The sequence below is a fragment of the Schistocerca nitens genome, chromosome 1 (assembly GCF_023898315.1).
Source record: "Schistocerca nitens isolate TAMUIC-IGC-003100 chromosome 1, iqSchNite1.1, whole genome shotgun sequence".
NCBI lineage: Eukaryota > Metazoa > Arthropoda > Insecta > Orthoptera > Acrididae > Schistocerca > Schistocerca nitens.
This window is the reverse complement of record NC_064614.1, coordinates 631,643,076-632,096,917: the sequence shown is the minus strand read 5'-3', so window position 1 is coordinate 632,096,917 and position 453,842 is coordinate 631,643,076. Positions and strand designations below refer to the sequence as shown.

Below are 453,842 nucleotides of genomic sequence, written 5' to 3'. Positions count from 1 at the left end.
TGAATTAGACTTTCATTCATGTTAGGTACAGATGTGTGGTTGCCACTAGATTGGAGGCAGTTGGCTCCAGGACAACATAGTGAGCCACAGAAGCTCAGCAAGCCACCATCAGTAGAATTACCTACACACTCAGTGTCACCCAGTGATGTCAGCAGGGTGGCAGTAGCTGACAGGGACAGCTTGCCATGTTTAATGATGTAGCCACGTTCTGGCTGCTTGCCTGCCGTGGGCAGTGGAATGCAGCAGAGGGAAAGATGCTACTCAAACATTAGCACTCAGCATGACTGACATCAAAGGGGACGACAGGAATGCAGCGTGAGGGTAGCCCAGCAGCTACATTCATCCTAGCAGGGCAGTCTATGCTTTTCACAAGGTAGTAATCCTGTAAGTGTCTTGGTCAAGTGAATATGCCAGGTAGTCTGCATAGAATCTTCTGCTAAGGTGGGTGCCTATAGCTTCTGGAGCCTACATCCAGAATAGGTGACTGGCTGCATCACCACTTGCTGTTAACAGTGTTCCTCTCAAAGTTAGAGGCCGGTGCTGGCATAACATAAACACATAGATACTGCCTGAAAACATCTGAGCACACTGAGAGCTGATTCAAGAACTATTTATGCAAATGTGGCTGGCTAGTGTTTACCTCTTGCCAGCGCTTTAGCCTGGCACTCAAAACAAGTTTGCAGATTCATTCACCACTGTGAAGCAATAGTGACTTCTCTTGGCCTGCTGCTGTTGTCTGGTCAGCTTTTCTAAACACCTTGTCATAGCTGAAAGAGGTCCCAACTTTGCTGTTCAGAAGTGGTGGTGTGTGTACTTTGCAGCATCGGTGTCATTAAGTACTCTTGCACTCTGAATATATCATCTTAATTCACAGTGTAATAATGATGGCACCTTGCTCCATGTGACATCGTTTTGCTCCATTGGTGTTGGGCAGTTCAATCCTTCAGACTAGGTCATGCTGTAATAGTACTCAAACTGATGAGCCAAAACTTTATGACCACTTATTTAATAGCGTACTGGTCCACCTTTGGAACGAAACACATCATCGATTCTGTATGGAGTGGATCTGACAAGTCATAGGTAGGTTTTTGGAATGTGGCATCAGATGCCTATGTGTAGGTCATGATATTGCTCTGTAGCATGGACCATGGAGCTGGCTCCTGATAGTATCTCAGATGTATTCCATCGAATTCAAATCTGATGAATCTGGTGGGCAAGACATCAATATTACTTCCCTACCGCACTTCTCAAACAACTGTATCATGATTCTGGCATTATGACTTGGTCAGTTATCTTGTTGGATAATACCATTGCTGTAAGGACATCAAGCATGAAGGAATGGAAGTGGTCCAAATAATGTTCACGAAGTCCACAGCTTTGATGATGCCTTCAATTATTGCCACAGGTCCCAAGGCAGCCCAGTTGAATGGGTTCCATAGGATTATACTGTCCACACCAGCTTGCATCCATGGTGTGGTGCATGTTTTGAGCAGCCATTTGCCTGGATGCTGGGGTATCCAGACATAACCATCAATTTGGTATAAGAATAAATGTGATTCATCCAACCAAGCAACATGTTTCCACTGATCCACAATCCAATCAGGATGATGCCATGCCTTCTGCGGCCATAATTGATTACGTAGCTGGGTCAAAACGGAAACACTTAGGAGTCATCTGCTAAGGAGCTCCATTGATGATGTAGTTGGGTCAATAGGGAAACACTTAGCAGTCATCTGCTCCGGAGCCCTAAGTTCAACTGCGTTCTGAGCAGAGCACTCTGAAACACTTGTGCTTGTGCGAGCATTGTATCTTGTCATAAGATCTGCCACAGGTCACTGCCTATCTTGCTTTACAGAGTGGGCAAGCCTCTAACCTCCACATTCCCTGTTGCACAGACATCCAACACCTAGTTGCTTGCTCAGGGTTTCACCACCCTTCAACCACTTTCCATAGATTATCAAGACAGCAGCACACAAACTGCTAACAAGTTTTGCCTTTTCCAGGATGCTTTTTTGCAGGCTGCCTGGAATGTAGGGAAGAGAGCATTGGGTGTGGAGGGGTGGCAGTGTGCTGTGGAAAGTTGTTCATTCAGAACAGCGTATCACACTTCTTCCTCTCAAGCCAAAGAAAGATGCACATGTAAGAAACATTGTTTATGTAGTATTTAAGTAGAGATCTTCCACAGTGCATACTCTGGTTTGATGTATGTGCAGACTGGGTGAGAGAAGCAAGAGTACAGAATATTGTCAAGGCACGATAGCGATCAAGCATCTCCATCTGCGTTGGCGGTTTTGCTTATACTTTGGCATCACGACTTGGTGGTGTCTTGGAAAGCACAGGGAAAGAGATGCTGCCAATAACAATGCCCGAGTTGAAGAGAGCTTAACACAAGAGCCATTCTGTTCTGAGATTCTGAATGGAAATGATTATATGTAATGATTTGTGTGAGTTAAACGTGAAAAAGCACCTGTCCACCCAAAGTTGTAATTGTTCTTATACACTGGATACAAAATACAGAAGAGTTATTAGAAGACATTTGTTTACGTCATTTAGTAGCTTGCATAGTTCGGAGCTCTCTAACAGCCCTTGATCCCATGCAGAAGATAAAGTCACATGACAAGATTTTGTGGCACTGCGTAGCAGATTCACTACATCAAGAACCTTAAGAAAGATGACAGAAAAAAAGGCTATAATTAAGGTAAAAGTAACCATGAATAGCATCATGGTGACAGATCATTTGGAAGGTAACACTTCATTTTGGCTTAGTTCAGCTACAAGAACTGGCTATTATACTCCAGCAACTGTCAAAGTGTAAGCACTGTTGCTTACTGCTTTGACAGTTGCCACAACTTCCACATGAAATGGTCACTCCCTTACAGTGTGGGCATTTGTGACAAACATATCTGCTCAACAACTGAAAAACTGAACACCTACACTTCCAATTCTCCCAATTCCCTGTTGCAGCTACTCCCCAGTTGTCATCCACAAATTATTCTTTCCACCGCCTTCTCCCCCCCCCCCCCCCCCCCTCCCACACACACACATTTGACAAAAGCAGATCCCTTTTCCCAAACCATGGAAGCACGTCCCTTTATCACCCAGCAACATCCTAGACTTGAGTACCTCAATACATTCATCTGCCAGGGCTATAACCTTCTAATGTCAAACCCTGAAATGTGATACTCTATCCCCAAATCCTCCCCACATCACCCAGTCACCTTCCACTGCTTTCCCAACCTCTGCAAAATCTTTGTCAAACAATATTGTCATGTAGAAGAAGGTGTAATTAGATTAATAACAAACAGTAACTTCACTTAAAGAAGGTTTCTTCAGCACTTGCACATACAAGAGTGCGGAGTGAACTGCCTCCAGCCAGAACACATACAGTATACATACAGCTACAGAACATTCCAGTACAATGATTCTTTACATTTGTGGATACTTCTAGAATGTAGTCGAACCAAAAATGGAAATTAAAATGGTACAGTCCAGGTGAGTTTTGAACTCACGACCCTCCATGCAACACTTTAGTATCATAACCACTACAACACAGTGCTACTCAGCTTCTTCTGTGACATTGCTGCCTCCTTAAGAGAACAGCGTCTTGGTGTTACATCCTCCTAGTCCAGGAACACGTCATTGGTCCTGCATACTCTGACTCATGATGACTGATTCTTGCCCTGGCGGTGATCTTCTTAGAAATTCTTTTGCCACTACACTCTTCATCACCTTTCTGCTTGTTTCCTGTCGCTGGAGCTTCAAATTTACCCTGGGTTGCACAATCCTTGTAGGGCTTCATTCAAAGGACATGGACCGTATCTCTGATCTTTCGTTGTCTTGTGTCGGGGTCGAAATCTTCAATTTCATAAGTAACATTAGACGACTGTCTTACAACCTTGTAAGGTCCAAAGTAGCGCCTGAGGAGCTTCTCAGAGAGACCAACCTTCTGAACAGGAGTGAAGACCCAGACAAGGTCGCCAGGCTGGTAGACAACAGGGCAGTGGCTCGCATCATACCTTCGGTGATCGTTTTCTTGAGCCTGCAGCATGTGGAGATGAGCTAACTGCCGAGCTTCCTCAGCTCTGCTTAACACCTGGCCAATGTAGTCATCGTCCACGTCATCAGGATGTAACGGAAACACAGTGTCCATCATCATAGTCGCCTCACACCCATGCACCAGGAAAAATGGTGTAAATCCTGTGGTGTCTTGTTTGATGGTGTTGTAGGCAAATGTCACAAAAGGTAGTACCTCATCACAGTTGCTCTGCTCAACATTGATAGCATGTCAGCCAGGGTCTTACTAAGGTGTTCATTAAGCCTTTTAGTTTGCAGATGGTAGGCAGTCGTCATGTGATGAGTAATGTTGCACCGACGGTTTATCTCTGTCGCAAGATTCGATTGAAAAACTTTCTCTCGATCCGTAATTAACGACCTTGTGGTACCGTGTTTTAATACAATGTCTTCCATAATGAATTTGGCTACCTCAGATGTTGCGGCTGTTTTCACGGCTTTTGTAATGGTATAGCGTGTCAGATAATCAGTGCAAACAATAATCCATCTATTGCCACTAACAGCCATTGGAAATCATCTGAGGAGGTCAATCCCAACACATTGGAAAGGCTTTTCGGCTGGTGGAATTGGTATGAGTCAGCCAGGTGGTTTCTGAAGAACTGCCTTTCTCCTTTGGCACTCTCGACAGTGCGACACATAGTGACGGACACTCCTAAATAAACCTGGCCAGAAAAATCTCTTGCGGATTCTATCGTATATCTTAATAAACCCTAAATGTCCAGCCTCAGGTGTGACATGGAATTTCTGTAGAACATCTAAGCGCATGTGTTTAGGAATCACTGGTAGCCACCTCTTTCCAAACGACGTTCCATTACTGACACACGGTATGCTCTCTGGCTTATTGGTTGATGGTCTCCAGTGCTAATCCAGTGCTTCACCATCGATTTGTCTAATTTGCTCTTCACCTGTGGATTGAAGCATTCAGAAAACTCTTGAAGAATGGCAAGTAGCTTCTTCTGTTGTTCCTTAGTGAGATCTGGTGATAGTCGAACTAGAAGATCTTGTCTCATAGTGGTAGTGCTAATTTCGCCCACAGACTCGGCATGGGAGGTTTCTATGACATTCAGCTTTTCTTCAACTAATGGCTCAGCATTTGCTACACATATGCGTTTTGGAAGGATCTGCAGTTCTTGGTGACAGTTAACTATCCACAATTCACTAAATCGATTCTTAAACGAGACGACAGAGGCTGGGATGACCAAGTTATTCTTCAGTGGTATGCTTCTCTTACATTCCACTACAAGATCCATGGGTTGATGCATGGCATGACACGTGACAGTTAGTTTTCTAGCGCTGACTGCAGGAGTGATCACTTCATCCAGCACTCATAGTCTCCACCCACACACTCAAATGTCCATCTTCCTGTCCACAGTATCTCATTTCGTCTAGCATAATCTTCATGTGACCGCAATCTATAATTGCCTGAGAAGCTTTCAAAAAGTCCCATCTGGGAATGACTTCATGGCTACACTCTTGTAAGATGATGAATTCTAAGGGCTGTGTATGGCCACATATACCCACACAAATGGTACATCTTCCTGTAGGTTTTACATATTTCCCATTAGCCACCTTCAACAGAGATGTTTTCTGCAACTAGCAATGGTACTTCTCCGAAATGACTGAATATGATGCTCCAGAGTCCACAAGAACTTGGGCTGGTTGGCCATCCATGAGGATATCAATGTAGTTTCCTATCATTTTTGTAGTGATCGATGGCGGAGGATTTTTGTCTTTAGCGGCCTCACCTCCAATGCAGGTCGCACGCTTTACTTTCCCAGAGTGCGGCAGCTAGGTGATTGGCTGGAGCTTCTAAACGGTGATAGAGGCCTTGATCGGCGTGTTGGGGAACGTCCTCTCCAGTGGCTAGCTTGTGGTGATGGTGATCTACGCCGTCCTGCACCCACATCTTCTTGTTCATCTTCGTCGTCTCGGAGTTGGCGTCAGCTAAGATCGGTCTGCCGTCTTCTGGTGCGGGCGTCACCAAATATCCATCACCTTTCTCAACAATAGCGCACCACATGTCCCGGTTGTCCACACTGGAAACATATTGGTTGGTTATCCTGGGCCCTCCAGATGTCAGTCTTCCTTGGTGCCCAAACAGGTTCCTCTTGCGACATTGTAGTAATGTATCTCCACCTGGGTCTCGACCTTTTCACGGCTTTAAAGGGAAATGAAGGATGAGAGATTGGGTTCAATGTCTGTTCCACTTACTCCCTTATGACCTCGGTTTTCGCTCACTGTGTGATCCAAGTGCCTTCTGAACTTCCTCTGTCACTATCTCATGAAGAACACTTGTGAAATCAGTTGCTTCCTCCATCACAGACATCGATACGACATTTGGAAGCTGTTCAAACTTCTTGCATGTAATTCTTTTTTGATGAATTGTCTCGATATACTGGCACCATTTTATGAAGTCATCTGTGTCAAAACCTCCTTCAGGAGTAGGGCTTGATACATGTCCTCAAGATCACCCTTCATGAGATGTGCAAACTTATCTTCCTCCTTCATTCTAGGATCCACTATTTTACACAGCTCCAAGACGTCTTGAATGTAAGGATGCTGTAGTTTCTCCTGGATGCTGTGCCCTGCATTTTATCTTCAGCCTTGCACTTCTGTCGTCGTGTGTCGCTGAAATACTTGCGCAGTTCTGTCTGGAATACTTCCCAGCTTGTGAACTTCTCCTCGTTGTTCTCATACCATTGCTTGGCAGTGTCCTCCAAGTAGAACAATACGTTAGCCAAACACGTGGTGTCATCCCATTTCTTAAATTTGGCTATACGCTCATATACCTTCAGACACTTGTTGGGATCTTGGCCATCGTCACCAGAGAACCCTGAAGGATGTCTCATGTGGTGGCACAGTTGCTGTCATAATAATGTCCTCTTCTTCTTCTGTCTCTGGTAGATTACAATCTGTTGAATATGGCTCGAACTTGAGTTTCTTGCCACATAAATAGCAGCTCTGTCGTGGCCTGATGGGAGCCACTGTGTCGTCGATAATGTGCCCTATCACAAGTTCGAATATCCAGCCCTTCCACCAGAATAATGTCATGTAGAAGAAGGTGTAATTAGATGAATGACGAACACTAACTTCACTTAATGAAGGTTTATTCAGCACTTGAACATACAAGAGCACAGAGTGAACTGCCTCTGGCCCTAACACACACAGTAGCTACAGAACATTCCAGTACAATGATTCCTGACATTTGTGGATACTTCTAGAATGTACTCAAACTGAATATAGAAATTTAATTGTACACTCCAGGTGAGTTTTGAACTCACGACCCTCCATGCAACAGTTTAGTATTGTAACCACTACACCACGGTGCTACTCAGCTTCTTCTGCGACAATACGACATTCCTAAACTATTACCCCTACCCCAAGATATTGTCTTGATCCTCTGCCTTCAGTAGTCCATCTCTCAAAGCTGCAAATAGAGGATGCAAAAGGCAAGATACAGGAATCTAAAAATTGAGTTATTGAGACAGCAAAATGGAAAGTAACTAGAAGAGAAATGAAAATTTGTAGATGTCACATACAGGAAATGAAAGAGAACTTTAAAGAAAAGTGTCAGTACAAATATTAAGAGCTCAGATGGAAGGCCAATACTAAACAAAGAGAAGACTCAAAGGTGGAATGAATACATAGAAGGGCTAGGCAAAGGAAACAAACTTGAAAACATTATGGTAAAGATGAAGTGGACAAATATGGATGAAGAATCCAACAGAACACCAGAAGACCTAAGCCAGAACAAAGCACCTGGAGTGGATGACACTCCTTTAGAGTTATTGAGATCTTTGGAAAACATAGCATGACAAAACTATTCCATTTGGTATGCACGATATCAACACAGGCAAAATGATCTCAGACATCAAGAAGAATGTAAGGATTCCAATTTCAAAGAAGGCAGGGGCTGACATGTGTGAATATTACTGATCATTGGTTTAATAAGTCATGGGTACAAAATACTAACATGAGTTATTTACAAATGAATGGGAAAACTGCTAGAAGCCAAACTTGGTAAAGGTCAGCTCCTGTTCTGGAGAAATATAGGAACATTTGAGGCCATACTATCCTATAACTTACCTTCAGAGATTGTCAGAAGAAAGACAAACCTACATTTATAGTACCTCCAGATTTACAGAAAGCTTATGACAATTTTGAGTTGAATACACTCTTTGAAATTCTGAAGATAGCAGGGATAAAATACAGGGAGTAAAAGATTTGAAATATTTTCATTGTGTTCATTCCTTACCATGTCAAGCTTCTCTGTCTGTCTCTGCAAACAGCAAATCTAGAATTCTCAGTAATGGAGCTGCTTTGGAATATGAAGTTGTAAGGGTGTTAATTAAAAGCACAGACATACATTGTTACTTATGGGCAGTTTATGCCCACAACAGTTAACATCTTGAGGATAGGAGATTCTGTTCACTAATACAGTCTTGAAATATGTACACCACAAAAATATTCACTGCTCTTTCACAAGTAAGTGCTTGGTTTTCGTTTCAGTACTTAATTTTGCTTGCACGCCATTGCATTAATGTTGATAAAGTTCTTGACAATTCTGATAGTATGCCTGCACAGTACGCTTTACATAGGTCTTCACCATTACTACTACTGTAATCAGTGCTCTCGTGAATTAACAGACCGACTCCTCACTCCTGGCTTATGTCCGGAAATTTGTAGTCCATCTCTTTGGCGGAAATGTGCCACTTCACTCTTCTTAGTCACTTTCAAGAGAATGCCACATTAATTAACGATATGAAAGGGAGAAATTATAAAGGTAACCAGGCTGGATTTCTAGGACCACTTATTTCGCGTACCCAGAGAATGAATCCTCATGTTTTACATAAACAAAAGGCATTACTTTTGGATGTTGTTGTTGTTGTGGTCTTCAGTCTGAAATCTGTTTTGAAGCAGCTCTCTATGCTGCTCTATCCTATGCAAGCCTCTTCATCTCTGAGTAACTACTCTATCCTGTGCAAGCTTCTTCTTCTCCCAATACCTACTGCAACCTACATCCTTCTGAAGCTGCTTACTGTATTCATATCTTGGTCTCCCTCTACGACTTTTATCCGCCATGCTTCCCTTCAATACTAAATTGTTGATCCTTTGATGTATCAAAACATGTCCAACCAACCAGTCCCTTCTTCTAATCAGGTTGTCCACAAATTTCATTTCTGCCCTGTTCCATTCAATACCTCCTCATTAATTACCTGACCTACCCGTCTAATCTTCAGCATTCTTCCATAGCATCACATTTCAAAAGCTCCCATTCTCTTCTTGTCAAAACTGTTTATTGTCCATGTTTCATTTCCATAGATGACTCAACTCCATACAAACATTTCCAGAAAAGACTTCTTGACACTTAAATCTACACTCGTTAACAAATTTCTCTTCTTCAGAAATGCCTTTCTTGCCATTGCCAGTCTACATTCTATATCCTCTCTGTTTCAACCATCATCAGTTATTTTGCTGCCCAAATAGCAAAACCCATCTACTACTTTAGCGTCTCATTTCCTGATCTAATTCCCTCAGTATCACCTGATTTAATTAGACTACATTCCATTATCCTCATTTTACTTTTGTTGATATTCACATTATATCCTCCTTTCAATATGTTGTCCATTCTGTTCAGCTTCTCTTCCAAGTCCTTTACTGTTTCTGACAGAATTACAATGTCACTGACAAAACTCAAGAGCTTTTATTTCTTCTCCGTGGGCTTTTATTCCTACTCCAAATTTCTCTTTTGTTTCCTTTATTGCTTGCTCAATATACAAATTGAATAACATCAGGAATAGGCTATAACCCTGTCTCACTCCCTTCTCAACCACTGCTTCCCTTTTGTGCCCCTTGACTCTTCTAACTGCCGTGTGATTTCTGTACAAGTTGTAAATAGCCTTTCACTCCCTGTATTTTACCTTGCCACATTTAGTTTTTGAAAAAGAGTATTCCAGTCAACATTGTGAAGAGCTTTCTCTAAGTCTACGAATGCTATAAACATAGGTTCGCCTTTCCTTGACCTATCTTCTATGAGAAGTTGTAGGTTCAGTACTGTCTCACATGTTCCTACCTTTCTTCTGAATGCAGACTGATCTTCCCAGAGGACAGCTTCAACCAGTTTTTCCATTCTTCTGTAAAGAATTCAGCTCAGTATTTTGTAACTGTGGCTTGAAATTCCAGTCTCATATATCTTGCTCACCAGATGGAAGAGTTTTGTCACAGCTGGCTCTCCATGGTGGTCAGTAGTTCTAACGGAATGTTGTTTACTCCCAGGGCCTTGTTTCAAATTAGGTCTTTCAGTGCTCTAACAAATTCTTCACCTAGTATCATATTTCCCATATCATCTTCATCTACATCCTCTTCCATTTCCATAATATTGCTCTCAAGGACATGTCCCTTGTATAAACCCTCTATATACTCCTTCCGCCTTTCTGCTTTCCCTTCTTTGCTTAGGACTGGTTTTCCATCTCAGCTCTTGATATTCATACAGGTGTTTCTTGTTTCTCCAAAAGTCTCCTGAATTTTCCTGCACATGGCATTTGTCTTTCCCCTAGTGATATATGCTTCTAAATCCTTGCATTTGTCCCCTAGCCATTCCTGCTTAACCATTTTGCACTTCCTGTTACTCTCACCTTTTAGACATTTGAATTCCCTTTTGCCTACTTCATTTTTATATATTCTCCTTTCATCAATTAAATTCAGTATATCTTGTGTTACCCAAGGATTTCTACTAGCCCTAGTCTTTTTACCTTCTTAATCCTCTGCTGCCTTCATTATTTCATCTTTCAAAGCAACCCATTCCTCTTTTACTGTATTCCTCTCCACTGTTCTTATCAATTATTCTGTAATGTTCCCTCTGAAACTCTCTACAACCTCTGATTCTTTCAGTTTATCTAAGTCCCATCTCCTTAAATTCCTACCTTTTTGCAGTTTCTTCAATTTTAATCTACAGTTTATAACCAATAAATTGTGGTCACCGTCCACATCTGGCCATAAAAATGTCTTACAGTTTAAAATCTGTTTCCAAAATCTCTGTCTTAACGTCATACAATCAATCTGAAACTTCCTGGTGTCTCCAAGCCTCTTCAACATATACAACCTTCTTTCATGATTCTCAAACCAAGTGTTAGCTGTGATTAAATTTTATCAGGCAATTTCCTCTTTCGTTTCTTTCCTGCAGTCCATATTCACCTACTCTTTCTCCTTCTCTTCTTTTTCTTACTGAGAAATTCAGCCCCCATTACTATTAAATTTTCATGTCGCATAGTTACCTGAATAATTTTTTAAATCTAATCATACATTTCTTCAACCTCTTCAGCATTTGCAGAGCCAGCTGGCATATAAACTTGTACTGCTGTGGTGGCTGTGCGCTTCGTGTATATCTTGGCTACAATAATGCATTCACTATGCTGTTCATAGTAGGTTGTGTGTTCCTATTTTTTAATTCATTAAGCCTACTCCTGCATTACCCCTATCGGATTTTGTAATCATAACCCTGTATTCACCTGACCAGAAATCCCATTCCTCCTCCTACCGAACTTCACTAACCCCCATCATATATAACTTCAACTTACCCATTTTCCTTTTTAAATTTTCTAACCTACCTGCCTGATTAAGGGATCTTCCATGCCCCAATCCATAGAACGTCAGTTTTGTTTCTCCAGATAACAGTATCCTCCTGAGTAATCCCCACCCAGAGATCCTAATGGGAGACTATTTTACCTCCAGAATATTTTACTCAAGAGGATATCATCATCCTTTAACCATACAGTAGAGTTGCATACCCTTGCGAAAAATTACAGCTGTTGTTTTCCCTTGCTTTCAGCCATCTGACGTACCAGCACAGCAATGCTGTTTTGGTTGATGTTACAAGGTCACATCTGTCAATTATCCAGACAACTGCCCCTCTTCACAAACCACATGTTTGTCTGGCCTCTCAACAGATACTCTTGTGTTGTGGATGCACCTATGGTATGGTTATCTGTATCACTGAGGCACTTTTGGATACTGTAATGATAATGTAACTTATTTCAGCAAAAATTCCCCAGCTTCTAAGAGTGTCGCCATTTATGATTCATCTAACAAAAGTTTAAACTTTTGATATTTTCTTTGAAAATCAGAATATAGGAAATCTAAGACTATCACTATGTTCAGAAATTTTGGGCTTTAATATTTTTAGACCAGAATTTTGAAATATTACAAGTAATAAAAAGTGTGATACCATGAGATCATAACTTAGTTAATTAGTAACTTTTTATATATGTAAGTCCAAGATAAACAAATCACATTCATGGAATCACGAACAAGTAGTTTACTAGATTTTTGGTTCTCAGCTTTCGCTTTTGGTATTTTTTTTCCATCAAATTGAAATTATGATATCTTCAAATCCTGGTATCTCCTGAATTACTTAACTTCCAGTGAAAGCAATTACACCTCACTGTGCCTGGTCAGAGATGGTATATCCATAATACATAAGAATATTAAATGCTTTACCAAATGCTAAAGTCAATAAAGTCATGTAAACTTATTGTGCAATGGTAATTCTATATTTTTGATAGTGAGGCAATGAGGGGTGACTGTTGTGTGTAAAATTGTTGGATTAACCATGCTACATTTCAGATATAGGAACCAGTTTGCAGTTGTAAGAGAAAAATGACATGAAACAAAAGTGCCAGTTGAGAACAGAATAAGACAGGGTTGTAGCATATCCTTGATATCACACGTTTAGCAAGCAGTAAAGAAAATCAAGGATATGTTTGGAAAGGGAATTAAAGTTCAGGGAGCAGAAATAAAAGAAGTTGAGCTTTGCTGTTGACATTTTAATTCTGTCATAGATGACAAAGGTCTTGCACGACAGTTCAAGGAAATGGGTAGTGTCTTGAAAAGAGACTAAAAAATCAGTATCAACAAAGCAAAACACTGGTAAGGGAGGGTACTCACATAAGTTCAGGCAGTCCTGAGGGAATTAGTTAAGGAAATGACATACTAAGCAGATGTGTGTTGCTCTTTGGACAACGAAATAAATGATGATGACCTAAATCAAAAGGATATAAAATGCAGTTTGACAATAGCAAGGAAAGTGCTTCTGAAAAAGAGAAACTTTTTAACAAAATCAAATCATGGAAACTCCAGATTGGAATATCAACAATATAAGGAAAAGATAGATATCTACCAACCATAAAGAGGACATATTAAGTTGCAGACATGCACAACAAAAAGACACTTACACATTAGCTTTCGGCCAAAGTCGTTTTCAGAAAAGGAAACACACACACACACACACACACACACACACCTGCCATCTCCAGCAGCTCAGACCAGAATGTTGACAATGAGTATGAGATTAAATGACAGGGAGTCTTTTCCAAAGATACCTGTTTGAGTATAGCTTTCTAGAGCATTGACAAATGGTTCAGACAAGCAGAGAATAGCAGCTTTTGAAATGAAGTTTAACATGCAAATGTTGATTATATGGGTAGACCATGTAACTAATGATAAGGTACTGAATTCAATTGGCAAGAAAAGAAATTCAAGGGAGAATGTGACTAAATGATGGGAGTGGGTAAAAGAACAAATCAAGAGGCATCGATTTGATAATGGAGGGAAGTGTTGCAATAAAAATTTTATAATGAGATCAAGGCTTGAGCACAGGAAGAAGGTTCAAATGGATGTATATTGTAGTAGTTATGCAGAGATGGGACACACGAATGGGATACAATAATGTGAACATTTGCATCAAAGCAGTCTTTAGATTGACGACCAAACAACAACAATGTCCTACAATTAAGAGATTGGTAATTAGTAATCAACACATGGAGATATGTTTAAATGGGATCCAGCTGACCATTTAAATCAATATGTGGTGATTTTTGTAAAAAGCAACATCAAAATAGTGAGCACCATAATCCAGTGTAGTACAGTGTACAGCCAGACAATGTATTAGCTGGGGCTTCATGTAAAAAAAAATGGAGGGCTAGAAAACAGAAATGGTAATGATTTAAAATTGCCCAATCATGTTGAGAATGATTTTTTGATTACTAAAACTTAATGACAGGAGTCTTAACATAGAAAAGTCAAAGATCTCTTCTGTTAGGAAACAGCTTTTGAAGATTGAGGCTACAGCACCACTGAGGAGTTATTAAGTAGCAGATAGGTAAATAGAAAGGACAATTAGCAGTTGAGCTTTCAAAGACTTTCTTCAGAGAACTAATACACGAGTGTAGCCACTCACTCTCGTAGCATGTTCGATCAACTGATAAGGGTAACAATTTGGTTGAGGTAGGCATTGAAGAAGCATACATTGAGGAGAGGTAGGCTCTTGCAGGACAGTAGATTAGAAAAGATGGTAAAGATGTATACAAAATGCAGGTGCACTCATGGAAACCACGTAGCACTCATAGCAGGACGGGTTAGAGAAACAGTAAGAAAATAACGCAGTGGGAATGTGGATGAGCTAGTGTGTGAGCAAGGGTAAGGAAAGGGCAATATAGTTGGCCTAGTGTGGAGTAGGACTGAATCCTTTATAAAAACCATTCACAATGGTACAGGTATCCTTATCCGACAACACCTACTCTGAGCTAATATAACAATGAACATAATTTTTGACAATATGAAGTAATTGGATAAGTAAAAAATCTACTTACCAAGCAGCCACAGGAGAATACAAATATAAAAAAAGGCTTTAGGTATCAAGCTTTTGGACCCAGTGGCTCTTTCTTCTGGCAGAAGGGTACGGAAGAGAGGTGAAGGAAAAGGAGTGGACAGGTTTAGCGAAAGAGGCAGTCTCACCCAGGATCAAGGGAGACTTACCAGATGGGATGAGGAGAACAGAAAATGAAACCAGGACCATGGCCGTGGATGGAATAAATGTGCAGGTAAGTTCCCCTGAAACTGATCTTAGCAAGACAAAAGATGCTATTGTGAATGCTAGAATCTCTGAAAGTAATATTCACAAAGGAATTAGTGGTCCCATTGTCAATGGGCAGGAAGTTCACTTTAACCCTATAGCAAATTAGTCTATCCTACAGTCTGATGATAGTGCAGGAGGTATAATAAAAGAAGACACACCAAACATGAACAAGAACAAGGGAAACATTGTCACACCAGCTTAGACATTACATACAGGCAGTGACAAGCTAGACACACTCAGGATGAATCGTGAACTTCCACAATCAAATCCTGAAGACATATCACAGTTAAAGAATAAATGCCAAGCCTTGAAATCTATTCTGTACACCAAGAAAAAGAAATATGAAAAGGAAAAGGAAGGATATTTGACAAAAACAAATATTTTAAATCCAAATTGTCTATTAAATTAACAGGGTTTGGAAGCTGCTAAAATGGAAATAGCAAAATTGAAAAAGGAAAGTGCTCATTCCAGGAAATCAATTGAGGATCATGAGAGAAGACAGGGAGATGCATGACATTGGAAAATTCAGTATCATCATTCCTTCCTATCTCTTTCTCATCCCATTTCCTTTTATGTTCCTAACTAATGATAGGAGTTCTTGTTTTAGAAGTAGGTTGACACACATTTTCATTCGAAAAATTTATTCACTTGATTTATTATAACTTATTATACATTTTCTTGTCTTGGTGCAAATTGAAACATAAGTGATATTTCTCTTTTGTATGCACTTACATAAACAATGTTTGTTTCTGTTCTGTATTTCCCAAGTAATTACATTTATATTCCATTCTGTTTTCGTGGGATGATCAAAGGCTCTATATTATGTATTCCTTATTTCGCTGTTACATGTTACCTGGTACATAAAAAAAATGTTAATGCCTTCTTAAGTAAACTGAAGTACTGGTATGTTGTAAGCAAATCTTGTAAATGAATGCAGTGGGTGCTATACTACCCGAAGTTAATCTTTTGGGCGTCATTTTTGGTTCTAAGAGGTTTTTAATTTTTCTTGAACTTTCAAAATTGTCTCTGGATAATTCTGGAAACAAGTTAGTGTTAGGGTGTAAGTATTCTGCTCACCTTAGCTAGGGTAGTGTTCCCTTTGTCCTACTGTTGGTTCCCTTTGATCTGGCACAGCTAGAGCAGATGATATGCATTGTTAGAGAGTCAACAGTGTGAAGCCTGTGAAGTCTGAGACCAGAGTATAATTGTCAGGCACATGGTCACATTAAAGTGGCTATAACACATGAGCAGTTTACACAGAATGTGTCTTATTTTTTGTTTATCATTTCATATAACTAGAAGAGCTGTCATTTCAAAGTCTGTGTGTAAAAGATACAAATTATTGTGACTGATATTTGATGATAAATTACAAAAGCATCTTGACAGTCAAACTTATCATTCAGTATATTCCCCATCATTAATAGTACACACTCATTAGACTGTAGCTCTTGTATTATTCAAGGGCACATGGTCATCGTCAGAAACTGTTGCGGGTTAGCAAAATACTTTTTATTACTCTAAGAATAGCCCGTAAGACAAAATGACATTTGAGTGACAGAGCGAATAAACAACAGAATAAATAATATAGCTGGAAAGCTACAGAATAAACAAATATCATAGGCTGAGATGTTGTGGCATGGAATCTTTCACTTGTGCATAGCACTAAATCTTGCACATATACACTGTACACTAGCTTGCGTACACTTCAAAACTATTATGACCAATAGATGTGAACTCTGCTACTAATTAAAGTCTGGGTGTCAAAAAGTTAATTAAATTGTGATAATTTATCAGAAGAGAGCTTATGAGGCCTATAGTGTTCAACACCAAACTTGTGCATGCTCATGGGCCAATGCCTTCTTCATTGAAGAGGCGGGTTTTTTCCCTCCCCCAGTTTTACCTTATGTCCAGGATTTCATGTATTAGTTTTACAGCAAATTAGTTGTGTTAACACGTTGACTGACATGAGGCCACTGATGGACACAGCAGAGCCACAGACCCAATGCAGTGTGCCCATTGACAGTCACACTGCCAGGCCAGGCCAGTTCACATTAACAAAAAAAAATTGGAAATCAGATAAAATATAGTTATTCCACTCCATCCATATTTCTACATGTACCTTATAGACAGAAATTTTGGGGAAAATAGAGACGGGCATCTGCACATACTCTGAGACATTGTAATTTGGCAGACTGGGCTAGCACATACTGACATGAGCTAAACCAGGATTAGTGACTTTTTTTCACACCTCTTGAGTTGTTGAACTGCTTTGTTTCTTCATGTTTCCACTTTGTTGAGGACTACCTCTTTTGTGTTGTGAAATCATAATTTTCAACCTTTAACTTACTTTTTATGCAAATCTGTTTTCTCTAATAACATTCTGGTATTATCTTCTCACCAATAGCTCTGGGATTGGTCCTTAACATTTATTCATTTAAAAAGTTTAATTGAGCCATAGAGTATAAAATAAATACAGAAACTGAAATGTTTGAAACAAATCCACAGAGTAATAAATTTGTAATTAAAACACTAAGTAAGAATATTGTTAAAAATGCTATATAATCAATTTTCATATAAAAGTTCATTTACACTAAACAGTACTTATGGCATAAAGTTTCTTTTAACTTGCAATATTATATGTGTGAAACTTTTATAAAAACTTAAATCTTCAATTGTAATTTATTATTACAATATTAACAATGACAAAGTGCAATACATATGATTGTTTTGCATTTTTGATGTGAAATGGCAGTGACTGCAGGAAGGCAGTGGGTTTGGAGTCTTTTTGTGAGGTATTTAGAATTAAATTAGTCTTGCACAGCATGTAAACACAATAACTTTTATTAGATTTGATCAAAATATTGAAAGTGGATTTTAAAGTGTTGCTCACAACATTTCAGTAGAGTGCTACTTTTATGTTCCAACATGAATTACATATCCAATTATAAAATTCACGATTGCAGTGAAACAACCACCAAGTCACACATACAAATATAATGTTTTGTAATTAAAGCACTTGGAAAATCAACTAGAAACTGAAATAGAAAATTTAATACTTTCTTGTCAATTAAGAAAAAAATATAAACTACTAACTGCACCACATATCTCCTCTGTTGTGACTGACTTCATTTTCATTTTCCTTTTTTTTATTATTATAACAGGGTTATACGCGGACAAGGACAAAAAATTCACGGATTTTCCGGTTAAAAATACACTTTGTCCGGATGAAAACATCCATTTTCTTTGTTAAGTGACAATATATTTTTCCTCGGAACTGCGGAACCTATCAATCCTTTGAATGGTCATTGTTTTATACACGGGCGCAGAATTTCTCGGCACGTTAGAAAACGAAAACTCAGAGAAAAAGGCACGTTTTGGAAATTTCTTTGATGTGCAGCAACATGTACGCTACGTATTTTCGTATAGCGTACATTGGAATTCCATCAAACGCCGCATGTTACTTTGCGAATCATTGAAATCGAGGTTGTGATGCGCTTTTGTAACCCACTCATAGCTCATGTCACATTATCTCGCCAGCCGATGACAGCGGATATTCAGAGCATAGGACATGTGATGTAATCAGTTTGACTGCCAGAAAGGTGGAAATAAAATCAGAAACTAAAAACATATGTTAGCCTTCCGTATTTGTGTGAATGTATTTTAATTCACTTGATAGCCTCTGGCCACAGATATCCGTTTTGTTTTCATTTGACACGAGAGTAAACGAAGTGTACACAGGCAAAATCACCAACCCAAGTGTAAACACGTGTCACGTGGTGAGTGGAGACTACCCAGTCAGTACCCACTATAACTCAAAACTGCTCGGCGCTGCAGCCCCGGATCTACGATATTTGCTAAATGGGTCAATACTAAAAAAATCAAATTTTCAAAAGTATTTTCATCTTGTAGCGCACATCTTTCTGAAAAGTCTGAAACATAAAACATATGTGTTCGAGGAAATGTAAGACATGTTATTTGGTCTTAAGTGTACCAAAGTGCAGTGCCAAGCCTCTTCATACAGCATTCTTCTATCGCATGTCACTGTATTTCGCTCTGTGGAATTGGACAGCCTAACCCTCTCTTTTCTTTTTTTAAAAAAAAAAAAAAAAAAAAAACACAAAACTTGCGGTTAACAGCGGATGGGATTATTTGTAATCGGGAGAACAAGAACCCTTCAGAAAATTTGCACTCTTTATTGCCTGTTAGCTAATAACTAGCGGTTTTGTGTGACATTATAGGAGACACAAAACCAATAAAGACAAGACACAAGCAAGAAAGTACACATTTCTTCAATCCTTAGCTCCCGGCATTATTTTCTCTCTAACGTTGCTACAGCTTTATTTGGCCTGCTTCCCTTTCTGCGAAAGAATCTATTACCTCATCAAAGTTCTTCAAACGTTTTGTTACATGAAAATCAAAATGTCGTTATCTAATACTAAAAGAGCTGTTAGTACAAATAATACCCAAGACTGGTGTGGATTCTCGATCTGATTACGTATGTTTTGTCACTGTCTGCTAGATAAAATATGCCTTTCTAATATTGCAGCAATTTTGTAACACACGCCAAATAAACGAGATTGCTAAGGCACAAATGGTTATTTTTATAACACGACAGATTATCATTTACGAAGTACCAATATCAAATGTCTATTAGGCTTACTACAAGCAAAAAGCTTTATGTTAGGAAATAGTTTCACATTTCATTCGTACGCACCAGTTTCTCAAGCATGAGATCGAAAAGTAGTATAACGAAACTTTTATATAAATTCGGAATCGTGTTATTCTTCCATAATTTGTGTGACGTCCCCGTTTCTTCTCCTTCCTCGTTCTAACAAATAATCTTGCCATCACCAATTCTGTAACTGTTCCTGCCATTATCAAAATTTGTTCGCCGATTAACTTCACTAACCCTGCCAGAATCACAGGTTTAGTTAACTCACGATTATTCTCCGGTTAGGCATTGTTACATGTTCGTACAACACGTTTTCCGCGCTACTTCCAGAATAAAACTTAAGAAGCTGCTAGCCGGGGACTGTACAACTGGTCCTTACTAGTGTAGCGATCTGGCCAAAAACTTTCTGTCAAAATTTCATTTTCTTGGATACACCCAGAAGATAAACGTAATCTTTCTCACCTGTTATTGCTGTTAGTCGTTTATCTCCATTCTGGTACCGGTAGTGTGAATCTATGGATTTCGCTAGTAATTATAACAACGCTGATCATTCGCGAACCCAATCAACCACATAATCAGACAGCAATTGACATTCATCCGTTCGGCTTTACTTCACTCAGCTCGTATAGCTCCGTCCCATTTTGTCTGCGGAAAGTTTATTTCTAGATGCGACGAGGATTCTCCTGACAGACATCACGTACACTATGCACACATTCAAAATACAACTTATGATTCATTCAGAAATCAACTTAAAATGTGTTCAAGAATGTTCAAAAACCAACAGGGATGCGTATCAAAATCATGTGAATAATCGATAGACAACGTGCACTGGATGCTAGGCGCTTTCTGAAACAACTTTTTTTTTTTCTCAAGAATATGAATCTAGCGCCTCCCTTTCCCAGTAACATCTAGTTGCTTGCTGCGACTGCTTGCACAGCCAACAGCCACATTCCTCTAGACAGAAGCGGGAGAATCTACTACTCAAACGCGACTCAACTGTGCATGCGCATGAGCCCGCTCGTAACTGCTCAAATGAACCTAATGTAAACAGTTAGTCCTTTAAACAAATTTCGGTCTTGCAGCCGGTCGTCGTTCAATACTTCGCATGATATTTCAACTGGGCACTTGCCAGTTATCTTCAGGTGAGCTGTCGCAGACTGGCGAAAACGTTTTTTTTTCTTTATTATTATTTTTTTTTCTTTATTGTATTTCAATTCCCCATCGGGGCGGGCTGGCAGCAGCATATGCGCTGCTCTTCAGCCGAAAGACATAGAACAAACAAGAGAAGACATTAAAAAATAACAAAGGAGAGAATATGGTGAACATAGATATAAAAAAGGGGAACATCATGGAAGGCAATAGACAAAAAACGGGGTGACTGTAAAATGGAAATAAAAAACTGTAAAAAAGTAGCGCACACAAAAAGCCACACACTGCGACAATTAAAAGAACACAAGGCACAGTATGACCGGAGCATAAAAAGTATCAACGGATGGCGTAGCACATAACAAACACTGACGGCGAACCTCAAGGCAGTACACAATTAAAATCACACCTCTTGACGCACAGGAGAAACAGCACTAAACACAACACTGATGTGGCACACTGACGATGATCAAAACGGAGGATCTGCCAGGCGCAAGGAGATGAGGGATGCCGGAAGAAGGGAGGGAGGGGAAGAGATGGGGGAGATGAGCGGGGGGCGCGCTGAAGAGGGCCAGGTAGGGAGGGATGTGGGAAGGAAAGAGGCAAGTATGGGGTGCAGGGTCTCAGGGGAGGGGGGGAGGAGGAAAATCCGCTCTGGGAGAAGGAGGGACGAGGAAAAAGGGGGCCCTGGGGAGGGGGGGGGGAACAAGGCCAGGTTATAATTGGAAGGAAGGGTAGATGTCACGGCGAAGTTCGTCATCCGGGAGGGGGAGGCGTTGGAAATTTCCCTGATGAAGGAGATGGAGGGTGTGGAGGTGGAGAGAGGGAGGGATACAGCGATAGAGGCGCGGCAACAGGTGGGGGGTGGAGAGGAAGGAGGAAACCAGGGAGTGGGGGTGATCAAGCCTGCGGACAATGTAAAGGATGCGGAGATGTTGGAGGAACAGGAGGAGGTGGGGGAAGGGGATCAGTTCATACAGGAGCCGTGTGGGGGAAGGAAGGCAGATATGGAAGGCAAGGCGGAGTGCATGCCGTTCAAGGATTTGGAGGGCCTTGTAAAAGCGGGTGGGGGCAGAGATCCAGGCAACGCTGGCATAACAGAGGATAGGACGGATGAGGGATTTGTAGGTGTGGAGGATGGTAGAAGGATGCAATCCCCATGTCCGGCCAGACAGGAGTTTCAGAAGGCGGAGGTGGGAATGGGCTTTCTGCTGGACGGTCTGGAGATGAGGGGTCCAGGTGAGGTGTCGGTCGAGGGTGAGGCCAAGGTATTTCAGGGTGGGGGTGAGCTGGATGGGACGACCATAAATGGTGAGGTAGAAATCATGGAGGCGAAAGGAGCGAGTGGTGCGGCCTATAATAATTGCCTGAGTTTTGCAGGGGTTGAGACGGAGGATCCACTGGTTACACCAAGTGGTGAACTGGTTAAGGTGGGTTTGGAGGGTACGTTGAGACCGTTGAAGGGTAGGATAGAGAGCCAGGAAGGCGGCGTCATCAGCATACTGGAGAAGGTGGACTGGTAGGGGTGGCTTGGGCATATCAGCCATATACAAGAGATAAAGGAGAGGGGAGAGGACAGAACCCTGGGGGACGCCAGCCGTGGGATAAAAGATACGGGAGTTGGTGTTGTGGAGGGTGACATAGGAAGGACGGTGCGAGAGGAAGGAAGCAACCAGATGGACAAAATTGATAGGCAGGGCATAGGTTTGAAATTTAAAGAGGAGACCGGGATGCCATACACGGTCATAGGCATTTTGGAGGCCAAGGGAAACAAAAATGGCGGAGCGACGGGAGCTGAGCTGGAGGGACAGAAGGTGAACGAGGTTGAGGAGTTGGTCTTCAGCAGAGAAGGATGGTCGGAAGCCACACTGGGTAAGGGGGAGGAGGTGGTGTTGAGGAAGGTGCTGATGGATACGGTGGGAGAGGATGGATTCAAAGACCTTACTGAAGACGGAGGTGAGGCAGATGGGACGATAGGAAGAGGCGGCAGAAGGGGGTTTGTTTGGTTTTTAGGAATAAGAGGACGCGGGAGGTCTTCCACAGGTCAGGGTAGAAGCCAGTAGAGAGGATGACATTATAGAGATGGGCGAGGACAGTCAGGAAGGAATAGGGGCTTTCTCGAAGGTGATGGTAGGTGACACAGTCGTGACCAGGGGCCGTGTTGCGTTTGGACCGGAGGATAAGTTTAATGTCTTGTGCTGTGATGGGAGTGTTTATGTCAGAGGGGGGCAACTGCCTCAAGTACTGGAGACTAGGAGCAAGTGGAGCGACCAAGGTATCGGCACGTTCCATGATGGTGGGGAAAAGAGAATCATCAAAGTGGGGATCATCGGGGATGGAGAAGACCTCGGAAAGGTGGGAAGCGGAGTGGTTGGCCTTACTGAGGTTGTCAGGAAGGGGGCGATCGTTATGGAGAAGGGGGTAGTGGGGAGCGGAAAGGGAACGAGTAAGGCGATGGAAGGAGGACCAGTACTTGGAGGAGTTGATAGGGAGGGTGGCGTTGAGTCGTGTGCAGGTCTGGCGCCAGTCTCGGCGTTTCGTTCCTGTAATAAGGTTCCGTACGTGTCGCTGTATTTGCAGATGGCGTTGGAGTGTATCCCTGTCATGAGTGCACAGGAAGGAGCGATAGATGCTTAGGGATTCACAGAGGAGGAGGACATCCCGCGGAGGGAGAGTGGGACGGTGTGGGTGGATGGTTTTAGTAGGAACATGGGCCTCCACGGCGTCAGTAATTACCTTCTGAAGGAAGGACGAGGCGTGGATGATGTCGTCAGGATGGCGATAGGTAAGAGGGTGGCTTTCGACCTGGGTGGAGATGGAGTCCCGGTAGGCATCCCAGTTGGCACGGTGATAGTCATGGACGACCTTGGGAGGGGGTGCAGTGTGCGGAGCCAGAGGGGGGCGGTGAGCAGGCGTTATGGTGAGAAGGACAGGGAGGTGATCGCTACCTGTGGGGTCAAGGACGGCGACAGCTATACGCCCAAGGAGGTTGGCGGAGGCAATGACAATATCGGGGGTGGTGTCACTTTCGGGTCGGGTGTGCTGGAGAAGGGGAATAAGGTCACCTTGGATCGTGGAGAGGAACTGATGCCACCGCTGAAGGGCAGCAGGAGTGCGGCTATGGATGTTGAGGTCGGCGGCAATCACATAGGTGGAGAAGGTGCGGTCAATATGCGAGATGAAGTCATAAGGAAGAGGAGCAGTGGAGCAGACATAGATGGTGGCACAGGTAATGGTGAGGGAGGGGAAGAAGACGCTAAGGATAAGGTGTTCAGTGAGGTCATTGAGGAGAGGTAGTGGCCGGACGGGGATATGATTAAGGTGGCCAATCGCGACTCCATCCTGTGCACGAGGACCAGGAGCGTCAGTGCGGTGGAGGATATAGGGAGAGGTGCAGATAGAATGGTGGGGCTGGAGAAAGGTTTCCTTCAAGAGGAAGGTGTCGACCTGGTGGTGGGAGAGGGTGTGCATGAGGAGGTATTTGTTGGAGCGGAAGGAGCGAATGTTCTGGAAGAGGATGCGATACTCGTGCCGTGCCATGGCGTGAAGGAGGGGGGGGGGGAAGAGAGGGAAGGGAAGAAACTTAAACTAGGGTGTCGAGGTGGGTGAAGGTGAAGTGGGCTTGGTTGTGGGAGTAAGTGGCGAAGGTGTTCAGGTGGAAAACGGAGCGAGCGGCAAGGGAGATTTGTTGGAAGGTGTGGGGGCGCTGAAAAGGGTGAATGTTTTGGAGTACAACGGTAAGGAACCGGATGATGTCCTCAGCCGTAGGGGGTGGACGGAGAGAATTGTTGGGATGGACAGGGGGACCGACGGGACGAACTGGGACTGTAAGCTCAGGGGTGGCTGGAGGGGGTTTAGCTTTACACTTGTGGGAGTAGGTGGGATGGGGGCCATTGCAGGTATTACAGGAAGGAAGAGCAGCGAGGTTGGGGCAGTTCTTAAGAAAGTGGGAGGCCTTGCAATGGGGCCAGGTGGGGGGGGGGGTTTGCAGTTGGGAGTCAGGTGGTCATTGTACATCAGGCATCGCTGGCAATGGTAGGATTGGGGAGGGGATTTGGAGGATTCGACAGGGTGGCGACGGTGGTATATCAGGGCACCCTGGGTGAGGAGATGGTCAATGGATGGGGCGGACTCAGAGAATACCCGCATGGGGTAGGTGGGACCAGAGGCATTGTGGATACGGCGGGCAGAGCGGATTTCCAAGTCCGGGTGGGAGTTCAGTTCTGCCAACACTTCATCCTCCGTGATCACCGGGCTAAGCTTGGTGATCACAGCGGTGTAGGTGGTGGGGGGGGGGGCGACGGGGAGGCTGGGGCTGACGAGGAGTGGAAGCGGAAAGGAAGGGTGTCAGAGAGGCGTGGGGGCCAAACATAACTCGTGGGAGTTTTCGAAGGAGGTCTGTGTGAAAGGATGGGGACGGGGACTTGATAAGGACTGAGTCCGTGCGGGGAATGAGTTGGGAGATGGGAGCTCCAGGTAAGTACTTTTGTATCTCCATGGTGAGGGTACGAGCGTCGAGGAACTTAGGATCGGGAGTTGACAGGACAAAGGTGTGGAGGGTAGGGGCCATGGTATGGGGGGCATGAGGAGGGGTGGTGTCCATGGAGAGGGCAGGAGGTGGGGGAGGTGGTGTTGACTTTTTGTGGGAAGTGGCAGGAGCAGAGTCGGTAATGACGCACTTTTGGGGTTTTTTGGGGACTGGAAGCTGGGAGGAGGGGAGAGGGACGGGGAGGAGAGGGAGGTGATGGGTGGCAGATCCCTGTGGCGTAGTGGAGGCGTCGGGAGAAGCAGCTGGTTCAATGGTGGCGATGGTGGCTCGGCGCGACGTGATGCGTGCGGGAGATGCAGACGACGAAGCGACGGGGTGGGTGAGAGAGGGGAAGCCGACCACCTCAGGGGCAGCAGCAGAGGCGGCAACAGAGGTGTACATGAGGGCGGGGGTAGTAGTGGGAGCTGTTGAGGGTGTGGAGGCGGCGAAAACGTCCTCCGTTCTGCGATATATAGCGTACTGTAACTGTTCTGCGCCAGCCGGCAGCGCCCTCACTGGTGGAATAGAAGAACTGCGTTGCTGCTTGCCGCGGCCGTCGACGCACTCAGTCGTCTTCGATTAGAGCAAATCGTGGAGATGATGGGATTCCATGCACTGTCCAGCTGGTAGCCGCTGTCACGGTTTAACAGATTTTCCGCCAGTCGTAATTCTACGGATTCTTTAATAATGGAGTCCCAGAAAGACGTTGCTGTGGACAAAATCATTGTTTTCTCATACTCCATTGAATGTCCAGTAGAAATACGATGTTCAGCAATAGCGTACTTGCTTGGCTGCAAAATGTGGGTGTAACATTGATGTTCAGTGCAGTGTTCTTTCACGGTGCGTGTTGTTTGACCTATGTACGCTATACCACATTGGCATGGTATCTTGTAAATTCCGGCCTTTCGTAGTAATTCTGGTCTTAACTGATCCCACAAGGTCCGCAATCTTTGATGGTGGGCGAAAAGCCACTTTTACCTGAAATTTTCGGAGGATTCTTGCTATTTTAAACGAAGTGTAGCCAACGAAAGGAAGAAAAGCTAAAGATTGTTCCAGCATGTTCTCTTCTTTATTCAATTCCTGCTTCTTAGTTTTAACTGTTCGTGCCCTGTTAATCTGCCGGATGGAATACCCATTTCTCTGAATACTGTCTTTAGATGGGCGAGTTCTTGAGGTAAGCTATGTAGATCTGAGACAGTATGAGCTCTATGAACAAGTATTTTAAGCAAACTCATGGTTTGCGATGGGTGATGGCAACTCGATGCTTGCAGGTACAAATCAGTATGAGTGGGTTTCCGGTAAACTGAATGCCCTAGAGAACCATAATTCTTCCTTCGAACCAGGACATCGAAGAAAGGCAAACAACCATCTTTCTGTATTTCCATAGTGAACCAGATGTTGCTATGAATGGAGTTGAGGTGATGTAGAAACTCCATTAATTTATCTTCTCCATGAGGCCACACTATGAAAGTGTCATCCACATACCTCCAAAAAACTGTTGGTTTCAGGGCAGCTGATTCAAGCGCTCTCTCCTCAAAATCCTCCATAAAAAGGTTGGCCACCAAAGGAGACAGGGGGCTACCCATGGCGACACCGTCAGTCTGTTCAAAATATTCTTGATTAAACATAAAATAAGTTGAGTAAAGAGCGTGCCTGAACAAAGAAGTGGTATCAACAGAAAACATGTTACCAATTAGTGTCAAAGAATCTGCAAGAGGAACTTTTGTAAAAAGTGAGACCACATCAAAACTTACTAGGTCTACACTGGCAAGACGAAGAGCCCCCAGTCTATTGATAAAATCAGCTGAGTTTCGTATGTGATGTGAGCACTTGCCCACAAAAGGTCTCAGTAAGGAAGCGAGATGTTTAGCTAAATCATGTGTAGGAGCTTCAGTGTTGATCACTATTGGACGCACAGGAAGACCCTCTTTATGAATCTTTAGAAGACCATACAGTTTAGGAGGTACACAACCATGTGGTCTTAAGCTTTTGATGGTCTCTTGCGGTAAGGAGGAGGAATTTAATAGTGCTGAAGTTTTCCATTGCACACGTCCTGTAGGATCGTAATCAATCCTCCTATAGGTAGAGTCACTTAGCAGACCATACGTCTTATATTTATACACACCACGAGGTAACAAAACAGTTACATCACCTTTGTCAGCTTTCAATACCACTACATCAGGGTCCTCTCTCAGATTTCGTAATGCAGTCCTTTCTGCAGAGGTTAAATTACTGCGTTGAGTAGGAGCCTTCAGCAGAGCACGGCAAGTTTCCCTTCTTATTTTGTCTGCAGCATCCAAAGGAAGACGTTGTACAGCTTCTTCAACACCACTCAAAAAACTTATTAATGGCGGTGCTACAGGTGTAGGTACAAAATTGAGTCCTTTGCTTAATACAGACAGCGTCGCGTCGTCCAAATTCTTCTCCGTGAGATTGACAATGGAACGTCGTACCATTATCCCTTCTGGCGACGGCTTCTGTGGCAACAGGCGGTCAAATTTTGATATCTGCCGACAGTTAGCATCCTTGTGGATCCACTCGAACTTGGCCGAAGTCACTCCATCAACCCAGTCCCATGATACAGGAGAAAGATACCTTGAAACCTTCAGATGTAACTGGTAAAGTTCTGCCTTCGTCGTGTATAGCAAATCCTCTCTTTGACAATAGCATGACTAGCCTTCTCAGTAATCTTCCATGCAGCAGCGGTCTTAATGAAATGAGTTACTCTAGCAAATTTTGGTATAATGCCGTGGTCCCGACATCTCAATAAAAAGATTGAAGAACTTAAAAGCTTTGCTCTTTTACCACGTAGCTTCTCGAAACTTCGGATATGTGAGGCCATCTCCTCCCCATAAAGGCGTCTGATGTGAATTTTAATATTCCACCAGTGAGGGCACTGCTGGCAGGCAGTGTGGTTCATCTATCAAGTATTTGACGCATGTGCAGAATAGTTACAGTACGCTATATATTGCGGAACGGAGGACGTTTTCGCCAGTCTGCGACGGCTCACCTGAAGATGACTGGCAGGTGCCAGGTGAAATATCGTGCGAAGTATTGAACGACGACCGGCTGCAAGCCCGAAAATTGTTTGAACAGTCAATTCGCCGGGAAAATTTTAAAATTCACATCAGTTGTGACTTCACCCTCATCGGAGGCAATTTGTTGTTATGAAGCAATCCATAGTCTTTCTAAATCCTTTGACACATTTTGCTGTGTGTCGTTGTTGTATATGGTGCATTTCCTTTGCCAGTTAAATTATTTTAGTTTTTTTCTCTCGTTTATGTTTTATTGTTGAAGTATTATTCTGCAGTAGCGGGATACAGTAATATCCTTTGTTAGACTATCAGTTCTTACCAGTCAAAATTACAAAAATTTAACAGAAAACTAAAACAATGAAAAATCCCCGGAATTCTAAAAAAAATCCTGGGTTTTTCCCAGATGAAAAAATTCCCGGGTTTTTCCCGGGTCGTATACACCCTGATATAAGTTCTTTTGTAATTTTTTGTAGCAAGCTGACATTCTGCCTTTGCAACGTGTGTGTGTCTGTTTTTTTTTCCCCTCAAATGTTGTAAGCCTTAACCCTAGAACGGTCGGGGTCTGTGGGACCCAATAAATAAATCACTTGTAACAAATGACAAACAGTATGTTTAGATCAAACGTCGAATTTTTATTCTGATTAGGTACTACAAAATGCTATAGTGACATTAGTTCAGCTATCCGCATCATACAACAATTACTGTAAAAGACCTGTAACAAACATCTTTTTAGTACTAAATGTCATTAAACTGAAAATACAAGTAAATTTGACTGAAATAAGAATATAAATGAGAGTAAGTTGTATAAATAAGAAGCAAAAATGATGAACTTTCGTTGTATAAATGGAAATCATGAATTTGAAGAATAGTTCATGAAATATTGTCCTCTAAAGTAATCACTTTTCAAAACAGCCGCCGCATACCATTTCTGCATGCGCCAAGCATAACCACAATTTGCAAACTTCGCAAAAGTATTTCGTTTTGCTGTCCTTGAATTTGTAGCATCTTCCCCTTCCCGGGAGGTTTGGCTGGGTTGCGCGAATTTGTCAAACACTGTGTTATGAGAGACTTTCCTAGTGTTCTGAGATATTCTCGTCTAACTGATACATTTTTGTTGGCTTTGAACACAATGTAGCCATTGAAAGCTGCAATGTTCAACAACTGAGAAAAGAGACAGAGGCCACCGTCCTGTCCCTCTAGCAACAGTATATTCACGACACATAGCATCGACGACGTTTACGCAGCCCTTGGTTTTGTTGTAGTACGTTATTATACTTGGTTTTTTTCTTTCCACCGCTGTCACTGTCAATTTTATCATCATGGTACATTTACGACAAAAGGAGTACTGATTTGTTCCATTTTGGTACATATGGAATTAATGTGACATCTTCCTGATGTCCAAACATAGAGGGTGGTGCAGGGGAATGGGAAATTTTGAATGTTACAGTTGGCGGCACTGTAGCACCGGCAGATGTTCGAAACTTTGCACAATTGATGTGAACGCATTGCCATTTAGTAATCATGGAGAATTGGACTGGTGTGGAACGTGCAGTAGCTGTGAGAGCGTTTTACAACAATGGTGATAGTGCGACTGCCGCGCAGAGAACATTTCGACAGCATTACCAGCTTGGACGTCATGGACGTGTCCCATCTGCGCATGCGATTACAACGTGGGTGCGTAATTTTGAAGAAACAGGATCTGCCATGAAAAAGAAACCTCCAGGTGGCATTCCAACGGTACGTACCCCAGAGAACATTGCAGCTGCTAGAGCTGCAATCGAGAGAAGTCCTTGCCACTCCGTTCGACAGCATGCATCTTCGCTAGGGATTAAGCGACGAAGCTTACAAAGAATACTGCACAAATTAGACTTCCATCCCTATAAGTTGCAGATTGTGCAACACTTAAATGAACGAGACCCAGCGTCACGTATGGAGTTTAGTAGCCAGATATTGGCTAAAATCAACGAGGACGCGAATTTCCTTGGTAACTTATGGATATCAGATGAAGCCCATTTCCACCTGAACGGATTGTTGAACAAACAAAACTTTCGTTATTGGGCACAGGACAATCCTTGTGAGTTTCACCAGCGACCACTACATAGCACCAAGGTCACAATATGGTGTGCTGTATCATGTCATGGTGTCATCGGCCCTTATTTTTTTGAACGTGAGGATGGTAGTGCAGTGACAGTAACATCCGCTCGATATGTTGAAATGCTTCAGACATTCTTTACACCGAGACTGTACGAGCTTAATCTTAACATCGAAAACATGTGGTTTCAGCAGGACGGAGCCACGTCACACACTGCTCGACAATCGATGGCAGCAGTTCGTCAATTGTTTGGAAGACGCATTATTTCACGTAATGGTGACATTGCATGGCCTGCGAGATCCCCTGATCTTAGTGTGTGCAACTTCTTCCTGTGGGGATATCTTAAAGGCAAGGTCTACCGTATACGTCCTGCAACAATCCATGAACTGAAGGAAAACATTGAAAACGAAATCACTGCCATTCCCCAAGATTTAGTACACTGCGCATTCCAGAGTTTTCATAACAGGCTGTTAGAGTGTGAACGCCGAATGGGAGCACATCTTTCCGATGTCATGTTTAAAAAGTAAAGAAACACTTTTGGACATTTTGATAGTAAAGACATACTGAATAATGGCATACTGAATACATTCACTTTCGTTAATAAATTACTAGTTTTATGAATTTATTCATGGAAATGACGTTATTTCGAAATTTCCCGTTTCCCTGCGCCACCCTGTACTTGAGTACTCTTCTTTTTACTTTTTGGGTAAAAAGTCAAACGGAATTTCAGGCTTATTTTTTTAACGTACCAACAACAGTAATATTCTTTTCTTGTAATGGTTTTTTTGACGATTGGGTAGGAAGTAAACCAATTGTCTATCATCAGATTTCTTCCAGACCCTTTTTCTGGGTCTACAAGTAGGAAAACAAAATCATCTGTGTTATTACTTACTTTGTACGGTCCTTGGGGTTGTGCACCTGCATAAACTTCGAAATGTTTTACGTAGTAAATTTTAGAACAAGCCAGGATGAAGACCTTGATTCCATACTTGGCTGGTTTATTTGGGATATACAATCTGAACCTGCACCTGCCTCTGTATGGAACGAGCATTTCGTCCAAAGTAACGTTTTCTGATGGAGCAAAATATGCTTTGCAGTTGGAGACAAACATATCAAGAATGGTTCTTATGGCAGCAAGATTATCTTGTGCTTTTCTTTCTTCCCTTGTATGGATGTTGTCAAACCTGATATAATGAGTAAAAAATCTGAACCTCTTCTGTGACATACTTGCACGAAAGATTTCTATTCCTGTCCCATCTGTATTCCAAAAGTCTTCAATATTCATTTTACCGCCATGCAATGTTCCAGCTAAGTAAAGTAGGCCAAAATATGGCTTCAGTTCATCAAAACTGGTAGGCCTAGACACGTTCAGGTCACTTGCATAATTGTTTCGAACTGAATCAATATACACTCCTGGAAATGGAAAAAAGAACACATTGACACCGGTGTGCCGGACCCACCATGCTTGCTCCGGACACTGCGAGAGGGCTGTACAAGCAATGATCACACGCACGGCACAGCGGACACACCAGGAACCGCGGTGTTGGCCGTCGAATGGCGCTAGCTGCGCAGCATTTGTGCACCGCCGCCGTCAGTGTCAGCCAGTTTGCCGTGGCATACGGAGCTCCATCGCAGTCTTCAACACTGGTAGCATGCCGCGACAGCGTGGACGTGAACCGTATGTGCAGTTGACGGACTTTGAGCGAGGGAGTATAGTGGGCATGCGGGAGGCCGGGTGGACGTACCGCCGAATTGCTCAACACGTGGGGCGTGAGGTCTCCACAGTACATCGATGTTGTCGCCAGTGGTCGGCGGAAGGTGCACGTGCCCGTCGACCTGGGACCGGACCGCAGCGACGCACGGATGCACGCCAAGACCGTAGGATCCTACGCAGTGCCGTAGGGGACCGCACCGCCACTTCCCAGCAAATTAGGGACGCTGTTGCTCCTGGGGTATCGGCGAGGACCATTCGCAACCGTCTCCATGAAGCTGGGCTACGGTCCCGCACACCGTTAGGCCGTCTTCCGCTCATGCCCCAACATCGTGCAGCCCGTCTCCAGTGGTGTCGCGACAGGCGTGAATGGAGGGACGAATGGAGACGTGTCGTCTTCAGCGATGAGAGTCGCTTCTGCCTTGGTGCCAATGATGGTCGTATGCGTGTTTGGCGCCGTGCAGGTGAGTGCCACAATCAGGACTGCATACGACCGAGGCACACAGGGCCAACACCCGGCATCATGGTGTGGGGAGCGATCTCCTACACTGGCCGTACACCACTGGTGATCGTCGAGGGGACACTGAATAGTGCACGGTACATCCAAACCGTCATCGAACCCATCGTTCTACCATTCCTAGACCGGCAAGGGAACTTGCTGTTCCAACAGGACAATGCACGTCAGCATGTATCCCGTGCCACCCAACGTGCTCTAGAAGGTGTAAGTCAACTACCCTGGCCAGCAAGATCTCCGGATCTGTCCCCCATTGAGCGTGTTTGGGACTGGATGAAGCGTCGTCTCACGTGGTCTGCACGTCCAGCACGAACGCTGGTCCAACTGAGGCGCCAGGTGGAAATGGCATGGCAAGCCGTTCCACAGGACTACATCCAGCATCTCTACGATCGTCTCCATGGGAGAATAGCAGCCTGCATTGCTGCGAAAGGTGGATATACACTGTACTAGTGCCGACATTGTGCATGCTCTGTTGCCTGTGTCTATGTGCCTGTGGTTCTGTCAGTGTGATCATGTGATGTATCTGACCCCAGGAATGTGTCAATAAAGTTTCCCCTTCCTGGGACAATGAATTCACGGTGTTCTTATTTCAATTTCCAGGAGTGTAGATATTGGTTGATTCAAGAACTGTATCAATCAATGCATTGCTAAAAAACAACTGCCATAATTCTAGCAGTGAATGTACACTCGACAGCAAAAAAAATGGGTCACGCCTGAATTCCAACGTGTAGGCTGCACCTGAATGTATGCAATCAACATAACATATCTGTGTTGCACATCGTCGCAGCCCTCCACAGTACAGCCTTTGTATGATACACAATGGGTACCACTAGAGACTACTAGAGAACACTGGTCTTTATGACAGTTCGTCCACGATAGTACAGAAGAGATCAGACAGTCCTTAACGTTTGTAAACTAAACTTAATTACAATAAGTGACATTTCAAACGTTATGGGACAACTAATTTTGTCACATAAATCGTTCAGTAATCCTTAGGCATAATTAAATATTTGAAACAGTATATGGATTTATAAAGTTGTGTGGCAATTGGAAACAAGTTCTTTGCTGTCTAAAAGGTTTACCCAACACATGCTGAAAATCATTCAACGTTCAGCAGGGAGTAGTTTGGCATCAACTTTATGTAATACTAAGGAGTTGCTGGCCGTGGTGGCCAAGCGGTTCTAGGCACTTCAGTCTGGCACCGCGCAACCGCTACGGTCGCAGGTTCGAATCCTGCCTCGGGCATGGACGTGTGTGATGTCCTTAGGTTAGTTAGGTTTAAGTAGTTCTAAGTTCTAGGGGACTGATGACCTCAGATGTTAAGTCCCAAAGAGCTCAGAGCCATTTGAACCATTTGAACTAAGCAGTTAAAAGAAAACGTGATTAATGGTGGCAAGCACTCTATGGATATCCTAACATTAATCACAAGTAATATCATTGTTCACATTACTCATCAATAGTTACTTGTACACAAAGTAGTACTTTAAATGACATGACCAACGTCTTCGTTCTGGATCCGGATGCAAACACAGAGCGTAAAGCCATTGTTAACCAAGCAAAGTTTTGTGCCTTATCGAGACTCGATCACTAGACAGAAAGAGTTGATGTTTGCACCAGTATCGGTTATCAATTGTCAACTTGAACGTAAATGATGATACTGTTTGTACAAAACCAGAAACCCTACCATGACAATTACCTTCTTGGTAATTAACTTCGAAGACGTTGTATATTGTTGCAGTGTCAAGGAACAAAGGATGCACATGTTTAAAATTGAAATGCCATCATGTAATGCTGGTGACAAGGATGCGAACCCAGCCCTAATCCGATTGTTGAATAAGTACGTAAAATCAGAATGTAGATACCACAATTTGTCATCAGTAGTGAGGTTGGAACCTTAAATGACGACTGAAGTTGTATAGCCTGAGCGCGATTCGAATCCGACGCCTACCGCCGTCGTTGTCTAACCAGGAACAGACGAGAAATGGCCAATGTTGGTCCACCGTTAGCGAGATGTGCGCATGTTTAACTAGAAATAAGGCGACGAAAACGTCTGTGCTGACTAAGAGTCGAACGCCGCACACATGGTTATGAAGACACGTTAATAATCACATTATTATTCAGTAGTAACTGGGAGTAGCACGTTTAGTTGCAAACCTTAAGGTCTTTCTCATCCCTTGTAACGTGTTGCCTAATATCTGCGATATCATGGTGTTAATTCACAAGTGGATTGACTGCCGTAAAGAGCAATGTTCTCTAGTAGTCGTGTATCATTGAGATGTAAATGAAGTGCCACAGCAGAAAGTAACTTCCGTCGTACAGCATGTATTGTTTCAGAGACACTGAGTACGTGTTATAAGTGCACAAAACGTGTATTATATAGTACGTATATACAATTATTTGGAGAAGCTGCCGCCAAACCTGTTTACTTTTACATTCCGCTTAGTTGTCGTGGTTGAATACACGTTTTCTTAATGCTACATCTAATGCAGATCGCTTACAAGAAAGACTAGTTTCCTGCGTCATGCTATTGCTAGCTACGTGAAATATTTTGTGGTAGCTATGTTTAAAATAAATGAATTTTTGAACGTAGTGTTCGTCAAATATTTGAATGAATCGTCAACTGTAGGTGTGCCTGCACATGTTATAGCATAATAGCTGCAGCTGCGTTAGTTTATACTACAGACTTGGGTAGGTTAGGTGTAGCTTTTGATCCTTCAAGGGGTGATCGTGGCCTTGCGGCCCGTGTATGTACTAGCCGCGGCTCGTGAGCTACGGGCCAGCCAGGCTGGCCGAGGCGAGACGGAAGTCAGTGAGCTGGCGGTGGCGTTGGTGGGCCAACAGCCCGGGACGAGCCAGCATGGCTGCGCCGCATGCCTCTGCCGCTCCGTTTGATGTAAATATGTTTACCTCCTTTCCTGGCATCAGTATAAGAGCGGCAAGCAGAAATACACATCAGGCTGTCTGCCGTAATGGCTCACTGGGAGAGGTCTATTCGAGATAGAGTTGTCGCTCTCATTGAAGAAGGAGGACGTTCCATCAGAGAAGCTGGCAGACGGTATGGCGTACCACATACCACTGCAACGAGATGATGGAAGATCTGCCTTAAAAGAGGCACCACCAACAGGGCTCCTGGCTCAGGCAGGAAGAGAGTGAGCTCACAACAGGAAGACAGGGGCCTAGTGTCTAGGAGCAGAGAAAATACCTTTCTGAACGCGAAGCAGTTGCGGTAGGAGACCAACTTCTCCGGCTCCAGTGACATGGTTTGCCGAAGGCGGAGGGACGCTGGACTGCATGCACGACTATCCGCCGTGAAACAAGAGCTCAGCGAAGACAACGTTTTAAACCGGCTAGCATTTGCGGAGCTCCATCTGAGCGCGTCGTGGGACAACGTGATTTTCACTGATGAGAAGGTGTTTTCCACCAGTAAAGATGGTCCACGAATCGTTTACAGGCCGCAAGGGACTCGCCATCGTCTCGAATATGTAACCACGACGAGAAGAAGTGGCTGGCTATCTGTTACCTGCTGGGGTTGGATTTCTGCGAGAGGGGCGGGAATTCTTCACAGGATAGAAGGAACTCTGGACAGCGTGCGGTATGCTCACATATTGGAAAATGTGATGCTTCCGTCAGTGCGAATGCTGTATGCAGAAGGGGACGTCACATTGCAGGAGGACCATTCTCCAAAAAAAAAAAAAAATGGTTCAAATGGCTCTGAGCACTATGGGACTTAACTTCTGAGGTCATCAGTCCCCTAGAACTTAGAACTACTTAAACCTAACTAACCTAAGGATACCACACACATCCATGCCCGAGTCATTCTCCCATTCACAAGTCTGCATTTGTTCAGTAGCGGCTCTCTACAGCTGGCGTGAACGCCAGGGACTGGCCGCTGATATGAACCCCATGGAAAACGTGTGGCTTGAGGTCGCCAGTACATTAACAGAGAACTGACCACGAAACCAATCAAATACTGCGGATGCTCTTTGGGACTGTGTCCTGGAAGCCTGGGAGGAAGTTGCTTCTTCAGGCTGTTACGTCCGACGGCTTATACATTCTATGCCAAGACGCATGACAGAAGTAAAAAAAAATGATGAAGGATTCTGGATAAAATATTGGAGTCCTTAAAATGTTTTGTAATGTCTTCTTTTTCGTCGTTTTTCCTCATTGGGAGCTAGTGGAAGATCGCGTGGCAACAAAAAAGATACAATATGGGTTAGTTTTCCTTTGAGTGGCCTTTTTAATTCAAGTGGGTTTCTTTTGAAAATACAGTTTGTTAAATATTCTATTTTGATTTCATTTACACCCTGTCTAGATACTTACAAACTAATCAGCGTAGATGGACTCTGTCACAGTAGTTTTTTGTTATTTCAAATACATCTCTCTCTTCCCCACCATCCGTGAATACTCCCTCAGTTCTCCACACAATACGCAAACGATTTCATATTGTGTTTACTCGTTGTTAATATCTCATCTATTCTCTCTCACACACACTCTCCCTCTGACACTATCGCCCCAAGTGCCCTTCTATTCCATTGCCCCAAAACTTTATAAACAAATCTAGCGGTTTCCATTGACGCTACATTTTTTCTTTTAATTGCTGCTGTCTTTACTCTCTATCATTCCTCTCAGCACCTATGAAACCGTATTCTTTGATCTCCCCTTCCCTATAACCCATTCTTCGTTCTGAAAACAGTCCTTCCTTATCTCTCGGTCCTAAGATAAAACTAACTGTGGCACACATCTAAGTAAGCAATACTTTGCACGCATTTCACGCTTATATTTTGCACTTCTATCCATTCCCAGATCCCGCCCTCCTTCCTGTTACCCGTCCCTTGACCTCTGTGTCTACATCTAAATGAATACTCGGAAATTCATAATTATGTGTTTGGCAGGGGGTTCTGTGGTCTGGTGGATTAATCTTGTATTGATGTGTAAAACGTGTAGGTTCACATCTGACGTCAGACGTAGATTTTTAACACACACAAGTAACTCCACTTCACCCCTAGTAACGCCGAGTGCAGAACGCCAGTAAGCTCCGTAGTTCAATATCCGCAGTAAAGATAACATCCCTTCGCTGCCGACTGGGGCAGAGCGGCATTCGTTTGAGCTGTGACAGATGGAGAAACCCAGGAAGGCAGAGACTCTTGTCACCAGCAAGCCGTCGTAAACTAGAAAACGTATTTCATTTAATGAACCAATGGCCATGTAAGTTCACAAGGCTCTTACTTTATTTGAAATTGAGACGTTGAAAACTGTGGTGCTGGACTGGGATTCGATTTCACTGTGTTCCCCAAGATTTGCAAACTCATCTAGGCCTCCTCGAAAGGCACCTGTCTGTTTTCGAATCCTGATCAGAACAAAATATTAATTATTTCATTTCCAGCCCTAGCATGTGCACTCTGAACTACTAGTGAAAAATAGTTGCATTTTCAACGTCTCTTTGTGCGTTGTCAGCTGTAACGTGTTCGTTTCAACTCACAGCCAGATGGTGAGCTTTCTATCACAACCTTACAAGATCAAACGTTTCCTTACATCTTTTCAAGTTCAAACATCTCTCTCCATCCTATTGGCGAAAACGGATTTGGGTTTGACGTTGTGATCACCAACGACGATATGTTGTGGATTCAACTTCTAGCCAGCAAAGTATTTTCCATCACATCATTGAAAGTACAAACATGCCACTCCTAGCTATTATTGGAAAAGAATTTGATAGTTAAAGTGTCTTCATGGCCACGTTTGCGGGGTTTGAATTCCATTCAGCACAGAACTTTTCGTCGCCTGATGTCTAGCTAAACATGCGCACATCTCGCAACTGGTGAACCAACAATAGCTATTTATCGTCTGTTCCTGACTAGAAAACGATGGCGCTAGATGCAGGGTTCGAATCCCTGTCAGGCAAAAACAATTCTATCGTCATTTAGGGTTCCAACATCTCGCTGTGTGTGAAAACATTTGATATTTAACTTCCGATTTTACGTCCTTCGTTAACAACCCGATTAGGTGTTGGGTTCGCATCCCTGTCACAAGCTTTACATGATGGCATTTCAATTTTAAACATGAGCATACCTTGTTCCTTGTGAATGACACCATATTAAACGTCGTTGGGTGTAGTTCCCAGGAAGGTAACTTATGAAAGGATTCCCAGTTCATTACAAACATTTTCGTCATTTATTTTCAGGATCTGAATTGATACCTGATACTTGTGCAAACGTCTATACTTCACGTCTCTTTATGCCTAGTGATCGGGTCTCAATAAGGCACAAACAAAGCTTAGCTTAATTAGCAATGGCTATAGGTGATGGGTTTGAATCCAGGTCCAGAATGACGATGTTGCCCATGTCATTAAAAGTTCAAATTTGTATACACGTAGCTGTTGATGTGTTACGAGAACAATGATATTACTGGTGATTCGCTGTTAATGTTGAGATTTCCATAGAGTGCTTGTTGCCGTTAATCGCGTTTTTTTGCTGGTTCATTCAATATCCAGTTTCCAGAGCCACTCGCCGTTGAGCGACGTTCAGCACGTGGATGGAAAACCTTTTTGAGAGTGAAATACTTTTTTTCAGCAGTTGCCGTACAACTTTGTAACTCCATATATTATCTGAAGTATTTAAATTATGACTAAGGATTACTGTACGAGATATGTAAAATAATCCGTTTTCCCAGAACTTTTGGAAAGTCACTTGTAATTAAGGTTAGTTTATGAGTGTTATGGGGTGTCTCATCGCTCAGAATGTGTTTTCTAATATGTTTTGTTTGATGATATTAGTTGACACTTAGACTGAGTGCCATAAAGACCTTTGGTCTCTAGTAGTCTCTTCCACTTCCCAGTGTGTGTAGTCAAACGACTGTACCCCACGGAGTTTTGGTGTTTAGAGGACCTGCAACACAGCTACGTTATGTTGGTTGTATTAGGCAGTGACCCACTTTTTTTGCTGTCAAGTGTACATCCATCGCAGCTCGAATACTTCCAGGCAAATGCATTGTAATTATGTTGTGACGTCTTGTTTGAACGCTTTGTGGGAAACACGTTTATTGCCATTTCATTGCTTCATTCCTTCCTTTGTAATAGCGTATAGGTAACGTTCCTGAGCCAGTTAGAGGAGCTGTACTCGAATCAGCAATAGCAGGTGCATCGGTGTTGGCAGATGACTCAACATATTCCTTTCATCACCATTTATTTCACTATTGCTGTCATAATAACGGTTTATTTCGAAGTCTGGATCCGCATCAGAATCTTCTGCTTCAGTTTGATCATCATTCAAAATTCTGCAAATTTCACTGTAAGAAAGACTTTCTCTTGCCATGTTATACTGCAGACTATTGACAATGATAATTCGGTGTTAGGACATCACATAGTACACAAAATAACTAGTTACTCAATGATACACCAAAATAAAAATGGGGTTGCACTGGCAGAAATTAGTTACGTAAATGGTCGGGCTGGGTCTGACAGACCCGTGCACTTTTTGAAAGACTGCCAAACAATGACTAAACAAAGAAAAACCTTATTCACAACAATAATGCTTTCTCTCGGGTGTTTCAGGAAGGTAGCAGGGCGCTCGAGTCAAATCAGCAACTATAAAAATATAAATTCAGTGAAACAAAAACCAGTGGGTCTCAAAGACCCAGCCCAACCGTTCTAGGGTTAAAGGCTTATTAATGCAATAAATAATGACTATTTATTTTTAATCATTCAATGATCACCTCACAATGATAAAGGATTTGTCAAGATAATACAATGCAAATCAATAGGACAAAAAACACCATTGCGTACATAACATGCTTTCTGAGGGTAGGACAGGTAGCCATGAGAACAGGACAAGTGGTTGGCCGTGACACTGATTAAGACAGCATCCCCACAAATGACAGATAAACTAAAAACAAAATGATCATATATACAATCTACACTTTATTGAGTAGAATTGAGGATGCAGGTAGAAAGGTATTTAGCAATCAGTGTATCTGTGTAATATGGGAAGAGCCATTTATTACAGCTTTTACAGAATGTGGTTTTCTGCTCATTCATTTCGAAGTTTCACATCTAGCACAAGATCCAGAAATCTTCAAGTAATACTCCTGGCATTTCTTTTTCTCTTTTCTATCTCTGTCACCCTTATATTGTGTAACAGTCAGGCAGTTGCCTTTTATATTTCCTGATACGGACTGTGAGATTGTGGTAACCTTTGTTGGTTCCCAGAGAATGTTGAAAACGGTATTGTACCAGATTTCCTGTACATTGATGTAAACAAGAAATACAAATTAATGCATAGTACTGCAAGGTATCTACAGCAAGTAGGATGTTAGAAGCAACGACAATACAGGTTAAACTACCTACCCAAGATTGCATTTACAGGCCTTATTCATCCACAGTATATATTTCATCAGGAAGCCACATGTGAGTGATTGTATTACAAACACACCAGCCAAAGTGGACTGTACTAAACATAATGAAGCTTGGGCCTGCTGGCAGGTATGTGGTGTCTTGTGTGAGGCTCAACTGTGTCTGTTGGTGACCTCACGGTAGTCATATGTTAAATGCTTCCTCTAAGAGACATCGTATAATTGTAGAAATTGATCTTAGAATAGAACTTTGTCAGTAAAGAATTGGTATGAAACATCAGCACCTTAAAGATACCACTTTACCTCCAAATGGTAATGAACATCCTTTTGAAACACACCAAGATTGAATTACTCCATCTGCTACCATTTGACTTCTCAAAATTACCATTTTTTTTTCTTCTTATCTGTCAGTTCCACTGGTACGTGTAAGGCATATACTATTTGTATGCAAATTGCTCAATTACTATTCATGAGGCATTTTATATAATCATCTTAGTCCCATTATAATTTATATTCTCCTGATTCTGATGGTATATTTAGTTTTTCTTGAAACCTTGTTCATTAAGAGAAATTGATAACTGAAGTTTTCCATTAGAAGGTAATCATCAAAATGACATAAGCTAGTAACAGTTTATTCACAAAAGTCTAACTCAGTGGATAGTATTAATTTCACACTTTTCAGTAACTAGTTTGCTTTCTCCAGGAAGTCATTGACTAAGTAAATATCCACATTTAAAATTTTGTTGTAACCAAAAACACTTTCATTATTTGCACACAAACTTATTTATTTCCCAGGTTTGACACTAGACTTCTGTTAGGTTAGCTAAATAATGCATTTCCCTTTATCCAAATGAGCTATTAGTTAATAATTTGACTAACCTGTAGAGGTTATCAACCTGAGAAATTTACATGAAAGTCTGTAAATCACCATGTAGGTGTATAGTGTATCGGTCATATGGTACTATGAAATTTAATACCTTTATAAATATCTAATACACAGTTAAAGTACTATGTGAGCCACTAGAATGGCATTCCTACTAGTTTGACTTTTACATTATTGTAAATTATAATACAGTTACCGATTTCATAAAATACTCACACACCCCTCTTTATATATCCCCTGAATACAATGAATCCTCAGCCAGAAGGTAGAAATCGGTCAGTCAACATCTATCATCTATATGCCAGTGTCAGCTCTTATGTGTAATGAGTCTGTACTTACCTACCAACTGATCAACTTCTTAATGTCAGTGTCCATGAGCAGAATTCATTCAAGCAACATCTCCATGTCATTTCTCTTGTTAACAACATGCAATTTCTTTATCACAGTAAGTCTGTGCCAGGAAACAGCATGATAACATCTATTTGTAAAAAGGCTGCACTCAGTTTGGAACCTGCCAACATTTCTCTGTCGCTCATCTCTTAAGTCTGGAATTAGTTATGAATACTCCAACATCGGTGTGTAATAATCTTCCACTGTGTTGTGTATTTTTTGGTGAATCTTTGTTTGTGAAGATGGTTGTGTGTCTATCCATTAGCTCACAAACATCTTTGAGTAAATATATGTATATATTTTTTATTTGTGAACTCAGCTGAACAGTCAATCAGTGCTGTGTGAAAGTATAGTGAAGAGAGATGCTACTAATGAACTTGTTAAAAGCCTATCGATGGATTAGTCTCCCACTGTTTGATTCCCATGTATGTCACTGACTTGGTTGACTAGTGTAATTTATCAATACATGTTACTAACTAAATTCTTGCCAACAAACTGCTGACAAACAGAATAAACATGCAAACTAGTGAATCTCTGATCAATAGTGTTGCATCCGTTATTGCTTGATTTAGTTAAATCTCAAACAGTTTTCAGCAAGAGACAGGGTTTAAGGTGATATTGAGTAACATCATCTGTAACCAGATCAGTAACATTCCATCCTCTGAGGAAAATGCAACAGTAACAAATTGTTTGCACAAAAATATATCCTTAATGTCAATAATTTCCACACTGTGAGGCAGTGTATTATTGGTTACAATATGGCATCTTAACAAATAAGTTTATTCCTGTTAGCTGCTTATGGTTCATTATTCTTTCGTACTATAATGTTATTTTGGCATTATTGCCATTTTATAGCACAGCCTGCAATCAATACACATAGTATAGATGTCATCTGTTAGACGGTAGTATACACAGAACATATACAAAGGTATACTTAAGTTGTTCATAATGTATGTACGTACTGTATCTGTGTCTGGTCCACATTTTCTTGCAGTCATACCTTATGAACTCTCAAGTATTTTTCATAAGATTTGGCAGGGTTAATTTGACTAACTGCTAAATCTTATGAAAAATACATAAACGTTCATAATATAAAACAGCAAGAAATAGGACAAGACAGATGTAATATGCACAGACACCAGAAACAACTTAATGTAAGTATACCTTCATATATGTTCAATGTAAACTATGACCTAAGTCATGACCTCTATACTATGTATAACAGGGTGTATACGTGGACAAGGAAAAAAAAATTCCCGGATTTCTCCCGGTTAAAAGTAAACTTTGTCCCGGGTGAAAATATACTTTTTCCCTATTAACTGACAGTATACTTTCTCTCGGAACTGTTTAACTTATCAGTCCTTTGAATGATTATGGTTTTATACATGGGCGTAGAATTTCCTGGCGCTTTAGAAAACGAAACACAGGGGAAAAAACACGTTTTGGAAAACTCTTTGATGTGCCGCATATTTTCGTATTATGAAAGTATAAATTCGAATTCCACCAAACACCGCATGCTTTCCAAAGCATTGAAATCGAGATTGCCATACGCTTTTGTAAGCCAGTGATAGCTCATGTCACGTGATCTCGCCAGCCGATGAGAGCGGGTATTCAGAGCTTAGAGCACGTGATGTAATCAGCCAATAGCAACATCACTGGTTAGTAGCGCGAGGACACAAACACGAAAAGTTAATGGTTTAAATTAATATACATAGTGCCGCTACACGAAACGCAAAGCTTTCACATATAATATTGGTCTATAAGATTAATACGCTGCAAGAAAAGCTAAGCTTTCACATATGATGTTGGTCTTTTTTGCGCCTATTACAATTTAAGATATATCGCACAAACGTGCCAGTAAAATTTTTAGTAACGACATAAATGTCTGATCTTCTGGGCTCGAAATTCATCTAAATGGCTTGTCATCAACGAGCTGACTTTTACATGACAGTCGAAAGCTCTGTGATTTAAGAAATTCATCTTACATTCTCGCACATAGTTCAACTTGCGTAAAAGGCAATTTACTTTGATGGTAACGCTTTTCAAACCGCCATTCAGAATATTTACCCGCGACATGGTAGAAACAGGTTCGTTTCTGCAATTGCTAGAGCGCGCCAGATGACAGGCGTCGCCGCGCTTGCGCAGCTACCATGTCGTGGGAGACCGTTAAGTTCGTGTGTGTAAAACATTAGAAGATCTTTCATTATGTCATAAAAGAAACAAGACATCAGAGGATACTTCAGGAGCATCGGAATTTCTGATCCATACTAAGAAGTGCACATTTAATTTGTACATTCCTTTGTCCAAATTTCCAGTGAAGTAGGCCACGACCTGATATTAAGCTTTTCAATGTGGTTTTCGGGATGTAAATTTTCTTGGAGTACCAGTAATGTGTTATCTCGTGTTTCGTTCTTTACTATGGCATAATGCCATAAGTGCTAGAAGTTGAAAACGTTTCAAATATATTGTCTGCCTCAGCGGAAAAGATTAATAAAAGAAAATTTCTTTAGCAAGCCGACAAAAATATCATCATTGTTCTGCAAGGCCATTAATGCTTGACTGTCAGAAAGGTGGAAATAAAGTAAAATCTGCAACTAATAACACATTTTAGCCTCCCGTAATTATGTGAATGTATTTTAATTCAGTTGATGGCTCCCGGCCACAGAAATCTGTTTTGTTTTCATTTGACGTGAGAGCAGTAAACGAAGAGGAAACAGCAAAATCACTAAATGTAAATACGGGTCACGTGGTGACTATCCACTTCCCACTATAACTCAGACTGCTCTGCGCATCAGCCCCGTATCTACGATATTTTCGAACCGGGGCAATACCCCGCCATTCCCTCGAGCATTTGAGGTAGGTCGTCAAAAATTTTAAAAATCTAATTTTCAAAAATATGTTCATTTTTTAGCGCACATCTTCCTGAAGAGTGATGCATGAAACATACGTGTCGGAGGAAATGTAAGACATGTTATTTGGTCGTAAGTGTGCCAAAGTGCAGTGCCTCGCCTCCTCACACAGCATTCTTCTATTGCACGTCACTGTATATCGCTCTGTGGAATTGAAACGTGTATATTTTGTAATGGATGCCATCAAAGCATATTCTGGACAGTGGAAATTAAAATGTCCTGTGGTGTCTCTCCTGCTTACAGTTGGCCGGTTTGACATCATCCCGTCCCTCTTTTTTTTTTTAAAAAAAAAAAAACAAGAACTCTCCAGAAAATTTGCACTCTTTATTGCCTATCAGCTAAAAACTTGTCGTTTTGTATGACATAAAATTAAATATAGGATACATAAACCCAGTAAAGACACGAGACAAGCAAGACAATGCACATTTCTTCAATCCTTAGCTCCTACAATTTTATTCTCTCTAATATTGCTACAGTTTTACATGGCGTGCTTTCCTTTCTGTGAAAGGATCTATTACCTTATCAAAGTTCGTCAAACGTTTTGCTACATGGAAAATCGAAAAGTCGTTGTCTAATACTGAAAAAGCTGTTAACACAATAGGACCCAAGACTGGTGTGGTTTCCCGATCTGATTACATCTATTTTGTCACTGTCTGCTAGATAAAACAAAATAGGCCTTTCTAATGCTACAATAATTGAACACACACTAAATAAACGAGTGTTTTGGCACAAACGGGCTTTTTTGTAACGACAGAATATAATTCACAAAGCACCAATATCAAATGTCTATTAGGCCTACTACAAGCAAAAAGCTTTACGTTAGGAAATAGTTTCACACTTCATTCATACGCTCCCGTTTCTCAAGAATGAGACTGAAAAGTAGTAGTACGAAATTTTTATACAAACTTGGAATCGTCACATTGTTTCATAATTTGTGTGATGTTCCCGTTTCTTCTCCTTCCTCGTTCTAACAAACAGTCTTGTTATCGCTAATTCTATAACTATTCCTGCCATTGTCAAAGCTTATTCACAGGTTAACTTCACTAACTCTGCCAGAATCACCGGTTTAGTTCTCCGCGGTTATTCTCCGGGTAGGCGTCGTTACACGTTCGTACAACGCAATTTCCGCACTTTTTTCAGAATACGAGGTGTGGCTAGAAAAAAAACTGGACTAGTACTGGTGAAACAATAAAACGAATGCAATAAGGCTGAAAGTCACGTGGCCTGTCACCTGACTCTCGCTCCGCCTACTGCTCGAGTTTCATCTACCTCCTGCACTCAGTCTGCCCGTGGCGTCTGTTTTAAGTAGTTCACGTTTTGTCTGTGCGTCGGAAAATGTTGAGTGTACAGAAAGAACAGCGTGTTAACATCAAATTTTGTTTCAAACTAGGAAAATCTGCAAGTGAAACGTTTTTAATGTTACAACAAGTGTACGGCGATGATTGTTTATTGCGAACACAAGTGTTTGAGTGGTTTAAACGATTTAAAGATGGCCGCGAAGACACCAGTGATGACACTCGCACTGGCAGACCATTGTCAGCAAAAACTGATGCAAACATTGAAAAAATCGGTAAACTTGTTCGACAAGATCGCCGTTTAACAATCAGAGCAGTGTCTGAGTTAACAGGAGTTGACAAGGAAAGTGTCGAACAAGTTTACCGATTTTTTCAATGTTTGCATCAGTTTTTGCTGACAATGGTCTGCCAGTGCGAGTGTCATCACTGGTGTCTTCGCGGCCATCTTTAAATCGTTTAAACCACTCAAACACTTGTGTTCGCGATAAACAATCATCGCCGTACACTTGTTGTAACATTACAAACGTTTCACTTGCAGATTTTCCTAGTTTGAAACAAAATTTGATGTTAACACGCTGTTCTTTCTGTACACCCAACATTTTCTGACGCACAGACAAAACGTCAACTACTTAAAACAGACGCCACGGGCAGACTGAGTGCAGGAGGCAGATGAAACTCGAGCAGTAGGCGGAGCGAGAGTCACGTGACAGGCCACGCGACTTTCAGCCTTATTGCATTCGTTTTATTGTTTCACCAGTACTAGTCCGGTTTTTTTCTAGCCACACCTCGTATAACTTAAAGCGACTGCTAGCCGGTGACTGTACAACTGGCCCTTACTAGTATAGCGATCTGGCCAAAAATTTTCTGTCAAAATTTCATTTTCTTGGATACACCAAGAAGGTAATACATAATCTTTCTTACCTGTTATTCATTTATTTCGACTCCTGTAGTCTGAATCTATGGATTTCGCTAGTAATTATAACAACGCTCATCATTTGCAAACCCAATCAACCACACAATCAGACAGTGGTTGGCATTCATCCGTTCGGCATTAACTCCGCTCAGCTCGTATAGCCCCTTTTGTCTGTAGAAAAGTTTGTTTCTACATGCGACGAGGATTCCCCCGACAGAGACATCATGTAAACTATGCACGCATTCACAGATCAACTTACGATTAATTCAGAAATCAACTTAGAATGTGTTCAATAATGTTCGAAAACCGACAGGGATGTATTTCAAAGTCATATGAATAATCGATAGACTAACGTGCGCTGGATGCTAGTCGCTTTGTGAAACAAGATTTTTTTCCCTCAGGGATACGAATTTGCCCCCGCCCCTCCTATATCTGGACCTGCTGCGCATGCATGAATCTGGCAGCTTGGGCACTCCAGTAAAATTTTTCCCAGTATCATCTAGCTGCTTGCTGCGACTGCTTACACAGCCAACAGCCACATTTCTGTAGCCAGAAGCGGGAGAAGGTATTACTCAATGCGCATGATCCCGCTCGTAACTGGTAAACCGAACCTAATGTAAACAGTTGTGACGTCACGCTCATCGGAGGCAATTTGTTGTTACGAAGAATTGAACAGTCTTTCTAAAGCCTTTGACACATTTTGCTGTTAGCAGACGCTTGTATGAGCACTGTGTTTTGTTGCAGTATATTGCGCATTTTCTTTGCAATTTAAGTTTTATTTTCGTTTTTTCTCTCGTTCGTGTTTTATTGCTGCAGTATTATTCTGCAGTAGGGGGATACAGTAATATCCTTTGTTAGAGTATCTGTTCTTACCGGTCAAAATTACAAAAATTTAACTGAAAACAAAAACAATGAAAAATTCCCGGAATTCTAAAAAATTCCCAGGTTTTTCCCAGTTGACCCGGGTCGTATACACCCTGTATAATGATTTCAGGTTGTACTAAAAAATTGCAATAATGCCAAAAAAAGCTTATACTACAAAAAATAATAAACTATAAGCAGACAACAGGAGTTATCTGTTCATTAAGAAAATATCATTTATGGCTTCCACGACACTTTAAAATGTAGCACTGAGCACATCCTTAATTGGTTACAAATAGTAAGAGCCATTGGTTCTAAAATTAGAGGTGTTACACAGCCACCATGCAACACAAGCAAGGAAAAAGCTACATTAACTTCATATATGATTGAGTATATGAGTTCTGCCTGGGACTGACTTTTTTTTCCAATTTGTTTTTCAGTATCAGTTGTTGCTGATATCTATATCCACAAGCCAAATCTTGCTGTGGCACCAAAAGTGCGAAAGCATCGTATGATTTCCATCATAAATAAGGATTTGATTTCTTTTCATTGAGTTTCTTTTGGCAACAGTTTACACAGTAAGAGAATGATTCTCTAACAAGATCCAATGCTTCCAAAGATTTTCCAAAAAATATTTTTTTGAGGTCTGATGGTAAAAAAAGTAGGTTCAAAACCAGATATCCCTAAAAAGCACAAGTGATTATCAATTTTGTAGGGAAGCTAACACACAATTCTCATTTGAGTCAAGAGCAAAATAGTCTCTCCCCATTATGTTCAAAAATGTTACTGACTTGGAGGAAATTAATCTTGGGGAAAAAATAATGACTACTTAAAGTTGGGTCGCAACTCTTTATGTGGACTGCATTTATACAACCTCCTCACAAACATTATAATTTTTAATGCTTGTTATTTTTCAGTGTGCTACATATGAAATGGTACTTTAAGCTTTCGACAAGGGGTTGATTGTTATTGGCATATTCTCAGACTTGTCCAAGGCTTTTGACACTTGACCACAAAATACTACTAAACAAGCTAGAAGTACTAGGTGTAAGAGGAAAAGCAAAAGAGTGGGTCTTGTCTTATCTGGAAAGCAGTGTGCAAAAGGCATGATAGGTTACATGTCTGTAGATAAATTCTGAGTAACTCTTGTCGGACAATAAACATATAAGCAACAGATGTTCCTCAAATTAGTATATTGGGTCCAATTCTGTTCTTAATGTGTATCCATGACCTCTGAAACACAGCAACACTTGGATAAAAAGTTCTCTTTACTGATGAAGCAAGGCCACAGTCACTGATGAGGTACCAGACCACCTATTAGAGAAAGCAAATTGCATTTACAGCTGGGCAATTGTAATAAATTAACATTGAACACAAAGAAAACAAATGGTACACACTTCAGCATAAACAGGGAAGACAACTACATTGCATTAAGCATAGATGATAAATCTACAGACTGTGCAACAAACACAAAGCTGTAAAGGATGAATATTGATTGTCAATCCTTACTGCAAGTGAGTACATCTACCAATATGTTGTGCATACTGGGGAGAACATTACTAAGTACTTCACTAATACTTTTACACATAATCATGAAAGAAGAGCCAGTTTGGACTTACATTTGCACACCCTTCTCCCCCAAAAAATTTTATGAGAAGCTACACATGGAGACAAAAAGATTACTAAAAGATATCTGTTTAAAAGGGCAGCTAAAACGTTCATAAGTAATGTATACCGAACAATTAGAGTTTACTTAGAGGTCTCACAAAAATGGGAAACCAACACCCTACCACATTACAATACACGACCACGATTTAAGTTTTTATAAGAAAATCTTATCAAGAGCTATTACGCATAATAGTAATGTCTTATTCTACTGAGTTCGATGTCTCATTCATCATGGAGAGTTGCTGACTCAGTTTTTCAGGTAGCTTGAAAGGGGGGGGGGGGGGGGGGACAGACATGCATGGAGCATAGTTAGACATATATGGGCCTGAAGTCAGTTTTCTGAACAGACTGGAGTTAGTACAAGGGGCATAGCAACATGTTCATGGTCCATGAGTCGCCAGCAGGCATCTTTAGTGTGTGCAGGATTGAAGTGCAAAACTGTTTTATATTAAAAGTTATCTGGAGAAAACTGTGTGCAAATCAAAGAACAATGGGCAAGATGGACGATATAGGTGAGGCAGTGAAACTGGCAAGACACTCATCCCATATTTGGGAGGATGGAGTTTGCTTTGTCTGGCCACCCTCATTTAAATTTTCTGTGCTTTTCATAAATCACTTCAGGCAACTGCCAGGATGTTCCTTCATCAAGGCTATGGCTAACCAACTATCTGATTCTAATAAAAACATACTTTTCTGTTCTGTATGTACATAACGTTTCAACTATTTGTTTTCACTGTATCATGATGACAAATCTTATATCATTGTGACAGGATCCCTGAATAAACAAACAAATAAATATATTTACAATGGCTGATTCTATTTACCAATACTATATTTTGTATCTCGACAATGAGCCAAGCAGCTGCCTGTTTCAGTAAAAAGACATCAAGCATCTTGCAACCTGTTGTGTCATAATTAGAACAGCCAGCAAAACAATCCGTTACAACAAAAAAGGAGTCACCACAAAAATATTTTCAGGTTTTCAAGAACATTCTGATAATAGAAGTTTTAAAATTCAACATATTTTATCTTAGGGTCCACGTAGACATCAAAGTAAAATGTAAAAAAGTAGTTATACTTCTGTTATAGAAATTTACTACCAATAGTAATCATGTGAAAATAATGATTTTTTAATATTACTAATGTTAAACCTTTTCTACAATATAATTAAGTGTTTTACATCTACAAAATGTAGATCAGGTTAATGTAGACAGATCTGGTATATCCAAGGCAGGGAATTGGATTCATATTTGTATAACTGTTTATCGAATTGTTTAACACAAATCACATGATGTGTGTCTCCTTGAACCTCACATACCAAAGACTGGTCAAGGGTTACCATAAGGATATGATGTATCAGCTGAACCTTAAACGACACAGCGGAAAAGTAAACTGTTTGTTAATGTGATTCTCATTTTCGGTACCAAAAAACTGGCACTTAGCAACCAACAAGAGTGTATTTATTTTTTATTCTTTTTACTTACAAATGCAACATTTATAACCACATATAAAGCACAAAGTAAATGTTTAACGAGGTTTTACTTCACTTTTTCTCTTTTTTGTACTGAACAACACAGTAACACAACATAAAACTAAAAACTACGCTCATTCTTTGGCAATACACACTGAAGTGGAAGAGTTTGCTCACTTCATATGGCATGTCTCATGTAATACAGTAATTTAAATTAAAGAGCTGGTAAATAATAAAGGCCTATCTTAACCACCTTTGTTGGTTAAATAATTTTTTGATCTATTTGGAACTGTCCACATTAATAGCAAAGAAAGACATAAGCAGAAAAGAACATTTATTTATAGTTGTTTATTAAAAAGCATGAAGATTTCACATTCTATAGATGCAGCTTCAGTAAGACATTGCCTACGACTTCACTGTACCAACTACTTTCTCCATGAAGTCTGCCATTTTTATATCACGATGGCTGACACCATTAACATCGTGAGATGCCAGTGTAACTTGTACTTTATTGTAGACATTAAACCATTCAGGATGATGATCCATCTTCTCTGCCAAGAGTGCAACACGAGTCATGAAACCAAATGCCTGTATGACAGATTATGAAAGATTATATAACAAGAAACAGGACAACCATATCATGTGGAAAGGTGTATGGACTAAGAAGATGACACGGGAGATATGAAACAATGTTGTTACATCTATCTACAAAAAACCATATTTTACTCAGTATTAATTTTGTGATAAAATCAATGTTTTATATTTTCTCCACAACTATGTGACAGTAGGAAAAATGGTTGACAAAAGGAGGAGGAGGAGGAGGAGGAGGAGGAGGAGGAGGAGTATTCACAGAAAAATTCAACTGATTTGTGAACATTCGAAAAGAGACAACATATCTTTTGTTTCTAGAATGAAAAATTTCTTTTTCAGGCACTAGCAATGTACAAAATAATCTGGAAAAAGATACAAGTAAATACATCTGAATTCAGCAAATCTATACGGGATTGATAATTGAGAAGTAATGATAAGAACGGAAATGCACATTAGATTTAACATCCCACTGACAAGGTGACTTTTCTTTAGGTGATACAGACACACAAAAAAATCAAAACCTGGGTGGCCAGAAGTGCATTTGAATGCTATTCCTATCAAATTCAAATATAGTGTCCCTATCACTTCACTGAACACATTAAAAAAATAGTTCAGTGATATATCTTACACTTTTTCCATCACATAAAGCTCTTGATATTCTAATGATGAAGTGATCTTTCCCCCCAATGAATGGCACAGTAAATGATATTTCAAGAAATACTGAGTGCCTTAATATGACAGGATTATTACTTATGGCAAATAAAGTATGCAAGTCCAAAACACGGCTGGCTGTAATGCTGTCAAAGACAAAAGAACGAACTCACAAATTGTACATATCAACATGGGCATAGTCTCAAAATCCTATGTTAAGATCATTTTAAAACCCTAAATTTCACAAATATCATTCATGTGTGAGCACTGATTTTGTACTCAAACTTGGGCTGGTTTAAATTAGTTCATTATAGCCACACGGAATAACACTTGAGTGCAATATACTTTCAGGCACAAACTATTAATTCCTCAAAAAATGCCATAATCATTTTCTGTAGCAAAAACCATTTCCATAGTGGAACAATCCCCACTCGAAGATGATATACCAAACAAATCAGGTTCATTTCAAAATTTTTGCTATCATAATGGGCTTGTTCAAAAATTTATTGAAATGTGTGGCCTGAGGTGCCTTATGGAACTTGGCAACTGACATGCCAGCACAACTCACCCAGCATGACCTAGAGGATAATTCTGAGTCTAATGTCAACTAGGTCATTTATTACTTTTTAATCTATTTTACAATCTCCTCCCACAGTATACTGCTAAATTCAAGAGAAATTATTGAAAGTTGTGAAAAACAGTAGTCTGAGATGGTGTACATAAAGTAAATAAAGAAAGCTATAAGAATATTATGTGAAGTAAATAAACATACATTTAGCAGACTTCTTTTTTTTTAAAGATGATTGATTTCTTACAGTAACTTGCTGGTGATAGAAATCAGTTTCAACTGGGTTTCAATTTGTGCAATCGCAATGCAAAACACAAAAACTAGTCTGTGGTTCAGAATGAATGTACATTGGCCCTCCTCTAGTGCAAAGGTATTAAATAGTGCCCACCTAACAAAAAGCAAGGAACTGGGAAACACTATCAATTGATAGGAAAATTAAACACACACCACATTAGCTACAAATTTGCAACTTATCTCTTTATTTGAGATTGATGACTGAAAATTGCTCTTTGCTGCACTGAAAGTAGTGATGGTCACTTTAAAGTTGCATGGCAAATACTAATGTATTTTACTTCTAACTATTTTTTATGGTAGCGTGCAATTATTTTCTTTGAAAGACAATCAAATGTAAGAAGTGATTATTATTCTACCAATAGAAAATAAAAGAAATTTATGGAACTTTTTATTTACTAGGCTAAATTTAGCTGGCATAAGTAAAAATAGCACTAAGCAATATAGTGATAGTTGACTGTTAGTACAGTCTACAGAGTAAATTTGTATTTTTCATTTGTTCCTGTTAATGTATAATTTGGCCAGTTACTCATTCCTTCATGTTTCTTCTTTTTCTTCTTCTTCTTCTTCTTCTTGATGGGATCTATGGAATATGATTCAAGAATGTGTATGTCTTGCACATGTCTTTTTATTTTGTTTTTATTTTGCTTTAGGGTGTAAAAAACAACTGAGGCCATACGCACCCAAGTCAAAACTATGGAACACGAACACAGAGAGGAGTTAAACAACTATATGTCAGCCCCAATGGACAGAATAGGAGACAGCTAAAAACAGGTATGTGGAAAAAAGGCTAAAAAACACTAGACAGGAATTGAGGTCCAAAACTAAAAATTAAGTGGCCTTCGCCATATTGCTTCGGCGGATAAAAAGTAAACTGCGGTCGACAGCCCGCGTGTAATTCTCTAAAATGGCTGATAAATCAGACGGCAGACCCAAGCTGGAACATAAATGGTTAAACAAAGGGCATTCCCGCAGGAAGTGGTAGACAGTTAAAATTTGGGCGCAATGTGTACAAAGTGGTGGGTTAGTGACACTTAGCAAATGATGATGGCTAAAAAGGCAGTGCCCAATCAGCCAAGTTAAAATAATCTCCTCCCGGTGGGAGGGCTGAGAGGAGGTTGTCCAAAAAGCTGGGAGGGGCTTAATAGGCCGAAGCTTATTCCCGTGAAGGGAGGACCATTGGCAATGCCAAAGGGACGCCACCTCCTGACAGACGGCGACGCAGAGATCATCGGAGGGAATATAGGTACTTGTGGACTGAGGTATGAGGACTGCACCCTTGGCAGCAGCATCAGTAGCCTTGTTTCCTGACAGACCAACATGACCAGGGACCCACCAAGAGTGAGCAAGTGTCAGTTGTCCTTGACTCGCTGCACTAAGGGATGAGTAGTTACAGTATACACAGGCTTTGGAGGGCACCGAGTGAGTCTGAGCACAGGACACAATTGGAAAGGCTGTGTTGCCATATGTACTCTGTGGCCTGATACAAGGTGAAGAGCTCAGCTGTAAATAATGAGGAGTGTGCTGGAAGCTGTTATCAAGAAACACAGGTGCTAATGACAAAGGCACACCCGACCCCACAGTCAGTCCGAGAGCCATCAGTGTATACAAAGTTACTATCATGAAGTTCCATGCGAAGGTCGTGAAACTGGAGGAGATATACCGAGGCTGGAGTAGTGTTCTTAGGAAGCAAATGAAGGCCAAGGTTAACGTGGGTCACTTCACGAAGCCAAGTTGGTGAAGGGTTCACATCCACTGCCGCACATGGCAGACAAACATCATGCATACCTGCTGAGGAGAAAATCATGGCAGTAGGAAAGTGGTAGTTCAGCAGCCCCAAGTGTAAAAGGCACCCATGGCCAAACAGATGGCATGACAGTGGATAGATTTGAGACTGCGTACAAGTGATGGGCATGCAGATGCATAAACAAAGCACCTATAGTCGAGTTTCGAATGGATAAGGGGCCGGTACAAACGGAGGAGGGTGGTTTGATCGGCAACCCAGGAAGTACCATTGAAGACACACAGAAGATTGAGGGGCCACGTACAGTGAGGTGCCAGGTAACACACATAGGAGGACCAAGAGTATTTCCTATCAAGCATGAGCCCCAGAAAATTCATAGTTTCAATGAACGGAAGGGCAACAGGCCCAAGATGTAGAGATGGTGGGAGAAACCATTTGCCACTAGAAATTCATACAGATGGTTTTGTCAGTGGAAAAGCGAAAGCCATTGTCGATGCTTCAGGAGTAAAGATGATCAAGACAGCACTGAAGATGCCGCTCAGTGAGACAGATCCATGGAGAAATGCAACAGATGGCAAAATCATCAACCAAAAAGAGCCGGAGATGCCTGGAGGGAGACAGGCCATTATAAGGTTAATGGCAATAGCAAAGAGGACGAACTCAGGACGGAACCCAGAGGCACACCATTTTCCTGGGTAAAGGTGTCCGACAAGGTAGAACCCACATACACACCTTGATAATTCGGTTTTGTAAAACTGCCCGAAGATAACAGGGTAGGCGCCCACAAAAGCCCCAAGTGTAGAGTGTACGGAGGATACCAGTTCTCCAGCAGGTGTTGTAGGAGCTCTCCAAATAGAAAAACATGGCCACGTTCATGACATGGGTGGACAAATTAACGAGATGTCCAACTGCAGAACACCGTGCTCGAAATCCACACTGTGCAATATTTAGTAAATGGCAAGACTCGAGCCACCACACTGCCCGGGCATGAATCATACGTTCCATCACCTTGCAAATTCAGCTGGCAAAAGAGATGGGTCGGTACCTACAAGGAAGGTTTTTGTCCTTACTGTGCTTAGGTATGGGTATGATGGTGGCTTCACGCCAACATCCAGGAAATGTGCCCTCTGCCCAGATGCAGTTGTTTGTGTTAAGCAGAAAGTGCTTGCCCGCAAGAGAAAGGTGCTGCAACATCTGAATGTGGATGGCATCTAGCCCTGAGGCGGAGGATAGGGATGAACTGAGAGCATGATCTAGATCCCTCATAGTAAAGGTGGCATTGTAGCATTCACGATTCGGAGAAGAGAAGGGTATCATCCGAGCCACCTTCGTTCGTTTCCGATGGAGGAAGGCAGGGTTATAATGGGAAGAGCTCGGAACTTCTGCAAAATGGCAGCTCAAGGTGTTGGAGATAGCAACAGGGTCCACGAAGACATCACCAGCGACTGTCTGGCTGGAAATTGGGGAATGGATCTTGGTTCCAGAGAGCGGTCGGAGGTTGGCCTACACGACAGAGGAAGGTGTGGAACTGTTAAAAGAACTAGTGAATGAAATCCAGCTAGCTCTTTTGCTATCCTGAAGAATGCAACAACACTTTGCACGCATCTGTTTATAATGAATGCAGTTTGCCAATGCAGGGTGGTGTTTAAAAAAGCTGAGAGCACATCTACGTGTGCGAATTGCGTCATGGCATGCCTCAGTCCACCAAGGGACTGGGACATGATGTGGTAGAGAGAAAGTGCGGGGGATGGAATGTTCTGCAGCAGTAAGGATAATGTTTGTGAGATATTCCACCTGGTCATCCCAACTGGCAAAATATTGTTCTTCAAAGGTAGCCAGAGAGGAGTAAAGCTGCTAGTTAGCCATAGTAATCTGCCATTTAGACATGCACGTGGATGGGGTAGGAGTCAGCAGATGGATAGCACATGGGAAATGGTCGCTTGAGTAGGTGTCAGGAAGTTTGGGCCACTGAAGACGATGGGCAAGCTGGGCAATGCAGAAGGATAGGTCCAAATGGGAATAGGTGTGCAAGGAGTCAGAAAGGAAAGTGGGTGCTCCAGTGTTAAGGCAGAAGATGTTAAGTTGGTTAAGGAGGTCAGCCAAAAGGGCACATTTCTGATAGGTCCTGGAAGAACCCCAAAGAGGATGATGTGCATTAAAGTCACAGAGTAGCAAAAATGAGGGAGGTACCTGGCAATAAGTTGAAGGACGTCTGCCTTGGTGACAGCAAATGATGGAGGTTACATATATGGTACAGAGGGAAAAAGACAGGTGGGGAAGGAAAAGGTGAACTGCAACAGCTTGAAGATTGGTAGTCAGGGAGATGGGTTAACTATGAATGTCATCCTGTATGAGCAGCAAGATGCCACCATGAGAGGGAATGCCAACCTCAGGGGGAAGGTCAAAATGTATTGGTAAGAAATGTTGTTGTTGTCTTCAGTCCAGAGACTGGTTTGATGCAGCTCTCCATGCTACTCTATCCTGTGCAAGCTGTTTCATCTCCCAATACCTACTGCAACCTACATCCTTCTGAATCTCTTTAGTGTATTCATCTCTTGGTCTCCCTCTACGATTTTTACCATCCATGCTGCCCTCCAATACTAAATTGGTGATTCCTTGATGCCTCAGGATGTGTCCTACCAACCGATCCCTTCTTCTGGTCAAGTCGTGCCACAAATTTCTCTTCTCCCCAATTCTATTCAAAACCACCTCATTAGTTATGTGATCTACCCATCTAATCTTCAGCATTCTTCTGTAGCACCACATTTCGAAAGCTTGTATTCTCTTCTTGTCTAAACTATTTATCGTCCATGTTTCACTTCCATACAAATGTGAAAGCTCAAATTGGTCATGAGGGCGCAATTTCGTTTCCTGAAGGCAGAGTGCCAGGAGATGCTGTGAAGCTAAAAGCAGCCCTAAATTCTCTTTGTGGGACTGCAGTCCGGGAATGTTGCATTGAAGGAGAGTCACGATGAGGAAGAGACGTAGGGGTGTCACCTCAGGGGCTGCCGAGTGACACTTGGGGAAGAGGCGCTACTACAGGGCACAGAAGCAAGAGGACCCTGCTCCATGGGATCCACGAAAGCATCAGCATGCTTGTGCAGTCAGTCTGTGGAGTCCAATGCCGAAAAACGGTTGTTGGTGCACTCCGGCAACACGGAGGCTGGCCGAGCTAAAGTATCACGTGCCGACAACATTGAAGAGGATCTTCGAGGTGGCAAAGGAGAAGACCATTTGCCTTTGGTGGACTTCTTCGAGCCTTTCTGGCCAGATGAAGACTCGGGTGTTGTTTGGCTAGAGGGACGGAGTAAGTCTTCACGGGAGTACTCCTTCTGTCCTTTCTGGCCTACAGGTTGTGTAGCTGGTGGTTTCGGCCCTTGAGGCGAGAGTTTGATGGCTTGTTGCACAGCTGGACAGTGGGGATGGCGATGCTACCTTGACACTAAGCGACTTCACAACCTCAGAGCTGAATTGGAGGTCGCATTTCTGCATGGCCATGTCCTCCATGGAGCGAGGGGTAACAAGAACAGAACTATAGGTACCAGACGGGAGAACACTATGTCTGCGATTCGCAAGTAACTTGCGAGCGACTGGATAAGTCACCTTTTCCTTTATCCAGATCTCTTTAACAGCCCGCTCATCAAGAAACGCTGGACATTCCTTAGAGGCAGTGGCATGGCCACCATTGCAGTTAATACAGCAGGGAGGAGGAGGCAGACAATCGCCCTCGTGCGCACCCCTACCACAGGTGACACATTTGGCTGTGTGTCGACAAGATGTTCTAGTGTGGTTGAAACAATGACACTGGTAGCAGCGCATCAGGTTCGGACTGTATGGCTGGACGGTGATAATTTCATAACCTGCTTTGAGTTCGGACAGAAGCAACTCTCTGGTGAGAAAGGGAGAGTGTGGGTGGGCACTAAGAAGGAATCTACCTTTTTCGTTACACGATGGACAGCAATGACACCCTGATCAAAGATGTAAGATCATATTTCAGCCTTGGTTAGACTGTCTAGCAGCCTGGTGTAAATTACACCACAGGAAGAATTCAAAGTTCTATAGGCCTCAACACGAACAGGGTAACTGTGGAGAAGCAAGGCAGCAAGCAGTTGTTGTGCTTGAGAATCAGAAGTGGTCTTTCAAATCAAAGGGCCATTCCGTAAACAAGTGCAGGATTTCACAGGGCCAGCAATTGCATCTACACCCTTCTGAATAATAAAAAGATTTACCGTGGCGAAGGACTGACCGTCTTCAGTACGTGAAACTACAAGGAACCGTGGTGCAGTGGGAAGGGTCTTTGAATCATTAGCTTCATTGAGTTTACGTTTTGTAGGTATTGAATGGGAAGATAATTGACTCATCACGAGGAAATCCCCCATGATTGCCAGCATCTCCGATGGCGTACTCCTTCCAGCTGGGGCCCCCCCTCCACAAGGGGGTGCACCCGCCTTAGGTGATTGTCCAAGCACCCACCTGCCAAAGAGTGGCGGCCCCCTGGAAGGACGTCTTTTTATGGATCCTGGAATTCTTACACCCATTTCCCAGTAACTTTACTCATTCTAACTGATTCACAGTGACAACACTTGACACAAAAATAGCTTTGCCTCCTTGTCTTAGATCTAGAGCAAAGCTATATACTTCAGTAAGAAAGTATTCAACAAACTCTGACATAAGGAAGAAATTGGGAACCCCAAGCAATTCAAACACACGTCACTGACCCCACAATTTCCACAAATTATCTGAATATCTAGATTCAGAGATTTAGCAGATCTGTTAGCTGAATGGCAGACAGTAGTGTTCAGTGTAAAGCTGCATATGTAATGATGTACTATAAGAAAGGAATATGGATGTAGGTAAATAGTTCTTTCAAGAAATACCATTGTAATCAATGCTCACAATTTTGATACCAACACAAAGTTGCTATGCAATGTAAGTGAAGTCAATTTTGTGCTGGTATTGAAATCATGGCCCGTTATATGTCGTTCCATAAAATTTTATGATCGATAGTTTTCAGTTTATCCAACGGAAAGTTGAACTGCATATCCACCTAATGAACAGCTTTTTTTTCTTATTGTGAAAATGTTCACTATGAAAAAGTGGTAGAGAACAAATAATAAATTTCTGATGGCAAACGTGTAATTCTTCAGATTCCTAATAGCTGTCTCAAGTCACTTTTTATAGTTTCTTTGTTTACTAAAGTCCCATTCAATGACTCTGGAGCAAATCAGTTCCATTGTCTCACAGGACATCACAGAGGTCTTTCAAGCATGTCTTATCACAATTTACTTTATGTGTAATGCCAATTTATATGAACAGCTGGAAGGTGCCACTATGAGTAGTCCACTTAGTCCAGTGGTTACCAATTTCTACACAGAGCATTTTGAAAAACTGGACTTGGCACCTGGTTAATCTAAGGAGTAGTGCAGGTACAACACCACCTTTGGCATGTAGAATCATGAGAAACAGCTTAGTGCCAACATAAAATTCGCTGTGGTGATAGAAGAAGACCAACAGCTATTCTTTCTATCCCCTGCTGGTTGCGAGAAATGGTGAGAATGTGAGCCACAGTGTATACTGAAACCAGACACACTTGATACCTGCACCAATTTCAGCACTTCTGACGTGAGATGAAACTTAACTTCCTGGCAAATTCAAACTGTGTGCCGGGAAGTTTCATATCAGTGCACACTCTGCTGCAGAGTGAAAATCTCATTATGGAAACATCCCCCGGGCTGTGGCTAAGCCATGTCTCCACAATATCTTTCTTGCAGGAGTGCTAGTTCTGCAAGGTATGCAGAAGAGCTTCTGTGAAGTTTGGAAGGTCGGAGCTGAGGTACTGGTAGAATTGAAGCTGTGAGGACGGGTCGTGAGTCGTGCTTGGATAGCTCAGATGGCAGAGCACTTGCCCGCGGTAGGCAAAGGTCCCGAGTTCAAATCTCTGTCCGGCACACAGTTTTAATTTGCCAGGAAGTTTCATATCAGGGCACACTCCACTGCAGAGTGAAAATCTCATTCATGAATGAAACACCTACAATGTGTACCCCAACAATTACGTAAGAAGTATTACGAAAAACCTAACACACTGATGTGACTTGCCTGAAGAAAAAATGGTGGGTACAGCCTTTCTGCCACACATGCCCAGGATGATGGACAGCTCTGGCCATATATGGAGGAATGGTATTTAAAAACAATCAAAAAAGAGCCAAGAGTATCTCAGATCAAGATCAGCAAAAGACAAAAGGGATTCACTCACAACTGCAATGTCAAGAATATATCATGACCGTGTACATGTGGTAAAGTCTATGTTGGTATGATCGGACAAACTGTCAATCCTGGGGTCAACAAACATAAGAGGCATTCCAGATTGGGACAGGTGAAGAAATCAGCTTAGGTAGAGCATGCACTGTGTGAGACTGACCACATAACAAAATTCATTGACACACAAGTTCTCACTGTGGAGTAAGAGCTACCATGCTTGATGGTTCGGGGAAGCCACAGAAATTCACAACCCTAACAATAGTCTCAATGAGAAATAAGAAAACCTCATGGTAAATAGATCATTGATTTCCATGCTGCAGCAGTGCAGGTAGCAAGGGAGAATCATAGTAGTTATGACCAGGGAAAAGCCCCAGACTTTGGCACAACAGGTACACACATTATCTGATCACTGGCTTGACTCCAGTTCGCCATAGCAATGGAAGGTGAACTGACAATCCCAACCATGCTTGCTGGTGAAATGTCAGGAAAATTGTCACTGAAGACCCTGAGACAGAAGCCGAGACGCAATACTTCAACACGGCTCCATGAAAGCCTCACCAATTTTGTATTTCAGTCAAAGGTCTTAATAGCCCAATGAACCTTGATGTCTACAATTGTAATGTCAACAAGAAATACTCAAGTTCATGGATTAGATATCATATACCACACAAAAAATTTATCTGATAGTATTGTTTTTTACAATAAAAAGAAATAAGGACTATTCCAACATTGGAGATTTAACATATGTTAAAACACTAAATAAATGCATAAATCTGATTCGGAGGAATATTCGATACAGCTTTAATCTGTGACCTAACAAACACGCAACAAATGTTGTGACAATAACATGATTAACAGTGGCAAGTTTTTCAAACAGTCTAATCTACACAGAAGCCTGTCACTAAAATAATATTTTTTGCTTTAAAATTCACTGGTTTTGCCAACTAACAACAAATCTGTGAAGATATTCAGCAAAAGCTGACATCATAGCAGCCATTAATATTACATTACTGGTCAAAGCCGAAGACTAGTATTGAATATTCCTGTTGATCTTCAGTTTACTACAATTAAACCGCACACATACCTCATTGAAATTGTTAAATATAAAATCCTTAGCAATGGCATCTCGATTCTCTGTAACTTTCCAGCCTTTCTCCAACAGTGGTTGGAGAACTTGTGTTCGCTCCTCCTCAGTCAGCTTGCCAGACTGGGAATAATAATAATAATAATAATACAAAAACTAAGATCACAGCAAAATATAAAACAACTTTTACTTATGTACTAAATAACAACTCAGAGAGAGAGAGAGAGAGAGAGAGAGAGAGAGAGAGAGAGAGAGAGAGAGAGAGAGAGAGAGAGACTCCACATTAATGCCACTTAGAAGCACGACAAATTTGACTTGGTTCCAGTAACAGCAAGCTGGCAGAAGTGTCTCTGGAGATCATAGAATACATAGGTCAGTACCTACATCCAGCCATTCTGGGATACCTGATTACTACAGAATTTTTTTCTGATGTAATTACAAAAAGTATAGTGTACCTAAATTAAAATGGCAAAAAAGAGTTTTAAATCTCACATATAAACAGTTTAAGACATTTCACTGTGTCGCCAAGAAAAGTAATTTCAAGTCTATAGGCCTACATAAGTTAATACTGCTGCATACACTACACCATAGGCTAAACCACAGCACATATCAAAGTGAAATCTTTTCTACAACTCTCTCTCTCTCTCTCCCCCCCCCCCCCCCTTTAGCACTAGTACGACTTATAAACAGACTTTTGAACAAGCTAGTGAATAGGCACCTGAACACATTAAATTCTAATAGCAACAGTTATGCAGGATCAGAACCCAAGCTCTGGAGGTTCTTCTACATGCCTGGATTAATTGCACTCAGGGGATGAATGAATGCAAATGCACCCTGTAATTAGTAAATAGGGCAATTTATATTGTTGATAGCAGTAAGTGCATTGAACTCTATGTGTAGACACGACTTTTTTTTCCTAACTGTTGCTGTAGATGCCAGTGCGATTTTCTATGCAAAACTAGAATTAATTCTACAACAAGTTTCAACTGTTCAATAGCAATCACAATGGTGAATTAATTACTTTATGCCATTTACAATTCAACTACTCAACGATTTCAACAAACAAGTTTCATTTCACCAAGTCAAATATAACATCACACACGCCAGCTCCACACTGCTGAAGGAATAATTTTTCGATAGTAACACACACTATTTTGTATCAGCAGCGACTTAGGCATATCACAACTCATTAGGTACGCAATAACATAAAAGAAGCATAATCACTCTGCGAGCGACGATCAGATCATACCATTCTGCCAGAAATGTGAGGAACACACTACAATACGATGAACGATGTGCGCCGCTTCTGTCAACGTGTAACTGTTTTTACCGCGTTGCGAAACCAAGTTATCTGGAGGAAAACTACTGTTTAACTACAGCAACTTTCTCCAGTTTCAAGGATGTCTGCAATTACAGTTTCAAATTCAGAATATGAGTAGCTCGAAAAATCTTATGTTGGCCCTAATGGTTTTATATACTGGCAGATAATATCGTTACCACTACCAGCGAATGTAACATATTTATGTATATTATGTCAAATTTCACATCAACAGCGTCTAAATGACAATTGCTCTTTTCTCCAACCTCATTTTTGAATCGATTATTTCTTTCTGAAACATAACATAATATTTTAATTCTCTTCTTGTTTTGTCGTGTAGCACTGCTTTATCACACTTACCATTTTCTTATGTCTTGTACTTGCCGCTACGCTCGATTGCTTGAAGTACTGTAGTGGTACAGCTGACCTAGAGATCCGACAGGTGGCAGTACACACACCAAAAATCATTACGTACCACAATTGAGAAACGTCGAAACGAAAGTACTGTAATTGTATTTATAACTCTTCTGCGTTACCAAATGTTCCCATTTTCAGCTAACAAGTACCCTCTAGTTTTCTAAAATTAAGGGAATTACTACTGAACAAATATTTAAGCTTCACCGCTGTAGAGAAGGTCGATCTGCAGCTTGGTCCAGTGCGTCCTAAATTAGAAAAAAAAAGTATATTATTGAAGTTCCAGGTGATCCAAATGCGATTATTAATGTTTTGGTTAGGCGGCTCCTACACAATAATCAATAAACTTTCATATGACTACCGATACCTATTCTCTGATAGTGGAGCTCAATTAGCCTGTAATATAACGATCCTCGAGTAGGAGTAACAACTGAGGTACTTTCTACTTGCTCTTCACATTTACAAAACGTATGCTATACGAGTACCTACTAGATAGTAATTATAACAGCTAAACTCATAATTACTGATTTGAAATTACTCTAACTGAAGTGTGTGCATAAATCGAACTTAAAAGAACAGACCATTGAAGGACGCTTAAGTTAGTGAATATTATGTATTGGAGTGGAAAGCTCAGAACATCAAAATAGAAATAGCCCAGAATAGTGGTGGGCAGAAAATCGCGTATCTAAGGCCTCCACACATGCTACTGCATGCTTGACAATCATGCTTGCGCAAGCTTGCTTGTCCGTGTGTACTGTGTAGGGTAAATTACCGCAAGCATCAGGCTTGTACAAAAAGCTTGACACTTGACCGAATTTTGATACTTGCAGCGCTCCAAGTGGCCTGGCAGCGAACCAAAATCTTTACCGGAAGATCACAGATGTCCATGTATGAATCTCATCTCCGGGGTGGCAAGGATAATAATAAGTATGTTGTGTGATTGTAATCTATGAAACATGCGGATCGAGCACGTGAAGATCTGTGGCTGATGGGTGGGTAATGGCGGTGTTTTGTTTGTTGTGATGTAAACAGTGCTTAAGGGACGTTGAAACGATATGGCAAGTGGCATTGCAACAACAAAATCTGCAGGCCCAGCGCCAACAGTTGAACAGATAAATGCTGACAGAATAACACAAGTTTGTATTATTGTTATATTCGTACTTCTTATGTTACGGTTACATGTCCGTCTAACACTGTTAAATGTTCAACATAAATATTTACTGTTTACAGCTGGCCAATAAATACTGGGCGCCGTATACCATTGATAATCATCATCCCTATGACTCAGGAATTGTGGAAGACTTATATGTTACGGAAATTTATGGCTCGAAGTAAGTGATATTACTTTCAAACGAATGCTCTGCACACCCTACATCAGCTTTGTTGGTACCCGACTGCCTGAAACAGAGTGAAGTAGCAGTTGAAACGTTAGTCATATGAAAGACGTAGTAAAACGCATTACACGTGTACTTGAACATAGTGGCAGACCTGTGTTAGCGTTAATTATCTATGTGTGCCTCAGTCCAGTAGAAACTTTTACTTATTAACGCCTTTTTCAACTCTTTCTTTAGTAATGTTTCAATGTGCTGACACTTTGGCGTCCGCACATAAAAGCTATACCTCATTGCACATACCTAATATTTTTATTTTCATGGTTCTGCAGGCATTGCAGTAGGCCTAAAGATCATTTTTACAGCACAGGGTTTTGCCATGTAATTCACATGAAAATCATTCCTATCCATAGTTTCATAGTTGTGAGCTTCACTGATAATTTCTTTGTGATTTAATCATCGCACTGTCCATATGTGATATGTGTATGTTGTTATTGTGGTCTTCAGTCCTGAGACTGGTTTGATGCAGCTCTCCATGCTACTCTATCCTGTGCAAGGTTCTTCATCTCCCAGTACCTACTTCAACCTACATCCTTCTGAATCTGCTTAGTGTATTCATCTCTTGGTCTCCCTCTGCGTTTTTTACCCTCCATGCTACCCTCCAATACTAAATTGGTGATCACTTGATGTCTCAGGAAATGCCCTACCAACCGATCCCTTCTTCTAGTCAAGTTGTGCCACAAATTCCTCTTCTCCCCAATCCTATTCAGTACCTCCTCATTAGTTATGTGTCTACCCATCTACCGAGCGAGGTGGCGCAGTGGTTAGCACACTGGACTCGCATTCGGGAGGACGACGGTTCAATCCCGTCTCCAGCCATCCTGATTTAGGTTTTCCGTGATTTCCCTAAATCGTTTCAGGCAAATGCCGGGATGGTTCCTTTGAAAGGGCACGGCTGATTTCCTTCCCAATCCTTCCCTAACCCGAGCTTGCGCTCCGTCTCTAATGACCTCGTTGTCAACGGGACGTTAAACACTAACAACCCATCTAATCTTCAGCATTCTTCTGTAGCACCACATTTCGAAAGCTTGTATTCTCTTCTTGTCTAAACTATTTATGGTCCATGTTTCACTTCCATACATAGCTGCACTCCATACAAATACTTTCAGAAATGACTTCCTGACACTTAAATCTGTACTCGATGTTAAGAAATTTCTCTCTTCAGAAACGCTTTCCTTGCCATTGCCAGTCTACATTTTATATCCTCTCTACTTCGACCATCATCAGTTATTTTGCCCCCCAAATAGCAAAACTCATTTACTACTTCAAGTGTTTCATTTCCTAATCTAATTCCTGTAGCATCACCCGATTTAGTTCGACTACATTCCATTATTCTCGTTTTGCTTTTGTTGAAGTTCATCTTATATCCTCCTTTCAAGACCCTGTCCATTCAGTTCAGCTGCTCTTCCAGGTCCTCTGCTGTCTCCAACAGAATTACAAAGTCATCAGTGAACCTCAAAGTTTTTATTTCTTCTCCATGGATTTTAATTCCTACTCCGAACTTTTCTTTTTTTACCTTTACTGCTTGCTCAATATACAGATTGAATAACATCGGGGAGAGCCTACAACCCTGTCTCACTCCCTTCCCAGCCCCTGCTTCCCTTTCATGCCCCTTTACTCTTATAACTGCCATCTGGTTTCTGCACAAATTGTAAATAGCCTTTCTCTCCCTGTATTTTAACCCTGCCACCTTCAGAATTTGAAAGAGAATATTCCAATCAACATTGTCAAAACCTTTCTCTAAGTCTACAAATGCTATAAATGTAGGTTTACCTTTGCTTAATCTTTCTTCTAAGATAAGTTGTGGGGGCAGTATTGCCTCATGTGTTCCAATATTTCTACGGAATCCAAACTAATCTTCCCCGAGGTCAGCTTTTACCAGTTTTTCCATTTGTCTGTAAAGAATTCACGTTAGTATTTTGAAGCTGTGACTTATTAAACAGACAGTTCGGTAATTTTCACATCTGTCAACACCTGCTTTCTTTGGGATTGGAATTATTATATTCTTCTTGATGTCTGAGGGTATTTCGCCTGTCTCATACATCTTGCTCACCAGATGGTAGAGTTTTGTAAGGACTGGCTCTACCAAGGCTGTCAGTAGTTATAATGGAATGTTGTCTACTCCCGGGGCCTTGTTTCGACTCAGGTCTTTCAGTGCTCTGTCAAACTCTTCATGCAGTATCGTATCTCCCATTCCATCTTCATCTACATCCTCTTCCATTTCCATAATATTGTCCTCAAGTACATCACCCTTGTATAGACCCTCTATATACTCCTTCCACCTTTCTGCTTTCCCTTCTTTGCTTAGAACTGGGTTTCCATCTGAGTTCTTGATATTCATACAAGTAGTTATAAGAGTAAAGGGGCATGAAAGGGAAGCAGGGGCTGGGAAGGGAGTGAGACAGGGTTGTAGGCTCTCAGACACCCGACCAGTCAGTCAGCAAGACTCAGCGGAGCAGCGCCTCTGATGAAGTCCAGCGCAGTCCTGGACGAAACGTAAGGAGCAGAAAAGTTCTTGGACCACGACCTCACATCCCGGAAAGTATATCAACAGACAGTGGCATAGCCATAACATGTTTTACTCCAAAGCTGCTCCATGTACCTTGTGAAACTCAGCACTCACTGACACGACCTGAATGCATGTGGCGTCTCACATACATCTTGCCCTCTATCTTCTGTTTCAGGTGATGTCATCTGTATGACTTTGGATGACTCATAATAACACATTAGAAATTTTTTCGGACCTTCCAAACTTCCCAGATGCTCTCCTGTGAAACTTACAAGACTAGCACTCCCGGAAGAAAGAATATTGCAGAGACATGGTCTGGCTCACTCACCAACAAAAGGCAAAGGTCCTGAGTTCGAGTGTCAGTCCAGTACACAGTTATAGTCCGCCATCAAGTTTTGTATCAGCACACACTCCACTGAAAAGTGTAACTGCCATTTTGGAAACATCCCCCAGGCTGTGGCTAAGCAATATCTCCGCAATATCCTTTCTACTGTGAAGTTTGGAAGATAGAAGATGAGGTACTGGCGGAAGTAAAGCTGTGAGGACGAGTCGTGAGTTGTGCTTGGTTAGCACAGTGGTAGAGCACTTGTTATGAAAGGCAAAGGTCCCAAGCTTGAATCTCAGTCAAGCACACAGTTGTTGATCAGCCAGGAAGTTTCAGGTGATGGCATCTGTCTACTGTATACTGCCCTGATAGACTTTGGCCAAGCACTTTTATGACCCCAGTTTTCCTGCTCAGACCATCTACATTGTCATGCTTCCTGCTAGATTTGTGTACTACCTCAATTGATTAATTTTAATGTCAGTTGAGTCAGTCTGTTTGAAGGATCTTTCAGTATTAATAGCCATTTTAATGCCGTCCATTACGACTTCGAATTTATTGCCATTCAGGTAACAACGAAAGTACATGCGACTGTAGGTTAAGCTGAACATCATCATCTCTGTTGTTTAGTAATTGTGTTTTGGCTTATTTAACACCCTTGATGCATGTGCAACCCGGTGCTCATTGCAGTATACTTCCTCATTCAGAATGCATCCCACTGCATGGTTGCTTGAATCACAGGACCGGATAAACACTCTTTCGCTATTTGTAAATGCTAACATCAGGCTAGTTGTTCATGCCTTTTTTAATCCTTTGAATGCGGACTGACTGTCACCTGTCCACTGAAATATCACAACCTCCTTCAACAAATGTGCCAGTGGGTTAGCAATGCCATCATTGACAAATTTTCTATGATGTTGTAATTATACAACCCTGAAAATGACTGCAGTGTTTTGCAGTTTGTGGTGGTGAGAAATTATGGACTGCACATACTAATCTTGGGTCAGTCTTTATGCCTTCATGCCTATTTACATGGTGTAGATAGCTAACTTCTCCCAATTCAAGGTAACGCTTTTCAGTATTCAGTTTTGAGCACAATGAACGCATTCTCTGAAACACTTCTTCCAGCAAACTGTGTGTGTGCTTCTTTCAATTCCTATAGAAAACAAAAACATTGTCCAAATAGACTATAAAGTGACGTGGTATTTAATCCCTCAACACTTCTTCCAATAATTACTGAAATGTGATTGATGCATTCTTAAGTCTAAGAGGCAGCTGCTGATACTGATAATGCCCTGATGGAATGGTAAACACAGTATTTGGCTGGTCCTCTGCTAATACTTCCAACTGTTGGTAACCATGTTCCACATCCATTGTTGAAAATACTTGCATTGACCCAGGTTGTCCAGTGTTTCTGTGACGTTTGGTATGGAGTATGATCCATAACAGTTCTTGACAAAGGTCAAAACTAGACCTGTCTGAGCTGGACCCATCCTGGACTCCCATATTGGCAGTTGTTAACCCATACGACAAAACTACTTCATTGGCACCGAAACTACCTACACTAACTGGAAGCATGTATTTCCCATGCACATCGTGCATGTGTGCCACATTCATACACATAAAATAATGTTGTGATGGCTTTGTAACACACAAGATGTCACTCAGTAAGTTGGTATCTACTTTCACCCAGAGTAGTTTTCCTGTGCTTTTTTGGCACTTTGTCATGTGAAATAAGCCTTAACAATTGTGTACACATTTTGATTGGTTCCACCTTCTTGCTAGGAGAACCGTGAGACAGCATATCATTTTCAGTGGTCTGTCCCAGTCAAAACAGTGTTCCACTCAGTTCAGTCGTGTGCTACCATAGATCAACAACTTTTGTGTGATGCTTATTCAAGAAATCCAACCAAAGGATTGTGCAGTGTCCTTCACTTACGTACAGCAACAATTTCGTGTGCTTTCAAAAATTCCTTGCTTTAATACAAAAATTAGACAATGTTGGCCCCAGTGAAGCCACTTCATTGTTCCCTAATCCCAGTAATTCGTAACAAGGGAATGCCATCACTTCTTACCCAAGAGTTCTAGACTTGCTACTGACACATGAGCCCCTGGTCCACCAAAAACTAATGTTCCATACCAATTACCATGCCAAATAAGTAACACTCCGCCTGTACATATAGTTTTGTAGTGCTGATCTTCACTGTGAATGTCTTCTGGTAGTTGTGGATTCCCATTAGTGTGTAATGACACTCTGTGAACCTGTTTTCTGTTCCTACAATCCCATGCATAGTGTCATACCAGTCAAAACTGATAACACTGTCGTTGGCGGCATTGCCTCAGAGTATGGCCCACAAATCCACAGCTGTATCATTTTACTGCTGAGGAAAAAGCGCTTCACTTATCCTGCACTTGTGTTGCTGTACCTACTTCTAGCTGCACAGCAATCTTAATAGCAGCAGGAAAATCCTTTGTGTTTACCATCTGCACACTGCTCAACATATCAGTTGGAACCCCACCCCCCGCCCCACAAAAAAGAAGGAGAAGAAGAATCGTAGCCCTCCATGATCTTCCTCTTGGAGGATAATTTTGCCGGCCATCTTGTTCTACATGAGCTCGTAAGTTTACACATTTATTTTACTGTACCTATTTGAGAATGTTTCCGACGATTCACTGTTTTTGAAACATCCCATTGAGTTGGTTCCTAAGAAGTGCCACCAGGAGGCTCGCAACTCTTTTGCAAGTACGTGCTTGGCTACCATGGGGCCCCAGCGTTTGCAACACTTTATTTCCTGTGCTGCAAGCCTGTACTTTCACTATCCCATTCCCCCTCTGTCTTTCCATCAAATTGGACCTGGTACATGATTAGGACCCTAGTATTTCATTTCTTGTGCTCTCTATACTGTTTCATTAATAAATGTGTGGTTCTCATTGTTGGGATTCACCTGTGATCACTTTTCCAAATTTTTCAGAAGTGCAGATTGTACTGGAAAGATTGCCCAATTTCATGTTGTTCCACCTTTGTGCTTTTCCACATTAGCTCCCTTCCTTTCCTGTAAGGTAGTATGCTTGAAACCCAACACCACAGCCATCCTGATGTGATGCTGGGGGGGGGGGAGGGGGGGAGTCATCAAGTACCTGCATGGTGGTAGCCCCCTGATCAAGTAGGGACTGCACTGTTAGTGCCCGAGCTGGAAACTCCCCATGTATGCCAAGGAGTGTGACCATCATGACTGTGACACAGGAACTCCGAGCAACGGATTACTATCAGGGTAGCCGTTGCTGAGCCTGGATGGTGTCCATGGGGAGAGCCACCATTTTGAATGAGTGGCACCATGGTGAATGATTTGCATGTGAAATGGATGAAGCTTTCTTCCACTGGTAATCATAGGGCCCCAGCAGTCTCTTCTGGAGGAAAGAACTTGTTCAACACAGAGAGATATGACCCCAAAATGTTTCCTTCCTTGTCTCTGCCGTGGGAGACACTTATGACTAAGTGGCAAGCAGAGAATACTCCCCCCAGACCTGGTTTGTACAATGTCACATGGGGATTCTTTTTTGGCCGCAAAGCCTTTATTCTTTGTAGAGAATATAGAAGACAAGTTTGGGGGAGTTGCAGCCATTTTCAAAATGTAGAGTGGGCCAGTATTGATTAAAACAGCATCTCCTGTCCAGGCACATGTGTTGCTCACTTGTGACAAGCTGGGTGGCATTCCTGTGACTATCAGTCCTCATAATAGTCTAAATATGGTTCAAGGCATCATTTTCCTTAGTGACCTCCTCTTGCAGTGTGATAAGCTACACACAGCTTGGAGCGATTGGGTGTACACTGTGACCGTCATGTATGTAGGGGGGCAAAGGACAATAGGATTGCTACTAGGGCATTCATCTTGGCCTTTGAGGGCAATTCGTTGCTTGAGAAAGTCAAGGTTGTGTATACTGATATGATGTGAAACCATATGTTCCCTCCCAGTGCAGTGCTTCAAATGCACAAAATTTGGGCACATGCCTTCGTGTTGCAACACCAGCCCAGTCTGTAGGAATTGATAATGACTATTGTATGCAGATGTTCCTTGTGCCCTCCCCTATCCGTGTCAACAGTCAAGCACCATTCACCCTGCTCATCAGACTGCACCATCTTTCAGAGAAAGTTAATACAGGGTTTTAAGATTCTGGACAGACTAACATACCAAGAGGCCAAGAGAAAGTATGAACGTCTACATCCTGCACGCATGAAAATGACTTTTGCTACAGCTAAGACAATGTCACCCTCTCCGAGGATGGTACATTGCCCATAATGCTTCCTACAGTGGGTCCTCAAGGACTGCTTGACAGTGCATGCCTGCCCCCCTGACAGCTGGGGGCTCTACTCTTGCTGCTTCCTCCACACCCATTTTGGGAGCAGTGGCTCTCCACCAACAGGGGATGTCAATCCACATCCCTCAGCCGAAGATGCATCACCCTCCTCTGGCTTCCCAAACCAGTAAGAGGACCCTCAGGACACTCCCCTCCTTGGTTTCTGCTGGTCTGTACCCGAATATCAGCCAGTGTCTGAATGAGCCACAAGCTGCTGGTCATAGGGCTTTCCAACTTTCCTCAGCCTCAGAAATTAATTCAGAGAAGCCCTCCCAGCTATGTAAACCCCCCAAGAAGAAGAAATATAAAAAGAAGTCTCCCAAGACAAAGGAGATTCCATTGGCCGCCATGCCAGCAGATCCCAAATGCTCCACTTCTGTGGCCGAGGCGGAGATCATGGTGGCCCCTGAGGCTCCAGATTGCACCACACAGTGTGTCTCAGAACATGTGTGTGTCCCTCAACAGATGGCAACAGGTGACCCTGGGCATAAACTGTCTCCTTGGTCCCTTCACGGCCTGATGAAATACCACCGTCATGATTCTTCAGTGGAATTTAGCAGATTTTTCCATCATCTGACTAAGGTACAACCTCTTAAGCTCCTCTCTTGCTTTCTGCAATGCCCTAAAGCAAACTTGGTTTTTGGCAATACAGACCCCTCTCCTTTGTGGCTTCCAGAGATATTTTAAAAGTGGCACTGACTATGATAGGGTGTTGGGTGAAGTTTGCACATATGTTCTGGACTCTGTATGTGCCTCTTGATATAATTTTGGAGGCTGTGGCTGTTCAGGTGAAGGCATCTCAGGATTTTTATCTCCTGTAATGTTTATCTCCCTCCCAATGGTGAAGTGTCTCAGAACATGTGTTGTCTGCATGGTTTGTCAGCTCCCCCCCCCCCCCCCCCTCTTTCACGTGCCCCACCCCCATCCCCGTCCCCGTTCTCTAATATTAGGTGACTTCAGTGCCCTTAAGGGGTCTTGTCCATGACAAGAATTTTTGCTGTACACCAGGCCGGGTTTTTAGTGATACATTGTACACTACTGGCCATTAAAATTGCTACAACATGAAGATGACGTGCTACAGATGCGAAATTTAACCGACAGGAAGAAGATGCTGTAATATGCAAATGATTAGTTTTTCAGAGCATTCACACAAGGTTGGCGCCGGTGGCAGCACCTACAACGTGCTGACATGAGGAAAGTTTCCAACCGGTTTCTCATACACAAACAGCAGTTGCCTGGTGAAACGTTGTTGTGATGCCTCGTGTAAGGAGAAGAAATGCGTACCATCACGTTTCTGGCTTTGATAAAGGTCGGATTGTAGCCTATCGTGATTGCGGTTTATCATATCGCAACATTGCTGCTCGCGTTGGTCGTGATCCAATGACTGTTAGCAGAATATGGAATCAGTGGGTTCAGCAGGGTAATACGGAATGCTGTGTTGGATCCCAACAGCCTCGTATCACTAGCAGTTGAGATGACAGGCATCTTATTCACATGGCTGTAACGGATCGTGCAGCCACGTCTCGATCCCTGAGTCAACAGATGGGGACGTTTGCAAGACAACAACCATCTGCACGAACAGTTTGACAACGTTTGCAGCAGCTTGGACCATCAACTTGGAGACCATGGCTGCGGTTACCGTAGATGCTGCATCACAGACAGGAGCGCCTGCGATGGTGTTCTCAATGACGAACCTGGTTGCACGAATGGCAAAACGTCATTTTTTCAGATGAATCCAGGTTCTGTTTACAGCATCATGATGGTTGCATCCGTGTTTGAGACATCGTGGTGAACGCACATTGGAAATGTGTATTCGTCATCGGCATACCGGCGTATCACCCGGCGTGATGGTATCAGGTGCCATTGGTTACATGTCTCGGTCACCTCTTGTTTGCATTGACGGCACTTTGAACAGTGGATGTTACATTTCAGGTGTGTTACGACCCATGGCTCTACCCTTCATTTGATCCCTGCATTTCAGCAGGATAATGCATGACTGCATGTTGCAGGTCCTATACGGGTCTTTCTGGATACAGGAAATGTTCGACTGCTGCCCTGGCCAGCACATTCTCCAGATCTCTCACCAATTGAAAACGTCTGGTCAGTGGTGGCCAAGCAACTGGCTCGTCACAATTTCTCCAGTCACTACTCTCGATGAACTGTGGTATTGTGTTGAAGCTTCATGGGCAGCTGTACCTGTACACAACATCCAAGCTCTTTTTGACTCAATGCCCAGGTGTATCAAGGCCGTTATTACGACCAGAGGTGGTGGTTCTGGGTACTGATTTCTCAGGATTTATGCACTCAAATTGCGTGAAAATGTAATCACATGTCAGTTCTAGTATAATATATTTGTCCAATGAATACCCGTTTATCATCTGCATTTCTTCTTCGTGTAGCAATTTTAATGGCCAGTAGCGTATCTTATGAGAGCGCAATGCAAATGCTTCAGCTCCTGTGAATACAGAAGGCAATGCCCCCGGAATATTCTAGAGTGGCGTGGGAGGAGGTACATTTAGTGTGTTCTTCTGCAACATTTTCCATAAAGACATTTCTTATATATCTGGCAGTGAACACATTGTTTGTTACGTGGCGATCACTCTGTTGTATAAATAATTCTAAAGCGAAGATCATTTAAAGACAGTTTACTAGATGGCCGGTTTCAACACACTAGAGGTGTCATCATCAGATCTGAAGTTTCTTATGTACTTGAGTTACAGTCTTTCCATAAGCACCAGTAGCCACAAAAAATAAAATTATGATTTGCGTCCACTACTGCCATCAGGAGGACTGGATAGTAAGTTTTGTAATTGACAAAGTTGGAACAACTTTCTTCTGATTTTATAAACATCATGTATTTACCATCAATGGCCACTATGTAGGTCGGAAAATTTGCAGTAATTTCAAACTGACACAGTGTATTGATCCAGTCAAGTTCCTCCGGAATGGGCATATATGTGCTATACAATAACAACCACATCTCCTTGCAAACCTTGTGTACAATTCTGTTAATAGTATACAAAGATGATGTGACTTACCAAATGAAAGTCCTGCAGGTCGACAGACACACAAACAAACACAAACATACACACAAAATTCAAGCTTTCGCAACAAACTGTTGCCTCATCAGGAAACTCTTTCCTGATGAGGCAACAGTTTGTTGCAAAAGCTTGAATTTTGTGTGTATGTTTGTGTTTGTTTGTGTGTCTGTCGACCTGCCAGGACTTTCATTTGGTAAGTCACATCATCTTTGTTTTTAGATATATTTTTCCTACGTGGAATGTTTCCCTCTACTATAACTATAACTATATATACATATATATAATAGAAGGAAACATTCCATGTGGGAAAAAATATATCTAAAAACAAAGATGATGTGACTTACCGAACGAAAGCGCTGGCAGGTCGATAGACACACAAACAAACACAAACATACACACAAAATTCAAGCTTTCGCAACAAACTGTTGCCTCATCAGGAAAGAGGGAAGGAGAGGGAAAGACGAAAGGATGTGGGTTTTAAGGGAGAGGGTAAGGAGTCATTCCAATCCCGAGAGCGGAAAGACTTACCTTAGGGGGGAAAAAAGGACAGGTATACACTCGCACGCACACACACATCCATCCGCACATACGCAGACACAAGCAGACATTTGTAAAGGCAAAGAGTTTGGGCAGAGATGTCACTCAAGGCAGAAGTACAGAGGCAGGTGAGGTATGAGCGGCGGCAAATTGAAATTAGTGGAGACTGAGGCCTGGCGGATAACGAGAAGAGAGGATATACTGAAGGGCAAGTTCCCATCTCCGGAGTTCGGATAGGTTGGTGTTAGTGGGAAGTATCCAGATAACCCGGATGGTGTAACACTGTGCCAAGATGTGCTGGCCGTGCACCAAGGCATGTTTAGCCACAGGGTGATCCTCATTACCAACAAACACTGTCTGCCTGTGTCCATTCATGCGAATGGACAGTTTGTTGCTGGTCATTCCCACATAGAAAGCTTCACAGTGCAGGCAGGTCAGTTGGTAAATCACGTGGGTGCTTTCACACGTGGCTCTGCCTTTGATTGTGTACACCTTTCGGGTTACAGGACTGGAGTAGGTGGTGGTGGGAGGGTGCATGGGACAGGTTTTACACCAGGGGCAGTTACAAGGGTAGGAGCCAGAGGGTACGGAAGGTGGTTTGGGGATTTCATAGGGATGAACTAACAGGTTATGAAGGTTAGGTGGACGGCGGAAAGACACTCTTGGTGGAGTGGGGAGGATTTCGTGAAGGATGTATCTCATTTCAGGCCAGGATTTGAGGAAGTCGTATCCCTGCTGGAGAGCCACATTCAGAGTCTGATCCAGTCCCGGAAAGTATCCTGTCACAAGTGGGGCACTTTTGTGGTTCTTCTGTGGAAGGTTCTGGGTTTGAGGGGATGAGGAAGTGGCTCTGGTTATTTGCTTCTGTACCAGGTCGGGAGGGTAGTTGCGGGATGCGAAAGCTTTTTTCAGGTTGTTGGTGTAATGGTTCAGAGATTGCGGACTGAAGCAGATTCGTTTGCCACGAAGACCTAGGCTGTAGGGAAGGGACTGTTTGATGTGGAATGGGTGGCAGCTGTCATAATGGAGGTACTGTTGCTTGTTGGTGGGTTTGATGTGGACGGACGTGTGAAGCTGGCCATTGGACGGATGGAGGTCAACGTCAAGGAAAGTGGCATGGGATTTGGAGTAGGACCAGGTGAATCTGATGGAAAACATATTATGTCCCTTTCATTATAACTCTCCAATCCTCCAAGGGCTGCTTCACCTCCTTGAATAATAGCAATTGTCATCCAAGAATTGCCACTAACTACCTGTGTAGTTGTACAAGAAAATTGTATCTTGCAACCAACAAAGGTAATTGGTCCTTGTAGTAACTCTTGTTGTCCTGTCTCATTTGGTGTAATAGTAAAACTATCAACACTCTTGTATAAAGGCATTCTGCTCCTCCTTCTGTACATTCTTCTCCTGTACGGCATGGCTGTGCGTAATGTGCGGCTGCCTCGAGTTGAATGAGCGTGCAGCTGCCTCAGTAGCGGATGCTCCTACTGATAAGAATGGGCGCGGCAGGAAGTAGCGCACTGATAAACCGCAATGGCGGCACCGGAAACCGAGCAATTCTGCGGATCGCGCTTAGTTAGAACTATAGCGCAATCCGCCTGGCGCCTCGTGCAGCGGCTAAGTCCTGTTCAAGGTCACCCACCTTACGTAGCTGCAGCGGCTAAATGAAGACAGACAAACATGCAGTTGCTGCCTGCAAGTACTGATAAGAGCCGCGCCATACGTCACACTTCCTGCAGTTAATGAGACGACTACTGAGCGCGGCAGGAAGTAGCGCCTTGATAAACCGCAATGGCGGCGCCAGAAGCCGAGCAATTCTACGGATCGCGCTTAGTTAGAACTATAGCGCGATCCGTCTGGCTCCTCGTGCTGCGGCTAAGTCCCGTTCAAGGTCACCCGCCTTACATAGCTGCAGCAGCTAAATGAAGACAGCCATGCATAGTGCTGTATTTCAGTTTTCTTGTACAACTACAGAGGTAGTTAGTGGCAACTCGTGGTTAACAGTTGCTAATTTTAGAAAGTGGAAGTGACAACATCACATACGGCCCTAGAGAGCATCCCAGAGGACCCAGAGAGCATCCCAGGGTGCCCCAGTGAGCTAAAACACTAAGAAGAATCATCGCTTCTCGGCTTTTGGCAAGATCAATGTGTAGGATTGTATATAGAAATATATAATAAATTAACGATAACAAATAATAAATAGTAGTTGTATACTTAAAAAAAAAAAAAAATCTCATGAGATAGATAAGGATGCTTCGCAACTTTAAACTAAACAATAACATAGGAAACTAATTTTAGAAAGTGCAAGTGACAACATCCCAAACTGCGCTGTAGAGCATCCCAGAGGACCCAGAGAGCATCCCAGTGTGCCCCAGAGAGCATCCCAGGGTGCCCCAGTGAGCTAAAACACTAAGAAGAATCATCGCTTCTCGGCTTTTGGCAAGATCAATGTGTAGGATTGTATATAGAAATATATAATAAATTAACAATAACAAATAAATATTTCCAGTATTCTTTTCTTTTCAGGAAAGATAGTAATTAAAAAATTGGCTAGTATCAGAGATAATTGGATGAAATGTCACAGAAAATTAAACGAACAGAATAGGAGTGATTCTGGAGCAAACAAGAGGCAGAAATACATGTTTTGTGGCCAACCGCAATTTATATTAAAAATAGCAGCTACGCGAGAAAGATCTTCAAATATGCCTGATAATAGTGACAACGTAAACCCTGCTGACACACAGAGTGAAAAGAATTGTCACCAATGTAAGCATAAAGCACAGTAAAACAGGAGAGCTACAAATGAATTGTGCAGGAAAATGATTACCATCATTGATGCACTTATTGGGCAGTGTAGAAGTATGTCTTTCTTTAAAGTGATTCCACCAACTGTGGACAATTTCAATGATGAAAATATCATAGGTTTCTAATACGAAGTCATGAAACTAATACGAAGTCATGAGCTTGAGAACAACAAAATAGAAACATGCATCAACAGTGTCCCAACATTTCCTGGAATCATGCATCACATGAACACCAATCTTATGCCAGTACATCGTTGTGCCAATCACCACGGCCTAATCAACACAACTATTCACTGTACACTCCTGCCGAATGTTCCCATAGTTTCAGCTGCACCTGATGGAGATACATAGTTGGAATTGTATATGAGTCTTCCTTCTACATTGTTTAAATTTTCAGAGCTTTTCAAATTTTGCAAAAAACTAACAGCAATATTTCATCTTAATATAAATAAGATAATTTTATTCACTGACTTTCAACTTGGTTTGAAAACAGGTCTTTTTAAATTGTGGTGTTCATTTTTGCACAGAAAATAAATATTTCCTAATAAGTAAATATTAATTTATTGCTTACTCACCTCTGTGTCGCTGCAAGCATTTCAGGAGCAGAAATGTAGTTTCACACGCTGGTGTCTTCATGTTGCAAATGAGTTCATGAGATTGACAATAATTTGTCAAACATTTTTTCTGACATCCTGAAAAAATTAACATGATTTGTCATTCTCTTGTAATTTTTCATGGCATAATCTGTATCACTTCAGGCAGGGGGGTTACCTTCATAGTCTCAGATGCTATTGAGTTTAGCATATGTTAAAATTCAGGAATAAGTAAGAAACACGTGTCTCTCTCTTTTTTTAAATTCCTGCCCCGAGATACAGTCCTCCAAAGATGACACTGCGAACACCATTTTGAAGATGCAAATTTCGGGAAAAATTTTAAAATGCTGTATCTCTGGAACCGTTTTAGATATTTTGTTGGTTTTTTTATTATTTGAAGATAATTGCTTTATGATTACAAAGAAATCCTCCATTTGGACCTATCTGTCAAAGTTCTTTTACTACAGCATTCTGAACATTTTTTTTATAATTTATGGAGTGTTTTTTTTTTTCTTTCAATCCATAAAATTTTGATATTTTTCCTGTTGATTAGTACCATATAGTTCTACATTCCCTGAAAAGGAGAGCTTCCACTTTTAAGTTGGACAGGTTTTGTTTTAAAGAAACCATTTTTTTTTACTTTCAAGGGTAATGTATGTCTCCACTGAAGTTGTTTCTTACTAATTTCTCTGTTACAATGTTTATTTCTATTGTCTTTGTTGCAGTTATTTCTTATCAGTTTCTTTGTTGCAGTTATTTATTTTCACTTGCATTTTTGCAGATATTTCTTACACTTTGTTTTAGTTTCTTTGTTGTGGTTGTTCATTGCAGGGTTTGTATTGTAGTTGTTCAGTGCTAATTTGTTTACTGAAGAGGCTTCTAAGAAATCTGAGACCATGCAGTGAATTCTGTGTTTTCGAGAGGAATGCAGTGTGTTTTGTGTCTTCTAACTGGGGCCACAGGAGAGTGAAGTTTGCTGACTTTTTGAATATCCATAAAAGAGTGATGTATAAGACAAACAAAAAAAGAAACAGACTTTCTTCAGGTTGGGAATAAGTGTTCTGATTTGAAGTCTGTTTCAAAATGAAGATGTTTCAAGTGGTGACTTTTTGTGTTCTAAATGTTTTGACAGAAGAACAACAATGATAGTATCTGAACAAGATGAACCCTCCCATGGTGCAGATGATGCAGATTTTGCATCAGTAGAGGAAGAATTAAATACCCTGAATCAGTCAACTACTGTGGTAGGTGATAGTCCTGTTAAGAAACCGTGGTCAGTGAAGTCGAGTCATAAGCTCTATGCATCAAGAAAGCACAGAGAAATTACTAAAGCTATGGATGAATACATTACAGCAAAACTGACCACACTCTTCAAAGTAGAAGTTCCATCTTCAGAAGAAAATGAACCAAAGCACTCTTGCACCTCTTGCTAGGAATTTTGCACAAATATCAATTCAGCTGTTGAATATTGTGCATCCTACAGTGAAAAGGTGCAAGTTTTAACTATTTTCAAAGAAAACAATTTTAAACCAAATCCCTTCAGTATCAAAGTACATGGTAGACAAATCAAGAAATGTGAGGTCTGTAAAAGGAGTCTTTGGAAGACCAGATCCGTATTATGGTCATCCTGTAAAAGCAACTCCAGTTCAAATAGTGCAGTCATTTTATCTGGAAGATAAATGGGACTGTTCTCGCCAGAATGCCAACAAAAAGACACTATAACTGTAACAGTTTAAGCTCAAAAAGTTGTGAAAGTGAAGAGATACGACTCACAGTATTAAAGAAACTTTTGCAATTTATAAGAGCGACTGTACAACTTCACATATTGGAAGATCAAAATTTTATCCACTACGACCTAAGTGGGTAGTTCCACACCCACCTATAGATGTCTGTTTATGTGTGTACTGCACAAATTTTGAACTTTGTGTGGTAACTTTGAAGAACTTACTGGAGCATGTAACATATGACACCTTAGTAGTCTGTGTCATAAAGCAAGAGATTTGTTTGTTTCAAGAATATGGTGACTGCCCTGGAAAGGGAGGACTGTCTTTACAAACACTTGGCCTGGAAGACGTAGCAGATAACTCTGCAGAAATTACATGTGCGATATGGGAGGAAAATAAACTAATTAAGGAAAGTGTTGCCTTTGACAGTTTCATTGGTGAACTTGGTAAATGGTCAGTGAAAGCAGTAACACACCAGCATCTGAAGAAATTGCAACAACACATTGCAGAAGTGAAAGGGTGTGTACAGACTGAAGAACCATGTGTAGTGCTTCACTGTGATTTTGCTGAGAATTGGTCTGTAATTCTCCCACAAGAAGCACAAGGCTATCATTGAAGTAATTACCAAGTTTCAATTTTTACAGGAGTGACACATTTTCAAAACAAGACCACAAGTGTAGCAGTTATAAGTGATGACACAGGACATGACTCAGCACATGCTTTGTTAACAATGCACAAAATTCTTCAACTGCAAACAGGGGCAGAGAAGATCATTATTATTTCTGATGGTGCTCCTAGCCATTTTAAAAATCGTTACCAGCTGTTTGAAATGAGTAAGTTGCTTGTGCCAACTGACTGGATATACAGTGCTACTGGTCACGGGAAGGGACCTTGTGGTGGTGTAGGAGACCTCCTGAAGCACCATGCTACAAAACATAATCTTTCCAGACCAAATACAGCTGTGATTCAGAATGCTGAGGATTTTACGGGAGTCGTGAAATCTTACACATCCACAGCCCTCATTCTTTTGTCCAAAGAGGAAATCGAAGAATTCCATGAACAGAAAAAAAGAAGGATGGTCCAAACAAACTACTCCTGTGAAAGGAAATCAGAAGACACAAAGTGATGGGCGAACTCATTGCACGCACTTTAAAGAGCAAGAAAGAAGAAATTTTGTTCGTTTGGCCAACACCTCAAAACCAGCAGGATAATATTCAGATTCACAACCTGAGAAGGGGCATGTTTGTGGCATGTGTGTATGACTGTGACTGGTGAATTGCAGAGATTATAGACAAAAGTTATGAGTTAAACGAAATTGTAGTGAACTTCATGCTACCACATGGACCAGCGGCTGGATGTAGATTTCAAGCTAAAGGACAGCAACAATGCCATCAGTGCTCACTTCCTGATCACAATGTTTTAAAGATTGTAAGCGCTCCAGTTCCTGTTGGTTCAACAGGAAGGCATTACTTTATATCAACGGAAGATACTGAAGCAGTGGAACAGATTTTTAATTCATTGACTGGCTGATTTCAGTACAAAACAGAGTGCACAGAAGTTGTATAAATTGAAACCTTTAAGTCTTTGGACCTTTCACATACATTTAGGAACCGTTTAAAATGCTTGAGAAATGAGTCGCTTACTCATCTTTCAAAACTAAAATCATGGGTTTTGATTTTTATGAGCCTGTTATGTGATAATGTGCTAATAAAACAGGTTTTACTTATGGCAAAAATTTCCATTGTTCATAAAACCTGTGCAACCTAAAAGTGCAAGCTCTCCTTTTCAGGGAATGTAGAACTATATGGTACTAATCTACAGAAAAAAAAAAAATCAAAATTTTATGGATTGGCATTTTTGAAAAAAAAAAAATCCATAAATTCTAATAAAAAGTTCAGAATGCTATAGCAAAAGAACTTTTACAGATCAGTCCAAATGGAGGATTTCTTTGTAATCATAAAGCAATTATCTTTCAGGTTAAAAAATAAATAAATAAATAAAATAAATTAAAAAAACCCAACAAGATATCTAGAACTGTTCCAAAGATACAGCATTTTAAATTTTTTTCCGAAATTCGCATCGTCAAAATGATATGCGCAGTGTCATCTTTGGAGGACTGTACCTTGAAAGAGAAATGTTTTTGGAGAAAACAAAAAAATATGTTTTCCTTACTTAGTCCTATATATTAACATATGCTAAATTAAATAACGTCGGAGACTATGAAGGTAAGATTTTTTCCTAGCCAGCCTGAATTGATATGGACTATGCCTCATATAAATTTAAATTAGTCTTGTAATGCAGCGTGCACCCAATACTTCCTATGTCTATGCTGTTTGTTTTTATAAAAATAATAGAGTACAACAAGAGCGCTAACATCCATATTATCCATCCTACCAATCCCTTGCACAGAGCTCGACTACAGTATTTCCTGTGCACATGCTGTCTTCTTTTCAAGGTCACCCATGAGTCCAATATGACATGTGGTAGTGAGTGACCTCTTCCCAGTCTCCCTGTCTCTCCCTCAACATTGGGCACCTGCTTAGATGTGCTCTCAACAGTGCCAACTGGAATATTTTCACCTCCATTGTCATTCTTAGCTGCCCGCGGCATGGAGTTATTGACACATCTGTCCACAGTGCGACAGCAGCCATTCTGTCGGTAGCCGACTTAATGATCCCCTATTCTTCAGGATCTCCGCCATCGGAAGACAGTACCTTGGTCGACCACAGAAATCTCTGAGGCAATTAGAGATCACAGGCAGGCTCTTCAACACCATAAGCAGCATCCATCGATGGAGCACATCATTGCCTTTAAGTGACTGTGTGCATGGATCCGCCACCTAATAAAACGAGAGAAGCAAGAATGCTGGGAATAGTAATTTTGTCATTGCACCCCATAACCCTCCTTCCCAGGTTTGGGTGAAGATAAGATGCCTCTACAGATACCACTACCTCATATTTCATTGATCAGTGCTGTCCCCACTGATCCAGATTCTGTCGCTGCCTTCACTGATCCAGACACTGTCACTGAATATTTTGCTCTGCATTATGCTCGAGTCTCTGCCCCTGAGAACTATCAACCTGCTTTTCGTGTCCTCAAACAGTGGTTGGAGTGAATGCACTTATCCTTCACTAAACGCAACTGGGAGCCATATAATGCTTTATTCAGTAAGTGGAAAGTCTTCAGTATCCTAGCCCATTGCCCTGATACAGCGCCAGTGCCAGAGCGCATCCATAACCGAATGCTCAAACACATGTTTGCGGATTCTCTTTGTCATCGCCTCTTGAACACTATCTAGACTGAGGGTGAGTTTCCATCTCAATGCACCCTGCGGGTTGGGGGACTAGAATAGGCCTAAGGTATTCCTACCTGTTGTAAGAGGTGACTAAAAATAGTCTCCTCCTTTTTGGCCGTGTAAGTTAATGGTCCCCTTTTATGATTTGACCACCACATTTTCAAAATTTTTCAGAAGTGTGGGCCATTTGAGAAAGGATGCCTTATGTGGTGCATCCATCATGCACTTTGACCTCCTGACCTATTATTGTCATGACTCTGCAACTCCACCTGTAATCCAGCTATTTGTGTGAGGACACCTTACTGGGTGCATCCTCTACATTTGTTGTCTGCTGTTCTCTTCTGCACCCACACCTGGTATCCACAACAGTAACCAGCCTATCATGGAGGGGTTATCATGTACCCTCTTGGTTGTAGCAGCCTGACAACACAGGGATTGGACTGCTGATGCCTGAGCTGCAAACTCCCCACATATGCTAAGAAATAGGTGCCCCTCTTCTTGGGTCATCAGGATTTCCAGCAATGGCCATCACACCAGGTGGTGTTTACTGTGGCTGGGTGGCACCCGTGAGGAGAGTCCCTGATTGGAATTGGTGGCTTCAGAGCAGGTGACTCGTAGTGAAGGGGACCAAGTCCTCTTTTGCTGGAGGCCGAATGGCCCCAGCAGTCCCTAAGAAGGGAAGGCTAGACTTCATTGCCAAGTAGTATGACCCAAAATCGTTCCCCTCCCTAGGTACACCATGGGAGGAACATAGGGCTGCAGAACAAAAGAGAGCCATATTCGCCTCAGCACTTAGTTTCCAGCAGAACAGATGGTGAATACTTTCTGGCTACAAAGCCTCTCTTTCTGCTGAAAAGCTGGAGGATAAGTTTGGGGAAGTGGTGGTGCTGCCCAAAATAAGAAATGGACCAGTCCTGATTCAGACAGCATCCCCAGCCCAGTCACAGGCACTGTTCGCCTTTGATAAGCTAGGTGACATTCCCATTTCGGTCACTTCCCATAAAAGCCTAAACATGGTCCAGAGCATTTTTTTTTTTTTTTTTCATTGAGATATACTCTTGCAGTCCAATGATGAGCTACACTTCAGTTTAGAATGATGGGGTATTCACTTCGTCTGGCAGGCCTATAGCGAACCTAAAAATAATAGGGTTACTACCAGTGCCTTCATCTTGACCTTTGTGGGTGATTCATTACTGGAAAAAGTCAAGGTGATCGTATACCAATGTGATGTAAAACCATACATCCCACCCCCAATGCGGTGCTTTAATTGCTGGAAATTTGGGCACGTCTTCCCAGTGCAATTCTAGTGACACATGTAAAGATTTCAGACAACCATTGCATCTGAATACTTCATCTGCTCTGCTCCACCTCCCACCTGTGTCATCTGTGGAGAGCAGTACTCCCACTGCTCGCTAGAATGCATAGTTCTTCAGAAGGAGAGGAAAATTGTGGGATACAAGACCCTGAACAGGCTGACTTACCACGAGGATAAAATTAAATATGACCGGTTGAATCCCTTTTGATTGACATCCTCCTATGCTGTAACTACGACAACGTGACCCTTGCTGATGACTGAGGGCTCCTTGTCTCTGCCTCCTTCAGCCCGATTATATCCCCTCCATTCATGGTTGGGAACACTTCTTCTACTGCTGCTCCCAAAGCATCTACTTTAGGAGCAACGCCCCTCTCCCGAAATGCTAAGATCATCTGTCCCCTCTGCCGAGCTGGAGAAACTACAGCCTCCTTTGGCTCCTCTCGCATGGAAAGGGTCCCTTGGGACTCTGCCTTCCAATGTCTCCCCATGTCCAAAAGTTGACACCAGACAGTGGCTGAAGGAGCCACAAGCTGCTGGTTGAAGGGCTTCACACTCTTCATGCGTACCAGAAGCTTCTTCAGAGAAGCCCTCCCAGCAAGCCCCTATAGAGAAGCAAGAGGACAAACAGACAAAGAAGAAATGTGGTAAGAAACAAGAAACTCCACTGGCCCCCCCATACCACCACTTCCTACCAGTTCTGTGTCTGACGATAAGGTGGAGATTCTCACATCCCTCAAGGACCTAGATCTTGCCAAACCATCAGCAGTGATGATGATAGCTACAAGCATTAAACTGGTGGCCGCAGGTGACCTCGAGACTAAACTGCTTCTTTGGTCTCTTCATACCTTCGCAGACTACAGAAAGCATCACCTTCCAGTAGAATTGCGGCGGTTTTTTCTCCCACCTGGCTGAGCTATGACAACTCTTTAAGCATTACACCTGCTTTCTGTGTTGCACTTCAGCTGTCAGGGGCTGAGCATTCGGTTGCTGAGTATGGGCTTTGCAACCCCAGGGTACCTGAGCTAGGGATTGGTAAGTGCTGCCAGTCTCCTGTTACCGTAAACCCTGGGCATGCTTCAACGACCACTGTATGGCACGGTAGTGGAACATTGTATGTTGCAGGGAATGGAGATCTTGGTTTGACCGACCAGATAGCTAGGATGGTAAAAACCTCTATAAAAAAAACCCTCAATCTCAAGGTGTGCTGCGCACTGATGAGATGCATGGCTGTTGACGTGGTACAGTCATTAGCTGGCAACCTCTGGGGAACCTGCCATATCTCAGTTGTGTAAGGCTTACTCAAACATGTGGGGCTCTGTCTGAGTGGACCCTTATTTCCCTAGCTGCTTGTGTGACCAAGATGGAACCTTCGTAATCATTTTCTTCTCCTCACAGTGGTAAGGGTGTACCACCGGGGAGTATCCACACCCAATTCTCCGAAAAAATGAGGGAGGCTAGCCCTCCTGGTAACCTGTATCAATTGAATTATAGTAACAGGGTTTAAGGAGTCATAAATTAAAATGTATTTTTGGTCATTAAGAGGAAGGAGGGGACGTTTGAAAAAGTGTCCCCCTTCTTTATCCATAAAGGCTTGGAGGGCCTTGATGGAAGCCTGAAGTATATTAAGCGGCTGCAGAGTGGTTCCCTACTGGTCGAGACTAATGGGACAAAGCAGGTGGAACTACTTATGAAGACCGAAAAATTGGATGAATATGCTGTAATTGTTGAACTGCATAACCTCCTTAACTCTAGCATGGGTGTGGTCACATGCCATGACATTATGGATATCAACATAGCCGAACTTAAACAGGAATGGACATTACAGGGGGTAGTGGATGTAGAGCAGTGGATGCATAAGAATAATGGAGAAATTGAGAAGACCACCACATTTATTGTGACCTTTAATTCTCCAACTTTGCCTGACCAATCACGGCAGGTTTCCTCCGACTTAGGGTTCGTCCTTCTGTATCTAACCCAATGTGGTGCTACAAATGCCACCATTTTCGTCACTCAGTGCTGAGTTGCGGGAGTGAAGCAAACTGTGGGAAATGTGGAAAGGCAGCCGATGAAACTGGGATTGACTGTCCATCTCCAGCAGTCTGTGTTAACTGATTTGGATTGCTCTGGAGGCGAGACTGCCCTGTTTTTGTGGAGGAATGAAAAACTCAGGAACTAGAAGTCACCAAGCAGGCCCCCTATGCTGAAGCCATGCTTCCATGGCACAGACACATGTTCCTAAGGTCGATGTCTCGACGCAGACGTTGTCCAGTGTATGATATCCACCACCACACCAGTACTTGCATGTGAACGTGCCAAGGCAAAACAAGTAAGGATAAAGCAATCCTAGCAGCCACCTCAGAAAAGACCAGCAACAGTTCCGTAGTGAGTGTCAAGAAGGCACACGACAAGCAGGGTGCCTCTCAGCTCCCACTTTCCGCCTCATTGTCGAAGAGAGAGGGTGCAGGGAAAGGTTCATGACGTTCGGGTCAAAAGCTGTCCCAAGTGCCATCACATGTCATTCTTTCACGTCTGACCGATGAGGAGGACATCATGGAGTTAGATGCCTTGGATCCAGGCAGCTCCTCCACTCCCCTTCACTCTACAAGTGCTTAACCTCTACAGTGCAAAGATAGGGATAAATTAAAACTACATTGATGAAATGGCTTCCGTCCTACAGTCGAACTTGCAGGGGTTTGGGATACATGTGGATGAACTCTGTCTCTTATCTCAGGGTAGATCACTGTGTCTGTGTCACCAGGAGACTCATCTCCATCAATCGTACACCCCTGAGCTACTAGGCTATGTATTCCGCAAAACGGACGACCTGAGTGGAGAGAGAGCTGAAGGAGGCGTAGGTATTTTCGTCAGTACCGACTACCACTCCTTGCCTCCCTCACTTACAACTACTTTACAAGCAGTTGCTGTATCACTGCACGTGTATCATCCATTGACAATATGTTTCCTTTACTTGCGCCCACATGATGCACTTGATGAGGAGGCCCTGATTGACCTTATTACACAGCTCCCCCGTCCCTTTGTGCTCTGTGGTGATTTTTGTGCACACAATGTGCTTTGGGGCTCTGCAACTACCTGCCCCAGGGGTAGAGCAATAGAGAGGCTTCTCATGTCATCATGTGCATACTTGTTAAATGGGACAGAGTAATCACTTCTGCCCAGCCAATTGGATCGTTCTCTGCCAATGCTCTCTCACTTTGCTCTCCAGCTCTTGCTCATACTGCTCAATGGGAAGTGGTCAATGACTTGCATGGAAGTGATCACTTCCCGATCTGGATTCACCTGCCAGACCGGGTGGAACACAAAAGGAAACAGCTGCGATGGGTGCTCGGTAGAGTCAACTGGACACTTTATAGCCAATTGACCCAGTTCGAATATTGTGTGAATGTCGAGGCATGGGTGGATCATATTACCAAAATGATCCACCACACCACTGCAGTATCCATTTCAAAGCCCACGGCACAACAGAAGAGGCAATTTGTCCTTTGGTAGAGTGCCAAATGTCACTCTGCAATGAGGACCAGACGTGTCAGCCAACTGCAGAGAATCTTGCAGCCTTTCAGGTGGCAAGGGCAACGTGTTGCCGAATTATTCGAGAGAGCAAGAAGTGGTCATGGCAGTAGTTCCTGAACACCATTAATCGTTTCACCAAAAGTTCCATTCTGTGGGAGACCATCATGGGAATTTCTGGGAGAGGAGGCAGGTGCCCCATGGCTGCTGCAATGGGGAATGGCACACTCCAAATCAATCTGCGAACATTGCCCTGACTATGGTGGCGTATTTTGCCACAGTTACTGCAACAGCCAGTCATGATCCATGTTTTCAGCACCTTAGAGCAGTTGCTGAAAGGTGTAGTTTGGACTTCTGGTCCATCTCTGATGAAGATTACAATTGCCCAATTTCCATGTGGCTTATTACACATCGCCTGGTCTTGACAGGATCCATTACAGTATTCTGCGGCACGTCACAAAGCGAAACAAAAACATCCTCCTCACACTTTTTAATGCCATTTGGGCATCAGGTCACTTTCCTGACTTGTGGTGTGAGGCAGTTTTAATTCCTCTTTTAAAATCTGGGAAAGACTATACATGCCCAAGTAGTTATTGTAGTGTTGCCCTCGCTAGCTGCATGGGGGAGTCTTTGGAGCAGATGGTCAACCGCTGCCTTGTCTGGATCTTAGAATCCAGGCAACTCCTTAGTCGCTTTCAGTGTGGGTTCAGGAGGTGTCGCTCCACCTTTGATAACCATGCCCTCCTTGAGGCAGCTACACAACAGGTTTTCCTAAGCTGGCATCCTTCTAGGTACATTTTTTGACATCGAGAAGGCCTATGATACTACCTGGAATCATCTTACACTCCTGGAATCATCTTACACTGGAGCCTCTTCGCGAATGGGGGTTTTCATGGTTGTCTTCCCATTTTTATTCAGTCCTTCCTCTCGCCACGATATTTTCAAAACCGAGTCATTGACATCCTGCCTGATCATATTGAGCAGGAGAACAGTGTCCCTCAAGGTAGTGTTTTAAGTGTGACAGTCTTTGCCATAGCTATTAATAGCATTACGTCTGTAGTGAAAATTCTTGTCCAATATTCCTTGTTTGTGGATGACTTCTCTGTGTTTTGCTCTTCTTCAAGCCTCGCAATGACAAAACATCAGTTGTAACTAACTCTTTGAAGTTTGGATGAATGGGTGCAGAAGAGTGGTTTTAAGTTTTCCACTGAGAAGTCTGTGTGTCTTCTTTTTAACCGTTCTCGTTCCATTTTAAACTTTCCTGTGTTGACACTTTTAAAGACACAGTGAGGTTTTTGGGCCTCATATTTTACTCTAAGCTTACATGGTTAACACATCTTAAGGACCTGAAAAAAATGGCCATTTAAGGCTTTAAGTATTTTAAAATGTCTTAGTCACAGTATATGGGGAGCAGACAAGTCCTGTCTGCTCCACTTTTACAGGGCATTTGTGTGATCTTGACTCGATTATGGGTGCATGGTGTATGGGTCTGTGAGACCTTCTTATGTAAAGATGTTGTATGCGGTGCACCATGAAGGGATTCGGTTGGGGCATTCAGAACAAACCCCATACCAAGCCTCTGTGCAGAGGCTGGTGACCCCTCACTTCATGTCAGGTGACAGCTACTTATGGTGCGCCAGGTGTATAAAACAATGTCCGTACCATACACACCTGCCTACCTTACCATTGCTCAGCCTGCACTGGAAAGGCTCTTTTGGAACCGGCAATAGGCAACAAGGTCCTGGGATTCGTGCGTGGGATTGCCTTATAGAGATGGATGTGGCCGAACTTCATGTTTTACATCATGGTGGGAGCAGATTTCCACCTTGGCTTCTCCGGAGGCTTGACTTATTTTAGACCTGATGCATTTTGAGAAAGATCGTACATCAGATTTTAGATTTCAGTTTCTGTTTTTTAAAGTTTTAGATATGCATCATGGTTTCACAGTAGTGTACACTAATGGCTCGAAACAAGGGATTCCCTTGGCTGCTCTGTTGTGTTCCTTGACCATGCCATCAGGATTCGCCTTCCTGATGAATATGCCGTTTCCTCAGTGGTGCTCCACGCAATTCTGAAGGCACTGGAGCAGATGTCTTGTATTTGGGGCAAATGGTTTCTCATTTGCTCCGATTCCCTTAGTTCCTTACAATCGTTACAGAACCTGTAACCAGCTGAGTTGGTCCGGCTGATAGAAGACCAACAGTACTTGCTCCAGCGGCAGGGTAAGCATGTGTCATTCTGCTGGGTGCCAGGTCATGTAGGGAAAATGAACAGACTGATCGCGCTGTCAAAGAGGCCTGCAGAGGACAAGATGTGGCACACTGTCCTAGTCCCTTGCAGGCTGTCGTTTCTGCACTAATTGCATGCAGTTGTGGGATGAAGAATGGCTGGCAGTGATGGCCAATAAGCTGCATTTGGTGAAGTCAACAACCCAGCCATGGCATTCTTCTTGCCAGTTGCTCAGGCAAGATGAAATGACTCTCATGCATCTTATTATTGGGCACTGCACTCTCACACATAGCTTTTTACTACGGCGAGAGGACCCACTTTTTGTGATGATTGTGGCGTGCACATCTCTATGCGCCATATTTTAACGGAGTGTATTTTATATCATGATGCAAGGGCAGAAGCAACTACTGGTGGGGATCTGCCTTCTATTTTAGGTGATGATGAGGAAATTGTGATGAAGGTTTTAAAGTTTTGTGATGTTTCTGGACTATGGCCTAAACTTTTAGGCTAGAGGTTTTAGTGTGTTGCAGAGTGGCTGGCTTCTCCTTTTTTTATTCTTGTTGTCAGCCAGCCACGTCCATCTGCTATATTGTTTTAGCTCCTTATACCACTTTCTTCCTGTGTCATTAATGTTTTACTACTGGCGCAATACTTTGTTCCATGCTTCTGTGCAGGTACATACACAGTTTTTCAACTTTTGTTACCTGTGTTTTACTTGCTGTTTTGTCTTCCTGTTGTGTATATTTTACTGACACTCATCTCAATCTGTTTTTGGACAGGCGCTAAAAACCTTGCTGTTGTGCGCCCATACAAACATGTCCACGTCCATGTCCATGTTGCCCTTCAGAAAACCTGGTTTCCAGCAATGTGCACCCTCACTCTTTGTAGATATTGGGGATATTACAAAAATCTTAATGACTGTAACAGGATGTCAGGTGGAGTGTTTACACATGTCCTTACCTCTGTCTATAGTGAAGCTGTGCCCCTTCAAACAACTTTAGAGCCTGAAGCTGTCAGGGTGAGGACAACACAGCAAATTAGCATTTGCAATGACTACATGCCTCCAAATAATGAAGTACCACAAAATGTATTGGCTGCACTAATTTCTCATCTCCCTGCACCTTTCTTACTTTTGGGTGATATCAGTGCCTGTAACTCAGTGGGATGGAACCATGATTACTGGCTGTGATAAAGATTTTGAGAATCTACTTACTCAACTCTAGCTTTGTTTCTTAAATACAGATGTCCCCACTCATTTCATTGTGGTACATAGCACATGCTCAGCCACTGATCTCTCAGGTTGCAGTTGTGGCCTTCTACCACATGTCCACTGGAGAGTTCATGATGACTTGTGTGGTATTGACCCATTCCATTCTTCCTGTCCCTCCCCCAATGTCCCTCACCTGGACATTTGCCCAAATGGGCTCTTACCAAGGTTGACTCGGACGCTTTCACACTGCTATGACTGTTGAATCTCCATTGCATGGCAGCGTTGATGTGGGATACAGAATGTTACTACAACCATTGCTTCTGCAGCTGAATTGGCAAACACTTGTTCCTCAGATTGTACCCAGTGGAAGACAGTGCCTTGATGGTCTCCGGAAATCACTGCGGCCATTAGAGGTCGTAGGCAGTCCCTACAGCATCATAAGCTGCACCCATCACTGGAACACCTCATTGCCTTCAAATAACTCTGGGCCCAGGTCTGTCAACTAATCAAAAGATGGAAGAATGAGTGTTGGGAACGGTATGTCTCCACATGGAGAAGGAATCTCTCCTTCCCAGGTTTGGACTAAGACAGGTGCCTTTATGGATATCAGACCCCTGCAGGTATACCTGGGATTTCCATGAATGGAGCTATCTGTAATGACCCAGGCGCAATACCAGAGCATTTTGCTGAGTATTATGCTCGAACCTCTGCATCTGAGAGTTACCACCACGCCTTCCATACACTCAAACAGCAAATGGAACGACAACACCTTTCTTTTACTACAAGCTACCCAGAGCCATATAATACTCCATTAAGTGAGTGGGAACTTCTCTCAGTGCTCCTGCACACTGTCCTGACACAACCCTTAGGCCAGACCGCATCTGTCCCCAAATGATTAAACATCTGTCAGCAGATACAAGCGTCATATCCTTTCCGTCTTCGACCACATCTGGAGTGATGGCGAATTCCCATTGCAGTGCCAAGAAAGTATCATTGATCCAGTGCTAAAATCTGGTAAGACCCCACTAAATATTGTTGAGTCTTGGGGCCTTCAGGCTCTGTCTCAGGATGGTTTTTGCCAAGGTCACTTCACCACTGACAACTTGGTATACGTGTAGTCTGCCATCCGAATGGCCTTTTCCTGCCATCATCACGTCATTGCCATCTTTTTTGACTTGACAGAAGGCTATGACACCACTTGGCGACACCACGTCCTCGTTACATTACACGAGTGGGGCTGCGGGGCCCACTCCCAATCCTTATGCAGAATTTTTTGTCGCTCTGCACCTTCAGACTTCAAGCTGGTGTTTCACACAGTTCCTCCCATATGCAAGGGAATGAGGTCACACAGGGCTCAGGGCTCTTTACTGAGTGTCTCACTCTTTCTTGTGGCCATTAATGCTCTCGCAGTAGCTGTGCGGCCCTCAGTATGAGCCTTCTTATTTGCTGACGACGGTTGCCTTTCCTTTTGCTCATCTAATATTGGTGTGGGTGAACATCAACTGCAAAGAGCCACATGAAATGCTCAGTGATCAGTCCTCATCCACGGCTTTCAGTTTTCAGCCTCCAAGACTTGCGTCATGCACTTCTGTCACTGTTGTATGGTTCATCCACACCCACAACTTTATCTTGATGAGCATCTTCTTCCTTAATGTAGTGCACTCATCACTTTTTAGCACTGGTTTTTGATGTTTGCTTAACCTGGCTTCCCCATCTTGGTCAGCTTAAGCAAAAGTACTGATAGCACCTTAACATTCTTTGAAGCCTGAGACACACTGACTGGGGTACAGATTTCCCTCCACTTTTGCAGCTGTACAAAGCCCTTGTACAGTCCTGTCTTGACCATGGGAGCCTGGTGTATGGTTCAGCATCACCCTCAGCATTGCGGATGCTGGATGCTATACACCACTGTGGAGTTTGACTTGCAGCAGGAGCTTTCTGAACAAGCCCTGTGAACAACCTACTGTGGAAGCTAGGGTTCCTCCATAGCAGATCATGTGACAACAACTGCTTACCAATTATACTGCGCACATTCGGATTTAGTCTAAACGCCCAAATTACTGTCTCCTTTTCTCTAACATGGCAATCCACCTCCTGCAATTGGTGCCCAGATTGGAGAATACAGTTGCAGTCCATGTCTGGTCCCTTCTCACTGAACTCAAGTCTTTCCCTCTACCACCTCTCCTACAGGTCCATTCATGTACACCTCCATGGTGTATACCTTGACCACAGCTTGAGTTGGACCTATTACAAGTCCCAAACGACTCAGTTCATGCTTTGGCTCTCTGCCGCGTTTTTCTGTCTATTCTTGATGCTTCCCAGGGTTCAGAGTTAGTTTACATGGATATCTCTATGGTTGATGGTAATGTTGGGTTCACTTGTGCTCGCAAGACACACTAAATAATGCTCGTCACCAGATGGCTCCAGTGTTTTCACTGCAGATCTGGTAGCCATCTCTTGCACTCTTGAGCATATCTGTCGTGTGCTGGGGAGTGCTTCCTCATTTGTAGCGACTCCTTGAGCGCCTTACAAGCTCTCGATCAGTGCCATCCTCACCATTCTTTGGTAACGGATATCCAAGAGTCAGTTTATGTCCTCGAACGAGGGCGGTCAGTGGTCTTCATGTGCATCGCAGGACACATCAGAATCATGGGAAATGAACTTGCAGATAGATTAGCCAAAGAGGCTACTCGTAAACCGAGTCTGGAGATTGGCACATCGGAATCTGATCTTCAGTTGATATTATGCTGCAAGGTTTTAGGGCTCTGGAATATAGAATGGCGCTCCCTGGCTTTTCTGAATAAGTTATATTTGGTAAAGGAGAGGACAAATATGTGGAGGTCCTCCATGCAAGCCTCTCACAAGATTCCATTGTCCTTTGCTGACTCTGCATTGGCTATCCTTGGCTGACTCACGGTCAGCTCCTACATCATGAGGACCCACCCCAGTATGTCTGTGGTTCTCACTTGACTGTGGTCCACATCTTGTTAGACTTTCCAAATTTAGCTGCCCTGCAGTGGACTTTTAATGTCTCTGCCACACTCCCTTTGCTTTTAGGTGACAATGCCTGAACAGCTAACATAGTTTTAAGTTTTATCCGTGAACGGGGTTTTTATCATTGTATTTAAGTGTGGACGGCTTGGCCTCATCTTTCAGGCCCTCATCCTACTTGCATTTTAACTCTTCCTCACTCCCCCTGGTGCTGTCTGTTAGATGCGGTGTTCAACCTTTCATCATTTGTGTTTCTCTTGCCTTTGTTTTTAGGCTGGGGATTTTAGTGTGTTGCAGAGTGGCTGGCTCATCCTTTTGTATTCTTGCAATTAGCTGGCCAGAGCTACCTGCTATATTGTTTTAACACCTTTTACCAATTTTTCCGTTTCATTAATGTTTATAATTTTAGCTTGATACTTTTGTTTTCTATTTCAGTGTGCTCACACACATAGTTTAAACCATTTTGTTCCTTCCCCAGATTTTAAGCAATAGGACATCCTTTGGGATGTAGTTTTAATGTGAGAGCCGTGTGACTAAAGAAAAAGGGACTGATAACAGTGCAGTTTAGTTGCTTTAATCTCCAAACCAACCAACCAACCATCCTATTCTCAGTAGTGGCGTCATTGTCCTTGTTTCTGTTAAAATTGCTGCTGTTTGTTATATCATCAGCCACCTCCTTTATAACGGAATTCCATAGGTTGATGCAGGAGCCAAGCCTCTCGTCTTTTCATGTTGTGTTTTATGTCCATTTTCTAGGCAACACTCAGCTATGTCCGACTTGTTGAACTCCATTTGTTGTGTTTAACCACTGGTTCAACAGCTTCCATGAAAATATGAAGTTCACAGTTGAGCACCAAGTAGATGACAGCATAAACTTTCTAGATCTGATCATTAGAATAATGAATAATAGAGACCTTTAAAATAACACTGACTGGTAACAGTCCACTATTGATCACTGTGCTTACACGTTATTGACTGGCATTTGGCATGTTGGCAGCCTAGAACTTTGTCTGACAGCTTTGTGGTGAATGTGGAAAATAGATTTGACCTGTTGCTTCAGTTAGAAGCTGGTGAGCCTCAAGCAGTTGCAGATGTGGACAGGGCACAACAAACTTTCAGCAGCAAATTGAAAAGTAAGGATGTAGGGAAATAAGTAAAGAGAAAGAAAGTGTTGTTGTTAGGTAGTTCCCATGGAAGAGGTGTTGGCCAACTTTTGAAGGATGAACTAGGATCAGAATACCAGGTCACCAATTTTTGTTAAACCTAGTGCTGGACTTGAGCAGGTGACAGAAGATTTAGGATCATTTTGCAAAGATTTCACTAAGGAGACACTGTGATTATAGTGGTTGGGGCAGGTAATAGTATTGACAGAGATCCTGGGTACAGTAGGGGGTGGGGCAGGTAATAGTATTGACAGAGATCCTGGGTACAGTATAGAGTGTGACCTGGCAAAGATTGCATCAGCATCAAAGCATACTAGTGTTGAGTTTGTATCTGTTCTTGGGCACCATGACCGACCTTAATTTGAACTCTTCTGTCAAGATAGTTAATTTGGAGTTGGAACAGCTGCTTATGTCGGGTGCAGGGTCACACATTGGTGTGGTTCCTGTTGATTCTCTTAATAGGTGGGATTATACTAGGCATGGCCTTCACATCAACAGGAAAGGGAAGGGTAAACTGGCTGGGAAAATAGCAGGAAAGTTAAAGGGGGGAGGCAATGTCATGAGTGATAAAATACCAGTGGTTATAGGGTTCAGAAAAGACCCTTTTTTAGGGTAGGGAGGACAGAAGGAAACCAAATTTTAAGAGAGGTTAGGACTGAGACAAACCTTCAGTTTGAGAAAGAAACCAAAAAACATAATTTTAGTTTATTACATCAGCATAAACAGCTATTGGTAAGGAATTTTCAACAGTCAGCAGATATTTCAACTCTACCCTTTTTAACTCAGTCAATGTGAAATGTCAGCTATCTTTATTGCATCTAAATATTCGAGGACTGAGAAATAAAATTAATGAATTAATTATCTGCATAAATGAATTAGAGTCCTCAAACCCAGCTGACATAATCTACCTCTCTGAATATCATGTGACCACTGGTATAGAACTTTTAAGTGTTACAGGATTTAGGTTAGCATCTCGCTTTTGTAGAGCAGAAATGGAGAAAGGAGGAGTTGCCACATTCATCATGAAATGTCATAAATTTAAGAACATAGACATTCATAAATTTTGCCTAGAACAGCATATGGAAGCATGTGCAACAGAAGCAGAATTTCACAAAAAAATCCTTCATAATATTAATTGTATATTGAGCACCTGCAGGTAACTTTAATCTGTTCATAAAGCGCCTTGAAGCTGTACTGGCCCATTTAACACCTAAAAACAAAGAAATAGTGGTTGCTGGTGATTTCAATGTAGATTTCGTTAAAGACTCTCCCAATAAGAACTTATTTGAGTTAGTAACACTATCATTCAACTTAATTACCGCTGTAAAGTTCCCCACTAGGGTAGCCAATTTCTCACAAACAGCCATTGATAATATCTTTTCTATAAAAGTCCAGTGAACAAAATTATATTACAAAACCAATAGTCAATGGCCTCTGAGACCGTGACATGCAGTTCCTTCTGTTAAATGTTAATACTGAGCAGGATATAAAATCTGTTAAATCTGAGCTCAAGAGGGTAATCTATAAGCCAAAAATTGATTATTTTAGGACACTCCTCAGAGACATTCACTGGAGTGATGTTTACAGTGCTCATGGCATGAATGAAAAATATAACACTTTTGCTAATAAAGTGCTTACCTGATTTGAACACTGTTTTCCCTAAAAACTAACGAAGGTTAGAGCAAAGTCTACAAAGAAACCATGGATTACTCAAGGAATTAGGGGTATCTTGTAAAACAAAAACTGTATCTGTCAATCCAAAACAGTTCTGATGTTGATGCTATAGCACGTTACAAGAAATACTGCAAAATATTAAAGACTGTAATATGAACATCAAAGCAAATAATGTTACAAGGAAAAGATAGTCATATCAGATAACAAAATAAAGACAATATGGGAAATAGTGAAGGAGGAGACTGGTAGAACCAGACATGAAGAGGGACAAGTAGCATTAAAAGAAAAATGATACATTGGTGACAGATGTGCGCTGTTTGTGACTTGAAAATTTAGGTGATAAATTAGTTGCCGGCTGGGGTGGCCGAGCGGTTCTAGGTGCTACAGTCTGGAACCGCGCGACCGCTACGGTCGCAGGTTCGAATCCTGCCTCGGTCATGGATGTGTGTGATGTCCTTAGGTTAGTTAGGTTTAAGTAGTTGTAAGTTCCAGGGGACTGATGACCTCAAGTCCCATAGTGCTCAGACCCATTTTTGATAAATTAGTTATCCAGTTGTTTCCCTTTTCCACAGCCTATCTGCTGCTTTTCTTTAAAATTTCTGTTAAAACTACCTTAAAGAAGCTCCAGTTCAAAGGTTTGAGATTTACTGTTTATTTTTGACAATTTTTTTTCTTATGTAATAGCCCAATTTTCACTTACAGATTGCAATGAAGTTATTTTGATTTTGTATTAAATTTTAACTTTTATATTAATTTTGATTTGTGGATTCTACAGTTTTGCAATACGGCGAATCATGATGCTAGAGTTCAGCCAGTACTTGGAAAACTATCTGTGGCCAAACTATAAAACGGGACATGCATCTCATGCACATATGATGTCAATTGTTGTCATGGTAAATGAAAAGTTCCGTGAAAGAGTACCTGCTTGGCAGGTGAGTTACAACTACACTTATTGATGTAAGTGATGTCTTAAAGGGATAGAATTTGCTGATCATTTTCTAAAATAAAAGCTACGTCAACTGCATGATGTATTACACCGCTAAAAGTATGTAGTAAGACTACATGTCTGAAACACAATATTTTCTTGGAAGTTATTTGCTTTAAAAGCAGTAGCTAGAGGCATGTATGGATAAGAGAAATGGTGCCTAAATCTGCACGTGGCTTTGGTAATTTGTTGCAAATTAATGTTGGACCTATTTCACTGTTAGTCATATCAATTTTAAACTATTTTTTTCTGCATCTAAGAGTGGCACAAATAATTGAAGTTCCTTGTTTGTGTTCAAGGGCTTTTGTTGGAAAGAAAGAAATTTTGTATCTGTTTATTTACAGTTTATGAATAGCTCACATAATTTGTGTCTCATAACATAAGACTGCAGAGGCCAATCATGAACACCGTGCGAGGTGGCGCAGTCATTAGCACACTGGACTCGCATTTGAGAGGACGATGGTTCAATCCCGTGTCCGGACATACTGATTTAGGTTTTCCGTGATTTCCCTGAATCGCTCCAGGCAAATGCCGGGATGGTTCCTTCGAAAGGGCACGGCCAATTTTCTTCCCTAATCCGATGAGACCGATGACCTAGCTGTTTGGTCTCCTCCCCCAAACAACCTCCGCCAATCATGAACATATTTTAGTACAACAAAGAATGCCATTTTTTCAATACATTCCATGAATTATAACATTGTCATAATTACTGAATTAAATTTTTTCAAAACTTCTGCAGAACATTAGTGTGCCATTGCAAAGTTAAAGGAAGGTGTGATACAAATATTCACATGTTGCATTTTGTCAAATGTTAGTCACATAGTTAGTCATGTACATATTGATTCACAATAATGTTAATCACATCAGTGTGCTACACTTCTCATGGTGACAAGTGTTGCATTGTGTACTATTAAATATTCTTAACAGAAATATTGAATGGAAAGTCAGGACATAGGACATTAGTTTTGAAGTTTCGTTCATTCTGAAATGTTCCAGGACTTCAGACTATTTTGCGTCTTCCGAATGTAGCTTGTTCTTTCATCAGGTGGGTGTGCATCGTGTCTTAAGTATTTCTTCACTTTGGTAGTGCCTGAGACAAAGGAGCAAGGAAATCTGACAACAAATACACATGTTAATGATATATACGAATTAGCTGATGCTTATGAATCCTCTCTCTCTCTCTCTCTCTCTCTCTCTCTCTCTCTCTCTCTCTTTCTCTCTGTCTCCCTCCCTTTTTTCTGCTAACCTTATGATAGATACAAACCTACTAGGTCTAGTGAGTGCAAGGATCTGTTTTTCATACTCTAATCTTTTTTATCCCCTGCTATTCTTCTCCTTCACGGCTCTTTCCACTGCCAAGTTATTCATCCTTTACTGCCGTAGCTGATGTCCCACTAACCTTCTTTTTCATACTCTACGTGTTCATTTTATTTATTTATATTCCATCTTAAGACTCACATTTCAGTTGCTTCCATTTTTTTCTTCCACATTTTTCTCTCCTCTTCACTTACCAAGACTGCTGTGTTTCAGACCTACAGTTTCAAAAATATTTTGCCGAATTCTAAACAGACGCGGAATGAGTACTGTTAAGTCGCTTTTAATACTGAAAATAAATTTCAGTTCTAAGGCTCCAGAGTTTACGCAAAGCATTAGTAATAAATGGCTAGTTTCCTATGTTCCAATCTTCCACAAGCTGTGATTATAAAATGACAAGACTATACCAACATATCTGTCCTTCTACACCACATTCAAACCAGTATGGTGGTACTCCATCCCAAATCAACTAAAGCTCTTGCAGCCAAACACAAACAATAGAAAAGACTCCTGCTGCACCATGACATTGCAAACATGTCAATAATACGTGTGGACTGCGTGTTTTCAGCTACCATTACAGCAGATGTGCAGTTCCTCTTCATGCAATCACGTTAGTTGATGACAAGTAAAACAATTTTACAAAAATCATGTAACAACATTGGCCTGTCTTTTAACTATAAAATAATTATAACTGCAGATATCCACAAATGTGCCTGCAGTTATCTGCATCTGTGTGTTCTTGTATATGCAAAGTCATTATTACTGTGGCTATGTGCTGATATGTATCCATGCAGATCTGTAGCAGTAGTAGGGTTTCTCACACTGCACTAGCATTAATAGCAGTCGTATGGCTGTTCTTTCTGAAGCAGTGCAAAACATGGTTTTTAGAAATGTCAAGTGATTCAATTATTTGTTTGAATGCGTGGTGTCTGTACTTTCGGACATGTCTGAAAGAACAGACACCATGCAGAATCCACAGCTGTGATACATTTTATATAAACTGAAGGTGGAAAGGGGGGGGGGGAGATTAGGGAAGGGATGGAATTACTGATGTCAGCTGCACTGGGACATTACGTGGAATCAGCGACGAGGAATAAAAACATGTACTGGACTGGGATTCGAACCTGAAATCACCTGCTTACTAGGCAGGTTCGTTAACCACTGCACCATCAGGGACACACTGTTATTGCAATTGTGTGGACTGTCTCAGCAAGCATCGCGGCCAACCCACATGCCCATCGAGTGCCACCTATCCACAGTCCCTGTCCATTTCCTCCATGCTCACTACTCAGAGACGCCAGCAGGAGATCAGACATACTAGTGCATCTGCACTGAAGAAGGTGGATCCATTGCCCATCTAGACAAGTCAGTTACATGAATGTGTGGTGTCTGTTCTTTCGGACCTGTCCTGCTTAGTAAGCAGGAGATGCTGGGTTCAAATCTCGGTCTGGTACACATTTTCATTCATCACTGCTGATTCCAAGTAATGTCCCAATGCAGTTACATCAGTATTCCCCCCCCCCCCTTCCATCTTAAATTTACATATAGTTTAATTCTTGTTCTTGTTCTTGTTCTTCTTCTTGTTCTTCTTCTTCTGCCACCAAAAAAATTTAAGTAATGTAACACATTTGTGAATTGGCTTTTGTGTGTCCTTACTCTGAAAGCATAACTGATTTGAAATGCAGAGATACATCTTAGAGCACAGTAGAAAGCACATCTGGAGGTTCCTTCCTTACACCTTGCTGTTGCAGATGGGCTTTACTCCACAACACAGACCTGATTTGAACACAACAAACAGACACATCAGTGCCTAGCCAGACAGTTCATAATTTTGTGAAAAAAGAAGGGGGGGGGGGGTGGCACGAGGGAGATTTGAAGATGGATCTCCCCTTTCACAGGTCCAATATCATGACCACAACCACGACGTCTTGGCTTTCTATTTTTCTTCTTTTTTCACTGTTTGGTACACCTTCTCCCTGTTTTCATGCTTTATCCATGTTCAGTTTTTGACAGGCTATACACTGGGCCATCTTATCACTGGTGGCGGAGCAGGGGAAGGAGGGGGGGTTGCAATGAGGAGCGTCCCTTGTGAGGTATAGATATGATAACATTACGCTACCTGCAAAAGTACTTTTTTTTATAGAATTGAGTTTGATAACTAATAATTTGTAAACAGCTATATCTAAAAAATCAGTTTACTTAATTTTAAGAATAATTAAGTGTTTAAATTTCTTTTTAGCACCCTGTATAAAATATATTTCCTGCTTTAACTTCTGTTACTCCAGTCATTTTGAACCTTGCATTGAATTTTGATTAAATTTACATTACTTTGTTTTATTTTTACGTTCTTGAAATAATGTGATATTTTGTTCACAGCCCTTCTGCAAGAGACCTGATCACTTCTCAGGATTTTTCCAGCAAGTGTTAGAGGCATGCATAATGGAAAATGTAGCAACGAGTCTTCGTGAACAGACAGCTCTTTTACTTTTCCTCAATCACTGTTTTAATAGTATGGAGGTAGCACTTATACGAGACCAGGTTAAGAGACTTGTTTCTCTGTCCATGTGGGTCTCCCTTATACAAGTAAGTTACTTTTGGCTAGTAGAACGTAGTTGACAGAAATTATACTCTGGAAACAATTTTGTCTGAACTTTGCATTTAATGTATAACAATCTACTGAAAGCCTTCAGGAAAAATCAAACAGTGGAAAATGCAGGATGGAATGCAACAATATTATGAGAAGGATGTACCTTTCTGCAACTCATCATCTCTGCTGTATGGTGAGTAGCTACTATCTTTTTCATAATATTGTTACATTCTACTGAAAGCCTATAGTTTATGCACATCCTAAGTTTTTCCCTCTATAAAAATGTGTTACATTGACTTCTGTCTCTGAAAAAAAGTGCATAAAGATTCTGGAATATAATAAAAGGCAGAATGGTATTCATAAAGTGCTCTTAACAGTTTTGCATATACTTTCCTCACAGACCTATGTAGTTGAGATAGTGCAGTGGTTAGCAAACTGGGTTCATATTGAGAGAAGTAGTGCTCAAAACCCTATCCAAACATCCTGAGTTTGGTTTTCTGTGGCTTCTTTAAATAAAGGCTATGATCAGTTTTCTTTTGTATATTATGAATTTTTGTTCCATCCCTAGTGATCCTGACATTATTTCCTGCCTTCTTGAACACCTCATTTCAGTGTGTAATCAGTAATTTGCTGCTCTATCGGGCATATAACAAATTAATCACATTAATAGTGTAAGTTTCATTTCATGTCTTTGGCCATTTGCTACCAGAATTGACAGGGGATTCAGAAATTCCCATTACAAACCTCTAGGACAGGCTGTTCCAAGTGAGCTCCAGGGAGTCTGAGAACTCCGGAGCGCTCACTGCGGCAGCTCGGAGCCAGCCTGGAGGGGGAAAGCGAACTCACTGCCCCATGGCCGCATACAGCCTCAACTGATGCAATGACAGCTATGACTAGCCGCAGGAACCCTATACCTCTATTGGAGGATACCTTTCTATTCATTGAGAGGGATGGTCGTCCGCCGTATCTTGTGTGTCATAAAGTATTTAATTATTCGAAGAGGTACAATATACAACGACATTATACACTTCTTCACGCAGCGCACTATGATCAGATAGAAGGCATTGCACGCAAAGAACTGGTAGCCAGGCTTAAGAACGACATACCAGGAGACGTAAGTTTCAAAACGGTTTCGTAATACAGAGGGTATCAAAACATGTAACATAGTTCGTGTTCTGTAATGCGTTTATAATTTTCAGGTGAATAAGAGCGGAGAAAACACTACTGAATCTGCAATTCGAGCAAGCTAAAGGGTCGCTCACATCATTGCCATGAGTGGCAATCCATTTTCGGTGGGACCACTCGTAAAATCGTGCATGGTAGCAGTTGCAGAAAGTTTGTTTCCAAGGGAGGTGCAGGCAATTGAAGGGGTTTGCCTGTCGAAGCAAACAATGTCTCGTCAAATCCTGGACATGGTAGCGGATTTAAAGACACAGCTCAGGAAAAATGCGGAGAGCTTTTTTGCATTTTCGCTGGCGCTTGGTGAAAGCGCCGACATATCGGACTCTGCTCAGCTTGCAGTCTTTGTGCGTGGTGTCGACATGGAGCTGCAAGTAACTGAAGAACTCTTGGATGTGGTACTACTCGATTACACTGCAACAGCCCATGACATTTTTGAAGCTATTTGTGAATCGGTGGACAATATGAATTTGCCGTGGGATAAGCTCCAATCTGTAGTGACAGACGGTGCACCACAAATGATCGGGTGTCATCAAGTTTTTGCTTCTCGTTTGAAAAATAAACTCGGGAATGAATTCGGGAAAGACATTTTGACTCTTCATTGTTTTATTCACCAAGAGGCACTGTGTGCTGAAACAGCAGAGCCAGGTGGCGTAATGAAAGATGTCATGAATTGTGCGAATTTTGTGCGGTGTCACGGTATGAATCATCACCAATTCAAAGGATTCCTGAAAGATATGGAAGCGGAGTATGGGGATATACCTTACCACAGTACAGTTCGTAGGCTGAGTCGGGAAAAAGTTCTTGATGTTTTCTTTGCCATTTGTGAGGAAATATCCCTTTTTCTTGAAATGAAAGGGGAAGAAATGCATTGTCTGAAAGATATAAAATGAATATCAGACCTGGTGTTCCTAACTGACATAACTATGCATCTGAATAATTTAAATCTATCATTGCAGGGCAAAGGGCAGCTAATCATTGACATGCAGGACCAGATCAAAGCGTTCATGGAAAACTTACATTTATTTGAGAGGCAGATGAGTCATGGACATTTAATGTTCTTCAATCGTCTTTCTTCTTTAAAACTACCTGAAGGTACTACTTTCGGCAATTACCAAGCGAAGTTAAAGCAGCTCATCACGTTGTTTGAAACACGATTCCGAGACCTCACTAGTTTGGAAATGGTACTTAAGGTGTTCAGCACTCCTTTTTCAGTTTCCCCCAATGACTTGTCATTGTCACCTCAATTGGAGATTATTGATTTGCAAAATTCAACTTTGTTGAAAGAGCGGTACTACAACACGTTGAATTTGTCATGATGGTATCGTTCATTACAGCAAAAATTTCCCAAGCTTCACAACAATGCTGCTCAGATCATGTCCATGTTTGGATCTACGTATTGTTGTGAGCAGCTTTTCTCAGCAATGAAAAGAGTAAAAAGTAAGGAACGATTGTTTCTTCAGGATGCAACAATGAAGGTCATCCTCCGCATTAACGCTGCGAACACTTTGACACCTGATATTTCCGATCTTGTAATGAAAAGAAAAGTCAAGCTACAGAGGCCCAATAAAGTTAGTATGCAATTTCTTGTAAAACTGCTGTTTCTTATTTATTTCCTGAACATCGTATTTCCTGGTGTAGCATGTCACCACATCTTAGCAGCTAAGAGTATGAGGTTGTCGATCTTGTAAGATGCAGCTGGCACATCAAAACGCTTGCCTTGCCGCCTGCCTCAACCAGCCATGCCAGGTGCCGGCCCACTTGAATGGTCACGGCGAGCGACACGGCTCCCTGGAGCAGGGAGCACTCCGCGGCTCACAACGGAGCTGACGAGCTGGAACAGCCTGCTCTAGGACTTGTAGAGGGAAGTGAGTACATAATATATTGAATAGGAATCCATGCCCAGAAACTACTATTTCTGTTCTATGATGTGTAACGCATCCACGCCTGCTGAGGGAAAGAGAAAAAGTCTTGGAGTTGCTTGACCTGGTATGCAATAGGTTAGACAGGATGACATATATTATTTCTTGTGGTGTTGTATGCAAAGTTTAAATGAGACTCCTGTAGAGACAGAGGTAGATCTGCTGCTGCAAGCTCTGGTCACTGCAGTAGGAATTGAAGAGGCATCAGGTAGGGTGGAGAGTGTGTACTGGAACATGCTTCATAGGTATAATGCTGTAACATTGGTGGTGGTGGTCACCACATCGAGCCTGTGTCATAATGCATCAGTACTGGTCTGTACATACAGTTTACTAGGTTCCTTTTTTATTTGGAATAATGTAAACATATAATGCATAAGTGTTCATACATTCATATGTGCATAAATGATAAATACATGTTTCATCATTATTTCCTTTTGAATTGTTAGCTACTAATTGAACTGTGTCACACCTAATTCAGTTCCTCAAGTAGAGGTCAGTGGGTAAACATCTGAACTGAAACTGTCGTAGAACAGAAACTATGTTTCCAGACATGGGTTCCTGTGCAAAATATTATGTACTGACTGTCCTCTAAAAGTCCTAAAAGTTTGTAACAGTAATTTCAGAGTAACCCTGTATAATGAAATGAATTATATGGAATATGCAGTACATCACCTGTCATTGTCCTCATTCCTAAAATCATTTCACTTAACATTTTGTCGAAATTCATTTAATCAAGTTTCATGGGAGAGACACAGAAGTTGATATACACAGAAGTCAGTTTCTAGTAGTTATTTATGATTAATGGATTTCAAGAAACCAAAAAAATATGTAACTATTCTCCATAGTGACATCGAAGTTTCATGCTGTGGCATATGCGTGTATAAAATCTTATAGTTATTCACATGGCATCAAATTGGAATTAAAACTCCATCTTTCTAATACAAACTTTATCATGATATGACCGATGGAGAAGATGCTGATTATCTTCAAAAGCTTGAGTTTTAATTCCAGTTTGATGCAATCTGAACAATGAGAAGATTTTATAGTACTCCCCATACTGCACGCACACTATCATGTCACGGTAAAACAACCAGACCTACATGTGTGTGTGTGGTTAAGTCAGCAGTCTTACAGTGCCAATCCCAGTACAATATCTGTGGTTTTTTCTCTTGAGGCAACCTAGACATAGGCAGATGAAATGCAGGTCACACAGTATAGAAGGCTTTAATGCGTTAATCTGCCCCCCCCCCCCTCCCTCCCCCCCCCCCTGCCAAAACTTTGGCAACTTCCTCTTTCATTCCTTTTCTCCAGTCCATATCTCCTACAACTTTTACTTCTCTTTCATTTCCTACTGTTGAAATACAGTCACTCACCACAATTACATTTTCATCTTACTTTCCAAATATGAGATGAGATAAAGTAAATTATTTATAATGTTAAAGTGGATGAAAATTTAATTGGTGTGGGTGACTGTAATATGGTGGTAGGAAAAGAAAGAAAAGGAAAAAAAATAGGAGAACATGGACTGGGGAAAAGGAATGGAAGAGGAAGTCACCTGGCAAAATTTTGTGCTGGGCATAATTGAATCACTGGTATAAGAATCACAAAATAAGTTGTATATCTGGGAGAGACCTGGGAACACTGGAAGGTTTCAGATTGATTTTATAATGGCAAGACAGAAATTTCAAAACTAAATTTTAAAATGTTAAGACATTTCCAGCACTAACATTTGGTTTAAGAATCATGAAAGGAGGTTGTAAATGTGGAAGAGATCTAGAGACACTGGAAGGTATCAGATTTGATTATACAATAGCAAGATAGACATTTCAAAACCAGATTTTAAACTGTAAGACATTTCCAGGGTTAGATGTCGACTGGGCCATAATTTACTGGTTCTGAACTGTAGATTAAAATGGAAGAAATCGAGGAAATTAAGAATATGGCACCAGGATAAGTTGAAACAGGTGGAGGTTGTTGCAAGTTTCAAAGGAAGTGTTAGGTAGCAATTGACTGAAACAGAGGAAAGGAATACAGTGTAAGTGAATGAGTAGCTTTGCGAGAGGAAATAGGGGAGGCAACAGAGGACTCCCCGCCCCCTCCCCCCCCCCCCCAAAAAAAAAAAAAATAGAAAAAATTCTTGGTTATTGAATTTACCTGATGAAAGGAGAAAGAATAAAAATGCAGTGAATGAAGCAAGTGAAAATAAATGCAAACACTTAAAAATGACGTTGGTATGAAGTGCAAAATAGCTAAGAAGGAGTGGCTAAGAGGACAGTTGTATGTAACCAAGTGAAGGATAGAGAATGCCTGCAGAAAAATTAAAGAGAACTTTAGAAAAGAGAGAAGCAGCTTTATGAATGTCAAGAGCAAGCCATTACTAAGCAAAGGAGGGAAAGTTGAAAGGTGAAAGGAATATGTAGATGGTCTACATAAGGGGAACAAACCTTGAAGACAATATTACAGAAAGAGAAGATGAAGTAGGTGAAGGGATAAGAGGTTTTGATATTGTGAGAAGAATCTGACAGAACACTCTTAAGACCTATGTGTAAACAGAATTCCCTGTGACTTATTTGGATTATTTCACCCTACACAAGATATATGAGATCGGCAAAACACCTTCAGACTTCAGGAAGAATATAATACTTTGAATTACAAAGAAGGCAGGTGCTGACAGGTGTGAATACTACTGAAGTACCAATTTAATAGGTCACAGTTGCAAAATACTGACAGATTTATTTATTTATTTATTCCATGTGATCTGATGGTACACATTGTGTTGCAGATGTCGGAAAATATCAGTTAACATTGTTAACATACATTAACATATAGCATCCTAATGTATTACACTCCTGGAAATGGAAAAAAGAACACATTGACACCGGTGTGTCAGACCCACCATACTTGCTCCGGACACTGCGAGAGGGCTGTACAAGCAATGATCACACGCACGGCACAGCGGACACACCAGGAACCACGGTGTTGGCCGTCGAATGGCGCTAGCTGCGCAGCATTTGTGCACCGCCGCCGTCAGTGTCAGCCAGTTTGCCGTGGCATACGGAGCTCCATCGCAGTCTTTAACACTGGTAGCATGCCGTGACAGCGTGGACGTGAACCGTATGTGCAGTTGATGGACTTTGAGCGAGGGCGTATAGTGGGCATGCGGGAGGCCGGGTGGACGTACCGCCGAATTGCTCAACACGTGGGGCGTGAGGTCTCCACAGTACATCGATGTTGTCGCCAGTGGTCAGCGGAAGGTGCACGTGCCCGTCGACCTGGGACCGGACCGCAGCGACGCACGGATGCACGCCAAGACCGTAGGATCCTACGCAGTGCCGTAGGGGACCGCACTGCCACTTCCCAGCAAATTAGGGACACTGTTGCTCCTGGGGTATCGGCGAGGACCATTTGCAACCGTCTCCATGAAGCTGGGCTACGGTCCCGCACACCGTTAGGCCGTCTTCCGCTCACGCCCCAACATCGTGCAGCCCGCCTCCAGTGGTGTCGCGACAGTCGTGAATGGAGGGACGAATGGAGACATGTCGTCTTCAGCGATGAGAGTCGCTTCTGCCTTGGTGCCAATGATGGTCGTATGCGTGTTTGGCGCCGTGCAGGTGAGCGCCACAATCAGGACTGCATACGACCGAGGCACACAGGGCCAACATCCGGCATCATGGTGTGGGGAGCGATCTCCTACACTGGCCGTACACCACTGGTGATCGTCGAGGGGACACTGAATAGTGCACGGTACATCCAAACCGTCTTCGAACCCATCGTTCTACCATTCCTAGACCGGCAAGGGAACTTGTTGTTCCAACAGGACAATGCACGTCCGCATGTATCCCGTGCCACCCAATGTGCTCTAGAAGGTGTAAGTCAACTACCCTGGCCAGCAAGATCTCCGGATCTGTCCCCCATTGAGCATGTTTGGGACTGGATGAAGCGTCGTCTCACGCGGTGTGCACGTCCAGCACGAACGCTGGTCCAACTGAGGCGCCAGGTGGAAATGGCATGGCAAGCCGTTCCACAGGACTACATCCAGCATCTCTACGATCGTCTCCATGGGAGAATAGCAGCCTGCATTGCTGCGAAAGGTGGATATACACTGTACTAGTGCCGACATTGTGCATGCTCTGTTGCCTGTGTCTATGTGCCTGTGGTTCTGTCAGTGTGATCATGTGATGTATCTGACCCCAGGAATGTGTCAATAAAGTTTCCCCTTCCTGGGACAATGAATTCACGGTGTTCTTATTTCAATTTCCAGGAGTGTATATTGCTCAGTGTTTTCAATTTAGCACAAATAGCAAGATTACTGTTCTAAGTATTCATTTACAGAGTAAAAACAGTGACACATCAAATATGACTTCACGGCTTTGCTAAATTTTATGTTGTCTTCAATGGACTTAATACTAGGGGGAAGATTGTTGAACAGTTGGAGGCCCATGTGGAAAGCTCCCTTTTTACACAGTTGATGTTTGTACATAAAACATGCAGATTTGAGTTTTTCCTGGTGTTGTGTTTATGTATTTCATTATTTTTTACGACTCTGGAGTCAGTTGGCACTACGTGATTTCTGAAAAATTTTAGAGTCTCGAGAATGTATAGGCAAGGCAGTGTAAGGATTTCCAACTTTCTGAAGATGGGTTTGCAGGAGTCTCTGGGTTTGCTCCCAGTAATAATCCTCATTGCTCACTTCTGGATTTTGAATGTGCTCAGGGCAGTTGGAGAATTTCCCCAGAATATCGCACCATATTTTAGGTGGGCTTGTATGCATGCATAGTACGCGCTGGTTAATGTTTTCAGGCTAGCACATGATTTCAGTACATTCAATGCATAACAGCCAGTACTAATTCTGGCATTTACGTTTCCTGTATGTGTATTAGATTTCAGGTTATCTTGAACCCATAGACCCAGGAATTTGTAAACAGTGTCAGTATCTATTGGCTGGTTATTTACAGTGACAAGTGGCTGAGAGGAATTTGCATTTTGTGTTGTGTGAAAAATCATGGAAGCTGTCTTTTTGGTGTTGATAGCTAATCTGTTGATTTTAGCCCAGTTGCTAAGTTGTTTAGTGGCCAAGTTCACAGCTTTTTGCACAGCCTCTGTATTCTTCCCTTTGAGGAGTATGGTTGTGTCATCAGCAAATATTATTGTTTTATGTGCATCTACATTCAGGCTCAAGTCATTAATATACAGGAGGAAAAGTAGGGGTCCCAATACTGAGCCCTGTGGTACACCTTGCATTACAGTTTTATTACTTGATAGGATTTCGGTTATTGAGTTGTTTCGTCTGTTAGTGTATTTCATGCTGACTCTCTGCATCTGATTGATTAGGAATGTAGCAATCCAATTGTTTGCAATTCCTCTGATACCATAGTGTTCTATTTTTTCCAGCAATATTTTGTAGTCAACAGTGTCAAAAGCCTTTGACAGATCTAGGAATATGCCTGTTATGGGTTGTTTTCTATCTAACAGATCTAATAGCGGATTTATGCAATCATATACTGCAGTTTCAGTAGATTTGTTGCTTCTGAACCCATGTTGAGCTAAACTTAGTAAATCTTTTTTTTTTTCCTTTTCTTTTTTTTTCAATGAAGTCCATCAGTTTTTTGTACATTATTTTTTCAAAAACTTAAGAAAAACAGGATGAGATTGAGATAGGCCTGTAGTTATTCATATCTTTATTATCACCTTTTTTGAAGTCAAGAATTACTTTAGAAAATTTCAGAGCTTCAGGGAAAATACCTGCCTGGAAAGAATAGTCACAGAGGTGAGTTAATGGTTTGGCAATTGTGTGTACACAATTTTTGATTGCAGCTGCTGTAATACCATCAATTCCAGCTGAATATGAATTTTTTAACTCTCTGAGGGCTTTTGCGACATCATTTTCAGTGACTTTGGTAATGAAAATTGACTCTGCACATGTGTGATATTTTTGGTTTGCTGGTTGGTAGTTTGTGTTGGATTATTTTTGACCAATTTTTCAGCTATGCTCGTGAAGAAATTGTTGAAAGAGTTCACCACAACTTCAGGATTAGATATAGATTCATTGTTGAGTTTGATTTTATGTTTGTGTGTGTAGCTTTCATTTCCCCTCTTTCCCTTTTTATGATATTCCACATTGCGTTTACTTTGTTGCTGGATTTGTCAATGTACTCATCATTTTACATCCTTTTTGCTTGTCTTATCACTCTTCACTGCATGTGTAGTTTTTATAGTATTCTGTTAGTTGGGGGAGTCAATACTTTGTTTACGTAACATGTGGAGAATTCTTTTACGTTTGCAAGAGATTTTTGTAGCTGGTGTAATCCAAGTCCTGTTTCACTTATTATTATTATTATTATTATTATTATTATTATTATCATCTTTCCTTTATCAGACATTATGTCTGGTTAAAAATAGAAAGTGACGCGGGCCTTGATCAAGTGTGACTTAACTGTACGGTATATGTTACATTGCATTTAGGAACTTTCGGGTAATTGAACATGTATCAATAATTACAGATTTCTGTAGTTGTATATATACGTTTGGATGTAGCTGTATTGCGTTGATGTACTGGTGGATATTGTGTGGTGTGACTCCTGTAGTTGATAGTGTAATTGGTATAGTGTCAACTTTATCCTGATGCCACATGTCCTTGACTTCCTGAGCCAGTTGGATGTATTTTTCAATTTTTTCTCCTGTTATATTCTGTATATTTGTTGTATTGGGTACAGATATTTCGATTAGTTGTGTTAATTTCTTCTTTTTATTGGTGAGTATGATGTCAGGTTTGTTATGTGAAGTTGTTTTATCTGTTATAATGGTTCTGTTCCAGTATAATTTGTATCCATCATTCTCCAGTACATTTTGTGGTGCATACTCGTATGCGGGAACGTGTTGTTTTAATAGTTTATGTTGTGTGGCAAGTTGTTGATGTATTATTTTTGCTACATTGTTGTGTCTTCTGGGGTATTCTGTATTTGCTAGTATTGTACGTCCCCTTGTGATGTGATCTACTGTTTCTATTTGTTGTTTGCAAAGTCTGCATTTATCTGTTGTGGTATTGGGATCTTTAATAATATGCTTGCTGTAATATCTGGTGTTTATTGTTTGTGATCCTGTATTGCAATCATGAATCCTTCTGTCTCACTGTATATATTGCCTTTTCTTAGCCATGTGTTGGATGCGTCTTGATCGATGTATGGCTGTGTTAGATGATACGGGTGCTTGCCATGTAGTGTTTTCTTTTTCCAATTTACTTTCTTCGTATCTGTTGATGTTATGTGATCTAAAGGGTTGTAGAAGTGGTTATGAAATTGTAGTGGTGTATATTTATATGAGTGATTGCTTTGTGTATTTTGCTAGTTTCTGCTCGTTCTATAAAGAATTTTCTTAAATTGTCTACCTGTCCATAATGTAGGTTTTTTATGTCGATAAATCCCCTTCCTCCTTCCTTTCTGCTTAATGTGAATCTTTCTGTTGCTGAATGTATGTGATGTATTCTGTATTTGTGGCATTGTGATTGCGCAAGTGTATTGAGTGCTTCTAGGTCTGCGTTACTCCATTTCTCTACTCCAAATGAGTAGGTCAATATTGGTATAGCATAAGTATTTATAGCTTCTGTCTTGTTTCTTCCTGTCAATTCTGTTTTCAGTATTTTTGTTAGTCTTTGTCTATATTTTTCTTTTAGTTCTTCTTTAATAATTGTATTATCTATTCCTATTTTTTGTCTGTATCCTAGATATTTATAGGCATCTGTTTTTTCCATTGCTTCTATGCAGTCGCTGTGGTTATCTAATACGTAATCTTCTTGTTTAGTGTGTTTTCCCTTGACAATGCTACTTTTCTTACATTTGTCTGTACCAAAAGCCATATTTATATAACTGCTGAATACTTCTGTTATCTTTAGTAATTGGTTGAGTTGTTGATGTGTTGCTGCCAGTGGTTTTAGATGATCCATGTATAGCAAATGTGTGATTTTGCGTTGGTATGTTCCAGTAATATTATATCCATAATTTGTATTATTTAGCTTGTTGGATAGTGGGTTCAGAGCAAGGCAGAACCAGAAAGGACTTAATGAGTTTCCTTGGTATATTCCACGCTTAATCTGTATTGGCTGTGATGTGATATTATTTGAATTTGTTGGGATATTAAGTGTGGTTTTCCAATTTTTCATTACTATGTTTAGGAACTGTATCAGTTTAGGATCTACTTTGTATATTTCCAATATTTGTAGTAACCATGAGTGGGGTACACTATCAAAAGCTTTTTGGTAATCAATGTATGCATAGTGTAGCGACTTTTGTTTAGTTTTAGCTTGATATGTCACCTCTGCATCTATTATCAGTTGCTCTTTACATCCTCGTGCTCCTTTGCAGCAGACTTTTTGTTCTTCATTTATAATTTTGTTCTGTGTTGTATGTGTCATTAATTTCTGTGTAATGACAGAAGTTAATATTTTGTATATTGTTGGTAGGCATGTTATGGGGCGATATTTTGCTGGGTTTGCAGTGTCTGCTTGATCTTTAGGTTTCAGATACGTTATTCCTTGTGTAAGTGTATCAGGGACTGTGTATGAATCTGCAATGTAACTGTTAAATAATTTAGTTAGATGTGAATGTGTTGAAGTGAACTTCTTTAGCCAGAAATTTGCTATTTTATCTTTTCTAGGGGCTTTCCAATTGTGCGTAGAATTAATTGCTTGGTTACCTACACTCGTACTCTCTGCTGGAAATATCACTTTGCCACGAAGAAAAATGATCCTAATCCTACTCCTAATGATCCAACTCCCCAAGACACTATCCAAATTGAACCCTGCCTGGAACAGTTCCGTCCTCCGTCACAGCGGGACCCACCTCCTCTTCCTCAAAATCACCCTCTCCAAACCTTCCAGGAATTTCTGACTTCCAGCCTTGCTTCTCAATCCTTCTTAAAATACCTGAATCCTACTCCCAGCATCACCACTGCTGAAGCCCAAGCTATCCGTGATCTGAAGGCTGACAGATCCATCGTCATTCTTCCAGTGGACAAGGGTTCCACGACTGTGGTACTTGATCGTCGGGAGTATGTGGCTGAGGGACTGCGTCAGCTTTCAGACAACACCACATACAAAGTTTGACAAGATAATCCCATTCCTGATGTCCAGGCAGAGCTTCAAGGAATCCTCAGAACCTTAGGCCCCCTACAAAACCTTTCACCTGACTCCATCAACCTCCTGACCCCACCGACACCCCGCACCCCTACCTTCTACCTTCTTCCTAAAATTCACAAACCCAATCATCCCGGCCGCCCCATTGTAGCTGGTTACCAAGCCCCCACTGAATGTCTCTCTGCATACGTAGATCAACACCTTCAACCCATTACATGCAGTCTCCCATCATTCATCAAAGACACCAACCACTTTCTCGAACGCCTGGAATTCTTACCTAATCTGTTACCCCGGAAACCATCCTTGTAACCATTGATGCCACTTCCTTATACACAAATATTCCGCACGTCCAGGACCTCGCTGTGATGGAGCACTTCCTTTCACGCCGATCACCTGCCACCCTACCTAAAACCTCTTTCCTCATTACCTTAGCCAGCTTCATCCTGACCCACAACTTCTTCACTTTTGAAGGCCAGACATACCAACAATTAAAGGGAACAGCCATGGGTACCAGGATGGCACCCTCGTACGCCAACCTATTCATGGGTCGCTTAGAGGAAGGCTTCTTGGTTACCCAGGCCTGCCAACCCAAAGTTTGGTACAGATTTATTGATGACATCTTCATGATCTGGACTCACAGTGAAGAAGAACTCCAGAATTTCCTCTCCAACCTCAACTCCTTTGGTTCCATCAGATTCACCTGGTCCTACTCCAAATCCCATGCCACTTTCCTTGATGTTGACCTCCATCTGTCCAATGGCCAGCTTCACACGTCCGTCCACATCAAACCCACCAACAAACAACAGTACCTCCATTATGACATTCGGGAGGACGACGGTTCAATCCCGTCTCCGGCCATCCTGATTTAGGTTTTCCGTGATTTCCCTAAATTGCTTCAGGCAAATGCCAGGATGGTTCCTTTGAAAGGGCACGGCCGATTTCCTTCCCCATCCTTCCCTCCCCCGAGCTTGTGCTCCGTCTCTAATGACCTCGTTGTCGACGGGACGTTAAACACTAATCTCCTCCTCCTCCTCCATTATGACAGCTGCCACCCATTCCACATCAAACAGTCCCTTCCCTACAGCCTAGGTCTTCGTGGCAAACGAGTCTGCTCCAGTCCGGAATCCCTGAATCATTACACCAACAACCTGAAAACAGCTTTCGCATCCCGCAACTACCCTTCCGACCTGGTACAGAAGCAAATAACCAGAGCCACTTCCTCATCCCCTCAAACCCAGAACCTTCCACAGAAGAACCACAAAAGTGCCCCACTTGTGACAGGATACTTTCCGGGACTGGATCAGACTCTGAATGTGGCTCTCCAGCAGGGATACGACTTCCTCAAATCCTGGCCTGAAATGAGATCCATCCTTCATGAAATCCTCCCCACTCCACCAAGAGCGTCTTTCCGCCGTCCACCTAACCTTCGTAACCTGTTAGTTCATCCCTATAAAATCCCCAAACCACCTTCCCTACCCTCTGGCTCCTACCCTTGTAACCGCCCCCGGTGTAAAAGCTGTCCCATGCACCCTCCCACCACCACCTACTCCAGTCCAGTAACCCGGAAGGTGTACACGATCAAAGGCAGAGCCACGTGTGAAAGCACCCATGTGATTTACCAACTGACCTGCCTACACTGTGACGCATTCTATGTGGGAGTGACCAGCAACAAACTGTCCATTCACATGAATGGACACAGGCAGACAGTGTTTGTTGGTAATGAGGATCACCCTGTGGCTAAACATGCCTTGGTGCACGGCCAGCACATCTTGGCACAGTGTTACACCATCCGGGTTATCTGGATACTTCCCACTAACACCAACCTGTCAGAACTCCGGAGATGGGAACTTGCCCTTCAGTATATCCTCTCTTCTCGTTATTTGCCAGGCCTTAACCTCCGCTAATTTCAAGTTGCTGCCGCTCATACCTCACCTGTCTTTCAATAACATCTTTGCCTCTGTACTTCTGCCTCGACTGACATCTCTGCCGAATCTCTTTGCCTTTACAAATGTCTGTTTGTGTCTGTGTATGTGTGGATTGATATGTGTGTGTGTGCGAGTGTATACCTGTCTTTTTTCCCCCTAAGGTAAGTCTTTCCGCTCCCGGGATTGGAATGACTCCTTACCCTCTCCCTTAAAACCCACATCCTTTCGTCTTTCCCTCTCCTTCCCTCTTTCCTGATGAAGCAACCGTTGGTTGCGAAAGCTAGAATTTTGTGTGTATGATTGTGTTTGTTTGTGTGTGTATCAACCTGGCAGCGCTTTCGTATGGTAAGTCACATCATCTTTGTTTTTAGATATATTTTTCCTGCGTGGAATGTTTCCCTCTATTATATGTTAAATAATTTAGTTAGATGTGAATGTGTTGAGGTGAACTTCTTTAGCCAGAAATTTGCTATTTTATCTTTTCCAGGTACTTTCCAATTGTGCGTAGAATTAATTGCTCGGGTGACTTCATGTTGCAAAATTATCACTTCAGGCATTTGTGGTATCATCTTGTATGTGTCTGTTTCTGCTTGTATCCCACGTGCATGTCTGTTATGTTGTATCGGGTTTGACCATATGGTGCTCCAGAAGTGTTCCATGTCTTTTATGTTTGGTGGATTGTCTATTTTAATGTGTGTGTTATCTATTGTCTGGTAAAATTTCTTTTGGTTTGTGTTGAATGTTTGCTTTTGTTTCCTTCTATTTTCACTTTTTTTGTATCTTCTAAGTCGTTTGGCCAGTGCTTGTAATTTCTGCTTCTTTTCATCTAATTGCTCTATCGCTTCGTGGTGTTATATTTTACCTAACCTTTTTCGTTTTTTTGTCTGATATTTCATTTCTTATAAATTGTGTTAGCTGTCCGAAGTCTTTTCTCAGTTTTTTTATTCTGATCTGTAGCCTGTGTTGCCATGCTGGTTTTGTGGGTTTCTTCTGTGTGTTGGTTGGTTCTGATCCCTGCCTAGTGTGTATATTTAGTGTAGTTAGTGCTCCTATATAAACCAGTAATTGTAACTCTTCCATATTTGTATTTTCATTTATTTTGTTGTGTATGATTCTGTTGATAGTTGTTATTGTTGTTTCGACTTGTGGGTTACTTGGTGGTCTATGCAAGAATGGTCTAATGTCTGTATTTGTGTCTTTGTATTCTATATATGTCAGCTGAAATTTTTATTCTTTATCTAACATGTGTGTCACTTCGTGTTCTATTTGTGCTTGTTCTGGTGGCTGTCTTAAGATTTTGTTTTCCTCTGATTGTTTAATTGATGTGTGTTCTTTGTTTGTTTGCTCTGGGATGTTTGAGTCCATTACTGTATTTTCTTCTTCTTCTGATTGCACATTATTTTGTTCCAGTAGTTGTTGTACTTGTTATTTGATGTTTTCTAATTCTGACTGGGGTATACTGTTATTTTTGATTATTACATGGATCTGATCAGCTAGTCGTTGTTCTGTTAAAAATTTTAATTCTGGGTATCTGGTAATAAATGTTGTGAATACTTGTGATCTGTATCCAGTTGTGTTGGTTCCTAACTTTGTTGCTTGGTAATAACAGAACATGAGGTGTCTGTTAACTTCATCTGACCATGTCATCCTCTGTCTTTGTTTTCCTTCTAGACTGGTTGCAGGAAGCATATCCTGCAAAACACCTCTATTTGGATTTAAATCATTTTCCGTGTGGCTAGCAGTGTCGTTACCATTGTGGACATGTACAGGGTGCAAGTGCCGTCCCCGACTATGACAGCGCTTGTCCGAGGCTTCATTAGTTCTGTCCTAACCAACTAATCACACTAAAAGGGGGTTAGCCCTATTAGTGGTTTGTTCTTTTCGTCGCCTTTTACATCTGGCAGAACATACCGGAGGCCTATTCTTTTCCCGGGCCTCCACGGGGTTTATTATTATTATTATTATTATTATTATTATTATTATTTATTCTTACTGGTTTTTATGGAAAGGCCTCTTAAAAGTGGTGGATCATTTTGTCAAGAAATATGTTGAATTTCATGTTGACATCATTGGCCTTGTACATCTGTGTCCACTTTTCTTTACTAAGGAGGGCATTTAGCTTGTTCAAGTTATCTTGAGTGAAAAACCTTCGTAAAGTTTTATGTGTGTCTGGGTTTGAGGTATCTTTGCTAACATCGACCTTTAGAATGACAGCTTGGTGGTCGCTGAATCCTGCATTATATACAGAAGAAAGCAAAAACTGGCAGAGGCTGATCTCAGAAAAGTTCAGTTTGTGTTCTGGAGAATTGTAGGAACACATGATGGAATACTGACCATATGGCTTATCCTAGAAGTTTGATTGAAGAAGACAAACTTTTGTTCACAACATTTGTAGATTTAGAGAAAGTTCTTGGCAATGCAGACTGGGCTACACTCCTGGAAATTTTGAAGGCAATGGGGATAACATGCAAGCACCAAAAATCATAATTGAAAAGCAATGTTGTTCAATCTGTACATTGTAAATACTGTAAAGAAATGTAAACTCTGTTCACTGGCCCAGGTGGACTCATCGATATTGACTGGCCACTCTCTCATCCTAAGCCAATGGAGTCAATGGATGCAGTATGGAGAGGCATGGGGTCAGCCCAGCACTCTCCCAGCAGTTGTTGTTACTAGTTGGTCAAACAGCTCCTCAGTTGGTATTATGAGTTTTAGTACACTCTCTGTCCCAGTTGTACTACCAATGAAAAATCCTTGTCAGGTTACGGGTACCTGGGTCCTCTGCATGGCATTTAGTCACACTGACCACTCATCTACAGAGGCAGACAGCTGTGAAGAAAACTGAAAAGGAATTTGGGGAAGTAATTAAAAGCTCAGGGAGAAGAACTAAAAATTGCTGTTTGCTGATGACACTGTAATAGTGTCAGAAATGGCTAGAACATGGGAGAGCAATTGATTGAAATGGATAGCAGTTTGAAAAGAGATCATAAGTTGAACATCAGTAAAATTAAAACAAGGATGATGGAATGTAGTCAAAGTAAATCAGGCGATTCTGAAGGAATTGTGTTAGGAAAGGAGACACTTAAAGTAGTAGACGAGTTTTTTTTATATGGCAGCAAAATAATTGGGAATGGTTGAAGTAAGAAAGGTATAAAATGCGTACTGTCAAAAGCAAGAAAAACATTTCCAATAAAGTGGAATTTGGTAACATATATTTTAAGTTTTAGTGTTAGGAAGCCTCTTCTGAAGGTAATTTATTTGGAAGTTTAGCCTTGAATGTAAGTGAAATGTGGAAAATATGTATTTCACATATGATAAGGATGGAAGGAAATGAAACGTCATTCTTCAGAAGAATTCCATAGATGGGTAGATCAAAAAACAAATGAGGGAGTATTGAATCAAACTGGGGAAAAAAGCCATTTATGACACAACTTGAATAAAGAATGGATTGATTGATAGGACACATCCTGAGGCATCAAGGAATTGTCCATTCCCACTTCTTCCGATAAAATTTACTGTAGAAAGTGTGTGTGTAAAACATATGGAGGGAAACCAAAGCTTAAAAAACAATAATCAGGTTAAAATGGATGTAGGTTGCAGTAGTTACATGGATATGAAGAAGAGGCTTGCATGGAGAGTTACAGCAAACTACTCTCTAGACTGAAGACTGCAGTAACAATGACAACGACATCTTATCATATGTTCTTTTAATATCTACATTATCCTTGGGGTAAGTTGGCATATGAACTTGTACTTCTGTGGTGGGTTTTGTCTTTGTGTCTCTCTGTGCTAAGATAATGTGTTCACTATGCTGTTCGTAGCAGCTTACCCACTTTCCTGTTTTCTTAGTCATTATTAGGCTACTTTTGCCTTACTCCTATTTGATTATATTTTGATAACACTGTACTGACCTGACCAGAAGTCTTGTTCTTTTTGCCACCACACTTCAGTAATTCCCACTGCATCTAACTGTAACATATCCATTTCCTTTTTAAATTCTCTAACCCTTCTGCCTGATTAAGGGATTAGAATACAAATTGGTATAAAATAAATTTTATTTTACATGACATTAAGCTAATATTCCCTTCATAAAATACACTCTTATTATGAGAAATACTGCCTCAAATAAGAAGTTAAAATGTAAAAAAAACTGACTTTTTAAAATTAATTTATTATTATTTTTTACAAAATGACCTTTAGCCTTCAAATTATTCTCCACTATGCTCAATATATAGCCCATTCCATAGGTGGAACATTTTTGACACTAGTTTGTATTGATGGCTGACAGCTTCTGTCTTGCTTTTGTTTCTTAAAAACTTCATTGTCAAGTCAGAGTCCTTTCATGCCCTTCATAATGTGTGAAAGAAGAAGAAATCACATGGAATTAGGTCAAATGATTAAAGTGTGTGAGGCAAAGCAACCACACCATTTTGGCCTAAAAACTGGCATACTGTGATGCTTCTTGGGAACATGCATCGGAGGCCACAAAATGTTGTTTTGCACTCACTGTTCTCCAATCTTATCAGAACTTCCAAGTAGAAAAATTGATTAATGGGCTTTCCTAGTGGAATAAATACCTTAGGCAGTAGTCATCATCTCACAAAAAAAGGAAAAAAAAATTAATGTCATATTGATTAGCTTCAGTGCTTTTGTTGACTTGATTGTTGTATTAGTTTTGGGAAAGGAATGGCAACCCCCTCCCTGTGTCACTAGTAACAAATCGTGAGGAGGGGGGGGATCTGGGCCAGTCTGGAGCAACTTCTACTTACAAGGGGAGGCCGCCAATTGTGAAATTCAGATTCGATTCATACTGTGCATAATAAAAGCTCATGGCCAGAGGTGTAATGTGGCAAAGCACCAAGATGCACTTCTCAACCGTTGTCGAGAAAATCGACAGTTAAAAGAAACCGTTGCGGTGAAATACTCTCTACGATTAATTATTTTTTACAGCGTCGTGGCACAGCGGTAAGCGCTCGGGTTTGTAATCCAAAGGTCGCTGGATCGAATCTCGCGCCATACAATTTTTTTTATTATTAGTTTTTTGTAATTCAAATATATATAATAGAGGGAAACATTCCACGTAGGAAAAATATATCTAAAAACAAAGATGATGTGACTTACCAAATGAAAGTGCTGGCAGGTCGACAGACACACAAACAAACACAAACAAAAACATACACACAAAATTCAAGCTTTCGCAACAAACTGTTGCCTCATCAGGAAAGAGGGAAGGAGAGGGAAAGACGAAAGGATGTGTGTTTTAAGGGAGAGGGTAAGGAGTCATTCCAATCCTGGGAGCGGAAAGACTTACCTTAGGGGGAAAAAAGGACGGCTATACACTCGCACACACACACACATATCCATCCACACATACACACAAACAAACACAAACAAAAACATACACACAAAATTCAAGCTTTCGCAACAAACTGTTGCCTCATCAGGAAAGAGGGAAGGAGAGGGAAAGACGAAAGGATGTGTGTTTTAAGGGAGAGGGTAAGGAGTCATTCCAATCCTGGGAGCGGAAAGACTTACCTTAGGGGGAAAAAAGGACGGCTATACACTCGCACACACACACACATATCCATCCACACATATACAGACACAAGCAGACATATTACCTCACCACTGCTGAAGCCCAGGCTATCCGTGATCTGAAGGTTGACCGGTCCATCGTCATCCTTCCGGCGGACAAGGGTTCCACGACCGTGGTACTTGATCGTCGGGAGTATGTGGCTGAGGGACTGCGTCAGCTTTCAGACAACACCACATACAAAGTTTGCCAAGGTAATCACATTCCTGATGTCCAGGCAGAGCTTCAAGGAATCCTCAGAACCTTAGGCCCCCTACAAAACCTTTCACCTGACTCCATCAACCTCCTGACCCCACCGACACCCCGCACCCCTACCTTCTACCTTCTTCCTAAAATTCACAAACCCAATCATCCCGGCCGCCCCATTGTAGCTGGTTACCAAGCCCCCACAGAACCTATCTCCGCCTACGTAGATCAACACCTTCAACCCATTATATGCAGTCTCCCATCCTTCATCAAAGACACCAACCACTTCCTCGAATGCCTGGAATCCTTACCCAATCCGTTACCCCCGGAAACCATTCTTGTAACCATTGATGCCACTTCCTTATACACAAATATCCCGCACGTCCAGGGCCTCGCTGCGATGGAGCATTTCCTTTCACGCCGATCACCTGCCACCCTACCTAAAACCTCTTTCCTCATTACCTTAGCCAGCTTCATCCTGACCCACAACTTCTTCACTTTTGAAGGCCAGACATACCAACAATTAAAGGGAACAGCCATGGGTACCAGGATGGCCCCCTCATACGCCAACCTATTCATGGGTCACTTAGAGGAAGCCTTCTTGGTTACCCAAGCCTGCCAACCCAAAGTTTGGTACAGATTTATTGATGACATCTTCATGATCTGGACTCACAGTGAAGAAGAACTCCAGAATTTCCTCTCCAGCCTCAACTCCTGTGGTTCCATCAGATTCACCTGGTCCTACTCCAAATCCCATGCCACTTTCCTTGATGTTGACCTCCACCTGTCCAATGGCCAGCTTCACACGTCCGTCCACATCAAACCCACCAACAAGCAACAGTACCTCCATTACGACAGCTGACACCCATTCCACATCAAATGGTCCCTTCCCTACAGCCTAGGTCTTCATGGCAAACGAATCTGCTCCAGTCCGGAATCCCTGAAGCATTACACCAACAACCTGACAACAGCTTTTCCATCCCGCAACTACCCTCCCGACCTGGTACAGAAGCAAATAACCAGAGCCACTTCCTCATCCTCTCAAACCCAGAACCTCCCACAGAAGAACCACAAAAGTGCCCCACTTGTGACAGGATACTTTCCGGGACTGGATCAGATTCTGAATGTGGCTCTCCAGCAGGGATACGACTTCCTCAAATCCTGGCCTGAAATGAGATCCATCCTTCATGAAATCCTCCCCACTCCACCAAGAGTGTCTTTCTGCCGTCCACCTAACCTTCGTAACCTGTTAGTTCATCCCTATAAAATCCCCAAACCACCTTCCGTACCCTCTGGCTCCTACCCTTGTAACCGCCCCCGGTGTAAAACCTGTCCCATGCACCCTCCCACCACCACCTACTCCAGTCCTGTAACCCGGAAGGTATACACGATCAAAGGCAGAGCCACGTGTGAAAGCACCCACGTGATCTACCAACTGACCTGCCTACACTGTGATGCATTCTATGTGGGAATGACCAGCAACAAACTGTCCATTCACATGAATGGACACAGGCAGACAGTGTTTGTTGGTAATGAGGATCACCCTCTGGCTAAACATGCCTTGGTGCACGGCCAGCACAACTTGGCGCAGTGTTACACCGTCCGGGTTATCTGGACCCTTCCCACTAACACCAAACTATCCGAACTCCGGAGATGGGAACTTGCTCTTCAATATATCCTCTCTTCTCGTTATCCACCAGGCCTCAATCTCCGCTAATTTCAAGTTGCTGCCGCTCATACCTCACCTGTCTTTCAACAACATCTTTGCCTCTTTACTTCCGCCCGACTGACATCTCTGCCCAGACTCTTTGCCTTTACAAATGTCTGCTTGTGTATGTATGGATGGATATGTGTGTGTGTGCGAGTGTATACCCGTCCTTTTTCCCCCCTAAGGTAAGTCTTTCTGCTCCCGGGATTGGAATGACTCCTTACCCTCTCTTTCGTCTTTCCCTCTCCTTCCCTCTTTCCTGACGAGGCAACAGTTTGTTGCGAAAGCTTGAATTTTGTGTGTATGTTTGTGTTTGTTTGTGTGTCTATCGACGTGCCAGCGCTTTTGTTTGGTAAGTCACATCATCTTTGTTTTTATAAAAACAAAGATGATGTGACTTACCGAACGAAAGCGCCGGCAGGTCGATAGACACACAAACAAACACAAACACACACACAAAATTCAAGCTTTCGCAACAAACTGTTGCCTCATCAGGAAAGAGGGAAGGAGAGGGAAAGACGAAAGGATGTGGGTTTTAAGGGAGAGGGTAAGGAGTCATTCCAATCCCGGGAGCGGAAAGACTTACCTTAGGGGGGAAAAAAGGACGGGTATACACTCGCACACACACACATATCCATCCACACATATACACACACTAGCAGACATCTCACAAGCAGACATATTTAAATATATATATATGTGTGTGTGTGCACATTTGAATTAAAAAAAAAAAAGTTGCATGGCGCGAGATTCGATCCGGTGACCTTCGGATTACGAACCCGAGCGCTTACCGCTGCGCCACAGCGCTGTACAAGATTATTAATCGTAGAGAATATTTCACCGCAACGGTTTCTTTTAACTGTAGATTTTCTTGACAACGGCTGAGAAGTGCATGTTGGTGCTTTGCCACATTACACCTCTGGCCATGAGTTTTTATTATGCGCAGTATGAATCGAATCTGAATTTCACAATTGGCGGCCTCCCCTTGTTAGTGCTCTTTGTTGACTATTCAGAACCACATCCACAGATGTGGCACTGACCATTCTATTTCCCAGTTCTTCTGTTAAAATTTATTGAACTGAGTCCCTGACAAAACAGTCAACTTCACCTATTTTCAGTGGTCCATCATCGGTCTTAAAGCCCTGTATCCTAAATTTTCTCAATATTTTTGTCTGTTTGGGCAGGTAACGGGTAAGATGATGCAGCGGTTAGCAAACCGGACTCAAATTCAGGAGGACGGTAGTCCATAATGCCATCTTGCCTTGCAGATTTACATTATCTGTGGTTTCCCCAAGTCACTTAAGATAACTGCTGGGATAGTTCCTACAGAAAAAGGACATTGCTGTTTTCGTTTCTCATCTTTCCCTCAACCCGACTTTGTGATCCATCTCTAATGACCTCATCATTTACAGTATGGTAAACTATTTAGGTGGTGCTTGACATCAAGAAAAATTTTGTCAACAGTTGTCTTGTTGCCAGTTTTGAAATGAGAAAAAATGTTTGTATGTTTGAATTTTTCTTAGAGACTCACCCTTTCAAACTGGTTTCGACATCAAAAAGTGACTCGGGCATTATTTATATGCAAGAAACAAAATTCCAAACCTGTTTACTGTTCATCTATGCCTGACATCTTAAAATGCAAGACAGTTAAGGGGAAAAAAGAACTTTTTTGTGGGGGGGATCTTAAGTCTTCTGAGTGGCCTGATGCAACTTGACACTATTTCCTCTATTTTGCTGATCTCTTTGTCTCAGAACTGCACTTACATCCAACCTCCTGTGTTATTTGCTGTATATATTCTAATTTCTCTCGTCCCTTACAATTTGTATCCTCTATGGTCCCTCTAGTACCATGGAAGCAATTCAAAAGTCAATACAGGTCCAATCATTCTGTCCCTTTTGTTAAATGTGTTCCACACGTTCCTCCACTTACTGTTTCTGCTGGAGAACTTTTCCATTTGTTTGCTATCAATGTATCGTTCTATAGCTCCACACATCAAAAACTTCATTTCTCTTCTTTTCCGACAGCCCATGATTCACTTCCATAAAATGCTGTACTCCAAACAAAAATTCTCTGAAACTCTTCCTAAAATTAAGGCCTATATTTGAAAGTAACAGATTTCTTTTATTGAGGAATGCCATCTTTGCCTAGTCCAGTCTGCCCATTCATTTCAGTATGTGATCAAAAATCCAACCTTTATAAATGTTTTTTGATTTGCTCTTTTATGGAAACAGTTACTTATTTGAAACTTCTTGGCAGATTAAAACTGTGTGCCAGACCGAGACTCGAACTCGGGACCTTTGTCTTTCGCGGGCAAGTGCTCTACCACCTGAGCTACCCAAGCACAACTCACTTGCATAAGTATGCTGCGACATGAAACAAAAGTCAATAAGTTCACAATAAAATAAAATAATAGTCCTGAGCCACAAAATCATTAAAAGAAATTGAACAACTAATTTACTGTGCACTCAGATTAAACTGAATACAGGCAAGTTGCCACTGTATAACACAGGTGTGTCAACATTGATAGATGATGGTGGAAACCACCACAATAATTAGATCTCTAAGATGTATAAGACACTTAAGAGTCCATAGGTGCCAAAGTGTACTTTAATAATCTCACTCACAGGAATGGTTGACTTGCATAACAGTAAGAGCAGTTCACTTCTTCATGTGTCAGAGTTCATAAATATAGGATCATTATCTAGGATAGTTTCTTTTCACATCAGAAGATGGCACTGGCTGACTCTCAGAGAAAAGGGAGGGGGGGGGCTGAGGTTGAGGTTGTGGCTACTTGGGCTTAAATCGCTCTGCTAGTAGGTGTCCTGTGATTGATATTCTTTCCTTGTTTACAGGTCATTTGCAGGACTTAGACACAATTTATTTATCATGTGGTTTTTAAGCACATTATTAAATGCTATAACACATGAAATTTACACAGAGACATCAAAATGTTTAATATAATCAAATATGTCGTGCATAGCCATCAGGAAATCATTGTAAGTATCATGATGGGCCCTGTTGAGACATTCTGTAACTGTGTGATAAATGGTTTGCCTGGCTGCTCCTCAGTCACGTGTGTGAGACATAACCCCTCTGTGAAGTGTGTCCTCAGTCACGTGTGTGAGACATAACCCCTCTGTGAAGTGTGCCCATGCTTCTGCCATGACTGGTGTGTTAGACATAATGACACTTGTTGATTGTTCCATGTCTTCCATCAGTATATCTGGTGGGTTTGCAAGAAAGTTAGTGTGTAGAAATTTGACCACAGCTTTTTTTTTTTTTTTTTTAAAAATCCAGTTTTAGCCAGTACAGTAGAGTCTTATGACGATGCTGACACACTGTACAGTGCATCAGTATTGTTGATTTGCTTCAAAAACTCTTGCATTTAGGAGATGAAGAATTCATGTTATTACAGGTAGGTAGTTTATCTAGATGATATACACAGTAAAAAATATTTTTGTGTTTAGCTTTATGGATACAAAATATGTAGTATTTTCTATTCCCTCATGTCAAATAGTTGGGGATCTATACTAGTTCGAAACAATTGTCAATATGTAAAAGGAATGTAATAAAATGAAAGGTTGTTACTTGGGACACTCAAAATATTGTAGTACTGCAGGTGTATTTGAGAATTATTTATATTTAATTATGTAATATTGCAATTATTTTGCAGGGTCGCCGAGAACAAGAACTTAAAGCAGAACCCAAATGGCGTAAGTTCTGGAAGCTCATACAGCGTAAAGATGCAGGAAATCTGAAACCAAGACAAGACTGGGAACGGCGTTTTCTGAAGAGGCTCATGGTTCACTTCATAAAACTGCTTGAAACAATTCCTGAAGAAGGTAAAGCTTACAAAATGCAATATTAATTAATAATTTTTACAAATCTCCCCCCCCCCCCTCAAGTTCCTCCCTCCCTCTCTGCTCAAGCATATTCAACCTGGATAATAAGTTGTTTTCATTCACACTGTAAAGACCCGGCCTATTCTGGCTTGCTATGCATCAGGATGGGTGAGAGAAATAGTGACTGAGTGGACAGGTTTACACAGGAATGTGCAGTAGACAGTGATTCATTGACAGATGTTTATTAGAGCATCCCATTGGCTGCCAGCTGTGAAGACAAGTGAGGGCTGCCCAGTCTCTCCGTCCGAGCACCCCTACACGTACCACATTGTCCCCATGTGCCTTAGCCGATGCTAGATGACCTAATGCTAACTATCAGTGTCATAGTCACCTCCTAGGGTTGACCAGAATGGTGTCTGAAGACATCTGTGTGGTTAGGAGGCAGTGAATGCTTGCTTCACCTAGCTGAATCATAGACAGCTTGCAACCCATCAGCTGAAGTTGCTACGAGGGTGTGGGTTGCCTAGACCCCAGCTCCCTGCATTGGCGAAACTTCGTTCAAGTTCTGCAGCCGTCACACTGTAAATGTGGGGTGCCTTGTACCGGAACTCGATCAGATAATCGGTTGCACATGACAACCGATTTCCATCACCAAGAATGGGTCATGTTTTTCCTGAAACTCAAAAGTTCCGTCGTTTTCTCCAGTTCAAGATGCAGACAGGATGGCCACATGACTGAATGCTTTGTGCTCCTAAGCTCGATTATTTGTACCCTGGTAAGTACACTTCCGATGTGTCCTACTGGAGGGGGACGAGTAAGTTTGCTTCATTGTACTTGTCGTGTAAGCTTTTCCTAGCTCACTCTGCCCTGAACAAGGGTTGCTGGGCCCGGCTAAATTTGTGACGTGTGAGTTTCTTGGTAGCACACAAGTGCCCGAGTTACAAAGTGTTACCTCATCTTGGTAAGTTTGCTTCATCATACTTGTTCTGTAAGCTTTTTCTAGCTCGCTCTGCCCTGAACAAGAGATGCTAGGCCCGGCTAAATTTGTGACGTGTGAGTTTCTTGGTAACACACAAGTGCTCAAGTTACAAAATGTTACCTCACTCTTGGGAACCCTGTGCTATCTGTTCCATGTGCTCTTTTGGTGACTAGTGTCACAAACTCCTGCTTTCCCAAAGATTTTTGTCGTAATGTCGATGATACCATCCAATGGCTTGCTCAATTAGCACATTGTCCAGGCTGGCCTCTACTACTGCACAGCACATGGTAGTAAAACTTTTAAAAATTCACAATTTGTGTGCCAAACTTTTTCGAGGTGCAACAAGTGTCCCTTCTTTCGAGAGATTCATCCTGAATCTTCCAAATTGAGTCTTTAATTAAAATTGCTCTTAATCAAAAAAATCTCCGTGTCTTGTTGATGGCAACACCAGCAACCATGAGTTTTCCCACATGGATTTCTCCCTTTCCACTACTAACTTGAGCTTAATTTCGAAGTGCAGTATCCAGAACTTTATTAAATTATACACTAAGGTGACAAAAGTCACGGGATACCTCCCAGTATCTTGTTGAGCCTCCTTTTGCCTTGCATAGTGCAGCAGCTCAATGTGGCATGGACTCGATAAGTTGTTGGAAGTCCTCTGTAGAAATATTGTGCCATGCTACCAGTACAGCTGTCTATAGTTGCAAAAGTGTTGCCAGTGCAGGATTTTGTGCACAAACTGACCTCTTGACTATGTTCTTCAAGTTTTCTATGGGATTCAAGTTGGGCGATCTGAGTGGCCAGATCATTCATTCGCATTGTCCATTGTTCTTCAAACAAATCGTGAACAATTGTGGCCTAGTGACATTGTGCATTGTCGTCCATAAAAATTCCATCGTTGCTTGGGAACATGAAGGCCATGATTGGCTGCAAATGGTCCCCAAGCAGCTGAACATAACCACTTCCAGTAAATGATTGGTGTCCGTCCCCGGTAGCTGAGTGGTCAGTGCGACAGAATGCCAATCCCAAGGGCCTGGGTTCGATTCCCGGCTGGGTTGGAGATTTTGCCCGCTCAGGGACTGGGTGTTGTGTTATCCTCATCATCATCATTTCATCCCCATCGACGCGCAAGTCGCCGAAGTGGCATCAAGTCGAAAGACTTGCACCCGGCGAACGATCTACCCGACGGGAGGCCATAGTCACACAACATTATTATATTATTATTGGTGTATTTGGACCAGAGGACCCTTTACATTCCATGTAAACACAGTCCACATTATTATGGAGCAAGCACCAGCTTGCACTGCGCCTTATCAACAACTTAGGTCCATGGCTTCGTGGGATCTGTGCGACACTATAAGCCTGCCTTCAGCTCTTACCAACTAAAACTAGGACTCAACTGAGCAGGCCATGGTTTTCCAGTCATCTAGGGTCCAACCAATATTGTCACGAGCCCAGGAGAGGTGCTGCAGGTGATGTCATGCTGTTACCAGTCAGTCATCTGCTGCCATAGCCCTTTAATGCCAAATTTTGCCTCACTGTCCTAACAGATATGTTCGTGGTACATCCCACATTGATTACTGCGGTTATTTCACCCATTGTTGCTTGTTATTTAACATAGTGTTCCCTGTGTGTTAGCACTGACAACTGTGCAAACATCGCTGCTCTCAGTCATTAGTGAAGGCTGTTGTCCACTGTGTTGTCCATGGTGAGGTGTAATGCCAGAAATTTGGTATTTTCAGCATGCTACTGACATTGTGGTTTGTAGAATATTGAATTCCCTAACAATTTCGAAAACTGAATGTCACAAGCCTCTGGCTCCAACTACCATTTAATGTTGAAAGTCTTTTATTTCTGCTGTGTGGTCATAATCAGGTTGGAACCCTTTTTACACGACTCACCTGAATATAAATGACAGCTCTGCCTGTGCACTGTCCTTTTATACCTTGTGAACACAATACTACTGCCATCTGTTTATGTGCATATCGCTACCCCTTGATCTTCGTCACCTCAATGTAATCCTTAATCTAATGCTTGCACTACAGAATACAGAGGTTTTACTGTCATCAACTACTCTCTTGGTCTGTGGCGGCTAATCATGTGACTGGACACTGGTGCATTGGTTGTTCTGTAGACTGGGGCCGTTTGAGTGTATTACAGAAATAAAATATGCAGATACATAATAGAAATGTGCCACAACTTTTGGCTGAAAGCTACATCTATATCTGGGTGATTACTCTGCAGTTCAGAATGAAGTGCCTGGTAGAGGGTTCATTGAATCACCTTCAAGCTATTTCTGTACTGTTTCACTTAAATCTTTCTGTGTGTGCTCTGCTTTCTCTGATCTTATTATGAGACTGTTCCTTCCTATGTTGGTAGGCATGAACAACATACTTTGACACTCTGAGGAGAAAGTTGGTGATCGAAATTTCGTGAGAAGATCCTGCTGCAACACAAAATGCCTTTGTTTTAATGATTGCCACCCCAATTTATGTGTCATTTCCGTGACACACTTTCCCCTGTTTTGTGATAGTATGGAATGATCTGCTCTTCTTTAAACCTTTTCCATGTCCTTTGTCAATCCTATCTAATGTGGATCCCACACTGCACAGCAGTACTTTAGAAGAGGGTGGACAAGTGTAGTTGAAGTAGTCTCTTTAGTAGCCCTGGTGCATTTTCTAAGTGTTCTGCCAATAAAGCACAGTCTTTGTTTTGCTTTACCCGCAACATTATCTACGTGAACATTCCAATTGAAATTATTCATAACTGTAATATCTGAGTATTTAATTGAGTTTACACCCTTTAGATTTGAGTGATTTATCATGTAACCGAAATTAAGCGGATTCCTTTTAGTGCTCATGTAGATGACTTCATATTTCTTCATAATTTAGAGTCAGTTGCCACTTTTTACACTATACATAAATCTTGTCTAAATCATACTGCAATTTGTTTTGATCATCTGATGATTTTATAAGATGGTAAATGACAGCATCATATGCAAACCATATAAGAGGGGTACTTAGATTGTCTACTAAATCATATATGTAGATCAGGAACAGCTGGGGCCCTGTAACACTTCTTTGGGGAACACCAGCAATTACTTCTGTTTTACTGGATGACTTTCCATCATTTATTACGCACTATGACCTTTCTGACAGGAAATTGTGATTCCAGTCAAGCAACTGAGATGATACTCCTTAGGCATGCAGTTTGATTAAAAGTCACTTGTGAGATTGGTATCAAAAGCTTTCTGGAAATCTAAAAATATGGAATCAATTTGACATCCCAGGTCAGTAGCACTCATCACTTCATGAGAATAAAATCTTAGTTGTATTTCACAAGAATGATGTTTTCTAAATCTGTGTTGGCTGTTTGTCAGTAAATCGTTTTCCTCGAGATAACTCATAATGATTGAACACAGTGTATGGTCCAAAATCCTACTGCAAATTGACATTAGTGCAACTTTCCAGTCTGTCAGTACAGATCTTTCGACAGGTGAGCAATTGTATATGATTGGTAAATATGGAGCTACTGTATCAGCATACTCTGAAAGGAACCTGAGTCCAATCTTGACCAGAGGCCTTGCTTTTATTAAATTATTTAAGCTGCTTTGCTACACCGAGGATATCTGCTTGTAAGTTACTCATGTTGGCAGTAGATCTTGATTCAATTTCTGGACTATTTATTTTCTTGTCTTTGGTGAAGGAATTTCGGAAAACCGTATTTAGTAACCCTGCTTTAGTGACATTGTCATCAGTAACGTCACCATTGTTATGGCACAGTGAAGGTGTTGCTTGTGTTGCAGGGGTTCTTTACACACAAGCTGAATCTCTTTGGACTTTCTGCTAGATTTCAAGACAGAATTCATTGTGGAACTGTTACAAGCAGCATCTCACATTGAAGTTTGCACTAAATTTTGAGCTTCTGCAAAACTTTGCCAATCTTGGGGGGTTTTGTATTCTGTTAAATTTTGCATGCTTTTTTCGTTGCTTCTGCAAGTGTTTTGACCTGTTTTGTGTACTATGGGGTATCAGTACCATCTCTTAGTAATTTACTTGGTATACATGTCTCAAATGCTGCCAATGCTATATCTTTGAATTTAAACCACTTCTGGCCTAAGCTTACGTAGTCAGATTTGAAGGAATGAAGATTGTCTCTTAAGAAAGTATCAAGCAGGATTTTTATCTGCTTTTTTAAATAGATTTATTTTGTGTTTATTTTTGGTGGGTTTGGATGTTACAGTATTTTATCTCACAACCACCACTTTGTGGTCATTAATCCCTGTATTTCTCATGACACTCTCTCTTTGCACAGGATTATTTGTTGTTAGGTCAGGTATGTTTTTGCAACCATTTACATTTAAGTGCTCTCCTGAACTAGTTGCTGAAAATAATTTCTTGAGACTGCATTCAGAATGATTTCAGATGACATTTTATGCCTACCATTGACTGTAAGCATGTATTTTTGCCGTATTGAGGGTAGATTGTAGTCACCACCAACTATAATTGTGTGTGTGTGTGTGGGGGGACTTCCAGTCTCTGAATTTCATTCAGTATTTCCCAACTCTCTACTTTTAATCTCCACTGATGGCACATAAGCAAAAGAATGACACGCCTGAGTCCAGTCCAATGGTTGAACGACAGTTAAGCTTTCTGTTCCACTCCTGATGAAGTATGTCTTCATGAAGTTGCCATCTGAGGAAAGGAACTGTCCATCATCTCCTGCCTTCTTGTGAAATGAGTAACTGACAAATAGAAACAGAAACAACAAAAACAGAAACATGACAATAACCCTACAGTAGTAAAGGAAAAATAAGTGTAGTAGTGACACACCCATAACACATATATCAAGAATAAACCTAACATGAACATAACATTGCAAAGAATCTAACAGTAGAACTAACTGACCTCAAAGCATAAGGAATGTCTTGTGCTTTGTGCTGTCCAATTGCTAGAGGTTCCTTCTTTCTGCATACTGCACATATGTGTACCGGATTGGTCACAGCTAACTGTGGTACCATATCCACCATACCCTTAAATGGTTTCACCTGACTGAAGTGGACAATAGACGTTTGTTGTTGTTGTTGTGGTCCTCAGTCCTGAGACTGGTTTGATGCAGCTCTCCATGCTACTCTATCCTGTGCAAGCTTCTTCATTTCCCAGTACCTACTGCAACCTACATCCTTCTGAATCTGCTTAGTGTATTGATCTCTTGGTCTCCCTCTACGATTTTTACCCTCCACGCTGCCCTCCAATGCTAAATTTGTGATCCCTTGATGCCTCAAAACATGTCCTACCAACCGATCCCTTTTTCTAGTCAAGTTGTGCCACAGACTTCTCTTCTCCCCAATCCTATTCAATACCTCCTCATTAGTTACGTGATCTACCCACCTTATTTTCAGCATTCTTCTGTAGCACCACATTTCGAAAGCTTCTATTCTCTTTTTGTCCAAACTGGTTATCGTCCATGTTTCACTTCCATACATGGCTACACTCCATACAAATACTTTCAGAAACGACTTCCTGACACTTAAATCTATACTCGATGTTAACAAATTTCTCTTCTTCAGAAACGATTTCCTTGCCATTGCCAGTCTACATTTTATATCCTCTCTACTTCGACCATCATCAGTTATTTTACTCCCTAAATAGCAAAACTCCTTTACTACTTTAAGTGTCTCATTTCCTAATCTAATCCCCTCAGCGTCACTCGATTTAATTTGACTACATTCCGTTATCCTCGTTTTGCTTTTGTTGATGTTCATCTTATATCCTCCTTTCAAGACACTGTCCATTCCGTTCAACTGCTCTTCCAAGTCCTTTGCTGTCTCTGATAGAATTACAATGTCATCGGCGAACCTCAAAGTTTTTACTTCTTCGCCATGAATTTTAATACCTACTCCGAATTTTTCTTTTGTTTCCTTTACTGCTTGCTGAATATACAGATTGAATAACATCGGGGAGAGGCTACAATCCTGTCTCACTCCTTTCCCAACCACTGCTTCCCTTTCATGCCCCTCGACTCTTATAACTGCCATCTGGTTTCTGTACAAATTGTAAATAGCCTTTCGCTCCTTGTATTTTACCCCTGCCACCTTCAGAATTTGAAAGAGAGTATTCCAGTTAACGTTGTCAAAAGCTTTCTCTAAGTCTACAAATGCTAGAAACGTAGTTTTGCCTTTTCTTAATCTTTCTTCTAAGATAAGTCGTAAGGTTAGTATTGCCTCACATGTTCCAACATTTCTACGGAATCCAAACTGATCTTCCCCGAGGTCCGCTTCTACCAGTTTTTCCATTCGTCTGTAAAGAATTCACGTTAGTATTTTGCAGCTGTGACTTATTAAACTGATAGTTCGGTAATTTTCACATCTGTCAACACCTGCTTTCTTTGGGATTGGAATTATTATATTCTTCTTGAAATCTGTGGGTATTTCGCCTGTCTCATACATCTTGCTCACCAGATGGTAGAGTTTTTTCATGACTGGCTCTCCCAAGGCCATCAGTAGTTCTAATGGAATGTTGTCTACTCCCGGGGCCTTGTTTCAACTCAGGTCTTTCAGTGCTCTGTCAAACTCTTCACACAGTATCTTATCTCCCATTTCATCTTCATCTACATCCTCTTCCATTTCCATAATATTGTCCTCAAGTACATCACCCTTGTATAAACCCTCTATATACTCCTTCCACCTTTCTGCCTTCCCTTCTTTGCTTAGAACTGGGTTGCCATCTGAGCTCTTGTTATTCATACAAGTGGTTCTCTTCTCTCCAAAGGTCTCTTTAATTTTCCTGTAGGCAGTATCTATCTTACCCCTAGTGAGACAAGCCTCTACATCCTTACATTTGTCCTCTAGCCATCCCTGCTTAGCCATTTTGCACTTCCTGTCGATCTCATTTTTGAGATGTTTGTATTCCTTTTTGCCTGCTTCATTTACCGCATTTTTATATTTTCTCCTTTCATCAATTAAATTCAATATTTCTTCTGTTACCCAAGGATTTCTATTAGCCCTCGTCTTTTTACCTACTTGAACCTCTGTTGCCTTCACTACTTCTTCCCTCAGAGCTACCCATTCTTCTTCTACTGTATTTCTTTCCCCCATTCCTGTCAATTGTTCCCTTATGCTCTCCCTGAAACTCTCTACAACCTCTGGGTCTTTCAGTTTATCCAGGTCCCATCTCCTTAAATTCCCACCTTTTTGCAGTTTCTTCAGTTTCAATCTGCAGTTCATAACCAATAGATTGTGGTCAGAATCCACATCTGCCCCTGGAAATGTCTTACAATTTAAAACCTGGTTCCTAAATCTCTGTCTTACCATTATATAATCTATCTGATACCTATTAGTATCTCCAGGATTCTTCCATGTATACAACCTTCTTTTATGATTCTTGAACCAAGTGTTAGCTATGATTAAGTTATGCTCTGTGCAAAATTCTACAAGGCGGCTTCCTCTTTCATTTCTTCCCCCCAATCCATATTCACCTACTATGTTTCCTTCTCTCCCTTTTCCTACTGACGAATTCCAGTCACCCATGACTATTAAATTTTCGTCTCCCTTCACTACCTGAATAATTTCTTTTATCTCGTCATACATTTCATCAATTTCTTCATCATCTGCAGAGCTAGTTGGCATATAAACTTGTACTACTGTAGTAGGCATGGGCTTTGTGTCTATCTTGGCCACAATAATGCGTTCACTATGCTGTTTGTAGTAGCTAACCCGCACTCCTATTTTTTTTATTCATTATTAAACCTACTCCTGCATTACCCCTATTTGATTTTGTATTTATAACCCTGTAATCACCTGACCAAAAGTCTTGTTCCTCCTGCCACCGAACTTCACTAATTCCCACTATATCTAACTTTAACCTATCCATTTCCCTTTTTAAATTTTCTAACCTACCTGCCCGATTAAGGGATCTGACATTCCACGCTCCGATCCGTAGAATGCCAGTTTTCTTTCTCCTGATAACGACGTCCTCTTGAGTAGTCCCCGCCCGGAGATCCGAATGGGGGACTATTTTACCTCCGGAATATTTTACCCAAGAGGACGCCATCATCATTTAATCATACAGTAAAGCTGTATGACGTTATAGTTCATTAAACGGTGATGTCATGTCCGTGACCTGATATGGTCCGTGATATTTAGTTAAGAACTCCTTTGCCTTTCCTTTTGTTGTATAGTGATTAGGGACAAGTATCCACTGATTTATACGATACTGTGGTAGTTTTCCCCTGCACCTATTTGGCTGTTCCTGGTGTTTCAGAGCCATTATGTTTGCCTTTTGTACATTCTCCACACTTCCCATATTCTTCTCGCAAACTTCTTCTCTGATTCACAATTCAGTCCTAATTTAGAACTTAAAAAAGTCAAAGGGAGTGGGATATTCATCCCGTACACTACCTCAAATGGTGACGTGCCTGTTCCTGTATGAATCTTTTAGTTAATGCATAAACCACACATGGAAGATAGGTATCCCAGTTGTCGTGTGTAGCATTCACTTAAAAACTTAGCATTTTTGAAATAGTCCTATGGATGTGCTCCATCCTACTACTAGTTTGAGGGTTGTAACTCCCAAATTTGTAACATGTGGCATAGCTGGTTCATAAATTCTGGAACAAAGTTAATGCCCTGATAAGTGACTAAGGTATCAGGTGCTCCAGACTACAGTATCAAACTGTTAACTAATGCCTGTACCACAGTGCTGGCCTGTTGGTCTGGAATTGCTACCATTGCTAGAAATTGTGAAAAATGTTCGATGATTGTGAGTGCATACCTATTCCCTGCAGGTTTTCTGTTATATGGTCTGCAAAAGTCAAGCCGAAGCATTTGAAATGACTTTGATGCCTGTGGTAACCTCTACAAAGGGATTTTTTGCTGTTAAATATCTGCTCTCTGCGTGCATGGTACACAGTCTCTGACATACTGCTCCACGTCATGCTTCCCATTCCTACACCAAAACTGTTCTGCAACATACCTATCTGTTGTTCATCAGGTGCCAAGACCTGACAACACATGATCATGAGCATGTTGCAACACTTTCTTTTGAAAAACTTCCAGGACCACACCAAGTCGTCTGCATTTCGTTACTCTGCACAACAAATCCTCGTGCTTGATAAAGTGCAGCTGTGACTTAAAAGTCTGGCAGTCTTTATCCTCTGCCTGTGCCTGCTGCCATTTCAACACACTCTTGTCCAATGTACTCAACATTGCTGTTTTGTGGGCTAATGTGTCCATGTTTGTGTGTTTTCTATCGGGATTAGAGATAACCTCTTGATCAGACTCGCTAAGCTTGAGAGCCCAACATGTAAAACAACTAGATGTGTCATTTAGACCAAATGACCATTTCAGTGATGCAAGATCAGTTACAACTTTAATCTTATACCATAAAAGTAACAACAGATATATGTCATACCGTAAATGACCACTTAACATTTCCACCTTTTTTAACTGCCTTGCCTTGAAGCATATGCTACTGGGTACTCCGGTCCATCAATCATCTGATTAAAATACAGCTGACTGGCTTGTTAGAAGTGTTATGAGAGAGTATGAACTCTTTTTTTACGATCTGGTAAATCTTGAATGCTAGCTGACACTCCTGTGTCCACTCAAATTTTACACTTTTTGAGTAATCTGTTCAAAGGTTCAGCTATTTTTCCAAGATTTTTTCTGAATTTACAGTAATAGTTGCACAAACTGACGAACAACTCTATCTCTTTGGTTGTCCATGGTGCTGTAAACTTTTGAAGTTCTTCTGTAAGATGAGGATCAGTTCGCACACCACATTCACTAATTATGTGTCACAGACAGTTAACTCGAGTTTGAGAAAATTAACGCTTTTCCATGTCCAGCATCGAACGTGGTGATTGCAATCTGCTAAACACATCCTCCAGTCTTCCCACACGTCCTGATATAGCCTCTGAATAGACTATTATGTCCTCGAAGTAGCCCATACGGGTCTTAGGCTTTAACCCTCTTAAAATTCTGTCTAATAACTGCTGAAAAGTAGCAGGTGCATTTTTTAAAGCGAATGGCGTCAACTTATACCGATAATGTCCATACGGTGCTGTAAGCGCTGTCTTTGGTGTATCCTCAAGCACTACTTCTAACCAATTATAACAACTTTCGAGATCCCTTGTAGCAAAGTAATGAAACGGATCCAACTTATCCAAGGTTTCTGTAATATTAGGGACCGGATAAGCATCTGTAATGGTCTGCGCATTCAGGAACCTGTAATCACAGCAAAATCTATCTTCATCCCATCCGACAGTAACAATATGTTCTCTGATCCCATCTCATAGGTGTTTAATGAACTCTTATTAGCTCCTGTAAGTGTCTCACTGTGTGAAACTGTTTCCTATAAATCCGTGTGCTATCCTCTGTTGGTATATGGTGCTGAGTTACTGGAGTTGCTGGTAATCCCACATCTGTACAAAACAAGTTGCTAAACGTCAACAATATTTTTTCCACAGCTGTGCAATCACTGTCCTTAAAGTGACTCAGAATCTCTTGTAACGCTGCTATGTCAGTGGTTTGCTTATGGGTTCTATCCCAACTCAATTTACCAAAGTCTTCTTTCTCTAATACTTCCAGAGTGCTATAAGTATACCTGTTGACATACTAACTTCACCTCTATCGCAGGCAGCAAGACAACCGCTACTGCTCTTGCCGCCCGACCTAACTTTCGCAGAGGTTTTTTTCCCTTGGCTCTTGCCTTGGCACTTTTTTTCCTCTGCCCTTCAAACCGCTACCCTTCGTCAGACTTCGACCAATCTATCTCCAGATGAGCGCGTATTAATGGTTAATCCTAACCAGACGTACGCAAACATCGCAGTACCCACATCCTGCGACACCTCACTTTAGTGAATATTAACCCTTATGCAGAGATGGCAGTAGACCTTTTGTGTTGGCCATCATGCCGGTGTGGGCGTGGAGGGGCTCCACCTCTATTAAAAAAAAAACTAACTTCACCTCTGCCAAAGTTATCTATGTTAACTGGAACCATATATTCCTCATTAACATTACCTGCACGTGCTATGCTTCTGCACACAGAACAGTGTGAACCATCCAACTCTTCATTACCTGAGAATGGCTCAACAACATACAAAGACCCACAAGGCAAATCGATACCCACTAAAATCCACACTACCTTTTCAGTACCTGCTGGTATTTATCCTGTTATCAGTCTTTAACGAATTTGTCTACAGTTTAGTTGGCATCATCTTCAATGGTAATGAGCATTGTGACATGGTTTCATTTTCAATTGTATCACCTAAGTGAAACAAAGGTTTACTGAGCTCAACCGAGCACTGCCAAAGATCAGTCCTCGCACAAAGTTTGTCGAGAAAATTTAGTCCAAGACTTACTGAATAACCTTCACCCACATATAGCAAAACTTCCACATGCTGTGTAAACTTCCCCGATGGTAAACTCAAGTACCTTCGTCCACAATGACTCAATAAAACTTTGGCAATCCCCATCAATTATCCTGTCATGGCCCCTGTCTCCCCCTGCTCACCAGGTCCAGACTGATTACGGACAAGTGCGCTCTGATGTCTACAAGAAATCTCTGTTCCACACCACTCACTAAGCCCACTAAGCAACATTCCATCTGTGCACTAGCTTGTGCAGTGTTACGGTCTATTGGAACTGCTTTCTGAAGGTCAAAGGATTCCTGTTTGAGTTTAACAACTGCTTCTCCTAACGGGGCTTCCCGTTCTTCCTTTTCTGACAGACACTCGGTGGCTCACTTCCCCCACGAGTAACACGGTGGTTGCTTACACTATTTTGACATATGTCTCTTATGTCCATAACTTTAGTGTTTGGTCTCCAAAGCAAATACACGGTGACCTAATAGTTGCTTTGTGGAAAAATCTATTTCTTACAGTTGTGCTGCAGTTCTGAGAGGTGCAGTTAAATACTTGGATTCTCATTTCGAACTCATCGTGACATTTTTGAAGGAATTCCCCACCAAAAAAAAAAAGAAAAAAAAAAAAGTCTAGCACCCTGCCTTCTGCCTCCAACAGTAACACCTTATTGGCCTCTGCATTCTGGGTGGGCACATTGGTCTGAGCATTGACTTTGCGAATCCAGTCTGAAAATACTTCCACTGACTCATTACGCTTTAAAATCAAAATACTGAGTTTCACATGAAAAAACTGTGTGCTGTTCTGCTTTTGGTAATGCTGGTGTAGTCCAGCGACCAGCTGCTAAAATGACTGTCGTTTATTGAGGGTCTCATGATATACCACATCTGTCTTGGCTTACCCTGTGGATCAGAAGTTAGCCAACCGAAGGATTACTTCGTCTCACCAACTGCTCTTTGTAGCAGTAGCTGTAACATCATTAATGAAAACTGATGAATCTTCTATTGTTTTACCCGAAAAGCATTTCATAAGTGCGGCTACTGCTGGTACAAAAGAAGAAGAAACTACCCCAAATTGTACTGTATTTTCCCCAGACTCAGGCTGTGACAGAACCTGACGAGCATCCAGAGCCCCAGTTCTATGAAGGACTGGTTTTGGTGAAAATTTGCCTCTGTCAACACACACTTGCTCTGTTAGAGCAACAGACTCTGTAGTAGTGGCAGCATGTATTACTAGCATTTTTTGTAGTTTACCTCTACTGTAATTAAATGAGAAACACAATTAACCAATTATCCCTCTAATACACTATAGAAAAACCCTATAAATTACTTTTTACTGTGTATCATCACGCATCAATACACTGAGCAGTCGAGAGCCAAATGACCAACACATCTACATGTAAAAGATGTGGTTGCTACAGCCTTAGTGCACAGACATTGATGCCCAGCAAGACTGCAAACCTGACACCTTACAGTAACTAGATTATTGGGTCTACCATTACCCTTAAACAGTGATAAGTCCATGAGTTCACTTGGCTTTGCAACCTAACTGGGAACAAAAACTGAATTAAACACAAACAAGGTGAGACTCACCACACCCCATTGTGCTGAGCCAATACTGCTGAACTGGAGATAAATTGAGGTGATAAAAGCAATTGGGTATCTCCTAATATTGTGTCAGAGCTCCTTTTTCCCAGCATAGTAGTGCAACTCAAACTGGCATGGATTCTACAAGTTGTGGGATGTCCCCCACAGTAATGTTGAATTATGTTGCCTCTATAGCCACCCATAATTGTAAAAGTATTGACAGTGCATGATTCTGTGCACAAACTGACCACTTGATTATGTCCCATAAATATTTGAAGAGATTCATATCATGCAATCTGGATGGCCAGATCATTCCTCGAGTTGTCCAGAATACTCTTCAAACCAATCATGAGCAGTTGTGGCCCAGTGACAAGGCACACTGTCATTCCCTACCCTGAAATCCATGAGTGGATGCAAATCATCTCCAAGTAGCCGTAGATAACAATTTCCAGTCAATTATCAGTTCAGTTGAAATAGAGGACCCTACGTTCCATGAAAACACAGCCCACACTCTTATGGAGCCACCACCAGCTTGCACAGAGCCTTGGGTCCACGGCTTTGTGTGGTCTGCACCACACTAGGACCCTACCATCAGCTTTTACCAACTGAAATTGTAACTCCACTGACCAGGTCGCAGTTTTCCAGTCATCTAGGGTCGAACCAATATTGTCACAGGCCCAGGAGAGGTGGTGCAGGCAGTGTCGTGCTGTTAGCGAAGGCATTCGCGTCAGTCGCATCCTGCCATAGCCCTTAACATCAAATTTCGCTGGATTGTCCTAACAGATATGTTCATGGTACATCTCCCCTGTGGGTCTGGGGGTAAGAATAAGCCCAAGGTATTCCTTCCTGCCGTAAGAGGTGACTAAAAGGAGTTCCACACATTTTGGCCTTTATGTGATGGTCCCCTGTGGGGTTTGACTTCCATTCTTCAAAATTTTCCTGAAGAGCGAGCCAATTGGGGAAGGCCGCCTTACAAGGTGCATCGTGTCCATTGTGCATTGAGGTCTTTAGCCCACTTTCTCGTCATCGCATTTCAGTCCATCTTGGGTGAGGACACCTTCCTGGGTGCGTTTTCCACCATGCACTAAGCAGGGTCACTTTCGATGTCGACGATGACCATGGACTTCTTTGCATCTGATATCCAGCATGGTAGCCAGTCCATTGTGGTGGGGCCGCCATGCACCCTGTTGCTGTAGGTCCCTGACCACACAGGGATCGCTCTGCTGATGCCTGCGCCGTTGACTCCCCACATATGCCAAGGGTTGCATGTCCATCCCCCTGGGGCATTGAGACTCCTGGCAATGGCCATCCTGCCAGATGGCCTTTGCTGTGGCTGAGTGGCGCCCTTGGGGGGGTCCCCTGGTTGGAGTGGGTCGCATCAGGGCGGATGACATGCGATGAATCATCTCGTGGTGGTCAAACACCAGCTGTCTCTAAGCATTCCCGAGCTCAATTCAATGCACAGAAGTATGACCCCAAATCATAAAATGATTCCCCTCCTTTACCACACCATGGGAGGAATGTCAGGCTAAGGATGACAGTGGATCTTATTCACCCCGGTACCTTGTATGTTCAAGAGCTGATGGGGAATCTATCATGACAACAAAGCCTCAGTTTTTTGTTGAGCATTTAGAGGACAAATTTGGGGAGGTGGAGGGCTTGTCCAAAATGAGATTTGGGTCAGTCTTGATCAAAACTGCATCCTCTGCCCAGTCTCGTACGTTACTCGCTTGTGACAAGCTGGGGGATGTTTCTGTAACCATCACGCCCCATAAGAGCTTTATTATGGCCCAGGATATCATATTTCACAGGGACCTTCTTTTACAGTCTGACGGTGAGCTGCACGCCAATTTAGAGCGTCGAGGTGTGCATTTCGGCCGGCGTGTCCACTAGGGTCTGAGGGATAATCAGGTTGCCACCGGGGCCTTCACCTTGGTCTTCAAGGGTAATACATTGCCCGAGAAGGTCAAGGTGATGGTCTCCCGCTGTGATGTAAAGCCTTATATCCCTCCCTCGATGCGGTGCTTTAAGTGCTGGAAGTAGGGCATATGTCGTTCCACTGTACCTCCAGCGTCACAAGTTGAGATTGCGGATGCCCATCCCATCCCAATACTCCACGTTCCCCACCTCCCATCTGTGTCAACTGCGGAGAGCACCATTCGCCTTTCTCACCAGACTGCAGGATTCTCCAGAAAGAAAGGAAAATCGTGGAGTACAAGATCCTATACCGACTGACCTACACTGAGGCTAAGAGAAAATTTGAACGCCCACATCCTGTACGTATGACATCATCTTACGCCGCCGCTATAACAGTTCTGGCACCATCAGCTCCGCCAAACCCAGTCTGCTCTAACAGCCGGAAGACTACACCTGCCCCCTTGGTGGTGGGGGCATTTCCATCCCTGTTGCTCCCTCACCACCAACTTTGGGAGCAACACCCACCCAATCGTCTGGGACGTCCATCCCCACTTCTAAGCCGGAGAAGTGTAAGCCTTCTTCATCTTCTCTTGCTAGGGAGGGGTCCCTTGGATCACTCCCTTCCCAGGTTTCTGCTAGTGGGAAAGATGACACCCGCCAGTGGCCAAAGAGCTCCAAAGCAGCTGGTCGTAGGGCTTCATGCTCAGCCTCAGTCCCGGAGACTGAGTCAGTGAAGTCCTCCCAGCCAGGGAAACCCAAGGAGCAGTGAGAGAAATCCGAAAAGAAGACCCCTAAGACCAAGGAAATTGAGGTGGCACCCACACCACTGAAACCTACAAGCTCTGCGTCTGAGGATGGTGTGGCAATTCTGGTGTCTGCTGAGGACCTAGATTTCACCGGGCCCTCAGACACAACGGTTATAGACTGCTCAGGCAATAAGTCGGTGGCAGCAGGTGACTCTGAGGTGTAAACTGCCTCATTGAATGTCCCATGTCTTTCCAGTCTCATGATGTCATACTCCAGTGGAATTGTGGCAGTTCTTTCCACCATATGACTGAGCTATGGCAACTGTTACGCTTTACACGTGCTATCTGCATTGCCCTTCACGCAGCCTGGTTCCCGGCGGTGCGGACCCCTGCCCTCCTCAGCTATAAGGGGTATTACAGGAACCGTAGCGACTATAATCGAGTGTCAGCTGGAGTTTGCATATATGTCCTAAACTCAATTTGTAGTCACATTGTGCCCCTTCAAACCTCTCTTGAAGCTGTGGCTGTCAGAATAAGAACAATGCAGGAAATAACTGTCTGCAATGTATATCTTCCTCCAGATGGTGCAGTACCCCTGGATGTATTAGTTGCACTGATTGGTCAACTCCCTGAACCTTTCCTACTTTTGGGAGATTTTAACCCTCATAACCGCTTGTGGGGTGGCACCGTTACTGGCCGAGGCAGAGATGTCTAAACTTTACTGCCTCAGTTCGACCTTTGCCTCTTGAATACTGGGGCCACCACACATTTCAGTTTATCTCATGGTAGTTACTTGGCCATTGATTTATCAATTTGCAACCCTTGACTCCTCCCATCTATCCACTGGAGAGCACATGACAACGTGTGTGGTAGTGACCATTTCCTCATCTTTCTGTCACTGTGCCGGCGTCATGGCCACTGACGGCTGCCCAGATGGACTTTAAACAAGGCGGACTAGGAAACTTTCACCTCTGCTGTTACTGTTGAATCTACCCCACATGGTAACATCGATCTGATGCTTGAGCAGGTGACAACAACAATTGTTTCTGCAGCAGAAAACGCAATCCTCGCTCTTTACGGTGCCCCCGGCGAAAGGCAGTCCCTTGGTGGTTGCCGGAAGTCACTGAAACAATTAAGGAGCGTCGGAGAGCTCTACAATGGCATAAGCGGCACCCTTCCGTAGAGCACCTCATAGCCTTTAAATGGCTACATGCCTGCGTTCGCCAACTTGTCAAATGATGGAAGCAAGAGTGTTTGAAGAGATATGTCTCGACCATTGGGTGTCATACGTCACGTTCCCAAGTCTGGGCAAAGATCAAACGTGTTTTTGGCTACCAGACCCCAACAGGTGTTCCCAGTGTTACCATAAATGGCATGTTATCTACTGACGCAAACATGATAGCCGAGCACTTTGCTCAAGCCTATGCATTGGAGAATTAACCCCCAGCCTTTCCCACTTGCAAATGGTGGCTTGAAGGGAAAGTCCTCTCATTCACTGCATACCACAGTGAATTCTGTAACGCCCCATTTACAGAGTGGGAGCTCCTCAGTGCCCATGCACATTGCCCTGACAAAGCTCCAGGGCCTGATCGGATCCACAGCCAGATGATTAAACATCTCTCATCTGACTACGAGCGACATAGTCTCGTCATCTCCAACCGGATCTCGTGCGATGGCACCTTTCCATCACAATGGCGGGAGAGCACCATCATTCTGGTGCTCAAACCTGGTAAAAACCCGCTTGATGTGGATAGCTGTTGGCCCATCAGCCTCACCAACATTCTTTGTAAGCTGCTGGAATGTATGATGTATCAGCGGATGGGTTGGGTCCTGGAGTCATATGGCCTACAGGCTCCATGTCAGGGCAGCTTCTGCCAGTGTCACTCTACCACTGATAATCTCATGTCCCTCGAGTCTGCCATACGAATAGCCTTTTCCAGATGCCAAAACCTGGTTGCCGTCTTTTTTGACTTACGTAAAGCATACGGCATGACCTTGTGGTATCATTCCACATTGTATGAGTGGGGTCTCTGGGACCCGCTCCCGATTTTTATCCAAAACTTCCTGTCGCTCCATATTTTCCGTGTCCCAAGTTGGTGCCTCCCATAGTTCCATCTATATTCAGGAGAATAGAGTCCCACAGGGCTCTGTATTGAGTGTGTCTCCATTTATAGTGGCCATTAATGGTCTAGCAGCAGGTGCTGGGCCCTCCGTCTCACCTTCTCTGTATGCAGACGACTTCTGCATTTCGTACTGCTGCTCCACTACTGGTGTTACTGAGCATCGCCTACAGGAAGCCATTCACAAGGCGCAGTCATAGGGTCTAGCCCATGGCTTCCAGTTTTCCACCATGAAGACATGTGTCATGCATTTCTGTCGGTGTCGTACTGTTTATCCAGAACCAGCACTCTACCTTAATGATGATCCACTCACTGTAGTGGAGACATGTCGGTTCTTAGGTGTGGTTTTCAACACTCGTTTGACTTGGCTTCCTCATCTTCGTCAGCTTCAAGTGTTGGCAGCACCTCAATGCCCTCCGCTGCCTGAGCAATACCAACTGGGGTACAGATCGCTCCACACTGCTGCAGCTCTATACAGAGCCCTTGTTCAATCCCGTCTTGAATATGGGAATGTGATTTATGGTTTGGCGGCACCCCCTGCATTGCGTTTGCTCTACCCATTGCACCATTGCAGAGTTCGACTAGTGACAGTAGCTTTTAGGACGAGTCCGCTGACAAGCGTACTGGTGGAGGCTGGAGTCCCTCCATTGAAGATCAGACTGCAACTGCTCACCAATCATGTTGCACACATTCATAGCTCTCCTGAACATCCGAATTACCGTCTCCTTTTCCCACCCGCGACAGTCCATCTCCCGCATCTGCGGCCCAGGTTGGGGTAAAGATTGCGGTTCGCGTGCAGTCCCTTCTCTTCGAAGTGGAGTCCTTCCCTGTACCACCTCTACTTGTGGTCCGTTCACGTACATCTCCATGGTTTATGCCTTGACCGCAGCTTTGTCTGGACCTTATGGGTGGCCTTAAGGACTCCGTTAACCCCGCTGCTCTCCACTGTCACTTCCTCTTGGTTCTTGACGTGGTCCGTGGCTCTGATGTGGTTTACACCAAAGGCTTGATGGCTGAGGGTCAAGTAGGCTTTGTTTATGTTCATGGAGGGCATGTTGAACAGCACTCCTTGCCATATGGCTGCAGTGTTTTCACTGCAGAGCTGGCGGCCATATCTCGTGCTCTTGATCACACCCGCTCATGCCCTGGTGCGTTATTTCTCTTGTGTACTGACTCGTTGAGCGGCCTACAAGCTACTGACCAGTGCTACCCTTGCCATCCTATGGTAGCGTCCATCCAGGAGTCCATATATGCCCTGGAATGGTCCCGCCGTTCAGTGGTGTTCGTGTGGACCCCAGGACACGTCGGAATCCCCAGCAACGAACTTGCCGACAGGCTGGCCAAACGGGCGATGCAGAAACCGCTTCTGGAGATAAGCATCTCCGAAGCTTACCTGCGTTCTGTCTTACACCACAATGGTTTTCCGACTTTGGGAGACAGATTGGCATAACAGTACGCACAACAAACTGTGTGTCATTAAGGAGACTATGCATGTGTGGAAGTTCCATGCGGTCCTCTCGCAGGGAATCAGTTGTCCCCTGTCGGCTCCGCATTGGTCATACATGGCTAACGCATGGTTACCTATTCCGTCGCGAGGACACACCTCAGAGTTGCTGTGGCTCCCAAATGACAGTCGTCCAGCTCTTGCTGAACTGCCCACTTCTAGCCACTCTGCAGTGGACTTTTAACTTTCCCAGCACCCTGCCTTCGGTGTTCAGCGACAATGCCTCAGCAGCAGCTTTATTTTTACGTTTTTTCTGTGAGAGTGGGTTTTATACTTCTATGTAGGTTTTAGCGCATGTCCTCTGTGTCCGCCACCCTAGTGCTTTTAAGGTGGAGGTTTTAATGTGTTGCAGAGTGGCTGGCTTTTCCTTTTTATTCTTGTGGTCGGCCAGCCACTGCTATCTGCTTTCTTGTTTTACTCTCTTCTGTTTCTAGCGTCTCTCTGTTGTTTTCTTGTCCTCCTTTGTTCCTTTTAGTGTTCGTTTTCTTTCCTTCGTTTTTGTGGTTTTTTCTTTCTTTCCGTTTTGTGTTTTATGTCTCGTCCATTTTATTCTCACACTTGTGGCATTCTTTTATTAGGAACAAGGGACCGATGACCTCGTAGTTTGGTCCCTTCCCCTCCCCCCCCCCCCCCCTCTTTTAAATCAACCAATCAACCATGGTACATCCCACTTTGGTTTGTGGAGTTATTTCACACAGTGTTACTTGTATTTTAGCACTGACAAATCTATGCAAACTCTGCTGCTCTCGTTCATTAGTGAAGGCCGTTGGCAGCTGCGAGAGGTAATGCCTGAAAGTTGGTATTCTCAGCATGCTGTGCTGGCATTGTGGATTGCAGAATATTGAATTCCCAAACAGTATCCAAAACGAAATGTCCCATGTATCTAGCTCCAACCACCAATCGACTTTCAAAGTCTTTTATTCCTGTTGTGTGGCCACAATCTGGTTGGAAACCCTTTCGCATGAATCTCCCAAGTACAAATGACAGCTCTGCCAATGCACTGACCTTTTATACCATGTGTATATGATGCTACCATAATCTGTATATGTGAATATTGCTATCCTGTGACATTTGTCGCCTCAGTGTATACCAAGTACCACTGATTGACAAAATTTCCTAAAGTAGACAGTCTTACTGTTCAACACACCACCACAGTGTTTTGGTGTCAAGAGTTAACCACAATCACTTTTCTCACAGATCCACTGAGTTTGGATGTTAGGGAAACACTTCCCAACACAACATGTGTCGTGAACTGTAATGACCACTTGCTGACACCAGCTGTAACAACCTGGCCTGTCCCCAGTCGCTATGTGGCAGAATGGGTGAGAGAAATAGTGAGGGAGGGAGCAGATTTGTGCTGGATCATGCAGTGAAACAGTGGGATAATTGACAGAAGTTTATTCAAGCAGCCTTAAAAACACCCCAGCCCACCTCAGAATTTCACTGTGTGCGTGCAAACTCAGCCGATTTGCAATTTGCCGATGTGCTAATCACGCCCAATGACGCCTGTTGTCCTTGGTCGTGGTGGTTGCTACCACATCACCCATGGGTTGCCAGCCACTTAAATATGTCAACTAAGCACCCGCACATGTACTCGTCTCCATAGTGTACACTTGGATGCGTTAACCAATGCTAGATGTCCAGATGCCCAGCAGTGATGCCTTGGTCACCCCCCACTCCCCAAGGGTAGATCAGGATGGTGGCTGCAGATGTCTAGGTGGTTAAGACCGCAAGGGCATACCACCCCCTGCTGGATCATAGACAGCTTGCAGTTTATCGACCAAAGTTGCTCAGAGGGCAGAGGCTGTGGGGACACCAGTTGCCCGCATGGCAAACTTCCCCCAAGTCCCACAGCCAACATGCCACAGATATGGTGCTCCTCATGCCGGAACTCCATGATTCAATCAGTGGCAGGTTGCCAACTGATTTCTGTCAGCAAGGGTGAGTCGTAGTTTCTCTAAAACTCAAAAGGCAGTCATTCTCTTCGGTTTAAGTCACGGAGAGATTGGCAACATGTCTGAACATCTTGAGCTCCTAAGATTGATTATTTTCATCCTTACAGTATGCAAATGCCTGAGTTACAAAAATAACTTCACTCTTGATCGCCATGTGTTACCTGTTTCCTGCCCTTGACTGTTGACCGGTGTCGCAAACTACTGTCACCCAAAGTGTTTGTAATACTGTCAACGGTACTGTCCAGTGGCTTACTCAGTTAGCACATCAGCTGGGCTAGCCTCCATTGCCTGGCCGTGTGTAAAAATGAAACTTTAAAAAATTCACAATTCACATGCCGAACTTTTAAGTTTTATTACATTTATCTGCATAGCAAAAAGTATAAGTACACAAGAGTTACATATCAGCAGAGATATTTCCTTTCTTACTTAATATAGTTAGCAATGCACAGCTCAGAACAGAGGTCACTTTGACAAATACATCTAGTTGTTGTTGTTGTTGTGGTCTTCAGTCCTGAGACTGGTTTGATGCAGCTCTCCATGCTACTCTATCCTGTGCAAGCTTCTTCATTTCCCAGTACCTACTGCAACCTACATCCTTCTGAATCTGCTTAGTGTATTGATCTCTTGGTCTCCCTCTACGATTTTTACCCTCCACGCTGCCCTCCAATGCTAAATTTGTGATCCCTTGATGCCTCAAAACATGTCCTACCAACCGATCCCTTCTTATTGTCAAGTTGTGCCACAAACTTCTCTTCTCCCCAATCCTATTCAATACCTCCTCATTAGTTACGTGATCTACCCTTCTTATCTTCAGCATTCTTCTGTAGCACCACATTTCGAAAGCTTCTATTCTCTTCTTGTCCAAACTGGTTATCGTCCATGTTTCACTTCCATACATGGCTACACTCCATACAAATACATTCAGAAACGACTTCCTGACACTTAAATCTATACTACATTTGTTAACAAATTTCTCTTCTTCAGAAACGATTTCCTTGCCATTGCCAGTCTATATTTTATATCCTCTCTACTTCGACCATAATCAGTTATTTTACTCCCTAAATAGCAAAACTCCTTTACTACTTTAAGTGTCTCATTTCCTAATCTAATCCCCTCAGCATCACCCGATTTAATTTGACTACATTCCGTTATCCTCGATTTGCTTTTGTTGATGTTCATCTTATATCCTCCTTTCAAGACACTGTCCATTCCGTTCAACTGCTCTTCCAAGTCCTTTGCTGTCTCTGATAGAATTACAATGTCATCGGCGAACCTCAAAGTTTTTACTTCTTCGCCATGAATTTTAATACCTACTCCGAATTTTTCTTTTGTTTCCTTTACTGCTTGCTGAATATACAGATTGAATAACATCGGGGAGAGGCTACAATCCTGTCTCACTCCTTTCCCAACCACTGCTTCCCTTTCATGCCCCTCGACTCTTATAACTGCCATCTGGTTTCTGTACAAATTGTAAATAGCATTTCGCTCCTTGTATTTTACCCCTGCCACCTTCAGAATTTGAAAGAGAGTATTCCAGTTAACGTTGTCAAAAGCTTTCTCTAAGTCTACAAATGCTAGAAACGTAGGTTTGCCTTTCCTTAATCTTTCTTCTAAGATAAGTCGTAAGGTTAGTATTGCCTCACGTGTTCCAACATTTCTACGGAATCCAAACTGATCTTCCCCGAGGTCCGCTTCTACCAGTTTTTCCATTCGTCTGTAAAGAATTCGCGTTAGTATTTTGCAGCTGTGACTTATTAAACTGATAGTTCGGTAATTTTCACATCTGTCAACACCTGCTTTCTTTGGGATTGTTAATTTAATTCTACAAGCACCCTGGCTATTCGCTGTAGCCAAAATTATGGGGAGACAAGATTAAATAATTAGGGAAACTGAAGAGAGGGTGGGGCCATTAAGAGGAATGTAAAAAAATGTAAAATCTAAGTCACCTGTGTCAAATTCTGGCCAGTCCAACTATTATTACGTGAATTTGGAAAACAAGTAGGTCAGAGGAAGCAACCGCTTACCTGGAGGTTGCAGATGTTCTTCCAGTCACGCATATAGAAAGAAGACATTCCAGCAGTTCAATGTAATTAAGAACGAGTTAGTTGACTGTGGTGGCTGGCTGCTTCCTTTGTTGTGAGGACATTCAATTCCATTTATAGATGTGAATGGAACTGTGTTGATGAGGAGTATCAATAATACATTTCAGCATTTATTGTATTGAATTGGTTTTAGATAGTTATTGTTGACTAACTCAAATTACTTATGTCAAGGAACCTTATGTTGCAGTTTTACCTGCTGTGAGGATTTCACTGTTTGTTTGAATGATCATATTTGTCATGTTTGAAGTAGTGATATGAAATTTTTCTCACATGAATTTTTGATCCTTCAGCAGACACCTGCTTTAAGAGTCTGAAAATTTTTATCTCAGAGATATGCTATTAACACTTCAAAATGTGTTTTCTTATTTGAAAATTATTTGAAACTCTTCAGGTCCTCTGTCAGATGATGTTGTTCATTACTGCGAAAGATTTCTGGAACTTCTGATTGACTTAGAGGCTCTTCTTCCAACACGTCGCTTTTTCAATACGGTATTAGACGATACGCATCTAGTTGTGCGGTGTTATTTATCAAATTTACCTCAGCGCCCAGAAGGAAATCTCTTTGCTCAGGTAAGTTGCATGATCAGCTGAATACATTTTTAAAGTGTGACTCAAAACATGAGGTATGAGTGAGCTTACTATCACAAAAAACTTCTACCATGAAGGAAAATGTATAAAATTTGTTATTAGATCATCTTTTTTTAAAAAAAAGGAAAAAAGAGGAGGAGGAGAAGGAGAAGAAACCCAGCAAACTCCATTTCTTAAATTTGCCTAGTCAATATTGAACCTCAAGTGTCAAAGACTGAAATCTGTACAGCAAGAGCTAAAAGTGAAATGACGAAAGGAAAAACTTTGAAGGATAAATCTTGTTTGCTTTCAAACCATTTTTCACTTCTCACCTGTTTCATTACAAAATATCCATAAAACAGGAATGATGACAGATTAGTTAACCATATTCATCTTTCATTAAAAGCCTCAACTTTTGTTATGTCCTTATTAATTACAACCAATTGACTACTGTGCAGAGCCAGAATCAGTCTTATTATGATGCAGAATTGTAGTGTTTCAAGGAGCATTTCACGTAAATATCTTGTTGATAGTTTCGGACACGTGTGCCATTTGACCATGTGTGCGTGGCTACATAATTGTTTGCTATTCTGATTGCTGACATGTATCTGTCCCACCATTTCCTTCTTTAAATTAACATTCATCATCACAAAAACCATGTATTGTGTGAGGTTCATTTGTTTTGGACTGCTGAAATATTTACATCTGAATAGATGAAGAAGACTAGTGGTAGCATAGCTGAGTTTGCAAGTTATGAGAGCCAAAGAAAGGAAAGAAAAAGGAATTTTAAGAACTGGTGGGAGAAATGTACAAACATTCATATTTTAAAGGACAACAAAAGAAACCAGACAAACTGCTTAAAAAAAGAATCACTAACATTTGTTATTGAGTTGTCTCTATATGTCACAAATTTTTGTGAGAGTATGGAAACAATTGCATACAAAATAATAAATCTCCCATAAGAAAATGCCTTAATTTGTACTTTGATAAACATATTTTCTGCAACGTGGTAAAATGTATTAGAAATATATGAGTGATTAAATCTCGAATTTGCCCATTACACTAGGCATAATGTAAACATTTGAAGACTCTTATGAATGTAAGTGAAATATTTAATTTCAGAAGCTTGAATCATGGTAATGGGGTGACAGTGATATTTTGTATACTAAAATTTTCATTCGATGTTGTGGTGAAGAAAGTTACTTGGCAGTGCATACACATGTATCTCTTTTGTCAGATGCAAAATAGGAGATCTCTCTTTCTTTCAGTAAGTGCAGAATGTTGAAGATTCAGTAGCTAACAGTGTGTTAGAGAGGAATAGTATCGAAGGTGACAGTGGCATACATGAGTCATTGCAGAACAATACAGTTTTACTGAGCAAAAACCAATCATACATCCGCAACTTCCAAAATTAGGATGATTGCAATAAAGAGCTGCTGTCATCCAGGAGATGTCGGGAGTCAGTCACCAGTATGTTAAATAAATTTTACCTCCAATTAAAACTCACTGTCTCTGCACTATGAGCTGCAAGAGCTGATCACTCATGGTCTAACAAAATTCTCCAAACATTAGTCACCACAGAGAATTTCTTATCTCCATGCAGCTAATATCAGACTATGCTATGTAGACCAGTGTGACTAAAATGATTTGTGATTCGCCTCAACTCTAATAACAATTCAGGTTCATGTAAAAGTAACAAGATTGATAGAGAAAATTTCACACACCTATAGTTGTCAAATAAGCAGCTCAAGAAATGTTTTGCACCACTCGGATATTTCCAAACATTGGCTTCTGTGACTCCATACTTCGTTGAAGCTGCACAACTGTTTTCTGCCTCTGGCATGCCAAATAACAATGATTTTGAAATTTGCATCATAGTAATGCCTGTATCCTGTTGAAAAATTCAGTGTTGAACCACATTGTTCCACATCATGATCCATTACACACTTTAGTACACAGTTTAGAAGCAGGATCTCCAAAGTCAAACGACAACTGATAAAAAAAATGTGCCTCGACAAACACTTCCTGGCATTTTACAGCAGTGCTCAAAGCACATGTATACGTCCTAATTTAAAGTGGTAAGCATGACAGAGAGGAGATTTACAGCTTAATGGAAGCTTAATGTTCTATTTGCCAAAGGAAAGAAAAACTCCACATCATATGCCATGAACACTAGACGAACCCCTGATTCTGGGCACAAAATTTCTCGGGAAAACCTTTTCTTGGATTTGGAGGTGTACAATATGGTACATTTCATTTGTCTTTCCAGTGTAGTGCTAGGAGATTCCTTTCCACATAAAAATTTGTTCATGTCTCTGAAGCTTGGCACCTTTCATTGTGTGAAGTCATCCCACTATGGATTTTTTTGTAGTTCTCACAGCAGTTTGGATCTTCAATTCTGAATCAAAGGGTGGACTGCTGTAAAAGGTGTCTGACAAATCTCTCAGTGCTATCTTTGACAGTCACATCATCAGACCTCTTGCCTACATCATTCGTGCAGCACCAAACACAGCCTGTCTGTGCCTCCCGTAATGTATGTAGCTTTAAGTTCTATTTCTTTGTTTTTTTGAAGCAACTACTGTTTGAAACACACACAGCTACAAAGTTTACACATACCATTATGTATTGTAATACTGTGCATGTCATTGAAAAGTAGCACAGACAGTTGCCAAGAGAGGTCTGAAACTATGCACTGGATCATGGGTTGTTATCCCTTTTCGTTGACCAATGATTTGTCATTTTGTGGATGTTTTTGAAGATGGACAGGAAAAGGTTCTTGCTCAGACAGAAATTACATAACAACAAGATCATCCTTTAAAAACTCTCACTGTGGCACACAAATGGATCATAATTGCCAGAAATTTACTTATCAGCAAGAATAACTCTCTTCCACTTTGGCTGGTTGTTGACAGGTGACATGGAATTAATGCTTCATAACCTTTTCGTGCTCTGTTGTGCCTTACAGATACATATTGTCATTTATTACAGTACTGCAATAAAAAAAAATGTCAATAAGTGAACAGATTTTGTCCAAACTAATTATGTCCACTATTCAGTATCTCCTAAAATGACATATGTGTCTGGAACTTGGTCCTTGTTTGTCATGTCTTCCTTAGGATCAATTTGACACAGACATTCTTGCCCTTCAACAAAGAAAAAAGGAAAGACTGTAATAGCTGCTGACTTCAATATTATTACTATAATTGAAAGCAATGATACATCAAAATTCATTGACACAGTAAAAAGATCTCTTCAAAATAAACTACACTGAAATGACTAAATAAAATGCACTGGGAGTGACGTCTGTTAATAATATTTTAACTGATTGAGCTTCTGAATAAGTTTATAAATTTTGCCTAGATTTTTGACCCACTGACCACTCTGGCCTACCAGAAATTAACAGAAAAATGCCACATACAAAAAAGTTAATAAATAAATAAAAATAAAAAAGTCAGCTATATTTAGCGATTACAGTTAACTCCCATTTATCCGAAATGATCGGAACAGTGGCCGGTTCAGATAACAAAAATTTCGGATAAACCGAAGTCCCCTGTTTTCACACGTGAAACACCACGGTTTGCGCCAGTACCACGAAATATGATCGTAAAACGTGTTTAGGATACGTAGAATGTCATTGATATGGTTGTGAATAAGCCAGCATGTTTTTTACTTTTTATGTTGACATATTACAAAGGCACCAAAGAATGATTGAAAACTCAAAGTTTTTAAATGTGAATAACAAAGCTCATTTACTTTGTGTTCTTACAGAAAAAAATCTACCTTATTTGGCAGCAGGAAAAACAAGAGTTTTAATTATGAGGGTAATCCCAAAAGTAAGGTCTCCTACTTTTTAGTAAGTACATAGACCTGTTTATTTCTACAATGGTTTACATAAGTTTACAACCTGAACATTTAGCTATTTTTTGACATAATCCCCATTTCTGTCGATGCATTTTTGTAGATGCTGTGGCAGTTTTTGTATGCCCATGTCATACCACCTCGCCGCCATGCTGTTCAGAAAGTTATGAACCTCTTCTTTCACCTCGTCATCGGAGCTGAATCTGGGTGAGAAGGAGAGTTGCCCACAAGAAGTAGCGCTTTTTGAGGAAGTCCATTTTCCTCCGTGTATTTTTCTACAGCTGGATCCACTATTTGAAGATGACACTGTTCATCCATGCCTTAGACTGATTCGTGTACCACAATGGTGAAGATCTGTCAGCTATTTGCTCTCTAAATGCTTTTGGTTTTTTTGGATTTGCCAAATAAAGTAAGGTGCAATTTATGATTGCCAGTGGCATTACTGCATGCGAGGACAGTAACTCTTTCTTTGCCTTTTTTTATATCTAGATGCTGTTTTTTCTTGTTTGGAGGCAAGGGTTTTTCTTGGCAACATTTTGTAACTCAACCTGGTGTCGTCATAGTTGTAAAGTTGATCGCCAGTATAACCTCCTTTGTCGATGATTGTGTGCAGTTTCTTCTTAAAATCACCGCTAGCAGTTTCATCCCTGGATAATGCTTCAGCACTGACGGCAATTTCGCAAAACCCATGCTGCTTCTTGAACCGATCCAGCCACCCATCACTTCTGAGGAATTCTTGCTCCTTTACTTCAATCATCAAATAAAAAGCCATGGCTTTTTGATGAAGTAGAGGACCTGAAACTGGCACACCTTTGGCTCTTATTTGTTCGTGCCACAAAAATAAGGCCTCTTCTAACTGAGGATGTGCACCTTTTCTCATTGCTTTTCGGGGTTTCACTGCACTGCCTGACACTTGGATGAAACAAAATTTTTCAATTTCAGTCGATTTGTCTTCCAATCAGTAATCGTACTCCTACTGACCTTCAAATCCACCGCAGCTTTCGCAGGTGGCTCACCAGCACCAATTCTCTGCAAAGTGCGGAGCTTTTTTTCCAACGAGATCACATTTTTTTTTTGTTTCGTGACCATAGGCACGTTCAGTGCTTTTTACCTACACTTGACTGATTCTTTTTTGGTTTCTGGCCACCTTTATCTCTGGACATTTTAAAGCATGTAGCATGAGCTCGAAATGTTAAATCGAAAACACACAGATCCACAACTTGACAACACTCGAGACGCACTAGATAAAGATTTTGACTTTTGAAACCAGGCTGTGGCAGCCATCGAATGAAAACATTTGATACATCTATTCCCTCTCCCCTGTCCTACCCAAGCCTAAGTGGCAACAAAACAATGCATTGTACATTCACTGTTAAATTGTTAAATACTCAGCTTCATCTGATGGATCGACAACAGGCAGAAAGTGTTTGGGGATCGACAACAGGCAGATAGTGTTTGGCGCCACACTGTCATTGTCAGCTTCGACAGGGCTATATCGGGCTGTATAGAGCAATACTGTATGTACTATACTTCCAAGGAGTTCCAATAGATGGCAGTGGCATGAAACCACGCAACACGAACAAGAAACGTGCTAAAACTTCAACTAACACATGCATGAATTGATGACATTCGGACTTTAGATACACACCAGTGTACTGGCTTGCAGAAGACTGCCAAAAACATCAGCAAATGCAATGCTACAGGTGAAGACAAGTTGAAACTTGTCAAGTGTTGGTCTAGCTAGCCAAAAGCGTAGCTGTGTGATGTGTCAGACAGCACCAATTTGAGCTGAGAAAATCAGAAAAATTTGTTCGGATAAAGCGGATTTCAGATAAATGTGCATTTACTTTAGTTAACAGAAGTCAAATGGCCTTTTGACAGCTGAATTTCGAGTAGCAGTAACTTAAGAAGTTCGACAACCTTTCTTAAAGTGTTCATTGAAACCTTTCTGCTTAGGACAACGTTTACCAAAACGATTAGCAGACTTACATGGATAACTCAAGGTATAAAATTTCTAGTGCCAGAAAAATACAGCTCCACAACAAACAAAAATATTGTGAAAATAGGCATTTTATTTAGTGTATTAGATGTTCAAAGCTGTAGTTAAAATTTTTGTGAAAGCAGCCAAACAGATGGCAAATAGTAAACCCATTTTAAAATATAAAAGTAAAGGCGTTATCATCCATCATAAAATCAAAGTTAGGTGTTAGAGTTAGTGCTAGGATTAAACTCGATGATAGTCATATTGTAAACACAACTCAAGTATTGGAATGTTTAAATGATTTCTTCATAAATGTAGTGAAGGTAGATGTTGATGACGTATCATTGTAAAGTAAATCTCTTTGGACTTGATGTGGAAGGTATCTCACAAATTTAAACAAAAAAGTTTTCTATAAAGCATGTGCAAAATTAAATTCTTTTATAAAAATACAAATATTATGCTGGATTGGATGAGATGCACACCAAAATGATTAAAGTAATGTAACACACAGTAGCACTTCCTAAAATAATCGGCCAGGATGCTGAACAAAGACGCTTTCCTGGTACGTTGAAGTATGCAGAAGATGACCTCTGTTCAAGAAAAGGTCTAGGATGCACATGGGAAACCACCACCCTATTCATATTGTTCCAGTCCTAACAAAAATTTTGGGGAGAGTAGCTCCAATCAAGATTCAAAATTTTACTGTCAAAAATTAAATTAGTCTGAGTAATCAATTTGGATTCCAACAAGGGCAAAAACATTCTGGATGCAGTGAACAACTGTAATGAAAAGATAAGCTAAGCATTAGATCAGAGGAGTAAAGTTGCAGTTATCTTCTGTGACCTTACAAAATCCTTTGAGTCAGTAAGCTGTGCCTTGCTTATTTACAAAATTGATAAATATGGTATTAAGGAAAGTGCTATGTAAGGACACAAATCACACTTGCAGACCAGAAAGCAAAATGTAACTGTCATTTCAAATGAAATGAAATATTATTTTAAATTGAGTGCAGTATCTCAATGTGTGTGCTATGGCCAATCCTGTTCTTGTTCTATGTAACTGACTTATTGATTAATATTATTGTCCCATCAGTTCTGTTGACAATATTTGTGGTTTAATTGAAGCTGATAATGCAGGAAAAAAATCTGAACTCTTATTTTGAGCACACTCGATACTCTAGAAGACAGGTTCCAGTTAAATGGGGTGAAACCAAAATTGAAAAACATGGTACCTTTCAAAACCAAGCATTCAAAATTTGTGGAGTTTAAAATGTAGTGTAGCAATGAGTTTATGAAAGAAGTTGACACAGTTAAAGTCAAGAACTTAAGCAGCAATATGCATGTTTACTCCTTATCAAATAAATTCAGCAGGTTTGTGTTTGCAACACAAATACTAGCAAATACTACCACCCGAGGGAAGTGTGGTAGGACCATCTTAATTCTCTATATACAGAAATGATCTTACAGACAGGGTGAGCAACGGTTGTTTGCTGATGATTCTGTGGTGTACAGCAAGATGTTGTCGTTGAGTGACTGTAGGAATGCACAAGATAACTTAGAGAAAATTCCCAGTTGGTGTGATGAATGGCAGTTTGCTGTAAGTATAGAAAAATGTGGATGAGTAGGAAAACAGTACCGTAAGTTCAAATACAGTATTAATAAGTTGTAGCTTGTCAGCATCACTTCAGTTAGATATTGGGAGATAATGCTGCAAAGCAATATGAAATAGGATGAGCACATCAGGTTGTTAACGGGGAAGGCAAATGCTCAACTTTGGTTGAAGGGGAGAATTTGGGAAAATTGAGCTCATCCATAAAGGAGTACACTAGGGCGACCCATTCTTGAGCACTGTTTGAATGTTTGTCTGCTCGTAGCAGCCAACAAATCCTGCGTAATTGGCAAGCAGTCTGTACTCGGGGCCAGTTTTTCGTACGCCACCTTATATTATTTCACTTCGATCAGCCACATAACACTACAGTTGGCTAAACAAGAGGTTTTGGAGAATCATGAAAATTACAAGTATGTGAGAATTCTGTTATGAATAAAAACTCTGTACTCCAGGGTGGAGGCAAGTGCCCCCTCTTGGTGCCTTCCATCTTCAGTCACCTATGCTATTAATTTTCAATTTTTTATAAGAACCGTATACCAAGCACAGATGTACAGTGAACGAGTAAAAATGAACACTTCCCAAAAAAGAGCGATCACCAATGAACTAGTTCCTAAGGATGAACGACTTTGCCCATCTCTAGTTTGCAGAGTATGTGTGTAGCTGTAAATATGAGTACATGAAACTAGCATGTCACAGTTATTTTGAATCTGTTGTTGGGTATGATATAGTTTTCTGAGAAAGTTTAAATAATAAATCTGAGCTGCTGAAGCTCCAGAAGAAAACTTTCAGACACATGTGTACCCCTGTATATTTATGAAATTATAATCTCCTTATGGACCACACAAAAATTATTTGAGGAGAATCATTTTAGCCATACATACAACAAGAGAAACAAAGAGAATATAATGCTTCCCACAAACTGTCTCCACAGTATATGGAGATGAAAATATGTATATAATAAATTAATAGGCGAAAACATACTTAATATGAAGGGTAGTCATCCAATAATAAGGTTGCAGAAAATACTATGGGATAAAAGCTACTGTTCGGTAGAATAACTACTAGATTATGAACTGACTATTTGAGAAAGGTGTTCCTTAGTATTAGATTTTTTTTATAACAGAACTATATTGTTTTTAGCACATTTTTATTGTCTGTTGTTCTTGTTTTTTAGTAAAGTTTTACTATAAATTTTTGATATGTCTCCTGTAGCTGAATGAATGATTTTGACATGTATATTATTTTATTATTTGCAATGCATAAAAAAGGTACATAAGTGTATTTTTATCTAAAGTCAGAATATGCTCATGGCCCCTTCTTTTTACTTAAGTATTTCTTCTCTCTCTTCCTGTGAAAGTAAATTCCCTTACAGCGGTGTTTTTTTTTTTTTTTTTTTAATTTTATTTTGATGTTTATCTCATGAACATGCAGTCAGTTCAGGTATCTTTTAGGTGCTGCGAGTGCCACACAGTTTGATAGTTCATGTCACATAATTTCTACTCCCTGCACCAAAGCAAAAATTTTTGTTTTGATGCAGAGCAGAGGATATTTGACACAAATTGTCAGACTTTGTGGCAGATCCATAATACCATATTTACCCAACTATAAGACGACCCTGAATATAAGATGACCCACTAAGAAGTCTCCTTGAGAAAAATTTATTTTTAACATATTCAGACCAGTCAGAATTACAAAATGTATTATGGACAAAATGTCTGCCTAAAATGTTGGCATTGTACCTATTCTAAACGTAGGCCATTGATTGATGGTGTACATTAGAGAAATAAAATAAGCCAAGAGAAATGGTTTATAGTAATTTTTACCTTCACTACCTTCTTTGTTTACTAAGCCTTTTGTCTGGGTTTCCATTATTTTTAATCATCACCCTCATCCTAATAGCACAGCTGTGAAATATACATCTCTTTTGTCCCAAATATTTGGCTGTTCCTTTTGAATATGTCCCAATTTCTTTGCTTGTGGTTACATTGTGGCCTGAGAATGCAGCTATTTTTTGTTGAATACGTATTGAACTATGCTTCTAAACTGACATGAGAATGTTACAATATTTCTCAGTTCCAAACATATTGTCTGCCCACTGCTCTCTCATTAGCTGCATGGAACCAGCTGCTGACACACTCCCTTCCATTCCCATCATACCACATGGTGAGTGTTGACAATACTGTTGCAAGAAACATGTAAGTAGGCCACTGACCCCTATGTAGACTTTTACTGTCACCTGCAGAAATGTGTACTATTATTGTGTACTTGTGTGATTTTAAAATCAATTCAAATGCATTAATGAAAACTGCAGTTTAGACATGGTAGATGTTCATAAAAATCCAAAGTATGCCATTCCCTTGGTTGGCAGCACGATGAAATTTGCTGCCCACTCACACATCCCAGTTCTCAGCCAAGCTGGTATCACTGTTCCCCCTCCAACCCTTCCGTAGTGCTGTGCTTGAACATCTGTGAAACGGACTGCAATATCCTATGTGGCACAGGTCATTTATAAGAACACCAACTAATACATAAATAAAAGACCACAATCATGACTGAGTCCAATTCTCAAACATTCACTTGTCCTGTAATGTAGTCTACCCCTACTATCTCCACGGTGGGTCTTGCCGCCTGTAATTTATTCTATATGTTGTTTGGCATATGGATATGATAGGAATGCTTTTAGGAATAAAGCACTAATTTATAAAACATTGTATTTGAACTAAACAGGGATGTACAATTTTTCATATCCATTGTCATCCTCTGAAATATTGTTTTCATTGTCAGCTAAAGCATAAAGAACGTAGGCGACAAAGCTTGTGCTTTTGAATTTAACTGTACCATATTTAGAAGTCACAACTGCAGTGCCAATGTGAAATCTTGTGATGCAAAGTGATAAGGCAAGATCTGATGAGTTATAATAAGGAACAAATTGCATTTTGGGAACCAATACATAGTGTCAAAAACGGGTAAATGAGGATGAGATTACATTTTCTCCTTTGTGAACTGTATGATATAAAGTACTTTGGTGTACTGCACTGAAATAGTTTGTTCCTTCTCAATCTCCTTTCTTCTGACTGTATAATTTGAAATGACGTTTTAGTGGTAATGTCGAAGTCAAGCAGGGTGTATAGGTCCTATACAGTATCAAATTAAAATATAAGTTGCTTTAATGTTACAATATAATTTAATTCACATTAAAATACAATATAGTAATTACATATTTAAGTACATTATTTGATGGAGTCAGAGCAGTCACTTTACAAAAGTACATGATGTAGTTACCATGGTTTATTGTGATTGCACAGTTCGTAATTTGAGTATTGCCAAACAAATACAGAATATATTACATTAAAAATGATCTTATCTGAAAAGCTTCCTACAGGGCACAGATTAAGTTCTGCACAAGTTTTGCCCATTCAGTAATTTTCTACCGATGTTGTTATGAAATACATTCACAGAGTAATTGTATACACAAGTCTTGGCGAGGTTTGTTGGGTATGTGCCTTAAAGAATATATTGTTTTTCCCAAATTAGCCTCTTTTTACAGCTCACTTTTGTTGTTCAACTATATTTGAAATTGACAAGATAAATGGTGACAATTATTATTATCAGTTAGGCAGTTGACACTTATTTTTTTTCTTGATTTATATTAGTTCTGCTTAAAAAGTAGTGAGAGTTGAGCTCTAAAACATTAGTAAGCATCTTCATTTTAAATCAGCTTTATATACACAAGAAGCTGCAAGCACTACCACTTTCCACTGCCTCATGAAAACAGTAATATAAGGACAGATATACGAGGGGGGATGAAATACAATTGGGATTTTTGTTCCTGAATATCAACAGTTGGCAGGACTGGCCCCGCACTTCTGCTATGCTTAGGCGGGACCGTTAGAAGTGAGGAGAACTTGCTGTTAGATATTTCTCACCGTTTTGTCAGTAACGCTCACAATGTCTGAGCAACAGGTGCACCCTTCCATTGCGCAACGTATAATTATCAAATTTCTTGCTCGTGAAGGAGTTACAGTGGTGGAAATTTGCCAAGGATTGACTGCACAGTTTGTTGATAAAACATTATCAAGGACGCCTGTGTTTACCTGTCATGAGAAGTTCAAGGAAGGACAAGAACAAGTGGACAGTCAGCAACATGATTGCCGTCCTAGGTCTAGCATTACAGACAAAAACATTTGCGCGGTTAAAGACATTGTTGACGATGATCGACGGGAGAGAGTATGAGAAATTGCACAAAGTTGGTCTCAGTTATGCGAGCTGTCAAGCAATCACCACAAATGACCTACAGTTCCGTAAAGTGTGTTCCAGATGAATCCCTAAACTTTTGACTGAAGATCTGAAGTTGAGACGTTTGGAGGTCTGTCAGAGGCTTACAGCAAGGTTTGCGGAAGAAGGTGATGCATTTTTAAGTCACTGCGACAAAACATGGTTTCACCATTACACTCCAGAATCCAAACAAACCAGTAAGGGGTGGTGGAGGAAAGAGGAAGCAGCATCAGTGAAAGACAAGACTCGAATCTCAGCTGGCAAGGTTCTTTCGATTGAAAGATCAGCGAGGCATTTTGCTGATTGATTTTTTGCATGAGCGATGCACAATCAATGCTGCTTACTACTGCAAACTGTTGAACAAGGCAGCGAGAGCTGCATATTGTCGCAAAAGACAAGACCAGTCGATTCGGCAGGTCATCCTCCTCCACGACACTGCACAACCCCGTACTGCAGCTCTAACTGTCTCCAAGCTACAGGAAATGCACTGGACTAAGCCTGATCATCCTCCTTAGAGCCCGGACTTATCACCCTGCGATTTCCATTCATTTGCACTGCTTAAAGAAGCTCTAGGAGGGCGACGATTTGAAGATGATGAGAGTGTGGAAGGCTTCGTGCGCAACTGGCTGGTGACACGACCAAGTCCTTTTTGTGATGAGGGCATCAAAAATCTGCCAATACGCTGGGACAAATGCATTTCCAAAGCAGGAGGCTATGTGGAATAATTATAATTGCTTTGAGTTTTTCAATAAATGAATTTAAATAAAAAATCCCGCTTATATTTTATATTTTATCTGGCCTCGTATTATTGAAAGTATAACTCTGTCCATAAATTTTTCATGTTTTGTAGAACTAAAGAGACCTAAGGAGAATTCATGGCTTTTATGTGAAGACTACTGAACTTCATTTTGGTTTTGGAAAAGTCATTCATTTTTGCAGATATGAATAGTGTGCAATACTGCATTGTAAGTTATGTTGAGAGAAGTTTTCATGAAGACTTTAGCACTGAAGTCAATGACTGCAATTTGTTGGCAGGGAAACATATATTATAACTTCCTATTTTGTGCTTGCAATTTCCTTTATTTACTACTCCAGCTGTTCTTTTGGCAACATAGTGCAGGAGAGTGCAGTGTGAAAGGGTTTCTAAAATATTACTTGTTTTTTCTAAGTATCAGTCAGTGGTTGTTCATTTTCTGTGAGGTAGAAAATCTTATTGTAGTGGCATAAATAACAGTGCAGTTGTCCTCAACTATATATTAAATGGAACAGCTCTTGTATCTTAGAAAGTTCTGTCTATGAATCAATTTAACAGTTGTAGTGACTAGTCATACTGCATGAGTGCATTGCATCCATGGAGATCTTAGGATCTCAGTGACACATGAAAATATTTTGTAACTCCCTTCCCTCAGGGGGAGGGGGGGGGGGGGGACCGCTGTTCATTATTCACATATTCTTCATTATAAGGAAGAGAGTTATGGTGGTTCCTGAGTGGATTAACTCGAAAAATAATTTTTTTAAATAACTGTGATTTATAAATTAATGGCAGTATGAACATAATTAGAACATAGCTCTGAAAGTACTCCAGTTGTTTTCCTGATGTAGTACTAGAGTAAGAAGTCAGATAAAAATTACAAAATTGCTGTATTTGATATTACTAACATAGCTTGCAGCTTCTCGTTTTTGCTGTGTGTCAGTTCTGGTTGTATCTAGCTTCACTGCATTCTAAGCAGTTGTTTTATATAAATCAGACAATGGAATAAACTGTAGAGAGGAAACATTAAATCTCTCTCTCTCTCTCTCTCTCTCTCTCTCTCTCAACAACACATACGGATCTTTATCTTCTGTTGTTAGACGGAAGAAGGTATTGATAGCGAGTATGAGTTAGATTCATGTACTTGAGTTAAGGAAATGGTACTTCAGACATTGCTTGAGAGAGCTGCGCGGGAAAGAATGGATCAGATGAATTGGATGAATTATATTCAAATTCCAGTGAACTAATCGTGAGCTGCGGGCTAAGCTACAAGGTAGGTCAGAAATGAAAGCTAAAATCTGAAAATTACTAAATACAGCCTCATAAGGAAGATAATATGGAGAAAAAACTTTTTTACCTTACTGACGCCTGTATATATTTCCTTCGCAGGGTGATAAGTCCGGGCTCTAAGGAGGATGATCAGGCTTTGTTTCTGTCTCCTCAAAAATTTTTGTATAGAATGATTGGGGAACTCGAGATGCAACATTTGTTTACCTATTAGGTCATCTGTCAACAGTGTTACAACAGTTACTGAGTGAATGTGTCTCCCTCATCACTGTGCAGGTAAAAAAAAAAAAATAAAGTAAAAATTCAGGTTGAGGACTGCTTTTACAGATCTTGATTCTTTGAATTCTGTGTCAGGAGAAAAAGGGTATTACTAATAATAAGTTGAAGGAAAGTTAAAGATGAGAACAAATGATTAAATATCATTAGAGAATTTTTCTGTTCCTCAACATATGCAAAAGTCACAAGTCATAAATAAAGTTTTATCATCACATAAACCTCATGAAATCTGACATCATTCACTGAAGCTTGCAGATCTTCTATCTTGTATAAATTCAACCATTTAACATTCAATATATTTCCTTTCCCTGGTTTGATTACTTTAACAGCTGTTAGCAACAATGACCTTTACAATAAAACCAATGAAAACCAGCATTACATGGGTGTGTTCAGATGAACTAAGCTGTAACAATTGTCTTTTTTTCTTTAATAGTTCATAGTACAGTTCATCCAAAGTATAACATATGTATGTGTCTGTATGTTCAGCCGATTGCTAAATTACATCCTTTTTGTTGTAGAAATAAATGTCATCTGATCTAAAAACAGAACCTGTCTGATAATTGTCCGATCTAAATACACAACCTGGTCACTAATCTTGTATATCAAAAAGGTTTTAGAAGTAACACATGCTGTTCTAGAAATTGTGCAACAATTACAATTTGTAGGAAGAAACCATTTGAGTAACTGAAATAGTGAGGTGCATACAAACATTCAGTGCAAAGTCTACAAATGATGTTGTTGCAAGTTACGTTACAAATATAAAACGGTGTAAAATATAGTCAAATAAAGTGTCAGCCTATGAACAGAAATCTACTACTAAAACTACAAAACTAAGCTGCCACTTGAATACATAGTACTTTATTGAGATTCTCTCTATTCATGGCAGTAAGCCATCAAATCACAGACTCATAAAACAAATAAAAAATCATAATACTTTTAATAATATCAGGTGCTACTTACAACATATGGCAAAACACACACACACACACACACACACACACACACACACACCCTGTATCGAAAGCGAAGTTATCTTTTTCACCCATTTTTATTTATATAAAGTACATTGTGCCAGAGCCGAGAATAGTTGCTGGCATTGACTCTTGTCATTGAGAGTAGGTGTGACATTAAGTATATTACTGCTCATGATTGTGGGAAGACATATTAGATTTCATTATAAAAATATACTTTTGACATAAGTTATTACTTTTGAGTGTCATTATAAAGTTTGAGGAAGAAAAGTGTAGTGAGGAACATTATGAAACTGATGGGGAAACTTTTAATGGAGGAAAACTCTGCCCTCTAATAGGTAGTGATGCCTACTAGAACGAAGTCTTATAAAAGCATCTCAGTGGAAGACTTGTAATTTTTTTTAATGTTAAGTCTTACTCTCTCAACAACGTATGATTTTCTTTACTTTTCTGAATTTAATTGTCGTGTAGGTATCACAGTTGGATGCCTTCATCTAATTTCTTTGTTAGATTTTGATTCCTTAACGAAGGTAGCAGATACTTATTTTTATGAACATAACAAGGAAAAATCCCTTTCACAGTGATCTGAAAGTGGCACATCAATTAGGCTTAAAACAATTTTACCCTTGTATAATGGTTGTATACATTTATGGAATGTTACATTAGCAAAACAGTCGCTACTAAAGAAACTTTTGTAAGGTGTACATATCAATAACATTGCATGTGAGTCTTTCTGAATGGTAGGAAAATAATTTCATTCAATTTCAGATAATTATAATAAGCAGAAAAAAAGCCAAAGGTGTAGTAAATATAAAATTAGTTCTTAATTACAAATGACTAGATTACATGCGAGTTACATTTCTGCAACTTAGTACTGTGTACATTATTGGTCCCAATAACAGCATTTGCAGGAGAGAGAGGAAAAAAAACTTAGAGTTAGGAAGTGTCAGCACTGGGTTACAGTCATGCCACCTACTCCTGTCATACGGGTAAGTTCTTCACCCCATTCAGGAGAGTCATCCACTTCACTTGCTTTACAACAAGGACAGCAACATAAAGCTCTTAACTGAGATGTTACCCTATGTTGGTTGCAAATCACAACATAAACAACAAGTGGTCCCAGGAGTGCATTGACCACAACATAACAATAGAATAGAGCATCATATGGCAAGCGTGATAGGCCCTTGAAGAGCCAGCTGATACAGAGAACCAGAAATAGCTGGACGAACATCTCAAAGCTGAAAGAGATAAGAAAGACATAGGTGCAGGTACTAAATGTATGTTCTCTATGAACTATTATATACATCTGTACTAAAAAGGCAGAGTTTTGCATTATAATCAAATTGTAAACTGGTTTCAAAATGAAACACAGTGAGCTAACTTTATTTAATTTGCTGCATAACATTTTTTCTACTGCCATTCAAAGAAGAGTTTGATTGTATGCTAAAAATAACAGTACTACTTTGGACTGAAATCAATGTGCCCACTACTAGAAGTGTGTTTCGTATATCACTAGTTATCCGTTTACAATGATTAGCCAACTTTTTGTCATATTGCTGAGATTACTTATATCTTCCTAACAAATAATATGTGTGACTCACTACTTCCATTGTTATGTTTTCTTTCATTTCTATTTTTCATCCCCCACTTTAATTTTAAATGTGTAGAATTTTTTATTTAGCATTACAGCTGTAAACATGCTCGGCTGGAACTAAATTCTAAAGTTCTTTTGCATTCAGTGAACTTTCATCTAAGCAGAAAAAGAATTGGCCAGCTTAAACAGGTGTGAACTCACACATGTGAATATGAGATGCAGGCTCATTTTCAGGCAGGAATGAACAGAAAAATGCTGAACATTTATACTGGGTAAAGTTCAGTTCAACCCTATCTTGTAACTGCAGCTATCTTTTTACCAATGTATCAGAATGCAATCCATGCCCCAGCTTCGCTGTGCTATAGTTCCTTTTCTCTCCTAGGGGTCCAAGGAGGCACCTCCCAGAGGAAGGTAGATTATTTAATCACAGTGCATGGGTTGTTATTTAAGTTGAATCTCTTACACTTGGATTGAGTGAGATAGTACAGTAGTTAAGATCCTGGACTCATATTCGGGAGATTGCATTTCAAATTCCTACCTAGCCTTCCTGATATGTGATTCCTATTGTTTCTGTAAGCACATGTGCTGAATATTAGGATATTTCTTCCAAAAATGGTAGTCATCATCAGTGACCTCAATGTTTACAAGACACTGAATTCTAAACTATGCTTCATCTTTTATTTTTTGCAAGTACTCTTCCAAGAAGTTTCATTGAATTTTTTACTCCAAATTAATACTCCAGTGGCAGTAAAAGATTTTCTCAAATAAGAAACCTGAATATGTGGTTAAATAATTCAGTCTTCTACATCTGCACAATTTCAGGGGATGCTACGTGGAATGTGGAAGAGGAGCAGGTGTAAGGTGTAGGTAGTGTCTTGAAAGTGTCAGTTTGTGAGATAGTATCTCCTTGATGATTGAGTTGAAAACGAATTGCCCATGAAACGTAGATATTTGGATTAGATTCCACAGTTTTTGGCCCACCATGAGTGTTCAGCTTACAAAATAAGGAACAGATTTCATTGTTAAACCTAGAAACCTGGAAAGGGAACATTTTATTGGAGTTTTTGATCTAAGAAGGCATGTCTTCCTGACATAAATCTGGATACAGAGCATAAAAAAAGTAAACCTACCCTATTAGGCCTTATACTGATACTGTTGGAGGTGGTATGCCATGGCCTTCCACCGACTTGTAAACTGACTTACCCAGTAAATTTTTTGGGGAGGTGTGTGGGGATGTGGTGGGAATGACCTACACTTTAACATGGTATTTGTACTCTTGTCACCCACTTGGGGACTGAGAATATTTGTCCTTAATAATTGTTTACCATTTCCATTCTCTGCAGATCTGAGCAAGAAATGTAAGAAGAAATCTCTGGTGTGTGGCAGTTTGAGTACTAGATTTGACAATATAAATTTTATAGATGTCAGCATTAATAAATGCACTGTCATAAAAAAAAAACTGGTAAACTTGTAACTAGTTTGTGTAGGGCAGTCAAAAATAAGAACAATTTCCATTTTTCAAGATACAAGGGGACTTCAAATATTAAGTTCAACATTATTGTGGCAGAGCAAGTAACTTTTATTGAATGCTGCACTACACTTCAAAGTGACACACATTCCATTATTTTTAAACAGTTTCAATAAACATCAGTTGGAACATTTTACCAATTGTTCAATTCCTCAATGATAGAAATCTGTGCCTTGGTGATGGAGTCATTCAAGAACTGGTGTGTGAACATCCTCATAGTTGGGAAGTCTCTCTTGCTGGATGCGACGCTGCATTTGGTCCATGTGCCATCAGAATTTCACAGTGAATCTGTGTGCAATCTAGATGTTTTGCCCCTAGGAATTGTACTGTCTCACGTATTTCAACTGTGTAGCATGCCGTTTCACTCACACACAGTGGTGCATCTCTGATCTGTACTACAGTGGAACTGTCTCTGTATGAAACCTGGAACATCTTACATCTTCTGACCGTGTACCACTCTTGCTGCACTATGGTCTTAGCATGTGACGACATGTTTAACATATTTTCTGAAGTGCCTGCATATGTGTGAATATGTGTACACAGCCATACCATAAATAATGTAACTACATTTGATGTTGGACTTATATTAAATCTCAACCAATGAGTAAGAGATCCTAACTGGACAGTGGAAATGGGGAATGGCTTCTTCTATCTCGCCTAAGGAATTGTACAATGAACTCAAATGTAATTTCATAATTCTAAGGTCTCCAATTTCTGTGATATTTGCTGTTATTTTGGGCATGTTTTCACTTGTTACATCGCTATTTGGGGAGTATCTCTAGAGTTAGTCTCAGGTTATCTGTACCACCCACCCACCCACCCACCCCCCCCCCCCCACACACACATATATATATATATATATACACACACACAAAGATGATGTGACTTACCGAACGAAAGCGCTGGCAGGTCGATAGACACACAGACAAACACAAACATGCACACAAAATTCAAGCTTTCGCAACAAACTGTTGCCTCATCAGGAAAGAGGGAAGGAGAGGGGAATGACGAAAGGATGTGGGTTTTAAGGGAGAGTGTAAGGAGTCATTCCATTCCCGGGAGCGGAAAGACTTACCTTAGGGGGAAAAAAGGACGGGTATACACTCGCACGCACACACACATCCATTCGCACATACACAGACACAAGCAGCTTGAATTTTGTGTGTATGTTTGTGTTTGTCTGTGTGTCTATCGACCTGCCAGCGCTTTCGTTCGGTAAGTCACATCATCTTTGTTTTTAGATATATTTTTCCCACGTGGAATGTTTCCCTCTATTATATATATATATATATATATATATATATATATATATATATATATATATATATATATATATATATATTAGAGGGAAACATTCCACGTGGGAAAAAAATATCTAAAAACAAAGATGATGTGACTTACTGAACGAAAGCGCTGGCACGTCGATAGACACACAGACAAACACAAACATGCACACAAAATTCAAGCTTTCGCAACAAACTGTTGCCTCATCAGGAAAGAGGGAAGGAGAGGGAAAGACGAAAGGATGAAAGGATGAAAGGATGTGGGTTTTAAGGGAGAGGGTAAGGAGTCATTCCAATCCTGGGAGCGGAAAGACTTACCTTAGGGGGAAAAAATGATGGGTATACACTCGCACACACACACATATCCATCCACACACATACACACACAAGCAGACATCTCACAAGCAGACATATTTAAAGACAAAGAGTTTGGGCAGAGATGTCAGTCGAGGCGGAAGTGAAGAGGTAAAGATGATGTTGAATGACAGGTGAGGTATGAGTGGCGGCAACTTGAAATTAGCGGAGATTGAGGCCTGGTGGGTAACGGGAAGAGAGGATATATTGAAGAGCAAGTTCCCATCTCCGGAGTTCGGATAGGTTGGTGTTAGTGGGAAGTATCCAGATAACCCGGACGGTGTAACACTGGGCCAAGATGTGCTGGCCGTGCACCAAGGCATGTTTAGCCACAGGGTGATCCTCATTACCAACAAACACTGTCTGCCTGTGTCCATTCATGCGAATGGACAGTTTGTTGCTGGTCATTCCCACATAGAATGCATCACAGTGTAGGCAGGTCAGTTGGTAAATCACGTGGGTGTTTTCACATGTGGCTCTGCCTTTGATCGTGTACACCTTCCGGGTTACAGGACTGGAGTAGGTGGCGGTGGGAGGGTGCATGGGACAGGTTTTACACCGGTGGCGGTTACAAGGATAGGAGCCAGAGGGTAGGGAAGGTGGTTTGGGGATTTCATAGGGATGAACTAACAGGTTACTAAGGTTAGGTGGACGGCGGAAAGACACTCTTGGTGGAGTGGGGAGGATTTCATGAAGGATGGATCTCATTTCAGGGCAGGATTTGAGGAAGTCGTATCCCTGCTGGAGAGCCACATTCAGAGTCTGGTCCAGTCCCGGAAAGTATCCTGTCACAAGTGGGGCACTTTTGTGGTTCTTCTGTGGGGGATTCTGGGTTCGAGGGGATGAGGAAGTGGCATGTTTACCCGCAGGGGATGAGGAAGTGGCTCTGGTTATTTGCTTCTGTACCAGGTTATTTGCTTCTGTACCAGGTCGGGAGGGTAGTTGCGGGATGCAAAAGCTGTTTTCAGGTTGTTGGTGTAATGGTTCAGGGATTGGGGATTGGAGCAGATTCGTTTGCCACGAAGACCTAAGCTGTAGGGAAGGGACCATTTGATTATGACAGCTGCCACCCATTCTCCTTCCCTCTTTCCTGATGAAGCAACCGTGGGTTGCGAAAGCTTGATATTTGTGTGTGTGTTTGTGTGTTTTTTATTGTGCCTATCTACCAGCGCTTTCCCATTTGGTAAGTCACAGCATTTTTTTTGTTATATATTTTTCCCATGTTTCAGCTGCTGGCTGTGATATTAAATGCTTAAATGCGTTCACACATTCTATTATTGTGAAGAATATATATAAGCATTTAATATCACAGCCAGCAGCTGACTGTACTTGATGATCACTGATGTTAAAAATCTGTAACAAATGTCAAATAGGTTAAAGAAGTGTAATCTTTTTATGAAGGCTGTGCCACTTTGAAGCATTAGTGTGGATGCTGGTTGTAACTACCATGTTCTTCCTTCCTTATGAGCAGTTTAAGGACAGGTTATATTTTCCAAACCACCAACATATATCACTAATAACTGACACATCCACCAGTCATATTAACAGGGCTTTCACACATTCTATTATTGTGAAGAATGATGCAGGTTTAGTTTGCAGAATGTATCTGGGAAAGGGGTAAAGATATCAAGAAAATTTTCAAGGCTGTTAGAGATCAGTATAGTAGGAATATATTGTAAGAATTTATGCAGTCTGCTGTGAGAGCCATCTTGGAATCCTCAGCTGGGTTTTGGTCTGCTGGTGACAGCAAAATAATAGTAAAGAAACCATTTTTTTGTTCTTTTTTTGGGGCGGGGGCGGGGGGGGGGGGGGGGTCGAGGAATACCATTGAACTAATGGTGCCTCCATAAGTCCCATCAAGCACACTGTAGACCAAATCAAATGCAAAAAGAATCATCTGGTTTGCTCCAATGGCCTAAGCAGGAGGAAATGTGTAATATTCATACTTTGACTGAGTACTGTAGGATAGTGACACCAACACAAATCCTTCTGTTGGTTATACAAATGTTTCCTAGCCCAAGGGCTATCCAAAACAGTTTTTATCACCAATAGAACCTTAGGTATGAGCACTGATAAATCTCATTTCTTTGCACAGCATTTTGGAACATGCTGGTAAGCATACTGTCACATTTTATCATATTCTGTCTGTTTACTGGAAATTTAGCAACAATATTTAAGGAAACAGAAAACAGTTAAGTGTGATATGTGAAAATAATTCATTACCTATATTTCATTTTATGATGTATTCTTCCATATGTTGACATCCTGCTAATTGCATGACCTGTTGTTACATAGAAGTAAATGTTCACTAGGATGGTGAATCCAACTGCTGTGAAAATTACAGACACACCGAGCCATCCTGTAAAAATAAAGCAAGCATGAGTGATGTACAATAAAATCTGAATAACAATAGTACAATTGTAAGCATTTGCAGCAGATGGGCCAATTGATATCACCTACTTAAAGCTATGTGCTTAGTATGAAATAACTGATAGTTTCTTTCGTCTGGTAACTGCCACTTACCCATTTGAATTGGGTGTATATTTTTAAAGCATTCCATCTCACTGTGTCATGAAATACTAATGGAATGGCAATAAAAATTGCTTGAAAGTCACTGTACTCACCTATAGAACTGTCAGTCAGTTTTCTTTGTCCAGATTCCAGAATGTAATGTGCAAAAACTGCTACTGCAGTCATTACAGCTGTGCAACACCAAGAATAAGTGGAATAGTAGCAGTATTTTCTCCCATCTGTCACACGCAAGAACACATTCCGTGACCTATGGAGTAGAATAGAATCAGATATGTTGACCAGAAGTCTCATATGGGCTAGTTTAAATTTATAGAAAATAAATAACTTGATTTGATCTGTTGAGAAAATTCATATTTTACGTCCACACTGTTTATAAAGTTAAGTCAATATCTGATTATTGACATCTGACAATTGAGCATTGAGGAGAAGTTTCAGTATATAATCTTGGAAGCCAAAGCAATGCAATAAAACCTACAAGTACAGAACAATTAAAATAACATAGTGCTGACTTGTGGAAATTGAAACATGCAGCCCTGAACATACATTGCTTATGTTGTTGTTATGAACTGTAGCATAAAGTGAGGAGGTTGCAGGATGCATTTGACTGCAAAATTTGTATAAAATTTGAAATGGAGGGTAGCAGACCTGATATAAGGAGGCAGTTCCAGTTTAGTGGAAACTGGGTGAAGAGAGATGGATCCAGGTAAAGCAGTAGACAGATAGGTAGCAAAATGAGGATATGGTCTTCATAACAGAAGAAAGCTTTGTAAGAACAAGCAAAACACAAAGAAATTCTGAACAGTTGGGGCAAAAACAACACATAAGGTCTAACATTGAATCTCAATGTAGACAAGTGTTATGTGCTGTGAATACATAGAAAGAAAGATCCCTTATCATTTAGCTACAGTATAGCAGGTCAGCAACTGGAAGCAGTTAATTCCATAAATTATCTGGGAGTATGCATTAGGAGTGATTTAAAATTGAATGATCATATGAAGATGATCGTCGGTAAAGCAGATGCTAGACTGAGATTCACTGGAAGAATCCTAAGGAAATGCAATCCGAAAACAAAGGAAGTATGTTACAGTACGCTTGTTCGCCCACTGCTTGAATACTGCTCAGCAGTGTGGGATCTGTACCAGATAGGGTTGCTGGAAGAGATAGAGAAGATCCAACGGAGAGCAGTGCGCTTCATTACAGGATCATTTAGTAATTGCAAAAGCGTTATGGAGATGATAGATAAACTCCAGTGGAAGACTCTGCAGGAGAGATGCTCAGTAGCTCGGTACAGGCTTTTGTTGAAGTTTCGAGAACATACCTTCATCGAGGAGTCAAGCAGTATATTGCTCCCTCCTAGGTATATCTCATGAAGAGACCATAAGGATAAAATCAGAGACATTAGAGCCCACACAGAGGCATACTGGCAATCCTTCTTTCCACGAACAATATGAGACTGGAATAGAAGGGAGAACCGATAGAAGTACTCAAGGTACCCTCCGCCACACACCATCAGGTGGCTTGCGGAGTATGGATGTAGATGTAAATGAGCGCTACTACTGTCGTGGGGAAGAGGACAGGAGGAAAGGAGGACAGGGAGTCCAAGCATGACATCCACTGCAAGGTATTGTAAAAGATGCTGGAATCTAGCAGTGACACCATGTATTTTATGAAGTAAGTTCATTGTATCTTATTTGTTGTCATTGTTCAAAATTGCATGGGAAAAATTTGGCAGGTCTGAGGGCAATTAGATAGGAAATGAGAAAAGAAGGAAGTGGGAAAAAGCTGGAGATGCAGGGACAGAGGATTGGGAAGTGCAAAGAGACTGTAGGATAGGAACAAATGGAGATCCAGTTTCAGGGAAGTTAAGCTGTTAAGACAGGGTAATGCTTGTGGTAGTAGGTGTGATGTGGACAGAGGATCTTTTACTCATCACAGATTTGAGTGAAATTCAGCATAGAGAATGTGGATTAAAGAACATAGGATGACTGAGAAAACTGGATTGACGTGTTGTTGTGGTCCTGTCTGAAGACTGGTTTGATTCAGCTCTCCATGCAGGTTTACCCAATGCAAGCCTCTTCATCTGCAAAACTACTGCAACCTACATCCATTTGAACCTATTTTTGGCATTTAAACCTTTGCCTCCCCCCCCCCCCCCCTCTTCCCACCCTTCTCTTTCACTTCCCTCCAGTACTGCACTGATTCCTTGTGCCACAGAATATTGTCCTATCAATCAGTCTCTTCCTTTTGCCAAGTTGTGAGATAAATTTTCTTTTTTTCCCAATTCGATTCAGTACCTCCATGTCAGTTTATTTGGTCTACCCAGCTAATGCAGCATTATATCATGGTACCACATTCTGAAAGCTTCCATTCTCATCTCATGTAGATTCTCAGTAAATAGGTGTCTTGGCATAGGGATGCCGGGGCAAGGGAATGTTTGTTTTTTATAGAGGTGTTGATAGTGTCAAAAATAAAACCAGCTGCAGAAGGCATGAGTATAGAAGAGAGGTGCTGGAAGGAATGGCTAGTGTCTGTCAGTGTGAAAAATTTGGCCGTGGGTAATTGGCTGACTGACCCACCAAACCAAACATAATGCAGCAGGGAACATAGTTGCTATGGTGGGGTGACATATGAGGTGCAACAATAAAGTAATGAGACTGATTTTCTTTGCAAGATGTGGCAACCGTTCAGGCCTGCCTAGGCACAATATCTTTGACCTTGGTCTATAAGCTGCTTCTAGTCCAAGTGGCACATCGATGCAACTGCTCAGTTGTGAGTTGTGCTGTAATAAGTTAAAACGTGTTTGTGTTTCTTGTCACGGAAATAGAATCGCATAATATTGTGCAACGGCATGCCATTTGTTTTTGCGTTACATTGGGTGAAAACGTGACGACAACTTATGGTAAACTTCAGAAGGCTTTTGGAGAGGAGGTTATGTCAAGAGCTCAAGTTTTTTGTTGGCATAAAATATTTAGTGAAGGAGAACGTATGTTGAAGATGAAGACTATAGTGGACGATCATCAACCTCACAGACGGATGTCAACTTGGCCAGGGTGTGTGAACTTGTACGATTTGATTGAAGATTATTCATGAAAATGATTGCAGAAGAACTGAACATCAATCGAGAAACGGTTCGTCTAATAATAACTGAAGATCTTGGTACGAGAAAGATTTGTGCAAAAATGGTCCCCAAAAATCTCACACCACAACAGGAAGAAACACGGAAAAATGTGGCAGCTGATCTGTTAGAGTAAACGGAAATCAATCCAGAATTGTTGAGCCGTGTTATTACTGGTGACGCCAGAGTTTGCAATGGTGCTCAAAGGGATCGCCCAGACCAAAAAAAGCTCGCTTGTCAAAGTCCAAAGTGAAATGCATGCTTGTGTGCTTCTTTGATTCACAAAGACTTCGTAAAAGAGTTCTTTGTTTCCACGCTAACATTGCTTAGATTCTGCATCACGATAATGTCAGTACAGCAATTTTTAACCTCAAAACAAATTTCAGTACTACCACAGCCACTTTATTCACCAGATATTGCCCCGTGCAACTTTTTTCTATTTCCAAGAGTCAAAACGGCGGTTAAGGGACACCATTTTCAAACAACACAAGATGTCGAAAAAGCTGTGACGAGGATCTTGGAGGATATTACAGAAGATGAGTTCCAGAAATGTTACCATCAATGGCAGAAGTGCTGGAAAAAGTGTGTGCAATCGGAAGGGAACTACTTTGAAGGAGACAACACTAAACTTGACTAAAACGGTAAGCAACATTTTTTTCACATCAGTCTCGTCACTTTATTGTTGCACCTCGTATATTAATAGATCATGGGAATGAAGTGGATGATGGAGTCAGATGAAAGCTTTTAGGATGGACTTAAGATTTTGGATTTTTCAGATCATTGCAAATGTATGTTCCTGGGATTACTCTAACATGTATGTTATATGTGGAAGTGTCAGATGAAGTGGGAACTGAGTAAGGTGAGGTACAGTGTTAGTTTTAGTTGTGGGCAAATGAATTTGTTAACAAAATGATATTGCAAGAGAGTACATGCAGTTTAGAAGCATATGTGTTAAGAGGAGAAAGGATATTTTAGTGGGACAGTAGTTTAATGGAGCAGTTACTGTGGAGTAGGGATAGTTTGAAGTGATTGTGGAGGAAGAGTTTGAGACAACAGTAAGAATTTTTATGGTAAGTGGACTGGAGAACTAGAGGCAAAGATATCCACCATGCAAGGAGACGGACTGTACAAATGAGGTGGTGGGGAAACATGTTTGAGAGCTATTTTATCCCTTTGCCCCTCCTCATCCTAGGCTATGTTCAATTCTTTTGTTTTCCTTCATTGATAAAGACATGAAGATTACTGAAAGGTGAAGTAATAGAAAAAACAGAAATGTTTTATAAGAGTTTTAACTAATCAGTTCATTAATATCTCTTTCGACCCCAATGTACAACCTCTCTTCTCTAGTTGGCAGGGATGTCACTTTGCATCTCACTCTTAGACCAGCATTAATTACCACAAAACAGAACAGTGTTGACAACTTCAGACTTTAAATCCTCATTTTTGTGACATTAGTCTTTATATATATATATATGGAAACATTCCACGTAGGAAAAATATATCTAAAAACAAAGATGATGTGACTTACCAAATGAAAGTGCTGGCAGGTCGACAGACACACAAACAAACACAAACATACACACAAAATTCAAGCTTTCGCAACAAACTGTTGCCTCATCAGGAAAGAGGGAAGGAGAGGGAAAGACGAAAGGATGTGGGTTTTAAGGGAGAGGGTAAGGAGTCATTCCAATCCCGGGAGCGGAAAGACTTACCTTAGGGGGAAAAAGGACGGGTATACACTCGCACACACACACATATCCATCCACACATATACAGACACAAGCAGACATATATCTAAAAACAAAGATGATGTGACTTACCAAATGAAAGTGCTTGTGTCTGTATATGTGTGGATGGATATGTGTGTGTGTGCGAGTGTATACCCGTCCTTTAGTCTTTCCGCTCCCGGGATTGGAATGACTCCTTACCCTCTCCCTTAAAACCCACATCCTTTCGTCTTTCCCTCTCCTTCCCTCTTTCCTGATGAGGCAACAGTTTGTTGCGAAAGCTTGAATTTTGTGTGTATGTTTGTGTTTGTTTGTGTGTCTGTCGACCTGCCAGCACTTTCATTTGGTAAGTCACATCATCTTTATTTATATAGGGAAACATTCCACGTAGGAAAAATATATCCAAAAACAAAGATGATGTGACTTACCAAATGAAAGTGCTGGCAGGTCGACAGACACACAAACAAACACAAACATACACACAAAATTCAAGCTTTCGCAACAAACTGTTGCCTCATCAGGAAAGAGGGAAGGAGAGGGAAAGACGAAAGGATGTGGGTTTTAAGGGGGAGGGTAAGGAGTCATTCCAATCCCGGGAGCGGAAAGACTTACCCTTGTGTCTGTATGTGTGGATGGATATGTGTGTGTGTGCGAGTGTATACCTGTCCTTTTTTCCCCCTAAGGTAAGTCTTTCCGCTCCCGGGATTGGAATGACTCCTTACCCTCCCCCTTAAAACCCACATCCTTTCGTCTTTCCCTCTCCTTCCCTCTTTCCTGATGAGGCAACAGTTTGTTGCGAAAGCTTGAATTTTGTGTGTATATTTGTGTTTGTTTGTGTGTCTATCGACCTGCCAGCGCTTTTGTTTGGTAAGTCTCATCATCTTTCTTTTTAGATATATTTTTTCCACGTGGAATGTTTCCCTCTGTTATATATATATATATATATATATATATATATATATATATATTCCACGTGGGAAAAAATATATCTAAAAATAAAGATGATGTGAGTTACCAAACGAAAGCGCTGGCACGTCGATAGACACACAAACATACACACAAAATTCTAGCTTTCGCAACCAACGGTTGCCTCGTCAGGAAAGAGGGAAGGAGAGGGAAAGACGAAAGGATTTGGGTTTTAAGGGAGAGGGTAAGGAGTCATTCCAATCCCGGGAGCGGAAAGACTTACCTTAGGGGGAAAAAAGGACAGGTATACACTCGCGCACACACACACATATCCATCCACACATATACAGCTGTATATAATCATGTAATTTATGGGAAGAAATAATTGAACACGCAGGTACAAGTAAAAGTTTTCTGTTGTGGCCTCACCTGAAAGTTCTCCAGATGTAATACCCCATTGTATTGAGCCAAAAGGCAGCAGCCATGAGAGCAGAATATGCCACAATATCTGCTGCAACTAATGAGACATGTGCTGAAAATCGGGTTACTGATGCCACGAGCTCTGCAGCCTGTGAGGCTAACATGCACATTGCCATTGTTGTCAGTATATTTCCTACAAGATCACGCAGTGCAGGAATCACAAAGTAGATGACAGCAACACTTAAGAGACAAGCAATATTAAGGGCATGACCGGCAGGGTCCAAAATGTGTCTCCACAGATGAGTTGTTCCATTTATTTGAGATCCTTTCACATCGGGTGCACATATTACAGCATAATTTACTTGTAGACGTTTTTCCTCATTTATCACCTGTAAAGTAAGAATAAAATTTTTATATTAAATAGTTGTCTACCTTATGGTAATAGGTCACCACATACACATGTTTACAAAAAGTGCTAAATAAAGTCAAAGTAAATTAATATGGAGTATTTCATACTAGTAAACCCTTTTTAGAGAAATTCTTATAGATTGCAAATAATGCACTACGTTATGAACACGCATTTAAACTGCAGGGAACTGTTTACTCTTTGAAAGCACTCAACAAATTGACCTGAGGAGCACTTCAGCATCTGCCCTTTAGCACGTATCTTTTGTTAAGTGAGTCATCACTTTTCTGGCTATCTGAAGGAAGACATTCATAAGCATTGAAACTTCCTGGCAGATTAAAACTGTGTGCCTGACCGAGACTCGAACTCGGGACCCTTGCCTTTCGCGGGCAAGTGCTCTACCAACTGAGCTACCGATGCATGACTCACGCCCGGTACTCACAGCTTTACTTCTGCCAGTACCTCGTCTCCTACCTTCCAAACTTTACAGAAGCTCTCCTGGAAGTTTCATATCAGCGCACACTCCGCTGCAGAGTGAAAATCTCATTCTGGAAACATCCCCCAGGCTGTGGCTAAGCCATGTCTCCGCAATATCCTTTCTTTCAGGAGTGCTAGTTCTGCAAGGTTCGCAGGAGAGCTTCTGTAAAGTTTGGAAGGTAGGAGACGAGGTACTGGCAGAAGTAAAGCTGTGAGTACCAGGCGTGAGTCGTGCTTCGGTAGCTCAGTTGGTAGAGCACTTGCCCGCGAAAGGCAAAGGTCCCGAGTTCGAGTCTCGGTCGGGCACACAGTTTTAATCTGCCAAGAAGTTTCATATCAGCGCACACTCCGCTGCAGAGTGAAAATCTCATTCTGGATTCATAAGCATTGTTTCACTATTCTTGATGGTGTGTATTTTACCGTACATGAAGTGGTGTTCTGACAATTTGTTTTACAAGAAGAGAACTGATTGTCTTGTTTTTGCAGTGTGTAAATGTCTTAGGAGGAATGATATACTTTCGATACATAATACAGCTGCAATGCCTTTGAGGGGCTTGTTCTCCTTAAAAGCCATTGTCACATGGGACGTGACATTCAATGTGCAATGCACTGACTTGATCTCAATGCAATGACTTGATCTGAATGCTCAGAATGATGTGGCTTGTGCATAGGGTATGTGTGCCTCAAAATTGTATATGTGACCACAGCATGCTTCAGTGGCAGTTCACAGCTATTGGTGACGCTACCTTTAAGCCATCCTTAATGGGACGTGCTTAAACCAACTGCTGTATGAGAAAGCACCTGTGCTGCATTGGATGTGCTGGTTAAATTGATTTGCCTATGTACCTTGGTGATTTACGACTGCAGTGGTCTCCAATGGCAGTCGTCGGCTGTATCAGGTTTACATATGACACAGTTTGTTTACAGAATGGACGGGTGTAAAATTCATAAGTTAGCTTTATTAAAATGCATATTTCCTCTTCTGTACATATACTAGTCATATTTTTCTGTCCATAGCATACATAGATAAAAACTTACTTGACTGATGGGAAATACGTAAGTGAGGCTTCATGCTGGCTTTCTCACACTTCTACATACAGCATCTGCCATCAAGATGCCGCCTGTGATACAAACTGACCTAAAGTCCTTCCTTGAAACCTCAAGTCCTTTGCAGTGACTAACACCTCAATCCACAGAACTTCTTATCCCACCAAAACCACAAACCTCCACCTTTTACCTTCTTCCTAAGATCCAAAAATCTAATCACCCTGGGCACCCCATAGCTGATGACTTCAAAGCACTTCAATCTGTAGTACAAAAACACCCCTCTTACATGAAAGACACCAACCATTTCCCAGATTGTCAGAAATCTGTGCTCGACCCCCCTCCAACCACACACTGTGCTTGACACCATTCACTCCTCCTCCCTCTATATCATGATCGATGACCTCAGCAGTTTGGTCCCATAGGAACTTGCCACAAGTTTCACAGATTTTTCCATCTATATCCGTATTGCCCATATATGTGGTCTGTCTGCTGGTGAATATTGCCTCAACCAGTGCCCACATGATTCCAAATCTGTGATGTCCTCTTTCTGCTTACCTTAATCAACGTTGTACTTAAGAACAACTACTTCAACTGTGAGGGGTAAACATATGGATAGATCAGGGGCAAGGCCATGGGAACTACGGTGGCTCCTTCCTATATCAACCTTTTCATGGGTCGCTTTAGAGGGGGCTTTCCTGGGATCCAGTAGCCTTCAGCGTCTGATTTGGTTTAGATACATTGATGACATATTTGCCATATGGACTTAGGGGGAGGCTGACATGTTAAAATTTTTGGAATATCTAAACTGATTTTCCCAAGTGAACTTCACATGGTTGTGTTTCAAACCCCATGCCACTTTCCTTGATGTTGACCTCATCATCACTGAAGGTCAACTACACACTTCTGTCCATATCAAACCTACTAACAAGCAACAGTACTTACACTATGACGTTTGCCATCCTTTCTATGTCAAATGTTCCCTCCCATATAGGCATGGCATTTGAGAAAAGTGTATTTGTTCAGATGCAGAGTCTTTAGAGCAGTACACCACCACCATTCTCACCTCAGCCATCACTGGTCGTAATTACCCACCAGCCTAGTACAAAAGCAGATTTCCTGGCCCATCATATCCAATCATGGTACTGCTGTTCCCTGCAAAAAACAACACAGGAGTGTGCTGAGTACTATCAGTTGTACATCTTTATTGTTACCCCTATTGTTGTGCCTACTTAGCAGCAGTGGTCATTAAAATACAGTGTGCCTAAGTAACAGTATAGTACACACTTTACAACATTGACTGTCCATTGTTGTTTGTGCATGTATACTGTAGTAAGCCCACCTGTCATGTTAATTTTAAAGTGTCGTATGTACACACAGTGTACTGTACATATATAACTGTGGTTCTTATTGTTTGAATTCATACATTACAATGAGTGGTAGTAGTAAGAGAAAATATCTGCTGTTGAATGTAAAACTGGATGCTTTTAAAAGACTAGACAAAGGAGAAACATTTAAAAAACTTGCTTTTGAGTATGGAGTTGGTGAAGTGACAGTTGGAGATTGGCATAGAAACAACATCATGGAGAAGTTTTCATCAAACAAGTGTTTCATTTCGCCACTTGAATGGAAGTCAATGAAGAAATCTGAGTATGAAAAAACAAGTGAAAGAAACCTGAATATGAAAAAACAAGTGAAGCATTACTCATTTGGTTTACTCAAAAAAGGCAAAAAGGAAATCCAATTTCAAGCCATATTCTGCAATAAAAAGCTGTATCTTTCTAGGAATGATTTAAGGGGAGATGAGGATGATTTTATTCAAGTTAAGGACGGTTGGATAGGTGGAAGAAGAGATATGGTATAAGACAGCTTGAAATTTGTTCTGAGAAACTTTCTGCAGGTTTTCTTAAACTGTTACACAATGTTGTGAGAAGTTAAGAAGAATTATACAAGAAGAAAATCTTACTCCTGATCAATTGTGTAACTGTGATAAAACAGGGCTAAATTATAAAATGCTTCCATCTAAAACTCTAACCTCAAAATAAGAAAAGGCTGCCCCAGGCTACAAAAAATGTGAAGATAGGTTAACAGTTCTTGCTGCATCGAATGTAAGTGGAGGTCATAGGTAATAGGTCTTCTAAACCTAGAACAATAAAAAATATCACTGCCTGTTACATATGTCTACCAAAAACTGTGCTTGGATGGACAAAAATATTTTTAAAAAGTGGTTTACCAATGATTTTGTTCCAGATACCTAAAGAAAACGGCTTGCCTTCCAAAGCAATCTTAATGTCTGACAACGCTAATTCACACCCTGATGAGGAAGAATTACAATATCATGGTATTTGTGCATTGTTTTCACCCTCTAATGTGACAAGTTTAATACAGCCTATGGACCAAGACATTTTACAATGCTTGAAAAAAAGATATTGTCGTCATTTGCTTCAGACACTTCTACTAATAATTGAAGGTGAAACATTCATCAAAGAATTTATTTTTTTTATACAAAAAAAAGCCCTATGGGAATGGATGTAGTTTACTGGAAATTAATTCATGATCTGAACTATGGTGGAGACACTAAAAGTCTTGGGACCAGATTTTACAGAGTGATCTGGAATGAAACGGATACCTACAGTATACACAGACACAAAGATGACCTGCAAACTTGGAAATATTTGTCCATGTATGTACATGTAACACATTATGTACTATCAAACAATGGAAAAGCCAGGATGGAATGTAATAATACCAGTGAAGGAAAGTTGCTACTCACCATATAGCGGAGATGCTGAGTCGCGATAGGCACAATAAAAAGATTCACACAATTAAAGCTTTCGGCCATTAAGGCCTCTGTCAGCAGTACAAACAAACACACACACACACACACACACACACACACACACACACACAACTTGCACACACATCTGTAGTCTCAGAGAGCTTGGCAGTGTGGTCTTAGCCCATTTATTCACGAGGGTGGGCTCTCGTCTGTGTCTGTTCCACTTAGCCTACATACTATTGTTACACCGCCACCAGGCATCTAACACTGCGGTGGGCAGAGGTCACAATGTTTTGGCTTAACAGTGTATTTTTCCATGGATTTATTCATCAAAAACATGAAAAATAATTCTTTAAACATTGTGAGAAAATTCAGTGTGGAAGGTCCTGGGTGGAATAAGTTGTTTGTGTGCGTGAGAGACACACACACACACAGAGAGAGAGAGAGAGAGAGAGAGAGAGAGAGAGAGAGAGAGTGAGTGCGCCTGGAGAAAGAACATTGTCTGAATGCTTAAAGGGCCATTTCAGTTCTTGGACGTGCATTACAGAGTGATTCAAACAGGGAACCAATGCTCTGACTGACTGTCCAATTCAGGCCAGACTCATGACAAGCCCTCACCTCACAGCTTTACCCTGTCATTAACTCACCTATTTTCCAAACTATGGCTAAGCCACTTCTGTGCAATATCCTTTCTTCCAGGAGTGCTAATTCGGTAAGGTATCCAGGAGAACCTTGTGGAGTTTGGAAAGGAGGAAATAGGTACTGGAGGAAGTAAAGCTGTAAGGGTGGGTTGTGATTTGTGTCAGATAAAACAGTTGGTGATCAGTGAGGGCTCCAGAATTGAATCCCAGTCTGGAACATAGTGTTAATCTGCCAGGAAGTTCCAAAATGGTGCACACTACACTGCAGTGTGAAAATTCATTTTGGAAACAGTTCAGCCCCATTTATGTTCTCATCAGTTACTCAACTTCTCAATTACACTATGTGATCAAAAGTACTTGGACACCTGGCTGAAAATAACATAAAAGCTAGTGGCACCCTTCATCAGTAATGCTGGAATTCAGTATGGTGTTGGCCCACCCTTAGCCTTGACAACAGCTTCCACTATCGCAGGTATACATTTAATCGGGCACTGGAAGGTTTCTTGTGGAATGGCAGCCCATTCTTCACGGAGTGCTGCACTGAGGAGAGGTATCGATGTCAGTTAGTGAGGCCTGGCATGAAATTGATGTTCTAAAACATCCCAAAGGTGTTCTGTAGGATTCAGGTCAGGACTCTGTGCAGGCCAGTCCATTACAGGGAATGTTATTGTTGTAACCTCTCCCGTCACAGGCCGTGCATTATGAACAGGTGCTCGATCGTGTTTGAAAGGTGCAATCGCCATCCCCAAATTGCTCTTCAACAGTGGGAGGCAAGAAGGTGCTTGAAACATAAATGTAGGCCTGTGCTGTGATAGTGCCACCCAAAACAACAAGGGTGCAAGTGCCCCCTCCATGAAAAACACGACCAACCATAGCACCACTGCCTCCGAATTTTACTGTTGGCACTGCACGTGCTGGTAGGTGACGTTCACCCGGCATTTGCCACACCCACACCCTGCCATCAGATCACCACATTGTGTACCATGATTTGTCACTCCACACGTTTTTCCACTGTTCAATCGTCCAATGTTTACACTCCTTACACCAAGTGAGGTGTCATTTGGCATTTAGCTGTGTGATGTGTGGCATATGAGCAGCCCCTTGACCTTGAAATCCAAGTTTTCTCACCTCCCACCTGTCATAGTACTTGCAGTGGATCCTGATGCAATTTGGAATTCCTGTGTGATGGTCTGGATAGATGTCTGCCTATTACACATTACGACCCTCTCCAACTGTCAGCGGTCTCCGTCAGTCAACAGACGTGGTTGGCCTGTACGCTTTTGTGCTGTATGTGTCCCTTCATGTTTCCACTTCACTATCACATTGGAAACAGTGGCTCTAAGGATGTTTAGGAGAGTGGAAATCTCGCGTACAGACATATGACACAACTGACATCCAATCACCTGACCATGTTCAAAGCCTGTGAGTTCCGCAGAGCGCCCCATTCCGCTCTCGCACAATGTTTAATGACTACTGAGGTCGCTGATGTGGAGTGCCTTGCAGTAGGTGGCAGCACAGTGCACCTAATATGAGAAACATATATTTTGGGGGGTGTCCGGATACTATGAGTAGAGGTACCTTTACTCCTTTCATTTTTTAAGCATTGAAGAAAGTCTGTAGCAAGAATATATTTTTGAACTGGCAGTTTCCTCTTATTAATAGCTATTGTTTTGCATTTCTTGTTTTATGTTATGCTGGACATATTTTTTGATTCTGATTATCTTGTTTGGATTTGATATTTATTCTTCGTTATTCGTTTGGTGATAATATAACTAACAGATTTACGTGTGTGTGCTATGGTCTTTCTTCATAAATGCTCAGTTTTGTCTGTTACATTTCTCAGATGTAGTTAAGTTTTTCCATGCTCCATTTAGCTGTCATTTATTATTAGAGAGAGTATTTCCATTGGCAACTGTATAGAAAGGGAAGTTATTTCACCTTACTATTGTTTCATTCCTAACCATTTGAACCCCATATAGGCTCCCTTGCTAAACCTGAGAAGTTGCTCCTTTGTGATGAATGGTACAGCAGAGTGTTTAACCTCAGTACAGAACTGTTACTAGGATTAACATAATTACTTTTAGCAAATGCTCTGCATTTGCACCATTTGGTAAAGAAATACAAGAAGTAATGATGGGTTGTAGCTCTGACATTCGTCGTGAAACTGCTGGGGGTTGGGATGTTTCAACAAGAAAATTACTGTATTCTCAAATTGTGTCTGGTATACAATTTTAACCAGTCACATAATGAGTATGTATGTGATATTATAAAACAGCATACTCTTCAGAACCAAGATGAAAGTGGTAGCTGACTTTGATAAAAATGTAATGCATTGAGTAATGAATTGCCACAGGTACATTGATACTTTGATGTTGGAGAGCTGTTGAAATGTGTTATAGGCTGTTATATTGTAAGTAAAAAATTCAGACTTTGTAAAATGGACTTTATTTTTGTAATACAAAAGAGAACAGAAAAGTAAGACACAATATAGATACAGATGTAGAATAAGGGTTTCCCTGCTAGTTGTCTCCGTAATACACTATTCTGAATCACCTAAACTACTGTTATCCATGTTAAAGCATCATTTAGATTGAGGTGCTTGTTTCCAGAATTCCAAAAGTTTAACAATTTTGCACTTGTGTGTATGGTACACAACGTGCTATCATCATTGTACAGGCCTGGCCCAGTAACCAAGCAATAGCCCTGTCAGTGACAGCATGCTTCATAACCTCAGCCAATGAAAACAAAACATAACCTCAGCAACCCCCCCCCCCCCCCCCCACACACACACAAAAGTGGGATCCAGTGTGAAAAGGGCTCTTGTTTGGTTTGTTTTTTGATTTGGAGAGGATAACGCACCAGGAAATAGTTCCCCTAGGGGATGCAATTAACCACCTTCAAGTGAAAAAACAAGTGCACGAATAACTATGGACAAACTAACAGTATTGTGACAATCAAAAGATGAACACATCCACCACAACACTCCAAGTCATGTAACATTTGAGTGTCAGGCGGTTTGTGACCAAAAACAGAATGGCAATGGTTTTGCACCCGACTTATCCTAGCTCCCATGTGACTTTTCTCTGTTCCATAGAACAAAAAGAGGCCTAAAAGAGAAGTATTTTCAAGACAAAGAATAGTTGAAACAAAAACTGCTGAACATATGAAACACTGTTGACAAAAGCAAACACTCCTTTCTAACTGGCTCTTTGTCACAGATGACTATTGCTCAACTGGTGCTAAAAATTTTGTAATATAAGCCCAGTGTTCTACAGAAAACTGAATCCCGGGAAACCTATGGTTATGAATTCTTCAGTGCTTAAGAATAAAGTAATCTAATGCCCCTGCTGAAATTACAGCCATTTTAGAAAGTCACAAATGATCTGTCTGAAAAGAAAGAAAAAAGAGCAGTAGGAAAATTCTAAGAAGCTAAATAAATTACAAACTCAAACCCACTTCTACATACAGCTACACTCATTTGAATATGAGACATAGTGACTTATGAGTTGTCCTGTAAAGTTCTTGGTGATGTAATCCTATTTTTAAGTCTGATCTGTAACTGTGGGCACGCAAAGCAATCAGAATCAGCTGTGCCCTAAATGGCACAATTACAATATCACATTTTATTGTGAATGTAAGCATTGCAGTTATTTTTACCAGAACTTCTTTATTTCACTTAAAAAATTATTTGCAAACTTCCTCCCTCTCTAGAACATCATATTATGGTAATAAAACTTTCCCAACTGACTCCTTCCCTTTTCCTTTTCCATATCATAATGAGGCACTTTTATGGTTCTTTTTTTGAGATCACTCACTTCATTCTATTTTAAATAACATGTTCATGTAAACACTGAGCTAGTATGTAATAAGGGATCAGCAACTCTTTAATGTGACTAGCACCTTTTTAACTGGATTTCCTACTAATGTAAGGTGTAGCTAGACTAAGCACAAATCATTAATAATGATTCAGAAAAAGCTAATTATTAAAGCAACTTCTAATAACTTTCTTTTTGTTTATGCAAAACTTTTTCATATCCCTGAATACTGGCCTTCAAAACGAGATACATGAAAAACTTCAGAGGAATAAATAGTTCTAAGGCACATCAGTTCCTTATGGTTTGTCTTCATAGATTGGAAGTAAACATTTGTATTTTATGTGAGAAAATTATTGAATGATTATTTCCCTGGATGGGAAGAAATTTGGTAAGATACTCAATCACATTGAAATTAAGGAACACAGAATAAAGATGCCAGAATTTGAGGGAAAATATCACTCCAATTCTTATTAAAAAGGACTTTCCGAAGTACATGGTCGGATAGTGTTGTGCATGAAAGTTGTATTTCCTGCCTAAAACAAATGCCCATAATGCAGCACTAATTTTACTGTGTAACTCCTACCGCATTTCAATCTTTCTTAGGCCCTGCATGCAATAGCAGTAAAGTTTACAAGTGTTTCAATAAATTAAAGTATAAAATATTTTTGTTTGTTTGTTGATCAGGTATTCGACAGAAAAAAATTAATAACGACACTGAAATAAATGTCTCATGGCGTGCTACAGTTTAATTTTTGTTTTTTGATGTATTTCAAAGCTTCCTAGCTTTTCCGATAAAAGTTGTATGTAAACTGACATTAAAGATGGTATTATACAATTGCTTGCTACGTAAACAAAGCTACAGTGGTTCGTTGTCGATATGCGATTGATCGCATTTCATATTGCGCTCCAAACAATAGGCATATATGCATAGACAATGCAGAGTCTTAAATACGAAGTTGACTCGGTAGACATGCACTTCATTATAAAGTTATCGTAACGCTAGATTTCTTACGCACTATAATCACGGGAGCGTTAGGTATATATATTTTTTTGTTTCTGATTTGCCTGTAGCTAAAATTTCTACTTTTGTGCTACACAGCGAGTTCACAGGAAATGCGTCCGCGTTTCGTGATCAACACAGCATTCGAGCGTATTGGATTACATGCGGGCTGAAATTCCCGTAGCCCGGCTCCACAAATTATCGTCGTCCTTAAATTACTTGTCAGGAAGCCTCGTTAATTTTCTCTCGAATTAGTTCGAATTGTTTTCAAGAAGCGAATTTCTGCCAAAACTTCTGTCTAGCGTGACAGTAGCTCTATCATATTGCTTCGTAGTAACAATTGTGCCTTGCATTGCAAAACAATAACTATTTTTCGTATCGCACTTGTTTATTTATGTCGTCGCAACGCCAGATTTCTTACGCGTTATAATCATTGGAGTAAAAAGAAGTGTGACACCTGTTCCTTTCGAAGATAATTTTAGCGTTTTGTTCCGCATTTCGGAAGACTCCGGTCGTCATAGCAACGTCGGCTTGGCGTGCATATGATGTCACGGTGGGCCTTCTGAGGTATGACACATTATTCCTATACTCACCCTGTCTAGACAGAATTGTCCGGGCTTGTAATCCACATGGAGGGCGCCAGCATATTCATTTTCCTCTAGATCGACCTGTTGCTCGGCGTGATTTAGGGCTATATGTCGTAGGATGCCCTGCGGAAGAAGATACAATCTGTCCAGAGATTTCGGCTGGTGGAAGACTGGCCATAGGGAGCGTGGGCCACACTGTGGGACGCCGTCGATGAGCGAAAATCCCTGAGGAGGTGTCCAAGTAGCGTTGTCCTTGCAGCGATAAGATTCTGTATAGCAACAGCGTAGCAGATTTTGTTTGTGGATATTGTCGGTAGCTGTTGCATTCCCGTTTCCGGTTAGCGTCGCCAACGCTGTCAGGAGCAAAATTATTAAGAGTGGCATGGCGGTAACTAGCTTCCCCAACAACTGGCATTAAACGTTCTGCTGTCGCCAACTGCTGCTGCCATCTCTCGGACTACCCGGCAGACAATTCCCTTGCGTCGGCAACTGTGGGAACTAGAAAGAAATGTCACCTGGTCAGGTAAAAGGGCGCGTCGTACAAAAAACAGAATCATCATAACGCAGTTTTCTCGCGAATCTCGAAGAAACCTTATATTTTCTAAATTATTTTCAATAAATTATTGCCATATTCACCAAGATTTGTAGAGTTATAAATTGTTTTCATCATTCGCCAAACCGTAGAATTTCGTGAATGAGTTTCTCAGCATGTGCATTGAATTTGCACATGAAATGTCGGTAATCTCCCCCCTCCCCCTTTTTTTAGGGCACCTAAAATGCTCCTTCACTTCGCTATAAAATGATGAAAATTGTTAGACGCGAAAATTTAACGAAAAGCAAAAAGATTCCAACATATATTCCATTTAATATATACTGATCCGTTTTCAATTTTCATCAAAACGATTTTCTTTTCGGAATCGTTATTTAAACTGCTGTGGATTCAATACCTTTTCTGCGTTAGTATTCACAGTTAATATGATTAATCAGTAGTCCTACAAATTATATGATTCACAAATAGTGTCCCATAATAAAAAAAAATCTTCCACCCTGGTCTCGTTCTCAAATAGGGAAATGCAGCTTTCCAGCCCCCAAAGAGTTGCACTAGTGGCACTCTAAACACTGCAAGACCCATGCACATAATATGCTTTTAACTTTAAAATATTTTTTCATATTCTTAGTGACATTACGAACTTTTATTTCCTCCCCTCTCTGTATTCTTGCTTTTGGATGTTTAGAGTTGGAGTTTTACATATTAATCCTGCTGTGCATCCTTTATTAGCGTTGTTGTTTTCTCTTTGATTATATCTGTAGATTGATAGTATGTAATTTTTATGTTTTCTTTGCATGCTGGTAGTGAGTTTGTTTTACCAGGTTGAACTACATGCTTCTTTCCCTGTGACTTTCTATAAATGTAGTATCATGCTGTCTTACTTCAGACATCCCTCTATTTACTTATGACACATTTCAGATTAATGTGTATGAAAATATACTTTCTTGATTTTACTTCCGATGAAAGTTCTCAAGTTTTGAAACAAGTGACAGTGTTGGTAAACACTAAGCTCTCAGGTTTTGAGGCAGGTGGCTATGTTGGTAAACACTGGGCCACTCTTCACTTATAAATAGGTGGGAGGTTAAGAGAATAATTAATGTCAAAAGTTCAGTTTTTTGACAGTGCTTTTCAACATCAGTTTAATTGTCCTTGATCCCACTTCTATTATAAATCATCACCCAGCCATCCGTCCAGTGCCTCACTACTCTTTGTTAGAGTCTCACCAAATCACTCTCAAAAAATTGCTGTGATACTATCTTCATAAGGACTGTTGTTGCGGCTGATATCCTATCCCATCCTTTATTGTCCTGAGCATAAATTCCAACTGCAATCACCCTGTTGTTATTTCAGACCCTAAACTTTCTTCATTGCCCCTACAGCTGGTATGCTTCATTGATACTACCAGTTATGTTAAGGATTACTATATGGTTTGGTTAACCCAAGGTTTTAATGTTTCTCCAGTACTTAAACTGCTTTGGCTCACAGCTCCTCTTCTTCTTCATATTTTTTAGTGCATGAGTTGTGAGCATGGAGACCCCTTGTTTATTTTTATTTATTTATTTATTTATATACTTGTTCCATAGATCTGTACATGTGAGCAAGTCACTCAGATGTGGAACATGTCAATATACATAATAAAATACATAGAATAAAGACATTGTTATAGTATTAATAACAGTGCAGAAAAGTCATACTTATTAGCTTAAAAACTAGTCAACATAAATGTGAAGATAGCAGGTTCATATTTAGGGCATTATTGCATCTATTTTAACCTTGAACAGTAATCAAAACTTCCCACTTTGGGTTTAAAAGTGACCCAAAAATGGAAATGAGAAAAACAGAAATTTTTACGTTAGGGCATTATTACATTAATTTAACAGTAAACAGTGTCAAAAAATTTAAAAACAACTTTCCAATCTGGGTTTTACTTATTTCTCTGAAAGAATTCCTCTAGTGAATAAAGTGAGGTCTCAAGTAAATAATTTTTCAAGCTACGTTTAAATACTGATGTACTACTCCTTATACTTTTGATGCTGTTGGGTAGGGAATTGAAAATTTTCGTTCCAGCGTACTTTACCCCTTTCTGAATAAGTGTCAAGTTCTTTAACTCACAGTGGAAATCCTCTTTTCTTCTGGTGTTATGTTCATGATGTAGGCAATTCGTTTCATACAGAGTGGGGTTATTTATTATGAAGCACATCAGTGAATATATGTACTGAGATGTTGCTGTCAGTATCTCAAGTCGTTTAAAATGATTTCGATCTGAGGTTCGTGGGGGTACACCACAAATGATTCTTATTGCTCTTTTTTGTGCTGTGAGGATTTTCTTTGCAGCAGGTGTATTGCCCCAGAAGATGATGCCATAACACATGTCTGAATGAAAATAGCCAAAGTAAGCTGACTTTGAGATGGTAATATCATTGAAGCGTGACAAAATTTGCAAAGCAAATGTTGCCGACGTCAGCCGTTTTAGTGTTTGTAGAACGTGATGTTCCCAGTTCAGCCTACTGTCCACGTATACGCCTAGGAATTTTGATAAGTACACTTGCTTTATCATCTGATCATTCTGTGTGATAACTATTTCTTTTGGGTTTTTGTGGGTTGTCTGGAACTGGATAAAATTGTTTTTTTTTTTTTTTTTTTTTTTTTTTTTCAGGTTTATTGAAAGGGAGTTAATACTAAACCAACCCAGAACTTCTTTAAGGATATCATTGACCTCGGATTCTAAGTCAGTAGTAGTGATACTAATACCTTAATATGCACCATAAGACTAACCCCCCAGCTGTCCTCTCTACAAGGGCTCACTTTTGTGGATAAATGCACAACAATGAGCCTAGGATGTTGACCCATTGCATTGCCATTCTTGTGTTGCAATCCTAGTCTCTGATGCATCTGACTTGGTCTATGAGTCAGCTTCCTTAGTCTATAGGTCAGCTTCCGTGTTATAAGCCGGCTTTTCCCTTGAACACTGACTGAGGTTACTTCTATAAACTTTTATTTTTTTCCACTTTCTTCCTCACACTTTCTTGGATAACTTATGTTCAGTTCCTGGAAGCAGGTTTGACATCTTGTCTCCCCCCTCCTCCACCTATAAAAATTTTTACCTACCATTGTGCTTGCAGGCTATGTTGGGAAGGTCACTCGCCATAGAGCACATTTCTCCCATTGTGCAATTGAAGGAGTTTGTGGATGAAAGTGCTAAGCTTCAATTTAGTAACAGTTAGTCTGATCACATTATCTGTTGTGTTTTCGAGTAAACCATTATTGGCAACATGTTTTTTCCACATATCCTGCTAGTAAGAGTTTTGTACTGTATAATTTTATTTGTCTTATTGTATTTATTTTCTTGTCTTTGAACATAACCAAATATTTAAAAAACAGTAACTGAAAATACTCTCTTTTGGTGTAGTGCTTTCTTTTGGTGACCACCTTCAATTTCATCTTACGCATTTCTTTTTAGGGTGGTCGAATTAAGTGCTAGTCCATTGAGGGGTGTTGACGGGTTCCTGCATAATCATAACCCCCTGACAGTGTAGGCGGTGCACTGTTGATGCCAGAGCTGCAAACTCCCCATGCAAAGGAGTGTATGCTTGTCGACTTTAGGGCATGGGGATGTCAAGTAGTGATTACAATACCAGGCAGCCATTGCTGTTGAAGGGAGGTGCACAAGGGGGGAGCCCCTGATTGGAGATTGAGACGTCATGCCAGATGAGCTTAATGAAGAGAATCAAACTGTTGCGCTTTGGTAGCCATAGGGCCCTAGCTGTTTCACCAGACAAAACAAATCTGTCCAGCACGCAAAAAATATGAGCCAAACAAAGGCTTGCTCTTCTCTAGTCACCCATGGAATGAATGTAAACTCAATACAAATAAATTTCCTATACTTCACGTCTATGGTCACAAATTTTTGTCATCAGACTACTGTTTTCGGTCTGTAATGACCATCATCAGATCTGCAGCAAAGTGTGGGAAAAATGCAAATACATTTTTTGCTGTGGATCTGAAGATGGTCAATAGACCAAAACTGGTAGTCTGATGACAAAAATTTGTGGCCAAAGACGTGAAGTAAAGGAAATTTATTTTATATTTGGGTCATTGTTGAATTCGTGGCAATGTTGCAGCTTGTGACATCAATACAAATAGTGAGACATACCCCCTCAGTACCCAATTTGTACGTTTGAGCAGAAATCTATTTTTCTTTGATGCACGTATTGAAGAAAGATTCAGGGAAGTGACATTCATTACCGACATGCAAAGTAATCGAATGCTTGTTAAAGCAGTGACACCTGTCACAGGCATTGCTCTCCTGCAAGGAGCTCTGTGACATCCCTGTCACTATCACCACCTTCAAGAGCCTCAACGTGATGGTGTTAGTTTTCATCAATATTTCATTTTACAAACTTGGAAAAATGGGATGTCCATTATATTTCCCATACCTGATGGGGAGTTATAGTAGAGTGGATACTGAAGCCTTTATTTTTGGTTTCCAACTGGATGCATTATCTGAAAAAAGTCAAAGTAATGGTTTACTGCTGTGATGTAAAGCCATACTTCCCACTCCTCATGTGGTGATTTACAATTCTGTGTTTTGGGCACATGTCGATATGCTTCCCCCATACCTCCCAACTGTGGAGATTGCAGGCAGCGCAATAACACATGGCCAGGACGTATTAGCTTCAGAGAATCACATTCCATTCATTTAGTGAACTGCAGTGTGTGAAAGAAAGAGAAAAAGATACAATAATACAAAACCTTTGACCGTTTTCTGTATTCTGAGACAGAGAAAAAATGTGAACACCTACAACCAGCTCAAATGGCCACAAACATTGTGGATACAGTAACCAACCCATTATCTATAACAAAAGTGAACTCATCTGCTTCTCCCACAATGTCAGGTGCTGGGGACAACCTGAATTCATCTTCAAGTGCAGGGCAGGACTCCTTTGCCCCTATTTACACTATACCCACATCAGAAACATTGTTTCCTCCAACCCTGTACCTTCTCAACAGGCTAATGTTGCCACACACCATGACAGCAGCCAAGGCTCTATGGAGACATGGACTGTGGGTCACAGGAGGACTTGTTCATCATACCTTTCTGATACATTACAAAATAATCACCAACCAGAATTAACACTCCACATATAAAATAATCACCAACTGGATTTAACACTCCACAAGGAGAACAAAGATGAAAGGAAGAAAGAGGACAAGAAAAATCAAAGCTGAAGATGGACCTGGCGTCCTCAGCTGCATCCCCCTCCCTGCCCAACAACCACTGACATTAAAAAAGGAGAATGCTTACTGCACCACAGCTTTCAGATGTTTATTAAACATTTGCATTCAGTATATTTTAAGAGCAGTCAACAATTTTGTAGAAAAAGAATGGCAAGATGTCAGAAAGAGACACCAAAAGAAATTTAAAGTGCTCTTTTCTAACAGTAACATCTTAGAACAAAAGAGTAGTGATAATTTTAAGTTTTATGACAGAGTTGTCAACCTCTCAAGTTTAGACCTGAGCACAAGAAAACACAGCTTACCACATAAAGGATTCAGCTAGAATTTAGCTCAGGAACAAAATCCCAGTCATATTGTGTCTATGTTTGGCCATATTAAAGTAGCATTAGATGCTGAAAAAGTTCCAACTGTTGAACAGAACAGTATTACAAGCAAAGCAGCCAAGACTATTGATACAGCAAAAACAATATACATAAAAATGAAGTAAATGTTATGAAGAAATGTGCAGTTTACATAGTGTTAACAGAATATTGGTTATCCATAATACTCTGGCTTTAAAGGCAGATAGGAGGAATACAGTCGTTCTTGAGGAAAAAAGAGGAGTATGTCCAAAAACCATAGCCTTCTTCAATACAAATGACATTATACACATTGATAGGGATCCCAATAATAAATATCAGGTTCAAGTAAAGAAAGCTCTAACTAAGTGTAGCCTTTTGCTCACTAATAGGGAAATCTGCTCACTAATAGAGAAAAAGACCAATGTATAGTGATGAACCTTCAGTTTCCCAAACTGCAATGACAACCCAAAATTTGGAAAGAAAAGACTGACTGTTAATTGTACAAACAGTTCTACATATTATTAAACAAAAAGCTTAACGTTATCATTAACCAAAATTATACGTTTGAGAAAATGTTCGCAGTTAAAAACTCAGCAGACCTGATAAACCAGATCAAAGACATTCACATCACAACTAATGGCAGATTCTTCTCCATAGATGTCACTAATATGTACACCCAGCATCTCAAATGATGAAACTATATCCTTTATCAAAACAGACATATTCAAATTCAATAAAATGAGTCATACAGAAATTGACAAATTAGGCAACCTTTTTGAATTAGTTATATCAGAGAACTATTTTACCTTTAATGGCCAAGTATATAACAAGAAGGAGGTTTAGATGTGGGGAACTGCCTGTCAGGCACACTTGCAAATATTCTGTTATTGAAAACAAATTTTTTGAAACTTCCGATGAGCTAACTAAGAAAGTCATATACTATTGCTGTTATGTAGATGATACACTACTCATGTTCAATGGCATTCGTGGTGAAGCTAATATATGTTATCAATGATTTAATCAGCTACATAAGAACATCACCTTCAGTGCATTACATGAAGAAAATAGGAGTATTAAGTTTTTGGACCTGAAAGTTAAAAGAGAAGGAAATGTCCATCTTTTCAACATATTCCAGAAACCCACTTCTTCTGACTGCATAATTCACAGCAGTTCTTGCAATCCACGATCCCATAAAGATGCATATTTCTGCTCAGCAATTGACAGGATAATCAAATACCCTTTAAATGATGTGAGTATTAACGCTGAATTACATACACCGGAGAAGGTAGCATCTCACAATGACTGTGACCCAAAACTAATTAAAAAAACCAGAAAGAACATAGTAAGAGTAGACATCAGATTACATTAGAAGAGAGAAAGCTAGTGGAAAAATATAAGTTTATAACCTTACCATACTGGGGTCACATTTCTGACAAAATAAGTTATTTGTTTTGGAAAACTGGACTGCAAATTGGTTTCAGGTTGGAGAACAATAAGAAATAATGTTTTATGCACAATACTGATAAGAGCCAAATATATAACATGTCAGTGGTGTATAAAGTAACATGTAGTGGTTGTGATAAATTTTACTATGCGTAAACAGAGAGAAACTTCAAAATGAGGTTTAGAGAACATACTAACTCTAGTGAAGCCAATCCCTTAGCATTCAGTGCTCATTTAAGAGAATGCAAGCATTCTGCTAATGACATTAACAAAAACATCACCATTTTCCACAAAGCAGAAAAAGGCATTTTATTAATTATTCTAGAAGAAATTGAAATAAACACACTTATCACAAAATGACCAGACAACATACTTATGAACAGAGGTACAGAATAGGATGTATATACAGAATTTCAGCAGTGTTTTAACTGAATAATTTTAGTTTGGAGTCTGTCATGCATGTAAAAATCGTCTAATTTGACTGATACGTTGGATTTCTTCGTGATCTTATTCCTTTTGTACATTCTACCTTCACATTCCAATTGTCAAAAATTGGATTTACATAATTATATGAATGTATGTCACAGATTTATATAAATATGTTCACAGAAATAACAAAAGACAGGTAATGTAGACTCATTGACCTGTCAGTTCCATGTTTACTCTATATGACAGCTTTGTCAAACATTATCAAGAATTGTCACTGCCTAAAATTTGAAAGCAACAATGTACATGACAAACTGTGTACTATGTTATCGGACTTATTTTGGATTCTGTTGTATTAACTGTCAAGCTTGTCATTGCTATAGAAGTGCATAATGTAAGTAGACTTATATTACTGCTATATAAGATCAGTTATCATTTTGTAGAAATTGATGCACATACAGTTGTTCATTCCTTTGTACCAGAGGCCACTGATGAGGGATTATAAACCTGAGAACTGGTTTTGGCAAATAAAACATTTCTAGTGCAGCTCATGGCATGTAGAAGCAGCCTTTTAATAAAGGACTGACACTGAAATTATGCACATTGTTGTCATTCCTACTCAAGATGTGGCGTAGGCAAAGGCTGAAATGTGACATGTCTTCTTGCTTCTGTCCCTTCATTCCTGGTACCCCTACAGCCATTGTTCAGGGGAACTGTAATATTTACCTTCAACACCAGACAGAAGGCAGACGCTTACTGATCTTACGTTCAGTGGTATGCGTGGCTCTTCAGGAATCTTGAGTCCCTGAAACATATATATCCCTGTCCTATGTAATCGTCATGCCTTTGTAAAAAATACAGTAGGCCCTGAAGGATGTCATGTGGTGTCTGCACTTCGGTACTTGTGAGCATATTTAGTGAACAACATTCACTCAATACAGTGTTAGATGATGTGGCTGTTTACATAGAGGCAACTATGAGTTACTCTCCCTCTAATGTTTATCTCCCTCCAGATGGGGATCTGACATATCAAGAGATAGCTGACCAGATCCATCAGTTACCTCCACCTTTTCTGCTCCTGGGTGACTTCAGTGCCCTCAACATATTGTGTGGCAATAATAGAAATTCTAAGCAGGAAACATTTTAGTGGAACAAGTAATGATAGACTTTGACTTAATTTTACTAAACAGTGGGACACCAACTCATTTTAGAGTGGCACATGGGACATATACAGCCATTGATCTTTCAATCTATAGCTCAACCCTCCTCCCTTCAACCCAATGGATGGTACACAATGGCCCCTGTGAGAATGACCATTTCTGAGTGTTATGATTTTCTCACACTTTTAATCAACCAAGCACTGTTGATAGTGTTCCCTCAGGAAAGCCGATTTGCATGTTTTTGACCCTGCCCTACCATCCAGTACTACTGTACAAGGGAAAATTGACAACTTAGTAGAGGACACAACTACTCCAATACTAAAAGCAACATAATTCATGATTCCCTATTCTTCAGAAACATGTCATAAGAAAACAGTCCCATAGTGGACACAGGAAAATGCTAAGGCAATCAAAGATTGCAGGCAGGCACTGCAATGGTGTAAGTGTCAACTGTCAGTGTTAAATCTTTTTGCCTTTAAATGATTCCATGCCCAGGCTTGCTATTGTGCCAAAAACCAGAATAAAGAATGTTGGGAAAGGCAACACACTACTGTAGGGATCTGTACCTCTTCTTCACAGATATGGGCGAAGTTGCATTGTATCTTTGGTTGCCAGCTAAGTAGTAGTATTTCCGGTATCCTGTTAGACAGAACTGTTCTTTCTTTCACTGCTGTTATGGCAGAACGTTTTGCAGCACGCTGTGCTCAACCATCAACATCTAACAACTTCCCCACCACCTTCTGTCTACACAACACTACTCAACATCTGTACCCACATAACACTCCTTTCAGTGAATGGGAGCTCATCAGTGCTGCTGTCCTTAGCAATCACATGGCATCAAGACTCTCAAATGCTACAGCTTCTAACCATGGCTCACTAATACCTCATACTTGTGGTCTTCAATGTTATCTGGTTTGTGAGTGTGTGTTTCCAACCCAGCATGATAGCCCTTTTTGAAACTAGGAAAACCCTGTATGAAATGGGCAGCTGTAAACCTATAATGAATGAATAATGACCCAATACCTGTGGTGGACTCTTTGAGATGAGTGGCCTTTTGTGAAACAGCCTATGTGGATTTACAAAGGGCAGATTCATAGCTGACCACTTAACTTTATTGGAGTCTGCTATAAGGGCAGTTTTTGTCTGTCACCAGCACCTCACTACTATCTTCTTTGACTTAATGAAGGCCTTTGACAGCATATGGTTTTACCAATTCATTACTGAACTTTACAAATGAGATTTTGAGGCATCCTACTAATTTTTATCCAGAATTTTCTGTCTCTCCATCCCTACCCTCCCCCCCCCCCCCCTCCCCCTCCTCCCTCGATCTGTGTCTCAGTTGGAGCATTCTTCAGTGCTCTCCATACACAGCACAGTAGAGTCCCACAATGGTCTGTGCTGAGTGAATCTCTTTTTGATGTGGTGTAATGAGTTTCTTCAACTAAGAATGTTACTGGAATGCAGCTGCAAGATGCCATCAGGGAAGCATGATCCTAGACCCTCGTCCAAGCTTTCCAGATGGACACTGTGAAAACAAGTGTTACGCACTTATACCAACAAAGAATCATTCATCCACATCGAGAACTTTTCCTTTGCAACGGACAGCTCAGTGCAGTAGAATCATACTGTTTTTGGGGCTTTTATTTGATGCTCAGTTGACGTGTTTCTTACATATTTGACAGCTTAAAAAAAGTGTCAACTAAAGATCAACACACTCTGCTGTCTCAGAGTGCGGACCACTCCTTCCTTTTGCATCTATACAAAGGACAAGTCTTATCCTGACTGGAATACAGATGTCTGGCTTATGGATTAGTTGCTGTTTCAACATAATAACTACTGGATTCTGTTTACTGCCATGGGATTGGATCACAACTAACACCTTTCAGATGAGAACTCTGAACAGCCTCCTGTTAGAGGCTGGGATACCACCTCTGTGGGTCAAACATCACCAAATATTATTAAATTATGCAGTATGTGGCCACAGCTATTCTTAACACTCAAATCACCACATCCTCTTCGTTAACAGGGTTTGCCTCCCACAATGGCAACTTACATTTGGTGATGTAGCAGCCGTTTAGGTGGAGTCCTTTCACTCTGACCACCATCTTCTTCCAGTGAACCCCATCATCAGGTTACTTTTGTGAACTCCTCGTGCTGTGTGCATCATTCAAAATCAGGCTGTGTGTTTCCATCAGACCAAAGGAAACTGTAGACTCTCCTGCATTCCACTGTTCATTTCTCTCAGTCCTTGGAGAATTTCCTGGTTCGGCAGCGATCAGTAGTAATGGCTAAATGTTTGATGATCATACAGGCTGTCTCTTTATTCTAAGAGCCATGAATAACACTCAGTGCTGCCTGAGTGTAGGATTTTGCTGCAGAACTAATACTATTATCCACACTGTCCGTTATACTTCTACTCACACTCATGAAAATATCACAATTTGTAGTGATTCCCTAAGCAGCGTTCAGGATGTAAGTCACAGTGTACTCAGAACCTGTTCGTTTTGCATTCATTTAGACCCAAAGTGATGTAGAGATTCTGGGAAATTATCTTGCAGACTGATTAGCAAAGAAAGCTACAGAAATGGAAACCCTGGAGATATGGATGCCGGGCTTTAACTTGGTGTTGATCTTATATTTTCAGCTGTTGGAGGCTTGTAACAAGGAATAGCTCACTATGAACACTACAAATAAGATGTACCATAAAGGGATCCACAACCACACTGTGATCTTTCCTTCACCATTCTTAAAGGAAATCTATTACCCTATGCTGACATCCTCAGGCAGGAGTATCACCCCATTATTGTTGTGACACCCATTTGTTGGTGCCCTTCTTCACATCCGAGTGCTCTGACTTTGGTGCTCAGTGGAAAACAAAACGCTGAAACTTGACAACACTACGTCTCCCCTGTAAAGTGATGACGTCCAAACAGCACATCCTGTTTTACTTTTTTAATAGAGAGTGTTTTTATATACACTTATTTTAAGCTTGTCACTAAGGTCTCATCTCCTTTTTCACTGGACATAGCTAGACAGGGATTTGAACACTGCTTCTCCCAAATAAAGAGTTTACTGCCTTAAACACTGTGCCACTTCACTTGGTTTGTTAGTATATGCTGTATGGCTTTTGAACATGAGGCATAGTAACTAATTCAATACTGGAACAAGGCCTCCATTGATCTTTCATTTTTCTTTCTGACCTGCAACCCATTACTCAATGGTGGGGAATGCGTAGATGACTTACGCTGCAGTGACCATTTCCTGATTTGCCCGCTGAACAGAGCAGTGCTCAGGTCAAGGCTGTCATAATATGTTCTCAGCTAATCAAACTGAACATTATGCAGGAAACCACTTTATTCTAATTAATATAGAAACAAATGTGATTTTGAAGTGATGAGACCAGGCTAGGGATTATTGAACTAACAAAATTTTTATCTTCTTTAATACTACAAGTACCACAATAAATCTGACTTGCAGAGAAGACAAAGCAAAATATACCTGTCACCCTTAGGCTGATACAATGACGGGGGAAATATATAGAACAAGTAGATATGGCAGGTGTGGAGACTTGCAGGGATTGTAATGTGATACAATATGATGATTTATGATGTGCTGTGTATTTCACACTTGATTTGGAGTGGGTTTGGTGAGGTGCAACAGGTGGTGAAGAATAATAATTGACGAAAGATGTGTCTAAACAACTGTTTGTGGTGCCTCTGTGTGACTCTTAGGCTGTGGAGTAACCTTAACCTGTCTATTAGGGTGGTGTTCTTGTATGTGTGAACTTATACTCTTGTGGGAGTAGCCATTGGTCTGTGAATGACTCATTTTTATGCAGAGTATGTTGTATTATGACAAGAGGACAGCTGTTAATTTAAATGATCACTTGCTCTCTAATTTTAGATTAAGACAAAATTTTTATTGATCTATGTGAAGGTGTTCTACACTTTTTTATGTGAATTTTGGCACATTCATCTAAGAATAATAATGGAAAATGTTCCTATAAAATTAATGTACGGTGAAAAACAAAAGTGAGATTCATTTGTCTTTCATGTTTCATAGATTTCTCACTTTATAGCTCACACATTTGTTGTGTTGTTTCAGTTGCTTGATATGCTGAAGTTTTATTCACGCTTTGAGATAAGTGATTCAACTGGGGATCCATTAACTGACCATGATATGACTCAGCAACATTACTCAAAAATAACATCATTACAGGTAAGTCTTCTAACTGTTGATATTAGATGCAAGCCTTTCAGGTAGCACTTCATGTATCAATCAGACATCTCAGAAGGCTTCTTGGAATTTTAGTATGTATTTAAATGTTTGTGGTTCCGTTTTGTCAGTGTAGCTTTCAGAAATAATTAAGCAAGTAACATGGGCAAGGGAAAACTGGTCACAGAATAAGACTGTCATATGCTTCAGAATATTCATATCTATAATAAATTTAGCATTGCACAAGCATGGTCAAGAATTATTGACTAAATAAGCCTCTCTTATGTTACTATTTTCTTTATATTCAGTTAACATATTAGTACAGAACCGTGATTGTGCCCACGTGTGCACTTCTATATCTGAAGCAAATCAGTGGCCATGAATGTCTTTCTTCAGGGCTCCAAAAATATGGAAAACACATGGTGAGATATTGGGACTGTATATAAGATGTGTAAGTGTTTGCCAGCAAAACTTCTGCAACGTAATCGAAACACTCTCGGCAGCATGGGCCTGCTAGTTGTTTCGAATATGCCGCAGAAGTTTTGCTGGGAAGCCATTACACATCCTCCATACAATCCCAGTATCTCACCATGTGATTTCTAAATTTTTGGGCCCCTGAAGAGAGAGATTAGTGGTCACCAGTTTGCCTCGGGCAAAGAGTTGCATACGTGGGTACAATCATGGTTGTGTAGATAAGGCAAACATTTTTCCGAGAAGTCATTGACTGTCTTTTCTCACAGTGTGAGAAATGTATAAACAATTATGGCATTTAGAATGAAATTTCCACTCTACAGCGGAGTGTGCACTGATATGAAACTTCCTGGCAGATTAAAACTGTGTGCCGGACCGAGACTCGAACTCGGGACCTTTGCCTTTTGCGGGCAAGTGCTCTACCAACTGAGCTACCCAAGCACGACTCATGCCCCGTCCTCACAGCTTTAATTCCGCCAGTACCTCGCCTCCTACCTTCCAAACTTCACAGAAGCTCTCCTGCGAACCTTGCAGAACCTTTCTACAAACATCCCCCAGGCTGTGGCTAAGCCATGTCTCCGCAATATCCTTTCTTCCAGGAGTGCTAGTTCTGCAAGGTTCGCAGGAGAGCTTCTGTGAAGTTTGGAAGGTAGGAGGCGAGGTACTGGCGGAATTAAAGCTGTGAGGACGGGGCATGAGTCGTGCTTGGGTAGCTCAGTTGGTGGAGCACTTGCCCGCGAAAGGCAAAGGTCCCGAGTTCGAATCTCGGTCCGGCACACAGTTTTAATCTGCCAGGAAGTTTCAATTATGGCATTTGCTCTTGAAATAATGAACAGTTTACTTTCTTTCTCTGATACTGTTATGTGAGGAAGAGTGTGTTTGGCAAGACAGGATGAAAAGTTGCAAATCAATATAAAGTGATGTACATCAGAAGTGAAAAGCATGAGCAGAAAAAAATGAAAGAATCTAGCAAATGAGGACTATGAGTGGGATGAAAGAGATAAGAAAATTAAAATGAAGAAATAAATGGGGCTGACACTGCTCTAAAGCACTGTGTCTTACTGATAATGCTAATACAGGTGTTTTCTTGGCCTATTTACTTATCTTGTAATTATTACTCATTATAGACATAAAGGGTGAAGTGCTACCCTTCACAGCTATCTTCCTCATTGTGCTTCTCACCTTCCACTAATACATCTCAGTTTCACTCTATGAAATACAAAATACTGTAAAAACTGTATGTGAACAAGCATGTCATCCTAATTTTCAGGCACACTACTGTAACAGGATAAATAATGCAGTGGTAATCCAAAGTCCTGATTTTCTTAACAAATGCCATTATTAAGTGTGATATATAGACCATGTAACATTCTTCTTTCAAAAATGATTTGGGCCAGCTATGTGATGTGTGTAAAAATCGTAATGCACATAGAGAACCAATAAAAGAGAATAATACAGATGGTACCGAATTATTTATGTATTTGCAATGTACCAGTGCATATGTGTACAAATTATATTTAATTTCTTCTTGAACTTCATTTTTTTGCAGAAGGCTGCATTTGCAAAATTTCCAGAACTCAGAAGTTTTTCTCTTGCAAATGTTGCAAGTGTTGATACAAGGGATTCTTTGTTAAAACATTTTGGTTCTTTGAGGTTGGTATATTTTTTGTTTTCATCTTTTGGGTATCTGAAATTTAATTAAACTAGTAATAGCAGTTTCTATGTAGCAATTTGTATACAGAGATATGTGATGAAATAAATACATGCTAATTAAAAGACTATTGATTATTATCGAAGTCAGAATTTTAATGCAGGCTGATTCAGAATTTTTCACATCTATGTTATATTGATATTTTTGGGGTGTTGCACTTTACAAGCCTATTTTGGTAAATAGCTGTGGGTCAATTAGAATGAAATGCATTATATTTGAGGAAGGGTAGTTACACCTGCATTATATACGTATACAGCTAGTATGCCATGAAATGTCTTTTATGCAAGTACAGTGTATCATTTTTGTAATGAATGCCTTATGCAAAAGTAACCATTTGCTTTTCCCATTGCACCTCTTCACTGCACATATCTTAGTCCTCTCAGCAAATGAAAATCCATTGTCATAATGAAGGCGGTTAATCAGTATGAATTTATTACATGGAAAAAAGTCTGACTGTTAACCTGTCACAATAGAAACAAGGCTCGTTACATTACTAAGGTGATGTTTATTGTGCATATCAATGTGCAACTGTTTTTTCAACCTTGAAATGTTCTTTACTCTTTATGAAAATTGATATCTTTCTGGCTGAAGAAACAGTTTATTACATGTGTGTTTTTGTGCTGTTGTAGAAAATGTCAGGTATAAGATCTGACACAGAAGAAACAAGACTGATGCTTCAAATCTGTGTAACTACCAGTGTTCAATTAATGGTGACTGCCTTCACATTAGGAACTGATCAATTTTAATTAAACTTAGCTATCTGATAAAGATAGTTACAGGTCAAAAACAATTATATTCCATAACAAATAGTTAATTGGTAATTTGAGCAGTTTTATTTCTTTTGTATCCAGCTGATATGTACCAGCTCGAACTGTAGTTTAACTGGCACATCATCAAGGTTACACTCCAATGGGTTCTGGAACTGAAGAATGTCACTCTCAGTTCTGTCAGGATCTGAAATAAAAATCTCTGCAAAAATGCTTCTTCAAGTCAAAAATATTTTGTTTTTTCAGAAAGTGAAAGATGATATCTTCAGGTATTTTAGCACAAAACTCTTTGAAATGAAAATGAGAAAAGCCTTCTCCTTCCAATTGTGCTTCAGATACTTTGTTGATTCTGTAGAGACCACAGACGAGATAATCCTATTCCTAAAGTTAAAAGTTCAGTTCATTGAGGTGAGAAGTGATGTTGACCAAAAATGACAACATTGATGGCCAGCCAGGATCTGACAGCTGTGGATCAGCTCTCTTTTTCAGTGAGAAAAAAAGTCATCTATTTCATTTTGGAACTTGTAAAAATGAAACAGGGCTTAATTGCAGCTGAGACACCTCACTGCTGTGTGATAAGGCAAGTCACAGAAATCAGAATCAATTTCTTCAAGAAAAGCCTGGAACTGATGGTGATTGAGTGCATGTTGCCCGATGAATTTCACACAGGACAAAATGGGACAAGGGCCCATCTACAGTGTGTGTGATGGTGATTTGACTTGTATGCAACATGATCCAAGAGCATATCTGTAGATCCTTGTCTACAAGGATATCCGGATGATGTCAGGATGTGACGATAGACAAAGTTTAGAAGTGGAATTATTCACTTGCTGAAGTAGCATGATAGTAGATGGGTGACCATGTTGTTACTCAAAAAATTCTGAAGGCAGTCTGAGTGTTCACCATTCATGAATTCTGCTGCAGAAGCTCCAGTGTCAGGTTTAATGGCTGCATGTAGTCCTAGTAACCCTGCAGTAGGACAGATATTTCTCACATTCTATATGTTTTATCAAGCAAATTCAAGTACTGTCGAGGAGCCAAGTGAACTGATGTCGCATACCGGATCTTGCCTGCAAACCATAGTGTCATAACTCCTGATTTAAACAATGCTTTATTATATTTTACTTATTTCATTTGTTGCCATGTGTTGGTTTTGAGCCATTATTCAGAATGCACTACCAATCATATAAGCTTTGCTTGTACATCTGTGTATACACGTGTACTGCACGAGCCATCGAAGGCTGCATGGTGGAGGGTAACATGTCATCCCCCTTCTTCTTCAACTCATAAATAGAGTGGGGAAAAAAGACTGTTTACATGCTGACGCAAGATATACATTGTTGGCAGTAGAATCATTCTGCAGTCAGCTGCAAAAGCTGGTACTCTTAAACTTTCTCAATAGTCCAGAATGAAATTTTCACTCTGTATTGGAGTGTTTGTTGATATGAAACTTCCTGGCTGATTAAAACTGTGTGCCAGACTGAGAATTGAGCTTGGAACCTTTGCCTTTCACAGACAAGTGCTCTACCATCTGAGCTACCCAACACAACTCACAACCCTTCCTCACAGTGTTGTTTCTGACAGTACATCCTACCTTCCAGACTTCTCAGAATCTCTCCTGCAAAACTTGCAAGACTAGCACACCTGGAAGAAAGGATATTGCAGAGACATGGCTTAGAAGCAGCCTGGGGGTGTTGTCAGAACGAAACTTTCACTCTACAACTGATTGTGCACTGATATGAAACTTCCTGGCAAATAAAACTGTGTGCTGGACTGATACTCAAACTCCGGACTGTTGCATTTCACAAGCAAATGTTCTAGCAAATGAGCTACCCAAGCATGACTCATGACTCGTCCTCAGTTTTATTTCCACTAGTACCTCATATCCTACTTTCCACATCCCACGGAAGGTCTCCTGCGAAACTTGCAAGACTAGCTCTTCTGGAAGAAAGGATATTGTGGAAACATGATCTAAACACAGATTGGGGATGTTTCTAGTATTAAATTTTCACTCTCAAGTGGAGTGTGCACTGATATGAATTTTCATGGCAGATTCATCATTGTCATCATCTTGGACAGTTTCCTGCCTCTGGCCGGGTCTGTATGGAACATAGGCTTCTCCATCGTCTTCTGTCTTGCCACCATCTCTCAGTCTTCACCTTGGTCCAGTCTTCTCCTTTCTTCTGGACGCATTCCTCTACTCCTTTCAGATATCTGTCTCTCGGTCTTCCTCTTGGTCTCTTTCCTTCCAGTTTCATCTCGTGTATCCTCGTGGGTATCCTCTTTTCCTCCATTCTCGTAACGTATCCATACCATCTCAGCCTTGATTTCTCTCTCTCTTCCTGTAATGGTTTCACCTTCATTAACTCTCTGATCCTCTCATTTCTTAACCTGTCTATCTTTGTCACTCCAGTACTGTTTCTCAAGAATTTAATCTCAATAGCTTGTACTTTGCATTTCTCTCTTCCTTTCTTAACCCAGGTTTCTGATGCACATGTCAGAATTGGGACGTAGTATGACAGGTATATAACCTTTTTACTGATTTGGGGTACATCCTTGCTCCATATCAGGCTTCTGACACTCTTCCAAAATTCTTGTGCTTTTCTCCGCCGCTCGTTTATTTCTCTGTCATTTTTTCTGTCTTCCTGTATCAGGCTTCCTAGGTACTTGAAACTCTCCACTCTCCTCAATTGTTCCCCACCAGTTGTTATTCCAGTTTGTTCCTCTCTCCTTCTTTCTTGTGGTGATAATCATCTCACTCTTACTTATACTAAATTTCATCCCATATTCTTGTACTGTTCATTCCCATAGATCCAACTGCTCTTGTACTTCCTCCTCCTCATTCCCCCAAATCATCAGGTCATCTGCAAACACCATAGCTTTCATCTTCCTGTCACCAATTACTTGTGCTACTGCACTCATTATATCATCCATCACTACAATGAACAGTAATGGTGAAAGTGCACTTCCCTGCCTCAGGCCATTCTTCTGTTCAATCCAAGCTGGTCTCTCTCCTCCCACTTTCACACAGCTCACACTTCCAGTGGTACATTTCCCTTATCCTCCAAATAATCTGTTTTGCTACTCCTCTCTTCTCCAGGGCTTTCCACAGTTTGCTTCTGTGTACATTATTATACGCTTTTTCAATGTCCAATAAGGTCATTAGTAGATCTATTCCATATTCATAGTGCTGTTCCTGCAGTTGTCTTACAGCAAAAATTAGATCCACCGTGGACCTTCCTATTCTGAAGCCATGTTGCTCTTCTCTCATTCCTCCTCCTAATTTTGCCCGAATTCGTGCTTCCAAAATTTTCTCAAAAATCTTTGCACAGTGACTCATCAGTGTTATCCCCCAATAGCTCTTACATTCTTTTCTGTTTCCTTCTTAAAGATTGAGACAATTATTCCCTTCTTCCAGTCTTCTGGGATCATCTTCCATCTCCTCACAATTTTCATTACTCGATATAGCCATTGTATCCCCACCTCTCCTGCTGCTCACACCATCTCTACACTTAGCTCATCCAGACGTGGAGACTTCCCTTCCTTCATCTTGCCCAGTGCCTCTTCCACTTTTCCCCATGTAAGGTCTTTTTCTATTTGCTGTTCCTACCCTTTTTCTCCTTGGCTTGTTCCTCCTCGTTCAGGTTTCCATTCGAGTTCAGGAGTTCTTCAAAATACTCCTTCCACATATTCTTGAGTTCTTCCTTATTCTCTACCCCTTGTCCACTTTTGTTCACCATTCGAGCATAATCTGTCATACTGTTCTTTCTCTTACTTTTAATCACTCCATACAACACCTTTTTTGAACCTTCACTATCCTCCTCCATCGTTCTGGTCCACTGTTACATCCACTTTCTTCTTTCCTCCACCACCACTCTTTTTGCTTATTTCTTTCTTGCCTGACACTATTCTCTTGTCTCTACTGATCTCTTCTGGAACCATACCAGAAAGGCTCTATTCTTCTTCTGTACTATATCCTTTGTTTATCATTCCACCAGGGTGTTTCTTTCCATCTCTTTTTGTTGCTTGTTCTCCCACATATTGCTTCCGCCGCACTTACTTATGTTCCCTTGAATCTAACCCATTCATTTTCTACCATTTTTGGTTCATCCTTTGGGATGATTTCCTTTACTACTTGTAGGTGCTGTAGCCTGCTTTCTTCCTCCTTCAACTTCTGTACCCTTATATGTCTTTTCTGGTTTTCTGTCCCTTTATTGTCCTTAGTCCCTCTCAGGTTCTTTACCAGCAAATGGTGGTTGCTATCCAAGGCCCCTGATAGTATTAGCTTAACGTCAGTGATGATCCTATTCATCTCACTATCATACAGCAAGTAGTCAACTTTCGACTTTCTCTTTAAGTCTTGACTGTACCAGGTAATCTTGTGGCTCTCCTTTTTCCTGAACCAAGAGTTCTCAACCAGCACCCGGCCGCTGTGATCGAGCGGTTCTAGGCACTTCAGTCTGGAACCGCACTTCTGCTACGGTCGTAGGTTCGAATCCTGCCTTGGACATGGATGTATGTGATATCCTTAGGTTAGTTAGGTGTAAGTAGTTCTAAGTCTGGGGGACTGATGACCTCAGATTTTAAGTCCCATAGTGCTTAGAGCCATTTTGAACCCAACCAGCAAGTCACTCCTTTGACGGAACTCCAATAGTCTTTCACCTTCCTCATTTCGGCAGCTCCAACCCCTCTGGTCCAAGCACACTTTCGCAGCCTTATCTTTCTCTTCCAATGTGTGCGATTAAATCCCCCATTACTATCATATTCCTCCTTCCCATCTGCTTCTGCATTTCCTCTTCAAACTCTTGTTTCTCCTCAGAAGTGCAACCCGCCTGCTGTGCATACACTTGTATTACCTCTATGATTGTCCCTTTGAGTGGCAGATTAAAGGTGGAAAATAAGAGATGAGGTACTGGCGGAAATAAAGCTATGAAGACAGGCCGTGAGCCATGCTTGTATTGCTAGGTCAATAGCACACAGCTCAAGAAAGGCAAAGGTCCTGAGGTTGAGTCTTGGTCTAGTGCACAGTTTTAATTTGCCAGGAAGATTATTTCTTAGTAGTGCTTCAAGAAAAGAACCTCATCTTTCCAGCATGGTTTCCATTTAAGTTCACAAAACATTTCCGTAATACTTGTATGTTGATCAAACCTGTTATTGTTGTTGTTGTCGGTGGTGGTGGTGGTGGTGGTGTAGTCTTCAGTACGAAAAATGGTTTGATTCAGTTCTCTATGTTACCGTATTGTGTGCAAGCCTCATCATCTCCAAATAACTACTGCAGCCTACATCCTTTTGAATATGGTTACTGCATTCCTCTCTTGGTCTCCCTCTACAAGTTTTGCTCCCCGCACTTCCCTCCAGTACTAAATTGGTGATCCCTTGATGTCTCAGAATGTGTCATATCAAACAATTGCTTCATTTAGTCAAGTTGTGCCACAAATTTCTTTTCTCCTCAGTTCCTGCCAACACCTTCTCATTAGTTATATGATCTACCCAGCTAATCTTCAGCATTCTTCCATAGCCTGTTTCAAAAGATTCAATTCTTTTGTTGTCTGAACTGTTTATTGCCCACATTTCACTTCCATACAAGGCTACATTCCAGACAAAAATCTTCAGAAAAGACTTCCTAACTCTTAAGTCCATATTCTCTTCTTCAGAACAGCTTTTCTTACTGTTGCCAGTTTGCATTTTATATCCTCTCTACTTCAGCGATCATAAGTATTTTGCTGCCCAAGTAGCAGTTCTAGCTGTTTCCAGTTTACATTTTATTTTCTCTCTACTTTAGTTATCATCAGTTATTTTACTTCCTGAATAGCAAAACTCTTCTATTCCTTTTAGCGTCTCATTTCCTAATCAAATTTCCTCTGTATAGCTGATTTTATTCAACTACAGTCCATTTTCGTTGACGCTCATCTTATATCCTCCTGTCAAGACACTATCTATTCTGTTCAGCTGCTCTTCCAAGTTCTTTGCAGTTTCTGACAGAATTACAATGTCCTTGACAAACTTCAAAGTTTTTATATCTTTTCTCTGAACCATAATTCCTTCTCCAAATTTTTCTTTGGTTTCCTTCACTGCTTACTCATGTACTGAAGGAATATCATCAGGGATAGATCACAAACCTGCCTCACTCTTTTCTCAACCACTGCTTTCCTCTCATGCCTCTCAATCTCATAACTGCTGTCTGGTTTCCATACAAGTTGTAAATAGCCTTTCACTCCATGCATTTTATCCCTGCTACCTTCAGAACTTCAAAGAGTGTAATCCACTCAACATTGTCTAAAGTTTTCTCAGAGTCGACAAATACCATAGACATAAGTTTGCCTTTCCTTAACGTATCTTCTCAGATAGCTGTAGAGTATTGCCTTGAACCTATAGGTAGCAAATCTAGTAGCATATCTGATCTGGTATGGATCCCAAATACTCTAGCAGTATTCAAAAATGGGTCACACAAGTGCTCTGCATGTGGTCCCCTGTCTAGGTGAGCTATACTTTCCTAGAGTCCTTCCAATAAAACGAAATTGTTTGTCTTCCCTATCATCAATCTTATGTGCTCATTCCATTTCATATGGCTTTGCAGTGTTATGCCAAAATATTTAATCAACGTGATTGTCAAGCAGCACACTACTGATATTGTATTCAAACATTGCAGGATTGTTTTTCTTATTTGTCTGCATTAAATTATTATTATTATTATTTTTTTAGATTGAGAACAAACTACCACTCATCATATCAAATATAAATTCTGTCTAGATGAGTTGCTGTATCCTCCACAGTCACTCAACAATAACATTTTCCCACACAGTAAAGCGTCATCAGCAAACAGTCACAGACTGCTGCTCACCCTATCTGTTAGATCGTTTATGCATGGGAATAACAAGAGCAGACCTATCACACTTCCCCTGGGACACTCCTGACAAAACACTTGTCTCTGATGAACCCTCAACATTTGGGACAACAAACTGGGTTAAAAATCTTGGACCTTCTCACACATCTGAGAACCTTTTCCATTGCTGAGCCTTCAGACTTCTTGTACATTGTGTGACCAAGAGGACTTTTCAGACTGTTCAGTTTCATCTTATCACTGTTACTTTCTTAGCATCACTTGGTGGTTACATGTAGAGTAATTAAAGGTTATACTTCAAGGAATGGTGCCTCCACCCAAATCTTCAGAAAACAGTTATATCTACATTTTGCCTTCACAGCAGACTGGCAAATTACAAACCGTAAATCCCATTCAGCGGGGAAGTGTTGCCAAACTGCAGTAAATCAAAATACTAGGGAATAACAGTAGATAGAACTCTAAATTTCTAGCAGCATCTCTAGATTGTAATGCTAAAGTCAGAATGAGAAATAAAGTTCTTCAAACAATTGCTAGTACCAGATGGGTAGCTAATGTTCATGTTTTAAGATCCACAGCCTGACCATGTCATACTGTGCTGCTGAATACTGCTGTGGGACCTGGATCACATTAAGAAGATAGAAGTGCAACTCAAGCAGGCAGTGCAAGTATTTGCGAAATGTATTCAGAGTACGAATATCCTATGACTTCCTGTTCTAAGCAATATGCCACCTCCAACTCTGAGAAGATCAGAAGCTCTGCTGAAGGTCCGTAACAACATACAAACAAATCGTCAGCTACCCATTTCATCAAGATACTGCACAAGCAAAACATTAACACTTCAAGTCAAAAAAACTATAATGGCACGCAGGAAACAAACTCATTTGATCCTCCTCCAGTGTCATCCATTCATGGAAAATCCAGTGGGAGAAGTCATGAGTCATCAACATAGATCTAGTTGAAAACCCTTCCATGTGGAAGGATTCTATCTCCCCAGAAGTCACTGAAGAATCTTTTACCGTATTTGAACCTGACAAGGCGAATGTGGTTTATTTACTGTTGAAGTGGAGATGGGCTGATTTTGCAAATTATGACTGTGGTGCCTCATTACAGACAGACCGCCATATTGTTGCTGATTGTTCTCTTCATATGTACATAGGAACAATAATAGGCACTCACTACACATCAGATGAAGTGATTGAATAGATAAGGGAATTAGATCTAGAGATGTTAGATTTTATGAGTATATAATTGTGAACCTTTGTTCACAGATATTTGTATTTGTTTTCATCATATGATAAATAAATAATAATTCTGAGGCCTTCATCAACAGTCTGCTGTTCTCTGGTTCACAGGATGTCATGTGAGAAAAAGGACAAGTTGAGTTTTGCACAAGTCTAGAGTGATTTACAATATGTTGAAAGTATATTAGGGACTGCATATCACTGATAGCATTGTGCTTGAAGGGTGTATGGTGTAGTGTTGTTAATGACTTCTGCTGCATATTGGTTGTGTAAAGCTCATATGTTTCAATTTTTCATGGTTAGACAAACTTTTTGTTAATTTCACCTTACACTTGATTCTGCAGTTTCTATACAGGTGAATTTGTGGTCTCGCTACTACATTTCAAACTGAATAAGTAAGTATGCCAGGGTAATAGTTTCTATGGAAGGTGGTGGATTTTTTGTTTGATAATTGACAGTTAAAAATATGGTACGTTTTGAATGTCTCATTTTTTTGGTATTTTGAATATGCTAGGATTGCTGCAATTTTTCAAACTTTTCCTGCACTAAAATTATAGTTATTTCCATGCTAAACTATAACTATTTTAATACACTGCTGGCCACCGTAAATGCAACACCAAGAAAGACAAGAGGTAGCACAACAAAATTTATTTTGTAGATAACATGTTGACCAAGTATCAAATGATTACGTTTACAGACGTCTGTGACATGTGGTTCCTGCCAGAATCAGTAGCCAGAGTAGCCGCCACTGTTGGAGATCACCGCTGCCACACGTCTCGGCATTAAGTCAAAGAGACGTTGGATGTGTTCCTGGGGTACGGCAGCCCAAGCAGCTTCCACACGTTGCCAAAGATCATCTGGTGTGGCAGCTGGGAATGTAATCTGGGTCACTCGTTGAGCAACCATGGACCACATGTTTTCTATCGGCGAAAGATCCGGAGAGCGAGCCGGCCAGGGAAGCAATTCAATCTGGTTATTGACGAAGAACCTTTGGACAATGCGTGCCACGTGTGGTCGCGCATTATCCTGTTGAAATATGGCTGTGGCCGAGCCCTGAAGGTAAGGAAGGACAACTGGCTCCAGCACCTCGGATATGTAGCGCCGGCTATTTAAAGTACCGGCAATGCGTACTAGAGGCGTGCGAGAGTAATATCCAATACCGCCCCATACCATAATACCCGGTGCAAGACCAGTGTGGCGGTGCATAATGCAGCTGTCCAGCATCCTCTCTCCACGGTGTCTCCACACTCGAATCCGACCATCGTGGTGCTGCAGACAGAAGCGTGCCTCGTCAGTAAAGACAACGTCATTCCATTCTGCCGTCCACATCCGTCTGTCATCACACCATTGGTGACGGAGACGTCTGTGGTTCTGCGTCAATGGTAGACGAAGCAATGGACGTCTTGCGGACAGACCACTCTGCTGTAAACGGCGTCGAATGGTACGCGCAGACACTGGATGATGCGTTACAGACGCAATGTGCTGTGCTATGGTTCGGGATGTCACTGAGCGATCCGTCACTGCCATGCGCACAATTTGCCTATCAGCACGTGCAGTGGTGCACCGAGGTGAATGCGATCGACCACGTCGGTCCGTCGTACCCTCCTGCATCCAACGGTCACATATCCGCATTACAGTTGTTTGGTTTTGTCCAACACGACTAGCGATTTCTCTGTATGATAATCCACAATCTCGGTAAGCCACTATCCTTCCTCTGTCGAACTCGGATACTTGATCAAACGATGTTCGCTGTTGTCTACGAGGCATAATTGATCGTCTTGTGAAACAACCACAAGGTAAACACACGTGCCGAACGTACACTCGTCGAAATCGCCAAGGCTTAAATGGCGCTATGAGGTGGCGCCACAGGCGTGCGTGAAGTGCGTCTGCGCTGAAATTCTAATCAGTTGCATATCTCATCGCTGCAAACCCATGGTGTAAATTTCACTTGATTCGGATGCTTCCTTCAGGGTGTTGCATTTACGGTGGCCAGCAGTGTACTTTCATGTGTTACATTAAAACCATACTTTTATAAAAGGATATGAATAATTGTTTTTTCTATTCAGTCAACAGAAATTAAGAGCAATAGCAACATATTTGAACCTAGTGCCAGGAGAGGAATCTGCCGAGGTTGAAGAATGGCATCGTGTTGATAGGAACTTTCTGCTGGAGTTGCTGGTAAGTGGCCAAGCTTTATATATTATTTTACATGCTTATATGTTAGTTTCTAAGCCTGATTAAATTGTTTCTCTTTTCATGTTGGGGCATAGACTTTGATGTTCTGTGCCGTAATTAAAGTAAATTTATTGCTCTGCTTTTTGGCACAGGCAGACAGTGTAAATATTTCGTATAAAATGTCAGAAACAACCAGTTTTAGTTCATATGTTATTGTCAGTACTCCAAACGAAACTTGAGAATTGTTAGGGAAATGCAAACAGTACACTTACAAGAAAGATATGTCTGAACCTAAAAGCTTATGTAATTGTGAGGTGTCATAAATAAAAGTGTGAGAAGACTACGGTTCAAATCCAGAACTGGACATCTGTTACAGCCTGCTGGAAGTTTCTCTAAATCACTTCAGGCAATTGCTTTGATTATTCTTTCAGCAAGATGATAGCCAGTTCTTGTATTCTGTCTACGTGAACTAGTGCTTTATCTGAAGGACATTAAGCTTAAACCAAACTCTCCTCATTTTCTTCTCCCATTTCCAGAATTCAAAAGTGCTATTGTGAGACGAGGATAAAAATGATACAAATAGTGAAATAAATGCTTATGCAGCTATTATAATTTTCTGGGACAACCTCATAAAGAGAGCAGCTGGCGTACCAGTATGTTTGATAGGTCATCTCTTCTTGTAGCTTAGTGCTTGATTATGCAGTGTAGAAGCTATGACAGGATTTGCAGTGTACTAATAGATTACATGTGTGCTCCCACACTCAGTCCTGTCCTTGACCAACTAGGATCACGTTAACAACTTCAGTTCCTCTTCTTCCTTTGTTGTTGTTTCCTATTTTTCCAGTATTCCCTCATTTTCTCCCCATGAAGTCTCTTCCTTTCTTCTGTCCATGTTGTTCCCGATTTTTTTATTTCTTCTGCTTTGAAAGACTTCCAAATTTAGTATTTTGTTTTTAAAATGGTTTCTTTCTGCTATTTATGATTCTTTGATGTTGTTTCTTTCAAGATCTTTTCTTACTTCTGAATCCATGCTCTTGTCGATTTCTTCTTCCAGAAATATAGGAGTATTTGTTTTGTTAGTCTGTTTCCATCCATTCGGTAGAGATGTCCAAAAAAGGTTAATCTTCGTTTGGCCATTACTTCAGATATTTTCTCTATATTTTTGTAGATCTCTTCATTACTTCTTATTTTCCAACCATCTGCAGTTTTCGTTGCACCCATTACTTTTCTAATAATCCTTCTTTCCAGTACCTCTAGTTTGTCCATCTTATAGTTCATCGTTAGGCATTCAGATCCATATAAACATTCTGGTCGTACCACTGTGGTGTAGTGCCCTGTCCTTTATTTTATACATTTTTGTTGTTCTAAGATTGATGTGGTGATGCTAGAAGAGTGTGTACAACAGCTTATATGACAAGACCAGCAACAAAGTCATGATTCCCAGTGTAAGGTACCATGTTTATGTTTAGTTATGTGAACTGGCAAGACTGGAAAGTCTGTTAGTAAATTATAATTATCATACAATGTAAAATGTAGGTCTACATCCTTTTCTGTATTTTTCTTTGCACTCAAGAGTCTCGTCCTTTGGAAAGGGCGGGTGGGGGTGGGGAGAGAGAGAGAGAGAGAGAGAGAGAGAGAGAGAGAGAGTACTTTCCTGTTTTATTAGCTTTGTTTCTGATCTGCATTAAAATCTATTTCTGACTTGGCATATCTCCAAGGCAGGAACCAACGACAGTAGTACCATGGATGCAATTACAACATCCATCGTCACCCTGGCTTGCAGATACGTAGTGTCCATCCACCTGATGGTACATTAACATAAATATAACATACATCAAAACAGCAGATTATTTAATTCATTATGAAAATAACTTTTTATAGTGGCGCTCGTCTTTTGTTGGTTTTAAAACTGCTTGTGCAACTCATCACTTCACCAAAATGATATGTTACACTGCAGATTCCTCCCCTTAGGTGAATGGTGTTTTCACTATAGTGAAACGTTAACAAAACATTAAATATTCAAAATTCAAAATTAGTTTTAATCTTCTCACTATAAGCATTACTATCATTTGTCTCTTTAGTGTGCCAGCACAGTTGTAATTGTATTCCATTCATTTTTATTAACTGTGGAATGCTCCACATTTGATTGTAGACCATAAGTCATAGGTATATATTTCATTTGGATTCAGTTTCTTGGCATGTCTACCAGGTAATAATTCTCTTACTATGGATATGTGACCCCTCATAACAATTATTCATTATCCGTATGGATGATTAAGCAGTTCTAGTATATTTCTTTGTTTTCTCTTTGGAACTACTCATTATTAGGACTCACAGTCAAGTAGCCATTTAATCAAATCATCCATATTTCATCTAATTGATTACATGTATTCCAGACCTCTGGCTTTTCTAGCCATGCTCATAAAACCTTTGAAAGTCACTGTACATGTGACGACTCTGTGAATACAGGTTTCATTAAACGTACATAAGAATGGTTTCATGATGGAGACTGTTGAATATGGTAAAGAGGGAGAATGGTCAATGGAGGAGAAGAAAGAAAGGCAATGAAATACTAAGAATGTTAGGATCTAAGAGAGAAACAAGATTTACCCCAATGACTGATACCCATCCCACATCCACCCACGATTCCTTTCCTGGCAGGTTCTTCGCTGAGGAGCTGGAGGTTGAAGTTGTTCAACATAGTGTGTAGAATGGACTTTGTAGTTTTTACCCTTACAAGATCCAAAAGTGGGCCTAATATCTTACTTTGGTGCCAAGTGTAGAGGGCAGCATCATGATGCAGTCATTGCCTTTGCCTTTGTAAAATCTACATTAAAATGAAACCAATTCCGTGGACTAAATTGTGCAGACTTCCCATTAAAAAATTTTAAAAAACCCAACTGTATTAATTATTATTTCCAGTATTTTTTTTAAAAAAAAGTTTGTGATTCCTCTATGAGGAGTATATGAGACACCACCAATTCACAGAGCTATGCTGGGATATTTCCCTGTGTAGTTGTTACAGGGACACCACATTCACTGTTATTAGACCTGTTTCCTCATCAACGTCTTTAACATTCATAATCTGCCATTGAACCAGAGGAGTTATATGTTTTGAACAGTTAACAAGTATTTGTTGTTGGGCATTCTGTAACCAGTTACCGATCTTTCCAAAACTGGAGAATCGCATACAAAATTCAGACGCTTGTGTCTTCATTATGCCATCTTTAAATTAGCGTATGGACCAAATTAAAAGACTCAGGTCAACTAATCTACTTTGCAGGAACATTGAAGCTAATGGCACCACCTGTTCCTACAGAAAGTATCTGTATATGTTATTTATTCTCCTTTTTCTCTCAGGTGCATGTCATCCTTTTCCTCTAGGTCCACCTGTCCTCTCCATCACATTATATGAAGGTCATCCAGAAAGCAAAGAACAATTGAAGCCCACACCCAATGCTGACCCTATACCACTGTGATCACAAGCGTGCCAGTTAGCTCCTTCTCCCATCTTGATTGCAAGCCGAGTTTTGTTGTCAAGTAGTCATGCCTATTTGTTCTATAACCTTTCGAAATAGTGGCGCTCGTTGAAATTCCTGCCAAGTGCAGGTTGCGTAGTGTTGTTTGTTTTTTGAATGCACAAAATGTTTGGCCTATTAAAATATATAGGCAAATAAAGAAAGAATGTTTATGTTGATAGTGGAATGAACAAGTCTTCAGTGATTTGGAATGTTGTCAGCAAAGGTGTTTTTGATTCATGCCAATGTGCAGCCACCGTACATCATTTGAACACAGCAAGAACTTAAGCATTTTAAGTTGGATATTTGTGGACGTGGTCCTTATAGCCCTGACTTCGTACAAAGTGTTTTTCACTTGTTCCCAAAGCTAAAGGAATTTTTGGGTGGTAAACAGTTCGCAAATGATGAAGACTTCAAACAAGCTGTTACATCCTGGCTCAAATCTTCTGCGATAGTGGAATACAACATGGGAATTGAAAAATTGGTCCCATGTTACAGTAAGAGCCTTGAGAGTTATGATGACTATATTGAAAAATAAAGTAAGGTACTGTAATATTGTGAATAGTTTTTTGTTTTGAAATCTTTTGTTTTTATTTAGTTGTGCCGAAATGTTCTTTACTTTCTGGATGATCCTCATACATACATACACACATTTGTAAAGATTAGGGTACACTATCCTGTTAATAGCCCATACAACTCTACCTTCTCCTTTTATATACATAAACGGAGGTAACCTACTCCTACCGTAGCCCGTATCCGTACCTGGTTTTCAGTCTGTCATCCGTGTGATATTTGTCTTACTGCTTTGTACTTACTCACTACTGTAATTCTGAATGTCCTCATATTGTATGTTTCAGCAAAGGCCCTCCAATTATATGGTGGAGCAGTCGTACATGGTTTTTAGCCCATCATGCTTACACTTCATAGTTGACGGTATATCCTGTGGCCCTCCCTCTGTCCTCCCCCATCAAAGTGACAGAGCTAACATCCAGCTCCACTCAGAAAGAAAATAACTCATCTTGGTTCTGCAGCCTGTTTGCTAGCTAAAGTTTGTTGGTTTCTGTTGTTGCCACATACTAGCATAGAACTATGTTAGTTGTAAGAGATGTTGAAAGGACGTTTTTATGCCACATATCTTTTGATCTTATCTATATTATAGAGACATTTTTATTTTCCCCTCCAAGGGTCTACTAAGAAAACGGCCATGGGATGGGGAATCCCTGTAATTTTTTATCGACCTTCATAACAATGGAAAAATTTCCTCAGTTTTTCTTTAATTGTGAACTGTGATGAAAGACTTTCACTTGCATCATGTCATTAAGTTTAAAATTAGGGATGCTTGCTTTTAAATTATGTTCTTGCATTTAGCATTGTGTGTGTCTACTTAAATTCTTCCTTACTTTTCCTTGTAACTCACTAGATGTTACGTCTTCTAATTTAGGGAAGAAAAATAATGGTTCTCCCATGAACATTTTATTCAACGCTTCTACTTGAGTAATTCATTAAGGATAACTTGAAACTCTGGAATCATCTGTGTCCAGAGTGTGTGTATTTTGGAACAATATGTACAACACAAGATCCCTATTTCTTTCATAATTCTTTCAGGGGAACTGAATTATGCACGATATTTTGAAATAAGTACATGTTTTACACCTTCCCATGCCAAAACTCTTTGAAATTACTACTTATAAATTGAATTCCAATATTGATAAGTGAGTGATTTGGTTTGCTTATGTCTATGAAATAATCTCTTAAGCAATTGATTATGGTAGTTTATTTTGCCTAATTCAGTGGGATATAGCATTACATGTTGAGAACAACATTCCACCAAATCAAAAATATAAGATCCACCATTTCTGCCCTTTGGCAAAGGATCAAAAAAAAAAAAAATTACTGCTGTTAAAATATATGGTGCTTTAGGAATTATGAGATACTTTGAATGTTTTACTGTCCATTTCTTTGTTTAACTTTTTGCATTTTATTTCTCTACTTAAATTTCGTAAAATAATAAAGCTTTGTCATACATTGAGTGCACTTTTGTATCAAAAAATGTCCATTTGTGTAATGTATGAACCAAACCAGATGCTTTACTACTAGTTTACACACACACAACTTCCAGTGGTATGAGTTTTCGTGTTGTCTCCAAAATAATGTATCACATTTGAAGAACCACTTAGTCTTGTCCTCCCCTGTTAAAATAACTTCTGTGCACATATTCATTACTTTACCAAAATATTCATTACTTTTCAGCTCATCTTTCATATTTTTAGCTTTGTCGTTTGTGTGACTAATAGCTAAGAAAATGTACTCTAAATATAAGCCCAGGCCCTTCTATTTTAGCTCCTGTGTTCATCCCCACAGGTATTCATGATGGCACATATGGCACCACATTTTGCAAAACCTTCACATAATTATTTTACCCATTTTGGTTGGAGGAAACGTCAGCTGTTTTCATAAATTACTATGTAGGAAATACTGCAACTGGCCACAAGTTTTCTTGAATGATTGTCAGTTGGTACTGTTGACTTCTTTCATGTTTTACATTTTTGTCCTAAAATACAACATTTATTTTTTGTGAGGCATAGTTTACAAAATATTTTACATTTGCTTCCTAAAATTTAAAAAGTTTTTTGTGAGTACATAGTTTTACTCCATACCTTGTACTTACTTCCTGAAAAGCCCCCCTTACATATTATAAGACAGAGGTTTCATTTTGTTCTGATTTGGACTGTAAAAGAAAATCTTAACTTCCGTCCTGTAATATGTAAAAGAAGGTTTTTCAGAAAGTAAATACAATGTATAGAGCATATATAAGTGTAAAACTATGTAATCTCAAAAAGCTTTGATAAATTTTGGGACACAAACGTTAAAATTTTGTAAACTGTACAGCAAAAAAAAAACTTTTGTTAAATTTTAGGAGAAAAATGTAAAACTTGCAGGAAGTCAACGCTACCATCTGATGATGGGCTCAGAGCCGAAACTAGTAATACGGTATAATAAAATCATTCGAAAAAAACTTGTGGCTGGTTGTAGTATTTCCTACAGTACAACTTCACATAATTTATTTTTATTTTAAACTCTTGTAAAAAAAAAAGCACCCAACTCATTTATCTACTGTTTAATGGTAGTCTGCTCTCCATTAAAAATGATAAAGCATGAGATTGTGTATATTTTGATCTGCAGTCCCCAAATAAGGGTCTGAAATTTTTGTGAGTCCCAAACTATGGATAATAATTTTTTTCTGTAGCTGTATAATTTAATTCGTGTTTATTAAGACAGCTACTGGCAAAAATTGCATTATATTCTTCCCAATTGGGTTCCTATTTCCTTTGAAATGATTCACATCCAAGTCCATATTCTGATGCATCTGTTGCCAATTTAAAGCCCCACTGCGGGTCACAGGATTAGAATAGGCCAAAGGTATTCCTGCCTCTCGTAAGAGGCGACTAAAAGGAGTCTCACACATTTCGGCCTTCTTGTGATGGTCCCTAGTAGGGTTTGACCTCCATTTTTCAAAATTTTCCCGAAGAACGAGCCAATTGGGGAAGGGCGCCTTACGTGGTGCATCGTGTATTGTGCCTTGAAATCTTTATCTCAGTTTCTCATCATCACATTGCAGTCCAGCTCATTCTGCATCTCTTGGGTGAGGACACGTTTCCTGGGTATGTGTTCCACCATACACTATGCAGTGTCTCTTTCTGCGCCGATGATGACCATGGACTTCTTTGCACCTCATATCCAGCACGGTATCCAGTCTGTTGTGGTGGGACCACCATGTACCCTGTTGGTTGTAGCCCCCTGACAACACAGGGATTCCTTTGCTGATGCCTGCGCCGTTAACTCCCCACGTATGCCAAGGAGTAGATGCCTGTCATCCAGGGACATTGGGACTCTCGGCAAAGGCCATCCTGCCAGGTGGCTTTTCTGCAGCTAGGTGGCATCTGTGGGAAGGGCCACTATCAGGCGTATGATGCGCAATGAAACTTACCACGTCATCACTTGCTGGTGGTCAGACACCAGCAGTCTCCAAGCGTTCCAAGTCTCAGTACAGTGCAAGAAAGTATGACCCTAAATCATTACCCCCCTTGCCACACCATGGGAGTATTGCCAAGCTAAGGATGGCAGCAGACCTTATTCACCCCAGTACTTCATATGTATGAGAACTGATGGGGACTCCTTTGTTTTGATGAAGCCACAGTTCCTTGTAGAACATTTAGAGGACAAGTTTGGGGAGGTAGAGGGCTTGTCCAAAATGCACTCTGGGTCAGTCGTGATAAAAATGGCATCCTCTGCCCAGTTACATGGGCTTTACTCGCTTGTAACAAGTTGTGAGATGTTTCTGTTACCATCACCCCACATAAGAGCTTAAATATGGTCCAGAGTATTATATTCCATAGGGACCTTCTTTTGCAAACTGACGATGAGCTGCGCACCAATTTAGAGCTGCGAGGTGTTCATTTTGTGCGGTGCATCCATCAGGGTCCAAGGGATAATGAGGTTGCCACCGGTGCCTTCATTTTGGCCTTTGAGGGTCAGTTCAAGGTGATGGTCTACCGCTATGATGTCAAGCCATATATCCCTCTCTCGATGTGGTGCTTTAAGTGCTGGAAATTCGGCCATATGTCTTCCCACTGTATTTCCAGCGCCACATGTCGAGATTGTGGATGTCTATCACATCCCAATACTCCATCATGTGCCCCGCCTCCCATCTGTGTCAACTGAGGAGAGTATCATTAACCTTGCTCGCTAGACTGCAGGATTCTACAGAAAGATAGGAAAATCATGGAATACAAGACTCTGGACTGACTGACTTATGCTGAGGCTAAGAGGAAATTTGAGCACCTACATCCTGTGGTTATGACGTCCTCATACGCCGCCACTACAAGGACAGTTGTAGCCCCATCAGTTATCAGTTCCGTGAATTCCAGTTGGCTCTCAGAGCTGCCCCCCCCCCCCCCCCCCCCCCCTTTGCCTCTTGCTCCTGCACCATCTACCTCAGCAGCATTGCCCCCCTCCCCCTCCGCAAACCATTGGGGACACCAGTTTCCAGCCAGAGAAGCGTAAGTCTTCTTCGACTCCTCTTGCCAGGAAGGGATCCCTTGGGTCACTCCCTTCCCAGGTTTCTGCTAGTGGGAGAGATGACACCCACCAGTGGTTGAAGTGCCCAAAAGCAGCTGGTCGTAGGGCTTCATGATCCTCTTCAGTCCTGGAGACTGAGTCAGTGAATCCCTCCCAGCCAGAGGAACGCAAGGAGCAGGGAGAAAAGTCCCAAAAGAAGACCCCTAAGACCAAGGAAATTGCAGTGGCACCCACACCACTGCTACCTACAAGCTCTGCGTCTGGGGATGAGGTGGAGATTCTGGCGTCCGCTAAGGACCTAGGTCTAGCTGGACCCTCAGACACAATGGATACAGACTGCCCAGGCTATAAGTCCATGGCAGCAGGAGACCCTGAGGCATAAACTGCCTCATTGAATGTTCCATGCCTTCTCAGTATCACGATGTCATCCACCAGTGGAATTGCGGCGGTTTTTTCCACGCCTGGCCGAACTACGGCAACGGGTAAGCTTTACACCTGCTTTCTGCATTGCCCTGTAGGAAACCTTGTTCCCGGCAATGCGGACCCCTGCTCTCCACGGCTGTAAGGGATATTACAGGAACCATAGTGACTATAATCGAGTGTCAGGTGGAGTTTGCGTTTACATCCTAAACTCAGTCTGTAGTGCAACTGTGTCCCTTCAAACCCCTCGTTAGCTGTGACTGTCAGAATAAGGACAGTGCAGGAAATAACTGTCTGCAATGTATATCTTCCTCCAGATGGTGCAGTACCCCTGAATGTATTAGCTGCACTGATTGATCAACTCCCTAAATCCTTCGTACTTTTGCAAGATTTTAATGTCCAAAACCCCTTGTGGGGTGGCACCGTGCTTACTGGCTGAGGTAGATATGTTCAAACCTTGCTGTCTGAGTTCGACCTCTGCCTCTTAAATACTAGGGCCGCCACACATTTCAGTGTGGCTCATGGCAGTTACTCGGCCATTGATTTATCCATTTGCGGCCCAGGACTTCTCCCATCTATCCACTGGAGTGCACATGACAACCTGTGTGGTAGTAACCACTTTCCCATCTTCCTGTCACTGCCCAGGCGTCAGGCCCACAGACACTCGCCCAGATGGGCTTTAAACAAGGGAAACTTTCACCTCTGCTGTCACCGTTGACTCTCCCCCACACAGTAACATTGATGTGATGGTTGAACAGGGGACTACAGCAATCGTTAATGCGGTGGAAATTGCGATACCTTGCTCTTTAGGGTACCCCCGGCGAAAGGTCCAATTTTTATCCAAAATTTCCTGTCACTTCGTACTTTGCGTGTCGAACTTGGTGCTTCCCGTAGTTTGCCCCATATCCAGGAGTATGGGGTCCCACAGGGCTCCGTATTGAGTGTATCTCTATTTTTAGTGGCCATTAATGATCTAGCAGCAGCTGTAGGGCCATACGTCTCACCGTTTCTGTATGCAGACGACTTCTGCATTTTGCACTGCTCCCCTGGTACTGGTGTTGCTGAGTGGCGCCTACAGGGAGCCATCCACAAGGTGCAGTCATGGGCTCTAGCCTACGGTTTCCAGTTTTCGGCTGCCCATTTGTGTTTTAGGGACTTCTATCGGTGTTGTACCATTCATCCGGAACCAGTACTTTACTTTAATTATGATCCACTCACTGTAGTGAAGACATATCGATTCTTAGGAGTGGTTCTTGACACCCAGTTGACTTGGCTTCCTCACCTCCGTCAGCAGAAGTGCTGGCAGCACCTCAATGCCCTCCGCTGCCTGAGCAACACCAACTGGGGAGCAGATCGATCTACACTGCTACAGCTCTACAGGGCCCTTCTTCAATCCCACTTTGGCTATGGGAGTCTGGTTTATGGTTCGGCTGAGTGCACCACTGTGGTGTTTGCCTAATGACAGGACCTTTTAGGATGATTCCAATGAGCAGCGTCCTGGTGGAGGCCGGAGTCCCTCCATTGCAGGTTAGGCACGCGCAATTGCTCTTTAGTTATGTTGCACACATTTGTAGATCTCCTGCGCATCCGAATTACCTTCTCCTTTTCCTGCCCACAGTGGTTCATCTCCTGCATTGGCAGCCCAGGTCAGAGCTTACAATTGCAGTTTGTGTGCGATCCCTTCTCTCTGAACTTGAGTTCTTGCCTTTACCACCTATGTTTGAGGTTCATACACGAACACCTCCATGGTGTACACCTAGGCTGCGGCTTCGCCTGGACCTTTCACATGGCCTTAAGGACTTTGTTAACCCTGGGACTCTCCGCTGTTACTTCCTCTCGATTCTTGACATGTACCGGGGCCATGAAGTGGTTTATACTGATGGCTCGATGGCTGATGGTCACATTGATTTTGCCTATGTTCGTGGAGGACATATAGAACAGCACTCCTTGCCAGATAGCTGCAGTGTTTTCACTGCAGAGCTGGTGGCTATATCTCGTGCTCTTGAGCATATCCACTCATGCTTAGGCGAGTCATTTCTCCTGTGTACTGACTCCTTGAGCAGCCTACAAGCCATTGACCAGTGCTATCCTCATCATCCTGTGGTAGCAACCATCCAGGAGTCCATCTATGCCCTGGAACGGTCCAGTTGTTCAGTGGTGTTTGTCTGGACCCCCAAGTCACGTCGGAATCCCAGGCAATGAACTTGCCGACAGGCTGGCCAAACAGGCTACGCAGAAACTGCTTTTGGAGATCGGCTTCTCTGAAACTGATCTGCATTCAGTATTACGCCGCAAGGTTTTGCGGCTTTGGGACATGGAATGGCATAACCTCAGTACGCATAAGAAGCTGCGTGTCATTAAGGAAACTACGAATGTGCGGAAGACCTCCGTGCGTGCATCTCGCAGGGACTCTGTGGTTCTCTGTCGGCTCCACATTGGCCATACGTGGCTGACGCATGGTTACCTCCTCCGTCGTGAGGACCCACCTCGGTGTTGCTGTGGCTCGCGAATGATGATCATCCATATCTTGCTGGACTGCCACTTTTAGCTGCCCTGCAGCGGACTTTTAATTTTCCCAGCACCCTACCTTCAGTGTTGGGTGACAATGCCTCAACAGCAGCTTTAGTTTTACGTTTTATTCATGAGGGTGAGTTTTATCATTTGCTCTAAGTTGTAGCACATGTCCTTTGTCCCTGTGTGTCCTCCTCCCTAGTGCTTTCAGGGTGGGGGTTTTAATGTGTTGCAGAGTGGCTGGCTTTTCCTTTTTATCCTCATGGTCAGCCAGCCATGGTAACCTGCTTTCTTGTTTTAACCTCTTCTACCTGTTTCTTGCGTCTTTGACCATTTAAGTGTTTGTTGCCCTTCAGTCGTTGTTTTGGTTTTTCCTTTCATTCTGCTTTGTGTTGTCTCATTGTCTTATTCTCACCCTTGTGGCATTGTTTCCTTTGGAACAATGGACCAATGACCTCATAGTTTGGTCCCTTCCCCCCCCCCCCCCCCCCCCCCCTCTTTTAAACCAACCAACCAATTTAAAGGTCGGATGCATCCTAGGGTGGCTCAAAATTGTAATTTGCAGTAAAGCCTGCTTAATATTGTTAAATACTTCCATTGCGCCATCATCTCAGATCCAGTGGTATTGTTGTTCCGAATGTTTTATAAATTGTGTGTAAAAGCCAGCTAACCCTAGAAACGAATGCAGTTGTTTTACATTTCATGGGACTGGACAGTCTTTTATTGCCTGAAGTAATTCCAGATCATATTCTATGCCATTACTTGTATAGTATGCCCTAAAAACATTAATTCTTCTCTTTTAAAATGATATTTACTTTGTTTTATTGTTATCCCAGTCTCCAGCAATCCTTTTAAATATTTTAATAAGCAGAATGTGATGTTCTTCCCGTGTTTCAGAAACCAATAGTGTATAGTCCACATACATGATGAGGGCTTGTATTAGGTCATTACACATATATTTAAACCGAAAAAAAGACCCTGAACTGGAGAGACTTTACATCAAATTAGGATACTGTACAGGGTGTAGAATTCTTATGGAGGGGCACCTGCCAGTATATCCCATCAGTCAGATCTAATGAACTAAAGGACTTTGCTTGTTCAAACTTTGATAGTAATTTTTACATACCAACAGGCCTATCTCTTTCCATTCCAGTATGCTTATTCAAAGTCCTAGTGTCTAAAACGTAGTGAGCACCCCCATTTGGTTTCCTCATTACTAATAAGTGTTTATAATAAGCATTTAAGCTACATTCTATAATACTATTTTCAACCATTTTCTGTATTTCTTCTTGTACTGCTGCAAAGACTCATAGGAATCAAGACACAAAGGAATGAAAGACATTGGCTGCAGTTGACATTATATCAGTGGGGCAAATTCGTGCCACACTGGGATTATAACCTGAATCCTCTTACTTATTAGGCAAGTCCGCTACCCACTAAGCTGTCGGGATGCAGTGGTCACCACAATTGGACTACTCTCGAACTACTCTAACATCCGTCCTGTCAGACCCAAATTGTAACCTTACTGATGTAGTGCCCCTATTCATTAGCCCCAGTACTTGTAGCATTTTGCCGATACCCATGAGAGTTTGAGGTTGGTGTTCATCTGCACTGAAGGGATCATTGGCCATCACCACCATAGTTATATATGTAGTGTCTGTCCTTTTGGACATCTGAAAGAACAGACACTATTTTGATCCTACATCCACTATGAATCAAGACACAAAGGAATTAAAGACATTAGCTGCCTGTAGGCATCTATGTACATCAATGGGGCAAGTTGAAAACTTCTGTTGGACCGGGATTCAAATCAAAGTCTCCTGCTTATTAGGCAGATGTGATTACTACACCATCCGGACACAGTGGTCACTACAGTTGCTCGGACTACACTAGAATGCATCCCATCAAACCCAAATTCTCACCTTAAACCACACACTACTGATATAATGCCCTTGTTCTTAGCCTCATTACTCGTGGTACCTACACTGATTCCCATAAGAATTTGAGTGTGGTGTGCACCTGTACTGAAGGGGTCATTGGCCATCATCGCTATAATTATATATGTGGTGTCTGTTCTTTTGGGCATGTCTGAAAGAACAAACACCACATATACACTCATAGGAATAGCGTATGGTTTGCAGGAAAAAAGTGTTTATTTTCTTTTACCTTAAACGTACCAGTGTAATCACCAAGCACTCCAAGTTTTTCATAAAATACTATTTGATACTTAACTAATACATCTTTTAGTTCATTTTTGTGTTGCTGGGTTAGTGTATTAGTTTTCTTCAACTTAACTAATATGTTTTCTATTAGTGCATCCTCTGCTATTGCATTGGCTGTAGCAACCAAGTTGATGTACCTTATCTCTTGCAATTCTTGCTTAAAATCTACAATATTATTTTTAAAAGACACTTCATAAGTACAGTTACTTTTTGTCATATAAGAGAGGCCTTATTTTGTATTAGCCAATTAAAACCCAACAGTACTTCCGAATTCACGTTTTGGTGCCATTAATAGTCTCTGCTGAAATGAAAAGCTGTTAATTTTAATTGTGTTTCTTCCTTAATAAGCTTTCTTTGCTGCCAGTTATTCCAGCCATATAAACTCCAGTTACTGGTAGTGTTGGACAGCTACATTTATGATATATATTTAACATTAACTCTTGTGATATCATAGGGTTCTCACTTCCAGAGTCATAAATGAATATCCACCTTCCTATCAAAAATTTTTCCCTGTATAATAGGTTTTACCTGCTCTTCTTTGTCTTGAGTTTCTTCCTCCAACAACCATTCATACATTCTAGCTGGTAAAGGCTACTAATTTCTTCTTGTGGTGGCCTATTGTTCGAGTGACAAGTACTGGATCCTGGCCCCAGCTCAAAAACGTCCATGGTTTACCAATGGCTCATTCAAAATCAAATGGTCTGTCAGTGTATAAGTAAATGTATTGTTTATATTATTTGTGGAAAGCACTAGTGACTGGTTACTCCATAGATTGCTTCTTTTTCCTTACTTTACTGTATTTGTTTCCTTACTTTACAGTATTTGCTTCCATTCTTTTGTTGGAATCATAGTGAAGAATGGCTACCTTTATTGTTATCTGTTTGACAAGCTTCTCTTGATGTATAATCCCCACATTCTTTTTTATGAACCTGTGATAAACATCAGCAAATCACTAACAGTTGACCACCCACTATACCAAATCTTTTTTCTTGTATGAAACGGTAATCTTCACACCAGAACTTTAATTAAGTGACTGTCCTCTATCAAATCATCTAAATATTTAGACCTTGTTAAGTGTCACTAAGTATATTTCTTATAAGTTCAGGAGACCAGTACTTCTTTTTAAATTTTTTCTGAAGATCATTCTAGGACGTAAATTCTTCAGCTCACTCTGCAGCATCACCCTCTAAAGAACTAATACAAAATCAGTCCTCTGCGAATCATCCCATTTCTTGCATAAAGACTTGGTAAATTCCCTTAAAAGATACGTAGGGTAAAACCACCTCATTTGGCTTAAATTTAGGGAATTGTTTGGATAGACTAGTTCCATTTCCTAGCTGCAATTCCTTGATCAGCTCAGTTGATTGTTCACTATTTGCAGTAGGCTTCCTTTCATGTAATTCCTTTTTAGTCGCTATTAACTTTTTCCAAATTTTCTGTAATTATTTCTTTGTTCTGTCTGTTTCCACACTAGAATGATATGTGTCTATCAACAATTCAATCCTTTCTCATACTTTTCATACTCTATTATTGAATAGATCACCTACACACTCCTCCAAAGTAGCGAGTGTAGATCCTGAAAGTAGTGGTTACATTTGAATTTTGCTTTGTTCCAACCTTCTCAACCTTACTGTGTGCCTGAAATTTGCCCATGTAGTGTGTTACATTTCTGCCCAGTTAAATCTTTTAATTGCTCAAAGTCCTTGTTCGGTTCACATCTTTAAATAGGTCATTCACTTAATTTCGAACTAAATCATACTGTTTCAATATTTCTGAGTTTAGCTTTTGTAGTAAGTCAGAAAGTTTCATTTTTAATTGCATGTCATACCTAACGGCCCGGGTTCAATTCCCGGCTGGGTTGGAGATTTTCTCCACTCAGGGACTGGGTGTTGTGTTGTCCTTATCATCACTTCATCCCCATCGACACACAAGTCGCCAAAGTGGCGTCAACTGGAAAGTCTTGCACCAGGCGAACGGTCTACCCAACGGGAGGCCGTAGCCACACTTCAATTTGTAATTGCAATACGATAGAGGGATTTCTTCTTTTTTCTTACACTCTTTGAGGTATGCTGTTCTAGTTTGGTGTTTGTCAACTGGGATTTGTGCAGTCTTTTTCTCATCACCACCAGCATACAATTTATACAATAATACACCTTTAATTAGTCTCAGCTTAATATTGTAACAAGGCTAAAGCACATACATAAACTCTGGTTGCAAAACCACTTGCACTTTACCTCACAAAACAAGTTATGCAAAAATGGATGCAAACAGAAAGTCACTGACTGCCTTGAATTAAATGACTTTGTTACTGAACAAATTAAAGAGCCAGCACTACTTTAAACCACAGAAGCATGTAAAGGAGGAGTAACTGGCCAAAAGATCTTTCCAATTAATAAAAAGATCATTGTGTAAGAGGAACTTTGATCCAGGGAAGTGGAAATAGTTGCTTATTATCTCAGCTCACCTCCAACCAGCTGTCTTGAAGTATTTCCACATTGAGCTACTGTAAGGAATGCCAATGGTGGAAGCAACTGCCACAGTTACCTCTTGGTATCTGACACCAATTCCACCTGCAGCAGTGCCATTCCCCCAAATTGGAATCAATCTTGTGGGGAGTCTCCTGAAGTTGACAAATGATAATTGTTGGTTAATAGTTTATACTTATTATCTAATGTGCAATGCTTACACCAAAACTGTCCTGAGTGCCATATGTGGAAGGAAGTAATTTGTTGCATGTTAACTCCTGGAATGAGTGTTTCATGATTTAAACAGTAAACTTCTTCTTGATATATTATACCTGTCTTTTAGCATGTACCACTTATGTTAGATGAGCATCTCTGTAATAGTCATACTGATGAAATCTACGCATAATAAAATATACAGTGCTTCATTTAATTTTTTCTATAAATCTTACTGTGCCTGGTATCCCAAATTGACGAGAAATATTCAAGACTTATGCAGATGTTGGTTTTGTAGGCCACTGTCTTTGTGGGTGGATTACATTTCCTTAGAATTCTTCTGATGAATCTGTGTGGCATCTGGTTTTCATCAACTAGTTCTATGTGTCTGTTCCACCTTAAATCCCACTGGATGCGTACTTCTATAGAATCATACTAAGGATATCATTAAGGTTGTGGCAAACATAAATACATAACTATGTATTAATATATCTAAAAAGAAAGATGATGAGACTTACCAAACAAAAGCGCTGGCAGGTCGATAGACACACAAACAAACACAAATATACACACAAAATTCAAGCTTTCGCAACAAACTGTTGCCTCATCAGGAAAGAGGGAAGGAGAGGGAAAGACGAAAGGATGTGGGTTTTAAGGGAGAGGGTAAGGAGTCATTCCAATCCCGGGAGCGGAAAGACTTACCTTAGGGGGAAAAAAGGACAGGTATACACTCGCACACACACACATATCCATCCACACATACAGACACAAGCGGTCTTTAAATATGTCTGCTTGTGTCTGTATGTGTGGATGGATATGTGTGTGTGTGCGAGTGTATACCTGTCCTTTTTTCCCCCTAAGGTAAGTCTTTCCGCTCCCGGGATTGGAATGACTCCTTACCCTCTCCCTTAAAACCCACATCCTTTCGTCTTTCCCTCTCCTTCCCTCTTTCCTGATGAGGCAACAGTTTGTTGCGAAAGCTTGAATTTTGTGTGTATATTTGTGTTTGTTTGTGTGTCTATCGACCTGCCAGCGCTTTTGTTTGGTAAGTCTCATCATCTTTCTTTTTAGATATATTTTTTCCACGTGGAATGTTTCCCTCTGTTATAACTATGTATTAAGTGATGTACTGAGTTACATTTCATAGATCCTAAGAAAATATACCTCAAAGACTTGGAATAAATTTAGAATAAACTGTAAGCTGCTTTAGCTTAATATTGTCACAAAAAATGTTTACCAAACTTTCTTATTCCAGTCACACAACTGCACTGAAGATTTGCATAAGGCACTACATGGCACTCAGATTACTTGATATTGTTAAAAAGAGATACATAAATTTGTTCTCCTGAGAAATTCATCAACGTAGTAGGGACTGACCACCAATAAATCACTTAGGCTACTCTTAAATTGTGCTTTAATAGTAGCTAGACATATTGTTTTTGGATATTTAAATATGGGTGTTCCTGGTGCTTTGAAAGAAAGAGATATTACTTGTCACAGTGTCCATTAAGTGATAAATGTGCTGAAAGTTTGTGTACACGTTTCTTTGAGCAGACTTCTGCAGGACATTATTAAATTCAGATGTTTTACTGTTGCTACTAATTCCAGTGCTAAGTTGTCAATGGTTAAAGAAATATTAGATAGTCTCGCCTGTTTATGTACACTGTGTTATAGTTTTTTGTGGTAAAGTTCAACTACCAGTTCTTGCATTGACAGTTGATCCTTTCCAAGTCTCCAACATTTCATTGCAATTTTTCAGTGTTCTGACTTCCACAGTACGACTTTATCGAGTACAGTCAGCTCCACCGTGCCGTTTACTTAGATCATAAACAGTAAGGCCTGCTCACTCTTCCTCGAAGCACATCAAAAGATATTTTGGAGCGATCATAGGTCGACTTCAACTGCATTTACCACATAAATAAGTGCCAATGTTCAGAACATAGAAATAAGAAAATTGACTTGCTTCAAATATTTTCATATGTTTACATCAGAGTGAATCCTCACAAAAAAGCCACTTGTACAAAATAACATTAATGATGATTGTGTGTGTCAGCCAAAGTCACACATTGTGTAGCTGTCTTGTCTAAGCAGTTGAGAATAGTAACTACACTCCCGGAAATGGAAAAAAGAACACATTGACACCGGTGTGTCAGACCCACCATACTTGCTCCGGACACTGCGAGAGGGCTGTACAAGCAATGATCACACGCACGGCACAGCGGACACACCAGGAACTGCGGTGTTGGCCGTCAAATGGCGCTAGCTGCGCAGCATTTGTGCACCGCCGCCGTCAGTGTCAGCCAGTTTGCCGTGGCATACGGAGCTCCATCGCAGTCTTTAACACTGGTAGCATGCCGCGACAGCGTGGACGTGAACCGTATGTGCAGTTGACGGACTTTGAGCGAGGGCGTATAGTGGGCATGCGGGAGGCCAGGTGGACGTACCGCCGAATTGCTCAACACGTGGGGCGTGAGGTCTCCACAGTACATCGATGTTGTCGCCAGTGGTCGGCGGAAGGTGCACGTGCCCGTCGACCTGGGACCGGACCGCAGCGACGCACGGATGCACGCCAAGACCGTAGGATCCTACGCAGTGCCGTAGGGGACCGCACCGCCACTTCCCAGCAAATTAGGGACACTGTTGCTCCTGGGGTATCGGCGAGGACCATTCGCAACCGTCTCCATGTAGCTGGGCTACGGTCCCGCACACCGTTAGGCCGTCTTCCGCTCACGCCCCAACATCGTGCAGCCCGCCTCCAGTGGTGTCGCGACAGGCGTGAATGGAGGGACGAATGGAGACGTGTCGTCTTCAGCAATGAGAGTCGCTTCTGCCTTGGTGCCAATGATGGTCGTATGCGTGTTTGGCGCCGTGCAGGTGAGCGCCACAATCAGGACTGCATACGACCGAGGCACACAGGGCCAACACCCGGCATCATGGTGTGGGGAGCGATCTCCTACACTGGCCGTACAGCACTGGTGATCGTCGAGGGGACACTGAATAGTGCACGGTACATCCAAACCGTCATCGAACCCGTCGTTCTACCATTCCTAGACCGGCAAGGGAACTTGCTGTTCCGACAGGACAATGCACGTCCGCATGTATCCCGTGCCACCCAACGTGCTCTAGAAGGTGCAAGTCAACTGCCCTGGCCAGCACGATCTCCGGATCTGTCCCCCATTGAGCATGTTTGGGACTGGATGAAGCGTCGTCTCACGCGGTCTGCACGTCCAGCACGAACGCTGGTCCAACTGAGGTGCCAGGTGGAAATGGCATGGCAAGCCGTTCCACAGGACTACATCCAGCATCTCTACGATCGTCTCCATGGGAGAATAGCAGCCTGCATTGCTGCGAAAGGTGGATATACACTGTACTAGTGCCGACATTGTGCATGCTCTGTTGCCTGTGTCTATGTGCCTGTGGTTCTGTCAGTGTGATCATGTGATGTATCTGACCCCAGGAATGTGTCAATAAAGTTTCCCCTTCCTGGGACAATCAATTCACGGTGTTCTTATTTCAATTTCCAGGAGTGTATTATGTTGTAAGACATTTATTCACTGGTGAAGTTTGCTGCCAACAATATGTTTGATTCTGTCTGTATGGTTCAATTTTTGCTCTTAAATAAATAAGAGGCTTAAATATTTGGCGGTTATATTTTGCTTCTTTTTGTGTTTGAAACATTAAGAATAATGCATTAATCTGATCTTTTTCATATCTTCACTATGGTGGAACTGTTTATAGTTATGTTTTACAGTTCTGTAGGCTACTTTTTGAGATATTTCACCTATTTCACTACGATGATTGTGGTTATACATTGGTGATGTGCGAATAGCAAACACTGTAAAATAACTAGAGAAACATCTTTCTTACTGAGGAAGAAAAAGGAGAGTACAGGGTGTGGTAGATAAGTAATGAGACTCAGTCTAGAAAAACAAATTTATTGATCCAATTTGTACAAAACGTTAATATTCTTCAAAGTACTCGCCTTGGGCGTCGACACAACGTTGCCAGCGCGTTTTCCAAGCTTCATAGGCCCCACTGTAGTCTGTTTGAGTTATCCCAGTTAGTGCCTTCGTGACAGCACGTTGGATGTTCGGAATATCGTCGAAACGATGACCCTTCAGGCATCTTTTGACCTTCGGAAATAGGAAGAAATCAGGAGGACTCAAGTCAGGCTGTATGGTGGCTGTGGCAAAACTTCAACTCCAATTCGGGTCAAGTAGGAGGTCACGAGGAACGCTGTGTGCGCCGGAGCGTTGTCGTGGTGGAGACGCCAGCGTTGAGCAAGGTCCTGTCGCTTCCGTTTGACGGCTCTGTGCAATTTGGTGAACCGTAAATTTAATCACGGAGACCTCATCGACGATCATTTTGAGACTTAATCGACGGTCGGAGTCCAGGAGTTCTTTCACTTTCGCCACAGTTTCATCCACGCGACTCGTTGAAGGGCGCCCAGATCGTTCCATGTCTTCAACGGATTCCCTCCCGTTTTTAAATTCATTAAACCACCGGAACACTTGAGCTCTTGATAGGGAGTCTTCTTTGTAGGCCTCCGTAATCATAGCAAAAGTTTCCGAAGCAGTTTTGCCCAAGCGAAAGCAAAATTTGATTGCATACCGCTGTTCTATCGAGCGATCCATCTTCAGCGTTTTCACAAGTGTCATGGGCACACAAACAACGTAATACGCGAAGCTCGACCCTCACTGCACCAGAGCTCCGACGCGACTGCGAACCGGTTCTATTGTTAGCTCAGATCCCCCACCACGTGACGTACAGGTGGAGACCGCCCTGCGAGCGACTGGGGCGCCGCGCGACGGCCAGTCTCATTACTTATCTACCACACCCTGTATGTGCCCTGTGAAACTGAAACATCTTCATAGTAATATCAAAGATGCTCATAGGCCTGACAGTTTTGATGAACATTATAAACCCTATAAAAAGACTTAACTCACAGTGAGATACTAAAAGCTGCAAAGAACAGTCTGTGTAAAACATCATTGTAGGGTCATTGAAGAAAGTCAGTAGCAGATGGAAGATATTTGAGAAAGAGTTTACAAAATAATTGCTTCAGTCAGTTTTTGCTAATATTTATTAGCACGGTGCATTTTGGCAGCTTGGTGCCGTCATCATGTGCATTTGTTACATGTGCATTATTCTGAACTGTGATGATTATTTGCCAGATGTGCCAGATTTAACCCTCTACAGAAATATTCATTTTTAATTTATTTACTTACATTTTTGTGGGAAATAATAAACACGTCATCACCTCTTAGCACTTTCACATTCAGATGTTTAAATTCCAAAGACTCTTCAACTACTGAAATAAACTTATGTCAATTACTAAGATAGTGCAAACAATGAAAATAGAATCTTTTTGATGTAAGCATATTTATGCCATTCTTCTTCTTCTTCTTCTTCTTCTTCCTCTGCCTATCCATTAATGGATGTTGGTGATGACACTGTGCATTTTTATTCTATGAACCACAGTATGAAGTAGTTGGTCATCACTTGGTAATCTAGTCTACTACTTTATAGTATCTACCCAAGATATTCTTCTTCACCCTTTCCTTCTTTTATCTTTAGTCTTCCCTTCTGTTATCAACTGTAGAAGTATATATTTGATGTTCTGTAAGATATGTCCTAGGTATGCAATTTTTCTTCTTTTAAACATTGTTAATATATCTCACTGGTTGTATATTCATCACAATACTTTGGTTTAAGTTATTCTTGCTGTCCTTGATATTTCAGGCCTTTCAGAAGCATTGGTCTTCTTTGGTGTTTGCATATTTAGTGTCCTTCTAGAGGGTTCTAGGTGGCAAAAACAGTGAAATTGTTAGTATAGCTTTAATCTTGGCATAATATTTAGTAGTTGTTCTTCTGTTTATACTATTGAAATAACTTTGAATTGGTTCATGTAACCATGATCATTTATTATATAACCATATACAGATGTAGCTTCTGTGTGGAGATTTCATTCAGGTTGGATGGAACTGCAGATCATTTATACATTCATCATTTATACATTCATTATTCTATGGTTTCTTCATTGATAACTTGTCAGTGCTTACTATGAGGCTTCCACTAACTAGTCCATGCATTTTTGGAAGCTACTTGCTGCTTTTGCTGTGATGTAAAGGCATCTACTGACAAACTATAACCACAGCATATCACCGAAGGGGTATTTCAAACAAATAATATAATACAGAACAAATATTTGTCCTAATACAGAATATCCCATATATCAATATGAAACTTCAGTATATTATTTAAACATCATAGTAATAAATATTATTTATAGACATGTTTTCTCATTTATTTAGGGTGATGAGGCTACAGAAAACTATGCTCCTTTGACATTAATGGTAAAAAATCCCAAATTGAATTCAGCAATTCTCTGTACACTGACAAACATGATCCCATATAAATGTCACTATTTTCTAAGTAACCTAATACAAATATCGAACATTACATCAAGAATCATATTTCATTTATGTATAACCCAGTGCTCCTTTGACATTAACAGTAAAAAATGCCAAATTCAGTTCAGCAATTCTCTGTACACTGACAAACCAGTTCTGATAATGTCATAATAAAACTTACTGGTAGATTAAAACTGTGTGCCAGACCGAGACTCAAACTCTGGACCTTTGCCTTTCGTGGGCAAGTGCTGCACTGACTGTGCCACCCAAGCACTCTTAAAGTGACCTATTAAACACCTAACTTGTTACAATCTTCCATTTATTATAACAACAGAGTCTATTTACCTCTCAATGAAATGTATTTATGTTATCCATCTTATGTACATTATTACATTAATTATTCAGTTAAAAAAATCCAGAAAAATATTAGGTTCATTTTTGGTGCAGAGCATTAGAATACTTTGTCCAGAAGGGCATTTCGCCAAAGTTGCCACTGATGTAATCGATTCCCAAATTCTTATATGTTTAGCAAAACCATAGAATATTTTGACCATAAACTATTTGCACAATGCTTCAATTCATCTACACATTTAGTCCTTTCTTAAATTGTTTAGATATAGCAAAATAAATATGAGCTTTACTATCTAAACTATAGCAAAGCTAACCATCATTCTATAAGTCTCTAAACTAATGTATTGAGCATCTTTAAAAAAATTACTTAAATACAATCGTATTATAATTCAGTACACTCAAAATATTACAAAGTTCCTTTGTATAAAATGTATAGCAATTATTAATGTTACCAGGAATAGAAAATTGTACAAATCTTCACCAGATTTCATCATTTAATAAATTAAACCTACAGAACCCATTGCTCTTCTTCCTCTTCCTCCTCCTCTTCTTCTTCTTCTTCTTCTTCTTCTTCTTTCTTTGTTCTATAGCCCATTTTCCTAAGATCTTCGATTACTCCATCTTCCCATCTGGCTCTTGGTCGACCACGTCCTCTCTGCCCTCCTGGCCTTCCTTGTAATATTCTTTTTGGTACTTCTGTATCATTCATGCGAGCCATATGTCCCGCCTACCTCAGTCTGGATGATTTCAGTATCCTTTTGATGGGTTGGTCTTTGTATATGATATACAACTCATAAGTTATATCTCCTCCTCCATTGTCCTCTTTCACAGATTGGACCAATAATTCGTCTAAGTACCTTTCTTTCAAATGCATCCAGTGTTTCAATATCTTTAGTTGTTAATGTTCAGGCTCTAGAGGCATATGTAAGCACTGGTTGAATAAGTGATTTATAGATAGTTAATTTAGTGGTACAATTAAGGAGCCTTGAGGATAAAAGTCTTTTTAGGGCAAAATGGGCTCTAGCGGCTAGTATTAATCTATGCTTAATTTCATAGAAGGTATCATTTAGATGCATAACTGTCGAGCCCATGTACTTGAAATGTTCAACTCTCTCAAACGTATAATTGCCCATTGTCATTGCATTTGGCCTATTTTCTCTATGTTCTTCTCCATCTGCCATATATTTTGTTTTTTGTTCATTAAAAATTAACCCCATGTTCCTACTAGCCTGTTCGAGAGCTGTAAATGTCTCTTCCATTGCTTTTTGGGTTCTTGCTATGATATCTATGCCATCCTTGTAGGCCAGTATCTGCACTGATTTTATTCTAGGGTTGAGGAGACTGTCAAAATACCAGCGCCATCTTTCGCGTATTCCCTTTTCTTCACTTATTATATTCCCTGTCTCATCTTTTATTAAGCTTGTTTTATTACCAAAAGGCTTCCGTGCCACATTCACCTCTCTATAGAATTTTCTTATTTCATTTTTGCTTCTCATGAGCTGCATTTCTTTGACACTTGCTTTCTTCCATCCTCTCTTTTTTTCTTTGGTGAGTTCTCTTTTCAAGCCTCCATTTTTCTTTGTACTCTTCTACTATCCTCCTTGTACAGTGTGATCACAGTGTCCTTCTATATGCTTTGCTCTTTTCTTCAGTTACTATTTCGCATTCAGTGCCAAACCATGATGGTCTTACTTGTCTTGTCCCAGTTCCATGTGTCTCTCTTGCTGATGTCTCCACTGTCTTTTTTATCGCTTCCCACTGATCTTTGATATTGTTATATTCTCCAACGTTTTCCAGAATCCAAATTATCTTCTCCTGATATTGTTCTCTAACTTCCACTGATTGTAAAGTTGTTCTGTTATATTCCTGTGCCCTGGGTCGGACTCCTTTCACTGCATTAGATATCCTTGCTCTCACCCGTGCCCATACCAGAAAATGAACTGCATCTATGTTTGGGCCTCTGAGACTCCTCACGTCCAATAGGTCTGATTTGTGTCTCAAATCTATCAACACATGGTCAATCTGGTTTACTGTGTTTCCATCCGGTGAGTTCCATGTTCCCTTATGTATTTCTTTATGTGGGAACAGTGTTGATCCTATTACCATATTTCTAGATGCTGCGAACAGTATAAGCCTTCTTCCATTCTCATTACTTGTTGCATGTTTGCTGTGGGGGCCAATTATAAGTCTATAAACGTGTTGTTTCCCCACCTGAGCATTTAGGTCTCCAGCTATTATTTTAATATCATGCCCTGGGAACTCATCATATACTCTTTCCAAAGATTTATAGAATAGTTCTTTCTCTTCTTCTTTGGATTCTTCTGTTGGTGCATGGGCATTAATTATGGAATAGTTAAAGAATTTCCCCTTTATCCTGAGTGTTGATAATCTTGGACTAATGGGTGTAAACCCTATTACCAAATGCTTTAATTGACGGTGTACAACAAATCCTGTCCCCAGCTCATGATTTCTTTCGCTGCAGCTATAGAATATATTCGCCTCTTTCTTTTCTAAAACTCCACTCCCTGTCCATCTAATTTCTTGTAGTGCTGTTATACTTTGCTTCAGATTCATTATTTGATCCAGCATTACTTTAAGTACTCCTGGGCGATATAGGGATCTCACATTCCAAGTACCAATATATAGATCTGATCTACGCCTTATATTTCTCTTCTTCCTTATTTTCCCTCTTTCATTTACTTGTATTCCATCCTCTTTGTCCTTTTCCATGCCAAGTCCGTCTTCCTTCATCCGTCCGATGTACATGTAGAAGTTTCACAACAATTGTTTTTTACAGAGTGGGCTATCAACCCTGCATCCAACCCCTACTGGGGGATGGATGATTTTTAATCAGGGTTTTCTTCCCTTAGCCTTTGGAGACCCAACTCCCAACTGCAAGGCAGCAGTTGTTATTTTGCTAGTTTTGTTCTGCCCCGGGTATTTTATTTGCCCAGTGTCCACCACATCTGGTGAACATTCCCCAATCCGCCACCTGGGGAGGCGCCCAATGGGAGACTAGCAACTCCACACGGGACAGAACGCATTAAAAAAAATTCTATACTGTCAAATCTTCTTTCATAACTAGTCATTTGTTGGACACAGTTATTAATTTAGAATAGTATTCTTATTCTGAAACTAATTAGGGAATTGGCAGTATCATTTAACTGTAGTGTCTCTCATTGTGTAAGACTCTTGCAGGATTTTCTGTTTCACCTTCCATTACTAATATATCATTAGCATTCAGGGTGAACTCTTTTATCTGTGTAGTAAACAAACACTGCCATTATCACTTCCTGCAATGCCTCCTCTGGCAAACCAACCTTATGGGAAGTGTCAGCCACAGAGGGAGATAGGTCGTAAACCATTAGACCATGTAGACCTTGTTTTCTAATGATTTGTTTTAGAAGAGAATGAAATATGAAATCTACCAGGGGCAACTATCTAGCCACTAGACTAAGCCCACATCTGCCACAGGATCCCCAGCCTGGTGAAGAGACAGGGTGAAAGAAAAACCTCACTGAGAAATGACTCCCATACTACAGTGGAACTTCAACAGGTTCAGGAAGCGTGTGGAGGAACTAAAAATACCACCACAGGAATGTCCCCTGTGCTTTTGTTTACAGGAAATACATTTCAAACCTACTGTGCCCCTCTGCTTTGTGGCTATACCCTTAATTTTTCTTGGTTACTAACCTACAAGCAGTGGTCTGTGTCTGTGTCTGTGGGCATGAAGATCAATGTATGTTCTTCGTATTTACCACCACAGGACCTGATACAGTCTGAGGCTCTAACATATTACATGGACCAACTCCCCTGGCCGTTTCTCCTACTGGGAGATGACACTTTCCATAATGTATTATGGGGCCCTCAAACTACACAGGGGCAAAGTTTTAGAGCGCATCATTGTGTCTCAGGAGCTGCAAATCCCCAACAAGGGGAAACCCACTCATTTCTCTGCTGCTACTGGGCCATTCTTGTCCATGGACCTCTCTTTCTGCTCTCCAGCCTTTGCAGACTGTACTCAGTGAGGTGTAACTGATAACCTTCATTCCAGTGACCATTTCCCAGTCTGGATTCACCTACAGGATGGAGCATTCATGGAAAGAAAGCCACCAAAATGGATGATCAGCAGCGCTAAATGGATGCTGTTCAGCCAGCTGGCTGTGTTTTAACACCAAAGCAGCATCTAGGAGTTGTTGGACCACATCACATGTTCTGAACTACCATGCTGCTGGTTTATCCATCCTGAAGTCCTCAGATTATCTTAAAAGGCAGTGTTTACCTTAGTGGACTGATGCCTGACACACAGCAATGCAGGGCAGGTGTATAGTTATGTGATGGTTTAAGTGACACTTAACAGTAGAAAAACTCACAGCATTTTGAGTCAAGAGAGTCAATGCCCTATGCAGAATCAAGGAGAACAGGAAAAGGTTATGGCCCATGTTCCTGAACTCTTATCAGTCGCTCCATTTGTTCTGCAAAAGCATGGAAATTCATTAGCAGGATTTCTGGAGCATGCAGTTGTTTAACTACAGCAATGGTGCTGAAGTAGGGGTGTATTCAGACAACGCCCAGAGATATCGCCCAGTCAATTACAGAGCGTTTTTTGGTGACTGCTGGCATGCCAGCTAGGATCCAGTGTTCCGCCACTACCATATGACCATAGAGGACGGCTAGTTGGATTTCAGGTCCAACAATTCTGTCTCACTACTGACCTTTCTCCATGCGAAAGCTTCTTTCCGCAATCTCATGCTTGTGCTACTGTGCTCTTTTATGACCAAATCCCGTGAAGTATGTGGTACAACACATGCAAGCAGCGTCAAAGAAAATCCTCCTTGAATGTTGTAATTCAGTATGGCAGACAGGATTGTTTCCCCTCATGGGAGGAGGCAATTTTGATAGCTTACTCAAACCAGGAAAGGACTTGTCCCAGTAGTTACCAAAGTGTTGCCTTAATGAGCTGGGAAAGACCTTGAAGCAAATGGTAAATTGTTGACAGGTTTGGATATTAGAGACCAGACAGCTCCTTAGCTGCTCTCAGTGTGGATCCAGAAAATGTCAGTCCACTATTGACAACCTGACCCTGCTAGAGATGGCTATTCAGCAGGCTTTTGTATGTAGACAGCAATGTATATGGAAATTATTTGACATAAATAAGCCATACTACTCTACAAGGAGTCACAATATTATTACACAGCTTCATCAGTACGGCTTTCATGTCTGCCTCCCCATATTCATTTTGTCTTTTTTATCTCAATGCTTTTTTGGTAGCAAGTTGGTAACTTACTGTCATATAGTTTTGAGCAGGAGATTGGTGTTCCCCAGGGAAGTGTTTTAAGTGTCACAGTCTTTGCCATTGATGCTAACAGTATAATGCCTATGATAAGGAGTCCTGTGCAGTGCTCCATATTTGTGGATGCTTTTGTCATTTTCTGTTTCTCCTCAAACATTGCTACAGCAACTTGTCAGTTACACCTTACAATGAGGAGGTGGGAGGAATGGGCTGCAAATATGGGTTTTATGTTTTCCGCAGGTAAGTGTGTGTGTATGTGTGTGTGTGTGTGGGGGGGGGGGGGGGAGTGCATGTGCACACACATTTTAATCATTCCCATAATTTTAACTTGCATGACTTATATGTGAGACACACGATTCTACAGTTTAAAGACTTGCTGAAGTTTCTGGGCCTCACTTATACTTCCAAGCTGTCGTGGTTATCACGTGTAAATGACCTAAGTCAAGGACCCTGAAAGCTCTTACTATTTTAAAGTGCCTTAGCCACAGGTCTTGGGGAGTGGACAGGGTTCATCACCTTAGTGAGTGCTGAAACGTGCTTCTTGTTTGATCAGTGATTATAGCTTTCATACTAACTGTTGTTTTGTTATTGCTTATCTTTGCTATATCTGCAGCATTTTGTGTGGCAAAAATGATATCTTTTATAATTTTGGGTTTGAGTTCTGGCTGTACATTATATTTCAGCTCTTTGTTTAATAGGTTGTTTTCTCTCTCTGTGAATGCGGTGTAAGTTTGGTTAATAACACTATTCTGCCTTTGTAGCTGTACAGTTTTTATTTGTTGATTTCATGGCATTGATTCTGAATTGTCATACATTCACTTATTACAGGATTAGGTGGTATAGAAAGTCCTTTCTATTTGTTGTTGTTGTTGTGGTCTTCAGTCCTGAGACTGGTTTGATGCAGCTCTCCATGCTACTCTATCCTGTGCAAGCTTCTTCATCTCCCAGTACTTACTGCAACCTACATCCTTCTGAATCTGCTTAGTGTATTCATCTCTTGGTCTCCCTCTACTATTTTTACCCTCCACACTGCCCTCCAATGCTAAATTTGTGATTCCTTGATGCCTCAAAACATGTCCTACCAACCGATCCCTTCTTCTAGTCAAGTTGTGCCACAAACTTCTCTTCTCCCCAATCCTATTCAATACCTCCTCATTAGTTACGTGATCTACCCACCTTATCTTCAGCATTCTTCTGTAGCACCACATTTCAAAAGCTTCTATTCTCTTCTTGTCCAAACTAGTTATCGTCCATGTTTCACTTCCATACATGGCTACACTCCATACAAATACTTTCAGAAACGACTTCCTGACACTTAAATCTATACTCGATGTTAACAAATTTCTCTTCCTCAGAAACGATTTCCTTGCCATTGCCAGTCTACATTTTATATCCTCTCTACTTCGACCATCATCAGTTATTTTACTCCCTAAATAGCAAAACTCCTTTACTACTTTAAGTGTCTCATTTCCTAATCTAATTCCCTCAGCATCACCTGATTTAATTTGACTACATTCCATTATCCTCGTTTTGCTTTTGTTGATGTTCATCTTATACCCTCCTTTCAAGACACTGTACATTCCGTTCAACTGTTCTTCCAAGTCCTTTGCTGTCTCTGACAGAATTACAATGTCATCGGCGAACCTCAAGTTTTTACTTCTTCTCCATGAATTGGAATACCTACTCCGAATTTTTCTTTTGTTTCCTTTACTGCTTGCTGAATATACAGATTGAATAACATTGGGGAGAGGCTACAACCCTGTCTCACTCCTTTCCCAACCACTGCTTCCCTTTCATGCCCCTCGACTCTTATAACTGCCATCTGGTTTCTGTACAAATTGTAAACAGCCTTTCGCTCCCTGTATTTTACCCCTGCCACCTTCAGAATTTGAAAGAGAGTATTCCAGTTAACATTGTCAGCTTTCTATAAGTCTACAAATGCTAGAAACATAGGTTTGCTTTTCCTTATTCTTTCTTCTAAGATAAGTCTTAAGGTCAGTATTGCCTCACGTGTTCCAATATTTCTACGGAATCCAAACTGATCTTCCCCAAGGTTGGCTTCTACTAGTTTTTCCATTCGTCTGTAAAGAATTCACGGTAGTATTTTGCAGCTGTGACTTATTAAACTGATAGTTTGGTAATTTTCACATCTGTCAACACCTGCTTTCTTTGGGATTGGAATTATTATATTCTTCTTGAAGTCTGAGGGTGTTTCGCCTGTCTGATACATCTTGCTCACCAGATGGTAGAGTTTTGTCATGACTGGCTCTCCCAAGGCCATCAGTAGTTCTAATGGAATGTTGTCTACTCCCGGGGCCTTGTTTCGACTCAGGTCTTTCAATGCTCTGTCAAACTCTTCACGCAGTATCTTATCTCCCATTTCGTCTTCATCTACATCCTCTTCCATTTCCATAATATTGTCCTCAAGTACATCGCCCTTCTATGAACCCTCTATATACTCCTTCCACCTTTCTGCCTTCCCTTCTTTGCTTAGAACTGGGTTGCCATCTGAGCTCTTGATATTCATACAAGTGGTTCTCTTCTCTCCAAAGGTATCTTTAATTTTCCTGTAGGCAGTATCTATCTTACCCCTAGTGAGACAAGCCTCTACATCCTTACATTTGTCCTCTAGCCATCCCTGCTTAGCAATTTTGCACTTCCTGTCGATCTCATTTTTGAGACGTTTGTATTCCTTTTTGCCTGCTTCATTTACTGCATTTTTATATTTTCTCCTTTCATCAATTAAATTCAATATTTATTCAGTTACCCAAGGATTTCTATTAGCCCTCGTCTTTTTACCTACTTGATCGTCTGCTGCCTTCACTACTTCATCCCTCAAAGCTACCCATTCTTTTTCTACTGTATTTCTTTCCCCCATTCCTGTCAATTGTTCCCTTATGCTCTCCCTGAAACTCTGTACAACCTCTGGTTCTTTCAGTTTATCCAGGCCCCATCTCCTTAAATTCGCACCTTTTTGCAGTTTCTTCAGTTTCAATCTGCAGTTCATAACCAACAGATTGTGGTCAGAATCCACATCTTCCCCTGGAAATGTCTTACAATTTAAAACCTGGTTCCTAAATCTCTGTCTTACCTTTATATAATCTATCTGATACCTTTTAGTATCTCCAGGATTCTTCCAGGTATACAACCTTCTTTTATGATTCTTGAACCAAGTGTTAGCTATGATTAAGTTATGCTCTGTGCAAAATTCTACAAGGCGGCTTCCTCTTTCATTTCTTCCCTCCAATCCATATGCACCTACTATGTTTCCTTCTCTCCCTTTTCCTACGCTTGAATTCCTGTCACCCATGACTATTAAATTTTCATCTCCCTTCACTACCTGAATAATTTCTTTTATCTCGTCATACATTTCATCAATTTCTTCATCATCTGCAGAGCTAGTTGGCATATAAACTTGTACTACTGTAGTAGGCATGGGCTTTGTGTCTATCTTGGCCATAATAATGCGTTCACTATGCTGTTTGTAGTAGCTAACCCGCACTCCAATTTTTTTATTCATTATTAAACCTACTCCTGCATTACCCCTATTTGATTTTGTATTTATAACCCTGTAATCACCAGACCAAAAGTCTTGTTCCTCCTGCCACCGAACTTCACTAATTCGCACTATATCTAACTTTAACCTATCCATTTCCCTTTTTAAATTTTCTAACCTACCTGCCCGATTAAGAGATCTGACATTCCACGCTCCGATCCGTAGAATGCCAGTTTTCTTTCTCCTGATAACGATGTCCTCTTGAGTAGTCCCTGCCCGGAGATCCGAATGGGGGACTATTTTACCTCCGGAATATTTTACCCAAGAGGACGCCATCATCATTTAATCATACAGTAAAGCTGCATGTCCTCGGGAAAAAATACGGCTGTAGTTTCCTCTTGCTTTCAGCCGTTCGCAGTACCAGCACAGCAAGGCCGTTTTGGTTGATGTTACAAGGCCAGATCAGTCAATCATCCAGACTGTTGCCCCTGCAACTACTGAAAAGGCTGCTGCCCCTCTTCAGGAACCACATGTTTGTCTGGCCTCTCAACAGATACCCCTCCGTTGTGGTTGCACCTACGGTACGGCCATCTGTATCGCTGAGGCACGCAAGCCTCCCCACCAACGGCAAGGTCCATGGTTCATGGGGGGCCTTTCTATTTAGTTTGTGGAAATACAGTAAATGCAAAAAATAGGAAGTAGGAGTACAGTGTTATAAAGTTGAATGTGTGTAGGCAGATGTAATGTAGTAGATTCAGTATGTGTGTTTATATGTAGTATTGTTGTATTTATAATGATGTACCTATGACAATTAAAAATTGTATCTGAGTGCATATTTAATAACAAATATGTTATTTGAATTAAAAATTGTGTTGTTTGCAACTTATCTTTTTATTAAATATGCACTGTAACCAAGACTTTTTAATTAAAATATTCTATATACAGTTGCTGTAACAGATTGCCTAATGGAGTGAAATTATAAAAAAAAATTGTACTTGGATCTAATCCATATGTGTACATTACAAGCTATTAAATAAATTAATTAAACAAATTAAGAGAGATGGGAAAAATTGCACTAAAAGATGGCAGGACTCTGTTGAAATTGGTAACACTATGCATAAATGTGTTGTGAGTACAACTGTAATAAAAGTAATTTTATAAAGACTATATGCACCTGCCCAGTTAGCTATACATGTTAAGCTGTACAGCTGTGTTGCACCAAACCAAGGAAAGGAGTTCGGCACAGTGCAGAACAAAGCGAGTGTTGTGAATGATTAAACTGCACCATTCTGCACTGCAATGAATAAGTTACATGTGTGAGGTTACAAGATTTCCCAGATGTCTTGTGGCGAAATTTTTGAAAATAAATCATTTCGTTGATTGAGGGTGATATCTCCTACCAATTTTGAATATAAATGAACAACCTTAACAGAAGATCTTCTCATTTGTTTAATTGGAAAGATCATACAGAAGTTAAAAAGTTTAATTATTTTGTAAGAAGATTTATTAAAGAGCAAGTCTTTCTTCATATTTTTTATGATTTTTGTCTGAGATACTCTGCATGTGCTATCCCAAGAATGTTAAAGCAGTAATTGGCATAATGATGTGCAAAGTGATTGGAGGTGGCAGAGTGTCTTCTGAGCGAACCATGACATCAACGAATACCAATGACCAGATGATTCATAATGTAAATGCTGATGTATGGATATTTTTGTTTTTTGGTTTGGAATTTGTTAAAAATGGCAATTCTCATTTTTCATTTTTATTGATGCACTCATGCTCACTGGAACATTGCTGTGCGCCTATCAACACTCTGCTCCATTTGCTGCAGTTCTGCAATGTTCTGTGCTGCATGTTTGAGGGCGGTATGGCTTGGTTCATCCAGTGTGCAAGTAGCTTTAATGCAACTGCTTCCAGGATGAGGAGGTATGCAGGTTCTGGATTGAATCCACCTGCCAGATTAATGCTGATGGGTCATTGTGCCAGACAGATTGGATGTGGGTTTGTAGGCAATTTCCCACATCCCAGTAGGCGAATACCAGGCTGGTTCCCATTTTACACCTCATATATACACTATCCGAACATTTAGAACACTTTCTCACACTTGCACAGAATTTATGCAGTCCTGTTGGGGGGGGGGGGGGGGGGGGGGGGGGAATTATAAGTGAATAAGACAGACTGATGACCTTTTCTCTTTGGTCTCCTTAAACATTCAAATCAGAATCAGACAGCATGTCATTCATTGTGTATAGTTGAAGAAGGATTTTTTTAGAACTTTTTTAATTTTTATTTTTTATTACTTTTTTTATTATTTTTTTTTAATAAAGTCTGCAAGTACTACACGCCGAAGATGGTAATTTCATCACCTACAGTAGTAAAAATTCATCTGGATATGAAGTCACTGTTTCTGTTCTGTCTGTGTGGGAAGGGGGGATGTCACATTTTTTGTATATGTATACTGTAATTTTATTTACATCTTTCTTTCTTTTATTTAAATTTCTTTAGTATTTAATAGTTTAATTGCGAAAATTTGTATTATCAGGTTTCACGGCATGAAAGGAGGGCATCACAGCTTGAAGCACTCAATGAGATGCCTTTGTATCCTACCGAAGAGATTATATGGAATGAAAACATAGTTCCCACTGAGTATTTCTCTGGTGAAGGATGTCTTGCTCTGCCAAAGCTCAACCTGCAGTTCCTCACTCTCCATGACTACCTACTCCGAAATTTCAATCTTTTCCGCCTGGAGTCAACGTGTAAGTGTTTTTGTGATTGGATTTGTATTTCACAGTTTGAATTTGTATTTTACAGTATTGTATTCCTCTGACTTAATGAAACTGTGTGGGAATATTTTACAGTATTTTTTTTAAAATTTGTGTGTAATGCAGTGATTTAGAATCACTGCATTATGGTTTCAGTGCAAAAGAGTAGAATGACAGTCTGTCAGTGCAGTCAACATGTTCGAGAATAACAAGAAACTGGTATAAAGTACATTGAGATGCCCCTGTGGCTTGATGTTTATTTTGTTTCCATGTACCTTGATTATAAGTTTGCTCACTTGATATTATTCATAGTTGTTTTCTTATTTAAGTATTATTCTACCTTTTGTACTTCAAGTTTGGATGTTATTGTGTAATTCAGTCCAGAGCATACATCTCAGACATTTTGTGAAGTGAAAAATTATTAAATTTGATGGTGTTAAAAATGGCTCTTTCCAATTATTAATATTGATCAATAGCTTCCAGAGCTGCTAAACCCGAGATTATGAATTATTGTGTTACTTAACCAGTATTTAAGTAATTTGGTAGTAACAAACAGATGCAGGACGTGTACACACACACACACACACACACACACACACACACACACACACACACACACCAGTAAAAAATGCTATCATTGTATAATTGTACTCCACGTACTTCCCTCATTATATCAGACTCATTGTTTGTACAGTGAAATGAGAGCACATGCAAGTAATTCTCAGTTTTGAGCCTTGCGCTACCATCTTATCAGCCAGAAAAGCCTGGCTGGTCCTTGGGGCAGTTGTCTCAATATTTGTGGAACTCAAACTGGGCGAAAATGGAACATGGATGTAGATAAAAGAGATTGACCTAATATCAAGCAATTTAAACAGCACTGGATTGCGAATAACCTAATAGCTTGCATATATTATGAATTAGTGCATTCAGAAGCAGTAGGTAACAAACATAGTGTTTATAGACTGGGCCAAAATTTTCTGCTGCATTGGACCTATGATACAGGACAAGCATTCATAGATGCTGTTAAGAGTTCCTATAAATCTGTTCCTCACAGATGTCATACCAGTTACATTGAGTATCTGAATCCAGATGTAATATCACATACATAGGACTACCACAGTCAGTCTGAACAGATCCCATTGGCTGAAGAAACTATCAGACCAGCATATGCCCTAACTTCTCTAACAGCCCTTGAAGAGAGGGAAGTTGGGGAAAACTAATGGGAGAACTAGGCATGTGACAGAGTCATCAGAAAGCCTGGAGAATCTTAAAGAAGCTCAGCAGACATCCAGTTGTAACCAACACTCATTCGGACGTAACAGTTAATCAGATTGCCCACCAACTTCTCATGAATGGTGAAACAAAACATCAGGATTAATCTCGGAGACCTGTATGGAAGCTACTTCCAGAGAGGAATGAAGAAACATCTGATCTTATGTAAGATTTTAACATAATTGAACTGGACAATACAACAAACCAGTTCAGATTAGGGAAAGCTGCTGGTTTGGATGATATTAGAGTGAAACAAATGAAGTACTTTGACATGGCCACTAAGGAGTGATTGAGACAGCTTTTTAATGTATGCATAAGGAGGTCAGTATTCTGTAATTATGGCAGAAAACAGCTGTAATAGCCATTCAAAGCCTGCAAAACACAGCAGGAACCCCAAGAACTACAGACCTGTGTCAGTTATACAAGATATTCAAAAGAATGCTACTCAAACAACCCATTTAGGCTATTGACCAACAGCTCGTCCTACAACAAGCAACTTCAGACCAGGCAAGAGCACTGTTGCATAGATTTATTGAAGATGGCTTTGAAAACAAATGTATCGCTAGTGACTTTCATTGATCTTAGTGGTGCATAAAATATGGTTAACCATTGTATTGTCTTACAAAAAGTGTTTGCTCTCACCAAGGATCCAAAACTCGCTAGGTTTCAGAATTGTAGGTTTCTAATTGATTTCCAAAGGCAGCAATGTAAGTGGAAAATCCAGAAAAATGGTCTCTATCAAGGTCTCCCTTGGAAAGTTTTTTCAGTGCTGCCAACCTTGTCCTGGCCTTCCAAGGTGAAAAATTTGAAGAGATAGCACTCACTTTGTGTGATGCTCTGAAAGAAGTAGGCACCTACTATAAGTCTAACCAACTAAAGCCCAATCTCTCCAAAATTCTGTTCTGTTTCCCAATTCAGGAACAGGGAGACCTCAAGAAAATTGAATGTATTTTTGAATGGCACCCCTTGGAACATTGCTTCACTCCTAAGAGTAACACTGGACCACTCTCCCTCACTTACACAACACTGCTCCAATGTCAGACAGAAAACCAGAACTCAGAATAATGTCTTGAGAAAATTAAGAGGCACAAACAGGAGAGCTAAGCAGAAGCTTCTTAAAGCCACTGCTTTGCCCTATGTTATTCTGCAGCAGAGTATGCCTGCCCATTTGGTATAAATCATCTCAAGCCAAAATTGTGGACCCTGCTCTGAAAGAAGCTTGAAGGCTGATTATAGGCTGCTTAACACCTGGCCCCATTAAGAAGATTTACTACCTTGCTGGTATTGTACCTCCAGATGTTTATTGAGAAGATGCTGCCAGTCAAGAATGTGTGAAGGCTGAGAACATTGAAGTTAACCCACTGTTTGGCCATGAGCTACCTTACCGTAGGCTAAAATCAATAAGTTTCATTTGAACAGAAAAACCTTTGAAACTCCCTCCAAACAAGGGAATACTGTTTTGCTGTTTTGATGGAAATCTGTACAAGTTTGTGAGAACATCTTACAGCTGGTCACAGTGAGGAGTGGGGTGTCTGGAGGTCTCTTAACCACTTAAGAACTGGTGATGTTGGTAGGATGAAGTCCTCTGTTAAACTATGGAGTTTCACATTGGAGGATAGTGTGTGTGTGTGTGGGGGGGGGGGGGGATTCGGTCAATGATGTTTCTGAATGTCCTTTTTCTAAATAAATAGGCGTATACTGTATGTACTGTAAATGTAGAACTGTGTAAATAAAATGGAAAATTCAGAAAAGAAGAGTAAATAACTACCAGTGGTGCAAGAAGAATGTCGTAGCTACATTAAGAAACTAAGTGCAGTTGGAAATTCCAAGAAAGGAACTGGAATTAGTTTGAATTTTGAGCAGAGCCCAACAAGAGAACTAACTGTCACCACCTGTCTTCAAGGATGCAGAGCAGAAGAAGTGGAAGGACTGTGCAATAGATATCTTAGTATTTGCTGATGGTATACTGAAACATGGTAAACAGAAACAGTATTTGAGAGAAAATTAGTCTTTACTCTTCCCAAAATCATCTTTAGGCAATCATCACATCCTCCTAACATTCTTGTCTATATTTATGCCTCTCCCATCCTCTATCCTCTGCACCTCTGCTTTCTGTAGTGCAAACCTACAACTGCACTCACTCAGCTGTGTAAAAACTGTTCAAGTAAAAGCTTAGATCAGGGCAGTAGCATACTTACATGTAAATGCAGCAAAGTTGTCACTGCTCTTGTTGATATATGATAAGAAGGGAAAAGTGAGTCCTCTACTCGGTCTACATAAACAATTAGAGAAGAACAGACATGTAACATGTTTCAAAGTAAGAGGTGAAGGAATTTTGTCACAGTTTCACGTCAGTATATCACATCACTTCTGAAATTGTAAGATATTTCGGAAGAAATGGACAAATATTTTGACAACCAAGATTATTAATTTAATTTAACTTGTGCTTTTACATCCCATCTTAACTACATCGTCGTCATTCATGACACATTTGGAAAGAAAGTTAAATATTTGTGACACCGTAGGTCATAAATTTAATTGCTGCTTGTTTCATTCACAGCAACTTAAGCTGTGCTATTAGGTCTCAAACTAATCACAACCTCATAATCTGTTATGTATTCAAGGAAGAAATAGTTAAATAACCAGGTCAACAGTAAAGAAGAGAATGGTTTCAATTTTACTGCTAGATATTTATTGGCACTTTCCTCATCTCTCATTGGTTACTTGAATGTATCACCCCTTTGGCTAAGCAAAGCTGATGTGTTGCCAATATATGAGCAGTAGAGAAACACTGTCGTGACTACCACTGGTCCTGATCTAGACCTTAGCCACTGTCATCTTTAAGTGAAGAATACAAGTTAAATAGCAGAGCAACAATAATTCTCAGCTTTTCATATACTTGATGGCTGTGTACTGTGTTCTCCATATTGTGAGTGGTGTTCAGTCTACGTACCCTCTTTTTAAACATTTGATGTATCCTTTTACTTTATGTAACAACAACCTGATTGTGATGTGATGTTCTCTGCATAGTCATTTTATGTTATTGTTTCCTTACTTTAAAATTGGATGTATTTTCAGTTAGTGATATTGAGTGAAACTTCTTTTGACTGTGACATTTTTCATTTCAGATGAAATTCGTCAAGACATAGAAGATGCTGTCATTCGCCTGAGTCCATGGTATGATCTTAATCTTTATTTTCTCTGAAATGTAGCATGTACAAAATGAGAAACAACAATATTCTGTCTCTTTTTAGACATCTAAAACCAAAGTATTTGAGATATCATGTTTGTTTCGTATTTAGAAATCTGGTGGCAGACAACTTTCCACTGTGTTCACTAAGTCACTTCTAGTCATATCTGTAAATGCCATCATCATTATTCATCAACATTCTCTTATTGATGTAATTTTTAATTCATAGCTCTTCATTATCTTCTCTTTTACTTTATATTATGCTGTTTTTCTTATAGTACCACAACAGGATCTATCTTCTACCGAAGTAGTGGTCTGTCACTAAAGAACACCCTATAGACAAAACGAAAGGGACTTAGAGCAAAACAGAAATTGCTTTGACTCATACTAACAGAAACTAGATTAGAGCAAAACAGAAATTGCTTTGACTCATACTAACAGAAACTAGATCCAAATAGATTGCCCATAAAATTAGAGCAGCTTAGCCCAAGAAAGAAGAAAAGTGGAAGGGAAGTCTTTCTAGCCTCTGATTGTCTCTCCATCATTAGGAGGTGAAATGTTGGGTCCATGTAACAGAAATCAACAAGGATACAAATACCAGCCTTGAAAGCCTGCATTGTATGAGACATTGCAGATCATGATGTGTTTATTTATTAAATCCTCTGCACCCACATCATAACCAGTATCGATATTCAGGTGAATGGTGTCTGAAATTGCCATCCAGATTTAGATTTTCTTTGATTTCTCTACATCACTCAAGGCAAATGGTTTCTTTTATAGGGAACAGCTGGTTTTCTTCCCTATCTTTCCCTAATACAAGCTTATGTTTCATTTCTTAACTCATTCATAGACACAGTGCCCTCCTTGCAAACTCACTGTCAGTGTTGATATAGCTGTCATCCACCAATCACCCGTTGGAAGAGACTATTGTACCTTCCCATATTCACTTGTTTCTCATAGTCATCCCTTTAGAAAGGGGACCAGATGCTCTCTCCATCACATGGGGCTCTTCTCGTCTTTTTATAGCCTGTTGTATGACTACTTGAGTATCACTTGTGGAAATAACCATCCAAAGTGACATTATATGTGCTGCTTGGGTATACAGGCAAATTGTTGTTTCTGTTTTATGCTCAGTATTTCAACAGCGGACCCAGCCATCTTGAAGTGCTGCGTGTTTAGTTGTTACATGAATTTGCTATCTGGACTCAAACCAGACTGTGAAATGTTGTTGGTTTCACACCACTGTATATTGCAAAGTTTGATTCCTGACATCCATGACACTCATTGATGCTCTTTTGTTATTCAGAGCTTGCACTGATGTTCCATGAAATGCAAATACTTTCAGCATTTTCCAGTCCTGGTGGATGTCATGGACTGAGCTCTGGTGGATGTAATGAACTATCACGCAACTTCCAAAAGTACTCTCCAAACGCCTGCTCCCATCCACTCCTCTCCTCCTGATCGGTCACTCGACCAACTCCTCATTGGATAATTCAAATGTCAGTACGACCTCACTTCAGGAAAAATTTACATGCAAATCTAAATCAGCCAATCCACTTGCTGTTTCATGTGTAAGATAACCATTGTTATACTGTTTTGTGCAACACACTTTGAAAGTGTTCCACTGATTAAAACTCAAGTTTGCTGACCTAACAAGCAAATATGAGTTTCAGTCAAAACTTGTTTCATCTCAAAAAATTAAAGATTTGTAATTTAGTTTTGTTTTTTTGGTGGTACATGTCTGATGTCCTGGTACACACAGTACTATAACACATTCCTAGAAGAGGAGTGGGGGGGGGGGGGGGGGGGATGGCTCAGTCTGTTGATGAAGTGGAAGCAGTGGTGTGCTATGTTAATGTGGCATGTGAATTTCAGTATGTACCTACAAACAACCGAAAAATAGTTACGTAAGTAGTGATCTGCAGAATTGCTTTAATTAAGCTGCCCTTACTGTAGAGATAAGATTAGGCAGCTGAGTTCAATCAGTGTGTGTGTTAGCAAATCTTCAGGGATGAGAGAGTGTGAAGAATATTCTCTTTCACTGAAATGCAGGATTTAATTATGTATAGTTATCAAAGAAAGCTTTGAAATGAAACTGATTTTACAGGCCTTGTCTATTACACTTTTATTGAAGTAAGTGATTACACTGGCATATATGTGAGGTGTGCCTATGAAATGATGAGACCATTGCCGAAAATATTTTATTTCAAAAATGTACATATTTAGTAATTTTCACCCTCAATATACTCCACTACTCTATCCCTACAATGCTTCATGTGAATTTTTTATTGATGGAAACAGTGCTGGAGCTCTTCCTCTGCGAGTTCCTTGATGATGCTTGCCGCTTTTTCTTTCACTGCTTCAGTGGACTCAAATCTTGTTCCTTTTAATGCAGATTTAACCTTAGAAAATAGGTAAAAGTCACATGGTGCTAGGTCAGGCAAATAAGGTGGGTGGTCTAACACTGGGATTCCATACTTTGGTAGAAATCTCCCAACAGACAATGTGTGTCAGCCAGTGTACCATCTTTATGCAGAACCTGTGACTTGTTCTTCCACAGTGTGGGTCTTTTTTTTCTTATTTCCTCACAGAGTTGAGCATGAAACTCAAGGTAGTAATGTTTATTAATAGTTTGACCTTCAGGAACCCAGTAAACATACACAGTTACATGAATATCTTAAAAAACAATCACCATCACATTGTATTTTGATTTGCTCATTCGAGCTCTTTTCGTTGTCAGTGAAGTTGGGGCCCTTTTAGAGCATGGACTGGTGCTTAATTTCTGTATCATAAGTGAAAAACCAAGATTTATTAAATGTTATCACTCTTTCCAAGGATTTAGGATCATTTTCAGTGGTATTTGGAGTGTAAGTACAAACATTTTCAAAAGCTTCTTTTTGTTCCGTCATGAGAATTTTTAACACCAGAGCCACACATACTTTACTCAGGTTAAATTGGTTGTGTAAAATTTGCCTTACGCATTCCTTGTCAATATTCCTAAGGTTTCAGCAGTCAATCAAATGCTCAACCAATGGGCAGATTGAATAAGATTACCTACTTTTTTGATATTTTAATTGCGTTTTTGATGTTGAAGAGCCTCTGGGCTTGAGTCATCTTAAATGTCTTCTCAGCCAACTTGGAAATGCTTGGACCACTCAAAAACTTGCTTAAGTTATTGTCTTCACACAGTAAAATCTCAGAATGACACAAGTTATGCAGACCGCTAAGTTTTCTGTTATCAAGTCCCATGCAGAATTTAACTGGAAACCGTTCTCTCAGTTCATAAGGGATTCAGGCAGTTGTATTTCCACTGATCCATTGGCGCTTGAGCTCCAAAAGTTTGATGTATGGGCCACAATTTTTGCTTCATTGTATTTTATCTGATGACCAGTGAAAATACAGTGTTAATTTATAGTGGACTTATTTGCTTGGAGAAGGCGATTATGCTGCTGATGTTCTATAATCTGATTCTGCACATTGCATGTCATTTGCCCTGTGTAAGATTTGCCGCATTCACATGGAATCCTGTAAACATGTGCTTTGTGCAATCCTAAGTCATCTTTAACATGGGAAGCACTGATATTTTGGAAGGAGGTCGAAAGATTACTTTAACTTTGTCGTCTTAATATGCTGCCTATTCTAGCTGAATCATTTCCAGTATATGGTAGACAAGGAGTCTTTTTGAAAGCCTCATCCTCTTCCTTGTTCAGTCATTTGTATGTTCGTAGCACTCTCTGTAAATGTTCAAACAAATATCCATTGTTCATGAACACAGTTTGCAGGTGTTCCAGTTCTGTTTGCAGGCTATTGGCATCTGAGATGGTATGGACCCAGTGGATCAAAGTCTTGAGAACATCCATCATTTGTGCAGGATGGTGACAAGTAGTAGATTGTAAATAAAGGTCAATATGAGTGCCCTTTCGAAGCAGTGAATGCCCAGTTGTGCCATCTCCATTACGTCTCCTGGGTGACCAGTCTTTTTATGGGAGAATTTGAAGAGTGAGCACTCATCTCATCTATTTTAAAACCAGCAGTATTTTGGCAATATGTTGATGACACTTTTGTAGCTTGGCCTCATGACTTGGACAGTCACCGAGAGTTCCTTCAACATCTGAACTCCAGATATGAAAAAATAAAATTTACTATCGAGGTGGAGAAATATGGTTGCTTGCAATTTTTAGACATCTTGGTGTGATGTAAGAGTGATAGCACAACTGGGCATTCAGTGTTATGTCTACAATATATTGGGAATATTTTAGCTAAAATAGGCAGAATATTAAGGACACACAAAGTTAAAGTAGCCTTTCGACTCCTTCCAAAATATCAGTGCTGCTTATGTTAAAGATGACATAGAGTTGTGCAAAGCAGGTGTTTACAGGATTCTGTGTGAATGCATTAAATATTACTTATGGGAAATGATGTACACTGTGCAGTATCACATTATAGAACATCACCAGAATACTCACTTTCTCCAAGCAAACCGAGCGAAGTGGCGCAGTTGTTAGCACACTGGACTCGCATTCAGGAGGACGAGTGTTCAAACCCATGTCTGACCATCCTGATTTAGGTTTTCCATGATTTCGCTAAATCGCTTCAAGCAAATGCTGGGATGGTTCCTTTGAAAGGGCACAGCTGATTTCCTTCTGTGTCCTTCCCTAATCCGAGCTTGTGCTCTGTCTCTAATGACCTCGTTGTTGACGTGATGTTAAGCACTAATCTCCTGCTCCAAGAAAATAAGCCTGCTATCACTGAATACTGTATTTCCACTGATAAGTCAATGAAATATATTGTTGTTGTTGTGGTCTTCAGTCCTGAGACTGGTTTGATGCAGCTCTCCATGCTACTCTATCCTGTGCAAGCTTCTTCATCTCCCAGTACTTACTGCAACCTACATCCTTCTGAATCTGCTTAGTGTATTCATCTCTTGGTCTCCCTCTACGATTTTTACCCTCCACGCTGCCCTCCAATGCTAAATTTGTGATTCCTTGATGCCTCAAAACATGTCCTACCAACCGATCCCTTCTTCTAGTCAAGTTGTGCCACAAACTTCTCTTCTCCCCAATCCTATTCAATACCTCCTCATTAGTTACGTGACCTACCCACCTTATCTTCAGCATTCTTCTGTAGCACCACATTTCGAAAGCTTCTATTCTCTTCTTGTCCAACCTGGTTATCGTCCATGTTTCACTTCCATACATGGCTACACTCCATACAAATACATTCAGAAACGACTTCCTGACACTTAAATCTATACTCGATGTTAACAAATTTCTCTTCTTCAGAAACGATTTCCTTGCCATTGCCAGTCTACATTTTATATCCTCTCTACTTCGACTATCATCAGTTATTTTACTCCCTAAATAGCAAAACTCCTTTACTACTTTAAGTGTCTCATTTCCTAATCTAATTCCCTCAGCATCACCCGATTTAATTTGACTACATTCCATTATCCTCGTTTTGCTTTTGTAGATGTTCATCTTATACCCTCCTTTCAAGACACTGTCCATTCCGTTCAACTGTTCTTCCAAGTCCTTTGCTGTCTCTGACAGAATTACAATGCCATCGGCGAACCTCAAAGTTTTTACTTCTTCTCCATGAATTTTAATTCCTACTCCGAATTTTTCTTTTGTTTCCTTTACTGCTTGCTGAATATACAGATTGAATAACATTGGGGAGAGGCTACAACCCTGTCTCACTCCTTTCCCAACCACTGCTTCCCTTTCATGCCCCTCGACTCTTATAACTGCCATCTGGTTTCTGTACAAATTGTAAATAGCCTTTCGCTCTCTGTATTTTACCCCTGCCACCTTCAGAATTTGAAAGAGAGTATTCCAGTTAACATTCTCAAAAGCTTTCTCTAAGTCTACAAATGCTAGAAACGTAGGTTTGCCTTTCCTTATTCTTTCTTCTAAGATAAGTCTTAAGGTCAGTATTGCCTCACGTGTTCCAATATTTCTACGGAATCCAAACTGATCTTCCCCAAGGTTGGCTTCTACTAGTTTTTCCATTCGTCTGTAAAGAATTCACGTTAGTATTTTGCAGCTGTGACTTATTAAACTGATAGTTTGGTAATTTTCACATCTGTCAACACCTGCTTTCTTTGGGATTGGAATTATTATATTCTTCTTGAAGTCTGAGGGTATTTCGCCTGTCTGATACATCTTGCTCACCAGATGGTAGAGTTTTGTCATGACTGGCTCTCCCAAGGCCATCAGTAGTTCTAATGGAATGTTGTCTACTCCCGGGGCCTTGTTTCGACTCAGGTCTTTCAATGCTCTGTCAAACTCTTCATGCAGTATCTTATCTCCCATTTCGTCTTCATCTACATCCTCTTCCATTTCCATAATATTGTCCTCAAGTACATCGCCCTTGTATGAAATATAATGAAACAAAAATTGTGGGCCATACGTCAAACTTTTGGAACTCAAGCTTCAATCAGTCACTGGAAATATGACTGTCTGAATCCCATATGAATGGAGACAGCCGTTTCCAGTTAAATTCTGTATGGGACCCGATTATATAAAAGCCTTGAGCTCTGCAAAATCGCCATCGTCCTGTGATTTTACCATGCAAAGATATTGCGAAGTTCCACCATGAATGGTGCGCATAGCAGCACACAGATTTGAGCTGATGCACATGTGCTCAAGTAACGTGTGTGCTGCACCCCAACAAGGATACTACATGTGTGCTGGCGGGATTTAGGAGCTTAGTGAATTGCTCATCATAATTAACCTGAAAATGGCTAGAAGACTCTGCGCCAAAATATCATACCAGAAAGCTACGGACAACTAGCAGTTTTCCCAAAATTTTGTTGAACACCATCAGACTGTTTCTCTATCACAGGACTCTCAAACAGTATCTGCAAAAAATAAAAAAAATTGAGCACTTGAATCTTTTCGAATGAGCTCTGATTTCTCTTATTTTAGTATGATGGTCATTTCTTTACATGTAGATTGGCATCAAAAAAATATTTTAACATTCAAAGGAGAAAGTTGGTGATCAAGATTTTGGCAAAAAGATCTCACCGTAACAAAAAATTCTTTTGTTTTAATGATTACCACTATAACTGGTGTATCATATCCACGACCGTCTCTCTCATATTTTACAGTAATACAAAACGAGCTGCTCTTCTTTGGACATTTTCAATGTCCTCAGTCAATACTATATGTTAAGGATCCCATACTGCCCAGAAATTTTCTACCAGAGGGTGAACAAGCGTAGTGTAAGCAGTCTCTTCAGTAGACGTGTTGCATTTTCTAAGTGTTCTGCCAATAAAATGCAGTCTTGTTCCAACTTAAATTGTTTGTAATTGTGATTACTATGTGTTGTTGTTGTTGTAGTCCTCAGTCCTGAGACTGGTTTGATGCAGCTCTCCATGCTACTCTATCCTGTGCAAGCTTCTTCATCTCCCAGTACCTACTGCAACCTACATCCTTCTGAATCTGCTTAGTGTACTGATCTCTTGGTCTCCCTCTACGATTTTTACCCTCCACGCTGCCCTCCAATGCTAAATTTGTGATCCCTTGATGCCTCAAAACATGTCCTACCAACCGATCCCTTCGTCTAGTCAAGTTGTGCCACAAACTTCTCTTCTCCCCAATCCTATTTCTACCTCCTCATTAGTTACGTGATCTACCCACCTTATCTTCAGAATTCTTCTGTAGCACCACATTTCGAAAGCTTCTATTCTCTTCTTGTCCAACCTGGTTATCATCCATGTTTCACTTCCATACATGGCTACACTCCATACAAATACTTTCAGAAACGACTTCCTGACATTTAAATCTATACTCAATGTTAACAAATTTCTCTTCTTCAGAAATGATTTCCTTGCCATTGCCAGTCTACATTTTATATCCTCTCTACTTCGACCATCATCAGTTATTTTACTCCCTAAATAGCAAAACTCCTTTACTACTTTAACTGTCTCATTCCCTAATCTAATCCCCTCAGCATCACCCGATTTAATTCGACTACATTCCATTATCCTCGTTTTGCTTTTGTTGATGTTCATCTTATATCCTCCTTTCAAGACACTGTCCATTCCGTTCAACTGCTCTTCCAAGTCCTTTGCTGTCTCTGACAGAATTACAATGTCATCGGCGAACCTCAAAGTTTTTACTTCTTCTCCATGAATCTTAATACCTACTCCGAACTTTTCTTTTGTTTCCTTTACTGCTTGCTCAATATACAGATTGAATAACATCGGGGAGAGGCTACAACCCTGTCTCACTCCTTTCCCAACCACTGCTTCCCTTTCATGCCCCTCGACTCTTATAACTGCCATCTGGTTTCTGTACAAATTGTAAATAGCCTTTCGCTCCCTGTATTTTACCCCTGCCACCTTCAGAATTTGAAAGAGAGTACTCCAGTTAACGTTGTCAAAAGCTTTCTCTAAGTCTACAAATGCTAGAAACGTAGGTTTGCATTTTCTTAATCTTTCTTCTAAGATAAGTCGTAAGGTTAGTATTGCCTCACGTGTTCCAACATTTCTACGGAATCCAAACTGATCTTCCCCGAGGTCCGCTTCTACCAGTTTTTCCATTCGTCTGTAAAGAATTCGCGTTAGTATTTTGCAGCTGTGACTTATTAAACTGATAGTTCGGTAATTTTCACATCTGTCAACACCTGCTTTCTTTGGTATTGGAATTATTATATTATTCTTGAAATCTGTGGGTATTTCGCCTGTCTCATACATCTTGCTCACCAGATGGTAGAGTTTCCTCATGACTGGCTCTCCCAAGGCCATCAGTAGTTCTAATGGAATGTTGTCTACTCCCGGGGCCTTGTTTCGACTCAGGTCTTTCAGTGCTCTGTCAAACTCTTCACGCAGTATCTTATCTCCCATTTCATCTTCATCTACATCCTCTTCCATTTCCATAATACTGTCCTCAAGTACATCGCCCTTGTATAAACCCTCTATATACTCCTTCCACCTTTCTGCCTTCCCTTCTTTGCTTAGAACTGGGTTGCCATCTGAGCTCTTGATATTCATACAAGTGGTTCTCTTCTCTCCAAAGGTCTCTTTAATTTTCCTGTAGGCAGTATCTATCTTACCCCTAGTGAGACAAGCCTCTACATCCTTACATTTGTCCTCTAGCCATCCCTGCTTAGCCATTTTGCACTTCCTGTCGATCTCATTTTTGAGACGTTTGTATTCCTTTTTGCCTGCTTCATTTACTGCATTTTTATATTTTCTCCTTTCATCAATTAAATTCAATATTTCTTCTGTTACCCAAGGATTTCTATTAGCCCTCGTCTTTTTACCTACTTGATCGTCTGCTGCCTTCACTACTTCATCCCTCAGAGCTACCCATTCATCTTCTACTGTATTTCTTTCCCCCATTCCTGTCAATTGTTCCCTTATGCTCTCCCTGAAACTCTCTACAACCTGTGGTTCTTTCAGTTTATCCAGGTCCCATCTCTTTAAATTCCCACCTTTTTGCAGTTTCTTCAGTTTCAATCTGCAGTTCATAACCAATAGATTGTGGTCAGAATCCACATCTGCCCCTGGAAATGTCTTACAATTTAAAACCTGGTTCCTAAATCTCTGTCTTACCATTATATAATCTATCTGATACCTATTAGTATCTCCAGGATTCTTCCAGGTATACAACCTTCTTTTATGATTCTTGAACCAAGTGTTAGCTATGATTAAGTTATGCTCTGTGCAAAATTCCACAAGGCGGCTTCCTCTTTCATTTCTTCCCCCCAATCCATATTCACCTACTATGTTTCCTTCTCTCCCTTTTCCTACTGACGAATTCCAGTCACCCATGACTATTAAATTTTCATCTCCCTTCACTACCTGAATAATTTCTTTTATCTCGTCATACATTTCATCAATTTCTTCATCATCTGCAGAGCTAGTTGGCATATAAACTTGTACTACTGTAGTAGGCATGGGCTTTGTGTCTATCTTGGCCATAATAATGCGTTCACTATGCTGTTTGTAGTAGCTAACCCGCACTCCAATTTTTTTATTCATTATTAAACCTACTCCTGCATTACCCCTATTTGATTTTGTATTTATAACCCTGTAATCACCCGACCAAAAGTCTTGTTCCTCCTGCCACCGAACTTCACTAATTCCCACTATATCTAACTTTAACCTATCCATTTCCCTTTTTAAATTTTCTAACCTGCCTGCCCAATTAAGGGATCTGACGTTCCACGCTCCGATCCGTAGAATGCCAGTTTTCTTTCTCCTGATAACGACGTCCTCTTGAGTAGTCCCCGCCCGGAGATCCGAATGGGGGACTATTTTACCTCCGGAATATTTTACCCAAGAGGACGCCATCATCATTTAATCATACAGTAAAGCTGCATGTCCTCGGGAAAAATTACGGCTGTAGTTTCCCCTATCTTTCAGCCGTTCGCAGTACCAGCACAGCAAGGCCGTTTTGGTTAATGTTACAAGGCCAGATCAGTCAATCATCCAGACTGTTGCCCCTGCAACTACTGAAAAGGCTGCTGCCCCTCTTCAGGAACCACATGTTTGTCTGGCCTCTCAACAGATACCCCTCCGTTGTGGTTGCACCTATGGTACGGCCATCTGTATCGCTGAGGCACGCAAGCCTCCCCACCAACGGCTAGGTCCATGGTTCATGGGGGAAGGATTACTATGTACTTAGTTGAATTGGCACCTTTAGATATGTGTGATTTATCTTGTAACTGAAATCGAATGAATTCCTTTTAGTAATTGTTTGGATGACCTCCCACTTTTTATATTGTTTAGAGTAAGTTGCCACTTTCCACACCATAGAGACATCTTACATAAATCATTTTGTAATTGGGTTTGATCTTCTAATGGCTACTATATGGTAAATGACAGCATTATCTGCAAACAATCTTAGAGGGCTGCTCAGATTGATTCCTGAATCATTTATATAGATGAGGAACAGAAGAGAACTTTTAATACTTCCTTGGGGATGACCAGATATCACTTCTGTTTTACTTGATGACTTTCTGTTGATTAAGATGTACTGTGAACTTTCCAACAGAAAATCACAAGTCTAATCACCCAACTTGTGACAGTTTTCCTCAGTCACGGAATTTGATTAGAAGTGTCTCATGAGGAACTGTGTCAGAAACTTGCAGAAATGTAGAAATATAGTATCAGTTTGAGATCCCCTGTTAGTAACACTAATTACTTCATGCAAATAAAGAGCTAATTATGTTTCACAAGAATACTATTTTCTAAATGTGTGCTGACTCTGTGTCAACAGACCATATTCTACAAGGTAATTCATGATGTTTGAACACACTATATGTCCCAAAATCCTGCTGCAAATAGAAGTCAGCAGTGCTTCATTTGTGACAGTATGCACCAGTATGCTGTACCTGTACCTCTGACAAAAAAAAAAAAAAAAAAAAAAAAAAAAAAAAAAAAAAAAAAAAAAAAGTTTAAGAAGCCTAAATTTCAGAAACACCCTCTGGAAGGTCAGTACCAGAACATCTCTTTTACTAATCAAGCACTGGGCATCAGTGATATGGATCTTTAGTTCATGGGATTACTCCTGTTTCCTTTCTTGAGTATTGATGTGTAAATGTTATAAAATCTGGACCAAAAGTCTTGCTTTAATTAAGTAGTTTCAGCTGCTTTGCTACACAGAGGACATCTACTTCTGAGTTACTTATGTTGTCAGCTGTTCTTGATTCGAATTCTGAAATATTTAAATATTTATATTGTCTTCTTCGATGAATGAATTTGAGAAAGCTGTGTTTAGTAGCTCCTCTTTAATTTTAGTGTCACTGTTAGTGGTAATATTACCATTGGTATCACATTGTGAAGGTATTGATTGTATCTGTTGCTGATGTGCTTTATATAAAATCAGATTCTCTACAGATTTTTTGCCAAATTTCAAGACAGAATTTCCATGTGGAAGCTGTTACAGGTATCTTGCATTGAAATCTGTGCTAAGTTTCAAGCTTCAGTAAAACATCACCAGTCGTGGAGGTGCTGCATTCTTTTGAATTTGACATGCTCTTTTTTTTTTTCTCTTTTTTTTTTTTTTTTTTTTTTTTTGTGCATCAGTATTGACCTATTTTATGTACCATAGGGTATCAGTACCACTCTTTATTGGTTTATTTGGCATAAATCTCTCAGTTGCCACTGATACTATTTCTTTGAATTTCAGGGTGGTGATTGCTGTAGAAAATCGGGTATACTCGCAGAATTACATTTACCTGAAAAATCAGGAAAATCTCAGAAACTTTCAGGAATTTTATAAAAACTCATGGAATTCGGTGTTTTTAACTTAGCATTGAAACTGAATTTTATTGAGTTCTATAAATTAAAAATGTTAAAGTACTTAATATTTCAAAGTGCATTAATTTAGTGAATATTATATTATCTTTGTTTAAAAACTGTGGTTAAGCTGTCTCTTCAACCTGTGATGTAGCTCAGCTGAGAAGAAAAAAAAAAAAAAATGTTATTGTGGTACACTGCCTACCCCCCTGCTCGCTATTAATTTTCATTAATTTAACAGTAGCTTCTTGACACAGTCTTCCTCCTCACATCTGAAATTCTCAGGGAATTTTTTCTCCATGTTTGGGTAGCCACCATGAATTTAAGCCACATCTGGTCTACACTTGCGTAGTTGATTTAGAAGGAGTGGAGACTATTTCTTAAGAATTTTTAACTGCCTTTTTAAATTGTTACCCTGTGATATCTGCTATTCATCGCCATCCTGCCTGCTCACTTGTCTTTCTCTTTGTCCCAGGTCATGTGGGTATGACAGGGAATGAACTGGCCAGCCATTCAGCTGTAGAAGTCGTTACTCACCTTACATTTGCTTTGACAATCCCAGGTGCAGATTTGTGGATGCAAATAAGGCGTGTGCTCACTCAGAAATGAAACAACATATGGTTGGCTACTGCTCCCTCTAATAACCCGTGCCATCAAAAAGACTACTGCTGCTTGACATTCCTCCTCCTGTTCCTCCTGGTAGAAGTCTGCATTGGTCGTTCCAGACTAATCCATAGTTTTATTTTATGCAATGAACTGCCCCCACATGGTGGTTGTGGAGCCTTACAGACTGTGACTCATATCCTTCTGGCCCCTCCATGCAAAGTGTTGTCTAACGAATTCTGTGCCTCTAGTATTGGCACACAATTCAGGGAAAATTGGAGCTGGTTCCCCATTTTCTGTGTGAAGTGGTGTTTATTTTCAGATATATGGTTTTTAAACTACCTTTGTGGCTGGAGCAGGTTGGTTGAGGTGGGGCTCCCAACATCCCATGATGGGTCTAGGGGACCCTCAACCCTATCTGCTTTTCCAGCTGCTTCATTCATCCCTCTTTTACTCCATTATAATTACTTTTAAAACTGGTTTGCCTCTTTTTCTGCACACTCTATTTTCATTTTAGGGATTGCACTCTGTTGAACAGTGGGTGCTCTTTTAACACCTTGACCGTAATGGATTAGGGATGGGACGACTGTGGATAGTATGACTCTCATTACATGCAGAGTGCTGGAGCCATTCACCTGCTGCCTTACCTATTTCTCTCATCTTTTTATTACTGATGGACCTACTGACATCACTTATGTTCTGAGGCTTCTCACTTTTACTCTTCTGAAGGCATTCTTCACTCTGTAACTGTTTTCACCCATAATTTCTCAACTGTGGCATCAGTATTGCCTTTAGGCCTCAGTTTTATCGCCCTTACATATTTTCGTCTTCAGACCACATTACTGATGGACATCACTAACTTCGGATGAACTATCTGTGGTCCAAGTGACTGATGATCTTATCACTGAGTCCCTTAGCACCAAACCAACCAAACATCCAGGCTGAAGAGGAGCTCCCAGACACCAGAATCGGTCTCTAGTGTCCACAATAGTGAACAGAATGAGCACACAGATGTATCCAGGAAATGATACTTTCACTGCAAGGATTGCAAATTATTGTTAAAAACTGCAGCTATAATTCCCAAGAAAGTGGTATTTGTTACAAGAATGACAGACTCATGTAACAAACTCAGAAAGAAGTAATTTACATCAAACATGGACAATGTTCACTACTGTTGGAGAAAATTGTATGGAACAGTTGTAGTGTTCACAAACAGTATTTTGCCATATAGTCAACTTCGTTAGAACTATGTTTAAATGACAATTGCAAACTTTCAAAAAGTCTCCTAGAACAAATAGTGGAATATTGTGGATTTATTCCATTGATCACAGAAATAGCTACATTGCAATAAGGGAAATAGATTTGATGAACAAGATACTGCAGCCCTAATTTGCAGGATAACCAACGAGGCCACGACATTTTATTTACTACTAAATAAAACATTTTTTAGCTTACAAAGCTTCTCAGAAATTGATGTATAATCATATAAATACATGCTGAAATTGGGGGCGGGGAGTGTCAGCTATATGAAAGAGGATACAGCCTCCAACATCTGTATGATACAAAAATGGATTTTACTACTGATAATGTAGTATGAATTGTTTAATAGCACTCACAAATGTTTGAAAGTACACAACATGTCAAATACACACAAGCTCTCAAGACATTTTATGAAAGATAATGGAAAGATAACATCACAAATAGTAAAATATTAAAATATAGAATTTCGACATAGAAGATTTCGAAATGTAAGACCTCACACAGAGGACAAACAGGAAGTCAAGTTACACGTGTAAATAAATGTGCAAAATGCATAGATTTTGTACTTAGCTTAATTAGCGACACCTTCTGCTCAAAACAGTAGTGTTCAAGCAAAGCACACATTCCACTTGGGGTAACTGACAGTGCAAACTGCTGATTCAGGCCCAATTTTTTTTCCTATCTAGTGCCTAAAGAAGAAAACAGCTGATATACATATGTTTGTAAATAGCAGCGTACACAATGGAAGTCATGGGAAAGAGACCTAAGGGACGACCTAGACAGCAATAGGCTGATACTGCACAACGATCTGAAGGCTGTAAATGTACATCCAGACATGGCCAACGATTGAGCAAACTGGAGACAGTGAATCCACTCAGCGGAGCCTGCCACAAGGCAGGACAAACACTGTCTATGATGACCACAATATTAATAAAACATGAAATCTAATCTACTTTCCATCTTCCTCCATTTCTTCTTTTGCATTTTGTAGAATACCAACTCAAAAAAAGAGGAAGAAATGTCACATATTTATGATAAAAATTGTATATTAGTAACGACTTGCAATACTTTAATTTTTTTTTCATGTTTGACGCAAGAGAGCCCTCTTAAACTACTTTAGCTGTTGTCAAAGCTACAAAATGCGACTGTGTCATTTGAAGATATCCATAGTCTCAATTCTTGCACTAATCTACTTGTTCCAGGCGTGCAGAGGATGGAAGTGTTTTCTATGGTGGATGGGCACGTATGGCTCAACCTATTGTTCATTTTGCAGTTGTTGAAGTGGCAAAGCCTAACATAGGTAATGTTATGTTACACTAAACAATTTTCTGGTAAGAGAATATTTTAATGGAAAATAAAGTATTTTAGCGAGTATATGGCTCAAAATAAGTGCTATCTAGATTTTGAATTCAGATTGCTGGACACACACACCATGTGTGATTCGTAAATGTAGGTTGTGGTATATCCCATCTGAACTAATCTTTTTTTATAACATTATTTGCTATAGTGCTCTCAGTGACAAAAATATCTCAATGGACTGGGATAGAATGTTCCCTCCCTCCCTCCCTCCCCCCCCCCCCCCTCTCTGTTTTTTTTTTTTTTTTTTGAAGCATTCCTGTCAAATTTCAAAGTATAGATTTGGCTTACTTCAGTCAGTAGTCATTAAATGTTATTCTTGTTCTTTTCATTTTCTTAACTGACAAGAACCTTAGGTACAGCAACCTTATACTACGTCAAATGCATGCATAATTTATGCTGGAATGAAATGTAATCTAACAATTTCTACTTTTCTTCAATAATTTGTCTGACAATCTTCATATATACATAAACTCTATGTATTGATCGAAAACACTTGCAGTATCCGTCAGATAACAAAAGACAGAAGTCTTGAAAACACTACTTAAAAATTCAAAATGACAGATCACGTAATTTGCTTCATAGAGATGATAGCCATTATCATATTTTCCTTGATTTATTCTGTGGATGACAAGTTTCTCCAACATAAGCCAACAATTCACGGAGTGCACAGAGACTTTTTCTCTCAAAGTTACTGCAATCGTCATCCCATCTTGAAGATATGCCTTTTCCCTTAGCCTGGTTCTTCACATGCACATAAAGCAATGAATCCACACAGTAGTTGTGCTCTCCTATATAATAATTTGTATTACCTTTTTCAATTCGCAAGTATTATTTGGCTGCAAGGCATACATAAGAATACAAACAACTCTTCTTGAGTGATATGTAACTCCACAGTGTGTGTGTGTGTGTTTTCTTTTTACTCAGGTAGATGCTGTGCTTTGAATTATATGCACTGCAATATCAAGATACTTAAGTTGATTACTATTTAATGGTTTCATTTTGTTTAGTACCTTTATGAAGTGGTTAACAATTTGAATTATTTGTGGGAAATAAATGTTTTACATGTTTGCAGAACTAGTGATGATTTTTGTTTCCTGCTAAGAGGTTTTAGCTCTTTTTCAAGATCTTGCAAATGCAGTCATAAGAAATTCATGTCAAATTAAAAGAAATATACAACTGAAGCACAGTATCCACTTCACTTCAAAGGTGCAGACCATCTTTATGGAAATCAGCCATCCTGATTCATATTTCCTGTGGATGAATATTTTGGTTGAATATTAGAATGATATGTTGAAACAGGTTACAGCTGCATATGTTTTGTTATGCGACAGAAGGATTTCTAAACAATGATAGTACTCTTGTACAAGAATATTGTGCATTATTCTACGGTGTATTGTTGCTGTACGCCAAATGTGTTTTCAAAGTTTTTGGCATGCTCTAAACCAGTGATAGATTGGTAAATGAGAGACAATGAAAATCTAATCTGGTACTAATCTTTAATTGATTAGCATTTCCAGTATGAAGGTAATAGTTCATAAGTTAAGCCGTTAAATGAAGTATGCCATGTGCTAAATTCTTCCCATTCACATAAAATGTCTTTTCACTGTCTACACAGGCAGTACAATCTATTTGATAGGCAAATTTTGAGGATGATGTAAACTTGTTCTTCAAAAGTCTCTTTCTATGTACTTTTTCCATTTTCTCCTGCCTCTTTCTTCTACTACAGTAATTAGTTCTGTTTTTACAAGTCATTTTAAAATTTTTCCCTTACTTTTACTTTTTTTGCTTTTATTTCTGTTCCCATTTCTGCCCATTTTTTAACCTTTCACTTGTTTGCTGCATCATTTAATATCCATTTCATGCAATTCTAGTGCCTCTTGCTCTTATCTTTTACAACAAACTTCAATTCTACTGTCAATCCGTACGTGCCTTTGGTCTGATCTGTTGAGTGTCATATTTTCTAGCCTGATTATTTAAAAGAGCTGCCACTCATTCTTTTATTTCTGTTTCTTCCTCCTCCAGAAAAATAAATTATATAATAGGTGACCCAGTCATGTCCTAGTACAGTTTTTGTTTATAAAATGTGAAGTGAAAAATAAATAAAACAACTTTGAAATTTTTTTATTCATCTGCTTCCCAATATATTTTGATGTGAGTGGTAAAGAAAGTTGACAGTTGATTGATGTAATACAGAGAATACATATTTTGAAGGGAAATAGAAGAATAAGATCTGTGTTGCCAAAATTGTTTGTAGGAGAAATGATGAGGGAAGAAAGTAATGTGTAATAAGTTACAACGAACCAACCAACTGGGAGCTGGGAGGAGGGGGGAGGGTGGGGGGGTGGGGGGGGTGGGGGGAACACTGTGAATCATTTTCTTCTCCACCCTCACTTGGAAGATAATTAAGGGAAAGAATAGGTGTGGAAACTGTGTGAAGGTAATTAAGGTGCGCTGTTTGAGATTGTTATAGTAGAGAATTATTGTGAAGCTGGTTCGATGAACCCTCTGCCAGGCTGGCGCAGTGGTTAGCACACTGGACTCGCATTCGGGAGGACGACGGTTCAATCCCGTCTCCGGCCATTCTGATTTAGGTTTTCCGTGATTTCCCTAAATCGTTTCAGGCAAATGCCGGGATGGTTCCTTTGAAAGGGAACGGCCGATTTCCTTCCCAATCCTTCCCCAACCTGAGCCTGCGCTCCGTCTCTAATGACCTCGTTGTCGACGGGACGTTAAACACTAACCACCACCACCACCCACCTCTGTCAGGCACTAAAATGTGATTCCCAGAGTATCAATGTAGATGTATAAATAGATGAGAAGTTTAGACTAAGGATGCTAAGTTTGTGTTGGCTACTGCAAAAGTAAACATTGAAATTTTTGTGTCAGAAACATAAGTTCTTTATTCAAAGTAACAAAATTGAAACTACGAGTTGAGATGGGAGATGAAAGATGATTTAATCTTTTACCCTAAGAGAAAACATTTTGTTCCATCTTAGCCTCTCTCTCTCTCTCTGATAGACTCAATTTCTCACTGACTTTTTCACTACTTACTGTATCTGCTTGGCACTCTCACTTTTATTCATTTTCATCCTTTGTCATTTGATCTCCCAAGAAGCTGTCTTTGATGCTGAAGATTTTTTGTAAAATTGAATCATTAATTTATCAAGTGCATCTTATGTTTAGAAAGTAAGTTTCATTGTTTTTACTATGTTAGCATCTAAGGCATCCTTCACGTTTCTTTTGTACTGCTTAGGGGAAAAGAGACCATCAAGAGTACGTGCTGACATCACTGTCAACCTGAGTGTACGTAATGAGATAAAAGCAGAATGGGAAGGTTTGCGCAAGCATGATGTGTGTTTTTTGATAGCTGTCCGTCCTACAGCACCTATTGGTTAGTATTACTCATTGATAATTTTCATATTATGATCATGTCTTTATAGTGCCGTCATTTTCTAGTGATTGTTAATTTTTGATTACTAAACACAAAAAAAAAAATTCATGCAAATGAATTAATTTTATTTATGAAATAATGAATTCCTTGTGATGCTATTGCTGGAATTTCGTGTTTAACATTCTCCACTTCTGAATTAGAATCACACATTCAAGGCGATATATTGTAAATCACTTTCATGCTGTCACTAAGTACAGAGTGTTTCGAAAAGGACTTTACAACTTTAAAAATTCATGTAAATATAATGAAAGAATATATAGAGCTGGGTTTAGTGTTATTTTGTTGGGAAACACATCAAGTTTTTTTACCTTAAAATAAAGATGTCGTATGAGATTCCATTGGTTATCATGCACACATCCATTGGAAGTCAGTTTCTTCCCAAACTCACTGTAGCATTGCAGATGTAGCTTTGCTCAGTGTTGGTGTAAATTCTTGCTCTGAGTTCAGGTAGAGAAGCCGGCACAGGAGGTACAAACACGATATCCTTGATGAAACTCCATAAAAATAAAAATTGAGTTGTGTCAGGTCTGCTGAACATGGGGGCCATGCAGTTGGCGCATCACAGGCAATCCATTGGCCTTGAAAACGGTCACTGCACCACCTTGCATTAAATAAACATTTCTTGGTCATCTCATCGATCTGTGGTATCAAAAATTGTTGTAACATATGCAGGTACACTATCCCATGGATGGTTCTCTCACAAAAAAAAGTGGCCGTACACTTAGTTTTTGCTCAATGCAGTTTAGGATTATCACGAACATTTTGCATTGTTTGATGTGGATTTGCATTACCCCAAATTCTTCAATTGTGTGTGTTAATCTAGCCAGTTAAAAGAAAAATCAACTCATTAGAAAAGGTGATTTTGTCCAAAAAATTTTCATCCTCGTGTAATTGATTTAACATATCTGCACAGAAGTTCTTGTGAACAATTTTATCAGTGTCTTTTTTTTGCTTGTACGATCGTCAGTTTGTACGGTTTGAAATGCAAACGGTTTCTCAGTACACGCCAAACAGTTGTGTGTGGGATTTGCAGTTTGTGAGATGCTTGTCAGCTCAGTTTCGTAGGGCTGTTGACAAAACATTGTCTTACTCGTTTAACGACGTCTTCAGATGTGCTTGGATGACCTGATGATTTCCCATGTCTTACCGAGCACCCTGTTTGTTCAAAACATTTATGCCATTCATAAATTGTAGGTCTACCAGAAGGATCTTTAGCGTACTTGGTATTGAAATTACGCTGAACTATTGTCGCCGACTTTGATTCTTAAAACCAAAACACACAGCTAGCATGCTTGGATCCGGTGAAGGCAGCCATCTTTAACACAACTGCCACTAGCACTCCTTACGGTGCATTTCGGCACTAGAGAACTACGCGAGACAAATCTTGATGTATTTCCCTCTAAATTAACATTACAATCACCTCTGTAGATGCTATGAATTAATTTACATGAATTTTCAAATTCGTAAAGTCCTTTTTGAAACACCCTGTATACTCTCAATAAGTATTCCTTTCTAAGAAGGAAATGCTTTGTCAGGTGGAGCCATTTGAAATGCACACATACTGAGTGTGGTCATTCAGTGATTAAAGCATAAGACTCACATTAGGAAGATTGGGGTTAAAATCCCCAACCAACACTGCAGGGTTAGATGGGAAGACAGTTCTTGGTGTTGCACTGTGTGCCCTGCAATGCTTCTGTTGTTGCGAGTTCCATCCAAGGCATATGACAGAACTGTGGAATTAGAAATATTAAGTCACAACAAGTGCTCACTTCCCCCCCTCCCCTTTCTTCTCTTTATCCCTCCCCTCCCTCTCTGACAGAAAAAAAGATAAAAATTGTGGAATCACTGATTGACATTTGTGGACATAGTAATGAAATCTTAAATTTCTGAAAATATGAGTCCCAACCTCTAGTAAAAAGATAAACTGAAAGCAGAAGCTATCTAATATTACCAAATGAGGACCAAGAAGTACACTCCTGGAAATGGAAAAAAGAACACATTGACACCGGTGTGTCAGACCCACCATACTTGCTCCGGACACTGCGAGAGGGCTGTACAAGCAATGATCACACACACGGCACAGCGGACACACCAGGAACCGCGGTGTTGGCCGTCGAATGGCGCTAGCTGCGCAGCATTTGTGCACCGCCGCCGTCAGTGTCAGCCAGTTTGCCGTGGCATACGGAGCTCCATCGCAGTCTTTAACACTGGTAGCATGCCGCGACAGCGTGGACGTGAACCGTATGTGCAGTTGACGGACTTTGAGCGAGGGCGTATAGTGGGCATGCGGGAGGCCGGGTGGACGTACCGCCGAATTGCTCAACACGTGGGGCGTGAGGTCTCCACAGTACATCGATGTTGTCGCCAGTGGTCGGCGGAAGGTGCACGTGCCCGTCGACCTGGGACCGGACCGCAGCGACGCACGGATGCACGCCAAGACCGTAGGATCCTACTCAGTGCCGTAGGGGACCGCACCGCCACTTCCCAGCAAATTAGGAACACTGTTGCTCCTGGGGTATCAGCGAGGACCATTCGCAACCGTCTCCATGAAGCTGGGCTACGGTCCCGCACACCGTTAGGCCGTCTTCCGCTCACGCCCCAACATCGTGCAGCCCGCCTCCAGTGGTGTCGCGACAGGCGTGAATGGAGGGACGAATGGAGACGTGTCGTCTTCAGCGATGAGAGTCGCTTCTGCCTTGGTGCCAATGATGGTCGTATGTGTGTTTGGCGCTGTGCAGGTGAGCGCCACAATCAGGACTGCATACGACCGAGGCACACAGGGCCAACACCTGGCATCATGGTGTGGGGAGCGATCTCCTACACTGGCCGTACACCACTGGTGATCGTCGAGGGGACACTGAATAGTGCACGGTACATCCAAACCGTCATCGAACCCATCGTTCTACCATTCCTAGACCGGCAAGGGAACTTGCTGTTCCGACAGGACAATGCACGTCCGCATGTATCCCGTGCCACCCAACGTGCTCTAGAAGGTGTAAGTCAACTACCCTGGCCAGCAAGATCTCCGGATCTGTCCCCCATTGAGCATGTTTGGGACTGGATGAAGCGTCGTCTCACGCGATCTGCACGTCCAGCACGAACGCTGGTCCAACTGAGGCGCCAGGTGGAAATGGCATGGCAAGCCGTTCCACAGGACTACATCCAGCATCTCTACGATCGTCTCCATGGGAGAATAGCAGCCTGCATTGCTGCGAAAGGTGGATATACACTGTACTAGTGCCGACATTGTGCATGCTCTGTTGCCTGTGTCTATGTGCCTGTGGTTCTGTCAGTGTGATCATGTGATGTATCTGACCCCAGGAATGTGTCAATAAAGTTTCCCCTTCCTGGGACAATGAATTCACGGTGTTCTTATTTCAATTTCTAGGAGTGTAGTTATGTCGTATCTGGTCTCACACAAGTGTATTCCACAAAAAGAGCTAATTACATTATAACAGTGTGAAACTATTTTTTGTTATATGTTGCCTTATGCAGTTTTTGTATAAACAAAAGAACATTGAACAATAGGGATCAATCGAATGAGGCAGCACAGTTGTTAAAAATCAGCTTCATGTTTCAGAGGATGAATTTTGCTCTACCTGCCCATCCTGATTTAGAGTTACTTAAATCATGTCAGGCAGATGCCAGGATGTATCCTTCAGCCAGGTGATGCTTGACCTTCAGTCTTGTAAAAATATTCTTATGTTGTATGTTTTATGTGCCTATATATTTGGCTTATTTATTGTCATGATGAAAATGTTCTGTACAATTATCAGGTGAACCCTGGATGAGTAAATAAATAAATACTAATTATGTTCATATAAAAATGTTGACATTTCTTGAAACAAAATTTGTGTGGCAGTTAGAGTATATAGTACAATTTTTTTGTTCATTTTACATCTAGCTTTTAGAGTATGTTGTCTGCCCAAGAACAAAGTAAAAGCACCTTTTGTGTATTATAATGGTTCAAATGGCTCTGAGCACTATACGACTTAACTTCTGAGGTCATCAGTCGCCTAGAACTTAGAACTAATTAAAACTAACTAACCTAAGGACATCACACATATCCATGCTCAAGGCAGGATTCGAACCGGCAACCGTAGCGGTTGCTCGGCTCCAGACTGTAGCGCCTAGAACCGCACGGCCACTCCGGCCGGCTATATATTATAATGAACTGTATTTGTACATTTATATACCTAATCAGTTTCTTATTTTCTGTATTCAGCTTACTGCACATCTATGATAAGTGGCTTCACTGAACACATTAATTGCCAATGCTAGTGTTATAGAAGCTGACAAATCAGACACCTTGTCATTACTGACACTGAAAGAAAACAACCTTACTCTGCTGCAGGTGCACTTCGTGTAGAGTGTATGTGACTCATTGCAGTTGTGTATTTGATCCGAATTTGAACCTAGGTCCCTGCTTCTCGAGAGCTGTGTACTACCCGTCGTCTAAGAATACCCATGAACTGACTCAGGTTCTCAACTTGTACTGCCTTCTCCCCAATGCAGCATATATTGTCCATAGAGTAACACAATTCCTCCTCATATTAACTTGAGGCTAAAGTATAAAATGTAGTCCTTGCTGTATGCATTCTCTTGGAGTGGTCAGACTCATAGCACTTGGGGGCATCTTGTGCAAAGACTGGAAGGTAAGTGTGGAATACCATGTTAAGCTGAGGCTTTGAATCAGTTTGCTCGAATTGTATAATTGGTGGTGCGACTCCCATTCAAAGAAAAGTATGCATTTTAAATCTTAGTGAATTACTGCTAGCGCACTTGTAATAACTCCCACATACTCTTGATTCTGTTTACCTCTCTGATTTTACAATATTACCACCACTTCTCTTGCTGGATAAATGCTTTTTATTTCCCACATTATTTCTCTCTGTCTCTTGCTTTCCGTATTTATTTTCTCCCATGGCTAAGATTTCTTATTTTTTATTCATTTCTTTAATCATTTGTTCTTTTCATGTCTTATTCGTATCAAATGTCTTGATTACTCCTGTGTCCTTACGCCTATGAACCTACTTTTCCTGCTATCAGTTCACAGCCTCCTTTGTTACAATGTGGTGCCAACAGGGTGATGATGGGTTGTAATTTGTTAAACATCATAACTTGCAATAGGTTTACGTATTGCCAGTGTGCTTCTGTCTTGGGTTCTTCAACCTACATTTGTTTGATGATTTTTCTGACATTTTGCCAGCATGAGTGGCTGGCATTGTCAAAGCTTCACCCTCCATTGCTGGTGGGAGGTATTTTCTCTGGTCATTACCGCTGTGGTTCTCCCCTTGCTATCTGCAACGAACATTCATGTGCATGTAGGTATTCGGTACATGCTGTGTCCCAGATTTGCCCTATGCCTTGTAACTAGCACAGCTATTTAGGATAAGTGTTGGTCCTTATCTACCTCCATAGCAAATTTTGTACTGCTCCTCACAATGGCTCCACCCGACAAAGGTGTTGTCAACATACCTGTACCAAAGCTTAGGTTTATGAGGACCCAAGGCTAGAGCCTATGTTTCAAAATCTTCCATTAATAAATTGGCCACCCTGGAGTTAGTAGACTACCCATGGTGACACCTAAGACATCTAAAAAGTTTCCATAGCAACATAAAATTTACTGTAGAGGTAGAACAAGATCAACCATACCATTTATAGGTGTGCTGGTTACGAGGAAAGATGAGAACCTGGGACATAGCATGTATCAAAAACTGGTACACATGGACTAGTGTCTGCACAAACTCAAATTTTCGCATGAGCTAGGAAGGAGGGTTGATTTTTATGCTTGTAATTCTCACAAGATGAATATGTGAGCTGTAGCATCTTGAACGTGAGAGGCAACATGAATATGTGATGTGCAGCATCTCAGACCTGAGATGCAGCTCATGGAAAGCAAAATATAACACTCAGTGAAGTGTCATGTTGGAAGAAGAAATGGTGGGTACAGCCTTTTTGCCATACATCCCCAGTGTGATAGGCTGAATAGGCAGCATATTGCACGGACTTGGCATAAAGACTTTTTACAAACTGCCCACAATCAAAGAGTTTCTGTGAATAGCAGAGGACAAACCCAATTGCAATGTCTGGAATATGCTGCATATCCTGTATGTATATAAAACTCTCTGTTGAAATGATGGGATGATCTATCGACACCAGGATCAATGGCATTGCAGATTGGGAATGGTGGAGAAATTGGCCCGGGGCAGAGCATGCACTGTATGAGAAAGACCACATAATAAAATTCACCAAAGTGGAAGTTTTGGTGTGGAAGAGAGCTACCATGTCCACTTGTTCATGGAAGCCAGAGAAATCCACACACATGACAACAGCTTCAACTTGAAAGAGCAAAGCACCAAGGTAAACAGATCCTGGATTTCCATGCTGCAGCAAACGACCATTGCAGGTAGCAAGGGGACAACCAATGCCTGGGGAATAGCCCCCAGACATTGACGTGACATGTACATATAATCTCTGGCTGCAGGGGTGACTGCTGTCTGTCACCAGTAGTGGAGGGTGAAGCTTTAACAATGCCAGCCATTTGTGCTGTTGAAATGTCAGAAAAATCATGAAACCAGTGTCAACTGAAGAACCCGAGACAGAAGCCCACAGACAATTATATCAACAAGTGGCCACAAAAGCCTCAATAATTTTGCACATTCTATTTATTACTGCAGCTTTTGGTTTACTTGATATAATGCTCATCATTCCTTTCCAGGCCTGAGGCCTTTTCTGTATTTAACAGGTTCAATCTTTCAATAGAGTAAAGGCAGCAACCAGCCACTGTTAATAAAGCTATTTTTGAGGAACAAAGAATGTCGTTATTGCTTTGAGCAGACAGGTCCATCATTGGGTGGCTCTTCACATTTAAAATTACATTATACCGTGCTTGTGATTTATACTGATTTTCTTTGTGGCGAAAGTTCCTAGCGGTTGTGATGCCATCAAATATTCCTGTATACTATCTGTGTCTTCATAGTTCAGAAAGTTGTTAAATCTTGCGTGGCATTTGGCAAAATATTCACTTCTTTGTGAGCAGTGTAGTAAAAAGATGCAGGATTTTCTTTGACATTGTGAGTGAATTTCTCTCCCAATACTGCTCTCCTGTAGTGTCTAATGCAGAGGATCACAGCATATTACTAGAAAAGCTTAAGCGCTATGTTATAAGTGGGAAAGCAGCAGATATTATAAAATCATTCATGGAAACAGAGAACAGTGTGTAGAAATAAAACAAAATGTGAACAGCAATATTACAAATGTCTACTCAAATTTTGAATTTGTTAAGTATGGAGTGCCTCCAAGACCAATGATGGACACACTACTTTTTACTTTATATGTAAATGATATGCCAAGGTGGAAATGTTGTCATGCATGTAGATGACACGTCATTTGGTATAAGTAGTATTTCAGCAGCAATCTTCTCTAAATATGGAAAATGGAAACAATTATTTCAGAGGAAATAATCTTTTTATAAATGTAAATTAAACCACATATATGCAGATAAATGCAAACAAAACATGTAACTTGAACAATATTACTATCAAGCTTGGAGACTTGAATCTAAAAGAGACAGAAATTTATAAATTCCTGGGTGTACACTGGATAGGTTCTTGGCTTGGGAGAACCGTATAAATGATATTTGTCAGACATAGGAGTTATACAGTGAACCAATTGCAAGTAACTGTTTGGTACCTTAATCATACCAAACAATTATTTGCAACCGGTTGGCTGTATAATTCCTTTGTTTGAAAATTGTGTACTGCTGCTGAGAAACAGCCATGTTTAAAACTGAATAATTTTTGTCGTAGAGTGAATTCAAATATATTTCTAATGATAAAAATGTCAAGTACATTAAGCACACAAATGTTGCTAACAATTTACTGTGGGCTTGTTCATTCACAAATTTCATTTAGTATCCTGGTCAGGGGAAATTCTGCAAATGTGTACATACAAAGAGTACTAAAGCTATAAAAGAAGACTGTAAGATGCATAACAAAATTATGTCCTTGAGATTCCTGCAGAAATAAATTCAGGGAACTAAATATATTAACATTAGCATCACTATACATATATGAAAGAATTATTTATGTAAAAAGTAATCATGCTTCATTGTAGGTAGAGGTAACACAAGCAATAAAACTGATTATCATTTTGAAGGCAATCAGCTCAAATTAACTGACAAAGACCGTGTAAAATTAGGATGCCTTCTATACAACAGTTTGCCAGACTATATAAAAATAATAGAAAACATGTCTGCTTCCAAAAATAAACTAAAATGGCACTTAATTTAATCTTGCCCATATAGCATTAAAGAATACCTTAAAGCAAAAAATTAATGTAATGTTTCATATGTAACTGTGCAAACATGTAAAAAAACTTTCAGAAAGCATAAAGTGATTTTAATTATTGGTAACTATGTATGTATATCAAAATTTTTTAAATTTTTTAATTTTTTAGATGCTTGTATTGTAGATGCTATTTTTAAAGAAGTCTGTCGTTTTACTGATATATACATGTAGTTTTATCTATTTTTGAAACTTGTAATTCTTGAACTTCAAGTAAGCTAGTCCAATACCATTGTACAGAATGGTCCACAGACATAAATAAATAAATAAATCAAGCAGTGGTTGGTTTATAGGTCATTAAGAGTAGTTCAAAGAAGTTTAGTACATATCATATGACATTAATTCAGACTCTGGGATACAGCACTTACAAGAACCTTCATTGGTTGCATGTTTGGTGAGTAACCAACTTTTTCTGTGGTAAGATGTATGTGATTATATGAATATTTTTAAAAAATGAGACGAAACTTGTTATCTAAAACATGCTTCCATATTTTCTTACTATCTAATAGGTACAAAGTATGACCAGCGAGAGCCTTTTGTGCCTCAGGTTGGCCTGACATATGTTCGTGGCTGTGAAGTAGAGGGCATGTTGGATCAGAATGGCCGTGTCATTGAAGAAGGACCAGAACCAAAACCACAACTCCCTGGAGAACGGCGAACTTTCAGGGTGTGGCTTGATTGCAATCAATATTGCAAGGACATGGATCTTGCCAGCCAGGGACATGAGGTATTGTACTATAAAAAATAAATTAGTAGAATATTCATGCAAAATATGAAAAGAAGAAGTGGAAACCAGTGTCTTAGACAACTTTACTATGTGGGAACTTAAAATATAATTGGAGTGATTGAAGCTGTACTGTGTGAAACTAAACAAATCAAACAAATGAGAAAATGTCGAGTTAATGCCAGTAAGTATGCAACTTCTGATTAAAGAAGACATATTCACAGAAAATAATGTGGAGAGATAAAAGTAAGTATGCTAAAGTGTGATACAAATTTGTATGAGATATAAGAAAGCAGTAGGAAAGTGTAAGGCATGTGGGAAGAGGAATGAATGTGACACTTCTCTTCATTTGAGTGAGGCCAAATAGATAATGGAAATCACATGCACGTCTTGATTTTGTTCCATATATCAATACAGAAGCAACTTATTTTCATCTAAGATGATCAGCTATGGAGTTGTCACTTTCAGTGGAACTCCGAAGACATTATTTAAGTAAACTAGTTAAGACTTACACCCTCCCTTTCCAAAAGAAGGAATTTTTGGCCCTGATACAGTGAGATGTCTCCATAGCCATTAATAAGTAAGGATTTTTAGTGTTAATATATCTTACTGACAAAATTCACAGAAAATGTATATAATGTGAATGTTGACTGAGGTGCTGAATTAATAACCTCCAGTTGTTGTGTTGTAATGAATTATTTCTGTAATTAATCGTGACACTTTTTATAAATGATTTTAATGTACTGTAGCTACTCACCATACAGCGGAGATGCAAAGTCACAGATAGGCACAACAAAGTTTCAGTTGCCTGAGACTACAGTCGTGTGTGTGTGTGTGTGTGTGTGTGTGTGTGTGTGTGTGTGTGTGTGTGTGTGTGCCGTCTATTGTTGATGAAGGCCATACAGGCCAAAAGCTTTATTTGAGACATGTTTTTGTTGTACCTATCTGCAACTCAGCATCTCCGCTATATGGTGAGTAGCAACCTTCCTTTTCATAATATTGTTACATTCCATTCTGGATTTTACATTGTTTAATGTACTGTAGGATGTGTACGAGACATTTAACATTCTGATGAGGCGGAAACCCAAAGAAAACAATTTCAAAGCCGTGCTTGAAACAATTAGGGAGTTAATGAATACAGAATGTGTAGTCCCTGACTGGCTTCATGATATCATCTTGGGTTATGGTGATCCTGGAGCAGCACATTACACCAGGTATGTTTGAAATCTCATCTCATGTTTTTAATGAGGATAGTGAAATGACTTGTAACCTCCAGTACAATACTTTCCATGCTTTCACAATGATTTAGGTGCATCGTGTCACATAACTTCACCAAAGCAACGGAAGAAAGAAACTATAATATTCTTTTTTCTTGCCATTTGCCTAATTTAAGATACAAACCCAGTCTTTTGCTTCTTTTTCCATCCATCATCTCCTCCTGTCTCCTGTGTGTTCCTCTCTCTCTCTCTCTCTCTGTCTGTCTTTTTTTTCTGATTCATGTGCTTTCACCATTCATTTATCTTTTTATATTCTTTCCTTCTTTGCAAGACACTTTACATTTTGATGTTATTGTTACTAGTTTATTGTGCTGAGCACATCACTCAAACCTCAACAAAACATGGCATTCCACATGAAGGCCTTTTCTATCCTTTTAATCGTTAAACACAGTGTAGGCTCTGATTTAGATATTCTGAAGCCATTTATGTTAGTAGGTGATATTACACTGGAACTTCGATTTTGTGTTCACCAATTTTATGTTTTTCACCATTCTACACCATAAATTTGTAGCCTCTGTGGAAAACCCATAAGATCAATGCCAAAAATTCCCTAGTTTTATGTTTCTTCCTAGTAAGGTTTAGTTTGACTCTATGTTCTTACTTGACATCTCACTTGGCTTCCTCCCATTTTTTTCCTACCGACATTTGATGTGTCTGCACAATATATAAGTGGCACAAAAGACAGACATTTCGCACCACGGGTGGCAGCTGAGTTAAGGGAATATTTCAGGCCGTTGCGGAGTGGGGTACATGAGAGAGGAAACACTGACTTAATCCCCGATCAGCATTGCCAAAACAGCTTGAACATTTAGTATCACTGCGCAATTTTGTCACATTTGTTAGGTTGCAACAGCAATGGAAAAACAGGACAGCTGATCTGAAGTGTTCTGGTCCAAGCGAATATGTGATGAAGGCTCCCAGCCTTCACCTTTTCTTGTGCCACTTATAACTAAGTCCTGTCTTTCTGCACGTATTTCCGACGTACTGTGTTCAGCAACAATATTGCTATCTTGAAGAGTCTCGAAGAATATGCTCAGTCAGAATCAAGGAAACATTGGCCATTTCCAGCTGGTGACCTCTTATTGTTTGGGAACTTGTTATGTCATCCACCAGCCAGTGCAACCACCACACCATACTAACGTATGTAAAATGAGTTCGCCTGTTGGATGTGTTGAGAGGGAGAATAACCCTTCGATGATGGAAGTGCTGGTAGGGGTGAAAGCATTTTGTGAAGTTCTGAAAAAAGCAGATCATGTGCTGTGGCAGAGATGTCACATGGAAATAGAACAAGGGTTTTGCGATAGCACATCTTAAAGTCTTTTGTGTTCAAATCCGACACAATAAAGTTGTAACAACTACATACACTACTCGCATATATACTTCACACCATACACTATAGAACATAAAGATTGGCAGCAGTGCCAAGTGGTTCTAGGGGCTTCAGTCTGGAACCGCGCTGCTGTTACGGTTGCAGGTTCGAATCCTGCCATGGGCATGGGTGTGTGTGTTGGCCTTAGGTTAGTTAGGTTTAAGTAGTTCTAATTCTAGGGGACTGATGACCTCAGATGTTAAGTCCCATACTGCTTAGAGCCATCATAAAAATTGGCAGCAGTGATAGAAGGCATGAAGTGAAACTGTAGTGCCTGGGCTTTCTTCTAAAATTTACATTTTCTTTGATGTACAGGTGACTTCTAATAAGCTTGTAATGTCAGTTGGGAAAGTAAACTCATTTTTTTATGTCTGTTTCTCTCATCAAGCCTACAATAACACTTCAACAGTGTGGAGAATATGAAGTGCAGTGAGCATATGAAATGCAACTCATAAGAAAAGTATTAAACAATAACAGCAATGATGACAAGGTTTGTCATTAAGTAGATGTCCACATTTATGATTAGGGTTTAACCACTTAGCTGCTGTAATATTTTATATTTTTCCATGCTACTTTATCTCAGTCGTACACAGTGTATAGAATAAAAGATTACTCTATCTCCTAACTTATCTTACAAAATTGATGAAGATCGTTTAGCTTGTAGCTGCAGAAAATTTCTGTGTCCGATCAAATTCCTTTTCACTGAAGTTCGCCTCATCGAATTACATTTACAGTAATCCATTTATTTAAATAGAACCCACCAAATTATCACTGTCCAACCTAACCTAGACCTATTGTTTGTAGTGTGTGATCTGATATTTTAATTTTGAAAGTATTTTACATTACAATACTCAATTTCTAACACACCTTCCAATCTACCCTATACCTGCTGTCTGTAGTGTGTGATCTAATATTTTAATTTTGACAGTGTTTCACATTATGATGCATGATTTCTAACTGCATGTCTTTCATATGCTATGGGTGGACTTTGGAAATACACTACTTTGGAGCTGTGTGACTATTGCACTGTTACCTACCAACTTCACATTGATAGCGCCAACAAGCAAGCAATGTAAAACATGACAGAATTAGGTGGTGCAATGGTTAGCACACTGGACTCGCGTTCAGCAGGATGACGATTCAAACCTGCGTCCGATCTTTCATATTTAGGTTTCTTTTGATTTCCCTAAATTGGTTCAGGCAAATGCCGGGATGGTTCCTTTGACGTGGCACGGCCAATTTCCTTCCCCATCCTTCCCTAATCTGAGCTTGCACTCCATCTCTAATGACCTCATTGTCAATGGAACAATAAACCATAATCTTCCTCCTCCATAAAACGTGCACTATACAATGATGAGTGAGGACCGAGACCATGCAGTGTTGACTTCATGGCATAGGCCAAGAATTTACATGGTGCATATATATTCTGGACTGTACCAGCTACCCTTTGGGGGAGGGGGGGGGGGGAACGAGCACTTGTTTGCTGTGGAAGGGGGTGAATGGGCAGGATTTGTTCCAGGTCGAAAGCTGTCGCTAACTTTTCCTCCCTAGCTGGCCACAAACTGCTTTCATATCAACTTGATTTGTATTCGCCGATCAGCATATCAACATACACCGAACACTTTCCTACGTCATTTTGACGTCACTTTCTCAACTTGTTCAGCTACAAACAAGCTCTCCCCTCAGCATAATGAACAAGGAAAAGTTTACAAGCAATACACTAGAGGTCACTGTCCTTGTGTCAACAGCATATGCACTATGTTGCACTGCCATTGTGTACAGAAGGAAAACATACACCCCATGTGTTACATTCCGACACCTTTCACCATACTTCATAGTTTTCATTTTAATTCACCATGTTCATCAATTTTTTCTTTTTTTTTTGGCTTGGCACAAAGGAAAGCTCTCTCAAAAACGGGTGTTTTGACGTATAATTTGTGGTCGTAGCATGTCAGAAAATAGATTGATTACCTTGTACCCAGGAACCAGTTTCAATTTTTTTTAAATGAGTTTTTACTTGCTGTTACACATGTGTGATTTCTTAAGAACTGATGACATTCATTACCACAAATTATTGTATAAACATTATATTGTACATTTAATTTCCTTCACTTATACGGTGTATTGGAGAGGATTATGATTTTTAATCATACATGCCAATAGATATGTTTCTGCTCGGATTTTGGGGATTTTAACATTTTCCTTGATTCTGTATTTTCCTCAATTGTGCGCTTTGTTAAGTCTGGACTACATGAAAACATAAAAAAAGGAGTTTTGCTTGTAGAAGCTCCACAGATATGTGTGTGAGACTAAGACGAGAGAACATTTTTTTTAATTTTCAGAATGTTGGATGTCTACTACTTCAACAACACAGATTTTAAAATTGTAGAGCAGTCACAGATTGTTTATAAATTTTGTATATTGACATTTCACCTGACAGACATGAACATCTTGAGAACTGCAGGAAATAAAATGTATTACTCTATCATAATATGAAATAAAATCACAGATTCCGGAATGTTAAATAATCTGGGTGTTTATAGTGCTGCTGCCAAATGTAAAATGGAGAAAGTTGGTTGTGTACAGTTAAACTAAATTCTCTGATCATGTACAGTTTAAAATTAAAGAAGAAGTCACATCATTTCTTGCTGAGTGAATTGGAGCACTATTGATACCATGTTTTACAGACTATAAGACGCTAAGGACTGTAAGATGCACCTTAATTTTTAAGCAGTTTTTTAATAACATTTTTACAATTTTTATTATTACATTGCAAAAACAGACAAAAAATTCTTAGTTTATAAAAACAAACTGACCTTTAAAATCCCTGGATATCGTCATCTGAGCTTTCTTCTTCTTCTTCTTCTTCTTCTTCTTCTTCATCATCATCATCATCATCATCATCATCATCATTGTTGTGCTCTTCATGTATAAGATGGTCTTTTCTGCCATCAAGAGCATTACTTATGCAGCACTTCTTGAAAGATTGAACAATAATGTCTTCTCTCACTCTAGACCATGGCTGTTTTATCCATTGACACACTTGTTTGATTGTAGGTTGTCTTAAAGCTCCCTTCAGCATGAATTCATGCTGCATTTCATCCATCATCCATTTGTTCCATTTCTCTCTCTTATAAACTCTTTAAGTGGTTTATTTATCAAGACATCAAGAGGTTGCAGTTGTGAACAGTACTGTTATTCGACATATCAAATATCAGAGGAGTTTTGCCCATATTTGCTATTTAGCTTAGTTCCACACTGACTTTCTTTCAATGTGGAGTAATAAGGTAATGGAAAATTAGATATTTTCTCTTCGTACTCTTGTGGCATTGTCTGAGATATTTTGGTTTTGGTTCATGAACCTGCAGCACCAACCAACTCCACTCTTTTAGTCTGTTAAATTCCACTATTATGCTAGCTTACATTTTTGTATTAATTCCAATGCCATTTTGACAGTGTCCATGAATCATACTTCGTCTTCTAGTTTTGGACATTTTGCATTCAGTCCTCTATTTGCTTTAGTCTTCCTAATTTTTGTGAGCTCTTCTTTACTTGTCTGGCAATCGTGAATGATTTTTTTCTGTTGTTGGAGGACCAAAATGCCTCTCAACTGCCCTGTCTCTATGTTGTTCTGGATATGCTATTACTTTCAATTTAAGGCCAGCACCATATGAATACTTTTTATTTTTTATTACAAAACTAGCTACTAACAAAAATGTTGTATTGTTACTGATAACACAAATCACTTTCAGTTCAAGTTCACTGGCACTGTAGACTGCAAAGACGCATCATGGGCTAGACAGTGTTCTGGGTTTGTGATGGTGGGGCAGGAGGAAGACAATGTTTGCAAGCTTGTGAACCTCCACAATTCATGTTTGTCACATCGGTGCACTGCTGCTGCCAATTGAATTCAGTGTTGCCAGATAGAAATAGGTTTCCCACAGCATCAGATATAGTGCCACCTGTAAGACTGGCTGGAATTTTAAATCTAACAATGGACATTCAGAGTAAGATGCCCCTGAATGTTGGAGGCAATTTTTTGAAGGAAAAGTGTGTCTTATAGTCTGTGAAGTACGGTATATAGTTTGGTGGAAAACTACCACATTAAGCTTTAAAAAAGCGAGAAGGGGAGGGGGGCAGCACACAAACCCATAATCATTAAACTGGGGTACCTATCTGCTGCTTGCAGGCAATAGCACACAAAACTCTAAGACTGAGAACCTATTACTAAACTAAATTTAAAATGCTGTAGTAAAATTACAAGTTGAAATTTTAACTAGGCTACTACTTTTGTGTGTGTTCATTCACATATGTCATTTTTACAACAGGTTATTAATACTTTAGTATCTGCACTGGTATCACAACAACGCTGTTTATGCAGGTACTATGCAGGCCAACAGTGCCCCAGTAATAACAAGGGAACAGAACCCCATGAGTGAAACAAAAACTTGCCATGCGAGTCGATCTGTGGGAAGCAGAATGCCTTAACCCTCTTAGAAATGTGCACAGCAGTAACTCAGCTTGTGGCTGGTGTGGACAGAACACTCAGAATTAACATTCAGCACAATGCTGAAGGTGAGAACCATGGTAGTTGAACTCAGCATAACCTCTGGCCTGCTTGGTTTGCTGCCATCTGCAGCTAAACACCTCTGTCAGCAGGTCCACCCGTACCACATGTTCAATGTACCATCCACGGTAGATTTCTGCGCTATTTTGTGGCACTACCCAGGCCAGCTCATCTTCCTCAATCCAATGTCTGCTGGTGGGGATAATATATCCCTCTCCATTCAGAAGGCCACATACGGTTGAAAATGCCAAGGCTTGGGCTGTGAACTCCAGCGCAGAGCCAGAGAGGCTGCTGAAGACCCTGCCCGGGAATCAACCACTGGAAGTGGCAATGCCAAGCCCATTGGTTCCGGCGGAAGGACGTGGAAACCAAGGCTGCCAGGGTTCCACCGGCAGCAGTGGAGTTGAGGCCACCTCCATCGGCGAGGGAGGGAGGACATGGAGTAGGAGGAGGAGGAGGAGGAGGGTGGGTGGGTGGGTCAGAATCCATGGCCTCCATATCAGCAGGTGCAAGTGTGAGCCTCGATGGGGGCCAAGGCTACAAGTGATGGTAGGACAGCGGAGAGGGCAGCAGCAGGGAAACACGCCGCCGCAAGTGATAGCCAACACCCAAAACAATGTCACGACCAACTCTGCACCCCTTCCCCACCCCGGCAAATTAGAATGCTGTGGCAGTGATGTCCCAACAGTGCACAGGTACAACTGATTTTCATGACATGTCAGCTGCTCCCCTCCAACATCCACCACAAGGAACCGTAAACCTTTGTGGCGTGCTAAAACATCCAGCAGGCATCCCTGCTGGTGGCCAAGGGGCTAGGCCCAAATGGTGACCCCAGCTAGAAAACTCGGCGGGCTGCGGTGACCCTGTGGCAGTTGCCCTGCAGACGTTGTTTTGGACTGCACCAGTTGACTGGTTTCACCTGGTACACAATCAGAACACATGACAACACATTGTTGCAGGAAGAATTAGGCACTGACTGCTTCATTTGGATTTTGAATGGACACATGAAGTGCTCCACCTCCATGTTAGAACCCAGGTGAAATGGAGTGGTAGCCATATGCTGGATGCCATTATGAATCCAAAAGTCTTCCAACTCCTGCGACACAAACTGCCTCCCGTTATTGACATAGGGGTCCTGGGGGATCCCTCAATGGGAAACTGACTACACACGAACAGTGGTAGTCAACAATGTGGAGAACAACTTGGCTACCTATGGGAAATTGGACACTGCGTCAGCCAGCAATAACTACATGTTGCCCAAAAATACATCTGCGAAATTGACGTGCACCTTGTCCCTAGGGCGCTTCAGGACTGGCCAAAGAGAAAACTAGTGCAGCCTAATTCGATACGCAAACCCTGCCAGCCCACACCAGACGTTTGATGTTAGGCCAGTAGACATGAATGTCGGCCAATGCTGTCATACAGGTTGCATCCCATTGTGATGCATGCACCAATTGGAGTATGCAAGAGTGCAATGCTGGGTGGAGCACTACTTGACAGCATTTCTCCTCCATGGAAAGCATGGAGAACTCCTGGATGCACATCATTGTGTTGATCACATAAGAGAAAAAACATATGCCATGCTAGATATCTAACTTAAGAGAGACTCTGGCCAACGCATCTGGACTGCTGAACCAATATGCCGGAAAAGTGGCTCAGCAGCCATGGTAGTTGTGACCTCTCACACTGTCAATGGAAAATCCAACAAGGTTTGCTGCAGGCCATCATCCAATGTGAACACGAGAGCCTCCTTCTGATTGAACTCTGGACTGAGTCGCTCCAGTAGCCACAATAGCTCATCAGCATTGGCATGCTGGATGGTGGACCAGTAATGAAAGTCATAGCAATAGTTAATGAGAAAGAGGAACCATTTCTGCAATTGGCAGGCATTCGTATCAGACAGCTTATAATGAGGGGCAAATAAGAAAACCAGCAGTTTGTGGCCGATGGTGAGGAGGAATCTCACTCGATAAAAGAAAACGTAAAACTTTTTAACCCTCAAAATAGTAGCTAACACCTCCTTTCCTAATTGGGAATAATTACGCTGTGCCTCAGAAAGCCTCTTTGATGCGTAGGCTGTTCAGTGCCACCCATGTTCTAGTAGGATAGGAGTGTATCAGTGCCAAACTGGGACAGGTCACTTGCCAGGGATAGTGGTTTACCAGGTGTAAAAGAAACCAGACAGGAGGCCGAGTACAAACACACCTGTCTACAATCTGCAGACCAGATAGGCTGTATGCCAAACTGGCAGAGTCAGTTAAGATGATGGCAGATGTGTGTGGCCCAGGGAATGAACTGAGAATAATATGAAATCTTACCCATGAAATCTTACCCTTAAGGCCCCCCCATGAACCATGGACCTTGCCGTTGGTGGGGAGGCTTGCGTGCCTCAGCGATACAGATGGCCGTACCGTAGGTGCAACCACAACGGAGGGGTATCTGTTGAGAGGCCAGACAAACATGTGGTTCCTGAAGAGGGGCAGCAGCCTTTTCAGTAGTTGCAGGGGCAACAGTCTGGATGATTGACTGATCTGGCCTTGTAACATTAACCAAAACGGCCTTGCTGTGCTGGTACTGCGAACGGCTGAAAGCAAGGGGAAACTACAGCCGTAATTTTTCCCGAGGACATGCAGCTCTACTGTATGATTAAATGATGATGGCGTCCTCTTGGGTAAAATATTCCGGAGGTAAAATAGTCCCCCATTCGGATCTCCGGGCGGGGACTGCTCAAGAGGACGTCGTTATCAGGAGAAAGAAAACTGGCGTTCTACGGATCGGAACGTGGAATGTCAGATCACTTAATCGGGCAGGTAGGTTAGAAAATTTGAAAAGGGAAATGGATAGGTTAAAGTTAGATATAGTGGGAATTAGTGAAGTTCGGTGGCAGGGGGAACAAGACTTTTGGTCAGGTGAATACAGGGTTATAAATACAAAATCAAATAGAGATAATGCAGGAGTAGGTTTAATAATGAATAAAAAAATAGGAGTGCGGGTTAGCTACTACAAACAGCATAGTGAACGCATTATTGTGGCCAAGATAGACACAAAGCCCATGCCTACTACAGTAGTACAAGTTTATATGCCAACTAGCTCTGCAGATGATGAAGAAATAGATGAAATGTATGACGAGATAAAAGAAATTATTCAGGTAGTGAAGGGAGACGAAAATTTAATAGTCATGGGTGACTGGAATTCGTCAGTAGGAAAAGGGAGAGAAGGAAACATAGTAGGTGAATATGGATTGGGGGGAAGAAATGAAAGAGGAAGCCGCCTTGTAGAATTTTGCACAGAGCATAACTTAATCATAGCTAACACTTGGTTCAAGAATCATGAAAGGAGGCTGTATGCATGGAAGAAGCCAGGAGATACTGACAGGTTTCAGATAGATTATATAATGGTAAGACAGAGATTTAGGAACCAGGTTTTAAATTGTAAGACATTTCCTGGGGCAGATGTGGATTCTGACCACAATCTATTGTTTATGAACTGCAGATTGAAACTGAAGAAACTGCAAAAAGGTGGGAATTTAAGGAGATGGGACCTGGATAAACTGAAAGAACCAGAGGTTGTAGAGAGTTTCAGGGAGAGCATAAGGGGACAATTGACAGGAATGGGGGAAAGAAATACAGTAGAAGAAGAATGGGTAGCTCTGAGGGATGAAGTGGTGAAGGCAGCAGACGATCAAGTAGGTAAAAAGACGAAGGCTAATAGAAATCCTTGGGTAACAGAAGAAATATTGAATTTAATTGATGAAAGGAGAAAATATAAAAATGCAGTAAATGAAGCAGGCAAAAAGGAATACAAACGTCTCAAAAATGAAATCGACAGGAAGTGCAAAATGGCTAAGCAGGGATGGCTAGAGGACAAATGTAAGGATGTAGAGGCTTGTCTCACTAGGGGTAAGATAGATACTGCCTACAGGAAAATTAAAGAGACCTTTGGAGAGAAGAGAACCACTTGTATGAATATCAAGAGCTCAGATGGCAACCCAGTTCTAAGCAAAGAAGGGAAGGCAGAAAGGTGGAAGGAGTATATAGAGGGTTTATACAAGGGAGATGTACTCGAGGACAATATTATGGAAATGGAAGAGGATGTAGATGAAGACGAAATGGGAGATAAGATACTGCGTGAAGAGTTTGACAGAGCACTGAAAGACCTGAGTCGAAACAAGGCCCCGGGAGTAGACAACATTCCACTAGAACTACTGATGGCCTCGGGAGAGCCAGTCATGACAAAACTCTACCATCTAGTGAGCACGATGTATGAGACAGGTGAAATACCCTCAGACTTCAAGAAGAATATAATAATTCCAATCCCAAAGAAAGCAGGTGTTGACAGATGTGAAAATTACCGAACTATCAGTTTAATAAGTCACAGCTGCAAAATACTAACGCGAATTCTTTACAGACGAATGGAAAAACTGGTAGAAGCCGACCTCGGGGAAGATCAGTTTGGATTCCTTAGAAATGGTGGAACACGTGAGGCAATACTGACCTTACGACTTATCTTGGAAGAAAGATTAAGAAAAGGCAAACCTACGTTTCTAGCATTTGTAGACTTAGAGAAAGCTTTTGACAATGTTGACTGGAATACTCTCTTTCAAATTCTGAAGGTGGCAGGGGTAAAATACAGGGAGCGAAAGGCTATTTACAATTTGTACAGAAACCAGATGGCAGTTATAAGAGTCGAGGGGCATGAAAGGGAAGCAGTGGTTGGGAAAGGAGTGAGACAGGGTTGTAGCCTCTCCCCGATGTTATTCAATCTGTATATTGAGCAAGCAGTAAAGGAAACAAAAGAAAAGTTCGGAGTAGGTATTAAAATTCATGGAGAAGAAGTAAAAACTTTGAGGTTCGCCGATGACATTGTAATTCTGGCAGAGACAGCAAAGGACTTGGAAGAGCAGTTGAACGGAATGGACAATGTCTTGAAAGGAGGATATAAGATGAACATCAACAAAAGCAAAACGAGGATAATGGAATGTAGTCAAATTAAGTCGGGTGATGCTGAGGGAATTAGATTAGGAAATGAGACACTTAAAGTAGTAAAGGAGTTTTGCTATTTAGGGAGTAAAATAACCGATGATGGTCGAAGTAGAGAGGATATAAAATGTAGACTGGCAATGGCAAGGAAAGCGTTTCTCAAGAAGAGAAATTTGTTAACATCGAGTATAGATTTAGGTGTCAGGAAGTCGTTTCTGAAAGTATTTGTATGGAGTGTAGCCATGTATGGAAGTGAGACATGGACGATAACTAGTTTGGACAAGAAGAGAATAGAAGCTTTCGAAATGTGGTGCTACAGAAGAATTCTGAAGATAAGGTGGATAGATCACGTAACTAATGAGGAGGTATTGAATAGGATTGGGGAGAAGAGAAGTTTGTGGCACAACTTGACTAAAAGAAGGGATCGGTTGGTAGGACATGTTTTGAGGCATCAAGGGATCACAACTTTAGCATTGGAGGGCAGCGTGGAGGGTAAAAATCGTAGAGGGAGACCAAGAGATCAATACACTAAGCAGATTCAGAAGGATGTAGGTTGCAGTAGGTACTGGGAGATGAAGAAGCTTGCACAGGATAGAGTAGCATGGAGAGCTGCATCAAACCAGTCTCAGGACTGAAGACCACAACAACAACAACCCTTAAGGAGACTGGAGCTCCTTCATGTTCTGGGGCTCCAGCAGCTTGACAATAGCTTTGATGTAGTCACTTGTCAGGGCGAGGCCATCTTTGCTAAGCACATTTTCCAAAATAGTGCAACTTTGGGGAGGGAAAAAATGCAGTTTTTCAGTTTTCAATGGAGGCCACTCTCCAGGAAGCATTGGAAAACTACCTGAAGGTTTTCTAAATGGTTCTCTCCTGTCGGGCCCATGACTCAATTGTCATCAAGTTGATTGACACAACAGACAATGCCCTGTATCAACTGCTCCAAATAGTGCTGACAACATCCTGGTGCAGACAAGATTCTGAAAGGCAAGTGATTAAACTAGTAAGGCTCAAAGGGGTGTTGATGACCAAGAAAGTTCGAGAGACTGTGTCCAACGTCAACAGCAGGTAGCTTTCGAGTAAGTCAATGCATAGAAAATTCTGGTTGCCTGACATCTTCACCAACAACTCCTCCAGTGATGGAATTGGATATGAATCTATGACACATTGCGTGTTGACCCTCTGTTTAAAACCACTACAAATGCAAAGGACAATGTCAGGCTTCTGAATCACCACCAGATGGGTGGTGGCCCATTGACTCAACAGAATGGGAGAAACAATGCCTTGATCCTGCCAGTACTGCAGCTCGGCCTTTACTTTGTTGCACATAGCAAAAGGAATGGGGAGGGGGTGACAAAATTTAGGTACCACCAACAGCTTGAGAGAAACATGTGCCTCAAGATTTTCAACCTAGCACAAAGTATTCTCAAGCAGTGGTCCATATGACCACAGCAAGGAAATTGTGAAAATTAATTAATTGAGACACTAAATGCCCTTCTATGACAATCTACAAGCAGGAAACAGAAAAGGCATCCAGCCCAAAAATATTTTGCGCCATTGGTGAATTGACTACTAACAATGAAAGTTGCTGTTACTTATGCTTATAATACTTGGAGGTGGAGAATTGCCCCTGCAAAGGAATGCACTGTTCACTATAAGACACAACCTGGTGTAGTGGCTGGTGTACCTTCACGCACCCCAAGAACCCATACTTATCCAAATTAATAAGCCTGACCATCGCTCCCTTGTCAACTTGAAATTTGATTCCTCACCCTCGTGCCCCCCACAAACATCAGTAAAATATGCTTGGGCAAGCCACACGATGTGACAGGGATGGCCCCACATTCCAGCAAAAACACAGGGCGTCCGAAGACTGATGTGCAGCTTGCCAATTGTCACAAACAGTTGATGAATGGCCTCCTATTGCATACCCCACACATGGTTTCCACATGTGGGCATTCTCGACAAACATGCAACAAATGACAATTGGGACAGGACTGCTGGCTCACCCGGTGAATGGAAGGAGAATGATGCCGAGGACCTGAAAATAGCTGCAAGCAGGAATTATGATGCTCCGACCAGTATGAACCTGCCAAGCTTGGTGCAGCAAAGACTGGCAGCGCTGTGATGCCATTGTGCTGGAATCATTGACACATTATGACGTGGCAGAATATGAGGCTGCCTGGGGTACCTCGCAGGTGATTGGGAGCTGTTTACCATGCACACCTGTTTGAGTCACCTGACAGTTATCAGAAAGGGCAGCCCTTGCTGCAGCAATCACCACATGCAATTCTGCGATGTGGGCAGTGTCGGCTAAAGAAGGGTCTGAAAAGGTCAATGCCCCTGTCTGAACCTCTGGATCAGGCGCTAACTGGAGAATCACGTGCCGAACTAGTAAATCTGTGTAAGAACACTTAAATTAACATTGCACGAGAGACCCTGTTGGCCAGCAATCGAGGCCACAGTGACTGTGTAGGATGCTTGTGATGCTGGTTAAACTGCAAATATGCCAACACCACTTGGGTTTAGTGTCCAAAGCACTGCATCAGCAATTGATAAAGCTCATCGGAGGGGAGTTTTGTGGGGTCAGTGGAGAGCTTCAAATTTTGAACAGTTCTTATAAACCTGTGCTGCTGGACAACAAGGCGACCTCATCAACTGGATCAGTGATAGGCCTGACAGCAGTGCAGCGAGAAGTAGTGCAAGCAATTCTCCCATCTTTCTGTAAACTCAATGAAACAGGCAAACAGCATTGAGGGTGGAAAAGAAAATTGCACAACGGGTGCCTGGTACAACGTTGGCATGAAGCAGCTCCCCATCCTGGTTCATCAGCACCTGCATCTGCTCCTGCTGCTGTTCCCTTGTAGGCAAAACTGTTCCTGTGAGCACTGCAGAACTGCCAGCCCATGGTGGCCAAAATTAACTCTGGGAAAAGGGAAACAAAAAATAGGATTGTGACACGCGTAAGAGCATCCCATCCTGTTCGCCGTTTTAGGATCTGCACTGTCGTTACAGTGCTCCTACACTGGACTGTCAGCACGGGTAATTCATGAGCTGACGGTAGCTGAGTAATAATCAGAAAACAGACCCCTGTGGGGGGAAATGAAAACTTGCCATATGAGTTAATCTGCGGGAAGCAGAAAGTTTGAACCCTCATAGAAATGTGCACAGGCATAATTCAGCATGCGGCTGGTGCGGGCAGCTGTTGACTGAGCACTTGGCAATAACATTCAGCATGATGCACAAGGTGAAGTTAGCAGTAGTTGTCTTCGATGTAAGCACTGGCCTGTTTGGTTTACTGCTGCTGCCTGCAGGTAAACACCTCCATCAGTGCTGATGTGCCCTCCATTGTAGGTTTCCACACTACTTCATGGCACTACTAATGCCAGCTCATCTGCGTCTATTGCAATGTCCGCTGACAGGGATATGAAAAATACCATTAAAATAAACATGTATTGCAAATAAATCTGGATTAAACATACAAGTCAGACATAATGACATGATTTGTCTTATATCTGTGGTTCTAAGATACAGTATGTGGAAAGTAAGGTATTTACAGAATACATACTTGTTACATGTAAGTACTTTCATGTATTCATAGATGTAACAAATTTTAAATATTGTAAAACCATCATATCTTAGCAAAACCACAAATACTAAAATCATTTATGTCAACAAAATGTGCTAAAGATTCACACTTTTATAAATGTGAACACACATATCTAAAATTCACACTGGTTATTAAAATACTTTTAAAATGACATAGTAAAAAAACGAATTAAAATTGTAATTGCTACTTTTCAGGAATTAACTTACACATGTCATAAATGCAACAGCTTGTTAATATTGTTAGGCACTACCTATATTTCAGCGAAGTATGATCAAATGCAGTAGTCAGACACAATGACATAATTTTTCTAAAGTTTATGATTTCATAGGATGGAAGAATGTAATAAACTTCAAAATGCATCAAACCTAGGCTTCTTTTATCTAAGGGTCTAAAGATATGACAAATGCGAAACTTGACATTTAGTAACCTAACAACACAAGCTACTCAGATATAAAGTTTTGTATATGTACTACTTGCCAACAATGAATAAATTAAATGCACAGTTGATGATTTTGCAGAAATGTCAATAAAGCAGTACTTTCAAACTTTTTTTTGCCAAAACCTGTGTTCTGTTAAACTTTTCAAACTGTGTTCATTAGAAAGATTGTAGTTTTAACTGCCAAAAAAGTGTATTTGATTATCATTTCAAGTTAACAATGCTAAATAATTTGGATCAAATTTTGGCACAAAATCATGGTATGAAAAAAAAAAATCTAAACTTTGAATTCTTATATCTTGCAGAGTAAATGCAAGCTGCACAAGTAGCTTAGCTTGGTATCGTAAAAATGTGGAATACAGAATTTCATTCACTTACTGTTATTCAGTAACCTGCAGATTCGCCGAAAAGATGACAATTTTTGTGAAACATGGGCTAACAATGCTACAGGAATTCAGGCAAACTAGCTGGAAAAATCATGCTGAAAATAAAAATCTCACTTTGGGTTCTTATATCTCAGTGATTAAAGGCATGATAAACATGAAACTTTGGACAGAACAACTTAGTAACATAAGATTTTCTAATAAGAAATATCATTCATGTTCCACTTTCTGAATTTATACAAAACCAGTTCAAACTTGATTATTGTAGAAATTACGTAAATAGATCATTTGCTAAGTACCTTATCTCCGATTTGCAAATGTGTAGGAGTATGTCAGATGGGTGGCAAGCAAAAAGTAATATCGATTTTGATTTTAGACTTCTCACCATTGCAATATTATTACATATCAACAGAACAAAATGATTCACTGATGAAATTTATTCATCCTCAAAGGCTGGCTGATTGATTTTATTGGATCGAAAGACAGGTTGCTTGTTGGGTAACAGAACAACACCTCATTTCTACAGTCTCTATTCCTTCAGTATCATCATCTGACTGACAGTATCAATCTGCTGAAAATGGAGAGCAGAAAGTGGCTCAAAAATTTCAAAAGATCTAAACTGCAATGTCAATAAGTTTAAAATCAAAATTGATATTACTTTTTGCTTGCTGTTTACGTGATATACTCCTATATTTTGAGACTTTGACATAAGGTACTTAGCAAAAATCTTGGAAGCAGACAGGTATCACCACTAGGCCTTGGAACCTAAATTAAGAAACCAAATTACAGGCTTGTGAACCTGTATGAAGAAACCCACCCAGGGCTGGCATCGCACAACTATCGGGTGTGACACCCATAGTGATGGGGTGCCACTGATTCACATTCTTGAGCAGGTAGTGACAATGTCACCACAGATCAACGCATTATACTGAGATATTATTTGTCAGTTTAAAAATAAAAAGCACCTTCAAGAAAAGATGGGCAACAGATTGCTGCAATGTACCCTTTTGCCATAGTACATTCCCTCTAAGTTGTCCATCATTTTCAGGCATTGTTAGCACACATTGGGAGACAAACATGATTTCCTGAATACTTGAAAACATCCTCTTTCCAGCTGTGATTAGTTGAAATCAATCATGGAAGATAGATTTTTAAAAGCAATTTGAATGTGATCTACTTTTTTAATTTTTTTGAAAATTGAGTTTGAACTGATTTTGTAGAAATTCATAAAGCAGTACATTAATTGTATTTTATATTGGAAAACCTTATGTTACTAAGCTGCTGTTGTCAAAAGTTTCATGTTCATCATGCTTTTAATCAATGAGATATAAGAAGCGAACATTAAATTTTTTTCCCAGCGCAATTTTTCTGGCTAATTTTCCTCAATTTATGTAGCATTGCTAGCCCATGTCAGAAATTTTATCCTTAGTTTTGGGGAGCGGGAGACTTAAAGTACAATTTTTCGAATGAGACTAGTTTTGAAGGTTTAATAGAAAATGATATTTGTAAAATAAGTGCTGAATATACTTTTTTATGAAATCTTTAAATTTGCACTTAATTTATTCAATATTGGCAGATGGTACACAAATGAAACTTTATACCTGAGAATGCACTGTTGTTAGGTTACTACATACCAAGTTTCACATCTGTCATACCATTGGTCCCTGAGATATGAGAGGCCAAACTTTGGTACAGTACTGTAAACTGATACAGTGCAATGGAAGTTTGTTGAATAGCTCACACAGTAGTGTAAGATACCACTGTTAAGTAAGTTCAACTGGGGAGCACTTGAATGTCAACCATGCTGTCGGTACATGCTTATGCTGCTGCTGATTCTTTCACTGAAAACACAACTATCAGTTGAGCAGTGAGTGAAGACATATCACATTAGGTGGACAGAAGGCTATGTGGTAGCAAAATGTTGATGGTAGGTAACAACAAAGTCCAAATCACAGCCCAGGAGAGAATCGCTTGGTGCAGGATCATCACAAATACACTGGAGAGCTTGCTGTAAACATCAGATAGTTGGCTAGTAAGGCTGTGGGGGACTGCAGTAACCTGTGCATAATTATATCGATTGATCCATCATTACGTCCAGTGCCGTTTTGTGACAGAAATTCCAAGTTTTTGGATAGAGCTTACCAGGAATTTGGTTTTATCGTACCTCATTAGCACAGGCTAACCTTCTTTCACCAAATGTCTGCCATGGACACAATAGCAAAATTATTCTGAAATATGCTATTCTTTGTTATTGTATTAATTTGAGAATATTTAATGTGTCAGTTTTGTGAAATAATTTTCACACGTATGTGTAAACAGTTATCTAGAAACAAAATGGTAATAGCTTTTTAAGGGATTTTTCTCTTATTTTCTTATTATGGATGGAGAAATTATTCGCATGCATTGAATGATTCAAAATATCGTATAAAATTTCTGGATCTAAAGCTCTGCCTGTAGAAGATAATTACCATATCCATTTGTCTTGAGAAGCCTCAGAGACCTAGAACCATGATAATAATGAGAAAGAGGAAAGCCTCAAGCTAAGCAAACATTGGATTCCTGTCCTGCTGAGAAGGGCAATAGGTAGCAAGCAATGCTAGCCACTCGTGCTGACAATACCTTAAATTACCAATTAAGCAGCCATCAGTAGAATAACTTGAAGCAGATTCCTTGAAGCTATATGTCGAATCCAGCTAGATCACATATGTTTTCTCAGTAAGTGATGGGCCAACCACTTGGATCTTGTTTAGATAGTGTTGTACCCTGCATTGTCAATAAGAAACAAATCAAACATCTAACTGTGATGTGATATCCACTGCAATACCCCAAAAAATATTCATCGTAGTTTAATGCATGTTAATTGGGGTCCCAGCTTCAGCATTCTATAGTTCTATTGCATCCCATTGTATAGTTAATCAATTTTGGCCATTCTCTCAAATATTACTCCTATTCATGGAATATGCTAGTGTTTCTTTAGATCTTAGGAGTAACTTAGAACATCAGTGTCAAATTTAAATTTCCTATCGGAATCAGAATTTTTTTGTCTCACACCAGACAAGTGAAATCATTGATTTAGAGTACAGGAGACAAGTCAGCTGATAGCTGTAATACATTATATAGACTACAATTTTATCATGTAACTCCAGAATCTTAATTTGTGTGCTCAAATGAAGAGAGCGTCATAATACTCTACAGACCAATAGCATTTCTGTACTAGAGTGCGCTATGATTTTCTTTTTGTCGTCCCAGTTTCAACCTAGTGAAATTCTTTGTTTTTTTAGCTTGCTGTGTATTTCCTTTCTCATACATTGTGGAGTTTGCACAAAAATTGAACTTTCTGTGTTCCTAGTTCCAGACCTGTGCCAGAGGTTATTTGGAAGAGATAGCTCAGGATTATTATTTATGAAGAGAATTATTTCATATAAGTACATCAAGAGAACACTCTATATATTTAGTATAGTAACTGACAAGATGCTCTTGGTCTTGCACTGCATAATTCTGATAATTTTTTCTCTAAGATTAAGGTTCTTGTTGTGTTGTTAGCTTTTCGTCAGAGACTGTACTATATCTCAAGAGGATCTAACTTTATTCACATTTCTTGGCGGCAAAAATTGTACTTTGCTTTCTTGGAAGACAAATTTTTTTTGAGAGTATGTTAAATTTTGTACAAAAATTTTGAATTTTTATTGCAAAACTCTTTTCAAATCCCTGTATATAGAAGGTAAGGTCCTGCTGACTTACTGACTCATCATTGCCCACCCCGAACTGCTGAGGATAGAAACTTGAAATTTGGAGAAGGTGTGGATCTTATTACTGTAGGCATCATTTTAGAAAGGATTGTCGAAAATCCCATTCCCAAGGGGATGAAATAGGGGATGAAAGGCTTTTTGAAAGTATGTTGCTATTAAGGGAATTTTGAAGCTAGAGCTGTGACAACTGGTATTTGATTTTTCACTCAGCAAATAAAAAAATTATGTGTTTCGGCATTTTTGAAAATTCAGTCACTAAAGACGTAAAATAGAGGGTGAAAGTTCTTTTTGTAAATAAACAGTTACTAAAGAACTACTAAATAATTTTTAAGGCTACATCTATGACAATTGGTATTTGATTTCTCAGTTAGAAGTAAAAAAATATGTTTCAGTGTTTCTGGCGATTCAGCCCCTAAGGAAGTACAATAGGGGCTGAAAATTTTTAAGAAAATATTTTGTTACCCCCCCCCCCCCCCCCCCCCAAAAAAAAAATCTTTATTTCTGAAAATTGGTATTTGACTTCTTGTTTAGATATAAAGAAATATTTGTTAAGGCACAAAAGTTGCTCTGAAAATATATCCATAAGAACACAAAAGGCATGATTAACAAAAACTTTGGACTCCAGCCACCAGAATCACTTTTTGGTCAAAAGTACATTCGGAAAAGAACAAGCTTATATGGCCTTAATTGGCATGAAAACTTAGATGCTGTTGCAGTTTGTAAACAACATAAAAATTCAATTAAATAAAAACAAAAGAAATCTCTTCAGGCCATACAGTCTAGGTGAAAGAAGCAGCAGGTGCTAAGCTAGTATTTTATAGAACATGGGAAGAAGGCAAATTGGATAGTAAATTCATATATTTTCTTTGGAGCATTGTGGTCGTTTCACTTCTGCATATTTCAGAAAATCTGGAACGTAACCTTCTTCAAATGACAGATTAATTAATTTGTACAGTGGGTGTGCTATTTTATTGGAAGCTGCTGTACTAACTTGGACAGGCATTCCATCTAATACCACAGAATATTTAATTTTAGGTTTAATATTGTTACTTCTATATATTTTTTGTTACTTTGTCATACGTATTTAATTAGACTTGCTCTGACCTAAGCCAGATAAAAGTACAGTATCATGATAGCAATTTACATGATCAAATTTTATGCAGTCATGGAGAATTCATTAAAATTTTTAATATTATAGCAGGATTTACAATTATTTTGTCATATATCCTTATTTTAGAAGTTTATTTGTTTCTAGGTTTGATTCCAATTTCAAATTTGGCAACTGTCCATACTGCTTTGGATTTATTTATGTGCCTCTTAGTGAATTTAGTGTTTGTCATTTCTTTTCCTGCTTTACAATCTCCTTAAACAGACTTTCATGTGATTTAAAATAGTTAATAAACTCAGAATTATTACCAAATTTCAGTTCAGGACATACCTGTCTCTTTCGATTATTAGATTTTTTACGCCTGTGGTAATAAGTATCAAGACAACATCATTGCACAATGTGATTTGTTATGTGTGAAGTTTTGACAATTTTGTGCAATCTGCTTATTTAGGTCATATCATACACCATTGTCAGTTTCTAGGAATCATACAGTTTTAAAGAAATGATAGTTAAGTAGCTGATCAGCCAATTACTTTCAACTTAATTATTAAATGAGTTGCATTAACTTTAATAATTCAATTTATAACACTACTGTGTATTGTGTTTGTGAGGAAAGTAAGATGATAAAATAGAAGTTTCTTTTTTAAAACCATGGTTTTGCTAAAGTCTCTCTTTTATTCCCTGGAATCTTATGATGATACTCTGAAATAACCTCAAGCTCATTAGTCGTACAGTACAGGCTTTTAGGGCCAATATTTGCATTTTTGATGATTTATGGTTTATGAACATAAGGCCGTGGTCCAAGGCATATTACTATGCCTAACATTTGTCTTCCGGTGGTGGAGACAAACAAACTTGTTTGAGATTGCAACTCGTTTCTGTGCTGTTATAGCCTCTGATGATGTTTCTAGCATTGGAAGATGAAACGTTAGCCAGAGATAATTCTCTCTAAAGCACATTCTCTCTCTCTCTCTCTCTCTCTCTTTCTTTTTCTCTTTCTCTTTTTCTTTTTCTCTTGGTCTTCCTTTTTTTCTGTTGTTATCCTCCAGGAACCTGATGCCTCTTTATGGTGGTGATAAAAAATAGTTTTATTTAGTTCTAATCAAACTGTGTGATCCTGTTGGTGATGATTTCTGCGGATTTGTTAATTCTTGCGTGACCACTTTCCGTGTTTTTGTTTGGTGATTTCACCTCATGATCCATCATGTTAACCATTTTTGCTATTGAATTACAAGTTAATTAGGGTAAAAAAATGCAGTGTGACAGATGTAGATGGGTACCACAAATGATTTTACAGTTTATAGGTACCACAAATGATTTTTCAGTTTATGTAAATCCACATAATAGGTATCACAATCAACAATCTGATATTATAAAGCTTTTAAATAATGCAGAAATTAGTATAAGATGCTTTGGCTGCAGCATGAATGATTTACCTAATTGTTGAATTTTATATTCACTTTGCCCTCTCCTCTTCCTTGCTGCTGCAGCTTGCACAGATGCTATTTTCTCTTTTCAAGTAGCTGGTAATTGATTCCATTCATGATCATTGGCCATGCTTTAAGCCTTTGGTTGATCTAAAACTGTTTACTTGCTTCAGTGCTATTGATATTTAACTTACTAGCATATGCTCTGTCAAAAATTTCATCACATTTTTGAATAAAATCAGTTTCCTTTTGCTTATCACCATCCACTGAGGATGCAGTATTTTTTGGTAGTTGCCTCATTGTTGGTATGAAACTTCTAATTCTGGTACATGGTTACCCAGCTCTTGCATCAGAATTTGTGCTTTTTCCCAATAAGTAATTTCTCCCTGCACAGATAGTGTGGCCCTTTGATGCACAGTTAATTTACACAACCACAAATTGTACAAGAAAACATTGAAATTTTGTTGGACAAACGGCAATTTGATTACAGTTATTTCGTAGGAGTACTGCCTCTGTAAATAGATTTTTCTTCTGTAAACAAACTGATGATAAAAACATTGTGTTTGCTGTGGCTGCTACATTCTCTCGAAATTGAAAGTCTATTAGAGTGGCCCGGGCTGTGTCGTACAAGGGAACAGCTTGGCTCACTATTCCCTCTCTCTACTTGTCTTTAGGTCACTGACTGCTTATGTCAGCCAGTCAGTGCATTTGTGACATGAGAACACTTTCGTTTAAGGAGCCTGTAAGGCGAAGGGGGGCGGGCCTGGGCATGCATTGGGTAATGAATTAATTTGTCATACAGGAGAAATATTTTGCAAACTTTTCTTTTTATCATTATATCAAGTTTGAAGGCCTGGGGACACCCTTTTCCTTTACCCTGCTGAGCACAAATTTGACACAGCTGTTTTTACATGGAGTGGAACTAAACTGAAGGGTGGCCCAAGAAAAATTTTAAAATGTGCCATGTACTTTTACATGCATATTTTGATCTGCTAAGAGATTTTATCTAACTTGGCAAAAGTTTCTCTGCATTTAGTTTCTTTTTTCCCACCTCTGCTTTTATAACTAATGAATTTAAATTCTTGTTGTAATATATGAGCTAATTTTTGCTGTGCAGTAATGTGTAACTATAACCGTATTTTCACTGGCTGTGGGCTAATTTGAAAGTGAGTACTAATGAAGAGAACATCAAAATACAAACAGTTGTAGTCATCTTACATAAATGAGTATACTATTCCAAGAACATAAATGATTCAAGTAAACTACTGTAAGAATTAAAGTACTTTTCTATCATTACAGGATGCCAAATGAAATAGATACAATGGATTTCAATGATACATTTCTGGATATGGACCATTTGCGTGCAAGCTTTCCAGATTATGAAATTCGTGTCAAGACAGATGATCCGCGCAAGCTGGTGCCTCCTTTCAGGTGATGATCTACTTATTGTTGTTTTGTAAATATACTTTTTGTGCAGCATATGATTAACTGTTGTAAAAACATGAAGTGGTATAGAATCATTTTTATTCATTTGAACTTGACATTTTGTTGAAATTTTTAGTGAAACATACTATTACAATTGTAGCATACGTGCTACTTCATGAACTGTGAACATATTTTATGAATGTAATAAAAGGTAAGTTACATTCTGTGCTATTAATTGTTAATAGCAGTTTAATTGCTGGTGCCATATATATATCTAGAGGGTGTGGATGTTGTCTGGTGATTATATGTGTAGCTTTATAACGATATGTTAACGTAATGTGTATACATAAACATACAGTTATAAATGTCCCAGTTCGTAGCCGCTAATTATAACAAAATGTTTACTTTTGTACTGTGCGGTGGAAACATATTTGCGAACGCCGACCGTGTGCGGCTGTTTCTTGTTGGATCGTCTGATCAGTCGGAAGTTGCATTGCAGAGGAGAGTAAATGCCTATTCAAAATATAATTATTTTTGGATAGCTCAACATAAATTTCCTAAGGGACCGTAGTTTATCATGCATTTACCAGTAGAATATGGTGCGGAGAAAATATTTCGCCGCATGCGACTTCCGTCCGAACTCGACGAAAGAATTCGTGACTGTGAACTCTCTATTTGGCAGAAATATAAAGAAAATTAAATAATTTCATGAAGAAGTGAGACATAGATTCTATAGTAAATGAATAGTCCATACACCAGTTCCATTTAACTCTGAATTTATGGCAATTAATAGACGAACTTACACTGCAATGAAGAAATTAACATGGATGCCGTTTTGACTGGCACTTCTCTTAATGAAAACAATTCCTTTGACGTTTTCACATACACGTCGCACAATAAATCTACTGCTAGGCACTTTTAGTATTACACATTTACTTTACACTAGAACAATATTAATTTTGACAATGATAATACGGCGGCAAGACATGCGCGTCCGACACAAGTTACAGGAGACAACAGAAGAATGAGTAACTGTTCATCGAGAATATCTCGTACCTCTAAACAAAATGTGTAAAAATGTTCTTCTTCTGTCCGTTTTTCGCGCCGCGGTTTTCAAAGTCAATAACTCACAGTATCTCTGACGGCGCTTCGACAATAAACAAGTTACGTCACAGGTCGTTCACCTTTTACATTCTCGCAACATTATTTGCTAACTGTAGCTGTTGCCGAGCGACTGCTCGATTAGTGAATGATTTAAAATGATAAGGCAATCACATAATGTTACATTGCCTTCCATGGGAATCTTGGAAATCAAGGAGATTACCAAGATTCACATGTCGCCGTTAACATTATGGGATTGAGTACTTTACAGATTTACATTGATCAAACACAGTATTCCTGTCATTTGATTACTAGGATTACACAAATATGGCGATCTCTCATTCATAGACGAAGTCAGTTCTTAAGGTAAAGATACACAAAAAAATTTAAAATCTAAGACAGTAAATCTACGAAGTTTACAATTATACTCATTACAGTCTTTTTTTTTACAGAGTTCATAACGACCATCTTTGTGGCCTCAAGTTATTGTCCAGAGCTCATAGGCTCTTTGCTCCTGAAAGAAAACACATAGGATTCATCTTTTTATACACATATAATTCTCACACATGGAATTTCTCACACGTGTCCATTTTCCATTGCTCACTAGTTATTATAATTTTTACGCTTTCATTGTTTGTGTATTGACAGGAAAGTTAGAATTTGATTCTTCTCCAGGTGAAGCTTATGCCTTGAGAAGTTGGATCGCTACTTTGCGGTCTCCGAGTAGAAAACTTTTCATCAGCTCTGGCGGGCGAGTCTCACTCGCACGTTACGTACACACGTTACATGTAACAAAAAATATAAATACCCATTAGTCTAAGAACTAAGCTTAAATCTATTTTAGGACTTGGGATTCATAGGAATTTGACTTTGTCACAATTCGCGTGTGGTTTGGCTGTTCGCATTTCATCCACGGGATATAACATTAGCATAGTATGTGATATGTTGTGAACTCATATAAGAGACTTTTATTTTGGGAGCGGCTTTCATGGAAAGTCCGTTTCGTCGAACTGTAGCGGGAGTGCTGTGCAAGTACATCACTTTAAATTTAACGCGTTTGTTGCGTCGATGGACGTTGACACAGGCTGATTATTAGAGCTGAATCGCAAGTCGAGGCGCTCACCAGCCTCCACGCGGTACTTCAGCTTTTCCGCGCACGGTTCAGTGAACACGTTGCGTCGATGGTGTTGTGGTTTTTTGTGGTTTGCTGAGCTGGTGTGGAGGGACGAAGATTACCAGGGACAGAGACTCCATTGAAACCATGCCTGTCTCCACATTTTCCAGCCGATTTTGAAGATTTTAAGGTAGGCTAGCGCTCGCACGTTGCAAAGCAGCTAACACACTTGGTTTCCGACGCACTGCACTTAATCACATCACCGCCTTCGGTTATACAACCGGACTATCATTGTCCGTCGGCCTATCTGCACGTTTAACACTTTTTATCTTCATCGTGTCTGTGGCAGACTTCCACACCATTTTAAACCTTCACTTATACACTACTATGTACACAATTTTTTTTACAGTTTATAATCAAATAGTTTGTCTCACTTTGAAGCTTGCTAATTGAGAGCTTCAATTATCATGTCCATTTCAATTTCTGTTACTTTGTTGGTAACTATCTTTAACATTTCGCTTTACATTGTTCATCATCTTTCTCTAAGACTAATTATGCTTTTAGTTCACAGTCACAATACATTAGTTTCTCCGATCTGTTAGCAATTATTATTATTTTAATTCATTTCAACCGTTCTTTCTATTTATTAGATTCATTAAAGTTATCACTGTCATTTCAACAAAAATTCTCTTTTTACTAGATGTGAGGATCAATCAGTCACATTTGATCGCCCTCTCACATGAGAACAGAACACCATTCAAGAAAATATTCAAATTCCTTATCGCGATCTCGGTTTGCGTCTCGGATTGACTTTAAAAGGAAAAATAAAGACATTTCAAAACTAGCTTTTCCCGATTTCGTTCATGCGTTTCCTTTTGAAAATCGTATGCCAAACCAGCCTTCCACGTCAACCGCATTTCTCAATCTGTGACGTCAAGTCTACGGGACGGGTTTAGGCGGGTTAGGATATTTACACAAATTCAGAAGAAAGACATAGATATAATAGTACATAGAAGAAGAAATCTAGCAAATAACTCCTTGTTACTTATGACTTAGAGATTAATTTTCCTTTGCGCCGTACGTCTGCGTACGCGCTCCAATTACAAACTAGCTACTTTGTTTTGCCGGCGGTTTCATCGTCATTTTATTCTCGCCTTGACGCCTGCTTGCGCTACACTGCATTGGCCTCTATATATGACCTTAAGTCATAATTGCTTTGTCCTTGCCACTTACGCTCTTATACTTGGTATTTATTTCACTTATGGCTTTGAATGTATCTGTCCTGCGTATTGCAATTACAATTAATGCTACTTTGTTTATCTAGCCGAAGGATAGCGCTTTCGTGGTGATGGTGGTACTTACAAGTAACTCACATGCTTCGTAAACATTACGTTATTTTAATGCAGAGATGAACCTGTTCCAGATTTCTATGTACATTGGAACTTAATTTGGACATAGCTGACTTAGAAATTAGTTACTTGTTTTCCTTTTTAGTGGGATCAGGAACCAATAATTGTCAAGCGACCCTTGTCCTTGACGGAAATAAATTTCGTTTCTGGATCATTGCTCCTTGAACTTAAAAAAAAATTCTTACATACTATGTTTTATTTTCACTTCTTTAGCATTTCATATCGCAGAAGCCGGCTTGTTAGGCACATCCTTCGCTCTATATTTCATTTTTCTCTCTTAAATATTATCTCCTTAAAACTAAATCTTAAAACTAGAGTTCTTGGAGTTGATCACTTTCTTTGTTAAACAAGAATTTGTTTTTTTTTTATTATTTATCAGCTTGTCTGTACTTAAATTATGGCTCAAGATAACATATTTTAAATTCTCTGCTGTATAGCAAGATAGACTCACTGTCGTGTAATTTATTCTAAGCATTTTTTTTTAACGAAGTCAGATCAGTTGTCACTTAGTCACTAGCGGCTAACCTTCTCTTGCCATTATAAAGCTTTCCTTTTGACTTATTCTGTAGCATGATATTTTTTAAGATCAGAGTGATGGTATAACCCTTTTATTTTTCCATTTGCTGGATCAGAAATCAGATAACAACCTGTATGCGGTATACGAAGGATCTCGTAAGGTCCCTCAAAAAGACTTTACCATTTTCGATTTTTGTGTAAGAGCAACGATGGTTTAAAGTGTGTTTTTAGCAAGACCTTTTCGCCTACTTTAGAATTTAACACCTTATCTCAGTACAAGTACGTCATAGTTAGTCTCTCCGTCGAAGTGGTAGCTCACATTCTGTCTCAGAGCATCACTTAGGGAGTTTTCAGATGCTGAACTTAGTTTTCCTGCTTGTGTGGTTTTGATTGGCCTTCATCATTAGAAAGTTCGACCAATCTGACATTGTGAGAACACTGAGGAACAAAATTACTGTTATGCACAAACCTCGTGTCAAAATGTTGCTGCGTCTGTTCTGGTGTCCAATACGTGTTACTGCCTTCCGCGTTTGCGAAAAATACAGGGGGATTGTAATGCCTTCGCGGGGTCTGATGATTTTTATTACTATTATGATTTCCGGAATTGTTACTGTGAAATCCACCTTCACACTGTGGTTTGCCGTTAAACTGTGTGTTTCTGTACATTCCCTGCGCTTGATTTTTACTAGGCGCGGAGTTGTATTGGTATGAGTGGGCGTTATCAGCTGTTTGTTGCTGCCCGTAATCTGAGTGTTGGCTGCGCGAGTACGGTGCATTCCATTGCGATCCGCTCTGCTGTTGCCAACCTTTTTGACTGAAACCGTTTCCAAACTTCTGCTTGTATGATTGATTGCCGTACTGGTTACCAGTCGTGTTATACACGGGATTGAATCGGTTGTGTTGATTATGTATATTCCTTTTGTGCGGATACCCATTGCCTTTATTTCCGTTTTGCCAATCGTTACTATTTTTTGAATCGTTCCCTGGCTTTTCATAGCCGTTACTGTCGTAATGTTGTGGCCAAGAATTGTGCGGAGTATTCCGCGGTTTGTTAGCTCTCATGTCCTCATAGATCAGGTCTAGGGAATCTAATATCGACAGAAAGGTATCTGGATCATCATCTGGTATGGCTATCAGCTTTTCACGAATCGAAATGGGTAATTTAGACTTGAGAATCATAATTACATCTTTACTATTGATAGGGTTATCCCAATACCTAATTTTGCCAAGATATTTTTCGAAGTACATTCTCAGGCTACTATTCCTGGGGTCAAATTGTTCTGCATTATAGACTTCTTTACGAAGGCGCTTCTGAACACCTTCGCTCCAAAATTTGCTGAGGAAACAGTGCTCAAACTCCTCATATGTTCGACACTTATCAACCATTTCTGTTCCCCATATTGCCGATTCGCCACCTATATATCCGGTAACAAATTGGATACGCTGTCTATCAGTCCACGAATTTGGAAAAATGCCGGAGAATCCACGAAGAAAGACAATTGGGTGGATATTTCGTTTTTCCGGGTTAAAGGTTTGAAAAACTCGATGCTTTATCATGCTTTCTTCCTTCATCATTTTTACTAATGAGTCAGATTCTTGGTTTCGTTGACTAACTGGAATATGTGGTGGTGAAGTGTGTTCATTAGATACAACAGGTATTCGGAATTGCCGAAATAATTCATCTTCTTCCTCTGAGGCTAAAGAGTTAGGATAATTCGGTCTCTGTATTCGGGAACTACTACTCACTTGTGCCTTCAGGTTATTTAGCTGTTCCGTTACCTCTTGCTTCCAATTTGGTAATTCTTGCTGAAGGGTACGCCTAATGCTACCGAGTTCAGACATAACGGTATCTCCGGAGCTTCCAGGAGCTGACAAGATACCAAGAGTGGTTGCTTTCACAGTCTCTACTAGGTCTTTGTTAATTTTATCTTCGACAAATTTGTCCTTTCCAGCAATCCAGTTCTCATACTTTTCTCTAAATTCTCTCTCATGACTATCTAGCCTCTCCTTTACTTTCGTTTCCGTTTCCAGAGTCAAATTTGACATTCCGTCAGTTAATTTTTCTACCTGCGTAGTTACTCTGTCTAATCTGTGATTAACCGTGGTTACGGTGGAATCAAGATTCTTGGTTGCGTTTCGGATGTCAGCTGTCTCGCTTTGCATGGTAGCTAAAGTGTCATTCAGTTCGATAATTATTCCACTTCGCATTTGAGAAACAGCATCCTTAACTTGCTTTGCTACTTCTTTGGCTACGTTTTCTCTAACAGTTTTTATTTCTTCGCTTACTGTAGAAAGTTTATCTTCAAGTGAGGCTAACATTTGTCTATTTTCGTATTTCAAATCATCTTCAAGTGAGGCTAACATTTGTCTATTTTCGTCTTTCAAATCATTTTACAATGGAATTTAAACAGTACTTGAAGAAATTACTAATCTACTAAATGCAATCTACTGAATTCAAAGCAAATTTTACTGCAACTAATAAAGATCGTCACAAATTGATTAATGTCGGCTGAAATTTAAGGAAGCTTGGCTACGGCTAACGAAATTTTAACTTACGTTACTGATGACTGCCTTGGGCGTTGCAACTAGATGTTCGCACAAATTCTGTTCCAAAAAAAAAATCTCTCTTCCGTAATTTTCTCTGAATATCTCGTTTCTTTCGCTCAATGGAAATTTTATTGGATGGCGTTTGATGTCATGTAACAAATAAAAAGCACAAGATTAGCTACAATTATTTATGAATATTTCCACAATGCCTATCTTACATAAATTTTTATTTCTTTAAGTTTTTTTTTTATTTTTTTTTTTAATTCGGGTCCCTGTTCGGGCGCCAATTATAACGATATGTTAACGTAATGTGTATACATAAACATACAGTTATAAATGTCCCAGTTCGTAGCCGCTAATTATAACAAAATGTTTACTTTTGTACTGTGCGGTGGAAACATATTTGCGAACGCCGACCGTGTGCGGCTGTTTCTTGTTGGATCGTCTGATCAGTCGGAAGTTGCATTGCAGAGGAGAGTAAATGCCTATTCAAAATATAATTATTTTTGGATAGCTCAACATAAATTTCCTAAGGGACCGTAGTTTATCATGCATTTACCAGTAGAATATGGTGCGGAGAAAATATTTCGCCGCATGCGACTTCCGTCCGAACTCGACGAAAGAATTCGTGACTGTGAACTCTCTATTTGGCAGAAATATAAAGAAAATTAAATAATTTCATGAAGAAGTGAGACATAGATTCTATAGTAAATGAATAGTCCATACACCAGTTCCATTTAACTCTGAATTTATGGCAATTAATAGACGAACTTACACTGCAATGAAGAAATTAACATGGATGCCGTTTTGACTGGCACTTCTCTTAATGAAAACAATTCCTTTGACGTTTTCACATACACGTCGCACAATAAATCTACTGCTAGGCACTTTTAGTATTACACATTTACTTTACACTAGAACAATATTAATTTTGACAATGATAATACGGCGGCAAGACATGCGCGTCCGACACAAGTTACAGGAGACAACAGAAGAATGAGTAACTGTTCATCGAGAATATCTCGTACCTCTAAACAAAATGTGTAAAAATGTTCTTCTTCTGTCCGTTTTTCGCGCCGCGGTTTTCAAAGTCAATAACTCACAGTATCTCTGACGGCGCTTCGACAATAAACAAGTTACGTCACAGGTCGTTCACCTTTTACATTCTCGCAACATTATTTGCTAACTGTAGCTGTTGCCGAGCGACTGCTCGATTAGTGAATGATTTAAAATGATAAGGCAATCACATAATGTTACAGCTTTCTAACAGTGCATATTAGTGTCTTACGTTCACATCTGTTGGGTGCTGGGTGGTATGTGCCGAACCCACGGATGTTCGTAAAGTTGACAGTAACAGCTATGCTGAGCCAAGCTTGTGACACTAGCATTCCTGACTTGATGGCTGACATGCAGCAGAGTGGTATGGCCAAGCTGACTGCAAGAAGTGCTATTAGCCTGCCCCCATCTGTGGCGGGTGTCAGGAGTGTATACATCTGAGGTGTGAACTAGGCGGCCAGTATTTATATTTGCCAAAGTGGGTTTGTTGTGGAATTGCCACTGAAAATGTCACATGTATTGTGTGTCAATGTGCCCACAGTTACAGTAACTCACAGGTCACCAAGCAGGCAGGTGAACTGTGGCACGTAGGCAGACGGTGTTGTATACAGCTGCACCAATGCATTTCAGTGAGTGGTTCTCATCAGACCTTACCTTTGGCTCCTGCCATTACATCCTTCCCCTCTTTGAAGAATTTGGCCCTCCAAATTCTTTCTGTGGTTGTACCTGAAACTACCTAATTTTTTACTGTATATGCAGTACATATTCTGCTAGTCTTTGCCTCATACTATTTCTGGGCGTTCTTTTCCAGCTCTTCAGTAGTTGAGCAGCTTCCTCACAGGTGTTAGTACTATTGGTGTAGGTCTGTAGGTGAAAGGTTGATGGGGGCAGGATCTGTGCAACTCTGTGATTGAGATAACAATAGACAGTTGTTATTGGCAAAATTACCGAGTATGACTGATGTGAGAGTTCCTCACATGATCAGACTGTGCTGATTTTGCTGTGATATTGCCTTATATCCCCAAATAATTCTCCATCGAAATTTGACTGTTCTGAGTGGTTAGGATTTGGTCCAAGGAGTTGAGAAGGGTTGAGTTCAAAGTAACGTCCAGGTAGGTCAGGTTTCTGCATGGGAGGTTTTCATAGGAAATGTCGTGTACATAAGTGTAGTGAATATGTGGTGTTTAAGGATTTGCTTCTGGTAATGGTGGTTGGTAGCCGAAAAGATGGATCACGTATGTCACGAGTGCCATTTATTATGAGACCTTGTCCTTGTAGCCCTATCTGTTGCATGTTACTTAACAATCCCTGTTCATAGTATGTGCAGATGACAATCACCACGTATACCACTGAGAAGGACCTCTGTGAGCCTACCCTTTGGAAGTATTCTTTCCATGTGTAATCACCTCCCAAGGACATTCATACACAGGTTCATCCAGGTAACAGGTATAGTTTGCACGATGCTGGGACTACATGTATCAGCTGTATCAGCTGCAGCAGAGAATAATATGTGGGGCTTCCTGTCAGTCACAACTAGTAGTACGCATCTTCAATTGCATGAACTTCAGATCCCTCACACTGCTGGATAGGAATGGATGACATAACATTCAGACCATCATGAAAAATACATTATCTAGTTTATGTTTCAAGTCTGCACTGGATAGAAAACTACACCTGCACAAACCACTATTATTGTAGTAGTTATACACTTCACAAATCAACAAGTTGCACTTCATAACATCAATGTTCCCTACCAGACCAAATTAAACATGCTAAGCTCTTATTGCCATCACTGTACATACTGTAATGGGCCACTTCTTGACCCTATCACATATGGTTTAGCTGGGGTAACCATAAGAGTAATTTGTTCATTCCACAAAATCTCATCTTTCTTATCTCTCACTATCCTCTCCCTTTCAAGGAAGCTGTCAGCAATTGAGGCAGGTGTTCCAGAGCAGACTTAAATAGGTGGATTTATCCCAGCTGCACCGCAGTAGCACAAGTCTCAAGTTGCAGAGTTACATTGACCAGAAAGGGCATTTCGGTCATTTGATAATGAATTTATTTGTCTTCCCCTTCAGAACATAGGAGTTGATCAACATTGCCCATTGCCATACATGGTACACTCTCTAGGGCCTTTGTATTTGCTTCTTTAACCCGGTGCCATATGCCTCTCAGTCTCTTAGCAAAACTATTTACAGCTGAGACATCTTCTGCAGGGATTTATTTACAAAATTTTGAAAGGGAAGGTATCTTCCATCCATAAATAGCCGCATACAGCAATAATCCTGTGCCATGATGCGCTTCTGGGTTATAGGCAGCCAACACATACAGTAGTAGTGTGTCCCAGTCACTTGTGACTGCTCGCGCAATAACTTAACATTTTCCCTATGGTTTGATGCACTCATTCTGTCCTCCCATTCTCTTGCAGATGCAGTGCGCTTGTCCATAACTTCCCAATCTGTAAAAGTTAATGCAGGTATTTCATTAGTTTGGGAATAAAATTGGTACCCTATCAGCTACCTTGGTATATAGTGTCTCTGGCTGAAAATCCAGTGGATAACCATTGCTGGAACTATAGTCTCTTCCTGCTGATTCAGCACAGCACTCGTGGATAAATAACATGAAAAGTGTCCAGTTATAATCATTACATATCAATTACCCACCAGTTCTGTCAACCTCTGCACACAGTTTTTTTGTGACTAAGCTCAGCCTGTTTTGCATAGGATATGCAGTTACTTTTACTTATTGTTACATGTTCTGTTTGCACTATTCACACCAATTGCTTTCTGCAACACACCATTCAGTTGTTCAACAACCCCTGTGCCCAGCAAGGCAGCGTTGTGACTCTGCCTCAGCACTTCATCATGTAAGCTTATCGGCAGGGTCATATGTCACCACAGAACTCAACTTAAGTCAGACAGAGCTGACAGTCTCAGTAAGTGACCTGAGCCTTTTGCCATTTGTCTTTTGCAAAAATTCCAGCATGCTCCACCACATATTTATTAAAATTTAATCCATATACAATACTGTATACGCCTCAGAACAACTGGAAAATGTAATGTGGGGAAACCACAGAAATTTTTCCAAGCGGGAAAAACTCAGGAATTTTTAGAATTCCAGGAATTTTTCATTGTTTTAGTTTTCAGTTAAATCTTTGTAATTTTGACTGGCAGGAACTGACACTCTAATAAAGAAATTTACTTTAGTGTGCTACCGCAGTATAATACTACAGCAATGAAATATAAATTAAAGAATAACACCAAAATAAAACTTTAATTGCAAAAAAAATGCACAATTTACAACAACAAAAACACAGTGCACACAAGCATCTGCCGACACCAAAATGTCTTGTAGACTATGCAATACTTTGTGACAAGGAACTGCTTTTGATGCTGGGCCTCATTTCAATGAGTGTGACATCACAACAGGTCGCGGAAAAGTACTGTGAATGTTGCTTTGAGGCTGTCACTTTCAGAGTAAATTTTCTTGTATGAAAGGTGATTTATGTTAGCTGTGAGAATGTGTGATGAATTTCTTAAATCACAGTGTGTTAGACTGTCATTTTAACACTGAGTACCAGTCAGTCAGAAAAATTTTGGGCCCAAAAGACCAGCCTTTTGCGACATTATTTAAAATTTTGCTGGCGCACTTGTGTTTGATTAAGGGTAACATACATATCTAGGTTAGTTTTTCATATTTATTTTAGTTCTTTCATAGATTACATATTATACAATAACGTTCATGAAACATATAATTATCCTTCAAAAGAAGGAAAAGTATATTGTCACTTAACACAGAAAAAAATGTATTTTCATGGGGAGAAAAGTTTATTTACACCAAAGAAAATGTATATTTTCACTCATGAGAAAGGATATTTTTAAATGGGAAATCCAGGAAATTATTATTATTATTATTATTTGATTACTTTCTCAGACTTTTTAGAAGTCTGGTTAAGAATGGAGTGACGCGGACCTTTATCAAGCGTCACTTCCTTTTTGCTGTACGGTACATGTTATATTGCATTTAGGAACTTTCGGGTAATTGAACATGTATCAATAATTACGGATTTCTGTAATTGTATATATATGTTTGGATGTAGCTGTATTGCATTGATGTATTGGTGGATATTGTGTGGTATGACTCCTGTAGTTGATAGTATAATTGGTATGATGTCAACTTTATCCTGATGCCACATGTCTTTGACTTCCTCAGCCAGTTGGATGTATTTTTCAATTTTTTCTCCTGTTTTCTTTTGTATATTTGTTGTATTGGGTATGGATATTTCGATTAATTGTGTTAATTTCTTCTTTTTATTGGTGAGTATGATGTCAGGTTTGTTATGTGAAGTTGTTTTATCTGTTATAATGGTTCTGTTCCAGTATAATTTGTATTCATCATTCTCCAGTACATTTTGTGGTGCATACTTGTATGTAGGAACGTGTTGTTTTATAAGTTTATGTTGTAAGGCAAGCTGTTGATGTATTATTTTTGCGACATTGTCATGTCTTCTGGGGTATTCTGTATTTGCTAGTATTGTACATCCGCTTGTGATGTGATCTACTGTTTCTATTTGTTGTTTACAAAGTCTGCATTTATCTGTTGTGGTATTGGGATCTTTAATAATATGCTTGCTGTAATACCTGGTGTTTATTGTTTGATCCTGTATTGCAATCATGAATCCTTCTGTCTCACTGTATATATTGCCTTTTCTTAGCCATGTGTTGGATGCGTCTTGATCGATGTGTGGCTGTGTTAGATGATACGGGTGCTTGCCATGTAGTGTTTTCTTTTTCCAATTTACTTTCTTCGTATTTGTTGATGTTATGTGATCTAAAGGGTTGTAGAAGTGGTTATGAAGTTGCAGTGGTGTAGCCGATGTATTTATATGAGTGATTGCCTTGTGTATTTTGCTAGTTTCTGCTCGTTCTAGAAAGAATTTTCTTAAATTGTCTACCTGTCCATAGTGTAGGTTTTTTATGTCGATAAATCCCCTTCCTCCTTCCTTTCTGCTTAATGTGAATCTTTCTGTTGCTGAATGTATGTGATGTATTCTATATTTGTGGCATTGTGATCGTGTAAGTGTATTGAGTGCTTCTAGGTCTGTGTTACTCCATTTCACTACTCCAAATGAGTAGGTCAATACTGGTATGGCATAAGTATTTATAGCTTTTGTCTTGTTTCTTGCTGTCAATTCTGTTTTCAGTATTTTTGTTAGTCTTTGTCTATATTTTTCTTTTAGTTCTTCTTTAATATTTGTATTATCTATTCCTATTTTTTGTCTGTATCCTAGATATTTATAGATATCTGTTTTTTCCATCGCTTCTATGCAGTCGCTGTGGTTAACCAATATGTAATCTTCTTGTTTAGTGTGTTTTCCCTTGACTATGCTATTTTTCTTACATTTGTCTGTTCCAAAAGCCATATTTATATCATTGCTGAATACTTCTGTTATCTTTAATAATTGGTTGAGTTGTTGATTGGTTGCTGCCAGTAGTTTTAGATCATCCATGTATAGCAAATGTGTGATTTTGTGTGGGTATGTTCCAGTAATATTGTATCCATAATTTGTATTATTTAGCATGTTGGATAGTGGGTTCAGAGCAAGGCAGAACCAGAAAGGACTTAATGAGTCTCCTTGGTATATTCCACGCTTAATCTGTATTGGCTGTGATGTGATATTATTAGAGTTTGTTTGGATATTAAGTGTGGTTTTCCAGTTTTTCATTACTATGTTTAGGAACTGTATCAATTTAGGATCTACTTTGTATATTTCCAGTATCTGTAGTAACCATGAGTGGGGTACACTATTAAAAGCTTTTTGGTAATCAATGTATGCGTAGTGTAGTGACCTTTGTTTGGTTTTAGCTTGATATGTCACCTCTGTATCTATTATCAGTTGCTCTTTACATCCTCGTGCTCCTTTGCAACAGCCTTTTTGTTCTTCATTTATAATTTTGTTCTGTGTTGTATGTGTCATTAATTTCTGTGTAATCACTGAAGTTAATATTTTATAGATTGTTGGTAGGCATGTTATGGGACGATATTTAGCTGGGTTTGCTGTGTCTGCTTGATCTTTAGGTTTCAGATAGGTTATTCCATGTGTAAGTGTATCAGGGAATGTGTATGGGTCTGCAATGTAACTGTTAAATAATTTAGTTAGATGTGAATGTGTTGAGGTGAACTTCTTTAGCCAGAAATTTGCTATTTTATCATTTCCAGGGGCTTTCCAATTGTGCGTAGAATTAATTGCTCGGGTGACTTCATGTTGCAAAATTATCACGTCAGGCATTTGTGGTATCATCTTGTATGAGTCTGTTTCTGCTTGTATCCACCGTGCATGCCTGTTATGTTGTACCGGGTTTGACCATATGTTGCTCCAGAAGTGTTCCATGTCTGTTATGTTTGGTGGATTGCCTATTTTAATGTGTGTGTTATCTATTGTCTGGTAAAATTTCTTTTGGTTTGTGTTGAATGTTTGGTTTTGTTTCCTTCTATTTTCACTTTTTTTGTATCTTCTAAATCGTTTGGCCAAAGCTTGTAATTTCTGCTTCTTTTCATCTAATTGCTCTATTGCTTCTTGTTGTGAGATTTTACCTAACCGTTTTCGTTTTTTGTCTGATATTTCATTTCTTATAAATTGTGTTAGCTGTCCGATGTCTTTTCTCAGTTTTTCTATTCTGATCTGTAGCCTGTGTTGCCATGCTGGTTTTGTGTGTTTCTTCTGTGTGTTGGTTGGTTCTGATCTCTGCCTAGTGTGTATATTTACTGTAGTGAGTGCTCCTACATAAACCAGTAGTTGTAACTCTTCCATTGTTGTATTTTCATTTATTTTGTTGTGTATGATTGTGTTGATAGTTGTTATTGTTGTTTCGACTTGTGGGTTATTTGGTGGTCTATGCAAGAATGGTCTAATGTCTGTATTTGTGTCTTTGTATTCTATATATGTCAGCTGAAATTTCTCTTCTATATCTAACATGTGTGTCACTTCGTGTTCTATTTGTGCTTGTTCTGGTGGCTGTCTTAAGATGTCGTTTTCCTCTGATTGTTTAATTGATGTGTGTTGTTCTTTGTTTGTTTGCCCTGGGATGTTTGAGTCCATTACTGTATTTTCTTCTTCTTCTGATTGCACATTATTTTGTTCTAGTATTTGTTGTACTTGTTGTTTGATGTTTTCTAATTCTGACTGGGGTATCCTGTTATTTTTGATTATTACACGGATCTGATCAGCTAGTCGTTGTTCTGTTAAAAATTTTAATTCTGGGTATCTGGTAATAAATGTTGTGTATACTTGTGATCTGTATCCAGTTGTGTTGGTTCCTAGGTTTGTTGCTTGGTAATAACAGAACATGAGGTGTCGATTAACTTCATCTGACCATCTCATCCTCTGTCTTTGTTTTCCTTCTAGGGTGGTTGCAGGAAGCATATCCTGCAAAACACCTCTATTTGGATTTGAATCATTTTCTAGTTGGCTAGCAGTGTCGTTACCATTGTGGGCGGGCATAGGGTTCAAGCGTCGTCCCCGACCATGACGGCGCTTGTCCGAGGCTTCTTTAGTTCTGTCCTGAACCAAGTAATCACACTAAAAGGGGGGTTAGCCCTATTAGTGGTTTGTTCTTTTCGTCGCCTTTTACGACTGGCAGAACATACCGGAGGCCTATTCTTTTCCCGGGCCTCCACGGGATTTATTATTATTATTATTATTATTATCATTATTATTACTATTATTCATATACACCCAGATATATGTTACAGAACATTTTCTGGGAGCAGTGTACTACTACAAAATTGAACTCATTAAGCCGTAAAACCCATCTGGCCAAGCAGCTAGTTGGATCTATAAGGCCCATCAGCCATTTTAATGCTGTGTGATCTGATATGACTTTGAAGTGCCTACCATGTAGGTAACATAGGAAATATGTGATACCATAAATTAGGCTAAGAATCTCCTTCTCTGTCACTGTGTAATTATTTTCTGGGATATTTCACTACTTAGAAGAATGGGCTATCGGGTACTCTGCCCCACCTATTTCCTGGTTTAACATGCACTGTAAAGTGCGCTTGCTGATATCACAAGATAAAATTAATTGCTTTTCATAATTTGGGAAGCAAGGATGGGACTAGAGACCGATAAATCCTTTAATTGCATGTAACATCTTTTGACGTCTGGAGTTCTTGAAACTTTATTCTCTTCTTTAACAGATTTGAAGGGGGCTTGGTACTTTCACAAACTTCAGCACAAACTTCCTATAATAATAATTAGTCAAACTTAAAAAGGACTGAAGTTCTTTTCCATAGTGAGAATAAGACATTCCAATATGTCTTGCAAAAGCTGTGGGTCTCTTTGTACACCATCCCGGCTGATAATTTAGCCCAAATAGCGAACTTCCTTCAATACAAAATGACAGTTTTCCAGACTAAGTGTCAGGTGTGTCGCTTGCAGTCAATTAAAGGTGTCCCACAAATGAGCCATGTGTTCTTGGATGTATTTAGAAAATACTGTGATATTGTTTGGGTATGCCACGTAATGTTTTGATTTCAGGATTCATGATACTCCATCCAATAGCCGTTGAAACATTGCTGGTGCATTCTTCAACTTGATCGGCATTCGATAGTACTGACTGTATGGAAGCATAAGTAGGGTTTTAGGCCTGTTCTTCAACGTTGCTTCCAGCTGATAGTACACTCTTCACAAACTCTTGGTCATAAGTGATGAAATTTCCTCAGGTTATGTGGAGTTTCTGTTTGGCATTGTGTTGCATCTGTGACGGAATGTTGATGTAAATAGTTATCGTCTCAACAAAATCTACAAGTCTTACTCCCATCTGAGCTCTTCTTTGGTACAATTACTGCCGGCATCCTGCCCTAGCTGGTATTGTCTTCTATTATCCGGTCATGGAGTTGGAGGGATGTAGAACTCAGTATGGTTTTCTGTACGGGAGTTGTATGCTGTGTCATTGATGTAGCTGGCAGTGGTCTTGGAGTGTGGAACAATTCTGCATATTCCATTAACTACTTTTCCATTACCTCCATATCACTTCCTTGCAAATGTAATACTTTTCCTTGCACTGCGGTTCATTTAGTCACAAATTTTTGTACAGTGGTAGGGGGAGTACCATAATTAACTCACAAACAATTGTGATCAGTGTGGAGTGAGCGTAGGTTGGATGTGCATTTGAAGGTCACTTTATTACCTATTTCTTTAATATCTCGAAATCTGTGGCCTGTAGCAAATACATATTTGAAAATAAAATTAAAGTACTTTAAAATTCCGACAGAAAAAGATCCTATTAATTTTTCTCTAAGTTTGTATAATGCAGGGATTGAAAAATTGCAAGTTATTAAAAGTAGTGTTTTAATGGCTTAAAATTGATCTTTATTGTTAAATGAAGCGGGCTAAGAACAAATATTAAACCTGTATACCAAATCCAAGTGCAATAGAGCCATATGAAAGGATAAATTGTGTTCTGGGAATGTGACGGTATGGATCAGGGTGAAGGGTAAAAGTGTGTGGGAAGGCAGGTCACCAGAATGTAATCATGCTCTCACCTCCCTCATATGTCAGCAAACTGATGAGAAAACAGATGTTCATTCTCTCTACCCCACTGCATCACAGCAAGTGACTTTCAAAATTCTTCATACACTTGTACTGCTAAGCCCCACTTCACGTGCACATTGCGTAGCCGACTTGTGGAGAATTAACAAACGTTTCCAATTTGAGACCTGACAAAGCAGGACTTGTAGTTGTACGCTGTCTTCCTGATCTTTCTTTGTGAATATCACAGACCGTTCCATGCAATTCAAACTTGTCAATGATGCGTTTAATTGTTGGGTGGGTTGGTGGTTCTGTTTCAAACTCCTACCTCCACTGACGTTGCACTTCAACGGCACTATCAAACTTGAAAAACCACTTCATAATACATTTTCATTGCTCGAATGGCAAGTGTGCTTCAGCCATCTTGTTTCCTCAATACCGAGATGAAAGTACTATAGTTCAATTCTTTTATCTTGGCGGTTCGCGCATGCCTGCCCAGACGCGGGAGATTGCTGCGTTGCCAGTTGTACGCGCCAAGAGAAGCAGCGCCATAATATAGTTCGCAAACTTACGTTTAGGGGGGAGCACGCAGTTTATGAAGTAAAGCCACCACGGCTGCATTAACCCTTTCACTACTACAGAGACGTGCTCCCCGCATTCCGCTATGTATGCGATTTTGTCAGCATTGCATTGCTCGCCTCTGCAGACACATGGTGTTTCGACTGCTTTGACACATTCTATCATTCGATTTCATAAAAACTATTTGGCCCAAAAATTTGATTTTTACATATCTTCTTGACTGATACCTTCCTCCCATAAATGACTTAATTTTGTTTCGATATTCAACGCAGTTATTGTGCAGCATTAAATGTAGTAAACCATTGCACAAAATTTTGAAGAGTTTGCAGAGGTAAAAGTCCATAGCGTATACTTTCCATATGGTCGATTTTAGTTGCCACTAGAAATTTCAAAAAATTACATTCAAACGAATAAAATTCATGAAGTAAGACACTTCGATATTGTTTTTAAATACAGAAAATATTAAGCACTGAACAAGATTTGAACTCGGAACCATTCGCTTAGCAGCCATAGACTTTAACCATTACGCTAACTTAGCTCGCCATTCAATGCATCTCCCGGAGGACTTTAAAATATCACGCAAAATACCGACAAACACTGTTGGTATGACTATGAATTACTCACGTTTCATCAAAGTACAATAGGAAATAACAATTACCATTGTTCTTTATTGCGAAAAAGCGGTTAGTGAGAATGATACAAAAACCTTTCCTTGCTATCACCTGAATTAGGAAGCTTATTGCTTGTTTGGTTTAATTAATTAATAGAATATGAAGCAATTGGTATAAAGAATGTTTTTTCCAAACTTTCTATAAAAGAAAGTCTGCTATCAAGACATTGCTTTTGTTCAATTACTTTATTTATGACTGAACGTTTCTAAAACTGAAGACACTCGTCTGTGCTCTGCACTGCAGTCGAGCTCTGGCAATGTCATTCTCTGTTCATTGGTTGACTGTGTTTTGTGACGTCAGATGCGCAGAACAAACCTAAACTCGGCCACCGTCATAAATGACGCGCACTTTAACATCTGTTGAGCCAAAGACCATACTACAATGTAATTGTAACTCAAATCCAACGACAGTATTGAAATCTCAATAGAGCCTGATGAAGAGTGTCTACATTTTTCTGGTGGATTCTGTATTTACACTGTGAGTGCCTCTCAATGCCCCCTTTCCTCAAAACAGAGGCTCCTCAAAGTCCCCTTTCCCCATCATCCATTTAAATCAAAAGCTGTCCCAGGTGTCATCAGACGAGTGACTGATGGGGAAGACATCATGGATTTCAAAGCCTTGTTACTGCACGCAGGCAGTCCCTCCACTCCCCCTTGCTCTACAAGTGTCTCACCACCTTGTCACACCGAGCGAGGTGGCGCAGGGTTAGCACACTGGACTCACATTTGGGAGGACGACAGTTCAATCTCGTGTACGGCCATCCTGATTTAGGTTTTCTGTAATTTCCTTAAATCGATTCAGGCAAATGCTGGGATGGTTACTTTGATAGGGCATGGCCGACTTACTTTCCCATCCTTCCCTAATATAATGAGACCGATGATCTTGCTGTATGGCCTCTTCCTCCAAATCAATCCAACCCAACCACCCTGTCACAAGGAAGGGGGTAAATCAAAACCACATCACTGAAATGGCTCCCATACTTCAGCAGAATATGAATGGATACAATACTCATCTGGAGAATTGAGACTCCTTGTACAGGACAGACCTTTTTGCCTCCAACTTCTAGAGACTCAATTTAAACTGACCAATGCTCCTGTACTTGGAGGCTATCATTACGGAAAATATGACGTTACAGATGACAGGGCAAAAGATGGGATGGCAATGTTCATCAAGGAAACTTTCAAGTCCTCACCTGTGCCCTTAACTACAATGCTACAAGTGGTCGCTGTTTGGATAGTGGTCCATCTTGCTGTCATAGTGAGCTCTTGTCTACCTACCACCCCATGAGCCCATTGACAGTAAGGCCCCCACATGTCTTCCTGCTGAACTACCCCTTCTCTTTTTCCTTTTACGGGATTTAAATACTCACAGTGTGCTATGTGGTAGTAACACCACTTGTCCCAACAGTCAGACACTTGAGAATTTGCCACACCCTACAGACGCCATGTTAATGAAAATGGATCGAGCTACACATTTTATCACCAGTTCTGGTTTGTCTACAGCCATAGACCTCTCCTTCTGCTCACCTGCTTTGCAGACACTGATCAATGGAGATTGGATGATGACCTTAATGTTAGTGACCACTGTCCTATCTATACCGGCAATTAGTTATTTTCCAGCAATGTGACGGGGTCCAGGACTGGGTGGATACATTACACCAATGTGTCATTGTGCCACTGATGTATCCATCTCAAAGAGGACCTAGGAGACAACAGGTCTGCTGGTGGAATGATGAGCGTCATTCTGCAGTCAGTTACAAGAGGGCAACTGTGAACAGATTCAGTCAGTGCCCTACAGATTTAAATCTTGCAACATTGCAAATGGTGCAGGTAAAAGTGAGGAGAATAATTTGGGAGACTTCGCAGAGGTCTTGGCAAAAGTTCCTGAACTCCATCAGCAGGTCTACATCCGCAAGTAAGGTATGGTAAGTAACTGACGACAGCCAATAGCAGCTGTATGATAGCAGGAGTCTCTCCTAATATCACCCAGAGACATGGCACAGACAATGGCTGAATTGTGTAAGTCTCTTACTGCAGATTCTAGCCACAATCCTACTTTCTGTTGATTATGGGAGACACAGGAGAAGGCTGATTTTGATTTCCATTCCACCAACATGGACTAATACAACCAATCTTTTTCTGTGTGGGAGTTGGATTCTGCATTATCACTAGCTTGTGATACTATTCCCAGACACAACCTGATAACTTACAGTATGTTGAAACAGCTGGACCCTCATCCAAAGGAGGTCCTTCTTCAGCTCTTCAGGGAAATTTGGATAACCAGTGGCTTTCCCAACTTGTTGAAAAAATGTATTTTAATCCAAGATTTAAAACCAGAGAACGAACATGTGAAACTCTATAACTACTGTAGCATTAGCCAGACAACATTGGAGCATATGTTCAACAGGTGCCTTGTGATACCAGTTCTTGATGCCAAGTCCTACTAAGTTGCTCCCTGTGCAGGTTCAGTAGTTATCACTCCACGCTTGATAACTTGACCCTGCTCGAAGCTGCAATTCAACATGTTTTTCTTTGTAAGCAACACCTTACCAGTGTCTTCGTGAAATTGTAAATTGTCTACGATATTATCTGGGGGCATAATATTTTGCTGCAGCTCTATCAGTGGGGGTTCTGTGGAATTCATATAGTCCTTCCTCTTGGATAGGTATGTTAGACACAAGGTTGGGAATATCCTGTCTGACCATTTCAGCAGAAGAATGGTGTCCAGTGTTTTAAGTGCCACAGCATTCACCGTTGCAATAAAGAGCATTTTCTCCATTTTCTGTGCATCTGCCAACCTTGCAATGGCTAATTGGCAATTGCATTTGACACTCAGGTGCTGGGAGGAATGGTATCTGCACCACAGTTTTTAAATGCTCTTTGGTGAAAACTGTTTAAGTCGATTTTAATCACTGTCACATTTTTAATTTACCCTTTTTAAAACTGGGCGATACAGTTCTCACCTTTAAGGAAAAGGTGAAATATCTGGGCTTCACTTTCAATGAGCATCTAATATGGCTGCCACACTTTAAGAACTGAAACTGAGATGCCTCAAGGTCTTAAACATCCTTTAATGCATCAGTCGTATGTATACCAGGTTTATGGGTCAGCTATACTTTTGTGCCTCTAAATGCTGGATATGATTCACCAATAGCATATTAAGGTGTCAGTAGGGGCTTATCACACGAGTCCAGCTGCTAGTATCCAACAGTTTTGCACAACAACTTTTCAGTCACACCCGTGGGCAACAAGGCCATTTGAGATCCATGCGAGGGAGAGCCTTGAGTTACAACAGGTCGCTGGCATTAAGGTCCAAAGCCAGGGGTGAAGTAGGAGATCCTCCTGGCTATTAAAGAGACCCAGATTACTTTTAGAACTGATTGATTGCAGGAAGAATTGTACCCCAGACTATATTTTTAAACTTAAATTTAACAAGATTGTACATTTCCACCAGGATTTTATTACTGTTTACATGGAAGGGTTTAAGAAGGGAGATTTTATGGGCTGCTCTGTCATGTTCCTGAGATTGTCCTCAGGATAGGGCTACCAGAGCAGTTTTCAGTTTATGAAGTGGAATTGTTGCTACCCTGGATGCAGTGGAACAGATGAGACAGCATCATGATAAGAAATTCCTCATCTGCTCAGTTTCTCAAAGTGTCCTTCTCACAGTTGGTCAGATGTACCCAGTAGATTGGATGGTAGAAGTAGTGCATGATGCTCTCCTTTTCCTGGAAAGGCAGAACAAGGAAATAAATGTCTGCTGGATTCTAGGGCATTTAGCAATTATGAGAAATGAACTCGCTGATGGAACTGCCAATGGGGCTTCCTTCCTTCCTTCCTTCCTTCCAACTACTGCTTGCTATTCAGTACCCCTGCAAGCTGTTGCCTCATTTGTGACCAAGGAGATCAGTGTTGGTGGGAGGCTCAGTGGCTGGAAATGAGGAATAATAAACTATGTTCTGTAAAACCTTCAATGTGATTATGGCTTACCTCCTTTTGACTGCAATGAGCAAAAGAAGTAGCTCTTACACAGCTTAGAGTGAGACGTTGTCCATTAACACATGTCTTTCTCTTATGTCATGAGGAACCCTCATTGTGTCACAGATGTGGACTCAGCTGTCAGTATGACATATTTTAACTAAGTGTTTTTGTATGACAATCTGAGGATTGATCTGTGTCTCCCATGGGACATGCCCTCTGTTTTAAGTGATAATGAGGTGAGTATGATTCATGTTTTAAGCTTTTGTGGAATGTCCGGACTTCTTCCCAAAATATTGGGTGTGTTGCAGAGTGGTTCGGTCACCCATTATTTAATACTCATTCAATAGCAGTCACCTGTCCTCCTCTTACCTGTGTCTGTACTTGTATTTTATCCTTGATTTTATCTACTTATTCTGTTATGTTTTGTCGAATTTTATTAATTGCTTTTCTGGTGCTCACCTTATCAGGGTTGCCTGTCAATTCTTGTGTGAAAATGCAACTTGGTTTACGAATTTATTGTTACTTTTTAATAGATTTCCACCATGCATGTCTGTCTTCATGCAAGGGCTCTGATGAGCTTTCTGTTTAGCACTCTCACCCACAAATAATAATAATAATGACCATCATCATCATCATCATCATCATCATCTTAGCTCCATTGGCACTGCTACCCATGGCCCCAACATCATTGCTTTACACAGCAATCCGTCCCACACAGTGAATTGTGGACACCATGCACATGTTTACATACTATGTCAACCCGTTGTGCTGCTTGTCATTGTGCAAAGTCATGACCGAATGTCTGTATCACTGCTACTTTTTGGCTTAAACTACCTGTGTTTTTGTGTCTCTTAGCAGGTATCTGTACAACTTCATGCTCAAACTCACTTAAACTCAATGCCTACCTATCCAAACTATTAGAAGGCTCTTTAAGCCCCAACAACTTCTTGAGAGCTGCGTGGTTAGTTACCACCCAAATCCTCTTCCCATACATGTACCATTGGGAATATGTGATTTCATATGTCACACTAAGCATCTCTTTTTCTGTTGTCAAGTAGTTCTCTGCTCTTATCAACTGCCTATAAGCATATGCTAGTGGATGCTCATCTCTGTTTAGTATTTGGCTGAGAACACACCCTATAGCTTGATTAGAGGCATCAGTTGACAAGATAAACTCTTTCTTATAGTCCAGAAAAATTTGTGTTGGGCTTGATATCAAAGCTCACTTCAACTCCTCGATCACGTCTTGGCATTCCTTTGTCCATTTGAACTTTATCCTCTTTTTTTTAACAGTCATGTAAGTGGTTCTGCGCCATATCTGTAAACCCTTTTATAAATTTTCAGTAATAATCCTCTAACCCTAAAAAAGATTTTAACTCTTTGGTTTTATTAGGAATCGAAAACTCCCATACTGCCTGTATCAACCTCAGATGTGCCTTAACCCCTTCACTGCTAATGACACACCCCAAATACATAATTTCTTCAATGCAGAGTGACACTTTTCCATGATTAATGTTAAACTTGCTGCTCATGATCTTCTGAAAACTTCTCGCAAATGTCGCATATGCTCTGCCATATCCTTCTCGAAAACAGTTACCTCAGGCGAGGGTACAGTCTCCTCTGTACTCTATCCAACAAGTGCTGGAACATTGCCAGAGCATTTTTTCACCTAAATGGAATACTGCAGTACTGAAAATAGCCCCAGGTACCACGAACGTGGCCGGCTGGGGTGGCCGAGCGGTTCTAGGCGCTACAGTCTGGAATCGCACGACCCCTACGGTCGCAGGTTTGAATCTTGCCTCGGGCATGGATGTATGTGATGTCCTTAGGTTAGTTAGGTTTAAGTAGTTCTAAGTTCTAGGGGACTGATGACCTCAGAAGTTAAGTCCCATAGTGCTCAGAGCCATTTGAACCAAGACCATGTTTTTGTATGGTCCTCCTCGTATACCTCTATCTCATGGCACCCACTCCTCAGATCTAAAGTGGAGAAGCATTTACACTGCCCCACATTGTTGATAGTTTCAGTGATGTTCGGGACTGGATACACATCAGTTATGGTTTTGTTTTTAAGATTTGTAATCACAACAGAATATATATCTTGTGGTCCCATTTGGGACTTTTTCGGTATAAACTAACAAGGCTGCACTCTTTGGAATAGTACTTTCCACTATTACCTGATATGGTAGCTGTTGAGCAATGAATTCTTCTAATACTGGTTGCAAACATCATGGTATTCTGTAGTATGATATACTGGCAACTCAGTTCTTGTACGAATATGGTTGTGTGCTACAGTTGTTGCTGGTAAAGGCCTTTGAGGAGTAAACAAATTCTCAAAGTCAAACAATAATTTCTCTATCTCCAATTTTCCTGTACCTCTAAGATGCTCCAACTTAATATGCAATACAATTTTATTGTTGGTTTGCAGACTATCCTGGTACACACAGACTGAGTCCCTATCCACATCAACTGGGGCTTCGAAATTAGCTACCAACATTCCGTTAGTAGGCTTTACTCCACTGGTGCCAGAATTATCTAAATTCATGGACAACACTTTCCCATACAAGTCCTCTCATATGCGTAGCAAGTTTTTCTAGCAAGCAGAATGAATTAACAGGCCATTCTAGTCCTACTTTTATGCAGACCAACTTCCTCGTATCTTACAACACAGTAACATCTGAACACTGGTGAGTATTTCTCCTAGCTGGAACACTGTCCCCTAAGTCGAACTGTACATCGCCTAAGGTTGATTTTGGCATGCTGTGTTATCAGAAAGTCTTAATCCTAAGATCATGCAGTAACCGTCGCTTTTTTGGGGCACAACCGTTATGCATTGCTTAAAATGCTGCATGTCATCCTGAAAATCTACCATTGCTGGACCCAAAGACTCCACATGACTATAACCAACTCCACATAAATAATAGCATGGAGAGTTTAATTGCCTCTGACTCGCAAGGTCTATACTTGCCTCTGTTACATGTGCCTCTGTGTCCAGTAAAAACTTGTGCCTTTTTATCCTTCACTATACTACACTGTGCCTTTGTATCCATATTAGCTGCATTGAAATTAACTGGGAACTCTGCGCACCACTCAGCATACCGTTTCTACAATCACACTGGTGATGTCCAACCACACCGCATCTGCCGCACATGTTGGTGATATCGCCTCTCCACATGCCCCATCCTCTGACATTTACACCACCTCACATTAGCAGAGAATACCCTTCTCTTATCTCACATTCCTGTTTCTAGATTAATCTCTTAAAACTCTGTGACTAATTTGACTGCAGAGTATAAATTTTTTCTGGTACCCTTTCAGACCCTTCTAGACATATCAAGCAGCAAGCCCCTTAAAAATGCATCCAGTGACCTCTGCTCCACTTCATAGAGTACGACTCTGTTTGCCTCATCACTTTTGCCTAATTCATATTACTGTACATTCACATTCCGTATTCTGTTCACAAAATTTTCTACCAACTCGTTATGCTTCTTTGAAGACTACCCAACTCCTCGTGAGAAAACCTCACAGTGTTTTGCTTCTTGTACCTTTGTAGCAGATCTTTTTTTCAATTCATCAAATTTCTGTGTGCTTCTTACTCCCTTTGTACTTCTTAAATATGTCTTGGCTACCCTTTCTGACCCTAACTTTGTCACATTTAATAATTGATCTCGACCAACACCAAATATTAGCTGCTAACTGCATGTCATCCGAAAGAGACAACACATTGTCACTCGACTTTCCAGAGAAGGTGTGATTGAACTGACTGTGGCTGGATCTAACAAAGGATTAGGTTGCCAATATTACGAAAAGGCAAAACACAAAAACTGTTGAACAAGGCTTTCAGCCAAACAGGCCTTCATCAGAATAGACAACATACCTGCACGCACACTCATGCAAACGCCAGACTTTGGCCTTGGCAGCCAGTGACTGTAGGCATTTATATGAGTTGCATTTGAGTGTGTGTGTATATTTTGTGAAGGCGTGTATGGCCGAAAGCTTTGTTTGACAGTATTTTTTGTAGTGCCTATATGTGACTCAGCATCTCTGCTTTATGGTGAATAGCAGTTATCCATTTCGTAATATTGTCGTTATTCCACCCTGGGTTTTCCATTGTTTGAAAAGAATAGGTTGCTCGGCTAATTCCAATTCTTCCTCCCTAGCTGCAAGCCTGTTATGCAGGTCTGCATTATTTGCTGTTAGTTCTGTTTTTTTCATTAACCAATGCTTAAATTGCCTCCCAACTTGTGACACCCTGTGTTTGAGACTCTGCCATTGCATATCCTTAATCTCCAGTACACACTAAGGAACACAAAATACACTCACAACAGGCTGTTTGATACAACATACATTTACATCTCACATCCTACTATTATCCATCTGCACTCTGTGCACTGGCTGGCCATATGCCAATACTGATGACAGTTAACACAAATTACTGGTACTGACACTGTACAACGTGCAGAATGCCCTGTCAAGTTCACTGACCACATCTCACAGACTTTAAGTATTCACAGAATTTCTATAATTCAAATGGTTCCCCTGGCCATAAAAATGTAACCCTCAAACCCTTGTGCATCACTCACTTAGACTCCATGCCCTCTACGCATAAAACAGGAAAACCAACCACAAAAACCAATAGTTTGATCACTTACCCCGCTGTTTGACAAAACTGTGTGCTGTGATTGTGAAGCCATGCTACATAAAGGTCAACTGTGCTGGCACTGGTTTCCATACGATGTCTACAAGTAATTCTGACACCACTACATAGCGACACAGGTGAATGGGGCCACTACTGTGTAGAGGTGATGGAGTGGCTGGTTGTAGAGGCATTAATGCTGACCTGGGGTGGCTATGAAAACTCCACTGCAAGATACACCATATTTTATTTCATCTTGAGCTACAATGTCAGAGTGCTGCGATGCCGCTGGATACACCCTCTAAAGGTGTGTGGGCCACCTGCAGTGCTGTTGATTTCAGATGATCATGGCTGCAGGATGGCCACTTAATGTCCACTTCCTGCTTTCCTGACATTGCTTAACTGTGTCAGCAGTGGATGTCTGAGTTTGCACTGTGTGACCCTTAGTGAGCAGTGCCAGTGGCATGTATATCCATTGAATTCTCGTCGGTGTATGTTGCTACCAAGTTAGACGCTCCCCCTGGTGCTGGTATGGAAAGATGACAGCATTACTGCCCTGGCTGTAAATTGCTGCCCTCCAAGGCAGAAGTTCGTTGTTGTCGTGGAGTCTGAGGGTTGGCTCATCCACTGTGTCATTCTAAGTCTGTGGGTAAGGTGGTGGGGTGGAGCTGGTTGCCGGTACCGGCACTGGCTGATGGCTGGCCCATAATGTGATGGAGACTTGCCATGGAACTGATGTTGCAAAGAGTGCTGCCAGACTGCGTGTAACTGTGTTAGAATCAGAGGGTATTTTTAGTGGTTAACAGCACATTGTTAGGCTAATAAATTACTTCCAGCCACGTTCAAGTTGACAGTCCTGCATCTCCATGGTGTGGAAATGTCCTGCAGGCCATCTTGTAGTTGCTGGCCCTTTCTGTAATGTCACCATGAATGCGCAACTTGGCCCAGCTGCCTTGAGGTGTACAATCAGGCTCGTGTGTGCAGTTACCTATCAGTGCCTCTGTGCCTTTGTGCTTGCCTCATACATGGCTGCAATGAAGCATTTTTAATTTAGTAATTCTGAAAACTTAGCAATGAAGTTACACATTAAAACATTATTTTTAATAATTTGCAGATTTTTTTAAATTTTTTTTTTATTTTTTTAATCACTGCACCAAACAGACTATTAATCCTAGGGAAAAAATGAACAGGACCTTTTTTTGTAGGAATTTAAAGCAGTTTAATTTTATACTCAGATATGTATTCACTACTAGAGGCCACAGATTTTGAGTTATACAACAAGGCATACAAAAGTGATCTTCAGGCACACCCCATCCTGGCATCCTTCCCCCACTGGTCAGGAGTTTAGTGTTTTTTTATGGCACCCCATCCTACCAGTGTACGGAAATTTGTGACTGTACCTTTTGGAATTAGTTAACTGGGTTGTACTATTGCTGTTTCAATGACATGATGTGTACTCAGAAATTCCAGCTATTGCCAACAGATGAAGTACTTCCATAAAAGCCCAAAAGTCGTACCCTCCCTCTCCTAAGTTCATCCATACTAAACCTAGGAAATGAATACCATCCTCTCCTATGCCACTTAGTCTACATTGAGGCAGGTTCATACTCTTTATACCAATTATACCCTGACTTGTTATGGATTCCTGCGACCCCATAGCCAGTAAAATTCTATGCAACCTTCCTCCTACATAGGCCGTCAAAGAGTAATCTGTAACTGATTCATAATATGGGTATCCTGTGCTCACATTTTCTGGGAACACTGCACAGTGATCACATTTTTCCCTTTTCTGTTTAATGTTAGTGTACAAACAATAACTTGCGAACACCTTCCCTATGCTTATGGAAGCCTGTGAACAACATTCCTGTTATGAGTATCCAACTCCTGTAAGTCCTGAAAATATTGAGCATTTCATAATTTCTTGTGGCACATTGCTTGTGCCTTAGCATCCCCTGTGAACTTTAACTGAGCCTGACTTCATAACTGCTCATCTTTGCAGCCTCCCAGTTTAGTAGCCGTACATAAATCCATACATGTTATAAAAGTGTGTGTGTGTGTGTGTGTGTGTGTGTGTGTGTGTAGGGTTGTGCATATGTTCCACACCTGCTCCTAAGTCACTGAACAATCTCAAGCAATCTTGACACCCATATCCCTTACTGTTAGGTGACAATCGCTGTGGGGGTAAAAACCACCTGCCTGTCATAGTTCAGGAGATATGCTGTAATAAACACTGAGAAGCGAGAAAAAGTGCCACATCATGCATGACATTTAAATTTATTACTTCTTTGCTACTAACTCTATTATTAACATATTTTGCAGACAGCATGCAAAGGAGATTGACCCAGATAGAGGAGAGGAGGAACTGTGTGGAGAGATGGGGAGGAGGAAATGGATAGAGAAAGGAAAGAGGATGAGATGGGCAGCGAGTGGGCAGGAGGAGGAGGAGATGGGCAGAGGGAGGAGGGATGAGGTGATGGACAGGAGGAGGAGGAAATGGACTAGCAGTGTTGGAATACATATCTGGGCAATGCCGGATACTCGGCTAGTTGTCTAAGATTTTGATGAAAAAGGAGGTCCTGACGAGGTGTGGTGTTGGAATCTATGATGGGTAAGGACAAGTTAAGAGAGGACCACTTTCTTCTTTCCTCCCCCAACCCTTTAAGCTCCTTTCACAATTTTCTATTATCAGCATGCATTTAAGTAATTTGATCAAGCAAGTGGTGAAATGTTTCCTGGCTGATGCCTTTTCACATGATGCCGTTTTGCTTCCATCTGTCACTGCCAAAAGCAGAAAAAATAAACGCCAGGTATTGAGAAAGGAAAAGTAACAAATAACCCTGTAGGCCTATTCAAAAGCATAAGTTGGCACTTCCTTGTATCATCCCTCAGAACACGACAGCTGACGTGCTGCTGCCGTTGTTGCCATTTGTTGTTGCAGATGTTGATTCACTTCTGACACCACTTGTAAAGGGTGTGGGTATTGTCTGGTGGTGATTGGTTCTCAGGATGAGTCAAAAACAGCTTGTTGATAGTAGAAAGGCGATAAAGAAACATCAAACTTCTCTCAAATTTTTCTTTTGCCCGCATTCTCAAAAATTTTAGAAAAGACAAAATACGATACCAAAGATGTAATAGAGTGAATTTATATAAAATAAATAAGCTTTTTTACTTCAGCATCAGTGACAATGGTTATATTTTTAAAAGGAAAATAAAAACATCCGTTTTCATATTCAGAATGTGATTTGTCCAAGATAGCTTTTCATCTGTTTTCAATCCTAAGAATTTAGTGTTTTCTTCATTGATAACTTGGCCACATTGTGGTAATAAAATTGAAATTCTATGACAGTTTTGCAGTCAAAACCTGCATGCAGTTAAATAATAAACTGTTTCTGTAAATCGTGAGCTGATGTTGCCCACTACCCTGTTTTGTGTCAGGTTGTCCTAGGACATCCTTTATAAACTGCATTCATCGAGACTTCTCAGAAGACACTACATGTTTTGTTACATACCTTTTCAAATGTAGGTAAAATCTTAGACTATTTTGGGTGCTTGACAGGCTATTTACAGTTAGTTTCCTTCATTCTTTTTTAATTTGATATGCAAGTTGTGTATTGTTAAAGCTACTGCACAATAAACTGCTGTGAAAGAATAGCTGGCTATTTCATCCATACTGAAAAGTCTCAATAGGTAGTTAATTACAAGAACATCATGTTTATTTGGTGGCAAACTGTTGTGGAGATGTGAAGTTCCTCAGTGAGACACTTCACTGAAAAAAGAAAAGAATTTCTTCAAATGCTTAAGAAACATTTTTGCAAATTTGAACATCACTTATTACTGTCTCTACTGCCAACACTCTCTTCCAAGAAATTTAACACATGGAGAAAATAAAATTAAATAAATGGAGAAAATAAAATTAAACATAGTCCCCAACATCTGATGCTATTCCAAACAAAAGAAAATTAACATTAATTGTGTGGTGTAGAGAGATTTGAGAGTGAATGAGGGTGCCATGTAATCTGATGTTTTAGTGCCTTTTCTATACTTCTGGTGAAAGTCCGTTAGTGAAAATTCCAGTAGCAGAGATTGTAACTCTTATATTAATATTTGTGCTGCTTTTTTCTTTTGTGAGGTTTGTTAAAGGGATGCATCCTGGTAAATGAAACCTAGTATAAATTCAAAACAGCAAGTGCTAGACACCGTTTATCACAGACACATATTGCGTGAGGCTAGTATCGGAAAGTAATGAATAGTTGAAACTATATTAAGTCTTGTAGAATCCACAGCACCTGGTCAGTGCATGCGTATGTGTACCATCTAGAAAGATGTCAACAGACAATATGCGATGCAACAGACTTAACATTACAAAATTTCCAGAAATGTTAGGGAGATAATTAGTTAAAATGGGCGGATGTAATGCCAGAGAGCTGTTCTGGTAGCTTTAAAACAAATCTTTGATTTGAATATTTAAAAACAAGAGGGCAATAAATCAGGAATAAACATGTAAAATTTTAAAAATATGTAAATAATTGTACAATGGAAAACCTAGGATAGATTGGCAGCCAGAGGCTGTGTGTGTGTGTGTGTGTGTGTGTGTGTGTGTGTGTGTGTGTGTGTGTGTGTGTGTGTGTGGGTGGGTGTGTGGGTGTGGGTGGGGGGTTGTATTTAATTCTAATAAAGGCCTGTTTGGCCGAAAGCTTTGTTTGACAGTCTTTTTGTTGTGCCTATCACAATTCAGCAGCTCTGCTATATGGTGAGTAGCAACTATCCTTTTCATAATATTGTCTAAATAATTGTACCTAAGAAAGTAAAATAGGCTGTGACATGGGTAAGTTCATATTATCGAAGATATTGGAAACAGGGATAATTTCTTCTGAAGTTAAGGAGAAATTATATGAAAAAGAAGAATGTTAGCAATGTGAAACTGTGCGTCAAATGTGAGGGCTACGTGGTAGAAGAGAAATTTACTTTTAATTTTGCAGAATTTGGTTAAGTATACACTAAATGATAAATAAGTAAGTGAGTGCATAATATGTATCTGCCAAAAACTTTTCAGAAAAAAAAGAAAAAGAAAAGAAAAGCTGATTTGTTTAGGTTTCCTGTATTCATCATTATCTCCATTGCTTATCAATATGAAGCTCAGTGTTGTAATCTTTATTATACACCTCATAAATACAAAACTTGCGTAACTATTTGTTAAATCTTGTTATTTTCATTGTTTAGGTTGACATTTGAGGATGTTAAAACACGGAAACGAGAGGTGGACAGTGACGATCCAAAACAGTCTGAGCGGAGGGTCATTATTGTTGAGCCTCATACAATACCGAGCCGTGGACCATACTTATTCAATGAGCCTAAGAGGTAAGTATCATGTGAAGTGAAAAAATGTATGTTTGTTTATATAAGGTAGTTATGCAAATATCTCATTTATTCCGGGAGAACTTGGATGCCTTGTTGTGCTATCTGTCAGATAGGGGAAAGCAAATTATTATTTGTGGGGACTTCAATGTTGATTCACTGAAAGAGTGTAATAAGAAGAATGACCTGGAAGTCTTGCTCGGTTCTTTCAATTTCACATCTGCCATTAATTTTCCTACTCGGGTAGTAAAGGACAGCAGCACATTGATAGATAACACTTTTATAGACCAAGATAGGTTTAAAAACATAAATTCTTGTCCTGTTGTGAATGGCCTTTCTGATCATAGTGCTCCGCTAGTTACAGTATATGACATAGCTCCATTCAGTAATTCAAAACTACACTCCAAAGTTGTGCGTTCAATTAATGATTCAACAATTAGGAATTTCAGAGAAAATCTGCACCAGTTAGACTGGGATGAGGTGTACAAGGAAATTGATGCTAATTTAAAATATAACTTATTTCATGATGCACTTGTAAGAGAATTTGAAAACTGTTTCCCCAAGAAAGTAGTTAAATCTAATTATAAGAAACCATGCAAACACCTTGGCTTACTAAAAGAATAAAAATATCTTGTAACCATAAAAGGGAACTGTATCTAACAACTAGAAAGAGTATTGACCCAGAAACAGCCAAATATTATAAAAGCTACTGTGCTACTTTAAGAAAGGTTATTAAAAAGTCCAGAGGCATATGCATCATGTCTGAGATTAATAATTCTGATACCAAAATCAAAACAATTTGGAATATTATTACAAGGGAGACAGGGCAACCAAGAGTACAGGGTGACGGCATCACCATCAAAGCGAACGAAAACTTGATAAACAACAAGCCGGAAGTCAAAAACATTTTGAATAAACATTTTTAAATGTTGTAGAGAAAATAGGATCTAAATGTTCATTAGAAGAACCATGCAGTTAATGGAAGAGGCCTTACCCACACCATTTGATACAATTGAAATTCCACCCACCTCTCCTTCTGAAATTAGGAAGATAATAAACTCTCTCAAGAAAAAAGCTCACATGGAATTGATGGCATCTCCAGCAGGATAATAGAAGCTTGTTCCCAAGAGGTAAGTGGGATTCTTAGTCACATATGTAATAGCTCTCTAAAGCAGGATATTTTCCCAGATAGACTGAAGTATGTCGTTGTTAAACCACTGCATAAAAAAGGGGATACGTCTGATGTCAACAACTACCGCCCAATCTCTCTTCTGACTGCCTTATCCAAAATTCTTGAAAAATTAATGTATTGTAGAGTAGCTTCACACGTTCGTAGAAGTAAAGTTTTAACAAAATATCAGTTTGGTTTCCAGAAGGGTTTTTCAATGGAAAATGATATATATACTTTCACTAATGAAATATTCAATGCTCTGAGTAGAACCGGAAGTCACATGTTGGGAATTTTTGTGATCTATTAAAGGCTTTTGATTGTGTAAATCATGGAATACTTCTAGATAAGCTCAAGTACTGTAGTATGAATGGGACAGTGCTCAAATGGTTTAAATCATACCTAACTGGAAGAGTGCAGAAAGTTGAAATAAGCAGTTCACATAATATGCAAAAAACGTGATTTCTCTAGCTGGGGAACAATCAAGTAATATACTGTATATTAATGACTTGCCATTCTACATTCACGAAGATGCAAAGCTGGTACTTTTTGCCAATGATACAAGCATAGCTATCACACCCAACAGACAAGAATTAACTGGTGAAATTGTAAACAATGTTTTTCAGAAAATCATTAAGTGGTTCTCTGCAAATGGGCTCTCATTAAACTTTGACAAAACACAGTATATACAGTTCCACACAGTAACTGGAATGACACCATTAATAAATATAAGACTTCGATCAGAAATCGGTAACTAAGGTAGAATATTCAAAATTTCTAGGTGTATGCATTGATGAGGGGTTGAACTGGAAGAAACACACTGAGGACCTGCTGAAACGTTTGAATTCAGCTACTTATGCTATTACGGTCATTGCAAATTTTGGCGATATACATCTGAGTAAATTAGCTTACCACGCCTATTTTCATTCTCTGCTTTCGTATGGCATCATATTCTGGGGTAACTCATCATTGAGTAAAAGAGTGTTCATTGCACAAAAGCGTGTAATCAGAATAATTGCTGGAGCTCATCCAAGATCATCCTGCAGACTCTTATTTAAAGAGCTAGGGATCTTCACTGTAGCCTCACAATATATATATTCACTTATGAAATTTGTTATTAACAATCCGAACAAATTCAAAAGTAATAGCAGTGTACATGGCTACAACACTAGGAGAAAGGATGATCTTCACGACTCAAGGTTAAATCTAACTTTGGCTCAGAAGGGGGTAAATTATGCTGCCACAAAAGTCTTTGGTCACTTACCTAATGGCATCAAAAGTCTGACAGCCATATAGCATTTAAAAGGAAATTAAAAGAATTTCTTAGTGGCAACTCCTACTCATTAGATGAATTTTTGGATATAGTAAGTGGGTAATTTCCCCAACCCCCACCAAAATAAAAAATTAAAAATATTAAGTGTCATGTAATATTTTGTATAATGTAATATCTTGTATAGACACCTTTTATTAACCTGACACGTTCCACACCATTACGTAGTGTCGTATTCATGATCTATGGAACAAGTACTAATCTAATCTAATCTAATCTAATCTCTTTAAGTTGGGAAAGTAATGGTATTTTGTAGAGCAATATGTTTATTTGAGGTTGAGGTGCGGGAAGGGCCTAAAGTAGATCATGATTGATTTTGAGATGGTATCGTGTATCAATGCTCCTGACATCTGTTGATCTTACAATGAGCCAGCTTTATTGGTACGCGTAGCCCCACACTGTATATTTGACCATTAACAAAAAGCAGTCTTACTGATTTCTTGGATATACATTCCATATGGGCATAAAGCATAATTTCATTGCTCTGTGCTACTCACTTGTTATCTTGAGCAGACAACATAATTTAACTTTAAATGCGAACATTTTTAGGTTAGGCTTTACCGTGACTGTTACTGACATTAAATGAAACAACAAGTTCACTGTTACCAGTCACCGTTTTAACATTTCACCTGATTGTATAAACGAGTACGAATGTTTGCTGTTTCAACTTGTCAGAATTGGATTTATATACCACCTGAAGTACACACACACATATTTGACACCTCAAAACAAACACTGCCAAATGCTTAAAGCAATTATTCTGTAATAATATTGTTATGATGTATATTCTTTGCACTTTGCGATTATGTCTTCACTTCTGCTATACGAACCTTGCACCCAGCTGATTCCAGATGCCATATTTGTTTACAAATGTGGCAGTATACATGTGATGTGTTACGACAGCAAAAGGAACCTGTGATCACTGGAGGTACTGTAGTTTACTTATTTAATGTTTACCATTAGATATCAGTTTAATTTTTCGCCAAAAGTAATCCTAAACCATATTCTGAAATAGCGTCTCGTTTCTCCACTAGGCAGTGCCACAAGTTCCTCCAAAAATTGTAACACAACACACACACAAATGTAATACTTAATAATGTAAATCCACCCGATGATGGAGGTTTAAACCTTCGAAACGCGTCGTGGAAATAAATAAAACAGTGACTGGTAACAGTGAACTTGTTGTTTCATTAACATAATTTAATGTCTACATCATGTGTGTAGTTGTAATACTTCAGGTTGGTGGTGTATCGACGATTTTATCTGAATGTCAGGCCACAGAATTTGCTTAGTGAAAATTATGATAATTAGGTCCATGAAGTGTTGGAATAGGTCATAATTGTGAATGTGGTGCGTTTAGTATGTATTCTTTACATTCTGATTCTAGTTTCAAATTAATTACAAACTTTATAACTGTCGAAAGACATTATTGTCACTAGCCTATATGTGGAAATTTTGTGAATTAACTTTAATAATAAACATAATCTTAAATATTAATTAATATTTCATAACATATATTGTGTAAATAATTTGGTCATAGGAAATCCACAATGTTGAGAGTTGCTTAAAAACAGTTCAGACTTTTGAGACTGACGGTGTTGTGCAGGTAAAGGATTAATCTCAGTTTTATGTTTCTGCTAGTATCACTCTTAGAATTCATTTCTGACAATTTAATCAGGTATGCTTATGATAAAAGTCCTCTGTTATTACAAATCTGCTTGAATTTGGATGTCTATCGTAGATTTCAGTCTGGGACGTCCCACCCCAGCCTGGCATTGACACATTGGCCTGCCTCAGACGTGTTAATTGGTTGCTGGATTGTCAGCCTTTCCCAGCCTGCAAGCCTATTGAATACACCAAGCTGCTTTGTCCAACTGACTAGTCCTCTACTGCTCACAGGCCATGGCTAGTTTGTAATACTGTCACCCACCTGTAGAGGCGATGACTCCACCACCCATATGCCACATCTATATCTGGTCCTTTTGAGGACTGATTGTACTCCCTTTTTTTAAACAATTCGTCCTGCAAATCAGAAAGTGTATTCAGTCAAGGGACCATTACAGGACGCTTTGAATTTGTGTGCCAACTACAAAAGCTCAGAAAACAATGCAGCAGTTTACCCAAGAAAAGCAGATGGTTTAGATCGTTTCTGCCTAGGTTCCCTGTTGTTATGCTCAATCTCCCTTCATCCTCAAATCATATACTAAGAAACTGTAAGAAGTGTCTTATTTCTTATGTTTGAGGTGCACAGCATTTTGTAACTTGTAAATATTAGTATTGTACTCCTCCATTTTACAAGAATCTCTCTTTTAATATTTAGTCCCAAACTCACGCTGCTAACAATATTAAATGAGCTCAGTTCACTAGTCCACAGCTGCAATCAAGCATTTGATATGGCAGTTTTTGCTGTAAGGAATGTGTGTATTTGGCCTTGTTTTGTTGTTGTGGTCTTCAGTCCTGAGACTGGTTTGATGCAGCTCTCCATGCTCCTGTGCAATTTTCTTTATCTCCCAGTACCTACTGCAACCTACATCCTTCTGAATCTGCTTAGTGTATTCATCTCTTGGTCTCCCTCTATGATTTTTACCCTCCGCGCTGCCCTCCAATGCTAAATTTGTGATCCTTTGATGTCTCAGAACATGTCCTACCAACCGGTCCCTTCTTCTCGTCAAATTGTGCCACAAGCTCCTCTTCTCCCCAATTCTATTCAATACCTCCTCATTAGTTATGTGATCTACCCATCTAATCTTCAGCATTCTTCTGTAGCACCAGCTTTCGAAAGCTTCTATTCTCTTCTTGTCCAAACTATTTATCGTCCATGTTTCACTTCCATACATGGCTACACTCCATACAAATACTTTCAGAAAAAACGTCCTGACACTTAAATCTATACTCGATGTTAACAAATTTCTCTTCTTCAGAAACGCTTTCCATGCCATTGCCAGTCTACATTTTATATCCAGATATAAATGTGGAAATTGAGACGCCTGGGTTTTTTCTATTTTTATTTTTATTTTTTTCCATTAAACTTTTGTCTGGCTTATTCTGTGTAGAACCCAAAAGTTCAAAATCAATAATTATATTAGCTTACTTACGTTGAAGTTTTGGTGAGTCACCTTGGTGCAATAATAATTGAATAAAGATGGAAATTGGTGAAAGTGCCATTGGTGTAAATGGTATCAATTCAGCTGCTGCCATTTGTGATTGGAGGCATACTTTATTTATTACACAGGCACTAAAGAAAACTGCAATTTTGTTGTTATCAACAATGATTGTGCTTTCTTATCAGTCATTAACAATCTGCCACTCTTTGAGCCGGCATATGCACAAAGGATCACACCATAATTGAGCTTTGTGTTAAGCCAGCAGCTTTAGAGACTAGCATGCCCCTAACAAGTTTGAAATGATACTTGAGCCATTGACAGCTTTTGCCTTAGACAAGTCAGCTCTGGTAGTGCAAGGTTCTGTGGAATCATGCCCATCCAACACTCCAAGCTTCAAATGTTCCAGCCAGTTAGAGGTTGATCCACACATCATGGAGCACAACACAGTTTGCTCGGTCCTTCATTTTCATTGTGGAGATGTATGAGGTTCATTCAAATGAAACCTGGTCAGTGTGTCTACCTTTGCCTTACACATAAAGCGGCACCACTTAACTGCGGGTATGGTGGTGCCATCTATTGTTAGAGAGACTGACAGGTGCGCACCATTTGATGATGCATAGCACCAGTGTGGTTTCACACCAAAGAGAAGGTGGTCACACAAGTTATTGTCCACTACCGAACATGCAGGTGAATAAGCAGGAACAACAAGAAGTGATTCGATTTTTGGTGGTGGAGGAGTTGGAGGCTGTGAAATGTATTGACGGATGGAGGCTGTCTGCAGTGAGTACAGTCTGAGTCATTCCAGTGTTTTGGAATGGTGCAAATGATTCCTTGAGGGGTGCGAGTCACTGGAAGATGATGCTTGTCCTGGACAAGCTCATTGTGTCATCACACCGGAAGTGGTTGCGGAACATCCACATACAGTCCCTACCTTTCACCATGTGACTTTCATGTATTTGGACCTCTAAAACAAGCTATTTGCGGACATTGATTCGCAATGGATGACGAAGTGTGTGACTGGGTCCAAGCCTGGATCCAACAGCAGCCTGCTAGCTTCTTTGAGGATGGAATCGACCAGTTAGTGTCGCAATGGGATAAATGTGCCAACAGTTTTGGTGACTATTTTTATGTATGTGTACTGTGTATAACTACATTTTTGAGTTAATAAAATCATTACCATTACTTTACACTACTGGCCAGGTTTAAGTTTGTTTCAACCTGTAACAGATGTTTGTTAAACAGGAGAACTACCAAGAATAGTCAAGTCAATTTGTTTTATGTGGGTAATCCCAAAAGTAAGGTTGCCTTTTTTTTTTATAAGTACAGAACTATGTTTGTGTGGCAGTTGGTCACACTGCTATGAAGAGTGCTTCACGTGCTGTGTGTAAACATGCGCACGCCGCACTGAGGTGCTCAGTCTTGGCTTGGCAGCCGTTGAGAATGGAACTCTCGTTGGATGTTAGGCCATGTGCGAACTGCGCACAGTTATTCGTTTTTTGAATGCAAAGGGCACTGCGCCAATTGAAATCCATTGCCAATTGACGGAAGTGTATGGTGAGTCATGCACGGATGTCAAAAACGTTCGTAAGTGTGTAGAGAGTTTGCAGTTGGTTGGACCGAAATTCACGACGAGCAAAGGAGTGGGAGACCATCAATTTCTGAGGAGACAGTGTTGAAGGTTGAGCAAAGCACGCATGTAGATCAGCGAATCACCCCGGATGATCTCTGCACGTTGGTTCCTGAGGTTTCCTGAAGCACCGCTCACAGAATTTTAATGGAAACATTGAACTACCGGAAGGTGTGCGCAAGATGGGTGCCATGCATGCTGACTGAGGACCACATGCGGCAACGAGTTGATGCTTCGTGCATATTTATTCACCGCCTTGCAGCAAAACAGGACAACTTTCTGGACTCAATTGTCACAGGTGACAAAGCCTGGGCATACCACTTTACACCTGAGACCAAGCAACAATCATACTAGTGGCGGCATCCTTCATCGCCAAAGCTGCGGAAATTCAAACAAACACAGTCGACTGGTAAAGTCATGACACCAGTTTTTTGGGATTGGAAAGGGGTATTGTTCGTCAACTTTACGCCCACTGGGACCACAATTAACACTGACAGGTACTGTGAGACTCTGAAAAAACTCAAACATGCAATTCAGAGCCAGAGAAGAGGAATGTTGAGCAAGAGCGTACACATTCTCCATGATAACGCTCCCCACACATAACTTGGCAAACCGTTGCTCTCCTGCAACCCCACCCACCCTATGGTCCTGCCTTGGTGCCCAGTGAATATCACCTGTTCACTAAGAAAGCGATTCAACTCCGACGACGAGGTGAAAGAAGAGGTTCATAACTTTCTGAACAACATGGCGGCGAGCTGGTATAACATGGGCATACAAAAACTGCCAGAGTGTCTACAAAAATGCACCGACAGGAATGGTGATTATGTTGAAAACTAGTTAAATGTTCAAGCTGTAAACTGATGTAAACCATTGTAGAAATAAACAGGTCTACGTACTTATTAAGAAGTAGGAGACCTTACTTTTGGGATTACCCTCTTATTTGTTTCCCACTATCATTGATTACTGTGAAGGTTCTAGAAGTGGTTTACTTTTTTTGGCTGTTTTAAATTTATTTTTCAGCACTTCATAAAATGTCAAGTATGATCGCCCCTCCCTACATCTCTCTCTTTCATTGTGTAATATATCTGTTTTGGCTTGTCAGCATCCCACATCCAACCCAGGATCAATAACATCCAATGTTATTGTACATTTTCTTTATAAAAACAATGGCACATTCATTTTGCAAACATTAGTTGTAGCTTACACCTCTGAATGTACTTAAAGGTTTCCTTGTTCTAGTGTAGAAGATTGGGGGAATACTTGAATTTGGTTTGCAGATGCATTAATTAAGTTACATCGGATTGGGTTGTTTGTGTTTTGTGACCTAGTTGCATACATTATTATATTATCAGGTTATTATAATTAATACTATAAAATTCCTTTTTATTCTTATCTTATATTCTGTTAACTGTAATGTTTGTTTCCAGAGCTTTCATTTCATTTACAGCATTTGTGTTTCTAATACAGGAATAGTATTCCATTCACACCAACACAAATAGAGGCTATTAGAGCAGGAATGCAGCCAGGACTGACATTAGTTGTTGGACCCCCAGGAACAGGTAAAACAGATGTTGCTGTGCAAATCATCTCCAATCTGTATCACAACTTTCCAAATCAGCGCACTCTCATAGTAACACACTCAAATCAAGCCTTGAACCAACTGTTTGAAAAGATCATGGCTCTTGATATTGACGAACGCCACCTTCTACGTCTAGGACATGGAGAAGAAGCACTGGAAACAGAGAAGGATTTCAGTAGGTTAGTTGTTAAATTAAAGTTATGTAATAGTGACCAGTATAATTAATTACTTATTAGTTCGTTGGAATATGATGCATTTGCAGTCTCTCCAATTTCGCGAATTTATATGTTCTTATGATAAATTGTGAAGAATAAACTTGACTCTCAGTACCATCTGAAATTGTGTTAATACTATGCTTGATGTATAAGAATTTTATGCACAATTTTTTCATGTTTCGTATTGGCGAATTGATCTCTTGTATTTATTGTTAAATGGTTCTAATATTTGTATGGATTTGTATATGATGATAAATTCTGTGAGTCTTATTTGATATACTTCCAACCTCCTGACTTGTCATTATTTGTACTTATACTCTGTAATTTAATTTCACAATATAGGTATGGACGAGTAAATTATGTTCTAGCAAAGAGATTGGACTTACTAATGGAGGTTCAGCGTTTGCAGGAAAGTCTTCAGGTTTCGGGAGATGTTGCTTACACCTGTGAGACAGCTGGCCATTTCTTCTTATACCAAATACTGGCTCGCTGGGAGCGTTTTCTGAGTAGAGTTCGACCACCTTCTGGCAAAGTAAGACTTTTTCTTCCTGAGTTCACTAAGCATTAGGCATAAATGTGATGTTGTAGTAGGGAGTTATTATTTGAGGTATGTACTATTTCACTGGCTGTCTTGACACATAATAATAGAGAGAGATTGTATTGTTGAAATCTGTGTTGAGCAAGGGCAAGATTCTATTACAAAGAATTTGTTGTTGGAGAGGCTTATATTTGTCAAATATGAGAAGTAATATTCTCAAGGACCTTCTATTTAAACAAAATACAGTTACTGCATTGTATTATATTTATTTTTGTTTTCCATTTGTGCTTTCTGTAAACTTGATGCATCACTTTCATATGTTGCTTCTTTGACAGGAAGTAGCTATGAGGGGAGGAGGGGGGGCTTTTCATATTGCTGTTCTCTAGAACTAAAATGTGGGCAGTTCTTCCCTGTATTGGACCCAGTATAAGGTAGAAAATAGTGTCATGGCATGTGGTTCTTCCTGTACTAAATCATCTGTTTGATGCTTAGTACGAGAGGGTCTCAGGAAACCACAGAAAGGGCAGCTGTCTAAAAGGGGGCAGGTAAAACACAGTAAGGTAGCTGCAGCAATAATCAATATTGTAGTTGTAAATTGTCATAGCTGTGTTGGGAAAGAACCAGAGCTCCAAGCCCTAATAGAAAGCACTGAAGCTCAAATAGCTATAGGTACGGAAAGCTGGCTAAAGCTGGAAATAAGTTCAGCCAAAATTTTTTCAAGCAACCTAACAGTATTCAGAAAGGATGGATAAAATACAGATGGTGGCAGAATATTTTTTGCTGTTAAAAGTAGTTTACCTTGTAGTGAAACTGAAGTAGATAGTTCCTGCGAAAGAGTGTGGGTAGAGGTTGTACTTGACAGTCGGACTAAACTATTAATTGGTTTGTTTTATCGACCCCCCCCCCAACTCAGAAGATATAGTTGCTGAACAGGTCAAAGAAAACTTGAGTCTCATTTCAAATAGATACCCCACACACCCACTCACTCACACAATTGTAGTCAGTGGTGTCTTCAATGTACCCTCGATATGCTGGGAAAATTATATGTTTATAGCCCGAGGCAGGCATAAAATATCGTCCGAAATTGTACTGAATGCTTTCTCAGAAAATTATTTTGAACATTAATTCATCAGCCCACTTGAAGCGTAAATGGTTTCGAAAGCATACGTGACCTCTTAGCAACAAATAATCGTGGACAAATAGTATCATGATGGATACAGGTATTAGTGACCACAAGGCAGTTGCTGCTAGGCTGAATACAGTAACACCCACAGCCATCAAAAAGAAACGCAAGCGCATCTATTAAAAAAAAAAAAAAAAAAAAAGAGAGAGAGAGAGAGAGAGAGAGAGAGAGGCTGATAATAATGCTTTTTAAGAGACAGTCTCCACTCCTTCTGATCTGATCGTGGAAGTGTAGAAAAGATGTGGAATTATTTCAAAGAGATAGTATCGACAGAAATTGAGAGATATGTACCACATAAATTAATAAGTGATGGTACTGATCCCCCACGGTACACAAAACGGGTCAGATCGCTGTTGCAGAAGCAATGAAAAAAACATGCCAAATTTAAAAGAACACAAAATCCCCAAGATTGGCAATGTTTTGCAGAAGTTCAAAATTAGTGCATACTTCAATGTGAGATAGTGTTAATCATTTCCCCAATGAAACTCTGTCTCCGAATATTGCAGGAAACCCAAAGAGATTCTGGTCATAAATAAAGCACACCAGTGGCAAGACACAATCAATACCTTCACAGCGCGATAACAACAGTGAAGTCACTGTTGACAGTGCCACTAAAGCAGAGTTGTTAAACACGGTTTTCTGAAACTCCTTCACCAAAGACAACGAAGTAAATGTTCCTGAATTCCAACCAAGAACAACTGCCAAGATGAGAAACATAGAAGTAAATACCCTTGGTGTATCAAAGCAGCTTAAATCACTTAATAAAGGCAAGACCTCCAGTCCAGATTGTATACCAGTCAGGTTCCTTTCGGAGTATGCTGATACAATAGCTCAATATTTAGCAATTATATACAACTGCTCGCTCATAGAAAGATCTGTACCTAACAACTGGAAATTTGCTCAAGTCACACCAATACCAAAAAAGGGAAATAGGAGTAATCCGCTGAATTACAGGCCCATATCACTAACGTCAACTTGCAGTAGTGTTTTGGAATATATACTGTGCTCAGATGTCATGAATTACCTCGAAGGAAATGATTTATTGACACATAGTCAGCACAGATTCAGAAAATATTGTTCTTGTGAAACACAACTAGCTCTTTATACTCATGGAGTAATGAGTGCTATTGACAGGGGATGTCAAATGATTCCATAGTTTTATATTTCCAGAAGGCTTTTGACGCCTTTCCTCAAAAGCATCTCCTAATCAAACAGCATGCCTATGGAATATTGCCTCAGTTGTGCGACTGGATTCTTGATTTCCTGGCAGAAAGGTCACAGTTCGTAGTAATAGACAGAAAGTCATCAAGTAAAACTGAAGTAATATCCGGCATTCCCCAAGGAAGTGTTATAGGCCCTCTGTTGTTTCTGATCAACATAGGAGACAATCTGAGTAGCCCTCTTAGATTGTTTGCAGATGAAGATGTCATTTACCGTCTTGTAAAGTCATCAGATGACCAAAACGAATTCCAGAAGATTTAGATAAGATATCTGTATGGTGCAAAAAGTGGCAATTGACACTTAATAAAGAAAAGTGTAAAGTTATTGACATGAGTACTAAAAGAAATCCACTAAATTTCAATTACTCGGTAAGTCACACAAACCTGAAGGCTGTAAATCCAACTAAACATTTAGGGATTACAATTACAAATAACCTAAATTGGATTCGTCACATAGATAATGTTGTGTGTAGAGCAAACCAAAGACTGTGATTCACTGGCAGAACACTTGGAAGGTGCAACAGGTCTACTAAAGAGACTGCTTACACCACACTTGTCCACCCTATCCTGGAGTATTGCTGTGTGCTGTAGGATCCGCACCAGGTATTTATTTATTTATTTATCATCTGTCAATGCACATCATTTTATGCTTCTTACAAATGTTTAAACAAATATATATAATATGAATAAAATAGAAAGAAACATTCCACATGGGAAAAATATATTAAAAACAAAGATTCCATGACTTACCAAATGGGAAAACACTGGTAGATAGACACAATAAAAAAACACACAAACACACACACAAAATTTCAAGCTTTCGCAACCAACGGTTGCTTCATCAGGAAAGAGGGAAGGAGAGGGAAAGACGAAAGGATGTGGGTTTTAAGGGAGAGGGTAAGGAGTCATTCCAATCCCGGGAGCGGAAAGACTTACCTTAGGGGGGAAAAAAGGACAGGTATACACTCGCGCACACACACACATATCCATCCACACATATACAGAGACAAGCAGACATATTTAAAGGCCTTTAAATAAGGCTCATGGGGTAGGAGGAAAGTTAAATTCTTCTTCCAGTTTCTGGTCAGTTAGACTGATAACAAAGCTTTGCAGCTGTATATTTCCTTTGGTTGCTTATTCAAGAGGCACTTAATTTTGTACATTTTTCATATTATGCAGATATTACATTGAGCACCAGCCTTGACCCAGGACATGCCATCTGTCCAGTCCTAGGTGTGTGGGATGACAGTTCCATGTGCATGGAAAGAAGTTGTCTTGCAAGGTGCTCAGCATCTGGCAGGTTCAGCGTATCATCCCGCTGACCATTGTAAGACGAGTGTGTTTCCTGGAGTTGGCTGCAGAGATGTTGATGTGACACAAATGTTGGAATGATGTGCTTGTCATGACACCTTAACCAGAACTATGAAAATTTCATTAACAGAGTTTTCTAAAGCTGTACTTAATTTTCAACAGTATGGAAAGGATAGATTGTTACTCACCACATTGAGGAAACATTAAGGCACAGACTGGCACTATGACAAAAGAAAGGGGAAAGACTAAAGAAAGGAAAGAAATAAAGAAAGAAAATGCTAGAAATATTTCAGCTTTTGGACAAAGTTCTTCATAAGTAGAAAACACACACTCTCACCTATAGTGGATCGATGTGTGGAGTACAGAAACACACAACAGAAAACAACATTCACACTAGCTTTTGAACAAGTTTTACTGTGGCCATGGGAGTGTGCGTTTGGGTGCCTGCGTGATTATGTGTGTGCTATTGCTAGAAAAAGAGCGAATGCTCGACAGCTAGTGTGAATGCTGTTTTCTGTTATGTGCTTCAAAGCTCCACAAAGTGATTTGTTATAAGTGAGTGGTTGCTTTTCCCATATTTTATATATTGCTCCCTCCAAGAATTTCCATATTCTTACACACACACACACACACACACACACACACACACACACACACACACACACACACACACATTCACATAAAAGCTCACACATGCATGCCCACTATCACTGGGTTATAATTCAGACATTAAATATGACATTATAGAAATTAACTTTTCCAGTCATATATTTGAACATATTCATATTTGTATTTTTTTTTCAATAATTAGTGACCTATGTTAAAAGATTCAACTGTTATGCTGTACTTCTTAAAATCTACAAGTTACATTTATATTGGGTAAGTACATACATTTTTTCTTTTGTATTATCATTATCATATCGTTTTTTCTCTCTCACTTCCAAAGTCACATTGTGCCATAGGCTTCAATAAAAGAGTTCTATTAATTCAATCAGTTTTGTTAATGTAATAATATTTCCATATATTGGAAACATCTTTTGTAATACAACATCTTAAACAAAGGAAAATCCAGGTTGGAATATCAACTGTTATGCAAAGGATAGATTGCTACTCACTGTAAAGATGACACATTGAGTTGCAGGCAGGCATGACGAAAAGACTGGTACACATTAAGCTCTCAGCCTAAGCCTTTAACAGAAACAAAAACTACATAAATATTCACACAAGCAAGCACACCTCACACACAAATGACTGCTATCTCTGGCTGCTCAGGTCAGTTTGAAACTAAAGCACATCAAACAGGAGCAACAATCTCTAGTGAATAGGGACAGGGAGGGATACCAGGGTACAACAGGGTGGAGAGGAAACAGTGCTGCCTGACAGAACATGCAGGGATGAGAGGTGGCAGACAAGGCTGCCCAATGCAGTGTCAGGAGGCTGTGGGGGAGAGAGGGTAGTGATAAAAATGGAATGGAAAGGAGAGAAGCAGAGAAGGGGAAAAGATCCGTGGGTGCATTCACAAAGAGCAGTGCACAGTGAGGGTGAAGGGACATGAATTGGGTGGAGGTCATGGGGCAGGGCAGTGGAACCTGTTGGGTGGAGGATGTGGGGACAGCAAGTTGTCATATGTTTAGGCCGAGATATTTAAAGAGTGGAGAATGTGTTGTAAGAATAACCCCAACTGTGCACATAGAAAAGCTGATGGTGGAGGGAAGGATACTAATGTCCAAGCTTGTGAAGCAGCCATTGAAATCAAGCATGTTATGTTTATCTGCATGTTGTGCAACAGGGTGGTCCACTTTGGTCTTGGCCACAGTTTGGTAGTGGCCATTCATCCTGGTGGATATGTAGTTGATGTCACACCAATAAAAAAAGCTGAGCATTGATTGTAGCAGAGCTGGTACACAATATGGCTCTTTCACACATGGACCTGCCTTTGAAGGGTAGGACAAACCTGTGACAGGATTGGAGGTGCTGGGTGAGTGGTTTGGGAAAGTCTTACACCTGGGTCTTCCACAGTGATAAGATCCCAGTGGAAAGCGTTTAGGATTGGGAGTGGCATATGGATAGTCAAGGATGTTATGAAGGTCTGTTAGGTGACCACCTTGAGAAGGATCTTGGGTAGGATGTCCCTCTTATCAGGGCATGATGATAGATAATCAAAGCCCTGACGAAGGAAGTGGTTCAGTTGTTCCAGCCTGGGTTGATAGTAGGCGACTGGGAAGAGGGCAGTGCGGCACTCCTTTGTAGCTGGTTCTAGGGGATGGTGGAAGGATTTGGGGTGTGTGGGGGATATGGAATGGCAAATCTGTTTGTGAACTAGGTTTGGGGGATAGTGCAAGTCTTTGAAGGCCTTTGTGAGACCTTCAGCATACTGGACAAGGAAGCTACTATCACTGCAGATGTGTCGTGCTTAGGTGGCTAGGCTGTATGGAAGGGATGGCAACTGTCAAAATGCAGGTATTGTTGGTGGCTGGTGGGTTTAATGTGGACAGAGGTGTGGATGGAGCCCTCAGAGAGGAAGAGATGAATGTCCAGGAAGGTGGCATGCTGGTTTGAGAAGGACCAAGTGAAGTGGATGGAAGAGAAGGTGTTGAGGTTGTGAAGGAATGTAGGGAGTCCTGATCCTGAGTCAGATCGTGAAGATATCATCGATGAATGTGAACCAAATCAGAGGTTTGAGGCTTTGGGATCCTAAGAAGGTTTCCTCTAGACAGATCAGAAACAGGTTGGCCTAGGAATCTGCCCTTGTGAAGGGAGTAGCCGGGTTGTTATGTGCCATGGAGATGTGTTTTTGCAGTAGCAGCTTTGTGAAGGACAGTGACTGATGGAATCTGAAAAGATGAAGGTCACAAAGGAACAGGATGTGGGACTGGGTTTTAACCAGAGAAAGGGATACTTTTTTGAACTGGTGTAGAAAAATGGAGTGGGGGTCCATTGCGGCAAGGATACCATTGGGGAAACAGAAATGACGTGGGAACTGGATAAGCAAAGGCATTTTGTGGTTGTGAAGGGAGCTGCTTGACAGATGAGGACACTTAAAAATATGTACAGACACACAAAAATATGTAACAATATGTACAAATGCACAAATGTAGTGAAAATACACAAAAATATGCACAAATAAATACATAAAATGTTCAGAAATGTGGAAACAAGAATCGAAAGAATGAGATACAGGAATATGTGCATGTTGGGGTAAAGGAAGGGGGGGATGGGGAGGGGGGGGGACTGGTCAGATCAAGGTTCACAGTTTTGTGTGGCACAGGTAGGCAAGGAAATTAGACACGAGGGAGATGGAGGGAATCTGATCTCTAGAAATAATTAAAGTTATTGGGGAGAAGAATTTGTGGCATGAGAAGCTGCACCATCAATCCACACAGTCATGTAGTCATATGTTGTGCGTGGATGGGACCGTTGATACAGTGTTGCTCAGAAGTTAGAGCATATGTGGTTTGGAAGGTGATGAAAAAACACAGGAAAGAAGAAGAAGAACAAACATTGAGGAGAATAATATTTTGGATATCAGTACAAAGGAAAAAATCACAGGGTTGTGGGATGGAAGAAAAGCCATGAGGCAAAATCAAATGATGGAAAATCCAGGTTGGAATATCAACATTTATGGAAAGGATAAATTGCTACTCACCACGTAGGTGACACATTGAGTTTCAGACAGGAACAATAAAAAGGCTGTTACACATTAAGCTTTCAGCCAAAGGCTTCATCAGGAAAGGAACACACATTCATTCACACAAGCAAGCACATCTCTCACACACTCATGACCACTATTTCTGGATGCTCAGGCCAGACTGAAACTGAAATGTGACAAATGGGAGGAACAATCCATAGCAGAGCAGGTAAGGGGGAGGGATAGCAGGGTACAGGCAGGGGAAGAGGAAACAGTGCTGCCTGTTGGAACATGCAAAGACTTGACATGGCAGACACGCTACCTGGTGTGATGTTGGGAGGCTGTGGGGCAGGGAAGGAAGGGAAATAAAGGGAGCAGAAAGGAGAGGAGCAGAAAAGGGGAAAAGATTGGTGGATGCATTGCAGAGAGCAGTGTCCAAAATCTAGCTTCCCACATAAAGAAATCAACCCCTTCTTTCACTGGCTCCCCACTGTCCCCACCCCTTTACCTCCTGGATACCTGCTCATCACTTCCCTATACACCAACACTCCTCATGCCTAAGGTCTTGGTGCTATTGAACACTACCTTTCCCAACATCCTTCAGATAATTTTAAAACTAGGACAACTACAGCCGAAATAGTTACACATGATTCCTTGATGCTTCATACACTGAACAGTTTTTTAAATACAGGTGCTAAAACTTTTAAAGTGAAACTGAATGACATCTCCAATGGTTCACTGTAGCTGTATTTGTTCAGGTCACTTATAAATCCTCACAACCAGTTTCACAACTTTTGAGTTGCACTTTCTGGTGCAAATACAGGGTGACACAGAAAAATGGGAACATTTCCACAGTCCAATAAAACTAGGAGTGATGAAGGAAAGAAATTGTATTCATAGTAATTGAAACCTTACAACTTTGCCATTTACGAAACATTGATGGCATTCATCATATTTAAAAAAATTACGTCCATTAGATGGCATCGTCCTATACAAATACATTCGTGAAATCTGCTGTTGAGATTCCTCATAGACCGCTGCAACATCTCAGTTGGGATACTGTGAACTGCATCCAGAATTCTGTGTTTTTACTCATCCAGGTCTCTTTATTGAGTGATGTAGACTTTGCTACAAAAAAAAATCAGAAACAGATAAATGTTGCAATCTAGGGGGCCAGGTAATGTTACCGAATCGTGAGATCACATGGTTGCGAAACAATTCTCACACGTGTACCATTGATTGCCATGTGATGTCACTCCATCCTGTTGAAACCAGACTTCTTGAACATTTGGAAAATTGTTCAATGGAAGTGTAACTAAAGTTTGTAACATCTCCCTGTAACAATTGGCATTGACAGTTATTGTGTTTCCCTCTTCATTTGCGAAAAAATACATTCCGATAATCCCGTGTGATGAAACACTACACCACACTGTCCTTTTACTGGCGTGTAAAGGGTGCTCGTGAGTGTCATTAGGATTTGTGTTTGTCCAGTAACGGTAGTTCTGTTTATTCCCATAACCTGTGAGATGAAAATGTGCCTCATCTGACATCCACAACTTGTTTAGAAATTCAGCGTCATTGTTTATTTTTGTTATCATTCATTGACAGAATCCAAATTGTAAGCGGTAATCATTGCCCTCAATAGTTGTACCATCTGTAGTTTGTATGGATGAAATTTTAAATCAAGTTGGTCATCCCTCCAAGGAAACAAGCTCCGGGCAGTAAAACCGCTCCCAACTGCTTGGACAACCTCCTCCCGACCATCTCGGCGAGAGGAGGTCCTTCTGACCAGGTTGCGGATTGGGCATTGCCGGTTTAGCCACCGCTACCTGCTCTCCGGTGACCCAGCCCCGCAGTGCCCTTGTGGTCAGGCATTAACAATGCTCCATGTTTTATTGTCGTGTCCCCGCTTTAGTCAATCTCGTGTTGTCCTGTCCCTGCCATCTACTTTACCGGATATTTTAGCTGATGACGCTCGAGCAGCTGCTCGTGTTCTGCGTTTTATAACTTTGACTGGCTTGTCCAAAGACATCTAACCTTTTTACTTATTTTATCTACATCTTTGTCAGGTCTTTCGGGTGTCCCCCCCTCCCCTTGAGTTTTACTAGATTCCATGTGCTCTAACAACAGTGACTGGGCGCTAATGACCTCAGTAGTTGAGCGCCCTTAACCCCCCCCCCCCCAAAAAAAAAAAAAAAAAAAAAAAGGTTGAAGACTTCTGCGAACACACTCCCAGGGTATTCCAACCCCTGCTGCTTGCTTACAAATTGAACGCCGTGGGCTCCATAAGACAGACTCATGTACAACATCAATGTTCACTAAAGAATGCACATTTCTTGGTCGTTCTGTTGGTTTCTTCTTGAGGGCAGATCCAGTCTCTTCAAAGTTATTAATCCAACATTTTATTGTGTGTTTCAACGGAACGGCATCATGACGTCCTAAATTATAAAAACGCTGGAACTCCCTCTGTGCGGCTGCCACACTATCATTGTTTTTTAAAACATTTTTATGGCTATTGCACGCTGTTGTCTGTTCCACTGATCCATGATCACTGAAATGGCGGACTGTTTACTTGCTGACTGTCATGAACCCGCAGTGCTGCAACCTGTCCATGGCTGCCACTACTCATTTCAAACATTCCCGTTATTCTGTGTCACCCTGTGTCATAGGTTACAGACTGCCGCAGTGTAACAGTTGGTGTGGCTAGGTAAAGATTTCAGCACTCTTCAATTGATAAAAGACCATCATCAAAAGATAAAAAGACCATCATCATTGATGGTAGTCCTTCAGACTCCGAACCCACTATATCATACCTCATACATCTTAGTAACTATATCCTAACACACAACTACTTCTCCTCTGAAGGGAAGCTATACAAACAAATCCGCAGTGCAGCCATGGTCACATGCGTGATAGCTTCTTATGCCACACTGTTTTTGGTTCACGCAGAGGAAACCTCCTAGCCTCCCAAGATCACAAACCCCTGATGTGGTTCAGTCATGTTCATTGATGATATCTTAATGATCTGGACAGGGCCACCCTACCTTTTTTCCTTCACAACCTCAGCACCTTCTCTCCCATGTACTTCACTTGGTCCTTCTCAGCCAGGACGTAACCTTCCTGGACATTGATCTACACCTCTCTTAGGGCTCCATCGACACCTCTGTCCACATTAAAGCCACAAACAAACAACAGTACTTGCATTTCGATAGCTGCCATCCCTTCCACACACACACACACACACACACACACACACACACACACACACACAAAAATTCCTCCCATATGGCCTAGCCACACAGGGACAGTTGTGTAAGACCCAGGTGCAAGACCTACCGAATTTACCCACCCAGCACTTCTGTTCCTATCACAGACTTATACTATTCCATCAGAGGCAGGACCACTTGTGAAAGCAGCCATGTCGTGTACCAACTCTGCATCAGTCATGACTACCAACCCTCTATCTAACAGAATGAATAGCCACCATGAAATTGTGGCCACGAGCAAAGTGGACCACCCTGTTGCAAAACAAGCAGCTGAACGTAACGTGCTTTATTTCAGTGACTGCTTCACATCTCAGGCCATCAGTATCCTCCCTTCTAGCATCAGCTTTTCTGAAGTGCGCAGTTGGGGTTTATCCTTGCAACACATTGTCCACTCCCTAAATCATATCGACCTACTGTCCTGATACCCTCCACCCAACATCTTCCATCCTCTCTGTCTCAACACCTCCTCCCAGCTCATGTCCCCTCACTCTCACTGTGCACTGCTCTTTGCCAATGCACCCACCAATCTTTCTCCCCGTCTCGCTTCTCTCCTTTCCACTCCCTTTTTTAACTTTCCCTCTCTCCCCCAAAGTCTCCCAACACTGCACCAAGCAGCCTTGTCTGCCATATTTCATCCCTGCATGCATCACTTGGCAGCACTGTTTTCTCTTCCCCCCTGTACCCTGCTATCTCCCCCCCCCCCCCCCCCCACTCCACTACAGACTGTTACTCCCATTTGATGTGTCTCATTTTCAGTCTGGCCTGAGCAGCCAGAGATAGCAGTTATGTGTGTGAATGCGTGTGTTTTTTTCTTTTCTGATGAATGTTTTGGCCGAGAGCTTAGTGTGTGACAGTCTTTTTGTTGTGCCTGTTTACTAAAACTCAGCGTATCATCTTTGCAGTGAATGTAATATTTTACAGATTCATTTATTATTCTCCTTGCTTCTTCATTGAAGCTTAAATAATACCAATGGAACTAGATCCTACACTGACGGACCTGTCACATTTAAACTGTATAACAATGTAGTACAATTATGTTTTCCTTGTTCTCTACATCATTTGCTTCATTATTACTTTCAGAATAAAGAACAAATGGGAAGTTTTCTTTTTGGTGCTAATGCACTTGTATGCTTTACCCAGAGACTGTCCTGTCATGTTTCTGAAGTTGTCATTCATATAATCCCTTCTCTAATTCTTTTAAGTATGGAAAAAATAACGTATATTAACCTTAAAGCTACTTGCACAGTGCTTCAGTTCATTCACACATGTTGGTTAAACTACAAAGAGGGCCTATTAGTCAGTTGCACCTCTAACTTAATCCTAAGTCCTTTGGCAATTCATGTTAAGCAATTAACTTGACTACTACACTAAGTTAATCTTCCACCTTACAGAAATTATGTAAACCTAACCATAGTTTGTTCAAATTCAAAATAGTACTAACTCCCTTGTACAAAACTGATGTCAGTAATTATTATTACCACCCAGTAGAAAACTGTGTAAACCCTCACAAGATTTGCCAAGTAATAAGTCAAATCTACAAAACCCATTCTAGAACACTTTAAATTGTTCTCCATACAATCTTCATTCACAGTTTGTTCCTGAAAATATGCAAGCACTCATTTAGGTAATAATCTTAATGAAGATTTATTAGGGGATTGGTGTCATCATTAAATTATAGCATGTCTCTCCCAGTTGAAGACTTGGAGGATGTTCAGTTTCCCTCAGCATTTCAATTACTGTTTACATTACAATTTCTGGTGGATTGTCCTTTGCAAAAAGATTCCATCAACCATTACCATTACTCTTTCTATAAAGATTATGAAAAGGACAGATTGCTACTCACCCTATAGAAGAGACGTTGAGTCACAGGTGGGCACAACAAAAGTCTACTATACATTTGAGCTTCCAGCTAAAAGGCCTTCTCCTAAAGTAGAAAACACACACTTTCACACAAGCACAATATGATTATAACAAAACAATATCTTTGGCGTACGCTAAAAATCAGAACGTACTGCTGATGATGATGATGGGAAAATTCTCAAACTAATCCAATAATATAAATTACTGTCAAAAAGCAGCTCCCGTCAGATATGTGGTTATTAATATAATGTATTTGAAGATTAAAATTACTTGCTAATGCTCTGTACATTCTTCCAGATTCAGGAATTTACACGTTACCTTTTTGTTTATAGGCGTCTTCTCTGCTATCGTAGCTGCACAAGTAATATTGGTTGTATATCGTATTTTGTGACTGTAATAAAAGTTTTTGAAGACCATAAACATTTCACTTTATTTCAAAGCATCTTCATTGGCTGTTGTAATAATTTGGTTTTTGTTACAAAACTGTGTGCAAAGATAATAAAAAGTTCTCATATTTTACATTACTGCTATTAAACAGTATTAAATTTCAATTATTACTCATAATATTTTGTTTTGTACTTCATTACCAATGTTGTTTTATACATCTGTGTTTGACTTTTAGTACACTGCACTTCCCTGACACTCAATATATTTCATTTGCGTGTTGTGTTGATATTTTTAGATGCAGTTGTCTTATGTTTTGCTGTTGTGGTTGTGCAGGTTCCTGCTGTGTGTGTGTGTGTTTTGCTGTTGTGGTTGTGCAGGTTCCTGCTGTGTGTGTGTGTGTGTGTGTGTGTGTGTGTGTGTGTGTGTGTGTGTGCGCGTGCGCACGCGCGCGCACTTGTGTGTGCTGTGCGTGTGTGTGCGTGCGCACGCGTGTGCGAATGTACGCATGAGAGGCTCGTCTCACTACACGACCGTGTTTGTTTTCGGTGTCACCCTATACCATCTGATATTATTCCTTGTGGCTTTCACTTGTCTCACTACTGTGTGTATTCATGGGAACCATATGGAAGCTTAAAATTGTTGAAGCTGTAAGTCTAACCTAAAATGTGTCATGAACTGGTCTAAGATTTTCAGAGCATCACACAGTGCTCAATTTATACAGTCAACTTAGAACTTTTCATTGTACAGCATTTTTGTATCTTGTGGTTAGCATTAAATAAAGATTTTATATATCCTCTTCCTTTTTTGGGTAACCTTGCTTGTTTTTGTAACTGAAATTATATTGTATTTCATAGCAGGGTAGATAAGCTGTAGTGTCCAGTAAACAGGATACTGGATCATGTTTATCAGTAGAACTCCACATCAAGTATGAAGTTTTTATGAACTAATTCCAGCAGGGATAAACAAAAATCAGAATTTGTGAACCGTCATAGAACACAATGAAGTGAAGTTGATGTTATTCGAACATTCTTAATTGGGAAGTCATTTATTAAACGCTAAAGAGCACAAATGCTCATATGGGTTGTTCTACAAACATGTTTGTCTAGATAAATCCAATGTTTGTGTACAATAGGACTTTATAGTTTTCTGTGGACTTCCACCCTCATTCTGCCAATGGCCTTGTCAAAGAGGGCAGAGGAACAGACAGAAGTTCAGGGCACTCTCTTGTCCTTGGTGTGGGAAACTGCCTCTAAAGACAGAAGAATCTACAATGATCAATGGCATTAGGATGCAGAAGGCAATGGAAACCACTGCATTAAAGACACAAATCATGTATCCACAGGACGTGGGGCCTGTAATTGAGAAAGTGTCATGATGATCTCTCCATTGGCAAAAGATTCCAGAACAGCTCCTGTTGGGATCTCTGGGAGGGGACTGCCAAGGGGGAGGTGACAATGAGAAAAAGATTGAATAACCAGCGGAAGGATAATGTTCTATGAGTCATGGCATGGAATGTCAGAAGCTTGAAAAGAGAAATGCAAAGGGTCAATCTAGATATAGTAGGGGTCAGTGAGGTGAAATGGAAAGAAGACAATGATTTCTGGTCAGATGAGTATAGAATAATACAAACAGAAACAGAAAGTGGTATACTGGGAATATGATTTCTTATGAATAGGAAGGTAGGGCAGAGAGAGTGTTACTGTGAACAGTGCAGTGATAGGGTTCTTATCAGAATCAGCAGCAAACCAACATCGACAACAATAGCTCAGGTATACAAGCCAATGTCACAAGCTGCAGCTGAAGGAATAGAGAAAGCATATGAGGATATTGAAAGGGTAATACAATACGTAAAGGGAGATGAAAATGTAATAGTCAAGGGGGACTGGAATACAGTTGTAGGGGAAGGGGTAGAAGAAAAGGTTATAGGAGAATATGGGCTTGGGGCAAGGAGTGAGAGAAGAGAAAGACTAATTGAGTTCTGTAATAAATTTCTGCTAGTAATAGTGAATACTCTGTTCAAGAATTATAAGAGGAGCAGGTATACTTGGAAAAGGATGAGTGATACAGGAAGATTTCAGTTAGATTACATCATGGTGAGACCTAGATTCCGAAATCAGATATTGGGTTGTAAGGAATACCCAGGAACAGATATAGACACAGATCACAATGTAGTAGTGATGAAGGGCAAGCTGAAGTTTAAGAGATTAGTCAGGAAGAATCATTACACAAAGAAGTGGGATACTAAAGTACTAAGGAATGATGAGATACACTTGAAGTCCTTTAAGGCTATAGATACAGCAATAATGAATAGCTCAGTAGGCAGTACAGTTGAAGAGGAATGGACATCCCTAAGAAGGACAATTACAAAAATTGGAAAGAAAAACATATGCACAAAGAAGGTAACAGAAGAAATACTTCAGTTGATCGATGAAAGGAGGAGGTGCAAAGATGTCCAGGGAAATTCAGGAATACAGAAAGACAAGTTGCTGAGAAATGAAATAAATAGGAAGAGTAAGGAAGCTACGATGAAATGGCTGCATGAAAATTGTGAAGAAATTGAAAAAGATATGATTGTCATAAGGACTGACTCATTGACTCAGCATATAGGAAAGTTAAAACATACTTTGTTGAAATTAAAAGCAAGGGTGGTATCATTAAGAGTGCAAAGGGAATTCCACTGTTAAATGCAGAGGAGAGAGCCAATAAGTGGAAAGAGTACAATGAAGGCCTCTGTGAGGGGGGATATTTGCTTGATGTGATAAAAGAAGAAACAGGAGTTCATTTAGAAGGGATAGGGGATCCAGTATTAGAATCCGAATTTAAGAGAGCTTTGGAGGACTTAAGAACAAATAAGGCAGAAGGGATAGATAACATTCCATCAGAATTTCTAAAATCATTGGGGGTAGTTGCAACAAAATGACTATTCACATTGGTGTGTAGAATATATGAGTCTGGCAACATGCCATCTGACTTTCGGTTGGTTGGTTTTTGGGGGAAGAGACCAAACAGCGAGGTCATCGGTCTCATCGGATTAGGGAAGGAAGTCGGCCGTGCCCTTTCAGAGGAACCATCCCGGCATTTGCCTGGAGCGATTTAGGGAAATCACGGAAAACCTAAATCAGGATGGCCGGACGCGGGATTGAACCGTCGTCCTCCCAAATGCGAGTCCAGTGTGCTGACCACTGCGCCACCTCGCTCGGTCCATCCGACTTTCGGAAAAATATCATCCTCACAATTCCAAAGACTGCAAAAACCGACAGGTGCGAGAATAATCGCACAATCAGTTTAACAGCTCATGCATTCAAGTTACTGACAAGAATCATATGCAGAAGGATAGAAAACAAACTTGAGGATGTCTTAGATGACAATCAGTTTGACTTTAGGAAAAGTAAAGGCACCAGAGAGGTAATTCTGATGTTGTGGTTGATAATGGAAGCAAGACTAAGGAAAAGTCAACACACGTTCATAGGATTTGTTGACCTGGAAAAAGCGTACGACAATTCCAAGTGGTGCAAGATGTTCAAAATTCTGAGGAAAATAGGGGTCAGCAATAGGGAGAGATGGGTAGTACACAGTATGTAAAAGAGCCAAGAGGGAATAATAAGACTGAACGACCAAGAACGAAGTGCTTCGATTAAAAAGGATGTAAGACAAGGATCTAGTCTTTCACCCCTACTGTTCAAAGTGTACATCGAAGAAGCAATAATGGAAATAAAAGAAAGGTTCAGGAGTGGAATTACAATTCAAGGTGAAAGGATATCAATGATATGATTTGCTGATGACATTGCCATCCTGAGTGAAAGGGAAGAAGAATTACATTATCTGCTGAATGGAAAGAACAGTCTAATGAGCACAGAGTATGGACTGAGAGTAAATGAAAAAAAGACAAAAGCAATTAGAAGTATCAGAAATGAGAACAGCAAGAAACTTAACGTCAGGATCGATTGTCATGAAGTAGATTAAGTTAAGGAATTCTGCTACCTAGGCAACAAAATAACCAATGACGGATGGAGCAAGGAGGACACCAAAAGCAGACTAACACTGGCAAGAAAAGAAGGCCATTCCTGGTCAAGAGCAAGTCTTATAGTATCAAACATAGGCCTTAATTTGAGGAAGAAATTTCTGAGAATGTACATTTGGAGCAGAGAATTGTATGGTAGTGAAACATGGAGTCTGGGTAAACCAGAACAGAAGAGAATTGAAGCATTTGAGATTTAGTGCTACAGACAAATGTTGAAAATTAAGTGGGCTGACAGGGTAAGGAATGAGGACGTTCTGCAGAGAATCAGAGAGGAAAGGAATATGTGGAAAACACAGACAAGGAGAAGGGATAGGATAATAGGACATCTGTTAAAACGTCAGGGAATGACTTCCATGGTACTAGAGGGAGCTGTAGAGGGCAAAAACTGTAGGGGAAGACAGAGATTGGAGTATATCCAGCAAATAGTTGAGGACGTACGTTGCAAGTACTACTCTGAGTTGAGGTTGGCACAGGAGAGGGATTCGTGGCAGGCCGCATGAAATCAGTCAGAAGACTGATGACTCAAAAGGGGGGGGGGGGGGTCTCCACATGACTTCAGAAGTCAATACAGGGGTTGCCTGGAAACAGGATATACACCACATATATGTTGGAGTAGTTTATATTCATAACATTTGGAGTTAACCTTCACGCTAATGCATTTCTCTCCTGGTCACATGACAATACTTGACAGAATGTGGTAGGAGTGTGACATATTTACAGTGGCTGCAGATATATAAAATCTCGCCGGGCTTCCTTTGTTTACTGCATGAGTGTTTGCTTGGATCAGTCAGTTTTGAAATCATCTACATCTACATCTACATTTATACTCCGCAAGCCACCCAACAGTGTTTGGCGGAGGGCACTTTACGTGCCACTATCATTACCTCCCTTTTCTGTTCCAGTCGCGTATGGTTTGTGGGAAGAATGACTGTCTGAAAGCCTCCGTGCGCGCTCGAATCTCTCTAATTTTACATTCGTGATCTCCTCAGGAGGTATAAGTAGGGGAAAGCAATATATTCGATACCTCATCCAGAAACACACCCTCTCGAAACCTGGCGAGCAAGCTACACCGCGATGCAGAGCGCCTCTCTTGCAGAGTCTGCCACTTGAATTTGCTAAACATCTCCGTAACGCTATCACGGTTACCAAATAACCCTGTGACGAAATGCGCCGCTCTTCTTTGGATCTTCTCTATCTCCTCCGTCAACCCGACCTGGTACGGATCCCACACTGTTGAGCAATACTCAAGTATAGGTCGAACGAGTGTTTTGTAAGCCACCTCCTTTGTTGATGGACTACATTTTCTAAGGATTCTCCCAATGAATCTCAACCTGGTACCCGCCTTACCAACAATTAATTTTATATGATCATTCCACTTCAAATCGTTCCGCACGCATACTCCCAGATATTTTACAGAAGTAACTGCTACCAGTGTTTGTTCCGCTATCATATAATCATACAATAAAGGATCCTTCGTTCTATGCATTCACAATACATTTCATTTGTCTATGTTAACGGTCAGTTGCCACTCCCGGCACCAAGTGCCTATCCGCTGCAGACCTTCCTGCATTTCGCTACAATTTTCTAATGCTGCAACTTCTCTGTATACTACAGCATCATCCGCGAAAAGCCGCTTGGAACTTCCGACACTATTTACTAGGTCATTTATATATATTGTGAAAAGCAATGGTCCCATAACACTCCCCTGTGGCACGCCAGAGGTTACTTTAACGTCTGTAGACGTCTCTCCATTGATAACAACATGCTGTGTTCTGTTTGCTAAAAACTCTTCAATCCAGCCACACAGCTGGTCTGATATTCCGTAGGCTCTTACTTTGTTTATCAGGCGACAGTGCGGAACTGTATCGAACGCCTTCCGGAAGTCAAGGAAAATAGCATCTACCTGGGAACCTGTATCTAATATTTTCTGGGTCTCATGAACAAATAAAGTGAGTTGGGTCTCACACGATCGCTGTTTCCGGAATCCATGTTGATTCCTACAGAGTAGATTCTGGGTTTCCAAAAACGACATGATACTCGAGCAAAAAACATGTTCTAAAATTCTACAACAGATCGACGTCAGAGATATAGGTCTATAGGTTTGCGCATCTGCTCGACGACCCTTCTTGAAGACAGGGACTATCTGTGCTCTTTTCCAATCATTTGGAACCTTCCGTTCCTCTAGAGACTTGCGGTACACGGCTGTCAGAAGGGGGGCAAGTTCTTTCGCGTACTCTGTGTAGAAACGAATTGGTATCCCGTCAGGTCCAGTGGACTTTCCTCTCTTGAGTGATTCCAGTTGCTTTTCTATTCCTTGGACACTTATTTCGATGTCAGCAATTTGTACGTTTGTGCAAGGATTTAGAGAAGGAACTGCAGTGCGGTCTTCCTCTGTGAAACAGCTTTGGAAAAAGGTGTTTAGTATTTCAGCTTTACGCGAGTCATCCTCTGTTTCAATGCCATTATCATCCTGGAGTGTCTGGATATGCTGTTTCGAGCCACTTACTGATTTAACGTAAGACCAGAACTTCCTAGGATTTTCTGTTAAGTCGGTAAATAGAATTTTACTTTCGAATTCCCTGAACGCTTCACGCATAGCCCTCCTTACGCTAACTTTGACATCATTTAGGTTCTGTTTGTCTGAGAGGTTTTGGTTACGTTTAAACTTGGAGTGAAGCTCTCTTTGCTTTCGTAGTAGTTTCCTAACTTTGTTGTTGAACCACGGTGGGTTTTTCCCGTCCCTCACAGTTTTACTCGGCACGTACCTGTCTAAAACGCATTTTACAATTGCCTTAAACTTTTTCCATAAACACTCAACATTGTCAGTGTCGGAACAGAAATTTTCGTTTTGATCTGTTAGGTAGTCTGAAATCTGCTTTCTATTACACTTGCTAAACAGATAAACCTTCCTCCCTTTTTTTATATTCCTATTAACTTCCATATTCAGGGATGCTGCAATGGCCTTATGATCACTGATTCCCTGTTCTTCACTTACAGAGTCGAAAAGTTCGGGTCTGTTTGTTATCAGTAGGTCCAAGATGTTATCCCCACGAGTCGGTTCTCTGTTTAATTGCTCGAGGTAATTTTTGGATAGTGCTCTCAGTATAATGTCACTCGATGCTCTGTCCCTACCACCCGTCCTAAACATCTGAGTGTCCCAGTCTATATCTGGTAAATTGAAATTTCCACCTAAGACTATAACATGCTGAGAAAATTTATGTGAAATGTATTCCAAATTTTCTCTCAGTTGTTCTACCACTAATGCTGCTGAGTCGGGAGGTCGGTAAAAGGAGCCAATTATTAACCTAGCTCGGTTGTTGAGTGTAATCTCCACCCATAATATTTCACAGGAACTATCCACTTCTACTACACTACAGGATAAACTACTACTAACAGCGACAAACACGCCACCACCGGTTGCATGAAATCTATCCTTTCTAAACACCGTCTGTGCCTTTGTAAAAATTTCGGCTGAATTTATCTCTGGCTTCAGCCAGTTTTCTGTACCTATAACGATTTCAGCTTCGGTGCTTTCTGTCAGTGCTTGAAGTTCCGGTACTTTACCAATGCAGCTTCGACAGTTTACAATTACAATACCGATTGCTGCTTGGTCCCCGCGTGTCCTGACTTTGCCCCGCACCCTTTGAGGCTGTTGCCCTTTCTGTACTTGCCCGAGGCCATCTAACCTAAAAAACCGCCCAGTCCACGCCACACAACCCCTGCTACCCGTGTAGCCGCTTGCTGCGTGTAGTGGACTCCTGACCTATCCAGCGGAACCCGAAACCCCACCACCCTATGGCGCAAGTCGAGGAATCTGCAGCCCACACGGTCGCAGAACCGTCTCAGCCTCTGATTCAGACCCTCCACTCGGCTCTGTACCAAAGGTCCGCAGTCAGTCCTGTCGACGATGCTGCAGATGGTGAGCTCTGCTTTTATCCCGCTAGTGAGACTGGCAGTCTTCACCAAATCAGATAGCCGTCGGAAGCCAGAGAGGATTTCCTCCGATCCATAGCGACACACATCATTGGTGCCGACATGAGCGACCACCTGCAGAGGATGTGGAACGCGTCATGACTATTGTTGCAAATATTTGATTGAAAAGCACGTCAGATACTTCACAAAACCATTGTTGTAGGTACTATTGTTATACAAACACACACACCTATGATTTGATTGATTATTACCTTCACATTTGGAAGATACCATTTCAAGATGATGTTGACAAGCCCAATTGATCACAGTGGTTGATGTGTCAGTAATACAATGCAAACTTCACAGTGATTGGATGATGATAACTTTACATAAATAATAGTTATATTAGTGCTTTGTAAACATAAAACTCCTTAAGAGATTCACCTGTTGGTGAGACCTCTTCATAAACTTGATCAGTTGTGCATGTAACGGTACTGATGTAATGTAGTTTCAATGATGGAATTTATCTATTATATGTTCTTCAATTGAATGTGAAGTGAGTTGAAAATTTTTATGCAAGCTTACCCAGACTTTCTGTGCACCAATGGGATATATTTTCAGTGCAAGGCATATGTTATTTTAATATTTTGTATGATGCATTTAAACTTTCACATTGCTGTTATAGAGAGTATGGTTGATCCTAGTGAGGCACATGAGGGAAAACTATATTGGAAAGCAGTGGTAAATATATGTGACTTCCTAAAAAAAAGTGGCAAGAGGTTCTTGCACTTACAAGTAAATAATTCAAATAATGAACATCTGGGCAGTAAGACTATTTAGAAAAGACATACAAGACAGTGGATTGAAGGGTAATTTGCTTAAAATCATATGTGCCCCAGCTTGTTGTGTATGTTGAGCACCTGACATAAACATTTATGTTGCTGCTGTCTCAACAGCCAGTCACAAAAACTGACAACGGGTGGGAGAGCAGTATGCTGGCCACAAACTCTTCCATATCTGCACCCAGTGACGCCTATAGGCTGAGGCTGACATGGCGGTTGGTCAGTACCGTTGGGTCTTCTGAGTTCTATTCGGACAAAGTTTAGTTAGTTTAGCTTTGTCAGCAGAAAAAATATCTCTTGTAAATAACACTCAGGTTTATTAATGGGGTAGAACAGGATCCAGACAAGGGAAACGTGACTTAGTGTAATCTTGCACTGCAGAACACAATGGAGTTTTAACTATTTGTATTGACAATCACTGTGAACATTAGTGACCATATCTTTATTTACAGTCGAGTCACATTATTGTGATTGCCACCTATGTTTGACATAAACATGCAATAACCACTCACAAATGGCAGGTGGCAGAACTAGCTGTGAAGGGTATGTGGAGCGTGGGAAGCAGAAAACAGTGCAGTCATTGTCAAAATGCAGAAACGAGGAGATTTATCTGTCATCCAGAAATGTGCTGATTGGCTTTCGGCCCAAAGGTGGAAGCATTTCGAAAACAGCTAAGTTTGTAAACTGTTGGCATGGCACCCTAGTTAAAGTATACCATGCATGGCAAAATGGTGCCACCCAACATTGAAGCTGGGGCAACTGTGGTGCACTATTTGCTATACATGAAAGGGCTGAACAATGGCTCTGGAGGTGTCTACAGGCGAATAGGTGTACAACTGTTGAGTAACTTACCATCCAGATGACTCAAGGGCTGGTGACAGTGTCTATTCGAAGACCATTCAGCAAATGTTGCTGTTTATGTGCTTCCACAGCAGACGCCTGTTTCATGCACCCATGCTGACTGCTGTCCATTGGTGACAAAGTCTGGAATTTGCACACCAGTACCACAACTGGATGTCCAGTGAGTGGTGAAAGGTGGGCTTCTCAGATGAATATGTTTTATGCTCCACCAGAGAGATGGCCATTGGGACGTACGACATTAAGTGTCCGAAAGCAAACACCCTGCAACACTTATTGGAAGGCTCCAGGCCGGAGAGCACTCCATGGGTGATCTTATCATTCTAGAAGGCACAGTGGATCAACGCTAGTATGGACCTATCCTTGGGAACCATGTCCAGCCATGCACACAGTTTGTTTCTCTCGGCATGATGGCATCTACCATCAGGACAGTGCAGCATACTACAGTCCACAGTGTTTATGCATTGGTTTGAAGAGCACCGGGATAAGTTTACTGTACTCCACAGGTCACCAAAGTCCATGGTTTTAAACCCAGTTTACAGTCTGTGGGACAGTCTCGATCTGGCCGTTCATGCCATGGATCCTCAACCAAGAAACCTAGTGTAGCTGGCCTTGGCACTGAAGTTGATAGGCTCCACATCCCTGTCGCTACCTTCTAGAACCTCAATGACTCTCTTCTTGCACATCTTGTGCTGCAAAACATGGTTATTCAGGCTTTTTGACAGGTGGTCACATTAATGTGATTGGTCAATGTACATTTCCAAATGAATAAGAAACACTTTGGCTAGCAATGTGGGGAAGTTACTGCAGTTGCTGTATTAGCAATGATGAAGATACCCATTACATAAACAATGAGAAGTGCTCTCACATAGCTCAGCTTCAGCTTTCGAGCTTGCAGTGGATAACTGTTGCTGCCTTTTACCATGCTGAACTACGTCTGTGCTATGGAGCATTGCATAGTTTTGCTAGCCATCCACTGTAATCATTCCTTCCCCACTTCACACAAGGCAACATGCTATTTTATACTTGCAATGCTTTGTGGGACAGTTCATCAACCCATAGCAACCATAGAAAAGCTGCACTCTGACAAATTGCATCAAAATCCGTTTTTCTCCACTGTCCCAGACAAGGCCCAATATTAATGGTTCATGTTCACCAATACTTTTATTAAAAAGTGTTTCGTACGCATGGTGTATGTCTGCGTGTGGGGGGGGAAAAAAATCTCCCCAGGCTTATGAAACAGATACTCCTGGTTTATAGTTCACATCTCCCCAAATTTTTACTTCTGCTCTTTATTGATGAGATAGAATTTCAGGGTGTTATTCACCAAGGCTCTGATGCCTTGAAATGTGAATTGTGAGTTGGGTGGAATTGTTTGTTCTGCTATGTTTCTGAAAGCTTTTAGAAATTGTTTCAAGTAGAAAACTTTGGCATTTCAGATATACTGTACATTGTAAATTGGTAGTGATGAGAGTAGTTAGTTCTTGAATTTTAGAAAAGTGGGTTTATTGAAGAAATTTGTCTGACATTTTTGCAATTCAAAATCTGGTGCAATTTTTAAGCAACAAAAGTGTAAATACACTGAATGTTTGTCTTTTCAGATCATAGTGATATTTCTTTGTATTTGGGAACTGGAATATGTCTAGTGAGATCTGTGTGAGGCTTGTACATAATGTATGCTTGGTGACATTAAAGTGCAAGATAGTGAACTTATATTGTTTTTTATGTCTGCAGATAGTTCCTGTGAAAACAATAAAAGATGAATTTCCCTTTCATTGCTTCTTCGACAATGCACCAAAACCACTTTTCAAACAAAGATCATATGAGGAAGATATGGAAATTGCTGAAGGTTGTTTCAGGTAAAAATAATAATAATAATAATAATAATAATAATAATAAAAATGCACATACCTACAAACACGCGCACACAAAGAATACTTGTTTTGGACATAATTTTATATGTTTGATATTACAGTGCCTGTGTTATTCAGAATTAAAATGCAATGTTCATTTCAAAATGCATGCATGTCCAAAGGAAGAGGCACTGTGGTGACTACAGCCATTATGAAATACATGAAATGTATTCGCAGTTGCAAATATGGACAACCATGAGCTGTATAATGGACTGACGACAATTAAAATTGTGCCAGACCAGCATTCAAACCCGAATTTCTTGCATATCCCAAGCGGGCCATCTGAGTACTTCTCATGGCGAGACCCAAACTTCCATACATCATCAACCATGTGGCTACAACTTGTACTCGTACATCCATTATGTACATTGTTGTACAGGTGAGACACTTTACTTGAAAGTCACTTATGTGGTGTCGATAGATAAATACAATACTGAAGTGCCTGTGTTATTCCGAAATATGAGATAATGTTCCTTTTGACGTGCATGTCCAAAGTACATAGAGTTTTGGTTTAATTTAATGTGCACAGCAGCTGTAATGTGTTCAACAGCATTTTAAAATTTGTTCAGTAAGTGTTTTTACTATTCATATTGAGTGTAAGATTTAGATTGATTTCATTTATACTGTCTTATTCCTTATCTCCAGAATCATTATTATGTTTTTCAGTTTTATTTTATCGAAAATGGTCTGATAGTAAAAATGTAATTCAGGTAACAATCAGATGTTATTTTCTTGAAGTTCATAAGTAAAACGTAAATGTTTTGTTTTTCTTTAAATATAATGGCAATATTGGCACATTTGTGTTACAGATACATAGAAAAGATTTTCACACAGCTTGAGGAATTCCGAGCATTTGAGCTGTTGAGAAGTGGATTGGATAGATCAAAATATCTACTCGTAAAGGAGGCAAAGGTGATAGCTATGACATGTACCCATGCTGCTCTTAAGCGGAGAGAACTTGTTGATCTTGGTAGGTAAAGAGGACTGGTTGTTCTTTTGTCTGTGTATTATTTCGTTAAACAAAATTTCCTTTTGTCTGTATGGATATTGTAATCTCACTTTTTCTGACTAAAATGCTATTCATTTACATTTGCTTTAATTGCAAGTCAGACAAACGCAGATCATATTGGTGAGCAGCATCAACATAGTGCAACAGCACATTTTATAAGCTTTGTTGAAGGTGTGTATGTTTGTTCTCTCCAATTTAACAAGAGCACTGCATCACCAAATTAAAAATTGACTTATTTCTTTCCGAGCAAGGCATTAAATGATTGTCCATTATTTGGCAAGTTATGAAGCCCAATGATAAAGACCTGAGACTTACACTATCTGAAACTTAATGTGATTATGTCAGTGAGAAATTCATTTCACCTCTCAAATATCAGACTTTGTATGCAGCAAGATTCAGGTACATTTTGTTAAGGATAAGTAACAAACACATTTGCTGTGTTACATCATGTAACAGAGCTTCACCACAATACCAGACCACATCAACAAACTGAAGTCCAAACTATTTTTCAGTTCTAAATAAATGAAACTATGTTTAAGATTCAAATTTTACAATGAAATGATTGTTGATATCCAAGTAAATTCATTATTATTGTTTTGATATTACTATATACATAATCAGAACGAACTTACAGCTGGTTGTTGTCCAAACAAAAAACAAAACAGAGTCACATCTGTCAAAAACCACAGGCAGAGATTAATTACATAATGTTTAAGATAACATATCACTTCCGCTTATGCAAATATTCTCATCCTGCTAAATAAACAAAATTAATATAATAATAACCAATCATACTCTTTTTCTCTTCTTTCTACTACAGAATGATATTGGTGTTTAAACTACAGTTTTCCAAATAAGTTAAGGGTCACTTTCTATCTCACATCTTAATCATTCCCATCAAAGAATCGTTATGTGCCATCCCTTTAATTACAGGACCATTTCCTGAAGAAAGATTGGAACCAGAATTAAACAGCACCTTCCTTGTTCAAAGATGACATACTAAGTCATCCCTCAGGAAATTGCTCATCCTCTTACATTTGCCAGTCTCACATATAGGAATGTGAACTATTGGTTCACCGTCAGCTACTTTGTAGTGGACCATGTTGTGTCGTGAAGTCAATTTACTTTTCGTGTAGTCAAGATTCTTGCAAAATACACACCCAAGTATTAGAAAATATTATTATACATTATCCATAAACACAAACAAACATTCTACACTGTGATTGTTTATTACATTTTAGAATGGTCTTAGCTTATGTTTCCCCTCTTTTATAAGCCAATAATTAACCTTTTCTCTATCATAGCTATTTTATATGTTATAAAATTTTGAAAGCTAAAATAAGGTTTTTATTTCAGCCTGTGGAGTCTAACTCTTTTGTTTCGCCCAAATCTTTGAACTGAGTCTCACCATTCTAAGCGCACTCGTAGTTTTGTATCTGCTGATGTTAATTAGGTTTTACAGTTTACAAATCCTTTTGTTAAGGTAAACTTACTCATAATCTATCATTACTAAATAAATTTTCATAATGTAATTAACAAGGGTGTCAAACAACTTTTTTATTTTTTTGAAGCCATTTTAACTATTTTTTGACCATCACTGTCTCAAGAAATATGTAAATTTTTTTTTTTTTAAATTACTGCTACCAATCACTAACTTTGTTAACTATTGTATTACTTATTTATTTAGCGATATGTTTCGAGGGAATACTTCATCTTCAGGCTAAATGGCATTACAAAAACAATTTTACCATATGGTCATACCGATGTTACATATTCTTTTCATAAATGCTGTGGTTATATTTGTTCTTCTGTCATGGCAGTCTCATTGTGATGCACTAAGGTGTTTCCATTTCTGTGGCTTTCTTGGCTTTCTTGGTCACTGTTCACAATTGTTCACTAAAGTAGCAGTAACTTGGAAACACGATCACAAAAACAAATCTGTAGTGCAGTGGACAAGATGGCGGTTGAAATACAGGTGGTTTCGATTTGACTATCGATTTGTTGATCTATGTGGTGTCAGATGTTTACATGTCTTCTGCACGTCTTGTTATCGTATTACAGATGTAGGTTGACGGAATACATTACAAATTGAGCACCTGTTACAATATTATTGCAGACAACATGATATAAACTATTTATTTTACATATTTCTAAGCTATGGCTGGGGCTAGAGTCAAACGACTGTCATGTTATGAATCTTTTATTCTAAGTGTAGTGTAGTGAAATTGGAAAAGAAATGTGAATTTTTGAAGTCTGTCATTTCATTCAGAATCTCGTTATTCCCCATGTGCTGGAAAATGGACATCTTGGAAGAAATGGAAATATTCATCCATGGACACATAGTATCTTAGGTGCGCAGCCATGCTCCTAACAAATCCTGTAAACTATTGAAAAACTATTTCCTTTGGGAGTGCATTGGTTCATTCAAAAGTCCATGTTGGTAGCCTTAAAATGCTTATAAATCTCAATTTCTTCCAAAATGTCTTAACTCTAAGCCTTTTGGTTCTACATGTAAGATCGTTAGTGATTTTTCAGTCATGTCTAAATGATGTTTCTTATCACTGAAATGACAACCCTTACCAATAGTGTTTTTGTTACAGTTTTCCTGAATCTGGTTAAAAAGTCATGGCTTGTCTGCCCAGTGTAAATATTATCATGGGATCCCCAAGTGATTTTATATACTCCCGACATTGTAAATTTATTCTGCTTATTGTCAACAGATAGACAAAAAACTGTCTTTCTTGTGTTTGTTTAAAAGTGTTGGCAATTCTATCAAAGAAGTGCCCTGTATTGCTTTACATGAAAATGTAGGTAGAGCCTCAGGAGGATTGGAAATAGATTTTTTTTTCTTTTATTGAAAACAGATTCACAAATTCTCTGTATCACATGTTCAGTGTAACTGTTTTGCATGTCTGTTTGGTTGATTATATGAGTTTCTTTTCTAACACATGCTGGGCTTAAGTCAAGTTTAGCTAACCTGTGGAACACTGACAGGAAAAAAGCACGTTTAACGTGTGTGTATGTGGGTGGCATGGGTCCACACCAATAATTATATCAGTGGTAGAAGGCTTTCTGAAGATACCTAAAGAAAATCTGCAGATTGCCTAGCAATATTCAGGTCAAAGTAATTAAAACTTTTATTTGATTCCAACTCTACAGTGAAGAACCCATCTACTGCTTTAAGTGTGTCATTTCCTTATCTAATTCCATCAGTGTCATCTGATTTAATTAGAATTTTTTTAATGCAACAGATTGAAGGAGCCTGCCAAATAGGTTCCTGTAAGCGGAATAAAAATATCATCTACATATCTGTGACGAAATTATATTATCAGACACTGCCCTATTATTTACAAAGAATTTTATTTCTAGGTAATTAACAAAAATGTCAGCCCAAAAGCCAGAAAGGCAGTAACCCATTGCCAGATGCCCTTTTGAAGATAATCCAGAGTCTTATCAACTGGAACATTTGTATACAAATTGGTTATATTCAGGGACACCATTACTGCCTCATGCGAAACCTTAGTTTCTCGTAACATTACCACCATCTTGAGCTATGTTTGATGGCCCATGTTTTCTCAAAAGTGAATGCAGCTTTCAGCTTAGCATAGCAAAAACTGTTAATTTTATAATTTGTGCCTTGGTATCTGTTGTGACTCGCCGATCATTCAAAGCGCCGCAGCGCAATTACGCGTGTCCTCTACGTGCGGTGCTGTCTGCCAGCCATGCAGCAGCTGCACCACCTAAGCGGCCAGGCGAGCAGCGGCCACTAGAGTGGGACTCAGTGCTCATTCGAATGTTAACGTGTGCACATGTCTTGCTTGTCAACTTACTCTGTTACTTATGTGTGTTGTGTCGTTCTGAAATATATGTGTTCAACTTGACGTTATAGCAATTGGCGACGAGGATGGGATTTTTCCTTTTCACTGTTGACCCACAGTTTTCCATGGCTACTGTCGAGCAACTATTGCAAAGTCTCCTTGAACAGCAAATGCTTCTAACAGCGGCGATTCGCGATTTCGTCGCAGGGTCAAATGTGGGGTGTTTCTCGTCATTGGCTATACCTCCTTTTCCTCCTTACGACGAGACGGCAGAAGACTGGTCTGATTATGAAAAACGTCTTCGACAGCACTTCTTGGCATTTCATGTCACAGACGAACAACCATGTAAGTCTCTGTTCCTTTCCTGGATTTCACCTCAAATGTATCGGTTGTTGTCGCAATTGGCTCCTTTGAAAGATCCTGCGTCTTTGTCCTTTGCTGAAATGTGCTCACTTCTGTCTGTCTATTTTCAAAAGCAAATGCATGTGGTAGCCTCTCGTGTTGCCTTTTATCGTTGTCAAAAACAGCCGCATCAACCCTATCGCGCTTGGGCTGCTGAACTTCACGGCCTCAGTCGAAAGTGTCAATTTCTTACTGACGTTCGCAAAGAATCCTATGCCAATTCCATGGTACGGGATGCTATTATCCGGTTGGCGCCGGACAAAGAAGTTCGGCAACGTGCCCTTCAGTTGGCAAATCCGACTCTAGATGAAATTCTCTCCATTGCGCAGTCTTTTGAAATTTCTCACGCCGCTGGGGCGCAAATAGAGGCGTGGGATGATGTCGGGGAAATACAACCTCTGTGCGCTGTTGACGACGCGTGCAGTGCGTCCCTGCCGGCCGACATGGCCGCAGTGCGCTCCCACGCACAGCCTCGGCCTAACCGTAAACAACCCGCTAAGAAACTGCAGCAAAACCCCCGGCAACTTCCTTCACGCCCGCGGTGTTTTACGAAACATTCATGCGAGGATTGTCCCCAACATTGGGCTGTGTGTCACAATTGCAAAAAGAAAGGTCATGTGTCTTCTGTTTGCAAATCTGACCGCATACATGATGTTCATTAACATGACGCTGATTCTGATTCTGTGTTGTCTGTCAATTGCACTTCTTCCCTTTCAGGGAAGTTATTCCTCAATGTCCAAATCCATGGTCGAGATTTTCGCATGCAGGTGGATACTGGTTCTGCTGCCACTATAATTAATTCTCAGACGTATCTTCAATTGGGTTCTCCGCTCCTGTCACCTGTCACTCGGCAATTACGGACGTACAATAAGCAGAAGATTTCTCTCTTGGGACAATTTAATGCTGAGGTATCTTACAAATCCGTCGTTCGCACTGTTCCCATATTTGTGGTCGACCAGAGTAACGCAGAGAATCTTTTTGGTTTCGATGCCTTTCGTGTTTTTGGGTTCTCCATAGATGACTCTGTCAATATTGTCTCTGATGCTATTCCTTATGCTCAATTGGATTCCTTGGTGACAACATTTTCGTCCCTTTTTTCTCCTGGGTTAGGCCGTGCAAACAACTTTGAAGCTCATATCACGCTCAAACCCACTGCTCGGCCTAAGTTTTTTCGGGCTCGGCCCATTCCTTTGGCCCTTCGTGATTGGGTAAAACGGGAGCTGTATCGTCTCACTACTTCAGGGGTCTTGCTTCCTGTCACTTCCAGTGAGTGGTCCTCTCCTGTCGTTGTCGTTGCTAAGCCAAATGGTGATATTCGTCTCTGTGGCAATTTCAAAGCCACTGTAAATGCTCAATGCCTCATCGACACTTACCCTATGCCCCGACCTGAAGAACTGTTCACTAAACTTGCTGGAGGCCAGTATTTTTCTAAAATTGACCTGTCGGAAGCTTATCATCAACTTCCTCTCGACGCTGCTTCCCGACAGTTTCTGGTCCTTAACACGCCTTTCGGCCTCTATCAATAGCAACGCTTGCCTTTCGGGGTTGCTAGTGCCCCTGCTCTCTTTCAGCGATTCTTTGAACAATTATTGCTCCCTGTCCCTGGGTGTATCAATTACATGGACGACATTGTTGTCACTGGCCCCACCACTGATGAACATCTTCAAAATCTCCACACACTTTTTCATGTCTTACAGACTTAAGTGTAATCTTCAGAAATCACAATTTTTTCAGGCATCTATCACGTACTTGGGGTTTCAACTCTCTCGGGATGGTATTCGTCCGCTTCAGCAAACTGTCGCTGCGATCGATGCCCTTCCTCGCCCTACATCTGTTAAGGAACTGCAGGCCTTCTTGGGGAAAATAGCATACTACCACAAGTTTTTACTGTCTGCGGCTTCGGTGGCTCTGCCGTTGCATCACCTGTTGCATAAAAACGTGCCGGGTTCCATGTCATGTGATGCGGCTTTCCATAAATTGAAGACTATGCTGAAACAGGCCCCGTGCCTGGCTACTTATCGACCTGGCCAACATCTTGTTCTTGCCACAGACGCCTCTCAATACGGGGTCCGTGCAGTCCTTGCGCACCGTTTTTTCTGACGGTTCGGAACAACCCATTGCTTATGCCTCCAAAAGACTCACGGATGCCCAACAAAAGTATTCTCAAATTGAAAAAGAAGCTTTGGCCATTATTTATGCTCTTCATAAGTTCGGTGTTTTTCTCTATGGCTCAAAATTTCATCTTGTTACGGATCACAAACCACTTGTTTCCTTGTTTCATCCATCAACGTCACTTCCCGACAAGGCTGCTCACCGCCTCCAGCGTTGGGCTCTTTACTTGTCTCATTTCAGTTATGAGATTCATTTCCAGCCGACGGCTCAACATGTACGAGGGCCGTTCAGAAAGTAACCTCCGGTTGATTTAAAAAAATACACCAAGTTAAATAAAAATATTTTAATATATACATCTTACAACTACATCTTTGCACTATTTTTCTACATAGTCTCCATAGCGATTGAGGCACTTATCGTATCTCTTCACAAGCTTTGAAATTCCTTCTGCATAAAAATCACCCGCTTGTGCCTGGAGCCAGCCTGTGACCGCATCTTTGAGCTCTTCGTCGTCTTCAAACCGCTGTGACCCGAGCCATTTCTTCAAATGCATGAAGAGGTGATAATCACTTGGCGCCAGGTCTGGGCTGTAAGGTGGATGGTTGATAACGTCCCACTTGAAGGACTGAAGAAGGGCCGTTGTTCTGCGAGCAGAGTGAGGACGGGCGTTATCGTGCAAAAAAACGATACCGGAAGTCAGCATACCACGGCGTTTGTTCTGTATAGCCCGTCGTAACTTTTTTATTGTTTCACAGTACACGTCTTGATTAATGGTCGTACCACGTTCCATGAATTCAACCAACAACACCCCTTTGGCATCCCAAAACACCGTTGCCATCAGTTTTCTGGCAGAAAAATCTTGCGAGGCTTTTCTTGGTTTGGTAGGCGAATTTGAATGTTCCCACATCTTTGATTGTTCTTTTGTCTCAGGGTTCACGTACTTAATCCAGGTTTCGTCACCGATCACAATTCTGTTTAACAATGGTTCTCCTTCGTCCTCATAACGTGACAGAAAGTCTAATGCAGAGGCCATTCTTTGAGTTTTGTGGTGGTTGGTAAGAATTTTGGGCACCCATCGTGCACAGAACTTACGGTAACCCAATCTTGTTGTCACTATCTCATACAAGAGAGTCTTAGAAATCTGTGGAAAACCAGTAGACAACTCCGACATCGAGAAACGTCGATTTTCACGAACTTTTGCATCAACTGTCTGAACGAGTTCGTCAGTCACCAATGATGGTCTACCACTCCTCTCTTCATCATGAACGTTTTCTCGTCCACTTTTAAATAAACGTACCCATTCACAGACAACTCCTTCACTCATAACTCTTGGTCCGTACACGGCACAAAGCTCACGATGAATAGCTGCTGCAGAATATCCTTTGGCTGTAAAAAACCTTATGACAGCACGCACTTCACATTTGGCGGGGTTTTCTATTGCAGCACACATTTCAAACTGCCACAAAAACTAAACTAGCGCAGGTACGATGTTCACTCGACCACGGCTTGATGCCGACTGACCTGTTGAGTGCGTGAACGCACAGATGGCGTCGCTACTCCCCCCACAACCCGCACTGTGACCAATCGGAGGTTACTTTCTGAACCGCCCTCGTAAATGCTGGTGCTGTGTCTCGCCTTCCCATGGGTCCTGATCTGGCATTCGATAGGGACTAACTTTTGTGTTTCCACCTGGATGTTGCCGAGCAGCGGGTTGTGGACGGGTTCCCCATCACTGGGGGCAGGCTGGCGGCTGCTACGGGTTCTGACCCTACCCTCTCCCGGGTTTTACGCTGTATTCAGAAGGGTTGGCCAGATCGCCCGTCCGCTAAGACTTCTGATCCATTGCGGAACTACTACACTTTGTGCTACCGCCTCACGGCTAGGGATGGTGTTATCCTCCTTTCCACTGACAATGCTTCGCCGTGTGTTGTGGCACCTGCGTCTTTGTGTGCTTCGGTCTTGCGCCTCCTTCACCAAAAAAAAAGGGCACTGGGGTGTGTCTCGCACAAAATCTCTGGCGCGCCGTCATGTGTACTGGCCTGGCATCGACTCTGAAATAGCACACATGGTCGCTGCCTGCGGCCCTTGTGCGTCACAGGCCGCTGCCCCGAAGTCATCTTTGTCACCGTGGCCATCGCCTGAGAAGCCCTGGGAGTGCATTCATGCTGACTTTGCGGGACCCTTTTTAGGTACTTATTGGCTCCTCGTAATTGATGCCTACTCTAACACTATAACAGTACCCATCCACAATCGGACATATTCATAAATTACTCATATGGAGCTTTGTTTGTGACCAAAGAACTGATATTTTTGGATTCATAGTGATTTCCTGCATTAAGCATAGTCAGTTGCAAAAAGGAAGTTGGAACCTTTCACACATTTCTTTAACTTAGTTATACATTTACGAAGAGGATCCCTAACAGTCATTAGAATGATAGAAATCAAATGTCTTGTGCACATAATCAGCATCTGATATAAGGAAGAATGATAGGGCTACATTTATCTGCATTTGTGATAACTACCTTATTTTCAAGCAATTTTGCATTCACCTTTTTTACAATGGCAGATAGAGATTTTGAGAATTAGCCTGTAGGAACAGGTTTACCAAGTGCTTTTCGAGCAGACATAGCAATTGTGTTCTGTACAAGTTGTGAGAGGTTGAGCACCACACATAAGCCTTTCACTTCTGCCGCAGTTCTTTAAATAATACTTGTATCTATCTTATAGGAAATTTGAAATTTGGGCCCTTTTGTAACAAAGAGTTTTCATCATGAGAAAGATTCGTGCCCTTAAGATTAACTACTCTATTTGCAAAAAGAGTTTTTGTTAGCAGTGACAACATCAGTAGTGTTAATCCGGGTCTGCTGGTCCATAAGTAACCATAATTTGCAGGCATGCCTTCTGGCAATAACAATACATTTCCGGAAGAGACTAATCAACCCCCATTCATCATAAGAAAGAAAACCAAGAAGAATGTCTGAGAAGTGATTGGATAAGACAGTACCTGCAATCTCAGCCAAATGTCAGGACCTATGTGCCATGCGAATTTCACTCTTTATGAATAGATGTTCACACTTTATCGTGACACTACATACACTTAAGGCTACAGAATTAAATTTAAGCTTTGTATATTTTGGAATTACATCATTCACTTAGCAGTTTTAATTGAAATTAATTCATTGTCAACTAATCCTCTTTTCTTCTATGATGTATAACAACTTGGCCTCCCTGAACTCCCAGCTTGACTTAAAATATGAGGTGTTGTTTTAGAATTTATACACACTGTAATATAGGACTGAAGAAAATAATTAAGTTTACAAAATGTCTTTACAGGGTTTCAATATAATGTCCACTCTTGCTTATGATGTCTTCCCGATGTTTTGGTAACTTCTGTATTTGGGATAGGTCACCTTCATTGTTGAGCTGTTCAGTGACTCTGGTCACCTCGCTGGAAGATTCACCAATTGTATCAAAATATATTCCAAGGAGTTGTTCCTTCAGTTTGGGAAATACGTGAAATATCTGATGGGCTCATATTAGGATTGTATAGTGGGTGTGTAAGTATTTACCATATGTGTTTATCATTTATTTCTTTCATTGAAATGGCAATATGTGGGCCTGCATTATCTTAAAAAATAAGGACACCAGCTGCAACCATGTCAGACCTTCTTTGACGAAGTTTTGGGTGCAAAACATTTTGCAGAAACAGCTTATAGTATGCGCCTTTTCAGTCATTTTGTTGGGCACTCTGTAGCTATGACTGCATTCATGTCATACAGAAGGATCATCATCAGTTTCATCTTCATTGGTGGTCAAATTTTTTCAGCTGTGGAGAGTTGGAGCATTTCCATTGCGATGTGTGAGACTTCAGTTCTAGCTCAATATCTCACTTATGGATTTCATCAAGTGCGACAACTCATTTCAGAAACTGTTCTCTTTCAGTTCGATATTGTTGGAGCAATTCTTCTGTGATTCTCTTGTGACCTACCATCTGCTCTTCACTCAGATCATGTGAAATCCATTAGACAGAGGGTACCTTGAGTACCTCTATCGGCTCTCTCTTCTATTCCAGTCTCATGCAGGTGCAGTTGGGAGGTTAGACAGACGGCAGGGGAGGGGGATGGAAGGAGGAGGTGCAGAAAAGGAGAGAAGTAAGTGTGTGTGTGTGTGTGTGTGTGTGTGTGTGTGTGTGTGTGTGTGTGAAGACAGTGCAGTGCAGTGCAGGGATGGGAACAGGAAAAGGGGATAGATAGGTGAAGGACAGTGACTATTCAAGGTTGAGGCCAGGAGGGTTACAGGAGGGGAAGTTCTTCTTTACGCAGTTAGAAAAAGCTGGTGTTGGTAGGAAGGATCCAGATGACACAGACTGTGGAGCAATCATTTAAATGAAGAATGTTGTGTTGGGCAGCATGGTCAATAACTGGGTGGTCCAACTGTTTCTTGGCTACAGTCTGTCGGTGGCCAGTCAAGCAGACAGACAGCTTTTTTGTTATCATGCCTACATAGCACACAGCACAGTGGTTTCAGCTTAGCTTGTAGATCAGACAGCTGGTTTCACAAGTAGCTCTGCCTTTGATGGAATAGGTGACACTTGTGACCAGACTGGAGTAGGTGGTGGTGGTGGTCGTGGTGGTGGTGGTGGTGGGAGGAGAATGTATGGAACAGTCTTGCATCTAGGTCTGTTACAGGGATATGAGCCATGAGGTAAGAGGGTAAGAGCAGGGGTTGGATAGGGATGGATGAGGATATTGTGTAGGTTAGGTGGGTGGCAGAATATGGTGTGGGAGGGATGGGAAGGATAGTGGGGAATTTGATTCAATTGCTCCAGTCCTGGGTGGTTCTGAGCTACAAGGGGAATGCTCCTCTGTGGCTGGACGGTGGGACTTTGGGAAACGGTATGTGACTGTAGAGATAAGGCATAGGAGATCTATTTCCGAACAAGGTTGAGATGGTAATTACAGCTTTAGTGAGACCCTTTGTATATTTTGAGAGGAACTGCTTGTCACTACAAATGTGATGGATATGGATAGCTATGCTGTGTGGAAGGGACTTCTTTGTATGGTATGGGTGGTAGCTGTTGAAGTGTAGGTGTTGCTGGTGGTTGGTAGGTTTGATATGGACAGAGGTACTGATGAAGCCATCTGCGAGGTGGAGGTCAACATCAAGGAAAGTGGCTTTTTGGGTTGATGAGAGCTGAGTGAAGTGAATGTGGGAGATGGTTTTGAGGTTCTGGAGGAATGTGGATAGGGTGTCCTCGCCCTTGATCCAGATCACATAGATATCATCAGTGAATCTGAACCAGGTGAGGGGTTTGGGATTCTGAGTGTTTAGGAAGGGTTCCTCTACATGACCCAAGAATAGGTTGGCATAAGATGCTGCCACATGGGTGCCCATTGCCATACCCCAGATTTGTAGGTGATGCCTTCAAAGGAGAAATAATTGTGCATGGGGAAATAGGTGCTCTTGTTGACCAGGAAGGAGGGTGTAGGTTTGGAATCCATCAGGTGCTGGGAAAGGTAGTGTTCAATAGTGGCAAGGCCATGGGCATTAGAGATGTTAGTGTAAAGGGAGGCAGCATCAGTAGTGACGAACAGGGCACTGTCTGGTAAAGGATCAGGAACTGTGGAATGTCTATGGAGGATATGGTTAGCATCATTTATATTGGAGGGTTGGTTGTGGGTAATAGGCTGAAAGTGTTGGTCTACGAGAGCAGAGGTTCTCTCTGTGGGGGCACAGTAAACAGCCACTATAAGGCATTCTGGGTGGCTGGGTTTATGAACTTCAGGAAGTATGTAGAAGGTAGGAGTGCAGGTTGTGGTAGGAATGAGGTTGAGAGAGAGACTCCAGGGAGAGGTTCTGGGATGGGCCTAAGGATTAGGGGAGAGACAGGAGATCCTGCTGGATTTCTGGAATGAGGTCACTGTGAATGAGTCTGACAGCTGCCATAGTCCGATAATCCTTGCGGTTCAAAACAACAGTGATGAAGACTTTGTCAGCAGGTAGTATTATAAGATCGGGCTCTGTTTTTAGGTGGTGGATTGCAGTTCTTTCTGCAGATGTAAGGTTAACTTGCGTGTTGAGAGATTTGGGGAATGATGATGAGGCAAAGTTTGAGGTTAAGAAATTCTGGAAATTTAACAGTGGGTTAATTGGGGGCAGTGGGGGTGGATCACTATTGGATTGTGGGGAGGGGGGGGGGGAATTGATCTGAGTCAGGCAGTGTCAACATTGGTCTTTGCTTGAGTCTGATTGGTAGCTTTGGTGGCAAAAAAGTAATTACACTGTATGGACTGGGAGAAGGAGAGAAAGTCTTTCACAAGTCCAGTATGATTGCATTTGGGAGTGGGGCAAAAGGTGAGACCTTTTTTTTGGACTGATAATTCTGTGGGACTGTGACTTTTGGAAGAAGGGTTTATGACTTTGTTCAGGGTATGCTTAGGTTCTGGATTCTGTATGGTGGTGGGAGTGAGAGATGAATGTAGTAGGTGTATGAGGCAGGGTTTTTCAGCTATGAGGGGCTGTGGAGTAGATTTGGAGGCTGTTGCAGAGGTGGTGACCAGTGGTAATCTATGGCAGAACTAGGAGGTGATAAGGTTGGAGAGGTTTTTGAGGTGGCATTGTGTTTGCTGCTCAGGTTCCTGAAGAGCAAGAGTTTCAGTGTATGAAGTGGGATCCAGGAATTTGGGATTGCAAAGCAGAGGAAGTTTACAGATGGAAAGGAAGTATAGCAAAGAAGTTTGGGCCTGATTTACATTGTTTTGTAGGACTATGTTGATGAAGATTAAGGATTGTCAGAATCTGAACAGATGGAAGTAATTGTGGAAGGAGGGGGTGCAACCAGAAATGGGTAATTTGGTGGTAAGGCCATTTGGGAGGGGGGATTCCATGAACCAAGCAACAACGAAGGAACAGTATGTGGAGCTGGGTTCTGGCTGGGATAAGGATGAGCAGTCCCTCTCAGAATACACCAAGGGTCTCACTGAGGCCTTGACAGTCTTGTACAGAAACAGATCTCTCACGCCTTATCTCTTCAGTTATCCACCATCTCCCAAAGTCCCACCATTCACCCATGGAGGAACTCCTTGTGACTCAGTATCACCCAGGACTGGAGCAACTGAATCACATTCTCCACCAGGTTTTTAACTACGTCTTGTGGTGCCCTGAAATGAGGAATGCCCTACTCACTATCCTTCCCACCCTTCCGACGGTGGTTTTCTGCCACCCACCAAACCTGCACAATATCCTCGTCCATCCCTCCACAACCCCTGGACTCAATCCCGTGAGTCAAGGCTCAAGTTCCTGTAATAGACCTAGATGCAAGACCTGTCCCATACATCTTCCCTCCACCACGTACTCCACTCCAGTCACAAGCATCATCTATTCTATCAAAGGCAGGGTGACTTGTGGAACCGGTCATGTGATCTACAAGCTAAGCTGCAAGCACTGTGCTGTGTGCTGTGTGGGCATGACAACAAACAAGCTGTCTGTCTACATGATTAGCCACTGACAAACATAGCCAAAAAACAGCTGGACCACCCAGTTGCTGAAGATACTGCCCAAGATAATGTTCTTTGTTTCAGTGACAGCTTTCTTACTTGTGCCATCTGGATCCTTCCTACCAACACCAGCATTTCTGAATTCTGCAGTGGGGAGCTCTCCCTCCAATATATCCTATGTTCCCGTAACCCTCCTGGCCTCAAGCTTCATTTGTCACTGTCCTTCACCTACCTATACTCTTCCCTCTTCCCACTCCAGTACTGCATAACCTTCTGATCCTCCAACATGCCCACAGTTTTTTTTATTTCTCTCCTCCACCTCCAGCCCCCTTCCCCCCTTGCCCTCTGTGGAACCTCTCTACTGCACCTAGCTGCCCTACTGTCTCCCCACATTGTCCCTGTATGCTGCCACAAGCAGCACTTTACCATCCCCCAGCCTGCTATCCCTCCCTCTCCCCACGCCAGCCCCTCCTTACCCCACCAAACACATTGCTTCTCCATTCTTGCTCTGTTGCTCACAGTCTGGCCTTAGCAGCTCGAGACAGTGGTCATGCGTGCAGGAGTTGCGTTTATGTGTATGTGGTTATGTATGTTGTCTAATTCAGATGAAGACCTGTTAAGCAAAAGTTTACTTGTTTAGCAGTCATTCTGTTGTGCTTGTCTGTGATTCAACATCTCCACTATATGATGAGTAGCTATCCTTTTCACAATATTGTCATTATTCCATCCTGGATTTTTCCATTGTTTTATTATAATAATCAGTAGTTCTGCACTCTTGCAGAATTTATCCAACATCAGGTATCCACAAAAAAATCAGATACAAAAATATTTATAAAACACAGTAATTGCTAGCTATAGAACTCCACTTGACTGAAATCACTTGGCATGAAGTGTACTGCACCTACCCAGGAGTGATCGCTACATGTCAATTAGAGTTCTGTAGCTGTCCATTGCTGTAGTACTCATAAGGACATCTCTTGATCAAAGTCATCTAGTTTTTTGCTTCAGCTACCAGAAATCAAATACCAATGAGTCAGTTAACATTGTCAAACTCTATATCTTTCTCTTTTGACAACTATTACTCTTTTATGAATATAATTAATTGGTTTCATTTCATATAAATATTATCATGTCTTGTATTAAAAATATCAGGAAAGACACTTGATACTTGGTATGAAACTCAGATAAAAAATAGTGTGTAAATGGACAAGAGTTGATTTTTTTTCTTGATAAACATGTTACTTAAGCAATCTCCTTTCCCAAGAGTTTAGCAGCAATCACTCAGATCTTTTTAATTCTGAAGAACTATCAACAGCATCTGTTGTATGTTGAACAAGTCTCTGGTAATCCATCGAGGGTAGTGGGACAGCGGCCGGACATGAAATACTTGAATAATGACCATTGAAACCAGCAGCTGTATTGAAATTCAAACTTTGTTTATTCGAAACATGCTACCAGTGTGACGCGAAACAGTGTCATCTTCAGGACCCTGCATATGGAACATACATAGCAAGACAGTAAAACATAATAAGAGTATTGGCAACAAAAATCACAGTTTGTGAGTAAAGTGGAGATGAATCACATCATGAAATAATGTAACAAAAATGTGCCATTGGTACACACAAAAAACGAAATTCAGCATCTACATTATGTTGCTTAAAAGGAGATGGACACACACACACACACACACACACACACACACACACACACACTCAAAACAATTACATACTCGAGCGATGTGATGTACTTGAGGGATGCCCACTCATGATTTTATTGTTTATGTATTGTATGTGGTATTATTTTGGTGGGTTTGTGTTATCCAGTGAACGTTTGTTCATTAGGTTTTTGTTGCATTTGTTTACTCCAGTTATTTGGTTTTATGTTATTAGGTTGTCCTGTTTTATCATGAATACATTCCGTATTAGTAGGTGTTTAGAATAGAGATGTACATGACTCTGGTTGCTTTGCTGGTGTAACTGGTTGTTTAGGCTCTCTTGAGATACATTATGTCATTGGAGTATGTAATTATTGAGTATTAAAAAGTAAATAAAATAGAAATAAAAACATCAAATTAGATGCTGAATTTTGTTTTGTATGGGAACCGATAGTACATTTTTGTTATCTGATTTATCCTCTTTTTAGTAACAAACAGATTTTCGTTTCAGTACTCTCATTATACCTTACTGTCATGCTACCTATGTTTCCACATACAGGGTCATAGAGATGATGCTTTTTCGTGTCGAAACTGGCAGTATGTTATGAATAAATGGCATTTGTATTACAATACAGCTGTTGGTTTCAATTGTTATTATTCAGGTATGATGCATAAAGTGATGTTTTCTCTGCTGAAGTATTTGGAATAGGACTGTTACTTACAGACTGTAGATGAACTATCATAGTTTTTGATACCAAAAAATAAATCTCATTGTCTCTTGCTATCTTAGGCTTTCTTTCTCTATGCAAATAGTGCCATGATCTGCAGTGCATGGAGTGTGGCATAGTGATTATCGTTGCTGATTGGTGTGCTGAAGGTCGTCAGTTTAAACCCAACCACCAGTTGTTTGATGGAGATGCTGCAAACTTCAAGACATCTGCAATTAGCACAATAAAAGCCATCACTTAAGTGAACAGAAACCAGAGTAAAACCAGGACATCATTCCCAAAGTCCGTATATTCTGGAGACCAAGAGATTCCCAGGTAGTAATAAGCCAGTTGCACATCAAGAACCCATCAGATATTTGTGGAATGCTGGCCATGATTCATCAAATTCCTTGAATAAATTCGACTGAGTCATCAGATAGAAGATGTGGGATGACATGATGTGTTTGGCAAATGTGTACTTTTACTTGGAGGGATCAGCCCAGCAATGGTTTGAAAACTACAAAGAGAAACTCAGCAGCTGGGACAAATGCCAGACCAAATTGAAGAAATCATTTTGCTACAATCAACAGGAAGTCCATTTAGTAGGAGAATAATTAAAGAAAAGGGGCTAATGTCATGGGGCTCAACATAGTCATATGTACAGAATGTTTTGGCCATTTGCAGCATTGTCAACCTGAGTACGATGGAAGCTGTAAACAATATCATGTTTGATGAAAGGAGTTGCAGAAGACACATACCAAGCTCTTCTGTCATAGGATATCACAACAACTGAAGAATTCATCATATGGTGCCAGTGCATTGAGGAAAGGCAACAGAAAAAGAGCAGAAGAAAGAGGTGTGATCCACTCCTGAATGGGGTCCCTATGCCAGTTGTGGAAGACCACCCTGACATCTCTTTCTCATATGCCACACAGTAATAGAAGAGATACAGCAGTGTATGGCAGCCAGTAATATTGAACCAAGTATTGTATATCTGGAGGACAAATAACAACATGATGGTATGTTTCCACTGTGGACACTATGGATATGTTGTACGCCACTGCAGAGTAAGAAGATGAGTGTTCAACAACTATTATGCTGCTTGTTAGCAACCAGTACAAGTCTAATTCATGACAATCAATTTCACATTGTTAAAGTCAACCTTTGTTCGAAAGCTCATTGCCGTATCCTTGGATAAGGTTGCACCACAGCACACTCAATTGGTTCTCTGTCTCTGTACAGGGGTACCAGTTGGTTCACCTAGCTGGTGAATTTTGGAAAACCAGACGAGGCAATCATGTATAGAGGTGAGTCCGCTACAGATGAAAACTCTCCATGGATGACAATAGCCAAAATGATAGGAAACTTCATCGACAGCCAACCAGTCCTGTTGCTAGTTGACTCGGGCTTCTTTTTCTCTGACGTTGAATGCTTATTGTTGGCAGCTAATGAATACTGTGTTCTGTCATGTGAAAGTGATTGTGCTGAAGATCGCAAATGGTAAATATGTCCAGCAGACAGGAACATACACTGTGAGAATAACAGTCAATGACAGAAAAGAGCCCTTTGAATGTTGTCATTTTAATGGAATGTATTTATAATGTTATTCTTGGATATGGCTTCTTGCAGGTATCACAAGCTTTCATAGAATGGACAATAAGAGCTCGAGGTTGATGAAGTTATTCCAACAACCACACATGACAAAGATTGCTGTGGGTGATTGTTTGCCATTGAAAACATTATCCTACCATCTTCAGCATGATGACTTTCAGTCATCAGTCGGAATGTTCATTTAACTGTCAAGCTTCTGTCAGTTACAAAGGGCTACTCAGGTTCACAGGAGAAATCTACATGTCAGTGACGATTGTAAGCATTTGTGATCAAAAAGAACTGTGGATCATTGATTGTCATGAACAACCACACTTCATCCGTAAAGGTATGTGCATAAGGACAGGTGGACCAGTCTAGGAAGGGCAGCTTAGTGTCATCAATGAAGAATCATGCTTCACTACCACTACAGAAGACAAAAGGGAGGAAATTATTATCAAACTGCCAATAACATCTGGCCCGAATGAAGAACAATATTGGTGAGTGATAGCCAGATAGCCACTTTATGCTAGTTTTGGGATCCTTTCATATACAAAATGGAGAAAAGATGACCAAGCAGTCCATGGCAAAACACCATATCAATACTGAGAATCATCGACCAATAAGCCAGTGGTCATATAGTGTATGGTTAGCTGAATGACAGATAATGCAAGAGGAAATGCAGAAGATACTGTGAGATGACGACATTGAGCGTTTAGAGAGTCCTTGATCCTCTCCTCTGTTCCTTGTGAAGAAGAAAGCTGATACAAGGCATTTTTGCGCCGACTACCAGAAATTGAACAAAATCACAAAGAAAGATGTCTGCCCATTGATGATACTCTAGAGTGCTTGAAGGAACAAAGTATTTCTCATCTATGGAAATTCTGATGTCCTACAAGCAAATTGAGGTTGACATGCCTGATTGGGAAAATGCTACCTTGATAACTCCTGATGGCATCTATGAGTTCATAGTTAAGCTGTTTGGGTTTGGACAGTGTAACGCTTCAACCACTTTCAAATGTATGATGGACAACTTTCTTCAACACCGTAATTGGAGATGTCTTTGCAATCTGGATGATATTGTCATTTTTTCAAAAACATTTGGCAGATATTTAAGCTGTGTGACAACCGTGTTGAAGTGTGTTCAGGCTGCAGGCTTCCATTTGAATCCAAAAAAGTTCCTCTTTGCTGCCCCCTGACCCAGAGAAAATAAAAGCAGTCACAGATTTTCCAACTGCTCTGCACATTCATGATGTGAGAATTTTTCTCTGATTGTTATCATATTACTCATGATTCATAAAGATCTTCTGCATCAAATAATGTCCCTTGCATGAACTATCGCAGGGAGATGCCTAATTTTCCTGGAACAAGGTGTGAGAAAGGCATTTTGTTGTCTTTACAGAGGTATTTGTTTGGCAAACCATTTACCATTATGATGGACCACCATTCTCTCTGCTGGCTATCTAGCCTGAAGGATTTGTCGGGTCATTTGGTGGGTTGCACACTGAGGCTTGAGAAATACGACATCTCAGTGGTATACAAAGGCAGATGTAAACACAAGGACACCAACTGCCTTTCAGGGAGTCCTTCAGCAGAACACAGTAACATAGATTAAATCTCAGTTACTGCTGCACTGAATGACATTGCTACTTGAACAGAGGGAAGAAACCATAGAAGCCTTAAAGAATGAGGAGCCGACCAAACGAGGCTTCTAATTAATAAATAAAACATTGTACAAGAGGAACTGCGGTCCAATGCAGTGTAAATGGTTGCTCATCAACCCACCTCATCTGCGGCCAGCGATACTGGCTCCAACATTTGGTCACATTGGCTTTAGACTAAATCAGATGCAGGCATCACTGGTCAGGTTTCTAATGATCTGTTAGACATTTTGTGAGTCACTGTAAGGAATGCCAACAACAGAAGCACATGCTGCAGTTACCTCCAAGGATTCCTGCCTGCAGCAGGGCTATTCCACTGAAATGGAATTGACTTCTTGGGGGAGATTCCCAATATTGACAAATGTGAATCAATGGATAATAGTCTGCACTGACTACCTCACCCGCTATGCTGCCACCAAAATATTGCACACTGTCGAAGCTGCAGAAATGCAAAGTTTGTTCTGGAAGTCATCCTGAAGTATGGAGCACCCTGTCTGACGATCTCTGATTGTGTAGAAGTTTTCCAGATAAGACTAGTTTCAGATAATTTCATGTTGTAGCTTTAGCCAATGGATAGCAACTGCCTACCACCCACAGACAAGTGGCATTGTAGAACAGTTTAATAAGATGGTGGTAGATTTGATCTTGATGTACATTGATGTCAGACAGATGGATTGTGATATAAGGATGTAATATTGCCAGTCACGAAATTCACATATAGTGTCTATTACAGATTTCACGACTGTGGAGCAGAAAGAAAGGTGTGAGACTGAAATGACAACGTATACTCTGTTCTTGTTTCAGTCGGACAATAGTCAGCATGACTTCGTGAAACGACTCATCACCATGAATGAAGAAGCAAGGTAGCTCATTAGCATATGTATCATGACCACCCAGGAGAATATTAAGAGCACTATAATGCCAAGTTCCCATCGGTGAAATGCAGTTCAATGGACTTGATATGGATTTTTACACATGAGCGGAAAGTGGGACTGTTGAAAAAGTTACTAAAACTCTAAATTGGGCTGTATCGGTTGTCAGACAGCACATATGAAGTTAAGGACTACAACCCTTTGTCAAGAAAACAAAGCACAGAGATACCATCCATATCCTCTGTAAGAAACCCTTCTACAATCCAGAGGTGCAAACCAACGATGGGCGGTTCAAGGAAACTGAACATAATTGTGAAGCTTCAATGGGAGGAACTACCTGCGTTGCTCATTATAGTGATGAGTAAGTGGCAACATTGCTTCATTGATAAGAGCTATAGCCAGGTACTGTTGTCAGCTTCAGTGACAACTTCTGAAACATGGGTCACTGTCTCACCAGGAGAGGGAGCAATACCATGAGCTGTGGTGCATGCAATGTAGCTTAGTGGTTAGCATCACTAGCTGGTGTGTTGCGAGTCATCAATTCAAACTCGACCATCAGCAGTCGTTTCTTACCTAATATTTATCATTTCTGGTAAGTTCTTGAAGTATCTTATGTTCGGAATTTTTTGTATATTCTGGAATATTCAATGTATGCATAAATATCACTGTTCTGGAATATCTGATGTTGGTGTAAAAAGGACAACTCTCCATCCAGGAGTTCAGTTCTAGATGTTTACTTCATTGACAAACCTACTTTCGGATTTGAACTTGAGTGTGGTTACTATAGGTCAGAAACGGAGCAAAAGCCTAAAGTTGATGGATGCATGCACTAGAAATGAAGGCACTACTGTTATGTCAGCAATATACCAGTTTCCTTCCTTCCCACTGTATGTCAACAAGTGTGATGGGTTTGAGAATGGGGGCACTGTGGTCACTCGTTGTCTCTTACTGAAGCGGAATGAGGCTAGCCATGACTTAGTACGGAAATTAAGTGCACAATCATAATGTTGTAAAGTAGCACTGACGGTGAAATGACTATTGAAATCAAATGGCATCTAACTAAGATGCGTTTTGTGATACTGTGAAGAGAGCAAGATGCTATAGTCTGTGCCACAGACAAAAAACGTACAAAGTTCATTCAGTACAACAAAATAGTTACATTCTTGTTTATTCCACTCCCACCATGAGAAGACATATGTGTGCTATCAAACAAAAACTGGGTGCACAGAGAAAGAATACACTTCATTCTCATGTCCTCTTTTCCTTGTACTGTCGTCACAGACTCGGTAATGTATAAAAAGTGTGTGTATGTCAATGTAATTATAAGACATACTCTGAATAGAGATTTAATATTAAAGTAAATGTACAGTGAACTTCAACATAGGCACAAAGGGTGTTTGTTGTAAAGATACTGCATCAAATTTTGTCAAAAGCTTGGTGATTCTCAAAGCGAAACAATTCATAAAATTCAGCAGGTGTTTGGAGAAGATGCGATAGGTGTAACACAAATTAAGGAGTTGTTCAACCGATTAAAAAATGGCCACACATCAACAGAGAGTGACCAGCGTTCTGGCAAGCCCGAAGCTGCTCGAAGTGCAGCTGTTGTTGAGAGGGTGCAAAATTTGGTGATGGCAGATCATCGTTTGATTGTGCGGGAGATTGCCCCAGAGGTTGGAGTGAGTAAAGGTTCTGCACATGCAATTTTGTGTGATGATTTGAACATGCCCCGAGTGCCTATGAAATTCGTGCCCAAGTTGTTGTCACTGGAACAAAAAGACCTCTGTTTTGACATTGCACAGGACCTTTTGGACACCACCAACATTGATCCTGGGTTTGTGAACACTGTGATAACTGGAGATGAGTCATGGGTGTATGGGTACAACCCAGAAACAAAAAGACAGTCATTGCAATGGAAGCATCCCAAGTCTCCAAGGCCGAAGAAAGTGCAGCAGGTGCGAAGCAAAATCAAGGTGATGCTGATGTCTTCTTTGATGTCCATGGAATTGTGCATCACAAATATGCAGCGGAAGGACAAACAGTGACAAAGGAGTGCTATCTAGATGTACTCCGGCGACAGTTTGGTGCAAAAGGCCAGACATGTGGACAGTGAAAAACTGGCAACTGCATCACGACAATGCCCCTGCACATTTGTCCCACTTGATCCAAAATTTCTTGGGCAAACATGGAATTACAGCTGTTCGCCAACCTCCCTACTCTCCAGACATGGCTCCTTGTGACTTCTGGTTGTTTCCAAAATTGAAGACGCCACTGAAGGGACCCCATTTTGAGAGTAGAGAAGAGATAATGCCGGACACGATGACAGAGCTGAACACCATTCCAAAAGAAGACTTCCAGAGATGTTTCCAGCAGTGGAAGGATTGGTGGGCTATGTGTGTGCAAGCACAAGGGGCCTACTTTGAAGGGGATTAGGGTCCCAAACCCGTCAGGTATTCTAAATATTTTTTCTGACCAAAGGTCGGATACTTTTTAGACAGCCCTCGTACACTGCCTTGCCCTGTTCTGGAACGATACATAACATGTCAATAACTCCCTAATGACACCACCATGAACTGTCTGTAGAGGAACACCATCTAGTCAGCTGATATCACCTGGACTGCAATAAATTAACCACATTCTCCAGTAGAGCTTCGACTACCTATAATTGTACTGTGAAATGAGGAGCACATCTTCCACCTCTCTCAAAGTGCTATTCTCCTGCCTACATTATACATGAAAAATCCAGGTACTCACTCACACCACACCTACTTCCACATGCTTTGCCTCTCCTACGCACTCACACAGCACAACCTCTTCCAATCTAGTCACAGGTATATCCTGTCTCACCAAAGGAAGAGCCACCAGTGAAAGCATTCATGTTGTACCAACTCACTAACTTCTGCATTGTCTTTTTATGACTGACTAGTCATACCAACTCTGTTCTACCTATTGCATAGTCTTTTATGACGTGATCACCAACCAGCTTTCCACCAAACGAGTGGCCACGTCAAACTGTAACCAGCACCAGAGTTCGCACCTAGTGGCGGAATATGCTGCTGAGCACACTTCAGTGTCTGCTTCACAGCTTATGCCATCTGGAACCCTTCCTTTTCCTGCCAATACCAGTTTCTGTGAATTCCGTAGATAGAAACTATTTTTACAATACATCCTGTGATCCCACAACACTCTTTGGCTCAAATCTCTACTACCTATGTCCAATACCCACCTCTACCCCTGTCCCTGTAACTATACTCTTTTTGCTGACATCTGTCTCTTCCCTGTCAATCACTGTTGATTTGAAAATGTTCTGTAGCTAGTTGTTATTGTGATAAAAGTGTGGCAATAGACTACAATAAAAGTAATTGTAATAATTCAGTTGTTGCAGGTCTCTCCATGTCATAATTGTCAAGCTTTCAGAAATCATACAGTGTGATAATGATTATGAATTATACATCATCTGGAATTCTTAGACAGGAATTTGATGAAGCTTTTTACTCGGTTTCAACAAAATATGTGCTACCAGCTCATAAGAAACAAGTCATTGATTAAACCTGTTTTAGTATATTGAATCATATATACACAATGTTAAAGGTTAAAAAAACACTGCAAAATGTTTAACCTTTCGGACAAAAACCTGGAATCCCAGTGACCGGAACAGTAGCCATACTTGTGTGAATTTTGCATGTGTTAATGTATGCAGGTTTTCTACTTTGGAGGAAGGACTTATTGGCTGTAAGTTCAAATATTTGGCAGTTTTTTCCTTTGTGCATGTCTGTGACTCAATGCATCCTCTGTGTGATGAATAACATTCTATCCTTTTCATATTGTTTTCATTCTATCTTGGATTTCCATTGTTTGATTATGTCAGAGCTTCTATCAAATTTCATCAAGATAATGAGAAATTCAAAGTTGAATGAGGAGTTAAGTTAGAATATTCTGCATCAAAAAATTTATCCTCCATAATCCTAGAGGATGTCTTCACATCCTTAAATTGAAAAACTAAAAAAGTGTTATGGTTTAATGGAACATTTGTACAGAAACCAGATGGCAGTTATAAGAGTCGAGGGACATGAAAGGGAAGCAGCGGTTGGGAAGGGAGTAAGACAGGGTTGTAGCCTCTCCCCGATGTTATTCAATCTGTATATTGAGCAAGCAGTAAAGGAAACAAAAGAAAAATTCAGAGTAGGTATTAAAATCCATGGAGAAGAAATAAAAACTTTGAGGTTCACCGATGACATTGTAATTCTGTCAGAGACAGCAAAGGACTTGGAAAAGCAGTTGAATGGAATGGATGGTGTCTTGAAGGGAGGATGTAAGATGAACATCAACAAAAGCAAAACGACGATAATGGAATGTAGTCGAATTAAGTCGGGTGATGTTGAGGGTATTAGATTAGGAAACGAGACACTTAAAGTAGTAAAGGAGGTTTGCTATTTGGGGAGCAAAATAACTGATGATGGTCGAAGTAGAGAGGATAGAAAATGTAGACTGGCAATGGCAAGGAAAGCGTTTCTGAAGAAGAGAAATTTGTTAACATCGAGTATAGATTTAAGTGTCAGGAAGTCATTTCTGAAAGTATTTGTATGGAGTGTAGCCATGTATGGAAGTGAAACATGGACGGTAAATAGTTTGGACAAGAAGAGAATAGAAGCTTTCGAAATGTGGTGCTACAGAAGAATGCTGAAGATTAGATGGGTAGATCACATAACTAATTAGGAAGTATTGAATAGGATTGGGGAGAAGAGAAGTTTGTGGCACAACTTGACCAGAAGAAGGGATCGGTTGGTAGGACATGTTCTGAGGCATCAAGGGATCACCAATTTAGTATTGGAGGGCTTCGTGGAGGGTAAAAATCGTAGGGGGAGACCAAGAGATGAATACACTAAGCAGATTCAGAAGGATGTAGGTTGCAGTAGGTACTGGGAGATGAAGAAGCTTGCACAGGATAGAGTAGCATGGAGAGCTGCATCAAACCAGTCTCAGGACTGAAGACCACAACAACAACAACAACATATGAGCCACCTCCATATTGGTGTTGACATTGTTTTGCTTATTTCTAGCATGTGTAAACTTCAACAACTAATTCGGGAAGTTATAGAGCTAGCTTGAAATTCAATAATAAAACTAAATTAATGTTGTTGGACACATCATAAAGAAAATAGTACAATTAGAATTATGTCATAGACTCAGTATGTTAGTTTCTGTGATGAGTCTCTAATGGAAATTTGTAATTAATGTGTATTAACCTGTATCAACCTGCATTCATGAAGCAATGGCTTTTAATGTGAGAACTGTTCCAAAACTAAGGCTCATTTAGTGAGCATTAGAGAGATTAATGTTGCGAACTGCTGGGAGAGAAATAGGGACACATACATTATTATGACTGAAGAAAGTGAAGTGGAAATGGACAGGGTGTATATAGCCCGATGAATGGATGGTAGATGGGCCAAGGAAATTCAGTCATGTGTTTCAAGGGATATGAAAAGCCCAAGAAGACATCTGATTTAAGGTAGACAGATGACATTACAATAATATGCTGGAGGAACGAGGATGTATATAGTTAAAAAGCATAATGACTGGAGAAACTGGAGAAGACTTTCAACCAAAAGTGGATGTCAAATACCTAATATTGGTGGTTATGATTATAGTGTGAAGTAGACTGAGGTAACGTGCACTCTCTGTGACTATATGTATGTGTTTATACCTAGTTTCATAAACAGCTACCACATCTGTTTCTATTCCAATTCTTAAATACCATGCATGTTGATGAATGTTGAATTAATTTTAATAAAATGCAAGAGAGGTGGCGATATTTTGTTGTTATGATAGGATGTTATGTAGCGGTAGCACTTTACTGGAAATATTATATCTGTATTAATAATCAGTCAACTTGCATATGTGTTCATTTAACACCTATCACACTCTCATAAATGGGGCAGATCAATTCATTCAGCCAACTAGACAACATCGATTGTTTCAGCATATGTTTGTAGATGTGAACAGTGCAGAACTTACATGGTCAGATTTGAAGACTGAGCATCGATAATGGCTAAGTGCCATAAACCTGACCTGAGCCAGTCAATTTTTTTTTTGTTTTATCCAAAAATTTTGTGAAAGAAAAACAAGAATCAAATTTTTTATTTATTGTCTGAGATAAGATTTATATTACTATTGATTTTTTAAAATATCTTTTCCCCTTATGAATAAAAAATAGTATTTAATGTAGAAAAACGTAGAACATGCTATGTGCCTGTTCTGTGAACACTGCTTCACTTTTTTTTTGTCTGACTCAACAGATTCGATTCTGTTTTGGTTATTGTGAAAATGTGCCTATAAGTGTTCCAGTAGACCTGTACAATATCACCCTTTACATGTGGCAACAAATAACAAAGTGTAGCTTCCCATCTGTTGTTCTTTACATCGCCATACAGCCCATGATGCCTTACAGGAGAGAAAAGTGCATAATAGTATTCCTACAGACCAGTACATTATCACCCTTTCCATCTGGCAACAAACAAGAAACTTTACCATCCCAACTGTCATCCTTTAGGTCGTCATACTATGACACTTCATTTTTACGGGAGGAATAACAATGAGATCCACCAGAAAGGAGTTTTTATTCACAATGAGCGTGTAGATCTTGTGGAAAAGGTCTCTTCTTTGTTTAAGTGGGACACAAACACACTGCAACTTAACAAGAAGAAAAGGAGGACATAGATTCTCTCATCATGCAGATTAAGAAAGGAATTCATAACTCTTTCATTGGCAAAAATTCCATAAAATAATCAAGTTTTAGGTAATAGCATTGAATATTAGAAATAGACATTTGTACATAACTCTTCTTCAGGCTCCGTTTTTTAGTCCCATGAACTTGTTTTTATGGTTTGCATAAGGTTTACCTTCACTTCTATGATGTTTCTTTTCACCCTGGAATTATCTCCATTTTTCCTCTTGTTGTTCGTACCACTGTTTAATTTCATTGTCCTTACAGTAGTCTGTTAAAAAATGCAACTGAAAACAACAAATTTAACCACAATGAACACACTTTAATCAGAAGAAAAAGGGTATAACTCAGCATTGTTGTTGTCATAGACACCACTCACAATGAACTGTAAAAAACTTGTGGCACTTGAGCTTATCAGCAAGCCAGCACATCTCTCTCATGCCATCTCTCAAGCCAATACGCTATCACTATCAATGGATGTGACTTTTAGCCCACTTTTTAGATTGTTGGTGATGACACTTTTTTGTCTAACACAACTTTGTTTTTTAATTTTGGCATTTAACATGTTATTGATGTCCAGTCTTCACTTATAGATTACTCGTCAAATGAGGGGAGGGAAAAATGTGTGTAATTTATGACTATACATGCATAAAAAATACAGGTTATATATTGCAACACTATGGATGTTTAGAATGTTGCAAAATTATAAAAACTTTTGCCAGGAATGTATATTTTAATATGTGTGCTTGTGTTTCTCTCTTTTAAGACATCTGTTAGACATGTTCTTAAAAACAATGTACTTTGTTTTGTGCTCATTTACTGACATAAATAGGAAATATACTGAACAGAAAGCAGTTATTGGGAAAAAGTGCATAAAATTATGTTGTATTGGAAAGAGTTGCCTTGCAAGCAGAATATGATTGCAGGTTCATTTACAGCCAAGACAACTATAGCTCCTAATATTAGTTATAAGAGAAAGACATTTATTAATTGTCTATCTATTGTATTTCCATAAAGGAAATTTCTGATGGGCAGAGTTATTCTTTGCATGGTTTCTGTTTTTGTGTCATAATGGATGGTTTGTTGTCATCATCATAGGAGAACTCACAGATAAAATTTTTCCAGTTAGATTATTGTGTCATATTTTTAATTACAGGTTTCAAGTATGATAACATATTAATGGAAGAATCTGCCCAGATTCTTGAAATTGAAACATTTATTCCATTGTTGCTGCAAAATCCTCAGGATGGATATAGCAGATTGAAACGTTGGATTATGATTGGTGATCATCATCAGCTGCCTCCTGTAATAAAGAACATGGCATTCCAGAAGTATTCAAATATGGAGCAGTCACTTTTTACACGGATTGTTCGTCTTGGAGTGCCAACTGTCGACTTAGATGGCCAGGGACGAGCAAGACCCAGGTATCCCTATGCATTGTTACCCTTTAAAATCTAAATTAGTGAGTAATGATAGACATTGTATCTTTTATCCAAAGAACAAGACACACAATGCAAAGATCCTTTGAATTAAGTGTTTGCTTCGAAGTATTTGAAGATAACACATATTTCTAGGTAAAAGGGAAGCAGTAGTGACAGAATATCCTAAATGAGATGATTAGTTCGGCATGTTGATTTTTATGTCCAAATCATTATGTTTTATGAGTGACAACAAAGCTGAGTATTACAAATTTACTGCAAATGCAAACTTCACTTCACATTGTAATTTTTATGATTGGTCAGGAAAAATTTTCAAATTAAGTGCAGTGAAGTTCACTTATGATTTTAGATCTTTCTACTATGACTCATTCACATGAAACCACTCTGCAAGATGTGAATCTTGTATATTTTCAGTTTTGTGTTGCAATTGTTAGTCTCCATTATGAAACAATTCCAGTATTTGCAGTTGATTGATTTCCCTCGTTATTCATTACTGTGAAATTATAAACGATAGTCATTGCTGTATTGATGTTACACTATTGATGAATATGATAGAATGCGCACAGAATAATTGTAATAATTGTGGCCGGTAGATGCACAGTCGGTGGGGTATGTGTATAGAGAGTGTGGAGTGTGGGGGGGGGGGGGGTTGTGGGCAGGTGCTGAGAGCTGGAGGGAAGTGCCATTCTGAACTGAAGCCTATCCCACATTTTTTGGGATTGAGATGAAGTGGAGCCCCTCCACATCCAAACTTGCATGGTGACCATTCAAAAATATCTGCTGGCGCATCTGCTTTGGTTGGCATCTAAATGGAATTCCACTGATAATTCTTCAAAAGCTGCAATTTATTTTTGCCTGGCTTGTTAACCATTTGTAACTTTCAGAGAGGCATCATGAGTGATGAATTTTGAGTAAAACATACATTTCTCTTGTTGACATGTTAAAATTTGCTTTTCCTGCCAAAACGCATTGGAGTTTACACGGTGTTATCTCACTAACATGTTGTTTAGACTCAGTTGTGAGAGAATTCTGAAACAGTGGTTTATTAAGTCAGGAACTGAGAAAAAATATCACCGGTTTATGAGTAAATGTGTAATGTCTTCATTTATATTGTTTCACAACCCACAGCATTTCTTGTTTCACCAGCTATCAGTAGCACTTAAAAAATACACTCTTTCATCAAAAGAGTCAGTAGTTAGGTGAATAACATGGTAGATAATGAAGTTCTGCATAATAACCATATGGCAAAATACTCTGCTCTTTGAGTGTTGTCATTTGCCAAAATATCATTTCTGTATCTCAAACCATTCATAACTATGAGGAATGTTGTGGATTTTTCATTCTGGCTTTAATGCTGGACAGCGAAATTGCAAATGAGTGTGCCACAGGACATTTTAATTTCCACTATCTATACTCGTATAAGTTAATTCATAAAACTTTGTCAGCATGACCAGGAAGGATTCAGGATTCACACTCATAGCAGTGAAATTTCAAGAACATAACAAAATAAATTTTTTACTGTGAAACTTCAACATTTTTTTACTTACTATTGACTGCATTTGTTGTTATAGGTACACTGTTCTTCATAAGTAAGAGACATTCTTTGATGAATTTTGCAGAGCATACAAACCATACTTACAGGTGCATGAAACTCTAGAATTTATTTAATTTATGAAAAAATGAATGAGCTGCTACATTTTAAACTTCATGTTTAGAAAAAACTCAAAGTTTATAGTTAATTATCTCAATGTTTTCCACAGTTTTTAATAGATTTGGAAAATTCTGGAGTTTTGTATACCTGTATGTATGGTTTGTATTCTGTGCAAAATTCATCACAGAATCTCTCTTACGTATGATGAAAAGTGTATCTATAGTAACAAAAGCAGCCAGTAGTAATTGAAAAAAGATGAAATGTCGCATATAAAAAAATAATTATGGTATGTTTTTGGACTTCCACAGCTATGAGTGTGAATCCTGAATCCTTCCTAGTAATCCTAACAAAGTTTTGTGAATTTATTTCTAAAAGTATAGACAGTGGAAATTAAAATGTCTTGTGGTGCCTCTCCTGCTTCAAGTTGGCCTGTTTGACGTCCTACACCTCCTTAATGAAGAGAAAGCATGTTTTACTAATGGATGTCAGTGGGCTCGTACAGAAGGGGAGGAGATTGTGAGAAGAGATGTTTTTGTTTTATTGCATCCACTTAAAACATTCACATTGTAAATGGAAGTGTGAAGTAATCACTTGTGGAATGTTATAGTTCACCATCATTTTGGAGAAACTGACAGTATAATTGTACCTGAAGTTCCCAACTTGAAATAACGTTCAGTTACAAATACCGAAAATATACTGGATGCACCTTGATTGTAGTGATGTTCCAATGTCAGAACTCAGCGGTTGCCACGATTAACTTGTTGACAAATGTCACTTCATAGACGCTATACAAATTCATTGCAACAGCGTTGCTAAATGACGGAAAATTGTTTACACGCCTGACTACTACAATTGATGGGTGTAACAGTCGCTACAAAACGGACTGGCTAGAAAACTTCTGAATGTGAAATGAGACATTCCCAATCCTGTACACTTAAGTAGACCTGTTTTGCCATCAGCCATTGGTTGTGTGTGTTTACTAATTTAACCAGTTTAACAGTATTTCTGTGTTTCTCTCCATCTAATGTAGGTAAAATATGCTGCTTTTAAATTAAATGAAGGGAATCAATGACTTTCTGTTCTTTCTTGTACTCCTTCCTTTCCTTTGGTTCATACAATATCCCTTTGTCACATAACTGACATTTTGGAAAAGCAGGAAACAAACTGACAATATAATCATGCTTAAAATGCTGTAGAGGGTTTCAATTACAATCAATAAAATATTCTGGGCTATTGTGCTGTGTTCGAAGGAATTTCACTTGAAAACCCGACATTTTAAACACCATGGAAAATGTTCATTGAAATTTGTGTGTGTGTGTGTGTGTGTGTGTGTGTGTGTGTGTGTGTGTGTGTGTGTGGTCCCAAAATGCCTCAAAAATGCAATTTTTCAAGGGTCGTACCTCAGGTTCCATTGATCACAGAGCTAAGGGGTCAAGTGTTTTGGATAGTCCTTGGCCTAGCGACTTTTTATATACCTATTGGAAGAACGGCATACTGTAGCTATCCAACACTACAAGGTCAAAATGTAAACATTACACACTTTCTCCAGTCCAGGCAAATTGGACAAACTGGTTGATTTATTTACATTAGGTGTGGCCTAGGGTGGGCCTTAGGCAGCTTATGAAAGCACCATTTTTTCATGAGTGGTTCCTTAGAACGCCCCCCCCCCCCCCCCCGAAAAACCATGATTTTTGGTTACCAGAACATCGATTGTGGGGATGGCCACTTCTTTAATTCCTATTCATTAAAAATCATCAAAATCGTTCCATGTGTTATTAAGATGATGATCTTGGGCAACCTTGAAACCTTTATAGTATTATTACCTGTCACCGAGATCCAGAGATTAAAATTTACCATACTTATGCAAGTAAAATATGCGCAAAATATACAATCTGAGGAGTAAATGTAGTCTTAACTGATGTAGTAAAGTCATGGCAAGGTTTCTGGGGTCATCACAAAGGTTCTGAGTTCACCAAACTATGTTTTTACTCATTGTTAGAATTTTATGATGTACTGTCTCCGTATAATGGGCACTTCGTGCCTATATAGGTTGTGTCGACTTGAAATAATTCGATGGTACCACATGGAGCCCTAAGTGCCTTACAAAAATTATTTTGTCATACGAAATTCTTTGTACTTGCCAATCAAACAACTAATTTTTTTGTATATTGTAGGTGTAGCCTAAAAATTCCATGAATTTTTATGTAAAGTGGTGTAAAGTAAGCTTGCGTTGGATGGGGAACAATTTTGTATTAATCTTATATTCTTTGTACTCCTACAGGAGCATTTTTAAGCTGGCATACATAATGGTAGAATTCAATAAATTGCAAAATGTCAGAATTAGTAATCTTTAAATACTTAGTTTCATAACTGTGAGGACAGGTCATCATACTGCCGCTAAGCTTAAGCATTGAAATTACTTTCATGGGGGTTTTGTAAATCTTCAGTTATTCTACTTTTGTTTTTCTAGACTTACCGATTTTCATTGAAATAAACATTACTGTGTCAATGTTCATTTTCTTTGGCAGTATTTGTAACCTATATAACTGGCGGTATAAGAAGCTTGGCAATCTTGCACATGTGGAGACATGGCCAGAATACAGAGTGGCAAACCCTGGATTTTGGTTTGACTTCCAGCTTATTAATGTGGAAGACTTCAATGGCGTTGGTGAGACTGAACCTAGCCCATACTTTTACCAGGTATTAAAGTCATTAGTTTTCAGATGTGTAATCTTTTACACATTTTCTTTTCTTGCGTAATAAGTGATACTATCTTTAAAGATGTAGAAATTTCTGTGATTCTGTTAAGACACATTATTTCTTTTTCACAGAATCTTGCTGAGGCTGAGTACTGTGTGGCTGTCTTTATGTATATGAGGCTTCTTGGTTATCCTGCACATAAGATTTCTATTCTGACCACCTACAATGGGCAGAAACATCTAATTAGAGATGTGGTCAATATACGATGTGCCACAAATCCACTTATTGGGCGGCCGCACAAGGTATAAATTCTAAAATTTTAATGTTTATTATTATTATCATATCAGACCATGTGAAAGTGTTATCTGTTAAGTGAGTTGCTGGTTTGAAACCATATATTCTGTCAGTTGTTATTACTCATAAAAATGCTGCAAAAGACAAGAGAACAATATAATTCAGCATTTTGTTTTTGTAAAATCCTTCATGAAAGAAGGGAATGTAAAAGCCCTTGCTACACCATAGAACCCCACTTAGCCATTGCACTGAAGTGAAAATTTGGCACAGAAGATGTAATTGAAGTTGCTGGACATGAAAGCTTTTAGGATGATATGGAATCCAAATTAGATTTTGTATTATGTATAAGTGCAGCAGAACTTTATCTTTCATTAGGTGCTATGTGTCATAGGTTGCTGCAGTGAAAGGATGCTGCAAATGGTAGGAGAAGAGTGTAATTCTAAACCGTTTTTGATTAAGATGACCAATATATGGGACTGCATACATTTATCAGTGAAATGATTTGTTGTAGAATTATAGTACACACGTGATGAATTTCCAACATCTCTGCACAGAATACCAGATTTTTGAAACCAATGATTATGTGGAATTTTGCCCAGAGAGAAAGTTTGTGGATAGTGACAGATCATTTTTCGTAAGCTAAAGCTGCATGCCAGATAGAATCTCTAATATTAATGCCTGTCACAGACAGCTGGTTTCAGTGTAGCAGACATGTTCAGGTCATGGGTAATACATCCTTTATATTGAATGTTACCCAGCATCCGATTTTGATTTCACAGATGTGCAAAGTTATGCTTGTTTGCCTTTATTTTGGTTATTTTTTTTGTTCTTATTAATTTATTTTTAGTTTCATAAGCCTTATTCTTTCTGTGCTCCCCTTGATATTACGCTCACACATGTTGACATATATGCAAGTAGTGCAGAACCTCTTAGAGCAGTTTACTACAGTAGTGTGTTCACTAAGAAATGGATTGGTCTGTGAGGAACTACTCAGCAGAAAACTGAAGAGAAACTCATGACACAATTGTCTGTAGCATCTTCTGTGTATTTTGTCTGTTTATGTTTTGGAGTATGAGTTCAACCTTTAGTGATAATTTTCATGTTACTATGTATTTGGGGATAGCTAAATTGATACAACAGTGTTCATGGTGTGTGATACTGGTAGTAACAAAACATGCCTAATGTTATTTAATTATGTAATTGGATAGACAAAAAATCTACTCCTCAAGTGGTGGCAGAACACTCACATAAAAGACTGTTGTGATTGGCAAGCTTTTGGAGGGTGAAGGAAAAGGACTGGAGATGTCTAGGAAAAGAGAGAGATTTTGGGAAAGTCACCCAGAACTGCAGGTCAGGGGAGACTTACCATACTGGATGAGAAGGTACACCATTGCTTTGTCTGTGTATCAGTTTTCAAGAAAGCATCAAAAACAGAAATGATCTTCTCATGTTGCCAGTAGCAATGAGAGAACAGCCAAAGTGTATGGTAAGGAAAAATTATGACGAGAGACAGGAAGCAATCTGGAAATGTTGGAAAATATTCTTTCTCTCTCCACAGAACATGTTGCTCATTCACCTTGGTTTGTGACTCTACCATAATGCCGCTGTGTAGTGGCATTGCAGTCTCATTTGCATATACCTTTCTGTCTTATATATGAAAGTAACTTTTCTGGAGGTAAGTGGATAGTTTTTGTACTCGGCAGAAATAGAATCATTGTCAATTGCAGAAACACAAACTAACAATATCAACAACAAAATATGCCTGGTAGGATTATGCATTAGTCGTGTATTGTCAGACGTAAGTACAGTCTGCAGGTATTGCTCGGCTAGGTATGGACCTTCAGAATAGTGTAGTGACGCACAACAGAGGTGTTGTAAGACAAAAAGAATTTATTACTATTGTGGTATTTCAGCAGAAACTGTAAAATATAAGTTATACTCATCATTCAGTCACCAGAAAGAGCATTTATTACTTCACAAAATTGATATTCACACATTTTAATGCATTTATAATTTCAGGTGACTACAGTGGATAAATATCAGGGACAGCAAAATGATTACATCTTGTTATCCTTGGTGCGTACACGAGCTGTGGGACATTTACGTGATGTACGACGTCTTGTTGTTGCAATGTCACGAGCAAGACTTGGCTTGTATGTCTTTGCAAGAGCATCACTCTTCAAGAATTGTTTTGAGCTGACTCCAGCATTTAGTCAGGTAACTGTTGTCTTGTCACTGTTTTACATGGGTCAGCTGTCCAGTACCGAGTGTGACATACTGCTTAATATCAGTTGCTAGATCACTTTGGATCACCAGTTCAAACGTAACCACCAGCACTTGTTTGTTTTTTATTTCTCATTTCTGAATGGTTCCTGAAATTTTTTAAGTTAGTATATTTTGGAATATATGATGCTTGCATAAATAACATCCCTCTCCATCCAGGAGTTCATATTTATCATTTCTGGATGCTTCCTGAAATTTCTTAAATTTGCATATTCTGGAAATTTTGATTTTTGTGTAAATAACAGCCCTCTTCATCCAGGACTTCAGTTCTGTTCCATCCTGGCTGTATTTGTAAATGTAGTACTTAATTGACAACACTGTTTCTGAATTTGGAGTGATTCTGGTTAAGATGTCACTATGTGAACTATGTGAACAACTCAAAAGACGTAAAGATCATGAAATTATATGGAATCACCAAATCATGCAATTGAATGGGCAAATGTATGTTTTCAGGCCTGGTAATTTCCTTCCCATTGAATGAAGTATAGGAAAGTTCTAAATTGAAGGGGTCGGTAAAAGAAAGTGCTAAGCCACATATACGTATTTTAAGTTACTGCAAGAACATAAATACAATAAGACCAAACGGTTTATATAGTAGACAGAATTATCTAGCAATACATATGGAACTAGTTGTTTCCAGCATTCGGTGTATTTGAAAATACAGTAGATAACTTGAGTCGACTAATCCTTACTAAACTGAGGGTTAGCATTTTCTTCTGCTGACCGCTCCAATTATGAACGAACTTTATTCCTAATACTCAGTCAGTTTCGTTTCCTCCTTACATGAATTTGAGTCAGATTAACACTTGGGAGACGTAGCCTGAAAATAGCTCTGGCCACAACTTTTGTGTTAAAAATATCACAACCAAGTGTAGGTCGGGCTGCAATTTTCTTGCTGTGGAAGCAACGTGTTGCTCAAAAACCGGACTCACTTCATATGAGAACAAGGTACTAGCATCTCACAGCCTGTCCCTTGACTGGTGCTCCCTTCTGTTGCCAATTTATGGAATTATTTAGAAAGAAACTAGCGAACGTAATAGCAGTTGTCGTGAATATGTGAGCAAGTATGATTGCATTGACATAATTTCATGTGTGTGCTCATTTGATTTCATAGTTCACTGTAATTCTGCTACAGATATGCCATGTTTGTTGCATGAGTAAGAAATTTTTGAAGCTGAAGAGAAAGAAAATGCTCACTAACTCACCTGGCACTTTTTTCTCCAGAGGATAATTATGCTTTCTGTGGTTATTTAAAATTTGTAGCATATCAAAGGTCTCAAGTAAATATGAAGAATAAACCTTGAAACTTTGTCTTTTTTTAGTATTACTTTTGAAGATACATCTATCACGTATGTGCCACTAATGCTTTAAATAACATCACAAATGGCCGATTTCCTTGGCCCAATATTCTTTTAAGTGACTGGTCTCCAAAGTGTTAAAGGCCGTGTGCAATTTGTAGAACTATTTTCTAGTTGCTATAACAATTTCCCATCTCAATAGTAGCCATTAGGTAAGTGAAACATGGACGATAAATAATTTAGACAAGAAGAGAATAGAAGCTTTCGAAATGTGGTGCTACAGAAGAATGCTGAAGATTAGATGGGTAGATCACATAACTAATGAGGAGGTATTGAATAGAATTGGGGAGAAGAGGAGCTTGTGGCACAACTTGACTAGAAGAAGGGATCGGTTGGTAGGACATGTTCTGAGACATCAAGGGATCACCAATTTAGTATTGGAGGGCAGCGTGGAGGGTAAAAATCGTAGAGGGAGACCAAGAGATGGATACACTAAGCAGATTCAGAAGGATGTAGGCTGCAGTAGATACTGGGAGATGAAGAAGCTTGCACAGGATAGAGTAGCATGGAGAGCTGCATCAAACCAGTCTCAGGACTGAAGACCACAACAACAACAACAACAATCTCAATAGCCACAAGATTTACAAAACTGATCCTAATTCCCAGTCCCTAAATTACTTAAAACATGTTTTGAAGTGCAAGGCCAAAGGCTGTGAGAATTAACATAGTACAGAAATAGCCTGTAATTTATGTAAGTCTGCAGGCTTTCGTGACCATTGTGACTGAAGGTAAAATCTTCTGGGTTGTTAGACCGAGTCATATTTCCTCTAAAATAATTGACATTTTGACCCCTCTGCTGGGATCTTCTTCAGGATCTTCTGGTGTCCAATACTGCTAGAACACTGTCAGAGACCAGTGTCATGTTCTCTTATTAATGAGAGCTTTCCTGCATTTGTGCTGGAGAAGTAGGAGTATTGGTAAAAATTCTTGTGTCTACCATTGATGGGCCATCGTCATAGGCTAATATTTGCACACTGCTGCAGAAGACAGGGCCTTATGGGCTAAACTCTTGTGCATATTATTGGTGGCTCATCGCCATCGGATAGAAAGGCACTATTCCACACTTATGCAGGAGAGGGGTTATTGGTTGAAATTCCTCCTACTGCTATTGGTTGGCAGTCATCATTTGCTAGATGCAAAGTAGGCAGAGCAAGAGAGGAGAATGCTACCATTGTTTTGGACGCTGTGGATTATCACAGTGAAGATGGAACAACTACGAGCTTATCTTGTGTATCGCAAGTTAAAAAGTGATCTGACAAACAGAATCATTCTGAAAGTGAAAAACCTGATATCAGACTCCAGATTGGACAGCTCTATTACAAGGAATCTAACAACTCGATTACGTGTCTCACCCAGAATGTATGGATTACCCAAGATACATAAAGAATTGATTCTTTTGAGGCCTATCATCAGTGGGATTAACTCGCCAACTCAGTTTTGAGCACGTCATGTATGTGGTAAACAGAGACACCTAGTCGGTATTATATACACAGCGAAGATATTTGCATGTGACATTCTTGTTAGTTTCTAAGTAACATTGTTATTTACTAATGTCCCAATGTCAGATACAATGGAGATCATAATGAAGAAAGTTGCTCTAGATGTTTGTGACTTAATTGAATTATGTCTTTGTTCGAGCTGTTTTAAATACAATGGTGAATTCTATGAACAGGCTGACAGCCTTGCTATGGGCTCACCCATATCGCCAGTTGGAGCTGACGTTTTTATGGAACATTTTGAGCAACAGGCATTAAGTAGTGCTCCTTTGAAGCCTTCTTGTTGGCTCTATTATGTGGACAATACATGTATTATATGGCCACACAGCGAAGAACTTCTTACATTCCACAAATTTTTGAACGAAATTTACCTTGGAGGTTGAGAGTGAGGCAGTCTCCCGTTCCTAGATGTGGTGGTATACAGAAGATATGTTAACACTCTAGGTTTGCAAAGTGTACAGAAATCCGTCTAACACAAACAAGTATTTAAATGCCACTTCGCACCACCACCCAACCCAGAAACAAGCAGTGCTCAACACTCTGTCTTCATGTGCCTTCCGTGTCAGCAATGACGACAACTTGAAATCGGAGTTGGATTTTTTTAAGGAGGACATTGAAGGCAAATGGCTATAATAGTTGTTCAATTGACAGGGCTTATTAATCACACTAATAATAATGATGAGGAACCACCTTCTCACTCCATTACATTACCATTCATTTCTGGGGTCACTGACCGCATAAGCAGAATTCTAAAGAAAAACAGTATCCAGACATCTTTCTTTAGTCAAAACAAAATAAAAGATTTTTTCCACCAAAAAACGGATGCACCCGATTGCCTCCACAATGTAGGAGTCTATCAAGTGACATGTGGCTGTGGCAAAGCACATATAGGCAAAATGGGAAGAACTGTTAAAGAATGCATTAAGAAACATGAACAGCACACATGGCTAAAACAAAATGTAAAATCAGCAGCAGCGGAACATAATGAGAACTGTGGCTCTGAGATCGATTGTAATAACGTACATGTACTGGCTTAGGAAACAAACACTTGTAGAAGAAAGGTCCGAGAAATGGTTGAAATTTCCAAGAATTCACGTAATTTCAATAGAGAGGATGGCTACAGGCGTCCGGCATCATGGCTCTCTGCCATCAAGGAAGTGAACATGCACCCACAATGTGTGAGCAACATAAAAAATGCGTTGCTAGTCACCCCCGTGGACAATAATATTTTGGGTAAACATTCCCCCTCTCTTGCTCTGTCCATTTCGCATCTAGCCAATGATGACTGCCAACCAATAGCAGTAGGAGGAATTTCAACCAACAACCCTTCTCCAGCATAAGTGTGGAATTGCGCCTTTCTATCCGATTATGATGGACCACCAATAGTATACAAAAGAGTTTAGCCAATAACATGCCTTCTTCTGCAGCAGCGTGGGAATATTAGCCTATGACGATGGCCTGACAATGGTAGCTACAAGAATTTAAACCAATACTCCCACTTCTCCAGCACAAATGCAGGAAAAATCCCCTTTATAAGAGAACGCAACACTGGTCTCTGACAGTGTTCTAGCAGTTTGGATACCAGAATATCCAGAATAAAATCCGAGCAGAGCGGTTGAAACATCAATTATTTTAGGGAAAATATGACACGGCCTAACAACCCAGAAGATTTTACCTTCAGCCTGAAATTTGTTGTGTTATGAATTAAATACATTGTCACTGTGTGTTTAAATAATACTGGAACTCTTAGAAGTCAAATAGTCCACAAATCACATATTAACATGTTGACAGCCATGAGGCCATTGGCAGACAGAGCAGAGCCTCACACCTGACACTGTGGGCTCACAGGCGGCCAGACAGTCCACTCTATTTAGTACAGTGTACAGTGCGGCACTATGAATTAATTTTTATTTTTTGATTAAGTTTACGGCGATGTACGTGAAATCAGGTACTGTATCTTGATCAACATATTGACATTTGTTTTTTTGCAACTTCACCTTCAGCAGAGTTTTTATTACGAATTCTTAAGAAATTTCATCATCGCTCTATGTCCATTATTAAAGTTGATTGCTAATTCATATTGTGGTAAGAACAGTGAGATTTACTTTGTCACATAATACTGGTATGAATGGTTTTCAATCAAATGGATCATGTAGCATCAATCAATGGGATTGTGTGACATTGTAAACATAAAAAACCATAAGTTTCAGTGATGAACAACAACCTGATGGTGTCAGAAGAATAAAATTTTAATACCTGTTATCCAGCATTATAGGAGTTTTTTGATAAAGAATGCATGTGTGGACACAACTGACAATGTCAAAGCGACAATGGCAGTGGACTGCAAGAAATCTACAGCAAAATATTTAAGAAGCCACAACTGCTACCGAGGCTAAACTGGTAATACCTCAACAATGTGAGACCACATTTACAGGGCACATTCATCCACAGTATATGTGTTACGTCAGCAAGCTTCTTGTGACTGTGATTGTATTACAAAAATACCATCGAAAGATGTACTGTACTAAGCAGAGTGGAGCTTGAGGCACCTGACAGGCCCACTGCATCAGGTGTGAGGCTCTGCTGTGTTTGCCAATGTCCCTGTGACAGTCAGGTTTTAACAGAGCAGTCCTCTTCCATCCTGTGTAGCTATTGCTATGCTCTGTGTTTTGCATGTATTGTGTTTAATGGTTTGCAAATATGTGAGTACTAATTACAGGTTCTGAGAGCACCAAGCGATTCTGCTCTGTCATCTACTAAATGCTACCCCACCGCACAACTCATACTCAGTCGGTTATTTATAAGCAGCCTGAAAACCAGCAATCAAACTACAAGCTTACCACCATTGTCTTCGTTGTAGCTGCCACTGAATTCCAAAATCCACAACTCTCCTTTAGAGCAACAATAAGACCACAAGTCACCTTCATTCAATAAACTGCCTGAATCAAAAGCATATCTCTGGTTCCATTTGATCCTCAAACAAACGTAGACCTTTCAGCTGGAATACACCTGTTTAAAGTCCAGGTAAGCTGAAATCATATGATCCACATGAAGCACCACCAGGTAAAGGACGTGATATGTTTGCTATCTGTTTCTGTTTTCACTACAAATATTTAATGGGTAAAGTTTGTCTAATACAGACTCTTACTTTTACAATAAAACTTCCCCATTTGTGCTTCCAGATCCAGAATGGAAAATCTGTACGGAATACTACTAGCATTTGAAGCTATTAAGCTGTAACTGCACTTTCAGATTATATTGTAATTGTTTGAGGAACACTCCACGATGCTGAGGTGCATACGTTGGCCTTCAGATAATCTTACCTCAATTCTACTGAATACATCTTCCATACCACCAAATGTTAGGTGTGCAGTTTGGTTTCAACTATTAGTATTGGCAGTGGTTAGTATGACAGGAACCTCGATGGCACCCCAACACTCTCCTGGAATACTTACCAGGATATTTCACTGTTATTGTTTGTGTGAAGGGGGGTGCTAGACACTGCCAACTAAGTGTGACTAATTCAGTTGTTCGTAGGTCTGTATAAAATTAAAAATCTAATAGCCAGCTTGCACTTAAGTAAAGGTTATGCAGTACATTGATTCAGTTTGTGTTGAAAACGCAAAAAGATATCTACTGTGATTTACATGATTCACAATGAAAAATATGAAAGAATAACTGAAGCTTTTATCTTGAATATTCATCTTCTGTGTTACAGCTTATGCAGAGGCCGTTGAAGCTGTACTTGGCTCCACATGAGACCTATCCAACTCAGCGTTCAAATGTTCAACCACCTTCAGGAAGTCCTGTTGAGATGGCAGACATGGCACAGATGGCCACATTTGTATATGATTTTTACATACAGAAAGTGCACGCCTTGAAGTCTGCTTTTTATGTGAGTGTTTCAGCAGTCCTTGTGTATTCAGCAAATGTTTTAAAATATATAGCTGAAAATGTTTGTGTTTGAATTATAAATCATGGGAGAAGCCCATTAATTGATGTAAGGTATACTGTAAAAGTAAATGATTTTGACATGTTTTTAGAAAATATTTTAATAAGTGAGCATGATGGTAATTTATACTACTTGAGAATACTAGAAGTGTGCATAAATATTGTCAGTAACCCCCCCCCCCCCTTTTTTTACCCTCTGCAACACTTTTAAAAAAATTATCATTATTGCCATTATTCTTTTGTATGTAGTAGAACCTATTGGAAATGGAAGTGAAATCACACATACATTAAATTGAATGTAGTAGTAGCTTTCTCAATTTGTCTTTCAATGCATTATGAAGCCTCTGTCCAGACCAGAAGCAACAAGATTGAATAATTTGTCTTTTTAATGTAACAGGAGAACATGCTTCCATTATAGCATAAATTGTCAGTTATCAGTTGCTGCAAAACTGATTGGCCAGAAAATTGTGTTTCATTATTAAAGGGGGGGGGGGGGAGGGAGGTAAATGTCTTTCTGTGATTCGCAGAAAGTGCATGTTTAACAGACACAGAAACAAGAATTGTTTGGAGTTTAAAACCTGTGAACTTTCCAGGAAGTTCCTACTTAAATGATATAGATCCAGTCAGTATTTTTATTCGTGTTGCCAGTGCCAAAGACTGTTGGTGAAAGCTCAAGAAATTTATTTTACATTATTCAGTATGTAAACCAGTATGACAATATTCAGTCTGGAGTCACGCAATATTCGTTTTAATGTCATTAGAAAAATTACCACCATTAGCAATTATAGCAAATACATCTTTAAATGAAAGTATGATTTCGATTTCAGGCAATATTTACTACAGTGATCAGATTATATTATGAAAGTCATGTGGTGGTGGTTTCCACAATAATACTGACAAATTTGTTCTACTAAGCAACACTATGAGAAGCTTTATATTATGTTTTGCACTGTTGGTATGTTGGTGCAGTCATATGAAGAACTAAGATGCATGTTTAGTGCTTAGTGTTCAGAGTTGAATTCAAAGATCTTTAGTGTCAATTCCAGCAGGGTTTAAAATGGCTAGAATGTAACGCTGACCTTTGTTAAGGCTTTCATTGTAAGTATAGTATGTACGATAAACATTTCATGTTTTACGAGGGTTGCCCAGAAAGTAAAGCACTGCATTTTTTTCCTTCCACAATTCTTTATTGAACATAATTAGAATTACACACATGAAAGAATGGTGTTTTATTTACACACCCTATTTTTCCCATAATCTCCATCCCATTCTATGGCCTACCTCCAGCACTAAACAAGGGTATGCGTGCCTATCAGTTCCAGTCCTTGTCCTGGTGGCGGAACCAGTACTTCACTGTGTGAATCACCACCTCATCATCCTCCATGAATGGCATACTTTAATGGCTAGTGACAACATCAGCTCGCTGCAACATGTCAGGTGTGACAGCCGTGGAGCTCCGTTGATCCACCTTCTGATGACCTCACCTTCCATGCACAGTGACTAACTGTACTTCTGTCAAGAGCAGATACTCCATATACATTGCACAAGCATTTGTGATTATTCAACACAGTTTCTTTCTCTACAGTGAGATATTCAATGATGGCACATTGCCTCTAACATACATCACTTACAGACACCATTTTGAAACTGTCCTGCAGCTACACTATCTGTCGGAAGTGCCGGAAACTTAGCGTGCTCACTCAGGAGACTTCAAATAATACATATATAACGTTTCGGATCCGTAGTACTATTTTTGGCAGAGTGATGAATTACTTTCTGAGCAACCCTCATAGGTTCAGTACAAAGGTGGACTGCCACTGAAAGTTTATTGAGTCCTGGGCAGACACAGCATACTATATAAATTGATCAAATACAATAAAGTTCAATGAAACACAGTTCTTGTAGTTGCAATTGTATGTTGTTGTTGTTGTTGTTGTTGTTGTGGTCTTCAGTCCAGAGACTGGGTTAATGCTGCTCTCCATGCTACTCTATCCTGTGCAAGCGTCTTCATCTCCAAGAACCTACTGCAACCTACATCCTTCTGAATCTGCTTAGTGTATTCATCTCTTAGTCTCCCTCTACGATTTTTACCCTCCTCGCTGCCCTCCAGTACTAAATTGGTGATCCCTTGATGCCTCAGAACATTTCCTATAAACTGATCCCTTCTTCTAGTCAAGTTGTGCCACAAACTTCTCTTCTCCCCAATTCTGTGCACTACCTTCTCATTAGTTACATGATCTACCCATCTAATCTCCAGCATTCGCCTGTAGCACCACATTTCGAAAGCTTCTATTCTCTTCTTGTCCAAACTATTTATCGTCTATGTTTCACTTCCATACAGGGCTACACTCCATACAAATACTTTCAGAAAGGACTTCCTGACATTTAAATCTACACTTGATGTTAACAAATTTCTCTTCTTCAGAAACGCTTTCCTTGCCATTGCCAGTCTACATTTTATATCCTCTCTACTTCGACCATCATCAGTTATTTTGCTCCCCAAATAGCAAAACTCATCTATATTTTATTACTTTACTAATCTAATCCTCACAGCATCACCTGATTTAATTCGACTACATTTCATTATCCTCATTTTGCTTTTGTTGATGTTCATCTTATATCCTCCTTTCAAGACACTCTCCATTCCGTTCAACTGCTCTTCCAGGTCCTTTGCTGTCTCTGACAGAATTACAATGTCATTGGCAAACCCCAAAGTTTTTATTTCTTCTCCATGGATTATAATTCCTACTCCAAATTTTTCTTTTGTTTCCTTTACTGCTTGCTCAATATACAGATTGAATAACATTGGAGATAGGCTACAACCTTGTCTCACTCCCTTCCCAACCACTGCTTCCCTTTCATGACCCTCAACTCTTATATCCGCCATTTGGTACCTGTAAAAATTGTAAATAGTCTTTTTATCCCTGTATTTCACTCCTGCCACCTTCAGAATTTGAAAGAGAGTATTTCAGCCAACATTGTCAAAAGCTTTCTCTTAAGTCTACAAATGCTAGAAAAATAGGTTTGCTTTTCCTTAATCTATCCTTTAAAATAAATTGTAGGGTCAGTATTGCCTCACATGTTCCAACATTTCTACGGAATTCAAACTGATCTTCCCCAAGGTTGCCTTCTACCTGGTTTTCCATTCGTCTGTAAAGAATTTTTGTTAGTATTTTGCAGCCACGACTTATTAAACTAATAGTTCGGCAGTTTTCACACGTGTCAACACCTGCTTTCTTTGGGCTGGGAATTATTATATTCTTCTTGAAGTCTGAAGGTATTTCACCTGTCTCATACATCTTGCTCACCAGATGGAAAAATTTTGTCATGGCTGGCTCTCCCAAGGCTATCAGTAGCTCTAATGGAATGTTGTCTACTCCCGGGGCCTTGATGCGACTTAGATCTTTCAGTGCTTTGTCTGACTCTTCACACAATATCATATCTCCCATTTCATCTTCATCTATGTCCTCTTCCATTTCCATAATACTGCCCTCAAGTATTGTATAAACCCTCTATATACTCCTTCCACCTTTCTGCTTTCCCTATTTTGCTTAGAACTGGTTTTCCATCTGAGATCTTGATATTCATACAAGAGGTTCTCTTTTCTCCAATGGTCTCTTTAATTTTCCTGTAGTTAGTATCTATCTTACCCCTAGTGATATGTGCCTCTACATCCTTACATTTGTCCTCTAGCCATCCCTACCTAGCGATTTTGCATTTCCTGTCAATCTCATTTTTGAGACGATTGTACTCCTTTTTGCCTGTTTCATTTACTGCATTTTTATATTTTCTCCTTTCATCGATGGAATCCTGTATCTCTTCTGTTACCCACGGATTTCTACTAACTCTCATCTTTTTACCTACGTGATCCTCTGTGGCCTTCTCTATTTCATCTTTCAGAGCTACCCATTCTTCTTCTACTGTATTTCTTTCCGCCGAATTTGTCAATTGTTCCCTAATGCTCTCTCTGAAACTCTCTACAACCTCTGGTTCTTTAAGTTTATCCAGATCCCATCTCCTTAAATTCCCACCTTTTTGCAGTTTCTTCAGTTTTAATGTACAGTTCATAACCAATAGATTGTGGTCAGAGTCCACATCTGCCCCTGTAAATGTCTTGCAGGTTAAAACCTGGTTCCTAAATCTCTGTCTTACCATTATATAATCTATCTGAAACCTTCCAGTGTCTCCAGGCCTCTTTCACATATATAACCTTCTTTCATGATTCTTAAACCAAGCGTTAGCTAGGAGTAAGTTATGCTCTGCGCAAAATTCTACCAGGCGGCTTCCTCTTTCATTCCGTAGCCCCATTCCATATTCACCCATTACTTTTCCTTCTCTTCCTTTTCCTACTATCAAATTCCAGTCCCCCATGACAATTAAATTTTTGTCTTCCTTTAGTATCTGAATAATTTCTTTTATCTCATCATACATTTCTTCAATCTCTTTGTCATCTACAGAGCTAGTTGGCATATAAAGTTGTACAATTGTTGTAGGTGTGGGCTTTGTGTCTATCTTGGCTACAATAATGCGTTCACTATGCTGTTCGTAGTAGCTTACCTGCACTCCTATTTTTTTATTCATTGTTAAAGCTACTCCCGCATTACCCGTATTTGATTTTGTATTTACAACCCTGTATTCACCTGACCAAAAGTCTTGTTCCTCCTGCCACCGAACTTCACTAATTCTCGCTATATCTAATTTTAACCTATCCATTTCCCTTTTTAAATTTTCTAACCTACCTGCCCAATTAAGGGATCTGACATTCCACCCGATCCATAGAACACCAATTTTCTTTCTCCTGATAACGACATCCTCCTGAGTACTCCCTGCCTGGAGATCCAAATGAGGGCTATTTTACCTCCGGAATATTTTACCCAAGAGGACGCCATCATCATTTAACCATACAATAAAGCTGCATGCCCTCGGGAAAAATTACAGCTGTAGTTTCCCGTTGCTTTCAGCCGTTCGCAGTACCATCAGAGCAAGACCGTATCGGTTAGTGTTACAAGGCCAGATCAGTCAATCATCCCGACTGTTGCCCCTGCAACTACTGAAAAGGCTGATGCCCCTCTTCAGAAACCATACGTTTGCCTGGCCTCTGAACAGATACCCCTCCAATTGTGGTTGCACCTGCAGTATGGCTATCTGTATCACTGAGACACACAAGCCTTCCCACCAGTGGCAAGGTCCATGGTTCATGAGGGGGGGGGGGGGCAATTGTATGTGTTCTACAAATTAGTTGTATGAAACTGAGGGTCACAGTTCAGAAGAACATTCTACCCACAATCCTTCCCACCCCTGTCCCTTGCCAAAGTGGTATTCTGGCACCATTCACTCTAAGAAATGTGCTGGTCCATCTTTATGCCACACCTATTCTCAACCCTTTGTCACGTGGTCCATAGGCCTGTGGAAGACCCAGGTGCAAGATCTGCCCTTTGTGACTATCATGCACATTTTATTTCAGTCATGTCACAGACAAGTCCTATCCCGTCCAGAGTTAGGATACCTGTAAAAGCAGTACTGTCAGATACCATCTCTGGTGTAACTTTTGCACACACTTTTATGTGGGCATGACCACCACCAAGCGATCCACTCAAGTGAATGTCCATCACCAAACAGTAGCGGAGCTGGCCACTCATTAGTAGAACACACTGCTGAGCACAACATCAGTAAGTGATTCACAACCCTTGCGTTTTGTGTCCTTCCTCCCAACACCAACTTCTCTGAAGTACGTAGGTGGGAAATGTCCATTCAACACTTCTTTCGAGCCCTCAGTTTATGCTAGCTTTGTCCCACACCCACCTTCACCCTTGTCCCACACCCACCTTCACCCTTGCCCCAAGCACCCCACCCCACCCCACTTCACTTCATTCTGCACTTAAACCGTCTTCTCCACAGTATCCCTCCTCTTTTGTTCCATCTTCCCCTCTCAGTTCACTACTCCAAGTCACTGAATACCACACACAATTCTCTCAGCCTGTGTCAGAATAAGTTCACAGATGCAGCATTCCTACCCTGTGCACTTGCTGCCACTACGTCCCAGCTGCCAGCCACTGTTCCTTCCACTCTTTTCTCACACACTTCTGCTGATACAGCCCCTCAATCAATTTGAGTTGTAGTCTGGTGTAATCTACATTTATATCTATACCCTGCAAAACACAGTGAGCTATGTGGCAGCAGGTATGTCCCATTGTACCAGTTATTAGGGTTTCTTCCTGTTCCATTCATGTGTGGAGCACAGGATGAATGATTGTTTGAATGTCTATGTACATACAGTAATTATCGTATCCTCACTATCTCTGTGTGTGATATGTAAGGGATGTAGTGTATCCCTAGAGCAATCATTTAAAGCTGGTTCTTGAAACTTCGTTAATGCACTTCCTCTTGATAGTTTATGACTATCTGCAAGAGCCTGCCAGTTCAGTTCCTTCAGTATTTCTTGACACTCTCCCACAGAGTAAACAAATCTGTGACCATCTGTGCTGCCTTTCTCTATATGCATACAATATCCCCTGTTAGTCCTATCTGGTACAGGTCCCACACACTTGAGTGATATTTTAGAACTCCGTAGTAGTCTACCAATAAAGTGAAGTCTGCCACCTGCTTTATACACAACTGAACCTAGTGATCATTTCATTTCATATCCCTACAAAGTGTTATGCCTAGGTATTTTTGAGTTTATTGATTCCAACAGTGACTCACTGATATTATAGTCATAGGATACTATGTTTTTTCGTTTTGCGAAGTGCAAAATTTTACATTTAAATGTAATTGACTGGCACAGTGTAACCATGTAGTAGTATGTGTTTGTGCACATGAATGTGTATATGTATTGTGTAGTATGCTCTGAAGAACATCATCAGTCTTACGTATGTGCCTACTGATAACTCTGTGAATCAACTACGCAGTGGGTTGTTACTTTTACTCCTCCCATTATGTACAGACTACCAAGCACTTCCCATTGCTGTATTCATTTTGCGGTGTACCTACTGAACCTAGACCAAATAGGGAAAAATTATTTTGAGTCAAAAGGTAACATTAAGTGCACAAATACATTAAATGCTGTCTGTCATGTAGTAACTCTGCTGCACTCATTCACTGGCTTAGTCTGATACATACTGAGAAATAAGTTCAGTGCTGATTTTTTAGGGAGAGAGCAGAGTGGAAATTGCGTCTGTTGACTGAATGTAGCCACAATTCTCTCTACCTTCCCATCTGATTTGTGATTTAATGGATCAGTTGGTAAATGTGTAAAATATATTGTGGTGGTGGTGGGAGGGGGGGGGGGGGAAATTAAGCAATCAGTTTTGAACTATATCAACAGTATACACACATAAACACGCAAACGCAACTCACACACACGACTGTAGTCTCAGGCATGTTCAGGGGTTTCAGCACTGGTTTGGTATTAACATGTGGACAGGTATTCTGAATGGTCATATCTCCTTCCACTCAAGGTAATTGCTCCTTCATACTTCATCTTCCTCCAAAAATATTAAACCTGGTTCTTGGGAGCTCTGCCGCTGAATGTCCATCAGGCAATGCAATTTCAGCATGATGGTGCTCCACCTCACTTCTCTCATATGGTTCGGAGATATCTCAATACATGATATGGTGAAAGATGGATAGGCCAAGGTGTTCCAACTGTTTGGCCACCACAATGACTGGATTTAACTCCTATGGACTACTACTTGTGGGTCATATGCAAAGTTTAATTCTTGCAGAAACAGAGGAAGATCAGGTGGTACAAGTTCTGGTCACTTCACTAGAAATTGAAGAGACACCAAGTGGAAGGAGAGAGTGTACAAGAACCTGCTTCATAGATACTTGTCTATAACAACATTGGTGGTCACCACATCAACCCACTGTTAAAATGCATCAGTACTGTCCCGTATGTACAGTATGGTATGCTATTTTTTGTTTTGGAGTAATGTAAACATCTAATTTTTGAGTGTTAATAGAAACAAACATGCTTAAGCGATAAAATGAATTTTTGTTATGTTTGTTTTTGAGTTGTTACCTAATAATTGTACTGCAACATGCCTAATTCAGTTCCTCAAGGAGAAGTGGATGAGTTACACATTTGACTTGAAACTGACAAAAGAAGTTTGTAACAGGAATTTTCGAACACCCTGTATTTGGTAATGATATTTGTCATAAATAATTCATCACAGTTTGAGAAGAACAGAGATGTACATACCAGCAACACCAGATGAAAAAATGACATTGATTACCCATTATTAAAGCTGTCAGTGGCTCATAAAGAAGTTCAATATGCAGCAAAAAACTTTTTTAATAATTTGCCCAATAACATAAAATTTCTGACAGGTAGCAAAGCAAGTTTTAAATCTAATTTAAAATCATTTTTCGGGGACAACTCCCTACATCCCATAGATTAATATCCTATGATAAACTGGTAGCCATAAAAAAAAGGAAAAAAAAGAAGTTGCATGGGCAGGACAAAAAACAGTAATGTATGTTAACACTAATCATGTATACATATCCTGTAAACTGACTCGTTCCATATCATTTTGATTAAAGAATCGTTCAAATGATCTATGGAAAATGTAACTGTCTAAACTAACTAAATTAGGTATTTGGTCTAATCCTGTTCAATAACAGTAAGCAGGGTACTTAAACAATGGAAGGGGTAGATTGCTACGCACCACAGTTGAATCACAGACAGATGCAATTAAAAAGACTGCTAAAATAATTAAGCTTTCAAACAATGTCCTTTTGAAATAGAAAATGCACACACATTCACACAAGCACAACACATGTGGCCACTGTCTCCGAGTGCTGGGGACCAACTACATCAGATATGAGCAGCAGTCTGCTGGGCGCTGTGTGATGAGAGTATGGGGCGGCAGGTGGGGGTAAGAGGGGACGCATGGGACGTAGAAGCGGATTGATAGCAGGATAGCAGTAGGGCAAGATGCTGTGCTGTCTGTGGGAGCATGAACGGACATGGTGAGGACAGGATAGGGGTGCTATATGCAGTGATACCCTTGGCATATTTGGAGAGGGACTGCTCATCATTACAGTTGCAACAACACTGGAGTGGGAGCATGGGAGCATAGAAGGGGTTAGGTAGATGGAGGACAGGGATTAGCGAGGGTTGAGGCCAGCAGAGTTATGGAAATGAAGGATATGTTGCAGGGAGAGTTCCTGCCAGCAAAATTCAGAAAAGCTGACTTTGCCAGGAAGAATCCAGATGTTTCAGGCTGTGAACCAGTCATTAAAGTGAAGCACATCATGTTCAGCAACTGTGTGGTCCAGCTGTCTCTTGGCTGCAATTTGCCAGTGGTCCTTCAAGTGGACTGACAGCTTCTTGGTTGTCTTAGTTGTTGTGCCCACATAGAAAGTGGCACAGTGGTTGCTGCCTTTGATATGGTAGGAGATGCCTGTGACAGAACTAGATTTGACGGTAGTGGGAGGATGTGTGGGACAGGTCTTGCAATTAGATCTATTGCAGGGATATGAGCCATGAGACAAGGTGCTGAGAATAACGCTGGAGTTGAGGTAGACAAGAATATTGTGTAGGATTGGTGGGCTCAGATGACCAATGTGGGATGATATTCCTCATTTCAGGGTTCAAAGGGAGGTAGTTGAAACCCTGGTGGAGAGCACGATTCAGTTGCTCCAGTCCTAAATGGTACTGAGTCATGACAGAAGTGCTCCTTTGTGGCTGAGTAGTGGGTATGTGAAAAGTGATGGGTGATTGGAGAGGCAAGGCATGGGAGATCTGTTTCTGGACAAGGTTGGGAAGGTAATTTCTGTTTGTGTAGGCTTCAGTGATACCCTTGGCATATTTGGAGAGGGACTGCTCATCATTACAGTTGCAACAACACTGGGTGGTGAGACTGTATGGAAGGAACTTCTTGGTGTAGTATGGTAGGTGCTGTTGAAGTGGAGGTGTTGTTGGTGATTGGTATGTTTGATATGGACAGAAGTGGTGATGTAGCAATCCTCGATGTAGAGGTCAACATTGAGGAAGGTGGCTTGTTGAGTTGATGCGTACCAGGTGAAGTGAATAAGTGAATGGGGCAGAAGGTTCGGAGTTCTGGAGAAATGTGGGTAGAGTGTCCTCAACCTTATGAATATGTATGTCATCAATGAATCTCAATCAGGTGAGGAGTTTTGGATTGTGGGTGTTTAGAAAGGGTTCCTCTAGATTATTCATGTACAGGTTCTCATAGGATGCGGTTGCCCATTGCTGTACCACAGATTTGTTTGCAGGTGATCTCTTCAAAGGAGAAATAGTTGTGAGTGATCATATATTTTGTCATGGTGAGCAAGATGGAGGTTGTAAGTTTGGAGTAAGTCATGTATTGGGGAAGGTAGTGTTCAGTAGTGACAAGTCCATGGGCATTGGGGATGTTAGTGTAGAGGGAGGTGGCATCGACAGTGATGAGCAGGATGCAGGGTGATAAAGGAATGGGAACTGTGGAGAGCTGATGGAGAAAATGGTTGGTATCTTTTAAAGGATACTATTGGATAGTTTAAACTGTTAGCTGTATTTCAAAAGAGCATGTTTTCAACTTATAGCACATATGCCATTATACCATAGTAAAAAAAAAACAAAAATGAGACAATACAGTACTGGTACTCCAAGAAAATTTACAACTGAATCTGGAGATACGAATGTGCACTTTAAGCTGAATTATGCATTTTAGTATGGTTCACGGAATTCCTCTGATGCCTTGTTTCTTTTATGACATAATGTAATGTACGAACATATGGGCTTCCTGCGTCATCGTAGCTGCGCAAGCACAGTGATGCCTGTTATCTGGTGCTCTATGGCAACTGCTGAAACGAACCTCTTCCTAACAGGTCCCGGGAAAATATTGTGAATGATTGATAGAAAAGCGTTAGTTTCAAAGTAAATTTCCTTTTACGCAAGATGAACAAAGTGCGAAAATATGCAATGAATTTCTTAAATCACAGAGCGTTTGACTCTCATTCAAAACTCAAGTATTTGAGGGCGACCATATAGAAAAAATTTCAAGCCCAGAAGATCAGACATTTATGTCAGTATTAAAACTTTTACTGGCACATTTGTGTGATGTATCTTAAAGTGTAACACTCTCGAAAAAGATCAACATTATACGTGAAAGTTTAGTTTCTCTTGCAGCTTATTAATCGTAGAGACCAATATTATATGTGAAAGCTCTGCTTTTCTTGTAGCAACACTATGCATATTAATGTACACCATTAACTTATCCTATTTGTGTGCACGCACTACTTAACAGTGATAACGCTATTGGCTGACTACATCACATGTCATATTTTGTGAGATGTTCTGATCTCACAATTGTTGTGTTTCTTGTTTCCAATAAATGAATTAAAACTATTACCAGTAAGTAAGTATTGCTTTCATTGTGTAATAACCATTTTTTTTCTTTCTTCAGGATGCCCAGAAGGTCTGGCAGAAGCCAGGATCAAAACTGTCATCTTCTCAAGATGGACCACAACATTTTGTATCTCATCACCCAGGTGCAGATGATGATACAGACAGTGAGGAAGAGCAGGAAAGAATCAAACTTGAAGTCACAACAGATTCACAATATGAAGGACAAGCCACAGTTGTTGGGGCAGCTGTAATGTATGGTGAAGCTGATGCAAATGCTATTTCCCAGGCACAGCAGCCAGCTGTCCCGGAAGATGGGACATTGTCACAATTTGAGGCAGCTGTGTGTGTAAGCAGTGCAACACCCGTACCATCAGATGTAGACTCGGTGCCAGCTGCAAGCGATGAAAGAAATGATTTGTTGGGCAATGGCAGACCAATAGCTATAAAGATGGGTGGAGTAGAGTTTCAACAAGAAGTGTCAGATCCTACCACTCCTGAAGAACACCATCAACATGGAGCCAAAATTCAAAACACTATTAGAAAAAAAGAAGCAGAAGATTCTTCAGAAAAGGAATCTTCTTCAGAAGATGACTCTTAAAATTTAACGTTACTGAAATGATAAAACAAATGTGCTTTTTATCAAGCACATAAGGTAATCTGTTATAATCTCTGAAAATGTCATTTTCCTTTCATTGCATGTATTCAGATGACTGTCTGTAGAGAATTACTTGTCAGTTACTCTGATGGATCCTTTGTGATGCAGGTGAAGGTTATGTAAATGGAAAATTTTACCACTGTTTACACATTGTAGGTTTATAGTGGTTTCAGATAGTTATGATATATATGTGCCAGATTTCAACAGTGATTACATTTTAGTATCAGATGTGATCTAATGATTTGTATTGTTCAATAAAAGACTGAGACCTTTTTTATCAACCATCACCAGCTGCCTTTTGTATGGATGATGAGAAAGGAAAATTTAATGCTTCTCCCCTCCATTCTCTCCCTCTCCCTCTCCCTCTACCTCTCTCTCTACCTCTTTGTTATGTGTTTGGTCATAGTGATGGGTTGAGCAAGTGGGATTTGGAAAGTTATTTCGACTATGGATCACATCCAGACAATTCACCATCTCCTCAAGAAAACAACTGGGTGTAGTACCGGGACTCATCGGGCCATTATAGCTTATCGATAAAAGCCTTTGACTGCACAAAGATTGGGCAATCATGAAGGCCTTGAAGATGAAGGGATAAAAACAAGGTACGTAAAGTTGCTGAGATAGATCTATTATCAGGCCGCAATGACATTCAGGGTGGATGAGGACCTTATCACCAGTAGGGTCCCAATTGGTAAAGGTGTTTGCCAAGATGACACAGTCTCTCTGAAACTGTTCAATCTTGCATTAGAAGATATATTCAAATTCCTAGACTGGAATAACAGAGGAATAAAAATAAATGACTCATATCTGGGTGTATACGCCCCAGGACAACTGGGAAAACCCCAGGAAATTTTAAAAATTGTGGAAATTTTTCATTGTTTTAGTTTTCAGTGAAATTTCTGTAATTTTGACTGGTAAGAACTGATACTCTAACAAAGAATTTTACCTGAGCCCACTACTGCAGAATAATACTTCAGCAATAAAACATAAACAAGTGGATAACACCAAAATAAAACTTGAGTTGCGAAGAAAACGCACCATTTACAGCAACAAAATAGAGTGCACACAAGTGTCTGCCAACAACAAAATGTGTCAAAGGCTGTACTTTGTAACAAGAAACTGCTTTCAATGTGTCTTACTCATCGGCCTCAAAGAGCGTGACATCACAACTGTCTACACGTCTAACAGGTTGCGGGGAAAATATTTTGAATGGTGATTTGAGGAGCATTACTTTCAAAGTAAATTTCCTTTTAAGCAAGAGGATTTATAAGGATTGATAAGTTTTATGGCACTGAGGGAAAAGTATGTTGTCATTTAGCATAAAAAAATGTGCTTTCTCCCAGGAAAAGTATTTTCAAGGGAAAAGGTGTATTTTTAACCAGGAAATCTGGTATTTTTTCCTTGTCTATGTATGCTCGTTGTGTATGTAAACTATCTGTGCTCTGCTGAATACATCATGCTTATAAGTGAAGATTTTTAAGAACTAAAGAGTATGATCTTAGAACTAATACTTGCATCTACCAAGATTGGCTTAGAAATGAACATAAATAAAACAAAAATACTAAGCACAGAGAACAAACCATTTACATTTGGAAACCAGTCTTAACATAAGTAAAACAACAATACTAAGCACATTTACATTTGGAAACCAGTCTATAGTAGCTGTTGATGAATATATCTACTTTGTCCACAAGATTAAACTAGGGAAAACAACCAAAGTACAGAAATTCCTTGCAGAACAGGACTGAGCTGGGTAGTGTTCTGCAAAGTAAGGTTCATCTTGACCAACTAGGATGTCCCAAATAACCTGAAGGCAAAGGTCTATAATATGTACTTACTACTAGTTACAGTTTACAGTCTGAAAACTGAGACTCTGGCAAGGCCAAGTGCATGTGAACTACAGCATGCACAATGAGCCTGGAGCGAGTGGTGCTAGGAGTCAACCTTAGGGTAGGATTCGATCAGAGGATATTAGAAGGAGAACAAAGGTAACATGCGTCCATGAAATAATTGCTAGACAGAAGTGGCAACGCATCGGACATATACCTCAACAAGCTTTCAGCAGGTGGACCCCTATCATTATTCACTGAAGACCATGTGATGATGAGAGAGGCATTGGAAGACCCCAAAAGAAATGGCTTAGACATTGGAAATAAATGGAGTGGACCCATATCTTGCAATGGATTGAGAGAGATTGAAGAAGAAGAAGAAGAAGGAGCTAATGTACTCTGTGTGTTGTAATTGCAGAACAGCTGTATACATCAAGTTTTATCAATTCTTTCATGATATAATAATTTCCATATTTTTAATTACAGTATTTGGTAATTTTAGAAATAAAAGTTTTATCTTTGAATTGAAAAAATGGTGCAAGAACACTGGAAGCACCTGATTCAGATTATCAGGTTTAATTCTAGGTACAGCTTTCTGTCAGCCATAAGTTTCTGTGATGGGAAGGCTCTAATTATGTGTGCACCATATGTCATAAAGGAAAGAGAGGCAGATAAACAGATGTGGTTTCTATACAGGAAATTTTCCCTGAAACTGGAAGAATGTTCTAGAACATCTGAATGAAGCTGGTATTGGAAATGTCTGCATTAATGACTCAAAGATATATCCATGGACTTAGTGATTTCTTTAGTAGCTGTTTTCTTCCCAAATAATTCTGGTAGGATGGGAGAAGAGGAGGAAGGGACAGGAAAGATGAATAATATTCAATATGCCCATAACACTTCATATGCTGCATCGCACAGTGGCAGTGAAATGGCTTGACACAGAGCCAGTAGATGTTTTTGTTGAGTGGAGAGGAAAGATAATTCAGCACTATAATGAATGTCTCCATCACCATGATGATTATATGGAAAATAGTTGATACATATATGTATTGTATGTATTATAAATCATTTCTTATATTCACACTTGTACAACAGCAGCTGTACTGTAAAAATGTGTACTTGTAACAAGACTACACATCATGGTACAGGCAATGACAAACTGCTTAAAAAAAGTGTAGCCTCACCTACATACCTGCAAATATGTAATGAGAAAATGAAAATACATACAAAGGATCTGTTTGGGGATTATGATTGATCAGCTTTCAACTTTATTGTAGATTTTCAGTTAAGACAAAAGAAAAATGGCACCTGCTATTATGATTTGATCAAGGGCCTGCAAGTTTAAAGTATGCAGTTTGCATGCAGTGTATCCCCCCATGAGTTATCTGAAATAAAAAATGGATAACATCAGTTGATGTTACATTAAATTTGTGGGAACTTATACCTAGCCATAGTGAAACAACCTCAAATTTAATGACATATAGTGCTAATTCAAACTTTGAGTTTGATTTTTGGGGTTTGTTTCACTATTTGTGTCTTTACAAAAATAATTAGTATTAACAAATTTTATATACTACAGGTATAAGCTCCCAAGGAAATTGTTTACTTTTCAGGGGTCAAAGGTAGAAGTTAATTGGCAGAATCATTTTTATTTTATGCTACGTGCAGTCTTGAAAAATCATTTCTTGAGAAAAACCTGTTTAAAGTTTAGGGAAAAATTTAATATGTATTATTAGTTCAATTTGCATAAAAACTACATGTTGTTATATATTGTTGTTGTTGCTGAACACAAATATTAATAGGTCATTGCAATAGGCTGTTCTGTAATAGAGATCAGTCCATCATCATTACAGCAGTTGACGGTAGGTTGGTTCTCATTTTAATAAGGATTGTTTTGACATTAGTGAATCTTCACATTCAGGAAGGAGACTGTTTAAACACATTAATGCACAATGATCCACATCATTGTATTCAAGAACTGGCAAATGTGATGAATTGTGATTACTCCATCATCATGTGACATGTGCATGTGATGAGGAAGGTTCAAAAATAGGTGTGTGGCCACCAAAGCCCTAAGCCAAAATCACAAAAGTCAGTGGGTGGCCATATGTGCATCTCTGCTTGCTTGTCATCAGTTGGCTCGTGAACAGCACTGGCCATACCTATCCTGTAATATTACTGGTGATGAGTAACTGTCTTTGTACTAACAAAATGAAAGGAAAAGAATGGTTGAGTGCAAACAAAGCAGCAATCTGTGTGCATCCACAAAAGATGTATCTGGTGGAACAACAATGGTGTGGTATGCTATGCTATGAGTTGCTTCCCTCAGGTGTAATCATCACTGCTGACATTTATTGTCAACAACTGAGATGTCTTGCAGATGCAATCCGAGAACAAGGACCAGGAAGACTGCATGAAGTGACACTACTCCATGATAACGATTGCCCACATTCTGCTAGACTGGCAAAAAACACTATGCAGGGGTTGGGCCGGGAAATCATTTCTCATTTTGCAACCATCTTATTCGCTTGATCTTCCACCCTCAGATTTTCTCTCTATTGAACAACATTCAAGGAACTTCCTCAACGAGTGTTTCAACTCAATACCATGTGACTTCTACAGTCATGGAATCAAAAAGTGACCACAGTATAGGCAAACTGTCGTGGGCGGTGAAGGAGAATATATTATTGATGACTAAAGTCTCTGTTATGTGTATCTGTTATGTTTATTGAACTTTTTGTAACAGCCCCTAGGCTGATGTACCACTTTGTAACATCCGCTCTGTGGAATGACAAACCCTAAATGATAATGTACTGGACCCCTTGGACTGTCTGGAACGGTAAGCAGTAAATTTACAGGGGTGTGGGACTGTCCCTCTTTGTGACGTAACCTGTGCGGTGGCAGCGTAGTCAGCATCTGCACTTTCCTGCCCTTACCTGCAGTACAACTGCTCATATGTTATTCAGCACCCTGTGGGTTCTGGACTCAGTAAATACGTAGAACTAAGGTTTTAGAGAGGAATTCTGGTGCTACTAAATAATGCAACACAGCTGTGATAAAAGCAATTATATTCTAGAGACTTGTTGGCCTCAAAATCCGATTATACAATTTATTACAAAGAAGTTGCAAAATCATAGTTTGCATGCCAGAATACAGCCAGATTGCGGCCAGACGGATATGCTCCTCTAAGTGGGTTTAAGACCACTGTCGGATACCAATTGCTGTTGGTTGTTGTCTCAATCAGGCTCATCCCAATTGTGATCATTTTAATATAGTTCGCTGAGCTGCCATGCGGGTCTTTTAGTGCATAAGGCCACGATCTTGTATTACTGGATGCCACGGAACTCAGTCTTTCCTTACACTTGACACTCCCACAGAAAAATAAGCATCATCATAACCAATTGGTCTTAATAACCATTGGCAGAAAACAAAAACAGAATTGCAACAGCAGGAGCGAGCACAGCAGCCGACTTACCGTGTTCAGTGACTCTCAAGTTGTTGCCTGTACTAAGCTTTGCGCAATCAACTATTTGCATGTATACCTCAGTAATTGTCACATATGAAGATAAACATTCATTCAAAATAATTTCACCACCTATGTAAATGTTACTTGATCACGGTCCTATGCAGATTTAGCCGAAAAGCAAATCTTAGTTGGTAATCTTGCAGGAGCGCAACTGCCGGCCATCCGTACTGCTCCCCAGTCAAATCGCTAGTCCACAACAATGGCGAGCTGTGCAGTCCTTCTTCCCACTAAACCACTTGTGACGTCGGCCACCATCTCTGCCCTTAAAACAGACACATTTTACCTCATACTTTCCCTGTTGCTTTCTGCACAAATACAGTTTTGATTTACACTTTTCTGCAAATTTTACTCTAGGTTCATTTAATTCAAAATCACCCAAAATAAATCTCTTTGCCATGGTGTCACAGATATTTGTGAAAATTTGGTGTAAGAAAGTACATAAATAGAAAGTGATAAGATAATTTTTTCAGATTTTTTAGATCAAAACTGTAGTCAGGGGGCCATTTTGAAATGTCTAGAATTTTCTCCAGCTGACGTCAGTACGAAAGGTAGGTTGAAAGTTTTTAACTACTGTAACTCACTTATTTATAAATCAATTTTATTCAATTTGGTATAATTAGAAAGATAAAAGGACCAACTATATCACTAAACTAGAAAAATACTGCAACTGTGTATATAAATATATACAAATCTATAATTAGTCATTTTTCAATTTTTTTTTTTTACAAACTTAATCATTTAAAACAGAACAAACATGACTAATAATATACACATTTCATTTTGTGACTTTTACCTAGTGGTCACAAATGATAATCAGTTCTCATAAAACACATTCATAAAATTCTAAAAAGCATCCATTCTATCAAGCAAGTTTTCAATGGACAATATTATGCCTGATTCAAAAGTATGTAAATGACCAGTACTTGTACTTGCACTAGGAGCAGGCAAAGTCATTAAAATGTTTGCATAAGGTCTCCAGCAAACATCAGTGTGAAGTGGCCATGAATAACTTGAGGAAGGGCCAGTTGGACTCATGAACTTGACTTTTGTATCTCTGTGTTCTTCACGTATCTCTAGAATTTTTCCAAGCCACCACTGGTTATCGTAGATAGCTGCAATAAATGTTTCTTCTTTAATTGCATTAGAGGCAGCTTTTTGAATTCCGAGAGGAACTTGAATGAAATTAGTAGACGATGAAACACACTTTATCAGCAACTTGTTTTCATTCAGTGGTTTGAAAAAATGATTCACTCTTGTCCCAGGAGTGGTAGGACCAGTCTCATATCGTTTTTGTAACATGTTTGTGAACTTTATCTCCTCTGTTGTAACACAAAGGTTTCTATTCCTGGAACATGAGTTGTGGCAAATGTAAACAGATCTTTTGGACTTAAAATGTGACTGTCATATGGACGCTGTAAACTCGCTCTTGTTGCTAAATGTTTAATAGTACCACCAACTCCATCACATGCATTTTTGCCATGACTAGTGGCAAAAAAAATCCATTCTGCAGTTACTCCATGATCTTGCTCGTGATGACAAATTTAAAAAGTTCTTAAAGTTTTTATATTGTACAGAACTGCCATCACTGAAGTACATAACATGCTGGATGAGTGGTAATTGTTCCAGTATATAAGTGAGAGCAGTTTTGTGGAAAACATAGAATGTGATTGTATCATGCTGCAAATAGCCACTTGTACAACACAATGACATTGACTTAATGCAGTCATCTGTTTTAAAGTACACCACAAATGGATGAAGGGTGACTTGAATGTTCTGCCAGTGAAATTCTTGTGCAGCATCCTGAAGCAAACAGGTATAGTTCTCTGCAAAATCCATTATGATGATGCATGTAGTATCAGGGAGGGTTTCTTTGCTTGATTTGAAGTAGTGACTCTGAGATTTTGATACATAATGATGTTGTGTTAAGTTTTGAAGTTTTTGCATGAGATACTCAACAAATTCATCGGTCATCTTCATTAATGTCTCCAGTGTAGGTTGATCAGTTTGCATCCATTGTTTGAATACAACATTTACTTAATCTTTTAAGGACTCCAGCTCTGTTAAAAAATTGTGCAGTTCATATTCGTCAGGACACCAAGAACAGCGATGCAGCATGCACTCCTCGTTTTCCAGATTTGCAAACAAGTTTCTGTAAAAGTTCAGTGTACGGTTTTTTCTCATGTGCAGCATGCATTAACAGTTTTACGTTTTGGTGATACTTGCATACACGTACGTTATGCATTCCATGACTGTTTACAGTAACACATTCTTTTGGCCTAAGTTCACAAAATTTAGTAAAACCAATTTTATCTTCAGGGTATTTTTCTCTGAAAGCTAAGTATACATCTTTCAGATTATGTAAAATTAGTGTTTTTGTCTTATACATTCTTTTGCCATTTTCTGAAGGGACAGACAGACAGTCTCTTTTATTTGCAGTAAAAATTCTGGACACGTTTCTCCACATCCTTACCTATTCTGTTTCCCACTTTATAACTCCATTTTGACAAAATACCATCTTCTTTTAGCAATACCCTCAATTTCTTTGTTTCTCTATGCAAGTTTGTAGAAGGGGCCCACATTTCAAAATGGTCTCCTAATTACAATTTTGGTCAAAAAATTCCTGAAAATATATTTTAAGCCTAACTCATTATGTACATTCTTACACCAAATCTTCAGAAAAATCTGTGACATAAGGGCAACAGCCACTGGGTGATTTCACATGAAATTTCTGCTCTAATTTAAAGTTTTTTCAAATGAACTACTTTTTTACCCTTCGGCAGCCCCTGGTCGGACCAGTCCACCTTCTCCATCCCCATGAGGTGTCTGCCTGTGGATGCTGCATTGTATTTCTAAGGTACCCCTGACTTTTCTTTGTTCTTCCGCCTTCACATTTTTTCAAATCACTGTGCAGGCCTACCGCGCCCAACTCAGCTCTTATCGTAACCCTTTGTCACGCTACCTCCTCTCTGGCCATCCGCCTACCTGCCATCCTGCTGCAGATATTGTAATCAGCGCTCGCTTAATTAAAAAGACTAGAACTTTAGTTTTATTATTATTCTTAAAACTATTGCTTATATGAAGCGTGATCATTTGTGCACATCACATTGCCACGTTTCACCCCACCTCCAATGTTTGTGTGAAATAAGCTTGCCTTTTTCAGAAACAATATACATAGATATGTTACCTCTGTAGTGCTTTAAATTATGCCTTTATGATTACCCAATTTCAATCTTTCACTCCTTTGTTTCTCATTAAGTACACCTTTAATCTGCCTTTTCGATGATTAAGCTTAATACTACTGATTCTCATTTCTCCTCCCACCACACCAGTTTCCATCCCACTTAATACTATTGTCACTTACATACTTGACACCAATAACTTTCTTATTAGATACTACACAGACGGTAACTTTGCAACTCCAATTTCTAATTACTGTCTTTGGTTGCCTATCACACCAACTGTGTATTTACAAACCTACTGATTTGAGGCCTCGGCATCATTCATGCCACTGCTTACTCTTCTTTATCTGTTTGCTTATATTAGTTACTTTATCTTACAAAATACACCTTTATTCACAACCTTTACACTGGCATATTACTTCGGTATGTGTACCAGAACCGCACTTTCAGCTACTCTCTTGTGCTCTTAAGTTTTTGAATCCCCTTACTATACCTATTCTAATGTATGTCTGGCCCTCGTGGCTGCTTAGTCCATTCCACACATCTTACAGGACTCTCATTTCACATCTTACTATTACATCATAGTGTCTTGCTCCCTTAACTACTACTACAGAAAAACTTATAAAATGTAATGCTTCTTTAATAGTTAGTGCTTTCTATGGGCTCTGATCATTATTCCTCATCTTTGCTCTCTGCTTTCAATTTGTTTCATATTCCAGCAGTGCCTCACATATAGTACTAGACTCCATCTTCCTTGATCCTAAAAATTAAACATTTTCTTTAACTTTAAATACCCCTTTACTGTCACTTTACATTTCTACACCTACTTCTCTCCATGTGGACTATTGTCCTCCCTCCTTTTACACCCCTGCGAAGAATGTTTGATAGACAAATGGTTAGTAGAAGAGCCTAAAGCACAGAAAGGAAGAATTGCTTCAGACTACAAACTGTGAAGTCTCTCCAGTCACATACCTCTTCAATTCTGTTACATTCCTTAGTCCAAAGTCTCATATGGAACCAGGATAGACGAGTTGATAGGCATTAATATGTGGTTAACTCTCCACCAAAAATGGGCCATGATACACTAGCAGAAATTTCTTTATCTCTTGGGACACTTTTTTGATCGCTCTTTGGTGTTAACTAGTACCAAACCCCCTGGTTTAAACACAGTTACCTGAGCCCTAGCATCATGTCTTTTCTTTCTTTCAGCTACCCATTGATGCATTCTTTCTCTGGCCAACTTTCCTATTTCATCCCTCCTTTTCTCCCTCCTGAAATATTTCTACCCCATTGCCATAGCCCCAAGCATCGGAAGACATGTACGAGGCGTGTTTTTAAGTAAGTACCGTTTTGAAATTAAAAGAAGATGTCCTAAGATATCTCAATAATTTTGTTTTTACATGAAAGCCTGTACCTTTATCTACTTATCTACATAATTTCTGTCAATATTGAGGCTCTTGTCATAATGTTGTACCAGTTTTTGAATATCCGCCTCATAGAAGTCTGCTGCCTGACTTGTTAACCACTGCATCTCCACTGTTTTGACATCATCGTCTTGAATACGCTGACTGTCCAGGTGTTTCTTCAAGTGCAGGAACAGATGGTAGTTACTGGGCGCAAGACCTGGGCTGTACAGAGGATGATCTACAGTTTCCCATTGAAAAGATGTGATGAGATCTTTGGTCTGATTCGCCACATGCAGACAGGCATTGTCTTGCAGCAAAACGTTGCCCTTGGTCAACTTCCATGGACTGTTGCTTTGATTCTGGTGTGATGTAGGCCACCCATGTTTCATCGCTCGTAACAATTTGGCTTAAGAAATCATCACTGTCGTTGTGGTACCACTCAAGGGAAGTCAATGAACTGTCTAAATGTTTGGTTTTTAGCACATCTGTCAACATTTTCGGTACCCAGCGTGCGCACAATTTTCGGTAATTCAAGTGCTCAGCCACAATGCCATACAAAACACTAAGAGAAACGTTAGGAAAGTCATCCCATAAGAAGGAAATCGTAAAGCGTCTGTTTTCTCTCAACTTATTGTCCACTTCCTGCACCAAACTTTCATTAACGACTGAAGGACGCCCACTCCGTTGTTCGTCATGCATATTTGTGCGGCCATCTTTAAATGCTCTCACCCACTTTCTTACCATTCCATCACTCATAACGTTTTTTCTGTAAACTGCACAGATCTCTCGATGAATATCCATCGCTTTTAGGCCTTTAGCACTAAGAAATCTTATAGCAGCCCATACATCACAGTTGGTGGGACTCATGATTATCAGAGGCACCTTAAACTCTCAGTACACAACGTAAACAAGGAAGAATCAGACTGTAATGGCGTCAGTGCATAGATTAAGGTACAGGCTTTCATGTAAAAATAAAATTATTGAGATATCTTAGCACGTCTTTTTTTAATTTCAAAACGGTACGTACTTAAAAAAACATGCCTCGTAGAAAGGTCTGCTGAAATCTGGATGATACAGAATTTTGCCACTTAATAGTTGCGTCTTCAGTTCCTGAAAAGCCATCTCACATTCCTCTGACCACTTCCAGGGCACATTCTTTTTCAATAACTGATTCGATGCTGCATTATTAAATGCTTGTGACTACACAAAACGCCAATAGAGCCCAAACAGTCCATACATAGCCCTCAAATCTTTCTTATTCTTTGGCCGAGGAAACTCCTCGATGGCTCTAAGTTTTCCACTCTCTGGCTGTATTTCTGTTTGATCAGTGTTATGCCCCAGAAACTTAATCTTTTCCTTCAGCCAATCTACCTTACTAAGCTTAAGTTTCATACCCCCTTTCTGCATGGCCACAAGTACTTTTTTCAATAATTCATCATGCTGCTCCCACGTCTCTGTGGCTATTAGTACATCATCGACATACACAGTAAGCTGGTCCATTAGCTCAGGTCCCAACACCTGGTACATGTCTCTTACAAAGACACACACAGAAATGTTAAAACCAAATGGCAAGTTGCAAAATTGATATCAGATTCCTTTATGCAGGAATGCTGTATATTTCCTAGATTGTTGTGCTAACCTTATATTCCAATATCTACAGGTCGCATCCATGGGTGAAAAAAACTTTACTCCATGGAACTTCTGGAAATGTTCGTCTATTGAGATTCTCCAATTGGTCTCTCGTTCCACAATTGCATTCAACCTTTTTGTATCCATGACAAGTCGCACACTTCATCCTTCTTGAGTACTACAAACAATGGATTGATATATTCACTACTTGCTCTTTCAATTACCCCCCATGACAGCATGCGGTCTATCTCTTCTTGTACTGTTTTTCTCTGGGCAGGTGGTATTACATAAGTCTTGGGGGCATAGATCTGATGTGGCTTAATAGTTAAACTGCTCTCAAAATTCTGTACCTCACCTGGTGCATCAGAAAAGACTCCACAATTCCATTTTTAAATTTCACTCAGTTCCTTTTTCATGTTGTTCAGACAAACTCCCCAACTCTGACACCCACTCTCATATTTTCTCTTGAATCGCCACCACCACATCCTTACCCTGACCCAAGCTATGTATCGTTAATAATTTCACCTCTGCTGCAACACCTCCCTCTCCTACGTACTGTGCCTCCTTGGGACTATTAAATACCTCCTTTCTCTTAACAAAGGGGACCATTAGTTTTCTACCTCCTACTTGGAATCTCAACTCACAGTCTTCAAAATTTAGTTCACTTTAAAAAGCATTCAAGAAATCTACGCCCACTGATAACTCTACATTCAACCCGGGAATGAGAAGAAAGGAATGTTCTATCATTACTCCCCCTAACTGCATTGGCATTACTACTTCCTGTCGAATAGCCTTTGACATCTTTCCAGTAGCACCAAATATTTTCACTGGGGACGCTGGCCACACTGCCATATCATCTTTTGCTGGCAAATTCACAAAGTACTCTTCCAAAATTCCAGAAATTTCCGATCCACTGTCCACTAAAACCTGACTTATCACTCCTCCAACCTGCACCTTGACAATAGGCTCACTATCTGCGACCATGAGAATGGCTTCCTCCTCTGCTGTCAAATAGACAATTATCTCTTGTCAGTCAAATTCTGGAACAACTCTTAACATGAAACTTCCTGGCAGATTAAAACTGTGTGCCCAACCGAGACTCGAACTCGGGACCTTGGCCTTTCGTGGGCAAGTGCTCTACCGTCTGAGCTACTGAAGCACGACTCACGCCCGTTACTCACAGCTTTACTTCTGCCAGTATCTCGCCTCCTACTGATGAGTCTCGGTCGGGCACACAGTTTTAATCTGCCAGGAAGTTTCATATCAGCGCACAGTCCGCTGCAGAGTGAAAATCTCATTCTGGAAACTCTTAACATTTCCGAATTGAAATTTACCTACTTGCCAGCCCAAAGAACCTTCAAGCAATCTGTCGTGAAGCGACAAATCGCACATATGCTCAACTTCTGCCCATTCAGCACAAGATTCAACGAGCTCAACTTCTCTGTCATTTAACCTGAATGGTTGTCCATGTTGCTTATCGCCATCGAACATGAACTCAAAAACAAAGTTGCTCCTTCGCTCTTCACTGCCGGCACCTTCCTCTAATGGTTCCCCTACTGCAACATTAACATTACTATCCATACTTCCAGATTCCATATTTACTGTTTGATGCCATAGTTCCCACACTCTTTGACTATACGAGATGTTACTATTTTTATTGCCCTCAGGTCTGGGTGCCGTCTCTTCAAACAATTGAGCTATTCCGTAAGTTTGCCCACCTCCTGCACTTAATGCGGTGTTTTCATTATCTCCTGTGCACTCATGGTGCTGCCTCTTGCCTGTCAGCTTCTCATATTCTTCCCTGTGCGCAGGACCCCCTACTACCATTATTCTCTCATTTTCTCCTTCTATATTCACGACGTGTGCATCCACTGTCACCTGCGTCCAGCCAGCACCAGGTGTCTCTCTCCTCTCCAGTGCACCTTGTCAAGCATCAAGGCCATCTCTTGCAGCCTCCTTGCTCTTTCCTTTCACTTATTCCTCCCACTGGCTCGGATGTGAACACCTGTTTCTGTATGGGCCCTTCCTGTGAGCTGCCTGCAGTTGGCCCATCGCTGAGACATTATTTAGTTTAAACACTCTCCTCTCTCTCAACTACGCCTGTCTCTCACATTCTGGGCCCGAACGCCTCTCCTAACAAATTTTACCAGCTGTACATCTTCTCACATCACAGGCCGCTGCGGCTGATTACCATCGCGGAAATGTAAACGCTCGAGTCTGAGAAACTCACATATTTTTCATAGCTGTCCCATGGTGCTGCTACCAGTTTCTTCCTAACATAAAAAGGCAACATCTGCTCTATCCAAGCGGCAAACAACTCGATCGCTATACTTCCATCTACATGCTTTATGCAGCGCCACCACCAATCACAAAACTGTTTCATAGTGCCACACTCGGCTTGGTACTTCCTGCCTCCCAGAAATCCACTAACAATTGTTGCTGAATTTCTCCAGACTAATATTCTTCTAAAAGCCTTTTCTTAAAATCTGTGAGATCTTTGTAGTCCATAGCCACATCATCGGCCCATTGAAAGGCATCACCCCTTAAGTGACCCATTTCATAAGAAATTCGCTCTTGTTCCGTCCAGTACTCTGGCATTACCTCATCAAATTCCTTAAGGAATATTTTAGGATTAATGGTTCCCTGTGGCTCAAAGGTATTAAACTTATGACACTTAATAAACACTGCTTCTGCTGCATTGCTCGACAAAACTTGGCCTGCCCTTGTGGCCAGTTTAGCAATTGCTCGCTCATTTTGCAATATTCAAGCATCCATCTGCTGATAATGGACTTTTTAATGTTTCTCAAACGAGTCACACGTTGCTCGACTAGCAGCCAATACCTGAATCGCATCCTTAACATGCAACTTAAAACTAGTATCTTGTTCAGATCTTATGTTACCACTTATATTACCCACTTCAGTATTTATTTTCATTTCAAAATCCCTCTGTTTAACTTTCAACTCACTTGCGAATTTGTGATATGCAGTAGCATGCTCATCCAATGCAGTGGTTACTTTATCTGACCCCTCCTAGTGCCCTCTGGCACATTTGTTCTTCAGTTGGTCCAGCTCAGTAGCCACTTTACATACTATTTGTTGTAGTTTAATGTTTACTTGATGCTCCAGTTGCAACTTTCACTGGGTGAACTACTCAGCGATGTCTTTCTTCACCTCCTCACACAAATTTGACACTTCTGAAGCAATACTGGAGCTTACTTGATCATTACCTTGCTTAATATATTTATTGATTTATTCCCGAAATTGTGTCAGAGTTTCAAGAAGTGACAGCAAGAAGACATTTTTCTCTTTCCCTTGTTCTGCCGAAATCATCTGGTCTGCCACTGATTCTGACCTACCTTGAGTAGCCTCAACCCCTTCAGAGATTGAATCACTCAAGTTTAGTGGCTCCTCTTTTGTCTGTTTGGTCTCTGCTTGGCTATCAACAACCAATAAAATTCTTGTTGAATGCAGATCTGAGCTAAACACCTCTGCATTGTCTAATAGCATTGTTATACTATCCATTTTAACAACCTCCTCAGCATGACACTTGGCTTTCCCTGCTATGCTACTTTTGTCCTGCTCAGACATTCTATTTTCTAAAGTTAAAACACTGATCAACAGTTGGTAAAGAATTCGGTTTCTTAGCTTTCGACGACTTCTCCAACGTACTGCCTGGTTGCTGCGATCGACCGCCCTCTTTGTGGGGTGCTTGTGCACCAGCTCCACTCTCACATGGTCTGCTGTCCGCTGGTCTTCTGCTTCAATCACGTGCTGGCACCATTCCTCTTTGTGCGGATATTCCTCGCACCCAGCAAAGCTTACCAGACAGCGGTGCTCGCTTACTCAACATTCGCCCAATTCACCGCTACTACACAGCCCTTTTCGGATGGTGGGTTTAAGACCACTGTCAGATACCAATTGCCTTTGGTTGTTGTCTCAATCAGGCTAATCCCAATTGTGATCATTTTAATATCATTCACTCAGCTGCCATGCAGGTCTTTTAGTGCACAAGGCCAGGATCTGGTATTACTGGATGCCACAGAGCTCAGGCTTTACTTACACTTGATACCCCACAGAAAAATAAGCATCATCATAACCAGTTGGTCATAATAATCATTGGCAGAAAACATAAACAGAATTGCAACAGCAGGAGCAAGCACAGCAGCTGACTTACCATGTTCAATGACTGTCATGTTGTTGCCTGCAATAAGCTTTCCACAATTAAATGTTTGCGTCTATACCTCAGTAATTGTTACATATGAAGATAAACATTCATTCACAGTCAAAATAATTTCACCACCTACGCGAATGTTACTTGATCACGGTCCTACGCAGATTTAGCCAAAAAGCAAATACTAGTTGGTGATCTTGCAGGAGCGCAACTGCCGGCCATCCTTACTGCTCCCCAGTCAAACCGCTAGTCCTCAACAATGGCGAGCTGTGCACTCCTTCTCCCCACTAAACCACTTGTGATGTCAGCCACTATCTCTGCCCTTAAAACAGACACATTTTACCTTATATTTTCCCTGCTGCTTTCTGCGCAAATACTGTTTTGATTTACACTCTTCTGCAAACTTTACTCTGCCCCTCTGCTCTAATTTGAAGTTTTTTCAAATGAACTACTTTTTTCACTTTGGCAGCCTTTGGTCAGACCCGTCCACCTTCTCCATCCCCATGGGGTGTCTGCCTGTGGATGCTGTGTCGTATTTCTAAGCTATCCCTGGCTTTTCTTTGTCCTTCCGCCTTCCCATTCTTGCAAGTCACTGTGCTGGCCCACTGCGTCCGACTCGGCTCTTATCATAACCCTTTGGCATGTGCCCCACTCTGGCTGTCCATCTGTCTGCCACCCCCACTGCATTCTAATCACATTACCACACTTCATTGTGGAAAAATGCTATCAACTTATGCACTAGCCTAATAGTTACAGCTATTTATAAAAATGCTGTACAAATGTAATTTTAAGTTTGATTCCCATGATAAACAATATTAAAAGAATCTTCCTTCAGTAAATTATGGACCAAAGTATTATTATTAATTTATTCTTAGGTCAGAAACATATAGATATACAGACTGACCGTAAAACCATGAAGTAGAATAATTAGACTGCAAGAATAGAACACATCTGGTGAACTTCCAGCCACACCTTTTTATAATATTGTTGATATTCGAACCTGAACTTTCCATTCTTTGATGTGGTGATCTTGTATCTTCATATCATACAGGGCCAGAACTTTGCAACCTACATGACACAGAGGGGTTGGTGGGGAGGGAGGAGGGGGGGAGGGTGACAAGAATGAATATCCTCTGTGCAGGATATTGGTCACAGATGGTAGTGAAACGTGTGACTTGCAATTTGCACTTGCTCACATTCACAGTATGTGTTATCAAGATTAAATCCTTTTCTTTATATGGTCATCTGTTTAATGACTTCCATTCCAACCACATTGTGTCCATGGAGTAGCTACTCGACCATCTTAATGGCTGTAGTCTTTTTTCTTAAACTGTTCCAACCTCACCTTCTTGGGAGGCATGGCAAAGCTCTTAGATGATCGCAGGAAGGTATATTGATAATTTTTACTTTTAGACCGTCTGACAACAAGTGAATGAAACACAATTTTCGTACCATACGCATTTCACCTTTATGCTCTGCAAGGCATCTTCATTGGCCTGGAATATGTACATATTTTTACTATTCAGTGTACTTTTTTTTTCTATGATGTAGTAATATTTTAAATTCTAAGTACAGGTTGCGTGGACGATTTTCTACATATTATGTTTCTGTACCATTTTTTGTGCCATTCCTCTTCTTATAATTGCCACTACAAAAGTTGAAGATATTGATCACAGGAAACTCTTCATGGACTTCAGCTGTTGAGTAGTAGTAGGAGTATTCCCATGCAATAGGAGGGCAACGTGGTTAGTTATTTTCTGACAACTCACTGTACGTAGTGGTAATTCTTTCTTTGTGGGCAAAAAAGATTGTCAGGCTATGTAGATTACTCTATATGAAAATACACTCCTGGAAATTGAAATAAGAACACCGTGAATTCATTGTCCCAGGAAGGGGAAACTTTATTGACACATTCCTGGGGTCAGATACATCACATGATCACACTGACAGAACCACAGGCACATAGACACAGGCAACAGAGCATGCACAATGTCGGCACTAGTACAGTGTACATCCACCTTTCGCAGCAATGCAGGCTGCTATTCTTCCATGGAGACGATCGTAGAGATGCTGGATGTAGTCCTGTGGAACGGCTTGCCATGCCATTTTCACCTGGCGCCTCAGTTGGACCAGCGTTCGTGCTGGACGTGCAGACCGCGTGAGACGACGCTTCATCCAGTCCCAAACATGCTCAATGGGGGACAGATCCGGAGATCTTGCTGGCCAGGGTAGTTGACTTACACCTTCTAGAGCACGTTGGGTGGCACGGGATACATGCGGACGTGCATTGTCCTGTTGGAACAGCAAGTTCCCTTGCCGGTCTAGGAATGGTAGAACGATGGGTTCGATGACGGTTTGGATGTACCGTGCACTATTCAGTGTCCCCTCGACGATCACCAGTGGTGTACGGCCAGTGTAGGAGATCGCTCCCCACACCATGATGCCGGGTGTTGGCCCTGTGTGCCTCGGTCGTATGCAGTCCTGATTGTGGCGCTCACCTGCACGGCGCCAAACACGCATACGACCATCATTGGCACCAAGGCAGAAGCGACTCTCATCGCTGAAGACGACACGTCTCCATTCGTCCCTCCATTCACGCCTGTCGCGACACCACTGGAGGCGGGCTGCACGATGTTGGGGCGTGAGCGGAAGACGGCCTAACGGTGTGCGGGACCGTAGCCCAGCTTCATGGAGACGGTTGCGAATGGTCCTTGCCGATACCCCAGGAGCAACAGTGTCCCTAATTTGCTGGGAAGTGGCGGTGCGGTCCCCTACGGCACTGCGTAGGATCCTACGGTCTTGGCGTGCATCCATGCGTCACTGCGGTCCGGTCCCAGGTCGACGGGCACGTGCACCTTCCGCCGACCACTGGCGACAACATCGATGTACTGTGGAGACCTCACACCCCACGTGTTGAGCAATTCGGCGGTACGTCCACCCGGCCTCCCGCATGCCCACTATACACCCTCGCTCAAAGTCCGTCAACTGCACATACGGTTCACGTCCACGCTGTCGCGGCATGCTACCAGTGTTAAAGACTGCGATGGAGCTCCGTATGCCACGGCAAACTGGCTGACACTGACGGCGGCGGTGCACAAATGCTGCGCAGCTAGCGCCATTCGACGGCCAACACCGCGGTTCCTGGTGTGTCCGCTGTGCCGTGCGTGTGATCATTGCTTGTACAGCCCTCTCGCAGTGTCCGGAGCAAGTATGGTGGGTCTGACACACCGGTGTCAATGTGTTCTTTTTTCCATTTCCAGGAGTGTAATTAATGGAGTAAGACTATGTCAGCTTGTGACAGGATGGTTTTTCTTTATTTCACCACTTGCTTACTTCAGTAAGACCCACAAATCTACTACCTGGTCCAGGGCAACAATATAACTCATTGAAGAAAAGCTTTAATACGCTGAAGCACTAAGTGTGTCCCTAAATTGCTCTGTATTATCTTTTGTCTTTTGTCAGTGCTTCAGGTCTATATTCACTAGTAAATGGGAGAGCTCTTCGAGAAATGATTGTAGGGCGTACTGTATTTTCATGCAAAAAGACACAAATACTACCTCAAAGTGCACATTAAACAACAGATACACTTTTCGAACATATAGTTCTTGATACAGTTGTAAATCTTTATCAGTTTATCTTACTATTTGATCCACTAAAACTACATGCTCTCCCACAGAGTCGTCATCATCCATATCAAGCCAGTGACCTTTTGATCAGGAACAACAAAAATTGGCCTGGTAATGTCAAATGTTCACATAGTACTCAATGATTAGGGTTGGTTGCCTTCATGGGGTTACAGTTTGTGGCAAGAAAGGTAATGTTCCTTAAGCAACAACTTTTTAAGTCAACCTAGAACATACACCAGTATATTTTAACTTTGAATTTCCTCTTCTTTAACTGTATTATCCTTTTCTATTAAGTCAGATTCTATTACTGTTCTACTTTTATTCATGAATGGTTTAAGCAAGTGGTTTCAAAGTTTTGCCACCCATTCTACAAACTCTTTAAACTTTACAGATGGGGAAGAGCTAGCTCCTAAAATCTGTCTAGCAAATAGATCTGAATTATCACCTCCCGTTGAAAGTGATCTATACGTAGCTACCTGGTTTCTAGTCATATACACCCTATGTTGTGGAGAACTGTGCTCACCCCTGGCTCCTTTACCATAACTACAATTCCATGCTGTTGAAATTTACATCTTATTTATTTTAAAATTTCTGTCGGGGCTTGTACTTTTGGACATTCTGATACCATCAAAGTAATGAACCCTACTCGAATGATTGGTACTCTGGTCATCCAGTGCTACTACTCAAATGAGGATTTCAAAAGTATTGATACCTTCTCATATCAATACTTTCTAATTTTTTCTGCAAATGAACTAATGCTGAGTAGACATGATGTTTTACTTGATTACTTATTTTATGTAATGTGATAAAACAATTAACTACTTTCATTTCTTTATTAATGACGATGCTTAAACAAAAAAAGTCACCTTTTGGAAGACTTCCAAAAAGAGAAATTGCTGGAAATATTTTGGATACAACGTACTTCTATTTTGAGTCATAATTGGGACAAAGTTTGAAAATAAACACTCCCTAGGCACAGATGTTGTAACAACAATAAGATGCTGTTAAGCATATTTGTACAAAACATGGGAAAATTACTTCCGTGTCTTCCCATTCTGCAAGTTCATTATGTTTTAAATATATTACAGGATTTGGCAAATAAAGAGATACTTCATCACTTTGGTGCGTTTCCTTTTTTTGTTTTGTTGCCGTGCACTAGCTGTTTGCGATGTTTTGAAAAGTCGTATTCCTGTGCTGCAATAGATGAAGTGACATCTTCCTCAAATTCACTGAGGATACTTTGTTGCTCATAAA

General features: G+C 40.4%; 3 protein-coding genes and 1 non-coding gene across 9 annotated transcripts; 1 reads left to right on the top strand and 3 right to left on the bottom strand.

The window, feature by feature from the left end:
* Positions 1-49,155: 49,155 nt before the first annotated feature.
* Positions 49,156-64,903, bottom strand: LOC126257857 (probable pterin-4-alpha-carbinolamine dehydratase). 3 transcript variants are annotated; one of them, XM_049955596.1, is made up of 4 exons: positions 64,701-64,903; positions 64,280-64,581; positions 62,602-62,724; positions 49,156-49,589 (listed from the first exon to the last, which is right to left on the bottom strand). In XM_049955596.1, exons 2-4 carry the CDS (start codon positions 64,385-64,387, stop codon positions 49,458-49,460), a joined length of 363 nt encoding a protein of 120 aa, XP_049811553.1. In that variant the 5' UTR covers positions 64,388-64,581; positions 64,701-64,903; the 3' UTR covers positions 49,156-49,457. The 3 variants fall into 3 exon arrangements, with proteins under 3 accessions (XP_049811553.1, XP_049811552.1, XP_049811554.1); XM_049955595.1 differs by lacking the exons at positions 49,156-49,589; positions 64,701-64,903 and adding an exon at positions 51,732-52,002; XM_049955597.1 differs by lacking the exons at positions 49,156-49,589; positions 64,280-64,581; positions 64,701-64,903 and adding exons at positions 51,732-52,002; positions 63,851-64,073.
* A 400-nt stretch (positions 64,904-65,303) lies between these two features.
* LOC126257794 (RNA helicase aquarius) lies at positions 65,304-433,506 on the top strand. 2 transcript variants are annotated; one of them, XM_049955590.1, is made up of 27 exons: positions 65,304-65,469; positions 65,564-65,664; positions 99,788-99,944; positions 103,688-103,894; positions 129,213-129,381; positions 154,043-154,221; positions 206,696-206,809; positions 208,827-208,930; positions 219,904-220,015; positions 254,536-254,749; positions 259,156-259,204; positions 274,533-274,630; positions 277,943-278,080; positions 286,998-287,215; positions 288,257-288,426; positions 311,417-311,548; positions 343,904-344,041; positions 352,735-353,025; positions 353,404-353,593; positions 377,822-377,946; positions 378,810-378,970; positions 407,196-407,463; positions 411,658-411,829; positions 411,961-412,131; positions 414,143-414,340; positions 420,979-421,155; positions 432,623-433,506. In XM_049955590.1, the coding sequence occupies exons 1-27, from the start codon at positions 65,389-65,391 to the stop codon at positions 433,160-433,162; spliced, it is 4,674 nt and encodes a 1,557-aa protein (XP_049811547.1). In that variant the 5' UTR covers positions 65,304-65,388; the 3' UTR covers positions 433,163-433,506. The 2 variants fall into 2 exon arrangements, with proteins under 2 accessions (XP_049811547.1, XP_049811548.1); XM_049955591.1 differs by lacking the exons at positions 65,304-65,469; positions 65,564-65,664; positions 99,788-99,944; ... (1 more) ...; positions 129,213-129,381; positions 154,043-154,221 and adding an exon at positions 193,900-193,956.
* Positions 65,597-193,852, bottom strand: LOC126257820 (probable G-protein coupled receptor Mth-like 5). 3 transcript variants are annotated; one of them, XM_049955593.1, is made up of 5 exons: positions 193,440-193,852; positions 182,694-183,073; positions 176,609-176,763; positions 176,208-176,343; positions 65,597-65,731 (listed from the first exon to the last, which is right to left on the bottom strand). In XM_049955593.1, the coding sequence occupies exons 1-5, from the start codon at positions 193,815-193,817 to the stop codon at positions 65,653-65,655; spliced, it is 1,128 nt and encodes a 375-aa protein (XP_049811550.1). In that variant the 5' UTR covers positions 193,818-193,852; the 3' UTR covers positions 65,597-65,652. The 3 variants fall into 3 exon arrangements, with proteins under 3 accessions (XP_049811550.1, XP_049811551.1, XP_049811549.1); XM_049955594.1 differs by lacking the exon at positions 65,597-65,731 and adding an exon at positions 157,234-157,361; XM_049955592.1 differs by lacking the exon at positions 65,597-65,731 and adding an exon at positions 164,897-170,463.
* On the bottom strand, positions 207,645-207,719 carry Trnal-caa (transfer RNA leucine (anticodon CAA)). Its single transcript has one exon. It is a non-coding gene; the product is annotated as a tRNA-Leu (tRNA).
* Positions 433,507-453,842: the final 20,336 nt, after the last annotated feature.

What these genes read in the sequence shown, in the direction of transcription:
- LOC126257794 (XM_049955590.1), top strand. Translation starts at nt 65,389, where the DNA reads ATGGCAAGTGGCATTGCAACAACAAAATCTGCAGGCCCAGCGCCAACA. An exon ending in AAGGAAATCTCTTTGCTCAG is followed by an intron (nt 154,222 to 206,695) that starts GTAAGTTGCATG and finishes GTGTTGTTTCAG; the next exon opens with TTGCTTGATATGCTGAAGTT. An exon ending in GAGAGAACTTGTTGATCTTG is followed by an intron (nt 378,971 to 407,195) that starts GTAGGTAAAGAG and finishes TTTTAATTACAG; the next exon opens with GTTTCAAGTATGATAACATA.
- LOC126257820 (XM_049955592.1), bottom strand. Translation starts at nt 193,817, where the DNA reads ATGCCACTCTTAATAATTTTGCTCCTGACAGCGTTGGCGACGCTAACC. An exon ending in TACATCTGGAGAACTTTCAG is followed by an intron (nt 176,764 to 182,693) that starts GTGAGGCCACAA and finishes TCTACTCCATAG; the next exon opens with GTCACGGAATGTGTTCTTGC. An exon ending in CATCATAAAATGAAATATAG is followed by an intron (nt 170,464 to 176,207) that starts GTAATGAATTAT and finishes TATCTCTTTCAG; the next exon opens with CTTTGAGATGTTCGTCCAGC.
- LOC126257857 (XM_049955595.1), bottom strand. Translation starts at nt 64,387, where the DNA reads ATGATTTTTGGTGTGTGTACTGCCACCTGTCGGATCTCTAGGTCAGCT. An exon ending in GTACAAGACATAAGAAAATG is followed by an intron (nt 62,725 to 64,279) that starts GTAAGTGTGATA and finishes TATTATTCCCAG; the next exon opens with TCTGGCAAGCTGACTGAGGA. An exon ending in TATTTAACAATTTCAATGAG is followed by an intron (nt 52,003 to 62,601) that starts GTATGTGTGCGG and finishes TCTGTCATACAG; the next exon opens with GCATTTGGTTTCATGACTCG.